Consider the following 576,716-nt stretch of genomic DNA (forward strand, 5'->3'; position numbering starts at 1 on the left):
CCTGATCAGGAGTTAAGTTCCTTCTTTGTTTCTGTAGATGGGCTGTTCCATTTCTTATGGCTTGGTTCTGGCCACTTTATTTGTTAAGTCTTGATTGTCATTTCTGTTATTAATGTCAGCTTGGTTCAGAGCATCCTTTTCTCTTTATTTTTGATTATCTTCTATTTTCTGTTCTTAAGCTTTTATTATTATCATTGTTAGTATTATTTACTAAAACAAGATTATGCTAACATTGGAGGAGGTTTTAGAAAAATTTCCCCATAATCTTATAATGGGGGCAGAATGGTCTATCTCTAGTCCCTGGATATCCTTCAAATTTTTAATCATAGGGTTCTGTAGTTCCAACTGTGCCATATATTTAATTTTGTGTTTTACTTCTCTTCTGGTTTACCTTTTTTCCATGTTTCTAAGTAATCTTCATTTTTAATGGCACTACAGAAGTCTGTTGAATTGATGTACCCCATCATGCTTAGAGTTTCTTGTTTTGTTTTTCATTGTTTTAAAGAAATTTTTCCCAGAATATTTTTTGCATATGTAGCTTTTACATTATTTTCTAAGGCTAAAGTCTGAGAATGGAGAATGTTAAATTAAAAGCTCTTGTTTGGGCACTGCCAATTTGTCCTTCGAGTGGACTTTCCCATTTTACAGTGATGTGAGGAATACATTCGCATACCAACAGCAACAACAACGAAAAGCATTTATTTAACACCCACTGTGTGGGAAGCTCTATGCATTTTGAATGCCATAGTGATGAACAGGACCTACTTCAAGTTTCAAGGAACTTACAGTGAAACCAAGGATGTAAACGTGTTAACAACTTCTGTAATATTAGGGCAAAAGGAACAAGTATGGCAGTCAAAATCTAATCAAGGAAGAGATTTCACAGAAGAGCTTGCACCATGGATAGAGGAAGGAGTAGGATTTCCCTGGGCAAGGAGAGGCTGGACAGTGTTCCATGCTGAGGTAGCTTAATAGACCAAGAGCCAGAGGTATGAAGACGTCTACGGCGCATTTGGAGAACATTGAAATTGATGATGTGGCTGGAACAATGGGTGAGGGAAAGGAGCAGGTGGGAAATGAAATTGAAGGAAGGTTGCTAGGTTGTAGTTCTGGAGGGCTTGTTAAACGATCTTGGACATAATCAGCCAGAGTTTTCATTTCTGCTTTTAATGGCAAATGGTGGTTTTAGGAAAGCATGCATTGTAGAATCATGGTACCTTATGGTTGGCAGAGGACTAGCCAGCCAGCTCTTTATTTTACAAATGGGGAAAATGATTACTGTAGGAGTTAAGGAACTTTTCCAAGTTTATATTGATAAGTAGGAGTATATATGAAGGTAAAATTGCTCCCTCTTTCAGAGAATATTTGTTGAGCATCTGTTCATGGCTCTGTCCTAAGCACTGCAAGATGAGAAGATGAGTAAAGTATAAGGCCAGCTCTCACAGCCAGTTAGGGGAAAAAGGCAATCAACAGTTGTAAAAACAACAGGGTGAGAACACTGAGAGATGGCTCAAGGGTATTGTGAGAACACAAGAAGAGCAGCTGTTTTAGCTTGGCAAGATGATAGGGGGAGTGTTTGTGGAAGATGCCTGTATTGTATTATAAAGGATGGGTAGGAAGAAGTTTGCCAGCTGTACCAAGACCATGGTTGAGGAAAGGGTGTTCCAAGTGAGCAAAGGCATGGGATGGAAAATAGCAAAGCGAATATGGGAACCAAAGCAGTTTCACATTGTGGGAGAATCACGTGTAAGGCAGAGGGCGGCAGCACGTTGAGCGGGGGCTAGACGCCTAGATCATGTTTGCCCTGGTAAGCAGTATGGGCTTTATCTTTTAGGACGGCAAAGGATCTTAAAATATGTAAGAGGAAAACTTGGTAGGACTCTCTGATTGATTGGATGTAGGGGTAAGGCTGCGGGAGAGATGAGCAAAATACGATTCTCAGGTAGACTTATCCTTTCTTCTACTTGGGTTCATCAGGATTTAAGGTGGTGGTGCTTTTGTTTCAGTAGAAGCGGTGTAGTGTGGTGTCATGTGAAGGTGGAGAAGGCTTCACTGGCATATGGCGGCTCAAGTGTTCTCGAAATGCCTGAGAGGATATCCAGGTGCTTCTGGACGTCACTGCCGGCGGCTATGCACATTGCCACATTTTTAATAGCCTCTCCTTACTGTGGATGTAAAGGTGCATTTGTAAGGTTCAGAAAACCTTCTTAAATGGACAACCTCAAGTGTACAACAGGTAAAGCAGAACCAGAAGTTTTCATGGGTCGTGGAGTTTCTATGGGTCTCGGAGCTCAGCGTTACAGCATGGCAATACTAGGTGGTAATAATAGAAACTAACATTATAGGGCCCTCACTATTTTCTACGTATGGTGATAAATGCTCTATATTAATGATCTTATTTAATCCTCACTCCATCCTTCACATGGAGAAATAAGGGCACCAGAGAATTTAATGACTTGCCCAAGGTCACTAACTCTAATGCAGATCCTGGAGCCTTGACTCCAAAGGCCCTGGCTCGTAAACTCCAGGCCATCCTGCCTTCCCATGAAGCTCATACACGGGCAAGTGGGCTGCATGGAGACTTTCGGGGTTCAGCCATCAAAGTGATGGCATCATTGAACCACTGATGTGAAATAAGAGGTGGGGTGCGTTACATAAGCTGTGTTTGAGGAGCGGTAGGATGTGGCGTGGAAGGAAGAAACTGGGTTGTCTCTGAAGCTCTCTGAGTTTGTATTAAACTACGGTCTCCATAAACCAAAACTATAAAATTACCTCTGACACTTCTTTTCTTATGCAAGAATTTCCTTACTAAATCGGTTAACGGGAGGGAAGACTAAATGAAACAAATTAAGGTAACATGAAAACCAAACCATTAGAACCAGACAAAGAAGTGCAACCATCTCTTAATTCCTTAAGGAGGATATATATATATGAAAGCATAAACTCTGCCATTGGTGGCAGAATTTGAGACCAAAGCCTTCATGGGTTGAGAAGAGCGATTTTTTAACTAAACTGATGAAAATTCATATAATTAATAGTTTATATTTGTTAAAATAAGCTATAGACCTATACTAAACAGAAAATTGACATTTTCTGTATTAATATAGGCATGGATTCTATAATTAGTTGCTGCTTATCATCCCTTGCTTCTTAGAAACTTTATGCTCCCTCACAGTTTAAGGAAGGTCCCTCCGAATTTCTCCTGTTTGGTTACAGATAATATGTACATATGAATATTTTTGTCTCTCTTTGCCTGGTTTCCTATTCAAATAGTCAATGTCCGTGTGACCTAGGGTCTTCTCTTCTCACAGATATGGAGTGGAGTTTCAGGATTTGGGGTTCATTTTCCTTCAGCTTCCTGTTTCTTGCCAGTAGCTTCATTGCAAGAACCACCACTTCTCTGCCATCTGCCCTGCTTTGCTTCCTTGTCTATTTCCACCTCCAGTTCCCTTATTTTCTAATTACTCCCAACAGCGGTGTCTCAAACATGTATTGGAAGCAAGGGTCCCACCATCGCTAAATAGGAATAGGAAAGTGTCACACACTAGACTTTTCCAGAAGGAGCCATTGTGCATCTGAATTTTCTTCTTCCAGACAAAGGGAAGGAATTCTCAAGGGAAGCCAAGCCTTAGGACAGAAGGTAACACAATAAACATATTCAGGAATGGTACTTTCAGACTTCCATTTTGTTTGGTAGAGGTACCAAGACTACCTCTCCGGTAGTCTTCAGGGCTGTTCACAAATATTTTGATTCCCTCCCTCTTTGGGGGTATAGCGCAGTTGCTCTTTCTTACTCAGCTGAACTCAGATATGGCCGTATGTCAGTGCTAGCCAATGAAATGTTAGTGGCAAATGCACTTCTGAGTAGAACCTTTAAGAGCCAGTATGTGCTTTGATGTCTTCTAATTTTTGATAGTAGCTGCTCTGTCAGCTTGTGTGAACAGTCCCTCAGTTGATTCACAATGGAACATGAGCAAGAAATAAATCTTTTGTTGTCTTAAGTCACTGAGGTATAGGCAGGTTGTTTCTGTGTCATCAGCAAGTCCATCCTGACTAATACACCAAATCACTTCTAGCATCTGAAACCCATAAAAAATGTGTAACAGATACAAATGTCATAATACCTCTTAACATGTGGATCAAAGATGATTTGAAGACTTAAAAATTAAAGTGTTCTTAAAGCATTCACTCTAAGAGAAGGTACTTCTGCATCCGTATAGTAGTGCATAACCTATCACACCACAGTTTTGTGTTTGTAGATCTGCCATGGTTCTGCAGGCTCTTTGAGGGCAGGGACGATGTCTCATTCTTTTTCAATCCTGGGCACCTAGCGTGACATATGCTATTTAGCGAGCACTAGATGATGTTACATCAATGAAAAGGACCAAAAAATTGCCTGGCACGTAATAGGTGCTCAATGACTATATGGTGTTAAATATCTTAATATTTGTAGTTGTACAACGTGCGTTTCTGTCCTCCGTGGCAGCTCTTTGGCTAATTTTCCGGGCACAAAGAAGCAGTTTAACGTGGATTCTCAAGTTGTATCTTCCCTGCCACCAAAGCCTTTAAAATGTCTTATTTAAAGAAGTACCATCAGCACATCTTTGGCTGGAGGGATGACGTATTTGCATATAGGACGGTCTGGGGCTGGGTGCTGAGTTTGCATCTTGACCATCTTTCCACTGGGCATTATAATGAGGAGAAAATTCGGATGCTAAAGCTTGGCTAATGCGTAGTTATTGATTCAAAGTTTATTGCTTCGCCAGGGATAGCATAGAATTTTATTTGGTTAAGAAGTGCTTAGTACATGTTATTCTGGGGTGTTGAGGGATCATGACTTGGGCCGTTTCGTGTGCTCACCTTGATCCAGTGATAGCTCTGTCTCGGTCCCCAGCCCCCTGCCAGCCCCATTTTGTTTCTTTTCAGAAAGGATCTCAGGCATCTGGGAGAACACATGTACACAAGGCTGATGTGATTGGGTCCCTGCTTGCCCACCTCTCCATACTCTCCCTCCTAAATTTAAATTCCCTAAGTGGAGCACATTTTCCCTGTTTCTGCCCTTTGGCTAAGCAGTTTCTCCAGTGCCCCAAAGGCCCTTCCCTGGGTTCATTCATCCATTTTCATATGTGTATTAAGAACCTCCCCAATGCCAAGCATCGTCCTAAGCCTTGTGAGTACAGCTTTCCTGGAACTTAGATTCGATTGGAAGAGACAGATGATTAACAAGCAAATATATGATATGTCCGGTGGCTGTAAGTGCTATTGCGAAAAACAGAGAGGATAAAGGGGATCATGACTGTGGGAGTGGGGTGGGCCAGTGTTGCTAACGGCTGCAGGGAAAGGAAAGCCTAACGGATAAGGTGCTTATCAGATGCCTTAAGGAAGTGAGGAAGAAAGCCATGAGCACCTGGGGTGGAGAGGAGCTAGAAGGGGTCCTAGCAGAAAGAACAGTAACTACAAAGGCTCTGAGGCAGGAGCGTGCTTGGAGGGCTTGAAGAAGAAGAAGGAAGCCAGAATCAGGGGGCTGGGATTGGGGGATGGGGATCATGTAGGGCTTCTCGGTTGGTGCAATTTGGTCTGTAGTCTGAACGAAATGGGATGCTCTTGTGAGTTTTTGAGTAGAGGTGTATCTTAAAAGGATCTAGGTGAAGTAATGAGAATAGACAGCAGGGTGGCTAGAAAAGAAAAAGGATGATGGGTTAGGAACCTGCTGGACTAATGCAGCATGAGATGACGGCTTTGACCTTCCGCGCTCAGCTCAGCTGTTGGCTCTTCTGGGAACCCTCTCTTCATAGCCTCAGCTGAGCTGGATCCACCTGTCCTGAGCTCCCGTAACAAGCTTACTCTCAAAATTAAATTGTGTAGCTGAGTCCACTTAAGTCTATAACTGAGAGCTCTCAGAATTAATTTTTAATGAGAATACAAAGTTTATTACAGATAATCAATAAAAATAGGCTGTTTCAAAGCTTGCATGTATATTTTTAAAACTTAAGAGGAACTGTAATGATTGTTTAGAAATTTGACTAATAAAAAGACTGTTGAGGGAGGAATATTTTGATAAGGTTTAAAATTGCCAGTGAATGGTAATAATAAAAAGCAGATGGACTCATAGTGGGTTCTATTATTGTTTTTAAATTCTTTATAACCTACCCTCCTAATGCCTGTACCCAGGGTGGACTGGGGACACCTGGTATGTCACTGATAGTAAGAACTTTTTCAGTTGCAGGTGACACAGCACCCAATTCGAAGTGCCTTGAGCAAAGGAAAAGTCCAATAAAATCTAGCTTCAGGCATGGTTTGATCCTGGGGACTCAAACAAGATCATCAGAGTTGCTCCCCATCATTCCAATCTGTCTTCCTCTGGGTTGACATCCTTCTTGGGCAGGCTGTCCACTCGCAGTTTCAAGGTGGCTGACAGTGGCTCCAACCTTTTGGATGCCTTGCTCCAGGTCACTGTAGTGAAAGTTCCACAATATGACTCTCATGCTGTCATATGATTACTCCTGAATCAATTTCTGTGGTCAATGGGATGTGATACTCGAACTGGCCAGACATACCTGGGTCTCTTTCCCCCTTGTAGGTCTGGGGAGAAGGGTTGGGTCCATTTCACTTAAAGCCTATGGAAGCAGAGCAGAGGAGGGTAGGCCCCCAAGAACAATTAGGATGCTGTTAGCAGAACAAGGAAGGGTACATATTAGGTAGTCAAACAACAACCTTGTACCACAAGCAGTTATTTCCTGTTTCTGTCCAAAATTCTGTCCTAAAGGGGTTCCCAGTTAGATGTGAAGTTCTCACCCCTAAATTGCTTGTCACTACAGCTTCCTCTCCCTTTAGGCTTAGGATCTCAGTGGGAATCCCCTCTTCAATCCTCACCCTCACACACATACGCGCTCTCACACAGATGCCTTTCATAATAAGCTATACTTTTGCCTCAAGGACTTGAACTTATATTTTTTGTGTATGTGATAAAAAAAAATAATGCCTCACAAAAGCTGTATTTTATTTTACCCTGTTGATGCTGTATAAATCTGGGTCTCATCGGGAAACAGATGGAACACTCAGATTAGAATAATTTGAAGAATGTAATAGAGGGACCATTTGCAAAGGTGTGGGCAAGGAGCCAGGAAACCACAGGGACAGTACAGCACTCCTGGGTTAGAACTACAGCTGTGTTTACCTCCCGTAGGCCTGGAGGGGAGGGGGGAGGAGGGAGCCACTGGCAGACTTGGCTGGGAGAACACAGCTGTCTGTTGCTGATCCTACAGGGAAGGGACTGGGGGTGTTAATATCCCCGCATCTCTCCCCTTTAGCCCTCCTGTCTTCTGCTGGTGCCTCCCATTGGCAGACCCCACTGGAAGCCACAGGGCAGGGGAGCTCATTGATATTATCCTTTCCAGCCAGCCTCTCAGTACATAGGGCAGGATGGAGAGAAGATGAGGGGCAATGGACGATCCCCAGCAGGGCTACACCTTTTGTGTTCCTCAGTAAATGCTCTTATCTTTTGGCTAAGTGAAAAGTCCTTATTCGCTTCACAAGGGACGAAGGAAGTCCCATCAGCTATGGCTCATTGTTGAATAATGTCACTTCAGTGATACTCCCTCCTCAACCTAATAGCAAGGGAATAAAAGAACAATGTAGGGGCTTCCCTGGTGGCGCAGTGGTTGAGAGTCTGCCTGCCGATGCAGGGGACAAGGGTTCGTGCCCCCGTCCGGGAAGATCCCACATGTCGCGGAGCGGCTGGGCCCGTGAGCCATGGCCGCTGAGCCTGCACGTCCGGAGCCTGTGCTCCGCAATGGGAGACGCCACAACAGTGAGAGGCCCGCGTACTGCAAAAAAAAAAAAAAAGAATGTAAAACATAGCAGCTGCAGTTCTTCATTCTGAGGCACAAGCTGTTTTCTCCCATCCCTGCTCTGGGTTCCCCTTACTCTCTCCCAGCTCTTCAGCTAGATGCGGCTGGAAGGGGGTCTCAGTCCTGGCAGCCCCTTCTTCACTGGGTTGTTTCAGTGTTCCCTGGTTCCAAGCAGAGTCCTCCATGTTGTCTTAGCAGCCCAGTTTCTCCCTGGTAATTGGAATTAATCAGTGATTCCTTCTCTGCCTGTTGGTTCGGTAGTATGACCAACTCAAGCTACCCAGGGGTAAACTCAGCTTCCAAGTCTATGGAACTCTTGCTGTGTTTCCTGATGGAAGCATTTCTCCCTTAGGCACTGGGACTTCCAAGGTCAGGTGGTCAAGGTCATGAGTGTGAGAAGCAAAAATTCTGCAAGGGGGTTACTCTGTGCTCAGGTTAGAGTTAAGATAGGAACAGTCTTACCTTTCCTCATTGTTTCTGGACCTAGGCATTCTGGTTGAGGAGGAGTAAATTACGTAAAATGCTGTTGACGTGGGAAACCTGATAAAACAAGCGACTCCCTGGATGAGAGTGCAATGTGACACTTCCGTTGCCTAGACAGAGGCAGTGTTAAATGAGATACCACAGCAAATGGGCAAGGCATCCTGCAAGTCCGTGAACAGTGGAGCTGGCAGAAGTGAACCAGACAATATTTCAGAGAGGTCTGATGCTAATAGTAAAGGTATACTGTTTGTCCTCCCCCGAAACTGAAAGCAAACTGATTCTGATTTACTTTATTCATAGGATGGGGGAAATAGCATTTGTCCAGTCAGTAGCTGTGTACCAGATGCAGTCTGTGTTGATTTCTACAGTAAAAATACTATTTCTGGAGCCACAGCTGTGATTGGCAGTGCCACTTGGTTCAGTTTGTGATTGTCTCTTAATAGTCTCCATAAACCATCTGGCAAGTTTTTCCAGTTAAATGAAGATAAGATAGGAATCGGTACTCTTTAATTCTTCAAGTCTTCCATAGTAGCACCAGTCTTTACAATTCCTCCAGGTGTGGCAATGATTTTAGTTTATTCTATCTGGTAGGGTAGTTCTAGAAGTGCCTGTTGGCCCCTCACTCAATGAATCAGTGAAACAATGTGAGGGTTTTGCCAGTTGATACATGTATCTATTTCTGCTCTGAATTCTGGGACAGGGGAAATAGCCCCAGGCTGGGTCTCTGCTGCCATTGAACCCATTATGGGATGGACTCAAGCCAAGACTCTCTATCACGTATCTCCACAAGCCCTCCTCCCTCACATCTGAACGGTGCACCACAGCAATATTTCAGAGAGCTCTCCAAAGTGCAGTGTAAATTCAGACCCAGGATCTAAGTCGTGGAAGATCTGAGTAGTTCCATTTCTCCATAGTCTGCATAGTCATCTGGAAACAGCTGCCAGATTCTCCATGGAAGGCTTGAGGGACGCCTGAGGCAACACGGCAGGGTCCTCCTCAAAAGGAACTTAGTAAGAGACTGAAAATCCCCACTATTAGGTTTCAGTCCATCAGACCTAGAATTTTTCCACTTGTGTGTTTCAAGTAGCACCTTCATAGGTTGCCCGTCTTTGTCTGTTTCATTTGTTTGAATCCTGTGACCCTTAGTCATCACCACAGATCCTTGTGAATCAAGGCTGTGATGATCATCTCTGTGGTTTGTTATATCCGTCTTGTTACTGACAGTTACGTGCTACCTGCTGCCTTTTTCCACTCTTGGATCCCTTTATTTCCCTTGAGACCGAAGAAACGGATTCCGTTTCAGCATCTTCCCCCCCGCCCAACACACCCCACCACCATCTCCAGCCTGCAGAGGACAGCCGCCACAAACTTTTCAAGGGTGCCTTCCCCCTAATATTGGTGAAGTGCGGGATTTAGGGTTAGACACTGACAGTTGCTCATAATAGATTCGCTTCAGAACTCCCGTCTCTCGAAGTCTTGAGACTCCTTCCCCTACGGCAGGAGTCAGCTCAGCCAACTTCTCTGCAGGGCCAGATAGGAAATATTTTAAGCCTTGTGAGCCAAGAGGCAAACCCCAGCAACTGTTCTTGTGAAAGGCAGGTCATTGTGTATTTGTTTTTGATATTTAAAAATTATAGAAACAATGATTCGTTTTCGGACCATCCCCAAACGGACAGGAGTCCAGATTTGGCCCACGGGCCGTAGTTTGCAGACCCCCGCTCTACTGGATGGCAGGAAGTTGACCGTATAAACTTAGGCCACCTTTGAGTCCAGGCTTCAATTTGACCATTTGCCGGTTCACTGATGCCACTCTCTGGTGATCAAGCTAAAACCTAAAATCCTGGGTGAATGTACACTGTCGATGAATTTAACCAGATCAAGGCTTCTAACTTGTCCTTGGTCCAGTGCCCTTGGGAGCTCATAAATTCTCTCCTGATTCCTGCCAGTATAGATTGGCGAGATTCCGTAAATCTTAAGGTATGTAGCCTGTCTCCTACTTCTCCCTCTAGGCTGTGCTAGGACCTAACCTTCGAGGTAGACCTAGAGGCAATGAGAAGTGGTAGCAGTGGGTCCCGAGGGGGATAACCCACTAACAGATCATTGTGCAGGGAGAGGCCATTTTTCTTAGGGAGGAAATATCTGTCCCCACGTGCAGCAGGACCTTGTGGGTTCGGTTTTCAGCTTTGTCTGCTCAGATGATCCCACCCATTTATCAGGATCACGCTCCCTTCCCCCCAGTGCTTTACCTTACTCTAGGACCCCTGGTATCATTGTTCATGCTGTTGGCAGCACAGTTCTGCCACCCTTACAGTCAGGCTCTGGGCTTGGGCCTCAGCCGTGTCTGCCCTGCGACTCTAGAGGATGAAGGATCGCTGAGATTGTAGGAGATGAGCGGCTATGGGGCTTTCCTGGCGTATCCATGCATGTTCTCAGTTGTATATTCATAGGTTTCAATTTCTCATTTTCCTTCTGTACACCTTGCAGGGCTCTGAGAAGCAAAGAGACCTGATAATTTTATAATCACTGCCATCACCACAGCAATGAAGTGCTTCAGCCACCTGGCCCTTCAGCACCGTCCCTTCTACCTGCCCTTCATCCTGGGCCACCACTGGCAACAATTTGAGTGACTGATGTCACCACTTGCCCTGGGTCACTGGGCTTTCATTTCTTCCTGGCGAGGAGGTTCTGCCTGCGCTTCTCAAATATATGAGCAATTTCAATACAGAATCCTACTTCTAGGTGTCAGCAGAAAACAGCACACTCAAATCAGGATAATTTGAGAATTTTATGAAGGGCTATAGAGGCCTGAAGCAGTGATGTGAGGGAGCATTTACTGGAACCCAAAGCAGACATAACTGTGTGGAAAGGGCTGCCAGAAAGGAGCTGAGAGGATTCTAAGTTGAGGCACATGGTCCGTACTCTTGAAGTTTTCCTGTAATATTTTATGCGGCAAATCTCATTTTAAATGTACCTTGTTTAAAACTCCAGAGCATCATGTGACTCCTGTTTTGAAAAGCCCACAGAATAATTATTTTACTTTCTTCAGACATCCTTATCATATTCTACAGCTGATGGAATTCAGTTAAGCAGAATTGGTTATCTATTGAAAAAAGAAATGGATTATGGTGAGGATTTAGTTTAGTTTAAATTTTTTTTTTTTACAGCATCGTCCTTTTAAGATGAGTTTGTCATTCCATATAGTTGCAGGATTTTTATTCTTTTAATTTTAGAAAACCATCCTGACCTTCTATTTTCTTACTTTCAAATACCATCACAGCATAATTTATTTTAACTCCTTAGCCTGTGGGTCACTTTTATCTGATTATTTCTCTCATTTAAATTTTAATTAGGGTTTTCAAGCCCTACTTTTAGACATTGCACACTGCAGGGCACTAAATATACTTTTGTAGCGTGGCAGGGTGATCCATTGTCCAGGAAATCAATATCCAAGCTTCTATATGCATTAGTTCAAGGCAGGAGCGACTTTCTCATCTCCTAAAATTACTTTGGGTTTCCAAACATAATGATATTGGATTCCATCCATTAAAGGTATAAGTCTGTTGTTCCAAATAAGTCTCCTTCTCCACGATGGTATTTTTCAGGTATTATTGGGATATGTTCTTATTTATCTGGAGAATGGGTACACTTAACTTTCTACATCATTTACTCATTCACTGCATCATTCCTACGCAGTCAGAGGAGATGACAAAAAAACCCCTCATTTAATAGGTGACAACACACATACCTCTTAACATCACTGTCCCCATATATGATGCAATTAATTGTCTCCTAGAAATCCTTTTACTAGGACTGTTCCTGGAGGTCTGTCTCCATCCATCACTTTGTGATTACTGAATGTTTGGATCACCTTAAATCTATGATCTGTCCCTAAAAGAAAAAAGGTCATTTGTCATGTCTCTTTTATTGAAAGAAGGACTAGACAAGACAAAGAGGTGTTACATAATCCATTGCACCCGTGGAACTTTCTAAATCCTATTTCAAAATGAATAACAATTTCTGTACTCGAACTCTGTACAAAATAAATGGGATGCTGTTTGTGAGAAACCCCTCTCTCTATAGCAAACTTCTTTGCAGGCTTCAGTTTACAGCTTGAAGGTCAACTTCTCTGTGAAGTTTTTGAAACTGCTGGAAGCAATTAGCTATCCCCAGAGCTGTGCCCCAATGCACTTTGTATGTATTTCTGTTATAGCACTAAACACCTCGTGGCTTGTAATGTATCTTTTTACAAGTTTTTCTCCTCCTGGAGACTGAGTACCCCCAGAGCGAGCACAGACTGTTAATTATTCATCATTCTGTACCTGGGGCTCCTTTAGTGCATGTTGCCCGACTGAGTGAATTCTGAGCTGCAGGGTTAGCTGACATATTTTGCCGATTGCCACTAGTAACCCCAAATTACTGAATTTATGATGCACTAGTGATGCGGTTTTCCTAACCCAGCAGCCAAATTTTTCAATATTTCTTCATTCATTCATTCAACAGGTATTGAGCACCTACTGCATTCCAAGTTCTGATCTAAGCTTTGAGAATCAAGGAAGAGTAAGATCTTGTTCTGCCTTGCCCTTCAGTTAGGAAGACAGACATAAAAACAAAACAATTATTAGAGGCTGTCACAGGGCAGAGTGAGCGCAAAAGGAATTGAGGGGGGCAGGGCAGCTCACCAGCCCCAGGAAGAGACACATGACCTTGAGATCTGCTCGGTTTTCTGAGCAGCACGGGCAAACCAGTGTAGTCGGAACGTGGGTTTCTGAGTCCAGGTAACCATTTGCATTTCACTTTTTGATGCTAAGTGATTACAAGGTTAGCTGCAGAATTAATGGGCATTTTCAGCTAAGCAAGTCATTAAAAGTAAATGGAAGTCTAATTTAGCTACTCTTTTAGCTTTAATAAACTAATATGTTAAAGTAAGAGCCTTGTTAATTTGTATGTTGATAGGAAAAAGCCACAAAAATGACCTGATTTGCACTTTAATTTAGATTCAAGCAACTATAATTTTATAAAAATGGGACATGGCCATCTAAAAAGTACTTAGTTACATAATTTCTATAAGTCATTGAGAGTAATTGTCGTATCGTAATCTAAATGCTTCCCTGAGGTTCCCATAGGAAAGAATATTCTGTCCTAAACCACCTCTAGGGCATTTTTTCCCCCCACTGTCATTTATTTAACAAATACTTACTGCGTACCTACTATGTGCCAGTGAACAAAAAGACAAAAATCCCAAGGTCACTCGACCTAAGTGAGGACACATATTATAATTATTGAAAAAGGTACCCTCAGAGGGTCCTTCCGACATCCTGCATACTGGGATTCCTGAGCCAGCCCTTTGTGAGGCCCCCTCTCCTTTTAAAACTGCATATACTCTGGAGACCTGCTGCCGGAGAAGTGGTGAGTTTGTACTGGAGTAAGTCTGGTTGCTATAGCAGATAAACATCAAAATCCCTTTGGTTTAGAATAGAGGTTGCTCACTCAGGTGAAGTCCAACTGTCCAGCAGGAAGGGGTGAAGCTCTGCTCCACCTCCAGGGATCCAGATGGCTCTGTTTTGCCATCGTGGACACGTGGTTTCCAAGGTCAACCTGAGGTACACCAACCAGCTGGCTGACCACAAAGAGAAAGAATAGGTGATTTCATGCGAGAAGGTTCTCTGAGCCAGAATGGCACATGATACGTCTGCCCTTATTCCACTGGCCAGAACTTGGGCATTTGGGCACACATACTGCAAGGGAGGGAGCCTGGGAAATGTAGTCTAGCTGTGTGCCCAGGGAAAAAAAAAAGGGAACTGGGTTTGGTGAACAGCCAGTCTCCACCACAATGATGATGACCTTTTTTAAAAAAATCATGTTATATGCAACTACCATTTATTGAATACCGACTTGTAATAATAAGGACTTTATACCAATTACATAATTTTCATAACAGCCCCCTTCACCATTCGTTTGTTGACATATCTATATTGTGCTCCTGTCATGTGCCAATCAGTGGATGTGATAAAAAGTTGGTCAGATTAGGGACATACCGTTGACCCTTGAACAATACGGGTTTGAACTGTGCGGATTCACTTATGTATGGATTTTTTCAATAGTAAGTACCATGGTACTACACAATACGTGGTGGGTTGAACCTGCAGTTGCAGAATCCCAGGAATGGACTTGAGGTTATGGGAGAACTTCCTATAAGGTGGGCTGACTATATATGCAGATTTTTGACCGCCTGGAGGGTCTGTTCCCCTAACCCCCATGTTGTTCAGGACTCCACTGTATTTTGAAGGTAAAGCTGTGGGATTTTTTTGATAGATTGATTCTGGGATATAAGAGCGATAGAGGGATCATGAAAGACTTTCAAGTTTGGACACGAGCATGTGGGAGAATGAAGGTATCATTGACTGAAATTGGAGCACCGAGGCAGGGACAGGGTGTGAGGTGGATAAAGGGAGCTTAAAAATTTTTTTGGGCCACGTCAAGTATGAGTTACCTCCTAGTCATTCTGGTGGGGATGACAAGGAAGCAGTTGTCTGGGGCTCAGGGGAGAAGTTTGGGACTAGAGATTTAATTTAGATGTCATCAGTATAGTCATGGTTATTAAGCCTTGAGAGCAAATGAGATCCTTAGAGTGGGGAGTGTAGTTAGGAGAAAAGAGTTTGAGATGGTGTTTGGGGACCCTCTCATCTTTAGACACAGAGGAACCAGAGCTGGCTCCTGGGCATGAACAGACGACTCCTACGCTTAGAAGGACCTCACGCTTGATTTAATGGTTTGCCATTACGGTCTTGAAGTTCTTACTTTTTGAAGGCCCTCCCCTGTTTGCATTCTAAAGCGAGTCCTGTGAATTATGTAGCCAGTCCTGGGAAGAATTCCTAATGAGACAGGAAGCTGTGAGGGTGTGAGGTCCTGATGGCAAGGAAAAGTAGGGCTTTCAAGAAGATGTGTGACAGATCAAGGAATGTCAAGACAGGAAATAACCATGGGATTTATCAAGGTGGAGATTGCTGGTGATGCTGACAAAAGCCATGAGAGCAGAGTGGAGAGGATGGAAAGCCCTCTGGAGCTGGTTGAAAAGAAAATGGTCCTAGAGCCGACTATGCCCACAGTTTTGCCGACAGTAGGGATCAGGTAAGTGGAAGGAGATGCTGGGTCAAGGAATGCTTTCGAATGGACGTTTATCTGTAATGTGATTCAGTAGAGAGGGAGACATGGGTGATGTGGTGCGAAAGTTGAATTACAGGGGAAAGTGTTGGAGGAAGTAAGAGGGCAGAGACTCAGAGGACAAGTGGAGGGGTTGTTTTAAGAACAGACATGTTCTTCCATTTCAGAAGCAGAGAAGGCAGAGTCTATGGGCTTATGTAAGTTGGTAATTTAGAGTTGGTTCCAGTCTGGGTGCCTATTTTTTTCTTAATGGAATATGAGGTGAGGTCAGCAGCAGAGATGGTGAGAGAAAATGTCATGAGTTTGGTGAGTTACTTCAGACCTGAAAGGTTAATTTACTTTATAGAAAAAGGTAGAATTGTTGGGCAATCCCACAGTGAGTTCCCATTTGAGATTTTGTGACCATCCATTTACAGTCAACATGGTTGAGTGATTCTTCTTCAGGTGCAAGTATAGAGTAGAAGGATAGTTGAGTTTAGACAGAATTGGTTCTTGTGGTGCTATTATTGTCCTTGTTTTACAGGTGAAGAAACTGGGGTTCAGAGAAGTAAACAACTTGCTAGTAATCAGCAGAATTTGGACATAAATCTTCTGAGCCCAGGCGCCCAGCTCTTGAACATTATGTCATATTTCAGAGCTGTTCTTGATATCATGCATTAATCAGTGTAGATTCTGCAATATTCTGTTCCTTCCTTCAACAGATGAGTAATAAAATTGAGATACAGATTATGCACTGTAATTTGTATCTCAATTTTTCTGGCATTGTCCAGAATGTTACATGTCTTAGCTAGTTATCAAATCCTGGCCTTTGGAATTGAAAAGCAATATCATCCATTAAAGATATGCTGGTGGGGTGAGAAAGTATTGCAGAGTTCGATACCACTTCTGCTGCCTACTGGCCAAGTGACTTGCAGCACTGTGTAAAGATCCATTCAACAGTAATTGAGCATCTATAGTGGGCCAACCAGCACGGAAGGTGCTGAGGATAATGTGGTGAATCAGACTAGTCTTGTCCCCAAGGAATTAGAGTCTGGTGAATTCAGTGAGATAACGTATGAACAATGTTTGTATATTGAGTGTGGGCACTGGACAGGTGTTAATTCTATTTTTTTTCCTTTAATTAATTAATTTATTTATTTTTGCTGTGTTGGGTCTTTGTTTCTGTGCGAGGGCTTTCTCTAGTTGTGGCAAGCGGGGGCCACTCTTCATCACGGTGCGCGGGCCTCTCACTATCGCGGCCTCTCTTGTTGCGGAGCACAGGCTCCAGACGCGCAGGCTCAGTAGTTGTGGCTCACGGGCCTAGTTGCTCCGCGGCACGTGGGATCTTCCCAGACCAGGCTCGAACCCATGTCCCCTGCATTAGCAGGCAGATTCTCAACCACTGCGCCACCAGGGAAGCCCAAGGGTGTTAATTTTTGATACAGTTGTTCAGGTACATGATGACACTTCTTGGTGAGAACATCAACACCCAGTTCCAGTGGGAAGTTTGTTCCGTTTCCTGATCGGATACTAAGTGAGGGTCCCACTTATGTGTAAATATCCAACGATGTTACTGTTTAAAAATTGGTCTAGGGGGCTTCCCTGGTGGCGCAGTGGTTGAGAATCTGCCTGCCAATGCAGGGGACATGGGTTCGAGCCCTGGTCTGGGAAGATCCCACATGCCGCGGAGCAACTAGGCCCGTGAGCCACAACTACTGAGCCTGCGCGTCTGGAGCCTGTGCTCCGCAACAAGAGAGGCAGTGATAGTGAGAGGCCCACGCACCGCGATGAAGAGTGGCCCCCCGCTTGCCACAACTAGAGAAAGCCCTCGCACAGAAACGAAGACCCAACACAGCCAAAAATAAATAAATAAATAAATTAATTAATTAAAAAAAAGTGCAACACAATTCTTTAAAAAAAAAAAAAAATGGTCTTACCCCACTGAGTCAGAATCAACAACTTATAGCCAAGGCAGGACTCTTACTGAATTGACTCTCCCTCTAAAATCTTCTTCCTAAAACAATAGGAATGAGCACAAGTTAGCATGATTGTCTGTTGGCAATGCTGGAATAGTCTCCCTGAGGAGTACTGTTCTCTACCTGGCAGTTATTATATTTCGTTTTATTTTTTTTTTAATGAAAGGAGCATCAGATTTTCTGGTTTATTTGCTTTTAAAAAGCAATGAGAATTCTTTAGTAAAATGAATCAACCATTGATCTTAAATTTTATCTTCTCAAGGATGCACGCTCTGATTCACCAGTCAGTATTGATTCCTGAGCCTCAGACCTTGCAAAGGTCTGTCCATAGTACTTGAATTAGTGTGTCTCCAGAAACCAACCCCTGGGCAGGTGCTTGTTTTGTACCACACGTGAGGCTGGATTTTGTACTCCTGGAGGGGAGATATTTTGTCCTTCATCTCTGTATTGGAGTGCCCACAACAGCAAATTCTGTTCAATGAATGAAGGAATAGACCCACCTTGGGGAAAGGGGTTTGTTTGATATCAATGTATTGAGTTTAGTACTATAAATCTTTTTTAACGTTTTTAAATTTTATATTGGAGTATAGTTGATTTAACAATGTGGTGTTAGTTTCAGGTGTACAGCAAAGTGATTCAGTTATACATATACATGTATCTATACTTTTTCAAATTAGTTATAGAATATTGAGCAGAGTTCCCTGTGCTATCCAGTAGGGCCTTGTTGGTTATCTAGTTTAAATATAGCAGTGTGTACATGTCCATCTCAACCTCCCAATCTGTCCCTCCCCTCCCACCCCCGCTGAATACCGTAAATCTTGCTTTCTAAAAGTTCTAGTGCCGTTAAAGTCTCTGACAGTGAAGCAAGCGATTGAAACACATCCTTCTGAATGTTAGATGTATTATTATACACTCAATTTAGCTTTTTGTTTTTATATAATTCCTCTCTGAGTAGAAATCATGTTGTAGGTAAAGGAGCGAGAAGTGAAGTCTGGAGACCTGTTGATTAGTCTCAACCTCCACTAATAGAGCAGATAGCTTTGGATAGCCGTGGGGCCCGATTTCATCTGGGGATATGGGATTGGAATAGAGCCTGTGAATCTAACTGTGGTCCACTAGTGAAGTCGGGAGTCCCTCCGGGCCGAGAGCAGATCTTTTGCGTCTATTTCAGCACCTAGCACAGTACTAGGCACATTATAAATGTATCCTGTTTATTCTTTGGGGAAGATGTAAGTAGACATTTTTTTGTATACTTGAAAGTTGTTGAGAGTAGACCTTAAGCATTCTCACCACAAAAAAACCACTTAACTATGTGAGGCGATGGATGTGTTAATTATATTGATCTTGGTAGTCATCCTATAATGTGTATGTCTGTCAAATAATTACATTGTACACTTTATAAATTTATTTATTTATTTATTTTTGGCCACGTTGGGTCTTCGTTGCTGCGCGTGGGCTTTCTCTAGTTGCGGTGAGCGGGGGCCACTCTTCGTTGCAGTGTGCAGGCTTCTCAGGGCGGTGGCTTCTCTTGTTGCAGAGCACGGGCTCTAGGCGTGCAGGCTTCAGTAGTTGTGACTCACAGGCTCTAGAGCGCAGGCTCAGTAGTTGTGGCATACGGGCTTAGTTGCTCCGTGGCATGTGGGATCTTCCCAGACCAGGGCTCGAACCCATGTCCCCTGCATTGGTAGGCGGATTCTTAACCACTGCGCCACCAGGGAAGTCCCTGTACACTTTAAATATATACAATTATTCGTCAATTTTCCTCAACAAAGTTCGGGAAAAAAAATGAAGGCACAGACCATTTCGTGTTTTTCATGTATTTCTAACATCAGGCAAAATAGTAGGGACGTAGTAAATGTTCCGTAATTCCTTCCTTCCTTCCCTCTTTTTCTTTCATCTTCTACAGAAATTTATTGAATGCCTTCTAAGTGCCAGACACTTGGGATACACCAATGAAGAACACAGTCCAGATGGGACAGTTAAATGTGTAGGCAATTACAAAATAATAGGATAATAGTTATAGTAGAAGTGTAAGATAATGGTTATAACAGAATTTCACTGGAGCACAAAGGGAGGAGAAGGTATATCTGCGTAGCTGTTGGGGAGGGCGCTCGAGAATGGTATCGGCTGAGCTACCTCTAGAAGGAAGAGTAGGGTTGTTATAGTGGACCAGGATTGAAGGGCCAGGGGCACTCGAAGTAGAGAGGATGGCACACACGTTTATGGAGTTATGATGTAGTACAGTACACACCATGGGGGTAGTTTAGGATGGCTGCAGGCAGAAGTGGGTAATGGGCAAAAGAGTGTGGACAGAGAGCTGAGAAATAAGACGATTCTAGGAGCTCGTTAGAAGTCAGATCCTGAAGAACATCACAAAATAGGAAACATTAAATGGTATGTGTGCTTTTCTGGAAGACAGATTAAATTCTTTAGGTCCTCTATCAGTAGTAATAGTGGTAGTAATAGCATTGGCTAATTATTATTGGGTGCTTCCTAGAGACAAGTACCATTCTAAGCATGTGACTCATTTAATCTTCATAATAACGCTTGAGAGTTTATCCCCATTTGACAGATGAGGAAAGTGAGGCATAAAGGTGCTTCATGCAAGATCACAGAAGAGTCTGTTCTTTTTTTTTTTTTTTTTTTTTTTTCCCCCCGTACGCGGGCCTCTCACTGTTGTGGCCTCTCCCGTTGCGGAGCACAGGCTCCGGATGCGCAGGCTCAGCGGCCATGGCTCACGGGCCCAGCCGCTCCACGGCATGTGGGATCTTCCCGGAACGGGGCACGAACCCGTGTCCCCTGCATCGGCAGGCGGACTCTCAACCACTGCGCCACCAGGGAAGCCCCAGGAGTCTGTTCTTAATTGCTGTGCTATGCTGCAGCATGGAAAATAAATTCTAATATTGCAAGTCTGAAGTTAATTTATTAAAGAAAAAGTCACATATATCATTTAATTCTCATTTCATATCCAAAGAGCAGCATGAATCACTGCTTCCAGGCTTCAGGTTTTTTTTTTAATGCCTTGACCATGTTTCTTCCTAATGATGTGATATTTCTGAGGTGAATAGGTTAAGTCACTGCCAGTGATCCTCACCACGATCGCCCTCATATAAACATGTTTACCTCAGTAAAACATGTCAGTGTGTTTAGTGCAACTTCCAATTAGGCCTTTGTGCTGCAGGTGTGCCTCGTCTGTCTAAGCTGTGAAGACATTTATGTGACCATCTGCCCTGAAATTTCCTTCTTTACATCCACCCAGTGTACCCTTAGGAAGAGTCAGATATTGTGGACAAGTATGCCTTTCCATCAGAGTTCGTTTGAAGAATAAATGTCAAGCATTGATTGGCTCTGCTTGTCAAATTCTTCATCCCTTAATAATGAGTAGATCACAATGAAAAATGATTTCCATTTAGGTTTCTGGCATTAAACCTTAGCGGTCTGTGGTGATGGAAGGATTTCAGACCAGACTGTCTGATCTTAGTTTGTGCTCAGATGCTAAAATTGTTGTGTGGTCTTGGGCCAGTCATGGAACTGTTCTGGACCTTGTTTTCCTCATTTGGAATATGAGGATTTTGGAATAGCTATCTGTAGACTTTCTCCCAACTCTAACGTTAACGTGCTTGTGGAGTTTTGCAATCCAACACAATTTTTTAAAAGGGAGAAAAGCAGTTGTCATGGCAACTGTTATTTAATGCATAACGCTGTTTCTTTTGTTTTCCGCTTATGTAGGTATAATTAACAAAATAGTAAGATACTTAAAGTATACTACATGATGATTTGAAATACGTATACATTATGAAAGGATTTCCACCATCAACTTAATCATCACCTCACAGATTCACTTTTCTCTTGTGTGCGTGACAACACTTAAATTCTACTTTCTTAGCAAATTTTAACTCTATAATGCAGTATTGCCAATTATGCTCACCATGTTATACATTAGATCCTCAGACCTTACTCATCTGGAAAGTTTGTACCCTTTTACCAGCCTCAGCATATTTCCCCGATCCCCCACCCCCTGGCAACCACCAATCTTCCCTGCTTCTATGACTTTAGGTTTTTTTAGATTATACGTGTAAGTGAGATCATACGGTATTTGCCTTTCTGTCTAATTTATTTCACGTAGCATAATGCTCTCTAGATTCATTCATTTAATGCAAATGGAAGAATATCCTTCTTTTTATGGCTAAATGATATTCCATTATATGTTTATACTGCATTTTCTTTATCCATTCGTCCGTCAATGACGTTTAGGTTGTTTCCATGTCTTGGCTATTGTAAATAATGCTGCAGTGATCATGGGGGTGCACGCATCTCTTTGAGAAAATGCTTTTGTTTCCTTTGGAAACGTACCCAGAAGTGGGGTTGCTGGATCATACAGCAGTTGCATTTTTAAGTTCCTGGGGAACCTCTATATAGCTTTCCATAGTGGCTGTACCAATTTACATTCCCACCAACAGTGTACAAGATTTCTCTACATCCTCATCAGCATTGGTTATCTCTTGTTTATTTGATAGTAGTCATCCTAATAGGCATGAGATAATATCTTGTTGTGGTTTTGATTTGCAGTTCCCTGATGATTGGCGATGTTGAACATCTTTTTATGTACCTTTTGGCCATTTGTATGTTTTCTTAGGAAAAAGGTCTATTCAGGTCCTTTGCTCAGTTTTTAATTGGGTTCTTGTTTGCTTCTTGCTGTTGCATTATACGAGTTCTTGTGTACTCCATAACCAAAAAACAAACAAAAAAACCCAAAACCTCTGCACAGCATACCAGGGTAGCAGAGAGGTCCATCCATCTGTGCACCTGAAAGTGGGTGGATTGGATTCCAGAGGAGGCAGCAGATTGAGGGAAGTGGTGGTGGAGCCAGTGGTGGCAGAGGTGGTGACAGCAGAGAAGGTGGTGGCTGGTGTGGCAGATGAGGTGGAGGGTGAAGGTGGTGAATCGGGCTCTACCTAGCCATGCACACTGTAGCTGGAGGGACCAGTTGCTGTCTCTGAAGAGAGACTGCAGTGACTAAGAGGAGGGAAAGGAAAGGGCAGTAGGCAGACAAGAGAGAACTGAAGGAAAGTATCTTCTGCTGTCTGCCCTGGGAGACAAGAGGACTTCCCGGGGACCTCTGGGATTCCCGTCACCTGAGGATCAGCCTACCAGGTCCTGGGCACACCCAAAGCCCCAGGTACTAAGTACAGACCTCCTCTGCTCTGCCAGCACCTCTTGCTTTTCTTAATGCATTCCTTCCTTACCTTAGTGGTAAGGCAAACCAAAAACTTAGGCTATAGTGTTACCTTCTAGAAAATAAAAGGCAGGCACCTAACCATCAACCTATTGAACTGTTAGAATCGAAGTAAACAGAGCCTTATCTAAATCAGAAGGGTGCTTGCTACTTCAAATGCAGCAGCAAAGGCACTTCTCCTTAAACACCATGAGGAATCATAGTAATATGGTGTCACAAAAAGAAGATGACAATTTTCCGGTAACTGAAACCCAAAGCATGGAATATTGTGATCTAAGTGGCAAAGAATTTAAAATAGCTGTTATGAAGAAATTCAGTGAGCTACAGGAAAACTCAGAAAGGCACTACAAATGGGTTCAGAGATAAAATTAGCAAATGGAAGGAGTACTTTACCAAAGATGTTGAAATTCTAAAAAAGAACCAAACCAATTCTGGAGCTGAAGAACTCAGATGAGGTGAAGAATGCTTTAAGAATGCATTGGAAATAGAGCAGATCATAACTGAATAAAGAATTAGCAAGTTCCATAATAGAGATATAGAAATGAATTAGGTGGAAGAGAGAGAACTAAGAGTTACAAGTGAAGAAACCCTATGAGGGCTCTCTGACTCCAATAAAAAGCCAACATAAGAATAATGGGTATCCCTGGAGAAGAGAGGGAAAAGGGAGCAGAGAGTTTATTTACAGAAATAATACCTGAGAACTTCCCAAACCTAGGGAAGGAACTGGATCTGCAAGTCCATGAAGCTAATAAAACACCTAATTATCTTAATGCAAAAAGACCTACTCCAATATACATTATATTAAAACTGTCAAAAGTCAAGGATAAAGGGTTTTAAAGGCAGACAGGAAAAAAGGCAGTAACCTACAAAGGAACCCCCCATCAAGGTATCTGCAAAAACTCTACAGGCCAGGAGAGAGTAAAATGACATGTTCAAAATATTGAAAGATTAAAAACGCCAGCCAAGAATATTCTATCCAGCAAAATTATCCTTCAGTTATGAAGGAGAGATAAAGCCTTTTCCAGACAAATGGAAGCTGAGAGGGAGTTCACCACCACCAGACCTACTTTACAAGAAATGTTGAACAGAGCTCTTCAAGCCAAAATGAAAATATGAAATCACCCAGAACTCTGATTAAGTTGATAGTCAGAATTGGAACACTAACTCTTTTTTTTAGAATAGTATATTAAGCTTTTAACTATAGCAAAAGTTAAAGGAAAAGAACATTAAAAATAACAGTAGTGGGCTTCCCTGGTGGCGCAGTGGTTGGGAGTCTGCCTGCCGATGCAGGGGACACGGGTTCATGCCCCGGTCCAGGAAGATCCCACGTGCCGCGGAGCGGCTGGGCCCGTGAGCCGTGGCCGCTGAGCCTGCACGTCTGGAGCCTGTGCTTCTTAACGGGAGAGGCCACAACAGTGAGAGGCCCGCGTACCACAAAAAAAAAAAAAAAAAAAAAAAAAAAAAAAGCTTTCTCTGCATCTATTGAGATAATCATATGGTTTTTCTTCTTCAGTTTGTTAATATGGTGCTTCACATTGATTGATTTGTGTATACTGAAGAATCCTTGCATTCCTGGGATAAATCCCACTTGATCATGGTTTATGATCCTTTTACTGTGTTGTTGCATTCTGTTTGCTAGTATTTTGTTGAAGATTTTTGTATCTATATTCATCAGTGATCTTGGTCGGTAATTTTCTTTTTTTTGTAGTATCTTTATTTTGTTCTTTTTGATCTATTTAAATGGGATTGTTTTCTTAATTTATGTTTTCAGTAGTTTGTTGTTAGTGTATAGAAACATGAGTGATCTTGCATATTGGTTTTTACATCCTGCAACTTGACTGAATTTATTTATGTTAATGGGTTTTTTTTTGGTGGCATCTTTAGGATTTTCTATATATAATATATCATGTCATACAAACAGGGACAATTTTACTTTCTTTTTTTTTTTTTTTGGCTTAGATGCCTTTTATTTCTTTTTCTTGCCTAATTCCTCCGGCTAGGACTTCCTACACTGTGTTGAATAAATGTGGCAAGAGTAGGCATGCTTGTCTTATTTTTCATCTTAGAGGAAAAGCTTTGAGCTTTTCACCATTGAATAGGATGTTAGCTGTCGGCTTGTCATATATGGCCTGTATTATGTTGAGATATGTTTCTTCTATATTTATCATGAAAGGATGTCGAATTTTGTCAAATGCTTTTTCTGCATCTGTTGAGATGATCATATGTTTGGGTTTTTTTTCGGTATGTGGGCCTCTCACTGTTGTGGCCTCTCCCGTTGCAGAGCACAGGCTCCGGACGCGCAGGCTCAGTAGCCATGGCTCACGGGCCCAGCCGCTCCACGGCACGTGGGATCCTCCCAGACCGGGGCACAAACCCGCGTCCCCTGCATTGGCAGGCGGACTCTCAACCACTGTGCCACCAGGGAAGCCTGATCATATGATTTTTATCCTTCATTTTATTAATGTGGTGCATTACCTACATTTATTGCATACATTGAACCACACTTGCATCCCAGGAATAAATACTATTTGATCATGGTGTGTGATCCTTTTAATGTACTGTTGAATTTGATAATGTATTGAGGATTTTTGCATCTATGTTCACCAGAGATATTGGCCTGTAATTTTCCTTTCTTGTCCTTTTCTGGCTTTGGTATCAGGGTAATGATGGCCTCATAAAATGAGTTTGGAACTGTTCCTTCCTCTTCAATTGTTTTTGGAACAGTTTGAGAAGGATTGGTATTAATTCCTTTTTTTTTTTTAATGTTTGAAGAATTCACCAGTGAATCTATCTGGTCCTGGATTTTTTTGTTGGAAAATTTTTGATTACTATCTCCTTATTAGTAATTGGTCTGTTCAGATTTCCTATTTCTTCATGATCCAGTCCTGGTAGGTGGGTTATATGTTTTAAGGAATTTATCCATTCTTCTAGGTTATCTAATTTGTTGGCATATAACTGTTCATAGTAGTTTTTATGATCCTTAGTATTTCTGTGTTTTCAGTTGGAGTATTCTCCTCTCATTTCTGATCTTAATCTTCTCTCTTTTTTCTTAAGGTAGCTAAGGTTTGCCAATTTTATGTATCTCTTCTAAAAACAAGCTCTTAATGTCATTGATGTTTCTATTGTCATGCTAGTCTGTTTCATTTATTTCTACTCTGGTCTCTATTTCCTTCCTTCTTCTAGCCTTAGGCTTTGTTTCTTGTTCCTTTTCTAGTCCCTTGAGGTGCAAAGTTAAGTTCTTTGAGATCCCGTTTTTCTTAATATAAGTGTTTATTGCTCTAAGCTTCCCTCTTAGAACTTCTCCGGCTGTATTTCACTACATTTTAGTATGTTGTATTTCCATTTTCATTTGTCTCAAGATATTATTTTATTTCTCTGTTGATTTCTTCTTTGACCCATTGGTTGTTCAGGAGACTATTGATTAATCTCGAAATATTTGTGAATTTTCCATTTTTCTTATTGTAATTTATTTCTAGGTTCATATCATTGTGGTCAGAAAAGATGTTTGATATAATGTCAATATTCTTTTTTTTTTTTTTAATTTCAATATTCTTAAATTTATTGGGATTTGTTTTGTGGCCTAACATATGACCTATCCTGGAGAATGTTCCATGTGTACTTTAGAAAGGTGTGTATTCTGCTGCTGTTGGATGGAATGTTCTATATATGTCTGTTGGGTTCATCTGGTCTATCATGTAGTTAAGTCCAGTCTTTCCATATGATTTTCTATCTGCATCATCTATCCATTGTTGAAAGTGAGATATTAAAGTCCCTACTATTATTGTGTTCCTTCCATTTCTCCCATCAGATCTGTTAATATTTGTTATATATTTAGGTTCTGCAATGTTGGGTACATAAATATAATTTTTATATCCTCTTGAAGAATTAAGCCCTTTATCATAATTAAACGATCATCTTTTTTTCTTATTACAGTTTTTGGCTTAAAGTCTATTTTGTCTGATATAAGTATAACTACCCCTGCTTTCTTTTGGTTTCCAATTGCATGGAATAATTGTTTCAATCTACTTGCTTTCAGTCTCTATATCTTAAAACTAACATGAGTCTCCTGTAGGCAGCATACAGTTGTTTGTTTTTAATCCATTCAGCCACTCTTTTTGTTTTTTTTTTGGTACGCAGGCCTCTCACTGCCGTGGCCTCTCCCGCTGTGGAGCACAGGCTCCGGACGCGCAGGCTCAGCGGCCATGGCTCACGGGCCCAGCCGCTCCACGGCATGTGGGATCTTCCCGGACCGGGGCATGAACCCGTGTCCCCTGTATCGGCAGGCGGACTCTCAACCACTGCGCCACCAGGGAAGCCCAGCCACTCTGACTTTTGATTAGAGAATTTAGTCCATTTTCATTTAGAGTAATTATTGATAGATACAGACTTACTATTGCCATTTTGCCCATTGTTTTCTGGCTACTTTATACTTACCCATTCCTTTCTTCCTCTCTTTTGCTCTTCCTTTGTGTTTTGATGACTTTCTGTAGTGATGTGCTTTGATTCCTTTTTTCTTTATATTTTTGTACCTACTATATGTTTTTGCTCTGTGGTTACCATGAGGCTTACATAAAGCATCTTATAACACTCTATTTTAAGCTGATACCAGCTTAACTTTGAACATATATAAAAGGTCTACATTTTTATACCTCCCCCATATTTTGTTTTTGAAGTCACAATTTACATCTTTTTATATTGTGTATATGTTAACAAAGTATTGTAGTTATAGTTATTTTAATACTTTTGTCTTTTAACCTTTATACTAGAGTTATAAGTGATTTGCTCACCACCTTTATGGTGTTAGAGTATTCTGAATTTAAGTATATATTAACTTTGTTAGTGAGTTATGTGTTTCCATGTTACTAATTAGCTCTTTCATTTTGGCTTTAAAGAACTCCCTTTAACACTTCTTGTAAGGCCTGTTTAGTGGTAATGAACATCTTCAGCTTTTGTTTGTCTTGAAAACTCTTTATTTCTCCTTTAATTCTGATGGACAACTTTGCTGGATAGAGTACTCTTGATTAACAGTTTTTTCTTCCATCACTTTGAATATGTCATTCCACTTTCTTCTGCCCTGCAAGGTTCTGCTGAAAAATCTACTGATAGTCTTATAAGGGTTGCTATATATGTACCAAGTTGCTTTTTACTTGCTTATTTTAAGACTTTCACTTTGTCTTTAACTCTTGACAGTTTAATTATAATGTGTCTTGATGTGGGTCTCTGGACTCATCTTGTTTGTTACTTTTTGGACTTCCTGGATCTGAATGTCTTTTCCTTTCCTCAGCTTAGGGAAGTTTTCAGTTGTTATTTGTTTGATGAAGCTTTTTGGTGCTTTTCTCTCTGGTCTCCTTCTGGGACCCCTATTATGTATGTATTGTTCTTCTTGGTGTCCTATAAGTCCCTTAAGCTATCTTTACTCTTTTTCATTTTTCTTCTTCTTGCTCCTATAATTAGAAGAATTCTACTGCGTTGTCTTCAAGTTTACTGATCCTTTCTTTCCCTTGATAAAGTCTGCTGTGGAACTCCTCTGTTGAATTTTTCAGTTATTGTATTTTTCAGCTCTTTGATTTCTCGTACTTTTTTAATACTTTTACCTCTTTATTGAAATTATCACTTTATTCATGCATTGCTTTCTTGAACATCTTTATGTCCATTATTTCAAACTCTCTATTGGGTGTTCTCTCATCTCCATTTTGTTCAAAGATCAGTTTCTGGAGATTTACCTTGTTCTTCTGTCTGGAACATAGTCCCTTGTTTCTTCATTTTTCTTCACTCTCTGTGTTGGTTTGGGCATTACATAAAACTTCCATGTCTGTCAATCTTGACAGGTTGGCCTCAGGTAGGAGATGAACCTCATCAATCAGCCTGACCCAAACTCCTCATTGTCTCTGAAGTCTTTGTGATTGTCCCAAGCCATCATCTTTTTTTTTTTTTAGTGACAGTCAGTAGTTCAGGGTCTGCCAAGACCTGTCAGTATCCCAAAGGGGAGGATCACAATTAGCTCCTTGATGCAGGCTGATTAGAAGCCGAATTCTGAGTCAGCAGCTGGGAGAGTATACAGTTAAGCATCTTCCAGGGATTAACTGGGAGTGGGGCATTTTTGCCTGCTCCTTTTGCACTGATCCTAGGTGGCAGGATGCTCCTGTGTCCATTTAAATACTGTTTTTATTTGCTATCAGAGCTACGTGATATCAGGGCCTATCTGTCTGATTGCATTCATAAAAATTGTTGTGCTAGATGCATGGACATGCTCCTTCCAGGGATTTACTGACAGCTTGGATTTATTGTTGGAGCAAGCCAGAGGGAGGAGGTGGGAGAAGTGCCCACTTACTCTTTGGGGCTCCAGGAGGGTTATAGTCAGTACAAGATGCAAGCTAGTTAGAAGTCAGACCCTCAGACAGGCGTTTGTCAAGTGTGTGGTCAATCCCCTTCCAGGAAAAGACTGGGAGATGGCTGTTTTCTCCTGCTCCCTCTGTGCTGAGCCCAGGGGTGTGTGTGGGGGAAGGGGTGGTGGCCACAGCAAGTGCTCACGTGCCTGTTAAGAATTGCTGGATATAGTCCTATGCATCTCATGGACATAAGCTGCCTTGCCTTTAGAGTTAAGTGTTTTGGGAACCTGTGCCTTGGGTGGGAGCCTTAGAAGTTGGGGCACTAAGTATGTGGTCCAAACCCTTCACTCCTCAGGGAGTAGCTGAGAGTTAAAGGTTCTCTCCTGATTGTATGTTGCTCTGCCAGGGATGGGATTTATGATGTGAATGTGTCTCAGCCTTTCCCACCTGTTTGGATGTGGTATTTTCTTATTAGACCAATATGTAGGAGTCACTCAGCTAGTTTCTGGATCCCTCTTAAAGGGAATTGCTCCCTGTGCAGCTGTACATTCAGCGAGTCTGTGGGAGGAAAGAAATTCAGGAGCCTCCAGTGTTGCTTAGTCCCCCTTCTTCCCTATTTCTCAGTCAGCCTGTTTTCCCTTGAAGAAATTAGCCTCTATTGTTATATAGACCCAAAGGTCTCCAAATGCTTTTAGAAAGGTTGAGCTTCCAGTTTCATCATTTAATGAATGAAGTCAGTTACCTAATTTTCCTATGCCTAGGTTCCTGTACCCTTAAAATGATATTGATAATAATAGTGACCTCACAGTGTACAGCATTTATCATCAGGCAAGATGTACAGTGATGAAAATATTAATGAAGATAATACTAATACTGAAGATAATACTGAAAATAATAAAAATAGCTACCATTTAGTGAGTGTATACTCTGTGTTAGGCACTGCTATATGTATTAACTCATATAATCCTCAAAACAGCACAAGAGTAGATGCTACTATTATTCCCCTAGTTGGGTCATGTTGTCCAAATTCGCATAACTAGGAAGGAGTAGAACCAGAACACATGCCAACCTGGGTAGATGGATTACAGAGCCTAACCATTAATCTCATTCTCAATAATAAGATTGTTAATATATCATTATAAATAGTCAACACTTTTTTACGGAACTTTCTACGTGACCAGAACTACTCTATTCTATGAGGTAGATACTATTATTATCTCCATTTTATATAAGGAAACTGAGGCCCTTAGAGGTTAATTAAGAACACAGTTGGTAGTGGCGTGGGCCAGATTTGAACCCAGGCAGTCTGCATCCAAAATCCATGTTCCTTACCACGATGCCTCAACGTGAGCCATTATCACCGCTAAACCCAGTTCAGTTCACTCTCTGTGAACAGCATAAGAAAATTATTATTGTATATTATGATAATTATTATTACATCTGTTCACTAGACCACGTGAGCCTTTTTGAGGTCTGTTGGAACCCTTCCTGTTTTTACCTATAACCCCCCCAAAATGTGTTCCTAATTACCACATTAGTTTTTGAAAAGGCCAAGCAGCTACACAGGTATTTTGCCGTGCCTTACCAAATAAAACAAGAGGAGGGAAGTGCAAAAGTCTATGAATGTTCAAGCCATTAAAGTTTGAATTTTCAAACAGATACGGTCTGTAAAACATTTAAGAGATAGTTTACTTCAGTGGGTCATAATACCTGAGCAATGTTTTCCAAATACCTTAGCAATATTGATCTAAGACAGGGGTAGGCAAACTTCTGTAAAGAGCCAGATAGTAAATATTTTTTGCTTTGAGAGCCATACAGTCTTTGTCAAAACTGCTCAACTTTGTTGTTCCAGTGCAAAAACAGCCATTGGTGATACATAAACAAATGTGTGGCTGTGTTCCAATAAAACTTTATTTACAAAAACAGGTGGTGGGCCTGATTTGGCCCATGATCCATAGTTTGCTGACCTCTAAAAGAAAGTTTTCCCACTACAGTAGATATTTAATGCAAGTGAATTTTGGGATCAGTAGCTGCCCAGAGACATGTATTTAAAAAGTGTTAACAGCGTGTTTATTTTCCCCTTACTTCCTTTTTTTCTGTGGGACCTGACCCTGCTGTGATCCCACATTTACTGAACAAGGTACTTGCAAAGTATGGTTAGCTAAGGCTTACAATATTCACATTGCTATGAAAGTGTGCATACCTGATTCTAGCCATTTGAGTCATTAATATATTGAGGTTTGGCTTTAGGGACAGGCTTTCAACACCATGTAACAGTGATGACAAAGCAAATTTTTAAAGATCACATAGAATGAGAATGCATGAATATATGCTTTGCTTTGAACAAATCTGTTTGCTAAATATTGGACATGTTTTGGCAAGGTAGGGAGTAAATTATTTTAAAGAAATATTTACTTAAGGAGAATGGATTACAATGTTTTACAGTAATTTAAGGCATTTCAAAATGGTCTTGAAATATAAGTTTTTTGCCAGGGGTTTTTCATTAATTAGTAACTCTCAGAAATTTAATTGTTCATACCAAAATTAGGATCAACTTTAGAATTCAAATCATATAAATAACCTTCATTATTCCTTTGAAATAATCATTGTAAATTCGATTTAAGACTTACATTTCAAAGGCCATGCATGTAATTTAATGCCATTTTTTTTTTGCTGTTTTTCAAACATTCGTTAAACAAAGTGTCTATAGAAGTACATCATATGGCTGAAAATCTAATTGCACTGTTAGCATAGAGCTGTAATCAGTAAGTAATTAGAGGGTTGTATTCTGGAGTTAGTTCTGATACATTTTTATACCCCTTTGAATTAACATTTGTTTCATGGGCAGTTAAATTAAATACTGATTAAGGAAATTCAGGCAGTCAGCTTCCCCATCTCCCTCCTTCACTGGCCCCTCAGTGCACTGCCTTGGATGTTGTGAAGCTCGTGCTGACTCTGGGGAAGGCCCGTTGTCAGTGGTCATGGCCTGGGATGGGCTGATGTGCCAGGGTCTTAGAATCATTATTGAGAATATTAATGAGATTAAGGAGAGATGGGAAGCTGAATTAGTGTTCTGTTGCTGTGGTAACAATTACCGTACACTCAGTGGCTGAAAATGACAGATTTATTACCTTAAAGTTCTGCAAGTTAGAGGTTGGACACAGGTCTCACTGGCTAAAATCGAATTGTGAGCAGAGCTGTGCTCCTTCTGGAGGCTCTAGGGAAGAATCTGGTTCCTTGCCTTTTCTAGCTAGCTTCTAGCTGCCACATTCCATGGCCCCTTCCATGAGCCAGCAGCGTGCATCTCTCTGACTCCAGCCACAAAGGTTCTCTGCTTTTAAGGACTCATGTGATTAGATTGGGTCTCCCTGGATAACCCAGGATAATTTCCCCTAATCAAAGTCCTCATTCAAATCTGTGAAGTCCCTTTTGCCACATGTAGTAACATATTCACAGGTTTCAGGGAGCAGGACTTGGATGTTTTAGGGGAGCCATTATTCAGTCTACCACAGGACCTACATTCAGTGTAGTGGATTCACAGTCTGCACTGCCTGTGTTCTTCTCACTCTTCAGCTTCTTGTGTTTTGCCATCCATTTCTGTCTCAGTCCACTTGAAACCTTTCTCTTCTCAGTTCTCTCCTTCTTCGGCCTTCCTTTGGCATGCAGTCCCCTTGGTTCCCTTCTCTTGCTGAGAGCAACATTGCTGGGTAGGCTAGCCAGGCTGCCTGGGTTCAAATCTTGACCTTGCCACTTCTGTGTGACCTTTGATACGTTACTCACTATTTCTGTACCTCACTTTTCTCATCTGTAAAATGGGGATAAAGAATGTGTATGTACCATGTATGACTGACACAATGCTTAAATGAGGTAGTATATTTATTACTCTTAGAACACTGCCTGGCACGGGGTAAACCCCAAACCAAAACTGACTATTATTGCTGTTATTTTGGTTATTCTCCTTCTAGAAGTTCCCTCCAGATTTCATCTGTGATCTCTCTCTTCTCTGGAAATTACAGGCTCTCTCAGACCTTCAACATTCATTCATCTCTAGCAAAGAACTCCAGCCAGAAGCATGTCCAAACTCCACAGCTCTATTTCCGGCACTGCTGAGTGAACATTTTATTTGGATGTCCCAGGGAGCCAGAGACCCAGCATATCCAAAGCTGAACCCAACATCTTGCCTATCAAAATATTCCATCCATGTTTTTATTTCTGTTACTATCTTCAGATCCAAAGTTAATTTTGATTCTTTCCTCTCACCTCTGAACATCTAAAAGGTTAACCAGTTCTACAGAATCTACATTCAATCTGTCCGTTCAATCTGTTTGTATCCCTCTTGCCACTGCTCTGATCCAGGTAGAGGAGTTTTCTTTTTTTTTTTTTAATTTAATTTAATTTTTTTTTATACAGCAGGTTCTTATTAGTCATCAATTTTTTATACACATCACTGTATACATGTCAATCCCAATCGCCCAATTCATCACACCACCACCCCTCCCCCCACCGCTTTCTCCCCTTGGTGTCCATACGTTTGTTCTCTACATCTATGTCTCAATTTCTGCCCTGCAAACCGGTTCATCTGTACCCTTACTCTAGGTTCCACATACATGCATTAATATACGATATTTATTTTTCTATTTCTGACTCACTTCACTCTGTATGACAGTCTCTAGATCCATCCACGTCTCAACAAATGACCCAATTTCGTTCCTTTTTATGAGTGAGTAATATTCCATTGTATATATGTACCACCTCTTCTTTATCCATTCTTCTGTCGATGGGCATTTAGGTTGCTTCCATGACCTGGCTATTGTAAATAGTGCTGCAATGAACATTGGGGTGCATGTGTCTTTTTGAATTATGTTTTTCTCTGGGTATATGCCCAGTAGTGGGATTGCTGGATCATATGGTAATTCTATTTTTAGTTTTGTAAGGAACCTCCTTACTGTTCTCCATAGTAGCTGTATCAATTTACATTCCCACCAGCAAGGCAAGAGGGTTCCCTTTTCTCCACACCCTCTCCAGCATTTGTTGTTTGTATATTTTCTGATGATGCCCATTCTAACTGGTGTGAGGTGATACCTCATTGTAGTTTTCATTTGCATTTCTTTAATAACTAGTGATGTTGAGGAGCTTTTCATGTGCTTCTTGGCCATCTGTGTGTCTTCTTTGGAGAAATGTTTATTTAGGTCTTCTGCCCATTTTTGGATTGGGTTGTTTGTTTTTTTAATATTGAGCTGCATGAGCTGTTTATATATTTTGGAGATTAATCCTTTGTCCATTGATTTGTTTGCAAATATTTTCTACCATTCTGAGGGTTTGTCTTTTCGTCTTGTTTATGGTTTCCTTTGCTGTGCAAAAGCTTTGAAGTTTCATGAGGTCCCATTTGTTTATTTTTGTTTTTATTTCCATTACTCTAGGAGGTGGATCAAATAAGATCAAAGAGTGTTCTTCCTATGTTTTCTTCTAAGAGTTTTATAGTGTCCGGTCTTACATTTAGATCTGTAATCCTTTTTTTTTTTTCTTTTTTTTGTGGTACGCGGAACTCTCACTGTTGTGCCCTCTCCCGTTGCGGAGCACAGGCTCTGGACGCGCAGGCTCAGCAGCCATGGCTCACAGGCCTAGCTGCTCTGCAGCATGTGGGATATTCCCAGACCGGGCCACAAACCCGTGTCCCCTGCATCGGCAGGCGGACTCTCAACCACTGCGCCACTAGGAAAGCCCCTCTAATCCATTTTGAGTTTACTTTTGTGTATGGTGTTAGGGAGTGTTCTAATTTCATTCTTTTACATGTAGTGGTCCAGTTTTCTGAGCACCAGTTATTGAAGAGACTGTCTTTTCTCCATTGTATATCCTTGCCTCCTTTTTCATAGATTAGTTGACCATAGGTGCGTGGGTTTATCTCTGGGCTTTCTATCTTGTTCCATTGATCTATGTTTCTGTTTTTGTGCCAGTATCATATTGTCTTGATTACTGTAGCTTTGTAGTATAGTCTGAAGTCAGGACGTCTGATTCCTCCAGCTCTGTTTTTTTCCCTCAAGACTGCTGTGGCTATTCGGCGTCTTTTGTTGTGAATATGATATACCATGTTCTTGGATTGGAAGAATCAACATTGTGAAAATGACTATAGTACCCAAAGCAATCTACAGTTTCAATGTTGGAATCATCTTTCATTTCTTTCATCAGTGTCTTATAGTTTTCTGCATACAGGTCTTTTGTCTCCCTAGGTAGGTTTATTCCTAGGTATTTTATTCTTTGTGTTGCAATGGTAAATGGGAGTGTTTCCTTAATTTCTCTTCCAGATTTTTCATCATTAGTGTATAGGAATGAAAGAGATTTCTGTGCATTAATTTTGTATCCTGCAACTTTACCAAATTCATTGATTAGCTCTAGTAGTTTTCTGGTAGCATTTTTAGAATTCTCTAAGTACAGTATCATGTCATCTGCAGACAGTGACAGGATTTTTTTTTTTTTTGCAGTATGCGGGCCTCTCACTGTTGTGGCCTCTCCCGTTGCGGAGCACAGGCTCTGGACGCGCAGGCTCAGTGGCCACGGCTCACAGGCCCAGCCACTCCGCAGCATGTGGGATCCTCCCGGACCGGGGCACGAACCCACATCCCCTGCATTGGCAGGCAGACTCTCAACCACTGCGCCACCAGGGAAGCCCAACAGTGACAGTTTTACTACTTCTTTTCCATTTTGTATTCCTTTTATTTCTTTTTCTTCTCTGATTGCCATGGCTAGGACTTCCAAAACTCTGTTGAGTAATAGTGGTGAGAGTGGACATCCTTGTCTTGTTCCTGACCTTAGAGGAAATGCTTTCAGTTTTTCACCATTGAGAATGATGTTTGCTGTGGGTTTGTCGTATATGGCCTTTATTATGTTGAGGTAGGTTCCCTCTATGCCCACTTTCTGGAGAGTTTTTGTCATAAATGCGTGTTGAATTTTGTCAGAAGCTTTTTCTGCATCTATTGAGATGATCATATGGTTTTTCTTCTTCAGTTTGTTAATATGGTGTATCACATTGATTTGCATATACTAAAGAATCCTTGCATCCCTGGGATAAATCCCACTTGATCATGGTGTATGATCCTTTTACTGTGTTGTTGGATTCTGTTTACTAGTATTTTGCTGAGGATTTTTGCGTCTATATTCATCAGTGATATTGGTCTATAATTTTCTTTTTTTGTAGTATCTTTGTCTGGTTTTGGTATCAGGGTGATTGTGGCCTCATAGAATGAGTTTGAGAGTGTTCCTTCCTCTACAATGTTTTGGAAGAGTTTGAGAAGGATGTGTGTTAGCTCTTCTCTAAATGTGTGATAGAATTCACCTGTGAAGCCACCTGGTCATGCACTTTTGTTTGTTGGAAGATTTTTCATCACAGTTTCAATTTCATTACTTGTGATTGGTCTGTTCATATTTTCTATTTCTTCCTTGTTCAGTCTTGGGGGGTTATACCTTTCTAAGAATTTGTCCATTTCTTCCAGGTTGTCCATTTTATTAGCATAGAGTTGCTTGTAGTAGTCTCTTAGGATGCTTTGTATTTCTGCGGTGTCTGTTGTAACTTCTCCTTTTTCATTTCTAATTTTATTGATTTGAGTCCTCTCCCTCTTTTTCTTGATGAGTCTGGCTAGTGGTTTATCAATTTTGTTTATCTTCTCAAAGAACCAGCTTGTAGTTTTATTGATCTTTGCTATTGTTTTCTTTGTTTCTATTTCATTTATTCCTGCTCTGATCTTTATGACTTCTTTCCTTCTGCTAACTTTGGGTTTTGTTCTTCTTTCTCTAGTTCCTTTAGGTCTAAAGTCAGATGGTTTATTTGAGATTTTTCTTGTTTCTTGAGTTAGGCTTGTGTAGCTATAAACTTTCCTCTTAGTACTGCCTTTGCTGCATCCCATAGCTTTTGGATCGTCGTGTTTTCATTGCCATTTGTCTCTAAGTATGTTTTATTTCCTCTTTGATTTCTTCAGTGATCTCTTGGTTAGTTAGTACTGTATCATTTAGCCTCCATGTGTTTGTGTTTTTTATGTTTTTTTCCCTGTAATTCATTTCTAATCTCATAGCATTGTGGTAAGAAAAGATGCTTGATATGATTTCAATTTTCTTAAATTTACTGAGGCTTGATGTGTGACCCAAGATGTGATCTGTCCTGGAGAATGTTCCGTGTGCACTTGAGAAAGAAGTGTAATCTGCTGTTTTTGGATGGAATGTCCTATAAATATCAATTAAATCTATCTGGTCTATTGTGTCATTTAAAGCTTGTGTTTCCTTATTTATTTTCATTTTGGATGATCTGTTCATTGGTGTAAGTGAGGTGTTAAAGTCCCCCACTATTATTGTGTTACTGTCGCTGTCCTCTTTTATAGCTGTTAGCAGTTGCCTTATGTGTTGAGGTGCTCCTATGTTGGGTGCATATATAATTGTTATATCTTCTTCTTTGATTGATCCCTTGATCATTATGTAGTGTCCTTCCTTGTCTCTTGTAACATTCTTTATTTTAAAGTCTATTTTATCTGATATGAGTATTGTTACTCCAGCTTTCTTTTGATTTTCATTTGCACGGAATATCTTTTTCCATCCCCTCACTTTCAGTCTGTATGTGTCCCTATGTCTGAAGTGGGTCTCTTGTAGAGAGCCTATATATGGGTCTTGTTTTTGTATCCATTCAGGAAGCCTGTCTCTTTTGGTTGGAGCGTGTAATCCATTCACTTTTAAGGTAATTATTGATATGTATGTTCCTATGGCCATTTTCTTAATTGTTTTGGATTTGTTTTTGTAGGTCCTTTTCTTCTCCTGTGTTTCCCAGTTAAAGAAGTTCCTTTAGCATTTGTTGTAGAGCTCGTTTGGTGGTGCTGAATTCTCTTAGCTTTTGCTTGTCTGTAAAGATTTTGATTTCTCCATCGAATCTGAATGAGATCCTTGCTGGGTAGAGTAATCTTGGTTGTAGATTCTTCCCTTTCATCACTTTAAGTATATCATGCCACTCCCTTCTGGCTTGTAGAGTTTCTGCTGAGAAATCAGCTGTTAACCTTATGGGAGTTCCCTTGTACATTATTTTTCATTTTTCCCTTGCTGCTTTCAGTAATATTTCTTTTTCTTTAATTTTTGCCAACTTGATTACTATGTGTCTCAGCATATTTCTCCTTGAGTTTATCCTGTATGGGACTCTCTGCACTTCCTGCACTTGGGTGGCTATTTCCTTTTCCATGTTTGGGAAGTTTTTTATTATAATCTCTTCAAATATTTTCTGTGGTCCTCTCTGTCTCTCTTCTTCTGGCACCCCTTTAATGCGAATGTTGTTGCATTTAATGTTGTCCCAGAGGTCTCTTAGGCTGTCTTCATTTCTTTTCATTCTTTTTTCTTTATTCTGTTCTGCAGCAGTGAATTCCACCATTCTGTGTTGCAGGTCACTTATCCGTTCTTCTGCCTCAGTTATTATGCTATTGATTCCTTCTAGTGTAGTTTTCATTTCAGTTATTTTATTGTTCATCTCTGTTTGTTCTTTAATTGTTATAGGTCTTTGTTAAACATTTCTTGCATCTTCTCGATATTTGCCTCCATTCTTTTTCTGAGGTCCTGGATCACCTTCTCTATCATTATTCTGAATTCTTTTTCTGGAAGGTTGCCTACCTCCACTTCATTTAGTTATTTTTCTGGGGGTTTATCTTGTTCCTTCATCTGGTACATAGCCCTCTGCCTTTTCATCTTGTCTGTCTTTCTGTGAATGTGGTTTTTGTTCCACAGGCTGCAGGATTGTAGTTTTTCTTGCTTCTGCTGTCTGCCCTCTGGAGGAGTCTTCTTAAATCCCTGCTCTGATGATGCACCCACTCACCTTGCTCACATACCTTCCGTGATGCCCCACTGTCTTAAAATGAAGATTATACTCTTCAGTGCAGCATTCAAGGCTTTTCACAAATTCTCTACAATTTAAAAAATTCCACACAAAAGTTTTCATGATCATAACTTTCAGTCTAAACGGCCAATGTTACTACTCACACATGTTACACATGCTTGAAACTGGAGACCTTTTCCTTTCCTGAATTGATTCTGTTCTTCCATGCGTTCATGCCTTTGCTGCCAGGAATGCTCTTTCCCTCCATCTCTGCCTTTTAGAAACTTGCCCAGCAATCCAGGCTTAGGGACAATACCACCTTCTTTGTGAAATCTTCCCTGATAGCCTTCTTCCCAACTCCCTAAGTCAACCCATGGACAAAATGCAGCCCACCACCTGGTTTTATAAGTAAAGTTTTATTGGAACTCAGCTACACAGTCACTTACAGATCATCTATGGCTGCTTTGGGGCTACCATAGTAGAGTTGAGTAATTGCAACAGAAGCCACATGGCCTGCAATGCCAAAAAAAAATTTACTATCTGGCTTTACAGGAAAAGTGCGCTGAGCACTCTTTCCTCTTAGAGCGTATGTCTTGGAGTCTGAACTGTACCTCCCTTAGGGACCTTTCACATCTCCCTTCTGTCAGAGTTACTTCTCTATACCTTTTTTGTTGTGACAGCATATACTCCTCTTACAAACACAGCTTCTGCCTTCATCGTCCTTATTTCTGTCTTTGGGCTCAGCATGGTGTAAGGCTCACTAGCTGTCAATAGAAATAAATTCACTGTGTAAAAGGTTCTTTTTAGCTAAATTTTACTCACTTGCCAAATGACCAAAATCTTATATAAAGCACTGTTTCCTCTAGGGGTTAGTGCTTATCATTTGATGTTATTGATAGGAAACCATCTTGTGTTTCACTTCTAGAAGCATTTTACTGACTGCCAAGATAAGTTACGAAGTTGAGTCCAAGGAGCTTATGGAATAATATTCTTATACTAATTTAAGTTGCTTGCTTGGTAATATCATTTAGTAAGTGGTTCCACTGAAATTTTTCAGTGTATACTTTTTCACCATGTGTGGGTTTCACCATGTGAAGTAAATACCTAGTTTCTACTTAGTTATTTTTGTTGCCTGCCCCCAACTCTCTGTACCTGGAGTGTGATAACATTTAACCGTGCTACTCTATTATGAAAAATATCAAAGAATTACATTCATTTTAAGAAAAGCAGATGTGCTTTACTGGCTTCTTAAAGAGAGATAATTGAAGATCTCAAAAGACCTCTTTTCCAAGGTATTAATTTCAAGCTATATACTCGTAATTGCCTACATCCATCTTGTTCACATCCTTAAATATCACCTGTGACAGTTTTCTGATAAGTTTGATATCAGTCTGTGTGTGTGGATGGGGCAGGTGGGAAGGGGAGGGAGTACCTTGTGCCTAAGTGTATGGAACACAAGGAAAACCCTTAAACTTTCATAAGATGAGAAGAAATCCAGTGTTTTCCTGAGTGATAATGTGGTAAAGATTTAGGATAAATTAAATATCACAGGATGAGGTGAAGTGAGAAATTCAGAGTTTAAATTAGACTTCAGAGTAGTGAAGAAAAAGATGACCCCCAGATGAGAAAATCTTGGGGAATAAAAGTAAAGGATAGCAAACATGAAGTTTTTGAGAAGCTTCCAAAGAACTTTTCAGTGATACTGTTGAGTTATGAGAATGTAGAACCTTTAACTGGTAAAATTGAAGGAGAGGGATTTCCAAGACACTAATCATCAAGGTTCAGGTAAAAGCAGAATTTGAATTAATGAATGGATTTTAATGAAAGGACTTCCTATGTTGCAAAGAGTGGTTGGGTTAAGGAAATTAATAAAGGTGGTGAAGTGCCCTGGGTCTACCAACAGTGGGAAGCCTTTGTGATGTCAAAAGAGACAAGGAGAGCATTAGAGCCTAGCAGAGTGGGAGCCATGGAAAAGGGACCACCTGACAGGCGAAGATCTTGTAGGGGGCCCTCAGAAGTGCCGAAACAGGGAGCAGGGAAAAAGTAACTTGGCCAACACCATGGAAGCATATTTTATGTCTCTGTTTTCATCATGTTCAGTAACATCCCCTTGGCTGAAGCAAGTCATAATGACTAAGTCCAAAATCAACAGAACAGGGAACACACTTTCCCTTTCTACTGGGAAGCACTGATCGGTCTCATGGCAGAGAGAAATTATGAAGAATTGGGGGTAGTAATCTCTTGTGTCACTGTAGTTTCCTAAAATGAAGTCCTTCTAGAAGAATTCTGTAGCAAGGGGGAAAAAAAGGAGACTCTAAATCAGCCCCAGCGGTAGGAGAGAGAGAAACTACCAAAAATGCTATGAAGAATCTAAAGGTGGGTTTGGAGGAGAGAAACCCTGGTAATTTATCCCCAGCACTTTATTTGACTTGAAGTAATGCTGGTTGAACATTCTTTTAGGCTCTTATCTTTTCTGATTCTATAAATTCTTCACATAGACATTGAACCAAAAGTTAAGTCTGGATAGTATTATATCTAGTCCTTAGCATTTCAGTCTCTTTCCAATGTGCTTGAATGCCAAGGTAATTCCAGTGTGCTTGAATGCCAATGTCTGGCTTTAGACAGACAACTGTCACAATATTACAAATAACAGCAATTTGGCCAGAAGTCCTTCCTGGTTTTGATGTGTTGGTACTGCCAGATTTGTGTAATGTACGGATGCCAATCAGGTAGCCTGTTCCAATGCAGGAAGACCAAACAGAAGGAGACAGCACATGCCCAAGGACCTGGTGTGATGGAGGAAGGTGGGGCTGGAGCAGGTCCTCTCATCAGGCCTCTTGAGATGGATTTGTTCTCTACTTTGTCATTAAATCTGAGAACAAAAGAAAACTAGAAATGAACATTCTCTTCCACAGATGATTTTTTGCTTAATTAGGAAAAGGTGAGTCTTACGTTTAGCTCATGGTGATGACATTCAAAACATAGTTCTTCAGTGCCTTGAAAAGTAATTGATCTAAGAAGTGACAAGGAGAGTGACGCAAGACATAGGCACTATTTCTGCAAGTTGTAGCACATTGACAGAGCTACAAATGTTCCTGTAGCACAAAGCACCTCTGAATCACAGGGATGACATTTAGATGAAAGCAAATCACTTACACAGGCACACTTCTACCGCACAATGTGGCCAGAGCTAGTGGACCTTGGAAGTGAGCCAGAAACAAAGAGCACCGAAGAATTGTATTTTATTGAGAAAATTACTTGTTTTAGCTAGAATTTTTGAAAACAAAATATATAAGGAGCTCAAAAGAAATCTAAGCCTTGTTTTGTTGTCAGGATATTAAACATTTATTGTGTTCTGTGGACCCATTAGGAGAAAACTCAAGCCAAGTAGGAAAGGTGGGCTTGACATTTAGGAGACAGAGCAAAGTGAGAATGACTTAGAAGATGACCACAAAAGGTGATCAGCTGGAGACACAGCATGCATGAAAGGATGGAGAGAAAGGGAAGACCAACGTCAAAGCCTTGGGAAATGCCCACTGTGATAATGGCTCCCAAATAAACATCCATGTCCTAATCCCCGGAACCTGTGAATGTGACAGTTGGAAAAAGAGTTTGCAGATGGGATCTTGTTTGCAGATGAGTTTGCTAAGGATCTTGAGATGAAATGATTATCCTGTATTTTCCAAGTGCGTGCCAAGTGCCATCACACACGTCCTTAAAAGAGAGAGGTGGAGGGAGATAGACACAAACACAGAGGAGGAGGTGACATGACTATGGAGACAGAGATTACAGTGATGTGGTCACAAGGCAGAGAACACCAAGGAATGCCGGCACCCATGAGACGCTGAAAGAGGCAAGCAACAGATTTCTCCGCCAGAGCTTCTGGAGGAAGCACAGCCCCTGGAAACATCTTGATTTCAGATTTCTAGCCTCTAAAACTATAAGGTAATAAAGCCCTGTTGTTTCAAGCCACCGGAGTTGTTGTAATTTGTTGCAGTAGCCCTAGGAAGCTAATAACCCGCACCTTTGGGAACAGGAAGGGAAAGAGAGCTTAGAGTTAGGAGAGGTACCAAGAAGGTTAAGTGTCATGGAAACCAAAGCAAGAGTTTAAAAAACAGACGAACAGAGGCAGTGGCGTTAAATGTGAGGGCCTAAGGGGTGAGACTGAAGAGTGAGGGGAAGGCGTTGATAGGATGGAAGGTAATGATAGCTGACCTGTACCAGGCACCCGCCGTGAGAACTTCATAGGTATTAACTCACTTCATTCTCACAGCAGCTCTAGGATGTATAAACTGTTATTATCACCATTTTATAGGTGAGTAAACTGAGGCACAAAAAGATTAAATAACCTGAACTCAGTAAAATAGGTAGTAGATGGTGTGGCCAAGAATTGAACCAGAAACCGTGTCTCTAGCACCCACATTTTAACCACAGACCATACTTCTCCTCCCTAAAAGGATGTGTTTCTCAAGGTTCTGACTTCAGATCGTTTATCAAGTAAGGTAAGTGATAGGTCTTGAGAGGAAAAGGCATCTTTGAAAGTCATTTTGGGGTAGAAGGGAGGGAGGATGAGAAATGTGGCATCCCCTGGGCTCCATCTTTTCAGCCGAGGGGGAGAGGAAGCAGTGCCGAAGCTGAAGGAAGCAGCCAAGCTTCAGGCTTCAAGGAGTCTAGGGAAGAGGATGAGGGTGTAGTGAAATGGGGAGCTCTAAATTAAAAACGTGTTGCACAGGTGAACATGCTCCGTGTCATTTCCTTGACCAGCTTTTGATTCTGTGCTGTGTCTGTGCCCATGGAGCCTTCACACCATGCAGAACACGAGGTGCAGAGGGAGAAGTAGCTGAAGGGGAATTGTCACCGCCATTTCTGCATGGAATGTGCTCTGTTCGGAGCTAAGGAAGGAGTCAGAAGTACACTGTATGATCCTTGTCCTTAGAGACTCTGGAGCTAGTTGGAGAAATGGGACATCCGTGTGCCAGAAGGTAACAGAGGGTATGTGGCCACTGCGTGATCAAGGCTAATGGCAAGATTAAAGAGACTGGAGTGTTGACCATGGGCCAGAGGAGCTAGAAGGGCTTCAAGAGGAAGATGCAGTTTCAGCTGGTTCTTAACTGATGAAGGCATTTGATAGCTGGTCAAGAACCATGGGGACATTTCACATGGATGGAAAAGTCAGAGGCAAAGATGGTTTTACAAGAGTTTGGCTCAAAGGAGTGTCAGCATACTCTACCTTCCAACCCTGCCTTGTTAAATCATTTAGAACCACTACAGACTTCAAACAATTCGCCTATGTATTGGTATCTAACTCATCAGGGTACATGCTACAGTGGAAAAGATTAGAGTTAAAATTTGTTGCTCACTTGTGTGGCCTTGGGTGAGTAACTTTACCTCTTGAGCCTCAGGTTTCCCATCTGTAAAATGTAGAAATGATTTCTGTCTTTAGGGTTGTGATGAGGCATTAATGATCAATATTGAGCGTGGTACCTGGCATTGAATAGTGTCTACATTTTTTTCCAGAGGTAACAAATTGGATGATGCAATTTATTACTATTATTATTTTTTAATGAATTTATTTATTTTTGGTTGCATTGGATCTTCGTTGCTGTGCAGGCTTTCTCTAGTTACAGCAAGTGGAGGCTACTCTTCCTTGCCGTGTGCGGGCTTCTCATTGTGGTGGCTTCTCTTGTTGCAGAGCTTGGGCTCTAGGCGCGTGGTCTGCAGTAGTTGTGGCAGGCGGGCTCAGTAGTGGTGGCTCATGGGCTCCAGAGCGCAGGCTCAGTAGTTGTTGGCACGGGCTCTGCGGCATGTGGAATCTTCCCAGACCAGGGCCTGAACCCGTGTTCCCTGCATTGGCAGGCAGATTCTTAACCACTGCACCACCAGGGAAGTCCCGCAATTTATTATTATTTTTTTGGTTTTTTTTAACATCTTTATTGGAGTATAATTGCTTTACAATGGTGTGTTAGTTTCTACTTTATAGCAAAGTGAATCAGTTATACATATACATATATCCCCATATCTCTTCCCTCTGCGTCTCCCTCCCTCCCACCCCTCTAGGTGGTCACAAAGCACCGAGCTGATCTCCCCGTGCTATGCGGCTGCTTCCCACTAGCTATCTATTTTACGTTTGATAGTGTATATATGTCCATGCCACTCTCTCACTTTGTCCCAGCTTACCCTTCCCCCTCCCCATATCCTCAAGTCCATTCTCTAGTAGGTCTGCATCTTTATTCCCATGTTGATGCAATTTGTTGACTGACAATTCCTTTCTGAAGAGGTGACTGCTGAATCTCCTGTAAATGTTAGCTTTTCGTAAGGCTGGAGTATATTTGCTGTCTTGTGTACTAACTATTTGTGTATACGTCTCTCCCTCGTTGACTTAGCCTCTGTATGAGGAGAGCTCTGATGGCCCAGGCTCTTCATCTGTACCTCTGAGAATTCTTAATTCTTGGAGGAGCCAGATGGGTTTGCTCAGATATCAGGGGTTTTGTCCAAATTCCCCTATAACAGGCCCATCTTCCTCATATCCATCCTCTCCTGGTAATACTTGTGAATTCTTTTTTATTTTTGACATTTTCCCCATGATCTACATTATTAGATTTTTTAACAAGGAGTTCAACAGTTTCAAGTACCTGTGGCCTTTATTTCCACTGTGTAATTTTTCTTCTTATCTGTCATTTTGTGCTCCTTGAGGGTAGTTATTTATATAAGAGCTAGAAGTTCCATGCTGAGTCACAGTCCTGGTCCCTTCAACCCAATAATCCTTAGCAAAGGGACAAGAAGGAATGGTTTTCGGGGGAGATTGGTTCAAGATGGCAGAGTAGAAGGACATGTGCTCACTCTCCCTTGCGAGAGCACCGGAATCACAACTAACTGCTGAATAATCATTGACAGGAAGACACTGGAACTCACCAAAAAAGGTACCCCACCTGCAAAGACAAAGGAGAAACCACAGTGACATGGTAGGAGGGGCATAATCACAATAAATCAAATCCCATAACTTCTGGGTGAGTGACTCACAAACTGGAGAACAATTATACCACAGAAGTCCATCCACTGGAGTGAAAGTTCTGAGCCCCACATCAGGCTTCCCAACCTGGGGGTCTGACAATGGGAGGAGGAATTCCCAGAGAATCAGACTGAAGACTAGCGGGGTTTGACTGCAGGACTTTGATAGGACTCGGGGAAATTGAGACTCTACTCTTGGACAGCACACACAAAGTAGTGTGCACATTGGGACCCAGGGGGAAGGAGCAGTTGACCCCATAGGAGACTGAATCAGACCTACCTGCCAGTGTTGGAGGGTCTTCTGCAGAGGCTGGGGGCAATTGTGGCTCACCGTGGAGACAAGGACACTGGCAGCAAAAGTTCTGGGAAGTACTCCTTGGCATGAGCCCCCCTGCCAGAGTCCACCATGAGCCCCACCAAAGAGCCTGTAGCCTCCAGTGCTGGGTCACCTCAGACCAAACAACCAACAGGGAGGGAACCCAGCCCCAGCAGACAAGCAGAATAAAGTTTTACTGAGCTCTGCCCACCAGAGCAACACCCAGCTCTGACCACCACCAGTCCCTCCCATCAGGAAGCTTGCACAAGCCTCTTAGATAACCTCATCCACCAGAGGGCAGACAGCAGAAGCAAGAAGAACTACAATCCTGCAGCCTGTGGAACAAAAACCACATTCAAAGAAAGAAAGACAAAAAGGCAGAGGACTATGTACCAGATGAAGGAACAAGATAAAAACCGAGAAAAACAACTAAATGAAGGGGAGATAGGCAACCTTCCAGAAAAAGAATTCAGAATAATGATAGAGAAGATGATCCAGGACCTCAGAAAAAGAATGGAGGCAAAGATCAAGAGGATGCAAGGAATGTTTAACAAACGCCCAGAAGTATTAAAGAACAAACACCTACAAGAATTAAAGAACAAACAAACAGAGTTGAACAATACAATAACTAAATCAAAAATATACTAGAAGGAATCAGTAGCAGAATAACTGAAGCAGAAGAATGGATAAGTGACCTGGAAGACAGAATGGTGGAATTCACTGCCATGGACAGAATAAAGAGAAAAGAATGAAAAGAAAGTGAAGACAGCCTAAGAGACCTCTGGGACAAAATCAAATGCACCAACACTCGAATTATAGGGGTCGCAGAAGGAGAAGAGAGAGAGAAATGACCCGAGAAAATATGTGAAGAGATTATAGTCGAAAACTTCCCTAACATGGGAAAGGAGATAGCCACCCAAGTCCAGGCAGCACAGAGAGTCCCAGGCAGGATAAACACTCCAAGACCCATGGTAATCAAATTGACAAAAATTAAAGACAAAGAAAAATTATTGAAAGCAACAAGAGAAAAACCACAAATGACATACAAGGGAACTCCCATAAGGTTAACAGCTGATTTCTCAGCAGAAACTCTGCAAGCCAGAAGGGAGTGGCACAGTATATTTAAAGTGATGAAAGGGAAGAACCTACATCCAAGATTACTCTACCCAGCAAGGATCTCATTCAGATTCAATGGAGAAATCAAAAGCTTTACAGACAAGCAAAAGCTAAGAGAATTCAGCACCACCAAACCAGCTCTACAACAAATGCTAAAGGATCTTCTCTAAGTGGGAAACACAAGAGAAGAAAAGGACCTACAGAAACAAACCCAAAACAATTAAAATGGCAATAGGAACATACATATCGATAATTACCTTAAATGTGAATTGATTAAATGCTCCAACCAAAAGACACAGACTGGCTGAATGGATATAAAAACAAGACCCATATATATGCTGTCTATCAGAGACCCACTTCAGACATAGGGACACATACAGACTGAAAGTGAGGGGATGGAAAAAGATATTCCATGCAAATGGAAATCAAAAGAAAGCTGGAGTAGCAATACTCATATCAGATGAAATAGACTTTAAAATGAAGTATGTTACAAGAGTCAGGGAAGGACACTTCATAATGATCAAGGGATCAATCAAAGAAGAAGATATAACAATTATAAATACTTACGCACCCAACATAGGAGCACCTTGATACATAAGGCAACTGCTAACAGCTATAAAAGAGGAAATCAACAGTAAAACAACAATACTGGGGGATTTTAGCACCTCACGTACACCAATGCATAGATCATTCAAAATGAAAATAAATAAGGAAACACAAGCTTTAAATGACACAATAGACCAGATAGATTTAATTGATACTTATAGGACATTCCATCCAAAAAGAGCAGATTACACTCTCTTCTCAGGTGCACACGGAACATTCTCCAGGATAGATCACACCTTGGGTCACACATCAAGCCTCAGTAAATTTAATATTATTGAAATCATATCAAGCATCTTTTCTGACCACAATGCTATGAGATTATAAATAAATTACAGGGAAAATCAATGTAAAAAACACAAACACATGGAGGCTAAACAATACATTACTAAATAACCAAGAGATCACTGAAGAAATCAAAGAGGAGATCAAAAAATGCTTAGAGACAAATAACAATGAACACATGACGTTCCAAAACCTATGGGATGCCACAAAAGCAGTTCTAAGAGGTGAGTTTATAGCAATACAATCCTACCTCAAGAAACAAGAAAAATCTGAAACAACCTAACCTTAGACCAAAAGCAACTAGAGAAAGAACAACAAAGAAAACGCAAAGTTAGTAGAAGGAAAGAAATCATAAAGATCAGAGCAGAAATAAATGAAATAGAAACAAAGAAAACAATAGCAAAGATCAGTAAAACTGAAAGCTTGTTCTTTGAGAAGATAAACGAAATTTATAAACCACTAGCCAGACTCATCAGGAAAGAGAGGGAGAGGACTCAAATCAATGAAATTAGAAACCAAAAAGGAGAAGTTACAGTGGACACCGCAGAAACACAAAGCATCCTAAGAGACTACTACAAGCAACTCTATGCCAATAAAAGGATAACCTGGAAAAAATGGACAACTTCTTAGAAAGGTATAACCTTCCAAGACTGAACCAGGAAGAAGTAGAAAATATGAACAGACCAATCACAAGTAATGAAATTGAAACTGTGATGAAAAATCTTCCAACAAACAAAAGTCCAGGATCAGGTGGCTTCACAGGTGAATTCTATCAAACATTCAGAGAAGAGCTAACACCCATCCTTCTCAAACTCCTCCAAAAAATTGCAGAGGAAGGCACACTCCCAAACTCATTCTACAAGGCCATCATCACCTTGATACCAAAACCAGACAAAGATACTACAAAAAAAGAAAATTACAGACTAATATCACTGACGAATATAGATGCAAAAATCCTCAACAAAATACTAGCAAACAGAATCCAACAGCACAGTGAAAGGATCATACACCATGATCAAGTGGGATTTATCTGAGGGATGCAAGGATTCTTCAGTATATGCAAATCAATCAGTGTGATACACCATATTAACAAACTGAAGAATAAAAGCCATATGATAATCTCAGTAGATGCAGAAAAAGCTTTTGACAAAATTCAACACCATTTATGATAAAAACTCTCCAGAAAGTGGGCATAGAGGGACTCTACCTCAACATAATAAAAGCCATATATGACAAACCCACAGCAGACATCGTTCTCAATGGTGAAAAACTGAAACCATTTCCTCTAAGGTCAGGCACAAGACAAGGATGTACACTCTTGCCACTATTATCTAACATAGTTTTGGAAGTCTTAGCCGTGGAAATCAGAGAAGAAAAAGAAATAAAAGGAATACAAATTGAAAAGAAGTAAAACTGTCACTTTTTTCAGATGACATGATACTATATGTAGGCAATCCTAAATATGCCACCAGAGAACTACTAGAGCTAATCAGTGAATTTGGTAATGTTGCAGGATACAAAATTAATGCACAGAAATCTGTTGCATTCCTATACACTAACAACGAAAGGTCAGAAAGAGAAATTAAAGAAATAATCCCATTCACCATTGGAATAAAAAAAAATACCTAGGAATAAACCTACCTAAGGAGGTAAAAGCCCTCTACTCAGAAAACTTCAAGACACTGATGAAAGAAATCAAAGATGACACAAACAGATGGAAAAATATACCATGTTCTTGGATTGGAAGAATCAATATTGTGAAAATTACTGTACTACCCAAAGCAATCTACAGTTTCAGTGCAATCCCTATCCAATTACCAATGACGTTTTTTACAGAAGTAGAACAAAAAATCTTAAAATTTGTATGTAGACACGAAAGGCCCTGAATAGCCAAAGCAATCTTGAGGGAAAAAGCAGGGCTGGAGGAATCAGACTCTCTGACTTCAGACTATACTACAAAGCTACAGTAATCAAGACAATATGGTACTGGCACAAAAACAGAAATATAGATCAGTGGAACAGGATGGAAAGCCCAGAGGTAAACCCACACACCTATGGTCAGCTAATCTATGACAAAGTAGGCAAGGATATACAATGGAGAAAAGACAGTCTCTTCAATAAGTGGTGCTCGGAAAACTAAACAGTTACATGTAAAAGAATGAAATTAGAACACTCCCTAACACCATACACCAAAATAAAATCAAAATGGATTAAAGACCAAAATGTAAGACTGGACACTGTAAAACTCTTAGAGGAAAACATAGGAAGAACACTCTTTGACATAAATCACAGCAAGATCTTTTTGACCCACCTCCTAGAGTAATGGAAATAAAAACAAAAACAAACAAACAGGACCTAATGAAACTTAAAAGTTTTTGTGCAGCAAAGGAAGCTATAAAGAAGACGAAAAGACAACCCTCAGAATGGGAGGAAATATTTGCAAACGAATCAGTGGACAAAGGGTTAATCTCCCAAATATATAAACAACTCATGCAGCTCAATATTAAAAAAAAAAAAAAAAACCCAATCAAAAAATGGGCAGAGACCTAAATAGACATTTCTCCAAAGAAGACATACAGATGGCCAAGAAACACATGAAAAGCTGCTCAACATCACTAATTATTAGAGAAATGAAAATCAAAACTACAGTGAGTTATCACCTCAGACCAGTTAGAATGGACATCAGCAGAAAATCTACAAACAACAAATGCTGGAGAGGGTGTGGAGAAAAGGGAACCCTCTTGCACTGTTGGTAGGAATGTAAATTGATACAGCTACTATGGAGAACAGTATGGAGGTTCCTTAAAAAACTAAAAATAGAATTATTATATGACCCAGCAATTGCACTACTGGGCACATACCCAGAGAAAACCATAATTCAAAAAGGCACATGCACCCCAATGTTCATTGCAGCACTATTTACAATAGCCAGGTCATGGAATCAACCTAAATGCCCCTTGACAGACAAATGGATAAAGAAGAGGTGGTACATATATACAATGGAATATTACTCAGTCATAAAAAGAATGAAATTGGGTCATTTATAGAGATGTGGATGGACATAGAGAGTGTCATACAGAGTGAAGTAAGTCAGAAGGAGAAAACATATATCGTATATTAATGCATATATGTGGAATCTAGAAAAATGGTACAGATGAACTAGTTTGCAAGGCAGAAATAGAGACACCGATGTAGAGGACAAATGTATGGACACCAAGGCGGGGAAAGTCGGGGGGCGCGGGTGGTGGTGGGATGAATTGGGAGATTGGCTTTGAGATACATACACCAATATGTATAAAATAACTAACTAATAAGAACCTGCTGTGTAAAAAAATAATTCAAAAAATTAAAAATAAAGAATTTGTTTTGGGACAGCTGTCTATTTCATATATACAGACTGAGACTGCATGTACCATCTGACGTTGACGTCAAGTGCCCCTCCCAGCCCCTTCATCTGTCACCTGAAAATCTGTGTGCATTTTTCTGGAGCCTTTTTTTTTTTTTGACTGCACCTCGAAGCTTGCAGGATATTAGGTCCCTGACCAGGGATTGAACCTGAGCCACTGCAGTGAAAGCACTGAATCCTAACCACTGGACCACTAGGGAATTCTCGTGTTCTGAAGTCACCTTTCTGGAAATGTGGAGCATAGAATGGTAGTAACGAGCACAGCAGAGTGGAACAATTCCAGGCTGATGCTGTAGTTCTAGTCCTGCCCCTAGAGAGAAACCTATGAGTAAGGCTTCTACTTGCTCAGGCAGCCGAGCATCAGAGTAGGGCATGCAGTGTGAGGGGAAGGCTGCCAGGCTGTCTCCCAAGGGGCCACCTAGCACGGCAGGTCTTAACAGGGTGAACCTCCCAAGAACAAATCTCAGGCTCACAGCTTGTGGGCTTAGAAACCGCATCATGGGGGCAGAGTATACTAAGTAATTTTTGAGGAGGTGGATGTGTGGAAACCCACGGTGCCAGTTTGTTAATCCACACCGAGAACCCTCTCTGCCGGAGAGGTGGGAACACTCGTGTGATTTCTCTCTCCCTGCCCTGGGAGCCACATCCTAATCCGAAGGTTGTCTGGTGAGCGTTGTCAGAGTGAAGGCAGTTAAGTGGATAAAGGAGAGAAAAATTGCGTGTCAGTGCCGTCTGGCTATGCATTTGGAAATTTTGAACTTTGCGGCTGTTGCCTGGACGGGCACTGCCCAGGTTTGTCTCTTACATGTTTTGTTTATTGTTGTTGTTTGAATTGTTACTGTCTTTTCCTTGGCTGACCAAACCTCATTCTGATTTGAATCATCCTTTCTTAAAATTCCTTAGAACTTACGAATTGGCCCAGGTCACACCCTGCCCCACCCCAACCTTGGGAAAATTTAAAGTAACTCTTCATACCTCTGACATGACCCATGATTGCTGATTTATAATTTACCTCTGAGCAGGTTTTTAATTTCCTTCATTTCTGGGTTTGAGGTAGACTTCTCACTGAGGCCGTCCAGTACTGATAATATGTAAACCGATTGTGTTACCCAGCCATTGCTCAGTTTCCTCGTCTGCGTAAGGTGCCAGATGAATTAGCTAACTGCTAAGGTAACTTCCAATGCTAAATGTCTACCTTCAAGTTTCAAGAGATTTTCCTCTTTTTTTTTTTTTTACTGAAGTATAGTTGATTTACAATATTAGTTTCAGGTGTACAGCATAAATGATTCAGTGTTTTTAACTTATACTCTATCAAAAGATATTACAAGATAACGGCTATAATTCCCTGTGCTCTACAATACATTCTTGTTCTTATCTATTTTACACATAGTAGTTTGTATCTCTTAATCCCATACCCCTAACATTCCCCTCCCCACTTCCTTCTCCCAGCTGGTAACCCCTCTAAAAAATAATACAAAGGAACGTATATAGCAAAACAGAAACAGACTCATAGAGATTTTCCTTTTAATGAAAAAATTTTGTGATTTGGTGAAGGTTAGCTTTCCTGCATCAGATGGCATGATTCCTTAACAAGTCCCCATGGCTGGCTGGCATCAAATAAGGCTAACACCTTTCCTTGGCTTTTTTTTAAAGAGCAAATCTGGATGCAGTCCACCATGAATTTGAATTGCAACTCTGTCCTCACAGTGCTTCTTTGGAAAAATCATATAACCTTTCATATTTCACTTGAGGCTTCTAAAATGATTTTCTAATTCTCTTTTCCATCAGTAGTTTATTAAGTGGAATTCTTCTGTAGCGAAGAACTTTGTCTCATCAACTGTTGGCCTTAAGTATGGTTAGTAAAGGAAAGGCAGGATAAATGCTTTCTTCTTTCCTTTTATTTATCATTTTCTTAATAATGAATTGGTATTTTATCAACCTCCAGCGGTGTTATGAGTGTTTTTAGCTTTTGAGCTCAGAATTTTAAAATATAGTTTGTATGTATCCGCAGATGTAATCCATATGTATGTAATCGATATACGTTAATACAGTCAATATTGTTTCTGATGAAATTGACATGAAGTCTGAGATTTGCTTTAAACTACTCTGGCACCTAAAAAGCAAACTGACAGCAAAGGGAGTGGAATAGGTGAATATGGGAAAGTTTTTTTTTCAGCTTTTGGGGAAGATCTTTATTTAGTGAGGCTGGGTGGTAGGTACATCGAGTCCATTGTACTATTCTTTTCACTTTTAGTATGGTTGAAATTTTCCCAGATAAAATAGCTCTAAAAAAAATACATAATTTTAAGGTTATCAGAGGTATAAATCTGAGTTCAGTCTTTAACTCTGGCCTATACATGAATACTGTGGAAAAAGATTCTTCGATGTTTATTGAAATGCCAGATATCACAACAGTTTCTAATCCTCATGCCACTGACAACAGCATGCCAATTATGTGCATATTTTCCAGGACTTTGGAAGAATTTTAGTATTTAACTTTATTGGCTCTGTTTATAAAACTCTTGTCACAATAACTGAGGCTGTCCACTTTTGAATGAAACAATGTTCAGGAAATAATATAATGTGAAAATCAATTGGTATCACAGTTCTTATATTACTAGCATCCCTTAAGAATTTGAAACAAAGTTACTTAATGCTCTCTGGATCTTATGCCAGAAAATAATTTGGCGTTTTAGCCATTCTGCACTGACTTCTTCAATATAATTGTGCTATTTCTTATTCCAGGTTTAAGTTTATCTATTCATGGGGCTGAAAAGCGTTTGCAAATCCACCAACGGCGAAGTGTGGCAAGCCACCCAGGGTCACGTCGCCTGCCCGTGGTCAGGCATTCCTCACTCCCACCAGGCAGAAGGTCAATAAAAATGGAGGCAAGGTCTTCTGGAATCACTAATGGGAAAACCAAAGTCTTCCACGCAGGTAATGCATGGGGAAGGGTCAACAGGGACCTGTGTTAGCAGCAGGCTGACACAGCCTGCATTATATTTTTATTGTCTGACTCTTCCATGCTTCCAGTTAAGCTTGCTTTTTTTTTTTTTTAACATCTCTATTGGAGTATAATTGCTTTACAATGGTGTGTTAGTTTCTGCTTTATAACAAAGTGAATCAGTTATACATATACATATGTTCCCATATCTCTTCCCTCTTGCATCTCCCTCCCTCCCACCCTCCCTATCCCACCCCTCTAGGTGGTCACAGAGCACCGAGCTGATCTCCCTGTGCTCTGCGGCTGCTTCCCACTACCAAACATAAAATAGAAAGCTTGCTTTTTAAAAAGAGTCTTGGTTTTTTTTTTCTCTCTCTCTCTCTTCACTTCAGTCAGTGGTAAATGTCACCAAGACCAATAGGAGGGAAGAGAGCTTGTTGTGTCAGAAAAGGTTAAGGCAACATTCTACTTCCAGTGGGAGAATCTAAATGAAAAATTTCAGTGAATAAACTTGCTCGGTTCAAAAAAGCTTATTGTGTAATAAAATAATAAAGAGATTTGGCCAGTTTCTTGATAATTTGCTCTAAGACAGCTCGGGGAAAAAGTCAAGCTGAAAATGTCCGCTTTGAAGCCTCAGTTATGTGGCTTGACTTGCCTGTATTTCCTCCTCAGGTGAAGGGAGAAAACTAAAGTTTCAAGGCTCTGAGAAGCATCTGTGATCTCTTGAAAATGTTAAAATGAGTGTATATCAAAGTTGGTAATTACAACTAAAAGTATTTGGGTGAGAGGCTCATTTAAGTGTTCATTCGTTCATTCATTCAACAAAGGTGTTGAGTGCATACTATATGCCAGGCATTGTTTTGGGCGCGGAGGAAAAACAAGTGAGCACTGTCTGTCTGACTCCCAGGAACATCAAATTGTGAGGAAATTCTGAAGTCACTTAGTATAAGTCTCACCCAATCCTGATTTCTCTGTGTAATGTCCTTGCAGGTGGCCACCCAACCTCAACTAAAGTCAAGCTTCCTTCTCTAGCCATGTCATCTTCTTTCTCTCAGCTGATAACCTCGTTTCCTAACCTCATGGAGAAACCCACAAGCCACTGGGCCTGAATGACTGCAGGTCCCTTACCCTGCATCTCCACGTATATCTCTGTTTACTCCCATCCTTCACCCTTTTCCTCTGGTTTTCAAAAGATGAGGGTCTTCCCACTATCCTTGACCAAGCTTTCACCTGTATCCTTGGCCACGCTTTTCCTCTCTTGGACCTTGCCCTTTCCCCTCATTCTGTGAAGAAGGCTAAAGCTTCTCTCGTTCTAATCATCTTCATTTGACACCGCATCCTTTTCTCTCTTCCGCCACTTCTCCCCTCCCTTCTGAGCCAGACTTCTGAAAGAGTCATCTGCTTGGCTTGGCTCTACTCTCTGCCTTCCCAGCCACTCTTCAACCCAACACCGTCGGGTTTCTGCCTCCTCCTCTCCGTCATGGCGGTTCTTGAGGCCCTTAGTGACCCCCTTTTACCGTAATGTGGTGAGTAGCAGACTCTTCTGATGCCCCCGACCGGAATGGACCACGACTTCTTCCCAAAGCACTCCTCTGACTTCCATGATGGCCTTCTTTCTTGGTTCTCATCTCACGTCTCTCACAGGTAACTCTTAACAGTTCCCCAACCTCCAGCATCTCTCTCATCCTCTTGCCTGCTGTCATAGTGTATCCTTTACACCAAATACAGAATGATTCATTTCCACCCCTGATCATGCCATTCATCTTGCTTGTCCTACTCATTCTAGGGCAAAGGCCAAACCTCTTAGCAAGTTAAAAACAAATGCCCATCATGATCTGGCCCCTAGTGCTTCTCTTCCTTTTTTTGCCCCCTTCTGCCTTAAACTTTATACTCTAATGTGTCAGCTGGGGTTCAACCAGAAAAGCAGGGCCAGTAGAAGATTTGTACTAGAGATTTATTAAAAAGAATTGACTTACCTGATTGTGAGGGCTGTCTAGGCCGGTCTGAAATCCATAGGGCAGGCTGTTAGGAAGGGCAGGCTGGTACTCTTGGGCACAGTGGAGGTCACTGTCTACAGGTGGAATTTCTTCTTCAGGACAGCCTTAGCTCTGGTTTTAAGACCTTTCGGCTGATTGAATCAGCACCCCAACTCTCTTGTCTAGGATAATCTCCCTTATTTAAAGTAACCGATTATGGACTTGTAAAACACCTTCCCAGCAGCGTCCGGATTAGTGTTCACCGAGTAACTGGGGACTCTAGTCCAGCCAAGTTGGCACATCAACTAGACCATGACGTCTGATCAGACTGACTTGCTTTCAGCTCTCCAGACACGTGATGCTATGTCATATCTCTCAACGTTTGTTCATGCTGCTTGCTCTAGGATACCCTGGTTTTGCTCCATAATCTTTTAATATTTTGAAATCGTCTGTCTCTCCACCATAATGTCTTTAAAGGCATGGATTCTGGGATATTTATCTTGTACCTCCATTAAATAATTTGTAGGGTGGGACTGAACTGACCCTTCGTTAGCTGTTTTTCAGACTATTATTATAGAGTTCCTTAAATTTTTTTCTAGGTTTATTAGGGTATAATTGACAAACTACAATCACATTCTAATTGCTCTACCTGCCTTGCAGCAAATATTTATTGAGGGCCAATTTGGTTTCCAAGCATTCTTCAAGTACTTGGAATACATCAGCGAATGAAACAAAGATCCCTGCCCCTGAAGAGTTAACGTATTATGTGGGGGAGATAGGTAATATGTAAACATAATAAACAGTGTTTAGGAAGAAGATAAATATTATGGATAAGAGAAAAAGTAGGGGAAATCAGGTGGTAGGGTTGCATGTTGCAATTTTAAATAAGGTGGTCAGCATGTAGGCCACATTGTGGAGAAGATGTGTGATCAAGGGCTAGAAGGAGCTGAGAGGGCCGCTGAGATGAACAAGTTCATCCCAGCAGAGGGATAGCCAGTTGACAGGCCCTACGATAGGAATGAGTCTGGCAGTTTGAGGAAAAGCACAGAGACCCCTGAGCTTGGAGTGAGAAGGAAACATCAGCTCAGTGAGGTCAGAGGGACCAGATGGGGCAGGGTCTTGCAGGCCATGTAAGGACTTTGAGCCCTATATGAAATGGGAGCTTTTAAGGGGTTTTGAGCAGAAGAATCCCATGATCTGACTTATTTTTTAACAGGATCACTTTAGCTGTTATTTGAGGATAGACTATAGGGGTAGAGGGTGAAAGGAGGAAGGTCAGGTAGGAGGCCACCATAATAATCAAGTTGAGACATGATGGTAGCTCTTACTAGAGGTAGAAAAAGGCACAGAAAAGTGTTAAACATCACTAATTATTAGAGAAATGCAAATCAAAACTACAATGAGGTGTCACCTCACACCAGTCAGAATGGCCTTCATCAAAAACTCTACGAACAATAAATGCTGGAGAGGGTGTGGAGAAAAGGGAACCCTCTTGTACTGTTGGTGGGAATGTAACTTGATACAACCACTATGGAAAACAGTATGAAGGTTCGTTAAAAAACTAAAAATAGAACTACTATATGACTAGTAATTCTACTACTGGGCATATACCCAGAGAAAACCATAATTCAAAAAGGCACATGCACGCAAGCACTATTCACAATAGCCAGGACATGGAAGCAACCTAAATGTCCATCGACAGATGAATGGATAAAGAAGATGTGGTACATATATATGTAATGGAATATTACTTAGTCATGAAAAGGAACAAAACTGGGTCATTTATAGAGATGTGGATGGACCTAGACACTATCATACAGAGTGAAGTAAGTCAGAAAGAGAAAAAAAAAAAACATTGTATATTAACACATATATGTGGAATCTAAAAAAATGGTACAGATGATCTTATTTGCAAAGCAGAAATAAAGACACAGACGTAGAGAACAAACATATGGATACCAAGTGGGGAGTGGGATGAATTGGGAGACGGGGTTTGACATATATACAATATTGATATTATGTAAAAATAGATAACTAAGGAGAACCTTCTGTAAAGCACAGGGAACTCTACTCAGTGCTCTGTGGTGACGTAAATGGGAAGGAACTCCAAAAAAGAGGGGATATATGTATACGTATAGCTGATTCACTTTGCTGCACAGTAAAAACTAACACAACATTGTAAAGCAACTATACTCCAATAAAAATTTAAAAATAAAATAAAGTTGGGCCACAGAGTTTCAATGGATTAGATGTGGGATAAGAGAGAAAGGAGAGCTAAGTATGACTATATGGTTTTTGACTCGAGTAAATGTGTTTGGTATCAACTGAGATGGAGAAGGCTGAAGGCAAAGCGGACTTAGTGGATTTGAGGGCAGAAGTGGGGTCAGGATCGGAGTCTGTGGGCAACTGGAGAGATCACGTAGGTGGTGGGATAAACATATTTGGAGTTTGAGAGATTGGTCTGGGAAGGAGATATAAAATCGACTGTTGTTGACAAGTCATCTGAGATGACCAGATGGAGAAGGGGGAGAGGATTAAGGGCTGAAATCTGGCACACCCCAATAGTAAAGGTCAGAACATGAAAAGCAAAACACAAGCAAAGAAGGCCGAGAAGGAATGGCCAGCAAGGGTGGAGAGAAGCCAGAAATTACACGTCTTGGAAGTTAAGTAAAGAAAGTTTATCACAAGGAGAGGAGTGATTATCTAGGTTAAATGTTGCTAAAAGTCAAGTAAGATGAGAAATAAGAATTGGCCGTTGATTTTAGTAAAGTGGAGATCGATGGTGATTTTCAGAAGGACAGCTTTGGTGAAGTGGTGGGGATGAAACTCTGATTAAAGTGTGTCTCAGACAGAATGGAAGCATAGGAATTGGATGCTGAGAATATAGACAACTTTTTAAAAGTAGTTTTGCTGTGAAGGGTAGCGAAGAACTAGGGCAGCCACCGGGGGAGAAGCGAGGTCAAGAGAGTTTCTTTGCAAAATAGCAACTCTCCAGCAGATAAGTGGCGTTGGGGAGAGGGAAGAATTCATGATGTGAGGATTGGTGAGAGAAATGAGAGCCGTGTGCACAACAGAATCATGAACAGTTTATCTGTGATAACAGATGGGAAGGGAGGGTGTGTAGATGTTGGCAATGTGAGGAGGGTCTGAGAAGTTCTTTTGCTGCTGTTTCAGTTTTATCTGTAATGTGGTAAGGAAGGTCATAACTGAGAACGAGAAGGGAGTGAGATTGTTTGAGAGGATGGTAGGATGGTGTAAACGGTGGAATGTGGTTGCCGGCCCACATTAAATGGCTGTTTGAGGTTCATGGTCATGAAATTAAACTAGGACTAGTTACCATGGTTGTGTGTTTTTCTTTGACCTTGTTTAGCTACGTGAATGAAAACAAAGAATATATCAATATATAGAGTTATATTTAGTCAGGGTTTTGATTTTACCAAGGAATTAGGAAAAGAGGGAGAGAGGGGGAATCAAAGGTGCACTAGAGAGAATGATAACAGTCGATCATGTGTTTTAAGCTTAATACACAGGGAAGTGAAGCCATCCGGAGGGGGGAGTGAGTTTCAGTGGAAAGTTGATAGGATCACTTGGTTGGAGGTTCAAGAGGGGATTAAAGGGTACTGAGGTTAGGACAGGGGAAGAAGAGCTGAAAAGAGGTGGTAGTGAAAGAGTAGAATGCAGGGCACTGATACTAAGAAGGGCGTTGCTGTTATTAGTAATGATGAGGTTGAGGTTAGGGTATGAAGTTAGTGGGGATGGAGGGCAAGGTCAGTGGAGGAAAGTATTCTCAGAATGAGAGGCCAGGGTTTGGGAAGGATCATCTACATAGATATTGAAATTGAATTGAATAGTTTGGGGAGAGTGATGTAAGCCAGGAGGTAACCTCATCAGGAAATGAGGGAGCATGAATGATCTGGAAGGCAGCAGGTGGGTGCAGTGATGACACGGAGAGAAGGTGATATAATAAAACAACCTGAGATTCAAGGCTGGGAGAGTTTAGGGAAGGGGGAAGAACAATGGTCTGAAGGTGGCATGAGGACTCAAGGAAGACACCCGCCTCCCCCACCCCATTCTCCAGATCCTTTGGTGTCAGGGCTGTGGGACCAAAATAGTACCATAGGAAAGAGCCACGGGGAAGCTGTGACCTCTGGGAAGAGCCAGGCTTTCATGAAAGCAAGAAGATGAAGGGGCCAATCTGAGAAAAGGCTGATGGGAAGAGAATTCTGGAAGGCCCAGTGAGCCCAGTTTTTGAAACCTCTACAGTTTCACCTCTCCCTATTTTTCCTGGCATCTTTTATACTAGGTAACCTGCCTTGTTCTCCCTTCTCCACAGCTCTGCACTATTTCTCAAGTAGGCTTTTACTCTTCCAGTTCTCTGCTATTATTCAAGTTCCTCGCTCTTTTCGGAATGCCCCTACCTCAATGCATCTCTCTCAAGCCCTTCTCATTCCTCAAAGTGTATCCCAAATCCCCCCTCCTCCCAAAAGCCTTTCTGATCCAACTGGTCAGAACTTGGAAGCCTTATCAAAGGCTGATTATTTGCTGTTTGTCCCAATCTATTGCACTCACTGGGTATAGGTATGCAAGCCTTATCAAAGGCTGATTATTTGCTGTTTGTCGCAATCTATTGCACTCACTGGGTATAGGTTTGCATTCTGAAGCTATGCAGGGTAAATCTATTCTTCTTTCAATGCTGATCTTTTAGTCGTTCAAAAACTCATCTTGAGCTATTTGCCAACTGAAACATTTTCTAGTTCCTTCGATGCTCCCTTCAAACAGCATGGTTTTCACCTTCTTTACCATCCTACCCACTCCACTCTTAGAATAAGTCTTATTTCATTACTGCATCTTTGGAAATACAGTGCCCAGAATTGTACAGAACAGTCTGTTTGTGTTTGACCCAGTCAGAGAAGAGTCAGTCTTTGACATCCTCTACTGATATTAATGTAATAAACATTTGAAGAAATGTTAAGATACTTCCTAGTGGTGTGACGTCAGCATATCTTGTCACTGCTCTTACCTTAAAACACGCATCACTACATTTATCTATCATAATTTTATCATCGATTCTTGAACCCTGCTTGCATTGGCTATTGGTTGAAAATATAAATAAAACCAATTCTTTAGCACATAATTATCGTTAAGAAAAATCATATTAAACAAATTATGATTAGAAACCTGTTTTTGAAAATATATGTATTTAAAACACGTTATTAAGATAGATGTGACTTCAATTCCATCCTTTTATTTTTAGTGTACTTTTACTAATGCATCATCGTTCTCTGTTGGGAGATTATAGAAGAGCTCTCAAACCGAGTTTCTTATTTGCAGTGAATCATAGATCTTAGAAGCAGCGTGTGCATTTTAGTCATAGTGAGGCCTATTAAATCATCCATCTACTTTTTACAAAGTTAATAATCTCGATTCCCAAAGCACTTTCTAAAAGCCCACTCAGACTGGTCGAAAAGAAAGAACAAGAAAATCTTGTAGATCTTCTGTGCCGTCAGCCCTGAACAATTTCAGTTCATTTATTCCCCTTTGAGTTTACAAACACTTCTGAGTGCCTACTATGTCCTAACAAATATTTATTTGGAGGGTACTTCATTGGGGCTGGAATGGTGTAGAACTCTATTGCACATGGACCTTGGGGAGCTCACAGTCATGTCCAGAAAGACCATCAGTCAGGGCTCTTTGGTTATAAATAACTGAAAGCAATTATTTAATCCAAGCAAAGAAGGAATTTAAATTTGAAGGATATGGATGGAAAGGCTGGAGAACTGGCCTTGGAAAAGGAACAGATACCAAGAAAAGGACTATTTGACTTTCTGGAGTAAGTGAACCCTTACCATTTTTCTTGGTTTTTGCATCATTTGGCTCCGTTTTTGAAGACCTGGAAGAGATTCTATCAGCCATGTGCCTTTCCCTTGGTTGGGCAGTGAGTGATGAGAGATAAAAGGATAGGACAGAGGAGGCCTCCCTCATCAGCTTTGATAGTAGGAGGATAGGACGCCTTGATTTCTCCTCCCACCCAGGCTGCACACAGTAAGGGAAAGACATTTCCCCAAAAGGAAATAGAGGTGATGTTAGAAAAGGGAAATGTATATGGAAGAATATCCACTACTTAACCTGCTATAATAGAATTCATTGTATTAAGGGCTAGAATAGAGATATAAATGAAATTATGGAAACATTATTACTAGGGAAAAGATATAAGAAGGATTCTACAGATTGGACTTTGAAGGTCAGCTAAGACATCAACAGGAAGATGGAGGGATGGCCATTCAGATACAGGAAAGAGCGTAATAATAGTGCATTATAGTGGTGAGCAGCGCAAGCTTTGTCGTTAGATGTTTTAAACCCACATATGTTCCCTAATAGCTATGCAGACTTGGGCAAATGACTTAATTTCTCTGAATCTTTTTCCTCATCAGCAAAATGAGCAATACTGTCTCACAGTGTTAGGGTTGCCAGATGAAACACAGGACTTGGTTAAATTTCAGATAAACAACAAATACCTTTTGGTGTAAGAATGTCCCATGAATTGCATGAGGCAGACTTATGATAAAAATTTATTAGTTTATTTGAAATTCAAATTACCTGAGCACCCTATATTTTTATGTGTTATATCTGGCAACCCTATGTGGCATTGTCATGCCAGGTAAATTCATTCATGTAAAATGCTCTATATGATCCTTGCACGATAAGGCGACAGGAGCAAAGGATCATTTTTGTTGTCACCATCATCCGAGACAAAATTCACAAGCCTGAAAGTACTTACGTCCCAGAAGCATTTCTCACTCGGTCCTTGAAGCATAGAGCAGTTTCCCAGTTAACTTGAGCCAGGTTAACAATTAAGACGGTTTCCCTTTATGCTGCACTGACGCAGGAGCTGTTCACCTTCATCTTGTATTTGTATGATTTCTCTTTCCTTCTGATTGTTTCAGATGTTTCTCTTGTGTATGGATTTCATTTTGACCTTATCTTTTAGCCGCTCGTAATTCATGAATATTATTCCACTTTATAGGCCAATAATAAAAGTATTAAATAGCACCAGGCTTGGAACTGTCATGTAAGGGTCAAGAACAGAGTCAACTGAAGCACTGCTCGCGAATTTTTGAATTTGAAAGTGTAAAGCTTAATGACTATGGGTCACATTATCCCAGTTTAATGACTGTGCCACACAAAATAGAATTAGAAGCTTTGTGAAATCTAAAATATTTCTTCTATTGCTTTTCCTTTATATGATAGGCCCATCGTATAGTCCTAGAGAAATGCCATTAGTCACAGAATTTGTCCTTTATTCTCTTCTAGAGTTGGTAAAATGTTTTGCTGATATATTTCATTATTTTCCCAAGTAATCTCTAACACAATTCCTTTTATCTCCCTTTAAAAGCCTAAGCAGCCCTTTCCCCTTTTATGCATGATTATTTTTCCCTTATATAGATATGTATTTAAATGCTGGGACAAGTTGATTTCACAGGAGAGAAACTTTAGGATTTTATTGTTTCCAGTGAGCTAGAACAACATGTATACATGTCATCTGTATACTGTCGTCTTATGCTATCTGTATACAGACGGTACTAAATGTTTGACAATAATAAAATTACAGCCCCCCTTAAGTACTCTACTGTATTCTCAACCTCAAAAACTGTTAAGCTATTTGCATTCATTATTTCATTTAATTCCATAATATCCTCATGCTGTCAGCCTTATTTTATGGTTGGGGAAACTAAGGCACAGAGAAGGTTTAAGTAACTTGCCCCAAAACACGCAGCCAGTAAGTGGCGGAGGCAGGATTCCAACTCTGGTGGTTTGATTCTCTCATTACCTTCTTCAGACAACTTGGTAGCAATATTTCTAGCAAGTTTGTATACCAAACCTTTGGAAAATTTAAAGCCCTGTAATAGTTCAACCCGTAGCATAAGAAGACTATATTGAAGAAGGGACCAGTTAGATTCCACTGAAAACATAGTCACCTTAACCAGTTATTTCTTTCTATATCAGTGATGCTCCACTTTGTAGCATCATTTTTGTTCTACTCTGCATTAGACCTTTGTTTTTTCATCTTCCCTTTTTCAAATTCCAGTGTATGTCAAGGCCTGATCTCAAATTAGGGAAACAGAATTAACTCAGCAAGTACCTTTCACATTCTGTTTAACGTAAGTACCAGAGGCTGTGGGGAAAAGGAGAGAAAAGGAGCAATTAAGCAGAGATTTGAAGAAAGAAAGACAGCAAAGAAAGACTTGTGTGTTGGCTGACTTGTTTCTAGTTCTGCCAAGATGAGAGTCAAGATTCAGCTCATTCTTTAGGGGAAATAAGTAAACATATGGCTAATCTTGACCACAGTAATAATCATGGTGCCACCACCTTATGTTAGATGATGCTCCATTGTCTCCAAAGGGCTTCCACAAATATTTCTCCTGCATCTCACTGAGTTCTCACAGCGGTCTGTGAGGCAGAATTAGCCCTGCTTTACTGTGCCTCAGGAAATGAAATTGCTTGACAAAAAGTACAAAATTAGTCATTGATGGACCCTAGGTAAAACCCATGTCTTTAGTTTCTTACGAGTGTTTTTTCCCACCGAGCCAGTTTTTTTTCCTTGAGGGTGAAAATGGTTGAGTGTGAAATTTATTGTTTTCTCATCACCTTATCCGGGAACAGACATTTTACTGAGAATTGTGCCTGAAACTTCTTTATTGAACCTGAGGAATCTGGCTACTCTTCTTGAATGAATCTGAAGCTTGGATGAAAATATATATTTACTTTTCTATTTGTGAAATGGATTTTTGGTGTGGCTGGAAGATAAGATCTTCCACATGGCTTTGAGAATATGTGGGAGAAAAAGTATAAGAGCTACTTTGGGCCTCTGTTTTATTTCTCATTGCCTTGAAGGTGAATGTGGTATCTTTCTAAACTATGGTTTAGAAATAACACTAATCATCCTTCATTTGAATCTCTTCCTCTTTAAGTGGCTTTTTTGTAAAATGTGTGATGTGAGTTTAGTAAATAGAGGGGTGCTTAGGAAAAGAAGCTGTTTTGAGCCTTGAAATGTGGGCATTGGGATCTGTGCGCCTTGCTATCATTTGCTGAGTAACAAAATGGAGTTTTCCAAAAATACATACCAAATTCTTCCCTTAGAAATTTTCACTTTTTCCCCTTTGCTGAGGGACATATGCACATATTTTGACCTATGTAGTGCATTTAGAGAGAATTTTCTGAAGAATCTTTTCACAACCATTTGAATATACAAAGTGAGTAAAGAAAAGCTACAGAAAAGGCATCCACAAAGAAACTATTTCTGGAAAGAGTGTTGTGTTTTAATGGAATTTAGAACTGCATCTTCTGCCCAAGTCTATTTCAAATAACTTTATATTTAAGAAGCTTGGAGAGATTTAAATAAATACTAACTCAAGATCATATGACTATAACTAGTGGCCTGAGCCCTAAACCTAAACTAAGTTCTTCATCGTGGTAGATAGACGGTGAATAGTAAGCTTCTGCTCTACTTACTTAATTCCCTGAGTTAGGGATAAGAGGCCGACGCACAAGATGGACAGAGCCCTGGCTCTCAAGAGGCTTGTTGTTTTGCAAGGCCATTCTCTTTCATACATTCATCTTAGGCCCTTCTGAAGATTTACTGTGCAAGTTAAAAGAGTAAACAACATTATAGTGATGCTGAAAGTATCATGGTTTCTACTCCGTAACCCCTCCTAATCCTGAGTTTCTCTCTTCCCTTCCTCGGCAAGAGTCACCGTTGTCATAGCAACAGAACTCAGCATCTAGGAGATTGGAAGACCCCCATGGAGCCCTGCCTACACTCCCACACAAATCCTTCCTGCCATTTAAGGGTTTGCAGCTCTGGTTTCCAGGCCCTCTTTGGAACTCTTAATGCAGGCATTCTGTATAATTTCGGAGATCACTATCTTGCCAATCCTGGGAAACATAGAAGTAATTTTGTTGAAGGTCAGCCATTACTGGCTGAAGCAGTGGGATTATTATTTCCATTTTAGACCCTGAGAAACATTCACCCGCTGTTAGCTAAATATGGTTCTCCAGTAAGCACCCAGTCCAGAATTGGGTCCTTAGAACTACTCAGTGTTAATCATTTGAAGAAATGTCTTTAGCTTTGATAGTGACGGGTGTGGGTGAATCAATCTGTGTATTCCTGCTAATACAAAGCCGAGCTTTCTTCTGTAAAAGAATGATCTTGCAAATCACTAGATTTATAGTTAAGCAACACTAATATGAAAGAGTGGGATTTGTGTGTCTTTTTACAATAGCACGTATGAAGCATCTTCTGTTGTGAAGGTTTTTTTAGCTTATGGTACACTAAATAGAGTTTGGTAAGCGCTGTAAATGAAGTTAAGAAACACAGATGGAAAGTTTTTCCAGAACCAGTGAAATATCCCACAAGTAAATCTAGGGTTTCCAATGTCAGATCCTCCAGAAGAATTGGGTTCATTTCCCTGCTTCCTTCCTAGAAGATTTATTGTGGACACTGGCTGATATAGGGAAAGTCTGAAAAGAAGACAGACTATACCTCCCTCCCTTCTTAATATCATTCTCCATCTTAACACTGTCTTAGGAACACTGAATTCATTCATGGGGAATTGAAAACACACTCCCAGTTTCAAAAATGGTGTCTTTGCAGCCTATTAAGTCCAAAAATATTACATGTGAGGGTTCATTTTAGATATTTATATCAAGTGTTGAAATATCACTGCTCTCTATTCTGTAAAAAATGCTGCATTTGAGGATTTGTATTAAATATACCTCTCTGGACAGGAACTACCAATTTTATTTGCAGAATATAAATTGAATGTAGACAGAAGCTTAGATAGAGCATCATTTATTATGAGGTAGTCATGGAAAATACCATTTGTCCCCTTAAGCTTACTTTACAGGGTCCTCCATCTTTTGTGTTTCACGGGGAAGTTAAGATTTGATTTGTCACACTTTCCTTTACTTGTTTCAATGTGGAGTAACTATTCCAAATCCAGATTACAGGATTTTTTTTTTTTACTAAATTGTTTTTATTTAGTATAGGTCCTAAACCTGGAATTGGCCCTCATTTTGCAGAGAAGGAATATATCACTTAAAATTTTTAGTGGATCATGATGGCTTAACACTATAACCAAATTATTACTAAATACAAATTATAAACCAAATTATTTACATATGTGTAAATAATTGATAATTTTTAAAAGAGCTCAAAAAATTGTCCCTTCATTTTATAAATGAGGTTCATTATTTAATGGCTTAGGAACACAGAAAAATGGAATTTAAATCCAGGTCAGTGTAGTGTCAAAATATGCTTTTTATATCATTTTGTGTTAACTTGCAAATATAAGATCATCTGTATTTGATTGAACAAAAAAATTGAATTTTAAGTAATTTATTTAAAGCTACTATACTTAGGCAATATAATAGAAAAATTATATCGATAATAATGATTTGATGGGTGAGTGGGGGGCAAGGGGGAGTGGCAGTAATAGTAAGTTATATTGTCTTGTATCATAGCAGAAAACTATGTAACAGATATTTGATCCTTAAACAATGGGGGGAGGCGGTTAATCTGCATATAATATATAGTTGGCTCTCCCAGTCAGTGGTTCCTTCCCATCAGCGGATTGAACCACGTGCACTCTTAAGTACTGTACTATTTACTCTTGAAAAATAGTCCCGTATAAGTGGACCTATGCAGTTCAAACCCGAGTTGTTCAAGGGTCAACTGTATAAAATTGATCAAGAAACAATGGGATACACATATAGAGAGATCTAAAGGAAGTAAAAACAGAAACTCTTAAAAGTGGTGGGACTGAGGAAATAGGATTGGGGTTGAAGAAGGGGTAGAGTTGTCCACTGCTGATTTTCGTTATAAGCTCTTTGGTACTTGCAGGTTTTCTTTATTATTTGACAAATTTTAAAAAGAAGGGAAGGGAAGAGCAAATGTATGATTTAGAATATGACTTTCATAGTCATCTATAGCAGCGGTCCCCAACCTTTTTGGCACCAGGGACCAGTTTCGTGAAAGACAACTTTTCCACGGGCCGGGGTCTGGTGTTGGTTCAGGGAGTAACGCGAGCAGTGGAGAGTGGCAGATGAAGCTTCTCTCGCTCCCCCTCCACTCATCTCCGAGGTACCCGTCCTCGGCTCAGGGGTTGGGCACCCCTGATCTATAGATAACCTATCAAGATGTGTTAAAGTTGTGGACTAGAAAGGAAAGCTGGGACATTTTCTTAGTCAGTATCCACTGCTGTTGCTAGTAATGTGAAATTGCTGTAAAAGAGCTTTAACCGAGATACTAATATGTTCAAGGCCTTGTCCTAGGTTCTGTAGGAGACAAAAAGTTGGATGCAGTTTGGTGCCAGGCCTGCATCAACGTACAATCTAGTCAAAAGTGCTAGAGATGAGGAAGAAATCTAGACAGGGAGAACTAGGAACTCACATTTGTCTGTGTCTACACGGTGCTAGGTAATTTTGATGGAAAACATGTACTGTAAAAAAGATATATAGATATAGATATGGGTTCAGTGGGTGGAAAAGGGTATTTACTTGTTAGAATCAAGAAATGCTTGAAGCACAGAGCATTTGGGAGGGGCCTTAAAAGTAGAAAGGGGGGCTTCCCTAGTGGCGCAGTGGTTGAGAGTCCGCCTGCCGATGCAGGGGACACAGGTTCGTGCCCCGGTCCGGGAAGATCCCACATGCCGTGGAGCGGCTGGTCCCGTGAGCCATGGCCGCTGAGCCTGTGCATCTGGAGCCTGTGCTCCCCAACGGGAGGGGCCACAACAGTGAGCGGCCCGTGTACCGGAAAAAAAAACAAAAAAAAAGTAGAAAGGGATTTCTATAGACAAGAGATGGTTGGGATGGGAGAGGAATCGACATATTTGGTAACTAAGAAATTCATATTTGAAGCTTTTTTTGGTCCCTTTTGTATATAAGCATTTAGCTAAAATCCATGTACGCCAGGTACAAATCTAAAGTGAATTTTTAAGATGTTTGCTCAGCTGAAGACGTTTTATTGAATGCAAGTGCTGTTATCAGGGTTACTTTTGATCGAAACTACTTTCAGTTTTACTCATACTACAAATCACAATTAAGATTTGAATTAACTCACTCCTGTCAATCAAGTGTGAGAAAAGCTAAAGGTAAATTTGGAGATCACATGAATTTTGTTGCTATTTTTCATTTTTAAAAATTGTTCAGTAGGTTCTCCACATCTTTAGGAAATCTTTTTAGCTTCCCTCTATAATGTAACTTATTTGTTTCCTTTTCTTGGGATTGCACTTAGTTGCATGTCAATTACTGAGACCCTTCAGTTTGAAGCCATGACACCTTCACCCACTTGCCTAGTTTTTTCAGAGCTTTGTGTTTTGACTCAAAGTCAGAGACATCCGTGACCATAGGAAGAAGTCCAGTTCTCAACTTTTAGAAATCACACCAACACTGCAGTATTAACAATGATTAATTAAATATCAGAAGTCCAAAGCAGACACACAACTTCTTGTATATTGGAGTTATTCAGGCTCTTTCACTTGGGCAGTACGTGCTAAGGGTGAAGATTGTCACCTTGACGGATTCATTTGAAAATATCCTTGTCCAGTGATCACTCTCCATTTAGGAAAGTGTACAGTAGTCCTTGTTTCACAGCATCCCCTACTTCGTCATCTTAGTGAATGACTTACTGCCGGAAATTCCAGACCCTTATATTTTATGAAGGTATATTTTCATAAAATACGCTTTTTTGGACTTTATGAAATACGTCTTGTATTTCATAAAATAAATAAATTTTGTATTTCTTCTAGAGCAGAGGAAGAAAAATGCCTTATATTTTAAGAATTCTAAATGCGATCTTAATGTTTACTATGAATAGAATGTTGTATCTTGCAATTTAGATGGACTTATATAGGTTAAGAATTGTATTAATTTGGAAAAAGTTTTATTAAATTAGTTCCTTAATGGTTTAACATCTGTAGTCTTTAAGTCTTGAATCCTTAATTTTAAAAACTTAATATCCTCTACTGCCACAATCTGAATTTTTAAATAACTTTAAAATATTTTGCATATTGTGAAAAACATAGAAAAAAATAAAGAATAAAACAAAATATACCCATTTCACAGCTGAGAGAACTTCTGTACCTAATGCAGTATTTTCTTCCTTTTCTAGTCATATAAAATGGTGTGGTTTTTAGTGTACTTGAGATATATCTATATTTTTATCTGTATCCTTATATACACTTTCTTCACTTTTTTCTTCCCCACGTCTTTAATATTCTTTAAAGACAGACTTTGATGACCTGAATGCCTCTTTATGTTTCTTCTTCTGTGACTTCTTATGCTACCTGTCCTCTAACAAAAAATTTATTAAAAATTATGGAATTTTAGTTATGAAAAATTAGTTATTTCATAGTCATAACTACTTCCACATGAATTTATGAACTCCTGTGACAAACAGCAAGTAAATAAATTGGGCTTCTGTTTATTAGACTATTTTAGAAGTCATTTGCTTTTTAGGTTATGTAATGACTTTTGTCCTGGTGTGAAGTCCTGGACTATTGTTAAGTCCAGTGAAAATTGGTAAATTTTCTTATTTCTAACAGCCTGTGTTTTTGACTGCTTGGATGTGTGATTTTAAAGACCAGTTAAGGGCATGGGTTGGTATTACATCTTTACAACTTAGTAGCTTTTGGGGGCAAATTACTACTTCTTACTGCACCTCCTTTTCAAGGTTAGAATAAAAACTAAGTGAGATAATAAAGTACATAGCACGCAGCCTGGCTGAAAAGTGGTATTGAATTTTTTTTTTTTTCCCTGTCGATGTCATTGTGAGGTCTTTGGGTCTTTGGTTATTGAGCAGAACAAAGGTGACCAGCCTTAGTAGAGGTTGAAAAGCATCAAAACTTTTCCCTACCCATTCAAGGTAGCTGGCCATGGTGGAGAAAAAAGCAGATAGCTCATTTAAATTCTGGGCCAGCAGGAAGACATCTTTGTTCTGTTCCATTGAGAAGCTTAGTCTCACCGATAACTTCAGCCCTTGCAATGAGCCAACTGAATGCATGCATTTAAAAATTCACTGCTGTGTCTGCAGTGCTTAACTGTCACTTTAAAGGCATGCTGGTCCCAAATAATTGACTTATGGATTCTTTCTCATTATTCAATTGGCTGGATAGTTTCTGTAGAAATGCCAGTGTTGCTATATAATAAATTATTATGGATGATAATAGTAATGGCTTCCATTTACTGAGTGCTATGACAGCTAAGAGCTTTTCATGCATCATCTCATTTAATCCTCATGGCTACTCTGTGTGACTGTTACAATCACCCATTTCATGGATGAGGAAACTAAGATCTAGAGAGATTTGGTGTTCCCTAGTAAGAATTTGAATGCTGGTTTGTCTGCCTCTGGAATCTGAGCTTATAGCTTTACTTGTTACTCTCCTGCCTTTGTTTCATAAGTACCGCATATCCTCATAAATTCATTCCATCTACATTAGTTCAGGGCCTACTCTGCTAGACACTGTTCTAAGTGATGGATTATAGCATGCAGACAAAAGTTCCTGCCCTCCTAAGGCTCACCTTCTATTATAGTTACTTGTGTCCATTCCCCTCCCAGAATGAGTGTTCTTGTAAGATAGCAACTGTGTCATTCTTCTTGAGTTTTAGGGATGTAACTGAAATTTTATTCAAGGCTAATAATAATTCCTGGGCTTATAAAAGAATTATTTCCACAGAAATTTTGGAAGCTAGAGTGTGCCCCATTTTATTTATCAGGCTCTCTGTTTATTTTAGCACTGACGTTTAGCCCTTCCAGACTCATCAGATTGAGATGTTCTTACTGATGATTTTAAGAAGCATTCAGAGATTTATTATTATTAATGATAAAGCTACTTTTTGATATCTTGGTTTCTTTGACTTCCTTAAATGTCGTATAGGTGTGTGGAGCAGCGTTAAAAAACCCTCTTTCTTTAGAACACACCAAAAATACACTGGGCAAACCTAGTACAAGGGCCTTAACTACTTCATAGAATAAATTAAAGTATTCTGGTATAATTGAAAAGTAAATGATATAACAGGGGAAGTCCAACTGTGAGAGAAAAAAATTGATACCGTTTTTCTGTGATATCAGGAATATTAAATCCTTTCCTTTAAATAAATTGTTACCATTTTAAGGAAGATGGTTTCATAAAGTATTAGTGGTGAATGTCCCTTTTTAGCCATGTAGAAGCTGAGAATAATTTTAAATGTCCTTGGGTGGAGGCTAGCATATTATATTCTTCACCTAGGAAATCATCCGTAAATACTATGAAGTATGTGGTATTTTCATAAAGTAATTGCCTTATTTTTGCCTTGGAAATACAATTAAACCTTTTTGGTCCCATAAGGCGCGAATGGCTGGTAATGTTCGTCATTTTTTAAAAGTCATTTGTCCACGTGGGAGGATCATTGGCAAACCAGCTGGCTGTTCTTCTTAGATTTTGACATTGCTTCTCCTTGGGACCCTGACGCTGGGCTGTCTGATAACCAGTGCAAACTCCATGAATATCTTTCGTTTCTCTAGAAGGAGGTGTGGATTTGCAAAGCTACCAGCTGGATATGCAAATACTACCTGACGGGCCAAAGAGTGATGTGGACTTTTCAGAGATTCTTAATGCAATACAAGAAAGTAAGTTTCACTCCCATTTTAAATTCACCGTGAAAGGAGAAAGTGTTATAACACTTGGGAGGGGTAGTAAAACTAGAAACCTTAGATGCCAAGCTTTAAAATAAAATGATGTCTTAAAAGAGATGCTGTGTAAAATAATTTTGATACCAGAAGAGATGGTTAGTGAAATGCTGCTTTAATGTTTGAAACTGAACCACATAGCTTTGGGGTCTTCGATGAAGCCTAGTGGGAAAAGTGTAGAGGGATTATAAATTCTGTATAGTTAGTATGCTATAATATTTAGTAAGTAACTGGGTATTATAATTTTTTAGATTCCTTGATTAATCATAATCAAAGAAAAATCTTTAAGAAAACAGAATACTATTCCTTCACTCAGATATCAGTAGTAAGAAGTAAATGTTGACGCAGTAAGCTGAAATCAGGGGAATTTTATTGTCCAAAATGGGTATTGGAGTCATTGATGCTGGGCTGTGACCAAGAAGTAAACTCCTCTTTTCTAAGCATTTTGATTAATCAAGGTTTACTCTTCTTCCGCTGTTTTATTGTTATACAGTTTTCACCAAGAACTTTATCATAATCAATACATTTGCTCAGGTTAGAGATTTAGCATTGAGGATGGGGATGCAGTATCACATACTAAGTCATCAGCATTCATGTTCTGCTGTCAGAGCTCTAATTCTAGATAATGTTAGTCTTTTAATATCAAATAGTACTATGTAATATTGGATTTGAAGAGTGTAGACTGGACGAGCCTTGTATAAAGAGCTACTGCAATCTTTTGCTACTTTTAGTTTTGTGACATTGCATTTCTATACAATGAAATACATATTTCTATATTATATTTATATTTCTATATTTTCTGTGAACATTTTAAAGCATTTTAGTACTGTTTATCCCCTTTTGTCATTGCACTACCCTCCTGACCTTATGGGATAATTACTATGTCCACTTTACATAGCTCTCCCTCCCAGCTCAGGGTGGGAGAAGTTAAGTGCCGACATAATAAGATAAATAATGGAGACCAGAGTGGAATGGAGAGTCTCCTACCCTTCGTTTAATTCCTTCATGAATGTACTTGGTATAGGGTTTAAACACTGAGGTGAAGGATCCTGGAATTGAAGAAGATGAGGCTACTTCTGAGAGAAATATTTTTAACGAAGACTATAAGAGGACCAACTGTTTGTTCTGGGTGGGCAATCCCTTCATACTAGGTTACTGAATAAAAGTGAAAAAATGTCCCCGGGAGAATAAAAATCAAATTAATAGACATTGGAAAGAAATTAACTTTTCATGGAAAGTTATAAAATTGTGTAATTACTTCCTTTGATTTGAAAGATGATAGATTATACTTTGCTGAAAGGATTTTTTTTTAATAAGTGATAAAACCTGGCTTCTATGCAGATATAGGAGATGAACTTCAATTTTTTTAGGGCTGAATGAACTTAGGATGGGAATAAAGACGCAGATCTACTGGAGAATGGACTTGAGGACACGGGGAGGGGGAAGGGTAAGCTGGGACAAAGTGAGAGAGTGGCATGAACATACATACACTACCAAATGTAAAACTGATAGCTAGTGAGAAGCAGCCGCATAGCACAGGGAGATCAGCTCGGTGCTTTGTGACCACCTAGAGGGGTGGGATAGAGAGGGTGAGACGGAGGGAGATGCAAGAGGGAGGAGTTATGGGGATATATGTATACGTATAGCTGATTCACTTTGTTATAAAGCAGAAACTAACACACCATTGTAAAGCAATTATACTCCAATAAAGATGTTAAAAAAACTTACTTATCAAAAAGCTAGTAATATTGTAAAAAAAATGAACTAAATGTTCATAAGACTATTTTTATCATAATTTTTGTGAGCACACCTTAGTAAAAACACATTTGTTTATGATGTTAACTGTTTTATAGTTTAGAATGGTGATCTCTTTATGAACAAGTAGAAGAGTACAAGTTTGTGAGAACTTAATATTTAAATTTAAAAACAAGAAAAAGGAAATATTACTTCATTTTAGAAAGCAAATCAAGTTTTATAGGTTTAAGAATTTTCCGATGTTTGAGAATTAATCTGTTTATTTTCTTGTTTAAAAAACAAGTTTTATGCTAAGTAGGTTTGGGAAGCTGTCCACACAGTCTGGGGCAACTCGTGTAAGAAAGATTTGGGCCGTTTAGCTACCTTCAGAGTCTAACTAGAGATTCCAAATATGATTCAGATGTTTAACCAGTTCATTGAAATTTCTAAGTATAAAAACACATGGCTTGGTTCTTCAAGGGACTGTACCTTAGATTATTGTTTGCAGAAAGCTTTGAAAGACCAAAATATAAAAAATGTAAAAAATATAGGATTTGAACATCAGTAAAACTCCTTGTCTGCTACAAATGTTTTTATTGGGATTAGCAGGATGATGGAAAGATTTCACTGTTTCTTAGAATTTGTGGACATATATGTATGACCTTCAAGATTGAGCTAGAAGACTCTGTGTGTGTGTGTGTGTGTGTGTGTGTGTGTGTGTGTGCGTGCGCGCATGTTTCAAACATTTCTTGAGTGTCTTAGCAGCCATCATAGTAAGTGCTCTCCCTTACTATCTCTTGTCATTGTTAAAACAACTGTAATTAATAGATACTATTTTCTCCATTTTAAAGGTGAATATACCTCCCCAGGCGATATGATTAATATATGATAAAGTCAATATTTCATTGTATGTCAGTCCTTGTTATGCTAAATAAAAAGTGAGATAAAAATGATTAGGAAAAAATGAACTACTTTGGATTTTTACAGTTTGATTCTTATGTTGTTACATCTGGATGCAAGAAATCCTCTACCATGCTTCTACATTGTAAAATACATTTACATTTTTTCCTATATTGATTATGCCCTAAGTATAGCTTCATCTGTTCAAAAGAAGATGTCTCAGAATGGTTAACCGTCCATAAGTTGTTTTTCAACTTCCCCCATATCAGATGTATGGCTTATAGGAAGGAAAGAGTTATTTTATCCATCCATTCATGTATCCATCTCACCTGTCATATGCCAGGTACTGTACTAGGCATAACTCTTTAAAGCAGTGGTGAACGTTTTGGTGCACAGTTGGATTCAGGAAAAACTTTGTCTTATTGTTCAAAGTGAAAGCAACCCATTTGCTTTCTAGGAGAAAAGCCTTTATATGTGGCAGTCTAATGTAAGGGGATACTTGTGTTTGGGTGTGTGTGTATTGTTTCCTTCATGTTTTTTTTCCCTCCCTTTCTATTCTCATCCCAAGTTAGCAGCCAGGTCTCTTCAACGCTTTTGCTTCAGCAGAGTTTTTTTTTTTTTTTTTTTTTAATAAATTTATTTATTTGCTTGTTTTTGGGTGCATTGGGTCTTCTTGCTGTGCGCAGGCTATACTTCATTGTGGTTCCCGGGCTTCTCATTGTGGTGGCTTCTCTTGTTGCGGAGCGCAGGCTCTAGGCGCGTGGGCTTCAGTAGTTGTGGCATGTGTGCTCAGTAGTTGTGGCTTGCGGGCTTCAGAGCTCAGGCTCAGTAGTTGTGGGTCATGGGTTTAGTTGCTCCGCGGCATGTTGGATTTTCCCAGACCAGAGCTTGAACCCCTGTCCCCTGCATTGGCAGGCGGATCCTTAACCACTGCGCCACCAGGGAAGTCCTCTGCAGAGTTTTGTGTTGCCTAAAGTTCCTGCCTTTTGTTCTCTGAAAATCTGAGCTCCTGAGTGCCTGATGCTTAGATAGGAGAAGAAGAGAGAGAGAGAGAAATAGACAGGAGGAATGTCCTAAGACAGGCTTCCTTGGAGTGTCCTGCAGTGGTAGCATGGCTTCTTGTAGGTGGGTGGGAAGAGAGGGAGTGGTTGTGTTGTGTGCCTGTGGGGACTGTGCCTGGGCCGCCTGAACTGCCAGCCATGGCTGAGATTCTGCAGCCTGAGGAAGGAACAGATCCTTCAGCATTCAGGGAACTTTGGAGGCTCTGCGAAGGCAGCAGTCTCATCTTCCTGTTTCTTGTTGTATACCCAGTTCCTTGAGCAGAGTATGGAGTATAGTAGCTGCTCAGTAAATTTTGTTAATGCATGAGTGAGTGAATTCCACTGTAGACTCACAAAGGGGGCAGCTCAGCAGTAGCCAGTGGAGCAGCTTGGAGACCAGAGTAGTTTGCAAAGCCTCTAGAACCTTTGTGCAGCTCTGGATATGTGAGGTAGAGGAGTGGGAATGCCAGCAATAACTGAAATGAAACTGTCTGCTGCAGATGGGTTGGTTGTATCCTCAGATGGGAAACCTGTGGATATAGAGGGCCAACTGTATAGACTCTGGGGACTCCTGAGCGGCATTCATACCCTGACAGACTTTACTGTGATGTAGCCCATTAGGTTCTAATGGACTAGGGAACGAGAGAGAGCAAATAGCAAAGTATTTGGAAGGAGAACTGGGAGGTTGGAAGGATTATTGGATGACTGTTACGCTATAGTCCGACCCTTTGTGCCTGCATGTGCCCCTAAGCAATCCTATAGCTGTTCCCACGTTGGTGGTGCTCTTGCTTCTGTGGGTGATGAGACTTAGTCATTTCTCAGTGACATCCAGTGAGTCATTTTGAATCCAGTGTCTTGAGCCCTGATTTCCTATTGCATTTTTTTTTTCGGTACGCGGGCCTCTCACTGTTGTGGCCTCTCCCGTTGCGGAACACAGGCTCCGGACGCGCAGGCTCAGCGGCCACGGCTCACGGGCCCAGCCGCTCCACGGCATGCGGGATCTTCCCGGACCGGGGCACGAACCCGCGTCCCCTGCAGCGGCAGGCGGACTCTCAATCACTGCGCCACCAGGGAAGCCCTCCCATTGTATTTTTAATTCACATGGCTGTGCTGTTTCAAAGGGGAAGATGGGGGAGAGGGAGGAACTGACATCAGTTGAACATCTTGTCTGGCAACTCTGTGGTTGACGTTTTACCTGTATTATTTTATTTAGTCTTAAACTCTCTTTGCCTTAATTTCCACATCTATAAAAGGGAGGTAGTTATAGACAATCTGTGCAAAGCCCTTAGTGCCTGGCACACGGTAAGCGCTGTGGACGTGTTGGCGGCCACCTTGTCTTCATTCCTCACAACAATCCTCTCCGGTACGTTGTATTATCCCCACTTAAAAGGTAAAGAAATTAAAGCTTGAACAAGTTAAAGCACCCAATCTAATAGTAAGTGGGAGGACTAGTGTTTGAACCCAGGTTTGTCTACACCCAAAGCTCACGCTCTTTCCAGAGAAGGGACAATTATGGTCAGTAGACTTTTAGGGTTTTTAATGCACAACATCACTGATCTTGCTTCTAGTTGTGAGAAGGGAACCGAGGCTACTGAGCAAAGTTTGCAGCAGGTATACAGTCCTTCTCTAAATGTCGTTCCCAGTGCTGGAAGAGGTGCTGTCATTAGCTGCCTTGTTGCAGAAGTGACCAAGGTGTCTGTCTTCTCTTTAGAATGGGGCAGTTGCAAGAGAAGCTCCTCTTAAGAAACACGCTGTCTTGGGCACGAGCTGATGATCTCGGCCCCTTTGCAGAGTGTGTTGTGGGCACCCCATGCCGTCGTGTATGCTCTGTAATTTTATAAACAGCATCCTTCCCAACCACACATTTTTAAAAAACTCATGACTTGTTTTTTTTAAAGGCACATTTTGAATCTTAAAGCATTTCGAGTTACCTTTCCACGGCAGAAGAAAAGTGCCTGCTCTCACATCTGTAACCATTAGAACCCCAGCTTGCTTATCCCAGTTTTTCTTTGGGGAAATGTTAACATACCCATTTAATTGTTGCCATAACACACTAGCAGGGGTCTCCAAACTTTTTAAAAGTTGGAATCTGTCTTTTCCCCCCCATATATTCTTATATATAATATCAATAATATTGATATTATGTAATATAAATATATAATTAGAATATAATTATATATTATATTATCACATATAATATCTGTGTAAGACAGATAACTGAGCTGCTTGGAGTAGGTAGGGGTAAACGGTGTAGGACTTTGCGCAGTTTCCTTTTTGGCCTCCGTGGCCCCTGAAGTTCCTCAAAAGCATCCTGGGGTTCCCAGGAGCACACTTTGAAAACCACTGACCTATTAGAAAGGAATAAAGCCAGCTAAGGAAGGATTTATGTCCTTTCCAATTATTTATTTTGAGTTCTCTAAATTAGGCTTACTTTTTCTTCTTCTTGGTCCACCAGGCAGTCTCTGCCTTAGGGACGTCACCAGATTCATTTGAAGAGTAGAGGGTCCTAGAGGGACCCTCTTTCTCTTTTCTCTTTAAACTTCTAGAGGGTCCTAGTCTTGCTAGTGCCATATAAATGCTAAGCAGTGTTTGGTTCTTAAAATCCCAGCCTAAGGTGCTCAAAGCTGTGCTAAGGCTCTGTGTTTTCCTGAATTTTTAAAAAACATTTAATTTGATCTATTTGTTAAATTTGTAAAAGTGTCAGACTTGTCGGGCTACAGATGTAAAGTCTAGCTTTATTCAGATAAATGTTAAAACTGTGACAGTTGTTTGCTGGTTAAATGACTTCCTGTTCTTGAAAGCCAGACATGATTTAAGAACAGTAGAATGCTTTCCACAAAACCAAGGAGTCAGCTAGAAATAGCCTGGATTTGGGAGTCAGTCCTGGGTTCAGGTTCATCTCTGTCACTTATGAGCTGTGTGACCATACTTAGCACCTCTGAACCTGGCTTCTTTCTCGTACTGCCTGTCTCCTAAGGTGTTCTGAGGCTGAAAGGAGAAAACAAGCCTCACAGTCCTTCACACCTGGTTGGCTCTGAATAAATTGTCATCCTTTCCCACTTTCTTCCTGTTGAACTCGGAATCCAAGAGAAAAACAGATTCTTTCAAGCAACGGCACTGAGATAATTAGAATAAGAAGAAAATGACAATTGATGTCATCTTAAACCAGCTTTTATTTTAAATGAGCATTGAGCACCTCTTGTTTGCTAGCCAGCCCTTGGGTCAAATTTGGAGCTGCCTTGGGCCTTACCTGAAAGGGACCCTAAATGTAAAGATGAACTGGTTATAAAACAGCCAGGTAAGTGTTTAAACTGAGACATGAACAATCCTTTTTCTTTTTTTTTTCATTTTCTAATGAGGCTTTGAGGTCAATATGTAATACCTTCAGAATTCTGTGCATCAGATGTAATAATTTGGAACTCGGGATAAAAATAGTGTAATGAACCGGCACGCTGGAGGACCAATATAGATACTTGGATTATACTGCACAGCCCTTTCATGTCTTCTTCAGTGACCTATCATTTCACTTTATTTTCTCTGCACCAGAAAATACTGAGATTAAAGTACTCCTGAACTATAATGCCAAGGTGGGGTTATTTTTTAAAAAGAGCAGGGAGTCGAACGATTTGATTTTTTGGAATTTATTTTTTACTCTTTTAGACTGTTTCTAAAACAGTCTAAACATTTGCGATTTGTTTTTTTGTTGCCTTTATAGCACTGCTTCCTCAATTTCATCCTCTTGTCTGGAAGTACAAGGCTTCCCACTCATGTCTTGGTCATGTTTATACCTCCTGCACCTAAACTAAATGTTGGTTTAATGAACAAGTGACAGAAGATAATCAGTTCACTTGTTTGTTTGAGCCCTTGCGGTGTATTTGCAGTCTCTTTTCCCAAGAGAATCGAATAATCGCTAACATCCCCAATGATTTTCACTGAAGGAATAATGGAAATAATTGCGGATATTTGATGAGTAGATTCAGTACTCTGGCGGCAAATTTGCCTTCCCACACAGGAAGAATGTCAGCATCTCCTGCTTCCTGGCCCTCTGCCTTCTCTGTTCTGCCTCCATTCTGGGAGAGTATCACAAGCCAGCCCTCAGAAATCTCTTTTCTATGCTGAGTTTGTGGCTTTACTCAGAGGCTGTAGCTGAATTTTGGTCTCCCAGGCAATTGGAGTTTCTTGACCCTTGTTCAGTTGTTAAATGTGATTCCCTGCTGTTTAGTTCCTGGGTCTCTTTAGGCTGAGTGCCTGCTTTTTGCAAAAGAGAATCATTTGGGAATCTCTCTTGCTTTCCCAAATGCATGGTACCCACCTACTGGGACCCATGTTAACTGCCAAGTTTTGTTCACACAGCCCTTCCTGAGTCTGAGTACAATGCAGGTCCATACCTGGTTTGCATGGAATTTTAAAATTCTCTCTCTTTCTCTCTCTTGCCATTCTTAATTGACTTCTCTGAACATTGGACTCTCTTATTTAATGACCCTAATTACAGAATTCTACCAGGCAGATAATTATCAAACATTTTTTTATTCGAGAAAAAATGTATGAGGGAGGTAAAGGGATCCATTAACAAGTGACCTTGTTTGCATGAAGAGGATGTTGTCACGTCTGTACCAGAGAAGGAGGGGCCCTGCTCCGACCTTGGCTGGACCCTGAGCTCTGTGAGGTCAGGGGTCCTGCCTGTCATGTCTAGTACTTAAGCCCCAGCTTTTAGCCCAGCACACTGTCTGCCCAGGGTTAGGTACTCAGTAACTACTTGTTGAATAAATAGATTTCTAAAAATAGGTGAACTTCAGAGTTGGGGGTTTTCTTAAAGAACAGAATGAAAGTTCGCATCAAAGGAGGTTGCACTTTGTTCCTAAACTTTACCTTGTAGTTAAAGTGGATCTATCAGTGACAATGGTGAAATACTGACAAAGGGCACATGTTTATTCTGCGGAGTGTTTACACGTTCTACAGTCTTCTTACTGACCACATGTTCAGCTGAGTATTTTCTTTTCTCTTTTTTCTTTTTTTTTAAAATTTTTAAATTTAAATTTTCTTTTTTTATACAGCAGGTTCTTATTAGTCATCAATTTTATACACATCAGTGTATACATGTCAATCCCAATCGCCCAATTCATCACACCACCACCCCCACCTCCCCGCCGCCTTCCCCCCTTGGTGTCCGTACGTTTGTTCCCTACATCTGTGTCTCTATTTATGCCCTGCAAACCGGTTCATCTGTACCATTTTTCTAGGCTCCACATATATGCGTTAACATACAATATTTGTTTTTCTCTTTCTGACTTACTTCACTCTGTATGACAGTCTCCAGATCCATCCACGTCTCAACAAATGACCCAATTTCATTCCTTTTTATGGCTGAGTAATATTCCATTGTATATATGTACCACATCTTCTTTATCCATTCGTCTGTCGATGGGCATTTAGGTTGCTTCCGTGACCTGGCTATTGTAAATAGTGCTGCAATGAACACTGGGGTGCATGTGTCTTTTTGAATTATGGTTTTCTCTGGGTATATACCAAGTAGTGGGTTTGCTGGATCATATGGTAATTCATTTTTAGTTTTTTAGGGAACCTCCATACTGTTCTTCATAGTGGCTGTATCAATTTACATTCCCACCAGCAGTGCAAGAGGGTTCCCTTTTCTCCACACCCTCTCCAGCATTTGTTGTTTGTAGATTTTCTGATGATGCCCATTCTGCCTGGTGTGAGGTGATACCTCATTGTAGTTTTGATTTGCATTTCTCTAATAATTAGTGATGTTGAGCATTCTTTCATGTGTTTGTTGGCAGTCTGTATATCTTCTTTGGAGAAATGTCTATTTAGGTCTTCTGCCCATTTTTGGATTGGGTTGTTTGTTTTTTTGTTATTGAGCTGCATGAGCTGCTTGTAAATTTTGGAAACGAATCCTTTGTCAGTTGCTTCATTTGCAAATATTTTCTCCCATTCTGAGGGTTGTCTTTTCTTCTTGTTTATGGTTCCTTTGCTGTGGCAAAGCTTTTAAGTTTCATTAGGTCCCATTTGTTTATTTTTGTTTTTATTTCCGTTACTGTAGAAGGTGGATCAAAAAAGATCTTGCTGGGACTTATGTCAAAGAGTGTTCTTCCTACGTTTTCCTCTAAGAGTTTTATAGTGTCCGGTGTTACGTTTAGGTCTCTAATCCATTTTGAGTTTATTTTTGTGTATGGTGTTAGGGAATGTTCTAATTTCATTTTTTTACATGTAGCTGTCCAGTTTTCCGAGCACCACTTATTGAAGAGACTGTCTTTACTCCATTGTATATTCTTGCCTCCTTTGTCATAGATTAGTTGACCATAGGTGCGTGGGTTTATCTCTGGGCTTTCTGTCTTGTTCCATTGATCTATGTTTCTGTTTTTGGGACAGTACCGTATTGTCTTGATTACTGTAGCTTTGTAGTATAGTCTGAAGTCAGGTATTCTGATTCCTCCAACTCCGTTTTTCTCCCTCAAGACTGCTGTGGCTATTCAGGGTCTTTTGTGTTTCCATACAAATTTTAAGATTTTTTGTTCTAGTTCTGTAAAAAATGCCATTGGGAATTTGATAGGGATTGCATTGAATCTGTAGATTCCTTTTTAGTATAGTCATTTTCACAATATTGATTCTTCCAATCCAACAACATGGCATATCTCTCCATCTGTTGGTATCATTTTTAATGTCTTTCATCAGTGTCTTACAGTTTTCTGCACAAAGGTCTTTTGTCTCCCTAGGTAAGTTTATTCCTAGGTATTTTATTCTTTTTGTTGCAGTGGTAAATGGGAGTGTTTCTTTAATTTCTCTTTCAGATTTTTTATCATTAGTGTATAGGAAAGCAAGAGATTTCTGTGCATTAATTTTGTATCCTGCAACTTTACCAAATTCACTGATTAGCTCTAGTAATTTTCTGGTGGCATCTTTAGGATTCTCTCTATATAGTATCATGCCATCTGCAAACAGTGACAGTTTTACTTCTTGTTTTCCAATTTGTATTCCTTTTATTTCTTTTTCTTCTCTGATTGCCGTGGCTAGGACTTCCAAAACTGTGTTGAAGAATAGTGGTGAGAGTGGACATCCTTGTCTTGTTCCTGACCTTAGAGGAAATGCTTTCAGTGTTTCACCATTGAGAATGTTCTTTGCTGTGGGTTTGTCATATATGGCCTTTATTATGTTGACGTAGGTCCCCTCTATCCCCACTTTCTGTAGAGTTTTTATCATAAATGGGTGTTGAATTTTGTCAGAAGCTTTTTCTGCATCTACTGAGTTGATCATATGGTTTTTATTCTTCAATTTATGAATATGGTGTATCACATTGATTGATTTGCATATATTGAAGAATCCTTGCATCCCTTGGATAAATCCCAGGGATGATCATGGTATATGATCCTTTTAATGTGTTGTTGGATTCTGTTTGCTAGTATTTTGTTGAGGATTTTTGCATCTATATTCATCAGTGATATTGGTCTGTAATTTTCTTTTTTTGTAGTATCTTTGTCTGGTTTTGGTATCAGGGTGATGGTGGCCTCATAGAATGAGTTTGGGCGTGTTCCTTCCTCTGCAATTCTTTGGAAGAGTTTGAGAAGGATGGATGTTAGCTCTTCTCTAAATGTTTGATAGAATTCGCCTGTGAAGCCATCTGGTCCTGGACTTTTGTTTTTAGGAAGATTTTTAATCAGTTTCAATTTCAGTGCTTGTGATTGGTCTGTTCATATTTTGTATTTCTTCCTGGTTCAGTCTTGGAAGGTTATACCTTTCTAAGAATTTGTCCATTTCTTCCAGGTTGTCCATTTTATTAGCATAGAGTTACCTGTAGTAGTCTCTTAGGATTTTGTATTTCTTAGGCTTTGTATTTCTACGGTGTCTGTTGTAACTTCTCCTTTTTCATTTCTAATTTTATTGATTTGAGTCCTCTCCCTCTTTTTCTTGATGATGCTGGCTAATGGTTTATCAATTTTGTTTATCTTCTCAAAGAACCAGCTTGTAGTTTTATTGATCTTTGCTATGGTTTTCTTTGTTTCTATTTCATTTATTTCTGCTCTGATCTTTATGATTTCTTTCCTTCTGCTAACTTTGGGTTTTGTTTGTTCTTCCTTCTCTAGTTCCTTTTTTTTTTTTTTAACATCTTTATTGGGGTATAATTGCTTTACATTGGTGTGTTAGTTTCTGCTTTATAACAAAGTGAATCAGTTATACATATACATATGTTCCCATATCTCTTCTCTCTTGCGTCTCCCTCCCTCCCACCCTCCCTATCCCACCCCTTCCGGCGGTCACAAAGCACCGAGCTGATCTCCCTGTGCTATGCGGCTGCTTCCAACTAGGTATCTACCTTACGTTGGGTAGTGTGTATATGTCCATGCCTCTCTCTCTCTTTGTCACAGCTCACCCTTCCCCCTCCCCATATCCTCAAGTTCATTCTCTAGTAGGTCTGTGTCTTTATTCCTGTCTTACCCCTAGGTTCTTCATGACATTTTTTTCCCTTAAATTCCATATGTGTTAGCATATGGTATTTGTCTTTCTCTTTCTGACTTACTTCACTCTGTATGACAGACTCTAGGTCTATCCACCTCATTACAAATAGCTCAATTTCATTTCTTTTTATGGCTGAGTAATATTCCATTGTATATATGTGCCACATCTTCTTTATCCATTCATCTGAAGATGGGCACTTAGGTTGTTTCCATCTCCGGGCTATTGTAAATAGAGCTGCAATGAACATTTTGGTACATGACTCTTTTTGAATTATGGTTTTCTCAGGGTATATGCCCAATAGGGGGATTGCTGGGTCATATGGTAGTTCTATTTGTAGTTTTTTAAGGAACCTCCATACTGTTCTCCATAGTGGCTGTACCCATTCACATTCCCACCAGCAGTGCAAGAGTGTTCCGTTTTCTCCACACCCTCTCCAGCATTTATTGTTTCTAGATTTTTTGATGATGGCCATTCTGACTGGTGTGAGATGATATCTCATTGTAGTTTTGATTTGCATTTCTCTAATGATTAATGATGTTGAGCATTCTTTCATGTGTTTGTTGGCAGTCTGTATATCTTCTTTGGAGAAATGTCTATTTAGGTCTTCTGCCCATTTTTGGATTGGGTTGTTTGTTTTTTTGTTATTGAGCTGCATGAGCTGCTTGTAAATTTTGGAAATTAATCCTTTGTCAGTTGCTTCATTTGCAAATATTTTCTCCCATTCTGAGGGTTGTCTTTTGGTCTTGTTTATGGTTTCCTTTGCTGTGCCAAAGCTTTTAAGTTTCATTAGGTCCCATTTGTCTATTTTTGTTTTTATTTCCATTTCTCTAGGAGGTGGGTCAAAAAGGATCTTGCTGTGATTTATGTCATAAAGTGTTCTGCCTATGTTTTCCTCTAAGAGTTTGATAGTTTCTGGTCTTATATTTAGGTCTTTAATGCATTTGAGCTTATTTTTGAGCATGGTGTTAGGGAGTGATCTAATCTCATACTTTTACACGTACCTAGTTCCTTTAGGTGTAAGGTTAGATTGTTTATTTGAGATTTTTCTTGTTTCTTGAGGTAGGCTTGTATAGCTATAAACTTCCCTCTTAGAACTGCTTTTGCTGCATCCCATAGCTTTTGGATTGTCGTGTTTTCATTGTCATTTGTCTCTAAGTATTTTTTGATTTTCTCTTTGATCTCTTCAGTGATCTCTTGGTTATTTAATAATGTATGGTTTAGACTCCATGTGTTTGTCTTTTTTACATTTTTTCCCCTGTAATTCGTTTCTAATCTCATAGCGTTGTGGTCCGAAATGATGCTTGATATGATTTCAATTTTCTTAAATTTACTGAGGCTCGATGCTTGACCCCAGATGTGATCTATCCTGGAGAATGTTCCATGTGCACTTGAGAAGAAAGTGTAATCTTCTGTTTTTGGATGGAATGTCCTATAATTATCAATTAAATCTATCTGGTGTATTGTGTCATTTAAAGCTTGTGTTTCCTTATTTATTTTCATTTTGGATGATCTGTCCATTGGTGTAAGTGAGGTGTTAAAGTCCCCCACTATTAGTGTGTTACTGTCGATTTCCTCTTTTATAGCTCTGAGCAGTTGCCTTATGTATTGAAGTGCTCCTATGTTGGGTGCATATATATTTATAATTGTTATATCTTCTTCTTGGATTGATCCCTTGATCATTATGAAGTGTCCTTCCTTGTCTCTTGTAACATTCTTTATTTTAAAGTCTATTTTATCTGATATGAGTTTTGCTACTCCAGCTTTCTTTTGATTTCCATTTGCATGGAATATCTATTTCCATCACCTCACTTTCAGTCTGTATGTGTCCCTATGTCTGAAGTGGGTCTCTTGTAGACAGCATATATATGGGTCTTGTTTTTGTATCCATTCAGCAAGCCTGTGTCTTTTGGTTGGAGCATTTAATCCATTCACGTTTGAGGTAATTATTGATATGTATGTTCCTATTGCCATTTTCTTAATTGTTTTGGGTTTGTTTTTGTAGGTCCTTTTCTTCTTTTGTGTTTCCCACTTAGAGAACTTCCTTTAGCATTTGTTGTAGAGCTGGTTTGGTGGTGCTGAATTCTTTTAGCTTTCGCTTGTCTGTAAAGATTTTGATTTCTCCATCAAATCTGAATGAGATCCTTGCTGGGTAGAGTAATCTTGGTTGTAGGTTCTTCCCTTTCATCACTTTAAGTATATCATGCCACTCCCTTCTGGCTTGTAGAGTTTCTGCTGAGAAATCAGCTGTTAACCTTGTGAGAGTTCCCTTGTATGTTATTTGTCGTTTTTCCCTTGTTGCTTTCAACAAGTTTTCTTTGTCTTTAATTTTTGTCAGTTTGATTACCATGGGTCTTGGAGTGTTTCTCCTTGGGTTTATCCTGCCTGGGACTCTCTGCACTTCCTGGACTTGGGTTGCTATTTCCTTTCCCATGTTAAGGAAGTTTTTGATTATAATCTCTTCAAATATTTTTTCTCTCTCTCTTTCCTTTCTCTCTCTCTTCTCTTTCTGGCACCCCTATAATGCGAATGTTGTTGCGTTTAATGTTGTCCCAGAGGTCTCTTAGGCTGTCTTCATTTCTTTTCATTCTTTTTTCTTTATTCTGTTCTGCAGTAGTGAATTCCACCATTCTGTCTTCCAGGTCACTTATCCGTTCTTCTCCCTCAGTTATTCTGCTATTGATTCCTTGTAGTGTAGTTTTCATTTCAGTTATTGTATTGTTCATCTCTTTTTGTTTGTTCTTTAATTGTTCTAGGTCTTTGTTAAACATATCTTGCATCTTCTCAGTCTTTACCTCCATTCTTTTTGCGAGGTCCTGGATCATCTTCACTATCATTATTCTGAATTCTTTTTCTGGAAGGTTGCCTATCTCCACTTCATTTAGTTGTTTTTCTGGGGTTTTATCTTGTTCCTTCATCTGGTACATAGCCCTCTGCCTTTTCATCTTGTGTATCTTTCTGTGAATGTGGTTTTTGTTCCACAGGCTGCAGGATTGTAGTTCTTCTTGCTTCTGCTGTCTGCCCTCTGGTGGATGAGTCTGTCTAAGAGGCTTGTGCAAGTTTCCTGATGGGAGGGACCTGTGATGGGTAGAGCTGGTGGGCAGAGCTCATTAAAACTTTAATCCATCAGTTGAGCATTTTCTGACGCTTCAGCGTTTCTAATCTAGGCTGAAGCTCTTGAGAGACTGGCAGGTAATAATGATGCCTTCATACCACTTATTCTCCAAAAATCAGATTGCCTGACATACTGATTTCCCTTGAGTGCCCAGGTAGCATCAGTCCCAGAATAACTTCCAGACGGTAATTCTGGTGGGCAGCAATAAGGAAAGCAAAGGGCTTCTCTTCCTTTTCCCATGATAGCTGGTCCCTCTAGAATCAAATAGTTGGGCCTTTAATGTAGAGCAGAGTTTCTCAACCTCAGCACTATTGACATTTTCGGCTGGAGAACTCTGTGCTGTAAGGGCTGTTCTGTGCATTGTAGGATATTTAGCAGCATCCCTGGCTTCTTCCCACTAGATATGACTAGCACCACCCCTTGATAATCAAAAATGTCTCCAGACCATACCAGATGCCTTCAGGGTGACAGTTTAGGGCCAGTTGAGGACCATAGATGTCAAAGGCTTTCTTGAACAGATTGTGCCAACACCAGAAAGTGATACTGGTGGAAGATGACGTGGTAATTTTCTATCCTTGGCGAAAGCATAAGGGCAATTCCTCATGGATGGATGAATGGATAGTCAAGAGGTTCTCCCCAGTGAGAGCCAGTCACCAAGACAAAAATCTCAGTGTGCTCTTTAGCTTCCCCCTTTATCTCTCATCTCATCCCAGTCCATCCCTCTGAATAAGCATTCCAACTTGTAAATGCTTCCTCTGCCTTTTTGTATTGATGATGCTAAAATGCTAACTTAAGGTCCCAGAGTCTAAAATTAAGAAACCAACATTTCTTATGGATCTGCCATGTGTCAGCCACCCTGCTAATGTGTACATAATCTCACATAATACTCTCAGCCACCCTTAAAGAAGTTTTCTGTACCTGTCTCACCTGTGAGGAGTTGGGAACACAAATTCACACCGCTAAGCGGTAGAGTTTGGAAAATAGTAAGCAGGTCTTCCAATGTTGTTAAAAGAATATTTTTACCCCATTGTTCACATATAACCGATATCTACTTAGAAAGTCATCACTATCTGTTTGAAAATTTAACCGGTATCTACTTGAAACTCTGGAGCTCCTGGCTTGTGAATAAGAATTGTATTTGGAGAAACGTATATGCAAGGTCCCAGAGCCGTAGAACAGTGGAGAAAATAGGACTCTTACACATCATTAGACAGTGACCACTTCGAGGTCATTCTGTTATTCAACAAATATGAGTTGAGGGCTTACTCCATGCCTGGACCTCTGTACACCAGTCAAGACAGACAGGGTCCCTGCCCTTATGGAACTTATATTCTAATAGGGTAGACATCCAGCATACAAGTAAACAAATGAATAAATAATTACAGACTATGATACATGCTGTGAAGGAAATGAGCAGTGAGAGGAGGAGATGGAGAGTAATTGGGCGGGGGCAGCTTCTTTACATATGGTGGTCAGGGAAGTTGTCTTTGACTTTGACATCTCCCACAGCATACTGTACTTCCTCAAAAGTGTTAGTGCTTCTTCTTGATCACCTGGCACAGTGTAGCTGCTCCTAAACCTTGACTGTATGAAAAGGTTATGATGTTTTTCCTTGGTAGCCTCAGAGCCTAAAAACCTCTAGTAAGTGTATTAGTTACTTCTTGCTGCTGTAACAAATTACCACAAACTTAGTAACTTAAAACAGCACAGATTTATTATCTTACAGTTCTGAAGGTCAGACATCCTCAAGGTGTCAGTAAGACTGTGTTCCTTCTAGAGGCTCTAGGGGAGAATCTGCTTTCTTGCCTTTTCTGTCTTCTAGATTCCTTGACTTGTGACCTTGTCCTCTATTTTCAAAGCCAGCAGCATAGCATCTTCCAGTGTCTCTCTCTCTCTCATTCTGACCTTCCTGCCTCTCTTGTAATTACATTGGCCTACTCATATAATCCTGGATAATGTCCCCATTTTAAGATCCTTGACTTAATCAAATCGATGAAGTCCCTTTTCCCATATAAGGTAACACATTCACACGTTCCAGGGATTAGGTCACCTTTGGGGTCCGGATTCAGCCTATCACAGTAAGCAATAAATGTTCATTTTATTCCCATGCCTGTTTTATTTTACAAATGAAAAACTTGCCGTTAAATGAATTGCCCAAAATCACACACTTGGATACAGCTTTAGATCCTGGTCACCCCGTCTAAGTACATTATCATTATTCTCTCTATATCTATATTCTCTCTATATCTAGACTCTGTTCTTTATAGCACTCAGCACACTTCACATTTCTTTGATTATTTGCTTTGTTATTACCAGAAGGGCAGGAAGACACATCACTTATTCACCAAGTTACAGTCACTGCACAGCTCGGTGCCTGACACATAGTGTACACACCTCTAAAATTTTTTTAGGTGAAAGAATGAATACTCTTGTATGCTTGGGTAAATAGAACTCAAATTCCTATAAATGATACTGGTCAGCAGCTTCTCATAGGTTAAAAATCCTTAGCTGTTTTTAAAGCATCAAAGAAAAAAGTGAACTTCAATGTTGGCATATAATTTGAGTCAATAAAGAAGGGGCCCCCAAAGCAAAAATAAACAACTGGGACCTAATTTAACTTAAAAGCTTTTGCACAGCAAAGGAAACCATCAACAAAACAAGAAGACAACCTATGGACTGAGAGAAAATATTTGCAAACAATGCGACTGACAAGGGCTTAATTTCCAAAATACACAAACAACTTATACAGCTCAGTATCAAAAAACAAAACAACCCAATCAAAAAATGGGCAGAATACCTAAATAGACATTACTCCAAAGAAGACATACAGATGGCCAACAGGCACATGAAAATATGCTCAACATCACTAATTATTAGAGAAATGCCAATCAAAACTATAATGAGGTATCACACCAGTCAGAATGGCCATCATCAAAAAGTCTACAAATAGGGCTTCCCTGGTGGTGCAGTGGTTGAGAGTCTGCCTGCCGATGCAGGGGACACGGGTTCGTGCCCCGGTCCGGGAAAATCCCACATGCTGCGGAGCGGCTAGGCCCATGAGCCATGGCCGCTGAGCCTGCGCGTCCGGAGCCTGTGCTCTGCAACAGGAGAGGCCACAACAGTGAGAGGCCCACGTACTGCAAAAAAAAAAAAAAAAGTCTACAAATAATAAATGCTGGAGAAGGTGTGGAGAGAAGGGAACCCTCCTACACTGTTGATGGGAATGTAAATTGGTGCAGCCACTATGGAGAATAGAATGGAGTTTTCCTTAAAAAAGTAAAAATGATTCTGCAGTGCCAATCCTGGGCATACATCCGGAGAAAACTCTAATTCAAAAAGATACATGCACCCCGATGTTCATAGTAGCACTGTTTACAATGGCCAAGACATGGAAGCAACCTAAATGTCTATTGACAGATGAATGGATAAAGAAGATGTGATACATATATACAATGGAATATTACTCAGCCATAAAAAAGAATGAAATAATGCCATTTGCAGCAACATGGATGGATGGACCTAGAGATTATGATACTAAGTGAAGTCAGAGAGAGAAAGCCAAATATCATATTTAACTTATATGTGGAATCTAAAATATGATACAACTGAACATATTTACAAAACAGAAATAGACTCACAGACATAGAAAACAAACATACAGTCACCAAAGGCGAAAGAGGGGGAAGGATAAATTGTGAATTTGGGATTAACAGGTATACACTACTATATATAAAAATAGATAAACAACAGGGACCTACTGTATAACATAGGGAACTATATTCAGTATCTTGTAATAACCTATAATGGAAAAGAATCTGAGAAAGAATATATACATAAATGTACATTCTTCCTGTACACCTGAAACATTGTAAATCAACTGTACTTCAATAAAAAATAACGAAGGAACCCATACCTGGCATTATATTTTCCCATCCACTAGTGTTGAACTTTGCTATCTGGTGTACTGCAACACTGTGTGCATTTGAGTGTGGTATTCTGTATTTACGACTCCATATACAGTACTTTATCTATTTACGACTCCATATACAGTACTTTATCTGTTGACATATTAGCATCAAGAGTCTTTTGGGAGAGTTCCTGAGTAGTTCAATTTGTAATTCCAATTCATGATTAGAGGAAGAAGAAAGGCAAAAAACCTAACTGCATGCTTTATTAGTGCATCAGCTTTTCTCTGTTAGGCCTTAAAGAAGTAACAAAGGGGAAATAAAATCACAGTTCTTACTGAACTATGCAAGTAGCACATTTACGGGTTCACTTAGCAAGTTGTATGGCATTTAAATAAAAACAAAAAATTTTAAAAATATAGGTCATCTCCAACACAAAATGAGTTCTTAGAAGTCTTAAAGAACCTTATGCTAAACAACTATATGAAGGAAAGCTAAACAAACGCAACGCCTCCTGTTATCATGGAAGATAAGTTATATTTACACTATGAAGACACTTTGCTTCACGTTGTCCATCTTGCCTAATGAAGACACTGTTTGGTCAAACATGTTTTACATCTGACATCCGTTTCTCTTAGGAAATAATATACCTGTCATTCAAGGGGTTATCGAAACAAAAAATATGAAGCCAAAGGGAGATGTCTTTACTTTTTTTTTAAAGTGTCTTAATTTTTTTTAAATTAATTTTTATTTTTGGCTGTGTTGGGTCTTCATTGCTGTGCACGGGCTTTCTCTAGTTGTGGCGAGCGGGGGCTACTCTTTGTTGCAGTGCGCAGGCTTTTCATTGTGGTGGCTTCTCTTATTGCAGAGCACGGGCTCTAGGCATGCGGACTTCAGTAGCTGTGGCATGCAGCCTCAGTAGTTGTGACGCGCGGGCTCTAGAGTGCAGGCTCTGTAGCTGTGGCACGTGGGCTTAGTTGCTCCACGGCATATGGGATCTTCCCGGACCAGGGCTCAAACCCCTGTCCCTTGCATTGGCAGGCGGATTCTTAACTGCTGCACCACCAGCAAAGTCCGGAGGTGTCTTTACTTTTAGTATTGCTTTTAAGGTCCCAGATTCTTACCCCGACTTGTATTTACTTTGATTCTAGTGGCCAAGGATGTCAATATTCTTTTTGATGAATTGGAAGCTGTCAACAGTCCTTGCAAAGATGACGATTCTCTCCTTCACCCTGGAAACCTGACCAGTACTTCAGATGATGCTAGCAGATTGGAAGCAGGGGGAGAGGTAAGTGTGTGCGATTTCTTAAAAACACAATTCTTGATCCAGGCAGGAACCTGACAAGCATGATCCAGTAGATTGTTTAAAGTCATCATCTCATTGAACTGTGGGTTCCTGAGGGAAAAAAAGGCCCAGGTCTTGTAATCCTGTGATGTCCTCTAGGAGTCTAGCACATCTCAGGGATCTGAAATCTACTTACTCTCAAAACAAACTTTCAGTGGGTCATACACTTACCTTATACCTAAAGGCATTTTGTTTTTATAGAGAAGATTCTTAAAACCACCCATCATTTTAAAATGATCTACGTTCTGGGTGTCGCTAACTAGTAAAAAGCTAGCTTTACAAGGATGTTGAAATCTTGTAAAATTGAAATGAAATCAATTTCTGTTGAAATCTCCCAGCATGTAGAACAGTGACACAGAGTGGACCAGACCTCAGTAGGTGTTGGGTTGTCTGAAGCCTCTCTGAGTTTCCATTTGCCTCTGTAATCTGGGAACTCATTGCAATTGTAAATAGACCCATCTGTTCCTGTGTCATTTTGGGGGGAAAAATAAGTATTTTGTTAAAGGCATTCACTGTTGCTCAGCTGTGTCTCAGTGGAGTTTAATATCTCCTCTGTATATGCACTAGGTTTAGGTGATAGGAGCACAGGTCAGAGTCAACTAATTTATTGTGTATTCTTAACATTCTTTAAGAATACACAACTAATTTATTGTGTATTCTTTATTATTCCAGCGGCTGTTAACTAGTGAAAGGATAACACCTTTGACCAGGGAAAATTGTTTACTTCTACCAAGCTTCCCAGTCCTCTCTATAAATACCATATGCTGCTTATCCATGTGTGGGGTTTTTTTTGTTTGTTTTTGTTTTTTGTAAGAAAAAACTCATTCTATCATCACCTTTTCACACAGAAACTTTGGATGCCATAATGTGGCATAAAGGAAGGACCTTGAAAGGCACCTCAAAAAGCAGCTAGTGTAATCCCCTTAATTTATAGATGATGAAACAGTCTCAGGTAGGTTAGGGCTTTGCTAACCCTCCTCTTGAAGCCTCGGCTGGTTTTGCAGATAGAGGCTAATGTGTTAAATCTACAGGATAGTTCCCTTCCCTGGCAGATGATTGTTAAGAAAGTGTTTATTTGGGTAGACTTCTGAGTACTTCTTAAGGCAGAAGCCAAAAATCATCAGTGAGGATTGGTCATCAATTACAAATACCTACACCAGCTATGAGACGTGTTATTTCCATCACTCCTGACTGAGATTTTCGTTTTGGATGAGGTTGCATGCATGTCACTTGTGCGAGAGTATGGATTCTAGCAGTGGCCTTGGAGGTCTGGCACGTGTTCCTTCTTCATACTACTATTTGGAAACTGACGTGTACTATGTCCTCCAATTTTGTGTGTGTTTATGCATACGGTTGACCCTTGAATGACGTAGGTTTGAACTGTGCGGGTCCGCCTATACATGGAAGTTTTTCCATAGTAGACACTACATGACTACGTGGTATGTGGTTGGCTGAATCCGTGATGCTGAGGAACTGTGGATATGGAGGCCCCACTGTGACTATAAGTTACAAGTGGATTTAACCCCGTTGTTGTTCACAACTGTATACACAAATATCCCAAGAAAAATACTTTTCTTATTGTGGGAAAAAAATGTGAGAAATCCTGAACTAAAGTATTACTAAAACCATCAAACCACTTGTGGTCCCATCCTTCTCTCCTCCCGGATGGACTGTCTTCCTGAATTTTTGTGTTTTTCATTCTCTTGCTCTAAAAATGGTTTTACCATGCATACATAAGTAGCCTTAACAACTTATTTTACATTGATTTTATTTTGTGCTTTATGAAAAATGGTATCATGCAGTATAAAGTCTTTTGTGACTTGCTTTTTTCTGTCAATATTGTTCTTAAGATTTTTGCTTACTATTAGATGCATCAGTAGTTCGTTTTCACTGCTGTATAATATTCCACTGTGTCACTGTTCTACAGTCTATTCATCTATTTGCCTCTTCATTGATTTGCACTGATTCCTATGTTTAAATTTTTTTCTCTTATGAATAATGCTGCTGTGAACATTCATATACATGTTTCCTGGTTGCTTTACCAGGAATTTCTGTAGGGATATATGTTATGTAAATGTTCAATTTTACAAGATGATGCTAGTGTGTTTTCCAGAGTAAATATATCAATTTTCACTCTCACCTGTAGAATGTGAGAATTCTCAGTTGCTCCACATCCTTGCCAACATTTGGTATTGTTAGGTGACTTAAGTTTTGCCCATTTGACTGCTTTTTCCAATTTTTATTTTGTTTCCTCTTGTTTACATTTTTCATTAATAAAAGTGTAATTTTGATAAAACACAAGGAAATGCATTTAGTTTTAATCGTTCTTTAATATTACTCACCCAGGGCTCAATTTTGAGTGTCTTAAACTGGTCCCTTTCTCTTTGTGTGCAGACAGTACCAGAAAAAAACAAATCAAATGGACTTTACTTCAGAGATGGAAAGTGTAGAATTGACTACATTCTTGTGTACAGAAAATCCAACCCCCAGATGGAAAAGAGAGAAATATTTGAAAGAAATATTAGAGCAGAAGGATTACAAATGGAGAAAGAGGTAAATAGTTTGCTTGGATGAGGAAAAATATAAATATACATCTATTCATATTGGGAGACAATTAAAAAATAAACAGTTAGTCATGTTAACTGAATGTTTCATTTGCTGAGGGTTTGCCAATCTGCAGTGTGTGGAGAATGTTCTAGCAATTAGATTTTCGCAGCACAGTTTGTCTTTGAGAGCATTTTAATGCCAAAAGATTCCGTAAAAATCAAAATATTCAAATTAAATGGATTGTTTCAAAGTGTTATAATTTACCTGATTTCCTACATCTACTGCTTCTCGATGTTAATGGCGGGTTCTATTTGCATAGATTAAAGAAAACTTCGGATAAAATGCAATCACCCCACCATAGAGGCTCTTTTTACATTTCAGGCAACATAATGGGTTTGGGTATCCTCACACACAGCAGATGAGACTGGCTGATTGGGCCCAAAACAGCTGGGATTTACAGAGTGATTCTGTTTTTAAAAGACATTCAGGTTGTTTTTATCAAGTTCCCAAACTCAAGGATTACCTTATCAGCGTTTACTCTTCCCCTTTTCTCCTCTGCAGGGGAAGTTTGAGGATGGTACAAGAGGCCCAGCCTCTGATAATAATCCACAATGGGATTATTGTGTACCCAGAAACGCTGTGCGCATTTCTAGAACTTGGCCTTGTTGGCTGGATTATGTAACTCTTCTCAGATTTTCCCTGAACACTGTGCACAGCTTCTGGAGCTTTTCAGAGTCCAGAAGAACATGTTGCCAATTAAAAGGGTTTGCTTCTGATTCTGCTTTTCAAGGCTAAAGGATAGATCTTTGAAGTCAGACATCCATGTTTTTCTTTATACGCTGAAGGTTGCATGCTAATCTTGGTACACTTTAGATAAATAGGATGTTTCCAGGTCTGTTAGACTAGCCTCAACTCTGGAGCATTTCTAAAACAGAAGTCATATTTTTCTGGAAGTCTCCAAAAAGAGAATTAGGAAAACAGTGAGATGAGTATAGCCTTAAGGGAACAGGTTCTCATTCTCAGGAAAGTGGACGCAGATAGCTCAAAAGACTGCTTCAGCTGGAGTTTCCCCCAGAGCAACAAATGGAGTTAAATATGTTGTTTTTTCCACTTTTGTGGGGTTCCAGAGAATCTTTCCTATACCCGCTGAACATGCCTTTGATAAATCTTGTTCTTTAAGTTTCTCTTGAGACAGTGGTGTATTCTTATCTTAACATTGATAGTGCATTAATATTTTATCCCTAAAAACCTTTTCTTCATCTTTTATTCTAAGTTTCAGAATTTTTATGTAAAGAAATAAAAGATCTGTATTGCGACATGATCTGAAATAACGAAAGTCCTTCGTGTGATTCATTCTGACTCTGTCCGAGTTTTGATTCCCATCAAAACTAGGTAACTTGCTTCAGTTAATGAAAGATTTATATTTGGAGCTTCGTAACGATTCTCTCCACTCCTGGGGCTTCTTGTGTGTAGGTCTTTTCAATGTCATTTTGTGGCTTACAAGTTAAAACTCAAAAAGCCTAATACTTTTCCAAAAAAAATACATTACTAAAGAAATGACACATCTCCTGTATGTCTCCTAAAAATCATCTGTACTACAGTATTCAGCTGCCAGGATTAGAGCAGGTAGCTGAGGACGGTTATTCTGTCCTTTAGTGTGCGGTTGGTTCTGTGTAGTCCAGGGTTGACCATAGTGTGTTAGATGTTCAGCTCATATGATTTTAGTGGTATACAAGATAATTTTGTTTGGTTCTAATTTAAAACAAATTTTAATACCTAGGTATTTATTTTAATGTTTACTGGAAAAAATAGCAGTTGGGAAAAGGGCAATATCACCATATGGCAAAACTTCATAAAAACTTATCTAAGCATCTCTTTCTCTCCCTTCCCCCCAAAAGTTCTTCTCTTGATGGCAGCTTCCCTACAGTCCTCTATCCACTACCAACAGCTTGGTTTTCTGGAAACTTCTTCCTAAGCAGCTTTTCCCTGTGGCCCAAACTCTGCATAAGCAGCACAGTTTGACTCTAACTGTGTCTCTGTGCTCTGCTTTGCGTCCTCACCGCCACAGCCAGTTCAGCCAGAAGCGGGGGATCTCTGCACATCCTTCCTTGCTTAGAGGAGGCAGGAAATTATAGCTAAATTAATTTTCCCTGTCACAACTAATTAAAATAAAATGTCCCTTGTATGAACAGTGAATCTGTATCTCCATTGTATAATTAGATTTAAAACCCATCGGAAGCACTTTTATTTAAATCTAGTGTTTTCATAAATAGTTTCAGTAGAAAGACAGCAATTTTAATAGCTGTTTCAGCTTCCAGAAGTTACTTCCACCTTTTATACATAAAACAAAGAACATAGTTCAAGGTGGAAAAGAAAAAAGAAAACCCAGGGGGCTTCCTGTGAATCCACACGTACCTGATGTATAATCAGTATCGTCTTCATTACCTGTGTGTCATGATGTCCAACAGTTACAGAAAATGTGTCACAGACTTAGAAGCTTTTGTTTCCAAATCAGTAAAGACAGGCTCTGTAGTTGAACAGTTTAATAGAAAGAGAATCTTTATCTCTTTTAACATTGACAGTCAAGAAACACAGCCAGGAAAATCTTTAATTCATGATAAAAGTGAGGATGTAGTCAAATTTCATCTTTCGTGGAAACTATGCCCCCCACCTGATTAGTCAGCAGGTAAGTGCTTGTTTTAGCATCCTGGGTCTTTAATATTCTGTAACTCATCTTTCATATAAGCCCAGAGAAAGCCATTCACAGCAAAGTTCCCAAATAAAGTATCAAATCCAAGTGATTTTCTTCTTAAGTGTCTGTCTGTTTAAAGAGATTCCCTTCTTTAAAGGTAAATTCATATTTATAAATTCACATTTTGATGAATTTGTAAATAAAAAAATAATTGTTTTTCATTTTTAATTTTATGTCCATCATTGACTCTTTGGTACCTATTTTTAAATCATTATCAATAAGAGGTTTATATCTTCCTTCATATAAAGGGTCAGGTCATGGATGACTTTGGAATTATTTGGGATGTATGAGTACCAGTTAGATTAATGGAGCACCCTTCCTCTTCAGAATCACACAGAGCATGGGTGGAAACTCATATCATCAGTTGTTTACCAAATAACTGTATTTATATAAATCATGCCATCTTGATGATAGTTAACTTCATTCAACACATATTTATTACACACTTACTCTCTGCCAGGCACTGCCTTAAGCACTAAGAACTCAGCAGTGAATAAAAAAGACAAAAAATTCCTGCTGGGCTTCCCTGGTGGCGCAGTGGTTGAGAGTCCGCCTGCCGATGCAGGGGACACCGGGTTCGTGCCCCAGTCCGGGAAGATCCCACATGCCGCGGAGCGGCTGGGCCCGTGAGCCATGGCCACTGAGCCTGCACGTCCGGAGCCTGTGCTCTGCAACGGGAAAGGCCACAACAGTGAGAGGCCCACGTACCACAAAAAAAAAAAAAAAAAAAATTCCTGCCCTGTGGGAACTTAAGAACAAACTAAATGAGGAAATCTGTGTTGAAGAACAATAAATGCTAAGGAGAAAAAAGTAAAGCAGGAAGTGTCGAGAAGGGCTTGCAATTTTATGAAAGTTGGTAAAGGCGGGCATCTTTCCCAGGGAACAAGAACAGCATGTGCAAAGGCCCTGAGTCAGGAGCATGCCTGGTGTGTTTATGGAACAGTAAAGAGGCCAGTATGACAGGAGTTGACTGAGCAGAGTAGAGAATGGTGAGAAATTATATCAGAGAGGCAACGGAAGCCAGATGACATCAGGTCTTATTGGTCACTGGGCAACTTTAGTTTTTCTCTGCATGACATGGGAAATCACCGGACAGTTTTGAGCCAAGGCATGATAAGATCTGGTTTCTGTTTTATTAGGGTCATTGGGGTTTCCTGGTGATAGGAGACTGTGGGAAGTGGGGAGGTGGTGAGGGCAGAATCAGAGAGGTCAGTTAGGAGATTCGTCACAAGAATCCAAGAGAGAGGTGATGGTGGCTTGGCCAAGCGCACAGCAGAGGAGATGCTGAGAAGAGTAGGAAGTAGAGCCGATGGGAACTGAAGACAGATTGAATGAGTGATGTGAAGGAGTCACAGGCCATTCATCTGTCATACACTGTTCATTTAAAGAGTTGGAAGAGGGACTTCCCTGGTGGTCCAGTGGTTACAGACCCGCCCTTCCAGTGCAGGGGGCGTGACTTGGATCCCTGATCGGGGAACTAAGATCCCACATGCTGCATGACACGGCCAAAAACAGAAAAATAAAGAGTTGGAAGAACTGCCATTTACAGCGCAGCAGAGGGAAATGGGTTCCCTTGTAGATGTGTTGAGTTTGAGGTGTCCTGGTGGTGGAGATGTTGAGTAGGAGGGAAGAGTCTGGAAGACAGGCAGAGATCTGGGCTGGAAAACCTAGAAGGGTGTGGTGCCTGGAGGGAAGTGTTTCAGGAGGGAAGGAGCAGTTGTGTCAGATGCTGCTGCTGGACGGGGTGAGTAAGATGAAGACTGAAAGTTAGTCACTGAATTTAGCGATGTGGAGGGCTCTGGGGAGCTGGGCAAGAGAAGTTTCCACGGAGAGGTGGAAGTGAAATCATGACTAAATGTGTTCAAGAATTGGGGGAGAAAATATGGAGACAGCAGATAGAAATAGCTCTTTCACGGATTTTCACTGTAAAGGAAAAGAGAGAAATGGAGTGATAACTGGTGTAAGACTTTGGGTCAAGAAAGCGTTCTTTTTATTTAAGATGGGAGAAATAACTGCATGATTTCATGCTAATAGAAATAATTTGAGAGGCAAACTTGATGTTGGGGAAAAGTGAGGGAAGAATTTTTGGAGCAGCGTCCTCAAAGCAGTAAAAAAAAGAACGGCCACGAGTTCCTCCCATGCAGGGACCCACCTGCCTGCATCTATGTCCACAAATGCAGCCGTGCCCCTGCTGCTGAGGGTGTTCTGACTGTGCTCCTAGCTTAAGCCAACCCTTTGCTTTGGACATAACACCCCATCCTCTCAGTCCTACTCAAGGACATTGCCCCCTCCAAAGAGAAAATATAGTAAGCTTTAAAAACAGAAATTCACAAAACAGTGCAATGTGTCAAAATAGCCTGTTTGTGTTTTCACTTGTTTCTCAGAAGGATTGGAATATCTCACTGTAGTAAACACATGCATAGCACTCAGGGTTGGGAATTTTGGACGTTTTTCTTTGAGATGATGACAAAAAATAGTATTATTAAATTCTCACTCTTGCCTTCGTGAATCACTTACTATTATCATGTCCATTTTATAGGTGAGACAATTGAGGCAAAGCAGTAACTTGCCCCAGGTGGCAAAGCCAGTAAGAGATAAAGCCCAGATTCAAACTTGAGCCTACTTACTCTTTACCCTTATATCATGTTGATTCCTGGTATTTAAAAATGAATCTCAGTAAAGAAGATGTGGCACATATATATACAATGGAATATTACTCAGCCATAAAAAGAAATGAAACTGAGTTATTTGTAATGAGGTGGATGGACCTAGAGTCTGTCATACAGAGTGAAGTAAGAAAGAGAAAAACAAATACCGTATGCTAACACATATATATGGAATCTAAAAAAAAATGGTTCTGATGAACCTAAGGGAGGACAGGAATAAAGACACAGATGTAGAGAATGGACTTGAGGACATGGGGAGGGAGAAGGGTAAGCTGGGACGAAGTGAGAGAGTGGCATGGACATATATGCACTACCAAATGTAAAATAGGTAGCTAGTGGGAAGCAGCCGCATAGCACAGGGAGATCAGCTCAGTGCTTTGTGTCCACCTAGAGGGGTGGGATAGGGAGGGTGGGAGGGAGACGCAGAGGGAGGAGATATGGGGATATACGTATGCATGTAGCTAACTCATTTTGTTATACAGCAGAAACTAACACAGCATTGTAAAGCAATTATACTCCAATAAAGATGTTAAAAAAGAAAAAGAATCTCAGGGTTGAAGAAGTTAGGACACAAGTGGAGTTATGAAAGGGAACCAGGAAAATCGGGGTGCTTAATGAAATTGGGTGCTATCTTGACTGTATTTCCTTGCACTTTGGCTGCCAGTAGCCATGGATTTGAATCTTGATACAACTACTTATTAGCTGAGTGGTCTTGAGCAGTTTTTCAAACTTCTCTGGATCTCAGCTTCCACATTTTTAATAATGAGGATAATATTATTTACCATGAACTGTGTGAGGATTAAGTGAGCCCGTGCAGGTGAATACACAGTACAGTGTAAATCTTTTTTATTTTACCTGTTTTACCTTCTATTCATGGCAAACAATTTATGACTGTGATATAAAAGTTCTTTGTAAAGTATTTTTAAAAGTGAGTCAAGGGCTTCCCTGGTGGTGCAGTGGTTGAGAGTCTGCCTGCCGATGCAGGGGACACGGGTTCGTGCCCCGGTCCGGGAAGATCCCACATGCCATGGAGCAGCTGGGTCTGTGAGCCATGGCCGCTGAGCCTGCGCGTCCGGAGCCTGTGCTCCACAATGGGAGAGGCCACAACAGTGAGAGGCCCGCGTACCGCAAAAAAAAAAAAAGTGAGTCAAATTCAGGAAATACAGGAAAGTGGCACAAGCATGATTGCAGTCTGTTACCTGGCTAGTTGTTGTGGTGGACAGACCCTAAAGTCTGTGATGCCTGCCTCCTGGTTTTCATGCCTTTGTGCAGTTTCCTCCCCTTGAGTGCAGGTGAGACCTGTGACTTGCTTTTACCCAACAGAATATGGCGAATGTAGTGGGATGTTACTTCTGTGGTTATTTATATTATGGTATATAAAACCCTGTCTCAGCTGACTGGAGTTAGAGAGACTCTCCTTTACTGACTTTGAAGAAGTAAGCTCCCATATTGTGAAACAGTCCATGAAGGGAGCCCCTATGCAAAGAAAGGGGGGGGGGTGGCCTCTAGGAGCTGAGAGTTGCTCCCAGCTGACAGCTGGCCAGAGAACAGGGACCTCAGTCCTACAGCCACAAGGTGAGCTCTACCAACAAATGGCGGATCCTGAAAATAGATCTTGCCTCAGTCGAGCCTCTGTGGAGACTGCAGCCCTGGCCAAGACCTGTATTGCAGCCTGGTGAGACCCTGAAGCAGAGGACCCAGCTAAGCTGTGTCTGGATTCCTGACCTACCGAAACTGTCAACTCATTAATATGTGTTGTTTTAAGCCTCTAAATTTGTGGTAATTTGTTACACAGCAACAGTTAACTAACACAGTGGTTAAGAGTCTGGGTTAGATATTCCGAGTTCTCATTTGTTTTCATTATTAAAACCTATGTGCTCCTAGGAAAGTTAGCTCATCTGCAAAATGAGGCTAATGATGAGATCTGTTTCATGGGTTATTATGATAATTGAATGAAATCATTCATATCAAGTGCTTATCTTTGTATCTGTCATATTGTAAGCAATTAATAAATCTATTACCATCATTATAGTTATCATAACAGCTAAACACAGTGTATTAACATTTTTACTTTTAAAATGGTTTTTCGGGCTTCCCTGGTGGCACAGTGGTTGAGAGTCCACCTGCCGATGCAGAGGACACGGGTTCGTGCCCCAGTCTGGGAGGATCCCACATGCTGCGGAGCGGCTGGGCCCGTGAGCCATGGCCGCTGAGCCTGCGCATCCAGAGCCTGTGCTCCACAACGGGAGAGGCCACAACAGTGAGAGGCCTGCGTACCGCAAAAAAAAAAAAAAAAAATTTTTCAAGGCAAAGTTTTTGGAAAATTTTTCTTACAGTTTATAGATGCCTTAAAATGTAACCATTAGGATAGCAACATCAACTGACTATATATTGCTAATAATGTATATGCATGAATGAGATTAATGATTACCTTCAGTGCTCTTGGGAAAACTTAGAATACCTTAGGTAACATGTTTAACACTGTCAACGTTCAGACATTTATGTGCCCAGAGGATTTGGTTTTAGATTCATCAGGGAATAAAATTATAGAGCAACCCAGAACTGAAAAACTGTACTTGATCGCCCATCCTAGTCTTGCTTTACACCTATTCAAGGGAAGACTATACGAAGATTCCCCATGGAAGGTGCTAATCTCACCTAGATTGTTCTCTGCCTTCACAGGCTTTCTGCCCATCCTACCCTTCCTGTTTTCATCCCTGTTCATGTTCTGCAACCACTGTTACTATAGGTGTTCTCTCTGGATCCAGAGCTCTGAGAATGAAGGGGAAAGAACCAGAGTCTCCTCCCTTCTTTTATAGTTCAAACTAGGATGATTGTCTCAAATAAATCTGTCTGGACAAACTGAACTATGCAAATTCCTGTCCTCTAGTATTTTCTGGACCCTCAAAAGAGACTTAGACCTTACTCCACTTAATAATCTCCATTTTCTGATATGTCATATATATGTATTACCAAGGGTCTCAAGTTGGAGTTGAAGGGAAAGGAAAATTAAGGACAGTCCTAAGCAAAGAGTGAAGAAGGCAGATTTTCTTTTGAAAATCAAAGCCCTGGAAATTCCTTGAGTATTTGTCTTAATCTAACTGGGCCACTATAACAAAATACCATAGGCTGGGTGGGTTGTAAATAACAAAAACTTATTTCTCACAGTTCTGAAGGCTGGAAGTTCCAGATCAAGGTGCTGATGAGGACCCTGTTCCTGGTTCATAGACAGCATCTTCTTGCTGTGTCTTCACATGGTGAAAGGAGGTAGAGAGCTCTCTGAGGTCTCTTTTTTAAAGGAGCTAATCCCATTTTTGATGACTCCATGACCTAATGACCTCTCAAAGGCCCCACCTCCTACTACCATCACATGGGGGGTTAGAATTTCAACATATGAATTTTAAGGGGATACAATGCAGATCAGAGCAGTACCTTTCAGGAGTTCATTGTTGATCTGTACTGGCAGTGGACTTTTTAAAAAGTGGTGTCCGAGGTTGAATTTCTTTCCTAAACAGAAACAGAGCCTGAGGCAAGGATTCTTGCTAAAGTTGTTGATGGGTGGAGTGCTCTCAGGAGAAAGGGGAGTGAGGGAAGTAGAAGAGGTCAGAGGAGAAAAGCTACACTGAGAGTATAGTCTCTGCTCCAAGCGGGAAGCTCTGGAGCAGAGGGAGCACCACAGAGGTGGTTCACCTTTAAAGCAGAGGTCCCCCTGCCTATCCGTCATTGGCTGAGGCTGGGGGAGGTGATGGGAGGTGAGTGCTGCTTCTGCTTGGCAGAGGGTAGTTCTTCAACACCCACAGCTGCTCGGCTTCTGGGCTGTCAACCATCAGAATTCATTACCACTGACACTGATATCTCTACTGATAGTAGAGGTGCTGCCAAATCTGTGGTTTTAGATGGCCCACTTTGAGATTGCAGCAGTCAGGGAATTCATGGTGGTCTTGATGGAAGTGAAAAAAAGAGAGAGCAGGTACACACGGGCATTTATTCTGCTTTAATTTGTTCAGATTTTCCTCTAAGTTTAGGATACTCCATCCTAAAAGCAAGGATTCCATGTGGCTGGTATAATCACTTTGAGGTCAGAGACGGTGTCTTACGGGTTTTTTACAGTAAGACCGAGCCCAGTGCTTAGCTTGTGGGATTTTGAGTTTGTTGCGAGACATTGTAAATAGCTGATTTCCATGGCTGTGTCTGGGTAACATCAACCAATTTAGCTCTAGGATTTCTCAACCTCAGCACTGTTGATGTTTGGGGCTGGGTAATTCTTTGTTGTAGGAGGCTGTTCAGTGTACCGTAGGATGTTTAGCAGCGTCCCTAGCCTCTATCCACTAGATCCCAGCAGTATTCCTCCTCCCACCTCACTAAGTTATGACAACCGAAAATGTCTCCAAGTATGGTCCTGTGTCCGCAGGAGCAGGTGTATAAAATTGTCCCTGGCTGAGAACTACTGAGTTAGACTCTTAGTGCAACAAACTGCATAGAGTTGTATCTATGAGATATCTAGAGGAATTCAAGGCAGCTCTTCCGTCTTTCATCCACCTGGACCAGCTAACTTAAGCGCTCTTACTGTCAGACTCTTGAATCATGAAGATGCCTATGTCTTTGAGGAGAGAATAGGGTAAGTTAAGATTGGCCTTTCAAACCAGACAACAGGGATTCAGATCCACTGGTACTTTCTCACTTACTGAGTAAATATCCAGGCAAGGCTCTTAACCCCGCTGTGCCTTAGCTTCTTCATTTATTAAACGGTAGATAATCCTAACTAATGGGGCTACTATGTAGATAAAATGAGCTAATACATTATAACACGCTTAGAAGAGAGTCCAGCACGTATTAGGTGGTTGTTGGTATCGATAAAGAAGGGAGTGGCTCCAGCCCCTGGTCACCCTGTGTTCTGATCTCAGGCATTCAACCCCATCCCCTCTTGGACTGACGGTCCCTGGCTTGTGTCTAGGGAAACCTGAGGGGATCTGGTGTGTGGCAAGACATACCAATAGCAAGTCCCACCTCATCACCAGCATTTGGTCCTTCTGGTGTCACCTACCATTGCCCTAGATCAGTCCATCAGAATTAGAGCCTCATTCTCACTGGTCCCTCTTCTTAAGGTAGTTTCATCAAATGGTGGGAGCGAGGGGGCTCTCTCCTTCTCTCTCTCTGTCTCATTCTCTCTTCCTCTGTCTTTGTTTCTCTCTCCCTCTTTCTGTCTCTGTCTTCCTCTCCCCACCACTGCTCCTTATTCTCACTCTAATTTTTGAGCCCAGTTTAAAGAGCTGAGGGCCTACTTATTTTTACCTCAACTGCTTTTGCTTGTTTAGGAAGACAGAGTTTAATCAAAATATTTCTGTTGCCAGGTCAAGATGACCAGTACAAGTTATCCTGAGCTTATTTACTCAAAGGATCATTCTAAACCGATACATATTTCATGTGACTCATGCATATTCCTTTGCTCAAGACAAAACAACGTTAAGGAAAAAATATACCCATTATATAAGGCACAGCTGAAGAACTCATGTCACATTATGAACTATTGTTACCAATCCCACGAGAAGAAAATTAATCTAAAAGATCTTCTCACTGGTCTAAAATGAACTTGTCTGATATAAAACACATTTTGCATTGTCATTTGTTACTTACCAAATGTGGGCATTGTAGAGTTGCAGCTGTGAAAGGAACTGAAAGGCTTTTCTTGACGGTTATTTTTGTTCCTGTTGTTCTTACTATGTGTTACGTTAAATTGCTGAAAACTACACAAAGTATATACTAGGGATATGACATTAATTATTAATTAATGAGATGGAGTGATTTCAAAGTCCTGAAGCAGTCTAGAGAGCTGTAAATCCATGGTCTCCTGCTTGTAATCCTTACAAGTGGAAAACTTGAAAAAGGTGAACTGCAAGCTGAAGTTTATGAACCAAGCCTGATGTACTTCAACTGCAAAAGTGATGATGCAGCACTGTCCCTGGAGGCAAAGACCAAGGCTTAACTCGCTTCCTGTTGTGTCTTAGGCATATTTTAAGAGCAGTCAATGGCATCCCGATGATTCCATTTCCAGATGGAGTCATTCTTCATTCATTCATCAAATAGCTAATGAGCATCGTGTCTACTGGGAGGGAGGAGAAGCATTAAATGTGTCAGGTGCGATGAGTACCGTGGAGAAAATATGCGGGAATCCTGGGAGGGAGTCACTGTTTTGTTCAGGAGTTCAAGGCAAGTCTCCAGGATAATGAGCAAACTAAGAGAGAAGTTGGCATGTGCATTCCTAAACCCAGCTCTCAAAAGCCCCTCAGAGTTTTCCCACGGTTGGGACTACTTCTGCCATGCATTTTCCCACGTGTGGACTGGGATGAGGGTTGGAAGAAGTGGAACCACTAAGTAGGGTGAGGGTGTGTCCTATAGAAGGAGGGGAACTGGCTGGATTTGGCTGGGGTGGGGGTGGGGAAGATGACAGGGTTTGCATCTCCCCAGCCTCTCCCAGGGCACAGAGCAGGGACGAATCAAGTGCCTGAGAAGTGTTGGGGCCTTTGCGGAGACCTGACCTGGTTGCAAACCCCTCCCTAACTTGTCCTTTGCTATTCATTAGTTTAGCTTCCACCCCTTTTGGTGCTGCGTCTTTCATGGCCTTCCACACTTTTGTCTACACCTACGTCAAGTTTCGTCTTTGAAGGTCTTCCCTCGTGCTTGTAACTGCTTGGCCCCTCTTCAGTTAGAGTTCTGCAGAAAACAAGCCACTCTGTGTCTTCCAAGAACGAAGGCTTTGATACAGAGGCTTACACCATCGATGAAAAGGGCAGGGAAGTCACCTCCAGCTGCCTCCTGAAGCATCGTAGCGGTGGTCCCAAGCGCTGGCCTGGAAGCCCCTAGGGGTCCCAAGGATGTTGGACTGTGACACACATGATTCTCAGAAGACTTACCTGAATCTGTCTCTAACTTACACAACTGTGTCTAGCTGCCTACCTGGAGGAAAAAACAGCCTCTTCCACTTTCCAGATTTCACTTACCCCTCGTTGTTAACTCTAACCCAGAGCCCCCCAGGGAAGGGGATTCTGGGAAATGCAGTCCCAGCTTCTCCTCAGCAATTCAGAGGAGACTTCAGAAAGAGGGGGGACAGAGATGCCAAGATGACAGCAAACAGCATGGCACAGCGACTAGACCTCCGCCTACCAGGATTGACTGGACACCTGACCCTTCATCTAAGGCTATGTCAGCCCCTTCTCTGTCATACCTAAAGAGTTACAGTTGTAAGTCATGAATACTAATACTGTCCCTCAGGATGATGGTTGAACAGCTTTTTCTGGTGTTTCATGTGGCCATAGCTGGATACCTTGACCACAGACACAGTACCTCCCTCACACCCAAACCTTTGTTCTGATGCTACCACTAGACAATTCTTTGTTCACAGCAGAGCTGAATTCATTGAGACCAAATCTTTGGGAGTCAGACAGCAGCAGTCACAAGCCCACATAAGGAGACATCTGTGGGTCTGTGCTGCAGGAGGAAGGGAGAGGACAAAGGAAAGACAAACTGAAAACTCCTCTCACAATTGAGAAAAGAGGAAGGTTCCCTCCACCACTTGCGGCTCCTGTGGTGTTAGGGTGTCAGTCATCACGCGTACAGATGTCTATCACATTCCAGGCTCTGTGCCAGGCAGAATTAAAAATGAAAGAGTGCTCCCGTTATCAGTTGTTGCCTAACAGACAACTCCAGAACTTGTGGCTTAAAACAACAGTCGTTTATTTTATTCTCAAGTCTGCAGTTGGGCAGGGCTCTGCAGGACCAGCTCTTCTCTGTTCCATGGGCATCAGCAGGGGCCGTGCTCCCAGGGAGGCTGGCAGACCCCCTTTCAAGGTGACTCTCAGCTGAGAGCTCAGCCAGGCCTGGGGGCTGTAGGCTTGGTTTCTTTCCCTGTGGATCTCTGTACAGGCTTCTCTGAGGCTCCCCTGCCTCAGGCATCCTCGTGACGTGGTACCTATGTTCCAAGAGAATGAGACAGATGTGCATTTTTTAAACTGAAGTATAGTTGATTTGCAATATTGTGTTAGTTTCAGGTATACAGCAAAGTGATTCAGTTATATATTTTTCAGGTTCTTTTCCCTTATAGGTTATTACAAGACATTGAATGTATAATAGTTCCCTGTTCTGTACAATAGGTCCTTGTTGCTTATCTGTTTGACGTATAGTAGTTTGTATCTGTTAATCCCACACTCCTATTTAATCCCTTCCCCTCCTCCCTTTCCCCTTTGGTAGCCATATGTTTGTTTTTATGACTATGAGTCTGTTTCTGTTTTATGTATAGAGTCATTTGTATTATTTTTTAGATTCCACATATGAGTGATATCATATAATATCTCTTTCTCTGCCTGACTTAACTTCACTTAGTGTGATATCCTCTATATCCATTCATGTTGCTGCACATGGTAATATTTCATTCCTTTTTATGGCTGAGTAATATTCCATTGTATATATACACCACTTCTTCTTAAACCCATCAATAGATGTGCATTTTTATGACCTAGATCCAGAAGTGTTTATTCTGCTCTCCATTCGCAGAGGTGGGAACAAAGGAAGGGGACATAGATCCCACCTCTCGATGGAGAGAGGCAACGTTCTGGAAGACATGTGGGGTGAAAGCTATTGTCAGGGCCGTCTTTGGAAAATACAGCCACGTTATACTCAGTGCGTTTGAGGAGCTCGTTGACTAGAGGTGAAGACAGGCGTGAAACAGATGATTAGGATACAGCCTGAAAAGTTCCTATGAAAGCATGAAGGGAACTTCAGATTCTTCCCAGAGGTTTTAGGAGAATTAGAGGAAGTGACCTAGATCTTGAAAGATGAATTGACAGAGCAGCAAAATACAAGGGCATGGTGTTCAGACAGGAAGCAGTATGAGCAGAGGCACAGTAACTTGTGATGGAGACATCGCAGCTCCTCTGGCAGCTCTGCTTCCCCAGTCGGAGTGGGAATCCCGTGAGGACCACACAGGTTCCCCCACAGAGCCTTGCGTAATGCCTGGCTCAGCACTTCACCTCGACTTTCAAGCTGTTTATGCTCATTCAGCAGTTTCCCATGAATGTCATTTACGTCAGATATAATTGTCTCCTAGGCCTTGATGACTGGACTGATACTGGCCAGATAAGCATTTTTTAGTCACTTTTCTCCAAAATCGTCTAAACTAACATCATTTAGCTTCTTTGCAACCAAATCCATGACACTGTACTTCTGTTTAAGTAAAGTGTCATCTTGTTCCTGGATCTCTTTCAGGCCAACTGTTTTACTAAGCCAACCCTACCGCTATCACCTGAAAACTCAACCGAGATCATGATGGTCTTCCAGGAAGATGGTACTTACTGCTCACGAGAGTTCTTTGTTTTTCATCCCCGTTCTCCATTCTCACTTTTTCTACATAGGTTGAAATTAAAAAGAGCTTTATAGAAGGCCGGGAGCAGAGCAGGCAGAAGAATGAAACTGTACTGCGCACAATTTTCCTTGACCTTAGCAGTCCAGTAGGCAGGAAAGAAAATGACACGTGGTGAGACCTGGTGTCCGTTAGTGTTTCAGAAATGCGTTCTGTCTCCTCTCAGGGCCTCTCCTCTTCTGCAGCCTGTCGGTTCCTTGGTTTAGCCAGTATACTATTTTGGATTGCACAGCAGTAAATCACTTTGGCATTCACCTGAGGCTGCCTTGATTCAGTCTTTCAGACTCTAATAAGTGCCTGTGGGTCTTCTAAAATCTAGTCCTAAATTCGGTGACTCGTGGATTACACTGTACACATTATGTCTGACGGGTCCACTCTTGCTTCTGATTGCCAGAAGGGCTCTCCCACCCTGCAGTTCTCTATACAAACTCCAGTCAGATGAAAAACCCCTAGTCTTGATTCTTGTTGTCACACAGTCCTTTATTTGGTTGGCAAAACAAAGATAGCAATTAGCAGGTAAGTACTGAAGTTTAGTTTGTAGTTGTCCTTTTCTTCTTTTTCTGTTTATACTTAGCAAAGCTATACCTTAATCTCTCTTTGAAATGAAGTCTCTTTAGGGAAAGACAGTTCTAAGTAAACCCTAAAATACTTGCAACTGAAACCTGCTTTCGAACGGGTTTAAATATTTTAAAATGTCACTGCAGAGTACATTGACTATGATGATTAATTGTCCCAACCACTCTTTTGACCATCATTTCATTCCCCTCATTACTTCTCTTTGATTCTATGGTCCATCATTATGACCACTCATTTACAAGCACCTCAATTCTCTTATCCCTTTGTTTCTTTGACTTATTTGCCCTGCAAAGCCTTGACCTTGATTAAACCCCACGTTCTTTGTGCCTGCACCTGAGCATGTTGAAGGTTGCTAGAAAAACATGCTGACTGGTTCACTTTATGGCCACCATCTCAGATGAGGACCAGAGTAACAAAGAATGCCAGGTAGCCTAGTAGGTTTGCTTCCTCCATCACCATAATGAGGAATTATCTTCATTTCCCCTTCCCATCCTTCCTTTCTTGGCCTCCTCCTTTCATTCATTCATTTTTAAAAGTTTATTCATTCAGTAAGTAGACAGTGCCTGGCACAGTTCCAGGCATTCAGAATACATCAGGGAACCAACCAAAGAGCCCCTTTCCTTGAGGTGTTCACCTTCTGATGAGTGAGACAGTGAACAATAAACATAAGTGAATAGCATAGTATGTTAGAAGGTGATATGACAAAGGAAAGAGTAGAACAAAGTGTGAGAGTGCTGGGGGGTGAAGGGATATGCATTCTAAATACGCTGTGATGTAGGGGGCTCACTGAACATGACATCCGACCAAAGACTGAATAGGTGAGGGAGTTGGCTAGCTGTGATTCCCCACCATCTTCTTGCCCCTCCACCGTCTCACCTCCTTTATCTGTATCTCCACCACCCACACACAGGCTCTGCTGATAACCTTGTCTATACTTTGATAGAGGATAGAATCAATCGGACAGGGTCTTCTGAGGCCATCCCCACACTCACTCTCTGCCTTCCCACCACGACTACGCTTGAAGTGTCTGCCACTGTTCCCAGAGCCCCCCTGTTGTGTGCTGAATTCCCTCCTATTTCACCTTCTCAAGGACTTGGCTCCTATGATCGTCTCTTCTCTCTCCTGCATCATCAATTTTTGCTCTCTTTCAATTATTATAAATATGCTCCTGTAACTCATATCTTAAGAAAAATCCCTTGAGCCCCACATTCTCCTCCAATGACCACCTTGTTTCTCTTCTCCACTTCACAAAAGTCTTCTTCAAAGATTTGTCCAGCGTCATTGTCTCCATATCCTCACCTACCACTCTCTCTCTTTTTTTTTTTTTTTTTTTTTTTTTGGCGGTACGCGGGCCTCTAGCTGTTGTGGCCTCTCCTGTTGTGGAGCACAGGCTCCAGACGTGCAGGCTCAGCAGCCATGGCTCACGGTCCCAGCCGCTCTGCGGCATGTGAGATCTTCCCGGACCGGGGCACGAACCCGTGGCCCTGCATTGGCAGGCGGACTCTCAACCACTGTGCCACCAGGGAAGCCCTCTCTTTTTTTAATTGAAGTATAGTTGATCTACGACACTGTGTTAGTTTTAGGTGTACAGCAAAGTGATTCAGTTATACATTGTTTCAGATTATATTCCATTACAGGTTATTACAAGGTATTGAATATAATTCCCTGTGCTGTATAGTTTGTCCTCATTGCTTATCTATTTTAGGTATAGTAGTTTGTATCTGTTAATCCCATACTACTAATTTGTCCCTCCTTCCCTCCCTTTCCCCTTTGATAACCATAAGTTTGTTTTCTACATCTGTGAGTCTGTTTCTGTTTTGTAAATAAGTTCATTTGTATCATTTTTTTGGAGTCTACATATAAGTGATATCGTATGATATTTGTCTTTGACTTATTTAGTATGATCATTTCTAGGCTCATCCATGTTGCTGCAAATGGCATTATTTCCTTCTTTTTTATGGCTGAGTAATATTCCATTGTCAATATATACACCACATCATCTTACAGCAGCCATCTGTTGATGGCTCTTTTCAAACTCCTTGATCTGGGCTTTCTCCCTCTATAGACACTGATTTTATTAAGGTCAGCTTTAACCAAATCCAGTGCTCGTGCCACCTCTGTTATCTTACTGGCTTCGTCAACAGCATTTGTCCACACGGTGGATTGTTCCTTCCTTGAAAAACATTCTTTTCTTGACTTGGGAGACATCTCACGCTCTCCTGGATTTCTCCCTTCTTCGTTTGCTCACCCTCCTCTTCCATTTGACCTCCAGATGTTAGTACATCCTAAAACCCGGTCCTGGGTGCCTCTCCTTCTGTATCTCTATCTCCTTGTGATCCCATGAAGTTCCATGCAGAGCTTTTATATAACTTCTATATTGCAGTCAAGGCTTGAGCCAACAGGATTTACTACTTGATCTCAGGATAGCAGGGGAGGGGGAAGAGTTACCAGTTACTTGCGGTTACCAGGGACCCAGCATAACAATAGCTTCATCCAGAAACCTTCCTCTGTGGAAGGGAATGGCAGATCACACACCAGTCTTCAAGGCTTCTAATCACAGCTCAATGGCCAGAGCTCATTATATGGCTCCAGATGAACACTGGGCCCGGAAGCTCCGATGTCCATGTGCCCAGAGATACACTAATGGCTCCCACACAACAACGCTTCTTGCATTATATAATTTTATATGTAATTTATATCTATATATACTTTATATATAGATATCTGGCCATATCTCTATCTATCTGTCTATCTTAGCCCTATAAAGTAAGCAAAGGAGTTATATCAGCATTACACCAATGAGGAACTGATATGGGTGGAGGTATAATCTATCAGCTACATTTTTGTTATTAAAGATCATATGAGCCCCATTTCTTGACAGCTTTTTCACAACCTTTAGGTAAAAAGCCATTTGTAAGCTACCACTACATGTGCTGTTACTGCATCCTCTAATTTTGATCAGCATTCCACCAAGAGATAAACAGAATAGGCCTAGGAGGGATGTCATAACCTTTCCAAGTATGTTAGAAAGTATTTCCAAAGTTAAATTGCTGCTTCACTGGCAGCAGACAACCTGCTTACTTGTCCTTTCTGGCTCACGCTTGTTTGATGGCTGTTAATCTCTGCAGTTTGTTAAGGGCATAATGACACATGGGTTATTGACTGGGTCACAACTGTGAATACTTATCAGCTGGTCAATCATTTGTGATCATATAAAGTATAACTGTGATGATATAGTTGTCCCCAAGTTCAACTTATCTAATATACCACCTTGAAGGATGAGAGAAATGTTATGATGAGGACTTTTGATGGAGTTGGGCAGATCAGAACTGACATGGCTTTCTTCTGAGGAGAGATTTAGTACTGCATGGAGGGAACATCCACAAAGGGAGCATTTTCTCTCCTGTGCTCCCATAGGACATGAGACCAGCTTCTATTCATATTCCTCACATGTCTTAGCCTTCTCTGTATCCCAACATAGTACCCAGGATGTAGTTAAGTTTATCTTTAGGTGTTTGTTGAATGACTTTATGAGTGGTTATGTTGTGAGGTAGATAAGACATTTGTTTTACATAATAGATGCACTGTGATACTAAGTAGGTGTTGGAGGAAGGATATTCGGTATCAGTGTGTATTCATTAGCACTACTCATCAGGTATAATCCCTCTTCCTGGTGGCCTCACAGACAAGTCCATATGACGACTTCTGTCCCGTGAGCTAGGCGCAGAAGTGGTGTATGTCCTTATGAAACCCTCTGAGCTCTGCCTTCCCTCTGGCACAGTGACCCATCAGCATGAATCACTGAGTCACTGCAGTAAGCTGACCTGCAGTGGACATGGAACATAAACAGGAAGTAGACCTTTATCATAGCACCAGGCAATAGAAATAATGTAATTTAAATTTTTTGGTAACAATATATGAAAAGTAAAAAGCAGATGGAATTAATTTTGATGTTTTATTTCATCCAGTAGATCTAAATTATCATTTAAACACGTAATCAGTAGAGAAATTGTTGAGATACTTTACATTCTTTTTTTTCAGACCTCTAAGTCTTCAAAATCTAGTGCATATTTTCCCCAGATCTCAATTTGGACTAGCTATATTTTAAGTACTTAGTAGCTACCATGTGGACAGTACAGCGCTACCATTTCAAGTCACTGATATTTAGAGTTACTTGTTGCTGCAGCATAACTTAGCTTATCCTGACCGATAACACCAAACTTGGATTTTCTTCAGCTATCCCGATGCAGTGAGTTTCCTAGGTTTGATGTAGGAATCACCAGGGTTGATGCAGAGGAACCGAGAGCATGTTGCATCAGTGTTCACTTAATTGAAACCCAGGGAACCTCTGAAGAAACATGGAAATTTGTGCTTAGCTCTTCGACTTTGGACCTCTCCTCCTTGTGATCTAGAGGAGTGTTTACCTAAGCTTCTCATATGTAAATTTAAACCACCTTGAAACCTCTGTGGTGGCAAGAAGGTGAATTTTTCTGTCTAATAGTAGTGTTTTAACAAGATAATCAATAACGTGAGAAAGTTACTCACCCCAAGTAATTAGTTATTAATTAATTAATTGAGGAATTAATTAATTAGTTAATTAATTCCTCAATTAATCTGTGATCCCAAGATGTTCACAGATTAATTGAGGAAATGTTCATTCTCCATGACTACATGCTTAGTAACATACTAAGCATGTAGTATGTCCTCTCCATGACTACATGCTTAGTAACATACTGGGAATATAGTTGTGGGGAAGCTGTACACTTTCCTAAAGACAGCAGTGAAATATGTAATTTCAGAATTAATGGGGATATAACCTGTATTAGTTTTATACTGCTGCATAAGAGATGACCTCAAACTCAGAGGCTTACAACAGCCCATGTTTATGATCTCATAGTTTCTCTGCGGGTCAGAAGTCTGGATAAAACCCAGTGGGGTCTTCCAGTCAGGATGCCACAAGGTTGCCATCAGGGTGTCAGCCAGGCTGCCTTCCTTTCTGGAGTTCAAGGTCCTTTTACATGGTTATTGGCAGAATTTCTTTCCTGGCGGTTGTCAGACTGAGGTCCCCCTTTTCTCGCTGGCTGTCAGTCAGGGGCTGCTCTCAGCTGAGGCTGTTGACGACTCTTAGCCCTCCTGGGCCCTCTCACATTGGTACCTTACTTCTTCCAAGCCAGCAGAAGAATCTCTCTGACCTCGAGACTCTCTTTTAAGTACTGACCTGATTGGTTCAGGCCAATCCAGGATAATCTTTCTTTTGATTAACTCAAAGTCAACAGATTAGTATCCCAACCCCAGGAATGCCATCCCTCATTCACAGGTCCCACCCACACTCGAGGAGTGGTGATTACCTGGTTATTCAGGATGTGGAATCCAGTGGGGTGGGAATCTTGGGGGCCGTCTTAGAATTTAACTTGCCACATAACTTGAGATCTAAAGAAGCAGAGGGCTTCCCTGGTGGCGCAGTGGTTGAGAGTCCGCCTGCCGATGCAGGGGACACGGGTTCGTGCCCCAGTCCGGGAGGATCCCACATGCCGCAGAGCGGCTGGGCCCGTGAGCCATGTCTGCTGAGCCTGCGCGTCCGGAGGCTGTGCTCCGCAACGGGAGAGGCCACAACAGTGAGAGGCCCGCGTACCGCGAAAAAAAACAAAAACCAAAAAAAACAAAATAAAGAAGCAGAAATTTATCAGGCAGAGAAAATAGCATGTGAGAAAACCCCAAGACTGTCAGGAGTTTGGGGATGTGGAAAGAAGAAGAGATGAGGGCCATGTGACTGGAACCCAGAGAAAGGAAAAATGATACAAGATAAAGGAGTAGCCGGATCATGCACTGGCCGCCTTAGTGATTTTCCAGAGGGCCATGGGAAACCGTGGGTCACGATGCATTTTTAAAGGCGTCTCTGATGTCAGCGACAATACACAAGGCAAGAATGGAACTGGAGGGAGCCCAGCTTCGAGGAGTCTTCAAGGAGCTCGATGATGGAGACTTACAGGGGGATGGGGTGGTGGAGATGGAGAGAAGTGGACGGATTGGAGAGAGATGTAGGAGGTAGAGTCAGTCAAACACAATGATTGACTGAATGTGGGCCAAGGAAAAAGAAGTCAAAGGTGACCCTTGGAATTGAGGGACTGGGAGGAGGATTGTGCCGCTTCCTGAATCTGGGGACACTGAGGGGAAGAGCATTTTTTTCCAGAGAAGTGGGTCTCTTTTAGACACATTGAGTCTGATGTGCCCATGCAACAGCCAGGGGTAGACACCATGTTGGCCGTTGGCGTTGCTGATCTGGAACTCGGAAGAGGGTTCTGAGCCAAAGACAGGGATCTGGAAGAATCAGATGATAGGTGACATCTAAAGCCACACACCTATTTCCTGTCACTGATGCTAATGTCATCTTCAGGGGGTGAGGATTGTGACCATTTAGGAACATACAGTAGCTCAGAGGCTTTTCTCTACCAGGGCACAATAAGTGTGTGTGTGTGTGTGTGTGTGTGTGTGCGCACGCATGTACATGAGTTGTGGAGAGAGAATTGCGTCAGAATCAGCTGAAGAGTTTTTTTGAACTACACTCCGAAATTCTGATGAGTCCTCAGGGAATTGAGAATTAAAAAAATGAAAAGAAACAAAGTCTTTTTAGGGAGTTATGCCCTCATTTTTCAGAGAAAACTGAAACTCAGGAAAGTGCAAGTCATTTGCCTGGTGACACACAGCTGAGTAGATGGCAGCCCCACTGAGAGGAGTTGAAATTGCTTAGCGATTACTTTGAGTCTTTTAACCCTCCAGAAATGTACATTTCTCCATCCATTTCAGAGACTGGATTCCAGATCCACCAAAAAAAATTCCGCCATTAGCTATAAATTAGCAGAATGTTCCCCGAGCATTCTATGGGAGGAAGAAGGAAAGTCTTAGCTGTTGAACCACCCGCAGTGGTTGTAAGCTGACAACCGTGTCAGCTTCAGAGCAGTCATGCTTGGTATTGTCCTCATTTTACAGAGGAGGAAACAGGCTCATGAGCTGGTGTCGTGCCAGAAACACACAGGGAGCGTGAGTGGCAGAACCAGGCTTCAAGTTTGTTTTTACCGCTGGCCTTACATTCATTTTAGGATGTTTAGAGGGAACTGTATGCACTGTACCTTGCATTTCAATACCTAATTAAGTACTTTTCAGAAAAAATAAAATGACAATGGAATTGAATCCACAAAGAAAACGTATTCATGAGCCCCACTTTCCTCTTGTGAAGCAGCGGTTCTGGAGCCCAGCTGCCTTGGTGAGAATCCGGGCTCCCTCCTCACTCACTGTGTGATCTTAGCCAAGATCTTTGTGCTTCAGTTCCTCATGTGCAGTAAAGCAGGATAATGATGCTGGCTGCATAGGGTTGGTGTGAAGATTAGGTTATTTAACATGTGTAAAAGCTAAAACACTACGTAGCATGTGGTAGCACTATGTAACTGCTCCCACCTCTACTGTTCCTATTTTTTTTCTCCAAGAGGCTTATCTGAGTTCCCGATTGGAAAGTCATCTCTCCTTTCTTGTCCCCAGAGTGTCAGGGGTTCACTTTGTTCTCCTGGCAACATAGTTATGAGAGAGTGAAATCCAGGTAGTTGCCTGAGGGGGTACAGAAGAGATGCAAGTGGCTATCGACCCTTTGTGCCCAATAGATTGAAACGTGGAGCGTCTTTATGCCTCAGGTTTTCAGCCATTAACTCTTGTCCCTGCCCGGAATGCGCTCTCCCTGGATAATGGAACAGGCTTCTTTCCTACTTCTTCAGGTTTCTGTTCAAACGTCACCTTATCAAAAGGCCTGTCCGCAGCACTCTGTCTAAATAGCATCTCCTTCTCACCGTTATTTTCTGTTTTCCTCCCCTTCTTTATTCTTCTTCGAAGCACACCGTCAGAAGTATCGTGTGTCTGTTCATTGAGGGTTGTGTCCCCCATAGAACCTGAGCTCCACGAGGGCAGGGATTCGGCCTGTTTCGTTCACAGCTGTACTCCCAGCACCTAGGACAGTCCCTGGCACGTAGAAGGCCCCCAGTGAAGGTCTGTGGACGACGTGAATGGATGAGTGAGTGAATGCTAAATTACAATTCACGTGATGAGATGCGTGGTCAGCTGCAGAGACCACCATGATTTCCAGGTGCCCTTCTGCTGAACAGGTTTGGAACAAACCGAATGATTCTAGCCCCTCCTTTGCAGGTGAGGAAATCGAGGGCAGGGAAGAGGCCAGGTTCCAGATCTAAGGTGCAGCCAGAGAGAGAGCCAGGATTGGACAGTTCTCAACATGTTTTCACAGGCCATTTTAGTCTGCGCCTCAAAATAGCCCTAGACGTTTGCAGCTCCGGGGGTCATGTTGTCTCCGTGTGGCCAGTGAGAGAACTGAGGTGACTTACCCAAACTCGCAAGGCAGGGCTGTGACAGGACCTGGCCCAGGTGTTCTTTCCACCACAGAGCAGCACATGGTTGGCTGTTGGCCAGTGATCACCTAACAAGTCACATCAAGGGGACTTCTAGAAAGTATCTAAGCCTAGGTCTCCTGTAGTCTTCTGTGCTCTAATGAAGTTCCAGCTCTTTTAAAACGGTTTTCTTCAAGGTTAAACAAGGATTGGGGATCGTCTTTTGAGCTGAGTGGCTTTTTTAAGTTCAACAGCCTCTTGCAGGGCGTCCGGTTGACATAGGATACTCTGGGCTGCCGTAGACCCATGGGGGCTATTTCCAAACAGACCCCTGTTTCGTTCCCCGTTTCTTGCTCACCTGTTCCCTGTCCCTGTTTGGCACAAATGTAGCCCCAGGATGCACTTGGTGTCTTAGATGAATGAAATGAGCTTGCAAGTGAGAGCCAGGCAGCTTCCTTCAAGCCAGGCATTCACTCTGTGATATCTGTGGAGAGGAACATAGTTCAGTTTGCAGCTGCAGCTGCCTTTCCTGGTCCCTCCAGGCAAGCACCTTTGTGTTCCTAATGTTCCACGGATATACTTTCATGGCCAAGATTTGGAAACCTGGTGGGAAGAAAGAAATCTTGTTCCTCAATTAAAGCTTTAACTTAAAAAAATATTTTTACCTGCCACAATTACTTACAAGCCTTCCTTCTTACTGTTTAAAGAGTATTTTTAGTGCACAAGGAACTGGCTAAGTACTTTGCATACAGTAAAGCTTGTAGTCCTCTGAAGAAATCTGAAGCGCTGCTGTTGTTCCCATTTCACAGATGAGAGAACTGAGGGTTACAGAGATTAAGTAACTTGTGCAAGGTCACCAGCTACTAATATCAGATCTGGCACTTGAACCCTAACTCCAAAGCTTGGACTTTTAACCACTACACTGTGTGCTTTCTCTACTCTGTTTTCCTTCAGTGTCTAAAGGAAGGTTGCATATCCTCATGCAGCCCTTGTTTTGTAATTCTACTTAAATTCCACATATACATTTTTTCTCTCCATGGCTAGGGTATTAGCGTCTCAGGGGCAGGAATTTTCTCATTTTTGTATAGCCCAAAGCCAGTTGCCTTATTAGAACATAAACGACCCTTTCTCAGCACAAGTGGTTAATGCACTTGCAATACATGTTTGATAAAGAAATGATTAACCAAATCTTTTAAATTGCTTTCCTTTTTTCTCCTGCTACCTTTTAAAATGTGTCACCATCCTGTTTCAGTATAACCCAGTCAGCGAAAGCGGACCTGAAATGAAAAGAGATTGATAAAAATTTCCCACAATAAGGTTTCTATGGCAAACGTGATTTCTAGTACATTCCCTTGATGCGTGCACACACATTATCCGCGTGTGACTCTGTACAAGACCGTGATCTCATCCAGGCAAACATCACAGACGTCAAACGGAACCCAAAATTGCAATGAGTTTTTCTTTGAAATCAGAGATGTGTGTCTAATGAGGGCCTGCAGGGGGAGGGAAGTCCCATCTGCACGTCTACCTGGGGAATCCTTGGAGGTTGCTAGGAGTGTTCATTGTCTCGGAATCCCTGGCAGGTGTGCGAGAGCTACAGCCTGGGAACCTTGGGCACAGAGCGGAGACTGGAGCCGCTTCTGACTTCTTGACAAGATGCTCTGAAGCGGCGATAGCTTTCCCCAGCGTGGGCCAGAGGAGTCACACATGGGCTTCGTTCGCTGGTCTGTGGGTGGCAGGGAGGTGTGCTTGGGAGACAGACACAGCTTGGTGCCCGTGTGCCCTCCTCGAACTCAGCTCTGACTCAGGAAAGCCAGCCAGAACATGGAAGTTCCAAGTTTCCCTGCAGGGGACAAGCTGGACACTGTTAGAAGTGGAGTTCCACCTCAGCTGTACATCAGCAGCAGGCCGGGGGCCAAGGGCAGTGTCAGCAGGCAAAGGGGAGGCGGCCACAGCAGCAAGGCTGGGACAAAGGGCACTGATGAATGAGGCCACTTCTAGCCAGCAGCCCAGGCGTAGCTGCGGGAAGCGTTACCTGAGCTGCCCCTGGCTTATCTGACACAGCTCATCACTTCATCCTTCTAGAAACCCATTCCTCCTGGGTTCTGCTTTGCCTTCGTCCCTCTCCTTGCTTCCCTCCCTCTCTGACGGCTCCTTCTCAGTCTGCTTTGATGGTTGCTTTCTCCTCTTCCAAACCTCTAAATGTTAGTGTGCCCTGGGGCTCAGTCCTTCCCTGTGCTCTTTCCTTAGGTGACCTCATCAAGTTCTATGCTTTTAAATGTCAGCTACATGCCTGCAATTCTCAATAGGTCCCACCCTCTGAGAGCCAGACTCCCATATCCATTTGCCTGCTTCAAACTTCTGTGTACCTGTCGCCCAGGTACCTCAAACACGCACATCCCAGAGTAAACAGCCATCTTCTCCCTGACTCTCGTCTACATCAGCACGTGGTATTAACCATCCCAGTTTCCCAGACAAAACAACCTGCACATGCTTCTAAGACGCCGGAGTCTTTTCTCACTCTCCTCATTTGATCAATCCCAAGTCCTTTCAAATCTACCTTCAGGTAGATCTCAAGTCTGTCCATTTCTCCCTTCCTTGCCGCATTTACCTTCTGGTTCCAGCCACCTGGCCTCCTGGAATAACTTTTCTAGTGAATTTTTCAGCCCTGTGCTCCCCCTGGGACATTCCCCACAGGGCATTCAGAGTGTACTTTCTGAAACAAGTGATGCCGTCACCCCTCTGTCTTTAATCCACTGGTAACTTCCCCTTGACCTGAGGAATAAAATCCAAATTCCTTACAGCACTGAACCTGGCCTGGCAGTGTGTGTCCCCAGCTCTCCTCTTCAGCCCTATTATCAGGTATTCTCCCTGCCTCACACTTTACAGTATCCAGTCACCTGAGCCTTTTCAGTTCCTAGTGTCATCTCCCACCTCTGGGTCTTCGTACTTGCCGTTCCTTCTGCTTGGAATGCTTTTCACTTGGCTTCTCCCATAGCTGACATCTTCTCAGCTTTTGGATCTGAGGTTAGATGTTATGGCGGCAGGGATCAAACAGCTGTACCCTGCCTTCTACTGGCCCACAGCACTGTAATTCTTGTCCTTTTTACCACCTTTCATAATTTTAAATCATATGTTTATTTGTTGTTCAATGTCTGCCTCCTGCTTCAGACTGTAAATTTGGGCTACCGTAATATATCCAAGCACCTAGCAGAGTACCTGGTACATAGTCGTCGCTTAATGAATGTCTGTTGAATGAGTGAATGAATGAATGTCCTTGGAGGAACATGTAGGGGACTGTGGAAGGACAGGAGATAGGAATTGGGGGCCTGACTCTCAGGGTTTCCTCTGGTTTAGCCTTCTGGTCAAAGACTGGAAAATCCTTTGCAGGTATTCGCTCCTTATCTGTCGCATTCACAGGTTGTAACTACGTAACTAGCTGTGTTCTTCCCGCCACTGCCAATGTGGTGTGGCCCTTCTTAGAGATGATGATGACTAACATGTTTTGGATGTACTGTGAGTACCCCACCTGTATTATGCCATTTAATACAACTCAATAGATAGCTATTGCTATCATTTCCCATTTTACAGATGAACGGACTGAGGCACAGAGAGGTTAAATAGCTTGTCCAGGATCGCAGAGCTGGTAAGAGGTAGACATATGAATATGAATATGGGCAGTCAAACCTCAGAGTCTGCATTCCTAACTAACGTCTGGTCCAGCTAGCCACGTGGCTCTGTACCTGTACTCTCTCCCAGATTGACCTCATCCAATCCCATGGTTTTAAATATTGTCTATGTCCTGGCCACACTTACTTTGTATCTCTGGCCCAGACTGCTCCCCTGAGCTCCAGACTCATTTATCTACACACAGGACATCTTCTCGTGACCATCACAAACTTACTTAGCATTTCCTAAACTGAGTTCCTGATGTGCCTCCATGCCCCTGCTCCCAGACCCTCTTCCAGCCATGGTTTTGGGGGTCGTGAGATGGAGAGATGTCTGCATCTACATGTCTCTGAGAGGTGGGTTGCTTGCGTTAGATCATGGCGTGCTATTTATTCTTTTCCTTACTGTTGCCGTATCTAACCTTCAGGTCAAGGACCACGATTTATATATCTTTGCGTTCCCAGCATCTAGTACATAGAAGGTGTTCAATATGTTCTTGAATGAACAAGAAAGAAGGGATGTTTTCTGTGAATCTTACCTATTTCTCCTCCAGGTGTTTTCCATGCTACTTCTTAATTTCTCCAATCATTCTTCTAAGGAGATTTTCCAGACTCCTCTAAATGGTCATTTTTCTTCTCCCCAGTGTTCTAACCTAAGGGCTTTTTACTGCAGTATATTAATGAAACAACTCTATGTTGCAAAAAATTCATTTTTATTTCTCTTCATTTTGGCACTTGCACACTTGGATTTATGTGGAAAGGAATACTTAATAACGAGGAAGAACCTATTTAAGCACGGTAGCGTAATCATTCAGCACCGGACAAAAGAGTGATATATGAGCTATATAATTAGCAATCATCTGTTTCACGTTTATTTGTCTGGGCTGAAGTTCAGTTTCTCCTTAAAAACAGAGTATAAGTAATAAGTCCCATACACATAGACACAGGTGTGCAAGCATGCACACACACACACACACACACACACACACACACACGAATAGACACTCATCATCATTAATGGGAATTCAATTAACATTTTTCTCAAGATCATCTTAAATATAGCTTAATTTTCCCTCTTTGTTTTTGTTGCTTTGTTTTCTGAAATACGAAATTCTTTTCAGATTAGTTTGTATAAACTGATAAAGAATTCAGAGATTGTGTCTTCAATGCACATAAAAGCCATGGATTTATTTAAACCTCAGAGTTTATCAGATAAAATTGCCAAGGGAGTCAGGGGATGTGGCTGTGGACTCAGCTTTGCCTGGGATAAACTTTCAGTTTGGCTGTGGGTGACTTACTTGACTTAGTCTCTTCCTTCTTTAAGAAATTGAAGTAAAGCCTCTCTTACAAGTTGGAGAATAAGATGAGGTAACGTGTAAAAGTGCTTCTAAAATTATAAAGCACTAAAAAATAGAGTGATGGTTTTATAATTATTGTTCTAATTGAAATAATAGGAAAATGGAGTTATTTTTATCATGCTGAATTAATCAAAGCAGTTGCTCTTTTATGCAGAAAATGGTTGAGATCCCACATTAGAAGTTTAGTTGACTCAGTATGTGTTCAGATGAACTTGGCTTTTCCAACACACAGAAGTATGGCACGTAAAACGTGCCCTAAATGGAACATAGTACTGTATTCTCCTTAATATTTTCATACATTCGTGGGAGATCTACAAAATGATTATCCTTGCAATAGATTGTATATTTTCTGTAAAACTAGCAATCACAGTAATTCCATGAAGAGAGTATATTCTGAGATTATCCTCTATCTAAATCAAGGTTTGACTGATTCTGTAAATCAGTCACATTCCCATCTTCTTTATTTTGCACAATTTTACTCGTTCTCTCATGGGAATATGAGAGAAGAAATAGCAGGAAGTGAGAACCTTGTCGGAAAGCTAGGTGAATTTAAAGCATTCCCGGTATTACCATGAAACCTCCCAAGTGAGGAAGCTACAAAACCTTCCCAGACTCTGAAGTGTATCTTTAGTATAAACAAAAAGGCCCCTTTTTTTTTTTTTTTTTTTGCGGTACGCGGGCCTCTCACTGTTGTGGCCTCTCCCGTTGCGGAGCACAGGCTCCGGACGCGCAGGCTCAGCGGCCATGGCTCACGGGCCCAGCCGCTCCGCGGCATGTGGGATCCTCCCGGACCGGGGCACGAACCCCTGTCCCCTGCATCAACAGGCGGACTCTCAACCGCTGCGCCACCAGGGAAGCCCCAGAAAGGCCCATTTTAAGGAAAAATAATCTTTCTTCTGCTTTTTAACTTAGAAAACTATATTATATATGGAAAAACAAGTGGCAATCTTTTCCAAAGCACAAGAATGCTCAACTGATAAGCTTTGAGAACATCTCAGATCAAGGCATCAGCGCATCCACAGACATGAATGGGACACAATGGAGAGTGTGTGTGCTGTGTTTCTGTATATTCCTGTATGGACATTGCCACCCATGAGCTCATTCACGCTACCCCTGGCTACCTGGCTGTAAGCACCCAGTGCAGGGAGATAATAGGTTACTAAACAGAAAACCAGTTTGTGCAAAGAGACACAGCCCTAGTCATTGCTTCTTCAGTGGTTGCTGGCGTGTTTGTTCTCTGCGTGGGCACCTTATTTGCAGTAATCGGCTATGTGGGCTCCAAGAGTCACTTAATCTTCTTCACTTCTGGCTTCATAGGACTCCCAGCTTTCACTGGGGCCAGGACTAACTGTTCACATTTCACTAGACAAATATTGGTTGAGTGTACCGTCTATAGTAGGCACTGTGCTAGGCCCAGAGGATTCACCCATGAATAACAGAAACTTTCCTTGTTCTCAAGGAGCTTAGAGACAGGGGTCTGCTTATCCTAAGCTGAAAGATAAAACCTTATTTCAGCCTGAACTGCCAGAAAGTTTGATTTTCCTAACCAATATCAAAGGGTACCCCACGACCACCATTGTGGATCTGGGCCTTGGCCCTCCTCCCCATGGGAAATTCAGTGTCACCAAAGTCCCTGAGAACATTGTAGTTGACACCAGCTTGATTTTCATAATATCTTGAGGAGTTCTTATGAATTAAGTACACTATTTATAAGCCTAACCAGAAGACCCTGAATGAAAATACAAGAGATGAATTACAACTGCATTTCATCTGCAATATAAAAACAATTCCCTGCAGTGCAAATGCACCCCAGCTAAAGCATAAAGTTGAGCTTTTTTTGTCAGCTGTGTAAAAATATTGGCTTGTTTATAAATACTATTATAGGGAGAGTTCAGCCACAAAGGCCTAACATATCTTAAACTACAAAGTTTTAAATTGATACTCTTAAACTGTAAAACTTTAAATAGTATGCAGTTCAGAACGACTGTGTGCGAGAAGGATATGGCTAAATAATTGGCCGTTTTGCTAATTTTAAACTGCTCTGGCTTACTGTTTCTCATCTTTCTTCTGCTTCCTTCCATAACTCAGCCCTCCCCCTGAGAAATGACTTCTGAAGGAAATCTCCTAATTGGAGATGTCCCCTTGGTCAGAGGCATAGATCAAAATGTGTTGGGGGGTTAACAGAGTATGAAGCTCTAGTTTTACTTGCTTGTCTAAGTTCTGTGTTGATAAGAAGCCCCAGAGGAGGCAAAGGTTTGGGGCCAAAGAACACAGTCCTTTGAAAAACCTTTGCTGATACTGACCCAGATTTGAGACTCACATCCCTTAGGTCCCTTTATCTCCACCACCACCAACTATTGCTTTTGCCTGTAGGATTGAGAGCCTGTCTCTTTCTCTCTGCTTTCGCTGTAACTCTCCCTTGTTGTTTATCCTCCACGCAGTAGCCACAGTGATCTTTGAACGCCTAAATCAAAATGACTTCCCCGTGGCCCTAGAATAAAGTTTAACCATCTTGTTGTGGGCTGTGAAGCACTACATGTTCCTGCCCACCTTTCCACCCTCTGCTCGCTCCAGTCTCCATGATTAATCCACCCCAGCCCGTCTACTTGCCTCCCTGTCCCTCGACCATAGGACATACCAAGCTATTTCCCAACCTAGGGCCTTGGCACCCAGAACATTCATCCCATGCTCTTTATCCAGCTGGCTCCTTCTCTATGTCTCAGCTCACATGTCCCCTCCTCAGAGAGGACTTTCCTTGACCCTTGCCCAAAGAAATGGGTACCCTACCCCAACGCTTCCTCCTAAGACTTTGTTGTCTTCAGAATACTTGTAGCTCTGAATCTGTCCCTCTCTCTTTAACTTGTTTTTGCCTGTCTTCTTTTGTGTGTGTTTTTGCAGAATGTGAATGCCATGCATATCTCTTTTGCTCCTAAACTGGTTCTCTAGTGCCTGCCACACAGTGGTGTATTGGTTGAGTGGATATATGCACACATAAGGAGCCAGCTTGTCGCTGAAGAATGCCCCCCATCTTAAACTCTGTACAAGTTCATGTGGTCTAAGTTCCAACTCAATTGAAACCATAGGAGACTTGGATATACTTTTCAATTTAGTTTCTTTTTTCTGTTTCAGTCCTCTCTAACAAATAGTGACATTATCTTTGTGAAGTTGCATGCCCCATGGGAAGTGCTCGGAAGATATGCAGAACAAATGAATGTAAGAATGCCTTTCAGGTAGGTGTAAAAGTGTCCCCGCCCCCCCATTCTCTCTGCTACTAATGTACTCCTCTCTCAAAACAAAGAAAACTGAAATGCGGACTGGAACACTCTAAGAAAATCCTTTAAATGTTTAGGAGATGCAATAAGTACCTCATGGCTAATAATGGCTTCATATCTTTTTGTGAAAATGTCTGGCTAATTCAGTCCTTAGAAGGGCACATAGTTCACCTGCCTGTGAGAAAGAAATATTTTCCAAGTGGCGTTTTCATTTCCAAAGTGCCATTTTTAGAAACCCTGTGTACTGCTTCTTTGAATGGCCAGACCCCAGGATCAGTGGTGCAGGTCCTTACTGACTGGTCCCTTCCAGAAAAAAATTCAAATCTACTTCCATTGAAACAAGTTCAAGAAATTTCAGGAAAATGTGATCTTATTTATTTTTTTTTTGATCTTATTTCTTTAAATAACCTATTTTTAAATTTAAAAAAATCAGGTCATAAATACTGCACAAGCACAAGCATTGATATTTATTCCTAGGGGAATAGAAAACACTTTGCATGGATTTCTCAGTTATTTAAAGGGATTAATTTTCCTCCATCTTACAGTGAATATTCTTATTTTCCCTATAGATTAAGAAAAAGTGATCATTGGCTAGATGGAAGTGAAATAAAGTATTAAACCTCAAGTTATAAATGCCAAGATATGTGGAAATAATGGAATCTCTCAAAGGAGGTGGAGGGGTGTAGTACCAAGGACAGTTCCAAAGGGACTAAAGAATTAAATACTTTTAGTTCACAATTTGCCCATAAAGACCAAGTCAGTGGGCGGATATTAGACAAACTGCCAATTCTGAAATATACCTCTTAATGAGCTGTGGAAAGTTATCGACACAAAGAACCATCTACGTTCTTAGAAACGAAGAGGAGCTAGGAACACATTTAGAGAAGGGCAATTTCCGTTCATAGGCCTGTAATAGATCTCCTTGGTGCACCTTATTTTCTTTGTTTACTGGTCTTTATGTCCTAATACCAATTCAAAATAGAGGCTGGATTTCTAGCATCTATTTTCCTTAAGGCAAAATTCCCGAAAGAATTGAGACAAACATAGTTCTAAACTTTTCAGTTATTTATCAATGTGAATCAATACTATATCACACATAAGGACCGAAAATAAATCTATATGCTTAGATAGAGTCACCTATCAGACCAACATCTTATAGCCAACAGAGCTAAAAAGTCTACCTTTTGATAGTAGTAGTAGTTTTACAGTAGTCAAACCTAGTGAAACTGATTCCCCCCTCCCCAGTAGCAACCTCATAAAACCTTTTGCCGGAACACACTTCTCAAGCACAGAACCTGAGCAGATTGTAGAAACATGAGCAAATTCCCTTAGTACCTGGAAGCATTTCATCTCTGAAGCGCCTGGCTGCATCACAGATAATACCTCTGTGTGCTCATTACATAGCAGAAAAATGCTGCCTGCAAGCAGCATTAATACTTTTCTTATGCAGTATTCAGAGACTGTGATCCAGGCAATAAAATGAAAACCATAATAGCTATGAATAATAATCTTAAACGTAGGAATTCCTACAGGGCAATATTTTAGGAGGAAATACTGTTAGTGTGTGGCCACTAATTGGCCTTATTAATATTGATGTGAGTTTGCCTAAGCATAGCTTCACTTGATGCAACTTGGTGCATTTAGAATTTATGCTTTCATTTTGTCCGGTGTTTTAGACAGATAACTCTAGCTTATTTGTCTATTTGTCTGTGGAGACATATGTATTTCCAAAGCAGAAATTGTCCTGCCGTGTCAGTTCACCAAAATGTTCAAATGTCAATTTAGCTGACTATTTAAATGCCTCCAAGAATCTTTATTTATTATTTTCTGTAGACTGCACTTCTGAATCCCAGGTTTAGTCTCCTAGGATTTTTATTTCTCCAGTGTTTAAAAGGAAGTCGAGTAATAGGTTTCTTGTGGGAAATTGTCAATAAAGTCTGCTTCTGCTAAATACCTATATGTCCATGGATATGGGCTTTTTAAATAGACTGTTTTTAAAACAGTTTTAGGTTTACAGACAATTAAATAGGTAGTACAGAGTGTTCGCATATACCCCCTCTCACCCTACTTACCGTTTCCTTATTATTAATATCTTGCATTAGTGTGGTATATTTGTTACAATGGATGGACCAACATTGGTACATTATTACTATCTAAAGTCCATAGTTCACTTTAGGTTTCACTTCTTGCCTTGTACAGTGCTATGGGTTTTGACAAATGCATAGTGTCAGGTACCCCCTATTATAGTATCACGCAGAATAGTTTCACTGCCCTTAAAAATCCCCTTTACTCTGTCTATTCATCCCTTCTCCCCCCAACCCAAACCCCTGGCAACCACTGATCTTTCTCTTGTCTCTATAATTTGCCTGTTAACAACATGGGATATGTTTTTATGTTTTCACAGATATGCAAAATAAATTTTGGTGTATAAACTTCCCATTCTCTCTAAGTGAGATATCTCAGGAACGGTTCAGAATTCATACAAACCGTGTTCATTTCATTACCACCCCATTGGTTGAAGCCCAAACTATAGAAAGGGAGACTGCATTTTAACAAAGCATCTGATACATGTGCTCTCCATTCACGCTACACCCAGTATTTACATTTGTAATGCTTTTTAAAATGCAGGTATATAGAAGTCCAACAGATCCTTAATAAGTCTGATTTTTAAAAAGATTTTTTCCCAGGATTCCTTGGTGTATCTCTTGAATTCACCGATATGAGGGCCAGGGGTCAGGCAGTATGTTCTAGTGTGGTTATTCATAACAGGATGTTGATACCTATTTGTTAGTGTCTGTCCCATACTGATTGTCAAATATAAATATGTAGTTTTATATTACCCTTGCCTATATCAGATGAGAGAAGCTTTCTCTAAACTTAAAGCGCTATATAAATATTAGTTAATGTAATCCTGCGCCCACTAAATTATGTATGTTGCCAGCAGGCTGGCAACCCATCTCGGCCTCCTGAAAAAAGAGCTGACCTCAGCCGAATTCCTACAAATACCAATTGCTCCAAATTATTGCTCTGCACAGGTTCTGTAGGCGAAGAGCAGCCGTAAACAATGATGGTAACACGGAGAGGGGGCGATATCAATGGAGACGATTTCATATGATTTCATGACTCAAAAAATGCATGCCCTCCGTTCCCACTACATTTCTCACTGTTAATCTCTTTTTAGTTTTTTCTTCTTCACCTCTTACAGGCTTCTATCTTCAATCTCCTTTCCTTCCTTGCTAGTTCAAACTGTAACTGACGATGGGTTTTCTTCTCGACTGGCTTCATTTTTGCTGTTCTTCCAGGAGAAAAATCTATTACCTGCCCCGCCGGTACAAGTTCATGAGCAGGTTAGTAGCATGCTCTGTCATGATGGCGTTTGTTTTAGCTGTTGGCCTGTGTGCTCCAACAGTGACAAGGAATACAAGCTGGGGAAGACGGGCCTTTGTCACACGGGAAAGCCGGCTGCCGTGCCAAAAATCGCTATTTCAGGTTAGGGAAATAGCCTAGGGGAAAAAAAAAGCAAAGATGGAAATGTTCCTCTTAGAGTCTTCCCTGTGATTTCACACTTGGGAGGACAGAATTTATCTGCAAGTCTACTGAGGCTGGGTTTGGGGTTTTTTCTCTCCCCATTCTATTAGATAAATTACCAGAAAGGCCCGCTGTTTAGAAAGCATCTTTGGTCTGAATGTTACTCTTTTCCCCACACAGATTCCTCCCTCTGCTGTAAGTAACTTGAAATCTAAGTGCAGACAATCACCCTCTCCAAAAGCAGATGGTTTCTTGGCCCTCTGGGTGGGGTCCGCCTATGTTAGTAATAGTTTGTTAATAAAGTAGGCAGATGTATGACCTTATTCAGAAGCCCTCCTACCCTCTTTTTACCCATCCTCCCCAAAAATACTACTGGATGAAGATTGCCTTTACTGTGCTATGAATCCTTCCTAAGCTTGTCTCTCCTTGTTTTCTGAGAAGCCAGGGATGAAGGGGAGGCGTCAGTGATGTCCTTTAATTTGACTCTGTGGTGATCATTGGCATTCTAATTTCAAGCTTCTAATTGGTCTTATGTAACCATTCACCCTGAGCTGAGCTGATAGTTAAACTTGGATACCATTGCATTTGTCTGAAAATCTTAGAGTTCAGTTCTGTGAGATTTAAGATTCCTATTCACTCTGTTAATGTGCTATGCAGAAGGATAAGTAGGAGAGTAGTTGATATATTTTAGTGAGTTACTCAAATACACGTGCACTCAACAAAGGATGACATGAGAATGGGCTTTTAAAGAAACTAAGACGTGGCTTCCAAACATTTCCCTGGGCAGCATCCGTATTAGCAATCCTTCTTTCATCAGGCAGTTGCCATGGCATTTGGATTCACCACAATGAGACGAATCCCTTTTCATATGATGACCTTCTACAAGAACTTGGTGCACACTTTAGCCTATTTCAGTAGTTTTCAAACTTTAGCCAGCATCAGAGTCACCTGGAGGGCTTATTAAAACACAGATTACTGGGCCTGTGCTGTAATCTATGATGTAGACGTCCAACTCTCCACCTGGAAGGTATATGAAGGCAAGGATGGCTCATCCAATTCCTTGTTTCCAGCAGCTAGCGTGTAGTAGGTGGGGCAAATGAATGAGTGAATCTCCGTACACAGGTGTGAGAATTTGCTTGGGGGAAAAGGAGACCACAAAGAAAAGTATAGAAAAACCAGGACTGCCTGAAGTGTCAGACGCAGACTGGGGACTGAAGAGGTGAGGGCTTGAAAGAAAATGGTGATAAAAGGACCCATATAATCTCGGGGTTGGAGGGATATCAAATGTCATCAAGTCTAACCACTCATCGGCTGCTTGAACCTCTGCTATATCGTCAGGCAGCCTGTGTTTGAACATCTCTGGAGACAGCGTATTCCTAAACCCATCTGTGAACACCTGACTTAGAAAGTGCTTCCTTAAAATAAGTCATAATCTCTCTCTCTTTAGCTTTCACTCTAAAACATTCAGATTGTAGTTCCCCCTGAATAGCCAAAAGATCGTCTACAAAGTAAACAGCAAAATATATGAGAAAGATTGTGAAATTATAGGCGAAAGGACTTAGCAGGTATTTGGAAAACAAGAGATGGTGGCAGATAGAAAGAGGTTTCCGTATTAAGGGATCGGGAGGCAAAAGAAGAGTAGAAATTCAGAGAGATACAGGTGTGGTAAGGAAGGTGGTGAATTTTGTTTTAATAATTCTACATTGACTCACAGTAGGTCTTTGAGGTGTTGGTGTCCTGAAGGCTTTTGAAACTGATGGCACGGCAGTTGAAGCTAGAGGTAAAGCTAGAGAACCCAGTTTGGGAGACAGAGCCATAGAGGTCATGACCTTAGCCAGGGGAGTAGATGTAATTTCCCAGGAAACGATGCAGGGAGTGAAGAGAAGAGGGCCAGTAGCAATTGCTCAGAAAGTCTGCTTTAAGGAGACAGGAAGAGATGGGGGAGGATGAAAAGGAACAATTTAAGAAGTAGGAGGAGAACTAAGGGAAGGCAGTGCCAAAGGCACCACGTATGAGTTCCCATAGGAAGGGGTGTTCTTCAGCTACTGATGAAGGAAGAGAGATGAGAATTGATTTTTGGTCACCACGGTAACCACCGTGCTAGCAGTCTCCATGGAGTGGTGGTTCTCAAACTTTAGCGTGCGTCAGGATCACCTGCAGGGCTTTTTAATACTCATGTTGCTGGGCCCATCCCCACAGGTGAGGCTCAAGAATTTGCACTTGTATCAAGATCCCAAGTGATGCCGATGTTGCTGGTCTGGAACTAGTACATTTTGAGAATGATGACTACGGAGTAGAGGGTAATAGAAACCAAATTACAGCTGGTGGAGAATGGGCAGGGTCCTGATGAATCAGAGGCAGTGAGGAGGGGTCACTACTACCTTAGAACAGGAGCAAGAGGAGGAAAGCAGAGGAGGCTGTGACCACGTGACTCATCATATGTACTCCATGTGTATAGAAGGGAGGCTGGGAGTGAATAAGAGCTGGGGAAATCCTTGTTCCTGGAACTGGAAGAACAGCTCACTAAATACTAATTTTTGGCCTGGAAAACTTGATGCTACTTCCTTAATAGAGAATGGACTTGAGGACATGGGGAGGGGGAAGGGTAAGCTGGGACGAAGTGAGAGAGTGGCATGGACATATATACACTACCAAATGTAAAACCGATAGCTAGTGGGAAGCAGCCGCATAGCACAGGGAGATCAGCTCGGTGCTCTGTGACCACCTAGAGGGGTGGGAGGGCGATGCAAGAGGGAGGGGATATGGGGATATATGTATCTGTATAGCTGACTACTTAAGTGCACACATTACAACTGTAGAAAAATCTAGGCCTTAGGAGGCACCGGAAGACTCTGGGCCAAAATAAAGGGGAAAAAAGTCCGAACTATGGTTTTATGACACACTGATTCAGAATGACCTCTTAAGCTTTACTGCTTACCACATAGGATTCAACCTGGGACATCAGTTTGGTGGTATAACTTATTGAAGCCCAGTGTCTGGTGCAAATTTTTAAATGCAGTTTGTCGGAAAATTTTGTATCTACTTTAACTCTTCACTTCACCTCAGAACAGCCTGATTTAGATGATGAAGAGTGTGTGTCTCTTTGTAGCCAGGGATGACATTACAAATTGAAGGGCACATCTATAACTTGTTATCCTAGTTGTACATCAGTAGTAAAATACTGACTTCCAGTGTTCTGAAGTTCTCATGTCATGCTACGTATGGATATTTAATTGAGCTTTTAGTTTCATTCTTACAAATGATATTCCACTTCATTAATCTGTGAAAGCACCCTTGAAACAAACCTACCTCCTTTCAGGATAAGAGAGATGAACTAGAAATCGTGAAATTTCCGAGCAGGCAGAAAAATAGAGCGTCATTTCACAAATATCTTTATTTATGAAAGGTCACCTGACGTCATAAAGCACACTCATGTAATTCAGATCTGTATTTCTGGAGTAAATGCTCTTTTCATTCACATACTTGGTCTATTAAAGGCTGCTTCAACACTTACCTTTGGGCAGACTTACAGGTATTACAAATTACCTATCCAGTCAGGAAAGGAAATTTATCATCGTTCTTCTGCCTTACTTTTATTATTTTTTTGCCTTCACCAAATCGTACAAATATAATCTGCAGAAGATATGCTTACAGAGTAATAAATCTGTTGACTGTGGGTGGCTTGTGGCTGCAGTCTCATTACTACTCATTCTTTTTGCCTCCACGCCCCCATGCACATCCTGCCTGCTGTTCTCCTTTGCGATGCTTGGCAGAAGGAACGCTGGTCCCTACTGCATTATACGCTCAGTGCCATCGTAATCTTATCCGATGAGTATACAGGCAACATGACAAAATGGCTTGGATGTTTCCATCCTCGTCTTAAACAAATTAACATACGTAAATGTTCCAAAGCCTTTGGACTCTTCTAAGCTGTGCCCCAGTTAGCAGCCTTGTGACCTAAAAGAATGACAGTAGCTTCCCAAGATCCCTAACTATCCAAGGAGAGGCTGCAAATACAGGGTACTCATCTGTAGGTGCTCTCTGGGCACGTGATCTCTGAAAATGTAATCTAACTGTTCGAAACCTAATGCTATTATTATATTCTGGTCTGGGGAAAAGCAGGTGTCTCTGAAGTAGCCCGTTTCATTTAATTCAGCCTAATTAAGTTGCCATTAGTACAAACTCCCTCCTGGGTTGTTAGTGGCTCCAGGGAAAGGCCCTTGTTTTCTGCTTCTTCAGGGTACACCCTCAGCATCCAGGTTGGGACTCTGTGCACAGCCAGTGATTTATAAAAGCCTGCAGACAGGTTAGCCTGTTGGGGGTGAAGTCCTTTGCATGTGGCCTTTTCCGTAATCATCACCACTCCTGAAGGTGGGTAAGATTGTCTCTCTCCCCTTTACCACTGAGATAACTTGACCTTTACAACGGAGGTCAAGTTGTTTTAACAAGGACCTTCCCGAGGCACACCCTGGAAAGGCACAGCCTGGAAGAAGCGACAGGTCTGTGCCCATTTGTCTGTGCTTGTGCTGTGCCGGCAGCTCTTTCCAGCTATGCAGAACCTCACCTGTCATGAACCGGCATTTGGTCCAGGACCCTGAACTTACCACCAGAACAACTTTCTTAAGAAAGTAACTCACCTTTTAGTCTAGATATTACCTTGACAGGTCAAGGGCACAAATGCCCAAGTGGTTGATCCATCTTTATTGAGGTGCCTGTGCAGTCTGTGAGATAGCTTTTGCTCAGTAAATGGCAGAAATGGAACAGAGTGACCGTGTATCCAACCAAAGTCAGTGCTCCATCATTAAGCTGGTGTTTCCTCTTTTCCCCGTCAGAGGAGATTTCACTAAGTATCAGCCCTACTCCTATGTTGCAGAGACAGATGGGGTGCTTCCTGGCTAGTTGGTTTCTTGACTTTTACAGGCCTAAGTAAATATCAGGGTTGCCTGTTTAGGGATGTTTGTGAGACATGGAAGCACAGACCTCAATATACAAGGGAGAATCATAGCTCTTGAACGTCTGTTGAGAACTCGGTTAATAAAGGTTCATTGTCACCATCATTTTCTTCATCCTAGAAACCACTACTTCATTGAGCATTTTGTCCATCCAAGGCATTGTGCGCACATTTATCCTTCCCACTTCCTTAGGTAATGGGTGTATTAGCTCAGAGGAGTTTAGTCCCTTCCCCAGCGTGACACTCACCATTTTCGTTCTGGGCAGCGAGGATGTGAATCCACTTCCAGCTGACTCCAGAGTCGTCATTCTATATGAAAGGTTATCCACTGTGCCTCTTGAAAAGGAAAGCTCTTTTTTTTGACCCCAGCATGCAGGATCTTTGTTCCCCAGCCAGGGATCGAACCCACACCCCCTGCGGTGGAAGCGCAGAGTTTTAACCACTGGACCGCCAGAGACATCCCTAAAGGAAAACTCTGTATTAACTCAAGTTTGTTTAAAATGGTAGAGCCAAGATATTATCGCTGAAGTCACCACCATGTATTGAGAAAGCATCTGATTTTTCATCTTAGAGATGAGGCTACTAAGGCCCCGTGAGGATAAAAGGGATAAAAGGCTTGTCCCAGGCATCCAGCTTAAGTCTCATGCTTTCCAACCTGGTGGCTTTTGCACTATGTGTCTTTCCTTTGCAAGGTGAAAGGGATCCTCACTGATGTCTGAGTGGCACAGTTTGGGGACAGGAGTGGGTTTGTGGAAGAGTGACCATTCGTCATCCTGCCACAGAGGGACAGACCCCTTGTTCCCCGAGCCACCTACCTGGGAGGTAGGGGCAACGTGTAGAACGTCAGTCTCAGCCCATGGGGGCCTGGCTGGCCAAGGTCAGGTCTCAAGGGGAAGATGGGCCCAAGACTGGAGAGGTGTGTTAGTCTCCCATTGCTGTTACAATACATTCCCGCCCTTAGCGGCATAGAACAACACAAATTTATTATCTCAGTTCTTCAAGTCACAAGTCTGGGCTGGGGGAGGTTTCAACTGGTTTCTCTGCTTGGGGTCTCACAGGCTGAAATCATGGCGTCAGCCAGCCAGGCTCTTCTTTGCAGGCGCTGGGGAAGAATTGGCTTCCAGGCTCAGCCAGGTGGCTGGCACAGTTCAGGGCCATGCAGTCGTAGCACTGGGGTCTCCGTTTCCCGACTGGCTGTTCACCAAAGGCCTTTCTCAGCTTCTAGAGGCTGCCTACACTCCCTGGCTCCTGCCCCCCTTCATCTTCAAAGCCAGCTGTGGCCGGTTGAGTCCTTCTCATGCTTTGAATCTCTCTGACCTTCCTTTTGCCTCATCTCTCCTGTCTCCAGCCAGAGAAAGTTCTCTGCTATTAAATGGCTTCGTGGTTAAATGGGTCCCCCTGAGTAATCCAGGATGCTTTCCTTAATTTAAGGCCCATCACCCTACACCTGCAAAGTCCCTTTGCCATGTCACACAACATATTTACAGGTTCCGGGATTAGGGTGCAGAAATCTTTGGGGGGCCTTTCCGCCAGCCAGAAGAGGACACAAACTGCTGGTCACGTCTGAACATTTTTTCTGTCCATTGTGAGCACACAGCCTGGACTGGCATGTGTGGTGGGACCGAGACAGCCCCTGCGCTGTCTTCCTGTTTCTTCTCAGGCTGCCCCAATGAAGACCGGTTCACACCCTCCACCCCCAGTTAGTGTCTCAGGGGGCTTGCTTTTAAGATATCTTTTGAATATCTTTCTTCTACCATAGGGTTTCAAAAGCCCACTTCCTCTCCTTTCCATCCCTTTTACATTAGCCTCCATGGTCCTCAAGGAGTTATTAATAACACTGCTGTCTGCCTAGCAGCTTCTCCAAAGCATTTCATGCACGTCCTCTTTTCTAAGCCTCCTAGCAACGCTGTGAGGTCAATAAGATGATGATGATCGTAATGACCCCATTTTAAAACCCTTGAAAAATAAAGCTCAGAAAGGTGAGTGATTTGTGGGACGTCACACAGCTGATAAGCAACAGAGCCAGGATTTAGGCATTCCAAGGACAAATCCCAGCTCCTTTCCACCATGCCAAGCAGCCTCCTCTCACTTCCTTTCCCGCCCTCCTCATTTTTCAATGAACTCATCACTTTCATACTCTGTTCTCTCGCTCCACCATCTCCACATTTCACTTAAATTGTGGCTCCACAAGCTGGTTGCTGAAAGCTACCATTTCGTTCCCATGGAGTATTTATGCCTGAATTTTTACAGCTTTGTTTTTATCCACACTGAGCACTGTACCCATCTGGATTTAATTCATAGTCATTGCGCGCAGAGCCCAGATTCTGTGAGAATGCGAATCTTGCAAAGTGTAATCCGATTAGTGCTGCCGACTGGAGAGATGTGGGAGGTGAAAGCTCTATTACGGAAAACCTCTGGGCCAAAGTCTTCTTTCGTGAACAACTTTTAAGGCAATCAGATGAAGTAAAGCCAAGAGCCACAGGGAAGGCAACCAGCTTAACCTAGGACGTCTAATTTAAGGACTATATCATTGAACTTGGACGAGTGATAGATGCTGGTGAAGCATAATTAACCTTTTGAATTGAAGGGCAGAAGGACAAAAATGTTAAGAGGCAAACTGGTTGCTCAAATGCTTGTCTTTGGGAAAAAAGAAAAGATAGTGATAATAGCCAGTGTTCACTGTGCACCAGACACCGTTCTGGAGACATTGTATACGTATTGATCAGTTAATCATCACAACCCTATGAACTGAGCATCATTATCGTGCCCATTTTACAGGTAAGGAAATTGAGGCATGGCAAAGTTAAATAACTTGCCCAAGGTCACACTGCTAATAATTACAGAGCCAGGGCTTGAATCTGGGCACTCCAGCCTCAGGGTTCATGTTCTCAACCACTGTGTCATATCACCTCTCTGAAGCTTATCATCTCACTGTATTTTAAGTGTCTTTAAAGAGATGATGGGGAGAATGGGGTGGACTTGAAGGATGAAGGAGATGGGAACTTTTTCCCTTTCTTCAGTCTTTGGGCCATTCTAATCTATTATTCTTTTCTGCGTACATGACCCTGAGTAGGGTCTTTACTTCTGTGTGTGTATATGTGGTGGGGACAGGTCCTCTTGGAGACGAGGGTCTTAAAGAAGCCGGAGGATTCTTTCCAGTTTGAACTTTCAGGGACTCTGGAAAAAAGACAGCCACCACCAGGCAGAGTGGGGGGTTGTGGTGAGGCTGGAACAAAGCTGAGGATAAAAGGTGGTAGAAGAGAAGATTACTGTTATTTTTCATTTTGGAGTTGATTGGTTATATAAAAAATAATCCCTTCAGCTGAGAGTTTCACGGAAAAGGATAAATTGCCATGTAAATGATTTTAATTGGGAAAAGAAACAAAGCATACCCAAATTCCATATGTTGTCAGTTAATGGACTTAGAAGGCATTTAAAGATTTTCATCCCCAGCGAAATGTGTCCCTTGAATAGCCCCTAAGTGAAGATTCCCATTATCAACTACTTTGATGGGGGTGATCTTTAAAATCAAGACTGCAGGATCTGCCATCTGGTTCTGGCTTTATTCACTGGCTGGATAATCACCCTGGCCGTGGGTCTCTTTTGTGATGTGTAAAACGCGAATGGCACCTGTTCAGTCTGCTTCACAGAGATGCTATTTGATATGTGCCCTTGGAGAAAAAACATTTCAGGGGTACAGATACCTGAGGTAGCATAATCATTTAAAAGTCTGCTGTGGTATTTGCTCCCTCTAATGGTTGGCTGTGAGTGGGTGAGAATCTGGTCACTTGGAAGCCAGACGTTTTCATCAGCAGAAATCAGAGGGAACAGGGAGGTAGCCGGGGGGGGGGGGAAACCATGGCTTGAAAACTGCTTTGGAGACAGTGTCATTTCCCTTGGCTTGGTATCATCGTGTGCCCTGGCCAGAGTGACACACGTGTGTCATGATGCCCCAGCACCTTAAGAACTTTCATGTCTCAGCTTGAAAAGAGACATGAAAGTTAAACAGCATGCCATCTGCTGAGAGCCTGCTTGGGGAAGGTGTGAGGGGCAGGAAGCAAATCGTGCCATTGGGCTCTCTGTGTACGGTCCGTCCCCTGGGATGCACTGTCACCCCTCGCTCAAAGCTAACTATAGCTACAGCTCTTCCCAGACCTCAGATGGGGAGATTTTCCAAGCACACAATGAGTTTCTGGAATCTGCAGGATGGACAAAGTTAAGGTCTCAGCTGCTTTGCTTAAGGGACTGTCCACTTCCTTTCCAGAGCCTTCCAGCCTTGTTCTGTTCCTTGGTCATTCACTGGCATGTGTAGACATATGACTCACAGCTGTGATATCATGGACAATCATATCAAAGCCCCTTGGTGAAATCCCAAGAACACTGAGTCTCGGCTCTCTTCTTTCTGTCTGTTGAGTGGGAGTTTCGTGAGTGCAGTGAGCATGCCTGCAGTGTGGGGGTCATATTTACGGCTCTGTGGAGACTTCCCTCCCGTGTTTTGGGGCAATGCTGACGTGCTGTACCCTTTGGTCTTGCCTTTCATGTACCACAGGATCGATAAACAAATAAGCAGTTTTCGGAGATGGTTACCTAAGAAGCCAATGAGGCTGGACAAGGAGACACTGCCAGACCTGGAGGAGAATGACTGCTACACTGCCCCTTTCAGCCAGCAAAGGATCCACCAGTGAGTGTTTCCCGTGAAAGCCCTTGTCTTACTAAGGACATGCAGCTGTGGTAGAGCCCCCCTCTCTGCGCGCCTTTGATTCCCTGGCCCGTGGAAGGAACAGCGTAGTGCCCTTCTCCCCTGACAGTCCTGTGAGTGTTCATATCCCTTTTATATTAGTCAGGGTAAGCAAACTGCTCTAGCAGACAATCCCCACGTCTCAGCGACTTAACACAATTGAACGCTCGTCCGTGTGTGTGTTGGTGAACCACATTCTGCGTGGTGGTTCAGAGACCCAGACTTCTGTCTTGTGACTTCGCCAAAGCCCAGTGCTTGGAGCCCCCTGAAGGCTCATCTGCCTTAAGCCAGCAGGTAAGGAAGCTGGTCTACACCTTGCCCTATTAAAAAGCGGGATTGTTGAGTTAAAAAAAAAAAAAAAAACAACTCAGTTCACCTTTCAGCTCCCCTTTCTTTAACAACTCACCAAGTTGCCCCAGGAAAAGCCACAAAACCTAGCAGCTGGCTTCCTGGCTCATCTGTCAGTCTCTGAACAGTAATTTGTCACTTTTTACATGTGTGGTTGGGGGAGGGAGGTTAGCCAAGTAATTGAGTATTTGAGGAATTGTGAAAGTGATAAAGAGTTAACTCTGAAGCTTCTGATTTGACAAGAAATCGTGGCCGGATGGCAGGGTTGGTGGTAGGAGAGAAAACCACGCCAAAGATTATAAACAACCAGGCAAAGACAGCCTCTTAAGAGGAGGATAAATCAAGTCAGCCTGGCCTTGATCCCAGCCAGGCTTCAGGAATTCCTGGCTCTCCCTGTTCCAGCCATATAACAACAGCCTCAGTAAAAATGACTTGCCTGAAGGGAAGAAAAGGGGTGACAGATTTAAAAAAAAAAAATAGGTTGCCAACTTTGACAAAAAAATAAACCAAATGGCAGTTGCAGGGAGTGCAAGCTGGGGGCACATTTCAGCAACAGAAAAATCAGTTAAAGCCTGTGGGCTTCTAGAGGGCGAAGGAGAGAAGAAAAACCAAAGAATAGATGCTCTGCATCAAAACGTATAATGCACGGGAAGCAACTCCATTAAACTACTGAAATAGCCAAACCTTGGATCCCCACAGGTTAGATTGATGCCAAACAAGCCCCATTATGTGAATGTTTAATAGGGTTATTGAAGAAGACGTGAAACTCAGAGCCCACCCTCAAAATCCTAGTTGAATCCTCCATGGGAAATAAGAACTGAGCGAGATTTCATGTTAAGTCAGAGATCAGGACCTAGCATGTTTTCTGAAAAGAAGAAGACAGATGCAAGCTGATGTGTTCCCACTCTTAATTTAAACCCTCACTGTGCCTGTGTTGTTCATCTTGAAGTTTCCTACACAAGTGGTTGTTTGTTTTTAAATCCTCCTGGAGTAGAGTCTGGTGTACGTGCAGGTTTTCACTTTGCTTCTTACCCGCTCGAGAGAGTGCCTAGCACAGTGTAGGAGGGTCTCAAAACTTTTAGACGGATGGATGGGTGGAAGAATCAATGAAATATATGTTGTGTGCCTGGGGTTTGTTTTACTTCAAAGGGACACAGGTAAATGGAAGAGGAAGGTTTCCTACTCATTTTCAATGCTGGTTATGTTTCCTCATGTTCTGGCTTTAGAACAAAGTTTCTCAGGAGGGTTCTCAAAATCTGAAGCACCTGGGCACCCATCAGGATCTTTAGGGACTAGAACTGAGAATCATACCTTTACAGGTATTTTAAACTATATAATAAATGAGAGATGGTAGCATGTGGGATGGCGGCATTCAGCCACCTCTCACGTATATTTGAGAAGGTTTTTTGACGTGTTTTGGTATTCTCTCACTGGATTATTGATTCATTCAGCGGTCACTAATTTGATGCCTGCTTCTTGCCAGACACTGTCTTGGTACCGGGGATATAAAGATAAATCAGACAGAGCCTTGACCTTACCTAGTAAATAGATCATTTTATTTTACTTTAAATTATGTTGGAGTCTAGTTGATTTACGATGTCGTGTTAGTTTCAGGTGTACAGCATAGTGATGCAGTTACACATATATTCATTCTTTTTCAGATTCTTTTCCCATATAGGTTATTACAGAATATTGAGGAGAGTTCCCTGTGCTATGCAGTAGGTCCTTGTTGGTTATCTGTTTTATATATAGTAGTGTGTATATATTAATCCCAAGCTCCTGATTTATCCCTCCCCCACCCCCCTTTCCCCTTTGGTAACCATAAGTTTGTTTTCAAAATGCGTGATTCTGTTTCTGTTTTGTAAATAAGTTCATTCATATCATTTTTAAAATTAGGTTCCCCTAATTTTATGATATGAGTGATATCATATGATATCACATCACGTGATATGAGTGATATCATATGATATCACAGCATATGATATGAGTGACATCATATGATACTTGTCTTTCTCTGTCTGACTTACTTCACTTAGTATGATCATCTCTAGGTCCATCCATGTTGCCGCCAATGGCATTATTTTGTTCTTTTTATGGCTGAGGAGTATTCTTCTTTATCCATTCCTGTGAGAGTACACCGTTTTAAATAATTGTAGACAGTATGTTGGGTGTGCCTTACAAGAGGGAGTGCTCCATCCTCCAGATTTGGAAGGAGGTTGATAGGAGATGAGGGTGGGTCACAAGAAGAAAATGCTTGAGATGGGTCTTGAAGGATGACAGGTGTCCAGGTAGGTAAGGGAGAAGCACATCCTAAAAAGAGAGAATAACATGTGTATAAAAGTATAAAGACATGGGCTTCCCTGGTGGCGCAGTGGTTGAGAGTCCGCCTGCCGATGCAGGGGACGAGGGGTCGTGCCCCGGTCCGGGAAGATCCCACATGCCGCGGAGCGGCTGGGCCCGTGAGCCATGGCCGCTGAGCCTGCGCGTCCGGAGCCTGTGCTCCGCAACGGGAGAGACCACAGCAGTGAGAGGCCCGCGTACCGCAAAAAAAAAAAAAAAAAAAAAAAAAAAAAATATATATATATATATATATAGAGAGAGAGAGAGAGAGAGAGAGAGACATGAAACAGAATGGGGTGCTTGAAAAACCACAAGTAGTTTTCTGTGAGAAAGCCTGGCATTATTGTTTGAAAAAAGAGAGTGATCGGTGGAAAATGAGCTTTCAAGATAGGAGAACTAAGGAGGAAAAAGCAGAGGGACAGTTGGAACAAAGCAAACCTAAGAACCAGACCTCAGTGGGACCAAGAGAATAGTGTAGGCAGTTCTGTTGTGCCATTGGGAGGTGAAAAATTGAACAGGTGTCTTGAATGTTATGGGCCGGGGGATTTCTTTCTCTTTGAAAATTGTCATGCCACGTGGACAACATCTCTTTAATGATAGTATAAAAGTAAGACGTGAAGAACACTGGCTGTCAAGTTGGAAACAGTTGTTTGGTACGATTAGAAAAAGGTTTCCCTAGGATGGTTCGAGAGTGATTTTAGTGGGTTTAAAGTAATCAGAAGTAACTGGTTAATGAGCTCTGGGACTTATAACATGATCTCTTGGTTTTGCAAATGCAGTCAGAAATCTCATGTGACTTCTCAGTTTTGCAGAGTGTTTGATATTGTGTTAATCTAGGAATAAAAAAGGATAATAGAAATTTAGGGGTGTGTGTACATGAATGTAGAAGAAAGAGAAGACAATGGGAAATTTAACAAATAATGACCAAAATGGAAAAGACCCTTAAGAATACTCTGCTCTCAGGATAAAACCCAGAATCCTAGCTTGGCCCACTAGCTCCTGCCTCTGTGGGCTTTGGCCGCGCTGAGCTGCTCTGACCTCATTAACTCTCTGTGCACTCTTGTCTCCTGTCTACACATGCTCTTCCCTTGCCTGGAATACCCTTTCCCTTAGGCTCCCTTCTTGCACGTTGCATCAGAGACGTTTCCTCCAGAAAACCTCCCATAATTTCCAACCTTCACCCCCGATTCTGGGTGTGGGGCACTCTTCTATGTCTAAGTAATAATTTTTTTCCTATCGTAGCTCTTAACAGTATCACCCATTTTCATAGCTTTCTCCTAGACCATAAGCTCCTTGAAAGACTGTCTGCATCACCACTGTGAGTCCCATAGTTGGTACTTAATAATGATTTGTTAAATGAGAAAATAGATGAATACATAGAAATGAAAATAGGAGAATCATATTATGAGCAAAGAATAAAGATGGTGTGAAGTTAGTTCACTGCATACTCATCTCAAACCAAACTCGACATCTTCTCCTCAAACGTGGTCCACCTTCATTAGCCCCTGTCCCGTAATGGCACTAATTTTTGTCCAGTTGCTGAAACCAAGGCCTGAAAGCTATTCTAGACACCTCCCTCACCTCCGCTTCCCGCATCTAATACATCTCCAAAGGCTGATGATTTTATGTGCTAAGTGTCTCTTTAATCCAGCCATCTCTGCCACCATGCTCTCACCTCTAAAACCCAGAAATAGTATAACAGGTTCCCTGGCTCTACCCTTGCCTACCTCCATTCCATTCTCTTAAGTGAGTACAGAATGAGGTTTTAAAGATGCACGACTGGGCTTCCCTGGTGGCTCAGTGGTTGAGAGTCCGCCTGCCGATGCAGGGGACGCAGGTTCGTGCCCCGGTCCGGGAGGATCCCACATGCCGTGGAGCGGCTGGGCCCGTGAGCCACGGCCGCTGAGCCTGCGCGCCCGGAGCCTGTGCTCTGCAGCGGGAGAGGCCACAACAGTGAGAGGCCCACGTACTGCAAAAGAAAAGAAAAAAAAAGAAAGATGCACGACTAATCATGTCACTTCACCCAGTTTAAAAACCTTAGAACAAATATGAAAATTATTGGGAATGACCTACAAGGCCTTGAATGACCTGGCCATGCTGCCAACTCCTCTCCAGCCTTATCTGCCTTCACTGCCTTCCACCCCTCACTTCTTATGATCCAGACACATACAGCCTCCCTCAGTTCTTTGGATGTACTCTGCCTCAGGACATTTGCACATGATGTTTCCTTTCCTAGCATTCTCTTCCCGTTCCTTCCCCCCTTCCCCAAGTTTATTCTTATTCATCCTTCAAAACTCAGCTCCAGAGACTTCCCTGGGAAGCCTTCCTCCCATCCTTCCAAAGACCAGGTCTCTTTGCTTTAGCAGAATGTTTCCCATGTAACATTTTTCATATATTAGATTTTATAATTATTTGGGTGTTATATGATTCATGCCTAACTCTCCAGGTAAACTTTGAACTCCATGGAGGCATAGGCCATGTCTGTTTCTGCTCACAGTTATTATATCTCCAGTACTTAACACAATGCTTAAGCGTACAGTAGATGCTTCATACTTGTCTATTAGATGAAGTAAGGATCAGAGTAATAAAGATAACATGGAATAATCATAATTTTTTGAACTGCATTGTACAAAAGAATTCAAACTTGTGACTCAAAACACAAATGGCCTAGCTTTCTAGTTTCTAGTTAGTTCAAACAAATACCCGTGTTGGGAAGCAATAAAAGCAAACCTGTGGGTACACATCTTTATATAAATCAACGTGTAGTGCCGTTGGTCACTTTATATGGTGTCACCGAAGGTGGTCCTACAGATGGGAAAACTTTATTAGATGCCAGATGCTATTTTAAAGACTTTAATCCTCACAGCAACCTGATGGGAGAGGAGGTATTATTATCACCATTCAACAGAGGAAGAAATCAAGGCACAAAGAGGTTAAGGAACCTGCAGTAGGTTACACAGCTAGACTAGTCCACCTGCCTGAACAACCCGCAAGTATCAGCGGTTTCACTCTGTAGAAGTCTGTCTGTTGTTCACATCATGGTCTAGTGCGGGTCACCACATGGAGGGAGGTGCATTGTCCCTTCTCCATACAGACATTCGGGTACCCAGGCTACTTCTGTCTGGTGACTCTGCCATCCCCTAAATCCCTTCCATCTGGTTTACCGAAGTGGGGGGAAAGAGAGATGAGTGATTTTGTAGGAAGTTTTATGGGCCAGTTTTAGAAGTGGGGTACAGTACTTTTGCCCACATTTCATGGGCCAGAGCTCATCAGGTAGCGACCCCTAACTCTAGGGATGCTAACATAAATACCTGTGTGCCCAGGAGGAAAAGGGAAATAGGTTTGCTGAATAACTAGACAGTGATGGATCAATTCAGATTCAGCCAGAGAGGCACTGGGTCCCACACTGTTCAACATCGTGCTCTGCTGCAGGATGTCTCAACCTCGGCACTTTGATATTTTGGGCTGAATAACTCTGCTGTGGGGGCCTGTCCTGTGCATTGCAGGATGGTTCATATTATCCATGGCTTCTATCCATCAGATGTTAATAGCAATTTCCTGCCTCTCCCCTTAGTTGTGAAAATCAAGAACGTCTCCAGACAGTGGCACGTTTTCCCTTGTGGTGGTTGGTAGGGTGAATACAAGATCCCACCCCCTCCCTCCTTGAGAACTGTCTCTCTACTGTCTTTTATCACATGACACCCTTCAGGCAGGCCCACCCACTCTCTGAGATAAATTAAACTCCGGTCGAAGCTGATGGCTGTGACGGACAAGTCCATTCGGGAATTCATTTCTTCCTCTTCTCCTCCTTGCCTGTGAGTGTTGGTCTGCTTCAGTAGCACTGCCCTTCATTCTTAAAATGGCATCAGCAGTAATACCCTTGAGGCAATTACCTTCTAAGGTCGATACTCATAATAAGGTTTTTCTGCTGGGAGACAGAGAAAAGGAAATGTGCGAAAAAGTGTCATGTCATTTTTTATAATATACAAATACGCTGTATTCTTTCAAGAAATAGATCAATTCTAAAGTGCCTTTCAGAAAAATATTTGTGTAAGGTACAGAGAAAAATGTTCCTTCCTGAAATTGAAAATTTCTATCATTACCATTATTTTATTTTGATGAAAATCCATAAAAAGTGAGGTGAAATTAAATACTGATCACTTCCTAATGGAAGAATCTGAAATGTTTGTTTGTTGCGTGTGCATGTGTTTAAATAAATATTCCTTCATTCCCATGCTCCACGCCTGTTGTCGTTCTGGGGGCTTGGGAATCAATAGTGAATAAATAGGCCGAGATTCCTGCCCTCCTGGAGCTTCCATTTCAGCTGGAGGTAACCAACACTAAGTTATAAACCAGTGCGTCTCAATCAGGGGAGTGATTTGGCAACGTCTGGAAACATTTTTGTTGATCCCAACCTAGGGTGAGGGCTGCTACTGGTATCTAAGGGGTGGTATGGTATCTAAGGGGTGCTACTGATATCTAAGGGGTGCTACTGGTATCTAAGGGCGGGGATGCTACTTGACATCCTTCAGTACGCGGCAGCCCCACAACAAAGAATTATCCAGCCCTGGAGGTCGCTAGTGCTGACGTAAAACTTTTTTGGAGTCTAGTCGATTTACAATGTTGTGTTAGTTTCATGTGTACAGCATAGTGATTCAGTTATACATATACATATACCTGGAATGGAATTTCCTCGCTTGCCTTTCTCCCCCTGCTAGACTGAGCCACTGAGCGCAGGAACCGTGTGCCTGGCGGCCGGCGGCACCCGGGGCTCGATCGTAGGACCAAAAGAAAAGGAGAGGAATCAGCAGAGTTGGCATTCTTGCCACCCCTGGAGGACAGAGCCTGGGCTCTGGAGGCAAGTTCGCTCATCTCCTAGAGCCAGGACACCCAGAGGAAGGGTTGAAAAACATAAATAGTATGTCATCAAACATAAACATAAAACATCAAGAGTCAGTGGTGGTGTCCGTATCCAGCTTGAAATTACCCCTGGCTTGCTGATTTCTTTTTTGCCTCAATTCTGCTGAATGACCATTTTTCCTCTCCGTTAAATTCTGATGTCAGGACTAATGCCTGACCCCAAGACATTTAACTCATGCCTCAGACATTTTAATTTCATGTGTCATGTGCATATATGAAAAGGACAGTATAAAAAGACCACTTGACATGAAATTGGCTTACATGCCTTTTCTCCCCCTCTAGACGATGAGCTAGGAAATCGTGTAACAGTCTAGGGAGTAACAGGATGGCACACCTCTTGGTGCCCAAGAAAGCACTAACCATGGAAATCTGGGTGCTGGGCCAGCAAGGGCTGGTGAGGACAGGAGAAAGTTGCTGAAGGGGATGGGGGGGTGGAAGTTTCTCTGTAACTGCCCCCCCACCCCGCGCCTTTTTTAAAACATCTTTATTGGAGTATAATTGCTTTGCAGTGTTGTGTTAGTTGCTGCTGTATAACAAAGTGAATCAGCTATACATATACATATATCCCCATGTCTCTTCCCTCTTGCGTCTCCCTCCCTCCCACCCGCCCTGTCCCACCCCTCTAGGTGGTCACAAAGCACTGAGCTGATCTCCCCGTGCTATGCGGCTGCTTCCCACTAGCTAACTATTTTACGTTTGGTAGTGTATATATGTCCATACCACTCTCTCACTTGGTCCCAGCTTACCCTTCCCCCTCCCTGTGTCCTCAAGTCCATTCTCTACGTCTGCGTCTTTATTCCTGTCCTGCCCCTAGGTTCATCAGAACAGTTTTTTTTTTTTTTTTTAGATTCCATATATATGTGTTAGCATACAGTATTTGTTTTTCTCTTTCTGACTTCACTCTCTATGACAGACTCTAGGTCCATCCACCTCACTACAAATAACTCAATTTCGTCTCTTTTTATGGCTGAGTAATATTCCATTGTATATATGTGTCACATCTTTATCCACTCAACTGTTGATGGACACTTAGATGTAATCCCCCTTTGATTACATAATCACTTGAACCTTCCTGTCAACCGAATAGGCCAGCAGACCATGGCAGTGAGGTGTGGACAAGAGTGGTCAGCCAAACGGCAGTCTTCAAGTAGTAGCGGGAGCCATTGCAAGATAAGGGTGGCAAGCGCCCACTGTTAAAAAACAATCCTGTGTTCCAGAATTATAATGTAGACGCATTACAACTCTGAGGGTACAGGCAGTATGATGAAGGTCAGAGAGACTAAGTGGCTTGCTCAAGGTCACTCCAGTCAATGGCAGACTAGTGAACAGGAGAGAAGTGTGTTTTCTCCACAGTGCTGCCACCTCAGGTATGTGCCACATGAACGGGGCCAAAGTACATAGAGTTTTTCAGCCGTATCACACTAGCGCGAGCCTGTAAATATAAAAATATTGGATCGCCTTTGGAGTTTATCGTTGAAGCATTTGAGGTGGGGTAAAGAGAGAAAGAAAATAAAATGGTAAAATATAAGTAAATATTCAAGCCAAGGAAAATATCTTTTAGAGCAGGCATTCAAGTTTGGGGGAAAAAAATAGACTCAGATTTGCAGAGCTTGATGGCCTATGTATCTGTAATGGTTGACAAATAAGCCAGTAAATTGGGCCCTGAGCCTAGTGGGCAGAGCAGAGGGAGAAATCTGCTTAGCAGTCCCTCCGAGAAGTAGTGCATTTCCTAGCATTTTCCTAGCATTTGCAAGAAATAAAGTTCTTGCACAGGGAAGGGGGGGCTCTGAGTGAAGTATCCTCAGCGACGTCCTAGCGTAAACTCCTGCTAGGGCTTCTCCAGGGACTGTTTCTGGCAGGCCCCTCAGTGTGGTTCTGGAGAATTAATTGCTCACGGCCCTAACCTTCTGTAGGAGTTTAGGCGCGTCTTCAGCAGAAGGCTACAGTCTACCCTAAACTAACCTCATTGTAAATCTCTGTTGTTTGAACTACACTCTACAAAAATTAAAGTTGAGAACTTATTAAAAAGCAAATAGCCTCACATTCCGTTTGAACATATATTCATGCTTGAGAAGCAATAAAAGCAAAGCTATGGGTAGGCATGTTTATAAGCCAATGCATGATGCCGTTTGGTCGTTTTATGGGTATTGCCAGAGTGGGGCCCACAGGCTGTTTACCAGCCGTGATTGTATGGGCACCTGAAATTTGATCCCACAGAGGACTCTCCTGCACTAGCCACCTGAGGGGCCCAAGGTTGTCAGCATTAGGGACAGTCATTTTATTGAAGAATTATAGTTCAGGAGACCCCTCTCAAACTCAATTTCCGAGAAGGCAATTCAACACAACAGTAGGGAGTTTACTGAAGGAATAATGACATCTCATATTTCTATGGTGCTTACTGGGTTCCAAGTACTTCACAGTTACAAATTCATTAGGCCTGTGAATAAGGTATAGCCGTTATCCCCATTTTTATAGAGGAGGAAACGGAGGCACAGAGAAGTGAAGTAACTTGCCCAAGGTTACACAGTTGGTAAGTGGCAGGGCTTGGATTCTCAGGTCCCATATCCTGGCTCCAGTCTTATCCTCTTAACATTATATATTATGTATTTGTGGCTGCTGTAAAATATTACATAAACTCCACGGCTTAGAACAGCACAAATTGTTTGGCGGTTCTATAGGTTAGAAGCCCAACACGGGTCTCACTGGGCTAAAATCAAGGTGTGGAAGGGCTGCGTTCCTTTCTAGAGGCTCTGGGGGAGAATCTGTTTCCTTTGCCTTTAACAGCTTCTAGAGACTGCTGCATTCCTTGGCCTCATGGCCCTGTCTTTCATCTTCAAAGCCAGCAACAGTCCTTCTCACATCACTTTATTTCACTCCTTGCCTCTGTCCTTACATCTCCTTCTCTGACGCTTCTGCCTTTCTCTTCCACCTTGAAGGGCCCTTGTAATTACACTGGTCCCACCTGGATAATCCAGGCTAATCTCCCTGTTTTGTTTTGGTTTGTTTTGTTTTGTTTTGTTTTGTTTTTGCCGTACGCGGGCCTCTCACTGTTGTGGCCTCTCCCGTTGCGGAGCACAGGCTCCGGACGCGCAGGTTCAGCGGCCATGGCTCACGGGCCCAGCCGCTCCGCGGCATGTGGGATCCTCCCGGACCGGGGCACGAAGCCGTGTCCCCTGCATCGGCAGGCGGACTCTCACCCACTGCGCCACCAGGGAAGCCCCCTAATCTCCCTGTTTTAAAGGCAGCTGATTAGCAACCTTAATTCCCTTTTGCTACGTAGCTTAACATGATCACATGTTCTAGGAATTAGGATGGACATCTTAGGGGACTGTTATCCTGCCTATAGCTCAGCTATGTGAATGTGCCAATCCGTAAAGCCCCAAGGATCTAGAACAGGTAAGTTTTGATGGGGGAAAGAAGGAAGAAAGGAAGGGCTGGAGGGTTTGGGCAGTAGGATTTGGAGACATGAAATGAAATGACATGTAAAATACTTAGCCTGGTACCTGGCCCATGGTAAAGCACTCAGTAATTGATAGCTATTCTTATTTTTATTATTAATACTAACAGTATTAGTAGTTAGTATTACTACTACTATGAACCAGGAGTACAGTGAGAATCCTTGGGAGAATCTCTAAAGACTTGCAGTTGGTGTATAAAGGGAAGGTTTGAGGTACAAACAGTGATTTTTGCAATGGTAAATATCTGACCCCAACTGGAATAGCATTACTTTTTTTTTTTTTTTTTAGCATTACTTTTAAACTAAATTCTACTCAGTGTTCCAGATATGGACTGAATGTTTGTGTCCCCCAAAATATACACGTTGAAATCTAATCCCCAAGGCGATGGTATTAGGAGGTGGGGCCTTTGGGAGGTGATGAGGTCATGACGCCCCGATGAAGGGGATTTGTGCCCTTCGGAGATCTAGCTCACCATCTTTCCACCAGGTGGGGATACAGTGAGAAGTCTACAACCGGCAAGGTGGGCCCTCCCTGGACCTTGGTCATGCTAGCATCCTGATCTCAGATTTCCAGCCTCCTGGAAATAAATTTCGGTCGTTTATAAGCCGCCCAGCCTATGGTAGTTTGTTACAGCAGCCCTGGACTAAGCCAGGCTGTATTCCCATTTCACGTTTGTTTATCAGTAACATGTGCGTATTTGTTTTCTAAACCTCTCAGCCTGGCTATCTAAAGATACTGATTTTTCTAGCGTGTGCCTTTTACTGTGTTTTCTTTTCAGCGTTTGGAGGTTCTGCGTTGTTTTCATTGATCTGAAATCTTGAGAGAGTCCTTTAGGCAGAGAGAGACTGAGACGGATTTCAGTAGGATTGATGTTCTTTTAGCGCCCCCGTGACTTACAGCTGTCTCGGAGCGCTTGTTGTAGAACAGACACGTATTCTGCATCAGTCTCCTCCACGTGCAGGTTGCTGCTATTGATCCATAGAGTCAGGGGAAACAGATCTTTCCTGGAAGGTTTTAAACGGAGATGAAAGCGGAACAAGCTGCATAGTCTGAGATTTGTGCTCCTTGATGACGTGGCCCCTTTTAGGTAGCGCATAACTTAGTGACTCCGGTTTTAAGGCGCAAAGAGGGCGCCTGGTCATGTGGGAAGAGTGTACCTTTGGGTGTCTGGAGATCCAGCGGTGAGTTAGCTGTGTTCTCTTAGTATTTGGGGGACCCACTTTGGATAATCCCTTAGAACTCTTTTATTGCCATTTATCCATCTGTAAATAGTTCTTTAACATTTATCAACTTATTCATTTAACAAATGTGAGAGGTCCGCGTACCGCAAAAAAAAAAAAAAAAAAAAAGACCTGGAAGTGGCCTTGGCGCTTTGGGGACGGGCTCTGGTGGGCGCATGCCCTTGGCCTTGCCGACAGCTCACCTCATGAGGAGCAGGCAGCTGGGGGAGGCCCACGTCTGAGCCCTGTGAGGTCCTGGGCCTGGGCAAGGTACTTCTTACCTCTAAGAGTGGCACTAAGGAGGGGATCGAAGTTAAACCTGTGGCCTTTGGGAAGAGTGCTTGATTCAAATGACGGCTGATTCAGGACCATGTCTTAGAAGTGTCTTTATCCTTGGGGGTACGCCCCATTCTTCTCATTTCCCACTTTGCTCACAGCACCCACACCATCAGTTTTGTGTTTCCCACTCCTGACTTAATGCTATCACCACTGCACGATGATCACCTTCCTCACCGTCCGCCATCACCACCAAATCCTTTTGGTCCTAGTTCCTCCTTTCTGACCTCACTGCCACTGCCTTGGTTGAACTGGCCACCACCTCTTGGGTGAACAGTTATAAGTCTCCTCGCTCCCTCTGTCTCTCCCCACTCCCCAGTCTGCTCACCACACTCATGTCACAGGTCATTGGCCAGGCTCTGGTCACCAGCCCATACAGCGATTTGAACGATTCCCTTCCTCCGGAATCCACAGCCCACAGATTGGCTAGCAGAGCCTGGGCCGGATTCCTCCCTTTCCTCAGCTCCTTAGCCAGGCACCCTCAGCAGGGAATTCCACGCACTGCCCCACGTGGCAGCATTGCTTCCTTGCTCAAGAGCTTTCAAAGATTCCCTACATCCTTCGAGATCAAGTTCAAACTCCTTCGCATGGCACCTAAAGCAGCTTCCCCAGCTTCTCCCCTCCCACCTAGCCTCCCGGGCTGGATGATCCTACGACATGGCAGCGGGGGTTACCCGAATGCCTCGTGACCGATGCTCCCTCTTCCTGAGGTGGGCTCTCATTCTGCTCATTGCCTGGTGAAAGCCTTTGCTTCCCCCAGGAGCTAGTCCAGATACCGCTGTCTTTACGAGACCTCTTACGTCTCACGCAGACGGCATTAGAATTCTGGGCCCGTTAGCCTTTGTAAATGTTGTGACGACGGCACTGATTGTATACAATTATTTGTTTCCATCCATGTCTGTGTGTGGCACAAAGCCCAATGCAGCAGCCAAAAGTAATTAGAAGGCAGCTCCAGCCTTTACTTGAGTTTCTCAAAGGACACAAAGAGAAGCCAAGTACGTGGTCCTCAGAAACTAATACTCATTCTCCTTCCTTCATACCATCCTGTACTCAGGTGTTGCCCTTTTTCTCCCCCGACAAACCCATTCCTCCTTCACCCCAGCCTGCACAGTTTTTCTTTCCTCTTCCTTTATTGTTCCTCTCCTCCTCACAAACCTCACTGCTCTCTCCCATCACTTTCTTATGAGGACTGACATAGCTTCTCCACCAGGGGGAAAAAAAAAATCCATCCTTTTCAGGAGAGGGTAAATTAGACCATAAATTACAGGATTGTCTTTGTTGGGTTAGAGACTGTGCCAGTCAGATTCTGCTACGTTCTGCTGCAGTAACAAACAACCCTCAAATCTCAGTGTCTGGCTTATTTCTTGCTCACCTAACACATTAGCTGTGGGCCAGCTGAGGCTCTTCTTCCCAGGTCTCCTTTCTTATGAGATCTTGCCTGAAGAAGCGACCCGTGCCTAAGGCACGCATTCTCTCTCTCTCTTTTTAATTGAAGTAGAGTTGATTTACAATGTCATGTTAATTTCTGCTGTACAGCAAAGTGACTCAGTTATACATACATGTCCATTCTTTTTTATATTCTCTTCCATTATGGTTTTTCTCAGGATATTGAATATAGTTCTCCATACTATACAGTAGGACTTTGTTGTCTATCCATTCTACAATATATATGTAATAGTTTGCATCTACTAATCCCAAACTCCCAGCCCATCCCTCCCCCCCTCCCCTCCCCCTTGGCAACCACAGGTCTGTTCTCCATGTTTGTGAGTCTGTTTCTGTTTCGTAGATAGGTTCATTTGTGTCATGTTTTAGATTCCACATATAAGTGATATCGTATGGAATTTGTCTTGCTCTTTCTGACTTAACTTCACTTGGTAGGTAAGGCATGCGTTCTCATGACAGAAAATAAAAGGAATTGTCGAGCCACACGATGGCTCTTAAAATTTCTGCTCGTATTTCATCTGCCAAACAAGTCTCACAGCCAAGCGTGGTAATAGGGAGAGGAATTATACCTCTCCCCAGGGAAGGGGGCTGTAGGCCCTTGATAATGGGTAGGGATATATAATCCTCACAAAGAGCAACCTTTTTTTTCCAATTAGGAAAAATAATGCAATTTACCTAGGAATAATAATAATGCAATTTACCTAGGAATAATAATAATGCAATTTACCTAGGAATAATAATAATAATGCAATTTACCTAGGAATAATAATAATAATGCAATTTACCTAGGAATAATAATAATAATGCAATTTACCTAGGAATAATAATAATAATGCAATTTACCTAGGAATAATAATAATAATGCAATTTACCTAGGAATAACCCACGTTAGTATTTTTTTTGGTCCCATCACATTTATATAACACAGTAGTCTGTGAACTCTTTCAGGGCTCAGATGATGTCTTATGCTGTTTTGTTTTGTTTTAGAAACCTTTTAGTTTTTTAGGAGAGGAAGTTTCCATGAAAGTTAGCAAAGATTCGGGCAGAAGAGAGAGAGACTCTGGGGGACAGAAATCAGACATGGGATTGGAAGTTTTCAAAATTCAACTTCATAGACCATCTTTTTTTTTTTTCTTTTTTTTTAAATTGCAGTATAGTTGATTTACAGTATTGTATTTCATGTGTACAGAATAGTGATTCAGTATTTTGCAGATTATACTTCATTAAAAGTTATTCCAAGATCATGGCTGTAATTCCCAGTGCTATACAGTAGTACATGCTTGTTGTTGATCGATTTCATGCATAGTATACCGTGGTGGTATTTCTTTCAGATTAGCAAACAGGACAGGTAGATGTCTGCTTATGTGGTATGTGATTTCTAAGAGAAGGAGTCAGCCTCTTCCCCTGACCTGTTTCTTTGTCTACCGTCCTGTATCACTCAGGCTCCATTCAGGAAAACTGAAACTCAGCAGTTATTTTAACAGAGGTTAAGGCGGGGAATTGATTAGGTAGATATCAGAGAACTAACATGTCACCCAGGGAGCACTGAGGCCACACAGAAAATAACTTCAGGAAGTGAAGCAGCTACTGCTCCAGGGGCCAGAGGAACGGAAGGAAGAGGGTGAGGTTTTCAGAACCTTTAGAAGCTCAGAGGAGGAGCCCTGGAGCTGAGCCCTGTACTTCTGAGGAGATGTTGCCCTGGCTGGTACCTCTGGGGTATGGGACAATGCAGTGAGTCTAGTTTGGGGTATTTTTTAAAAGATGAAAACTGGAACCATTTGCCACGATGAGGTTGAAGAATCACTGCTGGGGTGACATCGACAAGGAGAACAGGCAAACAGGAAAGACCGAGTCCCCTTGCCTCCATTTTTTTCCCCTTCCAGTGCCCCCTACTGGCAGAACATATCAGAGAGCCAGATGCAAACTAGAATTGTCGTTGGCAGGGTCCCTGCTCCAGCACATACAGAATATAGAAGAGGGAAGCTGAGAGGTAACTTAGTAAGCAGTACACTCCCTAATCCCTGGAATTTTACAGTATGAACTTTAATCCTTGGGCTAAAGTCATCGCATTTAAAGTAAAAAATGTCCCTGGGAAAAGTGAAATTTTTTTTTTTTTTTTTTTTTTTTAGCGGTACGCGGGCCTCTCACTGTTGTGGCCTCTCCCGTCGCGGAGCACAGGCTCCGGACGCGCAGGCTCAGCGGCCATGGCTCACAGGCCCAGCCGCTCCGCGGCACGCGGAATCTTCCCGGACCGGGGCATGAACCGGTGTCCCCTGCATCGGCAGGCGGACTCTCAACCGCTGCGCCACCAGGGGAGTACGGAAAAGTGAAATTTTTAATGTTATTTTTCCTTTATATCCCATTATGAATAAGTTTATCAGATCTTTTCTAGAGAGTTAAAAACAAGGGGAGGAAGGAAGAGCCCTAGAGGGGGTACTGTTGCTGTAGCAGGAATAGATAGAGGTTTCCACTAAGATGGTAGGGGGGGAAAAATGGTCAAAAAAGAAAAAAAAAGACAGGGATTAAGGAAGGTAAATTTTTACCAAATTCCAAATTTTGTAGATGCTTGACGTAATTTCTAGGTCTTTGCTGATCACAACAACCAAAATAAACTGCAGGAAAGTAGACAGATCTGTCCCTTTGGTCAGCACTTGGACCTACTCAGCTCCAGTAAGGGAATATAAAAACAAGACCCATGACCAAGACCAGACTAAGACAATAGCCATGGATGCGTCACTGAATGATTAATTTACACAGTGACAATTACTTAGGTAATTCAGGAGAAACCTTACTATTGACTGAATGACAGCACCCTAATTAGTAGAAAGCTAAGGCCTGGGTTATCCTAACCTGGATTTTTCTGGTCTGAGGATTAATTAGGAAATCACTTATGTTTCCAAACTTGGTGCACAGATTTTTAAAAAAATGATTTCCTCTTCATTCTGGCTCACTTGAGTGGCAGATAAAAGGGATCTCTGGGGCTTCCCTGGTGGCACAGTGGTTGAGAGTCCGCCTGCCAAGGCAGGGGACACGGGTTCATGCCCCGGTCCAGGAAGATCCCGCGTGCCGCGAAGCGGCTGGGCCCGTGAGCCATGGCCGCTAAGCCTGCGCGTCCGGAGCCTGTGCTCCGCAGCGGGAGAGGCCACAACAGTGAGAGGCCCGCGTACCGCAAAAAAAAAAAAAAAAAAAAAAAAAAAGTGATCTCTAATAAATTTAAATATTGCAGTGCTTTCATGTTTCCATTCTGAACATCCATTTCAATTCAGTCAGCGTCAAGAACCATTTCTCTGACAGGCACTGTGTAGGGCTGTACAAAGATGAATGAATCACTGTTTTTATCCTTAAGGGTTAACGGTTGAGCCCACAGAGGCTCTGGAGTTTTTGGGTCCCGGACCCCAATCCCAGCTCTGCAACTCACAAGCGGTATGATTCGGAGCTTCAATTTCTTTACTCATAAATTGGGAATAATAATAATACCCATGGAATATTGTAAAAAGTAGCAACACAGTATTTAAGTACATATGATAAATGTTCAATAAATTTGTTATTGTTAATAATATATGTACCTGATATATAAATAGATAATTTTGATATATGTGAACTTTCTCACTAAAGATGGAGGTACTTTAGGATTGGCCTGAATTGTTACTAATTCCAGGATATCACTTTTCTCTCTCTTCTTCTTCCCTCCATCTTTTGCTCCTCCTGCCACCTCCTCTTCCTCCAGAATTATCCAGATAACTGTCCATCTCCCTAGTTCGCTTGGTTCTGTGTATACCTAGCCAACATCAGAGATACTGTTTGGCCTACCATGTCTTAACAGTAGGCCAAGTGAATGCATAGTCTCGTGTTAGGTGACTGACATTTTAAAAATATTTGATTCAAGCAGTGATTCTCCAACCTTTTTTTACCATGACACACGGGAATGGTTACGTACGCAACACACTCCTTTGTGCTTTACTGTTCCTCTAAACAGTACATTGGTTTTAAAAAATAATTAGAATGGATTTGAGGTACCTTTATAATAACATCAATTTACTCCCATGTATTCCATTCCCAGATTTAGGCACTTGAACTGTTACTAGTGTCAAATTAATTATGACACACCTCACCACTAATCATGTCCTGATGTGACATGTAGATGAGACTCCCAAGTTTGTCTGTTGCTTCTTTCTTAAAACCTGTCCAAATGAACATACCAGAAATTCCACTCTTAGATATGTTCTTCTTTGAGAAATACTTGCTCATGTGCATTTTGCAGCATTGTTTATAATAATGAAACATTAGAAATAGCCTACGTATCCACCAGCAGGAAAGTGAACCAACCAACTGTAGTGTCCTCATACAACAGACTTCTAAGCAGCAGGAAATATGATTGGACTAGAGCTCCTTTTGTCAACATGAATGAAACTCACATGGTTGCACAAGGAAAGTAAGTTGCAGAAGAATGAGTAGAGCATGATACCATTTCTGTAAAGTTTTTAAACATACAATCTAATGCTGTATTTTTAGGAATACAGCATTTTTGTGTATCTGAAAATATTTTGTTAAAATAGAGACTTTTTAATACTTGATTTCAAAATAGCAGGTACTTATTTATCAGGGCATGTTAGAACTTTGAGGATCAGTAATCTTTATAAAAAGTGTCAAAGAGAGAGCTAATAATATCATAAACCTACCATTTATGAGCACAGTGTGTACGTGAGTACACTGCAGGCAACACCTCCTAATCTTCAAACCTCTCTCTGAAGTGGGTATTATTGTTGACCCATTTGAAAGATCAGGATACTGAGGCTTAGAGAAGTTACTTTTTAAAATTCAAATAGTTAGTACTTGGCAGAACCAAGACTCTAACCCAGGTTTGTTTTACCTTGAACCAATAAAGTAGATGCTATTATAAGAGCTCTTGGGTTCATAAAAAGTATTCTATCTATCCATGAGGCAGCTTCTTCCTTCTGAATTGTGAGAAAATAAATTTCTATTGTTTAACCTACCCAATCCATTGCACTTTGTTATGGCAGCTGTAGCAAATGAATACAAGTAGTTGTTATACTTCATTTGTAATGATAGTTTGACTAGGTATAGAAATCCTTTTCCCTTAGAATTTTTAAAGGCTTGATCCTTTGATTCTAAAACTCAATATTGCCGCTGAGAACTTTAAAAACATTCCAGTTCCTAATTCCCTCTCTGTAACTTGTTTTCTCCTCTATGGAAGCTTGTATGATCATTTCTTTGTCCCCCGTGTTCTGAAATATCGTAGTTATGTATCTTGATGTGGCTCTGTGGTCATCTGTTGTACTGGTCCCTTTCAACTTGACTACTCTTATCTTTCAGTTCACAGAAATTTTCTTGAATAATTCTTGAATTTTGTGGATGAGTTGTTCTCCTTCTAGAATTTTTATTTTTCAGATATTGGACTTCCTGAGCTGAGACTCTCACATCCTTATCTTTCCTCTCCATTTGTTATGTATACCTTTTTGCCCTGGGAGATTTCTACAACTTATTTTCAAATTCTTCTATTGAGCTTTAATTTCTGCTCTCATTTTGTTTTAGTTTCAAAGGACTGTTTTATTCTCATAAGGTTCTAGCTTTTTAAGATCATATTTTGAGCTTTTTTCACAATTGCATTATCTTCTTAACTCTCTGAACATAATGATTTTTTAAATTGACATATAACACAGTGGTTTCAGGTATACAGTATAATGATTATTTGTTTATACTGCAAAAGGAACACCACAATAAGTCAGTTAACATCCGTCACCGTACATAGTTACCAATTTTTTTTCTTGTGATAACTTTTAAGATTTACTCTTAGCAACTTTCAAATATGCAATACAGTATTATTAACTAAAGACACCATGCTGTACATTACTTCCCCATAACTTATTTATTTTATAGATGTAAGTTTGTACCCTTTGATCCCCTTCACCAACTTTGTCCACCCCCACCCTGAGTAACCACCAGTTTGTTCATTTGTTCTCCGAATCTAGGGGCTTGTTTTCTTTTTTAGATTCCATGTATAAGCAAGATCATAGGTTACTGGTCAGTCTTCCTCAGACTTACTTCACTTAGCATAATGCCCTCAGTGTTCATCCATGTCATCACATGGCAAGATTTCCTTCTTTTTTATGTCTGAGTTATATATATACAATACCACATTTTCTTTATTATTCATTTATTGGTGGACACAGGTTGCTTCCATATCTTGGCTATTATAAACAATACTGTAATAAATATGGGGACACATATATCTTTTCAAGTTAGTATTTTCATTTCCTTCAGATAAATACCCAGAAGTGGAATTGCTGCATCATATGGTATATGGTAGTTCTATTTTTAATTTTTTGAGGAACGTCTGTACTGTTTTCAATAGTGGCTGTACCAGTTTAAAATCCCACCAGCAGTGCAAAAGGACTCCCTTTTCTCCACATGCTCACCAACACTTGTTTCTTGTCTTTTTGATAATAGCCATTCCGATAGGTCTGAGATGGTATCTCATTGTGGTTTTGATTTTATTTTCTCTGGTGATTAGTGATGTTGAGCATCTTTTCATGTTGGCCATCTGTATGTCTTCTTTAGAAAAATGTCTGTTCAGATCCTCTGCCCATTTTTTTTATATCAGATTGTTTTTTTGGTTTTTTGCTATTGAGTTGTATGAGTTCTTCATATATTTCAGATATTAACCCCTTATCAGGTGTATGATTTACAAATATTTTCTCCCATTTCATAGGTTTCCTTTTCATTTTGTTGATGGCTTCCTTCTCTGTGCAGAAGCTTTTTAGTTTGATGTAGTACCACTTGTTTAGTTTTGTCTTTGTTGCCTTTGCTTTTGGTGTCAAATCCAAATAAATCATCACCAAAACCAATGTCAGGGAGCTTACTGCTCATAGTTTCTTCTAGGAGTTTTATGGCCTCAGGTCTTACATTCAAGTCTTTAATCCATTTTGAGTTAATTTTTATGTATAGTGTAAGACAGTGGTCCAGTTTCATACTTTTGCATGTGGCTCTCCAGTTTTCCCAACACCATTTATGGAAGAGGCTGTCCTTTCCCCATTGTATGTTGTTGGCTCCTTTGTCATAAATTAATTGACCATATGTGTGTGGGTTTATTTCTGGGCTCTCAGTTCTGTCCCGTTGATCTTTGTGTCTGCTTTTATGCCAGTACCATATTGTTTTGATTTCTGCAGCTTTGTAATATAGTTTGAAATCAAGGCAGGTGATACCTCCAGCTTTGTTTTTTCTCAAGATTGCTTTGGCTATTCAGGGTCTTTTGTCATTCCATACAAATTTTAAGATTTTTTTTTTCTATCTCTGTGAAAAATGCCATTGGAATTTTGACAGGGACTACATTGAATCTATAGATTGCTTTAGGTAGTATGGACATTTTAACAATATTAATTTTTCCAGCCTATGAGCATGGAATATCTTTCCATTTGTGTCTTTTTCAATTTCTTTCATCAATGTCTTACAGTTTTCAGTGTACAGGTCTTTCACATCCTTGGTTAAATATATTTCTAGGTATTTTATTCTCTTTGATGCAATTGTAAATGAGATTTTTAAATTTCTCTTTCTGAGAGTTCATTATTAGTGTATAGAAATGCAACAAATTTTTGTATATTGATTTTGTATCCTATAACTTTACTGCATTTGTTCTACAGTTTTTTTAGTGGAGAATTTAAGGTTTTCTATAAATAATATCATGTCATCTGCACATAGTGACAGTTTTACTTCTTCCTTTCCAATCTGAATGCCTTTTATTTCTTTTTCTTGCCTAATTGCTCTGCCTAGGACTTCTAATACTATGGAGTTTGGGGGGGAAAGAGGGGGTTGTCTTTTTTCCTCCCATTTTTATTGAGATGTAATTGACATACAGCACTGTATAAGGTTAAGGTGTACAGCATAATGATTTGACTTACATACATCATGACATGATTATCACAATATGTTTAGTGAACATCCAATAGTATGTGAATAAAAGTTACAACAGTTGGCCTCTTGTCTTGTTCCTGATATTAGAAGAAAAGCTTTCAGCTTTTCATCATTGAGTGTGATGTCAGTTGTGGGCTTGTCATATATGGCCTATTCATAATGATTTTTTTAATATTTCATCACTCTACATAGCTAATTTCCTCTAACGTATTTCTTTCTGATTGTTTTTGTCTCTTTGCATTTTTCTCTATCTTTTATGTTAATAGATTTCTTCTGATATGTAGTAATCTTTGGCTGGCTGTCCATATTTAAGAATAGGAAATGCAAAACTTGAGAAGAAGTTTAGAGTATAAGGTGGGGCCTGTCAACCGTGGGCTTCGTGGCTGGGTAGTTTTATTTTGGAGTCTCTGATGTCACTAGATTTTTCATCTTAGGCTGCTTGGATTCCCCAGAGAGGTCTCTGCCAGTCTTCTGCCTGAAAAGTCGAGGCCTGGCTGCCAGTGTTATAGAGCCTAAATGGATGAAGATAGCTGGGAGTCTCAGCTTCCAGGATGCAAATATTCACTTGATCCTCCAGAGTTCACTATGGTACCCCTACTCCTAACCATGCCTGATGTCTCAGTTCAGAGACTATATTACCCTATCAAAACAAACAAACAAACAAACAAAAAAAAACTCCAGTACTCTGTTAGAGTACAAGTGAGGATCTGGGGATCTGACTTCTTCCTAAACAGCTTTCAGCCAGTACTTATTTTAGCATCCCCTTCAGCCCACTTCTAGAGGTCACTGGTGCCCCAGTTCTACGATTTTATGAGATTTTGTAGCATAAATATAATTTGTCTTGGTTCTCCCCAGAGCTGATTTAGTATTCAGCTTTTTCTGGTCTCCTAACTCTGTTACCACTTGTCGGTCTACTTTTCTCATTCCAACATTTTCTTGCTATTTTCTTCTGCTATCCCTGTCCCTTGAGTGTTACACCTTTATTTAAACACAAATACACACACATTGCTATTGTTTTCATGGGGTTTTGAGAGAGAGAAAAATTGAATACAGGTGTTTAATTTTCCATCCTTACCTGAAAGTCTCAAGAGCAAGTATTTCTTAATTTGTATTTAACATTCAAATAGAAAAGGTGAGATTGTGAAGTACAATTAAAAATGACCATTGGAATAAAAATGCCTCACATTCCAGTAGCTTATCGCCTAAAAAGAGGCCTGAAAATTTTTACCAGTCAGGACTCTGAATATTATGTATTTAGTTCGATAATCATCTCATCCTTTTCCTCATAACAAGTATACTTAAGAAGTTAGGGGAGGGCTTCCCTGGTGGCGCAGTGGTTGAGAGTCCGCCTGCCGATGCATGGGACGCGGGTTCGTGCCCCGGTCCGGGAGGATCCCACATGCTGCGGAGAGGCTGGGCCCGTGAGCCGTGGCCGCTGAGCCTGCACGTCCGGAGCCTGTGCTCCGCAGCGGGAGAGGCCACAACAGTGAGAGGCCTGCATATTGCCAAAAAAAAAAAAAAGAAGTTAGGGGAATTCCCTGGTGGTCCAGTAGTTAGGACTCCGTGATCTCACTGCCAAGGGCCCAGGTTCAATCCCTGGTCGGGGAACTAAAATTCCACAAGCTGTGCGGTGCAGCCAAAGAAAAAAGTTATTGCACTGCAGTTGCCTAAAGCCCCCAAAGCTATCAAAATAGGTCTTCAAAAAGTTAATTGGTTGCTTTGTTCCTACTTAGATTTTTCACTAATTTGAGGACGTAATTTAAGTGACAGTTAACAGTATCACCTTTGCTTCTCTTTGTTAAAAAAAAAAAAAAGGGAGGTCTCTATTTAAAAGTCTAATTAAGAAAGTTTCCTGAAATATTTATCTTTAAGGCATTAACCTTCACTGTTCTTTTTGTATTATGAAATGGTACAATTTCAACCATCACGAGAGACTGGTCTGTTGGTCATCTACTGCTATGTAACAGTAAAAGTTACTGGCTTAAAACAGCACACGTTTTGTTTGCTCATGATTCTTTTGTTTGAGCAGTTTGTGCTGGAATCAGCTGGTCAGTTCTTCCACTGGTTTCAGCTGGAGTCAACACGCGGTTGCAATCATCTCTTTGCTCAGCCAGGCTGGACCGTCTGAAATTCTCTCCCTTCCATGTCTGGTGGATGGTGCCAGCTTGTGGCTGGGTTTCTCTCTCTATGTGGTCATTTATCTTCAGAGAGCCTAGCTCAGGCTTCCGTATGTTGACAGTCTTGGGGCAGTGTTCCAAGTGGACGGGAGTGGGTGCTCAGAGCTTGGGGCCTCAGCTCAGAACTCAACAAAAATCACTTCTTCCACATTCTGTTGATGAAAGCCAGTCATAAGACATACTCAGATTCAAGAGGTGAAGAGATAGACTCTATCTCTTGATGGAAGAAGCAGGAAATTCACATCACAACGGGATGAGTATATAGGAATGGGAGGAATTGCGACCATTTTTTGCATGCCACCACAGTCTTCCCTCTGGCATGTATTTTATTCACATTTCTCCCACAGAGAAAATATGCTTATTCCCATTTCACGATCCCCAAAGTTCTCATCCCAATGTGACATTAGGCTCAAAGTCCAGGATCTTTTGTTCCAACATCAGGTTCAGTTGGGGATGAGACTCCTTGGAAGCAGCTCTTGAGGTATAGTTCTTCTTGGACCAGAGACCTGTTCATATAAAAGTCAAACTAACTGCCCCTTACGTTTCCAGCAGACCGTGAGGAGAGATGGGCCCAGATAATTACAATAGATGCTTCCGTTCAAAATGGAGAGCAACAGAAGCAGAGCAGTTCTGAAATCCAGTGGGGCACGTGCTTCAAGCCCCTGTACTCTAGGGCCAAGAAACATGCCTTGATTAATAGTCTGTTTCTTTCTTTGCCATATGCCTTAGATTTTTAAATTTATAGAAGTCAGTATTGTGGCTAAGAATCTAAAATACGTATACAGCACCATCTATAGGTAGTTAAATGCTTCTTGAGAAAGTTTCCACTTGAAGTTTTAAAACATGGAGATTTTCATATCTTGGAGGATACTTGTTTATTTTATCAATTTCAGAAATGTCATAAGGTAGGTATTAAACCAAATTTTTTAAAGCCTCTTCTTTGCCTTTATTTCCCCCAAAGTAGTAACACATACGAAGAAAGCATAATTATAAAATAAAACTGATTTTCAGAATCTTTAAGTTAGAGAAAAATGTAAAATGTATCTGTGATATAATCTGACAATCTCTGCAACATTCAGTGGGTCTCTAGGTATGGAAAACACATGGTCTGATTATTCACTCGGGCCCTAGAATAAGGAACAAGGCAGTCCAAGCCCTGCCTGCATTCTGCAGGAGAAGGGGGGCAGACAGTGAACATGTAGATACATGTCTCCCCACCCCTGCCCCAATTAAAAAAAAAATTCTAAATAAAACTTAAGAAGAAAATAAAACAAGGTAATAGAACAGAGAGGGAGTAACTGGTGAAGCAGGAGAGTGACAGTCCTAGCTAGGATGGTAAGGACGTGACATTTAAGTTGAGACCAAAAAGTGATGCAAAAATCTAGGAACAGCACGGGCAAAAGCCCTAGGCAATAACAAGCTGGATTTTTTTCCCAAGGACAGAAAAAAGGGCAAGGTTGCCGGTTTACAGTGACCAAGGGGAAAAAGAAAGGAGTTGAAGTCATTGGTGTAAGCAAGAACCAGACCATGTATGAGCATTTAGACCATGGAAAGGTGTTTGGGCTTTATTCAAAAGTCGGTGGGATGTCATTGAAGAGCTTTAAGCAGAAGAGGGATAAGATTTTATTTATGTTTTAAAAGATCATTGCCTCATAGATTCATAGAGGATGAACTAAAGGGAGAAAGAGTGAAATTAGAATAGTCAGGCGGCTACTGCAGTAGTCCTGGAAACAGCTTTGAAGCAGAAGTGTGAGAAAGGATCAGATTCAGGGTAACATTTGGGAAGAGGAACCCAAAGAACTTGATTGGATATCAGATATGAGAGACAGAGGGTCAAAGATAATTTCAAGTTTGTGACTTGAGAAATTGGGTGCATAGTAGTGCCATTTTTTAAGATGGAAAAGACCAGGGAGAAAGCAGGTTTTGCTTTTACAAAGGTGCAGATCAAAAGTTCTGTCTGGGACGTGTTCGGTTTGAGTTGTCTCTTAGACTACAAACGTGATCTCAAATAGACGATTGGACACTATATCCAACTGCCTACCAACGAGGTTTAGTGATCTATCTCAGTAATTTATCGTCTCGCTTTGTGACTCTCTAACCCTGTCCTTGGGCAGTTAAGGCATTATGACCCTCATTTTCCTGACAGATTACTGTGTCTCAGAGAGACTCAGTGACCTCCTCCAAACCACACAGCTAAAGGAGAAGAGCAGGACTTGAATTCAGGTCTTCAGGCAACCTGTACATGGACCTGGAGGGCACACTCACCCCTCGCCCAGTTTCCTGCTCCAGTTTCTGTAGTCAAAGGGGGATGCGAGATAAGGACCCCATCGTTAGGCTCGGCCTGCTTACTCAAAGTGTCGTCCACAGTTTAGGCACTTGTTTATCTGCACTGTCAATATCAGTTAGCTCCCAGCCACGTGCGGCTGTTTAAATTTTAATCAGTTTAAATTAAAGTAAAAATTCACTTTCTCAGTTACGCTAGCCACAGTTCAGGTGCTTAATAGATACGTATAACCAGTGGCTACCATATTGGATAGCACAGATACAGAACATTTCCATTATCTTAGAAATTTTTATCCAACAGTACTGGCCTCTAGCCAACTCAAACTAAAGTAATTGTGAAGACAGTGTAGTCTTATCCTCATAGCTGTGGCCTAAGAGGAAAGTTTAGGAAAAAGAAATGAGTTGTTATCTGCTTTACAAGTGGCACGCTTCATAAGCTGAGTTTATACCCGGCTCTAACAAGCACCTTTCCCCAGTTCACACCCTTGAATGTTGGCGTGTTTCTCATTTTATCGAATAGGAATATATAAGAAAGGAGCTGGGTTCTTTCCGCTTTTGCAGTCCCCTAATTAAAATACATGCATACCTAACATCCACGTCCCTTCCCACCCTCCACCCACCTCCATGTATAACACCCTCAACACACAGTGCTTTGCACAGAGCAAACAGAATGCTTGACTGATAAACAACCAGCATATTGTGATACTCTACCACACTGCCGCGGACAGCTGACCACAGGAGAACATATCAGTAAAGAGCAAATAACCACAGCCCAGGAGGTCTGGAGTTGAACCTCAGTTTCACAGCGTTTTCCTTTTCTATTTCATCCCTCCTCGAGTAAAGGGGGTCGGAGCCTTCCCAAGTAAAAACCAAGAGCTGTTCTCCTCCAGGGAAGGCAGGAGGGTAGAGGTCCTGGACGGGGTCAGCGGGAGCTTCAGACCCAGGTCTGCCCATTACTTAGTGAGCAGGGCCTTCCTCATAGGGCAAGGTGGAAGCATTCGGAAAGCCCCCTTCACACACATACACACAGGCAGACCTTCCAGCAGTTCCTTTTACAAAAGAATGGGAAGATTTGGAGCAAGGCATTTGGGTTTTTTTAATTATTATTATTTATTTATTTATTTTTGGCTGTGTTGGGTCTTTGTTTCTGCACACAGGCTTTCTCTAGTTGCGGTGAGTGGGGGGCTACTGTTCGTTGTGGCGTGCAGGCTTCTTATTGCGGTGGCTTCCCTTGTTGCGGAGCACGGGCTCTAGGCGCGCGGGCTTCAGTAGTTGTGGCATGCGGGCTCAGTAGCTGTGGCTCGCGGGCTCGAAAGCGCAGGCTCAGTAGTTGTGGCGCGCAGGCTTAGTTGCTCCGCGGCATGTGGGATCTTCCCGGACCGGGGCACGAACCCGCGTCCCCTGCATCGGCAGGCGGACTCTCAACCACTGCGCCACCAGGGAAGCCCTGAAGAGGATTGTTTTGTAAGTGACTAAGAAAAGCTCGAGAACCGTGATGTAGGAAGTCATCACTGTTCTTTCTCTTAGCCCTCCAGTTTGAAAGAGTGACAGAGAAAATGAGATTCCTCCACCCCCTACAAGAAGATCCTTAGACAAGTAACGTGGAGAGAATAGTTCATATGGTAGCTGGAAAGATGGAGTGGGTAGAAAGATTTCCAGGAAGCAGAAATAGAGGCCAAGGTATAATGAGATGAGAGTTAGTCTCATAGGCCCCCCCGTTAGCTGGGGTTCTCCAGGAGATCTCATTTGTTCTCATCTGAGCCAACTTTAAGGGCTTATCATATGCCAAACCCCGTACCAGTACTGGAAATAGAGATGCACATGGTCGGTCCCTGCTCTGAAGCAGCTCTTACAGAGAAGACAGTCATGTAGGCAGACAAGTTCTATATAATGTTATAGAAACAACAGCAATGGTGACAGCTAACTCTGAGAGCTGATTAAATGCCAGACTCAGGCTCAGCAGTGTTCCTCATCTCACCTAATTCTGCAGAAACCCTATGAAAATGATTACAGTGCTATCGCATTTCACAGATGAGGAAACCAAGACCCGGGGAAGTTGAGGGACAGTCCCAACACCACACAGTAAGTGGCAGAGCTGGGGTTCAGGCTGAGGTCTGTCTCACTTCAAAGTCTTAAGGGAAAGTGGGCGTGATGCTGAAGCTAAAATTTCATCTCTCTCCTTCATGAGATGGTTTTTCTGCTCCCTTCTCTTCTCGTAGCACCACATTACTCTTCAGGGTGTGCGTGGGGGAATCAGGGAAAACCCCCGGAGGGAGATGTGACCTGAGCTGAGGCTCTAAGGATAAGTAGAAACAAGGAGAGCATTCCCAGCAGAGCACCTCTTGGGCTGATCCCCAGGAGAACCAACGTCCAGGAGTCAGAAGTTTCTGCCCCAGGGAGGCAAGTGAGTGGCACGGATAAGATGACAGCCTCTGGAGCCAGACTGCCTGAGTTCAGATCCTGGCTCTGATCCTTACTGAGTGACTTGGGTGCATCACTTAACCTCTCTGGTTCTTCGCCTGTAACATGGGGCTGTACAGTACTGACCTCCCGGCTTATTATAAGCATGGAATGAGTTACCATATCTGGAGCTTAGAATAGTGCCTGGAAGCACATGCTCTATATATTTGTTCCCACTGTAGAATCTCCAGGATCCACGTACAACCTAGATGTAAAGAAGAGGAAAACAAAATTGTGAAGTTCACCTGTGATGAGAACTGTTACATGAGCTCCCAAAATGTAATGGGGTGCTATCAAAAACAGAAGGAAGCGGAAAACCATTTAGTGGAGGAGGGACATGCGCTTTTAGCCCAGAATTGTCTTGTCAAGCACGGTCATGCTTATCAGCTTTCAGTTATCTGGAATTGTGAGTCAAAAATGGGCTTTTTTATTTGTTGTCTACTTCTTTATGCCATCTTTATTGGTATTGAAGTGCAGTGGTCTGTCTCAAATAAGGTGAAAAAGCAGAGGAGGATGAAATAAAAGGAACCGCATTTGATGTAACTCTTAGTTTTCCCCTCTTCCTCTTTGATGCCATAAAATGTTTTCAGAAAACCCTAGAGAAGATATACGATAAATGCTGCAGCTTCCTCACTTACCCACATAGCATTTATCTCTCCTCCACCAAGTCAAATTACTTTTTTCTGAGAACAATATTCTATAACAGAATACAAGAGAAGTAGAAATGAGAGGAAAGTCCTTCTCCAAGAAGTCGGTCCATGTGATTTACATTTTGTCTTCATATTCTCTGGCCTTTTTCTCCTTTACCCCAAACTCACATTCCCAGTTCAATTCCCAAGCCAAACCCCATGCTTGGACCACCCTTTCTCCAGGCCAGTTTTATCTCCGAATGATTTGAGCAACACCTAAGAATTCATCTTCTTGGCAAAAGAAATTTTAATAGAGAGGAGAGAGTACTGAACTCTTCGGGTGGCAGAAGTGCGGTTGGAGGGGTGGCGAGACTCGCTGAGGAAGGTGACTTCTGAGCTGGATTTTGAGGGCAATGGCTGCTACCATTGATAAGTCTTGCATGGTGTCCAATTCATGCAAAGTACCAAATAAAAGTTTGCTGAGTTAATAAACTTTATAATTTACGAAGCAATTATACTTTCCCAGTATCTCTAATATTCTACCATTTAACACGTTCTTGGGAGGGGAAGGCCTGGCCACTTCATGCTGCATTGTATGGTCCTGGAAGCTCTATCTGTTACCTGGAAAACCTCTCAGTAGGGTAGGAACACCTACTGGGAACTCAGTGGTGTGTGTGTGTGTGTGTGTGTGTGTGTGTGTGTGTGTGTGTGTGTGTGTGTGTGTGTGTGTGTGTGTTTGTGTGTGTATGAGTCCTGTGAGAAACTGCAGAGGCTGGGTGGGCCCTTGGCTGAGAGAGCAGCAATCTTAAGTACATGCTCTAGAAGAGAGGGGGACCCCTTCCAGGAGAGGAGGAACATGGGAAAGGAGCGGGAGAGAGGCAATTTCTAGAGACGCGCCTCTGACCTCACCCCTGAGCCAGGCCAGAGCTCATTACCTAAGTCTTGTGTCTATCACCCAAACCAGTTTCAGATATTAAAATTCCTGAAAATGACACAGGAGGGGATGAGGTAGACGACAAAAGGAGATAAAAACAAAATGAATTTTTAGTTGAATTTATCTAACGACCTTACTGAGAAAAAAAAAAAAAAAACAAGATATGAGGCTTAGCCTTGGTATTAGTTGAAAGTTACTTAATTTCATTTAGCTCCAGCTCTCTCCTGACATAATGATGTGAATGTTCTCAGGAGGCTGAGAACCGAGCTGCTGAGAGTTGTGAGCCTCTTGCCTCTGGTGTGACCTCTGGGTTCTCTCATTGCTGTTCCAGACATACCCTCTCTGTGACAGACGGAAGACACCTCTGTCTAAGTCACACCAAATTATATCAAAGCTTAGATCCCTTGCCTCCAATTAATCCTCAATTTGTGCTTTCAATGTGTGTGTGCAGCTTCATCATACACAACAAAGACACTTTCTTCAACAATGCCACGAGAAGTAGAATCGTACATCATATTTTGCAAAGAATAAAGTATGAAGAAGGAAAAAACAAAATTGGTAAGTAGTATATTAGTATAACAAGTTACATTTGATTTGGGGGATTACAGACTCTATCCTTTGGTTTCATTAAGTTGATATCAATTCTAGAAATGCTCATGATTCATAAAGCCTCTACCTGCATACTCCCCTGATGGATGACTCAGAAGTGTAAAATCTTAACAGAAGTCTTAGATCGCTTTTTAAAAAATAACATGGCATCTCATTTATCTAAGATCATGGAGAAGTGCTCTCAATTCAACAAATATGTAAGGAGCGCCCATTATGTGCCAGGTACTGGGTGAGGTGTTGGGGGGATGGGCACCGTTCTCTCCTGGAGCATATGTTCAAGGAGTTAAAAACAGACAATAAATAAGTAAAGACAATACATAACATGAAGAAATCGAAATGGATGATGTTTCAGAGATAGACGGCTAAGGGGTGGGGGTGGGTTCAAGCTGAGATGGATGGAGTGGTCAGGGAAAGCTTTTCTGAGACACTGAATTTGCACTGAAACCTGAATGACAAGAGGGAGCCAGTGTGGGAAGTTGGAAGAGCAGGTGTTCCAGGCACAGGGAGCAGCAAAGGGCAGAGAAGAGCCGTCACACGTAAGTACATACTCCAAATAATCACCTCCCCCAGTACATAACCTCCACACAGTATATTTGGGGCATTTGTACGAGAGTCTTTCCATAATATATTACCAAATATCCTTCCTTATTAAACAGATTACTATATATCAGGAGGATTTGGGTGGCTTTGTTTTTGGGTATCTCTGTCCCAGTGAGATTTTTGTCAATACTTTGAAGAATGACCTATATCAGTCAGGGTCTAATCAGAACACAAAAGCCACACGGAATTTGAACAGGGAAAGTTAATATAAATAACTAACTGTGACAGAAGTTTGGAGTTAATGGAGGATTGGCTAGTAAAGGGTAAGAAAACCTCTAAAGAATAGAAAAGGAGCAGATATTAGGAGCAGCCACCAGCCCTACAGAGACTCCCCACAGCAAAGCTGAGACGCAGACCTTGTTGGAAAGGGTGCAGCTGTGGTTCACTAGATGGCAGAAAAGTTTGCTGGGGGTTCTGTGCCAGTAAGACTCTCTGTGAATCTGCCATCTCAAGTACTGGGAGAAGCTGCCTGGAGGGGTTCCAAGGAAGCCATTCATTGGGAGGTGTTGCACCAGCGTTATTACTCTGTGAAGCTGTTCAGGGGGACACCCGCCCTTAAGGAGGTGCCAGGGCTGCTGGCCACCAGGCACTGCAGATGCTGGATTCCACAGAAGCTATGAGCTGCAGAAGCCTACTGAGAGGAGCATGCTAGTACCAAGAGGACAAACTCCTTCCTCCTCCATTGTCCCTCCAGTGCCTTCTGCTGACAAAGCTTAACATTGTACCACCTGGCAAAGGAGGAGTATTTACAAGGTCCAGCTCCATTATTGCAAAGCAGGCAATGAACCTGCATTTGGAGCTAAGGGGCAATAAACTGATAGCTGGCACATAACCTAGACAGTCTTCTCATCAGGCTTTCAGGTGGGGTGGAGGCTGGAAGGATGCATTATGTTAGTCATTGGAGTCAGATCCTCATAGCTCTCAGTGATGGCATTTAATAGTTTGTAAATGTAGAGTGCTGCACTCAAACTCAGCGAAACAGCTACCCTGATACCGTGTGGGAGAAATGTTGCTCAACACATCATGAAGAGAGATAGACTTGGGAGGTTTAGTTGAATGCAAGTGTGAGTCACTAGTATGCCGAAGCTGCAAAACACTACTTTGATCCCAAGCTGCATAAATTAAAATACTATAGGGAGAAACAGATACCTAGTCCAGATCTGAATACACCTGGAATCATGTGTTCAGTGAGAGTCAATGTAGGTGGGTATGGTGAAGTTGAACCTGACTTAGGGCTTTCTCGACTTGGATGGGGTTGTAGGTTAGCACGTTCTCATATTCTCTGCGGCAGCCATCCATCCTTGGGACACATCCCCCCCCCCCCAAGTAATGTCCTCCATGGCCATTCTGGCTCCAAGGATTTCCTCTTCTGAATTCCAATGGCAATTATTTTTGCAGTGTCTATTTGACGATCATGTACAACTCTTCTTTCATTACGTTGAATTATTTACTTTCAATGACATTATGAAAGTTCTACCAACTAAAGAGAACCACTGTTGACATTTTTGCGTACCAAATAACTTAAGTATCACATTAATTACTCTTTTCATCTTTATACCCCATTTGTCCATGTGATTTTTTTTAACAAACTTAGGATGTGCTATACATACTTTTATCGTACGTTTCTTGGTTAACATCATATCAGGAACATGCTAGAAAACAAGTGAGTGGAAGTGAAATGATTATGGCAGTAGCTATTCTGGATTATTTCGTAACATGCAAATAATTTTTAAAAACAGTCCCTTTGCTAATATTGGTAGTATAATACCAGCACCCCTCACAACTCATTATAACATACTAGGGTATTGAGAACCTGCAGCTAAAAACTGCTGATCTAGATAATAAGCTCCTCAATTGTAAATAAGTTGCCTTGTTCACCTTTGTATCATCATTGCCTAGCACAGTATCTGGCATATAGGAGGAGTGCTTGTTGAACTGAATTGAAAATCTTTTAAACATGATCAATGTCTAACCATCAGCATTCGTACACAATCAAAGACTGTGTACAGTGAGGCCATATAGCAATTATTGTGCTTAACTTTTGCATCTCAAAATGTGGGTTATGTTTTACAACTAGTCAAGATGGAGACAGAAAAGGGCAAAGACAATAATTTTTAAATGTTTTGAAAAAATACGAGAAGTGTAGTATTGTTACTAGTAAGAAATGATTGTTGTAAAAATTTCTCTCATTTGATGAAAGAAAGAGAATTCTCTTCAAGAACCCCAGTGCTTTGAAAATCAGTAATGACGAACTGAAAAAATATCTGGTTAGAAATAACTGATCTCAGAATAAATTACTAACCCAAGATCAGACATTATGCTGAAAAGTATGGAGTAGAACTATAAATGCTCTGTTGACCCAGTGTTTCATTATCATCTTTGGTTTCATAAATAAAAGAAACAACATGTTAGAAGAAAATTTAATTTATTGATAGAATTAATATTCATCCTGTGTTATTTTCTGCCTGAAACTCTTTCTGAAAGTGGCATCTTGCATGAGCCAACATTGATTAGAGATAATACAAAAATACTGTCTGTAAACATGACTTATAAGGGTATTTCAGTGGAGCAAAAATTACCACTATGTAAGTTTTTCGATTTCGCTCTGAGTTTATTACAACTCTGAAAATCAAACCTAGTGAAATCCATTTTCAAAATAGAGCAACTAATAGATCAACAAAGATTTATTTAACAATATAAGTGCATAAAATAAATCTTGAGATGAAGTCATATTTTCAAAACTGGTGCTCAAAGGGGAAGTTACTAAGGTGATAGATTTTAAATATTAACTATTTTCTTACTTTTCAGGTCTGTGATAAATTATCATAAATTTACAAAGGTCATCATGAGAAGTCTCTTATTAGGTCCCCGTGAATCTTATTTTTTCTGTTATTCCGGGATATTTGAAAGTTATTGATGATATATGTAGAATTCTTGATAGAGGCTCCAGAAAATCAAAACTTTCTACATAATCATTTATTCATTCATTACAGAGGTATTTACTGAGGGCCTCCTGGGTGCTAGACAAAATACAAAGCCCTATGGATATTTGTATTTCAGATGCTTTTCTTAGACATTTAGTGTTAATGTCAAAGCATCTTAAAATACATTTACATGTTACCATGATTAAAAATACATAAACATTAATCGACCCTCCATCAATAAAAAGTGAATCAGTGCATGTTCCATTTTCCAGTCAGGCTAAGCCTCTGGACTCTCATCAGGATCTAAAGCATGGAGAGACCTCATCTCTAAGCCACTTGAGAGACATCCTTCCAGCCATCTTCTCTGAAGTACATTTTAGGAAGTAGTAGTATTCTTGATCTGAAAGAAACTTTAAAGATCAAAACATTACACTTCCACTTCTGGCCAAGATGGAGTAACAGGCACAGGATTTGCTGTCCCACCTGAAACAGTCAAAAAAGGAAAAACAAAAAATGTATGAGACGACTATTTTCAAGACACTGAACATTGGGCAGTCAAGGACAGGGAAGCACGAGGACAGAAAACAAATGAGGTGAGCCCTACAATTGCCCCAGCTTACTGCAGTGAGATGGTTTCTGGACAGCAACACAGGGAAAAAGAATCCAGGCAGAACCTGGTAGACTCCCTGAGTTGAAAAGATGTTGCTGGGAGTCCAGGGAGACCAAGGCAGCCAGAGTTCACGGGACAACATACCAGAAAGCAGAGAGCTTCCCAGAGAACCCTGAAGATCTGCAGAGGGCCACCTCAAGTATTTAGCAGAGTACCGATTAGTACACACATCAGGAGACTACCCAAGGCCAGAGAAAGAGCAATCCAAAAGGATTTCCAATGAGATTGGAACACCTCTTAATTCACAAAGGATTATATATAAATGGTCTGAAAATCCCAGTCCAAAATTCAGAAGTTGCCATTAAATTTAAAAAGTAAGACCTGGGCTTCCCTGGTGGCTCAGTGGTTGAGAGTCCGCCTGCCGATGCAGGGGACACGGGCTCGTGCCCCGGTCCAGGAAGATCCCACATGCCGCGGAGCGGCTAGGCCCGTGAGCCATGGCTTCTGAGCCTGCGCGTCTGGAGCCTGTGCTCCGGCAACGGGAGAGGCCACAGCAGTGAGAGGCCCGCGTACCGCAAAAAAAAAAAAAAAGCAAGACCTAATTTTTTTGCTGCCCGCGAAGAAACACTCTTTAAAGACACAAATAGGTTAAAAGTAAAAGGATCAAAAAAATATATATAGCACACTAACCAAAAGAAAGCTGAAGTGGCTATATTGATATCAGACAAAATAGATTTCAGAGCAAAGACTGTTACCAGGGATGAAGAAAGCCACTTTACAATGATGGAGGAGTCAGTTCATCTGGAGGACATAACAATCCTGAATGTTTATATGCTTAATAACAGAGCTTCAAACTACATGAAGCAAGAACTGCTAAAAGAAATAGGCAAGTCCATAATTATACTCAGAGGTTTCAATACCCCTTTTTCAATAATTAATAGAACAAGTAGACAGAAAATCAGTAGCGGTTAGAAGAACTGAACAGTACAGTACAATTAACTTTATTGATCTTTTAGACCACTTTACCACCAACAGTAGAATACCCGTTTTTTTAAGTGCACGCAGAACATTACCAAGCGACCATACCTGGGGACATAAAACAAGACTTAATAATTCTTTGACCACAATGGAATTAAATTAGACATCAATAAGACCATCTCTGGAAAATTTACAAATATTTAAAACTAAATATATTTTTAAATAACTCATGGGTGAAAGAAGTCAAAAGGGAAATCAGAAAGTTGCTGTATTCAGTGAAAACACAGTATATCAAAAAGTGTGCAATATTTAGGGAGAAATTTATAGCACTGTATGCCTATACAGGAAAAGAAATGTCCCAAATTAATGACCTCTCCTTCCACCTTAAGAAACGAGGGGGGGAAAGGAAATTAAATCTAAAGTAATCTAGAGTAGGTAGATGAAAGGAAATAATAAAAATCAGGGAAGAAATCAATGAAATGGAAAACAAAAAAATAGAGAAAATCAATGAAACCAAAAGCTGGTTCTCTGAAAAAAATTCATAAACCTCTGGTGGACACACCCTAGGGTGACTCCCCAATGTGTAGTCCCTTCCCCTTAAGTGCGGGCGGAAACTGTGGCTTATATCTAACCAATAAAACATTGCAAATCCACATATCCAATACCCCTCTCCCATTTTATGGATGAGAAAATTGAGGCCTGAGGACAAGAGGACTTTCCAAAGTCATCCCACTTAGTCTAATGCAGAGGAGTTAGGTTTGTCCATATTAAAGCTTCTGGATGAAAATGGGAGAGCTCCTGGTGGAAAATCATCTTCTTGGTATGATTAATTCATCCACGTCTCTCAGCGCACGCACTTCTCTATGCCAAGCACCATGCTAGGTGTGCTTCACTATTTTGTTTCTGTTTCAAAACCTGATTTTCTAGTCCTTGATTCCAGTTTCCTAGCAGGTAGCAAAACTTTCTAAGCTGTTGTCCCCAAGTAGTTTTGAACCACTTTTGAAAACGTAGATTGTTTTCTCCCAAAACGACCACCCTTACGTTAGTCTTACATTGTGAGGATTTCAACTCAGTATTGATTCACATTGGACTTTTTTATTGTTACAGGTCTGAATCGTTTGCTTACTAATGGCTCCTATGAAGCTGCATTTCCTCTGCACGAGGTATTGTCCTGCCTTTTCTCCTTCTCTGTCAATTCCGTGTTATTAAATCAGCTTCTGGGGATAGTGATTAATTGAGTTTGTTGATGTGATATTTGTTCAGAATAATTTGTTCAGTGGGTAGTGGGGGAGGGCCTATTTGCATTGTGATATCTCTCCCCCAGCGTGGATTTATTTCTCTCTGTCTTTTTATTCTAATTGCATGAGTACTTGAATCAAGAGTCACTCAGCGTGAATTTAGAGGAATAGCTGAGGGACCCCAAGTCATAAAATGAAAGAGGCATTGAAAATTTGCATGAGGCGCCAGACCCAGCGGGAAAATGTCTCTGAAATATATAGTCTCTGCGACAACAAATTTTATAGCTAATCCTTAGAGAGTGGGAGGAAGCCATTTTGCAAAGTCTCTAGGAACTAAAGGATGATAAATAGAAATTAATAGTATTGTACTTATTGTTGCTTAAGATGTAGAAATTTTTATATTCTTATTTACTACATGGTCTTTGTCATCTATTAGGACTTTTATAAATGTAACTGTGATTACCCTTAACTCTGTTTCCCCCATTAGACTTTGGGTAATTTAACCCAGAATTCACTTCATATACATGGGTTTTCAGGGACGTAATTCTCATGACTGGTGAGAGATTACTGTCATTTTCATGGTACTGAGCCTGTACCAGTCACAGTACGACACAGAGAACACAAAGATAAATATCATAGCCCATATCCTCTAGGACCTCACACAGTAGCCAGGCTGAAACTACAGTTAGAGAGATTTTCAGAAAAATCTTCTAGGGGAAACAATGTTAACAGTTGGCCAATTAAGCTTGGAGGACAGTTCCAACTATCCACCCATGGCAAGTCTTTCCAAAATATATTTCTTATTTGGCTTATGGTGTTTCTTCTCTTGATTTTAAACACCAGGAGGATGCACAGGATGGTGTCGAATTTTTAAGCCTTTTTCATTAAGGAGACTAGAGGCTTTCGTCTGAGGCCCTATTATAGACAGCCATGAAACCTTTTTGGAGTGATCCTTTTTGTGTAACAGAGCAAACATTTTGACACAAAGGTTTTCTGGAGTCACACACAGGTGTTTCTGAATGTTAAAGACAGATGTCCCCAAAGCAAATCATGTGGTTATTAGTTGGCGTTGCCCCCCAAAAAAGGGTTGCAGGGATGACTGCATCCTCCCCCTGCCCATCCCTTGCCCACGGTAAGGGCAGTGTCTGAGCAGCGGTAGGTGGACAGAAGTTTCTGTGCAGGCAAGTGGGTGGTGGGCATCTTGCTAACGCCCTGTATTTTATAAAAAGAGAGCTTGCAAATTAGTAATAGCAGCTGCGGTAATAACATAATCACTCTTTTGAATTTTTGCTCTCAGTTTAACTTGATTGTATTATTTGACCACATAACAGCCTTCGGAGGCAGGAAGGGCAGCTCTTGTTGCCTTGTTTTACGGTAAAAATTTAAATAGAGGTTTAGAGAAATGTTAGAGTGCGTTGGTGTTGAGCTGAGCTAGAACCTGAGTTCCTTGTCTCTCGGGCCTGTTCACTTTCCACTAAGAAAGGGCTTCTCAAGTTAAAATGTCAAAAATTAGTTCACCTTCAGAAAGTACCTGTTCTATTTGTGAAACTAGCATTTCTACTAACTGAACTTAGAAACGCCCCACTCCACTGGCCCACGGTCTCCTCATTTGTTCCACGAGGAGGTTGAATTATATTTGAATTATTGTAATTTTTAGCTAACTTACCACTCTTGCATTCTGGGGTTTTCTTATAGACAGGACCATCTGACCAGGTTACAGCTATGGCTGTTTACCAACTACTCTATCTTGAGACAAGTGGTAAAGAGAACTCATAAGTCTTGGGCATGGCCTCTGGGGCAGGATGCTCTAGTCATTCAAACCACAGAAGAAACCTAATGAGGCAGGTGTTCGTTCCACTATGACCTGGGAATCCAAGGCTCAGAGAGTATAAGATCTCCTAGCTAAAATGTAACAGAACTGAATTTTAACTCGGTTCAGACCTGCCTGATTCCGGCAAGCACGGGCTTTTTACGACATGGCATCAACATCAAGATTATGTCCAGAATAACTAACCATACTGCTTTCCCTTCAGTAGAATGGATCTGTTTTTTCCTCATATCACCCCTATTGCTACTCCTGCCATAAAGGCTAGTATTACTATCAGCTTTTCCTTTTGGCTTTTGTGGGTATTACCTCACCAGCAGTGGTGTTTTTATCCAGGGAAGTTACAGAAGTAAAAACTCCATTAGAACCCACGGAGCAGTAAACCACCGCCATCTGCTCCATGAGTGCTGGGCTTCCTGGGGCGTGTGGTATAAATACCAGCCTTTGGACCTTGTAAGGTGAGTTTTTAACCAGATGCAAATATAAAGCTTACACAGGCTGATGAGGGCAGACTGTCAACTGGGACAAGCCAACATTGGGGAAAAAAAAAAAAACGGTCTGCGGTGCACAGCTGACACTCAAATCTGACTTATTCCCAAGAGGGCAGCCTATCAGAGGACATGGGTCGCTCTTGGTAAACCTGACCTCCCTCTGATGAGGCTGGTGTTTCCTCCAAAAGAGCCTTGGAAAGGGGCATGTGAGATCAGCCAGGCCTCCCCCAGGATTCCGTAAGAAGCTCATCACCCGTGTGACTGTTAATGACAAATTATCAATAACAGTTATAGAGAGGTAACACTGCTTGCATATATTAGTGACAAATGGAATATTAGTTACTATTATGCAAGTAGGAAATAGAGGGTGCTGTCGTTCGAATAAATTTCAGGCTTACTTTAATTTTCACTTAAAACTAATAACCTTTAAAGATTGTTTTAATTCTGCAAGTCAAAAGAGTATATCTGCTTTTAACCTATGATATTTGTGCAGTGAAAATGTGTGTTTTCTTTAACTGTCTGTGTATGCCCAACTTTCTGCCATGGAGGCATTATACTCTGACAGCTCATTATTTATTTAGAGACCGATTATTAAGATTGAGTAGTAACAATCCACACTTCACGGATTCCTTACTAAAAAGAAAGTCATGTCTCATTTCCTAGACTAGCCAGATTTATTTCACTTTTCCCCGAGCCCTTCAAAAATGATGCCAGAGGAAAATGAAATAATAAGACAACTCACTTTGCATTTCATCTCCCCGGAGTCCTTGTTACAAGGGTTTACTCCTGTTGACCCAAGGCCATTGACGAGTTGTGTCCCCTTCTCTGTGTGAGTAACAGATGATCCAGATGATCTGGGCGAGTGGACAGTATTTTTTGAGATGAGATCACTTGCCTTTGACGAGTCTCAGTATACGATAAAATAGTAGGGAAAAAATATCAAAGCCAATTCTCTTCCCAGCCTGAGTCCCATGTTACAGGATTACATCGATTAAAAACTACAGAAGATTGCTGCAGGCAAAGCAGCTCCCATCCGTGACAGTTTCTTGATTAAGATTTTATCATTTTCCAGTGAGTATTAATTAACTGCCCATTGTGTTCCTAGTACAATGCTAAGTACTATTGGCAAAGACACACAGAAGCCATGGTCTCTGGCTTTGAGAAATGCACAGTTTCCTTCAGGAAAACCAGCCCTGCAAACTTGAGACAACTGTAAAACAAGACCATGCATAACTTGGTAACATGTGTGATGGAGACCAAAAGTTTTACAACAAGTAAGAAAAACGGAAAGGATGGATATGGGCCAGTGCCCCTGTGGGAGGTGCGGAGCTGAGCCCTGGAAGAGCAGTGAGATTTGTGTTGGCCAAAGGGAGGGGACATGAAAAGCACAAGCAAGGTTGAGTGGAATGAAGTTGTGGAGCAACTGGGGAATCTCATCTCTTAAATAGTTCTTGTCCTATATCCAGATTTTGCTTCCTCCATATCTCTGGAATCTGGCCACACCCCAGCATCTCCTCTACCACTGCTGCTTCCTTCACCTGTGACCTGGACTATGGCTGTTTTCCCCTACGTGGTCTCCCTTTTTCCCTTCTGGCCCTTCCACTCCATTCTCCACCCTGGAGACAGAATGTGAAGCTGGTCATGTCCCCAGGTTGGCTACAGTCCTCTCATGGCTTTTCATTTTTCTCAAGAGAAAAATCAATGCGTTTAGCATGGTCTGCAAGGCCCATCAAAACCAATCCTGTGCCCACCTCACCAGCCCATTTCTTATTATCAGTGTTCCAGCCACACCACCCTTATTTCACCTGGTCCCTCCTATCACACGGCCTTTGTAGGTTAGGTTCTGTTCCCTCTGCTGGAAGCACTCTAGCCCATCCCTAACCCCACCCAGTTAACTTTCATGCATCAGCCCAACAGTCACGTCCTCAGAGAAGTCTTCCCTGGCTAGAGTATTATGTTATCGTATTGTGTTCCCCTCCCTTGTAGCCCTTTTCCCAGTTTTGTAATTATAAGCTTATTTCTTTAATTGATTTATGTGTGTCTCCTCTGTCACCCTGCAAGCTTCATAGGAGGAGGGACCAAGCTTATTTTGCTCGCCATTGTGTTCTCAGAACTTAGCACAGTTTTTGGCACATAGTAGGTATTTTTTAACTTGTTGGATGGATAACTGAATATTTGTGTATGTGAATATATGTTGGAAAAGTCTTCTGGAAGTGGAAGGTTTCTGTTGGGACACAATAGAAGATAGGATAAATAAATAATCCATGCTTTTAGGAGCCATTGAGTACTCTAGGAAGCAAGCAGCAGACAGCATTTGGAAACAGATGGTCAACATTCGTTTAGAAGGAGAATAAGAAATAATTCGAATATTCTTACATTGGACTAAGAAGTAATTCACTTCTAAGTTCTGAAATTTAGCTGTTGAAGGGCATAGAAAACACAATAATGATATTTAAGAAATAAAAACCAAACTTCACAGACCACAGGGCACTAGGCAGGCTGGTTAGTCTCAGGAAAATATTTATAGAGGTAGATATCAATGCCTGTGAAGAGTCATCACTTAAAAGGGAAAGTTGCTCTCAGAATTGATTCATGTTGAATCTCAGTAATTAGAGTTCTTTCTTTGTAACATCTTATGATTCTAGCATTTTAAACATCTGGTAAAACTACAAAATATTGAAAGGGGTGTTTAAAAGTTTTTCACAGTAATTTTGTTTACTATTTTAAAAAAATATATGTAATTATAATACATGCATTACAAACAAACACACACTCAGAAATGGCAAAAATGAGATTATGTGTTGGCACCGACTCTTCAAATTCCCCTGGTTCCTTGTCAATAACAGTATCATGTATAACTTCCTGAATGAGCTGGGTTTATTCTGTGTTTTCAGAACAAGCTTGCATACAATCCTGTTCTTTTACGGAAGGGTTCATTCTATTTCTGATCTAGAGTAATAGGAAAAGAAACTTAAGTCCAGAGCTTAAATTTGGTCAAACGTTCCATTCTCTCCGCTTACTTTGTCTGCATGGTTATCAGCAAAGCCACAACAAAGTAAAATGACTGAGCAAAGTGTTATAATGCCTAACGTTAAACACTTCAGTATAATTTGCAAGGCTGCTGTGTCTTAAACAGGCGGTACTTCGGAGAGAAGATTGGGCTGTATTTTGCCTGGTTGGGCTGGTACACCGGCATGCTCTTCCCAGCCGCTTTCATTGGATTATTTGTCTTTTTGTATGGAGTCATAACTCTGGATCACTGCCAAGTCAGGTACGGGGAGCTCTGGGTGAGCCTGCCTTTGCTTATATTTGGAGTTGGGCATTTGTGTTTTGGGGGTGTTCACAGACGATCGGCCCACTTAGCTATTCATTTTAACTTCTTTCCAATCTCTCCTGGAAAAATTCAAAACGTTCACTTCACCAGGTCTGCCCATCCATTGCCCTTGTTGCTGTGGTCTCCAGCTACCAAGGAAGCAAAGCTCACATTTATGGGTATACGAGCCACTACATATCCACAGAACAAATCACTTTCCTTCACTGGCTCAAAGTTGCTCTTTTTCTGACTTTTTCACCTTTTTCTTTCTAACTAATACTGCAAAATAGTGGGTTAATCATCCTTTTTTTTTTTTTTATCAGTTGTGTGTTCTTACAAGGACCCTGTAAGCTGGAAAGACATCTCACCAACTTGCTGAAACCTTGTGAATGATTCAGTGTTAACAATTGTTATCTTGGCTCTTTTGCTAGAATATAGTTTAAGGTATTCATAGAGATCTTCGTACAAGGCCAGACAGTGATCTTAAATAATAAATAAATGTGCCTTTTAGAAGTGGCTGCAAAAATATTTTAATTTCTGGGGAAATTGTTAATGAGATGTGGTTTTCTCCCAGAACTACTCCCTAGTATTTTTATTTATTCCTCCATAATTTATTCTTATTTATCATGCACATAGAAGTTAAGACTGGCACTGTGAGGTATCTCATTGTTCCCATAATTCAGTATGAAATTGCTTCCAACCTGTGCAGTGTTGTGAATGACTTCTGTATAACCTGAGGTATAAACAATCAATGTTTTGCTTCATGTATTTTCCTGAGCTTAGCTAATGAATATGTAAAAGCCAAGAAACAGCCTCATAAATATGTAGGTTTATCAAACTATTAAACTGTGCAGGGACTTGTTTATATTAATAACTAGAAAAGGCTAAGAAGCTTCTGAGGGCAAAAATTTAATCTACTGAATCTTATTTACTGGTCGACTATTCTGGTGAAATTGAAGGGGAAAAAAAATGCTGTTATGTCATCAAAAAGCGGTCCTTTTTTGTTGTCTTTTCCAGTAAAGAAGTCTGCCAAGCTACAGATATCATCATGTGTCCTGTGTGCGATAAATACTGTCCATTCATGAGGCTGTCAGACAGCTGCGTTTATGCCAAGGTAATTTCAACTAGGCAGCATTTTAGATTGAATTTATTTATTTGTTTGCTTGTTTATATAAATTTATTTACTTATTTTTGGCTGTGTTGGGTCTTTGTTGCTGCGTGTGGGCTTTCTCTAGTTGTGGCGAGTGGGGGCTACTCTTCGTTGCGGCGCGGGGCTTCTCATTGCAGTGGCTTCTCTTGTCGCGGAGCGTGGGCTCTAGGTGCGCGGGCTTCAGTAGTTGTGGCACGCGGGCTCAGTAGTTGTGGCTCGTGGGCTCTAGAGCGCAGGCTCAGTCGTTGTGGCGCATGGGCTTAGTTGCTCCATGGCATGTGGGATCTTCCTGGACCAGGGATCCAACCTGTGTCCCCTGCGTTGGCAGGCGGATTCTTAACTACTGTGCCACCAGGGAAGTCCCAGATTGAATTTAATACACACCTTCCTGAGAGATGGTGGTGACCACGTTCTATCCGTCCTTTCTGGTCTTTGATTCTCGAGTTTACCTTGTAGGAGAGACTTACCTTCATTATTCAGTATTCTAATTCAGATATTCGTTTTACTGTATATGTATTTAAAATGTATTGGCTCTAATTATTATCACAGGAAGCAAATAGAACAGTTGATGGAATCCGAGAAAGTTAGGTTCAAATCTTGACTGTGCTGTTTACCACTTGTTACTAGAGGAACATGTTATTTAACCTCATCTGAGCCTCAGTGTTCTCATCTGTAAAATGGAAAACATGATACTCGTTTCACATGACTGCTTTATAAGAAATGTGATAATGAGCGTAGTGCTTAGCAAATGGTAAGGTCTCAGTGACGACTGCCATTATTTTCCTCCTCTTCATCATCATTATTGTCCAAAAGACCTAGATTCAAGTTCAGGTCAGCTACTTACCTCCTTGACCTTGCACATGTACAGACTCTTTGAGCCTGAGCTTTCTCTTCTCTAAAATGCAGGCAGCGATACCTGCCCTCTCTGCCCCATGGCATGTCATGAGGACCAAAGAAGATAGCATATGTGAAAGTGCTTTGAAAAAAAAATACATAACACCATTATGTCTATATGTTATTACATAGCCCTTTCTGATGTTATACCTCACTTTATTAAAATTTTAGACACATTCATCAAATTTCTAGAGTTCATTACTGAAGGGCAGTATCGCTAATGCAAAGCAATGGCTGGAGTATAGACTGATGAAGACTTTTTAAGACCCACTGCCTATCAGCTTACCCAGATTCCAGGTATGAAAGGGGTTGGCAGATTTTATGTAACCTCTACAATCACTGCAGCTTGGATCCATCTAATTATACTGTTGGCATTGCAGAGTTTTGCTCAATTTAAGTGTGGGTACATTAGATAGGCAGCCCAGGATCCCACCCATCCATGCTGTCTCTAGCCCTGTAGGTGGCCAGTCTGGTGGGAGGAACAGCAGCCAGCTGTGATTTTACAAAGATTTGGGCTTTTAGTATGTGCTGCAAGGAACCAGAAAAGCCCAAAATACTCTCCCTTCCTTTGGAGAACATACAGATAGACCTGCCTGGATGAGGACAAATTCAACAGAGTGAGCTTGGGAAATAGAGATGTGGTGAGAATCAAAAGAGGTTGGTCAGTAATATAATTTTGCTTAAAGATCATGAGTTAGGGGCTTCCCTGGTGGCACAGTGGTTGAGAGTCCGCCTGCCGAGGCAGGGGACACGGGCTCGTGCCCCTGTCCGGGAAGATCCCACATGCCGCAGAGCGGCTGGGCCCGTGAGCCATGGCCGCTGAGCCTGCGCGTCCGGAGCCTGTGCTCCGCAACGGGAGAGGCCACAACAGTGAGAGGCCCGCGTACCGCAAAAAAAAAAAAAAAAAGATCATGAGTTAAACACGAATGACTCAGCTATAAAAATCCTGCTTTGGGGGAATCTCAGAAGCCCAGTTTTGTTTGTTTGTTTGAGCGATGTTTGTTTGTTATGTTAAAGATCTGCCTTGAGTGAAATTCCTTTTTTTTAGGGGAGCTGTAATAATTCCTTAAAATAATCATCATGGATAGTTTAGCGTGCTCAGGTTTTATAGGGCCTTCGTTGGTCGGTCGTCTTACCAAACTCTCTAGATCTAAAACGATAATAATTACAATAATAGCTAGGCAACCTACATTTATTATTTCTAATTCTCACAGCAACTTCAAGGTAGGTGTTACTATTCCCATTTTACTCAGAGACTCAGAGAGGTAGAAGTTGTTTATCGGTGGTCACACAGCAGCAAGTCGCTGGCTCTTGGTTTATCTGAGTATAAAACACGTCGTTGTGCCACACTGAGCTTCAAGATGCTTAGATTCTAAATTTTGCATTTGGCCTGGCCTGGAAACTTAGTAAAAGGAAGGCTTAAGGGCCTCAGAATGAAATAACTGAAGTTAGACAGAGTCTCCTTTCGAAATGCCGGACTGATTTAATGAGACTGAGGATGCATAGAAATATTGGATCAAGGAGGAGCCCAGATCCAAGTCAGTCAGCAGCTCTTGTGCTCATCAGGAATGTTTTATCCCTGACCCTCGCACTTGTACTTGCAAGGGTCAGAAACTCAATCAAACTGGCTTAAGCAGAAAGGGATTTACTGACTCGTTTCACTGCAGAAGATACTAGAGCAGCTCACACTGTCTGAGCAGCAGAACCTCATGCCGAGAACTGGTCATCCAGGCCCTCAGATCTCACTCTCTGGCCGCCTGTCTGTGATCATTCTGTAGACAGGTGCTCGTCTCATGATGGGAGAGATGGTTGCTGACTGTCACAGCTCCAGGCCTCCGTCTTCCTTCCTGTATCTCCCTAAACATATTTGCACGCTTATTTTAAATTCTTGACCTGCTGTTACAGAACGTCTGTTTCAGAAGGTGTATATTGCTTACTTTGGAATTTTTTGGAGGCAGCTGTCTTCCCCAGATAGTCTGTGATTTTGGCCTGTGGGTGCTTGTCCCATGGAGGTATCGACCACTTTGGGTGAGGGTCAGAGGCCAGGTCAGTCCTGGTGAGTTTACAGAGAGAAGAGGACAACGTGTCCCAGGCACCACTGTGCGCTGTCGCTCTGTCAGAGGGCTTTTCTGGTCAGTTTCATTTGTAAGCCTGCTTAGAACAAAGCAGAATTGGAAGGAGGCGCTCTCCCTTGATTGTAACTACCAGCCCCGGGGTTTAAAAGGGAAAGGACCGAGAAGTGAATGTTCGAGGCCAGCCGGCCACGCAGCACCTGCATTCATCATCTCTCCGACAAAGCGGGACTCTGGGCGTCCCTGATATTACCCCCAAGAATACCAGCACTTGAGATTTGACCTGTTGCAGCTGATTTCTGAGGGAGGGGAAACTAATTTTCCAATGCCAGTGAGGGAGAGGCTAGACTGGAACTTACGTATTTCTCTAACCTGTGTTCTCACTCTGCTTGGGAACCACTACCACTCCCCACCATCTCTCTCTCGCTCGCTCGCTCTCTCTCTCTCTCTCTCTCTCGCTCTCGCTCTCGCTCTCTCTCTCTCTCTCTCTCTCTCTCACACTCTCTCTCTCACACACACACACACACACACACACCAGCTTAAGGCAACCTTCTGTTTCCCCTGGCATTTCTCAGGATCTTGGTTTGTGTGTTTGTGTGTTTTGTCAGTTCCTGAAATCTACTCTCCTGCTTCTCCAGGTTTGATTTTGGCAGAGGGAGCCATTAGCCTGTCCTAGCTTACCATCTTAGGAGGAACTAGAAGTCCCTATTAATTCACCCTGATTCACATATTTCCAAATCGGTAATTGCAGCGGGAAAATGTGTCTCTCCAAGTGTTTTCATACCAGTTCCAGGGAAGGACTCCGATTGGTTGTACTTGAGCCATGTTACCCAGAGAAGGAGGAAAAATGATCCCCACAGCCTAAAACAATGACAACCACAATCCATTCCAGAATCTTCCCTGATGGTGCAGGGAGTGTCCACCAGGAAATACCCTAGGAGGGAGCACAAACCAACCACTTACCACCAAGGCTTTCAGGCTTGATTTGATGCTGACCACCTGATACACGTAGTGTAACACTCCTTCTGGCATCGAAATAAGTTGGCTTTAGACTTTTGTCTCACACTAGGTGTCTGAATGCTCTCTATCTCTCCTGTGTTTAAAGAAAGAAAAGTCATAAACTTTTGGAAAATTTTGAAATACTTCACAATCTGATATAATAGGAAAAGACCTGTTTATACTTGGCACGTTCTCCAAGGGACAGTAAAGTATACTTTATAGAGAGCTATTAAGCACCAAAAAAAAAAGGTTATGCTTTACGAACATATCAGTCATCATTTCAGTTTGGCTTGATGTTGGTGTGATTTATCCTGGAGGTGGAAATGAGCTTGGCAGTGTTACAGCGAAAAGAGATATTTTTGCTTTCTGCTATGGTGATTGCAATAGAATAGATTATTCTAGCAATAAAGTATTTGCTAGCTGTCTTTGTGTTATGTGTAAGAGGTAAATGTAGTGATTACCTGAGGTTTTAATAAAGGTAGAAGTGGTTTGTGTTAATGGGTTGCTCTTCTTTATAATGCCATAGTCCAGGGGGCAGCCCAGAAAACGTTTGCTCAAAACTACACACACAAAATGGCCATGTTTTCAAAGAGAATAAATGAAGCATTAAAAACAGTGCTGGGGAAATCAGAAACCTTTACAGCAGCAACATTAATACCTGCCTGGTCTTTTTTCTTTTTTAAATTTACTTATATTTGGCTGTGTTGGGTCTTTGTTGCTGCGCGCAGGCTTTCTCTAGTTGCGGCGAGCAGGGGCTACTCTTCGTTGAGGTGCACAGGCTTCTCATTGAGGTGACTTCTCTTGTTGCGGAGCACAGGCTCTAGGCGTGTGGGCTTCAGTAGTTGTGGCACGTGGGCTCAGTAGTTGTGGCTCGTGGGCTCTAGAGTGCAGGCTCAGTAGTTGCGGCGCACGGGCTTAGTTGTTCCGCGGCATGTGGGATATTCCCGGACCAGGGCTCGAACCCGTGTCCCCTGCACTGGTAGGTGGATTCTTAACCACTGTGCCACCAGGGAAGCCCCCTACCTGGTCTTAAATATAAATCTATCCACATGAGATATGCATGTGTATTAGTTTTTATAGTGTGCGAAAGGAAATTCTTAACAGCACCATTGGGGCTGCTGATAAATTCTCAACTAAGTGATAGCCACATAAATGGAACAAGTTCTCCTTTCTATATCCAAACTATTTCACAGAAAAAAATCCCTTCTTCCTTATGGTCCAAAAGGAATATCCCCCAAAGAAACCCTGTCAAATTCATTGCATTGTCAGAGCTATTTTTACAGAACGTGAAAAAAAAAAAGTGAATTGCAATATTATATATAGGAAATTAGTTTAACTGTGACTCATAATGTTCCCAGGTAACCCACCTTTTTGACAATGGAGCCACTGTCTTCTTTGCTGTTTTCATGGCAGTCTGGGGTAAGTGTTCTACATTCGTATAACTTGTTCCCATCATCTGCTCTATGATATGTTCCTTTAAAGTCTGATTTTGGATATGAGAGGAAGAAGCTTGAGTAAATTCAGTTGGCTGTTGTATTAGACACAAGTCGATAAATAATTCATTTGGTTTATTTTAAAAGTGATGTTGTAGAGGAGAACATGTCTTATTTCTCTTAAGCCTTCAGCAGTTTCATCAGCATTCCATTATTGGAGTCAAATTCACCTTCTGTTGGAGACAAAAATAAAGCCTATGGTATACCAAAAGGTCTGCTGACACCTGAATACCCATCTCAGTATATATAGGACTTTCTGTTGTGAGTGGAATCTTTTCATCTAATATGTGAGCACCCGCCTCTAGGCTTCTTCCAGTTCTGGTCAATTGACTCCTCATAAACAAGATCTACTCCCAATACTGAACTGAGTCCTTCTAAATCACTTCAAGCCAATAGCCCTACAATAACAAGGTATGATGGAACATTCACTTAAGAATTCCTTAGCCCAAAGAAGTTACTTAACCCACTTTTTGGGAAAATGGGTTTAATAATATCTTCCTAGTCAAATAATTATAGAGCTCTAATTTAATAGTATAGAAAAGAGTCAGGACAAATACATAATAAACGATGAATGGCGGTTACCTTTGGAGAGGAGGTTACCTTTCACAGAAGGGTAGGTAGACAGTGATGAGAGTCAGGCCTTTTACACTACATATTTTCCGTTTGGTTTGAATTTTTTGACAATGATTATGCATTTTTTCTAGAACTTAAAAAGCCAAAATCTGAATTTTGAGGTTATAGAACTCTACCAACTCAAGCTTAGGTTCATGTTGTTCCTTATGTATGGAATGAATATCAGAATCTTTGCCATCTTTCAGGACCTAGCTGAAGTGGCATCTTCTTCAGCCAGAAGATGTCTTCCTCCTTTGAATTTCCATACCATTTGGTTTATGCCATTCTTTGGGCACTGATAATGATTTGCATACACAATTTTTCTCCCCTAATAGATTCATGGTCCTCAAGAACTATTATGGTCATGAAAAACCTTATGCATTTCTTTTTAAGACAGAGAGATTAATATTCATTAGATGGATGGATGGATAAATGTATGGATTGGGAAAAAAGAAGGGAAAGAGAAGAAAATTACCAAAAGAGTTTCTTTATAAGACAATAAATATGTTTAAATGGTCTCTTTGGCATGTAGAAATATAAAACCTTGTTTTCTTTGGGAGGTTTGTTCTAAGTATGTTATGTCTTCTTTACCTCGAGCTCTTCAAAAGCAAGTTGTCCCGCCCACCGCAGCTCTGTTGAAGAAAATTTTTGAACCCTATGACTCCAGCCCCTTTTCACCCAGTGGGCATTTGTCCCAAGAATAGTCAAACCATAGGTTGGTGAGTGTCATGAGAGAAGGTTCTGCCCAAACAGGAGCTGGCAATGCCACCCAGAGTCTTAGTCTTAAGAATGTGGATTGGCAAATGTGGAGCGACACAAGAGAGTTAGCAGTAGAAACAGGCACTGAAAGATGCAGAGAGGGAAGAAACAGGAGGGAGGAAGGGAGAGAGGGAGATTGAGATTGACCAGCAGGTAGAATTGGGGACCAGGAGGAATTATGAGCAGGTTGAGTTTATGAGAAATTGAACCTAGAAATAAGCAGAAGCAAAGAACTAGTAGAAAAAATTAGAATAGAGGGTACAGAAGCCAACTGGTAGCCATCTGGGAGAAAATGCAAGACAATCTCCCAAGAGAAGCAAAGAAAGAATGTGGCCAAGTCATGTTATTAGTGGAGTACCAGGGTGAAGACCCAGGGTGTCTTGTGGCTGTAGTCTCTCAAGCTGCTGGCTTCCATATCCTGTCTAAATAGGTCCAGTCTTTCAATTCCCATGGGATTTCTGCCTCCCTTGGTGGACCTTGGGAAAGCCCTCACTATTTATGCTACCCCTTACTGCATCTCTTGCAAACAAAGGAAGGTAACCATAATAGAGTTTTGGTTACAGGAATGACCTCTCAGGTCAAGAATGTGTATCTGGCTTTTCTAGAACATATTAGTATTGGTAACCATGATCATGAAATATAATAAGACATCCAGTACTTCAACTTTGCCATGATCACAAATGAGGAGACTCTGGAAAATGTATTCATTTCCTAAATCAGTGGTTCCCAAACTTTTTCAAGTCATGACACATAGGAAATGATAATATTTGCACAGCATGCTGATGTCCATGAAGGAACCTGCTCATGGCCAGGGATAATACTGCCCTAAGAACCTTAGCCTCCCCCAAAACTGCTGGGATTATCACCTCTGGCAGACCTGTAATCCATTCCTGGCATACATATTGGGAAGCTCTGTTTTGGGCTACTGGTCTACTGTGTAATAGGTTAATACTTCTGTAGAGAGAGTGGTATTCAGAAGAATTAACACACAAAACTCCCTTATCCATTTCAGTGTTCCACCAATTTTACATATACTTTGGCTGAAATGATATTTTCTTCTCCCAGTTACCCAGAAGTAAAATTCTGGTAGAATGATAATAGTCTATAAGGTAGAGGTTGTCATCTCCACCCCTCACCCAGTACCACCATTGTAAAGGGGATGGCATCCCTTTCTTGCAAGTTGGAATGTCTTATACTGGGGATAACAGACAGCCTTTATTATTTCATCTCTGCCAACCTCAGTGGACTGGTAGTGATTGCCTGGAGCATGGAGGTTGCAAGTAGGTAGGCTGGAGATCTGGCAGTCCTTGTTCCTTGGAGGGCACTCAGTAAGAAGCTGATAGATGTTTTGTAATAACCTTTGAACAAAGGGAACATTTTAGGGCCATTCCAGGCAACGCAAGCCTGGAATAATTCATTTTCAGAATTGCTTTGTCTTCGTAGACAGCTTATTACTTAAATCTTGTATTGTTCCCAGTTTGAGAAAAAGAATCATTTACCCCAGGTGTTTCTTTGTAGATAGGGCTTTGCCTTTTGCAGAAATCTAGAATAGCCGATAACAGTGATAATTAGAATAATAGCATACACTTATTGAGGGCTTACTATATTAAGCATTGTTCAGTATCATCTCAGTTAATCTGTATAGCAACCTTTGAGGAAGGGAATATTACTATTCCCATGTGATAGATGAGAAAATGGAGGCAGTAGCTAGAAAAACGTGGTAAAGCCAAGAGTTAAACTAGACAAGCTTTTAGCCCCTCCACTCCACTGCTAGGACCGTGTGCTGTCTGTAATCCTGTTTGCTTCTGTTTCACGGATCTGAACTTTAAAATAAAAGACTGTTACACTTGTCCCGAGCCCAGTATAAACATGTATCAGTTCTAACGGAGCTCGGTTTAATGGTCTCAGGATCATCCTTTACAGCTGACAAGTTACAACATTTAGGAAAACAAATGCACTTTATCTTCGGGAAATTGCTAGGTATGGAGATGATGAGAACAGATCTAAGGGGTTTACAAGTCCTCAGAAGGGATGGGGTTGGTGTGTCTGTTTTGTTGCCTTTTGCTTTGTATGTTCACCGGAGAAACAATAAGGCTCCATTTGGAAACAGTCTGTAGTTTCTGGAAGGGCCTTTGTGTGGGGTTAGAAATCTTGACAGAACTCCACCACCTTTGTTCCTGTTCACACTCGTGTGATGCAGGGCCTCCTAGGGACTATTCTGTGAGCCTAGGGCTTGAATCAGAGTGGCTCTTTCGTCAATGATCATTTTGGTTCAGAAAGATTCAAGGGACAGACAATTATGGTCTAAATTAGCTCTCTCCCTAGGGGAAAAAAAATGAGTCATTAGGGAGTTTGATACTGGCAGAGACTTGCCAGGAAGCATATTATCTCGCTGTTCTTTGTTTCTGTTTTCTTTTTTTCTTTTTTTTTCCTCTTTCAAGTGTTGCCAAAAATTAAATTATCCCCAGTAAACAAACAAATCGAGGTCCTCAGAGCTTTCCAATCAAAATCACAAGATTGTGGTTGTTTAAATGCAAATTCAAAGATTCTGCATATGGTCCCATCAGTAATTTAAGAACAAAGTATGTCTCATTTTTTGAAAGTAAATTTTATAATAATTTGCCTTTTGTTTTTAGATATTTACACTAATTTTCATAATCTTATCTATATATCCAATGAAAAACGGTGATTGTATATTCAGAAAATGAAAATGTATACATTTACTAAATGCCTACTAGGTGTGTAGGTGCAGTCACATATGATACCTCATCAATTTCTCATAACCCACCAGGAAGAAATTCCTATCTCCATCTTATAGATGAGGATATTCAGGCTCAGAGAGGTTATGCAACTTGCCTAAGATTACCCAGCAGCTGGTAAGTGATGGAGTCTGGATTTTAAACCAGATTTCGTCTGCCAAACTCCGGAGTCATTCTGAAGTATGTCCACTGTGGCATTCACCTCCTATAGGATGTTATAAGATTTCATTACTCAGCAGACAGTGCATATTCACTGTCCCTTGGCACTGGGTATACCTAAAAAATGAGTAAGGTGTGATCTCTGCTTTCAGAAGTTGGTAATTATAATGCTAGGTGTTAAGTCCAATTTATAAAGAGACAGTGAGGGTCCATGCAGCCAACTTCCTGAGGCAAAAAGGAAAAGCAGAAAAGCTTTTACCCAAGAACAGATATTGGAACCAAGTCTTAAATTTGCCAGGCAAATAAATGGAGTTGGGGGAGGTATGAATAACATTCTGAGCGGAGAACAGTGTGAGCAAAACTCTGAAAAGGAATGCTTAGACATTACATGTGCTAGGGACATAGAATGTGTCCTGGTTTCCTAGGGGGTGCTGTAACAATATACCACAAACTGGGTGGCTTAAAACCCCAGAAAGTTATCCTTTCACAGTTCTGGAGACTAGATGTCCGAAATCAAGGTGTCAACAGTGTTGGTTCCTTTGGGAGACCCTGTGTGGGAATCTGTCCCATGTGTCTCTCTTAGATTCTTGTGCTGGCCAGCAAACCTTGGCATACCTTGGCTTGGAGAGAACAGGGCTCCAATCTCTGCCCCCCATCTTCACCTGCATTCTCCTCGTGTCTCTGTTGTCTTCACATGGTGGTCTTCTTATATGAGGACACGAATCATTATTAGATTAAGGGCCCACCTTACTCCAGTATGAACTCAACTAGTTAATCTGCAGTTATTTTATTTCCAAATAAGGTGACATTCTGAGGTTGGAGCTTAGGACACCAACATATTTTTTTGCAGGGGGGACACAATTCAGCCATAAAAGAGTATATGTTGAAGCCTGAGTTCTGTTTATCACACAACATCTGTACCACAACAGAGAACCATGGCTTCACCCTGTAGGCAGCAGAAAGCCAGCTGAAGTTGTAAACTGGGGAGTGACATCATCAGTGTTTGGGAAGCAACTGTGGCAACAGTGTGGGGAGGGGTGAAAGTGGGGACCAATAGGTAGCAGGTAGCCACTAAGAAGGCTGTTCCAGTGCTCAGTTAAAACATCATGCAGAATTGGGTGTCAGGGAAGATCTTAATTACAGAATAAAAAAATATATATTGGGCTTCCCTGGTGGCTCAGTGGTTAAGAATCCGCCTGCCAATGCAGGGGACATGGGTTCGAGCCCTGGTCATGGAAGATCCCACATGCCACGGAGCAACTAAGCCTGTGCACCACAACTACTGAGCCTGTGCTCTAGAGCCCACGAGCCACAACTACTGAGCCCATGTGCCACAACTACTGAAGCCCGCATGCCTAGAGCCCATGCTCTGCAACAAGAGAAGCCACCACAATGAGACGCCCACGCACTGCAACAAAGAGTAGGCTCCGCTCACTGCAACTAGAGAAAGCCCGTGCACAGCAACAAAGACCCAACGCAGTCACAAATAAGTAAAGATAAATAAATTTTTTAAAAAACAAATATATTATAAACATATATAAACATATACATAAATATATTTTCCTTGCTTTAGTTGTTTGTGACAGACAAAAATTGGAAATAACCTAAATATCCAACAATAGAATGGTTAAGGAAATTATAAGTAGCCATTAAAAATCGTCTTTCCAAGCATATAATAATGTAACACAAAGCTATATTTAACTTTTTTTAATATAGGATACAAAGTATACAAGTAAAGTGTGATTTCAGGTATAGAAGCGTCACCGACTCCAAAGTCCTACTGCTCACTGCATGACAGGCCAATAAATCGAGAGATGATATACTGGGGCAAAGAATAGTGACTTTATTCAAAAAGCCAGAAGACTGAGAAGATGGCGGACTGGTGTCCCAAAGAACTATCTTGCCTAGATTTCGATGCTAGTTTCTTTTGTAGAACAAAGAGGGGGGAGGTGAGGAGGAAGAATAAAAAAGGCTATAAGTCATTGTAGATATTTCCTAGTTCTGGACAGACTCTGGAAGGGGATGTGTTAATTTCTTCTTACTTGCAGCCATTCACAGTTGGGCCTGGTCAAAATGTTTCCTGTGAGCTAAACAAAGGTATTTTATATTATATTAATGGTGGTGTCCTTTGGGTGATAGGACATTTTTATCAGTTTTAGTTAGGTATAATTCACATAAAATAAAATCCAGTGATTTTAAGTATACATTTTGACATTATGTCAAACATATATAGTCATGTAACCGTCACTGTAATGATGACATAGAACATTTTCATTTTCCAGAAAGTTTCTTCAAGCCTCTGAAGTCAGCCCCTTGGCAGCCTCAGACGTGCTTTCTATCACTATAGTTTACTCTGTTCTAGAATTGCATACAAATAGAGTCTTTCAGTATTTAGCATTTTGTTTCTGGCTTCTTCCACTAAGATTAAAGCTGTTGAGATTCATTTATATTGTTGCATATGTTGGTAGTTTGTTCTTTATAGTACAGAATAGTATTCCATTGCCTGAAATATACCAAAATTTGTTTATTCATTTTATCCATTTGTTTACCCAAATGTTGATAAACATTTGGATTCAATCCAGTTTTTAGCTATTATGAATACAGCTGAGACTTAACGGCTATTATAAAAATTTTATGCACATTTGCATAAATGTCTTTGTATTTATTTCTCCTGGGAAAATAATCAGGAGTGGCATTGCTGGATCATAGAATAAGGGAATGTCTAACTTTATAAAAAATTGTTTTCTGAAGTAGCTGTGCCGTTGTGCATTCCCAATAGCATTATATGAGAGCTCCAGGTGTTCCACATCCTCACAAACACCTGAAATTATTAGTCTTTATAATTTTAGTTATCCTAGTGGGTACATAGTGTTATCCCATTGTGGTTTTAATTTGCATTTCCCTGATGACTAGTGATGTTGAACATCTTTCCGTAAGCTTGTTTGCAATCTGCACATCTTTAGTGAAGTGTTTGTTCAAATGCCCATTTGTTATTGGGTTGTTTGTCTTCTTATTTTTAAGTTAAAAGAGTTATTTATATAATCTGAGAAGTCCTTTAGCATACTATGTTTGCAGATATTTTTCCCAGTTCGTGGCTTTCATTTTTATGTTCTTAATGGTATCTTTTAAAAAGCAAGCACTTGCAGGGAGATCAGCTCGGTGCTTTGTGACCACCTAGAGGGGTGGGGTAGGGAGGGTGGGAGGGAGGGAGACTCAAGAGGGAAGAGATATGGGAACATATGTATATGTATAACTGATTCACTTTGTTATAAAGCAGAAACTAACACACCATCGTAAAGCAATTATACTCCAATAAAGGTGTTAAAATAAAATAAAAAATAAGAATAAAAATAAAAAGCAAGTGCTTGGAATTCACTGGCAGTCCCGTGGTTAGGACTTCATGCTTCCAACTGCAGGGGGCACAGATTTGATCCCTAGTTGGGGAACTAAGATCCCACATGCCTTGTGGCATGGCCAATAAATTAATTAATTAATTAAAAGTTTAAAATGAAAAATAAATAAAATAAAAATAAAAGACAAGAGTTTTTACTTTTGATATATTCCAATTTAATTTATTTTTTTATTCTGTGATTTTTGTTTTTTTAAGAAATCTTTGCCAAACTCAAGGTCCCTAAGATTTTCTTCTAGAGAGCTTGTAGTTTTAGATCATATATTTAGGTCCATGAGTTATTTCAAGTTGATTTTTGTATATAGTGTAAGGTAAGGGTCAGATCCATTTTTTTTGCATATATGGATATCCAATTGTTCCAGTACTACTTGCTGAAAGATTATCCTTTTCTTCCTTGAATTTTCTTGGCATATTTTGGTTGAAAATCAGTTGGCCATGTATAGGTCTATATGTGAAATTTTTTTCTGTTTGATCTATATGTGTACTTTTATGTAATAACACTGTGTTGATTATTATAGCATAATAGTAAGCTTTGAAATCTTCCTCTTTTAAAAAATTGTTTGGTCTGCTTTAGGTCCTTTGCATTTCCATATAAATTTTAGAATTAATTTGTCAATTTTTACCCTCCAAAAATGCTGATATTTGATTGTGATTTAGTCGAATCAATAAATCAGTTTGGGAATACTGAAGACTTACTATCAAATATTTCTACCCATGAATGTCATTTAGCTTTTCATTTATTTAATTTCTTTAAGCAATGTTATGTAATTTCCAATGTACAGGTCTTGCATGTTCTTAGAAAATTTTCCAGAATCATATTGTCTAGTACTCCAATTGCATGTATGTTAGACCACTGAATATTGTCCTACAGGTTACTTATACTTTGGTTACCCTTTTTCAGTCTTTTTAGTCTTTGTGTTCTCCAGGCTCCTTTTTATATTGTTTCTGTTGATTTGTCTTCAGGTTCACTGATCTTGTCTTCTGAAAAAGCTAATCTTCTGTTAATCCTATCCAGTGTATTTTTCTTTTCCTGTCTTGTATTTTTCATCTCAGATTTTAATCAATTGGATCTTTTTGTATATTTTATCACTTTCCCCATTGTGTTCAGGTTTTTATCTACCTTCTTGACATATGAAGCATATTTATAATACAGTTGATTCTTGAACAGCACAGATTTGAACTGCACAGGTCCACTTATATGCAGATTGTTTTTCAATAAATATGTACTGCAGTACTATATGATCAGCAATTGGTTGAATCCACAGATGTGGAACTGCTGATATGGAGGCCTACTATAAAGTTATATGTGAATTTTTCAACTGCATGGGGGTCGGCACCCCTAACCCCCACATTGTTCAAGAGCCAACTGTAGTTGTTTTGTCATCCTTGCTCTATCATGTCTAGGCTGTCAGTCTGAGATTGATTGAATTTTCTCTTAGTTATAGGTTTTATTTTCCTGCTAATTTGCATTCCTGGTAATTTTTTATTCAGTGCTGGAAAGTGTTGAGTTTTGGGGGTTTGTTGTGTTTCTTTGGTGCTGGACTTTGTTCAGGCATGCAGTTAACTAACTTGCAGCCCTGTTTGATCCTTTTGAAACTTGTGTTTAGCTTGTTTATTGTAAGTCCAGAGACTTACAATAGTCCACAACTAAGGCATCACCTGTATTAGTCCTCTTATAATACCTGTGTATTATAATACTCTGCATTCTGACTAGTGGGATTGTGAACTACTTCTGGCCCTCTGTGAACTCTGAGGATTGTTTAGCTACCAAGCAGCCTCATGTAGTTTCACCCTATGCATGTCAAGAGTAGAGGGGACCTTGTTGCTGATATTGCAGCTTTCTTTTAGTATAGCTCCTTCCTTTCTGGTATTCTGCCCCATAGATAATTGCCAACTCACCCTCCCTACTCAATCTCTGTCTCCCCAGCTCAGTAAGACCACTAGGCCCTGTTTTTGTTCTCCCTGCCTGAACTGTATCCTGGGAACTGCCTAGAAGCAATGAGTTGGTATGCTCCTAGGGCCCACCTCATTTATTTCTTTCCTCTCGGTGTCACAGGTTTGCACTGTCTCTTGTCCAGTGCTGATAACAGCTATTTCTTATATTGTAGTAGTTAATCCTCATGAGTGGAAGCGAAAGTCCTCAGCCTGCTGCAGTTTAATGGCTTCTTATAGAAGGGAAGCATACGCTCAGACAAGGCCTCAGAGAATTGTGGTTCCCTGGAGAAACTGCCATGATCCATGGTGTCTCCTAGGCAATACCAGTTCAGAAACACTGTTGGAATACGCAGAGCTAATCTGACCTGGGGATACAGACTCTTCTAAACTCTGCAAACACCAGTGCATAAGCTAGTATGTGAAAATACAGGTATATGGTAGTGAATATTATTTTATAATGACCATCACATTATTCCTCTGTCAGGAAACTTGGGAAACCAAATTAATCACCATATGTTGTTTGAGCATGGGAATCAGTACAGCTAGCAAAATCCCTAGAACATTAAAAGAATGCAATTAATAATTGTTAAATGAACAAAAGAGGGGAGCAAGAACTATTTTTTTTCTGCTTGATTAATCATTCTTATTCCGTGTCAGGATACCTTTCTAATATCTCCATTAGATGAAACTACCAAATTTGTGTTCTTAGGCCCTTGTTTTTCCTCAGCTACCCTTGTTTTTCCCCTATCTGGTCACACTGACTTTCTCCAGAAGAGGTCCCAATGCCAGTAATAGTTTCGGCTTCTTAAAATGGAGTCACATTCCTGTCCTTCCTGGATCCTGAGATTACCCTCATCTTGGCATTTTAGAGTGTTTCACAAACTCTCTAGTCACTCATTTATATTCATTTGCATTATTACTTCCAATGGCCTACCTCAAATGTTGCAAATTAGCAACCCATAAAAATATTCTGTTTGGTTTTTACCAATTTTTAAAATATACGAATAAACTCTTAACATTTTAAAATTGAGATAGTCCATGTGAAAATACATTTTCATACTTCCTTTTGAAAAATTTGAAGAACTTGCCACAGCAGAATCAATGAGAACTGAGAAAAACCTACCACTTAACATGGTGCATACACTTCCCAATTTGTCCCAAACCCCACCACTCCCTATTATATGGCTTCTTCCAGGTTTTGTACTGATCTGACCCATTTAGCATTTGAGTTTGTGACTTCTAACTAAGCTCACTCATTGTGTGAAGATTTTACAAGTAAAGCTCTCAGGATGTGACTTATTCCTTTATTTCTAGGTTCTTGAAAAGCGCATCATTTAAACTCCTCTGCTCTACCCAGCATGGCTCTCATTCAGATTCAGTGGAAAAGTCAAAAGCTTTCCAGACAAGCAAAAGCTAAGAGAATTCAGCACCAGTTCAATTCAAACCAGTTTACAACAAACACTAAAGGAACTTCTCTAGGCAAGAAACACAGGAGCAGAGAACAAAAGAGGAAGGGAAGAAAAAGACCTATAAAAAAAATTAAGAAAATAACAATAGCAACATACATATCAATAATTACCTTAAATGTAAATGGATTAAATGCTCCAACCAAAAGACATAGACTGGCTGAATGGATACAAAAAACAAGACCCATAGATATGCTGTCTACGAGGGACTCACTTCAGGTCTAGGAACACATACAGACTGAAAGTGAGAGGATGGAGAAAGGTATTCCATGCAAATGGAAATAAAAAAAAACTGGAGTAGCAATATTCATATCAGACAAAATAGACTTTAAAATAAATTCCTCTGTTCTTCCTCCAAATGAACATTCTCAGAAAGTTATAAAGGACTGAAAAGATGAAATCTGTTAGTATTATTAATTTTACTTTTAAAAATTAAAATTAGCATTGGGAAAAAAATGACTGAAGGTGTGTATGAAGTAAGTCAATCTGCTTTCCTAGGAAGTAAGAGAATCATCTCGACCAGGTTTCTGAAAATGCTTTGAGTCATCAGACAGCAGGTCATCATTCTGAAATTAAAATCATAAGTACTCACTCATAGGTACTCCTCATTTTATTCCTGGCCAGAGCTCAATTCTTCTTTTTCTCCAAACCAATGGAACATAATCTTTTCTCAAGGAAAGACGTTAGACTGTAGGATCTTTAAGCTCCTTGTTTTTTCAAAAATAAGAAAAATGCCTTTAAAATTGTTTTCTGGGATTAAACATAATTTTCCTCTGGACTACCAGTGCAGACATTTTTAAAGTGAAGAATCAAATTAGGCCTCTCAATACCTATTATGTTACCAGAGGGCAAAAATTGGCAGCATTGTATCCCTAGTAGCTTTGGGAATAAGCGTGGACTTTTCCAGGCCTCCCAGAAGAAGAGTATAGATCAGAGAGAAGGATACAGAGCTAATGTCAGGCTCCCACAGTGAACCTATAACCCTGGGGCACAGCACTTCTGATTTATAACTAGTTTCAGCTCCTGTGGTTGGGAGAGTAGGCTTTCTTTGTCTTCCTTTGTCTCTCTTTTTGGCTTTTCCCATTTCAATAGAAGTTAAAGCTCCCAGATTAGAGTGTGGGCTCGTAGCTAGGAGTCATGTAGTTAGCACCTCTGGCTCCTACTCTAAATGCCAGTTGTGCCCCTAGTCCTTGTAACAGCCCAAACATCCCTGTTGTGGGTTGCATTGTGTCCCCCCAAAAAGGATATGTTGAGGTTCTAACTCCTGATACCTGTGAAAGTGACCTTATTTGGAAATAGGGTCTTTGAAGATGTAATGAAGTTAAGAGGAGGCCATACTGGATTACCAGTATGACTGGTGTCCTTATAAGAAGAGAAAACAGAGACACAGACACTCACAGGGGATAATGCCATGTGAAGACAGAGGTAGAGGAGCAGTACCTCTGCAAATCCAGGGATGCCAAGGATTGTGGGAAACCACAAGAAGCTAGGGGAGAAGCATGGAACAGACTCTCCCTCAAAGCTTCCAGTAGGAACCAACCCTGCTAACACCTTGATTTTGGACTTGTAAGCTCCAGAACTGTGAAAAAATAAATTGCTACTGTTTTAAGCCAAAAAAGAGGCAAATCAGGTTCAAATCTCAGTTCTGTTTTTTACTAGCCTTGTGAGTTCTCTGTACCTCAAATTTTTCATCCATAGAATAATGAAAATAATGCCAAACTTTACAAGCTTTTTAGAAAATAAAGATTAGTACCTAAGATGTAATAAATACTTACTATACAGTAACTAAATAAATGGTACAGTATTTCAACCCTGCCATGGAACTTAAGATATGCAGCTGAAAGAGGAGATTTCCCTGCATAGGTCTCTATAAATGCCTTAGGAAGATGATGAAAGATAGTTATTCAATGGGTTTTTTCCTAACTATTTGAAGAATGTTAATCATGGCTATACTTTCCAGAAAAATCCCTATATCAGTTAGGATGAGTAAAGTTAGCTGCCGTAATATACTAACTGCAAAACCTTGATGCTCAGTAGAACCCACAAACTTAAAACCCAGTCAGGTGTTCCTGGTTGTCAGATAGCCTTCTACCTGGTCATCCAAGTACTCAAATTCCTTCCATCTCATGGCTCCATCCTCTTCTAGATCCTCAGAGTTCTCTCCATTCATCTAGCAAAAGGAGAAAAGAAGCATAGGGAGGATACACCTACTTCTTAATTCCTCAGCCCAAAAGTGACGCACATCACTTCCACTTACTTTTCATTGGCCAAAATTTGGCTCATGGCCACATATAACTGCAGTAAACCTGGGAGATATAATCGGACTATGCTTAGAAAGATGATAAATGGTTTCAGTAAATGCATAGGAGTCAGCCACAAACCGTAATTATTCTATTTAAGAAAATGATAATAGAGTGTGGCCCGCCGAACACTCTATGTCATGTCTTCCTTTTATGTCCCTTATGGGCTGCATGTGACAAACTTCTCAATTGTGTGTGATTCGGAGCCAAGAGTGTCTTGCTATTTGAACACTAACCTACCTGAACACTAATCCTGACCCTGTCTGCGCTGACAGAAGTCTCAGAATTTCCTAATGTGTCAACTACTGTTGTGAGAGGATTGTTGTTTGAGATTGGCATTAACATCTCAGGTGAACTTGTTTGTGGGTAGATCAGGTAGAAGTACAGGGTGGAGAGTTGGGCACAAGCAGGGTCCTTAGGATCCTTGTATCCTGGGCTGGTAACAGGGCTTTATTTTATGGGTGATGTGACTTTATTGACGAGCCCCTGCTCAGAGACCTGGTTAGATTGGGGTTTAGAAAAATCATTAGCAGCATGGAAAGATAGATTGGAATCTAAGAAGTTCAAAATGCTAGCAGTAAGTAGCTGAGAAAAAGGAAATTTGGGGGCCAAATTCTTATGGAAATAATTGCATATATTAGAAAATGTTGACAAAACACGTCAGAATGTTCAGTCTTTTGAGAATCAATATATAAAAGAAATATACTTTTTAAAAATTTTGTTTAAACATTTTTTTCATGTGGACCAATTTTAAAGTCTTTATTGAATTTGTCACACGTTGCTTCTGTTTTATGTTTGGGATGTTTGGCCCTGAGGCATGTGGGATCTCAGCTCCCCGACCAGGGATCGAACCCACACCCCCTGCATTGGAAAGGCAAAGTCTTAACCACTGGACCGCCAGGGAAGTTCCAAAAGAAATATACTTTTAATCAAACTTAATCATAGTACTGGGCAGTATAAAAGAGAGATATAATATAAAGATATATATATATATATATATAGATGGATACATATACGTATAGCATAAGCCAGCTTCAAAGGAGACAAAGAGGAAAGTGTGAGCTCATGACATAAGGCAGCATATAACTTACCACGCCCAAAGCACATGGGCTCCCAGAGCTGTGTATTTAGACAAAGGACTTAAATCATGGAGTTATGAGGGTGGGGGATTGGAGCTTTGCCTTGAGAAGAGATCACCTATATTGGTTTGATTACATCCTAGTTCGTACATAGAGATAGAAGCATATTCCTCCTCAGATGAATGGGGATTTTCACACAAAGACACAAGAAAATGGCAGCTGCACAAACAATTCATTTCTTCTTCTCATCTTCCCAAGTTCTAGAATGGAAGAGAGGAGAGGATTATTGGCTGAAGAAGGGAATTACTGCTTCGAGTTTCTTTCTCCTTGAGGCAGGGTTCAGCACATGCTGGGGAGAAGGAAGCTGGTGGAATAATTCTTACAGCCACTGGCTTATCTTGGAAATCAGTTCCTACAGACGAGAACCACAGATGGGTCAATGGGGCTTGTTGGGAGCAGCAACAGCCTATAAGACAGACTGGATGTGTATCCTGTGGCCTTAGGCCATCCCAGCATGACCCCCGAGCAAGCCTTTCTGAGGCCAAGGGGTCCAAAGCTTTTCTTCTTATGGAGAAAAGCCACACATTCAAGGCTTGGCTGCCTTGTCTCTTCAAGGCTAGGAGGGACTCTGGAGACCAAAGAGAGAAAATCAATAAAGGGGCATTTGTTTGAAGGGCCAGAGGACCTAGTCAAGGAGATGTTTCAGGGACCCCATGCAAGGAAAAGATAATTTGGTGAGGCAGAGGGCAAATGTGCAGAAAGAAGTTAACACAGCAGGCCTGCCTTAGAGAGTCCTGCTTTACAGGGCTGGCCTGTGGCTGGCATCTGGGAACTTAAATTTCAGGAGAGTTTCTACCACCCTAACTGCTAAGAGTAACTTGTTTTACATTTGAAACGGTTTGCTCAAACATTATGGTTTGTGCTGAATACCTACCTGATTTTTTGTGAGGCTTGGGAATGTTGGAACGTGCTAGGCAAAGGATGTCTATGTGACCAGCCCCTGATAAAAACCCTGGGCACTGAGTTTCTAATGAACTTCCCTGTTAGACGACATTTCACGTGTTGTCACAACTCATTACTGGGGAATTAAGTACATGCTGTGTGACTCCACTGGGAGAGGACTCTTGGAAGCTTGCACCTGGTTTCCACCAGACCTCACCCCATGTGCCTTTTCCCTCTGCTGATTTTGCTTTATGTCCTTTCACTGTAGTAAATCTTAGCCATATGTACCACTATATGCTGAGTCCTATGAGTCCTCCTAGTGAATCATCAAGACTGGAGGTGGTCTCGGGAACCCCTGACACAATAAGACTCCTGGCAAGGATTCCAGTGGAAAATAGCTGCTCAGTTTTTGGCACTTTTCTTTCTTCATTTTTAATTGGAGTATAGTTGATTTGCAATGTTGTGTTAGTTTCAGGTGTACAGCAAAGTGAATCAGTTATACATATACATATATCTATTCTTTTTTAGATTCTTTTCCCATATAGGTCATTACATAGTATTGAGTAAATTTCCCTGTGCTATACAGTAGGTCCTTATTACTCATCTGTTTTATATATAGTAGTGTGTATATGTCAATCCCAATCTCCCAATTTATCCCTCCCCCCTTTCCCCCTGGTAACCATAAGTTTGTTTTCTACAGCTGTGACTCTGTTTTGTAAATAAGTTCATTTGTACATTTTTTTTAGATTCCATATATAAGTGATATCATGATATTTGTCTTTTCTCTGTCTGACTTACTTCACTCAGTATGACAATCTCTAGGTCCATTCATGTTGCTGCAGATGGCATTATTTCATTCTTTTTTATGGTTAATATTCTATTGTATATATATATATACAATGTATATATATATTGTAATGTATATACAATATTCCATTGTGTGTATATATATATATATATATATATATATATATATATATATATATATCTTTACTCCTCTGTCAATGGACATTTAGATTGCTTCCATATCTTGGCTGTTGTAAATAGTTTGGCACTTTTATTAACCTCCAAAGACATATGTTTATTTCCATTTCCCACTTCTAGAATTAAGCACTTGATTACTTTAGGCGTGACTTTGTTAACGACTATACTCTGAATTTTTCAGATTTTAGAGAGGCACTGTGGTACATATATCATATATTCTATAATCCCCCATGAGGTCCGGGAAGTACCCCATATTCAAATACATTAATATGGCTGCTTTCAACGTATGTGTACTCTCACTAAGAGGGATAAATGAAGACTTTGAGTAGCCTCACCTCAGTCGAAGTCACAGCTTGCCACAAGATGAATTTGTGCCAAACTTAGGGGAAGAAACTTACAATTTTTAGAACATTTTGAATTTTGCCATTGTGGATAGGGATTATATTGCCATCCCTCATTTGCTTAGCAGGAAATTGAGAATTAGAAAAGTGAATTCGTTTGCCAGTGATAGCACAGCTTGTATCTGAACTGGATTTCAAATCTAGGAATGTCTAGGTCACAAGCCAGAGAGCTCTTAACTATTACCCTATACTGTCTTTCCAGTTACTTATTTTTAAACATGTCTTCTGTGTCCGAATACCACTAATAAGGAGGTAGTGTGAGAGCAAGGGGGAGTAGAAAAGAAGGAAGTAGTTATCTCTCTTTGGAATGGACATTTGAATGTTTACCTTACCCCATGAAACTGATTCCAAATATATGACATATTTTTCCCTTTTGAAGTCTGACTACACAGCAAGGCCCAATAGAGATGGTCAACAATTACCTCTCCTAGGGTATCTCTGTGATATCCTTAGTTGCAGTCATCCTCTGAGTGAGTAACTGAGTGTGTGTTCCCTCATTGGGCTTGTGACTTCCAAGGCAGCAGGAATGTGTCTTGATTATTTTTTGATCTCTCTATCATTTTATAATGCTCAACAATTCATTTGTGTTGATATTTTTAAATTGAATTGAGTAGAAAGTTACTTTGGCTAAATGAGGATCACTCCCAGCTTTACCTGGGTAGGGAGGCCAACAGGTTGGGAAAGGTTCTTAACAGAACTTACACACTTTTGCCTTCAATGTGACAATAAAGAGATGGTTTGGAGAAAAGAGAAGCAACAGGACAGCTTCCTCCAACAAAACAGCTTCCTTCAGTAAAATAGGAAGATACAGTCTACACAGATATTTATCCTGAGGAGAATTTGGGGGACAAGAGATCACTGGCAATCAAATACATGTGAACTGCTAAGCTTTGCTTTTCCTTTTCTGCCCCTCACTTTTCAAATGATGTTGGTAACTTACATCTCAGGAGCTTTGTCATTCTAGTAAGTCTGCTCTGCTGTGACTTGCAAATCAGCTTAATTTAAATCTCTAAGTTTTCATTGTGTTTGACACAGACTTAGTAATTCTCAGAAAATGATCCTTGTTAAATAAAGTTCATCTAGAAATTCTGATATTCAAGAATGCTTACACAAACTGTCATTCTTTACAATGGCTTCATTATCCATTGGCACAGTTAAAAGCATTGTTTTATTTGAAAATGTCTGCCTTTCTCTGCTTGTTCCAGCGACAGTTTTCCTGGAGTTTTGGAAAAGACGGAGAGCAGTAATTGCTTATGACTGGGATTTGATAGACTGGGAAGAAGAGGAGGTTTGTATCATTTACCTCAATTTTCTTTTTTAAAAAAAGCCGATAACCAAGAAATACACAGTCCCTATTGAGTCATCGCTCTCTGGCCTGTGATGGAAGTCAGGTTGATTCATAAAGCATTTTTTATACCTGTCTTTATAGGAAATTTCAAGAGGAATTAAAAAAAAAAGCACACAACATTTTGATTTCTTAGTGGAGTAAAATTCCATGACTAAGTAAAGCATTTCACTTGTAGGTAGAGGCATCAGAAGAATTGGCAGTAAGATTTGTTTAGTTTCCTTAAATATTATCCGTTCTCTCTACTTTATCAGAAGGAGAATATTAGCTTCACAATTGTAGGCACATGGAAGCAGACCTCCTAAGTACTCCAAGGAAATGGTTCTGTGAACTCTACAGGACCCTGGACAGTGACCAGATATGCACAGGCTCAGTAGTTTTCCCCTAAGTGATAAATACTGAGGGGAAACCACTCCTCAAACAGCCTCTTTGGTGGATGTGGCTAAAAGCAGGACCAGCTCTAGACAAAACCGTCCAGGAGAGGTAAACTCAGTCCCACAGACTTCACTTTCTCAGCATGTCACTCTCCCTTTATCCCCTTCTAGGCCAATACACCATGCCCTTTCCTAACCTGTGTCTGGTCTTTATCCTCTCTCTCCTTGCCCCATTCCTGTCAGAAGTCTCGAGGACCCATGGGTGGGTTTGGTCACCATGTGCCCGGCCTGAACTCCTCTTCCCTTCCTCTCATCCATTATCTCCTACCTCTCCTGAGTACCATTTCCTCAGAGCCTTGCTGGGCCAGTAAATCAAATACACTAGTCATATATGATATGATAATGGGTATCAATGGGTGTTTTCCTTCCAAGAGACACAGATATATATTTTTATAAATTAAAAGGAATCTTCTGTAAACATAACTGGGAATTTTAGCCCTGAGATAGGCTTGGTGGGGGAGATAATTTTGAGGGGAGTGTTTTTTCCTTCAAATCATGCCTCGTGGATGGCTGCCTTTTCTCCTCACACCCATGAACACATTTGGGTAGTTTTTAAATCTAGAAATGATACTGGGATTCTCAGCAATCCCTGTTCTTGTGATGAGGCCTCTCTCATGCTTTTATAAGCATGCATTCTCTAGAAAATGGTTTTCTGAGTTGGAAGAGACTGCCCAGGTGACTTCTGGGGGCTACCAGCCACAGCCAGGCTGCATTCAAGACTTCCTTCTGGGTGGAGCTGTTCTGGTTTTTGTTACACGTGTTTATGGGAGTGGCTTTCGAGTGGGATGGAAAATGCTCTTTCCTGGGAAGCTGAGTCACCACTAAGCAGCTGTGTCATCTAAGACAAATTACTTCATCTTCGTTTTCATTTCTAAAGAAAAATGTTTCTAAATTTTCCCCTTTCAGCTATAAAGTAGGGCATTAAATAATTTTGACTAAACCAGTCTAAAGTCACTGTTGGCCCTTGTGGTAGGCCCACAACGTGAGTACCCTTAGGGTAAACATATCCCTTCAGAAGTCTAGAGCTTCTGAACTCCCAGCCCTGTTAAAAAGCGTGGAGTGCTGAACCCTGCCTTCACTCAGCACACCTGTGTATAGGAACTCACGTCAGGGGCCATGTGCAATTCTATTTCTGTTTGGGATTCATTGTAGAAATGCCTCTTACTTCTAGCCTGTGGTTCTCAGCTTGCTGTACAGAAGAGCCCAGACATGCTGCATGCCTTCTTCAGGGGTAACCCAGGATGTTACTTTGCTAGGGCCGCCGTAACAAAGCGCCACTGACTGGGTGGCTTAAGCAAAAGAAGTTGACTGTCTCACAGTTTGGAGGCTAGCCTGAGATCAAGGTATTGGCAGGGCTGGTTTCTTCTGAGGGCCGTGAGGGAAGGATCTGTTCCCAGTCTCTCTCCTTGGGTTGTAGATAGCCATCTACTCCCTGTATCTTCACATTGTCTTCTCTCTGTGCATGTCTCTGCCTAAATTTCCTCTTCCTATAAGGAAACTAGTCATGTTGGATTAAGGTCCACTCTAATGACCTCATTTTAACTTAATTACATCTGTAGAGACCCCGTCTCCAAATATAGACACATTTTGAGATACTGAGGGTTAGGACTTCAACTTATGAATTGGGGGGTGGGGTGGGGACACAATTCAGCCTGTAATACCCAGGATGACAGGTCTGGCTCCATGACTGGCCTCATTTTCTGGATGATTAACTCAGTGACCCTTGATGACCCTTATAGCCTAATGAATTGAGTTTCCCAAAGAAGCAGAATATTCTAGATCTGTTTATATCCTAAAGTGTAGCTACCTAAAATAAAGGAGGCAGAGGCTGTTTATAATTGTATCTCCCCCTGACCTTCCCCATTACCTGCCACTGTGTAAAGTCAGCATTGGGCTTATCCTGCAGCAGGAGACGGGCTGCCCTTCCTCCTACACAGGGAGGCCACTACCAGACTGTGCCCATCCTCCATAATCTCTCTTCTGTCAGCTCCTTCTTTGCTTTCTGTCAGTACCTTCATCTAAGTCTTGAGTGTTTCTGCCTGGACTAACTCAGTCTCCACCGCACCAGAGTTTGTGCTTATTTTCCCTCCTCTTCCAAGACACTCATGTAGAACAAGTTCTTAATTAATCAGAATGGCTTCAAAATACCGTTGTGCTGATTATCTTTTCCTAATCCAATAATTGCTTTTTAGTCAGAAACTTTTCACATTGGATGGGAGTCAACTCAATGAAATGAAATCTCAGCTTGATTTAGAATTAGAGGAACCTTGATTTTAGCTGGATTTGAAAGGTATTTACCTTGTTTTCAATACTAATTAAGAATACATTTCAAGTCCCTCCCATCAAAAAACTTGCACAAGCCTCTTAGATACCCTCATCCACCAGAGGGCAGGCAGCAGAAGCAAGAAGAACTACAGTCCTTCAGCCTGTAGAACAAAAACCACATTCACAGAAAGGTAGACAAGATGAAAAGGCAGAGGGCTATGTATCAGATGAAGGAACAAGATAAAACCCAGAAAAACAACTAAATGAAGTGGAGATAGGAAACCTTCCAGAAAAAGAATTCAGTTGATGACAGTGAAGATGATCCAGGACCTCAGAAAAAGAATGGAGGCAAAGATTGAGAAGATGCAAGAAATGTTTAACAAAGACCTAGAAGAATTAAAGAACAAACAGAGATGAACAATACAATAACTGAAATGAAAAATACACGAGAAGGAATCAATAGCAGAATAACTGAGGCAGAAGAACAGATAAGTGACCTGGAAGACAGAATGGTGGAATTCACTGCCACAGAACAGAATAAAGAAAAAAGAATGAAAAGAAATGAAGACAGCCTGAGAGACCTCTGTGACAACATTAAACGCAACAGCATTTGCATTATAGGGGTCCCAGAAGGAGAAGAGAGAGAGAAAGGACCCAAGAAAATGTTTGAAAAGATTATAGTTGAAAACTTCCCTAACATGGGAAAGGAAATAGCCACCCAAGTCCAGGAAGTGCACAGAGTCCCAGGCAGGATAAACCCAAGGAGAAACATGCAGAGACACATAGTAATCAAATTGACAAAAATTAAAGACAAAGAAAAGTTACTGAAAGCAACAAGGGAAAAACGACAAATAACATACAAGGGAACTCCCATAAGGTTAACAGCTGATTTCTCAGCAGAAACTCTACAAGCCAGAAGGGAGTGGCATGATATATTTAAAGTGATGAAAGGGAAGAACCTACAACCAAGATTACTCTACCCAGCAAGGATCTCATTCAGATTCAACAGAGAAATCAAAAAGCTTTACAGACAAGCAAAAGCTATGAGATTCAGCACCACCAAACCAGCTCTACAACAAATGCTAAAGGAACTTCTCTAAGTGGGAAACACAAGAGAAGAAAAGGACCTACAAAAACAAACCCATAACAATTAAGAAAATGGTAATAGGGACAGACATATCGATAATTACCTTAAACGTGAATGGATTAAGTGCTCCCACCAAAAGACACAGGCTTGCTGAATGGATACAAAAACAGGACCCATATATATGCTGTCTACAAGAGACCCACTCTTCAGACCTAGGGACACATACAGACTGAAAGTGAGGTGATGGAAAAAGATATTCCATGCAAACAAAAATCAAAAGAAAGCTGGAGTAGCAATTCTCATATCAGACAAAATAGACTTTAAAATAAAGACTATTACAAAAGACAAAGAAGAACACTACATGATGATCAAGGGATCAATCCAAGAAGAAGATATAACAATTATAAATATATATGCACACAACATAGGAGCACCTCAATACATAAGGCAACTGCTAACAGCTCTAAAAGAGGAAATTGACAGTAACACAATAATAGGGGGACTTTAACACCTCCCTTACACCAGTGGACAGATCATCCAAACAGAAAATAAGGAAACACAAGCTTTAAATGACACAATAGACCAGGTAGATTTAATTGATATTTATAGGACATTCCATCCAAAAACAGCAGAATACACTTTCTTCTCAAGGGCACACAGAACATCCTCCAGGATAGATCACATCTTGGGTCACAAATGAAGCCTCAGTAAATTTAAGAAAATTGAAATCATATCAAGCATCTTTTTTGACCACAATGCTATGAGAATTGAAATCAGCTACAGGGGAAAAAAAAAAAAAACGTAAAAAACACAAACACATGGAAGCTAAACAATACATTGCTAAATAACCAAGAGATCACTAAAGAATCAAAGATGAAATCAAAAAATACCTAGAGACAAATTACAACAAAAACACAATGATCCAAAACCTATGGGATGTAGCAAAAGCAGTTCTAAGAGGGAAGTTTATAGCAATACAAGCCTACCTCAAGAAACAAGAAAAATCTCAAACAATCTAACCTTACACCTAAAGGAACTAGAGAAAGAAGAACAAACAAAACCCAAAGTTAGCAGAAGGAAAGAAATCATAAAGATCAGAGCAGAAATAAATGAAATAGAAACGAAGAAAACAATAGCAAGGATCAATAAAACTACAAGCTGGTTCTTTGAGAAGATAAACAAAATTGATAAACCATTAGCTAGACTCATCAAGAAAAAGAGGGAGAGGACTCAAATCAATAAAATTAGAAATGAAAAAGGAGAAGTTACAACAGACACCACAGAAATACAAAACATCCTAAGAGACTACTACAGGCAACTCTATGTCAATAAAGTGGACAACCTGGAAGAAACAGACAAATTCTTAGAAAGGTATAAGCTTCCAAGACTGAACCAGGAAGAAATAGAAAATATGAACAGACCAATCACAAGTAATGAAATTGAAACTGATTAAAAATCTTCCAACAAACAAAAGTCCAGGACCAGATGGCTTCACAGGTGAATTCATTTAGAGAAGAGCTAACACCCATCCTTCTTCAACTCTTCCAAAAAATTGAGGAAGGAACACTCCCAAACTCATTCTATGAGGCCACCATCACCCTGATACCAAAACCAAAGGTACTACAAAGAAGGAAAATTACAGACCAGTATCACTGATGAATATAGATGCAAAAATCCTCAACAACAACAAAAAGAATACGTTTCAAACCTATGGTTAAGGGTGAATGACATCTATAGGAGCTTATTAAAAAATAGATGCACCATGTTTTTAACTGCCTAAATCGAAAAATTTTTAAATTGTAGAAGACTAAGAATTATAACTCACAAAGCGACTTCTGAACATTTTGCTGTTCAGAAGCTTTCTTTGTCCTGGTGTCCACATCACTCCCCGGTAATAAAAGTAAAAGCTTATTAGTTGTTTCAAACCACTAGGGACAGGACAAGTTGGTCCCTTTTCTCATTCTCAGTTTCTTTCTTCAAGTATAGTTTAAAAAGATACTAGAGACACTTAACTATTAGTCTAAATTACATAGCCTTGATGATAAAAAGTCTAGATCATCATTAAGCAGATTTTCTTTAAGTGGCCGGTTTCCAAGCCCATGTCATTGACTGTGGCATTTGTTGACTCGGTTTTCCTGTGGGGTAAAATGATTTTTTTCTTATTGTCTGAACAGTTCTTCAGTACATAAAAATGTGTCTGCTTGTTCTTTAGGAAGAAATACGGCCCCAGTTTGAAGCCAAGTATTCCAAGAAAGAGCGGATGAATCCCATTTCGGGAAAACCAGAACCATATCAAGCATTTGCAGATAAATGCAGCCGACTTATTGTTTCTGCATCTGGAATATTCTTTATGGTCTGAAACTTTTTTACAAAACTCTTTCTTTCATAAAGTACAAACCTGTAGCACGGTAACAACAATAATCATATCAAGCGTTTGGATACATTTTTGCACGTTCTGTTACTTAGTCCTCACAGCCATTCTACATGGTGGTCAGGGATGGCATTGCTGTCTGCATTTTACAGGTGGAGCAGCTGAGACTCCAGAAGGGTAAAGGGCTTGCCCAGATTAGCCAAGAAATAGACAGGAGCTCAGATCCTCTAATCTGCTGTTCTTTGCATGTGTCTCTCTATGTCATAATGAAAGGAACTAAAACTATGAGATAGTATTAATACCTACAGCAGTGTTTTTCAAACAGTTTTTTACAATGCCCGTACAGTAATAAATACAAACGTTGTCATAACCTAGGATATACTACGCAAATAGATGTATAAAACCGAATATGGTAATTGAAACAATGTTCGTCTTTACAATATGCAAGGAACTCTGATTTTTTTTGTTCTATTACAGTCTATTTTTTAATAGACTGTATATAGCCAGCTATAACTCCCAAACATTTATTTCACTAATGATTATACAAGTTTGCAAAACACTAATTTGAAGCTGGATCGTTAGCTTTTCCTAAAAAGAAGTCGTTTTATGATCAACTTTGACCCTGTCAATTACTGAACAAAACATATGCAAATATGTCAGAAATGTCATTTTAGACAGGAAAGGATGGTTAAGATCCTCCTTTCCTCTTTTCAAACAGCAAGTGTTTGTAAGTATATGTCCTAGTTGGTTAGACTGGGAAGGACAAGACAATAGAAAATTCAGACAGTCTACCCCCCGTAGCCAGAAAGGAACTGAGCCCAGTGTCCCTCGGCTCAGATCAGGACTCAGATCCGTGCCCTTCTACAGATGCTGCTTTGATAGCAATTGTGTCGGGCCTTGCCTTCTATAAGTGCATCCACATTTATTGTTTGGGGTTTGTTTCTCACGACAAGACCTAAGGACATAAATTAAGTTCTCCTTGTTCTACAGATGGGGTAGATCATAGAGGTAGAAGCCACGGAAAGAACAAGCTACGTGCCCAAGGTCACACTGCTAGCTCGTAGCTGACCCAGGACTCAGACCTAACTTCTGACTCTGAGTCCAGTGAACTTCCCATTCTACCACATTGCCACCCTTGTCTATAATTCAGTGTAGTTCTCACCTGTCTCCCTATCAGCAGCTCCAGGATTCAGACACGGGCGATTTTTGTTTCTTTGTTTTCTATTATTATTACTACTACTTTAGCCAGTTCAGCTAGGGCTCATACCTGAGCTTTTAGAGCATGTGACTCATAGTAAGCCAGAAATAGAGTCTGTGAGAAACACAGAAAAAGCTTCTATAAAGAAAGGAATATCTAAGTTGGCAGACGCTGTCCTGAGGCCCAGCTTTAAGATCCCGTTTTTGACAACTATGTAAGCTAAGGTCTCTGCTCAAAGACATATTAAGTAAGTCATCTAACGAAAGCCACAAAACTTTTTGGAATCTCAAATTCCCATTATTCATAGAGAAGATATGCCATATTCTTCTCAAACACCATGAAATGTTCAGAGGAAGATGCCTCAGTTCAGTCTGTGTATATATCTGATAGATAAGAGTATGTACCTCTCACAGGCTTCTTCAGCAACAAATAACTGAGCACTTGGCATGATACTAAGTTGCTGCAGAAATGACAGTTACCATCCTTACCCAGATGGAGCTTACCATCTAAGTGGGAGAGACCAGCAATAATCAAACAAATTGTTAGAAATTATAAGTTGTCTACTGAAAGAAGAGTACCCTATAACAAAAAAAAAAGCCTGGGGGCAGGAGTGGGCGTTCATGAAAAGCATTAATTATGAAGTAGTTCTTGAGCTGAGATGTGAAGAATGAGTTTGGTATTAACTAGACTGCGTGAGGGTGTGTGTGTGTGTGTGTGTGTGTGTGTGTGTGTGTTTGGCAGGGGAATGGGTGGATCAGCATTTGGGGCAAAGGAAATGGTCTTGAAGATTAAGGATGCTTAGCCCATTGGAAACAATAAGAAAAGGTCTAGAGTCTCCAGAGGGAGGGGAAGAACACTCAGTGGTGCTGGAGAGACTCTTCCAGGCCACCATAAGGGCTTTGCTTTTATCCTAAAAGGAAGCCAATAAATAGTTTTAAACAGAAGAGTGACACGATAAGATTTCCACAATAAATATTTGTTCATTTGCTCAATCTGATATTCTGTTTAATAAAGTGTTACCCCATAGCCTAACGGTTTATCAGCTCTCAAGTTCTGTGGCTTTTCTATTTGGATAACAAAGAACGTACAAACAGACAAGAGAAAGCATCAACCACATGAAAAGTGTGCATTTTGTTGTGGTGTCTTGAGTTAGGACCACTGCCGCTTTATCTCGTTTCCTCATCCGAGGATTTTCCAGATGGCGGGAGCCCCTTCCTCCAACATTCCATCACAGTGCTCACTGGGTGTCCTCTGTCTTCCTGCCAGATCTGCGTGGTGATCGCCGCTGTGTTTGGGATCGTCATTTACAGGGTGGTGACCGTCAGCACTTTCGCTGCCTTCAAGTGGGCGTTAATCAGGAATAATTCTCAGGTTGCAACCACAGGGACTGCCGTGTGCATCAATTTCTGCATCATCATGCTGCTGAACGTGGTAAGTGAGCTGCAAGGTAACTAGTCAAATGGATAAAATGTGTGTGCTACAGGTGAGTCTTCTTCTGTTTCTAAAGGGACCTGGCCTTAGAGAGGCTGGTCAATTATGTGGCACTTATGGCCTGGCTGCAAAGTGCCTGGCATAAGGTGTACTCATCTGGGGATACAGAAGGCTTGAGTCAAATCTGGCCTCCAGGATTTTCTACATTGTAAGACTGGGCAAGGCACTTACCCTCTCTGAACCTCAGTTCCCTTATTTATCCAGTAAGATAACACTGTATACCTCTTGGGGAAATTTAGAGAAAAAATATATTTTAAAGGCCCAGCTCAGACTCTGTGACATAGCTCAGTAGTGTTGGTTCCTGTTTCCTTTTGCTTCTGAAGGATGGGAAATTAGCATCCAAAGCATTTCTTGCAATAACCCAGCAAGGAGTATTTCAGGGTGGTACTTGTAGCTTGTGTTGATTTCAGGTTTTTTTCAAATGTATATTTCAGCCCAGCTGTCTCCCTTGAACCCCAAACATCTTCACCGAACACACACAACCCCCAACTCCCCATCTTCCCTCCAGAATGAGCTCCTCCTGCAGCCCCCATTGTAGTCGCCTAGGCTGAAACACCTCTGCTTCTCTCAGCATCGAAATGTATCCAGAATTTGAGCACTTTTCACACATCCCCAGTCCCCACCTTGGTCCAGGTCCCCAGCATATCCCACCTGGATTACTGCAGTGCTCTCTGAGCTGGTCTCCCAGCTTCCACGTCTGCTTCCCTCAATCCAGGCTCATCATAGCAGCTAGAGCAAGCTAGCTTCATCCATGTAAGTCAGCCTCTGTTCACTGTACCCAGCGGCTTTCCTCTCGCTCAGAATAAAAGTTCTGTCTTCACATGGAGACCCAGGGTCTCCCTCATCTGGCCCCAGCGAGGTCTCTGACTTTGTCTCCTCTCTCCTCACCTTGACTTTCCTGCTTCTCACTGGCCTTCCCTTTTCTCTTCAATGTGCCAGACAAGCTCTCACCCTAGGACTTTTGACTTGCTCTTCTCTCTGCCTGGAACATTCTTTCCCCTGGGGTCTGCAGAGTTTACTCCTGCACCTCCTTCAGGTCTCCGTTCAACTGTTACTTTTCCAGTGTGCGGCTTCCCTCGTCACTCAATTTAAAATTGCAACCCACTCCTGCCGTCTGACCATTTCCTAGCTCCTCGCCTGCTTTATTTTGTTCTATGGCGTTAATCGCCATCTAATAGGCTATTTTTAAAATTTATTTTGTTATTTATCTTCTCCACTGGAATGTAGCCCCAAGAGGGCAGAAACTTTTGTCTTTCCTGATAAGAGTAGTAGAAGATCTAAGTTTCCAAACTCTGGCAACAGAAACAGGCTCTGGCTTATAGTAGGCTCTCAGTAAATTGTTGTTACTATTTGCAGAACAAAAGGCAGTGGCTGACATTGTTAGACTTGAGGTTTGTAGGAGGGAATAAATAACGTATGTAGAGTGCCATGTATAGTGTTAGGCATGGAGTAAGTGTTCAATTATAGTTCCCCTCACCCTTATTTATACTGTAACTTAAATCTGGGCCATTGTGCTGAAATCACCGAGATAATGAAATATAGGTAATTTATTATTATTATTAAAGATACAGGAACTTCTTTATTATTTTAGAAAAAAAGTTTAAAAATCCAGAAGGTAGGGGAAAAAAAAGCACCTGCAGATCATTTTGACATGATGACTGTGTAACTGCTTGGTCAAGTGGAGATTGAAAGTGACTGTTTGTCACTCCCTTGCACTCCCCCTGTCCCCGGTTCAGCTAGTCTCAAAGTTAATTGTGGAATGAATATTCGTTGTGAAGGGGAGTGATTCATAGTGCAATTAACCAAACAGCCTGAGCAGTGAAAGATTCTGAGTCCAGGTAGGTTGCAGTGAATTAAAGCTTACTGTATTTTATCATCTCTCTTCTCCAATGTCTTATTAAAATTTAATTTATACATCTTAAGAAATAAATTTCTGCATATATGCAGTGGCTCTATAAACACATGCTTGCTGGTACATTTTGACCAGGAGCCAGTGTTGTCACTTCATTTAACTGAAAATCACTTATCCAAAAACCTCTGCTTAGTGGAACACAGCCAAGAAAAGAAGAAATAAACTAAAAACAAAGCAGGAGGGGAGATGAAATAGTATATAATTAGGGCCACTACAAACCACCTACTGTGTGCTAGGAGCTAGACAGGTAGGCGTTTTACATGTTTTATTTAACAAAGGGTTTCTGAGTCACCAAAACGGATGACCAAGCCCACACACTAAAGCTGACATGTGTCATTCTTAGGAATGCCCTTAAGGTTTCTTTTCTTTTCTTTCTTTCTTTATTTTTAGATACAATGTGAACACATTTGGTGTTCTGATTTCTCAGCCAACATCAAACTAAAATAACAGAAGGTTACTAAGGCAAGAATACTGACAAGGTCAGAAAATGACAAGCCATAGCAAGGGGAAAGAAAGAAAATAAAAAGCATACACACTGTAAAACCAGCATCATCCAGGACCCTTTTGTGCAGTGACCAATTGCCTTACCCTCCTTGGCCATCTCTGAGGACATCCTCATCCAGCACACACCTTTACACTCCTGTCTTATGCCCTGAAGCTTTGCAGGTTCCATTATGAAGGCAACCAAATGTGTAATATAGCTGGGAAAGCTCTTCATCAAAATATATTTTTAAAAATTTTAAGTCCTTAAAAAGCAAATATTGAATAAAGGACAAATGACAGACTAATGACTATAACATAGCTTTGACCACTTCAGAACTAAACTATTAATGACTGCTGAAATGACCCAATTTAAGACATTTTTATGACTCAATAATATAGTTTTTATAGCTATATAAATTGTTTTCAATTACTTAAAATTTTGGCCATACTGGTCTTGCAAAAAAAAAAAATCATTTGGACATTAATCATGAATACTTTTTCATTAACTGAATATAAAAATCTTGAGAGCTGGATTGGTATTTAATCTATGTTCATTAAAGCCTCTTTCAAATAATTATTATAGATCATATACCCTACTTCTGACTTTCTTCCAACCCTAACTGAAGAAGATCTATAAGGAATGCCTATTTTCTGGATTTGACAATGTGTGTTTACTTTTATGTGTATTTAAAAAAAAATAAAGCTCATATTATTTTACAAAAGTATTCTGGATCCTAACAAACTATTATGCCTCTTAGTGACTAGTTATGGTGTTTTCATTTTATTCCATGTCTTGAAAAATAAATATTTCAAAGACAGAGTGAATAGACAGATTTCCTCACTCCTCCTTGTCATGCTCTTTCAATTTTATTCTGCTTCACTAGTGGCCAAAGAACATCTCAATATAGTGGTCTCAAGCTATATATGCCAATAAAGGAAGACATTAAAAGTCATTACCATCCTTTTTATTCAGCCATACCAAAATGAATCTGACATTTCATTGTAACCTGTAAACAGTGAAAACCACAATGACTTGTTCCAAAAAGAACTAAACCAGAAAATATGGCTTGCATCAGAACAAACCCACATATATTGATCAGGTGGACAAGATAAAACTAGAAGTGCTCATAGCTTCTTTTGGCCATATCCTCAGGATCAGAAAGCTTGCTGTTAGTTAAAGATTCTGACAGTAACCATTTGTGGCATCCAGTTTGGAAACTTAGATCTTCTACTGCTCTTATCAGAACAAACTATCCGTGCTTTCTGTCTCAACTGGCTAGTGAGAAATCAGGCCTTTTCCAGAAACCACTCATGTGAAGCTCTCTTGCTGGCTCCCAGTCCCTTTGTTTATGTGCTCTTTTCCGTTGCATCCTGCTCAAAGTCTCACTCTCCATCTCATTGTATCATCCAGATACAATGTTCACAGATGCCATGAAGCCCAGTGTCCTCATACACTTTACCTTACTTTTCAAAAGGTTAATAATAATTATATTTCAACTGCTGTGCTGTTCCTTTTTTAAATTCCAATTTTTTCAGTTTCCAAACAAAAATAACGATGGCATATCACCCGCTCTCAAGGCCTTTGAGGCAAGTGTGCAAAGCGAGGCACTTTAACAAATGTACCTCAACATGAAAGATTAAAGGATGAACTAGGTAATCAAAAATTATATTTTTGAGAAAGGTTGTCTCACCAGTTGAATTTAATTTTCCTTGATAATTATGTAAGTAACTTTAATAATACCATGCCTTTGTAATATTAAAATAATTTTGAGTAGAATATCTGTCCTAATATGTTGTTTACCAGTATTTTATTTTTATGATAAAATTGAGATGTATGACTCATCTATAACACAAGATTTCTTACTGAAAATTATACCGGTCTGTTTTAACATTGGACTCCAAGAGTCTGAGATTTCTATATACAAAATTTGATACTGTGGCCATATGAATTATTTATATCTTAATATAACAAACCACAGTCTTTGCTGAAAGTTTAGAGTCATACAATCTGAGTATTTAGACTATTTCTGTAGTTAGAAGAAATCTGGGGTAAGAGAATGCAACAGTTAGGAAGGACCTCAAGATGAGTGTGTCCAATACCCGTTCTCAACCACACGTAAGGAAAACGATGGTCTGAAGAAGAGGTGAGGTAACATGCCCAAGACCTATAGCTTGCTGGCTGGTAAAGCTGTTATTCCAGCCTGGGGAATTTTAACCAGTGAAATTTCGCTACTTTAGTCTAAATGTGATCTTAATTTTCATATTGTTCAAATCCATTTGACTAGTTTTCTTTTTCGTTTTCATTTATCATCTTTCATTTTAGAGAAAGCACTTGCTCTTTTCTTTTTCAATTTATACCCTCCCTAGGGAATCTCCTAGAGCTGGATTTGCCCTTAACTGTACCCCCTGTACTTCCATACACACACACAAGCACAGGGACACACACCCCTTCCATCCTATTAGGACCCTCCATTTACCAGATGGCTGGGTGAGTTAGGGATGCATCTAATTCACTAATAGAAAAGCAGATTACCATAAGTTTGGTGGTTCCCAATAATGTTTGATCACTTTGGTGTTTAGGAATGCTATAATCTAGAAAATCAGCCCATAAAAACAATAGGATTACAGACCCTTATCAGAAGCAGTCTTAGAGATTTTACATTGAGGAGGTCCAGGAATGTTGTGACTTGCCCAGCATCCCTTAGCAAGCTGATAATTAGTGGCAGCTGGCCTGCTGTTACAGAATTATTCACCCCAAAACAAGAAGTGAGACTTTTAAAATATTAAAATGGGACCTTGTACAGTTCTTTCTTGTCCTGAAAGGACACAATTGTTGATGATGTTTTCATTGTTTGCACAGTGGATGGTTAATGAAATTATTGTCATTTATGACTTACCTATTTACTTCATAATTACAGATGTTAGAACATCTACAGTTTGTTAAATGTATTAAATTTATTTTACAGCTCTATGAAAAAGTTGCACTGCTTCTGACAAACTTAGGTAAGTGGAACCCTCTTTATTTCACAGTACAGTATTGTGGTCTGAAAAATACCTGCTCAAAGATTCATTTCTGAAACACTGCTGAAAACAAATATTCCCTTTATTTTGAATTGCATACAACAATTTGTTCTTTGCCCTCAACAGGACATGTTAGATATGTCTAGGAATTGAGAGAATCTTTCCTACCTAAAGCTTTAAAGCATTTAGACATTATCTTTCATGAGCTAATATAATTTAAAGTAGGTTTTCTCTTACAAAAGTACATGTGTATGAAGTACCTATAATCATTTAGAAAAGCGTTCGTTTGCTGTTGCCTACAATTTTTATTTAATTAAAAACACAGCAAGTTTTAATGGCGTATAAAATCACAGCAAAATTAGTTGCTTTGAAGACTGGGAGTCTTTTATGTAGACAGGCTAACCATTACTGACATCTGTGGAAATGACATTCATCTGGACAAGTCATCCCTAGGAACGTTTCTCTGACTCTGTAAGGCACCAGAACAATCTGGTAACCAGCTATGAGCCGTACATTTACTACATTTTCAAGATGGAGGAATTGTCCCAATTTCATTAATGAGATATTAGTCATTTTACTCTATGCAGTTTGAGAAAATTACATGCTCCCACACAAAACCTGTTTTAGCACATTCCCATATGTAGCTTGCCAAAGGAGAAAAAAATCACAAAAGTGTTTTTATTTATAATCATCATTATAATAAAAGATGCCAGATACATCTGGCATCTCATCTTTTTGAGCCCTTCTATGTGCCAGATACAGAGCTAGGCACTTGGCATATCTCCTTTGAATTCATTGAAATCTTCCATCACCGCCACTCTTTGCCCAAAAATATAGAAGTTTATGTCCACAGAAGAGGTAAGTGCCCATTGATAGACTGTGTCCAGGGGGGACCTTGCTCCAGGCTGGAAAAGATGCCTGTGGAGATATGAGCCATGGTCAATCTTTGGTTGGGCCACCGGGGAACCCACCCAGCTGGCTGATGAGCTAGGAGACCTTCCTGTGTAACCAAGAGTTCATTAGCAGAAGTGAAGTAAAGCTAAAGCCCTTGAAGCATCCTTTGTCATTTCTTCCCTCAACAGCAGTATGGCCTTGTTCTGAAATTGACATTTAAACCATTTTAAATCCGATTCTCATTCTTTCTCCCCTCCCTTCTCAGATATACTCCTGGGAAGCATTTTGAGCTATAATTTGTGGGAAAGGAATTGATGGGGTAAAATGGTAAATGAGCAATTAGAAGCTCAGGGAATGTGGAAACAGAAAGTGCTATTGCATTAAATGCATTTTCTTTGACGTTGTTTGAGGTGAGGATGCAACTTCCGGGGAAGGATAAGCACATTTGACATGAGATTTCAGGTTGGAGGATTGATCCATATTTTTGGTTTGCATCACCATGTCCAAAGAGCATTTGCTGTATGGAAATTGAAATACAAGAAGAGGAAAATTGGTGCCTGACTGAGGTTAGGAAATTGTAAGACAAAGATGCTGCTATACAATAAAAGCTCTAAAGATGAGGTCATCACCTCTTCGGTACTTGTCCTTGAGAATGAAAATGATGATGGATGAGGGTGACAGGTAATGGGGTCAGATGCTCATTCTGAGATGGGGGGTCTGACTCCCTCTCTCCCAGTAGCACCTCACATCACACCAGAAATAGAAGTCGAGACCAAGGAGTTATTAGGAGATGGGAGGGGACCTGATGCCACGCAGGCCCCACCCCACAGGTGGAAACTAAGAGCAAAAGGAGAGGCTCCTGCAAGGAGCCAGGGCCGGGAGTGCGGCCCCTTCAGCCTGCCTGTCTCTACTCCAGGCTCTCCGGGCATCCTGGAACAGCGGAACAAACGATATTCCCTGCCCTCGGACAAGTTAGTAATCACTTCCCACCAAAGCCTCGCTCGGGCTGGTCTGGGAGCTTGAGGAACCCACGGATGGTCCATTCTGTCGCATGTCATCTGTAGGCAAGCTGGGCTCTCCTGCAGCCTCCTTAGGAAGCCTCTGCTCCCACCCCCGCGCGTCTGGGGAGCTGGACAGAGGGAGTTGAGGAGTTAGATGCAGCCTCTCAAACTCTGCTCCCCTTGTATCCACAGAACAGCCTCGCACTGAGTCCGAGTGGGAGAACAGCTTCACCCTGAAAATGTTTCTTTTTCAGTTTGTCAATCTGAACAGCTCCACGTTTTACATCGCATTCTTCCTCGGAAGGTAAGAACCCATTCTCTCCACACCTCTCCCGGCCAGGGACAGAGCGCACAGAGGTCACTGACCAGGGTGACAGAGAGGCCAGCCTTTAGGGTGATTTTTATAAAGTGTATAAAGAGGAGAACAGTCTCCTCCTTTCCTTCCCCTTCCCATTCTGGGGAATGGTCTCCATCAAAGTCCCTTGTACCTTTTCTTGTTAAGGTGAGTAGAAGAAAATAGTTTGCACACGTGAAGTGTGAATGTAAAACCTGCAGGCTCCATCTGTACCTGAATCGGGCCTCTGGATCTCACACCTGTAAGAGCAGGTGGCATCAGGGGGAGGACAGCAGGCAGCATGTCCCAGATCCCTGACCTCACAGAGGAGGGAAGGACGTTCAGACAGGAAAGGGGGCTGACGTAGGATGCCGAAGGAGACTGGGTAGCTTCCGAATCCAGCAGTTCTGAGGATGTGGAACGTCCAGGTACCATGAACTTCATTACAGCAGGAAGCGTGTCTGAGGAGACGAGAACCAGGGGAGAGCCGAGTATTGGGTTTTAGTGAAATGGATGAGCAGCCTCTCCGCAGTTTCCAGCTACTTCAGTATGGAAAGCTAGTCAAATAGTTTCGTTTTAAAAAATAAAAAACACGGCATTACTAATATTCAAAAAGATCTGATGTGTTTAAACCCAACCTGCTGCTTACACCACAGCCCCTTGATATTCAGCAGAAAATGTTAAAAGCCACAGCAGGCATCGAGGACTGGCCTCTGTGTTCAGGAGCCAGACAGAAGGGCCAGGAGAGAAATATCCCCCGGAGAATTCCAGAAGCTGCCGTTATGCCAGTTCCAGAGAGTTTTCCTAATTCCCTGACACCTGTTCCTTACTGCACCGGTAATTTTCCCTGGAGGATGTGCTAATCTGAATATGATATTCACTGAAGGCTACAGGATGCTAATTGTTTGTTTTTCTGTGTGTGTTGAAGATTCACAGGACACCCAGGTGCCTACTTGAGGCTGATAAACAGGTGGAGACTAGAAGAGGTCTGTATTCTCCCATCATTCCTTGTTTCCTACAGACTTGGCGTTAAACAGGCTTAGGGCAACTTTGTGCAGATTAGAAACCAGACAGCCTTTCTTCCTGACCATTGATTCTTGAATTTCTGTGTTTGCTTACCTCGCAGTGCCACCCTAGTGGATGCCTTATTGATCTCTGTATGCAAATGGGTATTATAATGGTGCTAAAGCAGACCTGGAATAATTTCATGGAACTTGGCTACCCGTAAGTACCTTAGATATCTATACTTGAGAGGCAGCACGTCTCATTGGCTTTTCTACGTGTGGCAAGTAAGATAAGCAATGCAGACTCAGCAGTTAAGCCCGTGTGTGTGTGTGTGTGTGTGTGTGTGTGTGTGTACCTGGAGCTAAGTCTTCTTGCTTAGATATTCAAAGACAAATCATGAAAATAATAAACATTGGCTCTTTTGGAAGATTTAGCACAGATCGCATAAACAAAAGTGAATATTCTTTAAGAAGTCTCTGTGGGCCCCTAAATCATTGGATACCTGCTTCCAAGCTGCTTTATATGATGATGACACGTTAACGAGGTCTCTACTCCCCAACCCCTGCAATAAAGCAGAAATGGTAATTTCTTTAAACTTCCTTAAATTCAACTGTACAGGAAAGGAACTTATGGAAAGAAGACCTAAAAAAATGATTCAAAAAAGAAACTGGAGTATTTCCAAGTAAGCCTATCCTAACCAGTAAAAACATCATTATCTGATGATGACAGTTTATGCTGATGGCAACGGGCAAAAACCTGCATCACCTTTGTAAGGATGACCTTGAATTTGGCAGTGTCTGCCCAGTTCTGGTCAGTTAAGTTTTAAAGGGACAGAAATCAGCAGCACTTCTATTTCTTCTTTAATTCTACACCTACAGGTTTCCAGGTCAGCTCAAGTGTCTCCATAGAGAATTCCAGGTTTCAGGGAAGACCACTCAGCCAGAACAATTAACTGGAACTCGGTTCACTTCGAAAAGTCATCTCTTAGCTCCCCGTCAGAACCACTGCCAGTAATTTTCTCTTCTTAGATTTATTTTTAGAAAACTTCTTCCAAGTGTTGATGTTTTCTATAAAATTAGAAAAAACAAAGCATAAAATTTTAAAATTAGAAGCATTATATTCTCTTTTAAAGTATCATCCATAACTTATCAAAATGTCATAGACATCAAAGGGAACTATATTTATCTTCTACTAATATGGGCATAGAGCAAAATTGTGAAGTAGACAGAATTGTCTTTGATACCCATCCCCTTATTTAGTTTATTTCACATTTGGTTTTGCTTTGGCATCACTACTCTCAGATACCCCTCAGCTTTCTCCTTGCCCCCTACAGCACACAAACCTGACCCCACACACACACACCCCAATTTCTTCAACCCTGTTCCGTATCGTAAGATGCACTTCTGAACACTGCCAAGGATTAATGTACTAACCTCACCAGTGTGAGATGCATTTTATTGGGAATCAGAGCCTCTGTCAAACTCAACCCCAAAGCAGGCAGATCCAGTTGTGGACCTGCGGGCTTCTGTATGCCAGGAGAGGAGGAAACCTTTGTGGGTTTTCAGACCTTCTAGGGCCCTCGAGTCAGAGTATGCAGGTCAGCACCCCATGGTAAGACTGCTCACGGGTCCTCAACTAAGCCAGCTAGCCCAAACCATCTTCTTCTCAGAGGCCTGCGGGTTGCCTTTGTACTGGGGGATCAGGTTATCAATGTTCTCAGTCCTCTACCCAACCCTCCGAGGCAACACTGGACGAGAGAGAGTTTCGTGAATGATTAAAATAAGTTCATCCATCATTCTGTTCACTTGCAAGTACAAATGCTTGAAGTGTAGCCTCCATTGTTATTTCCCTTCTAATCCAAGGCTTCATTTCCTTGGCAACGTGTCCTAAATTTTTTAAACTATTGTTCTATATTCTATTTCTTATTACTTAAGTCTTATGAACAGCTATATACATATATATATTTTTTAATAAATTGATCTTGTTGTGCAGGTTAATTCAGAATTGGTGGACTAGAAGGAAAGTACGACAAGAGCATGGACCTGAAAGGAAAATAAGTTTCCCACAGTGGGAAAAGGACTACAACCTTCAGCCGATGAATGCCTACGGACTTTTCGACGAATACTTAGAAATGAGTATGAAAATAGCCTATTTTATCTGATTTTTAAAAATTTTATTGAAGTATAGTTAATTTACAATTAACAATTATAATTACAATTATAATTGTGTAATTATATACAATATATATTATATACAATTATATATATATACAAAAATATATAATATTGTATTATATACAATATATATTATATACAATTATATACAACATATAATTATATAACAATTAACAATTATAATTACAATTGTATAATTGTACAATTGTATAATTACAATTGTAATTACAATTACAATTATATAGTTGTGTTAATTTCTGCTGTACAGCAAAATGACTCAGTTATAATTCTTTTCATATTCTTTTCTATTATGGTTTATCGTAGGATATTGAATATAGTTCCCTGTGCTATAGAGTAGGACCTTGTTGTCTGTTTTATCCTATTAATTATAAATGTAAGTCCTAGCTACATTTAACTAGACATACACCGTTATCATCGAGGCTAGCAGTATGGGGGGATTCTTGAGCTAAATGCAGAGGAAGGGTGTTCTTGCTTTAAGAAGCCTTATTGACAGAAATAGTGCCAAGTCACTTCACGTTCTTCATGACATTGTGTCCTGTCCCTTGTAATAAATCACCAGAAAAAAATGAGCTGAAAACTTGGTGAACCAAAGAAAAAGGAGTGATCACTCATGGTGTGATTGATTCATTCATTCAGCAGACATGGTTTTTTTTTATTGAAGTATAGTTCATTTACAATGTTGTGTTAGTTTCAGGTGTATGGCAAAGTGATTCAGTTATACATATATACATAAAAGAATATAAACATTCTTTTTCATATTCCTTTCTATTATAGTTTATTATAAGATATTTAATATAGTTCCCTGTGCTATACAGTAGGACCTTGTTGTTTATCTATTTTATATATAGTAGTTTGTATCCAGCAGACATCTTTTGAGCCATGTTATGTCCAGGCAGACATCATGTTTGGCACTAGAGATACAAGAAGGAATCAGGCACAGTCCCAGCTCTGAAAGAGTGCACAGTGAGGGAAAGTCAGAGATACAAAAGGTAAGTGCAATAAAGTGGCATAGATGCTGCAGTATGAGTCAGTAGGGCGTAGACGGGGGACAGTCATTTCCCTTGAGGGGGTGGCAGGAAGCTGGGAATGCGTAAGCTATGCTACACTTATATTGAAGGAATCTAATTTCTCTATAATCAAATCCAAGCTACTTACTTTAGCATGTAGCTGAGAGCATGAGCTTTAGAAACAGATTACCTGAGTTCAAATCCCAGCCCCTCACTTATTAACTGTGAAACCTTGGGCAATTACTTAATCTCTTTGTCTCACTTTCCTCTTCTTTATAATGGGGATAAAAAAAGTAACCACTTCAGAGCACTTCTATGTGGATTAAATAAACACATGGAAAGGGCTTAGAACAATGCCTGGCTCGTAGTATGTACTTGATATATGTCATCCCTGTCATTATTACTATTTTTCTATTCTTCTTGTCTTCCAGGGGAGAAAAGCTTAACAAAATCCCTTAGCAGATACACTGAGTGTGGATAGCTTTTCTCTTTTTTTCTAATTATGTTTAAGCTCTGTAACATTGGGGTGAAAGTGGGGGTAGGGATGGGCAAGATACATTACTTCTGAAAGAAGTTCTTTCTGGGCAAATCTGAAAATTAAAGCAGTAGTAGAGTTGATACTTAATGTTTCTTAGATCACTTATGTCCTGAGTGCCTACCAATGTTTTTAGAGTTTCAATTATAGAATGGCAGAATGATATAACTTGGAGAAGAAATCAATTTGGGCAGTAATAATAACACTTAATAAAGGGAATTCATTAAGTGAACTAACCACTTGGAGGTCTCTTAATGGATTCTCCTCCCATAAAGAAGGAAATGAACAATAATGTTGGTATATAGAGTGCATGAAAAGAACTGGTAGTGCTCCAAATACTCCAGTATCTTTGCAGCAAGAAACACATCTCAGAAGCAGCATTACAAGCAGACCAGTGAATCCTAACTGCTTGCTTCTGCTCTTGTTGTTTTTGTTATTTTCTTAACGACTTTCCTGCTTTGTTGTATTTTTTAAATGTATTCATCGAAGTAGAATATATAGTGAGAAAAGCATATAAATCAAAAGTGTACAGATCAATAAATATTCACAAATTTATGCACAAATGTAACCAAACTATGTAGGTGAGGGGTTAACACACTACTGCCCTCAGACCCAAAGCCAGTCCACTGCCTGGCTTTGTAAATAACATTCTATTGAAACACAGCAATACCCGTTTATTTACACATTATCTATAGTTTTTTAATTTAATTTTTATTTTATATTACAGTTGATTTACAATGTTATGTTAGTTTTGGGTGTACAGCAAAGTGGTTCAGTTATACATATACATATATCCATTCTTTTTCAGATTCTTTTCCCATATAGATTATTACAGAATATTGTGTAGAGTTCCCTGTGCTATACAGTAGGTCCTTGTTGATTATCTATTTCATATATAGTACTGTGTATATGTGAATCCCAAACTCCTAATTTATCCCTCCTCCCCACCTTTCCCCTTTGGTAACCATAAGTTTGTTTTTGAAGTCTGTGAGTCTCTTTCTGTTTAGGAAATAAGTTCATTTGTATCATGTTTTTAGACTCCACTTGTGATATCATATAGCACTTGTCTTTCTCTGACTTATTTCACTAAGCACAATATTCTCTGGGTCCATCATGTTGCTGCAGGTGGCATTATTTCATTCTTTTTTATGGCCGAGTAATATTCCATTGTATATATGTACCACATCTTCTTTATCCATTCCTCTGCTGATGGACATTTAGGTTGCTTCCATGTCTTGGCCATTGTATATAGTGCTGCAATGAACATTGGGGTGCATGTATCTTTTTGAATTATGGTTTTCTCCAGATATATGCCCAGGATTGCTGGGTCGTATGGTAGTTCTATTTTTAGTTTTTTAAGGAACCTCCATACTGTTCTCCATAGTGGCTGTACCAATTTACATTCCCACCAACTGTGTAGGAGGGTTCCCTTCTCTCCACACCCTCTCCAGCATTTACTGTTTGTAGACTATTTGATGACAGTCATTCTGACCAGTGTGAGGTGATTCCTCATTGTAGTTTTGATCTGCATTTCTCTAATAAATAGCGATGCTGAGAGTCTTTTCATGTGCCTGTTGACCATCTGTATGTCTTCTTTGGAGAAATGTCTATTTAGATCTTCTGCCCATTTTTTGACTGGGTTGTGTTTTTGTTTTGATGTTCAGTTCCATGAGCTATTTGTATATTTTGGCAACTAATCCCTTGTAGGTCACTTCATTTGCAAATATTTTCTCCCATTAAGGGTTGTCTTTTCATTTTGTTTGTGGTTTCCTGTGCTGTGCAAAAGCTTTTAAGTTTAATTAGGTCCCATTTGTTTATTTTTGTTTTTATTTTCATTACTGTAAGTCAGGGAGCCTGAATCCTTCAGCTCCATTTTCTTTTCTCAGGATTGCTTTGGCTGTTCAGGGTCTTTTGTGTTTCCATACACATTTAAAATATTTTTGTTCTACTTCTGTGAAAAATGCCACTGGTAATTTAATAAGGATTGAATTGAATCTGTAGGTTGCCTTGTATAGTACAGTCATTTTGACAATATTGATTCTTCCAGTCCAAGAACATGGTATATCATTTTTCCATGTTTGGGTCATCTTCATTTTCTTTCATCAGCATCCTATAGTTTTCAGAGTACAGGTCTTTTGCCTCCTTAGGTAGGTTTATTCCTAGGTATTTTATTCTTTTTGATGTGATGATAAATGGGATTGTTTCCTTAATTTCTCTTTCTGATCTTTCACTGTTAGTGTATAGAAATGCAACAGATTTCTGTGTATTAACTTTGTATCCTGCAACCTTACCAGATTCATTGATGAGGTCTAGTACTATTCTGGAAGCATCTTTAGGATTTTCTATGTATAGTATCATGTCATCTGCAAACAGTGATAGTTTTACTTCTTCTTTTCCAATTTGGATTCCTTTTATTTCTTTTTCTTCTCTGATTGCCATTGTCTAGGACTTCCAAAACTATGTTGAATAAAAGTAGCGAGAGTGGACATCCTTGTCTTGTTCCTGATCTTAGAGGAAATGCTTTCAGCTCTTCACTGTTGAGTATGATGTTAGCTGTGGGTTTGTCATATATGGCCTTTATAATATTGAGGTACGTTCCCTCTATGCCCACTTTTTGGAGAGTTTTTATCATAAATGGGTGTTGAATTTTGTCCAAAGCTTTTTCTGCATCTACTGAGATGATCATATGGTTTTTATTCTTCAGTTTGTCAATGTGGTGCATCACACTGACCGATTTGCTCAGGATGACTTTAGGCAGCCTGTCTGCTGATGGGTGGGGCTGTGTGTGTTCCCACCCTGCTGGCTGGTTGTTTGGCTGGTTGGTTGTTTGGCCTGAGGCATCCCAGCACTGGAGCCTGCAGGCTGTTGGGTGGGGCCAGGTCTCAGGTGCCAAAAAGCATCTGCCACCAGTGTCCTTGCCCCCAAAGTGAGCCACAGCTGACCCCCGCTTCCCCAGGAGAACCTCCAAGACCCGCAGGTAGGTCTGGCCCAGGCTCGTATGGAGTCACTGCATTGCCCTGGGTCTTAGTGCACGCTAAACATTGTGTGCACCCTCCAAGAGTGGAGTCCCTGTTTCCCCCACTCCTGTGGAGCTCCTTCACTCAAGCCCTGCTGGCTTTCAAAGTCAGATGCTCTCGGGGCTCCTCCTTCTGATGCCAGACCCCTAGGCTGCGGAGCTCGACATAGGGCTCACTCCTATGGGAGAACCCCTGCGATATAATTATTTTCCAGTTTGTGGGTCGCCCACCCAGCAGGTATGGGATTTGATTATATCAGGAAAGTGCCCCTCCTACAGTCCTGTTGTGGCTTCTTCTCTATCTTTGGGTGTAGAATACCTTTTTTGGTGGTACTGTGTCTTTTTTGTTGATGGTTGTTCAGCAGTTAGCTGTGATTTTGGTGTCTTCATGAGAGGAGGTAAGCTCAAGTCCTTCTCTGCCATCTCGTCTCCAGGCCTCTACATATTATCTGTAGTTACTTTTGCACTATAGCAGCAGAGCTGATTAGTTGTGACAGAGACTTTATGGCCCACAAAGCCTGGAATATTTACTATCTGGCTCTTTACAGAAAATGTTTGTCATCCTGTGAGCTACATCAAGAAATAGGATATTATCAGTATCAAAGAAGGCTCCCTTGTTTCCTTTCCCAGTTATAACACCCTCCCCAACCACTTTCCTGACTTCTAATTTTGCCTGGTTTAAAAAATCTCTATAGAAATGGAATTATACATTTTCTTTTGTAAATGGCTTATTCCATTCAATAACATATTTATAAGATACTTCCATTTGCTAGCAGGTAAAATTTCATTTTCATTTTTGTATAGTATTCGTAGAATGTGTACCTGAAGCAAAATTATGAAACAAGTGAGTTTGTCTTTGATACCCACCTCCATCTTTCCTTAGTCACATGTAGTTTCTTGTTCATTTCCAATCCCAGATACTTTCCATTCCATCTTTCTCCCCTTCCCCCACCAATCCCTCAATCCTTTCCCATATCATGAAATGGACTTCTGAGCACTGCTAAGGATTAATGAGCTAGATAGTTGCATTTTAGTAAGAATCAAAGCCTCTGTCAAACTTGAGTCAAAAAAAAAAAAAAAAAGAGGCAAACTTACTTGTGGATGTGCAGGCATCAGTGTGCCAGTGGATGAACTAGTTTGTGAGTCTGCAGATCTTCTAGACCCCTGAAAACTGGAATTCACCACTATTTACCCATCCATTCTACTGGTGATAGATTTGTGAGTTGTTTCTAGGTTTGGGTTCTTACAAACGATATTGCTATGAACATCTTGGTACATGGGTTTTGGTTAACATTTGTATGTATTTCTGTTGGGAATTTATGCAAGAGTGGGGTTACCAGTGGAGTGGCCATGATAATGTACGTGTTTGTGGCTCTTCAGTAGACACCTGCAAACAGTTTTCAAAACTCCAACTAGCAATATAAGAGCTTCGGTTATTCCACATACTCACTAAAACTTGTTAGTGTCCGTCTTTTTAAATTTTGGGCATTCTGGTTCGTATGTAGTAGTACCTCATCATTGTTTTAATTTGAAATTTCATGGCAACTTAAAATGCTGAATACCTTTTCATATGCTTCTGGTCATTTGGGTATCCTCTTTCGTGAATTCCCATTCGGGCCCATGATTCTGTTCTGTTTCTCTTTCTTAGTGATTTTAGAAGTTATTTATATATTCTGGATATGAATCTTTTGTTAGCTGGACCTGGAATATCTTTTGTAGGAAAGTTTCTAATTATAGATTTAATTTCGTTAATAGATATATGACTATTCAGATTTTCTATTTCTTCAAGTAACCATTTCAGTACTCTGTGGTTTAGTTGTATTTTTCAAGAAACTCATCTGTTTCATCTGAATTTTCACATTTAGTGGAATAAAGTTGTTTATAATACTCTTACGAACTTTTAATGTACATAAGGTCTGTAGCGATGTTCTCGTTTTCATTTATACTTTCATAGTTTGTGCTTTTTGCTTTTTTCCTTTAACAATCTGGCTAGAGGTTTATTAATTTTTTCATTTATTTCTGCTCTTATTTCCTGCCTATTCTTTCTTTGGGCCTAATTTTCTCTTTTCCAAACATCTTCAGATGGAAGCTCAAATAACTGATTTTCTACTTCTTTTTCTAATTTAGGCATTTAGAACTATGAGTTTCTCTATGAATACTGCTTCATAGCTGTATCCTATAAGTTTTGATATGCTATATTTTCAGCATCAAGGCATTTGCTATTTGCTAATTGCCATTGTAGTGTTTTTTTTAACCTATGGGGGTTTTTTTTAGAAATGTGTTGCTTAGTATCAAAATATTTGAGGATTTTCTAGCTATCCCTCCGTCATTGGCTTCTTACAGTTTTTTTTTTTTCTTTGTAGTTGATTTCTAATCTCATAGTGTTGTGGTCAGAAAAGATGCTTGATATGATTTCAGTTTTCTTTAATTTACCAAGGCTTGCTTTACGGCCCAGCATGTGATCTATCCTGGAGAGTGTTCCATGTACACTTAAAAATGTGTATTCTGCTGCTTTCGGATGAAATGCTCTATAAATATCAATTAAGTCCATCTGGTCTAATATGTCATTTAAGGCCTGTGCTTCCTTATTGAGTTTCTGTCTGGATGATCTGTCCATTGATGCAAGTGGGGTGTTAAAGTCCCCCACTGTTACTGTCCATTTCTCCTTTTATGGCTATTGGCATTTGCCTTATGCTCCTCTGTTGGGCACATGTATACAATTGTTATATCTTCTTCTTGGATTGATCCCTTGACCATTATGTAGTGTCCTTCTTTGTCTCTTATAGCAGTCTTTATTTTAAAGTCTAATTTGTCTGGTATGAGTATTGCTACTCCAGCTTTCTTTTGATTAACATTTGCATGTAATACCTTTTTCCATCCTCTTAGTTTCAGTCTATATGTGTCTGTAGATCTGAATTGGGTCTCTTGTAGACAGCATATATACAGGTCTTGTTTTTGAATCCAGCCAGCCAGTCTGTGTCTTTTGTTTGGTGCATTTAATCCATTTGCATTTAAGGTAGCTACCAATATGTATGTTCTTACTGCCATTTTGTTAATTGTTTTGGATTTGTTTTTGTAGGTCTTTTCTCTTCCCTCCGTCTTTTGTTTTCTTCTCTTGTGGTTTGATGACTATCTTTAGTGTTGTGTTTGGAATGCTTTTTCTTTTTTGTGTGTGTGTCTATTGAAGATTTTCAGTTTGCGGTTCCCATGAGGTTTTGATATAGCAGTCTATATATATATAGAAGATTGTTTTAAGTTTCTGGTCTGTCCATTTCAAATGCATTTCCAATATCCTGCATCTGTACACTCCTCTTCTCACAGCTGCTGGGGTTTTTTTGTTGTTTTTTTTTTTTTTTTTTTTTTGCGGTACACGGGGCTGTCACTTTGTGGCCTCTCCCATTGCAGAGCACAGGCTCTGGAAGCGCAGGCTCAGCAGCCATGGCTCAGGGGCCCAGCTGCTCCGCGGCATGTGGGATCTTCCCAGATCAGGGCACGAACCCGTGTCCCCTGCATCGGCAGGCGGACTCTCAACCACTGCGCCACCAGGGAAGCCCCACAGTTGCTGGTTTTGATATCTTATTTGTGTTTAGATGGTTTCCTACCTTTACTGTATGTTTGCCTTTACTGGTGAGCTTTCCCATTTGTAATTTTCTTGTTTCTAGTTGCGGCCTTTTCTTTCCACCTAGAGAAATTCCTTTAGCATTTGTTGTAAAGCTGGGTTGGTGGTGCTGAATTCTCTTGGCTTTTGCTTGCCTGTAAAGCTTTTGCTTTCTCTGTCAAATCTGAACGAGAGCCTCGCTGGGTAGAGTACTCTTGGTTGTAGGTTCTTCCCTTTCATCACTTGAAATACATCATGCCACTCCCTTCTGGCCTGCACAGTTTTTGCTGTGAAATCAGCTGATAACCTTATGGGGATTCCCTTGTATGTTATTCGTTGCTTTTCCCTTGTTGCCTTTAATATTTTCTCTTTGTCTTTAATTTTTGTCAGTTTGATTACTGTGTGCATGTTCCCCCTTGGTTTTATCCTGTATGGGCCTCTCTGCACTTCCTGGACTTGCGTAACTGTTTCCTTTCCCCTGTTAGGAAGTTTTCAGCTATTATCTCTTCAAACGTTTTCTCAGGCCCTTTCTCTCTCTTCTCCTTCTGGGACCCCTATTATGCGAATGTTGGTGCATTCAATGTTGTCCCAGAGGTCTCTTAGACTGTCTTCATTTCTTTTCACTCATTTTTCTTTATTCTGCTCCATGGCAGTGATTTCCACCATTCTGTCTTCCAGCTCACTTATCTGTTCTTTTGCCTTACTTATTTCTGCTGTTGATTCCTTCTAGTGTATTTTTCATTTCAGTTATTGTATTGTTCAACTCTGTTTGCTCTTTATAGCCTCTAGCTCTTTGTTAAACATTGCTTGTATCTTCTCGGTCTATGCCTCCATTCTTTTTCTGAGATCTTGGATCACCTTTACTATCATTACTCTGAATTCTTTTTTGGGTACATTGCCTATATCTCCACTTCACTTAGTTGTTCTTCTGGGGTTTTATCTTTTTCCTTCATCTGAAACATATTTCTTTGCTGTCTCATTTTGTCTGACTTTGTGTTTGTGGTCTCCATTCTGCAGGCTGCAGGATCGTAGTTCCTTTTTTCTGGCATCTGTCTCCTGGTGGGTGAGACTGGTCTAAAAGGCTTATGCAGACTTCCTGGTGGGAGAGACTGGTCCCTGCCTACTAGTGGGTATAGCTGGGTCTTGTCCCTCTGTTGGGCAGGGCCATGTCTAGGGGTGTGTTTAGAGGTGGCTGTGTGCTCAGGAAGACTTTAAGCAACCTGTCTGCTGATGGGGGGGGGGGGGGTGCTGTGTTTCTGCCCTGTTGTTTGTTTAGCCTGAGGCATCTCAGCACTGGAGCCTACTGGCTGTTGGGTGGTCACCAGGTCTTGGTGACAAAATGGCAGCCTCCAGCAGAGCTCACGCCAATGAATACTCCTTGTTACCTCCACCACCAGTGTCCTTGTGGCTACAGTGAGCCACAGCCACCCCCACCACCCCAGGAGACCCTCCCAGACCAGCAGGTAGATCTGACCCAGGCGCCTATGAAGTCACTGCTTTTTTTTTCTGGGGCCCAGTGCACACAAGACCTTCTGTGCACCCTCCAAGAGTAGAGTTTCTATTTCCCCTGAGGAGTTCCTGCAATCTAGCCCCACTGGCCTTCAAAGCCAAATGCTCTGGGGGCTCCTCCTGATGCCAGACTCCCAGACTGGGGAGCCTGACTCAGGGCTTATAACTCTTACTCCTGTGGGAGAACCTCTGTGGTATAATTATTTTCCAGTTTGTGGGTCACTCACCTGGAGAGGTATCATGAATGCACCCCTCCTACCTTCTTGTTGTGGCTTCTTTGTCTTCAGATGTAGAATATCTTTTTTCATAGGTTCCAGTCTTTTTTGTCGATGGTTGTTCAGCAGTTAGTTGTGATTTTGGTGGTTTCATGATAGGAGGCAAGCTCAAGTTCTTCTACTCCACCATCTTGTCTCCAACCAGCATCAAACTTTTTTCTTCTAATTCTACTGTGGTCAAAGGATACTCTGTGTTATTTTAGGCTATTAATATATGTTGAGATTTGCTTTATGCCCTGCATATTTACTATTTAGATAAGTGCTTCAAGTGTGTCCTGCAGTTGTTGAGTATAATGTTGTCTATCAATTGGCAAGGTTGTTTGTGTTGTTCAAATCTTATATGTCCTATTAAACTTTGTCTATTTTATCTATTAGTTACTAAGAAAAGGGTGTTAAGTAAGTGCACAGTCAACCTGGGAATTTTATGCTCCTTCTAGTTCTGTCAACTTTTACTTTATATATTTTGAAACTGTGTTGTTATATGCAAACAATTTAGGATTATTCTAGCTTGCTTACTGTTGAGTTGAAATTTTGTCTTATTTAAAGCCATTCTTCATCTCTAATAATGTAATATTTTGAAGATGTGATGGGCAAGAGGCTAAGGAACTAACTGTAAAACCTCCCCAAGGACAGAACTGAGCCTCTTGTGGTCTTTCAGGGCCAAGACAAAGGCCCACCACGTTCTCAGTCACAGCCAGAGAGGTGGACTGAGCTTTACAAATTTACTGTACCCCATTACCAGCCTGGCTTATTAACTCGTGACCACATTGAAGTGATCCTCTCTTTCTTTAGCTGCCTAAGCGCAACATGAGGAACCTTTTCTGCTGGAAAAGAACACTGAGAGCAGAGATTAATAACTTGTTCTTAAAGGGCTAGTAGTAAATACTTTAGGCTTTGGGGGGCCAAGAGGCAAGATTGAGGCTATTATATTTTAAATGGTTGTATAAGTATTTATATAACTACTTAAAATGTAACAACCATTCTTAGCTCACAGGTGGGTTTAAAAAAAGAACAGAAACGAAGCAGAGAGCTATTCAGATTTGGCCTTCAGGCTGTAGTTTGCTGACCCTTGATCTAGAGCTTCTATATGTCTGGCATACGATAAAAGTTACTAGGCTTATAACCTATTGAAAGAAGCAAAGTAAGTATAAATTCTTAACTGGGGAAGGTGTCTGTTACTTCAAATGTGAAAGCAGAAGTGCATATGGTCAAACAAACAGTGAAAAATCAAGGAAATACAGTGTTTCGTAAAGAAAATAATGTTGCACTCAAAGTGATAAAGAATTCAAAATAGATGTCATGAAGAAATTCATTGAGCTACAAGAAAACACGGGAAGGGAATCCAGTGAACTCAGGAATAAAATTAATGAACAGAAGGAGTTCTTTACCAAAGAGATTGAAATTGTAAAAGAGACCAAACAAATTCTGGAGCTGAAGAATTCAATGAATGAGATGAAGAATGCAACAGAGATCACAGGTAATAAGACAGACCAGATGGAAGAAAGAATAAGTGACTTGGAGTATAGGAATATAGAAATTATTCAGTCAGAAGAAGACAGAGAAATTAGATTTTTTAAAAATGAAGAAACCCTGTGAGAACTATTAGATTCGATCAGAGAGACAAATCTAAGAATAATTGGTGTGCCAGAAGAAAAAGAGAGAGAAGAGGCAGAGAGTTCATTTAAAAAACACTAACTGGGAACTTCCCAAACCTGGAGAAGAAATGGGACATACAAGTCCACAAAGCTACCAGGACACCCTATTACCTCAATGCAAAAAGACCTTCTCCAAGCACATTAATGAAACCATCACACATTATAATGAATATTAAAGGCAGCTAGGGGAAAAAAACTAACATTAGTCTGTCAGTGAAATTCTCAGCAGAAATTCTACAGCCCAGGAGAGAGTAGAATGACATATTCAAAGTGCTGAAAGATAAAAATTGACAGCCAAGAATACTTTATCTAGCAAAGTTATCCTTCAGCTATGAAGGAGAAATAAAGGCTTTCCCAAACAAAAGCTAAGGGAGTTCACCACCATTAGACTTGCCTTGCAAGAAATGTTGAAAGAAGTCCTTCAACCTGAGATGAAAAGACACTAATCAGTGACATAAAAGCATATGAAAATATACAACAATGATAAAGGTGAAAAATAAACAATCACAAAATGGTAACTCTGTATTAGAATGGTATATTAACTACTTAACTATACTATAAAGGTTAAAGGAAAAGATCATTAAAAATAACTATAGCTACTATAATCTGTTAACAAATGCACAGCATAGAAAGAGGTAAATTGTGACATCAAAAATGTAAAAGGGTGGAGCCTTTGTAGGCAAATGAAGATAAGTAGCTATCAGCATAAAATGGACTATTTTACCTATGAGATGTATGTAAGCTTATTAGTAACCTCAAAGCAAAAGTCTAGAGTTGATTCAACAAACATACAAAGGGGATAGACTGAGTGTATCACCATGGAAAACCACCAACTTACAGAGGTAGGCAGAAACACAGGGGGAAAAGGAACAATAAAGATATAAAACAACCAGAAGGCAAAAGATAAGACCGCAGTAGTAAGTCATTACATATCAATAATCACTCTAAATGTAAATGTAAATGGATTGAACTCACCAATACAAAGGCACAGAATGGCTGGATGAATTAAAAAAACAAGACCCAACTCAGTCTCCCAAGGCAATAGAAATAGCAAAAATACACAAATGGGACCTATTCAAACTTATAAGCGTTTGCACAGCAAAGGAAACCATAAACAAAACAAAAAGACAACCTACGGACTGGGAGAAAATATTTGCAAATGATGTGACCGACAAGGGCTTAATTTCCAAAATATACAAACAGCCTGTACAACTCAATAACAAAGAAACAATAACCCAATCGAAAAATGGGCAGAAGACCTAAATAGACATTTCTCCAAAAAGGACATACAGATGGCCAAGAGGCACATGAAAAGATGCTCAACGTCGCTAATTATTAGAGAATGCAAATCAAAACTACTATGAGGTACCACCTCACACTGGTCAGAATGGCCATCATCAAAAAGTCTACAAATAATAAATGTTGGAGAGGGTGTGGAGAAAAAGGAACCCTCCTTCTGTTGGTGGGAATGTAAATTGGTGCAGCCACTATGGAAGACAATATGGAAGTTCCTCAAAAAACTAGAGTTGCCATATGATCCAGCAATCCCACTCCTGGGCATATAATGGGACAAAATTATAATTCAAAAAGATTCATGCACCCCCTATGTTCATAGCAGCACTATCCATAATATCCAAGACATGGAAACAACCTAAATGTCCACTGACAGATGCCTGGATAAAGAAGATGTGGTACATACACACAGTGAAATACTACTCAGCCATAAAAAAAGAATGAAATAATACCATTCTCAGCAACACGGATGGACCTAGAGATTATCATAATAACTGAAGTAAGACAGAAAGAGAAAGACAAATACCATATGATATCATTTATATGTGGAATCCAAAATATGACACAAATGAACTTATCTACGAAACAGAAACAGACTTGTGGTTGCCAAGGGGTATGGGGTTGGGGGAGGGATGGATTGGGAGTTTGGGATTAGCAGATGCAAACTATTATATATAGAATGGATAAACAACAAGGTCCTACTGTATAGCACAGGGAACTATATTCAATATCCTGAGATAAAACATAATGGAAAAGAATATGAAAAAGAATGTATATATATGTATAACTGAATCACTTTGCTGTACACAGAAATTAACACAAACTGTAGACCAGTTATACTTCAATAAAATAAAATTCTGAAAAAAGATATATGCTGCCTTTCGGAGACACATTTCAGATCTAAAGACAAACATAATCTCAAAGTCAAGGAATGGAAAAAGATATTTCAGGTAAGTGGAAACCAAAAGAAAGGGGAGGTACCCATACTTATATCCGACAAAAAAGGCTTCAAGCCAAAAACAGTAAGAAAGAAGAGACAAATAAGTTCATTATATAATAAATAAATGAGGTCAATACACCAAGAAGATATAACAATCATAAATATATTTGCCCCCAATGTTGGAGCACTTAAATATATTAAGCAAATACAGTTGACTCTTAAATATATTAGGCAAAAACAGTTGACCCTTGAACGACAGGTTCAAAGTGCACAAATTCACTTATATGCGGATTTTTTTCAATAAATACATACTGCAGTACAACATAATCTGTGGTTGACTGAATCCATGGATGTGGAGCCATGTAAATAAAGGGCCAACTGTAAAGTTATATGTGGATACTGTGCAGATGGTCGGGGCCCTAACCTCCATGTTGTTCAAAGGTCAACTATATTAACAGATCTCAAGGAGAAACAGACAACAATCCAAAAATAGTAGGGGACTTCAGTGTCCCACTGTGAGGGACAAATAATCCACACAGAAAATTAACAAGCAAACATTGGAATTGAGGCATACTTTAAACCAAATGGACTAAACAGACATATAGAGAACATTCCATCCAATAGCAACAGAATACACATTCTTCTCAAATGCACATAGAACATTCTCTAGGATAGATCATATGATAGGATACAAAATAACTCTTAGCGAATATAAGACGGTTGAAATCACACTATCTTTTCTGACCACAGTGGTATGAAACTAGAAATCTACCACAAGAAGAAAGCTGTAAAACATAAAAACATGTGGAAACTAAACACATTTCTGAACAACTGACAGATCAAAGAAGAAATCAAAAGAGAAATTAAAAATTATCTCAAAACAAATGAAAATGGAAACACAACATATCAAAACTTATGGAATGCAGCAGAAACAGTTCTGAGAGGAAAGTTTATATAAATTAACGCATATATTAAGAAATTAGATCTCAAACACTCTAACTTTACACCTCAAGGAACTAGAAAAAGAAGAACAATTTAAGCCCAAAGTTAGCAGAAGGAAGGAAATAATAAAGATCAGAGTGGAAATAAATGAAATAGAGACCAGAAAAACAATAGAGAAGATCAATGAAACCAAGAGCTGGGTTTTTTGAAAAGATAAACATAATTGACAAAACTTTAACTAGACTAAGAAAGAAGAGAGAACTCAAAATTAGAAATGAAAGAGGAGACATTACAACTGATACTACAGAAAAAAATAGGATAAGAAGCTATGAACAATTATATGCCAACAAATTAGATAACCTAGAAATGGATAAATTTCTAGAAACACACAACCTACCAAGACTGAATCAGCAAGAAATAGAAAATCTGAAAAGACCAATAATGAGGAAAGAGGTTGAATCAGTAATCAAAAGCCTCCCAACACAGAAAACCCTAGAACCAGACAGCTTCACTGGTGAATTTTCTAACAATTAAAGAAGAATTAATACCAATCCTTCTCAAATGCTTAAAAAAATTGAAGAGGAGGGAACACTTCCAAACTCATTCTGCAAAGCCAACATTACCCTAGTACCAAAACCAGATAAGGATACTATAAGAAAAGATAACTTTGGACCAATATCCCTGATTAATATAGATGAAAAAATTCTAAAAATATTAGCAAACTAAATTCAAGAACACATTAAAACAACTGTACACTACAACCAAATGGGATTTATCCCTGGAATGCAAAATTGGTTCAACATACACAAATTTTTAAGTGTAATATATCACATTAATAGAATAAAATATAGAAGGAACCAAAATGCCAGAGTAGAAGGACGTGCTCTCACTCCCTCTTGTTAGAACAACAGAATCACAACTAGCTGCTGGACAGTCATCGACAGGAAGACACTGGAACTTACCAAAAATGATACCCCACATCCAAAGACAAAGGAGAAGCCACAATGAGACAGTAGAAGGGGTGCAATCACAGTAAAATCAAATCCCATAACTGGGGGGTGGGTGACTCACAGACTGGAGAACATCTGAAGTCCACCCACTGGAGTGAAGGTTCTGAGCCCCCACGTCAGGCTTCCCAACCTGGGGTTCCAGCAACAGGAGGAGGAATTCCTAGAGAATCAGACTTTGAAGCCTAGTAGGAATTGATTGCAGGACTTTGACAGGACTGGGAGAAACAGAGAATCCACCCTTGGAGGGCATACACAAAGTACTGTGTACATCGGGACCCAGGAGAAGGAGCAGTGACCCCAGGGGAGACTGAACCAGACCTACCTGCTAGTGTTGGAGGGTCTCCTGCAGAGGCGGGGGGGAGGGGGCTGTGGCTCACCGTGGGGACAAGGACACTGGCAGCAAAAGTTCTGGGAAGTACTCCTTGGCGTGAGCTCTCCCAGAGTCTGTCATTAGCCCCACCAAAGAGCCCAAGTAGGCTCCAGTGTTGGGTTGCCTCAGGCCAAACAACCAACAGGGAGGGAACCCCACCCCACCCATCAACAGTCAAGTGGATTAAAGTTTTACTGAGCACTGCCCACCAGAGCAACAGTCAGCTCTACCCACCACCAGTCCCTTCCATCAAGCCTCTTAGATAGCCTCATCTACCAGAGGGAAGACAGCAGAAGCAAGAAGAACTACAGTCCTGCAGCCTGTGGAACAAAAACCACATTCACAGAAAGACAGAGAAGATGAAAAGGCAGAGGGCTATGTACCAGATGAAGGAACAAGATAATACCCGAGAAAACAACTAAATGAAGTGGAGATAGGCAACCTTCCAGAAAAAGAATTCAGAATAATGATAGAGAAGATGATCCAGGACCTCGAAAAAAAATGGAGGCAAAGATCGAGAAGATGCAAGAAATGTTTAACAAAGACCTAGAATAATTAAAGAACAAACAAACAGAGATGAACAATACAATAATTGAAATGAAAACTACACTACAAGGAATCAATAGCAGAATAACTGAGGCAGAAGAACGGATAAGTGACCTGGAGGACAGAATGGTGGAATTCACTGCCGCGGAACAGAATAAAAAAAAAGAATGAAAAGAAATGAAGACAGCCTAAGAGACCTCTGGGACAACATTAAACGCAACAACATTCACATTATAGGGGTCTCAGAAGGAGAAGAGAGAGAGAAAGGACCAGAGAAAATATTTGAAGACATTATAGTCGAAACTTCCCTAACATGGAAAAGGAAATAGCCACCCAAGTCCAGGAAGCACAGTGAGTCCCATACAGGATAAACCCAAGGAGAAACACGCCAAGACACATAATAATCAAATTGGCAAAAATTAAAGAAAAAGAAAAATTATTGAAAGCAGCAAGGTAAGAAAAGCAAATAACATACAAGGGAACTCCCATAAGGTTAACAGCTGATTTCTCAGCAGAAACTCTACAAGACAGAAGGGACTGGCATGATATACTTAAAGTGATGAAAGGGAGGACCCTACAACCAAGATTACTCTACCCGGCAAGGATCTCATTCAGATTTGATGGAGAAATCAAAAGCTTTACAGACAAGCAAAAGCTAAGAGGATTCAGCACCACCAAACCAGCTCTACAACAAATGCTAAAGAAACTTCTCTAAGTGGGAAACACAAGAGAAGAAAAGGACCTACACAAACAAACCCATAACAATTAAGAAAATGGTAATAGGAACATACATATAGATAATTACCTTAAACGTGAATGGATTAAATGCTCCAACCAAAAGACACAGACTGGCTGAATGGATACAAAAACAAGACCCATATATATGCTGTCTACAGGAGACCCACTTCAGACCTAGGGACATATCCAGACTGAAAGTGAGGGGATGGAAAAAGATATTCCATGCAAATGGAAATCAAAAGAAAGCTGGAGTAGCAATACTCATATCAGATAAAATAGACTTTAAAACGAAGAATGTTATAAAAGACAAGGAAGGACACTACACAATGATCAAGGGATCAATCCAAGAAGAAGATATAACAATTATATATGCACCCAACATAGGAGCACCTCAATACATAAGGCAACTGCTAACAGCTATGAAAGAGGAAATCAACAGTAACACAATAATAGTGGGGGATTTTAACACCTCACTTACACCAATGGACAGAGCATCCAAAATGAAAATAAATAAGGAAACAGAAGCTTTCAATGACACAACAGACCAGATAGATTTAATTGATATTTATAGGAAATTCCATCCAAAAACAGAAGATTACACTTTCTTCTCAATTGCGCATGGAACATCCTCCAGGATAGACCACATCTTGTGTCACACATCAAGCCTCAGTAAATTTAAGAAAACTGAAATCATATCAAGTATCTTTTCTGACCACAACGCTATGAGATTAGAAATGAATTACAGGGAAAAAAACGTAAAAAGCACAAAGACATGGAGGATAAACAATACATTACTAAATAACCAAGAGATCACTAAAGAAATCAGAGAGGAAATCAAAAAATACCTAGAGACAAATGACAATGAAAACACGATGATCCCAAACCTGTGGGATGCAGCAAAAGCAGTTCTAAGAGGGAAGTTTATAGCTATAAAAGCCTACCTCAAGAAACAAGAAAAATCTCAAGTAAACAATCTAACCTTACACCTAAAGGAACTAGAGAAAGAAGAACAAACGAAACCCAAAGTTACCAGAAGGAAAGAAATCATAAAGATCAGAGCAGTAATAAATGAAATAGAAACAAAGAAAACAATAGCAAATATCAAAAAAACTACAAGCTGGTTCTTTGAGAAGATAAACAAAATTGATAAACCATTAGCCAGACTCATCAAGAAAAAGGAGAGGACTCAAATCAATAAAATTAGAAATGAAAAAGGAGAACAACAGACACCACAGAAATACAAAGCATCCTAAGAGACTACTACAAGTAACTCTATGCTAATAAAATGGACAACCTGGAAGAAATGGACAAATTCTTAGAAAGGTATAACCTTCCAAGACTGAACCAGGAAGAAATAGAAAATATGAACAGACCCATCACAAGTAGAAATTTTTTTTTTTTTTTTTTTTTTTTTGCAATACGCAGGCCTCTCACCGTTCTGGCCTCTCCCGTTGCGGAGCACAGGCTCTGGACGCGCAGGCTCAGTGGCCATGGCTCACGGGCCCAGCCGTTCCGTGGCATGTGGGATCTTCCCGGACCAGGGCATGAACACGTGTTCCCTGCATCGGCAGGCGGACTCTCAACCACTGCGCCACCAGGGAAGCCCACAAGTAGAAATTGAAACTGATTAAAAATCTTCCAACAAACGAAAGTCCAGGACCAGATGGCTTCACAGGTGAATTCTATCAATAATTTAGAGAAGAGCTAACACACATCCTTCTCAAACTCTTCCAAAACATTGCAGAGGAAGGAACACTCCCAAACTCATTCTGAGGCCACCATCACCCTGATACCAAAACCAGACAAAAGTACTACAAAAAGAAGAAACTTACAGACCAATATCACTGATGAATATAGATGCAAAAATTCTTAACAAAATACTGGCAAACAGAATCCAACAACACATTAAAAGGATCATACACCATGATCAAGTGGGATTTATCCCAGGGATGCAAGGATTCTTCAATATACACAAATCAATCAGTGTGATACACCATATTAACAAATTGAAGAATAAAAACCATATGATCATCTCAATAGATGCAGAAAAAGCTTTTGACAAAATTCAACACCCATTTATGATAAAAACTCTCCAGAGAGTAGGCACAGAGGGAACCTAACCTCAACATAATAAAGGCCATATACAACAAACCCACGGGAAACATCATTCTCAATGGTGAAAAACTGAAAGCATTTCCTCTAAGGTCAGGAACGAGACAAGGATGTCCACTCTCACCACTATTATTCAACATAGTTTTAGAAGTCCTAGCCGTGGAAATCGGAGAGGAAAAAGAAATAAAAGGAATACAAATTGGAAAAGAAGAAGTAACACTGTCACTGTTTGCAGATGACATGATACTATACATAGAGAATCCTAAAAATGCCACCAGAAAACTACTGGAGCTAATCAATGAATTTGGCAAAGTTATAGGATAGAAAATTAATGGACAGGAATCTCTTGCATTCCTATACACTAATGATGAAAAGTCTGAAAGAGAAATTATAGAAATACTCCCATTTACCACTGCAACAAAAAGAATAAAATACCTTGGAATAAACCTACCGAGGGAGACAAAAGACCTGTATGCAGAAAACTATAAGACACTGATGAAAGAAATTAAAGATGATACAAACAGATGGAGAGATATACCATGTTGTTGAATTGGAAGAATCAGTATTGTGAAAATGACTATACTACCCAAAGCAACCTACAGATTCAATGTACTCCCTGTCAAATTACCAATGGCATTTTTTACAGAACTAGAACCAATCATCTTAAAATTTGTATGGAGACACAAAAGACCCCGAATAGCCAAAGCAGTCTTGAGGGAAAAAAACGGAGCTGGAGGAATCAGGCTCCCAGACTTCAGACTATACTACAAAGCTACAGTAATCAAAACAATATGGTACTGGCACAAAAACAGAAACATAGATCAATGGAACAAGTTAGAAAGCCCAGAGATAAACCCAGGCACCTATGGTCAACTAATCTATGACAAAGGAGGCAAAGATATACAATGGAGAAAAGACAGTCTCTTCAATAAGTGGTGCTGGGAAAACTGGACAGCTACATGTAAAAGAATGAAATTAGAACACTCCCTAACACCATACACAAAAAAAGACCTCAAAATGGATTTGAGAACTAAATGTAAGACCGGACACTATAAAACTGTTAGAGGAAAACATAGGAAAAACACTCTTTGACATAAATCACAGCAAGATCTTTTTTGATCCACCTCCTACAGTAATGGAAATAAAAACAAAAATAAACAAATGGGACCTAATGAAACTTAAAAGCTTTTGCACAGCAAGGGAAACCATAAACAAGACGAAAAGAAAACCCTCAGAATGGTAGAAAATATTTGCAAACGAATCAACAGACAAAGGATTAATCTCCAAAATATATAAACAGATCATTCAGCTCAATATCAAAGAAACAAACGGGCTTCCCTGGTGGCGCAGTGGTTGAGAGTCTGCCTGCCGATGCAGGGCACACGGGTTCGTGCCCCGGTCCGGGAAGATCCCACATGCCGCGGAGCGGTTGGGCCCGTGAGCCACAGCCGCTGAGCCTGCACGTCCGGAGCCTGTGCTCCGCAATGGGAGAGGCCACAACAGTGAGAGGCCTGCGTACCGCAAAGAAAAAAAAAAAAAAAAAAAAAGAAACAAACAACCCAATCCAAAAATGGGCAGAAGACCTATATAGGTATTTCTCCAGAGAAGACACACAGATGGCCAAGAAGCACATGAAAAGCTGCTCAACATCACTAATTATTAGAGAAATGCAAATCAAAACTACAATGAGATATCACCTCACACCAGTTAGAATGGGCATCATCAGAAAATCTACAAACAACAAATGCTGGAGAGGGTGCAGAGAAAAGGGATCCCTCTTGCACTGTTGGTGGGAATGTAAATTGATACAGCCACTATGGAGAACAGTATGGGGGTTCCTTGAAAAACTAAAAATAGAATTACCATATGATCCAGCAATCCCACTACTGGGCGTATACCCAGAGAAAACCATAATTCAAAAAGACACATGCACCCCAATGTTCATTGCAGCACTATTTACAACAGCCAGTTCATGGAAGCAACCTAAATGACCATCGACAGATGAATAGATAAAGGTGATGTGGTACATATATACAATGGAATATTACTCAGACATAAAAAGGAATGAAACTGAGTCATTTGTTGAGACATGTATGTATCTAGAGACTATCATACAGAGTGAAGTAAATCAGAAAGAGAAAAACAAATATCATATATTAACACATGTATGTGGAACCTAGAAAAATGGTACAGATAAACCTGTTTGCAAGGCAGAAGTTGAGACAGAGATGTAGAGAACAAACGTATGGACACCAAGGGGGGAAAACCACAGTGGGGTGGGGATGGTGGTGTGCTGAATTGGGCGATTGGGATTGACATGTATACACTGATGTGTATAAAACTGATGACTAATAAGAACCTGCAGTATTAAAAAACAAACGAACAAACAAAAAAAAACAACTAATACTAAACTTTCTTTGGGTTATGTGTATGGAAATATATTAATATAAATGTTTCAGACATTACATGAAATTTCTAAAAATCTTATATGTTCTGGTATAATGTTATAAGTCATAAGTCTAGTTATTACTTTAAAATGTATATCTCGGGCTTCCCTGGTGGCGCAGTGGTTGAGAGTCCGCCTGCCGATGCAGGGGACACAGGTTCGTGCCCCGGTCCGGGAAGATCCCACATGCCGCGGAGCGGCTGGGCCCGTGAGCCATGGCCGCTGAGCCCGCGCATCCGGAGCCTGTGCTCCGCAACGGGAGAGGCCACAACAGTGAGAGGCCCGCGTACCGCAAAAAAAAAAAAAAAATGTATATCTCAGAAATAACTAAAATTTCCTTGTCAATTGCATTATTATGAACTTTCATCAAATCTTTAACCGTGGTCATTTTTAAGTCTTTTGTCATTTACAGACAGTTCTGGGTGTACTCTGATGCTTTCACAAAAATATTCCTGTAAAAGGGTTTCATCTTCAAGGAATTCATGGAAAAGACTGACAAGTACAGGTTTCTGGTAACTGACTATACTGCTGAACTGAATGAATAAGCATTTTCAGAACTCTAATGGAAAACTGATGAATTCATAAAAGTGCTAACAAAAGTTTAAAATGAAAAAAATTAATTACACGGGACTGAGTGAACTGATGAGGATGATTATAATTTTTGTGACTTTGTTTGAATAAAAAAAAAAATCCCACAAGGACTCAGAGGCAAAAAATATACAAATCAATTTTCACTGCAAAGTAAAGGAGCTGTTACAGTGGAGGATTACTGGACTGAATATCAATATTATGATATAGTATGAGTGTGTTTCGTGTTTGGTAATTGCAATCACTGTTGCTTTTGTTGTGGTTATCCATTTACAATGCTTGGTGTCGGTTGATTTATCTCTTGTAAAATAAAATACCGTGTGTGTGTGTGAAAAAAAAAGGAAAGAAAAATGAGAGACAAATTAATCCCATCAAAATGGCAAAGATTCTTAAAAAGTCATAAGATCAAGTTTTGCAAAGAATGAAGGGAAATGAACTTCTCATAATTGCTTTTGGGTTTTAAAATTGGTACAGCTGCCACAAGGGCAATTTGGCATATTTATAAAAAATCCTAGATGAATGCATTATCATATATCTGTCTTCCTGTGCTAGGTATTATGCTAGGTAGTAGGAGAGTGATGGATGGTAAGCGAGATATTATTCCTGCCTTCCTGGCAGGAGAGACAACTAATTAAGCAATCACAATAATGTGATCATTTGATGAAGACTATAAAATAGATTTTCCTATTTTTGCAATAATGATATCTGTGTATGTGTGCATGTAGAATATTAAATACACTAAAAGAATATATACCAGAAAAAAAATCCTCTAATGCTAAAAGAAGATAACTGACAACTCCACTTCAGACTCTTCTAGGTAATGACACATTGTGTCTTATTTTTTTTTTCCCCAAAACTATGGTTTGGAGTTGAAGCCCTGAGTAGGTCCAAAGCTGTTTTGATAAACACCATCTTATTCCTGCTTGGGGACATCTTGTCCCTCCCCCCATTAAAATTTTAAGTGGTTTTGGAATTAAGTGGACTTGAGTTCCAGAACAGGCTTTGATTCTAATTATTAAAAGAACTTGTACTACCAAAAAAAAAAATAGAATATAAAAATCATGATTATCTCAATAAATGCAGGAAAAGCATTTGCAAAATAAAAAACCTTGACAGGTTGGGCATAGAACAAACATACTTTAACATAGTAAAGGCCACGCACAACAAACTCACAGTTAACATTATACTCAATGGAGAAAATTGAAAAAATTTCCTCTAACATCAGGAAGAAGACAAGAATGCCCACTCCCACCACTCTTATTCAATGTAATACTGGAAGTCCTAGCTAGAGTAATTAAGTAAGACAAAGAAATAAAAGTCATCCAAATCAGAAAGGATGAAGTAAAATTATCACTATTTGCAGATGATATGATTTTACGTACAAAAATCCCAAAGACTCAAAGAACTGTTGGAAGTAATCAACAAATTTCATAAAATTGCAGGATATAAAATCAACATACAGAAATCAGCTGCATTTCTGTACACCAACAATGAAGTATCTGACAAAGAAATTACCCCATAAACAATAGCATCAAAAACAATAAAATACCTAGGAATAAATTTAACCAAGGAAGTGAAAGATCTGTACAACAAAAACTACAAGACTTTGTTGAAAGAAACTGAAGAAGACACAAACAAATGGAAAAACATCTCATATTCATGGATTGGAAGAATATTGTAAAATGTCCATATTACCCAAACTGATCTATAGATTCAACACAATCTCTATCAAAATATCAAGGGCATTCACCAGAGAAATAGAAGAAACAATCCTAAAATTTGTATGGAACCACAAAAGACTCCAAATCCATGGAAATCCTAAGAAGAAAAAACAAATCCAAAAGTATCACACTTACTGACTTCAAACTATACTACAAAGCTAGAGTAATAATAAAAACAGTACAGTACTGGCATAAAATTAGACATAGAGACCATCAGAACAGAATACAGAGCCCAGAATTAAACCCTCCACATATGTGGTCAACTACTTGTTGACAAGAGAGCCAAGAATACCCAATGAGGAAAGGATAGTCTCTTCAACAAATACTGTTGAAAAAACTTGATAAACACATGCAGAGCAATGAAATTGAACCCCTATCTTACACCACTCACAAAAAGAACTCTAAGTGGATCAAAGACTTAAACATAAGACCTGATACTATACAGGTAAAGAGCCATAAAATTAAGAGAAAATAAGCTCTATGATGATAAGCAGAGTTGTGGGAGCTACAGAGGAAGCAGTAGTTAATTAAATGTGCCCAGAGGAGGGCACATTTGAGCTCACACTTGGAGAAAGAATAGAATTTCATCAGAGTATGAACAGAAACACTAAGTACATGACATGACCCCATAAAAATAGAAGTGTAGTGTGGATGGGTAGAGGACTGTTTGGGACACCTGTCTGGGTCATGGGGCATGTTTGGAACACCTGTCTGGGTCACGGGGCATGTTAGGACATGAGGCTTGGAAGACCCTTGAATGGCATGGAAAAAGTTTGGGATTTAGTCTACAGGCAACAAGAACCGACTGAAACATTTTGAGTAGGAAGGTGATGAGTGATGGGCTTTAACCAACATTAATAGTAGGGCAATGGGGGAAGGAGGAGAAAGCCTGAGGCAGAGAAGCCAGTTAGAAAATCAGAGTCTGATCTGGGGACAGTGGAGAGGAGGGACAGATGAGAGACATTTTTGAAGGGTAATTAATTTTGGGACTTGGAGGCTTTTAGTTCTCAAGGCTGAGCTAGCTAAAAGCTGGTTTTTATGTAAGACAGCTCCGAGGGGAGGTGGGGAAGAGGGACATGAACGGCGGAGCAGGTTCAAGGATGAGATTGAGAGATTGGTTTGGAAAGTGCTGCTTCTGTAGCATAGCAGCAGACAACGGGTCGGGGTTAGAGAGAGAGAGATTTGGGAAACCTCATCAGACAGATAATAAAGTCATGAGAGCGGATGGACTCACCCAAGGAAAGAGGGAAGTCAGGAGAAAAGTGGAACCAAGGGAAAAGCTGAAGGGAATACCTGTGTCTATTGGTGGGTGAAGTGCCAACCAGCATAGTCACTGAGTATGAACGTAACCGAAGACGGGGGATACCCTGGAGGTGGCAGTACCACAGAGATGAAGTAAATGGACGCTTCAGGACTCTGGGACCATATCACCCATGTTAGAATTGCTTCTTAGTGATGTGTCTTGGGCAAATTACTTGACTTCTTTGTGCCTCAGTTTCCTCAGCTGTAAAATAAGCATAATAATAGTATCCACATAAGAGAGTGGTTGTGAAAATTGAGTTAAAATAGGTGAAGTAATTAGAACAGTGCCTGTTACATAGAAAATGGTGTATGTGTTAGTCATTGTTTTGTTGTTACTTTCTAAAATAAGGTTTTAAAAGTAAAAACAGTAGAAAATATGCAGTCATTCATTCAGCCAAGTGCTTTTAAAATTTTTTTCAATTACGCCATCTGGTTGTTTTGCGTCAGGCACTGCCTCTTTTAAAACTTTTTAATTTGCAAAGTTGCAAACATCGTACAGAGTTCCTAAATACTCTTCACCTTGTTTCTCATAAGGTTAACATCTTACATATATATTGAAGCCAGAAAAGTAACATTAATACAGGACTGTTAACTAGTTACCTTATTTGAATATTGCCTGTTTTCCACTGTCTGTTTTTCTTGTCCATGACCCATTCCAGCACCCAACATTGCATTTAGTTGCATCTCCTTGTTCCCTCCATTCTATGACAGTTCTTTTCCACGAACTTAACATATTTTAAGACTACTAGTTTTGTAGAATGTCCATTTGGGTTTATCTAATGGTTTCTCATGATTAGGTTGAGGTTATGCATTTTTGGCAAAAATTCCACAGAAAGGATATTGTAGCCTCCTCAGTACACCGTCTTGGGGGTATGATATCAATATGTCTTATTACTGGTGATATTAACTTGGATCACTCAGTTAAGGTGATGTCTATCAGGTTTCTCCATAGTAAAGGTATTTTTTCCTTTGTAATTACTAACTTGTAGGGAGATACTTTGAGAATATAAAAATCATTTTTTAATATAATTTCCCCTACTAATTTTAGCTACTAATTTTAGCATTCTTTTATGGCTCTTGCCTGCAACAATTACTACTGTGGTGTCTGACTACTGGTGATTTTCTATTTTCAGTCATTCCTTCTACATTTATTAATTAGAATTCTGTTATAAGAAAGAGCTGTCCCTTTCCCCCCAATTATTTATTTCAGTATATATTTATACTTGTATTTATTTCATTATGGACTTGGATACTTAGTCTTTGGGTTGTAATCCAATACTATCCTTATTTATTTTGTTGTACAAATTTTTCCAGCTTTGGCCATTGGGACCTCCTTCAAGTTTGTCCTGTGTCCTTTTGATGTGTCCCCATCATTTCTCAAGCACTTCCTAACTTTCTGGCATCACAAGATATTCCAGACTAATCTTGTCTTTTCCCTGCCGTAGCTCTGGAATCAAACATTTCTCTAAGGAGCCCTGGTTCCTTTTATTAGAGAATGGTATTTAGAAAACAAGCTCTGGACTCTAGGTATGATCATTGCTCCTAGGATGCCACTGCTTCCAGGCTCAGGGAGTACCTCTTTTTCAAGTGTCCTGGCCATCTTTCTAGAAGAGATGTTCCCTGTGCTTTGGGGAAAAATATGGGTTAAAACAATGACACATTCAGATTAGTATCCTTTTGAAAATAGTACTGGAAAACCAATACTCTTTGTTCTTTTTCCTTTTTCCTTCCCCAGTTCTCCAGTTTGGATTTACAACTATCTTTGTGGCAGCTTTTCCCCTAGCACCACTTCTGGCCTTACTGAATAATATAATTGAAATTCGACTTGACGCTTATAAATTTGTCACACAGTGGAGGCGACCTTTAGCTTCAAGGGCCAAAGACATAGGTAAGTTGGATTTGGGGTGTTTTTAAAAGATATTAACCACCTGGTAGATAAAATGAAACAGCTACCAGCTTTAGATTTTTACATATGGTTTCCATGTAAGATGATTCAACTAACTCTTACAGAAGAATAATTGTTAGCTTTAAATAATATTAGATAACAAGTACAGCTACCTATTTGGAAATTTATAATTTCCAGTGCTAGAGAATTTGTGCTTAAATAGATTCTCAATTTGGTTGTTTCTATCCTAAGACTCTGGAATCTAAACATTTGATTTATTACCACCTTTTTCCTTTTTAAAGTAGATCTCCCATTTGCTTAACTTTGTTTTGCTCTTTCCTAAATATTTGCCTGAGTCATAGGAAGTATGATCCAGTTTTTCTATAGGCAGAGATGGCCTTTGGTTTTTGACTAGAGATGCTGAGTTGAATCAGGTGCAGCCTCTCAAAAGCTGGCAGAGATCAGAGACTGTCTTTTATTCATTTCTGCATCCAGTGCTTAGAATAGAGCAGGCAGGTGCTCAGCCAGTGTGTGTAGAAGAGAATTCGGTGTGCATATGCTTAACTCAGTGGTTTTTGAACGTCCCAATGAAACAAACACACTCAGTGAGCACCTACTCTGGGTCAGTGCATCAGGAACTTGGTCCATAAAGATGAACTGGAGAGACGCTATAGGTACCCCCAAGGAGCTCCCAGTCTGGTGGCATCTTGACATTGCATGTGCCAGTCTTATCAGATAGTGTTTAGTGCCTTATCATTGACCAGAATTCTCTACTTATATCTGAACCCGATTGATTTTTAAGTCATGAGCATGGGCACTTCCATGCAAACTCCTTCAATGCCAAGGTTTTTGAAGGTACAAATTCTTCCTCCTGGTGGCAAGAATCAGTATTTGGGATGGTGGAAGGACCTGTGCAAAGGACTACTGAAAATGAATTACCCCAGTTGTTTTTATAGTTATCACCTCTGCTGTTGTGTCTGGAATTAATTCAACACTTCTCTTTGAATAGGAATTTGGTATGGAATTCTTGAAGGCATTGGAATTCTCTCTGTTATTACAAACGCATTTGTCATAGCGATCACATCTGACTTTATCCCTCGCTTGGTGTACGCTTATAAGTATGGACCTTGTGCAGGCCAAGGGGAAGCTGGGCAAAAGTAAGTGCGCCATAAAGCCATCATGAAATCCCCATTTCCTAGCCATCGTGTGCTGTTGGACACTCAGAGAGAAGCCTCTGCATTGGAGCACATGGGACACAAGCCCAGGACAGAAGGCCTGTAGTGGGGAGGTGGAAATATGATACAATAACACTTTTGGCCAAAGAAAACACATTCTGATCTATTGAAGTGTTGGAAGTCATACAAGTCATACAAGTTTTAGGTGGAATCCAATGTAAGAAAAGCAAATAATCATTTTCCCCCCTCCTGCCCACCATGAATTCAGAAGTGTGTGGTATGCTAATGTGTGTAGCAAAAAAAAGTGTTCCATGATATATAGTTAGGCCATTTTTATGAGTTTATAAAAGTATAGTTATAATTTGATTCCTCTTGTGTCATGTGAAGACTCGGAAAATTTTACATGGGAAATGTGCAGTCATGTGCCAAGTACTCACAAGGTATTCCAAAAATATTTGTGGAATAAGAAACTGAATGATTCTTTCCTGGCTGTGGACTTGACCAGTGTCTATATTACCACAGGCAAATTGGGTGAACTTAACTCGCTGAGAGATCAATACTATGGCATCACCTCAATGGTTCCCAAAGCCAGAGCTCTGTCTTTCTGGTCAGCTAAAGTCTTGGCAAAATTGTAACATGTCCCCTAGCTTTCATTTCTACACCTTTGGAAAAAAAAAGGTAAAAAGTCCCAACAGGGCTTCCCTGGTGGCGCAGTGGTTGAGAGTCCGCCTGCCGATGCAGGGGACACGGGTTCGTGCCCCGGTCTGGGAGGATCCCACATGCCGCGGAGCGGCTGGGCTCGTGAGCCATGGCCACTGAGCCTGCGCGTCCGGAGCCTGTGCTCTGCAACGGGAGAGGCCACAGCAGTGGGAGGCCCGCACACCGCAAAAAAAAAAAAAAAAAAAAAGTCCCAACATACTTTAGTGGGAAAAAATAAAACAACCCTGTTTGGCTAATGTCAAAATAATATAATTAATTGTGGGATTTAAATGTCTGTAGGTTAGAGTGGAATGTGTGTTGGGATCATAGGGTCCTTTTGGCTCCCCAGAAGTCATCTCACTTAGGCTCCTGCCTATTCCTACAAGCAGCCCTGCCTCTTAGTTTACTAGTCTGAACCAAACTAATTCATCCTCTCTAGCCAGGGTAGTTCCATCAGCCCCCAAGGAGTACAGTGCCACCAAATCAAGTCAGCTAAATTTATACACAGCTGACCCAGGTCCAATTTCATTATCCATCCTACATAAATGCTCTAAGGCATAGATAACTGAAGGAGATAAAGCTCACAACCCAGCTATTTGAGGAAGCTTCTATAAAGTTCTTCACTCACCACGTGGCCATTAAATGTGAATTATCGAGCCACTGTAAGTGAGCATACCATCCCATTTCAAGAGAGATTTAAAGACTTACATGGTACTATGCATGCATTTCTTTCTACCTGTAACTGTTGTGAACATTCTCTGCTTGACTCAGCCTAGAAAAGCTTATCTTTGTTCAAACCACTTGCATGTATGTTTTGCGTTTGATTCTCAAAACAACGCGGGTAGCGGGATATGCATCATTAGCCTCGCTTTGAAGGGCAGAAAGAGATTGAGAGAGGTTAAATCCATAATCACAAGGCAGAGTAACTGATGGAGCCCACACGAAGGTAAAGCCTAGCCTCAGACAGTGCCCTTCATCCTGAACCTCACGGCCCTCGGGGCCCTTGCCAGTAAGTGCTTATCCAACTCATCTAACAGTCAACTCCCTGGGGTTTAAATCTTAATGGTTATTTCCATTCTTCCGCTACTTCAAATATGGTAATACCTTGTTCTGGAGGAAACCAAAAAATAAAGTGGGAACATTTATGTGCAGTTGCTAATGAATCAAAGCTTTAGAATTTTGACAGCCTATTAGATTTAAGACAATGTTCATGGTGATCAGAATTTCTCTAAATAGCCTCCTTAATTCAGTTTTACTGAGCTCTTTGGGCCTTTTTTTTTTTAAACAATGTTTCTCTTAAGAGCCTGTTGCTACCTTCAATATTTGTGGATCTACTTTTTATCTGCTAATCCATTAGTCTTATTTTTTCTTATTTTTTATATTTTATACTTTATATTTTATATTTTTATATAAAGTATTATAAAAGTATTATATTTTATAAAAGTATTATATATTTATATATATAAAAGTATTATATATTTATATACATAAAGTATTATAAAAGTATTACATATTTATATATATAAAGTATTATAAAAGTATATATTTATATATATAAAAGTATTATTTATATAAAGTATATAAAGTATATATTTTTATATAAAGTATTATAAAATACTTTATATTTTTCTTATTTTCAAATAGTTACATTTGTGTATGTTTCTTCATGAATCTTATTTTCTGCCCCACCAGCCACTCTGTTATCCTTTTTAGGTTTTTTTCTTTTTCCAGTTTAAAAATGCTTCAGAGATGACTGAACTCATAGAGGAGCGGCATTGTCAAATTTTAGACGTCATAGGCTTTTAAGGTAGCATGTGCAGTCAGAGTGAGATCCCACTGAGATTAAATCCAGCTGTGGAAATGCCCTATTTCAATTTAAACTGACCCTAAATCAACAGTATTCCAACCAAACCAATCACCTTTCTCCAAAACTCCAGGCTTCCCTCACCTTACACGTTTCCCTGGCTCCTCCATGGATGAGAATTTCACTCCTGTGTCCAGGGTCATTCAGTTCACAGGCCCCTCGTCCCTATGACAGCGTGCTTCAGTGCTTCAGTTATTCCGGGCTGCGCATTCCTCCCCGTCTCAACACTCGTCTGCTCAGCAGATCAGTCTTCAGCAGCACAGTGGGGAAGACATTCTCATTTTTCAGCCAGATCTGTACGTGAAAGGAATACTGTGGTTTGAGGCAGTGGTCTCCACACAGCAGGTACATAAGAATTTTTCAAATGTTTTCATCTTCCCTCTTAAGACATTCTGTCTTTCCAGCTGCCGGTGATCAGAGTGTTGTTCATTGCCTACAAAATGAAGTCACTTCGTCTTTCAGGGTATCTTCCCAAGGGCCCTTTAGAAAGAGCTTAGAGAACTAAAATCACCTCTGGGCAGACATCAGGAGACAGAAATTGTGAAGTAAAGTTGAAGATGTATATTATAAAATTGTTCTGTCAATCAGAGTTAAAATTTCAATCAGCAAACTAAATTTTTTTTCCAGAAAGCACAAATAACCAGTTTGATCCCTCACCCTCAATGAATGCAATAAACTAATTACTTTGTTATCAGGTAGACATGGATTAGAGTTTGGGAACATTCTCTAAGGATATATGCAGGCCTTAGAAAATTACTGTGAGGTATATACCTGATCTAGTGGTATAAATCAAGCTGATTTTCCTGTAAAAATAGTGATACCATAAGGAGTTAGAGATTTGATCAAGGACACAGTGCTCGAATTTTCACAGAATGAGCTACAAATATCTTAATGAACTATAAATAATGTATTTATATAAGCTATAAATCAATTAAATCGATCAACACCAAAACCAACTGCAAAGTTGTATTTCAGAAGATAAAGCTTATGGTTACAGAGGGCTACTCTTCTTATTTCATAATGTCTGACGTTTTCAATGCAAGAAGTCAGAAGTCTACTTTCTTCTGTGCTTATCTCATTAGCCTAATTTATTACCTATAAAGTTATCTACAAATTAACCTATAAATAAATTAGTCATTTGTTTTCTACAAAGCATGTCTGACTTTAAATGCACAAACCTGACCTTATTTCCCCTTGCTTTTTTGCCCTTTCAACCCTATCCCCATGCTATTTGAGTCACAATGCCTAAAACCTCAAAAGCAAAGTTAGTAGCAGAATTCAAAGACACTCTGCAGTGAGTTTGATCTGGAATCTACAGACTCAAAAGTCAACTTCTGATTCTGTTCTCTCCCTTGAAAATGATGAGAATGATCACTAGTTCATCCTTTTCCCCCATAGTAAAGGATGGAAACCGATAAGTAATGAATGGTTTTAAAACCAGAATTCTCACATTTAAATAAATGTCTTCTCAGAAGTTACTTGGGAAATATATGCATTCTAATTCAAACAATGCTGCCCTTGCATAAGACATTTTTCTGAATCCTCTTTCTTGGAAATGCCTTTAGACGCCATCTGCCAACCCCTTAAGAAAACTGACTTCATTATTTTATATTCTCAGGAAACTCTTCCTTTGTCTGATACTTTTTTCTCCTTCCCTCTCACTTCTCCCTGATCATCAGTGTAGCCTTGTCTTTCCTCTGTCTCACCTGGAGCTGGGGGTGTGTCACAGTGAGGATACATAGACCTCCTGCCAGCAAACTTAGTAGACATGGGATCTTCTGCTGCCTTTGACCTTCCTGCCGTAACAATAGGTCACTGAGTTGACACATGGATGCCACTGGCTGAACTCTATATGATGAAGTGTGGGAAACCTCATTTCCCTGAATTGATGAAGGTCTCAACTGTTTGATGTTGGCAAGCTAAGATTCTACCACAGTGAAAAGAACTAGATAAATGCCTAGAAAATTCAGTGTTAGCAGTTCCTCTTCTTCCCTGATTATGGAAATTATATGGAAAGAAGACTTACTAGTTCCGTGTGTAATGCTTTGCACCCAGAAGGAGTACATGCCCACTAAAGGCACATTTTCAACTTGATTCATGACTGACATTACAGGAATATGCTTAATAAAGAGTTCAACTATGTCTCCTTTTTATCTTTTATTTTGAATGTAAGGTATTCAGCCTGTGAGACGGGTATTTCATTCGAATTTAGGCTCTCTATTGAGTTTTTTAACAGAGTAGCCATAAGCAGCTTTAATCTTAGTAAAGCTCAGGGCTGCTGTGTGAGAGAAGAGTGTAGGAGGGGTTGTAATTATTCCATTTCAATGCTGGGCCTGCTTTTGCCAGTTTCCAGAGCACCTTCCCCTTCCCACAGCTCAGCTCCTGAGAAGACTCTGCTCTATTCTGTATTTCACAAAACTGGCTCCCTCTCTGTGACAGCTAATCATCATCAAGACTCTGTTTTCATGTCATGTTCTAGGCAGTTCATAGATGAGGGAGAAATCATTTCAAATTACCTTTTTATGGAGTGATGGGAGAGGCCTGCTGCCAGTGGGAGTAGGGCATGTTACACACGCACTGACCATTTGTTTCACCCATGAGTGACTGTTGACAAATGGGTCCTTCTGCTTGGTTCATTTCTTTTAAGGCCATGATGAAACCAGTGACTTGTCTTGAGCAAGACAACACATGCACAGAACCCATGTGCTCTCAGAACTATGTTTGTGTTATCACTTGGGTTTGGTATTCAGCAACTTTGGATAATCACATCAGACATGTTAATGAAGAGAGTCTGAAGACCATGATTTCTTCTTTCAATTAATAATTAAATATTTATTGACCTCCCGCTAGGTGCATGAAATAAAATACCACTCACGTTTATTAAGATCTTGCTATAGGCTAAGCATTATATCACTTGCTTTACATATATCATTTCATTTCATTCCCACAATGACCCTGTGAGGTGGACACTTTTGTTGCTTTAAGAATTGCATAATTGGCCAAGATCACATGGCTAGAAAGCAGCAGAGCTACAATTTGACCCTAAAGCCCACGTTTTTTGTATTGTAATATACTGACCCCCATTCCCCAACACAGAATGAAAGCCATGTCCTCAGGAAGCTTATAATCCCTGGGAGGTCCAGGCAATAGTTTCATTCCTGATCCATCTTCAAGACCTTGATAGAATCTCTGGTACTTTACATTGAATTCAATATTTACTGGATTCCTACACTGCACGAGACTGTCCTAGGATACCAAAATATCTATGACACCTCTTCTGATCCAAAAAAGAAAGAAACCACTATAGTCCAAAGGAGAAGACATACATGTATGCAGCCAACTCTAGTACAAGCTATATGGCCATTGTGAAGTAAACAGAGCTGCACCACAGAGAGAAGGGAATGAGTCTTCTGACTGGGGGGATTAGGACATTTTCACAAAAGAGGTGACATCTCAGTTGGTGAACACTGTTACCACTTGTAAACCATGAGTAAGGAATCCCAAGAGAAAAGACCACATGAGCAGAGGCATGAAAGTATATGATACATGAAAGGAACATAATCTAGCATGACTGTAGCATGGGATGTGAGTTGGGAGGGGGGTTATATTCATACTAGTTATATTCAGGGCATTATGAGAAATTATAGATAATCATTAATGAAGGAATGTGATTATGTGTGCATATGTGTGTGTGTCATCAATGAAAGAAGTGGTGACTTACTTATGCTGATCATGCAATGCTTTTGCCCATTGCACTGAAGCACTGATTGGGGTAGTGATGGTCTAGATGATGATTCTGCACAAAAAGGACTATAACAAAAGAATGACTTGTTCTTCATTCAACATACCCAGGGCTTTTCAGTGTATTCCAACTTGAGTGCTGTGACAAGGCAGGTCCAAGTAAGGCACCTATAACTGCAGAGATTTCTAGGAAGTAGAGCCTTGGTGAATTGGATGCAGAGGTGATCAGAGGCCTAATTAGAGAATCTGTTTTCTTTTGTAGGTGCATGGTTGGCTATGTGAACGCCAGCTTGTCTGTATTCCGAATTTCTGACTTTGAGAACCGATCTGAGCCTGAGTCTGATGGCAGTGAGTTCTCGGGGACTCCTCTCAAGTATTGTAGGTAAGCGTGGCACTCTTAGCCTCAGCTGGGCTGGCTCTGCCGTGGGGAGGTGTTGCTCAGACAGTGGCCCTTTTTGACTGAGTGGATTTACAGCTGCGGTTCTCAAACTTGATTATGCATTACAATCCCCTGGAGAATTTTTAAATCTCTTTATGAGGCTGTGACCCAGACAGATTAAAACATAATCTCTGGGGTGAAATCCGGACTTCCAGATCCAGGAAGCCCATGTAAGAGGAACCCAAAGAGACCCCCACTAAGACATTATAATTAAAGTATCAAAAGTTAAGACAAGGAGAGAATATTAGAAGCAGCAAGAGAAAAACAATTTGTTACACACAGACATATGTCATTTTTGTGCACTTCGCAGATACTGCATTTGTTAAAAATTGAAGGTTTGTGACAACCCTGCATCGAGAAAGTCTGTCAGTGCTGTTTTTCTAACACCATTTGCTCACTTTGTGACTCTGTGTCACGTTTTGGTAATTCTCATCGTATTTCAGATTTTTTCATTATTATTATATTTGTTGTGGTGATCTATGATCAGTGATCTTTGATGTTACTATCGTAATTGTTTTGGGGTGCTACAAACCCTGCGCATATAAGACAGTGGACTTAATGTGTTCTGACTGCTCTGTTTCCCCATCTCTGCCTCTCCGTGGGTTCCCCTCTTCCCTGAGACACAGTATTGAAATTAGGCCAATTCAATTAATAACCCTACAGTGGCCTCTGAGTGTTCAAGAGAAGGAAAGCCACACATCTCTCACTTTAAATCAAAAGCTAGAAATGACTAAGCTTAGTAAGGAAGGCAAGCTGAAAGCAGAGATAAGCCAAAAGGTAGGCCTCTTCCACCAGTTTGCCAAGTTGTGAATGCAAAGGAAAAGTTCTTGAAGGAAAGTAAAAGTGCTACTCCAGTGAACACCAAAATGATAAGAAAGTGAAACAGCCTTACTGATGATCTGAAGAAAGTTTTAGTGGTCTGTACAGAAGATCAAACCAGCAAAAACATTCCCTTAAGCCAAAGCTTAATCCAGAGCAAGACCCTCACTCTCTCAATTCTGTGAGGGCCAAGAGAGGTAAGGAAGCTACAGAAAAGTTGGAAGCTAGCAGAGGTTAGTTCATGAGGTTTAAGAAGCAGCACCCATAACATGCAAGTGCTGATGTAGAAGCTACAGCAATTTGGTTCAAGATGGCGGAGTAGAAGGACGTGCGCTCACTCCCCCTTGCGAGAGCACCGGAATCACAACCAACTGCTGAATAATCATCGACAGGAAGACACTGGAACTCACCAAAAAAGATACCCCACACCCAAAGACAAAGGAGAAACCACAGTGAGATAGTACGAGGGGTACAATCACAATAAAATCAAATCCCATAACCACTGGGTAGGTGACTCGAAAACTGGAGAACAATTACACCACATAAGTCCACCCACTGGAGTGAAGGTTCTGAACCCCACATCATGCTTCCCAATCTGGGGGTCTAGCAATGGGAGGAGGAATTCCCAGAGAATCACACTTTGAAGGCTAGCAGGATTTGACTGCAGGACTTCGACAGGACAGGGGGAAACAGAGACTCCACTCTTGGAGGGCACACACAAAGTAGTCTGCTTATCAGGACCCAGGGGGCAGGAGCAGTGACCCCATAGGAGAATGAACAGACCTACCTGCTAGTGTTGGAGGGTCTTCTGCAGAGGCCAGGGGTGGCTGTGGCTCACCATGAGGACAAGGACACTGGCAGCAGAAGTTCTGGTAAGTACTCCTTGGCGTGAACCCTCCCAGAGTCCACCATTAGACCCACCAAAGAGCCTCTAGCTCCAGTGCTGTGTCCCCTCAGGCCACACAACCAACAGGGAGGGAACTCAGCCCCATCCATCAGCAGACAAGCAGATTAAAGTTTTACTGAGTTCTGACCGCCAGAGAAACACCCAGCTCTACTCACCACCAGTTCCTCCAATCAGGAAGCTTGCACAACACTCTTAGATAGCCTCATCCACCAGAGAGCAGGCAGCAGAAGCAAGAATAACTAGAGTCCTGCAGCCTGTGGAACGAAAACCACATTCACAGAAAGATAGACAAAATGAAAAGGCAAAGGACTATGTACCAGATGAAGTAACAAGATAAAACCCAGGAAAACAACTAAATGAAGTGGAGATAGGCAACCTTCCAGAAAAGGAATTCAGAATAATGATAGTGAAGATGATCCAGGCCCTCAGAAAAAGAATGGAGGCAAAGATTGAGAAGATGCAAGAAGTGTTTAACAAAGACCTAGAAGAATTAAAGAACAAACACCTAGAAGAATTAAAGAACAAACAGAGATGAACAATACAATAACTGAAATGAAGAATACACTAGAAGGAATCAACAGCAGAATAACTGAGGCAGAAGAATAGATAAGTGACCTGGAAGACAGAATAGTGGAATTCACTGCCACAGAACAGAATAAAGAAAAAGAATGAAAAGAAATGAAGACAGCCTAAGAGACCTCTGGGACAAAATTCAAACACACCAACATTCTCAGTATAGGGGTCCCAGAAAAAGAAAAGAGAGAGAAAAAGGACCCAAGAAAATATTTGAAGAGACTATAGTCGAAAACTTCCCTAACATAGGAAAGGAAATAGCCACCCAAGTGCAGGAAGCACAGAGAGTCCCAGGCAGGATAAATCCAAGGAGAAACACATCGAAATCAGAAATTACTGATTTTGTCAGTAATCAAACTGACTAAAATTAAAGACAAAGAAAAATTATTAACAGATAACATACAAGGGAACTCCCATAAGGTTAACAGCTGATTTCTCAGCAGAAACTGTACAAGCCAGAAAGGAGTGGCATGATATATTTAAAGTGATGAAAGGGAAGAACCTACAACCAAAATTACTTGACCCAGCAAGGATCTCATTCAGATTCGATGGAGAAATCAAAAGCTTTACAGACAAGCAAAAGCTGAGAGAATTCAGCACCACCAAACCAGCTCTACAACAAATGCTACAGGAACTTTTCTAGTGGGACACACAAGAGAAGAAAAGGACCTACACAAACGAACCCAAAACAATTAAGAAAATGGTAATAGGAACATACATATCGATAATTACCTTAAACGTGAATGGATTAAATGCTCCAACCAAAAGACACAGGCTTGCTGAATGGATAGAAAAACGAGACCCGTATATATGCTGTCTACAAGAGACACACTTCAGACCTACGAACACATACAGACTGAAACTGAGGAGATGGAAAAAGATATTCCATGCAAATGGAAATCAAAAGAAAGCTGAAGTAGCAATGCTCATATCAAATAGACATTAAAATAAAGAATGGTACAAGAAACAAGGAAGCACACCACATAATGATCAAGGGATCAATCCAAGAAGAAAATATAACAATTATAAACATATATGCACCCAACATAGGGGCACAGAAATACATAAGGCAAATGCTAACAGCTATAAAAGAGGAAACCACAATAATAGTGGGGGACTTTAACACCTCACTTACACCAATGGACAGATCATCCACAAGAAAATTAATAAGGAAACACAAGCTTTAAATAACACAATAGACCAGATAGATTTAATTGATATATATAGGACATCCAAAAACAGCAGATTACACTTTATTCTCAAGTGCACATGGAACATTCTCCTGGACAGATCACATCTTGGGTCAAAAATCAAGGCTTGGTAAATTTAAGAAAACTGAAATCATATCAAGCATCTTATCTGAACAAAACACTATGAGATTAGAAATAAATTACAGAGGAAAAAAAGGTAAAAAACACAAACATATGGAGGCTAAACAATACATTACTAAATAACCAAGAGATCACTAAAGAAATGAGAGAGGAAATCAAAAAATACCTAGAGACAAATGACAACGAAAACACAATGATCCAAAACCTATGCGATGCAGCAAAAGCAGTTCTAAGAGGGAAGTTTATAGCAATAAAATCCTACCTATCCTACCTCAAGAAACAAGAAAAATCTCAAATAAACAATCTAGCCTTACATCTAAAGGAACTAGAGAAAGAACAAACAAGACCCAAAGTTAGTAGAAGGAAAGAAATCATAAAGATCAGAGCAGAAATAAATGATACAGAAACAAAGAAAACAATAGCAAAGATCAATAATACTAAAAGCTGGTTCTTTGAGAAGATAAACAAAATTGATAAACATTTAGCCAGACCTATCAAGAACAAGAGGGAGAGGACTCAAATCAATATAATTAGAAATGAAAAAGGAGAAGTTAAACAGGCACTGCAGAAATACAAAGCATCACATGAGACTACTCTAAGCAACTCTATGCCCCAAAAAGGACAACCTGGAAGAAATGGACAATTTCTTAGAAAGGTATAACCTTCCAAGACTGAACCAGGAAGAAATAGAAAATATGAACAGACCAATCACAAGTAATGAAATTGAAACTGTGATTAAAAATCTTCCAACAAACAAAAGCCCAGGACCAGATGGCTTCACAGCTGAATTCTATCAAACATTTAGAGAAGAGCTAACACCCATCCTTCTCAAACTCTTCCAAAACACTGGAGAGGAAGGAACATTCCCAAACTCATTCTATGAGGACACCATCACCCTGATACCAACACCAGACAAAGATATTACAAAAAAGAAAATTGCAGACCACTACCACTGATGAATATAGATACAAAAGTCCTCAACAAACTACTAGCAAACAGAATCCAACAACACATTAAAAAGATCATACACCATAATCATGTGGGATTTCTCTCAGGGATGCAAGGAGTCTTCAGTATGTGCAAGTCAATCAGTGTGATACACCATATTAACAAATTGAAGGAGAAAAAACATATGATCATCTCAATAGATGCAGAAAAAGCTTTTGACAAAATTCAACACCCATTTATGATAAAAACTCTCCAGAAAGTGGGCACAGAGGGAACCTACCTCAACATAATAAAGGCCATATACGACAAACCCACAGCAAACATCATTCTCAATGGTGAAAAACTGAAAGCATTTCCTCTAAGGTCAGGAACAAGACAAGGATGTCCACTGTCACCACTATTATTCAAGATAGTTTTGGAAGTCCTAGCCACAGCAATCACAGAAGAAAAAGAAAGAAAAGCAATGCAAATTGGAAAAGAAGTAAAACTGTCACTGTTTGCAGATGACATGATACTATACATAGAAAATCCTAAATATGCCACCAGAAAACTACTAGAGCTCATCAATGAATTTGGTAAAGTTGCAGGATGCGAAAGTAATGCACCGAAATCTCCCTGCATTCCTATACACTAACAATGAAAGATCAGAAAGAGAAATTAAGGAAAGAATCCCATTCACCACTGCAACAAAAAGAATAAAATACCTAGGAGTAAACCTACCTAAGGAGGTAAAAGACGTGTACTCAGAAAACAATAAGACACTGATGAAAGAAATTAAAGGTGACACAAACAGATGGAGAGACATACAATGTTCTTGGATTGGAAGACTCAATATTGTGAAAATGACTACACTACCCAAAGCAATCAATCTACAGATTCAATGCAATCCCTATCAAATTACCAATGGCATTTTTTACAGAACTAGAACAAAAACCTTAAAATTTGAGGAGGGGGAAGATGGTGGAAGAGTAAGACACGGAGATCACCTTCCTCCCCACAGATACACCAGAAATACATCTGCACGTGGCACAACTCCTACAGAACACCTACTGAACGCTGGCAGAAGACCTCAGACTTCCCAAAAGGCAAGAAACTCCCCCACGTACCTGGGTAGGGCAAAAGAAAAAAGAATAAACAGAGACAAAATAACAGGGACACGACCTGCACCAGTGAGAGGGAGATGTGAAGGAGGAAAGGTTTCAACACACTAGGAAGCCCCTTTGCGGGCAGAGACTGGGGGTGGTGGAGGGGGGAAGCTTCGGATCCGCGGAGGAGAGCGCAGCAACAGGGGTGCGGAGGGCAAAACAGTGAGATTCCCGCACAGAGGATCGGTGCCGACCGGCACTCACCAGCCCAAGAGGCTTGTCTGCTCACCCGCCGGGGCGGGCGGGGCTGGGAGCTGACGCTCGGCTTTGGTCGGAGCGCAGGGAGAGGACTGGGATGGCAGCGTGAACACAGTCTGCGGGGGTTTGTTGCACCACGGCTAGCCAGGAGGGAGTCTGGGGAGAAGTGTGGACCTGCCGAAGAGGCAAGAGACTTTTTCTTCCCTCTTTGTTTCCTGGTGCATGAGGAGAGGGGATTAAGAGTGCTGCTTAAAGGAGCTCCAGAGATGGGCGCGAGCCACGGCTAAAAGCACGGACCCCAGAGACGGGCATGAGACGCTAAGGCTGCTGCTGCCGCCACCAAGAAGCCTGTGTGCGAGCACAGGTTACCATCCACACCTCCCTTCCGGGGAACCTGTGCAGCCTGCCACTGCCAGGGTCCCGGGATCCAGGGACAACTTCCCCGGGACAACGCACGGCACGCCTCAGGCTGGTGCAACATCATGCCGGCCTCAGCCGACGCAGGCTCGCCCCGCATCCGCACCCCTCCCTCCCCCCGGGCTCAGTGATCCAGAGCCCCCTAAGCAGCTGCTTCTTTAACCCCATCCTGTCTGAGCAAAGAACAGACGCCCTCCGGCTACCCACATGCAGAGGTGGGGCCAAATCCAAAGCTGAGCCCCAGGAGCTGTGCAAACAAACAAGAGAAAGGGAAATCTCTCCCAGCAGCCTCAGAAGCAGCGGATTAAAGCTCCACAATCAACGTGATGTACCCTGCATCTGTGGAATACATGAATAGACAACGAATCATCCCAAATTGAGGAGGTGGACTTTCAGAGCAAGATTTATTATTTTTTCCCCCTTTTCCTCTTTTTGTGAGTGTGTATGTGTATGCTTCTGTGTCAGACTTTGTCTGTATAGCTTTGCTTTCACCATTTGTCCTAGGGTTCTATCCATCCGTTCTTTGTTTTCTTCTTAAAACATTTTTCTTAATAATTATTTTTTATTTTAATAACTTTATTTTATCTTACTTTATTTTATTTTATCCTCTTTCTTTCTACTTTTCCCCCCTTTTATTCTGAGCCGTGTGGTTGAAAGAATCTTGGTGCTGCAGCCAGGAGTCAGTGCTGTGCCTCTGAGGTGGGAGAGCCAACTTCAGGACACTGGTCCACAAGAGACCTCTCAGCTCCACATAATATCAAATGGCGAAAATCTCCCAGAGATCTCCATCTCAACACCAGCACCCAGCTTCACTCAACGACCAGCAGGCTACAGTGCTGGACACTCTGTGCCAGACAACTAGCAAGACAGGAACACAACCCCACCCATTAGCAGAGAGGCTGCCTAAAATCATAAGTCCACAGAAACCCCAAAACACACCACCAGACGAGGACCTGCCCACCAGAAAGACAAGATCCAGCCTCATCCACCAGAACACAGGCACTAGTCCCCTCCACCAGGAAGCCTACACAACCCACTGAACCAACTTTAGCCACTGGGGACAGACACCAAAAACAATGGGAACTACAAACCTGCAGCCTGCAAAAAGGAGACTCCAAACACAGTAAGATAAGCAAAATGAGAAGACAGAAAAACACACAGCAGATGAAGGAGCAAGATGAAAACTCACCAGACCTAACAAATGAAGAGGAAATAGGCAGTCTACCTGAAAAAGAATTCAGAATAATGATAGTAAAGATGATCCAAAATCTCTGAATTAGAGAAAATGCAAGAAACATTTAACAAGGACCTAGAAGAACTAAAGATGAAACAAGTAATGATAAACAACACAATAAATGAAATTAAAAATACTCTAGTTGGGGGCTTCCCTGGTGGCGCAGTGGATAAGAGTCTGCCTGCCAATGCAGCAGACACAGGTTCAATCTCTGGTCTGGGAAGATCCCACATGCTGTGGAGCAACTAAGCCCATGCGCCACAACTACTGAGCCTGCATGCCATAACTACTGAAACCCGCGCGCTTAGAGCCCACGCACTGCAACGATGAGAAGCCCCACTCGCCGCAACTAAGACCCAATGCAGCCAAAACAAAATAAATAAATTAAAAAAAAAATACTCTAGTTGGGATCAATAGCAGAATAACTGAGGCAGAAGAACGAATAAGTGACCTGGAAGATAAAATAGTGGAAATAACTACTGCAGAGCAGAATAAAGAAAAAAGAATGAAAAGAACTGAGGACAGTCTCAGAGACCTCTGGGACAACATTAAACGCACCAACATTCGAATTATAGGGGTTCCAGAAGAAGAAGAGAAAAAGAAAGGGACTGAGAAAATATTTGAAGAGATTATAGTTGAAAACTTCCCTAATATGGGAAAGGAAATAGTTAAGAAAGGGACTGAGAAAATATTTGAAGAGATTATAGTTGAAAACTTCCCTAATATGGGAAAGGAAATAGTTAATCAAATTCAGGAAGCACAGAGAGTCCCATACAGGATAAATCCAAGGAGAAACTCGCCAAGACACATATTAATAAAACTGTCAAAAATTAAATACAAATAAAACATATTAAAAGCAGCAAGGGAAAAATAACACAGAAGGGAATCTCCATAACGTTAACAACTGATCTTTCAGCAGAAACTCTGCAAGCCAGAAGGGAGTGGCAGGACATATTTAAAGTGATGAAGGAGAGAAACCTACAACCAAGATTACTCTACCCAGCAAGGATCTCATTCAGATTTATGGAGAAATTAAAACCTTTACAGACAAGCAAAAGCTGAGAGAGTTCAGCACCACCAAACCAGCTTTACAACAAATGCTAAAGGAACTTCTCTAGGCAAGAAACACAAGAGAAGGAAAAGACCGACAATAACAAATGCAAAACAATTAAGAAAACGGGAATAGGAACATACATATCTATAAATACCTTAAATGTAAATGGATTAAATGCTCCCACCAAAAGACACAGACTGGCTGAATGGATACAAAAACAAGACCCATATATATGCTGTCTACAAGAGACCCACTTCAGACCTAGAGACACATACAGACTGAAAGGGGATGGAAAAAGATATTCCATGCAAATGGAAATCAAAAGAAAGCTGGAGTAGCAATTCTCATATCACACAAAATAGACTTTAAAGTAAAGACTATTAGAAGAGACAAAGAAGGACACTACATAATGATCAAGGGAACAATCCAAGAAGAAGATATAACAATTGTAAATATTTATGCACCCAACACAGGAGCACCTCAATACATAAAGCAAATACTAACAGCCATAAAAGGGGAAATCGACAGTAACACATTCATAGTAGGGGACTTTAACACCCCACTTTCACCAATGGACAGATCATCCAAAATGAAAATAAATAAGGAAACACAAGCTTTAAATGATACATTAAACAAGATGGACTTCATTGATATTTATAGGACATTCCATCCAAACATAACAGAATACACATTTTTGTCAAGTGCTCATTGAGCATTCTCCAGGATAGATCATATCCTGGGTCACAAATCAAGCCTTGGTAAATTTAAGAAAATTGAAATTGTATCAAGTATCTTTTCTGAACACAACGCTATGAGACTAGATATCAATTACAGGAAAAGATCTGTAAAAAAAATACAAACACACAAAAAAAATACAAACACATGGAGGCTAAACAATACACTACTTAATAATGAAGTGATCACTGAAGAAATCAAAGAGGAAATAAAAAAATACCTAGAAACAAATGACAATGGAGACACGACGACCCAAAACCTATGGGATGCAGCAAAAGCAGTTCTAAGAGGGAAGTTTATAGCAATACAATCCTACCTTAAGAAACAGGAAACATCTCGAATAAACAACCTAACCTTGCACCTAAAGCAATTAGAGAAAGAAGAAGAAAAAAACCCCAAAGTTAGCAGAAGGAAAGACATCATAAAGATCAGATCAGAAATAAATGAAAAAGAAATGAAGGAAACTATAGCAAAGAGCAATAAAACTAAAAGCTGGTTCTTTGAGAAGGTAAACAAAATTGATAAACCATTAGCCAGACTCATCAAGAAAAAAAGGGAGAAGACTCAAATCAATAGAATTAGAAATGAAAAAGGAGAAGTAACAACTGACACTGCAGAAATACAAAAGACCATGAGAGATTACTACAAGCAACTCTATGCCAATAAAATGGACAACCTGGAAGAAATGGACAAATTCTTAGAAGTGCACAACCTGCCAAGACTGAATCAGGAAGAAATAGAAAATATGAACAAACCAATCACAAGCACTGAAATTGAAAATGTGATGAAAATTCTTCCAACAAACAAAATCCCAGGACCAGATGGCTTCACTGGCGAATTCTATCAAACATTTAGAGAAGAGCTAACACCTATCCTTCTCAAACTCTTCCAAAATATAGCAGAGGGAGGAACACACCCAAACTCATTCTACGAGGCCACCATCACCCTGATACCAAAACCAGACAAGGATGTCACAAAGAAAGAAAACTACAGGCCAATATCACTGATGAACATAGATGCAAAAATCCTCAACAAAATACTAGCAAACAGAATCCAACAGCACATTAAAAGGATCACACACCATGGTCAAGTGGGGTTTCTTCTAGGAATGCAAGGATTCTTCAATATACGCAAATCAATCAACGTTGATACACTATATTAACAAATTGAAGGAGAAAAACCATATGATCATCTCAGTAGATGCAGAGAAAGCTTTTGACAAAATTCAACACCCATTTATGAAAAAAAACCCTGCAGAAAGTAGGCATAGAGGGAACTTTCCTCAACATAATAAAGGCCATATATGACAAACCCACAGCCAACATCCTCCTCAATGGTGAAAAACTGAAAGCATTTCCACTAAGATAAGGAACAAGACAAGGTTGCCCACTCTCACCTCTCTTATTCAACATAGTTTTGGAAGTTTAACCACAGCAATCAGAGAAGAAAAGGAAATAAAAGGAATCCAAATTGGAAAAGAAGAAGTAAAGCTGTCACTGTTTGCAGATGACATGACACTATACACAGAGAATCCTAAAGATGCTACCAGAAAACTCCGAGAGCTAATCAATGAATTTGGTAAAGTAGCAGGATACAAAATTAAGGCACAGAATTCTCTTGCATTCCTATACACTAATGATGAAAAATCTGAAACAGAAATTAAGGAAACACTCCCATTTACCAGTGCAACAAATGTTGAAAGCCCAGAGATAAACCCATGGACATATGGTCACCTTATCTTTGATAAAGGAGGCAGGAATGTACAGTGGAGAAAGGACGGCCTCTTCAATAATTGGTGCTGGGAAAACTGGACAGTTACATGTAAAAGTATGAGATTAGATCACTCCCTAACACCATATATAAAAATAAGCTCAAAATGGATTAAAGACCTAAATGTAAGGCCTTCAGAAACTATCAAACTCTTAGAGGAAAACATAGGCAGAACACTCTATGACATAAATCACAGCAAGATCCTTTTTGACCCACCTCCTAGAGAAATGGAAATAAAAACAAAAGTAAACAAATGGGACCTAATGAAACTTCAAAGCTATTGCACAGCAAAGGAAACCATAAACAAGACAAAAAGACAACCCTCAGAATGGGAGAAAATATTTGCAAATGAAGCAACTGACAAAGGATTAATCTCCAAATTTTATAAGCAGCTCATGCAGCTCAATAACAAAAAAACAAACAACCCAATCCAAAAATGGGCAGAAGATCTAAATAGACATTTCTCCAAGGAAGATATACAGATTGCCAACAAACACATGAAAGAATGCTCAACATCATTAATCATTAGAGAAATGCAAATGAAAACTACAATGAGATATCATCTCACACCAGTCAGAATGGCCATCATCAAAAAATCTAGAAACAATAAATGCTGGAGAGGGTGTGGAGAAAAGGGAACACTCTTGCACTGCTGGTGGGAATGTGAATTGGTACAGCCCCTGTGGAGAACAGTATGGAGGTTCCTCATAAAACTACAAATAGAACTACCATATGACCCAGCAATCCCACTACTGGGCATATACCCTGAGAAAACCATGATTTAAAAAGAGTCATGTACCAAAATGTTCATTGCAGCTCTATTTACAATAGCCCGGAGATGGAAACAACCTAAGTGTCCATCACTGGATGAATGGATAAAGAAGATGTGGCACATATATACAATGGAATATTACTCAGCCATAAAAAGAAACGAAATTGAGTTATTTGTAGTGAGGTGGATGGACCTAGAGTCTGTCATACAGAGTGAAGTAAGCCAGAAAGAGAGACAAATACCGTATGCTAACATATATATATGGAATATAAGAAAAAAAAATGTCATGAAGAACCTAGGGGTAAGACGGGAATAAAGACACAGACATACTAGAGAATGGACTTGAGGATATGGGGAGGGGGAAGGGTAAGCTGTGACAAAGTGAGAGAATGGCATGGACATATATACACTACCAAATATAAAACAGATAGCTAGTGGGAAGCAGCCGCATAGCACAGGGACATCAGCTTGGTGCTTTGTGACCACCTGGATGGGTGGGACAGCGAGTGTGGGAGGGAGGGAGATGCAAGAGGGAGGAGATATGGGAACATATGTATATGTATAACTGATTCACTTTTTTATAAGGCAGAAACTAACACACCATTGTAAAGCAATTATACTCCAATAAAGATGGAAAAAAAAAATCTTAAAATTTGTATGGAAGCAAAAAAGACCCCAAATAGCCAAAGCAATTGAGAAAGAAAAACAGAGCTGGAAGAACCAGGCTCCCTGACTTCAGACTATATTACAAAGCTACAGTAATCAAAACAGTATGGTACTGGCACAAAAACGGAAATAGATGGAACAGGATAGAAAGCCCAGAAATAAACCCATACACCTATGGTCAATTAATCTACAACAAAGGAGGCAAGAATATACAATAGAGGAAAGACAGTCTCTTCAATAAGTGTTTCTGTGAAAATTGGACAGCTACATGTAAAAGAATGAAATTAGAACACTCCCTAACACCATACACAAAAATAAACTCAAAATGGCTTAAAGACCTAAATGTAAGACCAGATAGGATGAAACTCCTAGAGGAAAACACAGGCAGGACACTCTTTGACATAAATCGCCACAATATCTTTTTGGATCTGTCTCCTAGAGTAATGGAAATAAAAACAAAAATAAATTGTACCTAATTAAACTTAAAAGCTTTTGCACAGCAATGGAAACCATCAACAAAATGAAAAGACAACCTACAAATGGGAGAAAATATTTTCAAATGATGCTACTGACAAGGGATTAATTTCCAAACTATACAAACAGCTCATAGAGCTCTATATCAAAAAAACAACCCAATCAAAAAATGAACAGAAGATATAGACATTTCTCCAAAGAAGAGATACAGATGGCCAAAAGGCACATGAAAAACTGCTTGAAATCACTAATTATTAGAGAATTCAAATCAAAACTATAATGAGGTATTGCCTCACACCCATCTGAATGGTCATCATCAAAAAGTCTAAATAAATGCTGGAGAGGGTGTGGAGAAACGGGAACTCTCCTACACTGTTGGTGGGAATGTAAATTGGTACAGTGACTATTGAGAACAGTATGGAGGTTGCTTAAAAAACTAAAAGTAGAGCTACCATAGATCCTGCAATCACAATCCTGGGCATATATCTGGAGAAAGCCATAATTTGGAAAGATACACACACCCCAATGTTCATTGCAGCAGTATTTACAATAGCCAAGGCATGGAAGCAACCTAAATGTCCATCAACAGAGGAATGGATACAGAAGATGTGGTACATATATACAATGGAATATTACTCAGCCATTAAAAATAATGAAATAATGCCATTTGCAGCAACATGGGTGGACCTACAGCTTATCATACTAAGTGAAGTAAGCCAGATAGAGAAAGATAAATATCATATGATACCATTTAAATTTGGAATCTTAAAAAAAAAAGATACAAATGATCTTATTTCCAAAACAGAGACTCACAGACATAGAAAACAAACTTATGGTTACCAAAGGGGGAAAGGGGGGTGGGTGAGGGATAAATTAGGAGATTGGCATTAACATATACTCACTACTATATATAAAATAGATAACCAATAAGGACCTACTGTATGGCACAGGGAACTATACTCAATATTTCGTAATAACCTATAAGGATTATTACAAAATCTGAGGAAGAGTATACACATATATATTCTGAACTGCTGTGCTGTAAACCTGAAACTAACACGATATTGTAAATTGACTGTACTTCAATTTTTAAAAAGTTGCTAAGGAAGTAGATCTTAAAAGTTCTCATCACAAGAAAACACATTTTTTTTAATAATAAATAAAAGCAGAATCTAGAGTACTATGTGGAGCACTGCAACCAACTTTTACCCAAAGGGCATTTGCTGAACTGGGTAGACTTAACAGTTTGTTTTTTAAAGCTTTACATGGTTAGGGAATTTGAAAGGAAATAGAGAAATGACCAGCTTGTGAGTATAAATCGAAATATACACTACATAAAACCACAATATATTCATACTAGCGTGTGTTGTACAGCAATGGCCACATGCAACAGCACAGATAAATCTTAGGAGCACAATGCTAAAAAAAAAAAAGAAAAAAAAGCAAGTCTCAGAAGGCTGCGTACCGTATAGCATCCTTTCTAGAGAGTTCAAGACAAACAAAACTGAACAATATCATATTCAGACAGATGAATATACATAACAAAAATATGTTAATGATAAAAATGAAGTTCAGGATAAGGGAAGCAAAGAGATGGGATGAAGGAGGAGCCCAGAGGCGTATATAAGTTCCCGGTAATATTTTAATTCTCGGGTTGCATGGAGGATTTATGATCGTTCATTATGTTATTAAACTATTAAATACATATACATAAAAATTGCAGAAAAGAAGAACATGAATGGACCAATAAGATTAGTTATAAAAACTAAGAATTGTGATTAGTCCAATTTTGTGCAACAGAGGGCCAAAATAATGTTATAAAGAAATGCCAAGGATGAAGAACAGTCAAGATATTTTTGAAGAATAACAAGGTGGATATTTACCTTACATTAGATATAGTATAAAATCATAATAATTATATCAGTGTGGTGTTTAACATAAGAATAGAAAATGGAACAGAAATGAGAACTCAAAAATAAATTGTGCAATAAAAATGTACTCACAAAATAAAACATACAGTATGATTCCCTTTATATAGAATTCAAAGCAGATAAAACCAAGCACTGTTTTATTTAGGAACACTTGCATAAGTAGCATAGTTATAAAGAGAAGCAGAAAATTACAATAGTCATCACCTCTCGGGGTGTCTGGCTTTGCCAGTGAGGCATTTCTAAGCCACTGACCGTGTTCTGTGGCTTAACTTGGATGAGGTTCACTTATCATTCTTTGAAATGTACATATGTTTTTATTTTCACAGTTTAAAAAAATGGGAATGAATTAACTGGTGCTAGAATATACCTGGTGCTAGAAAAATAATGTTTGCAAGCCAATCATCCATTTCCTGAGACATAAAAGCAGCTATAGAGAATTCACTAACTTACGCCAAAAGGGAACACCCCGCCTTTCCCACATGTAAAATTGAAGCCAAGAAATTTAAAGTTTTTCTTTCTGAAAACAGTTCTGACTCACTTGGAAAAATCCTCCCAACATTAACACCACTGGGCTACATTGTATCTTGGAAGGTACTAGGCTAAAAGATCAGAAGAGTGAAACTGATTGATTATCTTAAGGCTTGGTGTCTTGGCTGTTTCTACAGAAGGGCAGGGAAGTGTTTTCTTTGTACAAGTGCCAGAGAACATGCTGCCGATCATTTTGCAAAAGAATTAGACTGCATCAAAAACAGAAACACGGGGTACAAATGACATCTGAGCACCGCCCTCACCAAAACCACTGCTGAGTGGAAAAGGCCAAGAGACCAGGGGTAGACTGCAGTGTGAACTGAGAGCTCCACTTACAGCAGTCATCTGCAAGCTCATAGAAGAAAAGAGTGAGTCCAAAATTTTAGGGCAGGGTGGGACACACCCTAAGTTTGTTGATAGGGAAAACTGATGTCCAGCGACACTTCATGAATTACCCAAGATCATTATTAGTCAGGCAAACCCCAAACATGGTTCCAGTATACTTTCCAGCACATAATTCTGGAGACAGCTGCTAGCAGCAAAGCAAATGACAAACTCATTGGCACCACTGAGTTTTAATTCCCTTAGGGTAGCAATAAGAAATTTTCTAGAGAGAAACTTGACTTTATGGTACAATGGCTTAAGAGAGTAGGAAGCCAGAAACCTGCTGCTTCTGAAAACAAACTTCCTAAGAATTTCACAACTTCTGATTCTCGTTCTCAGAACCTAAGTGCCAATGTAGATGCGTTGTGTTCCTCTGAGTACAGGTTAGCAGAACTCTGTGACAGATCACAAATGGATGTGTATGACACACAGGCTGAACAAATAGATGCATATTCTCAACAACTTGATCCCTACATAGAAATTATCTAAAATGTTGCCAACTTACCATAGCCATGAGTATGTGTTTCCTAAATATTAAAAAGCACATGTGAAGAATATTTTTAAAATACTAAAAAACCATAAATTAACATTTAAAACCACCACTCAAAACCCTTTACCTTTTGCATATCGTATGTGTACAGTTTTACAAATGGTCATTGTGTTTGATAATCTACTCTCATTGAGTGATAAAAGTATTTCAACTTTCTAGTTTTCATACTTAAATTTAATGGCTGTTTATATTTGATGTATACTAGTTTATTCAGCTATGCTGAATAAAGGAATTCATTTATTTGTTATGAGTTTACAGCATGAATTTTAAGAATGACACATCTGAATCGTATTTTTTGGAAATGGTCAAGGAAAATGGTCTGCAAGATCAAGGAAAAACTATGATTTTCCACCCAGTGAATTTAGAAGGTATCTGAGGAGGAAGAGATTTGTCAAAATTCTTCAAATTAAAAGCCAGACAAGATCTGAGAAGCTAGGAGATGGAGCAGGCAAAACAAAGGGCAAAAGTCAAGAGCAGAGAAGAGCATAAATAGGAAAGGGACCAGTGGGTCCTGAAAAGAACTTCACTTTTCTAATGAACACTATTGTGTAGAAAGTTGAAGGAGTCAATGATGGTGACTCTTTTTTTTTAATTAATTAATTTATTTGTTTTTGTTTTTGGCTGTGTTGGGTCTTCGTTGCTGCATGTGGGCTTTCTCTAGCTGGGGCGAGCAGGGGCTACTCTTCGTTGTGGTGCGGGGGCTTCTCATTGCGGTGGCTTCTCTTGTTGCGGAGCACGGGCTCTAGGTGCATGGGCTTCAGTAGTTGTGGCTCACCGGCTCTAGAGCACAGGGTCAGTAGTTGTGGCACATGGGCTTAGTTGCTCCGCGGCACGTGGGATCTTCCCGGACCAGGGCTTGAACCCATGTCCCCTGCATTGGCAGGCAGATTCTTAACCACTCTGCCACCAGGGAAGCCCCAATGATAGTGACTCTTGAAGCAATCAGGTTCCCTCCTTTTATGTATACTTTTGTCTGATAATTAACTATGTGTATAATAAAAAGCATACTGCTCCTTTTCCGTCTAGAATATTTACTTGGACTATATTTGAAATATAGGTAGCTAAAGACAAATAAAGGAATTACATGTTATCTTAACTGGAAAACACAATTCCTGGTTCTTGACTACCTGTGCTCTGCAAAAAGTAAAAGAAGGTTAGAATAGTCTGTGCAAACTTTTAGTCCTGAATAAAATTATTCTTCCTAAAATTTCAGGCGTTGCTTATTGGACCTATGACAGGAGCAGATTATGTAACAATATGTTAGAATGAGTGTTTTCAGTGATTATCTAATCCTTATCATCATAGGGAGAACCAACAGTTTGAAGGCACTAACATTCACTTTTTTTTTTAAGTATGGTTGATTTCCAACTTTGTATTAGTTTCAGGTGTACAACATAGTGATTTGATATCTTCATAGATTATACTCCAATTAGTTATTGTAAAATATTGGTAATAATCCCTGTGCAGTATGTTACATCTTTGTATATTATTTATTTTATACCTAGTAGTTTGTACCTCTTAATCCCCTCCCCTATCTTGGCCCTCCCCCCAGTCCTCTCGCCACAGGTAACCACTAGTTTGTTCTCTGTATCTATGAGTCTATTTTGTTACATTCATTTATTTGTTTTACTTTTTAGATTCCACATGTAAGCGGAAACATACAGTATTTGCCTTTGTCTGACTTACTTCACTAAGCGTATGTGTTTTCATCGAAGAAAATGAAAACACTAATTAGAAAAGATATATGCATCCCAATGTTCATAGCAGCATTATTTACAATAGCCAAAGTATAGAAGCAATCTGAGTATCCATCAATGGATGGATAAAGGAAATGTGATATATAGATATATGTGTATATACACACACGCAATGGAATATTACTCAGCCATAAAAAAGAATTAAATTTTGCCATTTGCAACAACATGGATGGACCTGAAGGGTATTATGCTTAGTGAAGTAAGTCAGACAAAGAAAAACAGATTCATTCTTAATTTCAACACCAAGTACTCATCATAAATATCATGTTACTGGCAAAATAATCATGATACATTACTATTATATTCCATAGACACTAATAATAATTAAGATGATGATATTGATGATAATGGTCTCAGCTCATATTTTTGTAGTCCTTGATATTTTCAAGGATGCCCTGCATAGAAATTATCCTGTATCCTCATATGCAAATTAGTGCCGGCCTTAAGGTTAGGTGCCTGGACAATCATAGTTTTTATTCGGACAAGGGAAATTTAGTGTGTCTACACAGAACTGTTGTAATAACCAATATTTCCATATCTTCTCACATTTCTGGAGCGAATGAAAAGAACATTCAAAACACATGAACACTGTATGACGTTGAGAGTCACTTCTCAGTCTTCCCACCTGAGAATAGTAATGATACGGTAAGGATAAAATGGAGCCTCATGGATCTAAGTTCCTAGGCTAGTGCTTGGCAGCTAGTAGATAACAGACATCTGTGGAAGTTGATGCTTACTCAGAAGTTACAGTTGGAGCGTATTTTAGGAAGGACTCCAGTGGCAAGTGGCAGAAATCCAGTATAAACTGACTTAAAAAGAAATTCATTGGTTCAGGTAACCAGCAGGTTGGAGGGGTGATATTACGTTAGTAATGACTAGATCCCAAGCCTCCAGCAGTGTCAGCAAGAGACCACCTTTCTGCTGGCTCTGCTTTTTGTTCAAGCAGGCTCACTTCACACAGTTTGTGATGCCCACCAGAAGTTCCAGGTTTTTACCTTCTGTGGGCTTCGTGATAATTCACTAAGTAATCATTCTAGCAGAAGATCTGGTGATGAGTCTCACTGATCAGGTCTGGCTCATCTTCTGAGCTGGGGTCAGCGAGGGGGAGAACTCTGCCCAGCCCACACGGATAATTCTTCAGAGAAGAAGAGAGATTCTTTTACCAGAAGAGATGCTGGACAAGCAAAACAACAGATGTCTAGTGTACAGAAACTTTGTATACTTTTCTCCCGTGAATGAGGACTACATAGTGGGGATGGAAGAGATTTGGGAGTCAGGAAAATCATAATTTGGAATGTAACACTCTCCTGTGTGTTTATAGATACCGAGACTACCGTGACCCTCCTCATTCACTGGTGCCCTACGGCTACACACTGCAGTTCTGGCACGTCTTAGCAGCCCGACTGGCTTTTATCATTGTGTTCGAGGTAAGTTTTCTCAACCAACTCCTTTATTTCCTTTGACATAATGAAGTAACTAGAAGTAATGAATGAATGTAAGTTATGAGAACTTTCACTATGATTATTTACGTCCAGAAGCAGGATAAGTAATACTATGTAATCTCTTTCTCTTCTTTTTCTTCTCCTTAAAGTACTTGAATTTTCTAAGAAATATTTGAAAGTCCAGGGTTGACTGTTAAAGTCAGAAATCATTGGTCCTAAATTTATTTTTTTAGTTTTTTTTTTAAAATTTATTTATTTATTTTACTTTTATGGCTGCGTCTGGTCTTAGTTGTGGCACGCAGGATCTTTGTTGAGGCATGCGGGATCTTTTGTTGCAGCGTGCGGGCTCTTCGTTGCTGTGCACGGGCTTCTCTCTAGTTCTGGCACACGGGCTCCAGAGCACATGAGCTCTGTAGTTTGTGGCACGCGGGCTCTCTAGTTGAGGTGTGCGAGCTCAGTAGTTGTGGCATACAGGATTAGTTGCCCCACGGCATGTGGGGTCTTAGTTCCCCAGCCAGGGATCGAACCCGCGTTCCCTGCATTGGAAGGTGGATTCTTTACCACTGGACCACCAGGGAAGTCCCATTGGTCCTACGTTTAATATTCTAGGGCTGCTGTTCTTAAAATTCAGGAAAATTGCAGTTTTTCCATCCCCACTCCCAGAGATTCTGATACATTATGTCTGCAATTTGTTTTTCACAGCCCTCCAAAATGCTTCTGATGTTTAAGGACAATGTTTGGAAAACACTGAACTGAGTGTTACAAGTGGAAGCCTCTGGTTATGCATCATCATGACATTACTTATAAAGTATAATCTGCCTAGTAATTGCCTGTATTATGTGTCAATAAAAATACACCATCTATTTTCTTTTAGTCTTTAAGAAAAGTGCTACTAAAAATAGTTTGCATTCCCATAACTATACCCATAAATGGAACTTTCATCTCTCTTGTTACATACTTATATTAAAGCCAGATTAATACAAGTAAAGGCTGCCTCTTGGCTCAGACTAGAAGTTTCTTATTCAGGCATACCTCGGAGATATTGTGGTTTTGGTTCCAGACCACTGCAATAAAGTACTTCACAATCTGTGAAGCATTTCAAAATATTTTCTTAAAATTTTCATAATAACACCCATTTTGTGGATGAGGAAACTGAGGCTCAGAGTGACTTATCCTCAGGTAAACAGATAGCTCTTAAGTGGTAAAAGTAGAGCTGGAATTCAAACCTGGGCTTTCTGATTCTGCAGTATATTCTTCTCGCTCTCCTTTGCATTTTCTGGCCTTTGCTTCTCCGCCTTCTTTCCTGAGTCCTCTTCTCATTTCCTGTATGGTGCCATTACACCAAGTTCAGTCCTCACCTATCCCTGTGACTCTGTTTCCTCTCACACCCACCCCCTGGCCTTATTCCACTCCCCAGACACACCAGAGGCTCCACATCCCTGTTCTCGACCAGCTCCCAGCGCTCTTTCTGCTAAGGCTGCACAGTAAACCTGACTCTGTTGTATTCTCCCCTGTGTTTTTAGCACCTCGTGTTTTGTATAAAACACCTCATTTCATATCTGATCCCGGACCTCCCAAAAGATCTAAGGGATCGAATGAGAAGAGAGAAGTACTTGATTCAGGAGATGATGTATGAAGCAGAACTGGAGCGTCTTCAGAAGGAACGAAAAGAGAGGAAGAAAAATGGAAAAGCACACCACAACGAGTGGCCGTGACCAGGTCGGTGAGAAGTGTTTCATGGTCTGAGACCTCTCCTTGGCTGGGAGGGGCGCTTTCAACTCCCTGAATCAAAGCTTGCCATTGCTCTCCCGATAGGGGTGCAAATAAATCCTCTAGAAGCTTTCAAAACCAGCTTGTCTCTTACTAAAATTGCACATTTAACTTAACCTTCCCTTTGCACACAACTCCTGCAACTCTTCTCTGTCTCCGTGTCACACTCTGGCCTGGCAGCCAAGGTCTTCATGAGTCGGCCTAGGTGGCCCCTGAAATAAACCCTCCTCCCCCTTCCACTCTAGCCTGGCTATTCTCTTTCATCAGAAAGAAGGGGCATGTTACCATGGGGATATTAAAGTCACTTTTTCATCTCACCCAAGATGGCCTTCCCTCCGTCACCCATTTATTGTTTCCTCCCAGGCTGATCCATGTCGGGCCACACCCGCTAAGGTTTCCTCAGACTCATCAGCCCACTGAGACTTACTCTTTATAAACACCTCTGGTTACTGCATCAGTACCACATATTGATATTGATATGTGTTGTTAATTTGTGATTTTCAAATAGTTATTAGGCTTCCTCAGCACAACTGTAAGCATCTTTAGGAAAGTCTCTAGGGACTGTAATTTATTCTTCCAGCTGGTTAGCACAGCGGTAAGTACTTGGCACCCATTAAATGCACATTTAATTAATAAAGGTTGGGTGCATTACGCTTAAAAACACTGTAAGAAACTTTCATGATGTTCCCACATATCAGAAAGTTCTTCTGAAACCTTCTCTCTGGCAAGGCAATTACTATCTGTGTGTCCTTGGACAAGTCACTTAACTTCTCTGTGCCTCAGTTTCTTCAGTGATAAGATGAGCCCTCAGTTTTTATACTCTGTGAATCTAGTATTCCAGCATTTCTTTTGCCCTCCTTGCCTTCATTCCCCTCTCTCCACTTGTTTGGAGACTAACTTTGAAACGTTTTCCAAAATTTGGCCTCCAAAAGAAAAATGAGATATACAGGAAAAAATGTATGTTTTTCACTTTTAATATAGGTTACAATATAGCAGATATCTACAGAGATGTTTGTTGTTAAAATTAGCGAAGTTTTATCCTGCGTTAAGAGTCCAGGAGGTTATTGTGAGTTGGGTATGAGGGTGGACTTGGAGGATATCACCTAGACCCCAGGCCACAGGGATAATATAATAGTATACAGATGTTGAATTTGTTCTGCCCTCAATTCCAAAGTAGGCCTTGGCTTCACTAAAGGCAAGAAATGTTTTGCTACTTAGTAATTTTGCCATTTTCCAGATCTGCCATTTGGCTATACGAGTTCAGGAAAATTACTTAATTTTTCTGAGCCTGCTTATTGGGTGGAACTAATTTGCAGCTCAAATAAGGTTATGAGTGTGAGACATTCACAAAACAAAATGCTATCAAATACTATATCGGATTTGCACTGTTCTTAAGCGTTGCATTGTAGTCCAGCGGATCTAGATCTGGCTGTCCGTTCTCTATCTGTATGACCTGGGGTGGAACATTCCTGTGGATTTGGTGTCCACATCTTCAAGAGAAAAGGAGTTGGACTAGACAATACTTTAAGAGCCTATCTGGCTTTAACCTTCTGGGATTCTATCATTTGCTCCAAGCCCCTGGCCCCCTGCACCCATTCTGACCACCTTTTCCCTGGCTCTGGTCAGCTTTCAGAGGAGAAAGGCTGACTATCGGACGGCTTGAGTTGGGGTAGGAGGCACACATTATTAGTGAAGAGAACTGCTCCAGTGCCCAGAGACCAGCGTGCCGCGGTAGACTATCCTCACCTCGGGGCTGCGCTGGGCTACAGGGCCCTTCACAATTGAGAGTTCCTTCCAGCCTCAGCATCATGGGTTGGTTACTCCCCAAAGAGGACATCTGTGCATTTTGCTTGAAAGCATAGTCTTTCTGTCTCTATTTTCCCAACAGTTGGCAGGAAGTCACCTTCCTTCAGACTGCCTTTCTGACTCAGTCTGTTCATCTGTAAAGCAGGCACAGCAATGTTTATACCATACCTGACTTGGTTCGGGGTTACAGATTCTTCGAATGCCTTTGATTCACACTAAGTACAGACCATTGTACATAACGTCCTTTAAGCCATCATGTGTGCTTCGGATTTTAATACCTTTTTTTTTTTGTTTCTCCCAGGTAACAGTTCATTTGCAGGCCAAGGACCTGAATTCTGTTTACTTCTCCCAGCTGTGCAAAAGCACATTCCAGTGAATGACTAAAATGCAACCGCAGTGCATGTCGCCGAGGTCGGCAGTGGCAGGGGGGTCAGCACTCTTAAAGGACTGCCTGGGAAACCATGCTGCTGTGAAATCACGTTGCAGCCCAGCACACAAATGCTATCCATCCATAGACCATTCTTGACCAAGCAAGCATGCACATCATGGGCAGTTACATTCTCAAGTTTTTAAAACCAAGGGGAACTTGTATACTGGGCCTGTTTTTCAGCCTGTTTGCTACCTTTTTTGCATTCTATCCCATGTGAATTTTACAGACACTGGGCTGAAAAGGGTATTTGGACACCTGGACACACATTCCTAGAATGTCACATGGTCCTAATTCCGTGTCACCAAACAACACAAACAAGACCCTGTTTACAACGTTTTCTTTCTTTTTTTTAATTTCAGATCTTTCTGAGGAGATTATATATGACATATCTATAGCTATGTGTATGGCCATAGATGTATTTCTGTGTGTACATATGTATAGTCATGTATTCTTACATATGTACATACAAATACAGAGATATATAAAAGTACATAGAACTTCCTTACTTGTAAATAGCCAAAAGGTACTGACATGAATGATGAATTTTCACATTTAAATAGTCATCAACATGAAGCCATGTTTAATGCTTGTATAATGTGATGCGATAAAATTCAAAATAAATTCATGCACATGGAATATTTTTAGCCGGGTCTTCTGAAATTCTGTTGTAGTTTCTTCTCACAGAATACGAGGAATCATAGAGTGGGGGTCTTTAAAGAAAGTCTGTCACTCCCAAACACTCCTGAGAAATCACTTCATCCTTCGGAGAGACTACATTTTCCTTCCTAACCTACCTTTTCCATATGGCTTCCATTCTACCTTCTTAGAGAGGGTGCCGAGCCAACTCATGAGAAATCACTCAGAAGAGTTTGGAAAATGCCACTGATGCCCTTCGTTGAGGAAATGTGAACTATAACCAATGATACGTATGATGCTTTTGATTACCCTGCCTGCTAGTATGCTCTGCTGATCCCAGCAAAGGGACTGTCTGTCTGGATGGGGGAAGCGGGGCTGGTGGGGGAGTTTCCTTCTAAGCAATGCCTGTTGTTGTAATTACTCTTCTTGCAGAGATTGCAGAACCTGACTTTGAATTATGTTATCAGCTGGCCTGTGCCAGTCAAGGAAATGGGAATGCTCCCATTACCGCATCCATCAACACTGTCTCATTTTGGCTGCGGATTCCCAAGAACCTTAAATGTTTCCCTAGATGGGAACAGTTGGTCAGAGTGGCTTTGGGCAGGCTAGAACTTCAGCCATTTCGTAGTTTCTTTCTAGTACTCCTTCTGACCTGATGTTCCTAGGAGTGAAATGCAGTTAACCCTTGAACACAACAGGCTTAAACTAGGCGGGTCCATTTATAAACAGATTTTTTTTCAATAAATACGTAATACAGTACTACAGGACCTATGATTGGTTGAATCCATGAACCGTGGATACGGACGGCCAACTGTAAAGTTATATGCAGATTTCTGCCTGCACGGAGATTGGCACCCATAACCTCTGCACTATTCAAAGGTCAACTGTACTAACCCTAGCAGAGCCTAAACTAAGATGTATTTTATGGGAACTGAAGACAAGCGGCCATTGGCAGAGTTTTCTTTTCAATCATGGCTAAGAAGTCTGTGAAATATTTCACATCAGCCCTGGGGAAAGGAATTTCCAAGGAAAGTCTCAAAAGATGAAATACAAAGAGATGCTCCAGACAAATTGCTCTACTGACCCAGTATTGTGGCTTTTGCTTGTTATGCCTGAAGCTCTACCTCTAAGCATCATGAACCAATAGATCTTTGGATTTAATACATCCATAGCTTCTCTCCTACTCCTTGGAGCAGGAAGAGTGGCAGACGCAGGGGGAAGGAATGTGAACCCTCCTTGGGTTTGCAATGGGCCATGAACATTCAGAACTAGGTAGAGGACCACCCAACGCACTGGTCAGGATAAGGAAGTAAACATTTGTTAAGTATCGCTTTCTACCTGGTCTGAGTATAGACTGAACCTAAGACTCTGGCCGGAAATATCTTTTGCCCATGGAATTCTGCCTTTGCTATTGCAAGTGCCTCTGGCAATCACAATCCCTGATGCATTTCTAGCATATAATTCTTCTCTTTCCTCCCCTCCTCTCTGCCTCCCTTCATTTCTTTCTACCAGCACAGTGAATACACTCATTCATCTTCCCTGTTTTGGGTACAAGGAGCACATAGTGAATATCTTAAGATGTGTTTAGGTTTGTAGAAGAGAAAGGCAAAGAAGGTTGTAAAGGGTAATTTCTGAGGGACTTTGTAAGAAATCAAGTGTTGGGAGTGACATCACCAAAATAGTGACAGTTACTTTCTGACTTCCCTCCCTGTCCCAAGAAGAAAACTAACAACTATTCATGGATAAGACACACTAAGAAAATCCTAGAACATGGCGGTGAGGCTGAAGCACCTCCCCCGCACCACAGAGACCGAGACAGACACCGGTATGGAGGTTCCTTAAAAAACTAAAAATAGGTTCCTTAAAAACTAAAAATGGAGCTACCATGTGATCCAGCAATCCCACTCCTGGGCATGTACCCGGAGAAAAACATGGTTTGAAAGGATACATGCACCCCAATGTTCATTGCAGGGCTGTTTACAATAGCCAAGACATGGAAGCAACCTAAATGTCCATCAACAAAGGAATGGATAAAGAAGATGTGGTACATACATACAATGGAATATTACTCAGCCATTAAAAAGAATGAAATAATGCCATGGATGGACCTGGAGATTATCATACTAAGTGAAGTAAGTCAGACAGAGAAAGACAAATACCTCATGATACAAATGAACTTATTTACAAACAGAAACAGACTCACAGAGAACAAACTAATGGTTACCAGGTGGGAAGGGTGGTGGGAAGGGATAGATTGGGAGTTTGGTACTGACATGTACACACTGCTGTATTTAAAATAGATAGCCAACAAGGACCTATTATATAGCAGCAGGGAACTCTGCTCAGTATTCTATAATAACCTAAATGGGAAAAGACTTTGAAAAAGGATACATATATATGTATAACTGAATCACTTTGCTGTACACCTGAAACTAACACTGTTAATCAACTATACTCCAATATAAAATAAAAATTAAAAAAAAATCCTAGAACATAGGGGTGAGGCTGAAGTGCCTCCCCCACACCACAGAGACCAAGACAGGCGATATTAGAAGAATGGCTACATGCTGACCCCATTACCCCTCCCCCAGGCCAGCACAGCATCACATTGAGAGGTCCTCCCCTGAGCCTAGGGTTCCTTTATTGGGAAATGAGACCCCAGGGTGAATATCTAGCCCCCACTGTGTTGTGGGTCGCTTCTTGGAAGCCCCCACTCTCGTCTCACCCCACAGAAATCGGGGGAAATCTATGGGGCTTGACCACTGAGAATCTAATTATGATAAAGAAGCAGGTAGGGGCTTGCAACAACCAGCACTCGGATCTTGATGGACCAAGCTCCTACCTGCAGGGCCCAACCAGCAGTCCCAGTCAGAGGCTTTGCTCACCTGCAGAGCCACGACTAGGGAACTCAGTGGGTGCAGGTCTGCCTGATTCAGGTCCTCAAATGAAGAACCTTGCTAGCCCTGGAGCCTGGTCTGCCCTACCCAGGCAGGGGAGCTGAGTCATAGCCCAGCCCACTGCTGAGTGCAGCTCCCAGCACCCCCTGACCAGAAAGCCTGGAAACTACATAGCTCAGGAATGCTTGAGCACAGAATGGCAGGCTGAGCTGAAAATCGCAAAGTCTGTGTCACCACAGGGCCAGGGCACTTGGAAAGAGCAGATCAGATTGAGTCAAGACCACAAACAGGGAGCCTTGCCAGGCCTGCAGGTGTCCAGGGCTCTGTCCGGGGAGGGAAACTAATTCATAGTCCCACCCACTACTGAGTGTAGCTCCTGGCCGCCTCCTGACCAGAAAACCTGATCCAGAACACCTGAGAGCACGCTTGGAGCTGGCCTTCCCATTTCACCCAGGCAGAGGAGTTAAATCATCACTTTATCCACTGCTGACTAGCTCCTGGCCCACCTGACCAGAAAGCCTGGCCAAAACACCTGGAAGCTACATAGCTCAGCAACACTCAGAGAGTATGGCAGGCAGAGATGATTGACTGCAAAGCAAAGCCAGCAGCCCTGTTTGGCCCCCTGGGGCATGGGTTGACTTGCGTCAAGACCACAAAGAGCCTTGCCACCCTTGGAGACGATTCTCCTGCTCTATCTGGGCAGGGAAACTAATTGTTGCCTGCCCTTTGCTGAATACAGCATTCAGCTTGCCCAAACATAGCACACTGGAAACTGTGCAGCCCATCCAACAGCCTTGCATACAGTGGTACTTGAACAGAGAACACAACCCGTGGCTTTTCTGTCTGCAGAGCAAAACCAGTGACCTCATCTGGCCATAGAAATCAGTGCACACTCTTGCCTGATTCAGATCCCCAAACAATGAGTTGTGCAGGCCCTGGAGCATGTCCTGCTGCCATACCAAGGCAGAGAAGCTAATCCACAGTTCTGCCTACTGCTGAGTATAGTACCCAGTTCCAACTATCTAGTAAGCCTGACCAGAGAACTCTGGTAACCATGGAGTCCATCCTACAACCTCACCTGAGTAGGGAACAGAGCCAGAATTCTTATCCAACTGCTTTCAGCCAGCAGTACCCACCCCAGACCCCAGTTTGGGCAGTGGGCTCACCTGAAAATACACCCTGATAGCAAGCCCCACCTGCCCAAAGTTATTACCAGCAAACATGTCCAGAAACCCAAACTGAGCCAAATGGTGAAAAACTGTCTGTGTCAAAGGGAACCTATAAAGTCTGGAATTGGAGACCATTTACTAAAATGCACAGATGTCAATGTAAGGAATCAAGGATCAAAAAAATCAGATAAACATGACACCGCCAAAGGACACAAATAAAGGTCTAATAATTGAACCTAAAGAAATGGAGATCTATGAATTGTCAAAGAATTCAAAATGATCCTCCTAAACAAATATAGTGAACTCTAAGAACACACAGCAGACAAGTAAACAATCAGGAAAACAATGCTAAACAAAACAAGAAGTTCAACAAAGAACAGAAACCATAAAAATAAAACAAACCCTAGAGCTAAAAATTACAGTGACTGAACTGAATAATTCAAAAGAGAGATTCAAAAACAGACTTCACCATGCAGAAGAAGGAATCAGTGATCTAGAAGACAGGACATTTGAAATTGTCCAGTCAGGGGAGCAAATAGAAAAAAGAGTGAAGAAAGAATATGTGACTTACAGGACACAATTAAAAGAAACAATAGTGGCATTATGGCAATTCCAGAAGAAGAGAAAGAGACAGAAAGAGTATTTAAAGCAATAATGGCTAAAAACCCCCCAACCTGAGGAAAGAAATGGATGCCCAGATTCATGAGGCCCAAAAGTTCCCAAACAGGTGAACCCAAGGAGGGCTACACCATGACACATTATAATTAAGTTGTCAAAGTGAAAGACAAAAAGAATTTTGAAAGCAGTGAGAAAAAAGAGTGGCGCTACATACAAAAGAACCTTCATAAGACTATTGGCAGATTTCTCCACAGAAGCTTTGCAGGCCAGGAGAGAATGGGATGATATATTCAAAACACTGAAAGAAAAAAACTGTCAACCAAGAATTCTATACCTGGCAGAGCTGTCCTTCAGAAATGGATAAAGACCTTCCCAAACAAAAGCTGAGGAAGCTCATTAACACTAGAACTGCCTTACAAGAAATGCTAAAGGGAGTTCTTTATGTAGAGGTAAAAGGATGCTAATTAACATTATAAAAACACAAGAAGGTAGCATAAAACTCAGTGGTAATGTTAAATATAGTGTCAAAGAAAGAGTCTATAATATAGTAATGGTGGTGCATAACTTATTTACAACTCTAGTTTAAAAATTAAAAAACAAATGTAGAAAATAACCACAACTACTATAATCTGTTATTGGATACACAATATAAAAAGTATGTAAACTGTAACATCATTGTGAGGCAGGAAGTATAACGTTTAGGAATGCTAGCAAAGTTAAATCATTATCAGTTTAAAATAGGGTGTTAAAATTTTAAGGTTTTATATGCAAATCTCATGATAACCACAAGGGAAGAGCCTATAGTAGTCACACAGACACACACACACCATGATAAAGAAATAAAGCATACTGATAGCAAAAGACATCAAAATAGAAAAAAAGATAGCAGTAAGAAGAAACAGTGGATCTACAAAACCACTAGAAAATAATCAATAAAATGGCAATCCATTTAAATGTAAATGGATTAAATTCTCCAATCAATCAAAAGACACAGAATGGCTAAACAAGATCCAAAAAAAAAAAAGAAACAAGATCCAACAATATGAGACTCATTTAGCCTTAAAGACACCCATCAACTGAGACTGAAGGGGTGGAAAAAGATTTCAGCAAATTGTAGTTAAAAAAAAAAAAAAGGCAGGGGTAGCTCTATTAGACAAAATACATTTTAAATTAAAAATGGTAAAAAGAGGCAAAGGTCAATACATAATGATAAAGGGGTCAACCCATCAAGAAGATAGAATTGTAAATACATATCCAATATCAGAGCACCTAAAAATGTAGCCCCAAAACTAACAGAGCTGAAAAGAGAAATACACAGCAATATAATAATAGTTGGGGACTCTAATACCCCACTCTCAACAAGATAGATCATCCAGATAGGGAATCAATAAAGAAACAGGTTTGGACAAAATTATACATCAGATGAACCTAACAGACATACACAGAGCATTCTGTCTGACAACAGCAGAATACCCATTCTTCTCAAGTGCACATGGAACATTTTCTAGGATAAACCATATGTCAGGTCACAAAACAAATCTTAGCAAGTTCAAGGAGACTGAAATCATACCAAATATCTTCTGTGATCACAATGGGATTAAACTAGAAATCAGTAACAAGATGAAACTGAAAAATTCACAAATACATGGAAATTAACACTCCTGAACAACCAATGGATCAAAGAAGAAATTAAAGGTGAAATAATAAAATCTCTTGAAACAAAAATGGAAACACAACCTACCAAAATTTATGGGATGCAGCAAAAGCAGTTCTAAGAGGAAAGCTCACAACAATAAATGTCTACATTAGTAAACAAGAAAGATCTCAAACAACCTAACTCTATACCTGAAGGGACTAGAAAGAGAAGATCAAACTGAGCCCAAAACTGACAGAAGGAAATAAAGATTAGAGCAGCAATAAATAAACTATAGAACAGGAAAACAATAGAAAAGAGTGATGAATTAAGAGTTCGTTCTTTGAAAAGGTAAACAAAATTGAGAAAACTTTAGCTAGACTAACCAAAGAAAAAATAGGAAACAAATCAAAATTATAAATGAAAAAGGACACATTACAACTCATACTACAGAAATACAAAGGATGATAAGAGACTATTATGAACGACTATACACCAACAAATTAGACAACTGAGAAAAAATGGAAAAATTCCTAGAAACATACAACCTACCAAGACTGAATCAAGAAGAAACAGCAAATCTGAACAGACTAATTACTAGTAAAGAGATTGAATCAGTAATCAAAAATCTCCTGATGACAAGAATTCCAGGACCAGATGGCCTCACTGGTGAGTTTTACCAAACATTTAAAGAAGAATGAATGCCAATCCTTATTTTAAAACTTCCAAAAAATCAGAGAGGAGGAAACACTCATTTTCTGAAGCCAACATAGGCCTGATATCAAAGCCAGAATAGGACACTACAAGAAAATAAACCTACAGGACAATGTCCCTGATGAATATAGATGCAAAAATCCTCAATAAAATAGTAGCAAATCAAATTCAGCAGCACATGAAAAGGATCATTCACCATGATCAAGTGGGATTTATCCTTGGAATGCAAAAATGGTTCAACATACACAAATCAATAAATGGGATACATCACATTAATAGAAAGAAAGAAAAAATATATGATCATCTTAATAGTGGCAGAGAAAGCATTTGACAAAATTCAACATCCATTCATAGTAAAAATTCTTAACAAATTAGGTAGAGAAGGAATGTTCCTCAACATAGTAAAGGCCATATATGACAAAGCCACAGTTAACAACATACTTAATGATGAAAGGTTAAAAGCTTTTCCTCTAGGATCAGGAAAAGACATGGGTGCCCACTATCACCATATTCAACATGGTACTGGAAGTCCTAGCCAGAGCAATTAGGCAAGAAAATAAATAAATAAATGCCGTAAGAATTGGAAAGGAAGAAGTAAAATGGTCTCCATTTACAGATGACATGATTTTATATATAGAAAATCCTGAAGACCCCACAAAAAAACTGTTATATCTAATCAACCAATTCAGTAAAGTTGCAGGACACGAAGTTAACATACAACATCAGAAGCTTTTCATACACTAACACAAATTTTCTGAAAAAGAAATAAAGAAAACAATCTCACAGAGGCAACAAAAATAAGATATTTAAAAATAAATTTAACTGAGGAGGTGGAAAATCTCTACCCTGAAAACTGCAAGACATTGATGAAAGAAATCAAAGAAGACACAAATAAATGGAGAAATATCCCTTGTTCATGGATTGGAAAATTTAATATTGTTAAAATGTCCATACTACCTAAGCTATTTATAGATTTAATGCAATCCCTGTTGAGATTTCAATGGCTTTTTTTTTTTTTTACAGAAGTAGAAAAGACTATCTTAACATTTACATAGAACCACAAAAGACCCTGAACAGCCAAAGAAATCCTGAGAATAAAAGAACAAAGAGGGGGGCAACACACTTCCTGATTTCAAGCTATATTATAAAGTTACAGTAATCAAAAAAAAAAAAAATAAGGCTGGTTCAAGATGGCAAGGTAGGAAGAACCTGAGCTCACCTCCTCCCACAGACACACTGAATCTACAGCTAAATATGGAACAATTTCCTCTGGGAAAAAACAAAAACCAGAGAAACCCCCAAACTAGGTGAGCAACGCATTGGGAGAAAGATAAAAAACCCACAAAGTGGGTAGAAGAGGCTGAGACACAAACTCACCCTGAATAAGCCCCGCCCCCAGTGTGACAATCTACAATCAGAATTCAAAACCTGGACCTTCTCCCTGAGGAGGAAAGGGTTTGAACCCCACATCAGGCACCACAACTTGTAAGGTCTGCACCTGAGAGATGAGCCCCCAAAATAGCTAGCTGTGAAAACCAATAGGACTCCCATCCCTAAGAGCAGAGCAGACTGATAAATGGCTTAGAGGGTTCACATGCTCAGACTCACTCATCCCAGGGACTAACACAGAGGCAGCCAATTGTGAGGTGCTTAGGATACTTATACAGAAAACAAGTTGGAGGTAGCCAGAGGCAGGGTCAGGGAATGGGTGATATGGGAGAGGCAGTCAAAAGGTACAAACTTCCAGTGATAAAATAAATAAGTCATGGGCATATGATGTACAGCATGGTGATCACACTTAATAATACTTTATTGTATATTTGCTAAGAGAATAGATCTTAAAAGTTCTCATTACACACAAAAAATTTGATAACTATTTGTGATACTGGATCTTAACTAGACATACTGTGGTCATCATTTAGTAATATACACATACTATATAGAAATATCAAATTATTATGTGGTATGCCTGAAATCAATATAATGTTATATGTCAATTATATCTCAAGAAAAGACAAATAAGTATAGGGATATAACGCACATGATGACTATAGCTAACACGGCTGCATGGTATATTTGAAAGTATTAAGATCCTAAGAGTTCTCACAAGGAAAAAACTTTTTTTTCTTTTTCTTTTTTGTATTTATATGAGACGATGGATGTTAACTAAACTTATTATGGTAATCATTTCACATTTTATGTGAGTCAAATCATTATGCTGTACATCTTAAAACTTATACAGCACAGTATGTCAATTATATCTCAGTAAAACTGGGAAAGTAAAAAGAAATCAAGTGTTTATTGAACGAATGCATGCAAAAACAAACAACATAGCCAGCAAAAAATTAGCATACGTTTCTGATGAACTCTGTTTCCCAGTGTTGATGGTGGAATATGTTAATTGTCAGGTGTAATGAGCAGGCCGTCATTTGAGGAATTTTTAATATACCTAATCTTATGAGTCTTCATAAGACTAAAATATTCGAACTATCCTACTTCAACACTCTAATCTTCATTAAAACCTCACCTGTGTGGATATAAAGTTATCCAAATAGTTGGCAGGGGGTTATTCGTGGAACTGGCAAAATTTTATCTTAGCTGATTTTTTAAAATGGAAATCTCTCTAGAAATAACTTTCTATGTAAATTTTCTATAAATCTGCTTTCCAGGGGGTCTTAAATAAAGGAAATTACAACCCATTTATCCTTCCTTTGATGATTCATTGCATTACTGTAAGTATAGTCTAATGTACGCTAGAGGCAGATTAAGAATACTGCAGGGGCTTCCCTGGTGGCGCGGTGGTTGAGAGTCCGCTTGCCGATGCAGGGGACACGGGTTCATGCCCCGGTTCGGGAGGATCCCACATGCCACGGAACCGGTGGGCCCGTGAGCCATGGCCGCTGGGCCTGCGCGTCCGGAGCCTGTGCTCCGCGGCGGGAGGGGCCACAGCGGTGAGAGGCCCGCGAACCGCCAAAAAAAAAAAAAAAAAAAAAAAAAAATACAGCAGGGGCTTCCCTGGTGGCGCGGTGGTTGAGAGTCCGCCTGCCGAAGCAGGGGACACGGGTTCGTGCCCCAGTCCGGGAGGATCCCACATGCCATGGAGCGGCTGGGCCCGTGAGCCACGGCCGCTGAGCCTGCGTGTCCGGAGCCTGTGCTCCGTGGCGGGAGGGGCCACAACAGTGAGAGGCCCGCGTGCCGCAAAAAAAAAAAAAAAAAAAAAAAATACAGCAAATGCCCCTGGCAGGCAGCAGACCCTCCTGGATTCAAAGGGAAGTTCTGGTAAAAGTCCTAACTCTGCATCCTAGTCCTTCAAACCAGCCACTCTACTTACATAATGTTTCTTCACCTCAGTACCAACCTCCATGCTAGCCAGGATCTCCTCACATCCCCTAGAAGAGCAGGTTCCTTCACTCCTTCCCGAGCTTTACTTATACCTTCCTCCATGCACCACACTCCCTGGAAAAACATTTTTCCTCTCTTCTTTGCCTAGTCAGATTATCTCTAGTTTTAAGGTCTAGCTCAGACTTCAACTTTTCAGCATGTGTGTCTCCCAGCTAGTCCTGTCCACTGGGCTCCCCTCTCCCCAGAAGTCTCCTATCGCACAACCTGCCCCACTCACTCAGATTCTTTCCCCATGTGTTATTCCTCCACTGGTACATGCATATCTGTCTATATCCCCAGAGAGCTTGTAAGTGATAGAAATCAAGAACCCCACCTTCACTTTCCCCAGTGCCTAACAGAGCGTCAAGTATTTAGTGCTTATAGGATGCAATCAGTGTTAACTCATTTTCCTGTAAATAAATTTCAACATGAAAGAGCCAAGTGTCAAACCTCAATTCATACAATCCTCTTAGTGAAGAAGTTAAACCCACTTAAGTCCAGCTATTGTTTTCCCAACAGGGATATTGAGTAATTTCCCCAGATCACCCACTGACTATCTGGTTTTAGACACCAATTTTATAATATTTTCAACAAAAAAATTAAAGAAGCTTGCTGAATAATGTTTCTATGGCATGAGTGGTTTTAAATACTTGAAGTATTCAATTTGGAGCCCATTAATATCCTGGTAGGGAGGGGTAAATACTAAAGGTGTTATCAGTGGAACCCTATGCACAGCTGCACTCAGCTTGCCTAGACCTTAGCCCTCAAGGAGGTAATCTTTAACTTTCATTAATTCAGACCTCACTAATTAGGAATTTGTGATCATTTAGAAGGGCTGGGGTCTAACATGCAAAGCAAATCCAGTGAACAAATAGAGGAAATATTCAAACCATTTTTAAAGGAAACACTAATATACAGTTTATTTGCTATTGCAAATCCAGTTTCTTTTTCCTACTAATGATCACTATCTAGTCCAGTATTTCTCAAACTAAACTCTAGCTTATATTAGAATCACCTGAACCCGACCACTACCTTTTCTGATTCAGGAGTTCTAAGGTAGGCCCAAGGATTTCAATTGCTACAAGTACCCAGGTGGTGTTGATACTGTTGGCTGGGAACCACACACTGAAAACCACTGATCTACTCAATATTTTGCCGTAATTTGAATACACTCTACAATGCAAGCTGAATTGTTCAGTTTTATCTGACTGTATAATACTTTAAAGAATATTACCCTGGTGGAAAGGTCGGTGGGTAGCAATTTCAAGCTGTAATAGTTATCAGTTATCAGTTAATCATATTTAATACAAAGCACTGTCACTGCAGTTTCCTTGCTGGCAGAGCAGTGGGCGTTGCTTAAAGGAGTGGGTCAGGGCCACACAGAGGTCTGACACTTTGCCTTGCACTTTGTATCTTAGAAGCCTGAGAATAAGCCCTCTTAACTCCAAGCCCCACCCTCACCAATTTAGGAGTGAGCTTACATCAACACGTTCAATAGAGCAAAATATCAAGGTCATGGGCTTTGGCATCAGACAAAACTAACTTCAGATCCAAGGTGTCTGACCTTGGACAAATGATTTAACGTCTCTAAAATGCACTTACCTTGTGAAGTAGACACTGTAGTACACTGCCGAGATCCCCCTTCAGTGAAGGACTGCTAGCCTCTGCCGTTGGGAGGGCTACAGCAGACAGCTTCCGCCTCTCAGCTCTTCGGGAAGGCCTTATTGCAGAGGATCACGTGGTCCAAGACCACGCCCCTTCCTGTGCCTACCCACATCAACGACTGGATGTGAAAGCCTGACTACCTTGGCCCAATGGGGTTAAGTCTGAAGTTAACTCCCCGCACTTCAGAGTCTCTGTGGGGAGACCATCCTTGGATTGGCATTACAGCTCAACTTCCACCTCTGCCCAAACCTGCGTCTCTCGTCTTCCTTCCACAGGTCGCTTGCCTTTCTTCCACAGGTGTGGATCCTAAAGGCGCCCCTTAATAAACATTAAGCACACCAAACTCCGTGTCAGACTCTGCTTCTCAGGGAATCACACCTGTGACTCATTTAAAAACAAACAAGTGGATGAAAACTCTAAGAGGCAGTAATTTTGTAGATTTGTGGCTAGGCTCTTGTTCTAGACGCTAAGAATACAGCAGTGAACAAAGATGACTAAGTTTAAGAAGAGAGATCGTGAAAAGCATTAAGAGATTGAAATCAATTTTTAGCTACAGTATTGACTGACAACTTGCTATAAAAGGGAATAATACTTCTTCCCATCCTCACTCCCCCATCTGCCTAGGTTTTTTCTTAATTGTCTAAGCTTTTAATATTCATCTTCTGTTCGGAAACCATAAAATAGTTGTCAATCTCAGCCGGTCTCAGCCTGTTTGAGCCTAATTCCCCTGTTGGTTTCCTTCTTTACCTCCATACTGCTCTTACACTACACTAGGTTGTACGAAACCGTGAGGCTAAAATCCTAGTCACCTAGACATTTCATGCAGTAATTTCTGCTTCTGTGCTTATAAACCATGGTAAAGTCTAACACCCCAAGGTCATATGCCTGCCCAGATACACCATTCAGCTGTGTATTTACTGGGGTCTTGTGGCTCTCAGCTCTAAGCAGGAGATGGGGCACAGGTTTTGCTGTTTCTCTCAAATCCCACAAACCTATGGTGGTTTGCTGCCGCCATCCCAAGGCTCACCACATAAAGTGGGACACAGACCCTTCCTCAGAGACTCATTAATATATTAACCCTCCTGGCTTCCCCTAAACCCTCCTAGCATCAGAAATCCATTTCTACTCTAGGCATTTGAGAATTTAGCTCTTACCTCCCAAGATATTTTATCGCTGTCAACCTAAGAGGCTAGACTTTTGACACTTAAAAGCCAAGAAGAAATCTCTTTTTTTCTCTGGTATTTGTGGAAGCATTGCTTTTCTGAGCTATAAACATCAAACACCTGATTATTTGAATGTGAAGAGCCGAGGAGGCAATCAAATGCTCCAGGGAGTGGGTAAGATCATTGGTTCAATTTTCTGAATATCTTTTTCTCTGCTTGATCACTTCCCCTGTAGATGGCCTTCTTGAGCCAGCCTCTTACCTCTCCAACAGCGTGTAAACCAAGGTATACCTTGACTCCTATCATTTTTTGCAGTCTTGCCTTTGCCTGGGTATCCTGGCTTCTACCCATGCATGGCCTCAGCGGAGTCTATGTATTTATCTTTCTCCTATTTCTTACCTCTCCACCTGCTTCACCTGTCTCCTTTTGTTTCTCCATCTACCGCCACAACTGGCCCTATTTTAAATTGCACTGTACTTTGTCTTATTTACTGAAACATCATGCTTCCTACTCTATCTTAAGTGTGTGAATAGGAGGCTTTATGTTCTCTACTTTGAAACTTGAGATCTGTTTAGATCACATCACTTTATAACTCAGAGACTTAGAAAACTCTCCAACCCATGGAGTGGAGGAAAACATTTGTAAATTATATATCTGATAAGAAACTTGTATCTTGAATATACAAAGAACTCTTACAATTCAATAATAAAAAGACAAATAAGCCACTGAAAATGGGCACAGGATCTCAACAGACATGTCTCCAAAGATGATGTACAAATGGCCAATAAGTATAAAAAGATTCTCAACATCATTAGCTCTCAGGAAACTGCAAATCAAACCCACAATAAGATACCACTTCACACCCACTAGAATGGCTATAATAAAAAATACATTTAACAAGCGTTGGTCAGGATGTGGAGAAATTGGAACCCTCATACACTACTGATAGAAACGTAAAATGGTGCAACCACTTTGGAAACAGTCTAGTAGTTCCTCAAATGGTTAAGCATAGAGTTACCACTCGACCCAGCAATTCTACTGCTCGTATATACTCAAGAAAAACGAAAACACACATCCACACAAAAACTTGTACACAGTGTTCAGATCAGCATTATTCATAATAGCCTAAAAGTGGAAACAACACAAATGTCCATCAACTGATGAATGGATAAATAAAATGTGGTATAGCCATACAATGGAATATTATTAGGCCATCAAAATGAATGAAGTACTGATGTATGCTACATGAATTAACCTTGAAAACATTATGCTACGTGAAAGAAGCCAGTCACAAAAGACCGCTGTGGTCACAAAAGACATACTGGGGTCTTTTGATTTTCATGTGATTTCATTTATATGAAATTTCCAGAATAGAAAAATCTGTGGAGATAAAAAGTAGATTAATGGTCACTTAGGGCTAATGGGGTTGGGCGAAATGGCGACTGACTGCTAATGGATATGGGGTTTCTTTGGGGGTGATTAAAATGTTCTAAGATTGTGATAAATATAAAAATATAACAATTATGAACCAGATCAGGAGACATGGGGGATGAGATAAAAAGTTACAACATTCATCTAATAGGAGGTAAGGAAATACAGAATAGAGAAAATGGGAGAGGGGGAATATTCAAAGAGATAATGGCTAAGAAATTTCTAGTATTAAATATGTTATTTTCTATTGTATTTTCAGATATAGTCTTAATTGCTTAAAATATAAAATATCCTTCAATGATATGTTCTACACGTTTATTTGCTTACACTTTTATAATCCATACATAGTACATAGGAAGAGTCCTTTGTGTGGTAAATAGAGTGGAAATAACTTTCTGTAAAAGCTGATAAAGTTAATTATATTCTATTTGATATTTATCCCCCAAGAATAGACAGCTGCAAAGGCACTTGTAGAGTTTAATCAGCAAGTTGAAAAGTCAGAAATGCAACCATGTTTTACATGATAGTGTTCAATCTCCTCAAGTTTTTTCACAATGGGCATACAACTTAAATGTAAAAGTGAATTTTACAGTGATTAAATTATACAGTGAATTTCAGTAACTAAAGGGTCATTCACTTAGTTGACTCCATATCAACAATCGTTATTGGATAAAACTCAGAATTTCCTATAAGAATCAACACAGAGAGTTACCTCCCCCATCTCAGCTCCATCCCTGTCCCACGTATCTACATCATGGACAGACACTCAGTTGTTAACAATAAACTATATTTTCTGGAATTATCATAAATAAAATTATGAAACCTTCATACTCACATATTTAATACTTCCTTCATCCTAATGTGTGTTAATATTGGAAATCATGTTAAGAAATGAAACTCTCTTTTTTAAAATAAATTTATTTATTTATTTATCTGTTTGTTTTTAGGTGCATTGGGTCTTCATTGCTGTGTGCGGTCTTTCTCTAGTTGCCGCGAGCGGGGGCTACTCTTCATTGTGGCGCGCAGGCTTCTCATTGAGGTGGCTTCTCTTGTTGCGGAACATGGGCTCTAGACACATGGGCTTCAGTAGTTGTGGCACGCGGGCTCAGTAGTTGTGGTTTGCGGGCTCTAGAGCACAGGCTCAGTAGTTGTGGCACACTGGCTTAGTTGCTCCATGGCATGTGGGATCTTCCAGGACCAGGGCTTAAACCCGTGTCCCCTGCATTGGCTGGCGGATTCTTAAACACTGTGCCACCAGGGAAGCCCAAGAAATGAAACTCTCTTAAGAGTTGTTTTCATAGTTATTCACAATTCTATAGTCCTTAATATTTTCAAAATGTTGTGAAAATATATGGTCATTATTCTGCATTGTAACATTCCATATGCTAGCAATACTTTAATCCTCACCTGTAGATGAGTCAAGGCAATTTCCTTAAAAGAACACAACCAAGGTGTGTGACTTCAGGAAAATCAAGATTTCAACCTTGGCCTCTAGGGCAGGATTTCTTGAACTCCACACTATTGATAGCTGAGGCAGGATCATTTTTTGTTGTTGTTGTGGAGGAGAAGGGCTGCCCTGTGCACCATAAGACATTTAGCAGCACCTCTGAATTCTATCCACTAGATGCCAGTAGCACCTCCTCACCAGATGTAACAACCATAAATGTATCCAGATATTTCTACATGTCCCCTGAGATGCAAAATTGCCCCATTGAGAACCACTGGTCTAGAGAGAAAATGATTGCATAAGCAACTAAATAGATGAATATACATGTACACTGTTTTATATCCTACATATAAAATGTTCTTTTCTCTATGGAGTGAATATGATTGGTCTGTAGCTTTCTTTAGAGTTTACATTCTCTCTGTTAGAATAATCCTGCTGATTCCTAACTATATTTTAGTATTTCTATGGCATACATCTTTTTAGAGTAAGGAACTATTTCCATATCATTACACTGCAAATTATTAACGGCTTATCTTCTTTCAAAACTAGCAAATAAACTTTGTCTCAAATTTTGACTCCCAATCAATTTCAATTGAAATTTTAAGTAACACTATTTGAATTAATAAAGCACTATCTGATCTTTGATGGTCACATTATTTTTGTGAGGTAGGTACGTGTTTAGTGTTAAGTTCCATCATTAGAACAGATTAAGGATAAATTCAAGGTCATACAACTTATTAGTGGCAAAAGAAATAGGTAACTTATGTGACTTTTCCCTCCCATTAGCATTGTTGTGATTCAAAATAATTAAGAACATTAGATTTTTAAATTTACATTAACATTTTACCTTTATTTGGTTTAACCCAAAGATTTAGATAAGATAAATAATTTTTAATAATTAATAGTAACATTACTTTGATTTCTTAAGATAGAAATCTGGTACTCTCATGTGTTATAAAAGTAAAATAGTGACAATTCCTAATGTCACAAAGACAGATTTTCCTAAAAGCAAGTGCACAAGAATGGAAGTGTTATATCTCTCATTAAGAATATAGGGCTTCCCTGGTGGCGCAGTGGTTGAGAGTCCGCCTGCCGATGCCGGGGACACGGGTTCGTGCCCCGGTCCGGGAAGATCCCACATGCCACGGAGCAGCTGGGCCCGTGAGCCACGGCCGCTGAGCCTGCGCGTCCGGAGCCTGTGCTCCGCAACGGGAGAGGCCACAACAGTGAGAGGTCCGCGTACCGCAAAAAAAAAAAAGAATATATTCCATAACTCCTTGGCAGTCAGAAAAGAGAAAAGATTATTTAAATAACCTGATTTTGATTTCCAAAATTGAAGGAAAGTACACACATGTGCATTAGAATTACTAAATAAATAACAATTGTTCAAATCACACTCACATAAAACAAATAAGATTATATCTTCCTACTCATTAAAAAATCATAGGAAGAGTTACAAAGTTTGATGGATGCTTACAAATATGTTGATTAAAAAATAACAACTATACACATAGAAAATATGTGAATATATCATTAATTTAAATGTATAAATCTCTGCTTTAGATTAATGCTATTTCTTATTTTTTATTAATGTTTCTTAATAACATGAATAAAACATTAACATTAAAAACATTTCTGAATGTTTTTAATTGCCAACCTCTGTACCGCATGCTCACCTAAATATCAGACAATAAGCAAAAATTATTTAATCATAAAATATTTTAATGTACCTAAATATTTCACACATTATTAGTTTAAAACAGTGTAATGCTTAAAAAAAACCCTTCTAAACAGTATCTAATGTGTGAACTGTAGAAAAAAAATAAGTTATTGATGAAAGCCTGTAACCAAAATCTTAGCTAGAAATGTAGGAAAATAAACAAAATAAACTTTGAGATTGCTACTTAAAATTTTAAAGCATGGAACATAGCATATATCCAGTAATTCTGGGACACTAAACAAAAATAGTAGTATTTGCCTATGTAATTTAGCTCATCAACCAGGTGGATACATTGGAATTCAATATGTCTAAGCATATGTACATTTAAATTTAAATCATTGCAAATTAGTTGACATTCAGCTTCATAGCATTCAATGGAATCATCTAATTCCGCAGAGCTTACCCATTTTTAATTGTGTAAATGTTCTTGGATCACCAAATCTGTAAGTACCTAGCTGAAAGTACTTTGGTCAGTATAAGGCTCATGGGAGTCTATATTTATAGGCCAGGACGCAGTGAACCAGGATCTGGGGTAGCATGATTCACATTGGGTGTCTCAAGACATACACAAGCCCAAGGCAATAGAGTGAACAGGAAATCAGGAAGGCAAAGGTAATATGTGCAACAAAACCAAAGTTAGTGGCTGAGAAACCAGGAATCCAGATAAGAACCAGAGTCTAAGAAAGGCAATATGAGCAGCCAATGGCCAGGGACTCTAGTTAACAAGCAAAAAGGCACAAGAGATGCATAGCACCAAAAAGACCTTGACCATTGGGCCCATGTTCTGTCCCAAACAGGATGCTTCTTGATTACCACCCTCCCGAGCCAGAATCAATTCCAAGATTAAATGTGCCCTGGGCTGGCAGGGGTTGATGAGAAGCAAAGATCGAGACGGCACAGACCTGTCACTTCATTGCTCCCTAAGAACAGAGTATGTGGTAGGAGGGAGAAAGGTCCTTTTCAATATTAATTATGATTTCGGCAAACTCCAAAATATATGCTAGTACCAAATGCAGGGAAATATTTTTAATGATGCCCTAATTTAAGAATATGCTTTTGACCATCGAGTATGTGTGTATATGTGTGTATTAGCTTTTCAGCACATATGTAGTCACAACTTTCAAAACTTTCACAACTTGCACAACTACAGCTTCACTGATATAATAGTAGAGAGATAGAGGAAAATACTGATGCTGAAACTCTTACATTCAGAGTAGCATCAATTAATGAGTATAGAAAGTAAAAGTCAAAATTTGCTTTAACAAAAATGTATCCCCCCCCAAAGTTCCCCCAAAACACTCATGATAGGACAAAAAAAAAATCTAAACCTGATCCAATTATCTTAAAAAACATATAAAACTGGGACACTGTTTAAGATAATTTAGCATCACAGCTGCTTCACAAACGAGTCCCATTGATCTTGCCACTTTGATCTGTGCAGTTCAGTTCAATATGGTTGAAGCCAGGATTATCAGTTCCATCATCTTCTATTGGATAAGATTTATAGTCTAAAACTTGCTTCTTCTAAAAAGAAAATGTTAACATGGTGATTAGAAAAAAGAAATTGTTCGTTCAACTCTAAATAATTGTTATTACTACTTTTCTTTCTCTAAATCAGCTTCATAGTCTATTGAGGCAGAGATAAACAACAGAAATAAATCATTTAAAAAAGGAAGGCAAATACCTTCCTTGTCCAAAAGAAAGTCTGAGGAGTAACTAGTATTCTGTCCTGGTGATAAAAGCACAGTCTTACTAATTTAAGGAAAAAGAAAGCCAACTCACTTTCTTAAAAATGTCAAAATTGGATAAAAAGTCCTCTTTGGTTAGTAGGAATCTGGGGTCTATGTTTTGTTTTCTTCCTCCTGAAAAACATACGTTATTTACATTGTTAAAAAGATATCTGTAACTACCCAGTGACGGACCATCATACACACATTTAACTTGGGCACATTCACTTCTATGCACTTATAAAACACAAAGAGAAAGAGTCTTTTAAATAGTGCTGGAGACTTAGCCTACCATTTCTCTTCCCTCAGTCAGTCTCAGATTCTGCAAGCCTGTCAGTGATATATATGAGTCTAGTGTTTAAAGATAAATAAGGTGATTGTTAAATGCAAGCCAACTGTCTCATCTGGTATCAACTAGGGAAGAGTCATCTGGCCCAATACTGGTAGGAAAACTGGTTTAAATGCATCCTTCATGATCTACCAATAAAATATCAAACCTCTGCTTGGTGGAGTTGCCCTTCCCCAGTTTAGTGGCTATGAATGTGTGAAGAAATGCAGGAAATTATGAATTGTTGGATAAATCATTTAAATGAAAACCAGTATGATGATAGGTGTTTGATCCAAATTCTCTTCCCTAAAGTTTTGCTCTACAAAAATTATTCTTTGGCTCGGTATTTTATTTGTGAATCAGAGAGGAGGTTTTAAAACTGTGTATCTCAAAGAGTTGTTCTCCAACTACCTCTATCCAAATCACCTCGGAGATGTACTGAACATGCAGATTCCTGGATTCCAACCTGGACTGACCCAATTAGAACCTCTGTGGGTGGAGCCACTGACTCCTGATTTTTACCAAATTTCCAAGGTGATTCTTCTGCCCTCTAAAGTTTGAGAAACACCATTTTAGTATAAATACTAGATTTTTCATTAAGGGAACCTCTGTTGTTCAGGAGATGGGTTCAACCTTAAATTAATTCATTCAATATCGTTGAGTGCCTACCATGTTCTAGAGACTCTACCAGGTGCTGGAGAGACAGAGATGAATAAAATAATCACTGCACTCATAGCTCATAGTCCAGGTAGGAAAATATTTACCCCACTTTACCAGTGAAGAGACACATTCATGGTGCACCATCTGTGATTAGGTGAAGCTGAAATGCCAACCAAGTCTGTTTGGCCTGAATTCCTACATATTCCTAGTATCCTACAGTAGATCTTTAAATATATTTCCCAAGGAGCATCAGGATTTTATGCTTCTAGACTTTTTTTGCACGGTTCTCACTGATGGTATGAAGTAGGAATAAGTTATATATGAGATTAATGAAGTTGAAGTGTTTTTTAATCACTGGATGCCTGTTCACCTTCATTTTTTAAAGCAAAAGATAAAGCTGTAGAAGGTTATCAGAATCAAAGTATTTAAGGGAGGGAAAAGGAGCACTCAGAGGGAGTACTCTGACACTCCCATTTTTTTAAAGGGAAAAAAAAGGGTTGAAAAAGGACCAAAGGTCAAATAGGAAAAGGAGATTGGTTAGGTGTGTTCCAGATCTGAACAGCTGGGTTATTGGTGAGAAAAGTTTAAGATCTGTCTTAAAATATATCACAACAGATAAGAGAGTAAACCTACTGTGCTGGAAATTTTACTTATGAGAAAAAGCGTAGTCCTTTTTGAAACAAAAGAGAATAGTTTAAACAACTGTTTGAGAGGTAACAAATAGCTACAAATGTTATTATAAGTTTACAATAATTATAAATTTTAATGTCTAAATTATAATTATATAATGTTAATATAATCATTGATACAATTATATTAATATCACCACTAATTATTAATATAATTTATTAATTATAAATACACATCCTGTGATATAAGTATCACAGAAGTTTCAAAGACAGTGCTATCCAGGTCCCCAAAAACAATGAGAGACGGTAGAATTCTAGAAAGTAGCACCGTGCTGGTAGATTTACAGCATAAAGCGAACAAAGACATCAGGCATACTTGGACAAATTATAGGATTTCTGACGAGTCATAACACATTGGATAAAGAAGGCAGGGGAGCTGCCTCCCCCTGCTTGGTTGCTCTGGATGTGTATGTGTGAGGAAACGTAGGAAATGAGGGAGCCCAGCACTTCTCCCTAACTCCACACTACTGCCCTGCTCCAAGCCACCGTGACTGCTCACGTAGGCTACTGCAATAGCCTCTACCTGCCCTCCTTCCCTTACAGAGTATTCTCAAAACTGAATCAGAGCACTCCTTTGAAAATTACTGGAGAAGTCATTTTAAAAATAACCCATGTAGTAAACCTAAGAGACACAGAGATGGAAAGTAGGAGAGAAAAGATAAGAAAATCAGAAGGACTGTCCAACTTTAAAACATATGACTAACAGGAGTTTCCAGAAAGAGAAAACAGAAAATGGCAGGAAATTACAAAAGAAATAATATAGGAAAGTGCCCTAGAACTGCAGGACTTGGGTCTTCAGATTGAAACCCTCCTGAGCGGCTAGGGCGAGGCAGTCATTGTGAAATGGGTCACATGCGAACGGGCAGCAGGCAGCAGGGCACTGGTATTCTCAACAGTAACAAGGCAAGTCGAAGAGAAGTAACACAGCCTCCAGGAACAAGAAAGTTACTCTCAACCTAGGATCCTCTACTCAAATTATCAGCAATTATCGAGCATAAGGAGGAATTAAAGACTTTTTTTTTTTTCAGCTATGCAATGTTTCCAAGATCTCTTGTCCACCCGTTCTCAAGAATGTGCTATAGGATGTGCCCCATCCAGTTGAGGGTGTAAACAAGAATTAGGAGTAATGGGATACAGGCAGCAGGGAATCCAACACTGGAGGGAGACCAAGAGAATTCACAGAACGAGGACAAAATGAAGTCCCAGGTAACAGTTCTATAGCAATCCCAGAGAGCTGTGTATGCTATAATATTGGTTTGATTTCCTTTAACAATTATTCTTTTAAAGGTTATGAACATCTGAGAAAGGCTTCACACTATGTTTAGATATAAAGATCATAATTATTATTCCTTACATGTGTATACTTCTTTACAAAGCGTCAGTGCAGGACAATGAGACGATCATGGCACAGAGCTATTGTAATGGTATGTGTAAAGTCCCTAGCATTGTAGTAGCTATACACAATTTCTTCAAGCCTTTTATTTTTTATCTTACAGAGACCTGTGAGATAGGCAGGTCAATTATTATCCTCATTTTATACATAGGATAGCTAAGGCTCAGAGTAGCTATATAGTAGCTATAAGTTCTTTCAGCTAATAAATGGCATAACAAAGATTCAAATTGAGGTGGGTCTTCTGTTTTCAAGACCAGGCCGTAAAATTTCCCATGAGTAAGATGGAACAAATAATTAAACTAGTTGTTAGGACTATAGTAAAGTAACATAAATACTTATAAAACAGATATAGTAAAAACTAATGTAACGGTAATACAGCAATACTAATGTTTAGTTACCTGTTGATAAGCTGATAAGCATTCCCACAAATAACGTTACCAAAGTTCCAACAGTACTGAAGTATAGATATGATAAAGAATACCAGTTATCCATCAGTGGAGTCCTAAGAGAGAGCGAAAGCATAACCGTAAGATTTCACGCATGCTACTAGCAGCTAACAGTATGTGTCAATAAACCTCATGGCAAAGTCAAAATATAATATTTAATCATGTTTTTAACGTCCACGTCTGCTGTTCCAATTTTATCTTATTGGATCAGGAATTAAAAGTATGACTTAATCTTAACCACATACTAGAATACTAAATGTCCATGTTTATTCATTCAACTCTGCTTTGTGTCCCAGGTACTGTTCTTGTTACTGGAAAGTCTGCCATAAAAGAGCTGGATAAGGTTGTTCCTGCCCTCAGAAAGTTTACATTCTAATAGAGAAATGTAATGAACAAGTAAACAAATTAATGAACATAATAATTCCCACTGGTGGAAAGTATATAAGGAAAATGAAACAAGGTAATGTGACATTAACAGGGTAGAAAAAAGGAACTACACTACAAGGAGTGGTCAGGGAAAGTCTTTGTGAAGAAGAGACATTTGAACTGAGATCTGAATAACAAAAGTTCTTGAGAAAGCATTCCAGAGAGAGGTAAACACCAGCAGACGGTAGCATAACGAACAAGATATAGAATGGTACAAGATGAGCTGGAGGTCTTTTCGTAGGACTTGGATGAGTTTGGACCTTACTCTCTGGATAGCGGCACACATTGCAGTATTTTTATTATTTTATTTTATTTTTATTTTTTAAATTTACATTTTATTAGAGTTGATGTGTAATATTATATGTTACAGGTGTACAATATAGTGATTCATAAGTTTTAAAGGTTATACTCCATTTATATTCATTATAAAATATTGGCTATACTCCCCATGTTATACAATGTATCCTTGTAGCTTATTTTATACCTAGTAGTTTGTACCTCTTAATTCCCTACCCCTATATTGCCCCTCTCCCCCTTCCCTCTCCCCACTGGCAACCACCAGTATGTTCTCTATATCTGTGAATCTGCTTCTTTTTTGTTATAGTCACTAGTATGTTATGTTTTTTAGATTCCACATATAAGCGATATCATACAGTATCTGTCTTTGTCTGACTTATTTCACTTCCATTTGCAGCAACATGGATGAACTTGGAGGGCACATTGCAGTATTTTAAGTGGAGGAGTGACATGACCTGATCTGCTTCTAAAACAATTGCTCTAGGATTCCACTTTCAGCTTTGATAGAGTAGACCCACCATCCTGCCAAGAACAAAATATGAAAACTGGGAAATGGGAGGAGGCAGGTTTTTGAAGACCTCAGAGAGATCATGGCAGTTAGAACTTGAGAAGCCAACATCCCAGAAAGAAGGGAAAAATAGACGTGAGCTAGTTAAATTAAGATAATGTGATATATTGGGCCAAAGACAGACAAAATAGAACCGAATAGAAAACTGAAAAACAGACCCACAGAAAAATAGACATTTGGTTTATGTCAAAGTTGCCACTGCATTGCAAAGTGGAGTAAAAGGAGGCTCCGTTCAATAAATGGTGCTTGGTTAACAGAATATCCATATGGGTCATTTTTAAGTCTTTTGTCATTTACAGACAGTTCTGGGTGTACTCTGATGCTTTCGCAAAAATGTTCCTATAAAAGGGTTTCATCTTCAAGGAATTCATGGAAAAGACTCTGACAAGTACAGGTTTCTGGTAACTGACTATACTGCTGAACTGAATGAATAAGCATTTTCAGAACTCTAATGGAAAACTGATGAATTCATAAAAGTGCTAACAAAAGATCAAGATGAAAAAAATTAATTACATGGGACTGAGTGAATTGATGAGGATGATTATAATTTTTGTGCCTTTCTGTTTGAATAAAAAAAAAATCCCACAAGGACTCAGAGGCAAAAAATATACAAATCAATTTTCACTGCAAAGTAAAGGAGCTGTTACAGTGGAGGATTACTGGACTGAATGTCAGTATTATGACATAGTATGAGTGTGTTTCGTGTTTGGTAATTGCAATCATCGTTGCTTTTGTTGTGGCCATCCATTTACAATGCTTGGTGTCAGTTTATTTATCTCTTGTAAAAATAAAATACAGTGTGTGTGTGTGAGTTATGAAAAAAAACAACAAAAAAAAAACGGTTCTTCTAGTCCAAAAAAAAAGAATATCCATATGGGAAAAAATGAATCTTGATCACTTGAAATCAATTCTGAAGTGGATTACATTTCCCAAGTGGAAATGGTGAACAAGAAAGCTTTTAAATAAAAAAATAGAGGAATAGCTTTATGACCTCAGGGTAGGCAAAGATTTCTTAAACGGAATTCACGAAGGACTAACCATATAGGAAAAGACTGATAAGTTGAACTCAATTAAAATTAAGAAAATCTGACCACTAAAAAGCATCACTAAGAGAGTAAAAAGGCAAGCCAGAGAGTGGGAGAAAAATATTTTCAAAACTTATCTTGTATCTAGAATATATCAAGAAATCCTAAATAAATAAGAAAAAGACAGAGAACCCATTTAAAAATGGACCAAAGATTTCAACAGACAAGTCACAAAAGTAGTTATACGAATGGCCAATAAACATGTAAAAAGGTACTGAACTTCATTAATCATAAGGGAAATGCAAGTTAAAAGCACAACAAGCTACCAATATGTACCCATCAAGTACTAGAAACTTAAATAAAAACTGAATCTGGGTAATTGAAACCCAATACCTAGGCAACCAAAACGTATCTTACTTCACCTTTAGCTGTGCGTTCATTCCCCTTGGACTCTAGCCATACTGAACTATGCATGATTTCCTAAGATGCCATGTGGCTTCAGGCCTTCATGCCTCTGCATATGTTGCCTTCGTTCTGCAACATACACTCCATCTTCCTTTTGTTCCCACTGCCCAACCCTGTTCACCTGAGTAACTCCAGTTCATGGAATACTTCTCTAAGAAGCATCTTCCACCCAGGAAGAGTTAGGCTCTTCCTCCTCCTGGATCCCATGAGAGCCTATGAATACTACTGTTCACAACATTGTTTAATTGTTTATTCTCTTGTTCAACTTCTCTTCTGGTTGTTTTCTGTGACAAGAATAACTTTCCAGACCTTCTCCTCTAGCCAACTTCTGCATTCTTCAAGTATTAGTACATCTTGAAGTCTGTGCTAATCTACACTCCAACTTTGTTTATAATCATTCTTTTAACAAATACTTTCAACTAGTTATTAGCTAGTTATTATAGTTACCATGTGTACTGAGTTCCTTGTTTTGTGTATAGTAGCATGTTCTCTCCAGCTAGATTATAATTGCCTGGAAGGCAGGAACCACGGTGGATGGGAGGGGAAGACTGTCTATGGATATTACATAAATGGTCAGCCCAGTGCCGGGTGCATAGTTCACGCTCAAAAATTCTTGTTTATTAGCTGAGTTATTTTATAAATAAGCTAACATATAAAAGTGATTGTTATGGTACCAGGCACATAGTAAACCTCAGCTAATTTATTTGTTTCAGAAATCCGAATAACCAATTTGCTTTACTCTTTTAAATTAAAAGAGACATTTACATAATCAGGACAAATGCTAAGCAAAATTATAAAACAAAAAGCACGACTTCAACGTCCTCCTACTTACACTTAATTAATAATTGCTCCCTTTTTCACTCTCTAATGACTTCCTGACTACCCCCCCACACATTGGTGCATTCATGCTTATCCGGACTACTCACTGTATTTCTGTGCACCCCTCTCACCACAGCACCCCACCTAGTCAAACCTTCCCCCATATATGCCTCAGGCTCTGGAACTATCTTTTCTCTCTACCCATGCAGAGTTTACCAGCCTTGAACTCCCACTGACAAGTGTTCTCACTGCTGAATTCCCTCTGGGACATAAATCACCAATGATGTTTATATGTATGGTCACATTCTTTCTCCCAGGAGTGTGTCCATTTTAAGACGGAGATGCCATGTCTTGTCTCAAATAGAATGATTCTCCAATGGTTTCATTCTAGGCAAGCTGGAACTGGGGCAATACTTTAGGGGAAGTGGCTTCATCTTTGTATTCCTTGAATGTATCCATGCGTTTTGTGCTCTAAGGCTGGAGATGTATTGATATATATCCACTAAGGGGAGTCTTGCCCTCACATCCACTGTGCAGTGAAATAGTGATATAAAAATAGGTCTACATCATTTCATTAAATCAGACAATATCAATATCCAGAAGCTCAAAAATGTACTGCATAACTGAAAACTCTAGCAGGAAGATCACCGCTGTGACTTATTGCCAACGCTCTAAAGATATGGCATCTTTAAAATTGAACAAATAGCAATTACCCAACATATTTAGATAAACTGTAGCTTTTAGCTGGTAAAGGCTATACTTCAAAAACTATATATGCAATGTGTCTTTTAGCATTTTACTTTTCATTTTAAAGGTTTTTCAGTGTACAGAGGCAGTTTTTCATTCAACTGGAGCCAGTATTTATTAGCATTTACCCGTAAAAGAATTTTTTTTGTTACTATTCAAGTCTCCTCTGCATCTGTAGGTGAGGTAGACGTTTCTATTGAAACTAAGAAAATATGGCATTTTTTGCTATTTCTGAACAAAATATCACAGCCAGAAAGCCACATGGGCTCTCCCCATTTCAGAATTAGGCAAAATCACAGCACTGAAGGCAAGAAAAGCAACTGGGGTTCTCTACCTGTCACACACATTTTAAAAAATACAACAGTATAAAGCTCAGTTCAGTACCTTTCAACGTTGTACACTTGAAAAGCACTGGTAGAAAATGGCACTTCTGTGGTTGTCATCCAATCTGTCCCATTGTATGTGCTGTTACAGCCGTAGGTTTCAAGGCTTAATGGCATAGTTCTCTCAGGAAGTGGAGGATAAAGTTGAGCTCCAATTCCGACCCACAAAGAAATGGTAAATCCAGCCAGCAGACCCACAAGTGCTCCCTGCAAAACAGGAGTACTTCTCAAAAAAAATAATACAGTTTGCTTTGAAATGGAAATTAACATTAGGAGCTTAAGCTCAACATGGTCCAAGCCAAATTTACCAGTCCCCTCCTAAAACTCTTTTCCCCTGTAAGCTCCTTGCCTCTTGCCAAGAGCAGCATGGGTCCCTGGTCCCTCAGCCCAAAGCCCTGGGGTCTCTGGAACCCCCCATATAATTCGTATCTCTATCTCGCCAATCACCAATTCCTGCCCATTTTTCTTTTCCTTTGTCTCATAATTCCATTCCTTCCACTCTGTTTCCATGGCCAGCACTCTGTTTTGGCCTCCTTGTCTCTTTACACCCAATAACTACAACAGTCATGCAGCTGACTTCAGGCCAACTGTTCCCTCTATTTTCATTTAATCCGTGAAAAAATGGGATGCCATCTGAGCAGCAACAGACACGAAGAAGAAAACATCCACAGAATTTATTCCTATACATGGCAACATGCATGTCTGTAACTGTACTGCAGGAAAATTAGGGGAAAATAGCCAGCTGTTTTCACAAATGACTGCAATGGTACATTACATACAGCCAAACCATCTCTAGAGATAAGTGGAGATTTCCTCTCTGAAGACATTTGGTTCCCCAGTCTTTGGAAGACGTGGGTTCCCCTGCCTGCTTTTCACCAGTAATCCAAGTAGTTTTGATCAGTCAGTCAGTCCTTGAATGATTTAAGCCCTAGTTCCAAATGATGGAGATGAAAGCAAATCTTGAGCTGGGAAGCGCCTTCCTCTGTGGTGAAATTTCTCCCCTTTCTTTAAGAATAATGATCAGATATTACGACAGGAATAACAGTTCTTACTTCCCCTTCTAAGGGCGTGTTGGACCTAGTCAGCTATAGCATTTCTGGAGGCAACTCATGGTGGAAATAAATGTCAAAAATCAAAAGTCAGTCTTCTTTTAATATTTCAGGCGCTCAACAAACCACTATGCATTTCATAATGCAAAGAATCTCATCAAAGCTTCAACATTCTGAGGTGGACACAAACTGCTCTCTTTCATTTTGATTAATTTCTGCCAAACTAGCTTTTCATATGACACTTTGTTGAGAATTATTGTTAACAATAATAACAATGATAATAGCCCTTATTAGTATCTGCCTTACCAATTCCTAATGCCTCATGAGGAAAATGGAATTCTAAATGTAAAGGCATAGTTCTGCAGTTATTCCCCATCTGTCTGAAACAACCACACATACATTACCAGCTTTTCCTGAACTTCAGCTTACAGCAGGACTGAACTAGTGGAATTCCTCCTGGATTTCAGAGAAGTAATTTCAATTTCACTTATTCTAAACAAAACTTGGCCTCAAAGCACAGATATGTCTGTGTAGAAGAAATGAGCTATTACCTCTTTCTGAATACAATTCCCAGTTATAATCACTCCTTTGGGTCTAAAACCATGTTGGTGGAGCTACATCTTTAAATATCAGGAGTATAAATTTTCTGACCAAAGTGCTGAAGATTTTATCCTATTTCTTCTCTTCACTGTACTCTGGCTAGTCAGGTATCCTCAGCTCTACTGCCCTGAAATCTTGCATATCGGAGCCTGTCGATCTCCTTTAAATCCTAGTGATTAATTTTCAAGAACGGCGAAAAAGTAGATGCATACAAAATGTTGTTCCTTTAGTTATATAATATTCATAATATATATTGTAGTATATATTACGTATCATATTGTATATTGTTTCATAATATATATCCTTTAGTTATGCTATATAATACTCTATAATATATTGTATTTATAAATATCATGTTATTATATAATTTAATTGTATGATATTCATAATATATATTATTCTGGTAGTTTCCATTTAGTTTCACACATGCAGGGTCTCAATGCATAGTACGTTCATTGGGTATCCCAGCAAAGTCAACATGAGTAATTTAAGACATCCAGACAGGTCACTGATGACAAATATCAAAGGAACCATATCTTTACAATTGAGAAAAAATTATAGAGGCGCTACTGCAGTTGGAAAAGTAGGCTTTACACATATTCATTTTTAATACTTACTATTGAGTTGGCAAAGGGAACCAAAATCCCCAAAGCAAATAAGCCCAGAAGTGGTCCCCCAACCATGCCAAATATGCTGAGTGCGGCCTACAAAAATAATAAAAAGTCATCAATTAGCAATCTCAAATCCAAAGTTAAAATGCTTTAATGTAAGTTCATCAGGATGAGGATTTAAAGTATTCAGCCTCCTCCTGACATTCATGGCAGCCTTGCCATTGACAAAGAGAACTTGGAAGCTTCTTCTCAGTCGCAAGTTCCATCAGTTCATTCAAGTACCCTCAATAAGAAAAGCAAAATGCAAAGAGGTTAGAGAATCATGAGACAAGAGGGACACGACTCCTCCTGGTATTGTTCTTGTAGATATTAATAATCAACCACATCACTTCTTTGTGCCTTGGTAGTCTCAAAATCCCCTGCAAAAGCAGATTGTGGATAAGTACAGCTAAGAGACCAGAGGTGGCAATGAAACCCAGTGCTCTCCTTGATTTCCTAAGGATAGAACTAGAATGAGAAGTACGGTTAAAAAAAAGATTGGGGGGAATCGGGAAGATGGCGGAAGAGTAAGACACGGAGATCACCTTCCTCCCCACAGGTACACCAGAAATACATCTACACGTGGAACAACTCCTACAGAACACCTACTGAACGCTGGCAGAAGACCTCACACCTGCCCAAAGGCAAGAAACTCCCCACGTACCTGGGTAGGGCAAAAGAAAAAAGAATAAACAGAGACAAAAGGATAGGGACGGGACCTGCACCAGTGGGAGGGAGCTGTGAAGGAGGAAAAGTTTCCACACACTAGGAAGCCCCTTCACGGGCGGAGACTGCGGGTGGCGGCGAGGGGAGCTTCGGAGCCGCGGAGGAGAGCACAGCAACAGGGGTGCGGAGGGCAAAGCGGAGAGATTCCCGCACAGAGGATCGGTGCCGACCGGCACTCACCAGCCCGAGAGGCTTGTCTGCTCACCCACCGGGGCGGGCGGGGCTGGGAGGCTTCGGTCGGAGCGCAGGGAGAGGACTGGTGTTGGCGGCGTGAACACAGCCTGAAGGGGGCTAGTGCGCCACGGCTAGCCGGGAGGGAGTCTGGGGAAAAGTCTGTAGCTGCCGAAGAGGCAAGAGACTTTTTCTTCCCTCTTTGTTTCCTAGTGCGCGAAGAGAGGGGATTAAGAGCGCTGCTTAAAGGAGCTCCAAGACGGGCGCGAGCCGCGGCTTACAGCGCAGGCCCCAGAGAGAGGCATGAGACGCTAAGGCTGCTGCTGTCGCCACCAAGAAGCCTGTGTGCGAGCACAGGTCACTATCCACACCATCCCTCTCGGGAGCCTGTGCAGCCCGCCACTTCCAGGGTCCCGAGATCCAGGGACAACTTCCCTGGGAGAACGCACGGCGCGCCTCAGGCTGGTGCAACGTCACGCCGGCCTCTGCCGCCGCAGGCTCACCACGCATCCACACCCCTCCCTCCCCCATGTCCTGAATGAGCCCCCGAAGCAGCTGCTCCCTTAACCCCATCCTGTCTGAGCGAAGAACAGACGCCCTCCGGCAACCTACACGCAGAGGCAGGGCCAAATCCAAAGCTGAGCCCCGGGAGCTGTGCGAACAAAGAAGAGAAAGGGAAATCTCTCCCAGCAGCCTCAGAAGCAGCGGATTAAAGCTCCACAATCAACTTGATGTGCCCTGCATCTGTGGAATACCTGAATAGACAATGAATCATCCCAAATTGAGGAGGTGGACTTTCAGAGCAAGATTTATTATTTTTTCCCATTTTCTTCTTTTTGTGAATGTGTATGCCTCTGTGTGAGATTTTGTCTGTATAGCATTGCTTTCACCATTTGTCCTAGGGTTCTATTTGTCTGGTTTTTAAAAAAAATTTTTTTCTTAATAATTATTTTTTCTTTTAATAACTTTTTAATTTTTCCTTCCTTCCTTCCTCCCTTCCTTCCTTCCTTTCTTTCTTTCTTCTTTTTCTCCCTTTTACTCTGAGCTGGGTGGATGAAAGGCTCTTGGTGCTGCAGCCAGGAGTCACTGCTGTGCCTCTGAGGTAGGAGAGCCAACTTCAGGACACTGGTCCACAAGACACCTCCAAGCTCCAGATAATATCAAAAGTGAAAATCTCCCAGAGATCTCCATCTCAACACCAGCACCCAGCTTCACTCAACGACCAGCAAGCTACAGTGCTGGACACCTCTATGCCAAACAACAAGCAAGACAGGAACACAACACCACCCATTAGCAGAGAGGCTGCCTAAAATCATAATAAGTCCACAGACACCCCAAAACACATCTCCAGAGGTGGACCTGCCCACCAGAAAGACAAGATCCAGCCTCATCCACCAGAACACAGGCACTAGTCCCCTCAACCAGGAAGCCTACACAACCCACTGAACCAACTTTAGCCACTGGGGACAGACACCAAAAACAACGGGAACTACGAACCTGCAGCCTGCAAAAAGGAGACCCCAAACACAGTAAGATAAGCAAAATGAGAAGACAGAAAAACACACAGCAGATGAAGGAGCAAGATAAAAACCCACCAGACCTAACAAATGAAGAGGAAATAGGCAGTCTACCTGAAAAAGAATTCAGAATAATGATAGTAAAGATGATCCAAAATCTCGGAAATAGAATAGACAAAATGCAAGAAACATTTAACAAGGACCTAGAAGAACTAAAGATGAAACAAGCAATGATAAACAACACAATAAATGAAATTAAAAATACTCTAGATGGGATCAATAGCAGAATAACTGAGGCAAAAGAACGGATAAGTGAACTTGAAGATAAAATAGTGGAAATAACTACTGCAGAGCAGAATAAAGAAAAAAGAATGAAAAGAACTGAGGACAGTCTCAGAGACCTCTGGGACAATATTAAATGCACCAACATTCGAATTATAGGGGTTCCAGAAGAAGAAGAGAAAAAGAAAGGGACTGAGAAAATATTTGAAGAGATTATAGTTGAAAACTTCCCTAATATGGGAAAGGAAATAGTTAATCAAGTCCAGGAAGCACAGAGAGTCCATACAGGATAAATCTAAGGAGAAACATGCCAAGACACATATTAATCAAACTGTCAGAAATTAACTACAAAGAAAACATATTAAAAGCAGCAAGGGGAAAATAACACAGAAGGGAATCCCCATAAGGTTAACAGCTGATTTTTCAGCAGAAACTCTGCAAGCCAGAAGGGACTGGCAAGACATATTTAAAGTGGTGAAGGAGAAAAACCTACAACCAAGATTACTCTACCCAGCAAGGATGTCATTCAGATTTGATAGAGAAATTAAAACATTTACAGACAAGCAAAAGCTGAGAGAGTTCAGCACCACCAAATCAGCTTTACAACAAAGCTAAAGGAACTTCTCTAGGCAAGAAACACAAGAGAAGGAAAAGAACGACAATAACAAATGCAAAACAATTAAGAAAATGGGAATAGGAACATACATATCTATAATTACCTTAAATGTAAATGGATTAAATGCTCCCACCAAAAGACACAGACTGGCTGAATGGATACAAAAACAAGACCCATATATATGCTGTCTACAAGACACCCACTTCAGACCTAAAGACACATACAGACTGAAAGTAAGGGGATGGAAAAATATATTCATTCCATGCATATGGAAACCAAAGGAAAGCTGGAGTAGCAATTCTCATATCAGACAAAATAGACGTTAAAATAAAGACTATTAGAAGAGACAAAGAAGGACACTATGTAATGATCAAGGGAACAATCCAAGAAGAAGATATAACAATTGTAAATATTTATGCACCCAACATAGGAGCACCTCAATACATAAGGCAAATACTAACAGCCATAAAAGGGGAAATCTACAGTAACACATTCATAGTAGGGGACTTTAACACCTTACTTTCACCAATGGACAGATCATCCAAAATGAAAATAAAAAAGGAAACACAAGCTTTAAATGATACATTAAACAAGATGGACTTAATTGATATTTATAGGACATTCCATCCAAAAACAACAGAATACACATTTTTCTCAAGTGCTCATGGAACATTCTCCAGGATAGATCATACCTTGGGTCACAAATCAAGCCTTGGTAAATTTAAGAAAATTGAAATCGTATCAGGTATCTTTTCTGAACACAACGCTATGAGACTAGATATCAATTACAGGAAAAGATCTGTAAAAAATACAAACACTTGGAGCCTAAACAATACACTACTTAATAACGAAGTGATCACTGAAGAAATCAAAGAGGAAATTAAAAAATACCTAGAAACATACGACAAAGGAAACATGACGACCCAAAACCTATGGGATGCAGCAAAAGCAGTTCTAAGAGGGAAGTTTATAGCAATACAATCCTACCTTAAGAAACAGGAAACATCTTGAATAAACAACCTAACCTTGCACCTAAAGCAATTAGAGAAAGAAGAACAAAAAACCCCAAAAGTTAGCAGAAGGATATTAATCATAAAAATCAGATGAGAAATAAATGAAAAAGAAATGAAGGAAACGATAGCAAAGATCAATAAAACTAAAAGCTGGTTCTTTGAGAAGATAAACAAAATTGATAAACCATTAGCCAGGCTCATCAAGAAAAAAAGGGAGAAGACTCAAATCAATAGAATTAGAAATGAAAAAGGAGAAGTAACAACTGACACTGCAGAAATACAAAAGATCATAAGAGAGTACTACAAGCAACTCTATGCCAATAAAATGGACAACCTGGAAGAAATGGACAAATTCTTAGAAATGCACAACCTGCCAAGACTGAATCAGGAAGAAATAGAAAATATGAACAGACCAATCACAAGCACTGAAATTGAAACTGTGATTAAAAATCTTCCAACAAACAAAAGCCCAGGACCACATGGCTTCACAGGCAAATGCTATCAAACATTTAGAGAAGAGCTAACACCTATCCTTCTCAAACTCTTCCAAAATATAGCAGAGGAAGGAACACTCGCAAACTCATTCTACGAGGCCACTATCACCCTGATACCAAAACCAGACAAGGATGTCACAAAGAAAGAAAACTACAGGCCAATATCACTGATGAACATAGATGCAAAAATCCTCAACAAAATACTAGCAAACAGAATCCAACAGCACATTAAAAGGATCATACACCATGATCAAGTGGGGTTTATCCCAGAAATGCAAGGATTCTTCAATATACGCAAATCAATCAACGTGATACACCACATTAACAAATTGAAGGAAAAAACCATATGATCAACTCAATAGATGCAGAAAAAGCTTTCGACAAAATTCAACACCCATTTATGATAAAACCCTGCAGAAAGTAGGCACAGAGGGAACTTTCCTCAACATAATAAAGGCCATATATGACAAACCCACAGCCAACATCATCCTCAATGGTGAAAAACTGAAAGCATTTCCACTAAGATCAGGAACAAGACAAGGTTGCCCACTCTCAGCACTCTTATTCAACATACTTTTGGAAGTTTTAGCCACAGCAATCAGAGAAGAAAAGGAAATAAAAAGAATCCAAATCGGACAAGGAGAAGTAAAGCTGTCATTGTTTGCAGATGACATGATACTATATACAGAGAATCCTAAAGATGCTACCAGAAAACTAATATAGCTAATCAATGAATTTGGTAAAGTAGCAGGATACAAAATTAATGCTCAGAAATCTCTGGCATTCCTATACATTAATGATGAAAAATCTGAAAGTGAAATCAAGAAAACACTCCCATTTACCATTGCAACAAAAAGAATAAAATATCTAGGAATAAACCTACCTAAGGAGACAAAAGACCTGTATGCAGAAAATTATAAGACACTGATGAAAGAAATTAAAGATGATACCCACAGATGGAGAGATATACCATGTTCTTGGATTGGAAGAACCAACATTGTGAAAATGACTCTATTACCCAAAGCAATCTACAGATTCAATGCAATCCCTAACAAACTACCACTGGCATTTTTCACAGAACTAGAACAAAAAATTTCACAATTTGTATGGAAACACAAAAGACCCCAAACAGCCAAAGCAATCTTGAGAATGAAAAACGGAGGTGGAGGAATCAGGCACCCTGACTTCAGACTATATTACAAAGCTACAGTAATCAAGATAGTATGGTACTGGCACAAAAACAGAAAGATAGATCAATGGAACAGCATAGAAAGCCCAGAGATAAACCCACGCACATATGGTCACCTTATCTTTGATAAAGGAGGCAGGAATGTACAGTGGAGAAAGGACAGCCTCTTCAATAAGTGGTGCTGGGAAACCTGGACAGGTACATGTAAAAGTATGAGATTAGATCACTCCCTAACACCATACACAAAAATAAGCCCCAAATGGATTAAAGACCTAAATGTAAGGCCAGAAACTATCAGACTCTTAGAGGAAAACATAGGCAGAACACTCTATGACATAAATCACAGCAAGATCCTTTTTGACCCACCTCCTAGAGAAAGGGAAATAAAAACAAAAATAAACAAATGGGACCTAATGAAACTTAAAAGCTTTTGCATAGCAAAGGAAACCATAAACAAGACCAAAAGACAACCCTCAGAATGGGAGAAAATATTTGCAAACGAAGCAACTGACAAAGGATTAATCTCCAAAATTTACAAGCAGCTCATGCAGCTCAGTATGAAAAAAATAAAAAACCCAATCCAAAAATGGGCAGAAGACCTAAATAGACATTTCTCCAAAGAAGATATACAGACTGCTAACAAACACATGAAAGAATGCTCAACATCATTAATCATTAGAGAAATGCAAATCAAAACTACAGTGAGATATCATCTCACACCAGTCAGAATGGCCATCATCAAAAAATCTAGAAACAATAAATGCTGGAGAGGATGTGGAGAAAAGGGAACACTCTTGCACTGCTGGTGGGAATGTGAATTGGTACAGCCACTGTGGAGAACAGTATGGAGGTTCCTTAAAAAACTACAAATAGAACTACCATATGACCCAGCAATCCTACTTCTGGGCATATACCCTGAGAAAACCATAATTCAAAAGGAGTCATGTACCAAAATGTTCATTGCAGCTCTATTTACAGTAGCCAGGACATGGAAGTAACCGAAGTGTCCATCAACAGATGAATGGGCAAAGAAGATGTGGCACATATATACAATGGAATATTACTCAGCCATAAAAAGAAACGAAATTGAGCTATTTGTAATGAGGTGGATGGACCTAGAGTCTGTCATACAGAGTGAAGTAAGTCAGAAAGAGAAAGACAAATACCGTATGGTAACACATATATATGGAATTTAAGAAAAAAAAAGTCATGAAGAACCTAGGAGTAAGACAGGAATAAAGATACAGACCTACTAGAGAATGGACTTGAGGATATGGGCAGGGGGAAGGGTAAGCTGTTACAAAGTGAGAGAGTGGCATGGACATATATACACTACTAAACGTAAAGTAGATAGCTAGTGGGAAGCAGCCACATAGCACAGGGAGATCAGCTCAGTGCTTTGTGACCACCTAGAGGGGTGGGATAGGGAGGGTGGGAGGGAGGGAGACGCAAGAGGGAAGAGATATGGGAACATATGTATATGTATAACTGATTCACTTTTCTATAAAGCAGAAACTAACACACCATTGTAAAGCAATTATACTCCAATAAAGATGTAAAAAAAAAAGATCAAATCATGTAGAAAGATTTAAACCTTACTAATTGCAATCTTTGCTTTGATGTAGAGATGCGAAAATCATGATAGTGAAATAAAATGTACAGTATGAAGAATAGAGAAAGGCAAAATGCTGAAAATTTCAAGAGATGTGTGTTCCCAGTATTCAAAAGGCTAATTTTTGAAAGTGGACAGAACCGTAAAAGAAGTATCAGGGACACACCGGTTTGTCCACAGAGTAAAAGTGACGGATAGAACAGAATGAATAAATCAGAAAATATATATATATGCTCAAGAAAAATTTTAGAGCATACAGACTGCAGTCCTGGGTTAAAAAAAAAAAAAGAAGCTTACCTTGTGGGCTAGGGAAAGGAGTGAGGATATTATGACAGAGGAGAACTAGTGTTTGAGGAGGATATGGACTCAGGATACGATCCTAAGGAGTCATTTCACAGCATCTCTTGAACCAGAGTCCAGTAGGAAGGAAGGTAGACTTTATGCAAAATGTGAAAGAAGTCACTTGGCCCATGTAGTGGTCACTGCGACAGTGTGACCTAGAGCCAGTTTTGGAGATATAAGAAATATACCCCCCAAAATACCCATCTCAGGAAATAAGACCTTGGCTAGAGAGAAAGCAAGGAAGAGTTGCCTTGGAGCTATGATGACTCTCCTAGAATATCTCATTATCTATACTCAGGCCAGAGCTGGTATATGAAAAAGAGGAAATCAACCACAATAAGAACTATAAGTAATAATGCAGACTATGGAGGAAAGCACACAAACAGGAGTTTTGTTGGTTATGGCTTAGTTGTACCAGGTAAGCTTAGAGCTTCTGGACCTAATTCATTCACTCACTAATTCATATAATCAGAATAAGGTCACACTATTTTAACAACTGGTATGCCCTAAGCAACCACCAACCAGAAAGGACCCAAGTTGGGTCTGAAGCAGGAGCCTGGAGGACTTGCTGTGCCCAGCATTAACCTTCAGGTTTCTGGGTCCTGGTCCCAGAGTTGGAGCCCAGGTGGCCATGGAAGTTTCATGGACCATTTAGGTGTGATCAGATAAGTAGATATTTATGAACCAATACATAAATAGGTACATTCAACCTGAATTTGTAGAATGTCTACTTTGTTCTGGACACTGCAGTAGGCACCAAGTATTTGATACAGTATCAAAGAACAACGTCATAATCTTCACCTTCATGGAGTTATAAACTATTTAGTAAAACAGACATTAAATGAGTAACTGCAATAAAGTATTGTAATGGGGATGATACGAGAAATACAAGGTGCTCTGGGCACATTTGGTAGAGGGGAACTCAAACCTACCCAGGGAACAGAAAGGGCCTTTTTGAAAAATAATGTTTAAGTTGAAACTTGAAGAACAAATAAGACTTAGACAGTTGAAGGGTACTCCAGACAGTGGGAAGAGTCCATGCTGAGGCTTGGATGCTAAAAACTGTGAAGTCCACTCAAGGTTCAGAAAGAAGAGACTAGGGGACTTCCCTGGTGACGCAGTGGATAACACTCCACACTCCCAATGCAGGGGGCCCAGGTTTGACCCCTGGTCAGGGGACTAGATCCCACATGCATGCCACAACTAAGAGTTCGCATGCCACAACTAAGAAGCTCGCATGCTGCAACGAAGTAGCCCACCTGACACAACGAAGGAGCCCACCTGCCTCAACTAAGACCCAGCACAACCAAGTAAGTAAATAAATAAATAAATACTTTTTTAAAAAACAGGCTATTCCAAAGATTAGTCTGTCCTCTCCATTCCAACACTTCCAAAGAAGCAAGACAGTTTTCCAACACAAAAATGCTCTCTAACAAAAATTTAGCAAATGCCACAAGACATGAAGGACTCTTTAGGCAATAAAAAATGTATTTCCACTCATAGGAAGATGGAGTAGGTGTACTTTTCCCCATTCCTCCTGCTAATAAAACTAAGACTCCTGGACATTACATATAAAACAAACATAAGAAGAATCTAAAAGGTCGAGAGAAGAAGGCAGACTAGCTAGGACTTTGGGACCTGAAGAACAATATAATGGTGAGGTCTGTGAGTTTTCTTTTTGGCCCACATATCCCAGTCTTAGAGCTGAAGAAGCAGGCAATCCAGAAATGACAATATGTGCAGGCCAAAAAAATACAGCAAAGACCAGAAAAGGAGCAACTTAGCAAGAAAGAAAACTTTTAGATAATAACTGCTCAATTCCAGCCAAATGCCACAGAATAAACTGTTTCCCCACATACACATGCCAGAAAAGGCCAAGTAGGGAGCCTAGATTCCATCCCCCACCAGCCTATAACAAGGCACCCCATTCCCTCCCTGCTCAGGCAATGTCATAGGAGGCCTAATGGAGAATCAGGACTTTCACCATTGCCCAGCAGGAACAAGACCACCTTCACCATGATGTCAGTGGAGACTGTTCCCACCCAGCAAAATAAGAAATTCCTCCCTTGGATGTCAACAGAGGCCAACTTGGGAACCTGGACTTCTACATCCACCTGGCAGTAATGAGACAGCTCCCTCCCTTACACTGTTGAAGTGGTATCAGAGAAAGAAAACCAAAACAGAAGGTGCATGTAAGATCTATAGTCTCACCACATAATATAAAAATGTCCAGGTTTCAACTGAAGTTCACTTTTCAGGGCAGGAATTAGGAAGATCTCAAAATGAATGAAAAAAGACAATCAATAAATGCTGATAGAGAAGTGACAGATATATTAGAATTATTTCACAAATTTTCAAGCAGCCATGATAAAACTGCTTCAGCAATTAGAACATGCTTGAAACAAATGAAAAAGTAGAAGGCCTTAGCAAAAAAAAAAAAAAAAAAAAGAAAGTATCAGCAAAAACATAGATGATATAAAGAAGAACAAAATGTAAATTTTAGAACTGAAAATATAATAACTTAAATAAAAATCTCAGTGGATAGGTTCAACAGCAGAATTGGGGGCACAGAGAAAAGAATCAGTGAACAGGAAGATAGACCAATAAAAACTGCCCAATCTGAAAAAAACAGAGAGAAAATAGGCTTAAAAATCAGTCACCAGGACCTGTGTGAATATAACAAAAAATCTAACATTCATGTCATCCGAGTCTTAGGTAAGAAAAGAAAGAGAGTGGGGCTGAAAAGTACTCAAAGAAATAATGTTTGAACTTCCCAAATTTGGCAAGAAACATAAACCTACAGATTCAAAAGCTAAGCAAACTACAAACAGAATAAACCCAAAGAAAAACATGCCAAGACACATCGTAATTAAACTTCCGTAAACTAACTTCAAAGAAAAATTTCTGAAAGCAGCCAGAGAAAAAAAAATGACACCTTACCTATAGGGGAAAACAATTAGAATGGCAGCAGATTTCTCCTTAAAAATAATGGAAGCCAGAAGAAAGCGGCACAATATTTTTCAAGTGTTGGAAAAAAAGAATTGTCAACTCAGTATCCTATACCTGGCAAAAATATCATTTGGGAATAAAGGGGAAATCAATACATTCTCAGATAAAGGGAAACTAAGAAAATTTGTTGCCAGCAGACTTATCCTTAAAGGAATGGCTAAAGGAAGTTCTCTAAATAGAAGGGAAATGGTAAAAGAAGGAACCTTGAGAAATCAGGAAGAAAGAAAGAACACAATAAGCAAAAATAAATATAACAGGCTTTCCTCCTCCTCTTGAGTTTTCTAAATCATGTTTGATTGTTGAAGCAAAACTTATAACACTATCTAATGTAATTCAAAATGTATGCAGAGTAAATATTTAAGACAGTTGTGTTATAAACCGGGTAAAGAGACAGAAATGAGGTAAGATTTCTATACTTTACTCGGATTGGTAAAAGGACAAAACAAGTAGACTGTGATAAGTTATGTATATACACATAAAGCAACAAATGAAAATGCTACACTAAGAGAAAACTCAAAACAATATAGATAGATCAAAATGGGATTCTAAAAAATGTTTAAGTATCCCAATTAAAAAAATGAAAACAGAAAGAACAAACATAAAAAAAACAGCAGACTTAAGCCCTAATATTCCAATAATTATACTAAATTTTAAAAGTCTAAATACCTCAATAAAAAGACAGAGATTGGCAGGATGAATTTAAAAACATAACCCAACTATATGCTGTCTACAAAAAACTCACTTAAGATATAATGATATAGTCAAGTTCAAAGTAAAAGGATATCATGCAAACATTAATCAAAGGAAAGCAGGAGTACTATTAACTATTTAATATCAGATAAAGTAGTTTTCAGACAAAGAAAATTATCAGAGAGGAACATTATATAATGATAAGAGGACTAATTCACCAAGAAGCCATCAAAATCCTAAATGTATATGCACCAAACAAGAGAACTGCAAAATACAAGCAAAAACTAAGAGAACTAAAAGGAAAAGAGACAACTACACACTATAGGTTGAGAATTCACCACTTCTGTCAACAATTGATAAAAACAAATAAGCGTAAAATCAGAAGGATACAGAAGAACTCAGCACCATCAATGAGCAGGATCTAACTGACACCTGTTGAACACTATGCTTAACAACAGCAGAGTACACATTCTTTTCAGGTGCCCATGTAACAGATACCAAAATACTATATACTGGGCCATAAAACAGACCTCAACAAATTTAAAAGAATTAAAATCATACAGAATGTGTTCTCTGACCACATTGGAATGAAATTAGAAATCAATAGCTGAAAGATAACAGGAAAATCTCCAAACAATTGGAAACTAAGTAACATATTTTTAAATAATCTACAGGTCAAAAGGACATATCAAAGGAAATTTTAAAACTCCAATACAAAATATGAAAAGTTATGGGACATAGCTAAAAGTGCTGAGAGGGAGATTTTTAGCAATTAGTGCACACATTACAAAAAAGTCTCAAATCAGTAATCTAGTGTCACACCTCAAGAAGAGCAAAATAAACCCAAAGCAAGCAGAAGGAAGAAAATAATGAAGATAATTTTAAAAAGCAATGATTTAAAACAGAAAAATGATACAGAAAATCAATGAAACAAGAAGCTAGTTCTTTCAAAATATGAATAAAAATTGACAAACCTCTAGCAAGACTAAAAAAAGAGATAAAAGATAAAATTACCAATATTATGAATAAAACAGGAGATATCACTAAAAACCCTGCAGACACCAAAAGTATAATAAGGGGATACTATGAATAATTCCACACACCTAAATTTGACAACTTAGATGAAATGGAGAAATTCCTCGAAAACACAAACTACCATAATTCATCCACTATGAAACAGATAATTTGAACAGCTATAACTATTAAGGAAACTGAATTCATAATTTTTGAACTCCCAAAAAAGAAACCCCCAAGCCCAGATGGTTTCACTAGAGTATTCTACCAAACACTTAAAGAAGAATTAACACCAATTTTACACAATCTCTTCCAGAAAATAGGAGAGAACTCTTCCCAATTTATTTTATGAAGCTGGTATGACCCTAACACCAAAACCAAGAAAAGGCATTACAAAAAAATATTACCACAGATCAGCATCTCTCATGAATATAGATGCAAAAATTCTTAGCATACTATCAGCAAAGAGAGTTCAGCAATATATAAAAATAACTATACACCATGACCAAGAGAAGAATATTCCAGGAATGCAATGCCAGCTTAAAATTTGAAAATCAATCAGCATAATACACCATGTTAAAGGGCTAAAGAAGAAAATCATATTGTCATATCGAATGCTGCAGAAAAACCATTTGACAAAATTCAACACTCATCCATGATAAAAACTCTCAGAAAAATAGGAATAGAGGGGAATTTCCTTAATTTGGTAAAGGGCATGTACAAAAATCCTACAGGTAATGTACTCAAGAATGAACCACTGAATGCTTTTCTCATTCAGATTGGAGAACAAGGCAATGATGTCCACTTTCACCACTCTTATTCAACATGGTATGGAAGTTGAAGCCAGGGCAATAAGGAAATTAAAGGTACATATACAGATTGGAAAAGAAGATATAAAACTATCCCAATTTGAAGATGATATAATTTTATCTGTAGAAAATCCCAGGAACTAATAAGTTCAGCAAGGTCACAGGATACAAACAAATATACAAAAATCAATTGTATCTTTATATAATAACAAACACATGGACACCAACATTAAGAATACAATACCGTGTACAATTACTCAAAAAAAATGAAATACTTAGGTGTAAATCTAACTAAATATAAACATGACTTGTATATGAAAATTACACAGTAGTGGTGGAAAAGAAATCATAGAAAATCTAACTAAATGAAGAGATACACTACGTTCATGGATTAAAAGATTCGACACAGTAAAAATGTCAGTTCTTCCCAAATTGTTTTACAGGTTTAAGGCAATCCTATCAAAAACTAAGCAGGATTTTTTTTTAGATATAGAGATTATTCTAAACTTTATATGGGAAGGAAAAGGAACTAGAACAGTTAAAACAATTTTGAAAAATAAGAATAAAGTGGGAGGAATCAGTACTTCTGAATTCAAGACTTATTACAGAGCTATAGTAATCAAGACTGTATGATCTTGGCAGATGGACAGACACATAGATCAATGGAATAGAACAAAGAAACCACAAATAGACCCACACAAATATGCCCCACTGATTTTTCACATAGGTGCAAAGGCAATTCAATGGAAGAAAGACAGCTTTCACAACACGTGGTGTTAGAGCAACAGGATATCCACCGGGAAAAGGGAAAAAAATAACATCAACCTAGGTCTCATACCATTGAGGGAACTGGATAAAGGGTATATGGGATCTCTCTGTATTATTTCTTAGTATTGCATGTAAATCTATAATGATCTCAAAATGGAAAGATTAATTAACAAAATTTTTTTTAAGAATTTAGTCATCTATGTTCCTTGGTATGTCCATGTGTAGACATATAGAGAGAAAAGTCTGTAAGGATGGTCACATCAACACTTAAAAAAAAAAAGGAAAAGAAGAAGAATTTAGTGATTATGACTCAAACCTTCCAGGATTAGCTCTTACCTGCAACAGAGCTCCCATTAGTGATGCCAGCGCAGCCATTCCAATACACAAAGCTCCAAACAGCACACCTAGATGGATGATGTAAAAGCCATTGTAAAATCCAGACTCAGAGGACTAGACTTCTCAATAGAATAAGCTATCACACCTTGATTCAAAGTACATAATATGACTATAATAAAGAATGGCCACCTACCTCAGAGCCAGCTAAAAAAGGAAAGGGAACTAGTATGCAAAGAGGAAAGAAAACACTGATATTGTGGCCCAGGATTAATTACATTAGGTTATATAGGTAAAGATTCCCTAAAATTAACTATAGAGATTTAAAACCTAATAACTATTGTGTTATTAATGTAATCCTCCATAAACATTTGTTGGTAAAGGAAGGTTCAGGGAGCTTCTGGGTTGGCGAACATGTGGTATGCTCAGAGAGGACATGGATGCTCCATGCCCTTTTCCATATCTTGTCATATTCATCTCTTCCATCTGGCTGTTTTTGAGTTATATCCTTTTACAACAAACCAGCAATCTAAAAAAGTCTTCCAACCTCTGGCCTGGCTTAGAACATCACTGGTTCTACTGATGTCCTACATCCTTCCCAGATTGCATGCCAGCATGCCATTGCTTCTCAGAGTCGTGTGTCTGACAGGGTTTTGGTGCTCTGGCTGGCTGTCAGGCCTGAGCCTCTGAGGTGGGAGGGCTGAGTTCAGGACATTGGTCCACCAGACACCTCCTGGCCCCATTTAATATCAATCAGCCGGAGCTCTCCCAGAGATCCCCGACTCAATGCTAAGATCCAGCTCCACTCAACAACCAGCAAGCTCCAGTGCTGGACACCCCATGCCAAACAACTAGCAAGAAAGGAACACAACCCCACCTATTAGCAGAGAAGCTGCCTAAAATCATAATAAGTTCACAGACACACCAAAACACACCACTGACGTGGTCCTGCCCGCCAGAAAGACAAGATCCAGCCTCATGCACCAGAACACAGGCACCAGTTCCCTCCACGAGGAAGCCTACACAACCCACTGAATCAATCTTACCCACTGGGGGCAGACACCAAAAAAACCAGGAACTAAAAACCTGCAGCCTACTAAAGCAGACCCCAAACACAGTAAGTTAAGCAAAACGAGGAGACAGAGAAATACGCCAGATGAAGGAGCAAGGTAAAAACCCACCAGTCAAACAAATGAACAGGAAATAGGCAGTCTACCTGAAAAAGAATTCAGAGGAATGATAGTAATGGAGAAAATACAAGGAACGTTTAACAAGGACCTAGGAGAACTAAAGAGCAAACAAAGATCAACAACACAATAAATGAAATTAAAAATTCTCTAGAAGGAATCAATAGAAGAATAACTGAGGCAGAAAAATGTAAAAGTGATCTGGAAGATAAAATAGTAGAAATAACTACCACAGAGCAGAATAAAGAAAAAAGAATGAAAAGAATTGAGGAAAATCTGATAGACCTCTGGGACAACATTAAACACACCAACGTTTGAACTATAGGGGTCCCAGAAGAAGAAGAGAGAAAAAAAAGGGACTGAGAAAATATTTGAAGAGATTATAGCTGAAAACTTCCCTATTATGGGAAAGGAAATAGTCAATCAAGTCCAGGAAGCGCAGAGAATCCCAGATAGGATAAATCCAAGGAGAAACATGCCAAGACTCATATTAATCAAACCAGCAAAAATTAAATACAAAGAGAAAATATTAAAAGCAGCAAGGGAAAAGCAACAAATAACATACAAGGGAATCCCCATAAGGTTAATAGCTGATCTTTCAGCAGAAACTCTGCAAGCCAGAAGGGAGTGGCAGGACATATTTAAAGTGATGAAAGGAAAAACCTACAACCAAGATTACCCTACACAGCAAGGATCTCATTCAGATTGGTCAGAGAAGTTAAAACCTTTATAGCCAAGCAAAAGCTACGAGAATTCAGCACCACCAAACCAACTTTACAACAAATGCTAAAGGAACTTCCCTAGGCAGGAAACACAAGAGAAGGAAAAGACCCACAATAACAAACCCAAAACAATTAAGAAAATGGTAATGGGAACATACATATCAATAATTACCTTAAATGTAAATGGATTAAATGCTCCAGCAAAAAGACATAGACTGGCTGAACTGATAGAAGAACAAGACCTGTATGTATGCTGTCTACAACAGATACACTTCAGACTTAGGGACACATATGGACTGAAAGTGAAGGGATGGAAAAAGATATTCCATGAAAATGGAAATCAAAAGGAAGCTGGAGTAGCAATTCTCATATCAGACAAAATAGACTTTAAAATAAAGACTATTAGAAGAGACAAAGAAGGACACTACATAATGATCAAGGGATCAATCCAAGAAGAAGATATAACAATTGTAAATATTTATGCACCCAACATAGGAGCACCTCAATCCATAAGGCAAATGTTAACAGCCATAAAAGGGGAAATCGACAGTAACACAATAACAGTAGGGGACTTTAACACCATGCTTTCACCAAGGGACAGATCATCCAAAATGAAAATAAATAAGGAAACACAAGCTTTAAATGATACATTAAACAAGATGGACTTAATTGATATTTATAGGACATTCCATCCAAAAACAACAGAATACACTTTCTTCTCAAGAGCTCATGGAACATTCTCCAGGATGGATACCTTGGGTCACAAATCAAGCCTTGGTAAATTTAAGAAAATTGAAATCGTATCAAGTATCTTTTCTGACCACAGCACTATGAGATTAGATGTCAATTACAGGAAAAAATCTGTAATAAATACAAACAAATGGAGGCTGTATAAACAATACACTAGTGTATTGAGGAGTAGGAAACGGAATCCAACAGCACATTAAAAGGATCACAAACCATGAGCAAGTGGGATTTATCCTAGGAATGCAAGGATTCTTCTATAGACGCAAAGCAATCAATGTAATACACCATATTAACAAAGTGAAGGATAAAAACCATATGATCATCTCAATAGATACAGAAAAAGTTTTTGATCAAATTCAACACCCATTTATGATAAAAACCCTCCAGAAAGTAGGCACAGAGAGAATTTCCTCAACATAATAAAGGCCATATATGACAAACCCACAGCCAACATTGTCCTCAATGGTGAAATACTGAAACTATTTCCACTAAGATAAGGAACAAAACAAGGTTGCCCACTCTCACCCCTATTATTCAACATAGTTTAGCAAGGTTTAGCCACAGCAAACAGAGAAGAAAAAGAAATAAAAGGAATCAAAATTGGAAAAGAAGAAGTAAAACTGTCACTGTTTGCAGATGACATGATACTATACATAGAGAATCCTAAAGATGCTACCAGAAAACTCCTAGAGCTAATGAATAAATCTGGTAAAGTAGCAGGATACAAAATTAAGGCACAGAATTCTCTTGCATTCCTATACACTAATGATGAAAAATCTGAAAGAGAAATTAAGGAAACACTCCCATTTACCAGTGCAACAAAAAGAATAAAATACATAGGAATAAACCTTCCAAAGGAGATAAAAGACCTATATGCAGAAAACTATAAGACACTGATGAAAGAAATTAAAGATGATACAAACAGATGGAGAGATATACCATGTTCTTGGTTTTGAAGAATCAACATTGTGAAAATGACTCTACTACCCAAAGCAATCTACAGATTCAATGCAACCCCTAACAAACTACCACTGGCATTTTTCACAGAACTAGAATAAAAATTTTCACAATTTGAATGGAAACACAAAAGACCCCAAATAGCCAAAACAATCTTGAGAAAGAAAAATGGAGCTGGAGGAATCAGGCACCCTGACTTCAGACTATACTACAAAGCTACAGTAATCAAGACAGTGTGGTACTGGCACAAAACCAGAAATACAGATCAATGGAACAGGATAGAAAGCCCAGAGATAAACCCACACACGTATGGTCACCTTATCCTTGATAAAGGAGGCAAGAATATACAATGGAGAAAAGACAGCCTCTCTGCAGTAAGGGTGCTGGGAAAACTGGACAGCTACATGTAAAAGAATGAAATTAGAACACTTCCTAACACCACACACAAAAATAAACTCAAAATGGATTAAAGACCTAAATGTAAACCCAGACACTATAAAACTCTTAGAGGAAAACATAGGCAGAACATTCTGTGATATTAATCACAGCAAGATCCTTTTTGACCCACCTCCTAGAGAAATGGAAATAAAATCAAAAGTAAACAAATGGTACCTAATGAAACTTAAAATCTTTTGCATAGCAAAGGAAACCATAAACAAGACAAAAAGACAACCCTCAGAACGGGAGAAAATATTTGCAAACGAAGCAACTGACAAAGGATTAATCTCCAAAATTTACAAGCAGCTCATGCAGCTCAATATCAAAAAAACAAACAACCCAATCCAAAACTGGGCAGAAGACCTAAATAGACATTTCTCCAAAGAAGATATACAGATTGCCAACAAACACATGAAAGGATGCTCAACATCAGTAATCACTAGAGAAATGCAAATCAAAACAACAATTAGGTATCACCTCACACCAGTCAGAATGGCCATCATCAAAAAATCTACAAACAATAAATGTTGGAGAGGGTGTGGAGAAAAGGGAACACTCTTGCACTGTTGGTGGGAGTGTAAATTGATACAGCCACAATGGAGAACAGTATGAATATTCCTTAAAAAACTAAAAATAGAACTACCATACGACCCAGCGATCCCCCTACTGGGCATATATCCTGAGAAAACCATAACTCAAAAAGATTCATGTACCATAATGTTCATTGCAGCTCTATTTACAATAGCCAGGACATGGAAGCAACCTAAGTGTCCATCAACAGATGAATGGATAAAGAAGATGTGGCACATATATACAATGGAATATTACTCAGCCATAAAAAGAAACAAAATTGAGTTATTTGTAGTGAGGTGGATGGACCTTGAAACTGTCATACAGAGTGAAGTAAGTCAGAAAGAGAAAAACAAATACCATATGCTAACACATATGTATGGAATCTAAAAAAAAAAAAAAAAAGGTTCTGAAGAACCTAGGAGCAGGATAGAAATAAAGATGCAGACGTAGAGAATGGACTTGAGGACACAGGGATGGGTAAGGGTTAGCTGGGACGAAGTGAAAGAGTGGCATGGACATATATACACTACCAAACGTAAAATAGATAGCTAGTGGGAAGCAGCCGCACAGCACAGGGAGATCAGCTCAGTGCTTTGTGACCACCTAGAGGGGTGGAATAGGGAGGGTGGGAGGGAGACACAAAAGGGAGGCGATATGGGGATATATGTGTATGTATAGCTGATTTACTTTGTCATAAAACAGAAACTAACACACCGTTGTAAAGCAATGATACTCCAATAAAGATGTTTAAAAAAAAAAAAAAAGGAAAGCTCAGGTGTCTGTTTTCAGTTTGCCAGAAATAGGACGCAATTCAGCTCTGCTCTGTATAACATGATGGGGGAAGGGAGTAATAAACTTCAGAAAGTCTTCCGAATTTAAGTGTTCATTTCTCCTGGGAAGTAGCAATCCACACCAAAGAGTGTTTTAGGACCTTTAACCTTCGCATAATCTCCATCAACATCCACAAACCTTTCCTGTTAAGCTAGCAAAGAAAGGCAGTTTCAGGACAAGTATTATATTCCCCCTTCTACCAAACTATTTTCCTGAAACTTTATACAAATTCTCAAGCCACCATCAGTGGTCAGCTTAAGGGATTTTTTTTTTCTCTTTTGGCTTTCAGTATTTTCCAGATTTTCTCCAAGTATACATTTTGCTTTTAAAATTACTATGGGAAAAAAAATTTTTTTTATTAAACCCACCCCCTATTCTTATTTTTAAAGACTTCCATTCAGCAAAAATCACCTGAAATCTGTTAATATAATTTCCCACATATAAACTTCAAAATACAAAAAATAAAATGAATGAGAAATGTGTTCATCAAAAAATTAGTGCATTCCTTATGTTATTTCTATCTTAACACAAGCACTCACACCTTTGTTAAGCATAGTGAGTAAATAATCTTATTGTACCTGAATAACTTACATTAATTTTTTCAAAGTGCTTTGGTTGCAATGATTTTTCATGCCTCCAAACTCTATTCTAAACAGTATTTCCAACATATTTAGCTAAATTCCTCCCTATTTGGCAGCTCATGAATGGTCACCATTGTGGTTTTTTTGTGCTCAAAGTTATCAGAAACATTCGAGTCATTTGCCGTGTTCTTCTCTATGATGTCCTTACTGTATATACCTCAAGATAATGACTATGTACAACCTTTCAAAATGAATGAAAGCCTCATCTACACTAGCGGAGCTGATTTGTTATTAAGCATCATCAACATCATTCCTGAGTACCAGTTAGTGGCTCTTGTTTTACATGGATTACCTCTAAACCTCATAGTACCTGCAAAGTGAATATTTTTTGTTCTCATTTTCCATATAAAGAAACAGAGGCTCAGATGGGTTTGCTCAAGGCTAACAGCTAGTTAACTGGTGAAACAAGACTGAGTCTGTCTAGCTTCAAAAGCTTCTATTCGGGGCTTCCCTGGTGGCGCGGTGGTTGAGAGTCCGCCTGCCGATGCAGGGCACACGGGTTCGTGCCCCGGTCCGGTAGGATCCCACATGCCGCGGAGCGGCTGGGCCCGTGAGCCATGGCCGCTGAGGCTGCGCGTCCGGAGCCTGTTGCTCCGCAGCGGGAGAGGCCACAGCAGTGAGAGGCCCGCGTACCGCAAAAAACAAGCAAACAAACAAACAAAAACTTCTATTCGTTCTACTAAACCACACAGCTTCAACAATCCCATAATGAACCCATCTAAATACCCTTTAGGAAACATTGTATCATTCTGAAATTACACTCCAGGATTAAAATCAGGTAAATAATAAAATGATGCAATGCTAGTTAAATTTAGGGGACACTGAAGAATATAAATTAAGTACTTATTCCAGGCTACAGTCATGGCAATTATATATAGAACTATGCTTTAAAACAGAATATTATTTACTATGTCTTTGACAGTCTATTAGTGCTATTGAGGTTAAAGATTCTTTTTAAAATAATAAGTTTGTTAGTCATTCATCCCAAAACATGTATACCCAAGATTTGAAAATGAAGAAGGAAGTACACTAGCCAGATTTTTTTGAGTCAGCTATTACAGCTGGGACATCTGGGAACTAAGGTTAAAGACCTTTCCACTCAATATGATACTTAACCCCTAATAAGGTCCGATAATCTATGAATTTAAGGATTCATATTAAATGAAGGAGTTAAGCATACCTTGGACAATTTTATTGATTATCTTCTGGACAGTCTACATGTGCGGAGAGAACAGACAATCAAGACCAGTAAAAAATCATAATGCTCTGTTCCTTTATCTTCAATCCATACACACAGACTATATCTTAAACTGGCAGTGCCCTCTTAGGTAATACAGAAAAAGCATGGCTCTTGGTTCCAAACTAAGAATATTTCTTAAAACTGGGGTCTAAGTTTTAGATGGTAAAGGGTTAAATTTTTAACTATGGCTAAGAATTTTAACATAGATGTGGGTTAGGAAGAAGGTAGGAAAGAAGGCTAGCCAAATGGCACCCCTGGCATTTTTTTTTTTTTTTTTTTTTTTTTGCGGTACGTGGGCCTCTCACTGCTGTGGCCTCTCCCGTTGCAGAGCACAGGCTCCGGACCCGCAGGCTCAGCGGCCATGGGTCACGGGCCCAGCCGCTCCGCGGCATGTGGGATCTTCCCGGACCGGGGCACGAACCCGCGTCCCCTGCATTGACAGGCGGACTCTCAACCAGCGCGCCACCAGGGAAGCCCCTGGCAATTGTTCTTTGTGGTGGCCTCACAATTGTTTGAAGTATGTCTCAAATCTAGATTGCAAATATGGCCATGACTGCATTAAGTCACATGCATGTGAGTGTATATACGCTCACACTCACTCACTCTATATTTTCCATGGAAAAGAATTTCTGGTATTTCTAAAAATCATCTCCCAGAGCTAAAATGGAATTGTGAAACAAAAACTTACTCATTCCTTGGGAAATCCAAGAGAGAGACCTTTCTGAGAGAGATTGGAAGCGAGATTTTACTAGGTCTTCCAGAGTTACTGCTGCTAAGGCATTAATACTGGAGGACACTGTGCTGTAAGGGAAAATCACAATTTTGATTAATAATGTTTAAACTTTAATAACACTTTAATAAGGTAAAAGAAAAGGGAAAACATATTGTCACTTCTGAAATATAACCAGATTTCTACTACATTACTTAAAAAAATATTTTTTTATTGAAGTATAGTTGATTTAGGCTTGAGGGCCTATAGCCTGCGCACTGCAACGAAGACCCAACGCAGCCAAAAGTTAACTGATTAATTAATTAATTAAAAAAACAAAAGAGATTGATGACAATATCCAGCCCCTAGAGAGAAGAGTTGGACCAACAGAGAGAAGACATGGAGTACATTACCTATATGAGGGCCATTTGTGCTCATGTCCAGAATTCAGCTTTATCCCCCGCAAATATCCAATAACAAAAGAAAGATCCCAAAAGGGAAATCTTATATTATTAGAGTCATAGTTCATACCTTAATGTTCCACTGTAAGCACAGGCCACAAAAAGTCCAGGAAGTCCTGGATAATCTTGCAGAATGTCCAGTGCCAAATAAGGCATGAGCTGAAAAATTCCAAAATTTACTCTTGAGTACTATTTGCTATGAAATGAAATTAATTCACACCTCATTTATCTTGTTCTTCTTCAAGAACTGAAGGAAGCTATTCCACATAACTGAAATGTCCAAATATATAAAATTAAACTCTTTACCTGCGAACACTTAAAGAAAAGAATAGCACAGTAGTTAAGGGTACAGGCTCTGGATTCAGACAGATGTGGCTTTTGTTATTTAATTTCTCTGAGCCTCAGTTTCCCCATCTGTAAAATAGGAATAATAATCCTAACCTCACAGAGTTGCTATAAAAGTTAAATTAGATGATCTGTGTAAGTTCTTAGTATAGTACACAGAATAGGCTCAGTAATAGGTAGCTGTTCTCATTCTTTGGAACAATAAATCAATTTAAAGGAAATATTTTACATATCTCTGTGCTTAAGTAAGAAGAATTCACTTAATTTAACTTTACTTGATGACTCAAGATTATATTTGTGAACTTCAGTCACTGTTCAGGATTGAAAATGTAATTATAGCTGCATATACAGTTGACCCTTGAACAACACACGTTTGAACTGTGTGGGTCCACGTAAATGTTGATTTTTTTCAATAAATACAGAAAAATGTACGTGTAGAACATCGTATGCAAGATTTGTATTACATAGGATCTCTGCAAGGATAGCTTACCCTTACATAGGCATGAGGTGAGTGACATTTAATATAAAAATAATGTTAGGGTTTTTTTTTTTTACTGTTTTATAACTTTGCTTTCAAAGAATTATATTTATATAATTATATTTATATAATAATATTATACTACACAGTATGCCTCTCTCATAATTGGAGAAACTGTGCATCAACCGATGATCACAGGTGATTTAAAAAAAAAATTTCCAATGCTGTATTATCAATATGACTGTAATACTGTATGCCATCCAAACTTTATAATGATTCATTTATTACCATATAGACGAGGCTACCACAAAGCAATCGTATCAATTACACTAGGCTATAATAAAGCAATCGTATTGCTGCTTCTTTATCAATGCATGACTTGTTATACCTGTAAATGAATATGAATTTCTTTTGCACATTATCTTTCATTTTTGACATCCTGTGTTAGTAATAAGTATAACATCTGCAGTGTTTTGTATCACATAAGACAACATTGATGTAGGTACTGACAGAAGATTCATCTTGTAAACAGACAAGGTAAACTTATGGTATCAATCAGTACAGTACTGTAAACGTATCTTCTTGTCTTCATAATTTTCTTAATAACACTTTCTTTTCTCTGGCTTACTTTGTTGTAAGAATACCATATATAATCCATATAACATAAAAAATATGTGTCAATCAACTGTTTATGTTATCGGTAAGGCTTCTGGTCAACAGTAGGCTATTAGTAATTAAGTTTTAGGGGAGTCAAAAATTATACGTAGGTTTCTGTTGTGCAGACAGTCGCTACCCCTAACCCCCATGTTTTTCAAGGGTCAACTGTTGTATGAGACATAGTGATGAGTGGAGAGTAACCTCACAAAATTCCTCAACTTGTTTCTTTAAAAAAAAAAAAACACTCCTAATACTTGCTTTTTGATAAGTTACCTCTTAAAAAATAAGTATTAAATAAGGATGGGAAGGTGTATGCCTTCAGCATTGTGTTATGTGTCAGTCTTTCGGCAAAACTGGTTTTTCAATCAAAAGAGTCCTAAGAGGATAATTTTCTAGAAAAATGCCCTCTCATTCCATTGAAACGTCATTGATTCCTTCTCCCAATAGTACACAGTGGATGCTATGCCCATTCTCATCAGCCTCTTTGATCTCATTTAACAACTAAAGCTTATTAATTCTTTATTCTCAGAAAAAGAGAATAACGCTTCTCTCTATATGAGTTCAACACCCATTTTTCCAAGACATCTTACAAGTTTAACTTCAAGAAATATTCTATACATAAGCCAAAGTTAAGTTTCCATCGTTAGTATTAAAACAAGATCTAAAACCCTCTACCCTATCGTCAACTTTCTCAAAAATCTTCGGCCTTATATTTTAGATTCTGAATGACCCCTCAGGTCATTCAGGTCATTCAGGTCATGGCTTCCTCAGGGTGAGCTACAGAAGAGTGTAGCAGAAACATATCTTTGCTCTCTTGGGTTAAGCTTTTGACCTGATCTTCTACTGACTGCCTTACTTCCATTGTAACCCCAGGAAAATGTCAATTGAATTAACTGGTTAATAATCAACACACTAGTGGAATAATTCAGAGAAAATCTCTTTCTTTTTCAAAAATTTATCACATGCTCTCTGAATGATAAATGCATGCATGCAAGACACCCCCTGTGTACAATCTATGACAAGTTGGTCTCAAGGTTAGGAAGTTGTAGGTTTAAAAAAATTTTTTTGCTGTTTTTTGGGGGTTTTTTTGGATTTTTTTGGCCCGGGGGAAGGGGAAGCCATATTAGAAAAAAAATTTAGTCCCTATGGTCTTCACAGATAATAACGATTGACAAAAATCACAAAATATTCTTGACTAAAGAAAATAAAATGGAATAGTGCCTCCAACTTCAGAGTAAATACGATTCTTGGATTCTCTGAAGAAATAGAAAGATCTGTTTATCAACAGGAGGGCAAAGATTAAGGTAGGGTTGAGATACACAGATCAAGGATGCTCTCATTTCCTAACCCCACAAAGTTGCATTTTTCTGGGAGTATGTTATGCATTTACACCAACATAAAGTTCAACATGTCATCATTCTAATAAGTCCCCTGGGCACTTGATTTACAATCGACTCCAGCAGTCCTGGGTTTGGATTCTAGCTACACTTTCTGAAAGATGTCTATGGCATAGAGGTTCAAAGTTAGGACACTGGCGGCAGCCTGCCTGGGTTTGAATCCTGGCTCCAGTTTACCAGCTGGTTATTTAAGTTCTCTGTGCCTCAGTTTCCTTATTTTTGAAAGGGAGATCATCACGGCACTGTTTCTGTGAGGATTAAAAGTTAAAGTTTATATAAAGCACTTATAATCGTGCCTGGCCCATGGTATTTGATGAGTGCTTGCAGCTGTTCTTATTCATTAACTATGTGACCTTGGGCAAATTATACAACCTCTCTGAGATTCATTTCCTTGTCTATAAAATTAGAATTATAGGGTTGTAAGAACTGAAAGAAATAAAGCATGCAAAGTTCTTGGCACAGAACCTCATCACATAGCTGGTGCTCAATAAATGTTCACTTTTAGATCCATTTCCATATCATTTAAAAACTGGAAGGTGGGACTTCCCTGGTGGTCCAGCGGTTAAGACTCAGCGGTCCCAATGCAGAGGGCACTGGTTTGATCCCTGATCAGGGAACTGGATCCCGCATGCTGCAACGGGATCTAAAAAAGATCCCGCACACGGCAACGAAGATCCCGTGTGCCGCAACTAAAACCTGCGCAGCCAAATAAATTAAAAAAAAACAACAACTGGAAGGTAAACTGCTTATCAATGAACAATCTAAACCCACAAAATGTTCCACGGTACCAAAGTTTGTATATAGTTTTGGGCTTTTTTTAAACTGTGTTTATATTTCTACTCCCAGCCTTGAGCTGTTTCTATTTAACACCTACCTTGAAACTTTGCCAGGTATTTCAATATTGTTATTGGATGTAGCATTCTTCATTTTTGCTATAGCTGCTAAAATAAATTTTTTCCAAATGCTGTATAGAAGCTAAAGATGATTATATTGTGCCTATTTGCTCTTACTTTACAAGAACATGAACATTCTTTCCTCCCAGCCAACAAGCTTTCTGAATGTCATTCTTGCATGTGTATGAAACACACGGTACTGGACCTGGTCTGGTGCAGACACTTTCTTGGCTGTCCAAGGATCACAGTCACGGTATCTGGAATACAGGGCGAGCCCACATAGCACTGTGCAGGTCAGGATCAACCAGAGTGCCACAAGATTGATGTAGAGAGACCTAAAGAAGGAAAAACAAACCAGCAAATGACAATTTTAATTTCCATCTCAAAGATGAGGAAAATTGTTACATAAATAGAAGAGACTTTCATGATTATACTCAATAGATGTGCATTCTCTTTTGGTTCTCGAAAATGCTACGGATTTTATTCTGGTCTAACGTTCTGTTTATGATGTATTTGTTAATACTTGGAATAGATGGGATTTTGCCATTGAATGAATGTATCCTCCTGGTCAGAGTTCCATGGGCATTATTATCTTTATAGGTGTGTCTAGTTACAGTCCTTCAGAACATCTTGTCACGAAATAGAGATTTTAATAGTCAACAGGGCAGTGACTATTACTCATTTTACCTTTAAAAGTGATGCAATTATAAACTGCTAAACACTGTTAGCCTTTACATAGCAACTCGTCAGGCTTGTTTAAATGTGGTTTGTGATGCCATCCATTAAATACAGGAAAGGCAAACCTGCATTCCTTGGACAGGTATCTTCCAAAACAATGTTCATCATTTTAATTAATGGTGTGTGCTCCAGTAGAGTGTAAAGGTTTACAGAATAGCACTGGAGTCAGTCCTGAGCATAAATCTTGGCTCTCCCTACCATATGTGACCTTGGGCAAGTAATTTAACCTCTCTGACTCTCAGTTTCTTCATTTACAGCTAGAAATAACAATGCCTACCTCACCGAGTTATAAGTGAAACTAAATAAAATAGTATATATCATATAGTACCACGGCATGTAATAAACACTTGTTAAATGGTATTGATATTATTAGCGTTAATATCATTGAATGCTATGTCTTAATAATCAGTTGATAGTAAATATTTCTCCCACTAGGGTGGCTACATTTTCCCCCCGGGGGTGCTGTAGTGGACGCTGATAAGTTGCCCTAGGCTGAAGAGAGGTCTCCCCACACCCACCAACTCATACCTCCTTCCCCAGGTATGTCATTTTGCATAAAATGACAACTGGATTCAGAGGTTTAAAGACTAAGTCCCCTCAGGCCAACCTGGGACAGTCTGAAGGGTCATCCCAGCCCTGGGGCTCCCCTTGAGGCCTCTGTTGAGACTGCATTATAGTCCAACTTCTCCCTCTGGCCAATCCTTCTTCCTTCCTTTCCTTCTCTGTTCCAGTGGTGATGCCCTAGTAGACTCTGGCATGCTAACCCCCATCTCAGAGTCTGCTTCCGGGAGAAGCTACCTTGCAGCAGGTCCCACAACAGATTGCTAGCCTTTTTCCTTGACTGACTACATTCACCACATGTTTTGTTATTGTCTAAAAGTACTAGAACTATATCTCATCTCCAAATCATCAGAAAATATACCCAGACACGTTCTCAGTCACCACACCTCACTTTTATATGAGTTAACACTTGATTATATTGTTTTATTTTACTTTAATGCCATTCATGTAGATCTGATATTGTACCCAGTCAATCAATGTCAGTAGGTCTTGACTTTTTGGCTGGGACTCATTCTTCCCATGGAGCCAATGTTAAAAAGTGGGAGGAAATGGTCCCCCTGAGCTCTTGTGAAAGAGACACACTGGACTATTCTGAAGGAAATTGTTTCTTACTAAGAAAGCTCTAATGCTGTTCTTTCAGTTGTAAAATTGGCTTTTTGAGCTCCATGTTCTCAAAGAAGCGTGTTCCCAAAGAAGAGCATGTGCACAATTACTTTGGGAGAGGCATCAGTGTTAATGTAGATGGATTAATGGATATATAAATTATATTCCTTTAAAGTGTCTTAAAGTAGCAGAACTCCTAAGCTCACTTTTGGGGGATTCCCTATCCAGTTATCATACTCATATTCATATAGATTTTTCATTGTGGAATTTACCAAAGACAGATAATGTCTAAACCAATTTACTCTCATATATTGACATATGACCTCGTATATTTCTCACATTCCCCTTTGAATAGCAACAGAACTGCCACTCCTCCTACTCCAACCCCCTTGTTACTCTTAATCAAGCTACTTAAGAGTTTTATAGCCCCTAAATGCATAGCCTGATATATCAGCATGAAGAACGCTAGTCACCAAGTTTATCTGAGGCCTCCTGACAAAGAACCAGCCACTGTTCATACTCTTTGCTGAAGCCAGGATGGGCTGGGAAGTCCCCTGACCATGCTGTCCTTCCCACCTCTGTGCTTTGCCCAAATCACTCTGCCTACCCAGAATGCTCTCCCACACTTCTTCACCTGCCCACATGTGGTCATTCTTCAGGACCTGCCTGCTTGACAGGAATCTCTCACTTATCCCCTGCCTTCACATCCCACGATTTGAGGTGGAAAAAGGAATTCACATTTACTGGATCCCTACCACATGCGTGCCAAACACAGTATTTTATAATACCTCCACGAGTTGTGTGATATCTTATGATCATTTTACAAGTTTAGAAACTGAAGCTCGGAGAGTCTAAGTGACTCACGCCAAATCACTCAAGTAGAAGTATTAGAACAAGGTTATAAACCCACGACTGTGTCTGAAAATAAAATGCACCAGCACATCTGGCAATATAATGCTCTAGAACATTTCCTCTATATTGTTATACTGTTTCACAGAACTGTTATACCTCTAGTGTTAGTTTACTTTTCACATACTTGCATATATTTTCCTAATTTGATGCTAAGTTCCTTCATGACAAGAGCCATATATTTATCATTTTTTATTCTCTACAGTTCCTCATACAAACAGATGCACAATAAATGCCTATTTATTTGATAAGATTTGTTTTACTTAATAATTGATATAAATATTTCTAAATATCTGATTTAAAACACACAATGCCACTTTGTTCTATGTGATCCTTTTGTAGTATATCATTTATCTCTTAGAATTTCATGACACAAAAGACTTAAACTTGAGCAAAGCTTGACTTTTGAAAGAGTTTCCATAAAGACAACTGATAGTTATTGATGATTCATATACCATAGTTTGTCTTACATTTTTGCCTGGAATCTGTTTTTACAGGAAATATATCTCTGCACTTGGGATTGGTTGACTCCATAGATGCTGGTCCATGTGAAGGTCCCTCCTATAACAATCGTCCAGAATGTGTGTCTTTGCAAAGGGTTAGGATTAAAACTAAATGAAAACAAACAGAAAACAAATTTGAAGTCCCAGCCAAACACTACAGAAGTCTTCCTAGAGTAACTTTGGAATCAAGCAATGTATACCTACATAAACATAAATAAATATTTATAAATATACATACATAAATATGTACCAATTAAGTAATATAAAAGGTAGAAATATTCTTAAGTTCAATGAAATAAAAATTGATACTTTCAGAGATTTGGAAATTCTGGATGGGACAGGGGGAAAAAATGAATGTTCCAATCATTCTGAGCATTTATAGAAATTGTTCTCCCATGGCCATAGGAAATTATTTAAACAAGTCTGCTATGCTGTAATCAGAGAGGAGCATGAAGCTGAAAAAAGAGGGAAAGATTCCTAGGTACACTGCAGCAATAGAAATGGTACTGAAATGAACACAATATTGACACATTTTGTGTGTGTAATTCCTCTCCTAGCACATGTATAGTCATAGTTCTACTTTATATTCAAGCTTAAGAATTCAATTGATGCAGTTTAATGGTTTTCATGTCATTATAATCTGTTCTTAAAATGCTCTGTGCACAAACTAAGTACTCATAGTTCAAAGTCATTATGACATTTACAAAACATTGCTACAAAGAAAGCTCAACTTCCACATTCAAAACATCTTTTAATCCTTCTTAACGTATCACCTTGGAAGGAATGAGTCTGTTCATCACTCATATACAATATAAGCTTGAAAATTTTCTGCAGAATTAGTTTCAATGGAAACTTTCTGAAAATTATGAAATTCTGCAATTCCACTTCAAAGTTTATATTTGAGATCAGTTGAGTAAAGTGCTACATATTTATGCATTTTCCAGCCTGCTTATGGAATGATAAGAGCCTCTATTCCATTCTCTAACACTTAATATCAAAGTCTAAGAGTTTTAAGGGTGTTGGCCCTTTCTCCCATAGAGAAAGTAGCTACTATACTAGCTAATAAAAGTCAAGAACCAAAGGGTTCAGCGAGTTACTTGAAGGAAGTAAGACAAGATTTAAAACATCCACTTCAGTGGTTTTGGCAATACAGAATACATGTGTCAACTATAGACCATACAGAAAATACCAACACAAAATCCTTCCCTTCATTTATCTCAACAAGGGCAGATTTATTGCCCACCATATTCTCAAAACATATCTGAATAACAAGGGATATACAATAAGGCTTTTCATTATTCCTTAATTGTTGACAACCTTGTAACGGTCATAAAAATGTCTAATTTTTTACTTTTTAGAATCTCTTACTGATGTATAAATTATCATTTCAATGCAGCAATGTATGTACTCTTTGTACAAAGTGACAGTTATTTTGCAGAAAAATGATTGACTCCACACCCTTTCCCCTCAACCTAGCTGACTAGGAAGAGATCTGGGAGTAGTCCAAGTCTCCCAAGTGGCCACTGGCTGTTTCTGCCTCTTGGTATCCTTTCCCCCTTCTTCTGGTAACAGCAGCCTAGGTTTGCCTTGGGGAAACGACCATTTCTCCATTAAACAGTCTAAATGGTGGTCAATCAAAATGTTCTTCTCTGCACTAGCTACAGGATGGAATCATGCCCACGCTAGGCCAACTGGAGGCTCTCTTCCTTGGAATCTGAATCTTGCGGTAAAAGAAAAAAAAAAAAAACTATTGAGAACAGCTGAAGTTGATTCACTATAATTCATTCTTGCAAATTAACACACTGACCCTGTTCAATTTCTGACGTTCTTCTCATACATTAGCACCTATTTTCAGAAAACTGGAAGAGAGCCACCAAGTGCAAACTGATTTTCTTTCCTTTTGCCTATGATTTCAGCTTGCTTATCTCAGAACAGGGCTGCTGAAAGAGAAAATAATTTGGTCTATGTCAAAATGAGCACCCCCTGCACGTTGAATGTGATGTACAAGGAAGACACTGTTGATCCCAAAGAGAAGGTGTTTAAAATATTTTTTAAATTGTGTGATATATTTGTGATGAAATATCTAGTTTCTCCATTAGCCTTCTTTAAGAAAATTAAATAGTTGTTGAAGACGTTATACCTTATGCTATACTGAGACTTGAGGCATCAGCTGTAACTTTTCTAGTCAATTTTCAAGAAATAATATTTAATATATAATGTACATTATGTAACATTTATACACATATAATACACACATATATATGTAGCATAATAATAATATACTGTACAGTATCAGGGTAATTTTAAAAGAGGAATTCTCTAGGCTGCTTGAAACCAAAGAACTGTCAAAATGGAATCACTGGCTTTTAGTGTTTTTTTCTTAAGAGGTTTCCTTTTCTTCTCTCTCTAGTATATCTTCCCTTATTTCCCTACCCACACCTTTCAACCTATTCCAGACTTTAATATCTGGAAGAAAATACTCTTTTGCTCTCAATCCCTTCTCAGGAGGAAGCACCATCCTCAGCTCCACGTAGCTAACTACCAACTGACTAACCCCTTAAAGACCTGGTGGAAATTCCTTACGCATGAACTTCCCAGCTTCAAATTTCTGTACCACACCCTTAACGGTTGGTTTGTTTTCTAATGTAAACTTACTATTTCAGCCAAGAGATTTTTTTAACAGAAAAAAAACAAAAGGAATGTTATATTAACCAAGAAGTAAATAGCAACTTACTTCCAGAAGTTTAATCTTGCTCCATTATAGGCATCATTTAGAATAGTACCGATTCCACCTTGAATCAATGCAGCCTGTATAATCAAAGATGCAAATCCAGCCACCATGATCCCAACTTGAAAAACATCTGTCCAGATAACCGCTTTAAGACCACCCTTTGAGGGGAAAGTACATTAGGATTAATGCTTCTACCAGACATTATTAAGCATCTACATGCTTATACACCACGCTGGAGAAAGATAACGAAAAATGGATCTTGGCCAAGAATCCCCCCCAGGGAGACAGTCAGGAAGGTATTACTTAGACCAAACTTTCAAATATAAGCAGAGTCCAAGATGTAAGGTCCTCCCAATAGAGAAAACAGCATGGGCAAAAGCTTAGAGAGGTTAAAATATGTGGCATGTTGAGTGCAGCCAGATATAAATTTTGGAGTGCCGTGGAGTGGTGTGGGAATATTGTTGGGAAAAAAATTCAGAGTCAAATTGCAAATGGCGATATCATAGATTTTAGCCTATAGGCAGGGCTGAAATTCAACCAGTATGCACAAAGAAGGACATACCAGTTGTTGAGAAAACTAAAATTGTTTTGTACTAGCCACTGCCACAAACTTCCCAAGTGTCCCCCTCCAGTCCCTGAACCAGCCCCTCCTTGAGGACCTTGTCTTCCAAAACACTGAGCAACTAAAGGATTAAGACCTAGAATATCAGGGGTTGCATAAGGCTTGCGCCACTGCTAAGGATCGCAGCCATGACAACATCAGTGCCCATGCCATACCGGCTCTTACATATTTCGACTGTTGTTCCTGCCTAAAGGCAATGGGAAGTTATCTCAGGTTTCTAAGCTGAGGAATATTATGAGCACAGCTATAGTAACACAGCAACAGTGAGAGTGAAGTAGGAGACAAGGTTGGGGACCACGGCATGGTTCAAATGAAAGAAAAAAATATCAGTTATGATCAATGTCCTACAAAGGATCAAATTTTACCCTGGACTGAATATTCCTCACCAAAAAAGTTATACCGTGGGAGGCAGGTATGAAGAACCCAGATTGCAGCATGCAACGACTGAAATGTTCAGTTTTGCAAAGCAAGTGTGTAGAGGGAAAGGGGAAATAATGTTCTTGACATACCATAGTGCAGTAGAATGTGCAGACCACACCAGTGGCCACTACAGCACCCCACAGATTGAATCCTGTGACTGTAGAAGAAAAGAAAATGCACGTGTAACTATGAAACATATATAAGCACTTCTCGAAAAATCATCAGGGGGAAGCTATACCATTTATTGGGCACCTACGTCTACACCCACTTGCCATAAACTAGGTCCAAATATCAAAAAATGTACCAAGACAAATGGAGTTTAAAACTTTATTTGATGAGTTAAATACACCTGGCTTCTACCCTCAGGCACCATACAGTATCCAACACTGGCTAAATCAAATACATGAAAAAGCATTTATATTGTAATTAAGCTAAGACACCGCTTGATATTGGGAGGTAGTTACCCAGACTGAATGGGGTCATAGGATATTTGTTGTCATGGTTCAAATAAACACATTATTCTACCAGTCCATGAAAGGCAAGTTGTGTGTGTTAAAATGGGGCCAAGATAGAGAAAAGTCTATATAATTTGTTACCATTTATTTAAGAAGTAAAGGGGCATATTATATTTTTTTAATGAAAGGATAACAACTCTATGCCCACAGATTTGAAAATCCAGATGAAATGACCCAATATCTTGAAAGACACAATTTGCCAAAACTCACACAGGAAAAAAATAGATGATCTGAATAGACCTATATTTACTTTAAAAATTGAATCAATAATTAATAACCTTCCAAAACAGAAAGCCCCAGGCCCAGAGGGTGATGAATTCTACTGAATATTTAAGGATGGAATTATACCAATCTTTTTCAGAGGACAGAAGCAGAGGGAATACTTTATAACTCATTCTATGAGGCCAGCAACACCCTAATACCAACCAGACAAAGACATTACCAGAAAAGAAAACTACAGACCAATATCTCTCATGAATATAGATGCAAGAATCCTCAACAAAATATTAGCAAATCAAATTTTAAGAGCATAAAAAGAATTAAACACCATATGCAAGGCTGGCTCAACATTTGAAAATCAATTAATGGAATCCACCACATCAACAGACTAAAGAAGAAAAATCATATTATCAAATTACTAGATGCAGAAAAAGCATCTGACAAAATCCAACATGCATTCATGATAAAATCTCTCAATTAACTAGAAATAGAGGGGAACATTCTCAATCTGATGAAGATTATCTACAAAAAACTTACAGCTGACATTATACTTAATGGTGAGCCACTCGAAGATTTCCCACTAAGAACAGGTACAAAGGAAGGAAGGAAGACATAAAACTCTCTTTGTTCACAAATGACATGATCATCTTTGTAGAAAATCTGAAATAATTGGCAAAAAATCTCCCAGGTCTAATAAATGATTATAGTAAGTTTGCAGGATACAGCTTAATAAACAAAAGTCAATCACCTTCCTATATACCAACAAAAAACAGGTGGAATTTGAAATTTAAAGCACATTTCCATTTACCTTAGTACCCCCCAAAATGAAATACTTAGCTATAAATCTAACAAAATATAATATATACAAGATGTATATGTGGAAAACTACAAAACTCTGATGAATGAAATGAAAGAACTGAGTAAGTGGAGAGATATTCCATGTTTATGAATAGGACAACTCAATACTGTCAAGATGTCAGTTTTTCCCAATTTAATCTACAGATTCAGTGCAATCCCAATGGAAGTCCCAGAAAGTTATTTTGTGGATAATGACAAACTGTGGATAATTGAAAAACTGATTCGAAAGTTTATATGGAGAGGCAAAAGACTCTGAATCGCCAACACAATATTGAAGGAGAAGAACAAAGCTGGAGAACTGACTGTACCTGACTTCAAGACTTAATATGAGGGCTTCCCTGGTGGTGCAGTGGTTAAGAATCCGCCTGCCAATGCAGGGGACACAGGTTCAATCCCTGGTCCAGGAAGAGCCCACATGCTGCAGAGCAACTAAGCCCATGTGCCACAACTACTGAGCCTGTGCTCTAGAGCCCGCGAGCCACAACTACTGAAGCCCGTGCGCCTAGAGCCCGTGCTCCACAACAAGAGAAGCCACCACAATGAGAAGCCCGCGCACCGCAACGAAGAGTAGCCCCCGCTCACTGCAACCAGAGAAAGCCTGCACACAGCAACAAAGACCCAATGCAGGCAAAAGTAAAAAAATAAAACTAGGGCTTCCCTGGTGGCGCAGTGGTTGAGAGTCCGCCTGCGGATGCAGGGGACACGGGTTCGTGCCCCGGTCCGGGAAGATCCCACGTGCCGCGGAGCGGCTAGGCCCGTGAGCCATGGCCGCTGAGCCTGCGCGTCCGGAGCCTGTGCTCCGCAACGGGAGAGGCTGCAACAGTGAGAGGCCCGCGTACCGAAAAAAAAAATAAATAAATAAATAAAAATAAAACTAAAAAGTAGAAAAGACTTAATATGAAACTAGAATAATCAAGAGAGTGTGATACTGGTGAAAGAACAGACAAATAGATCAATGAAAAAGAACAGAGAGCCCAGAAATATACCCCCATAATTAAAGTCAACTGATCTTTGGCCAAAGAGTAAAGTCAATTCAATGGGGCAAAGACAGTTTCTTCAACAAACGGTGCTGGAACAACAGGAGATCCACATGCAAAAAAAATGAATCTAGACACAGACCTTACACCCTTCACCAAGATTAAATCAAGATGGCTCATAGACCTATATATGATGTTGCCTTTTTAGATAAAACATCAAAGACACAATCTACGAAAGAAATAATTGATAAGCTGGACTTCATTAAAATTAAAAAACATATGCTCTGTGAAAGATAATATCAGATGAATTAGAAGATAAGCCACAGACTGAAAGAAAATTTTGCAAAAGACATATCTGATAAAGGATTGTTCTCCAAATTATACAAAAACTCTTAAAACTCAACTGTAAAAAAAAAAGCCTGATTTTAAAATGTACCAAAGACCTTAACAGACACCTCACAGAAGAAGATATATACATGGCAAATAAGCATATGAAAAGATGCTCCACATCATATGTCATCAGGGAAATGTAAATGAAAACAAGAAACTTATTAGAATGGCCAAAATCTGGAACACGGACAACATCACACACTGGCAAGGATGTGGAGCAACATAACTCTTTCATACATTGCTGATAAGAATGCAAAATGGTAACAGCCATTTTGGAAGATAGTTTGGTGGTTTCTTACAAAACTAAACACATTCTTATCATCCCGCAGTTGCGCTCTTTGGTATTAACTCAAAAGAGTTGAAAACTGCATATGGAATAGTCTCTCCAAAAAGTTGAAATGAAGTCTGAGAAAGCTTCTAGATCTAGTTCACAAGAAATACAGTTCACCAAAATGACTCAGTAAGAACAAGAAAATATGAATAACTCTATATTAAAGAAACTGAATCCATATACCAAAACCTTTCTATGAAAACAAACAAATATCAGGCCCAGATGCCCACATTGTGAATTCTTTCAAGCATTTAAGAAGGAAATACACAGTTTTATACAAACTCTTTCAGAAAACAGAGGAGGGAACACTTCCCAAATCATATAAAGCCAGTATAATTGATACCAAAATCCTGACAAAGACATTAAAGGAAAAGTAAATTTCAGGCCAATATTCCTCATAACCTGTAAAAATCCTTAACAAAATATTGGCAAATCAAATCCAGCAATATATAAAAAGGTTAATACATTATGACCAAGTGAGGTTTATCCCAAGGATGAAAATTGGTTTAACATTTGAAAATCAATATAATTTTCTACATTAACAGTGCATTAAGACAAAGAAGAGAAATAAGAGCCATGTAGACAGGAAAAGAAGTAGTAAAACTGCCTCTATTCATAAACAACATGAAAACCATAAGGGATATGCCAAAAGCCTATTTGAATTAATGAAAATATTTAGCAAGTTCTCAGGATAGAAGATCAACATATAGAAGGCAATTGTATTTTTCCATACTTGCAAATGAATAATTAGAAAATGATATTATAAAACAATACCATTTACAATAGCATAAAAAACATCAATTACCTAGAAATAAATCTAAGAAATATGTACAAGACTTCAATATCAAAAACTAAGAAACATTACTGAGAGAAATTTTAAAAGGCCTGGGTAAACGGATAAATAGGCTATGTAATGGATTGGTAGAATATTTTCTTTTGTAAAGTGACGGGTCAAGTCTTTTGCCCACTTTTTGCTAGGTTATTTGTCTGTTTTGTATTCATTTTATTATTCTACGAGCCAGTAAACTCAACATCAACAGTCATCAGAAAAATACAAATTAAAACCACAATAAGATAATAGATCATACAACTAGAATGGCTACAATCGAAAAGACAAATACAAAATCTGTCAAGGACACAGAATAATTGGAACTCTCACACATCGTGGGGTGGGCATGCAAAATGATAGAACCACTTAGAAAAGCTATCTGGCAGTTTCTCGTAAATTTTTTACATGCACCTACCCTGTGCTGGGTCAGAATAGTGTGTATTTAACTGTATATTGCTTCCAGGTATTCATCCACTAAAAATGAAAACGTGTGTCAAAAAGCAAAGAAAGGGGCTTCCCTGGTGGTGCAGTGATTGAGAGTCCGCCTGCCAACGCAGGGGACACAAGTTCATGCCCCGGTCCAGGAAGATCCCACATGCCGTGGAGCGGCTGGGCCCGTGAGCCATGGCCGCTGAGCCTGTGCGTTTGGAGCCTGTGCTCCGCAACGGGAGAGGCCACAGCAGTGAGAGGACTGCGTACCGCAAAAAAAAAAAAAAAAAAAAGCAAAGCAAGACAAAACAAAACCTGTATAAGAATGCGCTTAGCAGTCTTAATTCAAAATAGCCTAAAACTGGAAACAACCCAACATCCATCAACAACAGAATGGATAAACAGATTTTCGTAGATGTATATGATAAAATACTAGCAATAAAAAGGAATGAACTACTGATACATGTAGCAACATGAATGAATGCCACAAAAACATTTTGTTGAGCAAAAGAAACCAGATGCAGAAAGGCACTATATAAAATCTAAGAACAGGAAAAACTAATTTATGGTAATGAAAACTGGCTGCTTGGAATGGAGGTGGCGATTCATTAGAAAGAATCAAAAAAATTTTCCTGGGATTTGATGATAGAAATATTGTATATCTTGAGTTGGGTGGTTGTCACACAAGTACACAAAATTGTTAAAATTCATCCAACTGTGCACTTAGGTTCTGGGCATTTTATTGTATATAAGCTACAATATATCTCAATAAAATATGGTTTTCGATTTTAAAAAGCAAGAAAAAGAAACGTAAGAGACAAATGAAATAATTACAATTACATGAAATTATCTGGATCCTGACTCTAACAAACACTGAAAAAAAAATCAGGGAAATCTGAACACTGACCTTATATTGATGACAGTAAGGTGTTAATGTTAATGTTTTAGAAATGATAAAGGTACGATTGTGTTTAAAAAACACATCCTGGACTTCCCTGGTGGCGCAGTGGTTAAGAATCCGCCTGCCAATGCAGGGGACACGGGTTCGAGCCCTGGTCTGGGAAGATCTCACAAGACATGGAGCAACTAAGCCCGTGCACCACAACTACTGAGCCTGTGCTCTAGAGCCTGCGAGCCACAACTACTGAGCCTGTGCACCACAACCTCTGAAGCCCACATGCCTAGAGCCCGTGCTCCGCAACAAGAGAAGCCACCGCAATGAGAAGCCTGCGCACCACAACAAAGAGTAGCTCCCACTCAACACAACTAGAGAAAGCCCATGCGCAGGAACGAAGACCCAATGCAGCCAAAAATAAATAAATAAATTTATTTAAAAAAAACAAAAAACACACATCCTGGTACAAACGTCCAGTCATGGAATCCATAAGTCATTGGAATGTAATGTACAGCATGGTTAATAATACTGTATCGCATATTTTAAAAGTTGTTAAGAGAGCAAATCTTAAAAGCTCTCATCACAAGAAAAGAAATTTTGTAACTATGTATGATGATGGATGTTAACTAGACTTATTGTGGTGATCACTGTATTATATACAAATATTGAATCATTATGGTAAACCTGAAACTAATATAATATTATATGTTGATTATACCTCAATGAAAAAAGTATGTAAAAGACATATGGAATTCAGATGAAATGATAAAAGATCTCAGATTTACAGCAAAATAATCTAGTGAGGGAAATAGGAAGTGAATTAAACCAAGAGTTGATAATTATTAGTGTAGAGTTAAGGGTCCATTAGGGTTCAATACACTATTCTATTTTAGTGTATGTTTGAAGTTTTCTGTAATTAAAAAAAAAAGTTTAAAAAAAATGTATCTAGAGAATGTTAAGTTCCAATTCAGCTAAACAAGTTTCTATGGGGCATCTGTTGCACACCAAGTACCCTGTCTATGCTTGTGTCTACTCCCTTGGTACAGTAAAATATACAACTGGTACTCAAAGGGTCAAAATGCAGTCCTTGGATCCTAATTTACTCCTAGGGAGTGGCTCAATAAACTGATAAGAACAGAGTTCTTGAAGCACTGAAGGCAGTGCTTTCTCATGCCCAGAACTGCACTTTAAAACTCAAAAGCCAACATCTTTAGTTACACTTAAAGCCAATAGGTAACTTATGAAGTTTACAGTTCAGCTCTTTACATATGAAGTGATCCAACCATGATGTTGGTAATATTGACATGGAACAAGCCTGACATTCAGAATTCAATAGCACATTATATAATGGAGTTCTTCTTTGTAACAATACTGTTGTGCTTTATTATCTATGTATTATGAAATCAGGAAATTAGAATGTGGAGTTAGCTGGGGTTTTCCATTTTCTTTCTTTTTTTTTTCTTGTTTTCTTTGGGGTTGTTTGTCCATTTTATATTAACTTGAGGAACTGTACCACATTCTTCCCATCACAGAGTCCACTTGTCCATTTTACAAGGAAGTTTTAGAGATAAATTCACTTCTGATTGATAAGAATTCAGGGAACATGGAGTTCCCCTGAAGCCTTCTGAAGGTATGACTAACACACACATTTGCCACAATAAACAATCTCAGTTTCACAGCTATTATCTGCCCAAATCTAGAGAGTACAGTAATCTGCTGATCACTACAATCATCACACATTGGTTTATAGGGATACTATAGCCATCTGTCCTTTGGTCACTAGGAGCAATCTGATATTTCAAATCTCACAGATCTCTGTTTCTTGTATTTTGGACCACATTAGAAATGGGGAGAAGGAAAGTTTCTCTCCCTGCCAGATTTTACGACGGGACCGAGTCTGAGCTGAATAACACAGAAGCCTCTTGGAGATGGGCTCCAAGTTATAGCCACAAAGGGAGGAAGTGCAGTCTTTGACTACAGGGGGCGTTCATTCTGACGGGATGGAGAATGGCTGGTTGGCACATCCCAGAGAAACACTGCCCAGTGAAGTCTACAGATCTTTTGAAGCTATGATCCAGGAACCCAAAGAAGCTGCTAGTGTAGACACTGAACCCACCTGGCCCGCCTCAAGCTGACGCAGGTTACTGGAAGCATTCCTGCACCTCCCCATCTCCCCAAAGATAGAATAAGGTCTGTTAAAAGTGAACCCCCAAATGAGAGTGACATATTTGTAACTCTAAAATGTACCTTGATTCAAAGCCAGGGCAGGGGCATAGATAACAATTCCAGTATACAAAATCTAGGGGGAAAAAGAAAACCAAATAAACGATATGAATTACAAAATGAAATATTGATATTTTTCTATAAATTTAATTATGAATTAAAACTACAGTTTCAATATACTTAATAAAATTTGCTTGTAACTTGAAAAATGTTATTTAAGTGAAGTTGACTCTCCTTTTCCATTTGTGGTGTGGTCATAGGTCACAAAAATCTTTTATGACCAATTTTGTGTAAAAATATGGACTTTTCATGTTGTACTTAGTGCGGATAGTCACTGATACATCAATTCAAGTTTGAAATCAATTTTCCTAGATCTAGAACAATTAGAAAGAGAGAAAGAACACAAATTTAAAAGGGGCTGCTTCCTCATTCATATGCTTTCAAGCTGTTGTTAATCACTGTATAATTAATTGGGAAAATAGTGAAAATTGTGGAACCTTGTTTGTAAAAGTTTGCATGACCACTAATTAAACAAAAGTGTAAATTTGCCCTAAAATTTCCTGAAAGCCAACAAAAATTCTATCCTACCTTTTAAATATTATTTATTATTTTTCATTCGTACACTTAACAAATATTTATTAATCTGGGGTACAACAGTAAGATAAATATGTTCTTTTTTCTCAGAATACCATTTTCATTGCATTTGATCTTTCAAATACATAGAAGCTAATTCTATGATTACTGTATAAAACATATGAAAAAAATGTTATATAGTAGTTGAATGATTAAATTGCATGAGTGATCTATGGAAGTAAGTCTTTCAAATAGCAGATTCTAAAGCTCCCCTCTTTTTTGCAAGAATGAACTAGCTTTTCACAGTCATTATTCTGTCCAAGTTAAAGATTTGAAAATGTGACCACAGGCCACCTTCCTAACATTTGTCTCCACTTTTTCATTTCTGTTGGCACTTCTAACGACGATCCAAAGAGCGTCTGAACTCCGCTGTCGAATGCGAGCTACCAGCCTCAGCTCTGTGTCAGAATCTCTACCAGACCCCAGAGGGCTCTTTCCTTTTATACTGCAAGCGTTAAGGACAGATACAATTTAAGTTACATAATTTACAAAGATGTAAAATGGAGTCAAGTTAAATAATTGCAGAGGCACTCTGTCCTGCTGTAGCAAATGTTTGGGTAACTTTTGAATGGAGAAGTGGAATTATAAAAACGGATGAGAATGACAACTCCTTCCTGGACCTCCATTATCAAACTCATCCTTAAAGCACTTAGCCGCCAAGAGGAAGATAGGTCTAAATGATGTGACAATGGTAGCGATAAGCCTCCAGCAGCCTGGACGAAGGGTGGGAAGCGTTCTCTGTCACTGATTGCTTGGCAAATCTTTGCTTTCCATTTGTGCCAAGCAGTAAATCTACAGTCGCATATTCTTGAAGTACTGGATTGTGTAGTTGGCTTTAAAAACTCCTCCAGAGTGCATGATTTTGTTGTTTTATATCAATGAGTACATCAGTTGGGTTTTACAGTTCGATTTTTAAAAGAGAGCACTGATTCATTTTTTAAAGTATGCTTTCAAACAAAGAAAATTATTACCTAATGTCTTCCTATGTCAGTTAATTTTTCCTATTAAGTTTATTGCTTAACATGTTGCAAAATACTATGAAACATACCACTTGTTTTCCCTTTATTACAATTCCTACTATCAGCTACTACAGTTCCTTCATATATCTTTGTCATCTTAGTAATGCCCTTACTGTCACTTTGGTGGGGACAGAGGGAGGTGTAAGAGGGAAAACCATACTTTCCTAAAGTAACATAAGTGTTGCTTGATCAATATAATATTCCATGTTTACTTAAATCATTCTGTTTTCCCAGGAAGTAATGCATTTGCTGAAACACTGTTCAATGATCTTAAGGATTAATGTTATGTAGTGACAAGTGTTTTTCCTTTTTTGTTTCCTCCTATTTTCAACACCCCTTTTTTATCTTTCATGTATTTACCAAATAAGCTTGACCCAGATCCCTTGTTTAAAAACACTGTACATGAAAAAAAGAGAAAATAAATGAACTGAGGGTTACTTACTGTTTGAACAATGAAGAGGATTGTTCCACAGAGACGAACATATTTGTTAAATCGAAGTCCTAGATACTGTTTCCAAAAAAGGAAAAATGGTTAATATGTAAAACTTCTGGACACTTTTTAAAAACCAGCAGCTTAAGAAGTAAAGGAGTTAGAAATTTAAAGCAACTTCATGACTAATTCGTGTTCTGCACTCCTATTTCACTGTTATTTTAAATTACACAGAGAAAAGTTGACCCTTGCTTTAGAGTACTGTTCAATGGGTTTTAACACAGAACAGCTCCATCACCCACAGGAAACTCCATCAAAGGTTTCTCCTTTCTTGCTCCTTTGTAGTCAAACCCTCCTCTCACCCCTAAACCTTGGCAATCACTGACCTGTTCTCCATCCCTACGAGTTTTGCCTTTTGCAGAATGTCATACCAATGGAATTATATTCTGCATTTTCAGAATGAGCAAAGTGTTGTCCTCCCCTTTCTCTTGGTATCTACCCAATACATTTCCTTTGATACACTTAGGGAATCAACCCTTTCCCACTTCAGGCAACTGTGGAATTGACCATCAAGGTGCCCAGCCTAGGCCAAAAGATAGTCACAGGACCCATGTTCAGCCAATCAGCTTCTCTTCTCAATGGGTATTTGAATCTTAGAGGCAAGATATAAAGACAGAAAACGATTGGAGCAGAAGCAGACTGATCCTGACAGGGTGGCCTGAAGAGGCTGCCCTCCTTTCTGTCCTTTTCAAAGTCTGTTTGCTCAGCTTTTCCACCTATGCTATGAACTACTCCCATATCCTTACAATAAAAAATTTTAACTTAAATCAGCCTAAGTAAGTTTCTGTTCAGAGCCAAGCGTGACATCTGCAGTATCTTATAATATACAAGCATACCTCATTTTATTGCACTTTGTTTTTTTGTTCTTCACAGGTACTGCATTTTTTTACAAATTGAAGGTTTCTGGCAACCTTGTGTGAAGCAAGTCTATCGGTTCCATTTTCCCAACACCATTTGCTCACTTCATGTTTCTGTGTCACATTTTGGTAATTCTTGCAATATTTCAAACTTTTCATTATCATTATACTTGTTATGGTGATCTCTGATCAGTGATTTTTGATGTTACTATTACAAAAAGATTACAACTTGCTGAAGGCTCAGATGATGGTAAGCATTTTTTAGCAATAAGATACTTTTAAATTATGGTATGTACATTGTTTTTTAAACATAGAGGTATTGTACACTTAACAGACTACAGCATAGTGTAAACATAACTTTTATATGTACTGGAAAAGCAAAAAATTCATGCAACTCGTTTTATTGCAATATTCCCTTTATTGTGGTGGTCTGGAACTGAACCTGTAATATCTCTGAGGTATGTCAGCAGTGTGCTTATCTCCAATATTATAGATCATAATGTATTACAGAATTAGAATCCTAGGATTTTAGAGCTGGAAGGAAGCCGGGGTCCAAGACATTCTTTAAGTTGAATATCATTACTACATATAGAGAGAATTCTAAGGCTGACAGTAGTCTTTTCATATAGCAGAAAAAATGAGGGAGGAAAAACTGACATTAGGTAAATATCAGAGGAAAAGACACCAGATATTTTTGCTTCATAATCACAGCTAACATTTATAGAGTATTTGCTGCATGCCCTGTCCTCCCAACAACTCCATGAGGCAGTTACTATGCATAAGTGCATGTTGGAAACCAGCACACTGAGGCACAGAGAGAATATCAAGGCTGCAACCTAATAATTGCTGGAGACACAATGCAAATCTAGGATCATTTGATGCCAAACTCTGTGCACCTAACCACTCTGTTATTCAAAACAACAAGAAAACTGCCCATGTGTCTAAGATCCATCCAGAGTGAGTGAGTGGCACTGACACATAATAGGACATCCTAAAATAACTGATGAGTAATGAATATACAATGCAGTGCAGTGAGTGCTCTGGGGCAAGAGTTCCAGCCCTTGTTCCAGCCTTACTCTTGACTCCACGAGCTTGGGACACTCTAAATCTCAAGTTCCTCCTTTTGAAAATGTGGATCATAGTAATCATTCTTTCCCCACTTACTCTGCAGGATTTTGGAGACTATCAAACGATGTAAATGGATGGGGAAATGTTGTAAACTGTTCACTTAAGAGTTAGGACATTAAGAAGCTGGTAGCCAAATCCATAGGCCTAAGAATTTAAATCTCAGTGATTTACATAAGTCAAAATCATCCAAGTATATTTTGGAAGACTTTTTAGAAAACCCAAGAAGTGTCTTGAAGCATGGGAACAGAGCTGTGTTATTTCTTCTGAGTTGTTTTAGTAAAACTCTATTAAAAATAAATGTCCATGAATTGACAGAGAAGTCTTTGTCTTTTCTAGGTACGTGTATTCATGCTGCTGGAGACTAAAGAAAACTGAAGAGGAAAATGTGATGGAGGTAAGAATGTAGCAAGTTGAACAACAACAACAACAACAACAACAAAAATATATATATATATATTTTTCCCCCCTCTCACAATACTAACTCAAGACAGAACCAAGAATTCTATCACTATCTCAGTGTTGAATGAAAAAAGTGCACAACCTAAAAGTTGAGAATTATGTTTTATTCTGAGGCCATACTGAGGACTATAGCCCAGGGTGGCAGCCTCTCAGACAGCTCTGAGGGTCTGTTCCAAAGAGGTAAGGGAGGAGCCAGGATACATAGGAGTATTTGCTGGGAAACAAAACAAAACAAAACATGTAGTTGAACATCAAAAGATTACTGCTAATCACAAAGAACTGACAAAGTTAATGATTTTAGTGCCTTTCTGTGTATGGGAAAATGCAAGAGTCTGAGTTTACTGAAAGCCTTCCTTTCATATACATCTTATCTATCTAGGGCCAGTATCCTATTTTTCTCCATCCTGGATTCCCCTCAGGGTGCACCATGGGGGGTGGCTGCAGTGGCTGATGGCTTGGTGGCCACAACATCCTTTGTTTACCGAATGGCAGGGGACAGTCTTGTCCATCTCAGATACTGGGCTGCTAAAGAAATACCTAAAGATCAAGTCACTGATCAGTAGGCTCAGAGAATAGCTCTAGAATTTCTAGACAAAACCACAGAATAACAGTAGGTGTCTATGTTACCAAGCAGGACCCTATGGTACCTTCCTGGGATAGACCCCTGCCCCCATGTCCTCTGCCTGCCTCTTGTTTATAGAACAGCTGTAGTCTTCCAGGCCTCCCCTGAGTCACAACAGCCTGGCTCAAGAATTAATGATTGAAAGGCTGTGAGCATGTAGTGACAAAGGAGCAGATGGGCCAGGAGAACTAGTAACACTTCAAACAGTAAATCAGCAATATGGCAGTCACAGAATCTTTAGTTCCTCCCCAAAGTACCAAGATAACAGTATCTGATGCACATTTCCTGAGTTGTTTTACAGATGCTAAAACCTCCATCAGATGGAAGAAGTTAATTAATTGATGACCATGAGCATGTAGCCCCAGACCTACTGGAGCCTGAGGATTGAAAATGTTAACCCCTGTGACACTGCCCTATCACCTCCCCACCAATCTACCAGAGAATCGTGCACAAGGTGGTCACATACTCTGTGACTCCCCTCCCTCACCTTGCCTTTAAAAATGCTTCCCTAAAACCCGCTGGGGAGTTGAGGATTTTTTTATCATTAGCTGCCCCAGACTAATAATAAAAGCTGCACTTTCCTCCACCGCAACCTGGTGTCAGTAGATTGGCTTTACTGCGCATGGACGAGCGGACCCAAGTTTGGTTCAGTCACACCTATAGTCAGTTGAGATCTCTCATAGTCCTCAGTACTTTGAATAACTTAGGGACACTAAGATTTCTACTGATTTTTTTTAAGAGAGAGAGAGAGAGAGAGAGAGAGTTTGGGCAACGTAGTTCAAACACATTGATTTTGCTGGATCCAGAAACATCCTGAAGAGATGGTGAATGCAGTTGGGCTCCTGCATATTTCTTCTCTGTGAATCTGGAAGTTGCTATACACCTACCAGGACTACACCTTGAAGGCAGTGATAAATAGATATCACAAATGCTTCTGAACAGCCAACTGTAGCTAACAATCTGGAACTAGGGAAAGATTTCATACTTGCACAAGAATGCCAGGGTATCTCAATGCTGGACTTCTTATTCTGTATAGTTGATTCCACCTCTCAGCATAAAACAAACAAAATATGCCACAAGAAAGTGTTTTCCATGACCAACTGCCAGGGACATAGCATGTTACCTAACTTCCCTGTCCCCAGTGGCCTGGCATCCACTAGGCGTGGACACCCCCAATGTGTCCACAGCCCCTTTTGCCTGCACCATTCTAAACTCCACGCAGGGTTATAACACTCACCGGAGCCTTCAGAAGCAGCCAGTATGCACCACTGCACAGCCTCTAGGCATGTGTCCACTTTGCTTCAGGCTCTCTTGTGTAGCTTAACTTACTCAGAATCTCTGTCTGCAAAATGGGGCTCTCACAGTATAAGAATTATTTTGAGCATTGAGTCAGATAATGTATGTCAAACAGGCAACCCAGTGCCCAGCCTGTATTAAGCACTCAGTAAACGTTTGCTTTTTGCCATTTTTAGCTGGAACTCTGCTAACTTAGCCTCCACCCCTGCAAATGTGTGGGAAATCTGCTTCTGGTTGAGTTAACGTTTGCTCACCCGAAGAGGCACAGGTCAGTGATTATGAGAGGAGCATTCACCTATGGGGACTGAAGTCCTCTTGCCAGGTTCTTCAAACCCTTTCTGGGTTTTGGAGTTGGTTAACTACAGATCAGAGCTCACGGACTCGAAATGCCTACAGATCTCATCAGGTAAAATACACCAACTGGATCAGCCAGGCGTTCATATATTACCAGGTTGAAATATTCCTCATATCCATTAAGAAATATGTCCTCTGACATCTCCCTCAAAGCAAGAACTCCCTTCAGTCCTTTCCATTTTCCCTTTTGCATTTTTGTTTTGTTTTTGCGGTATGCGGGCCTCTCACTGTTGTGGCCTCTCCCGTTGCGGAGCACAGGCTCCGGACGCACAGGCTCAGCGGCCATGGCTCACAGGCCCAGCCGCTCCACGGCGTGTGGGATCCTCCCGGACCGGGGCACGAACCCATGTCCCCAGCATCGGCAGGCGGACTCTCTACCACTGCGCCACCAGGGAAGCCCCCTTTTGCATTTTTGATAAAGACCTAAATGCAGATAGATTTCTCTACCATAAGAAAGTAACCATGCAGATACAATGAAGAGACCTCAATATAGAAATTAATAGGGAATGAGAGAAACGGCTGTAAAGTGGGGTTCCTGTTGCCACAGGGAATGTGGGCCCAGTGTCACTAGTCTTTTAAGTTTCAGAAGAAGTCAGAATCTGGAATTTTCTTTGACTTCTCATCATTAAATGCTAAATTAATTTTTTTTCAAAACGTTATAAGGGTCAACAGCAACAAAAAAGACCTAAAACTGAGTTTGTCTGGGGTAATCAGTTTGTCACTTTTGAGCAAAACAAAGAAACTCTACCCTGCTCACTTCTGGGGCGATGACTAAACGCTCTCAAACACCATGACCAGAGTGCAAAGGCAGTGCTGCACCAGGGGCACCTCACCCTGCAATGAGTTCACTAGAGCCCAGGCAGTGTGTCACCAACACTTGTTGTGCCATTGGGGCCCATCCCCAGCACCAGTTGAACCAGCCTCACTAAGAAACCACCATCCAGTGGCTCTGGGTTGGGGCAAACACTACATGAACTCGAGGACAAGGTGGCTGCTGAGGATGAGGCTCGGGGTCCTTGGATAATGGTCTGTTAGAGACACCACTTCTGCAGGTTTGTCCATGGAACTCATGGAACTGGGCCCGACCACTCCCCTAAACTTTTATCCTCCCCTGACACTCCCATTCAACAGCTCTTTAAACTAAACCAAACATTCACACTATCTTTGCAAAGCCCTTTCTGGCAGACGATTTGAGAAAATTTATAACCAGGGGACCTGTGCAATTGGAAAGATGGTTTCCCTTAATCATCTCTCCACAGAGAGAGAAGGCAGAGATGCTTAAGAACTCTGCAGCCAAATTTTCCTAGTGATCCCAAGGGAACAATCTCTACCACCATCACCCCAATACTTACGGTCAACATTTACTCAGCACTTACCCTGTGCCAGACACTATTCTAAATGCTGCCCTTGCATCATCTCATTTAATCCCCCCAACAACCAGATGAGGTAGGTGGTATAATTATTCCCATTTTGAGACTTAGAGAGAGGCACAAAAGGTTAATTAAGTCAGCCAAGGTTACCCAGCTAGTAAGCATCGAATCTGGTCTCAAACACGAGATTCAGAACCTTAACCATGTGAGTGCCTGACTCTCCGTGGAAGCCATGTTTGCGAGAGGGATGGAGGGGAGAGTACCCGTACTTCCTGGAAAAGTGAGTGGACCGAGGACCTGGAATGAGGGGACTCCTTTCAAGGAGGAGGAGCTGAGACTTACCCTTCCCCAAGATAACAAGTTGAAAAATCTTTCCCCTTGACTTGGAATCAAAGATGTTAAAGCAGAAATGGCCTTACTGAGCACTAGTCCAAATAACTCCGTTTACTCTGGGAGCCTCTCTCTTCCCCTGAGCTCATGAATGTTAAGTCCCGAGATTATTTTTCGCCTTTACAGGACACCTCTCCCTAAAAGGGGCGGGCAGAAGAGGTGATGGATATGAACGGGGAGAGACTTGGATGTGGTGATGAGCCTGCCCCCAGGAAAATCCCTCCAGGAGCTGAAAAGTACTCCCCTCACCCCATCACCTCTCCCCGGGCCCTCCCTCACCCTGTACCTCGTTGGTGCTGGTAATTCCCAGTTTGTAGAATACCGGGAGAAAGACCTCCGCGCTGAGGACCACCACAAAGAAGTAGGTGATGGCAAAGATGCTGAATATGGCCCCAAAACGGTAGACTTCGGAAGGGGTGCCCAGGACCGTGACAGCCGACATGAAGCTGGCGGTGAGGGACATCGCCACGGGCACGGCGGTCATACTGCGGCCGCCCATCAAGAAGTCCTTGGAGGTCTGCTGGCCGCCCCCCGCGAAGGCGTAGTAGATGCCGATGGCGGCCGAGATGAGCAGCATCCCGGCGAACACTACGTAGTCCCACACCACGAAGGTGCCGATGCCCCGCGGCGAGACCATGGCCGCGCGGTTGCCGGGGCCCTGCGCGTAAACTGGAGGCTCCGCGGCTCGCAGCCGGAGCCGGAACTTCACCTGCGCGCCCTGCGCTCACTTATTCCCCAGCCGCGCGCGGCGGGCGTGGCGCCCTAAGGGGATTAGAGGCGTCAGGCAGGTGTCGGTCCCCGCCGGCACCCAGCGTCTCGCGAAAGGGAAAGGAGAGTACGCTCTGGCAGCAGCCCCTGCGCCCACCGCAGCCAGCAGAGCCCCCCGAAATGGGACTTCGGGGACCCGACCCCCAGGTGCCAGGCCAGGGTGGCTCCGCGAGGGCCGCGGACACCTGGGCAGGTGAACTTGGAGCTTCCAGCCGCCTCTGGCGAATCCTCAAGGAGCGCCCAGACAATTTTATCAAGTGGCACCCGAGGGAACGCACTATTTAAATGAGCAGGCGACCTATGGGAGAGGCGGGTCGAAGGGCAATTGTCATGCCTTTATTTTTTTTAACATCTTCATTGGAGTATAATTGCTTTACTATGGTGTGTTACTTTCTGCTTTATAACAAAGTGAATCAGCTATACTTATACATATATCCCCATATCTCCTCCCTCTTGCATCTCCCTCCCATCCTGCTATCCCACCCCTACAAATACCGTTTGCTAACACGCCTTTACTTTTAGCTTTCCAGTTCAATAGACCGGGTCCTTACGGGAAGATACACCTGGAATTTTTCGATTGCCTTACGTGATGAATTGATGGGCGATTCGGGTGACAGTGTGCAGTGAGCTGAGGACCCGGTCCTTAGGCACGTAAGCAGTTATAAAGGAGAGGAACAAGTCTGTGCTACTGGTTGCCTGCGCTTTCATTCAACAAACAATTTTGATTCCCAACAGTCTCTCCTACAAATGATAGTTGTTATAATACCAGAAATATTTAATAAGCCTACTATTTAATAAGCCTTACCATGTGACATATAACATGCTTGGCACCTTGTACATTAACTAGTGTAATTCTTACTATTACCCTTGATATAGAAATCATCTCCATTTTTCAAAAAAGGAAGCTGGCCAAAACACTTTCCCAAGGAAACGGTAGAGATTAAGATTTTTAATCCAGGTCTGTTACAGAATTTGTTCTCTTAATCACAATGCTCTACCTTTGTAGAGTACAAATGTAGACACATGTTAAATGTAGGCACAAAGATGTACACCTAAATGAAGATACCTGAAAGCGTATGGAAGACAAGATCATTTCCAGTAGTAGCACTCAGTATTTTAAGTGGCTTGCCTTGAAATACTACTAACAACACGAGTCATGCCTGTAAAGCAATGTGATCCTCAGGTTTTTCTTCTAAAAGAGGCCCTCTGACCAAATAAGCCCTGGCATAGGTGTATTTCAAGCCATCCTTGTTCACCTTCATACATCTTTATAATTTAGCAGTTGACCCTTGGTAAGCAATCCACAGAATGCATTTAGCCCAGCCTAGTATGTGAAGAAAGCTATATCAGACTATTTTTTTGTAAACTGACGTTATGTGTATAACACTTTTGAAAGGAAATAAAGAAGGAAATATAAGCTAAATCCAAGTAATTTAATTATTTAAACAACTACATGGTTTGGAATTATGTCCCAACTGTGTGAAATTTACTATGTTTGCACTATAATATTATGACTCTCTTGGACAGAGACAGTATTTTCTCCTACTGTCACCGCCTGGAGCTCAAACTCTCACCATGAAACAGCACCATAAAAGTTATAGCATCCACTACATCTGGGGTTCTTCCATCTCCACACAAACTATAGTGCTTTACTTTACGACCCCTCCCAAGATTCACTGTGCGCTGCCAGTGTACTCTACCCCCATTAGCGTCCTGCCAGAGGATTAAGTGAGATGATATGTTCTCCGGAGATGATGGCCTCTGATTGTATGGAGAGAGAGGCATTTTGGTGGAAAACACCCAGACAACAGAGTGTTGGCTGTCCAATTCTCTGATGATGGGAGATATTATGACTTTGAACCCAGCATAGTAGTAGTAGTTGTGGGGAGGACAAGAGGTCTTCCCACCTACTTTTAGGGAAACATTTCCTTTTAAAAATGCACCACGATGCATGTTTTTAGTCCAGTTAAATGTGACTTCCTAGCAATTCATCCTACATTTTCTGGCCCTTGACCAGCTCTCAGACACCTTTTCCTACCACTTCTTTTCTCCATTTACTCTACTCCAGCCACATTATCTTCTCACTGTTCCTGGAACATGCCAAGCCTGTTTCTGTCTCAGGGCCTTTGCACGTGTTGCATCCTCTGCCTTGAATGCTCTTCTTCCAGATATCACCATGACTCTGACCTTCACTTCATTCAGGTCAAATGTCATCTCCTCCAAAAACCTTCCCTGCCCATTCCATCTATCGCTTTCTACTCCCTTACCTTGTTTTTTTGTTTTTTTAATATACAAATACAATCTGACATAGTTCTTTGTTTATCTTGTTTGTAGTCTGTCTTCTCCCACTGGAATAGAAGCCCCATGAAGGCAGGGACTTTCTCTCTCTTTCGTTCATCACTATACTCCCTGGGTCTAAAACCTGGTACATGGTAGTTATTTTAAAAAATATTTGTTGACTATGTGAATAGACAAAGGAAGGGATTATTAGGAAATTCTCTCAAATAAATTGACTCAGTCTTGGGTTTTAATGTTGCAAATTTCATCTTTTTTCTGTGTTTCATAGACATTTTGGAGGAAAAATGAGTGAAGCTACATCAGGAACTACTTTTTATTTTAAAGCTACATTTAGACCTACAGCAGTTATCTTTATCATTATGATTTTTTTACCCATTTTATCAATTAATATTGCATTTGGCTGAGAACGACAGGAACCAAAATAACGATGGTGGAAGCAAGATAAATGTTTACTTCTCTTTCACACTTAAAGATGTCCAAAGATAAGTAACTGAGGATTGAGGTGGGGAGAGGCGTGAGGCTGCATGAAATGATTTGGGATCCAAACTCCTCTCTTACAGTTCTACCATCCTCTGATTTGATTTCCATCTCAGCAAGAGGAAGGAAAGGGCTGCTTAGGGTATGTCCACATCCTTCAAGGACATTTCCCGTCAATTTTATGTGACAGTTCCACTTATATTTCATTGAATAGAACTTAGTCACATGGTCACATCTAGTTGCCAGAGAGACTGGGAAATGAAGTCTTTGTGCTAAGGGGCCACGGGCCAAACTAAATTTGGGGACCCTACTTCTAAAGAAGAAGACGAGAATAGACACTGGGGGATGGCCAGCAGTCTCTGCCACATCTAACTTAACCACAACCTTCACCAAACAAACTTCTTTCTCAGAGTTTCCCAGGAATGTTTATTATTTCCCCATGGGTCATCCTTAGCTGACAAAGTTAGAAGTCTTCAGGTTTAAAAACACAAATCAACTGTGCCAATGACTAGTTCCTACCTTACCCTTCTCTACTTAAAGTTGATAGTCTCTGGTTTTTCCTCTTGTTTTGACAAACAGCTATTCTCTCCTCAAGAAACCACTCAGAAGACCCCTAACACTAGGGCCACACAGAAGCAGACAGGAGTGCGAGTGAAGTGGCTGACTCAGAATGGGGGACACAGAGGGACGCTGTGGTGCCCGGTCACAGCGGGCTACCCCTTATTCAGTCACTCACAGCCCTTGAAGAACGCATTTCTCAAGTGCATTTTGACATGTGATCTGCTGGTTTTATAATCAATGCGCATTGATTTTAGGAACATACTTAGTACACAGGATGTTGTAAAGTCAAAGCTCATTAAGATTAGGTACAGGCACTATCCCCAACTGTCTTGTTATACAGACTACATTCTTTTAAGGAAGAGTCATGGCGGTAATAGGAAACACTTCCCGTGATACGCAAAATGTTGCAATGACATCCGTTGTAATGGGATTATATTTGTGTCAGACACTTGGTGAAGGAAGGACAGGATTTCAAGCTCACAGAAATTCTAAATACAAGGCTATGATAAAGATTGGTTTGGGGGACTTCCCTGGTGGCACAGTGGTTAAGAATCTGCCTGCCAATGCAGGGGACACGGGTTCAAGCCCTGGTCTGGGAAGATCCCACATGCCGCGGAGCAACTAAGCCCGTGCACCACAACTACTGAGCCTGCACTCTAGAGCCCACGAGCTGCAACTACTGAGCCCGCATGCTGCAACTGCTGAAGCCCGCATGCCTAGAGCCCATGAACCACAACAAAGAGAAGCCACTGCAATGAGAAGCCCATACACCGCAAGGAAGAGTAGCCCCCGCTCGCTGCAACTAGAGAAAGCCTGCGCGTAGCAACCAAGACCCAATGCAGCCAAAAAATAAATTAATTAATTAAAAAAAAAAGATTGGTTTGGGAACAAATAATATTTAAAATTATTAACAAGTCAGCAGTTAAGAAAGTTACATGAGCCGCCTTCAAGTTTAAAACATCATTGGCTTATTGCCTAAAAGTTACTTTAGTTTATAAACCAGGTCCCTCCCTAAATAAGGTAACTAATATTAGCTATAGGGTAGAAGGTCTCACTTTTTTTGTTTCTCTCCAGAGCTTTCCTACTGAGTTCACTTTTATCCCTCTCACTAATCAGTGTACTTACAAACATATAAAAATACATAATAAGCTTATTCACGCAATGCCTTATAACTACACAGTTTATTCAGGTTTCAGAAGTATATTCACATTTAATATTTTGTGAAAAACAGCAACTTAAACCACAATAGGTTTATATTACACCTTTTTCCCAGTCCCATTTATGGTATGTTTTTAAAATATTTCAAAATAAACTTTTTCCCCAGAAAAGTAATCGGTGGCCCTGAAAATTGGTGGCCTGCTACATCTGAAGGCTTTAGATATAGATGGCCAACAGAGCCAAACAGGTTTCCTTGGAGTGAAATGATGTTTGGTATTCCTATTACTCACCTCACACTGCTGGGAACATGTCTATTTACCATTTATCCTGAAACAAGGAAATAAGAAATTTATATTGAAAATTACATCACTGTATTATTAGTTGCTTCACACATCTTTTTGTCTTCTGTAGAAATATAAGAGTTTTTCTGAATGGCCTCTTTAATTTTCTTTAAAGCAGAGTAGCTAGGGAGGTCAATGGGAACAGACTGACACTTGCTGGTAATTATGCTCAAGTGGAAAAAGGACCTAGAATGCGCTGACACGGGTCATAGCTCACGCGAGGAACTCAAACCTTCACAAGAAGACAACCATCCCCACTCACCTTGGCACATGCCTCCCCCCTAGTTTTCTCTCCCATCTATGGTTCTGTATAAATGCTCTCACCCCCACCTCCTCCTGGGTGAGATGGGTGATAGAGTCTCACCCATCATTAAAGGTGGACTCAATTTTCAACATTCTTCATGAAATATTTCACTATTCCTAATCCTACCAGCCCACAACCAGATGTACCCTCTCCCTGCCTTGAGCACTTTTACCATGTTTGTACTGCATTTTTGGCCTTCATACTGGTATGGTCTTGCAGTCGTTTTAATCAAGGCTATTAATGCAGGATAATCTCATAGATTCCATGAGTCCAAAAGCAGGAACTAGAAAGCCACTCTACATACCTGCTCCATTTTCCCCTCTCTCTCCAGATGGGTTTTCTCTGCACTGCCACAGTTATAGGGCCAGAAATGTCCAAGCCAGTGCTTATATGCCCTTAATTCAGTAAACAACAGAGGTTGATTAGCACCTTTGAATCTTAATTCTCAATCCCTTGGAGAGGAAATCTGATTGGTGCAGCTTAGGTCCCATGTCTCTGGACCCCAATCCCATCAGCAGTGGCCGGAAGGGCAGGGTTCCCATTGTGGCTGCACAGATTCACCCTGAGAGCGGGGAAGGGGGACTAGTTTCCCATGTGGGAGGTGGTGAGCTGGTGAGATGCTCTGAAAGGTGCCTCCTCTATCAAACATCTATGCCATTTTGTTATCTCCTGTGAGAGTAAAACAAGCTCCTTGGGAAAAGGGACTGGGCTTGCTCATCGTCATAAGTCCCCAGAACCCAGCACTGTTGGTTGCCTAAAAGAAGTGCTAAACATGCTGTTGTATTGACCCTACTTTACCGTGCTTGTCGGCATTAAGATTTTTGCCTGCTTTCAAGATGGAGGAAGAAGCCACGAGCCAAGGAACACAGGCTGCCCCTAGGAGCTGGAAAGGGCAAGAAAACAGGTTCTCTGGATAAGAGGAGCGGCTGTAACAACACCCTGATTTTAACCCAGTAAGACCCATGTCAGACTTCTGACCTGCAGAACTGTAAGATAATAAATGTTTGTTCTTTTAAGCCACTCAAAAAATAAATAAATAAATAAAAGAATTTCCCAAGAATTTCTAAAAGTGAAGTTTGGAAACCTGAGAGTGACCTAATTGGATCTTGAAATCATCATACCAAGTTATTTTTCTTGCTGACAGATTTGCAACAGATATAACAAGGTTTCATTTAACTTCTATTAAACCTAGGTGCGGTAAACATATTATACTTAATGTTGATGACTCTAAAGATACATCTATATTAATTAGATCAACAAACTTAAACTAACCTTAATATCAGGTATTAACTTAATAGAGTATTTCCCTGTTCATGTGAACTTGAAACTCATTTTGTCTAGCTTCTCTTATATTTACTTTGTAAGCACTTAAAGTCAATTAAATAGAGCTCTTTACAAATTCAGGGTTTTTTTGTTTTTTTTTTGTTTTTTTTGCGGTACGCGGGCCTCTCACTGTTGTGGCCTCTCCCACTGTGGAGCACAGGCTCCGGACACACAGGCTCAGCGGCCATGGCTCACGGGCCCAGCTGCTCCGCGGCATGTGGGATCTTCCTGGACCTGGGCAGGAACCCGTGTCCCCTGCATCAGCAGGCGGACCCTCAACCACTGCGCCACCAGGGAAGCCCTACAAATTCAATTTTGATAATACTTTCCAAAGGCAGAGATATCGCATATGGATAATGTGTACACAGACATATAAACAAACAATACTAGAGATCTCATAGCGTCACTTAAAAAAACTCAGTTATGAATGCGGTATTACAATACAAACTTACTAGCTTACAAAGAACAGTTGGAATACATTAAAGTTGCCTGCTCAGATGACTAAGGCTTTACTATTTGTTCTTGATGATCCCTTATGAAGCTTATGAATTAAAGTTTGGCTGAGGGAGCATTCCTAGCAGTTTTGAGGGTTGGTTTTTTTTTTAATGTTATTCCTGCATCCCTTTTTTTCTTCAGTTCCAAGCAATATAGTTTGATTAGATAAACTCCAGAGATCCCAGGTAGATCATTTACATCTCAAAGGCACAGGAAGAGAAATGCAAATTCCTCCTTTAATTACTTATACAAAACCTAGCCATCTTGGGCTATTTTCAGGGAACTTTCTTTTTTTTTTCCAGGTCCCAAATATCCACTTCAGTTTAAACAAATAACAGTAATAGACAATAATACGTATCATCTGCTCACATTCGCATGCCCCACTTTCAGCAAAACCAGGAAGAGAAAAAGGGATTTGAACTCAAGTACCGAGACACTCATTCACATACACACACACACCCCCAAGATAAAAGCAATTGCAAAAGACCAACTTTGACGTAATAGCCGAGCCGTTAAGGGCTTTTGCTCTCCAGATCTCAGAGAGTATCGAGGCATTTTCTTTCATTTAGGGAGCATAGCTAAAGATCTCCTAGTTTTGCAAATATACCCCAGGGGACTGTAAGTTGGAACAGAGCTCTGATCACCCATACTTAATTACTCACGGCCAGTGTTATCAAATATCAAGCAAACAGCAATTCAAATCGGTCTCTCAGGGTCACAGTTCCCTAGCCCCAAAGGGAAGATTCCCAACCGATGCCCCATCAGTCCAAAAGGAGAGAACCCCAACCAATGCCCCATCGGAGATGAAGCTAAATGAATGACCAAGTCTAGTTCAAAAGGGAAAATCCCAACCAATGCTCTGCCTCAGGTGAAACTAATGCAACAGGGAAGGATACCCTGGTGTCATCACACATGAACCCCATTATTCTCCAAAGACGTCTCAACTGGTCAATGCAAGTACTAACACACAAACATATGGTCCCACAAACAAAGGATCAGACGAGCCATGGTCCAGAAATTCCACTTTCATTCCCAGACGGAGGCTCCAGAGCAGCCTGGCTCCTGAAGGAGAACGGACCATGAGTGGCTCACCCCAAAATGATACACACAAAACCACACACAGCTAAGCTACGGTCACAAAGACAGAAAATCTGAAGAGGTATAGTCTAAAATTCTGCTTCCACTCCCAGACGGAGGCCTCCAGACAGATTGGCCTGGCTCTCAAAAGAAAGTGGACCCAGTGGCTCACTTGCCGCAAGGGAAGCAGCCCAGATGCGGTGGAGAGAATTCCCAGCCTGCGCAAGCTGGAGTGACTCACCCAATGACACCGAATGTGGACCACGACTCCAGACAGACGTTTCTCGGCTCCAAACAGCCTCGTGCCATGGGAGGCCGGCGCCTGTTGGGGACAGTGCCTCCAAGATTTCCAGAGCGAAATGGGCTCTGGCAGCTGCTGGAGGCTCAGGGAAGGGGCTGCCCCCTGCTGGGGTCGACCTGCCACAGGCACAGACTCCCCGGCTGGCTTCGCCAAAATTGTTAGCGCAAGTCTGTGTGGCCGACGCACAGTGAGGCCAAACAAACAAACTGAAACGTTGGAGTTTGCAGCAAAGAAAGGTTTATTGCAGGGCCAAGCAAGGAGACGGGTGGCTCATGCCCTAAAAAGCCCCGAGCTCCCTGAAGGGTTTCGGCAAAGCATTTTTAAAACCCAGGTGGAGGGGCGGGGCATCACAGGGTATGTGATCAGCTCACGCACAATCCTCTGATTAGCGGATGGTGAGGGAACAGGGTGGTAACACAGGGGTTCACATTATCAGTCCTTAGGCTCCAGGAGGCCTGGGGCTATGAGCTTATGGTCATCAAGTAGTTAACATCTTCCATTTGGTGAGGGGGGTTGCACATCTGTAAAACAACTCAGGAAACGTGCATCGAATACTGTTATCTAGGTACTTTGGAGAGGAGCTAAAGCAGAGGCTATGGGGGAAGGGCCTGTCCTGGGAAGGCCCCACAGCGTCCTGCTCTGTTACACTTCCACCTAGGAACACTGAGTAAAGTTGGGAATTTAAAGCAGTTACAAGAGTCAGCGTTGTTGACTAAAAAAAAAATGCACAACCTGAAAGCTGAGAATTATGTTTTATTCAGCGGACATACCGAGGACTTAAGCCTGGGAGATAGTCTCTCAGATAGCTCTGAGGAACTGCTCTGAAGAGCTAAGGGAGGAACCAGGATATATAGGCGTCTTTGCAACAAAAACCAAGTAGTCAGAACATCAAAAGATTACTGTTAATTAAAGAAACCCAGACATCCCAAGTTAATGCATTTAGTGCTTTGCTGTATCTGGGAAGATGCAAGAGTCTGGGCTTACTGAAGTCACTCCTTCGGTATACACCTTAACTACCCAGGGCCAGTATCCTGTTTTCCTCCATCCTGAATCCCCTCAGGGTGCACGGTTGGGGGTGGCTTCAGTGACAGATGACTTACTACACCCTTTGTTTACTGATGTGGTAAGTGACATTCATCATCCCCAGGGTCACCACAGGGCTGGAGTTGGGAGAGGTGTAAATGACTCAGAACTACTCCCGCAGGGCTTCTTTTATTTTGTTTTCTTATCTGAGTCTCACTCTAACCAACTCAGTGTAATCAATTCTGAGTTGCAGTATTAGGTACTTTATTAGGTAATGGGATCAACCAGCTCAATACATTTAGTAGGAGGCGTTTTATCTGATGCCCTAGTGTGCTTCCTGTTAGGGAATGAGGGCTACGAAACTCCTTATGTTTCTGTTTTTAGCAGAACTGCTATGGTAGCTCAGTAAGGCCAACTCTTGTGCTATCACAGCCCACATCCTTAGCCTGGTTTTCTGGCACAGATATTTCCCTTCTTTTGCTGCTTGACTTCTGTTGTTTTCCCCAGATTTCAATCTTTTTTGCCTATGTATCTTTTATTGCAAGCAATCTCAACTCCTCTTTTGGGTATAGAAAGTTAAGCACAAAGAAGGAACAACGTCTAATAAAATATGTTGATTGCACATACTCCACTACTTCCTGAAACAGCACTAAGATAACTAAAATGGCATCAAAGGAATTAAAAAAAACAATAAACAAAGAGAAGGTGAGAAGATATGACTGCCAATAAAGAGTTAGGACAATTTTGAAAGAATGAATGCAGATAAACAAGTGGAAATTGACTTGGGTTTTAGATTTCTTCACCTATTAAATACCTTAAGGGAAGGAGGCCAACAAGAACAAAACAGATTGTAGCACAGTACCCCCCAGGAAGAGTCAGAAACAGAGGTGCCGTATACCTTTAAAGGTAAGGATGGGAGGTAGAATGAAAAACTAGAAGGCTTTTCTGGGCAGCCAGGTAACTCCCTTTCCATTTTCTTGTCAGAAAACTAAAAATACCCTTCCTGGAAAGGTTAAACTAAAGAACCTCTGGCTGAGGAACCAGTCACAGCTAAGGCCTGGAGTGGGGTGTTTTCCTAGAAAACAGGGATTAGAAAATGTTTGCCTAAAGAATGATGAGACACCCTCCCCATCCTTTCCACTATTTGGATCCCAGTATGCTGACTGCCAGATTTTTATACTCTCTCAGGCAGGACTGGAGAGGATTCCTTTCTGGAGAAACCAACCAGCCCAAGAGAACACTGGCATTTAGGGGTTCTATAAAAAGACAGGACCGGGCTTCCCTGGTGGCGCAGTGGTTGAGAGTCCGCCTGCCGATGCAGGGGACACGGGTTCATGTCCCGGTCCGGGAGGATCCCGCATGCCGTGGAGCGGCTGGGCCCGTGAGCCATGGCCGCTGAGCCTGCGCGTCCGGAGCCTGTGCTCCGCAATGGGAGAGGCCACAACAGTGAGAGGCCCGCATACCGCAAATCAACAACAACAACAACAGCAGCAAAAACGGTAGGATGTAGAACCAGCCTGAGAATTAAACTCTCCTGGGACAGGGTTGAAGCAATATTTGAGGAGCAAACCCCAGTGTTGTACCAAAATTATTGCCAGTAATGAATGAATGGCCTAGGCACTTCAACATTCTCCTCACTTAGGGTAGTGTCCTTTGGATTCCCCCAAAGGCTGAGGATGACCTTCATCTCACCTTTGCTAAGGAGCTGGACCTTACGTCCCTGGATCTAATCCCTACTTTCCAAAGTCCTTTTTAATAATTTTTCCAGATGGCCAGTTGTGTCTTTGTACTCTAGAATTCCTGATAACCTGCCTTGATATTGCCATTGTTCAGAGAAACAAACTTAGCAGAGTGAAATCCACTATCTAAGAAATAATTTTCCAACAGAGTTCCCCAACATGCAATGGGGTGTCTCATAAAGTTCACATCACTGGAGATGTTCTGATGTTCTGTTTCACTAAGACTCAAAAAGGCTAACTAAGTTGCCCAAGATCCAGACGCGGTAAGTGGTAAAGCTAAATAATAAGCAATCACCTCTGGTTCTAAAGGCCACGAGCCTTCCACCATGCCAGGCTGCACTGCTTTTCTAGTCTCTCTAGTATGGACAGATTGCGATGGTAGTTTGGCTTTACTGTGTCTCTCACTTCCCTAAATGATCAGGGGTGTGCATTTTCAAGATGGGTGCCTAGTATGTGACCACAGAACAATGTGGACTAAATTACACATGATCTAAAGTTATGCCTAATTCAAACATAAGATCAGAGATTCTCAATTTCTTCATTAGTAAAATGGGTATAATAAAGAGTCTGACTCCATTTTCTGATGTTTGACTACTGACAGCTTTTAAACCTCACCTCTTCCTCTTCCCTTCTGCCCTGCATCTGCAGAAATGGATCAGAAAGCCCAGGTGCCCCTCCTTGGTGTTGGTGGGAGGTTCAAACCATGTGTGGGAACCCTCACCCTGATCCCAACCCCTAACCACCAAAAAATCCTAAGCCAGTCTCCTTTCCTTACCCTCTCTCAAGCCAGTTTTTGCTCTGTTTGGGAGCCACTCTGCTCTCCCCAGAAAGCCTCATTATGTGAGTAATAAGCGTTTTCATACCCTCTTGGTGTGTGTGCGACATCGTCAGTGTTGACATCCAGACCAAATTTTGGCCATTTCTCAGGAGTAGTCACAACAACGGGAACAATACTAACTACCTTCAAGGATTATTGTGAGAATTAGAGGTAATGTAATAAAGTACAGTACTTTACAATCACATAGTGGGTGCTCATAAAGTTATGATAAAGTCAAAATGAGTTAATAATTATAAAGCAACTTAGGACATAGTAAGTGCTTTCTAAGTGATAAAATAAAGAGCGCTTATTATCATTTCTGCTAGTGTGTAATCAATGTTTTAATTTTTGCACATGAAAGAAAATCCATAGTTGATATGTAAAATTGCATCAAGAAGCATTTACTTAGAATATGATACGTACCCAATCCACTTATAAGCCCATTTAAGAAAAACAATTCTGATTCCTAGATGTCACATTTATGAGCTCAGGTATAGATATATATTGAATATACATTTATGCATATACATATACATATTCTCCAGTGGTAATAAACTGGAGAATAGGTTGGGGGGGCTGGCATCATCAGCACAGATAGAAATGCAGTCTGTTCAGGAATGGAGACCTCCCACCAGGATTCCAATGACAGTAAAACGATGGAGTTGGAATAAGGTTCAAGTAACCCCAGCTGGGGGAGAAGTCAGTGACAGAGATTCACGCACACACACACACACACACACACACACACACACACACAAAACACCCTAACAAACTGCCCACAGGACGGAATTTAGGAGGAGAAGGTGAGGGCAGCCTTGGAAGAAGCCTTTATAAAGACCAAGCACGGCAATTGGGGCAAGTTTCTGATTTGTACTCTCTCATGCAAAAGTTAAATACGCATTTAATGCAGCTCCACTGTTAAGTATGTGGTTGCAGCTAATCTGTAATCCTTTATCAAGTGAATGTCTGCAGCCCTTGACTTTAAGTATCCGTGAACTGCAGGGAGAGATGAGAGACCTGAGCTGCACCAGTGAGAACTACCAGGACCTATCTGGAGAAGGCACTAACAGACACAGACCACAGCTGGCAAAACCGTTAGGAAGAAGAACCCTCAAGGGCAGAAACATCATCAGAATTGTGAGCCGACGTATAGAAGAGATCAATTTAACCATTCCCACTCTTTCCCCTTAAGAGGTGGGAGGTGCCTCTATGAAAGAGGACTTCCTCCTAAACCAGTAGCGATATTAGGACTACAATGGGCCATTGGTCCCTTATTCCCATTGACTAGTATTGCCTTTCTTCCCTTCTAAGAGACAGAAGGAAGATGAGACATTGTGGCCAACGTACTTTTAACTGGAAAATTTCTACCAGACACATTAAATTGAAACATCTAAACCTCTACATGGAAGACTACTTCTTCCATTTTTCATGACTGGTGTTTCTAACAAAAAAATCTGTGTATATGCAGCAAACGTCAAAATCGTGAGAAGTTTCTTCTGTGATAAAACATTTTGCAATGTGTGGGATGATGTATATTACTGGAGATAATTTTAGGTGTGGCTCAGATAGGCATTAAAATTTTTAATTAAGTTAAAATTTAATTTAACTTAATTAAATTAAGTTATTCCTTTCAAAATTCTCCTCATTCCTTCTGATCACTTCCAGGGTAAACTCTCAGCTTGCTGCTGGCCTTTTAGCAGCTCTCTAAATAAGGGGCAAGCCTCGGGCTTAGAGAACAGGAAAGACAGGTTTATTTAGAATTTTTTCTAACGTTTTGTTTTCATTAGATTTAATTTTATAGTTACATTCAATTTTTAGCAAGTGATGCCTGTCTCCAATTTTATGGTAACAATATGAAGTCCCCTTTCCAAAAAAAATTTAATTTTAAGTGAGTTGATTTAAAAATCAAATCCATACACATACAGGTAGAAAGACATAGCAAATGTGAATTTAGTCATCCTGCAGTGCAGAATGACTAAACTTTGGGAATCAATCACTGACCTACTATATTTGAAGTATTATAAGGCATAAAGAATTCCCAGAATGATGTCTCCAATTAGTTCATCTTAATTCTAAATCGTGACCGAAATATCTAAGAAGTGTAGGGAGGGGTGAAAGCTGAGCCTATTTGCTCCCTCCTGTGACTCCACTTTTTCTCTCCCTCCGCATGCAACTTTCCAATATGAATGCTTCATCTTCAACTGCTCTTAATGCCAAAATTTCACCATAAGACAACTGGAGAGTCCTGTTTTATGGGTAATGAAAATAAAGTCAATGTAACCATTTTTAATTAAAAAGTAATATTTTCATCAAACCCACAGATGTATTCAATTTACACTTCTGAAAACATCTTCAGGTTCAAAAGACTATAATAATAAGTTAATTAGCTCTGCAGTTACATGAAATTAAGTATAAAATCAACTATTGCATAAAGAAATAATGGGATGGTCTTCAACTCAGACCAAAGTGCAAACTAAAGAATGTCGCTCGCCATCTGGTTCTAAAAGAATGAAGCCACTAGCCACTGCAGTTGCTGACCCTTAACGCACCCTGAAAGGAGTTCAGGGCAGAGATCAGGAATGAGGCCCTCTGTGCTTTGGGAAAGACGGACAGAACAGGTCTTCAGAGAGTTAGATATTTTCAGGAGAAAATTTCATGAATCCAATTTCTTGCATCTTCTCATTCCTAGAAAGGCACTAAAATCATTAATGGAGACGTCTGCTCCTCGTGACTAGCAGCAACCTTCTACCAAGATGTATGCTTGACTGCATAGACCCACTTCACCAAAGTCATCTATATGTACTGACCTCCCCCTCTCCACACCTCTTTGTGCGGCAGTTCTCAGAGCTATCTGAGAGGCTGTCTCTCGGGCTATAGTCCTCAGTAAGCCCCAAATAAAACTGAACTCACAGCTCTCGTTGTGCACTTTTTTTTCAGTTGACAAAGGTCAATGTAATTTTAAATGACCTGAGCTTTGGCAAATATTAGATAGATAGGCAGATAGACAGACAGACAGACATGGGCGCATAACATATACATATATATATTCATTTCATTCAATAACATGAGACACCTGCTACAGATAAGGCACTGTGCTAGCAGGTAAGTAAGGCATGGCCCCTGGCCTCGCAGACCTCAGTCGAGTCTAGGTTCCCCAAAAGACAACATATATAAACTTCCTGGCATAGAGCAAGTGCTAAATAAATGCTAGTTCTCTTACCCACTCTCCCCTTTCCACATTCTCATCCTTAATGCAAAGTGAAGGGGCCCCATGAATTCCTCTTAAGTAAAATTAAAAGAAATGCACTGCTGAGAGAGTGGAATGGACTTATATATACTACCAAATGTAAAATAGATAGCTAGTGGGAAGCAGCCACATAGCACAGGAAGATCAGCTCCGTGCTTTGTATCCACCTAGAGGAGTGGGATAGGGAGGGTGGGAGGGAGATGCATGAGGGAGGGGATATGGGGATATATGTATATGTATAGCTGATTCACTTTGTTGTAAAGCAGAAACTAACACACCACTGTAAAGCAATCATACTCCAATAAAGATGTTAAAAAAATTAAAAAATAAAAACTGTTCTAAAAAAAAACAAACAGAAATGCACTGCTAGAGTCCCTTGGCTCTCCTAATAACGCAAATCATTTAACATGTACTAAAGATTTAACTGGAAGAGAGTCAGAATTTTCAGAGTAAATAATTTGTAGCCTCATTATCCCAGCTTTAGACTAGCTGGAGGAAAGTTTTGGGAAAGTAGGACAGAGGCCACCTCATGGGAGGCCAACAGGGCAAATTCCAGGAACTGTGTGTCCTGTCCCCACACACCAAGCCCCAACATGATGTCCCCACATACTGCCAGTGTGGGCAGCTCTGGCTGCAGCAGGGCTGATACAGATGCAGATTTAGGAAGAGCTGGCATTGGGCAATCCCAATACAATCCCCACGTGACCGATTCTTGCTAAATGACAGAGTTCTTTGCAGGTGAGCCACAGAGCATGGTCACATTCCCAGGATTCCCACTCTAGTTACAGGGAATTCCTAGTCACAAAGGTTGAGAAAACAGGAAGGGTCAGCTTTTCTTTTTTAAGGAAATGGAAAATGGGCATTTTCTAGTTGCCCAGGGCCTATCATAGTACCTGACATATCTAGCAGAAGCAAAGGTTCCGCTTATACTGTACCCTTCTTACAAAGAGACACTTGAACATATGTATGGCCACGTGTGTTTCAGTAAACACACACTCACATCCTGTGAAGGTGGCACAGTCTGAAATCCTGAACTCTCTTCAATCCAGTGAGGGTTGCAGAACTTACAAATATATAGTCTCTTTCAACTGGATTAGGAAGAAAAACCTCACAGTCCAAACTAAGTAATAGTTTGCAAACACACACCTTTACATACTAACCACACATAGAAATTCACGACCCAGACTTTGGTTTGAGATCCTACTGTGAAGAATAATCATATATTTAACTTACAGAAGACCCCAGACTGCCTTCCTGAGTGCAGTCGTTAGCTCCAAACAGGTCAGGGCTGATACAGAGCCATATAGAAAGAAGTCCAGATTACTACAATACATCGTGAAGCTCCCGACAGTATAAAAAAGTAAAGAAATGCAAACACATGGTTACTTGATGTGTAGGTTTTCTTATTTATAAGTTAATAAGTTAACAAGTTAATTTTTAAACAGAACATAATATGGAGTACAAATTGTGCTATTTAAAAGGTAGTTAGGGGACTTCCCTGGTGGTCCAGTGATTAAGAATCCGCCTTCCAATGCAGGGGACTTGGGTTCGATCCATGGTCGGGGAACTAGGATCCCACATGCCGCAGGGCAACTAAGCCCACGTACCACAACTACTAAGCCCACATGCTCTGGAGCCCGAGCACCACAGCTAGAGAAAGCCCGCACGCCACACCTAGAGAAGCCCGCATGCTGCAACAAAGAAGAAAACAAAGACCCAGTAGAGCCAAAAAAAAAAAAAAAAAAAAGGTGGGCTTCCCTGGTGGTGCAGTGGTTGAGAATCTGCCTGCCAATGCAGGGGACACGGGTTCGTGCCCTGGTCTGGGAAGATCCCCATGCCACGGAGCAACTAGGCCCGTGAGCCACAACTACTGAGTCTGCGCGTCTGGAGCCTGTGCTCTGCAACAAGAGAGGCCGCGATAGTGTGAGGCCCGCGCACCGTAATGAAGAGTGGTCCCCACTTGCCGCAACTGGAGAAAGCCCTCGCACAGAAACAAAGACCCAACACAGCCAAAAAATAAATTAATTAATTAATAATTTTTTTTTTAAAAAAAAGGGCTTCCCTGGAGGCACAGTGGTTGAGAGTCTGCCTGCCGATGCAGGGGACGTGGGTTCGTGCCCTGGTTTGTGCCCCGGTCCGCGGAGCGGCTGGGCCCGTGAGCCATGGCCGCTGAGCCTGTGCACCCGGAGCCTGAGCTCCGTGGCAGGAGAGGCCACAGCAGTGGGGAGCCCGCGTACCGCAAAAAAAAAAAAAAAAAAGGTAGTTGCAATTTATAAAAACATTAATTCAAAATATACTACAGAAGATGTGACTTGGTAATGAGGCACAGTTTAAAGTTGTTAGTAAATGCAGACTTTGTGAATGGGCATAAAATCTCATTTGGAGGTAGAATTTTGAGACTCTTTTTGAGTGTCATGCCCTGAGCCAAATGGCCTTCCTAGTACGGTGTAGCAGACCCTGCTGGAATCTACGCATGGCTCTTTCTTCCTGCCTTCTATTCATTTAACATTTTCAAAGAGACTATATATCATTATGTGTTCACCGGAACAAAAAATCTAAAAGCCTAAAAATAATTACAGTCAAAATTCTCTCTCCCACCTCTGCCCCCCTCATCCAGTCAGCTCTCACTTTCCCCCAATAAATACCACTCTCACTAGTCCCTTGAATAACATTCCAGAGATTGTTTTTCTATATATACAAGTGAATACCAATATATATCTCCCCTCCTTTATACCTAAATTCACAACATACTATAGACATCCCTCTATACCTTGCGTTCTTCACTTAATATGTCTTTGAGTTTCCTCCGTATCAGTACATAAAAAGCTTCCTCATTGAACAGCGGGAAAGTATTCCATTGTATGCTTGTTGGAAAATATATTTGGCCTGTGCCCTATTGACGAATATTTGTCTATCCGATAATTTTCTTATTTCCTACAATGTTACAACGTACACACATGCCAATCATCATTTTACTTGTGTAAGGAAACCTTACGGAAGAATATTAGTGGCTAATAAACAAAGACCTCCATTCAAAGAAAGAATTACATTTGATAACGTATGGGAAACATACTGAAAGAACTTTGTGATCAAGGCCCCATCTAGAATGGCCTTATCTTTACCTTCCTTTCTGTTCAGCTCCCCCCAAGGCTGAGGGTCTACTGCCATCTGTTTCTTAAAATGTGCTCTGTGGCTCATCTGTATCAGAATCCCATGGGGGTAAGGATAAGAAAATGTGGCTTGCTGGAGCCCATTCCAGGCCTGATGAATCAAAATATGCAGGAATGGGGGGTCTTGGAACCTGCATTCTAGACAAGTGCCTCCCACTCAAGTCATAATTCATATGCACACAAAGTGCCCACTGTTGCTAGTCCCGCCTGTATACTTGAAGCCCCTTTGAGGGCATGAGCTCCCTCCTCTGAATCCCTGAATGGTATTTATCTTCCATAGATTCACTTAGAGCACTGCTTACCTCTCACTGTTTTGCTGTGACTTAGAAGTGAAATACATATCTGAACTCTGAGCCGTATTCCATAAGTCTTAGGACGTGGCATTTATTTAAGGTTTTAATTTCACGTTAACTGATTTACAATTTGGCCAGTTTGCAAGTTCCAAGTTAATGTATGAGGACTAGCTCACAAATGATCATTGGATAAATAAACGACCAACTTACCTTCAAAATGTTACTGGTTTTGTTTTCCTCAATTTAGCATTGGTTTCAATTTAGGTTCTATATTCTTATCCACCTCTTGTGGTTCTGAGAGCAACATTTGTTGCTCTATGCCTTTGACTAAATAAAGTTCATAACGATCAACCCTGGTTCTTAAAAAACATCAATATCAATCAATGACGATCACCACTGATTAGGATGCATAATATTTTGCCACAAGCATTTCTATTAATAATGGTTTCTGAGGCCCTTTATACTGTTAAAAAAAGAAGAGCCAATTTTTGTTGAGTGTCTATTATTGCAAGGTGTTTATCATGAGAGGTGGTGTAACATAGTTAAGGGTATAGACCAGAGATAGACTACCTGAGCTCAAATCCTGGATCTGCCACTTTGGAGCCCTGTGGGCATAGCAAGTGATTTAAATTCTCCGTGCTTCAGTTTTCCCTTCTGTAAAATGGAGGTCATAAAACCATCTTGCAGATTGTAAAGATGGCCACGAATTCTTCCCCTTCCTCCATCTATGTATGCCTTTACACAGATGTGGAACCTGTTTCTCCACCCCTCAAGTCTGGGTTGGCTATGTGACTTACTTTGGCCAATGCAACAAAGGCAAATGTGACACAACATCAAATGTGACAGATGCTTGTAAAGCACTTGGAGAATCAGAGCGGCTGCCTGCAGCTGACTGCAGGTGGAATAAGCCCAGGCGAGGCCAGCAAAAGCACCGCCCCACAGAACCCAGTCCAAATGGCTGACTCTGATTAATTTACTTCCTAACCATGTCTGTTTCCTTGCTGGATTCCTTCCACTCTTCACTTGAAATACTGGTCTTCCGCAGGGTTTTATTTTCTTTCACTACTATTGTTTCTCTTTAGGAAGTCCTAACTACTTTCATATCTCAACTACTACCCACATGATTATAGCTCTGAATTTACGTCTTCAGCTCCTACCTCTTTACTGAGCATCGCATATCCAACCATCTAAAGGACATCCCAAACCCAGCATGTCTAAGTACAAAGCTACTGCTTTCCCCTTTCCTCCTGTATTCCTACTTCAGTTACCAGTTTCATTTGATAGCCCAGGTTGTAAAACTAGAGTCATTCAAACAGATACCAAATACTTTCTTCTGCATCCTATCAGCTCTCAAATCCACCCCTCTCCTCTTCACGTCTATGTTTTTGCCTTAGTTCAGTCTCTGCTCATCTTTCACCTGACTTTCGACCTTCTAACTGGCCTCCAAATCCAGAATAGGTGTTACAAACTGAAATGCCTACAGGTGCCAGGCGCATAACTAAATGAAATAGGTCAGGTGTAGATATTTCAGTGTGGTGGCAAACTGGGGAACACACGCCTCATCTAAAGAACTTCCAGATCTTTAAGACAGACGCAGGAGCTTGTGTTGCCAGATTTAGCAAATAAAAATTCAGGACATCATGCAATATTTAGGAAATACACTACAAATTTATTGTTTATCTGAAATTCAAATTTAAACACGTGTCCTATATTTTATCCGAAAATCCTATCCAGACATTTCTTCCAAGATAAGAAGGAGGAAGGCAGAGGTGACTGACGATACATAACAGACAGTGGAGTTATGAAAAGTTAGGCTGCTGACTCACGAAGGTCTCCGGTGAATCTCAGGAGGTAGAAAAGTCAAAGAAGGAAGAGAACTAGTAAAATTGTTAGAAGTTTGTGTAGTGGATACTGATTGGTTGTGGGTTGAATTGTGTCCTACCCACCCCCCACCCCCCGCAAAAGATATGTTCAAGTCCTAAGCCTCAGAACCTGTGAGTGTGACCTTATTGGGAAATAGGGCTTTTGCAGATGTAACCAAGTTAAGATTAAGTGATACTGGATGAGGGTGAGCCCTAATCCAATGACTGTTATCCTTATAAGGAGAAGGAAATTTGAACACAGAGACACAGAGGAGAATGCCATGTAAAGTTGTAGGCAAAGATTAGAGTGCTGCAGCTACAAGGCAAAGAACGCCAGGATTGCTGACCACCAGCAGAAGCTAGGAAAAGGTAATGAAGGACTCTTCTCTAGAACATTCAGAGGGAGCATAGCCCTGCGGACACCTTGATCTTGGACTTCTAGCCTCCAGAACTGTGAAAGAATAACTTTCTGCTTGTGATCATTTGTTACAGCAGCCCTAGGAAATTACACCATAGTAAACTAATTGGCCTAACTCTTTCCCTCCACGACCTCCATGCTTAGAGAGGATGCTTTCTGGAGAGATGCTGGTATATGATTGCTCTGAGGCAGGGACACCAGGAGTAAAACCAGCGATGGCAGCTGAGCCAATGTCCCTTCCCCCAGTTTGTTTTGGTCATTCGCAAGTAACTGGACCTCAACTATGTAAACTTGGGAACCTATCTGTCTGTCCTACTCTAAGGTCTGGAGACTCAAAGCCAATCCATCTGCAGAGATATGACCAGCTCTGATAATAAATGGGTCTCTGGTTCCAATTTGTCCCTGGTTGAGGCCCAGCCCATACCTTTGCCCTTGGGTTTCTAAGATGACCATCTGCCATTACAACAGACTCCCACTTTTTACCTAAGTTCTATTACCTGCTATCAGTAGACCCCTCCCATACAGTCTATCATTGCCTCTGTGGGGAATGGGAAAGAGTCCGTCTAGGTAGGTATACTAGTTCGTTAGGGCTGCTGTAACAAAGTACCACAAACCGGGTGAGGATAGCAGTCCAATATCAAAATGTTGGCAGGGACGGTCCTTCTGAGGGCTGTGAGGGAAGATCTGTTCCAGGTCTCTCTCCTTGGCCTGTAGATGGCCATTTGCATGTGCATTTGGTGTTCTCTCTGTACACATGTCTGTCTCCAAATCTGCAAACTTTATACAAGGACATCAGTCATATTGGAGTAGGGTCCACCCTAATGACCTCACTTTGACATGATCCCCTCTGTAAAGACGCTATCTCTATATGAGGTCACATTCTGAGACACTGAGGATTAGAACTTCAACATATTCAACATGTACGTTTTTAGGGGGACACAATTCAACCTATAAAAGTAGGAGGCCCATCTGAGACGAGAAGTCCTGTGACTTCTAAAATGTATTAAGTTACCTTATATGCAACGGTCAAACAAAGGGCAGGTTATTTTTGGCAATGTCCCCCATCTTGTTTTCAGAATACAGCTGGGACTCAGGGCCAAAGAAAACTGTGCCAACTCTAATTTCACTAAAGAGCTAAGCACAGAAACCTGGTTTAAACCTCCCTGCTTCTCTCACCACCCACTGAAACATCAGTGTTCTTCAAATACCCCCTCAGGCCTCCGAGGCTCCATTTCTAAACTCACAAAGTTTCACTTTGCTTAGGTCACCATCTTCGATTTTACAACTATTTTAGATATCAATTATTTTAAAACTATTGAATATTATCAATGAAGGAGAGGCTGCTTGTTGTTTAGGCAGGACTTTGGCAGTTACTTTAGGGCCAGGGGTAGAAGGGGGTCCTTAGTCTAGGATCTGCTTTGCAGGGGTTGAAATAACAAAACTTGCAACCTCAGATTTTTGCATATTCATTTAAAATTTTCTCTGCAGATTAACTACATTTCTAAGAAATTTCTATTGCTCAGGAAATGCCAAATTTATGGAGAGATAGTTGAATGGAGAGCTTTTCCAAGGGCTTCTAAATACCTTGGCAGGCTCTCTAAGATTCCAGTCTTGTCCTCCATTAATTTTAGGTTCAGAAATCTACCTAGACAAAACTCATGCTCACCAAGCTAATGAAAACTGATGTATAAACCAGAATGTCGAGCTCTTTACCCATGTTGGTGTACAGACCTTTCAGGACAGACTGTACTCACATTTGCTACTCAGGAGAACCCCTTTATACGAAGCAGGTGAATCCACATGCAAAGCAGCCAGGTGTGGACGATGATAGACACGGCACGCCCCAGTCAATCTCAGGACTGAAGCACACGTTCCCTCAGCTGTGGAGGCCAGGATGCCCAAGAGCTCACACTGTCCTCAGCTGAAAAGAGCCTCTTCATCAAAGATCACGCCCCCTTCTCAGGGGCAGCCTGCGTGTTTTGACTGATTGATACTGTGGTGAAAAGCCTTGGTCCTTTGCTCCAATTCAAGACAATTCAGAACCACTCTGCAGGGCCATTCTTCTTCCAAAGGGAATAGCTTAGGCCTTCGTTGTGGCACCCTTGTAGCCCAACTTTTTCCTCTGCCGCATCTTGCTTCATTCAGTACTCTAGAGGTGTTGATCCTGACAGACCTCCCCAGTAAATTGCTTACACACAAAACTCCATCTCAGAGCCTGCTTCCCAGGGAACTCAATCTACAAATATGCGTAGTCGGAGGTGCTTCTACTATCATTTTTGACCAAAGATAAGAGGGGTAATAAAAACCAAAATCATAACAGCTACTATTTGTTAGGCAGCGCCTGGACTAGATCCTGGGGGATAAAAGATGAATGAGACCATTCCTCCCCTTCGAGGAGCCTAACATACTCACACAGTCACAAGGCAGGGGCGTCTTATGGAAGCTCAAGGAAGGTTTCCTGGCGATGATGTCCCAACTGACTTTAGAGGGATTGGTAAGAGCTCACCAAGAAAAGGAGGATAAGAAAACATTCCAGGTAAAGGAAAGCATGTTCAGGGCAGTCATAATTATTACTAAATGTACCAGAACATGGCACTGGCTACAAGTTTTATGCCACTGAATTCAGCTCATTCAGTAAACCAGTCACAGTTACAGAAGTGGTAGGCAGGTGGGTGGTGTGGCACCCTAGCATTCTCAGCGCTTAGGTCTTAAACCTTTAAGAAGGGAGATGAGTGGAGAGGGAGGGGGTTAGTATGACCACCCGCCTCTTCACCGGGTTCTTCACTTGGGGTACTGTCCACCGAGCAGGCACAGAGGTTTTCCCTTGAGCCATCTATTAGTCCACACCGCATCCTCGTGAACTGGGATCAGGGAATCCCTTCCTTCTGGATGTCTTCTCTCCTCCTCCTCCCAAAGTCTCATCAATCTCTTTGTCCCTCTGTTCTACTTCAAGGCCTCACTTTCTAGACCATGAGTGAGGCGAAGAGTAAACTGGAGCCATCCAGTTTCCCTCGGGCAGAGCCAGGGGCAGTCTTGGCGTGAGGAAGGAAAGGGGCTTCAAGACCTCTGCTTAGGTGATGGGGAGGAAGGAAACACCCCCAGCCTCAGAGAGAAACGTTCACGAGCAAATCGATTGCCTGCTCGTACTGGCCTACTCGGATGCCCTGGTATGCAAATGGTCTGAATTTTTTCTCCTCTTCTTAACAACAGCTTGCTCGCTCGCTCTCTCTGTCCCTCCTCCCTCTTCTAAATCCTAGAGGTAGGAGCCAGAACCCTAAAAGAAGTGTGGATGGGCACCCTACCCCAGGAAAGGACATCCTCATACATAAAATGAGGCTTGGAGATGCTCCAACAAATAAGTGATAAGCCACTGTCTGACTCCAGAGCCTGTGGAAGTTTCTTGTCACTGTCGTGAGGAACGAGGGCGGTGACTCTAACATGCATGGAGCTAAGTGCTAAGTGTTCTAAGTGCTAAGTGTTAGGCATCTCACATGGGTCACCTCATCTAATTCTCTCAACAACTCGAAGAAGGAGATATACATTGAAGAGCAATTCTTCTCAAGCAAGTCCACCAAAATGCCCTTAACGTGCAGAGGAGAGCCAGCTCTCAACCCTGTGTGATCGGGGCTGTAGGTGTGAGCAGATGCTGCAGACAAGAAATATTCGTGCGGCCTCGTGTTTCCTCTATAATTTCGTTAAACATGCTTCAACTTCACAAAATGTTTATGGTTTGTTTTCATTTTAAAAAGTGATGTTCTTTCCCCTTTAAATTCTCAAGTGAAATTGACCTTCTGATGCATCACCAAGTGGAAGTCTTAGAGTCATCAGCAATAGGTTTATAAACGTTTTTTATGGTGGTTTACGTCAGCGAACAGCAGGATATAAGTTGCATGGGAAGACAAACCCTGCCTGTCTTGTTTTTTTTTTATTCTTTTGGCCACGTGGCGTGGCATGTGGGATCTTAGTTCCCCGACCAGAGATCAAACCCATGCCCCCTGCAGTGGAAGTGCTGAGACTTAACCATGGGACCGCCAGGGAAGTCCTGTCTTGTTTACCATAGTACCCCTAGCACAGAAAACAGTGCCTTGAACACAGTAGGAGCTCAAACAATACTTGTTGAATGATAGTAAGAGGTAATACCTGGAGTAGGCCTTTTATAAATAGTTGGATCTGTCTCTTAATCCCCATCTCCATCTGAGAAATTGAGAAACAATGTATACAACTGCATACTATGCAAATATTATATTGTATCTATTGTTATAGAAAGATGATCTGGGTTAGTCTAAGGCTTGCCCAAATTAGGGATATAGCCCCTCTCTTGGCAGGATTTTATTCTGATTCTTGTTTTCTTTAACAAGAAAGGTATTGAGGATACAAGAGATAGTAGGTGGACCACTAGGCACCATTCTACCTTGGTTCCCTACAAAATGCTTCACTAGTATACAGATGTAACCTGTACTGCTTCTATCTCTCAGCCAGGGGTGAGATTCCTCAACCATCTAAATAGTAGCCTGGTTGCCTGCTCAATTCAATTATTTTTTCCAACAAGATGGATCATGGAAGGTAGCGGTATTTTGCCCCCCCCCCTTTTTTTTTTTTGTGGTATGCGGGCCTCTCACTGTTGTGGCCTCTCCCGTTGCAGAGCACAGGCTCCGGACGCGCAGGCTCAGCGGCCATGGCTCACGGGCCCAGCTGCTCTGCAGCATGTGGGATCTTCCCAGACCAGGGCACAAACCCATGTCCCCTGCATCGGCAGGCAGACTCCCAACCACTGTGCCACCAGGGAAGCCCTTTTGCCCCCTTTTATTATCTTTTCTAGGGAAGATGTTATGGGCCTGTAACAATATTTGTTATGGTCTGAATGTTTCTACCCTCCCTCCATTATTCACATGTTGAAGGTGGGCCTTGGGAGGTAATTAAGTTTAGATGAGGTCATGAGGGTAGAGCCTCATAATAAGATTAATGTCCTTATAAGTAGAATAGACCAGAGCTCACTCTCTCTCCACCATGTAGGGACACAGCTGTAAGACAGCCAGCCATCTGCAAGCCAGGAATGGCGTTCTCACCAGGAACCAAATCTGCTGGTACCCTGAACTCAGACCTCCATCCTCCAGAACTGTGAGAAACTAAGTGTCTGTTGTTTAAGTCTCCCAGTCCATGGTATTTTCTTATAGCAGCTCAATCTAAGACAATATCCAATAACAAATCTCTTTTTGCCTTATTTTGAATACAAAGGGATAAGCTTCTTTCTAGTTTTTATAAAACTGTTAAAAGAAAACAAACATGGGCCTTCCCTGGTGGTGCAGTCGTTGGGAGTCCGCCTGCCGATGCAGGGGACGCGGGTTTGTGCCCCGGTCCGGGAAGATGCCACATGCCGCGGAGCGGCTGGGCCCATGAGCCATGGTCGCTGAGCCTGCGCGTCCGGAGCCTGTGCTCCGCAACGGGAGAGGCCACAACAGTGAGAGGGCCGCGTAACGCAAAAAAAAAAAAGAAAACAAACATGATTTCTAAACAAAGGAGCTTCAAAAATGGTATCTGTAAATGTCATTTGCTTTTCCTTCGTTATAGCAGCTATCTGGCCTTTCTCTGGGAAAAAGCCACTGAAGTTTTGGTATAACTTATTTAATAACAATAGACAATTGTAATAGTGTGTTAATCTCAACTGCTTCCCATGACAAGGAAGAGTTGTTGCCTGGCTTGTCAGGAAAGAGATTTTTCCCAAGGGTTCCTATAAGTAAGATCTATTGTCTTTTTGAAAAGCAGGTTATAAAATAATATGTATCATATAATTATATTTTAATAATAAAAGTATTTATAAAAAATGTTCTGGAAGGATACCTCCAAGGGTTTTAACAGGAGCTATAACTACATATTGGAATTACGTGTAATCTTTTTAGTTTTTTCTTTTTGCTTACCTAAATATTCTAATTCTTGTGCTACAAAAATACATTGCTTTTGTGGGACTTCCCTCGTGGCACAGTGGTTAAGAATCCGCCTGCCAATGCAGGGGACACAGGTTCGAGCCCTGATCCAGGAAGATCCCACATGCCAGGCAGCAACTAAGCCTGTGCGCCACAACTACTGAGCCTGTGCTCTAGAGCCCATGAGCCACAACTACTGAAGCCCGCATGCCACAACTACTGAAGCCTGCACGCCTACAGCCCATGCTCCACAACAAGAGAAGCCACCTCAATGAGAAGCCCGTGCACTGCAACGAAGAGTAGCCCCCACTCGCCACAACTACAGAAAGCCCACACACAGCAAGGAAGACCCGGTGCAGCCAAAAATAAATAAATAAATAAATTTATAAAATAATATATTGCTTTTGTAATAAGACAAAATGTTTCAACTACTAAAATAATGCAAGATTCAGAAAAGCTACATAAGCAGTTTCTAAGAATACCAGAATTGCACTTGGAATCTACGCTTTCAGAATAGGGTAAGAAAATGAACACGTATTATGTACTTGCTAAGTTTCAGCAATCCTGCAGGTGAGTGGTATTATTCCCATTTTATAGATGAGGACACCTGAGGATCAGAGGTTGCATAAATAGTCTAAGTCATACACCAGTACAAAGCGGAGCCACGATTAAATCAGATTCATCTGATCCCAATGGCCTCACTCCTTCCACCTGACTGGACAGCTTCCAGCACTGCGTACTAGAAAGCACCAGAGATGCTTTGTGACCGCCTAGAGGGGTGGGGCAGGGAGGGTGGGAGGGAGACTCAAGAGGGAGGGGATATGGGGATATATGTATATGTATAGCTGATTCACTTTGTTATACAGCAGAAACTAACACACCATTGTAAAGCAATTATACTCCAATAAAGATGTTTAAAAAAATTAAAAAAAAGAAAGCACCAGAGAAATGGTTTAACTCATCACCACTCGGGGTGCCTTGTATACAACATTCTGTCAGTAAGGGCTGCACCTAAGTTGCATCTGAGTCAAGGTCTTTTCTTACAGCTCAGGGAAGGAGTGCACATCCGGCTCCCAGGCATGCCATTCACTCCCTTAACTCACCCTGAGTAAAGACGAATGGCTCTGAAATTCTTGTTACAACTGCAGTGCCAAGTGCACTAAATGTGGCTTACATTCCCTCTGCCTGTGCCAAAAACCCATTATTAGGGTGACAGAGCCTTTTGATAATTCTGAGATACATATGCTCTTAAGGGAAGTATCTCTACATCATGGTTGATGGACAATTGGCCTTTTATTTTAACAACTGGCAAAGCAGCACAGCGTTGCCTCAACTGCCCTTTGTTTTCCTGTCCTGTTGGATGTTTTGTTAAGTGTTAATATGACCTTGATTCCCCGTCACACCAAGGAGCTTCGGGCAATTTATTTACAGTCTCTCCTTGCTGTCACATCACAAGGAGATGAAGATCATAATTGCTAAACGCTGTTTTCCCATCATTAAAATCAAGGCAGTGAGGCACTGCGTGCTGCACCTCTTGGAATAAATTTGGCCAAGTGGCAAGTGATTGGCAAGAAGCCAGTGTGGTAGGTGGAGGAGAAGCAAACTATGAACAGAACATGGACAAGTGCTGACACTTAGAGAGTGGAGGAAAACGATGTGGGACCTGTGGTGAGGGAGGGAAATTACCTGCATTACAACAGGGACTATTTATGAAGCTCTTACAATGGGCCAGACCCTGGGCTAAGCATTTCGCATGTGTTATGATTCATTCCCGCAAGCAGGAGCTGATCCGAGTTGTCTGAGTCTCTGAAGATTATATACTTTGTGGTGGGGGTGAGGGGTGAAGTTTAGATTATAAGATTAGAAATGAAACATGCCTAAGCCCCCCTCCCCGGCCATGAGGGGCTCATACAAGTGAGGTGCCTTAACGCTGAAATTTCCTTAGCTTCTGGTTAAACCCAGAAGTTAAACTCAAGTAGGTATTATTCAGTCTACATATAAGGAAGCTCAGTGAGGTTAGGTAACTTGCCCAGTGACAGAGCTACCAAGTGACAGACACAGCAAGGATTCCAACCAGGCTTCCAAAATCCTTCCAGAATTGCCCGAAGTCCCCAGAGAGGCAATTCATGAGGACAAACTCCCTTGAAACAGCAGCGTGACACCTTGATGTGGTTCTGAGAGCTTCTGGGTAGGGCCCAGCCCCTGGCAGGACCTGCAGGACTTGGGGGTGTGTAATCCTGCCAAAGACCTCTACAGGAATTTGCATCTTTCAGATTCATAGAATCTGTAAAGAAAACCTCTGTGGAGGGAGACAGAAAGACAGGTTTTAATGACTGATTGTTGTGTCCACAATCTAAAAAGCAGGGGAGAAAAAAAAATTCTTTTTAAGACACACATACTTAATTTAGCCACAGTCCTGGATAAGAAGCTACCAGTGACCAAAGCTGGATGTAGTGACGGGCTGGTAAACCAGCTCCGGCGGTAGAGGGAGCCCCAATTTCAGCGTTTTCCAATTTCTGTGTTGTCAGTCCTCTTCCCAAGGCTGGTTTCAAGCTACCAATGGTTGTTTGGCTTGCAAAATTCCTGAATATTTAGCAATCAGCTCTCACAAGCAGGCACAAGGTGCTCTAGCGCACCACTGGCTGTCATGTCATGGCTTCAAGTTCTTCAGTTTTATGAAGATCTTTCTTAAAGGCAAATCTTCTTGGCCCTAAAATCTTGTCTAGTTGGTACTGTGGATACATTTCCTGATAATACCTTTAAATGATACCATATCTTCCAGATTAATTTTGTGGCAACATCAGGAAAGTGATAATTTGGCTATTTGGGGCCCTGACTCATTTCCCCTGCCTCTGCGTTTTTTAGTTTTCCAGAGCTGGAAACACTCATCACTGCACAGGGAAGCTCAGAGCTTCCCAATTCAAAGACCAACAGAAAGCAGAGCTTGAGACAGGGGCTTGCGTGGAAGTAGGTAGGGAAAGGCAATGCTGGTGTGTTATTAAGCTCTGGGCATCTGGGACTTGACCCCCACTGGAACCTCATGAGGAGTCTTGTAGAATGCCTTTCAGAATTTAGGGGGTTCCTGCAATGTGGGACTCTCGGCGTAAAGACCAGGAAAGTCCCAGGAAAACCAGGATGGGTTGGTCACCCTACCAGAATCATCTACCCAAGAGCTGGAAAAAAGGAACTTTTATCCACTAACTCCTGTCCTTCCCTGGTTCAGTTGCCCCACGAGATGCCAACTCCTTGCACTCTCGTGTTTGCATATGTGAAAGTCAAAACACATTTCTGCAGGTGCCCAGAGAAGTGGAGTGAGAGCAGCCCCAGGGCAGAATGAGACGCGGGCCCCTGAGGTGAGGGACCATAGGCTCACACCTCTGGCAGCCAGAGGCTGCATCAATGGCTGGAGTAAAGCTAGGCTGAGAGGATGTGAGGCGGTGCACAAGGGCAGCCAATGCAGGGTGTGAAGGGCACGCAAACAGCCTTGGCCCCTGAGCTGGGAGGAGCTCAGACCCCCTGGGAGCTGGGGTATGGCGATGACTGAAGCCACTATGAAGTTTATCAGGTGGCCCTTTCATGAATCTACCCATGACAAGATGTTGACCCTTACATGGTTTTCCTTCCTCCCTCCCTCCTTCCTTTCCTTCTTTCCTCCATAGATTTTTTTTTTAATGACATGCAGAACTTCCCCCACCAGGGATCGAACCCACGCCCCCTGCGTTGGAAGCGCGGAGTCTTAACCACTGGACCACCAGGGAAGTCCCCTTCTTTCCTCCATAACTTCCCTTTTTCCTCCTTCAATAAATATTTAGTGAACATCTATCATATCCCAGGGACTATGCTAGGTACTTGAGATACAAAAATAATTAAACCCACTCCTTGCCCTCAAGTAGCATGTAGAGGAGGGACCAATCCTACAACAGTTATAATACAATATAACTCTGGGAGAGAAATGGGCAGGAGGGGAAAGGGAGAACCGAGGCTTTACATAGGAAGTAATACTTAAGCTGAGTCTCTAAGGATGATGATGATGATGTAATGATAATAACAACAACAGCAGATAACTTTGACGGTTATGGATGGAGGCTGATTATGTGCCAGGCCATGTTCTAAGGTTGGTTTATAGTACAGTACATTTAATCTTTATAACAGCCCTAAGCAGGTGCTATTATTATCCTTAATTTAGAAGTGACAAAGCTAAACTGTTGAATAATTAAGTTTTCCAAGGTTTAAGGCACATCGGCACAGACTGATATTCACCAAAACCCATTTTTTTCCTTCCTCCTGGGCACATAGCTAGACTACCTTTCCCAACCTCCTTTGCAGTTAGATGTAGCCATGTGACTGAATTCTAGCTAATGGAATGGGAGCAGAAAAGACATTTCTAGGCCTGCCCCATAAAAACCCTCTATGTATATCCCCCATATGCTTTTCCCCTCCTGGATGTCTGGAAAGGTGAGCTTGGAAAGCACATGTTGAAAACGGTTGGGTCTCCATCAATCTGGGTACCTAAAAAGAGGAGGGCTTGCCCCATTGATTATTCACCTGTCCAGCACTGTTCTTTGAGCAAGAAATAAACTTTGATTGTGTTTGAGCCACCATAGATTTTTGGGTTTTTTGTTACAGCAACATTTCCACCTTTTTTATTTATCAAGGAAGTTAGTTTACTGTAATTAGTACAGGAACATATGAGGAAGTGGCAGAAAATTCGGTTGAAAAGGTAAATAAAAGGTGTCATGTACCACATAAAAAGGTCTTATCTTCTTTTTTTTTCTAGAAGTACAGAAGAATTCTTTTAAGGTGGAGCAGAAGGAAACAAAAAGGGTAGCTATGGCTCCAGTTGGGTAGAGAGGATAGCTGAGGGAGGTCATACCCAACGTATTCTTTTTTCTGAGCAATAAGAAGCAGAATCGTCTTCCTAGGGGCATGCTGGGTGTGTGGGCATGTGGGTGGGCTGTTGGGGAGCAGGCTGGGAGCATAAGAAAAGCGGTGAAGGTTAATAATGTGAGAGACAGCAGTTAAGAGAGAAGATTTTGAAGTGTGTATCAGTCAGATTCCTATAGGGAAAACAGATATCACTCTAGGTATTTCAAGTAGAAGGTGTATTTAATACAGGAAATTAGGTGCTCACAGAACTGGTAGAAACCTGAGAAGCAAAATTCAGGGGGACCCCCACTAGATTTCAGCTTCATTGCCTCTGAGCCAGAGATCTGCTGCCGTCCGACTCAGCAGTGTGCAGGAAACCACTGCCAACTTCAGAGGCCTCCACAGTCCAAGGCAGGTGAAACGCAGTGGCTACCGAAAAAAACTCATGTTTGGGAAGTCCAGTCCATTTTTAAGAATGTAACTACAAATTCTTTGAAATTCTTTCCACCAAGGCATGTGATCCCTTCCCTTGAGTCTAGGTAAGCTTCTGACTACTTCAACCAAAGGAGCATGGCGAAATGAAGCTATGTGACTTCTAAGGTTACTTCATAAGTGGCCTTGAAGATTCTGTCTTGCTTGTTGAGAACACTCATCTAGGAGCTCGGAGCTGCCATGTAAGAACTCTGTCTACTCCAGGCTACCATGCTGTATGGAAGCACAAGCCACATGGAGAGGTCTGAAGGGGAGGCAGGAGGTTCAGAGAAGGCAATGAGACAATGGAAGCAGAGGGACAGAAGGAGATGTGATGATAGAAGCAGAGGGTGGAGTGGTGCGGGCCACCAGCCAAGGAATGCTGGGAGCCTCAAGAAACTGGAAAAGGCAAGGTAACAGATTGTCCCTAGAGCCTCCAGAAAGAATGCAGCCTGGAGGTCCTTGTGACCTCCAGGACTGAATTGCTTTACCATACTGCTTTAAGGCACTACGTCTGTGGTAATATGTTGGCAGCAATAGCAAACGAATACAATGCCTGACTCTGAGTACACCCTCAGGAAATGTTTGTTAGTAAATAGGCAGATGAACTAGGCTACAAGCATCTCTTCTTATAAGAAAATGTGGAATTGTAATCTAGTATAATTTTAAAAGATTAATTTACTCCCTGATATCTAAGTATTAGGAGTTGTGATACGTTCAGTTCCCCTAAACTCCTAAACCCAGACTAAATGTAGACAGGAGTAAGCCAAACAGAAAAATGCTGTGTTTTAAGAAACAATGACAGGCAAAATTTATTGAACACTTACTATGTGCTTTATTTACCTTCTCTCATTGAACCCTCACAACAACCCTATGTGATAAGTGCTACTGTCATCATCCAGAGAGGGGTTAAATAATTTGTCCAAAGTCTCATAGCTCATAAGTGATAAGGCCTGGACTAGAACCCAGGCTGACTGACTCCAAAGTTCAAGCATGTACTGCCTTGGCGTGGGAAGGGAACAGCACAAGATGATGGAAAGCCTGCTGTCACCAGGTAAGGGTCCAGATCCATCTCTGCATGGCCCTGGGAAAGTTCCCTAACTTTGGGGTCTGGTCTCTTCTTCTGAAAAATGTGGCGGTTGGGCCAGATGACCTTCAAAGTCTCTTTTTGGAACAGAGTTTCTAAAACTCTTTCCAACTTAAAGAAAAATCACACCTGTCAAATGGGTGAAATAAGGACAGGTAAGCATCATATCCTGCACTGAAGGAACGTGCTACCTTTGGTAAGCAACTGGTAATTTCCAGTATCCATTTGCTTATTTTATCTCTTTACCACCACTGTTTTATAAATGTAACAAGGAGGAGTGTGGTGGACTGATTACAAAAATGGTTCTAATTCTCCACTCCTCCCTTTAGTTATGCCCTTTGCAATGAGAACTTGCAGCTCTTCCCATCAAGAGATGGAGACCATTTCCCCACCCACTGAATAGGGGCTATTCTTGTAACTTGCTTTGCCAAATAGAATAAGGTCAAAGTGGTGTGTGACCGTCCTGAGCCTAGGTCTTGCACTCTTCCAGGCTGTCTCAGGCCTCTACCTGACCATCAGAAAAGCTCAGGCTAGCTTGCTGGATGATGAGAGACCACACAAAGCAGAGCTACGTAGCCAAGTAATCCAAGCCAAGGCCACGCGAGATTAGCTAGCCCCCAACCACTTGGCCAGCAAACCGCAGATGCCAGCAAGCCCCGCTAAGATCAACCAAGACAAACCCAGAACATCAGAACCACCCAGCCACAGACTTGTTGCACGTCACTGTGGTTGTTTTTTATGCAGCTTTATTGTGGTGATAACTGATACAGTTCACTTTCAGGCAAAGCAGAAAGTCTGGCATATGAATTATACCTGTATTAGTCAGAACAATTAATTAAGCAATCAGGAAAATTAGGTTGCAAGCAACAGAAATCGGACTCAGATTTGCTTAAACACACAAGGGACTGTATTGGTTCATATTATTGAAAAGTCCAAGGGTAGACACAGCTAGATTTAGTTGCTCCAAATTTATCATTAGGAACTGATTCTATCTCTTCATTCTATTTTTATCTGTCTTAGCTTCATTCTAATGCAAATATTCCCTCACAGGTCAAGATAGCCACCAGTAGCCTCCAGTTTATGCTCTATTGTATTTAACCATTAAATGGAAAGAGGGTTTCTGTCTCCCAACAGTTCAAGTAAAAGTCCTAGGGAGGGGCTTCCCTGGTGGCGCAGTGGTTGAGAGTCCACCTGCCGATGCAGGGGACACGGGTTCGTGCCCTGGTCTGGGAAGATCCCACATGCCGCGGAGCGGCTGGGCCCATGAGCCATGGCCGCTGAGCCTGCGCGTCCGGAGCCTGTGCTCCGCAACGGGAGAGGCCACAACAGCGAGAGGCCCACGTAGCACAAAAAAAAAAAAAAGTCCTAGTGACGACATTCACTGGACTGACTAGGATCACAGACCTATCCCCAAACCAATCACTTTGTTTTTTCAGGGAGATACACTGGGCCTGGGTCTGGATCATGCATCCAACCCTGGAGATAGGAGATGGGTTGGAATTAAAACCACATGCACTGAGAATATATAAAGAGGGGATTCCCTAAAAGAAAATAAAAGTAGTGCTACCAAAAGAATATATGGAAACTACGCATGTCTTCTATACTCCTCCATATTACTAATGAATTAAAGAAAAAGAGAATGAAGCAATGACTTCTCAGCATTGATTCTTCTGCAGAACAGTAGGCTGTTCACTGTTACCTGTAAAAACTTTTCAACATTCATGCCAAGGTAACTATTGTTATGCACAATTTTCTTCCACCCCACCAGATGAATGTCTAAAAATCAAATATTGATCACATCTCTCTATCATGTAAGTAGATAATATCAAGTGCCCATACGCATTAAGGAAGGTCTTAGATAGTCATTAGAATCATGAGGCATCTGAACTTGATCTCAGAGACTCTTGATGTGCGCCCATGAATCGTAAAATTGCTTGCAAGTCCTAACTGGAGAGGTAGCACAGTGCAGTGGCCAAAAGCACAGGTTCTGGATACAGTCTATGGATATCTGGGTTCCAGCTCTGACTGCTTAATGAAACTATGTGACTTTGGGTAACTCAGTCTCAGTTTTCCCATCAGTAAATGGGGATAATAGCAGAATTTACCTTGTAGAAAGAGTAAATGAGTCATCATATGCAAAGCACTTAGAACAGTATCCGGTACATAGTAAGAGCTATAAAGTGTCAGCTATTAATCATCTGGGCAGACACGTGTGGCAACAAGTCTTTTGAACCTGGAGTAAGAAAGTCTGGCACCATCAATCAAAGGTGCGTGACCCCAGCGGAGTCACTTCTTGCCTCTGGGATTACTTTATCTATAATGTGACGGAAATTATATCTACCCTGCTTACCTTGCAGGGATGCCATAAGGATCAGAGGAGTTGATGGGTGCTAAATCCTTTAGAAACCTCCAAGTCCTTTATAAATAAAAGGCCTTATTAACACTAATTACCTCCATCTAGATTATCTGACTGTGTGCAATCAATGCAGTTTTTCATCCCACACTGCTTTGCGCAAAGAATCATTAGGGAAAAAAACCTGCTGCTGACAAATAATGGATACCCCAACCAAACCCGGTGCAAATGTCCTTAGGGATTGTTTTGTGACTTAATATTCACCATCACCTTTTATCCCTAGCCTGAAGTAAAGTTCATTGTAATGGAAAGGGTATTAAATTGGTGGTCAGGACACCTGGATTCTAGTTCCCAATTCTGCTGTTAATTTATTGTGCTATCTCAAGTGAGTCAATTGATTTCTCTGGGTTTCCCTAGTCTGTAAAATGGGGAATGCTTATAAGGTTGTGACTGCATAGCTCTTGTGACAGAGATGTTCCTGGGCATTGGGATGTGGTCATTCTTGGAGGAGGATTACTCGTAACTTAGGTTAAATCCCCACTGAAATTCTGGAAAACACATCTGCCCAGACAGTATTTTATTATAAATACAGTATTTGCTTAAGAGAATACATCCAAGAGTATATGTTGAAATGACAATGTCTTTGTCTCTAGAATTTCCCATGAATATAAGCAAAAATCATCTTACAGATGACCAAGAAGAGGATCGCAATCTTCCTTTCACTGGTCCCACAAGGCATCTGATGATGTCCTCTTCCATGGACCTTCTTCCACCGTCCTTGCCTTGGGACCACAGCAGCTCTAAGAGCTGCTAAGAGGCTGTTTCAGCAATTTCCTAGTATGGTCTATTAAGCCCTATGTGATCTGCTCCCCAGACCTCTGACTTCCCCTCCTACTTGCTGTGTTCCTGATACGCTGGGTTCCTGGCTATTCCTGGACCAGACTGAAGCTCAATCCTGCCTCAGGTCCTTTGCACTTGCTGTTCTTCTGCCTGGAATTATCTTCATCTCCAGAGGTCCCTCCCTCCCTTCCTTCATGTTTCTGCTTCCCTGATTACCTTATATAACATAGCAAACCCTTCTCACTTTGCTCTGGTGCTCCCTGAATTAAGTACCAGCTAAGCTGCAATAATAAAGAAATCCAAACCCAAAGTGGCTTATACTAGATAGACGTTTATTTCCCTCTTGCGTAACTGTCAAGAATTGAGCAGTCCAAAGCTGGGGGCTCTGTCATCTTCCACACTTGGCTTCCAAGGATGCTCCAGTCAATGCCATCTCTTAGCCAGTTGGAAGGAGAAAGAAAGGGTACAAAGCAAGTGGCTTTATCCTTCAGCTAATGACCTGACTGAAAGTTACACAAAACATTTCCACTCATATCCCCTTGGACTGAACTTGGTCACAACACTATATCCAGGTGCAAAATGGAGGGAGGGGGGGAAATGTAGTCTCTAATGCATGGTCATGTTACCAGCTAAAAGTTGAGATAGGGGTTCTTTTTAAAAAAATTTTTACACAATTTTTAAAGGTTACGCTCCATTTACAGTTATTACAAAATACTGGCTATATTCCCTGTGTTGTACAATACATCCTTGTAATCTATATTACACCCAATTGTTTGTACCTACCACTCCCCCTCCAATGTTACCTCTCCCTGCCTCTCCTCACTGGTAACCACTAGTCTGTTTTCTATATTTGTGATTTGCTAGTTTGTTGCATTTTTTATTAAGTGATATGATACATTATTTGTCTTTCTGTGTCTGACTTATTTCACTTAGCATAATGCCCTCCAAGTCCAACCATATTGCTGCAGATGGCAAAATTTCATTCTTTTTTACGGCTGAGTAGTATTCCACTGTGTGTGTGTGTGTGTGTGTGTGTGTGTGTGTGTGTGTGTGTTGTTTATTTTTTTGATGTTGACTTGTATAAGCAGTTGAGATAGGGGTTCTTTTTCTAAAAAATGAAAAGGGGAATGAATTTTGTGGAATAATTAAGCTTCTGTCACACTCTCTATCTACCTGCTGTATTTATCTCCATAGCACTTATTGCCATGTGATGGTCTACTAGAGATTTACATATTTATTTTTTGTTTCCCCACACTGGAATATGAGCGCCATGAAGGCAGGGAATTCATTTGTTTACTGTTGTCTCTTAAGCCTTTAGATCAGTGCCTGACACACAGTAGGCACTCAATAAAAATTCATTGAGTATGTAAATACATCTTTTTTCTTCCTAGCTGCTGTTCTTTTTTATTTATTTATTTATTTTTTTAAACATCTTTATTGGAGTATAATTGCTTTACAATGGTATGTTAGTTTCCTAGCTGCTGTTCTGAGTCACTCACTTCTCTTTCTGATTCACTCTGAATCACATAGGTCCAAATTTTCTTGGTTTCTAGTGTTAATGAGATTCTGGTCCTACTTCCTCTTGGAGCTCCCAGGATTCAAGAGCAGGGTGTTGTCTTTCTAGATCCCATCTCAAGTAGCAATGATCTTCTCCAAAGAACTTTTGGGTTTACAAGGAGAAGGATTTAGGAGGAGATGTAATTTTAAAAAATTAATAGGCTTTATTTTTGGAGCAGTTTTAAGTTTACAGAAGAATTGAACAGAAAGTATAGTGAATTCCTGTATACCCCCTTCCCCTTCCCATACAATTTCCCCCATTATTAATATCTTGCATTACTGTGGTATACTTGTTACAATGGATGGACCAATGTTGATACATTATTACTAACTAAGGTCTGTGTTTAAATTAGGGTTTACTCTTTGTGTTGTACTGTTTTCTTTTTCTTTTTTTTTTTTTGCGGTACGTGGGCCTCTCACTGTTGCAGCCTCTCCCGTTGCAGAGCACAGGCTCCAGACGCGCAAGCCCAGTGGCCATGGCCCACGTGCCCAGCCGCCCCACGGCATGTGGGATCCTCCCATACCGGGGCACGAACCCGTGTCCCCTGCATTGGCAGGCAGACTCTCAACCACTGCGCCACCAGAGAAGCCCCTGTTTTATAAGTACTGACAAATGCATAAAATCATGTATCCACCATTACACAAACTATCACACAGAATAGTTTCACTGCCCTAAAAACCCCCTGTGCTTCACCTATTTGTCCCCTCCTCCCAGCCCCTGGCAACCACTGATCTTTTTGTTGTCTCCATAGTTTTGCCTTTTCCAAAATGTCATAAAGTTGGAGTCTACAGTATGTAGCTTTTTCAGATGGGCTTCTTTCACTTAGTGATATGCATTTAAGCTTCTTTTATGTTTTTCTGAAACTTGATAGCGCATTTCACTTTTTTTAATTTAATTTTTATTTTATATTGGGGTATAGTTGATTTACAACATTGTGTTAGTTTCAGGTGTACAGCAAAGTGGTTCAGTTATACATATACATACATCCATTCTTTTTCAGATTAATTTCATGTTATCAATGAATAATATTCTATTGTATGGATGTACCATAGTTTATCCATTCACCTATTGAAGGACATCCTGGTTGCTTCCAAGTTTTGGCAATTATGAGTAAAGCTGTTATAAACAACCATGTGCAGGTTTTTGTGTGGACATAAGTTTTCAATTCATTTAGATAAATACCTAGGAGAGTGACAGGTGGCTCATAGGATAAGCCAATGTTTCGCTTTATGAGAAATAGGTAACTGTCTTCCAAAGTGGCTGTACCATTTTGCATTCCCACCAGCAATGAATGAGAGTTCCTGTTGTTCCACATCCTCTCCAGCATTTAGTGTTGTCTGTATTTTAGAGCTTAGCCATTCTAACATGTATGTAGTGGTATCTTAATGTTTTTCAATTTGCAACTCTCTAATGACATACAATGTTGAGCATCTTTCATATGCTCATTTGCCATCTGTATATCCTCTTCGGTGAGGTGTCTGTTCAGATCTTTTGCCCTTTTTAAATTGAGTTCTTTTTATTGTTGAATTTTAAGAGTTCTTTGCACGTTTTGGATACACATCTTTTATCAGATATGTGTTTTGCAAGTATCTTTCCCAGTCTGTGGCTTCTTTCCATTCTCTTAAGATGTATCTTTTTTTAAATAAATTTATTTATTTTGTTTTATTTTTATTTTTGGCTGCGTTGGGTCTTCACTGCTACGTGCAGGCTTTCTCTAGTTGCGGCCAGTGGGGGCTACTCTTCGTTGCGGCGCGCGGACTTCCCATTGCGGTGGCTTCTCTTGTTGCGGAGCACGAGCCGCAGGTGCATGGATTTCAGTAGTTGTGGCACATGGGCTCAGCAGCTGTGGCTCACAGGCTCTAGAACGCAGGCTCAGTAGTTGTGGTGCACAGGCTTACCTGCTCCATGGCATGTGGGATCTTCCTGGACCAGGGCTCAAACCCGTATCCCCTTCATTGGCAGGCGGATTCTTAACCACTGCGCCACTAGGAAAGCCCCAACACAAAAATATCAAGTCAGCTGTATAAGTATTATTTTGGATGAAAGTGAAAGAACCCAATTAAAATTGGCTTAAGCATACAAAAGTGGAATTAGTGAACTAAGGTGACTGAAAAGTCCAAGGACTGGGTGGATGGATCCATTGGCTCACATAAGCTCATCTCAATCAATCTCTCTCCCTCCCTGTCTCTCATCTACTCTGCACAGAGTTCATTCACAGGCAGACCTCTCCATGAAGTGACACGATGGCCACCAACAGCTTCAGGCTCCTATCATCTTGCAAAACTTCAAGAAAAAGAAGCATCTCTTTCCCAATAGCTCTCACAAAACTTCCAGATAGGGTCCCTGGCCCAGCTTGGGACACATGCTTACCTCTGAACCAGTTAGTTGGCCAAAGAAATACAACTTAGGACACAGGCCCTCCTAGGTGTCTAGTCTGAACTTCAGACACTAAGAATGAGGGAAGAGTGATTCCTCAAAGGAAAATAAGGATGCTGCTTCCAGAGGAAGAGAGAACAAACACTGTCAAGAAATCAACAAATGTCTACCATAACATCCAAGCATTTATTTCTCTAAACCTGGCCCTTCTAGTTCACACTCTTAAGCTGTGGGGTGGCAAAAAGGCAAACTGAAATTAGAAGACCTGAATTCAAGTGATTCCACCACTTAGAAGTTCTCCGATCTTCAGATCCCTTATCTTTAAAGTGAGGATAATACAACCTACCTTACAAATGTGGATAGGAGAACAAAATAATGATAATAGCAAATACTTATAAAAGACTAAACAGTAATAATAGTAAACACATTCTATAGCACATGGGATGTGCCAGACAACGTTCTAAGTGCTTTAACATACAGGAGGTCAGTGATTCCCAAACTTGAGCCTGCAGCAGAATCACCTGGAAGGCTTGTGAAAGTACGGATTACTGGGCCCCATCCCCAGAGTTTCTGATTCAACGGGCTTGGGGTGAAGCCTGAGAATTCACATGCCTAACAAGTTCCCCTTGGGTGCTGCTGCTGCTGCTTGGGGACCACACTTTGATAACCAAAGTATTAGGTTAGTGACTCTTTGGAACAGCTCCATGCGGGGCACCAGTATTACCCCTAATTTGGTGGTGAGTAAACTGAGGTTCACATAGCAGTGACAAGGGTGTGAGCCTGGGACACCTGGTAGCAGAGTCCAAGCTCTCCTCTCCTTCAAAGAAGCAACTAAGATGTAATAGGACAAAAGCCAATTCGCATGCAAAGATATAACCAAGGGGAGGGTGGGAAAATGGAGAAGGGGAGATAAATCCAAACTGAGACCCTTATCCTTCCTACAGAAGATGTCAAGTTAAGGATAAAAATAGAGAGTAGAAATCATGAAAGTGGGTATGTAAAAATATGTAGGTGTTTAAATTGTTCAAAAAGCAGGTTAATTTAGGTTATCCTCTGACATCTCTTAAAAGAAAATAAGGAATTTAAAGTTCACGACAGAACTGCCAACGGTGAGTGAAAGTGGGGAAGGAAAACAAGCTGAACACAGAAGGCAGTAGCGTGTGTGCATGTCTGTATGTGTGTTTCAGGAGGTGGGGAAGGGTGTTCCAAATATTTTAACACCGACGGAAAGACTGCACCAGCTCCCCTGTAAAATGCTGAGTCACTCACTGTATTAAACAGTAAAAATGGCAGCAGCGTCAATGATCTGCTCTCTGGAAGAGACATATTCAAAACCGAAGACAACAGCCTTCTTCTTGAGCAGATGCTGCAAAATGAAATGCCTAAGGGGGCCAGGTGGGTACCTCAGACATAAACCAGCGAGGGGGTCAGGGCTTGGACTACAGGGAGTGATTGCTGCTCTTCCAAATGTGGGCCCAGTGTTGTGGATTTTTTTAATTTTTCAAGAGAAGCTAGAAATCTGGATTTTCACTTGAAATCTCCAGATTTTTTACAAATTAAAAGATTTCACGAACATTTCTGGTGAGCAAAATATATCTGTGTGCTACACTGGGCTGGTGAAGCCTACCACTTTGCAATTTCTGGTCTAATGTCTCTGATGCCTGAGGCATTAGACCAGGAAAGGAGAATAGAAGCTCAATGGTCTCAGTGCTAAAAAGCGATCATATGGCTGAAAAAGAAACAATAAAAATAAGAAAGACTGTTCATATAGGCATGTATAAGTTACAAGAGACTTTGACCTGCTTTATGTCAAACGATCTCCTTACTAACCAGCAAGTAAAAGGGCAGACTTGGTTATTACTTAAAGGTGAGGAAACTGAGGCTGAGAGATTAAGTCACTGGTCCAATCATCAGCTAATACATGGAAAATCCTAGAATTGGGATCCAAATGTTCTTCTGAATCCAAACTCCATGCTCTTGCTGCCTCCCGATTTATATACAACAGTGAACATGGCTCTCACAAGAAGGGAACGATCTTTGGGTCAGCTTCTCTTAACTACCGTAATTAAGAGTTACTAAAATATCTTCCTTGGCTTTCTTCTTTTCCCTTCACTCCCCTCTATTGGTTTGAGATCTCACTTCCTTGGTCCCTTGTTCTGAGTCAGAACCATTTCCCGTTTGATATATTGCAACTTTTGAGCCCCACCATGCAGACCTGCCCCCTTCCTGACATCACGTATAATATCTTACTAACCTTTCAAGAGCCTTGGATTACTGTTGTCCCCACTTTACGCTTAAGGAAACTGAGGTTCTCCCTACCTCTGAGTTTCACCCTGTTCTTTGTTTTACTTTTTATTAGCCCAAGGATACTAAGGGTGATACCAGTGCCCAGTGCTAACTTGAGAGGATGTGGCTTTGGATTAAGAGCTAAAAACAACCAAATTGGGCTTCCCTGGTGGCACAGTGGTTGAGAGTCCGCCTGCCAATGCAGGGGACATGGGTTCATGCCCCGGTCCGGGAAGATTCCACATGCCACGGAGCGGCTGGGCCCGTAAGCCATGGCCACTGAGCCTGCGCGTCCGGAGCCTGTGCTCCGCAACGGGAGAGGCCACAACAGTGAGAGGCCCGCATACCGCAAAAAAAAAAAAAATTTGTATTTGACTACTTTGAACCCTTGCATATACTGCTCCTTCCCTTGTTCCCTCTACCTAGATAACACCATTTGTGTCCATGCTCCTCCCTTGCCTGGTTTTCTTCTATCCATCTTCCAGATCTCAGCTTAGATGTCACCTCCAGCTAGAAGCCTTCCATGTCTAGGCTAGGCAAACTTCTCATGTGTTCTTGTTGTCCCTTGGGCTTTAAATTAGAGTGTGCACTAAGGAAACAAAGATTAAAAAGCAAAACTTCCCAATCGAGCTTAAGAAGGAAGGAAAGAAAGAATTATGTGTCTAAGTGAACTAGCTGGAATGGATGGGGCAGGCAGAACCATTGCGGTAAAAAGAAACAGAGGATTGCAAGGGGTATTTAAGGCCTTGGCATGGAGGGCAAAAGCTGGGGGGCAAGAAGATTCATAAGTAAACAGTGGTGTTCTTTGTGGCTGCTTTGGATATTCCACAGAACCTCAGAAACAGCTTTGGAAGAAACCTTAACAATCCTGTGGCACAACCCTCATCCAGTGCAGGAGTTACGTTAGTCTTGAGTTTGTCAGGGTTAAACAAAGTACTGTACACTTTGTTAATTCAACAAACATTCATTAAACTCTTAAGTTCACGGGATACGCTGGTGATACAAAGTTGAAAAAGTACATGGTTTCTGCCCTTAAGGAACTTGTCAGGTAGCCAGACAGTAGACTGCTTATTCATTCAGCAAACATTTATACCATTCTCTGTGCGCCAATACAATTCCTTGAAAAACTGGTATTATTATCACTTTTAATAGATCAGGAAGTTGGGTCTCAGAAAGGTTAGGTAACTTGTCAAAGGTTGTGCAGTTACGGTACCTGGCACCTTTCATCCATTAGCTTCTTTACTCTGCACAACGCCCTATAAGGTAGGTGCTTTCATTAGCTCCGTTTTACATAAAAGGAATTGAGGCTCAGAGAGGGTAAGTAACTTCCCCAAGACTACACCAGTAATAAATGGCAGAGGTAGGATTCAAACCCAGGCAATCTGGTTCTAGCATCTATGCTCTTAACCACCATGTTGTATTGATAAATTGTTCAACCAGAGCTGTCAATATTATACGGATCATATAATGAGTAACAATGCAATATATAACTTGTGTCAGTTTTTTGATTTTCATGTTTTTCTCTACTCCTCATTGTCCCATTAACTCCATTACCAAAAATAAATGACAGAGAAGCAAAAGGACACAATTATCTGGGGGTAATTTTAGCAATAGGTTGGGAACATTGCTTAGAGTAGGGGCTCTTACCCTCAGGTAACTGCAGACTTCTCTTTGAAATCATCTATACATTTTAGTGTGAATGAGCTTATTAGTATTTTTCTGAAGAGAAGGTCTACAGCTTTCTTAGACTCCTTGAAGGCTCTGTGACCCAACAAGGTGAAGAACCACCTAAAGAAAAAAAAAAAAAAGCCAATTAGCTTACTGGAAGCCAGTCAAACATTGGGCGTTTCTATATTTTATTATTAAAAAATAAAATCCATAAATGCTATGAATCCATTAAAAATATTTACAGCAACCCTGTGACAACATAAAAACACTGATGTAATGCCAATGTCGTAATGCCAATAACAATACGAAAGTGTTTTATCTACTTTACTTCTTCACCTGATTGCCTCCTCAATCCATACATATTTCGCTTCCTTTCCTCTACACCGGACCATACTTGTCAAGGTCATCAGTGACCATCACCTTGTCAGGTTCAGCAGCTACTTCTCTCTCCTCAGTTTTCACTATAGCTGGCCACTGGCTCTGCTTCCAGGCCAGGACTAGTCTGTTTCTACCTCACTGGCTCTCTTTCCCAGTCACCTTTCTGGTCACTGCTAAATGGTGGAGCATTCCAACGTTCAACTTGGGTCCTCTTCTTTTCTTTGTCTTCCTTTTCATCGCTCTCTCCCTAAAACATCTCATCCATGGCTTTAAATAACTTCACACTTTCTGTAAAGTGTATTTAAGTCACACCTCCAGCCCTGACCTCTACACTGAGCTCTAGGCAGGAATATATTCAGTTTGTCTACTGAATATCTCTTCTTGGCTATCTAAGATGTAAGCACCTCAGACTAAACATTTCCAAACAAAATTATTATTAATATTATCAGTCTCTTTTTCAGCTCACGTAACAGAGCATGGCCCATAGCAGACTGTCAAGAAATATTTGTTTAATGAGTAAGTGAAAAAACATACACACACACCTGTTTGTATAATTACGTTTAACAACAGGACGTAAGAATGGTAGGAAAATACCAAAACGTTAACTGGTTGTGCACGAAACCATGAGTTTTCTTTAAAAGTCCTTTCCAATTTTAAATGGAAAAACAGTGGTTAAGAATATCAGACATTGGGCTTCCCAGGTGGCGCAGTGGTTGAGAGTCCGCCTGCCGATGCAGGGGACACGGGTTCGTGCCCCGGTCCGGGAAGATCCCACATGCCGCGGAGCGGCTGGGCCCGTGAGCCACGGCCGCTGAGCTTGCGAGTCCGGAGCCTGTGCTCCGCAACGGGAAAGGCCACAAGAGTGAGAGGCCCGCGTACCGCAAAAAAAAAAAAAAAAAAAAAAAAAAAGAATATCAGGCATAGCATGGGGTGGGATAGGGAGGGTGGGAGGGAGGGAGACGCAAGAGGCAAGAGATATGGGAACATATGTATACGTATAACTGATTCACTTTGTTATAAAGCAGAAACTAACACACCATTGTAAAGCAATTATACTCCAATAAAGATGTTAAAAAAAATGAATATCAGACATTGGAACTCAGTGACCTCTGCCAGACTGCCACTTACCGGCTGCACATCCTTGCTTTCTCTGTATGCCAAAGGGACTTAGAAATACGTACCTCATCTGTAGTCATGCAACGTTCACAATGCGCTTTACTGTGAAATTATGAATGTAAAGAGCTTTGCCTGATGCAGTATACATAGTGAGAGGTAGTAGTTACTGGCTATTAATGATGACAGGCATGTTTTCTTTTATGATAAAAATACACATTTTCCTCATAAACCTTTACTGAAGAGAGTTCAAAATACTCCGCCCCCACATACCCACTCAGCCAGAGCCTCCCAGTCTCCAGCCGGCTGCAGGGCGCGGGCGCGCCTGCTCCGTCCGCTTCTTCCGCCCACGTGACTCGCTCTGCCGGCTACCCGTCTCCAACATGGCGGCGCCCAGGGGCTCAAGCCGCACGTGAGAAAGAGTCTGAGTACGTGGGAGTGCAAGTGTGGGAGCCAGTTTCCCTTGTCTACAGTCAGTAGCATCCCTTCAACCCTCCGAGATCCTCGCGGGCCGCCGCCCCTCTGCAGCCATGAAGCCAAAGCCAGTTTCCCACAAGATCGAGAACACTTACCGGGTGAGTGAAGAAACTCGGCCGTGGGACTAGTTCTCAGCGGAGCTCCCGAGGCTACAGTGCTCTGGACCGAGCGAAAGTCTTTTGTCCGGAGGCTCTAGCAAAAGAGCCTCTCTCTCTCTCCGGGTGTAGTAAATATGGGATGCGGAAGGAAGCTTCAACTGCAGATTCCGCCCGTGTATTGTGGCGTCTGGCCTGGCTGAGACTTCTCTTCAGGCCAGAGTTAAATTCAGTGTCACAAACTAACAGCTTAGGAATTCTTTCCTGCTCTTTTATCCTTGAAGACCGAATGGGGGGCGGGCCGGTGGGAGGAGGTGAGTGATTCCAGCTACTGGCTACTACACCACTTTCCCGGTTTGCTTCTTGAGGGTTTCTTTGTTACTCTACAGCCGTAGGTCTGTATATGTTTAAAAACACTGTTGTTGCCACGACTTAGCCAGATCCTGTACTTGCAGCAGGGTATGAAACCTAGCAGTAGATCTGGCGAGGCCACGTTGCTAGCTTTTATCTAGGTCAATCCACCAGTCTAGCATGGAAATTTTGTTGGAAATGATATTTTGCAAATATATCCATAGAAATATTTCATTATCTTCGTACAGTAGTGCAGTGCATTTGTCTTTCAGTTTGTTTTTAAAGTTATCTTCTGTGATTTATCAGTGATGTCTACTTCTAGTTGTAAAACTCAGTTATACATTTTATGCTTGATTGAAAATACAACTCTGAAATTGAAAGCGAAGCATAACATTATTTGTAATGATAGAACGTAAGGAGGCACATTGAACCTTTAAACTTTATACTTCCACGAGGAAATTGTCCACATATGATTGTGATAAGTATAAAATGTGGATGTGTTGTAAATATACTTCTCCCCTGCAGTTTCTTACGTTTGCTGAACGATTGGGAAATGTGAATATCGATATTATTCACCGGATTGATAGAACTGCAAGCTATGATGAGGTAAGAGAATGTTAAATGAGCTGATCTTCAAGTATTCATAGTTGGTTTTTTAGATTCTCTTTGAAGTGAATTTCTCAAGCCATTCTTTTATGAACATGAAATGCATTAGACCTGTGCTGTCTCAAACAGTAGCCACACATAACAAATTAGATTTAAAGTAAATTAAAAATTCTAATGCTCAGTAGCCATATGTGGCTAGTTGCTACCATACTGACCAAGTGCGGATATGGAACGTTTTCCATCATTGCTGAAAGTTCTATTGGGTGATGTGGTGTTAGAAAATTTACTTGATTCTCAGGTGGCTTCTGATTCCAGCCACTGCCTTCCCATGTGCATTCCGAGCACTGCTACAGATCCATGTTCCTGAAACTACAATTTTAAAGAGGTTTTGAGCAAGTCACTTTCCTGGGGCTCAGTTTCCTCCTTTATTAATAAACATGGGGGAGCTAAACCACATAATTTTTTCCAGTTCTAACCATGCTGTAACTTAGTCACACCTCTACTCAAAAATCTTGTTTTCGCTGCATCAAGTCATTATTTCTCTGACAGCCTTTTAAGGTCCTGTATAACGTGCCTTTAAATTAGGGATTCAATGTCAGTTTTTACTGTTTTTCACTTGACTCTAGTCAGACTCCGCTCACTATCTCTTTGAATGCCTTGTCTCCAATATGTGAATTCAGTGTGTTAATTATGTTATCTAGGTAGGCACATAATGCTTTGGGAACTCACCGTGAAGTGATCCTAACCTAGATTCTGTGAGGGTGTAAGGTGAGGTCAAAAAAGGTGAAGTGGACTAGGTGATACCTGAGTTGAGTCTTGTTTGTATAGGTTTTAGCATGGCAAAGAGAACAGGAAAGGCTGTTTCAGGCTGAGGAAGAAGCCTTTATAAAGGAACAGAGGCTAAAGAGAGCATGTCACATTCAAGAAACTCCCAAGCATTTCAGTATGCTTATAATTGCCTGTGGGATGTTTGTTTATGTTGATGGTGACTGCAGATGGGCGAAGGGGGTAGCTGGTGAGAGATAAAGCTGAAGAGATAATCAAGGACCATGAAGGGCTTCATATGTCAAGCTAAATTTGGATTTATCCTGAAGCTATGGGAAGTCATTCTAGGATTATAGGCAGGGGAATGTGTGACATGATCAGTTGTAGATTTTAGATCTCTCTGGCTTTAATGTGGAGGAAAGAACAACCAGTTGCTCTGGAGTCAGGATAACCAGTTGTGATGATTCGGTAGTCATCTAAGTAAGAACTTTTCTCTCATATAAATATGTACAAACACTTATAGAGGTCTTTTTTTTTTTTTTAAAAGAAAAATTGGTTCCTACCATATACTTCACTTTGAAACTTGCTTTTCTCACTTTGAAAGTATACTATCAACATCCTTCTAATTTAATAATAGATATAATTCTTTTTAATAGCAACATAATATACCTTATTATGTACAGACCATAATATGTATACCAACCATTTTCCTTTTGTTGGATATTTAGGCCCCCCACTACAATAAAGCTGAATGAAAGTCTTTATACTTGTATATTTACAAATTTTATAAGAAATATCTCCAAAAAGGGAATTGCTGGATCAAAGGACGTACCTGTTTTTAATGTTAATAGAAATGCCAGGTTACTTCTCTATAAGGTTGTAGCAATTCATATTTCCAAAAGCAGAATGAAAGAACTGTAAGAGTCAACATTTTTCTTGGCGTAAAATTGTGAAAAACAGAAAAAAAAATTTTTTTTTAGTGTGACTATTACTTAGTTTTAAATCTTCTGCCCATATTTTATACCTGATTGCTTTTTTAGGTGTGTTAGTTAATGCCCTGTTTAAAAAAAAAACTAAGAGGAGTTTTTCAACTCTTGACTATCATCACTGTCTTAATGTATTAATATATCATTATTCTTATTTACTTTGATTATAGTTTTTCTTTGAGTTGTCTGATTAATGGACTGCTTTAATCTTGGCAGGAAGTTGAAACCTACTTTTTTGAGGGTCTACTGAAGTGGAGAGAACTGAACCTTACGGAGCACTTTGGTATTTTCTATTTTGTTTCTATTTTATTCACCCATCATTTGTACTATATATGGTCAAAACAGCTAAATATTGGTGTGATGGAAAAGCAGAACTTATTCTTTTTTTTTTTTTTTCCCCACCCAGGGAAATTTTACAAAGAAGTTATTGACAAATGCCAGTCTTTCAATCAGCTAGTCTATCATCAAAATGAGATAGTTCAGAGTTTGAAGGCTCACCTGCAAGTCAAGAACAGTTATGCCTATCAACCCCTTTTGGAGTAAGTAGCATGTTGAAAGAAAGGCAACAACATTTATCTGAATTTTAAGAAAGGTTGTTTTATAGCTACATATGCTTTAGATCTGGTGTTTGTAATTTAGAAACAAGAATTTACCTTTTTTTGTTAGATGAAAATATTAGTACATTACTGTAAAGCAGAATCTTAGGGGTATACTTTTTTGCTTTTTATACTTTTACAAGAACCTGATTTTTCTTTGACACTATAGGAATGATTGAATATAACTTGTGATGGAAGGTACAAGCTCTAGCCTGATTTCTTTGCTCAACTCTTAAAACGTGAAAAATTTTATACCTCTCTTGAGACTTGGTTTAGTAGCTTTAATTAATCCTTTCATCATAGGTGATAGGTTATCATTTGTGAAACAGATTTGTAGTATTTGGTTTTTGATCTACATGTATCAGAATCAGTTACCTTTCCTTGTTTTTTTCATCCAGTTTAGTTGTACAGTTGGCACGAGATCTGCAGACGGACTTCTATCCCCATTTTCAGGATTTTTTCCTGACTATCACTTCAATCCTGGAGACTCAGGATACGGAGTTGTTAGAATGGGCTTTTACCTCACTGTCCTATCTGTACAAGTACCTGTGGAGACTGATGGTGAAGGACATGTCCAATATATACAGGTGACCATTTCTCTCTCTCACATGGGTTTTTCTTTTCTTCGTCTTTTTTTTTTTTTGCTTTAAAATTTTATATATGATTCAGTGCTATTTAGTAAATTTATAGTTATGCAACCATCACCACAATCCAGTTGAAGAACGTTTCCATCATCTCCAAGAGATTTCTCATGCCCTTTTGCAGTCAGTTCTGCTCCCCGTCTGCATCAGTTTTGAAAGCAAAAGCAATATACATATATCGAATAGTCAGCATTTCCTCTGGGGAAACACCTGTGTGCTTGAAGCCCCTAAGGAGAATGATCCTCTTCTACAATGATATTTTCTAGCATTTAATTTTTAAATTTTTAATTTTTCAGTCAAGGGCAGTTTTTATTGATACTGACAACAAGCAGATACTTTCTGACTCCCATCTGTATTTAATGAAAACATGTATAATACCTGTCACTTGCACCTGCTGACATGGCTACCTAACTTTAATATGTTCTTTAATTGGCCTTTTCCCTGTCTTCAGTCTGACGCCAAACTTCCTTTCCATCTCAGTCTCTAATTATTTTCTTATAAAACGTTGGTTCTCCAGCCAAAGTGGTCTGTAGTCTGTTCCATCAGTCTGCATTGACCTGACCTTCTCTTATCTCTAGCTATTGAAATCAGACCCCCCACCATCAAAGCCTGACTTGAATCCATAGCTTCCACATACGTGCCCGGGCACCTTGTCCAGAAATCAGAGCTTTGTACTCTGAACACGTCTGGCATCCCATACCACTTATGTCACACAACTTCTGTTATAATCGTTTCTTCTAATGTAATGGTGTCTCTACAAACCTATAAACTCTTCAAGAACCCCATCTTAAATATTTGAATTTTCCTAGCCCCTAAAATACTGATTAAGACAAAAGAGACACTCAGTATTTGTAAGTAACTGTGGACAGGGAAAGAGAATGAATTCTGTACCAGCTTTTTGTTTAAAGTAAGGCAAAGATTGTTTGTAATCTGTTTCAATCTGGGACTTAATGGAATTTCTACTTGGTGTCCTGATTACTTCCGCATACTTCAGTTGGCACAGGAACACGTAAGATTAACCTTTTACCCCGACCCGGTGTAAGTATGGATATGGGAGAGGACTGTCCATTTTGTTTTTGTGCCACCTCCCTTCACTCTACCCTCCTTTGAACACGGAATGAGAAAGAAATATTTTTCTGACCTTTACTAGTTCTCTGTGAAGATTTTGGTAAAACGTATTAGAAACCGAGATTACTTCATTAAAGACCAGCAAGATCTTGGGGTATATATAGTTTATTTGGTCTCATGACTTCTGCTGTTACTTTTATATCTCCTGAGTCAGGCTCTCCAGTTATAAATTTATTTGCTTTCTGTATGACATCTTCAACAGCCTGGATATTTTCACTTGACTGTTGTTGAAATCAAAGTCTACACATTCCTGTTCACGCCAGCTCTTCTCATTCATTTGTGTGTTCAGTAAATATGTACTCAATGCCAGGCTTTGTTTGTTTGCCCAGTTTCTAACGGTGATACCATCATTCTTCCCATCACCGAGATTTGGCCACTTAGAGGCATCTTTGACCCAGTTGTCTTCAAGGACTTTACATCTTTTTGATTCTGCTATTCACGTACTCAATCCGGTGACTACTTATTGTACACTGTATATCAGGCTTGAGATGCACTCACAAATAAACCAGATAAAAACCCCTCTTATGAAGTTTACATTTTATCAGGGGGAGAACATCTTGGGCATGGGGCTGGCATGAGCGAGGAACAGTGTGGAAGCCTGGGTGGTGCAGCAGCGTTTATAGGGGGAGAGTAATCAGGTGATGTCAGAGATGTGGTAGTAGGGGACCTGACCATAAAGGGCCTTGTGGATACTATAAGATCTTTGGTTTCATTGCAGGGACTCTTGAAATGTCTCTTGGGTTCATCCATTGCCATTTCCTTCTGCCACTGGCCCTCTTTCATGCCCTTGTTTGCCCAAACTTTTATGACTTGACTAACTTCCTAGTTGGACTGCCAGCCTCTTCTTTCTTCCTTTATATCACCCTATACTGGTGCCCAATTTCTCTTTCTGAAACTATTCATTTCTTATTCAGCCAACACTTATTAGTACCTGCTATGACCAAGGAACAGTTAGATGCTGGGGATATGGTAGAAATAGGAGAGATATATTCCATGCTCTTCTTTCATTTGGGAGACCAGTTTAAACAATGTGATTATATGAGTCATTATTTAGTTATAGCTGCATGGCTGTATGACCTTGAGTATGTTGCGTAGCCTTTTTGCCCCTATTTCGTTATCTATAGGATGGGGATAATAGTTCCTACACCACAGAGTCGTTGTGCTGATTAGATGAAGTAACATAGTAAGTGCTTACTTAAATGTAAGCTAGAGTCCCCACTCCTTTGCTTAGTGTTCAGAGCCACCTGTTGACTTGAATAGCTTTATCTGGAGCTGCCTTCCCTACCCATATCATCCTTCTTCCTTTAGACAGACCAGCCTCTCTGATATCTCTCTCTCTTTTTTATTTATTTATTTATTTATTTATTTTTGGCTGTGTTGGGTCTTCGTTGCCGTGCAGGAGCTTTCTCTAGTTGCAGCGGGCGGGGGCTACTCTTCAGTGTGGTGCCTGGGCTTCTCCTTGCGGTGCTTCTCTTGTTGCAGAGCACGTGCTCTAGGCACAGGTCTGAGTAGTTGTGGCACGCGGGCTCAGTAGTTGAGGCTTGTGGGCTCTAGAGCGCAGGCTCAGTAGTTGTGGTGCACGGGCTTAGTTGCTTTGTGGTATGTGGGATCTTCCCGGACCAGGGCTCGAACCCGTGTCCCCTGCATTGGCAGGTGGATTCTTAACCACTGCACCACCAGGGAAGTCCCTCTCTGTTACCCCTTGACTGTGATCACTTCTGCCCACCCTGTGTTTGCTCTTGCTTTGATCTCTGGCAATATGCACTCCATTCCCCACCTGGATTCTTCCTGTCATTCAGGGATCACTACAAGTTTCATCTTTTCATAGTCTTTCTTGTATGACCAGTGCCACCAATCCTAGGGTTCTTAATGTCTGTGATCTTCAGTCTTCTGTTTGACATGTGGGTGTCATGGTAATCGAATGAGATTTTAAACTGCTAATGTTATTATACCTGCTACATCTTTCTTGCATACCTTGCACAGTGTTGGGCATATAGTTAACATGTAGTACATCTTTATTAAAATGATGATTAATTAAACATGTCTTATTTTCTCATTTATAGCATGTATAGTACACTCCTGGCTCATAGAAAACTACATATAAGAAATTTTGCTGCTGAAAGCTTTACTTTTTTGATGAGAAAGGTTAGTTTGATCATTTACGTGTTTATTGCTCATTAATCCTCAAGAATCTGATGAACGGAAGCAGATATCTTTTATAGTATAGTTATTATGGACTAATATTTTTTATATAAAGAGAAACCTGTTACTGTTTTGAGTTTATCTCACCATAAGGTGGTTTTTGCTCACTAATGTGAAATAATTGGGGTCACTCTTTTATTCTTACTTAGTGTATATATATATTCTCTAATTCAAGTCAGTCTATGCATGAACAGTGAGATTAACAGAAATTTTTATAAAAATTTCCTGGAAGGAACTGATTGTATAGTGTCATTTGTGTTTGTTTTTAATAGAGTTTTTGTAATAAAACAAAAACATTGCTATTAAATTTCTTTTATACTCATAAAATATAAGCATACTATTTACTTTAAAAGATAGACTGTTGCCTTAGGTAGTTTTTCTTGGTACATACCTTCATATTATACCAATGAATTAATCACTCTTTTGTGTGACAGTACAAGTGATAATATACTGTTGCAGCAGTTTGAAATCATTGCAAGTGTCACTATTCCTTTTAGAATTTTTATCCTAATTACGTTTAAATATGAACCTTTAGAATAGCAAATAATAATTATTCATTAGGATATGTTTATGTTGTAAATACAGTTTTCCATTTGCATTTTGTGTTTTAGGTTTCTGATAAAAATGCACTTTTCAATTTAATGTTTCTTGATCTTGATGAACATCCGGAAAAAGTAGAAGGAGTTGGACAGTTGCTCTTTGAAATGTGCAAAGGAGTTAGAAATATGTTTCACTCCTGTACAGAGACGGTAAGTAACTGGGAGGAGTTCCTTGAATCTATGTGAAAGGGATTAAAAGAAAATAGATAAGATTTACGCAGATGACATGGAGAGAGGATTGCCTAGAATAAATAGAAAACATCCAATGGGGCGCATTAGGGCTTTAAAAAACAGTGCTTACCTACTGTAGGCCCTGGGTCATTAGGTATTTTTCATTTAAAAAACAATCAGTGCTGGGGCTTCCGTGGTGGTCCAGTGGTTAAGACTCTGAGCTTCCACCACAGGGAGCATGGGTTTAATCCCTGGTTGGGGAACTAAGATCTCACTTGCCATGCAGCACAGCCAAAAAATCAATCCGTCAATCAAAAAATTTAAAAAATCACTGCTCGCTTAATCCTGGGTGCTAGAAGGTGACATAAATTGATCGATGGGGGGCGGGGGATATTGTGTGATAAAATTCACCATCCTAGTTTGGAAGTTCTTTTGGGACATGTAGTTAACCACCAGAGCTGCCATATCCTTGATTATCCTGGATCGGATTTTAAGGTAGCTTGAGCAGAGTGGGGAATAATCAGAGAGGGAAATACCAATGTAATACTTGAAAATAAGAGTGTGCATGTTCATTTTCATGATTCTTGGATTCCCACAGGCAGTGAAGCTAATTTTGCAAAAGCTAGGACCAGTTACTGAAACAGAAACTCAACTTCCATGGACTTTAGTTGGAGAAACACTCAAACACATGGTCAAATCCACAGCGTTCTACATCTACAAGGAACATTTTGGTATATTTTTTGAATGTTTGCAAGTGAGTTCTGATTTTTAAGTATTTGTATGTAATTAGGAGTTTAAGAGTTAATTGTTGTTCTTAATTAAGCAGATCACTCGTGGATATTGTATTTTATAATTGTTGTCATCATATTTTTATATACTTACTAGGATTTTCCTTACCTCTATCCCCTGTACTATTTTTACTTGCTTTGATATCTTGAGATGCAGTAGAGCATAGTGGTTAAGAGCACAGGCTTTGGAGCCAGAGTCCTCTGTTTGAATCCTGGCTTTGTCACTTACTGCTAGTGTGCCTTGGGAAAATTTAAGCCTCTGGTCCTCAGTTTTTTCATCTGGGAAATGGGGATAATAGTATTCCCGGCCAGTGAGGATTATGAGGAAATACTCGTAAAGAACTTACAACAGTGTGTTCAGAAATGTTAGTGGTTATCATTAGTGACTCCCAGTAAATGTGTCTTTTTCTTTCACAGAAAAAGAATGTGAAAATTTGAACTGCTTCATACAATATTTTCATTATTAAATTAACAGATGAGTTTGATCTTTGGTAGTTATTCTTTCTTATATATTCTTCATTTGCAGGAATCACTCCTGGATCTACATACAAAAGTAACCAAGACTAACTGTGGGGAAAGTTCTGAACAGTTTAAAAGGTTGTTAGAAACATATCTGATACTTGTAAAACATGGAAATGGATCAAAGATAACCAACCCTGTTGACGTTTGTAAAGTGAGTTCCCAACTTAATTTGCTTAGAGCCTATTCATTAGAAGCTGATTGCTAAGTGTGCGTTGTTTTTCCTTTTATTTTACAGGTGTTGTCTCAAACATTACAAATAGCCCATCTCTCCAGATCTTGCCGGGCGACCCTCTTGGATGTAATTTCTGCTTTGATCCTAGGTGAAAATATTTCCTTGCCAGTGACACTCATCAAAGAAACCATAGAAAAAGTAATTTACTTTTGCAAATATTAACTGAGTAGTTAATACTATGTTTAGCGTTGAGTAAGCCTTCTGGGGAATATAAATGAAGCTTGGGAAAGGCTCTGTCTTCAGGGAATTTATAATCTTGTTAAGGAGATGTGAATCGCGTGCTTTAATGGAAATAAGCAAAACAAAATGTGATAAAAGCTAAATCTGTTCAGCAAATATTCACCAAACAAATATTTACTTAACCAAGTTCAGGCTATGGTCTAGATATTGTAGAGTGGACACTTTTATTTTATTTATTTATTTATTTTTGCCTGTGATTTTTTTTTTTAATTAATATTTTTAAAAAATTTATTTATTTTTATTTTTGCCTGCGTTGGGTCTTCGTTATGGTGCGCAGGCTTTCTCTAGTTATGGCGAGCGGGGACTACTCTTCGTTGTGGTGCGCGGGCTTCTCATTGCAGTGGCTTCTCTCGTTGCTGAGCACGGGCTCTAGGCACGCGGGCTTCAGTAGTTGAGGCTCACGGGCTCTAGAGCTCAGGCTCAGTAGTTGTGGCGCACGGGCTTAGTTGCTCTGCAGCACGTGGGATCTTCCCAGACCAGGGTTTGAACCCATGTCCCCTGCATTGGCAGGCGGATTCTTAACCACCACACCACCAGGGAAGTCCTGCCTGTGATTTTTTATTGTTAGGGAAGTGGGGCCCTGGGAGTATGTAGTTAAAATCTGTTGAATCAATCTATTTATGTCACGTCGAAACATAAAGGTTAATTCTGTCTGGGGTTGAGGGACAGAGAAAGCTTTTCAAAGGACTAATATTTTGGATAGTCGTTGAAGGTTAAATAGCAGTCTGCCAGTCAGAGAAGGTGTTAAAAACTCTAGGAGAGAGAATGGCAAAAATGTGTTCAAAACTCTATGTTGCTGGGCACATGGACACATGAAGTGTGATGTATATCAGCAAGGCTTTGCTTGGCTTTGAAAAGTTAGGTTGGATTTTATCCTCCAAGTAGTGGAGGGCCCTGGAAAAATGTTAAGCAGGAAAATGATTTAATGAGATTGGCATTAGTGAGTTTAGAAGATGAATTGGAGGGAAGTGGAATTGAAAATAGATCAGTTAGGTTCTTCCTAGCTTCATGTAGCGCAACAGTTTAAAGTTTAGAGGAAGGTGTAAAGTCGTGCTACTTGCCGTTTTGTAGTTCTCTGTAGCCGGGAAAGGATGGAGCAGCTCTTAGGCGAAGCCCTGGGTAATCACTAGAAACACAGCCCTTCGCATTTGTAAGTCCCTTTGGAGAAGGCCGAGCACTTAGAATACTGGTTGAAGTGTGCCCACCATACCTTTACTCTAGTAGCTTCTTTCCCGAGGAGGAAGGCCCAGTGCCTGTGTCTCACACCTGGTGTGTCCATCTGCACAGTGGCAAATTCAACAATCCAGTTCTCTTTGCCTTCCATGACTATTTTAACTTGTATCAAGCATCCCACACTTCCTGCTTGCAAGTTAGAGGATCTTGAAGGTTTCGGATGTTTTTATTTTCAGGAATGGGAAAGTACTCTCTTTGTATTTACATTACTATTCTTTGCCTGTGGTCCACAGATTTTTGAGAGCAGATTTGAAAGATGCTTAATTTTGGGTTTTTCGGAAGTCATGTTTGCTATGAAGCAGTTTGAGCAGGTGAGTGAGATATTAAGTCTTGGATTTGTTTTGTTTTAAATCTGTCACGATAAAATAATCAATTTAAAAATCCTGTGATTTTGTTTTTTGAAAGGAATAGAATAAGTATTTGATGTTTTAGTTCATGTATTTTTTTTTAAAGCAATTATATTCCAGTTCTAGGTCATATGTGAAACTTTATTCCACATGCTAAGCATTTTAAATGATACTAGGTAACCAATTTGTTTTTCTAATAATCTTTTAGGAAGTTATAGAACAATGTGATAAATTTGAAAAAAAATGGCTTAAAGAACTTAAACTGTGAATTTGAAGCATAGAAAATAGCTTCTGAAACAGTTTGCGTAGGAGGAGGGTTATGAATTTATTTCATTGCTACAGAATGAATTGCTACCTGATAGAATGAGGTAGAAATCTTTCTCATCAAATCCTGAGTTTATTTTATCCTTGCCCCTCACCCTCATCAAACATTTGCCACTCCTTCCAACTGGTGATTCTGCAGTACACTTCATGGAAATCTCTGTATCTCTTCTCTCATTTTTCCCTTTAGTCTGTAATAATATATATTTTCATTTGTCTCAGAAAAATACTTCTTTATACATGTCCTAGCCCTGTTGCTTCCTGCCCAGTGAGGGCTCTTTATTTCTCTCAGGTTTTCTTAGCAGCTGCCTCTTTTCTGTCTCCCCTGTTCCCTGTGGTCTTTTTTTAAAAAACTTATTTTTATCAGAGTACTCTATGTATGTTGTTTAAAAGGTTGCACAGGGCTAAAAGGCACTCATTTCACCCCCACTCCCATCTTCCTCACCAGGAACAAGCACATCTAATGATTTTTAGCTATTTTTTCCTAGTATTTACTTTATATTTTTAAATCATCTGAACATACTGCTTTGCCTTGACTCATTAGTTTTAGTCCTCATCTGTAGGCTTCCTCCTGGGTAGGTGGATTTCTAGTTCTTTTACGCTTCTCATCTGCTCAACAGAGTTACATTATAAATTTTGGTTGAATTCATATTCATCAAACACTTAATCCCTATAATCAAGGAGTATTTTATAATTACATTTCCTTTTTTGTATACCCTTTCGTTTTTCCTGAAGCTACCAATTGCCTCATTCTTTAGTAACTTGAAATTGCTGGTGGGTCTGCCAGCAGCATCACAGAATGCCTTTCACGCAGCAAACGGGCAGAATTTTGGCAGCTCTTTGCTTTTCTCTTTTCTTTTTAGGAGACGTTCCTCCTAGAGCCTTTCAAGTCTGAACATGTTGCTTTCTCTGCCCACTGCACAGATGTCATACTAGGACTTGCCTCTCTCCTGTTTCCTGGGTCCCGTGTCTTTCTCTTATTGTAGTTTCCCCTCTTATTTTGATGAAACACATTCTCCAGAGGTTCCTGAGAAAGGGTGAATGGAAGTAAAATTTTGAGATTTAGTGCATCTGTAAGTGTCTTTATTCTCTCCTCAAACTACATCACCAGTACGCTGGGTACAGCATTCTAGATGCTGTCGTTTTCCCTCAGTTTTTCAGGCATTGCTCCATTGTCTTCTGGCCTCCACCGTTCCTTTGCAGAGGTCTGATGTCATTACGATTCCTGAGCCTTTATTTATGATCTCTTTTTTCTCTGTGGAAGTGTTAGAATCTTCTCTTCATTAGGTGTTCTGAAATTTATATCTGTTGTTAATAAGTGTGATTTTCTTTCTTATTTTTAGCTTTTTCTACCCAGCTTTCTCTTGTATATTGAGAATTGCTTCCTGACTGATGACGCTGCAGTCAAAGATGAAGCTCTGGCCATTTTGGCCAAACTCATTCTGAACAAAGCAGCACCTCCCACCACTGGCTCCATGGCGATTGAGAAGTACCCTCTGCTTTTCTCAGAACAGACAGTGGGGTAAGTTCTAAGTCTTTATTCTGTGTATTCTTGGTAGGATTACCCATTTAAAAATAATGCATTCAGAATACTGTAAAAACTGAAGATCTACATGTATTAACTGGAAAGATGTCTGTGATACATTGTTATGTGAAAAAAGCAAGTTGTAGGACTTCCCTGGTGGCACAGTGGTTAAGAATCCGCCTGCCAATGCAGGGGACACAGGTTCGAGCCCTGGTCCGGGAAGATCCCACATGCCGTGGAACAACTAAGCCCGTGCACCACAACTACTGAGCCTGCTCTCTAGAGCTCGCAAGCCACATCTACTGAGCCCACATGCCACAACTACTGAAGCCCGCATGCCTAGAGCCCGCGCTCTGCAACAAGAGAAGCCTGCGCACCGCAACGAAGAGTAGCCCCTGCTTGCCGCAGCTAGAGAAAGCCTGTACACGGCAACAAAGACCCAATGCAGCCAAAGATAGATAGATAAATAAATTTAAAAAAATAAATAAACCAAGTTGTAGAAGAGTACATGATCCCATTTTGCAAAGTTAAAACCAAAAGTATATATAAGCATAGGAACACGTGTGAAAGGATACAGAAACAGGTTATTTAACTTCAAGAGCGTGGTAAGTGAAAGAAAGAAGTCACTATTAATTTTCTTAACCTTTTATTTTAAAACAATTGTATATTCATGTGTGGTTATAAGAAATAGGACAGAGAGTTTCCATATATGTTTCACTTAGTTTCCCCCAGTGGCAACATCTTATTTGGCTTGGCCAAAAAGTTCGTTCGGGTTTTTCCGCATGATTACAGAAAAACCTGAATGAACTTTTTGGCCAACCCAATACAAAAGCTTAGTGCAATATCACAACCAGATAATTGACATTGGTACAATCCACCAACCTTATTCAGATTTACCAGTTTTACATCACTCATCTCTGTGTTTGCATGTATATGGATATATAGTTCTGTGCAATTTTATCTCATGTCTATTCACAACTACCACCAAAGTCAAGATACAGAGCTGTACCATCACTGCAAGGATCTCTTGTGCTACTTTTTAATAGCCACACTCACCCTGCCACTCCCCACTCCATCCCTAACTCCTGGCAACCACTAATCTTATTCTCCATTTTTACAATTTTGTCATTTCAAGAATATTATATAAATTATGCAGTACAGCTTTTGAGATTGGCTTTTTCACTCAACACAGTTCCCTTGAGACCCATCTAAGTTGTTGTGTGCATCAGTTATCCATTCCTTTTTATGTTGAGCGTCTTTGTGTGCTATTCCCGAGTAGTATTCCATGGTAATGGATGTAGCAGTCTGTTTAAACATACACTTGTTGAAAGGAATAACTAGATCATTCCTAGTTTTTGGCTATTATGAATAAAGCTGTTATAAACATTCATGTACACAGCTTTCCATTTCTCTGAGATAAATGCCCCAAAGTGGACTTATTGGGTTATAGGGTAAGGGCATGTTCAATTTTGGGGTTTTTGTTTTTGTTTTGGAGTTTTTTGTTGTTGTTGTAGTTTTGTTTGTTGCTTCGTTTTATTTTTCATGTTCAGTTTTATAAGAAACTGCCAGATGGTTTTCCAGAGTGACTGTGCCCTTTTACGTTCCCAGCAGCAGCATGAGTGATCCAGTTTCTCTGCATCCTCACCAGTATTTGTTATTTTCAGTTTTTTGTTTTTGCCGGTCTGATAGGATATAGTGATATCTATCTCACTGTGGTTTTAATTTGCATTTTCCTAATGGCTAAGGATGTTGAACATCTTTTCATGTGCTTATTTTCCATCTGCATATCATCTTTACTGAAATACCTGTTCATTTCCTTGGCCCATTTTCTAATTTGATTGTTTCTTTGCTGTTGAGTTTTGAGAGTGCTTTATATATTCTAATACAAGTCCTTTTGTCTGCTTCGTGATGGTGCAAATATTTTCTCCCTGTCTGTAGCTTGTCTTCCTTTGCTTAACAAGATTTTTCACTGATCAGATTTTTAAATTTTGATGAGATCCAATGTATCAACTTTTCCTCTTATGGATAATGCTTTTGATGTCAAGTCTAAGAACTGTTTGCCTAACTATAGGTCCCAAGTATTTTCTCCTATTTTTTTTAAGTTTTATCATTTTATGTTTTACATTTAAGTCCATGATCCATTTTGAGTTAATTTTTATATAAGGTGTGAAGTTTGGGTCAAGTTTCCTTTTTTGCCTCTGAATGTCCACTGCTGTGGCAACATTTGTTGAAAAGGCTATTCTTCCTCATTGAGCTGCTTTTGCTTTTGTGTCAAAAATCAGCTGGGCATAAATGTATGGGACTGTTTCTAGCTCTCTATTCTGTTTCATTGATCTATGTGTCTGTCCTCCTCTAATGCCACAATCTTGTTACTATAGCGTAAAATAAATCTGGAAATCTTAAAAAAAAATCCTTTCACTGTATTCTTCTTTTTCAAGATTGTTTCGTCTATTCCTGGTCCTTTGCCCTTTTGTATAAATTTTAGAAGAAGCTTGTCTATATCTACAAAAAAAAACAACCTTGCTGGGATTTGTTTTGAATTGCATTAAGTCTAGGTCAATTTGGGGAGAATTGACAACCCCCTAAAGAGACACAAAACTGTTATCTTTGTTTATGACGAGGATGGTAAAGAGAAGAAAGAAGTGACTATTAGCTTTTAGATTATAAACCTTTGCATGGTTTGAATTGTTAAAAGGTCTATGGATTACTTTCTCAATTTCATTAAAAACAGTACATACTCTTTGGAAGTCGAAACAAAGTTTATGTAAATATTTGAGAGGATTCTGCTTACTATCTTTCAAATAGTTGAGTGGGTGTGCCTCTAGAAATTATAGATCAGGAAACCAGTTCCCTTATCATTCCTAATAAATGTAAGCATATTAACTTAAGGCGAGTGCCACAGGTTCTGTATTTCTTTGTCTAAGAAAACTTCCATCACCCTGTAGAATAATATGTGAATGGTCACCTTTGTCTGAATATTCCTGATCACACTCCATCCACTCATCTCACAGATTTATTATGAGAATAAAAGGAGATAATAGATGTGAAAAGACTCTTGGGAAGATAAATTTATTCTGTCATTTGACAGATATTTATTGTATCAGACACTGTTCTAGGCACTGGGCTATAATAAAGAAAAAGGTTTCTTCTTTGGGGGAGATGACAGTCTTGGGGGGACAGGCATGTGAGGCAGATAAACAAACAAGTTAATTTTAGATTGTGATAAAAAGAAAAATAAAACAGGGCTTTGAGACAGAGTAGATAGAGAGGCAGCACTACTCCTGTCTAGAAAGGGGACCTTTGGTCCGATTGTAATGGTGGAAGGATCCAACCTGGCAAAGAAAGGCTGGGTGAAAGGCTTTCCAGGCAGAGGGAAGCGTTCCTGCAAAGGCTCTGGGATGGGAATAAGCCCAGTGTGTTTGAGGAACAAAAGGAAAGCCTGTGTGGGTAAAGAGCATTGAGTAAGGAGGAGGGAGGAAGTGAGTGAAGGAGGAGAGGGTCGTATCACCCAAGGCCTTACAGGATGAGGTGAATATGGATTTTATTGGAGGACCTCATTGGCAGGTGTGACGAAGCAGGGAAATGACATGGCAACTAATGACTCATCTTTTTAAAGCATCTCAATATTTTATTTGTAAGATTTTTTCCGATTATTGAGTCATGGTTAATACTAGAAAGACTGTATATCAAGGTACAGTGACATTCAGAAATTACCAGTAAAATTCACTTAGTTATCTCTCATAATTTCCAAGCATTCAGTATCCTGATAAGTATGAAACAAAAGAGAATGCAACTTTTTTGGTTAACTTTAATGATTAACAGGTATAGGAATGAAAACCTGATATTCTACTTCTATTCTGTAATAAGTTAACCAAACTGGACATGGAGGATTAATTATAAAAACAGATCAATTTACTTATTGTTTCTGTGACTTTTCTTTCCACTGGATTTCTGTCTTTTAAGTAGGACTGAGGTATAGTTCATTGGCAAAAATAGAGGCAAACAAGAATACCGCCAAAGTAACAGATACGTAAAATTGAATGTCATATTAGAAAATAATGTTGGGTAACCACTTATCAGATTAAAGCCTCAGAGAAAGTTACTTCTTGCTTTTTTTTTGGCCGCATGGCATGCGGGATCTTAGTTCCCCAACCAGGGATCGAACCCGCGCTCCCTACAGTGGAAGAGTGGAGTCTTAACAACTGGACCCCCAGGGAAGTCCAAAAGTTACTTCTAAGTCATAATCATTTTAGTGACATTTGTCAAATTCACTGTGATTCCTTTGCAACATCATTCTACACATTTGTGAAGCAGTAAAATTCATGTCAGAAAGGAAAGGGGGGATGGAGGAAGTCAGTTCATGCCAATAAATTACCTCTCCAGTTCTTAAACACATGTCCATCAGCACAAAATTCAGAAATAATACCTAAAACTGGAAGAGAGTTGCTTTAAGTTATGAAGCAAGTTAAAATAGAAAATAGAAGAAAATAGAACCAATGGGGTTGAAAAAATCTGTCACTGAAAAATCAGCAAATGAGTCACTTTTGTTTAGTTATTTGTATTCAACTGTCACCACCAGTTCCTTCCTTCCCACTAATGCTCCATGCATGGAAAGGAACCAATTTTATTTCAAACTTCAGAGGGCTAGAGCGATTATATCCTCTCTCATTTTAAATATTTGTTTATCTTTTCTTCCTTCAGATCCAGTATAAGGCAGAAGAAGACCAGATCCAAGGGAGGAAAGGAACAGATCTCAGTATTAGATCATCTTTTATCTATAATTCAGTTACCCCCAAATAAAGAGAGTACTTACCTTTCATGCTCTTGGGCGGCCCTTGTCGTGTTACCTCATATTAGGTGAGAAAATCAACTGTGTTTAATTGTGAAAGGTGTTTTAGCAAGCTGATGAAAACATTTATTAGCCATTTTTTGCCATTTCATGAAAAAGCCATTGAATGCTAGTTTGAGCATTTCCCTTTTTCTCCCCACTTCTTGGACAGACCCCTGGAGAAAGAGAAGGTGATACCCCTAGTCACCTGCTTCATAGAGTCACTCTTCATGACTGTTGACAGAGGGAGCTTTGGAAAAGGTCAGTTACAGTCACCATTTGTTCTCTTGTCTGTCTTTTCTGGCACACCCAGAGTAACTGCAGACACATGGATACCAGAGAATAGTACTGCCATTGTCTTGTGTTCTGGCAGAACCCCCTGTATGTAAATAGGGAAAAAAGAGGCTGAGATGGAGGCGTTACCCTTGTACCTCATAATATGGTGGCAAAGTCAGGACAGCCTGAACATTTGCTGAGTCCAAAGGTGTAGTAGTAGAAGGCTGCCATGGTCAAAGAAATCAGACTCAACTTCAAGTCCCAGCTTGTGTCTTGTTCCTGTCTTCCACGCCCAGTCTAGCCCTGGTATACACTTGTGCTCCAGGCATTTGCTTACCTAGAGCCAGACACTTTCTTGTATGTCCCTCTGGCTACCATTGCACATGTGTCCCTTCTGCCTGGAGTCCTTTCTAGGTCTTTCATCATTTGGTGAACTCGTACTTAGCTTTCAAAACTCAGCTCAGGGCTTCCCTGGTGGTGCAGTGGTTAAGAATCCGCCTGCCAATGCAGGGGACACGGGTTCGAGCCCTGGTCCAGGAAGATCCCACACGCCGCGGAGCAACTAAGCCCGTGCCTCACAACTACTGAGCCTGTGCTCTAGAGCCCACGAGCCACAACTACTGAAGCCTGCGCGCCTAGAGCCCATGCTCCGCAATAAGAGAAGCCACCACAATGAGAAGCCTGCGCACTGCAACAGAGAGTAGCCCTCGCTCGCTGCAACTAGAGAAAGCCCGCGCGCAGCAACAAAGACCCAATGCAGCCAAAAATAAATAAAATTAAAAAAAAAAAACTCAGCTCAAACACAGTACCTCTAGAAAGGTCTTCATGACTCATCCAGGCAGACGTAGACTGCCCTGCCCCAAACACCATTTCCTGTTGTATACTTGTCCAACTCCCCCAACTAGCTGAGAACAGCAATTTAAAAGTAGGTATTTTGATCAAAATAAGATTAATAAAAAAATTTTGCTACAAAAATAAGAAAATAATAGTAGGTATTTTGTTTTATTCTAGCATGGTATTTTTTTTCCTAACACATGTGTATAGTAGTCATTCATTTAAATATTAATTGCTAGGTTCTGTGTTAGATACCAAGCAGACATGTTAGAGAATAAAGTAGACCTGCCCTATTTCCAGTGCTCAGTAGCCACATGTGGCGAATGGCTACCATATTGGATTGTGAGGACATTTGGCAGAAGTATAGGGCCTTTCTACCACTGCAGAAAGGAAGTTCTGCTGGATAGCCCTTTTCTAACTAGAGCAGGTGTTGGCAAAATATTTGTGTAAAGGACAATACAGTAAATATTTTAGCTTTTGTGGGCCACATTCAGTCTTTGTGGCATATTCTGTTTGTTTGTTTGTTGTTTTAAACAACGCTTTAAAAATGTGAAAAGCATTCTTAGTTTGCCGGCCATATAAAAACAGACTACCCGCAAGTTTGTGGGCCATAGTTTGCCAACCTCTGGTCTAGGAATAAGTGATTATCTAATTAATATAAATTGAGTCCGTTATACGTAGTAGCCATTGGATATGTGATTTCTTATAAATTGGAGTCATAAAATCAACATGAGTTTTACACAAAGATAATTTCTTAGCTTTTGAAAAGTCTAAGTCTATTCTCAAAAGTTCTGATTTTGATAATACCAGTTGGTAGAACCATTGAATTTTCTCCTGATCTCAGTTGAAGGGAACATACATTTTTATTCTCTATTTCTGAATATATTTTTCTCTTAAGAAAGTTAAAATATAAGACTTGGAACCCCTTTTCAGTTCCTTTCTGTTATATTCTGACATTTGACAGATAATCCTTTAGAAGGTACAGATTCACTTTAAGAACTCTGTATAAATACCAAGTGGTAGGTAAAATGAGATGTCTGTAGTTATTGTGTCAAAGAAATAATGTGTTTTCTCCTGTTTTTCTGCCTTAAGGAAACTTATTTGTTCTTTGTCAAGCTGTAAATACTCTGCTAAGTTTGGAAGAATCTTCTGAACTTCTTCATCTGGTTTCTGTGGAACGTGTGAAGAATTTAGTATTGTGAGTAAACATATCTTACATTCAGCTTAATAATGAATGAAATATAAAGGCTTCTGTGTTGGCAAAATCTTGGATCTATTTTTTACCTGAGTTGTATTCCCGTAGGAAATTTATTATTGATTTAAATCCTCCAGTTAAAATAAGAACATTTTTGGATACAGTCTTTAAATACAGATTCATCTTTGTGAAAGGGTATTTTACTATGTATGTAAATGAGTGTTGCAGAGTGAAGTGGGTGTATAATGCTGGTCACGTGACATGGCACCGTGGCTCCAACATACACGTTTCTGCTTTCAGTGTTTCTCGGCTTGACACACTTAGCACTTCAGAAAACTTTCCTGTGGTCCTTTTACTACATACCAAAGCAATCCAGTTTTGGGTTTTTTAAGTTTATTTTGAGTTGGATCATGGCACAGGCCGTTACTGAGAGCCATTCATTGCTCGGCTTGGCACCCTTTCTAAAGGTCAGGCGTTCTAGAAATCTTGTAAAGTAGTTTGCTTCTGTTTCTGGAGTCTAGTCCGTTTTATTTACATGCTTTTAACAACAGATTTGCTCATTTACTTCATTCAATAAGTATTCATTGCTTTTCTCATGTACCAGGCCCTGTTCTTGGCACTGGGAGACACAGTAAATGAAACACACAATTCCCTGCCTTCATGGAGCTAACACGCTAGCAAGAAGATATACTAAACAAAATAAACAAGTAAAATATATGGCATGTTAGACAGTAGTAAAGTCGGGACAGGGAGAGTCTGGAGGCTGGGGACAAATAGGAGTTTTAACTAGGGAAGGCCTCACCAAGGAGATACTTGAGCAGAAACCCAGAAGCAGCAAGGAAGTAAGCCCTGGGGATGGGATATCTGGAACCTGGGGCGCTCTGTCCCAAACCCAGGGAAGATATGAGTGCCGAGGCTCTGTGTGGGTGCCTTGCTTGAGCAGCAAGGAACTATTGTAGCTGAGTAGAGCGAGGAGAGGGTAGGAGGAGAGGAGGATATGGGGGGCGTGGTGGCAGGCAGTGTTTGACCTTTAGCCATTGTAGGGCCTTGGCTTTTACTGTGAGTGAAAGGGGAAGCCACAGGAGGTGTTTTTGGCAGGAGAGTGGCGTAGGCCAAAGTAGGATCACTTAAGCTGCTATATCGAGAAGAGACTGAAGGAGGATAAAGGAGACCAGTTAAGAGACTTAGTGCAGTAATCCAGAATCTCTGTACATTCCCCAATCTGGGCAAGGCTACTGTCGCTCTGTTGTTAATTGAATTGCTTTAAATTTTTTTAAGGAGGAGTTTTTCTTTGTTGTCTTCCTACTTACCATATTCCATATGTGTTCCCTTTTTTTTTTTTTTTTTGCGGTACGCAGGCCTCTCACTGTTGTGGCCTCTCCTGTTGCGGAGCACAGGCTCCAGACGCGCAGGCTCAGCGGCCATGGCTCACGGGCCCAGCTGCTCCGCGGCATGTGGGATCTTCCTGGACCAGGGCATGAACCTGTGTCCCCTGCATCGGCAGGCGGACTCTCAACCACTGCGCCACCAGGGAAGCCCCCTTTTTTTTTTTTAAGTCATTCTATTTAAACTTCTCACACTGTATGCTTTGGTGGGAACAATTTAAGGCATCTGTGGAGGTTTTAAAACAAAAGCACGCATAACAGAGTGGGATTTGTCTGTCCCTTGTGGAAGGCCAGCTGGCCTCCCGGGCAGGTGCTTTTAACCTAGGAGGCCCAGAAACCTCTAATAGGAGCGAATCAGCTTGGAGGGTGGCAGTGCAAGTTTTCATTCGTGAAAGTTGTAGATGCAGGCCTCAGTGCTGGGTGCTGCGCTAGCTACTGGTTACGCCAGAGGTTTCACAGCCAAGACAACCTGGATTTGAACCTTGTCTTCATCACTTACTAGCTAGATAGCCTTGAGTAAGTTAGTTAATCTCAACTTTATTCTCTCTCAAAAGGGAGTAGCAGTACTTCCCTCATGGAGATTGAATTAGACTATGCGTTAACAATACACAAATTGCATTTATTGAATTTTTATTATGTGCCGGTCACTCTTCTGAGTACTTTCCGTACATTATTATTACATTATTATTGTAATCCTCACAACAATTCCCTGAGGTATAGGTACTGTTAACATTGTAGAAGGGGGAACTCGAATTCTTAAATAAATCCAGAACCCCAGCTGCTCAGCACCCGCTGCCAGTCTGGTCTCAACCTCCATCTCTCACCTGGATGATGCAGTAGCCTCCTAACGAGTTTCCTTGCCTCCATCCTTGCCCTACTGCTGTCTGTTTTGTACCCAACAACAAGGATGATTCTTTTCCGTGAAAGAGAACATGTCACTCTTTTGCCAACAACCCTCGGAAATAGTGATTTTCAACCACGGGCCATTCTGGAGACGTTTTTGGTCATCACAGCTGGGGACTGCTACTGGGGTGTGGTGGGTAAGGAGCGCCCTGCTGTGCACTGGACGGCCTCACAACAAAGAGTCGCCTGGCCCGCGTGAGCAGAGCCACTGCTGAGAAACCCTGCTCTCGTGGTACCCAGCCTACTCAGGATAAAACCCGCAGTCCTCATCATGTTCCTCGGGGCTCTGTGTAATCTAGGCCCTGGCTTCTGACCTCGTCCCCAGCCACTCCTCCTCGTTCACTCTGTTCCAGCTGCACTGGTCTCCTCGATTCTCCTCACATAGGCAAGCACACCTGTCTGGGACTTGGCGTCGCTGCTCCCTCTGCCGGGAATGCTTTTCTTCCAGGTGCCTTTTGGCTCTCTTCTTGACTTCCTTCAGTTTGTGCCTTCCGTGACCACCCCCATATCAGACAGCACTCCTCTTCACCCCCTCGCCCTCTCGCCCTCTCCCCCACGCACCAGTCTCTCAGTCCAGCCTCCTTTTCCTGAGGTGACCTTCCCCTATTAGAATATAAGCTCCAGGAGGATAGGGACTTTTTCCTTGGTTTCCTGCTATAGCCAGTATCTAGAAAAGTCACTGGTACATGGTAGATACTCAGTAGATATTTGTTGGAGGATAGCACATAGTGGTTAAGTGGCTTGTCCAGGGTTACAAGGATGATGATGATGATGGGCTGGCTTCAAGCCTGGGCTACCCTACCCCAGAGCTGATGTGCCGGCCCCCTGCTCTGTACTGCTTCCCTCATAGCTCAGTACCCGGCACATAGAAAACACTCAGTGAATAGTATATACCCCCCCTTATGTCACTGTCACTTATGAGTATGTGGATTGAAAAGACAGCATTTGACTTCAGTCAAAACACCGTATTATCATCCTGCCTCTGCCTCTGGCTGTGTCTGTACTCGAGCGTGTGGCTCACTGTTGGTGGACCTCAGATTCTTCATGTCTCAAGTGATGCTACATGTCCACGTAAAACTTGCACCTGTTCCCTCTTACATTTCTTTCATCAGTGATAATTTTCTGTGGTTTCTAGTAGAGCCTAAGTTCTCTGTGGTGTATGGTACGGTTTGGATCTGATAAATATCTCGTTGCAGAGAGTTTCCTTTGGAGCCGTCTGTGTTGCTGTTGGCTGATCTTTATTATCAGAGATTATCCTTATGTGGCTGCAGGGGGCCACTTTCAGAGGAAGCTCTAATGGAATTATTTCCCAAGTTACGAGCAAACATTTCAACTGGCATATCCAAGGTACTACGGTTTTGTGGTGTGTTCTCTGCCTCTCATCTTTTGTTTTATGCGTGTATTGCCAGCGGTTGTCAGAGCTCCTTAATCAGAAAATGCTGCTTTGGGGTGGTTTCTATTTAAAGCAGTGATTCCTAAACACTGACCTACAAACTGATTGCAGCAGGATTAATTGGGGCGCTTACTAAAAATATAAATTCCGGGTCCCAGCACCCCCAAATTCTGATTCTGCAGGCATAGGGTGGAAGTGACATATCTGCATGATTTTTCAAAGCTCTGTAGGTGATTCTGCTGCTCATTCAGGTGTATAGAAATACCTGAACATGTTATTTAGAAATAAAAATCATTAATTTCAGTGGAATTGTAAGCTTAATCAGATTCTTTGCGCTTATTTACAGAGATGCCTATAGTGTTATAGTTCAAAGAAGCAGCACTGTTTTATGAGCAACCTTATCTTCTCAGTCTAGTCTGGTCATTAATTGTTCCAAGTACCATTTGAATAAGGTGTTGGTTGGTGTTGAATATGAAATAAGGAATAGAATAAACATATATTACTCTGACAAGTGGTATATCTTTCATAATTCCATGAAACTTAGGTCTCACTGACTCTTAATCAGTTTCTTATGTTTAAATAGTTGGAGTTTGAAACATGCCTTTTAATTTCTCTAGATTCGGCTTTTGACAATAAGGATCCTAAACCACTTTGAGGTTCGGCTTCCAGAATTAATGGAGGTATTTTAACTGTTCATTTTGGGTAACTTTTAAAAAATGTAACTTGACATATTGTTTTCCAAAATGATAATTTTGCAAAAAATTCAAATACCGTGTAAATATCTATCACGAAGTTTGAAAAAAACTTTTTGCCATTCTTATTCCCATCCCCTCCGCAAGGCCACCACTGAAAATCCATAGTTAGTTGGTGACTATTCTTTCAGACTTTTTGCATATACACACATAATTTAAACAAATGGTGTCATGCAAGTTTTTCCATATCGTACCTCTAGCCCTACCTCATTTCTTTTGAAGTTTGAATAGTGCCCCACAGTTTAAAATATGGTATTTAACCAGTTCCCTCTTGATGGATGCTTAGGTGGGTTTGTTGGTAGTTTTGCAGCATTTCTAATAATACTGCCGTGAACATCCTTACACAGATACCTTTGTTCAGGGAAACATTTCAATAATGCAAATGACTACTTCCAGAAGTAGAAATTACTTGTACTTAGAAGTAGAATTGTACAGTGAAAGTATATGTACATTTTCTGTATTTCAAAAAATATTGCCAGTCAACTTGAGTGATTTTGAGAATTACTTTCCTGTTTTTTACTTGTCATGTCTCTGCTAGACACTAAACCTAAATTATCTACCAAAAAGTAAATGATGTGAGGAAGAATGAATCATTTACTCAAAAAATGTGTTGCTTATTTAATTTAAAACATTAACATATGCCAGTTTTTCTTTTTTAGACTTCTGTTTACATTTAATGTTCTTTTTGGAAAATCAAAATACTGACCTGCCTCCTGGTTTCCTCTGGTTGTTCAGGATGACGAGCTCTCAGAGCGTCAGTCTGTCTTTGCTATATTACGCCAGGCAGAACTTGTGCCAGCAACTGTGAATGATTACAGAGAGAAGCTTCTTCATTTGAGAAAACTAAGACATGATGTGGTACAGACTGCAGTCCCTGATGGGCCATTACAGGAGGTAAAAACAGTGTTTGGGGTTTTTTTTTTTAACTCAGTTTATACTTTAAGATCTGTTTAGCTGGCATTTGAGAAAAGAGAAGCATACTAAATAGTCACCAAAAAATTTAAAAAAAGAGAGAGAGAGAAAGAATTTTTAAAAGCAAGAATTATAAAAAAAGAATTTAAAACTAAGTAAATACCCAGTTCTGTTCAATGCTTTGAGTTAAATGGCTCTACAGCCTTTTCAACAGTAGAAATAATTTACTATCCGCCCTTCTCCTGAGTATGTGTGTAGTATGTGAGGGTAGGTAGTAGGTGGCAGCAGGAGGAACAAGGTCAAGTTGACAGCCTGATACTCTTCTCCAGATTTGTTCACTGCTGCAGGACGTCAGCCCTCTACCTTTTGTATCAGGGATTTTCTGTCCATGACCCTTGAGGATACATCACTATTCCTTTGGGAAGAAGGCCAAGTGGAGGCATTCCCCTTTCAAGCAGAGCAGTTCTGTTCTTAACCTGTTCTGTATATTAGCGTCCTGTGTTATGTTCCATTTGGAAAGGGACTCTGCTGCTAAGGTAGACACAAGCACCCCACCCCCAAATAATAATAGAACTACCACTTTACATGATGTTTCCTGAGTGCACGGGGATGCTAGTAACAGTGACTGTCATTCCAAAAGGCGACTGTGAAAACTTCAGACCCTCTGAACTGAACTCTTTTAATGCCTGGTTTTGAGAACTCACACATCTGCTCATAAAGCCTCCGCTGCCATTCCCATAGTGCTTTGCTGGGTTCTTTGGCACCTGTGCTTTACTGATTACCGTTCAAGTTTTGTCTTGTCAGGTGATGGCAGTATTTGTTAGGAATGAAGTTAATCATGAGTCAAATCTGTTTATTCAAATATATCCTTTATTCGTGAACATCTGGAGTGAGTTTGAATACTATGTTTTCTTAAGTGATTCTTCTCTGTAAATAGTGAGTGACATTTTGGGAAGAGGAGGAAAATTACTGTACCTGAATTTTGGATTGGCACCTGCAAGTTTTTTCTTAAAGCAGAAGCTTCTTTCCAAACCTCAGGTTGTCCAAGTCAGGATCCTTGCATTTTGGTGCTGATCTAAACTAATTTCCTATGCTTGCAGGTGCCACTTCGTTATCTGTTAGGCATGTTATATGTTAACTTCAGTGCTCTCTGGGATCCTGTTATTGAACTCATAAGGTAAGCCTGGGTGAAATGGATGAAGCTGTTGTGCTTTCACAACTGCAGAATGATGATGGAGCCAGTATTATACTCTGGGGTGTGATTTAAGTGAATGGGTGTGTATGGTATTTATAGCTACCTTAAAGCCTTTGTGGGACAAGGTGAAGAAAAAATAAACATTACTTATTCTATCTGATGCCAAGTTTTTGACAATTCAGTTGTTTTGTATATGTTTCTCTGTACTTTGAAATAACTTGGGAGAACTTTCTCTTTTTACTTTATGTTATACACCTGTATTATTGAATTCTTTTTACAGTAATAAGTACTGTATAATAATTGTATGCTTTTATTTATATATATTGAGTCATTGAGCCAAACTTTAATTTAAAAATTAAAAATTTAATTTAAAACCCTTGCTCTCTAGTATCCAAAACTCTTTAGCTCTAAAAAGGACGTTCATAATGACATAAAAAATACATATGTTGTGCCTCATTTATAGAAATCTGTCCTTCTGCAGGCATTTGTCTTCAGAGGGCCTACTCTAGCTTTTTGTCAGATTGGAAATATATTATGTGTGGCCTCTCAAAACCCTAAATATTAGACCTTAGCAGAACAGGCATTTTGAAAAATAAAGTACAAAAGTTGTTTACGACCCCACATTCAGGGATAACTTAATTAGTATTTTAGTTATATCCTTTCACTTTTTTTTTGTATGAGATATCTCAAAATAGGGTCCATACCACGGGTTTTATTTTATGATCTTTACTCTTAGTTCTCATGCACGTGAAATGGAAAATAAGCAATTTTGGAAAGTCTACTATGAACATCTAGAAAAAGCAGCTACACATGCTGGTATGTAAAGGGATACGAAGGAGGGGGCTGCGGGAGGAAATGGTTGTTTAACTGTTTAATTTCTATTGCTTAATTACACATAAAATTGGAAAGCAGAAATGAGAAATGTATTATCTTTGATAACCTTTGGATACTGTTATCATTTGCTTGTATTACTAGAGAAAGGAATGCCATTACTGGCAGAAACACATAGGGTAGTTGTTAACATTTCTCTAGTGGTTATGATGACCTTTTTTCTTTCAGAGAAAGAGCTGCAAAATGACACAAGAGATGAGGAGAGGTCCATTGGAGATGCAAGTTGGGAGCAGACTCAGGAAGGAAACGTTGGAACTCTTTATCGTGAGCAGTTCGCATTGAAAACCGACCTTCAGGAAAGACTGGACCATACCAATTTTCGGTTTTTGCTCTGGCGAGCTCTGGCAAAATTCCCAGAAAGGGTAGAGCCACGGTCCAGGGAGCTTTGCCCGCTTTTCTTGAGATTTATCAGGTAAGTGTTCTTGCCTAGGAATATGTCTCTGGTAGGGTGTGAGGAAGAGAAGGTGCAAAGTATTAAATTCCCAGATTGGCTGAGTTCTTTTCTTAAATCTGTCATCTTTTCAAATCATTGGCACCTCTCTAAAGCACTGGCTCCATCAGATAACAACTAAACAACTTTTGTTTACCACTTAATCTTACATAAACCAAAGTTTAACCAGCCCACAAACGCTATTAATAAAAAATTGCAGATTTCAAAGTAAGAAAGGCCGTACCGAGTTAGATCAGTGTACAATGGCCTTGTTATTTCTTGCCCTATTGTTGTTTTCTTGCCTGCCTGGGGCTGAAAATTACTTTCCAGTAACTCAACCTCAGCCACTCTGTTTTGAACCTCTTGACTGTTTCCCATGATGCCGAGGAATGTACTCTCAAAGAATAACAAGAACTTTCTGGAGCACTGTTTTATTTTGACTAGGTATGCTGTGTGAGAGTCAGATTGCTTTAAAACTCTAAAGATAAGGGATGCGGTATATAGAACAGTCCTAAATAATGTTAGGACTAGTCAATCAATAAAAGTTATGTTTTCTGGTCACATTAGTACTAGTCAATCAATAAAAGTTATGTTTTCTGGAAACATTTCATTACATGGGAAAATGCTGTAGGGTTAGGTTAGGCAGGCTACAGACCACAGCCAGCCAGGCTAGTTCAAGGAACAGCTAGGGAGTCTTGTGGCTATAGCAGGGTGATCCAGGAAGAAAGTAGCTGGAGGGGAGGCCAAAAATTTAACAGGAGACTGAATATGTGTAGGGCCTTTAAGTTTTTTACTGTCAGTGAAATGGAAAGCCATTGGGAGGTTTAAGCAGAAGGATGACATGACTTAAGTTTTCTTGAGGATTTTTCTGGCTGCCATGTTGAGAATGGACTGTAGGACAGCAGTGGTGAGAGCAGAGGGACTGCAGAGTAGAGTTGGGAGGAGACTGCAAAAATCTGGGCAAGAAGTGATGGTGACCAAGGTGGGAATAGTGTAGATGATGAGAGGTAGTTGAATCCTTGACAACTTTTGAAGGATTTCAATTCAAAAAGATATATTTTTGAAGAATTGCAACTAGATTAGCCTGTGGGACTTACCAACAGATCACTCGTGGGATGGGGGTTTGGGGGGTGCACGAAGGAGGAAGGGGAGGAATCAAAGATGTCTGTAAGGTTTTGGCCTGAGCAACTGGAAGAACAGAGTTACCATTTACTGAGATGGACAGAAATGCAGAAGTTTGCTGACTTGTGAGGAAGATCAAGAGTTCATTATTTAAAACATGTTAAGTTTAGGATGCTGAATAGACATCTAGGCACAGATCTCAAGTAGGCAGTTGAGTGTAGAGTTTAAAGTTCAGGGGAAAGGTTTGGTTTAAAGATAGTAAATTTCAGACTCATCAGTAAGTATATGGATGGTTTTTAAAATTATGAGACAGGGAATGAAGTCACACCTGGGGGTTTAAATGTAGAGAGGGAAAATTTCCAAGGACTAACAGCAATATTCAGAGGTTGGAAGATAAGGAATCAGCCAAGGATGCCAGGAAAGAGTGATAGAAGAACCAAGACCACTTAATATCCCTTGAAGGAAGTATTTCAAGGAGGGAGTAAACAGTGGAATCAAATGTGTCTGAGACATCAGTCAGATGAAGAATAAGAATTAACCGACACAGAAAGATAGACACGATGAAAAGGCAGAGGGCTATGTGCCAGATGAAGGAACAAGGTAAAACCCCAGAAAAACAACTAAATGAAGGAGAGATAGGCAACCTTCCAGAAAAAGAATTCAGAATAATGATAGTGAAGATGATCCAGGACCTCGGAAAAACAATTGAGGCAAAGATCGAGAAGATGCAAGAAATGTTTAACAAAGACCTAGAAGAATTAAAGAACAAATAAACAGAGATGACCAATACAATAACTGAAATGAACACTACACTAGAAGGAATCAATAGCAGAATAACTGAGGCAGAAGAATGGATAAGTGACCTGGAAGACAGAATGGTGGAATTCACTGCTGCAGAACAGAATAAAGAGAAAAGAATGAAAAGAAATGAAGACAGCCTAAGAGACCTCTGGGACAACATTAAACACAACAACATTCTCACTATAGGGGTCCCAGAAGGAGAAGAGAGAGAGACAGGACCAGAGAAAATATTTGAAGAGATTATAGTTGAAAACTTCCCTAACATGGGAGAGGAAATAGCCACCCAAGTCCAGGAAACACAGCAAGTCCCATACAGGATAAACCCAAGGAGAAACACACCAAGACACATAGTAATCAAATTGACAAAAATTAAAGACAAAGAAAAATTACTGAAAGCAGCAAGGGAAAAGCGACAAATAACATACAAGGGAACTCCCATAAGGTTAACAGCTGATTTCTCAGCAGAAATTCTACAAATCAGAAGGGAGTGGCATGATATACTTAAAGTGATGAAAGGGAAGAACCTACAACCAAGATTCCTCTACCCTGCAAGGATCTCATTAATATTCAATGGAGATATCAAAAGTTTTACAGACAAGCAAAAGCTAAGACAATTCAGCTCCACCAAACCACCTCTACAACAAATGCTAAAGGAACTTCTCTAAGTGGGAAACACAAGAGAAGAAAAGGACCTACAAATACAAACCCAAAACAATTAAGAAAATGGTCATAGGAACATACATATCAATAATTACCTTAAATGTGAATGGATTAAATGCTCCAACCAAAAGACACAGGCTTGCTGAATGGATACAAAAACAAGGCCCATATATATGCTGTCTACAAGTCACCCACTTCAGACCTAGGGATACATGCAGACTGAAAGTGAGGGGATGGAACAAGATATTCCATGCAAATGGAAATCAAAAGAAAGCTGGAGTAGCTATACTCATATCACATAAAATAGACTTTAAAATAAAGAATGTTACAAGAGACAAGGAAGGACACTACATAATGATCAAGGGATCAATCCAAGAAGAAGATATAACAATTATAAATATATATGCACCAAACATAGGAGCACCTCAATACATGAGGCAACTGCTAACAGCTATAAAAGAGGAAATCGACAGTAACACACTAATAGTGGGGGACTTTATCACCTCACTTACACCAATGGACAGATTAATAAGGAAACACAAGCTTTAAATGATACAATAGACCAGATAGATTTAATTGATATTTATAGGACATTCCATCCAAAAACAGCAGATTACACTTTCTTCTCAAGTGTGCATGGAACATTCTCCAGGATAGATCACATCTTGGGTCACACATCAAGCCTCAGTAACTTTAAGAAGGTTGAAATCATATCAAGCATCTTTTCTGACCACAGTGCTATGAGATTAGAAACCAATTAAAGGGGAAAAAACATAAAAAACACAAATACATGGAGGCTAAACACTACGTTACTAAATAACCAAGAGATCACTGAAGAAATCAAAGAGGAAATCAAAAAATACCTAGAGAGAAATGTCAATGAAAACACGACAGACAATCCAAAACCTATGGGATGCAGCAAAAGCAGTTCTAAGAGGGAATTTTGTAGCAATACAAGCTTACCTTAAGAAACAAGAGCAGTCTCAAATAAGCAATCTAACGTTACACCTAAAGAAACTAGAGAAGGGAAAACAAACAAAACCCAAAGTTAGCAGAAGGAAAGAAATAAAGATCAGAGCAGGAATAAATGAAATAGAAACAAAGAAAACAATAGGAAAGATCAATAAAACTAAAAGCTGGTTCTTTTAGAAGATACACAAAATTGATAAACCATTAGCCAGACTCATCAAGAAAAAGAGGGAGAGGACTCAATAAAATTAGAAATGAAAAAGGAGAAGTTACAACAGACACAGCAGAAATACAAAGCATCCTAAGGGACTACTACAAGCAACTCTATGCCAATAAAATGGACAACCTGGAAGAAATGGGCATGTTCTTAGAAAGGTATAAACTTCCAAGACTGAACCAGGAAGAAATAGAAAGTATGAACAGAACAATCACAAGTAATGAAATTGAAACTGTGATTAAAAATCTTCTAACAGGGCTTCCCTGGTAGCGCAGTGGTTGAGAGTCCGCCTGCTGATACAGGGGACAGAGCTTCGTGCCCTGGTCCGGGAAGATTCCACATGCTGCGGAGCGGCTGGGCCTGTGAGCCATGGCCACGGAGCCTGCGCGGCAGGAGCCTGTGTTTTGCAATGGGAGAGGCCACAACAGTGAGAGGCCTGCGTACCACAAAAAAAAAAAGAAAAAATTCTTCCAAGAAACAAAAGTCCAGGACCAGATGGCTTCACAGGTGAATTCTATCAAACATTTAGAGAAGAGCTAACACCCATCCTTCTCAAACTCTTCCAAAAAAGTGCAGAGGAAGGAACACTCCCAAACTCATTCTATGAGGCTACCATCACCCTGATACCAAAACCAGACAAAGATACTACAAAAAAAGAAAATTACAGACCAATATCACTGATGAATATAGATTCAAAAATCCTCAACAAAATAGTAGCAAACAGAATCCAACAACACATATAAAAGGATCATACACCATGATCAAGTGGGATTTATCCCAGGGATGCAAGGATTCTTCAATATATGCAAATTAATCAATGTGATACACCATATTAACAAATTGAAGAATAAAAACCATATGATCATCTCAATAGATGCAGAAAAAGCTTTTGACAAAAATCAACACCAATTTATGGTAAAAACTCTCCAGAAAGTGCACATAGAGGGAACCTACCTGAACATAATAAAGGCCATATATGACAAACCCACAGCAAACGTCATTCTCAATGGTGAAAAACTGAAAGCATTTCCTATAAGATCAGGAACAAGACAAGAATGTCAACTCTCACTGCAGTTATTCAACATAGTTTTGGAAGTCCTAGCCTGGACAATCAGAGAAGAAAAAGAAATAAAAGAATACAAATTGGAAAAGAAGAAGTAAAACTGTCACTGTTTGCAGATGACATGATACTATACATAGAGAATCCTAAAGATGCCACCAGAATACTACTAGAGCTAATCAATGAATTAGGTAAGTTGCAGGGTACAAAATTAATACACAGAAATCTCTTGCTTTCCTATACACTAATGATGAAAAATCTGAAAGAGAAATTAATGAAACACTCCCATTTACCATTGCAACAAAAAGAATAAAATACCTAGGAATAAACCTACCTAGGGTGACAAAAGACCTGTATGCAGAAAACTATAAGACACTGATGAAAGAAATTTAAGATGATACCCACAGATGGAGAGATATACCATGTTGTTGGATTGGAAGAATCAATATTGTGAAAATGAATATACTACCCAAAGCAATCTACAGATTCAATGCAATCCCTATCAAATTACCAATGGCATTTTTTACGGAACTAGAACAAAAACTCTTAAAATTTGTTTGGAGACACAAAAGACCCCGAATAGCCAAAGCAGTCTTGAGGGAAAAAAACAGAGCTGGAGGAATCAGACTCCCTGACTTCAGACTATACTACAAAGCTACAGTAATCAAGACAACATGGTACTGGCACAAAAACAGAAACGTAGATCAATGGAACAAGGTAGAAAGCCCCGAGGTAAACCCACACACCTATGGTCAACTAATCTATGACAAAGGAGGCAAGGATATACAATGGAGAAAAGATGGTCTTTTCAATAAGTGGTGCTGGGAAAAACTGGACAGCTACATGTAAAAGAATGAAATTAGAACACTCCCTAACACCATACACAAAAATAAACTCAAAATGGATTAGAGACCTAACTTAAGACTAGATAATATAAAACTCTTAGAGGAAAACATAGGAAGAACACTCTTTGACATAATCACAGCAAGATCTTTTTGGGTACACCTCCTAGAGTAATGATAAAAACAAAAATAAACAAATGGGACCTAATGAAACTTAAAAGCTTTTGCACAGCAAAGGAAACCATAAACAAGACGAAGAGACAACCCTCAGAATGGGAGAAAATATTTGCAAATGAATCAACGGACAAAGGATTAATCTCCAAAATATATAAACAGCTCATGCAGCTCAATATTAAAAAACAAACAACCCAATCCAAAACTGGGCTGAAGACCTAAATAGATATTTCTCCAAAGAAGACATACAGATGGCCAAGAAACACATGAAAAGCTGGTCAACATCACTAATTATTAGAGAAATGCAAATCAAAACTACAATGAGGTATCACCTGACACCAGTTAGAATGGGCATCATCAGAAAATCTACAAACAACAAATGCTGGAGAGGGTGTGGAGAAAAGGGAACCCTCTTGCACTGTTGGTGGGAATGTAAATTGATACAGCCACTATGGAGAACAGTATTCAGGTTCCTTAAAAAACGAAAAATTGAATTACAATATGATCCAGCAATCCCACTACTGGGCATATACCCAGAGAAAACCATAATTCAAAAAGACACATGCACCCCAATGTTCATTGCAGCACTGTTTACAATAGCCAGGTCATGGAAGCAGCCTAAATGCCCATCGACAGATGAATGGATAAAGAATATGTGGTACATGTATACAATGGAATATTACTCAGCCATAAAAAGGAACAAAATTGGGTCATTGGTTGAGACGTGGATGGATCTAGAGACTGTCATACAGAGTGAAGTAAGTCAGAAAGAGAAAAACGAATATCATATATTAACGCATGTATGTGGAAACTAGAAAAATGGTATAGATGAACTGGTTTGCAGGGCAGAAATTGAGACACAGATGTAGAGAACAAACGTATGGACACCAAGGGGGGAAAGCCGCAGGCGGGTGGGAGTGGTGGTGTGATGAATTGGGCCATTGGGATTGACATGTATACACTAATGTGTATAAAATTGATGACTAATAAGAAGCTGCTGTATAAAAAAAAATGGTTATCATTAATTTGTGAGAAAATTTTCCACTTATTTTCCTGTATCTAATAAGTTAGTTGTATGCTTTTTTCTTCTTTATTCTCTTAATGTAAGTAACTATACTGATTGACTTTAGAAAGTTAAACCTTTCTTGTATCGTTGGAATAAACTTCACTTGTCATGATAGATTAAAAAAAAAAAAAAGGTATTGACCATTGGCTTTGGAAGTGACCTTAACAAGAGTTGTTTTGGTTGACCTGATAGGGATGACATTCTGATTAAAATGGCTTAAGAGAAGATGGAGAAGAAAAATGGAAACAGCAAGTGTGGGCAGTTCTTGAAAAAAGGAAGTAGACGTAGGTGGAAGGAGGTGTGGGAGCAGAAGGGGAACCGTTGTTGTCTGGGTTGACGTTGAGCTTAAACAGCCTGTGTGTAGGCGATGCTAGCATGAATGATCCATAAGGGAGGGGAAATGGGTAATGAAAGAGAGGGGATAAAATCGCGAGAGCCCTGCCTTTGAATAGGCAGGAGGAGACAGGATTCTGTGCATAAGTGAAGAGGTTTGCCTGGATAATTCATTCTGGGAAAGGTTACAAGCAAAGATGCACACAGGTCAGTAGATATGGTGGTGGAAGAGTAATGATTTTCTCTTTTTTTCACATAGGTCTTTGGGCTTTATGTCTAAACAAAAGCAGTGACGTTCAGCTTCCTTGCCTTGTTTTGAAGATCATGTAGTGTTTATCAGTTGTTTTGTGAATTGCAAGGGGCTGTACCTATGCAAGCCGGTATTAAAGGTGTTAGTAGGATATGAAGTTCCTATCATGTTAATTTTTCAAGTTTTTCCCCAAAGAAATAAATTACTCCTTAGCTTAATGTAAAGACCTTCCTCTAGTAGCACAAGGTGCTGTGAGGTGTGGATGGAGGGCAGAGCCTGTAACAGGATGTGAGTCTCTGAGTTTAAGAAAACTTAAAGACTGAAAAGACACAATTTTTTAAAAATGTTGAAGATTAATTGGCACTGATCACCTATAACTAATACTTTTGTAAATGATCCAAACTAATGAAAAACCCAAAGGTCACCTTTAATTCTGACTTTGAAATATATTATGGGCTTTTAATTTGGGGGGTTATAAATTTATACTTCTAAATATGTTTCATATAATTTGATATTAGGACTAATTGTGAATCCATTGTAAACATTCTCTGAGAAGAACCAAACCAGAAGCAGAAATGAATGACTAACAATAGCAACAGTATCTCAGTGATAGGTGACATTTAATAGTACTTGCTGTGTGTTAGACACTCTTATAAGTGCTTTGTATGAATTATGTAATAAATGAATGAGTGAACATGCTGTGCATGGAGGTAAAGGTTAATATGTCATGTGGTTAATTGAGGGCTGAGAGTATAGTACACACGTTTTTAAATGGATAATGGTGCAGTTTTTAAAGGACAACTTTGCTCATTTCATTCATTCATTTATTTTTTATTTATTAAGGGTAAGATCCTGCTAGCTAAGAGTATAGCATTGAGTATGGTAGGGTCTCAGCCTTCTAGGTTTAGTGTTGTGTATTAACCGATAGTGTATTTCTTCCAGGTGTGCTGGTAGGATGCTATCCTCAAATATGTATTGCATCAGTGTATTTTTAAATTTATTTATTTATTTATTTATTTATTTTTGGCTGCGTTGGGTCTTAGTTGCTGCGTGCGGGGGCTCTTCTTTGTTGTGGCGCACGGGCTTCTCATTGCAGTGGCTTCTCGTTGTGGAGCATGGGCTCTAGGCACGCAGGCTTCAGTAGTTGTAGCACGACGGCTCAGTAGTTGTGGCTCACGAGCTCTAGGGTGCAGGCTCAGTAGTTGTGGCACACGGGCTTAGTTGCTCCATGGCATGTGGGATCTTCCCGGACCAGGTTTCAAACCCATGTCCCCTGCATTGGCTGGCGGATTCTTAACCACTGTGCCACCAGGGAAGTCCCTATCAGTGTATTTTTGAGTGAGGACTTTAAAGTCTATCTGATCAGTTTCCTTATATCTATAGCCCAGTGTCATGCACAAAACAGACAACAAAGTAATAATTGTTGGATGAATGAACCAAAGTGACACAAAACTAATGCACTGAATGATAGCCTTCAAGATGGCATTAGTTACCTACAGCAATGGACCAAAATTAAAAGGATGGAATTCAGTGAGAACAAATGTGAATACCAACTGCACAAGCTTAGTTTAGAGGAGCCAAAATGTAAAGCCTGACTGCTTTTCATTGCCTGGACATTTAGTCTGAGTCTGTGTCATGTTGTGGCTTCCCTCGAAAGCAATGAATTGATAGTCCCACCTGTCTTACCAGGTCATACCTGGAGGACTGAATACTATAATATAATCTACCCCTATCCCCTCCTCCCCAAGTTGTGGTTCCAGAGACAGGGAGGCTGATATCAGCTTAGTCCAAAGTAGACATTTCAAATATTTTCAACAGTGTAACAATGAAGTGGCTGTCTTCTGCAGTTAGTGATTGACTTGTCAAATTAGGTATTTAAGAGGGGCTGAGTTTAAATGTTGTAGAAGATGCTTGACTAAGGTGCCTCTGATGTCTCTTCTGTGTGTGAGTCTGTGAACTGGGGACATACATCTGTCATAAACATTTAGGATATTTAGCTTCATCTGTTTCATATTACTCTCTTTCCACTGTAGCAACGAGTATTACCCAGCAGATCTGCAAGTTGCACCAACCCAGGATCTGCGAAGAAAAGGCAGAGGGCTGGGGGCAGAGGAAATAGAAGAGGAACCTGTTGCCGGAGAGGATGAAGAGTTGGGGGAAGAGCTGGCGCCCCAAGATGAACCCTCACAAAAGAAAAAGACAAGAAGAGCTGCAACCAAGTAAGTTCAGTGTTGCTGAAAGATTACAGATCCATGGATCCAGGAGGAGCGGGAAGAGACCTCTTGTGACCTCCTGTGAAATAGTCTGGGACGAGATGAATTACTCAGATAATTATTTACCAAAGTGCTGAATCTTCCTGAGATTTTCTTTTACAACCTGAAGAAAACTGCCAGTGTTCTGAGTTTTTTCTTTGCTTGCTTACTATTTATTTTTTCTTGTTTAGCCACAGAATGTTAAGAGTTTGGGAACTTTGGAGTCATCTGATTGTAGTGCCTTTTTATAGATGAGAGCACTGGGGCCTGGAGCAGTTAAATGCCCTTGACCTTTGTCATTCACTTTCATAGCATTGGGACATTATGTTCGTGTGCTGGGGCAACACAGAATGGAACATCTTTTCCCTTATAAATAAGCGCATCAGCACTCTTAACTTTGCCTTTTGACTTCTTTCCTGATTACTTTTGGCTTTCTTTTTTTCCATGCTGTTACATTCTCTTTCTGACTCTCTGGTTTATTCATTTACCTGAATTGTTAGAAACGTTAGAAAAAAGAAGTGACTCTGCTTTCAGAAGGTACTCCAGCTTACTTGAATATTGTCTGAATTGGGGTGTCAGAGATCCACCAGACTGGCGCTGCTGTGTTATTTTAACACTTTACATCTCAATCTGATATGCACATTTGTTGAGTCTTTCCCATGAGCCATTTGTTAGCTCATCACTCAGCAACTGTATCGAGGTCCTTTTGCTAAGTGCTGGGCAACAGAGATGAATGGTACCTAGCTTCTGCAGAGCTAGAAGCTCAGTCTAATGCCTGGTGAAATATTTTAACAAAGTATTTTTAAAGGAGTTACAGGAGCACAGTAAAAAAAAAAATGACTTAATTCTATCACAAAGGGAAGACTTTTACAAAGGGGAGGGCACCTTTGAAGCTGCAAGACAAAAGTCTGCCAAGCACAGAAGGGCTGCCAGCTAATGGAAATAGTATATAAAGCACAGGGTTTATATACTAAGATCATGGCTAAGCTTCATGGAACCATAGTTCCTTCTCTGCTCCTACCTTCTCACAACTCTGAGCATTCTATCCCCTACTACTTCCTCTAAGACAGAGATTGCTCTTTTCGTCTTTGTATCCTTCAGCATAACAGCTATCCAAAGGTTTGTCCTTGTGTTTATTTGTTGAATAAACGAATAAGCTATTCATGCATTCATACCTCTTCCATTCTCACCCCTGGACCTTTGCTATGTCCTTCTTTCTGCAGTCCCCTTGCCTCATTGCTGCCAAGTGAAATTCTAGTCATACTTCAAGGCACAGTTCTCATTCTGCTTCTTCACTGAAGCTCTTCCTGTCTTTTAAACTAGAAGTTATCTTACCCACCTTCAAGCTTTGATAACAGCTGTTCATACCTCTAATCAGGTGCTGCTCCTTGCCTTGGGTACTAATTTTTTTATAAATCATCTATGTAAATTAAAAACTCTTTAAAAATAAGTTCCATGTCTTAATTAATTTTCCTGCCCCCTGTAGCCAAACCTAGAATGTTGCTAGCATTCCCCATCATTGAAAATGTAAGTAAATGGATAATCACATTCTTGGGGCCATCTCAGTATATTCATAGCCCAATTTTATAATCCATGGAACACGTTCCTCACTGGCAAGTATTTAATGAGAACGTGAAAATTAGCTCCTGTTCTCTTTGTCTCCTGAAGGCTACATGGCACATAAAAAATAATAAATGTTGAGGGAAAGCGTATATGTTTCAATAGAAGATTTTAAAAATTTATTTGTAAAACTGAAAAGGCTCAGTGATAAGTAATTACAGAGACATTGTATCAGTCAGAGCTTTCCAGAGAAACAGAACCAGTAGAATGGAGATATATATGGTGTGTGTGTGTGTGTGTGTGTGTGTGTGTGTGTGTGTGTGTGTGTGTGTGTGTGTGTGTGTGTGTGTGTGTGTGGAGAGATTTGTTTTAAGGAATTGGCTCACGTGATTATAGGAGCCAGCAAGTCCAGAATTTGTTGGGCAGATAGCAGGTTGGAAACTCAGGCAGGATTTGATGCTTGTAGTCTTGAATGTGAAGTTCAAAGGGTAGGATTTCTGTGTGACAGTCTTACGGCAGAATTCCTTTTCTGAGAAACCTCAGTTTTTGCTCTTATAGCTTTCAATTGATTGGATGAGGCCCATCCACATTATTGAAGGTAATCTCCTTTATTTAAAGTCCACTAGTTGTAGATGTTAACAACATGTACAAAATATTTTCATTGCAACTCCTAGATTAGTGTTTTGTTACATAAGTGGGTACTGCAACTTAGGTTGACACATAAGACTAATTATCACAGGCATTTAAGCTAAATATAAATAATAGTGCTTCCCTTACCCCTATTTCTCTGCAATATCTTAAAGAGGTCATAATCTCCAGCCATTTTTCTCTATATTAACTAGTAGGGCTTTCACAGTTTTGCTTTCTTTTGCCTAAAACAGAGAAATGTGTTGTTTGCTAAACCCTTGGGAGCTGAAGCACCACAACTTGTGGTCTTGCATTCAGTCCTCACAGAAAATCTGGGAGGTCTTGTCTTTGTCGAGATGAGGAACCTGAGACTCTGAGACATTCAGTGACTTTCCCCAAAGTCCACAGCTCAGAATGGCAGAAGCACACATGCAGCTGGTTTCCACCTCTCTTCACTTCTCCCTGCTTAAGTATTTTTAAAGCCTTGTAGAGTCTATGAATTAGAAAGTTGAGCATGCAAATGCGGTGGAAGCGCTCTTCTCGTTCTGTCTCGGTGGATGATGTGGTTTGTCCGAGGCAACCCCGTCTTCAGATTTAACTTTACCACAGAGCATTGCTCTTTCTTCCTCCTTCTTGGTAAGCAAGAGCCAGGGTTACCCAAACTTGGACCTCTGTTGCCTGACATCAGTTTTTATGTTATATAAAAGTGAAGAAGTGTATATTTTTCCACTTTCCTGTCTACTGCATAGGAACTAGATAAGGAATCGTTCCAAAAATTATCTGTGTTCAATCTTGGAATGTATTACCATTTTGATTACTTTCTTTCTACATTTGGTTTAATTTATGGTTTATTCTGAGGACATCCTGAATGATTTTCTGGGGTGGGGAGCCTGAATTTCAGGGGAGGACCTGCCTGAGATTTGGAATTCCTGGAGAATGATTTCCTAAATGCAAATAATTAAAACTTGTCTGTGTAATTAACAATGAAACTGTAGTCAAGGTGTTCAGAGTACCTGTCACAGACTAAAATTAGTGGGTGCTATCATCTCAAGAAAATAACGTCTGTTCTTTAATTCTGTTTTTTTCTGTTTTTCTCGGGGGTTTTTTGTTTGTTTTTTAGGCAGTTAATTGGTCATTTGCAAGTTTTCTCTAAGTTTTCGAATCCACGAGCCTTATATCTGGAATCCAAATTATATGAACTGTATCTTCAGGTAAGTAAAATAAATTCTTGCCACTACAGTTACTTGTGAACTTCCCTCTCCCTTTTTCTTTGCCAAAATAACTTTTAGGTTTTCAATAATTGTTGGAATAGGGCCCATATCTACACTTTAAGTCTAATTTTTTTTTAATTAACAGATATTTTCTGTATCTTGAGAAACAGTTTTAGACAGTACTAATTTAGCAGATTTTTAAAGAAATTTGGGGTGACTAAACATTGATCGGCCGTATTAACAGTGAGTATGACAAAGCGTTAGTTGTCTTGTGAGAATTCGTTTTTAGAAGGGAGTGAGGGTTTGTGCCAAGAGAGCTGCTACTTTTCACTGCTAGGCAAGTTAGCCTTATGGAGCGCCAGGGTTTCAGGATCTTTTCGACTGAATGAAAAAAGATAGAATAATAGTCCGTGGAAATCACAATATATGACCTTGAATTCCAAAAAACGTTGCAGAAAAAAATTAACATCAGAAGCAGAGTAAGCATTGGATGTCATTCTAAACCATCTGGGGAAACGAGATTTTCTCTTTTCATTTGGATGTTTTTTAAATGAAACATATTATTTCATCAAAATTTGTCCTTGTTTTGCCCGTAATTCAGATATAACTTGTTTATAGAGCCAGAGCTCAAAACTCTCAGTTGTCCACAGGAAACAAAATTCTGGACTGACTGATCAGAGAGGCTTCAGAGCCAGGTCTTCTTTCCTGGCATCTTCCTGACTGCTCTTACCTTCACGGTATGAGAAGAGCTCTGTCTCATCACAGGACCAGCCCAGTTGGTGTAAATCTAGACTCATGTAGGGAATTGGCCTTGGCCAAAAGACAGATAGACCTGAGAATCTGGCATGTGGGAGGCAGGTGTCAGAGTTGTGTTTCTGTTTTGTTCTTTGCATATATTCTTCTGTTCATCTTCCTTTACCTCCAGGAAAATGTAAAGCTATTATCAGGAAATCATCCTTAACCCATGTCTAAGAATTTAGATTCTAAGAATTTTAATTGATCAAATTAGTACAAGTAAATTATGATCCCATGGTATGTGTATATCTAACTTCATTAATTTATTCTATAAAATATCATTCCTAGTTGTTGCTACACCAAGATCAAATGGTGCAAAAAATAACACTGGATTGCATAATGACATATAAACATCCACATATCCTCCCTTACAGGTAAGTTATTTGAAGCTAAAGAAATACTTGGGGGCTGATTTTTAATCTTTCTACCAGACATCTTCTTATAAAGTAATTTTATAAAGGCCTAGGAAATTCCCTCCTTTCTGAGGTGATCATAATGCTATTTTTAGGTAAGAAATGAAAACTGGAAGTGTATTTGTTTGTTAAGAGTGCTTCTTCATAGATAATAAGGTAGGAGAGAGAATATTAATTGAAAAGTATGTGTTGAGGTGGCTATATCATTTCTTCTTGCTTATACAATGTCATAAAATCTTGGTGATTACTTTGGGAGTCATCATAATCACACCCTAAGAACTGAAGAAAGCTTTCATATTATGCTTTTATAAACAGCTGAATTACTGACTAACCCCTTATAATCCCTTTTACCTTTTAAAATTTGAAAACTTGCCATTTTGGAAGGTATTTGTGTGAAGACTTTCCTTTATGGATGTCAACTACAGTATAAACTATTCTTAATACCTATTTCATTTATATATGTATAGTACTCTATTAATTATATTTTTTAAAAAAGTATTATTAAGTGATGATTTGTGCTGAATTCTGTTTTTAAAGGGAAAACTTACAAAGATTGCTTGAAGACAGAAGCTTTAAGGAAGAGATAGTGCATTTTAGCATTTCTGAAGATAATACAGTAGTGAAAGCAGCCCACCGAGCAGATCTGTTTCCTGTTCTGATGAGGTATTTATACACTTTCAAAACTGATTTTTTAAAAGTTGGTCACAAAAACAATTGTGAGTATCGTATTATGATTCAGCAATTGTAATGGAATATTTCATTTTGACTTTTATTTAATTATTTACTTTTAAAATTGGTCTTTTGGGGAAGTCAAATTGTTATAGAGACTTATTTTAAATATTTTGTCCCTAACATGAGAAAGGATCTTGCCATGGTGTTATTTTAATAATACTGTTGAAATTAAATCCAATATTTCTCTAAGGTTTGCTATTGAGAAATAGTATAAATAATGCATTCGTTTGGTATGTAACTAATTATGAGATATAAAAACTATTGATTTGTTTTATTTAACCATCCACGTTACAAAACTTTATTACTAGTTTTCATAGTTTTCATTGGATTTTCTGGGTCACAAAATAATAGTGAATAACAGTCATCGGTCAGGTTGTTAGTCCCCTGTTTCAAAACCCTTTGAGACCCCATTATACTGAGAGTAGCAAAGGGAATCCTTACTACGCCTTTAAGGGCCTGGTATGACCTAGGCCAGACCCACCTCTAACTAACCTCTTCCATTTACCACCCCACTCAGAGCCCATTGCACAACCTTTCTTCACAATACTTAGTCATCCAGCATAGCCTCTTTTCTTATTGTGTATCTCCCCTGCTAGAAGGCAAACTCCATGGCTGTTAGTAAATAGTGGTCAAATGAATTTTGTGTTCTCTTTTATGATATAAATCCCTCTTTCTCTGTTTTTTAATTTACGTATTCCTTACAGAGCCTAGAAGAATTAACTGTGGTAGTAGTGGTTGTGGTTATCCTTGTCTTGCTACTGGCTTTAACAGTAATGTTTCTAAAGCAGTCGTTCTTAAAGGGTGGTCTGCTCCTTCTTGGTGGGGGCTGTCTCAGAGATGCTCTCAGGAGGTCCACGAGGTTAAAGCTTTTTTCATAATACTACTAAGACATTACCTTTTCCATTGTGCTAACATTTGTGCTCACCAGGCAGGAGCAATGATGCGTAAAACTCCGGGTGCCTTAGAATGAATCGGGACAGTGGCTCCCGACTGTGCTAGCCATTCTTCATTGCCACAGACCTGGCGTTTAAAAAGATAAAATAAAAAGCTGGTTTCATTCAATGCCCTCAGATGAATCTTGAGCCTTGAGTACTTGTCTTTTTATTATTCTATATGCAAAAATGGGAGGTATGCATAAGACACTTCTGCTGCTCACTCGTTCCCATGGAATTTTTTTCATGTTTTCCAAGTAACTGATGCATGTTACAGGATCATTCATGGGTAAAGATCTGTTCAAAGTGCAAGATAGACAGATGGATTTTAATGTAACAGAGTTCACAGAGTTCACTGATACAGTTTCAGATTCCACCTTGCAACCAGCCTTTAAGAAACTGCTTCCTGTTGAGGTTTGGTGTAGTATCAAAGTGGAATATCCACAGTTATCTGAAAGTTTATAAAACATTTTTCTCTTCTACAACTACATATCTGTGTAAGGCTGGATTTTTTTCAACCACAATATGTTGTAACAGATTGAATGCAGGAGCAGATATGAGAATTCATTTATCTTCTAATAAGCCAGGCAATAAAGAAATTCGGAGGAAAAAAAAAGTAAAACAATGCCTCTAGTCTCACTAATTTTAGGAGGGACAGGTTTGGAATATATAGAACTAATTTTTATTAGAAATGTTACTTTTGCTAACTTGTTTTAACCTGTGCTATGATAAATATCAATAGATAAAACTCACGTATACAAAAGCTCTCCAATAATTTTTAAAATTGAAAAGGGATCCTAATATTGAAGAGTTTGAAAACCATTCTCTTTAAATTTTGAATGTTAAGTCAGTAGTTTTATCATGCTAAGAAAGTAGCTTTTATTACTATGTTATTTATATTTCTGCTAAATGGATGTTGAATTTTATTAGAATGACTATTAACGATGTATTAAAATGATCATATTAACTTTTTTCTATGAGCTATTGATCTGTATTAATCTAATAGATTTTACTAATGATTCTTTCTTGCATTCCTGGGATAATCCTTATTCAGCTTTAATATCGTTTTAATGCAGCACTGGGTACTGTTTTCAGAAATGTTGTGGGGTGTTTTTCCCCCAGTTATTTATTTATTATTACTGAAGTATTTATAATATTGTGTTAGTTTCAGACGTACAGCAAAGAGATTCAGTTATACAGTTTCCTGTGCTATACAGTAAATCCTTGTTGCTTATCTATTTTATGTATAGTAGTTTGTATCTGTTAATCCCCAACTCCTAATTTATATTCCTCCCCCTCCCTTTCCCCTTTGGTAATCGTAAGTTTGTTTCCTATGTCTGTGAGTCTGTTTGTTTTGTATATAGATTCATTTGTATTATTTTTTAGATTCCACGTATAAGTGATATCATTTAATATTTGTCTTTGTCCGACTTACTTCACTTGGTATGATAATCTCTAGGTCCATCCATGTTGCTGCCAGTGGCATTATTTCATTCTTTTTTATGGCTGAGTAATATTCATATATATATATATATATATATACACACACACACTATATATATATATATATACACACATATGTTTATATATACACACACACCACATTTTCTTAAACCAGTCATCTGTCGCTGGACACTTAGGTTGCTTCCATGCCTTGGCTACTGTAAATAGGGCTGCTATCAACATTGGGGTGCATGTGTATTTTCAGAAAAATTAGAGTTTTCTCTGGATATATGCCCAGGAATAGGATTGCTGGATCATAAGTTAGCTCTATTTTTAGTTTTTAAGGAACCTCCATATTGTTCTCCATAGTGGCTGCACCAGTCTACATTCCTACCAACAGTGTAGGAGGGTTCCCTTTTCTCTACACCCTCTCCAGAATTTATTATTTGTAGACTCTTTGATGATGGCCATTCTGACAGGTGTGAGGTGATACCTCATTGTGGTTTTGATTTGCTAGAAATGTTGTGTTTTTTGTTTTTAGGCATTATTGGTATGTAGTTTATTTCTCTTCCTTAATCCATCTTGATATCACAACTATACCACCTTCATAAATGAAAAAGGACTGTTTCCTTCTTTCTCTCTGCTGTGAAACTATATCACGGGGATTGTTTTTCCTTGGAAGTTTTAAAAATTCATCTGTAAAACTATGTGAGCTCCAAGTTTACTGATTTATTCATGGTTTCTTAAGTTCCTTTTGCTTATTTATATGTGTGTTTTTGCCAGAAAATTACCCATTTAATTGAAATCTTTCCAGTTTCCTTATTTTACTTATAGTTTTGCTCTTATTTTACTTCCTTTTAATCTATATATTCTTGTTTTCATTTTTCCTTGATTAGACTTACCTCTGGCTTGCCTAGTTTATTGCTTTTTCTCTCTTCCAAAGAACCACCTTCTAGCCATTGTCTTTATTATTTCCTTCTTCCTGCTTCCCTTAGCCTTGTGTTTGTTGTTGTTATTTTAAATTTCCATATTAAATATCTAATTTTTATTTTCATTCTTCCTTGTTTTAGAATGTATCCATTTAAATCTGTTGAGTTACTATTTTAGCCTTTCAGGAAAATGAAACAACTGTGTTTTAGGGTTAATGTGCAGATAAATAATGTTTTAGGATGAACGTGCAAACAAATAATATTCTTTGGACTTTTTAGAATTTTGTATGGCCGAATGAAGAATAAAACTGGGAGTAAAACTCAGGGGAAATCTGCTTCTGGCACCCGCATGTCCATCATTCTGAGGTTCCTCGCTGGGAGCCAGCCTGAAGAGATCCAGATATTCTTAGACCTGCTGTTTGAACCTGTGAAGCACTTCAAGAATGGTAGCTATCAACTAGCTGCTGCTCTGCATGCGTGTTGTCTGCTCAGACCTCTGCTGTCTCAGGCTGTTTCCCACGCTCTCGGGCATCTTTCTAAGGGGGTCACTCTTCCTAATCTCGAAGGTGGTCTTTTTGCTGACACGCAGTTTTTTTAAAACTTTGATTGAATTAGGTGGAACTAACAAATGATCCTGAGGATTATCGTCATCCCTGTGCTAATAAGCCCCTGATTACAAAATGTGTATTTCTTGTTGTTATTGTACATTTAGGCCATTTGAAAAATGTTACTTATCTATAGACGATGAATAAGTTTCTCCTTAGAAGCTTAAAGCATGCTGCAGAATTAATCTTAATTGTCTTGGCATGTATTCATTCACTGAATCGTTCATCTGTTGCATAATGATTTGTTGAATACCTCCTGCACCCCAGACACTCTGTTGAATATAGAAAAATGAATATTTGTAATCTCTGCTCTCAACCTCACGGTCTAAACAGAGTGGATTAGTAAGTGTACACAATGAGCTGTGATGCTCTGTGGTATGTTCTCCAGTATGCGATCTTAGTAATTAATAGTGATAGTAATGGCTAACATTTACTGAGTTCCTACTTCATGCCAGACATTATGACAGGCCCTTTACATATAACTCAGTTGACTGTTAAAACGGCCACATTAGGTTTCAGTACTTGGTTGTCCCCATTTTATACATAAGGAAACTGAGGCTTAGAGAGGTAAGTGTTTTGCCCACGGTGAACCAGGTATTTGAACACAGATCTTCCCGACCATAGTACCTCTGCTCCAGTCTTAAAATTGCTTTGTTTTGGGCAAACACAGATATTTATTTATAGGGTAATGTGTTGCTTTCCCCCCCCACACCCTCGGGGGGTGGGGGAGGGGAGGGGATAATAGATATAGCTGTTAAAAGGTTTTCATTCAGTGTAATATGGCCCTGTAAAGGAAGCTGGCTGTAATGAATAGAAGAGTTTTTGTTCAGTGTTAATAGCCTCTGTTGTAAGAGGGTAGCTATTAATGATACCCTTATGGATAGACTGTTTTGGTGTATGAATCAGTAAGCTCATGATCTCATACCAGTTGGTTTGAAGTAAAGCTCAAGCAATAACAATTCAAGTCTTTTAAGTAAATTATGAAATCAGTATGGTACCTGTTTATAAAGGACCATTGTTTTATTTATTTATCAGGGGCTGCAAGAGAAATAAAACACTTGATTCTCAGCCTTAAAGGAGCTTATAATGTAACAAGACATTTTCCTTGAAACTGCTGAAGATAGCATAGTCCATGAAAGCTGAGAGGGAGAAAGTGTGTGGAAAGTTGATAGATGGAAGAAAACGGAATTCCTTAGGTTTTGAGGAATAGTATAAATAGGGTGAGAATTGGGCTTAGAAGCTTAGTTCTGTCACAAGTTTCTTACTTTCCTTTACTCCTCAGTTTCCTCATGTATAAAATGATAGTAGTAAAAGCTATCACATCTAGCTCATTGAATGTTGGGTAAGAATCAAAAGGAGAAAAAATACAAGTAAAGTACATTATCATCTGTAAATCATTGTAACAGTAGAAAATGCTGTATTATTGAGGGAAAGTGAAAGGAAGCTATAATTATAAATAGTAACAAACTAATATTTCCCTTCACATGCTATCTCTGTTTCACTAGGAGAGTGCCATTCTGCTGTCATTCAAGCAGTAGAAGGTTTGGATTTGTCTAAAGTTCTTCCTTTGGGTCGTCAGCACGGTATCTTAAATAGCCTTGAGATAGTATTAAAGAACATTAGTCATCTGATCAGTGCATACTTACCAAAGATTTTGCAGATACTGCTCTGCATGACCGCAACTGTATCCCACATCCTTGATCAACGAGAAAAGGTGAGAGAGATTCACTTTACACGCTTTCTTCTTGGGTAAAAGTCTGTGTCTTACTTGGGAAATTGGTTGGGGCCTGAATATCTAACATCCTTCTAGGTTAATTCTTTCTTATGTAAAGTATCTCTTTATTTATTTATTTTTAAAGTATTTTTCTTTCTTTTTTAAAATTTAATTTAATTGCTGTATTTATTTATTTTTGGCTGTGTTGGGTCCTCGTTGCTGCGCGTGGGCTTTCTCCAGTTGCGGCGAGAGGGAGCTACTCTTCATTGCAGTGCGTGGGCTTCTCACTGCAGTGGTTTCTCTTGTTGCGGAGCACAGGCTCTAGACGCGCGGGCTTCAGTAGTTGCGACGCGTGGGCTCAGTAGTTGTGACTCGTGGGCTCTAGAGTGCAGGCTCAGTAGTTGTGCCTCACGAGCTCTAGAGCGCAGGCTCAGTAGTTGTGGCTCACAGGCTTAGTTGTTCTGCGGCATGTGGGATCTTCCCAGACCAGGGCTCGAGCCCGTGTCCCCTGCATTGGCAGGTGGATTCTTAACCACTGCACCTCCAGGGAAGCCCAAGCATCTCTTTAAAATGGCCTTCCCTATAATGGGAATCTTCACTGTTATAAATATTTATGAATAGCTAGAAAATGCAGATTATAGCAAGCATCTATTTTAAAAGGAGGTGAAATGGTAGGGAGGGAGTTAGTTCTGTATACATCTCAGAACAGAGTCAGAGGTAGTTGAGCTGATGTGTCTTACATCTTAATTTCAGGAACCTAAAAGTGTAGGACATCTTCTAACTCTCATTTAATTCAAAGTGGTTGGAGAATGAATAGAATACTGTTAGCACTGTCCTTGTTATTTTGAGACAGAGTTTCCCAAACCTCTTTTAAAGGTAAATGCTTGCCTATTGTAAGTGCAGTGTTTTAAATAAAGGTAAGTAGCAAGATCAGGCAAGACAAGTCAGCTGGCTAACTGCCAGGAGGCTTCATGAGTTGGTGCTTAGGAAGTGTTTTCTGAATTATATTCAAGACAGTATATTTATGTTTTGTTGTATGTGGACATAAGTATACACATTGGAGTTTAGGGAAACTTAATGTTTTTATGGACTGACTGAAGGCTTGTTGGAGAAAATGGGACTTGAAGTGAAAACCCAGACTCAGATGTCTGCTGTCGATTCTCAGTTAATGACAAATAGGCACAGTTTTAATTGGCTAAAATTCATCTCATTTGTTTTAGGGATATGCCTGATGAACTGCCTCTCAAATACATAACTAAAAATTGACAGCCAAAGTTTTACACTGCTTTTTCAGGCTATGCATAGATATAAATCTGCTTTAGTAATGAAATAATATTCTCTGGTTAACAAGATCTACAGATTTAGAATATACCTTCCATTTTGGTAGGCACTATTTTATTTTCATCATTCTTTCATTCATTCCTTCAACAAATGTTAAATGAGCCCCTACTGTTTGTCAGGCACTGTACTAAGCATTGGGATGAAGCAGCAAACAAAAGTTCCTGTGCATTTAATTATACAGTAAATACTTATTTCACACCTGCTATCTCCCAGACATTGTTGTAGGTGGAGAACGAGATGGTAAGGACTCCGTATCTTGGGGAGAAGATTATAGATAAATACAAAGATAATCAGAATAATGCCAGATGGTAAGTTCTAAGAGGAAAGTAAACTCAGGAGGCTCCTCTGCAGACCTCTTAAAATCCTTCTCTGTGTCGCTGTCTCTTCTCCAGTACTCTGCTCTGTGACTTCTAGCCACCTTGGCCTCCCCAAGTCACACAACTGTCTCCTCATTTTAAGAAGATTGTTGAATTCTCCCTGGGCTCTTCCTTTCCACACCAAGGCCTGAAACTCTGCAGGCAGGAAGCCGGGGACTGTGTAGGACTCATCTCATCTGTTTCCCCTCTCTCGGGGATTACTGTCCTCTGTTGCCTGCTGTCCAGTGTCCAGAAATCATTGTTTCATATATTCTATTCAGCTTTTTAGTGTCTTGAGAGGGGAGGACAAAATCTGGTCCCTGTCACTTCATCTTGACGAGAAGCAGTAAAACCACGCGGAAGGAGCAGGCAGAGCAGTCCTCTGACTTAACACAGGGCTGGGAACAGCTCGTGTTCCCAGCAGCCAGAGCAGAACCTCATGAGACCTGGGGCATCAGGGAGCGTCCTTGGAAGGGGATTGCCTCAGTAGTGGAGCCAGGTTAGCCCAAGCATACAGGCTGCTATGACACCACTAACAAAGCTTAAGAAGATCAAACATTTTCCTAATAAATTAACTGCATCCCTGTTCAGAAACTTTTAGATGATTTAAATGAAACTAGAACTCACAGTGTCTGACATCTAGTCAGGTATTACCAGGCATGCAAAGAAAGGAAGATTTTGCCCATAATGAAGAGAAAAACCAATGGATAGAAGCAGACCCAGAAAGGACACAGGTAGTAGAATCAGACAAGGACATTAAAACAGCTGTTAGAAATACACTCCATATATTCACAGAAGTAGAGGAAAGCATGAGCATGTTAGGGAAAGACATGAAGCTGTAAAGAATTTAAAATGAGGGAGTGTGGTAGGAAGTGACCCATCTGGAGGTGGATGGGTGCTGCTCTTACTAGGGTGTTCAGGGCCACCTCTAAAGAGGTGATATTTGAGCTGATACCTCCCCAGACAATGGAAGAACATTTCAGGCAGAGAAAATGACTAGTAGTACAGAGTCCTGAGGTGGAACATTCTTGACACATCCTGAGAAGAGACAGGAGGCTGAGGTGGCTAGAGCACAAGGAGCGAGATGTGTAAGATGAGATCAGGAGGTGGGTAGGGGCTCGTAGGCTATGACGAGGAGCTGGATTTACTCTGAAGTGTGCTTGGAAACCTCTGAGAGGTTTGAAAGCAAGGGAATGATAAGGTCAGTTTGATGTTCCAAAACTTATCGCTTTGCTTGGTGGAAAGAGGCTGTGTAGGGCCAGGAGTGGAAGCTGAAAAGGGGTCTTAGAAGTTTTTCTGTCTGTGTTACATGAGAGCTTCAGGGCCATAGGGAGAATTGTGTGAGAATTTTAGTTTTTACCTTATAGTGAGGGATAGTGACTACCTATACATGGCTATGTTAAGTCATGAAACGTTACAGGTTGTATAAACCCTCCGTAAGTCCTCTGACTTTCTGGTTAACTTAGAAGACGTTACTCAGGAATGCAGCCTTTCTCCTGAGTCAACAATCAGTAACTCAAAGGATCATTTATGTAATTTCACAGTTCATTAGACAGTGAGGTGCTAGCCTTCCAGACACGTAGAGCTTTCTTTTCTGTTCTGTTCTTTTTTTTTTTTTTAATTCTTGGACAAGTCCAAGGAATTCCTTGAGGTTCTGTAATGGATTATTGCACGGTAATATGCTCAAGTGAGTTAAAGTTCTACATTTGTGTGTTTGAGCTAAGTTACACATTTACTTTCTTGTATCTCTCAGATCCTCCAGGGCATTGACTGACACTGAAATAGGTGTCTTGAGGGTTCTTGAGGGTCCTTATGGTTTGGGTTTGTTTTTGTTTTGTTTTGTTTTTGTACATTTAAGCAATGACGTACTTCGTAAATGTCCATAAACTCAGTCACATGGACTGTTCCTCTAGGAATTAAAGCCGCCAGTTGCTCATTTTCAGGATTTTTCTCCAGTTTACTCAACAGTTACTGAGAAGCCTGGGCAGCTGATTACAGAAGAGAAGAGTACATGCAGATCCTACTTGATTGGATGGGAATAGGGGAAAGGGCGGGGTCTGATTTGGTGTCATGTTTGCCAAGGTTGGTTTCTTACTACTCCGGGGGATCATGATACCATGCTTTTTCAAATATCCATAATAGTTTCTATTTTTCACCAAACATGATTTAGCAGATAATGAAAATATTGCCAGTAGAATTGAAGCAGAACAGAATGACTTGTAATTGTGTCACCTTCTTACGCTTGCCTGTCGTCTCCTCTCTTTGTAACTTGTATAATGAGATAATTAGCTAAAAGTGAATGTTAGAAACTTGATGCGTATGTGAACTATCATGATTCCTCAGACTTTTGCATAGCAAAGCAATGGCATCCTTGTTCATATTGTCTTGAATTTAAAATGTACAGTTTCAGAAAAGTAAAACAATGTAGAATACAAAGCAGCTGTTCCCACTGAGACTTTGTTTTTCCCTAAGGACACTGTGATTTTACTGGGCCTGATAATAGAATACATCTCACCACTTGGTTTTCTTAAGTATGCTTTCCCCTCTTGTTCAATAAGAAAAGCAATATGACTTACTCAGTTGGCGTTTCCATGTGGATCAGAGCTTCATAACAGGATCCCAGCTTGATTCTTCACCACCTGAGCAGGAGTGCCGCCCTGAGGAGTCAAGAATAAAAGCGATATCTTTTTAATAGAAGATCTTTATTTTACAGATACAGCTGAGGTTTATTAACCCACTGAAAAATTTAAGACGTCTTGGAATCAAAATGGTAACTGATATCTTTTTGGATTGGGAGTCCTATCAGTTCAGAACAGAAGAAATTGATGCTGTATTTCATGGTGCAGTTTGGCCCCAGGTAAAGCTTGATTTCTCTGTTCTGCCTGGATACCTTCTGCTTTTTCCTTTAATACTGCTTCACCAGCACAGTCTGCACCCAGCCACGAATGCTAATCCGGGTCTTTTCTTCCACATCAAGCCTTTCTTTGCTTCTGCAAGTTTTAGAACACTTTTCTTTGCCTCCACTACCACCTAAAGCTCCAGAGCTAGTTTCTCCAATACCATAGCGTTTATACTTAAGGCTAATTTGAATATGACTGTTGTCTCTTAAGCAAATGTAACCTAACTTTTGTAGCACCTCACATAGTATGCCTCTGGGTTTTGACAAGCATGAGGGAAAATACACAGGGTTTTTTCTTATTTCCTTGTTTGATTTCTCTGGTTGTCCCCACTTGGTGATGATAACTGGTGTAGTTACAGCTAAGACTGTAGGAGAGACTTGATGTTAGGAAAGATTTCTCGCTACTCAGTTTGTCCTTTAAATGTTTATCTCTTGGCTCTTTTATCCTCTGGTGTGATTTCTGTTCTTGTTCTGCTTTTCAGTTGTTTGCGTTTTTTCTACAATTCTGTGTATGCTCTTATTTTGTATTCTGTTTTTATTTTGTGTCCTAGATCAGCAGGCTTGGATCTGAGAGTCAGTATTCTCCTACTCCTCTGCTGAAGCTAATTAGTATCTGGTGCAGAAATGCAAGGTATAATCTTTTTTTTTTTTTTTTTTTGCCTTTAAAAAGGGCAGTGTTTTAGACTAACTGGTCAAGGGAACTAGTAATGTAATTTATGCTCTTTCCACACAGTGACCTACTTTCAGTGCAGTTAAAAAGAATAAGGCAGTTGAATCTCAAAACACATAGTTTGAAGAAAAATACAAGTTGCTAAATAATAGGTGTAGTGTGTTCCAGGAAAAATGCTTTTATATGTGTATGTATGTGTGTATAAATACAAAATGAAATAGAAAATGGATCAAGGCTACATGAGAAACAGTGTCACCATAACAAGTGGAGGTTTGGTGAGCTGGAGTGGGGAAGGGAGACTTTTCATGATATATCTTTGGAGTGTTTGAATTACTTATAACAATAAAAAAAGGAAAAAATAGATAAAGCAACATTTTGCAATTTAATATAAATTAAAATTGTAGAGTGTATATTATATCAAGACTTACACATTTTTAGCTATTTTTACAATTTCATTAAAACTTGAAAATTAGGGATTTCCCTGGCGGTCCAGTGATTAGGACTCTGTGCTTCCACTACAGCGGGCCCAGTTTCCATCCCTGGTTGGGGAACTAATATCCCTCAAGCTGTGTGGCATGGCCAAAAAAAAAAGAATTGAAAATTGAAAATCAGTAGTATTGGGGGGCTTCCCTGGTGGTGCAGTGGTTAAGAATCCACCTGCCAAAGCAGGGGACATGGGTTCGATCTCTGGTCCTGGAAGATCCCACATGCCACAGAGCAACTGGGCCCATGCTCCACAACTACTGAGCCTGTGCCCTAGAGCCCGTGAGCCACAACTACTGAGCCCACGCGCTGCAGCTACTGAAGGCCGTGTGCCTAGAGCCCATGCTCCTCAACAACAGAAGTCACCACAATGAGAAGCCCGCACACCGCAATGAAGAGTAGCCCCCGCTCGCCGCAACTAGAGAAAGCCTGCACACAGCAACAAAGACCCAGCGCAGCCAAAACTAAATAAATTTTTTAAAAAAGAAGAAAATTAGTAGTATTGGGATTGATATGGCTGTTCTTCCAATGTGTAGTGATTGTATCAGCAGTTTGATTTGACCTGGCAAAGGGAAAAACAGATGTGAAACACACTAGGTAGTTATATCATCACCCAAATATTACAATTTTGCATGTTTGCTTAAAAATAAAAGCTGATTTGTAATTCGCATTCTGTCATTTTCCCAGTTCCCACTTAAAAATTTCACAAGCTTTCTGGATTTTCTAGGTCATTGTCTTCTGTTCTTTGTAAAACTCCATCTAAATATGCATACAGCGCTAATGGTCACAAATCAGTATCCTTTTGTGGACATTATGAGCCATTTACAGAACCTTCATCTACTGATGGTTCAGAGATGCTGTGTTACAGACCAAATGAATATTTGCTGAAGAATGTGGGAACTTTCAGTAAAGTGGGGATGTGAGAAACCTATTTTGTTTATCTCAGTAATGGAAACAGACTTAATTTGCCCTGGTCTATTTTGAAGAACGAAAGATAGAATAAAAGAAAATGTGTTTATTATTGATTCGGTAATGTTAAAATCTTGGCATCAGTTTTTACAAAATTGGGATCATACCTTATAGCTAGCTTTTGATTTTGTTTTTTCCATGTAAATTATGTCACGAACGTTTCCCCGTGTCATTAAATAGTCTTCAAAAACAATACCTTGCCATTGGCTTCCTCAGGAAAGCCTGTTTTATGTTTACTGTCATAAAGGCTCTTTGCATTTATTTCCCAATTTGAGAAAGCAATTTCATATCTTGTTTTTTCATTGGACATTTATAAGCAGCACTTCATAGGCATACTTGAGAAATATTTTATAGTTGTGTCATTGTTATACAGATAAGCCATGAAGGACTTTCATCCAAGAAGACTTTACAGTAGTGACTTGGTTTAGGTATTAGTTGGGTCCTTACTCAAGTATAGATCACATCATTGGATGCCACCTCATTCTCTTCTACAAGTTCTCTCTCGTTGACAACGGAGATACAATATGTAAAGTATCTTGCTTGGTGCCTGCACGTACTATCCCCAGTATCTGTTGGACAAAGATGTATGAGTACAACCTCTTAGAACTTTTCTTTCAGTCTGTCAGGACTAAGTATGTTAAAGTGCTTGAGCTCTTTTTCCAGTGATGATGAATTGGTAAAGCCAAACTATTTGAATTTTTTCAGTTTGGCCTTCCTACTGATTGTTAGGATTGCATCTCTGGCTGTAAAACAATTGCTAGTTTGCCCGTGGCTGGAAAGCTTTTGTGTTCTCTACCTTTTTGGGTATCATTCGTGTGAGTCTTTCATTACCAGGGATGGATTCATCTCCCTCCCTTGACAAATTATCCTAATCTGAATGTTGCATATCCTAATTCAGCAAATATTTGTTTCGTCTGTGGTCTGTACTCCTAATTTTCACGTTGTAGTACATGGTTTTTATGTGAGCATATAAACATTCATATTCTAGAAGGCTTATAATTGAAAAATAGCCTGTCTTTAATACATTTCTTTTAGAACTAGGGCTTAGACTGCAGTTCACAGCTCAGGTCTATGACTTATTAGCTCATTAGCTTTAGACAGTTCTCAATTTCTTCATCTGTAATGTGGAGATAAGGATACCACCTTAACATAGAGATGTTGTGAGGATTAAATGAGAAATATACATAAAGTGCGTAGATAATATAATGGTTGTATGGTGCCTGGAATTATTATCCATCAAATTTTAGATTTTAAAGTAATTTCCCTTCTGAGTAATCTTATTAACATTCATATGCACACATACACATATATATTCATTAAACTCCATGAAAATTCATATGGAACGTGTTTTTAGAAATAAACATATTGAAAAAGAAGATGACTATTTTAGTGTTTTTTCTTGCAGATATTTCCCTTTCCTGGCTAAACAGAAACCTGGGCACCCGGAATGTGATATCCTGACCAATGTTTTTGCGATTCTCTCAGCAAAGAACCTCTCTGAAGCCACAGCTAGTATTGTGATGGAAATAGCCGATGACCTTCTTAGCCTTCCAGATTTTGAACCCACAGAAACAGTTTTGAGCTTACCTGTGACAGGATGTGTATACACAGAAAGTGCAGATGGTATGTAAGCTGTACAGAGCAAACAATTCTTATACTTCTGAGGTATCATTTGTGCCCTCAGAATGGAAAAGTTGATAGAATCTGACTCTTTTTATAACTTACTCTATTAAAAGAGTTTCTTTTCTCTAGGAATTAATACCAATTTATATAAGCTGAATTTTCTTTGCAGTAGGTAGAAATTCGGATTATTTACGCTCCAGAAAGCTCAACTATCCTTCAGGACATTATCAGATGATTTCCACTGTCATGTCTCTGAATTCTTACCATATTATCCTAACAGTTCTCTTACTACTACCCAAAATGGTTTAAATCCTCAAGGGTCTCATATAAAATTTTAATTTAGCTACTGATATAGATGTTTTGACTAAGAAGAAAGTTATTTAATATTTAGAGTTGAAATATATTAAATTTTCATGGTAATTGAGTGCTTTCCTTTTCTGTCATTAGGAAGATATTGTACAGTTAGCTTTTAAGAGCATAGTTAATTAAAATCAGTACATTTATCACTGTTTCAGAGTCTATCACGATAGGAGGACGATTAATTCTACCTCGTGTACCTGCAATTCTCCAGTATCTCAGCAAAACCACAATAAGTGCAGAAAAGGTGAAAAAGAAGAAGAATAGAGCACAAGTCAGTAAGGAACTGGGCATTCTTTCAAAGTAAGTGATACATTTGGTCCTTAAAAGATAACATTACCACCTGTAGTTTTAATTTTTTTAATTATGCTTGGTTTTTCATTTGTTTTAACAAGGTAATAAGCTAAAAAAGTTTTCAGTATTTTAAATGTCCTCCATTTTTAAGTTAATGTAGAATTCTCCTCTGCTGGAATAAACCTTTTATGACATCTGCCTTTATTTAATTATAAAAGATAACAGACTTTTCAAAATTCTAAGGTAGACTAATAGATTTGCCTGTTTATTAGCCTTTACGTATTTTGTTCAATTAAAATTTCGAGTTATGTGAGATCACATAGTTGTGATTTTTTTTTTAAGTGTGATTGGTAAAAATAATTTAAAAGAGCAGGTTGCTGTATTTGTTCTTTTAAGAATCAAGAAGATCTTGCAAGGGTTTTTAAAGATTCTCTTTAAAGATTCTCTCTATACTGCTAGACCTGGTAATATACAATTGTGATTTCTATAAAGTGCCTGGTTAGTGAATCTGAGTGCACAAAATGATTCTATCTTAAAATCTAAATTGTTACAGGACTTAGTTGTTGAAAGTTTATTTTTTCTGTTACTTTCAGCAACAAAAAAAATATGATATATTAGAATCTTCCAGGAACTTCTTTTAAATGTTTTATTTATACTAGTGTATTTCTAAGTTTTGCAGAACGGGAAACCATGGGAAATATACTTACTAAATTTTATCATAGGCTACGTGATAGTGAGAAGATGATGAGTGATTAGGCACCAGAAAGACTAGGTTTGAAAGACCTGCTCTGTGACATCAACTTCTCTGAGCCACAGTTTTCTCTGGGCAATGTGGGGTTAATAATGCCTACATTATAGGGCTGTTTTGGGAGTTATATGGAAATGTATATAAAACCTAAAACAAGTCTTAGCACTTAAAATGTTGTTTCCTTGCGAAATAAGTAATTATCAATTACTAATTATAGGATTGGAGTTTACTATAACCCACCTACACAATCAGATATTACAAAAGCAATAGAATAGTAGCCACCAACCTGAAGTTGGAGGGAAATAAGAGGGGGCACTGCTAAATAACTGAGTTAAGCTTTTTACATATACACACATACTTAAAAGCTACCTGGGTCTTTCATCACTGAATTTTTTTTACGAAAAGTTTAACTTGGAGAAATACTCTTAACTTATATATCTTCCTTACATATTCCATTTTTTTTTCCTTCTCCAGGATCAGCAAGTTTATGAAAGAAAAAGAACAAAGTTCTCTGCTCATTACACTGCTCCTGCCTTTCCTCCACCGTGGCAATATTGCTCAGGCATGAATTCACAGCACATTTATTTGTCTTTGAAGTGGCACTTTATTTTTAGGTTTATTTGTAAACAATAATTTTATTGGTTAGATTCTGTGATGTATTTATCCCAGAGTATTTGTGAAAAGACTTCATACAGAAACATAAAATTGAAAACAGAGGAGAAAACTGGGGACAGAAAGAGGAATGGGGGCAGGCGAGAAGGTGGAGACCTCATCATCTACCGTTACAGTAAAAGTCTCAAACCCTTTATTTTCCTTTGTTTAGCTTCTAATCCATTTCAGGATTTTTTCCCCTCTCTGACTTTGATCAATAACAAATCTGCAACCTGAGACACGCATTGATCTTAAATATGGTGACAGTGGCAAACTGAATGAAAAGTCACTGTTTTAATATTCAGGCATAGTTTAGAGTTTCTGATGTGATTTTCAAACCATAGTTCAGTCTTGATTAAAAGAGTCTTCCCATTTTGCACACTCATTTATAAGGCCTTAGGAGTTGTACTGAATGACTCCTACTCTATAGTAATTCAGTTTAGAAGACCACAGATTTGTGAACGACCAGAAGTGTGTATTTTTCCTCAGCAAGTTCATTTTTCTTGGCTCTTTAGCTAGAAAATAGAAGAAATTATTTTTCAAAACCATGCATATTTCCTATTAGAATTAAAGGAAGAAACTGTTAATGGACACTATTACAGGTTTTTGGTTAAGTTAAAATGCTAAGAACTTTTAAAAGACTAAGAAATAACTTTTCTAAGTACTACTACTTTTACTTCTTATTTATACTTATTTGTTTTCTGTGCTATAATATATTAAAGCCAATTTGACCAGTTTTATAAATTACTGAAATATGATTTCTCTCAATATTTTTTCTTAAGGATACAGAGGTTGACATTCTGGTGACAGTACAAAACCTGTTGAAACATTGTCTGGAGCCTACGAGCTTCCTCAAGCCTCTAGCAAAACTCTTCTCAGTTATTAAGAACAAGTTGTCAAGACAGTTGCTTTGTACAGTTTTCCAGGTCTGTAATACTCATTTTTACCCCAGAATCACCCCTTTTTCAAAAGATAACTATGATGTGGAATGCATATTAGCAGTTTGCTTGGTGCTGATATGACGTTTCCATATATATTTGAGTGTGGCAGGGAGTCAGAGGGAGGCAGGCAGACAAGTTAAGGTTTTATTCACTAATAATATACTGCTTTCATTTCTTTTAGACTCTTTCTGATTTTGATAGTGGATTAAAATATATTACTGATGTTGTCAAGGTAAGAAAGAAAATCTTATGTCTCTTTTGCTTCCAAAGTATTATTATTCCTTATTTAAAATTTATATACCTTCATTTATATGGTTTCAATGGCATTTCTCATAGCTTAACGCCTTTGATCAAAGACATCTTGATGATATCAACTTTGATGTTCGCTTCTCAGCGTTCCAGACCATCACCTCTTATATTAAAGAGATGCAAACCATGGACGTTAACTACCTAATTCCTGTTATGCATAATTGTTTCTATAACATGGAGGTAGGTTTTTATAACAAAAATTTATGAATTTTTTTTATTGTTTTGATAATATGACTAAATGACCTAATTTGGTTTGGAGGGGGATGGGATTTTTAATATAAAATTTCTTTTAGTTGTAGAATATTTTGTTTGGCAAAGACCATACTGTTATGCTCATGATTTGAAAGGCAGACATTTTGAATGAAATAATATATGTGGAAGCACTGTGAAAAGTCGAAAAGCTGTGTGTTAGAATAGGAAAATCCACAGAGACAGAAAGTAAATTAGTGGTTAGCAGGGGCGGTGAGGGGCGGGAAGAATGGAGAGAGTGACTTCTAATGGGTTTCCTTTGGGGGTGATGAAAATGTTCTGAAATTAGATAGTGGTGACGGTTGTAAATTCTTCTGAATATACTGAAAACCATTGAATTGTACAATAAAAGGGTGAATTTCATAGTGTGTCAGTTAAATATCAATTTTTTAAGTTATGTAACTATATTATTTAAGTTTGCCCTCTTTTATTGATATAGTAGAAATAAAAGGGGTTTGCAACTATATTAAGTGCCATGTTGCTAAAATGAATTAAAACTCAAAAATGTGGAAAATGAAACCCTTGGTTAATAGTTAACTATGTAGTGACATCAGTAATCTTTTTGTGGCATTTTATAGTTGTTCATCTGATATTAAGGATTAAGTAATATAGGAAAAAGTAATCTCCCCATTTGGGCTCATTCTTCATATATCTTATCAAATTTTAACATGAGGGATCCTGAATCACTGCCTGGTTGGCTGAGTTGGGAATACTTTCTCTACACTCACAACCTGCATTCCTTAAACCAGGAACTCTGAAGCAGCTAACCAGAATTATACCAGCCAACTGTGTCACTGTAAGTGATCACCTGATTTTGAATATTGAAAACTGGCTTTAGTGAACCTTTTGTTCTGTTTGCTTTGAGAAATAAAGCTAATTAAAAAGTACATCTCTACATCAACTATACTTCAATAAAAAATGAAAAAAAGAAAAAGAAAAAAAAATCCATGATGGATAAAATACCAAATTTCTAAATAAAGGCAAAATCAGTAATATAAAAATAGTACATCTCATAGTATTTTCTGAAATTACTGACACTTCTCAGTAAGCATGACTTTTCAAAGTCGCTTACTGTATTCCTCACAACCCTATGTTTGGTTCTTCCTTAAGTGTGAAGTACCTGTGGGACATTTCTTAGTAGAGAGTTTTATACAGAACAGTGACTAAATATTATAAACTCTTTCATTGGGAAATAATATTCAACATTATAGTTATTATACAGAATAATTTGGGTTTTTTCCTGTGTCCAGTTAGGAGACATGTCTTTAAGTGATAATGCAAGCATGTGCTTGATGAATATCATCAAAAGGCTTGCTGCTTTGAATGTCACAGAGAAAGAATATAGAGAAATCATTCATCGTTCACTCCTGGAGAGATTGAGGAAAGGATTGAAGAGCCAGACGGAGGTATTGGGGTTTGCAATTACGTACTACTATCTGTGGGTTTTGTTTTTGTTTTTCCCTACTTCTGCTGTAGTTGTGTAGAAAAGCAGTCAGGCTTAGTACACTTAATCAAAATACTTGATTGTATAAATATTCAGCAAACTTTTAACAGGGGAGTAGGAACGGAGAAGAGGGCAGTCACTTCTGATTTTATACAGTTTGTTGTTTCCGTGGGAATGTTTTACTTTATAAAAAATTGTGATGACTTTTTTGGTGTTTCTTTGTATTACCTAAGAAGCAAATTCTTTTTAAAATTAAAAAAAAATTTTTTTTCTCAACTCGATGTTTGCAGAGTATTCAACAAGATTATACCACGCTGCTTTCCTGTTTAATTCAAACCTTTCCAGATCAACCAGAATTTAAAGACTTGGTACAGCTAACTGATTGCCATGATCCAGAAATGGACTTCTTTGAGAATATGAAGCACATTCAGGTAGAAGACAATTCTTCTTTCTTTTTCTTGTCTATAAACAAGTGTTTCAAACCGTTCTGTCTCATTTAAAAAGATATATTTTAGGGAATTCCCTGGCTGTCCGGTGGTTAGGACTCCGCACTTTCACTGCCAAGGGCTGGGGTTCAGTCCCTGGTCGGGGATCTAAGACTCCACAAGCCACACGGTGCGGCAAAAAAAAAAAAAAAGGAAAAGGAAAAAAAAGAAAAAGATATATTTTAATTTTCCAAAAAGTTCTGAGCTTCTCATTCCTTGGTCTTTGTGATCATCAGATTTGCATAGGAGATGATTGTTTCCTGGGGTCTGATTTCCTCAGTGGTATCACAAACCACAATAATAGTGTCACCTTTCCCTGCCATTTCCTAAGAAGTTGCTCTAGGATCCATTGGTAAAGAAATACTATGGATTATGTCTCTGAAAGCAAATCAAGGCACAAGTGTTTGCTCATGTAACACATGGACTGTATTTCACTCTTTTAATCTTTTCATGGAAGAGGAACATGATACTGAAATGGAGCTGGTTGTAGGTGAGATTATTCAGTGACTAATTCATATTTTATCTGACTCGTAGATCCACAGAAGAGCAAGAGCCTTGAAGAAATTGGCAAAACAACTAATGGAAGGCAAAATTGTGCTGTCTTCTAAATCTCTTCAGAATTACATCATGCCTTATGCCATGGCTCCAATTTTTGATGAGAAAATGATCAAGGTAGGGCTTTAGATCTAGAAACCAGTAAGCTTCTCCTTGTACCATGACACACTTTTCCAAACTGTAGATGGGGTTGGTGGCATCCATACTGATGTTGTCACCATAATTACAGTCCTAGAATAGTTCTAAAGCCCTTAAAATTGTGCCTGGCACTTGCTCTAAATATGGTGGCTATTATTAGCTCACAAAGGCCAACCACAAAATGTTTCCTCGCTTAGAAATGATCACATTACTAAGATGGCATACTATTATTTTTGTATCATAGGCCTTAATTCTCATTGTTTTCCCAAATGGCTCATAAGAAATGAAATAAAACAACAGCTGCCTTTTCTTTAGCTCTATACCAGGTACAGACACAATACTAAGTACTTTAATATGTAATCTGATTTCATCCTCACAACAACTCAACCCTATGGGGTAGGGACTGTTATCATTGTTTTATAGGGGAGTAAACTGAGAATATGTGAGCACTTTCTCAGAAACATAGAGTCAGAACTGGTATTTGAACTCAGAACGTCTTCACTTTTATACCTCATAGTGCGTAAGAACAGTGCCTGGCACATGGTAAAGACTTGATAAATATTTAAGTCTAACTGAGATAATATCAGGATTTGTGACTTGAATTTATACTGTTGATTATATGATCTTGTTCAAGGATAGGTTTCCTCTATTATTTCCGGATATTGGAAAAATTTTTAAGAATTTCTAAAGTGGATAAAAGAATGCATCCCTAAATTCCAGTTTGAAGAGCCAGTAAGCAGCTCAGAGTTAGATGGCAGTAAAATAGGAAAGAGGTGTAGATAAAAAAAATAAATTATATTTAGCTTTAATTGGTATTGTTATGGTATACCTTTCTACAGTCTTTTATTTTTAACCTATTTGTTATTTTACTTTTAAAGTTGGTTTCTTGTAGGTAGCATATAGCTGAATCTTGCTTTTTTTAATCCAATCTGACAGTTTCTGCCTTTTAATTGGTTTTAGACCATTTGCATTTAATATGATTATTAATATGGTTGGGTTTAAAGCTATGATCTTGTTATTTATTCTGCATTTGTTCTGTTTTTCCCTTTCCTCCTTTTCTTCTTCTATTGGATTAACTGGATATCCTTTAATGATTTTATTTTATCTCCATTGGCTTATTAGCTATCTTTGTACTATTTTTTTTCCATAAGTTTTACCTGTATGTTAGTTTTAAACCACACAATACACTGTTGTTGTTTTGGCTTCAAACCATCAATTATCTTTTAAAGAGATCCTTAAAACTAAAGAAAAGATCTTTTGTATTTGCTTCCATATTAGATCAGCAATTTCCAGTGCTCTTCATTCCTTTGTGTAGATGCAAATACTCATCCTGTATCATTTTACTTTTGACAGGAAGACTTTCTTTAAATTTTTTGTAGTGCAGGTCTACTGGTAATGGATTCCTTCAGCTTTTGTTTGTCCTTTCTCATCTTTGTTTTTGAAAGATAATGTTTCTAGGTATGGAATTTAATTTCACAGGTTTTGAGGTTTTTCCCAGTACTTTAAAGATACTACTCTACTGATTTCTGGTTTATATTGTCTCTAAAGGAAGTCATTCTTTGTTCCTCTGAGTGGAATATATCTTTTTCTTTTCCTGGCTGGCTTTAAAATTTTCTCTTTATCACTGACTTTAAGCCATTAAATTATGATGTGCCTTAGTGTCTTGTGCTTGGGGTTTGTTGAGCTTCTTGGATCTATAGATTTATAGTGTTTGTCAAACTTTGAAATTTTGGGCCATTACTTCTTCAAAGATATTTTTGGTTCCCGTTCTTGACTTTGGAGATTCCATTGTATTCCATTCCAAGTTGTCCCATAACTCACTGACACTCTTTTTTTAAATAGTCTTTCTTTTTTCCCTTCTGGGTTTCATTTTGTTTCATTTTTCTATTAACAAGTCTTCAACTTCACTAATCTTTTCTTCTGCTCTGGCTAATCTACTTTTAATCCCATCCAGTGTATCTTTCCTCAGAATTGTCTTTTCCATCTCTAAAAGTTCAATTTGGGCCTTTTTCTTACATGTCTCTCCTTAACATGCCCATGCTTTCCTTTCCCTTCTTGATCGAATGGAATATATCAATAATTATGTCAGTTGTTTTAATATCTGTGTCTACTATTAAGTCTGTATCATCTGTGTCATTTCTGTTTCCATTTCGATGGGTTGATTTTTCTTCTCATTAGAGTTATTTTCTGCTTCTTTGTATGCCTTGTAGCTATCTTTCAGATGCCAGACATTGTGAATGTGACTTTGCTGGATGCTGGATGTTTTTGTATTTAAGTGTTCCTGAGAATTTTTTTCAGATGCAGTTGGGCTACTTGTGAGTAGTCTGGTCCTTTTTCTTTTTTATATTTATTTATTTATTTATTTTGGGCTGTGTTGGGTCTTTGTTGCTGCACGCGGGCTTTCTCTAGTTGTGGTGAGCAGGGGCTACTCTTCGTTGCGGTGCACTGGCTTATGATTACGGTGGCTTCTCCTGTTGTGGAGCATGGGCTCTAGGCAAGTGGGCTTCAGTAGTTGTGGCACGTGGGCTCAGTAGTTGTGGCTCACGGGCTCTCTTAGGGTGCAGGCTCAGTAGTTGTGGTGCACAGGCTTAGTTGCTCCACGGCATGTGGGATCTTCCCAGACCAGGACTCGAACCCATGTCCCCTGCATTGGCAGGCGGATTCTTAACCACTGTGCCACGAGGGAAGTCCTGTCTGGTCCTTTTGAGGCTCGCTTTTAAGCTCTGTTAGGCACAAGCAGCCTTTAGTATGGTGCTTACTTGAACCTACCACTGAGGCACTAACTTTCTGAGTACCTGAATACCTAATGCTTCATGTATCATGAGGTTTTTTTACTCTGGCTGATAGGAACATGATCTATTCTCATCCCTGTGTGGTCTTAGATGAGTGTTTCATCTTTTCCTTTTTGGTGGTTCTTTCCCTGTCTCCTCCTTACTCGTGTGTACTGATCAGTTCTCAGCTGAAGCTTAAGGAGCTCTTTCTCTGGGCAGCTTTTCTCTGTGTAGCTCTCTTCTGTCTGGTTCTGTCCTGAGGACTCTAGCTCCACAGCCTCAACTCTGCCCCCTTAACTCAGGGAGACATGGGGCCCTTTTTGGGTTTCTTCTCATGTGCTGTGACCTGACAGTTATCCCCACACAATGAATTGGGGTAACTATACGGCTCATTTCATTTGTTTCCTTTCTCTCAGGAGTCACTGTCCTGCACTATTTGATGTCCAAAGTCTGAAAACTGTTTCATATATTTTTGTCTACTTTTCTGGTTTAAGGTGTGAGGGTAAATCCAGCTCCTGTTCTCCGTTGTGGTCTGAAAGAGCTATCTCCGTTGCATCGTACTTACGAATGCTCAGCGGTGCAACCTGTAGTTGATTCTGACATTTGTCAACTTTTACACATGGAATTTACTTCATTCAGTCTGTAGGCTTGAACCAATCAGGGAGGTCTGAGTGGAATAGAAAACAAAATGTGTTAATATCCTTTAATGGGAGGAAGATGTCATTCCTTTCATTGACAGCATCTTTTCCTAGAGCTCGGGGAAAACAATGGAGTATAATTTGGGCGTTCTTTCCTTTCTATAATTGCTGATCACCTACTGTCTAAGCTTTTTAATGCACCAAGTTAGCTGTGTACTTTATTTGCAAATGCTTACTGATGCTCTTGATTTGTTTTACAGCATGAAAATATAACCATTGCTGCCACAGAGGTTATTGGAGCTATTTGCAAACATCTCTCTTGGTCGGCATATATATATTACTTGAAACATTTCATTCATGTCTTACAGGCGGGACAGATCAATCAAAAGTTGGGTGTCAGGTATGGTCAAACTGCTTATTTTTGTTTTGTTGTTAAAATGTAAAGTTTGGATTATTTTCTGAAACAACCTTTGTACAATCTCAGTTTACTTTTACCTTGTATCAATGAGGTGATACTAAGACTTGTTAAACTGAAAAAATACCTAAGACTGGTAAAAATAATTTAATGTTTATAAGTCTTTAACTTTCCTCTCTTTTTAATAGTCAAGTGATATTATTAATCAAATGAACATTTCTGTGAAAATTTTTTTAACAGTTTGCTAGTGATAGTGTTAGAAGCATTCCACTTTGACCACAAAACTCTGGAAGAACAAATGAGGAAACTTCAGAGGGAAGAGAGTAAGTTTTTTAAACTTTCTTAAACTAGATTTCCTTCCTATCCTTGGATACTTCATGATCATGAATTAAAGATAGCAAAATTCAATTTACTCCCTTTTTCTGCTCTTGTAGCAGTGACCAGTGAATGAGTCAGGAGGAAGTTAAAATGAATGGTTTGAGTATTTTTGTAAAAAACTTATTTAACAGCAGAGAAGTCCAGACTAAACTGTATGGGTGAAAAAAATCTGACCTGTAGATTATTCACACAGAAATTCAATTCTATCACCTTGATGTGTAGAAAGAATGTTAAGCAGTGAATGCAAAGAAAGTCTAAGAATTAAAACTTAGAGCAACAGTTAATGAAATATAAAGTAGATAAAACAGAAAGGATCATCAAAAATAAAAATCAGTCTTTGAAAAGATCATAAATTGGCAAACCTCTGACAAGATTGACCAATGACAATAGAAGGCATAATAAATACTAGGAATTTTAAAAGATCACAATTAAATGAAAAAGGTAAAATAACATTGTGATCTTTGCACTTATAAATTTGAATACTTGGGTGAAATGTTCAAATTCTTAGAAAAATAAAATACAAAAACTGACTTTAGAAGAAATAGAAAATCTGAATAGATCTCTAATGATTAAAGAAATTGAATCTGTAGTTAAAAATTTTCTTCTGATGAAAATACCAGGTCCAGACTGTTTTATAGGCAAGTTTTACAAACACTCAAGAAATAGATCATTTCAACCTTATATCAGCTATTTCAGGTGACTGAAAAAGTGGAAGCCCCCACTAACTCATGAAGTTGGTGATTGGTTAATGGAACTTAACACATTAGCAAACAAAAAAATGTGATCATCTATATAGACACAGGAGGAACATTTGATTAAATTCAATATCCATTCATAATAAAAGCAATTATCAAACAAGGAATAGATAGAAATTTCCTTAACCTGTTAAAAGATGTGTTTTAAAAACCTAATGATGGGGGACTTCCCTGGTGGTCCAGTGGTAAAGAATCCACCTTCCAATGCAGGTTGCGCAGGTTTGATCCCTGGTTGGGGAACTAGGATCTCACATGCCACGGGGCAACTAAGCCGACATGCCACACCTACTGAGCTTGTGTGCCTCAACAAGAGAGCCTGTGTGCCACAAACTGCAGAGCCCACGCGCTCTGGAGCCCACGTCACAACTAGGGAGAGAAAAAACCCGTGCACCACACTAGAGAGAAGTCCACGCCACAACTTGAGAGAGGAAAAAACCTGCACACCACAACTAGAGAGAAGCCTGCACGCCGCAACTAAAGATCCCGCGTGCCACAACTAAGACCTGATGCAGCCCTAGATAGATAGATAGATAGATAGATAGATAGATAGATAGATAGATAGATAGATAGATAGATAACCAACCAACCAAATAAATGATAGGACTTCCCGGGTGGTCCAGTGGTTAAGACTCCACGCTTCCACTGCAGGGGGCGCCAGTTCCATCCCTGGTCAGGGAACTAAGATCTTGCATGCTGTGTGGCGTGGCCAAAAAAAAAAAAAAGCCTAATGAAACATCATACTCAATGGTAAAACATTAAAAGCCTTTGCTTTAAAACCAGAATGAGGTAAAGATACCTACTACTACTGCTTATATTGAACACCAGACTCTAAAGGATTTAGCCATCACAGGAAAATAAGGAAAAGAATAAACACTTAAGTAGGCCAAGGTATTTATTCTAATTGTTTTGGCTAAAGACATTGAAATATCTTGGCCCTTAGTTTGCATTACTGCAGTGTTCGTACTCAAAATTTTCTAATTCTTTGATTCATTATCAAATCACTCAAGAGCCACACTGATGAAGAGAAGAACTGTTTTGAATTTGTAGAAACCATTTGTGTTTTAAATAATTAATGTACTAAAGCCCCTTAGTTTATCTTCAGTCAATTGCATCTGCATTTTGAAATTTTGCATAAACAGAAACATTAAAAAATTAAAATATTAATTCACTTCACTGTTTTCTTCTTAGGTGTGAATGGAGTTTGAAACAGTTAGTGAGCATCTACTGTGAAATGTGCTTTTATAGCCATTATCTCATTTGTCCTCCTAAGAACCTTACAAGAACCTTAGGTGTTAGTTACTGCATTTTTTTGATACGAGAAATTGAGATTCAAGAGTAAAGTAACTTTCCCAAAGCTACACAGCCAGTAAAAAAAAATGAAGACTAATAGCTATCATTTTTTTGAAAGTCAGTGAAGTGTCAGAAATATATTTTAGGCACAGTATAGGCTTTGTCACATTTAATCCTAACAGTAGCCTTGCAAGTAGGTGCCGTCTACAGTTCACTGGTGAGAATCCAAAGCCCATGAGGGTTAAGGTAATTGACTGTAGTCACATGGCTTGTTAGCAGAGCCAAGTCTGGACTTTTCTCTACGATACTGCCCAGGTTTCTTTAATAAATTGAATCCTATAATAAGGTACGTTTCTGCATGAGACTTGTTGGCTGCCATTAGGATTTTCATGTTCATGAATGTAGGTTTTTGCTTTTGGAAACCTCCAACCACAGTACTTTGGAAGCTTTCTTTTGGTTAAGAGCCCTCCTCCCCCCGGCCTCTCCATGTGATCCCAAGGTACCCTGGACTTGCTTACTATTCCACACTTTTTTTTTTATACTTATCAGTTTACTTGTCTCTATTCCTCATTAGGCTAACTGTAAGAAAATGAAGGACCGTAACACTCTCATTTACTGCTGTTTCCTCAGCCCTTATCTTGCCCTTATAGTCAGCGATATTTTTTATTAGATGTTAGTAGAAAAGACTACTTAACACAACTGTGTTGTTTCCTTATTTAATTTAAGGTGATTTTTGTTGTTTACTAAACATAGACACCATAGAAGAGATTGAGTTGCCAGAGCATGAAGCCATGGAATTAGAGCATATGGATGACGCTGAGAAGGAAGATGGATGTAAGACTTTGTCAGACAAGAATGAAGAGCTAGAAAACCCTGACCCAGATGATTGCGAAGGGACAGCAGCTAAGGAATCCGAGTGTATCACAAAGTCCATCTCTTTCCTTCCTTGGAATAAGGAAGAATTGGAGAAAACAATTAAAAATATCCAAGGAACCATAACTGGGGACATCCTACCCAGGCTCCATAAATGTCTGGCATCTACGGTAATCATTCTGTTTGGGGCCCAGCAGGTCTGTGTGACCCTGTGGGGTGTCCGTGGGGCCCTGTCAGACTGAGGCTCCTAACTATGTGGATTGACATCAGCTTTTGGATTTTCTTTTATCTCTACATTTCACAGTTCACCTCCCTTCTCTTATCTCATCATCTTCAGGTTCATCTCGTACAGCTAAGGTAGTAATGTTTCTTCTTCATTATGATTCTGATACTGGTAGATATATGCTTTTCTATCTCCAAAGTAGATATTAAGATGACTCCCATTTCCAAAAAAGGTTATTAAAAATTAGAGTATGTTTCCCTTTTCTACTTCTTGGCCACTTCTCTGCTATTCAAAAATACATCTTTTTCAGTACTTCCCTGGCATTCCAGTGGTTAAGACTCCATGCTTCCAGTGCAGGGGGCGTGGGTTCGATCCCTGGTCGGGGAACTAAGATTCCCGCATGCCACACAGTGTGACCAAAAAATTAAAAAAAAAAAAGGAAGAAAACAAAAGTACATCTTTTTCTTGTTTAATAGGGGTAACATTTTAGGAGTGCATTCTCATGAAGCCAGAGCCTTTCCTTCTCAGTGTAAAACTTGAGCTGGCAAACTGTGGCCCATGGGCTGAATCTAGCTTGCAGCCTGTTTTTGTAAATAAAGTTTTTTTGGAACACAGTTACACCCCATTCATTTACATGTTGTCTAATTCTGCTTTTGCCTTACAATAGCAAAATTGTGTAGCTTCCATAGCGGCCATAAAGTCAAAATGACTTACTATCTGACCCTTTACAGAAAGTTTTCCAACCCCTGATGTAAAATACCGACTTCATCATTTTGTATATTTGTAAATAAAGTTTATTTGAGGCACCATATTTTTTATGTACCAACGATGTCACTTAAACACCGGAAAGTCCCAATTAACACAAATTTTACGTGACTTTTTAAATATTACACAACAGTCTTAACCCCACACCAGTGAATACTTGGTTTTATTTATTGATTGATTGGTTGGTTGCTCCTTTGGAAAGAATATTCTTATTCATATTAGTTTTATAATTTTTGGAGGGTTATCAAATTGCATAATTGAGTTTGTTTTTTAAGACGTTAAACTTAGAAATGGATATAAGATATATCAAAAGAGCTTATCTTTCAACTACAAGGTTGTAGTGTTGGTAGGTCCCTAATCCATTTACTTTTGTTTTAGTTTAACCTAAATTTTTCTTCCAGACTAAAAGAGAAGAAGAACACAAACTCATAAAATCAAAGGTTGTGAATGATGAGGAAGTAGTTCGAGTTCCTTTAGCTTTTGCCATGGTTAAACTAATGCAGTCCCTTCCACAGGAAGTTATGGAAGCTAATCTGCCTAGGTATGTTGTGTGACAAATCAGAAAAGTTCAGTGAAACTCAAAAATTGGTTCTCTCTTCTCTTTTGTCAGGAAGAGAAGTACTGGCACAATTTGCTGTAATTTAGAATCCTAATTGGCATAATTTGGGTTATGAGTGATTCAGAAACTAAAGGATATTTATACTTTTATTTGGTTCTGTTAATTTAATTAGTCAATTAATTTCTCACGTTCTAGTATTTTGCTGAAAGTGTGTGCCCTCCTCAAGAACAGAGCACAGGAAATCAGAGACATTGCTCGCAGCACTCTGGCAAAAATAATAGAGGATCTGGGTGTGCATTACCTACAATATATTTTAAAAGAATTACAGACTACCCTTGTGCGTGGCTATCAGGTAAATTGCATCATGTACTTTATATTCAAATTGGGTTGGGGTTCAAATAGTTGCACTTTAAACACTAAGTCATGATACTTTGGGTCTATCTTTTGTAAAGTTGATCTACTGAGAGAACAAGCAAGCATATTTTAAAATTTTTAATCAGTATTTTAAAAAATCTGTTTTTTAAGAAGCCCTTATATTTAATTTCTTAAAAGATCCTTATAGACCTGCATTTCATAACCTGTGTTTTTCTCTCAAATCACTTGATATCAAGTTTTGTATTCTCTGAGTTCTTAATAAAATTCTTACTGAATGTATATTGAACGTATAGCCACACATGTGAACAATAAAGAACATAGACATTTGTTTGAGTTGAAATGTATGACATGTCATAAAATTAATAAGAACACCAGGTGGAATACAAAGCTCTTTGAGTAGTTACCTGGCGGTCTTGCTACTCCAAGTGTGGGCCCCGGACAGGTGGCATCAGCAGCACCTGACCTACAGAATCTGCATCTTAATGAGATCCCTGAGTGATCTAAAGTTTGAGGAACACTGCAACTTGTTTTTCTCAAGTACCCAGCCAAGACTTCTGGTAGTTAGCTTGACCTTCCAAGTCCTAATTTGTTCATAGGTAGGTTCCTATTCTATAGGTTATAAGTAACACACTAAAAATATCAGTATTCATTGTCACTGTCTCTCTTTGTATAGTGTTTTAGTGGTTGCTCCAGGTTACCATATCCATACTTAATTTTTAATAATCTATTTAGAATCAGTATTTTACCACTTCAAGTGGAATGTAAAAACCTTATTACCCTATAGATCCCTTCACCCTTCCTTTGTTTAAAAGTTGTTTATGTATTACTTTGCTGAAAACTTATATGTTGAAAACTTATCAAGCGGTGTTAGAGTTTTGCTTTTAATCCTCAAATATGCCCAGATATTTATCATTTCTACTGCTCTTCCTTCATTTCTGAATTTCCACATTTCTTCCTGGTGTCATTTCCCTTTGGTCTAGGCAAGCTCATAGAGCAAGTGTGGTGGCAACGGATGCTCTTCGTTTTCCTCCCCCTGTGAATGTCTTTGTTTCATCTTCATTCCTGAAGGATGTTGTCACTGGATATATACTTTTGCACTGACAGTTATTTCTTTTCTTTCAGCACTGTAAAATTGTCATGCGACTTCCTCTGGCCTTTCTGATGAATAATTAAATTATTCTTCCCCTCTAAGTAATGCATTATTTTTCTCTGGCAGCTTTAAAGACTTTGTCTTTATTTTTCAGCAGTTAGATTATGAATGTGGATTTCTTTGGGTTTACCCTGTTTGAGGTTTGTTGAGCTTCTCAAGCACATTGGGGAGTTTTCAGCCATGATTTCCTCAAATACTTTTTCTGCACTGCACTCTTTCTCCTCTCCTGGGACTCCTGTTCGACTTTTTTGGGGGGGTCCCATCCATCCCTGAGGCTCCATTTTTATTTTCTTTTTCAGTCTCCTTCCTTTCTGTTTAGATAGCATAATTTCTATTGATTCATCTTCAAGTTCACTGACCCCTTCCTCTTTAATCTCCATCCTGCTATTGAACCCATCTAGTAAATTTTCTTATTTCAATTATTGGTCTGTTTGGTTTTTTTCAGTTGTAAAGTTTCCATTTAGTCCCTAATATCTTCTGATTCTTTGCTAACATATTATTTTTCCACTTATTTCACACCTCCAGCTGGAAAGCTGGGGCTTTATTTCTCCCACTTTGCCATGTACTTCCCACAGCTGTACCCACACAGAGGCTAAGTGGTGGCAAGACAGAGAAGGAGAAAAGCAGCTAGTTGGCCCATCCTCTCAGAACTGCAGTCCCAATGGGAAAGGAAGGTCTCCCAGCAGAGTTGTGGCTGCTGCAGTCCCCACGTCTATAAGTGTCTTGAAAACGGGGGTAAACACACTGGGAGTTTGGTGGTACTCGCACTCTGGTGTTCTTCCCCAGGTGCAGCTCTGTGCATCCTGTCTGGGGCTTATAGCTGCGCTCAGTGGGAGAGACAGGATAGAGTGTGCTTTCTCCATCACCTGGAACCGGAGCCCCTGTCAGTGTCCATGTTTATTCTTTCAACCAGCCTGTAATTCTTGGCTACTTTGTGTGAGGTGCTCTTGGGCACTGAGCATACCAGGATGAATACAGTACAGCTGTCTTTGAGGATTCATTCACACATTTAATTGAGCGCCTGAGGTATTTAAACAAGTAGCCCATTTTTCTTTAACCACCTGTTCTTCCAGTCTGTCTCATTATTCGTTAAAGTAAGTAAAATAAGGATGAGAGAACAGCAGTTTGGGTATTAGTATTAATCATGTAGACAGAACCAAAATTGTACTCTTCGAGTTTCATTCTTCACCCCCCCCCAAAGGATTTTTAAAAATTATATAAAGTCCTCAGCAAATGTTTTGTATATGTAAAAGTATTTAAAGATCATAAGGAGGTACATATGAAATTATGCCTTTAAAATCCAATCTGTATATTGACAGCCAGGTGTATTTTCTTAGTGTATGATCATTATCTGATGTTTACCTTGATAATTTACAGCACCGGAAGCAGTATACAGAATACACCCTTTTGTGGACTCTGAATACTCTGGCATCATCTCGTTTCAAATCCTGACTCCACCATTTCCTATTCATGTAACCTTGGGCAAGTTTGATTGACCTTTTTGTGCCTCAGCTTCTTCATCTGAAAATGCTGATAATGTAGCATCTATGCCATAGATAGAGTGGATGAGGATTAAATGATTCAGTACATGTGGGGTATTAATACAGTGCCTAGCCCATAGTAAGCTCTAAGGAATGTTAGCTGTGATCACTGTGAAGGGCAAAAACTTGTTTCCTTCATAACACTTTTTGTACCGGGTTTGACTGCATTCAACGTTGGCAGGCTCCGTAATTCACAGGTTGGTTTTTAAAAGTTCAAGACTTGTGCTCTTCTTTATAAATCATTGGCCTGATTTAGTCACAATAATAGAACCTAAGCATGGTGATGTGTTTCTGAGCATCTTTTCTGCAAAGGGACCATCTGGTTAAAGGATTTTAGGCAGTGATATAAGTATGTGTCATTTGTCAAAGCTTCTCCCTGCAATAATTACAGATATATAATCTGAGTGCGCACCTGCCGTACTTCTAAATCTTGTTTTTTCTACTGTGGTGTTCTTGGCCATCCATATTCTTATTATACATTTCGTTTTAGGTCCATGTGCTAACTTTCACTGTTTACATGTTGCTGCAAGGCCTCACCAACAAGCTGCAAGTTGGGAATTTGGACTCTTGTTTGGATATAATGATTGAGGTAAGATTTAGAGAAAGGAATTCTAAATTTTTTTTTAAGAGGTCAAAGAACACAAATCAGTTCACAAAATAAGAAATAATAGCCTATAAATATGAAAATAATGTACTGTCTCATCTCTTAGGCTAACAGAGGTTTAAAAAGTTGAGACTTAAGTGATGTGAGATGGGCACTCTGCTGTTGCTAGTAGGTCTCAAGCTGGTAAAATCAGAGGTGTGGTCTGGAGTTTGTACAAAAGTATATTCATTAGAGCTTTATTTAGAATAGTGATAATTTGGGGGGTAGGTTTAGAAAGACATTAAGTTTGACACACAATCGTTTGTTTATTCATTAAAAATGTAGACGCTACATTTTTAATTAAATGCGTTATTTTGATAATCAAGTTACAAATATGAGAATTTCTTAAAGAGAAATTAAGCTACTCTTTGATAATATCAAAGAAGTGCCTGTTTATATATTATACAATTATATATGTAAATCTACCTGGTATTTTTCTTTTGTTTTCCATTGGTGTAAACCTTGAAGTGTTTCTGTATTTGTTTTTTAGTAATTGGTCCCTAAACTACATTGAAAAAAGTGAAATCTAATAGAAATGCCTATTGTCTAATTTTAATCCTTGACTTGGACATACCATGCATTTTCAGAGACTGCTTATGTTGGCGTAAGTTGCTAAGTGCACATAATTGCCATTTGGCTTTTTTTCTTTTAAAGATTTTTAACCATGAGTTGTTTGGTGCCATTGCTGAAGAAAAGGAAGTAAAGCAGATCCTCTCCAAGGTCATGGAGGCACGAAGAAGCAAGAGTTATGAGTCTTATGAAATCTTGGGCAAGTTTGTAGGAAAAGATCAGGTTACAAAACTTATCCTTCCACTAAAAGAGGTAAGGACTTGAATGTACTAAAGGGGATCCCCACCTTACAGTATCATGAGTTCTTGAAAAGAGCCTTGAGCATCGTGATTTGCTTTGGTGCTAAGGGCACCAGTACCATGTGGCTGGCAGCTCAGTGGATTCTGGTTCTGCTGATTCTGATTCTTGGATTCTGATCCAAGAATCAGAGTCCCTGATATAAACCATGAGATGCAAAAGGAAAGGCGACAAGAATTGAACTACAGGTGAATTATTGAGCTGGGTCCCGTCAGCAGCTAAGAACATAGCCTTTGGAGTCAGACTGCTGCTCCCAGATTGCCAGGAGGAAGAGAATTGGCATTTATTGAACAGATACCCATGTTCTTAGCACTGTGCTTCATTATCTCTTCTAATCTGCACAACCGTCCCCTGAGATTGACAGTACCTCCGTCTTACAGATGAGAAAATTCAGGCTTAGAAAGATAGAAAGGAACATGGCTAAGGAGAAAAGTCAGGATTTAATTCCAGATCTTTCTGATCCAAATCTCACATTCTTTCCACCATTTTCATTCTGCCTTTCCTATTGGGCAGGGACTGTCATTTACCTACCTTCATAGTGTTCTCTGTGCTAATTCCACATGTTTGGTGCTAGATTAACTCCCTAATTGTTCCTAGAATGCATTTAGCTTATCTGAGCCTGATCTAAGAATGTTAGATATGTTTTGAGGATGAAAAAGAGTTGACAAAGCACACTTATTTTCCATGTAAATTATCAAGTCCCTCCAAGATAATCAAAGTTACTAATCCATGTCCTGTGCAGGGGAATAGCTATGACATGCTGAGGGTTGTACTGGGGTTGATGGTGCTGGGGTCCCATTAAGTTCCTCTGATTTGGCCCAATAACCAATGTACAACCCTGAGGCCTGGCCGTCACACCACTTCCTTAGCATGGTTTCCTGTGAGTAGTGACTGCGTTTTGTTCATGTTGTGTTATGTGTATGTGCTTGCCTATAAACCACCCCATTTAATGCACTTGGAAGGCTGACATTTTCCAAGCGTCACATCCTATCTCCAGCCCTGTGCCCAGACCTCATCAACAAAGAGAGTGCCATGGAGGCACAAGAAATCCAGCGGCATACACAGCTGGCAGTGGTTATCTCTGGGGCTGAGGTCATGGGTATATTTGACTTTATATCTATGTTTGAAATTTTATTAAGAATGTGTTTCTTTTTTAATTAGCAAAAAGCATATTTTAAAAAGTAAATATATGAAAGAAAACTACTATTATAACAAATCAAACTGCAGTTCTGTGTTACCTCAGCGTGCATTTATGTCTGCCTTTAGATCTTGCAAAATACCACGAGTTTAAAACTGGCCCGGAAAGTTCATGAAACCTTACGTCGAATCATAGCAGGATTACTTGTAAACCAGGAAATGACGGCAGAATCCATTCTGTTGCTTAGTTACGGTTTGGTCAGCGAAAATCTACCCCTGTTAACAGAGAAGGAAAAGTAAGTTTGAAAAAAAAAAAACAACTATCCTTTAGGTTCATACTTCTAATAAGCCATTCATTACTCAGTTACTCTTAAGTGGGTTCATTTAATAATTTGCTTTAGTAGGGAAAAAAAGGTATGTTTATCTCAGTTGTAAGATGGTACTACTTTGTGGTGTTTGGGCTGAGGTCCTTCCAGGTAATACATGTCAACACAAGATTGTTTCTGCTGAATGCGGTAGCTGTGAAGGCAACCAATTATTTTGACACTTACTTAATACCACTTTTGTTTTAGATATTTATTGAATCAAAGTTGGGATAGTCTTAAAATATATACTTCTTGTTCTGATCAGAGATTTAGACCTCCAAAGATTTTAAATACCTCATTTGTAAACTTCCTTTGAATTTTGCTCTGTAGTCTGAAAGAGACTCCTTGGCATTTGTTTTCAGAAATCAAAGGAAGGGAGTGTCCCCTTGCTGTTCATCTTCATTTAAATGTGTGTTCATCCCTCTGACCTCAGTTTCTGGGATTCTAGAAACTTTGATCAACAACCTAATCATCTCTTCGGTGTCTGGTGGTTAAGGGGGAAAAAAACCCACAGCAGAGAGCACATTATTTGGTACTGGACTCACCTCACCAGAAGGGGCCATAGTAGCTTCCAGGGATGCAGCATACAGTGTGCTTTCTACTAGTTTTCATTCCACTTGATTGACAGAAATCCAGCAGCCCCTGCACCAGATCCACGTCTGCCGCCCCAGAGTTGTCTTCTGCTCCCCCCAACTCCAGTTCGAGGCGGGCAGAAAGCTGTTGTGAGCAAGAAAACCAACATGCACATATTTATTGAGTCTGGACTTCGGGTAAGAATTAACCTAAAGTGAGACTTGCTGCACACAGTGAGTCTGTGCCTTTTAATCGTCTACTGAATTTCCAGTTCTGCTTATTTCCACTGGAAATGCTGGTACTTTGATGATATAACTTTCTCAGAATTAATGATTCTGACCTGATATTTACAGTGCTTTCACTGTTGCTTTGCCCATGAGTGTGCACCTCTGAACTACTCTAAATTTTTTGAAAACACAAATTTGATCGTTTTATTGTATATATTTTTTTAATCCTTCATTGGCTCCCTTTTTTCCCAGGAGAGAGCCCTGTCCTTCATTTGGGCCACAAGGGCATAGCCTCATCCTGTACACGTGGCTTCCCTTCAGTTCTCTAAAGTCACCACACTTTTCCCACCCCAGAACCTCACCATCTACTCCTCCCTCTGCCCAGGTCCCCCCAGAACTCTCAAAGCACCCTGCATTTCTAGTGAATTGTCCCCTAGAGTCTGTCATCGTGGCTAAGATCCACGAGGGCAGTGACCCTGCTGATCTTGGTTACTGCCATGTCCTTCACGCCAAGCCAGTACCTGGAATCAAAGCAGACGCTGAGGAATAACCATTTGGTAAATGAACTTCGAATCTCAGCTGCACAGTGAGCTCCCACCTTCTTCACATACTGAGACTCTCCCAGGTGGTTCCCCTTTCTTCACACTTTTTGTAATTTCAAATAGAAGCATCTTAACATTTCACATTGGTCTCTTAAAATCATTTCACCTTTACCTCACTCATTTGGTCTTAGGGGCAACTGATGTGAAGTATCTTTTTAAATCTTCTAGCTGTTGCATCTTAGTCTGAAGACTTCCAAGATCAAGTCTTCAAGTGAACATGTTCTGGAAATGTTGGATCCTTTTATGTCTCTCCTCATAGACTGCCTGGGTTCCATGGACGTGAAGGTGAGCGCCTGTTCCTTCACGGGAGCTGTGTTGTGCAGTATACCTAGAACTTGTTTCTAGGCTCATGCTTCACAAGATGGTTGAGTTTTTAAAGAGATTTACAACATCACGAACCACCTCTGTTCTCTGTATTAAATTGCTCCCTTAACAGCAATTTAATAATAATAGGTAGCGCTTAACAGTTGTAAAAGCCCTTCGTTTGATCCTCAAGACGACTTCATGAGGGTGAGTGGTGCTATCCCCATGGCAGTAATCATCATCTCATCATCATCATCCTTGTTGCTACTGCTCGCTGCTGTGAATCCTCATAACAACCCATGAAGCATATATTATTAATGTGTCTCTTTCATAGATGAGAAATCCAGGCCTTAGGCTAAGTGACTTGCCCCATATCACAGATCTAGGATGTAAGCCTCAGTCTGTCGGACTCCGAAGCCCACACCTTTCCCACTTTCTCAGATTGCCTGTTTTACAGGAAAGGTGCCAAGAGGTTAAGTATTTAACACCTCTGTGGTCAAACCGGTAATAAGCTGCAGAGCTGGGTTTTAAGCCCTGGTCTTTTTGACTCCTGAGCTCTTTGCTTTATCTTCGTCTAATCCAGCCCAATAAGGCCATCCCAGCAACCAGGGTGTAGGGGTGTATTAGGTAGAGGTGAACCAGCTGGTCTAGGTAATCTAGAAGGTTTGGCCTGGAGGTTCAGGGATTCTTTTGTAGTCACTTGGTCCCAACACATTTTTTCATACCTTTGGCACTGCACTTAACTATATTAAATTATAGGTCAGAGTTCCCGTGCTTAATTTCAGCTATCTGCTCCTTAAATGCGGAAAGGCATCCTTTTTATCATTGTATTTCTAACACTCTGTAGAGTGCCTTGTGTACATAATACAAGCTTAATAAGAATGGATTAAATTGAAGTACCATTCTAGAAAATTGGAAAGGCATTTATAATGTGTTTTTCAGGGAAAAAAATGCTAAAATTAGTCAGCCCATCTAATCATTTACCCATAATAGGTTAAGAATATGAGCACCTTTTCTCACTTGCTTGGGATGTACCTTCACTTGCTATGGAGAAGCAGTAAGTTCTACAACAGGGAAGAGGCAACGTCCCTATTTCCTTACACTTTTAGCACAGTTCTCCCTGAGTGGCCTGGCAGAGCGCTTCGTTCCTTCAACTCGGTCGCTCAGTGTCTACACAGCCTTAGGTGCTGGATTGTTGAGTTCGGTCACTTCATCACTTGCTTGGCTTTGTCTGTTTTTCAGGTGATCACAGGCGCTTTACAATGCCTGATCTGGGTCTTGAGGTTCCCCCTGCCTTCCACAGAAACAAAAGCGGAACAGCTAATGAAGCACCTTTTCCTTCTGCTGAAGGACTATGCAAAACTCGGGGCTGCCAGGGGCCAGAATTTCCACCTGGTGGTAAATTGTTTCAAGGTGAGGTGTTTTCACTTGCACTTAGAAAAGCCAGGACCAGGATTAACATCAAAGTTACTTTTCCTCATCATCTTTTGTGGTCGTGGTCAAAATTTCTTCCAGATTAATTTGCTAAGGCCAGAGTGTTGGTATCCTGTGTGAAAAAACATTGCTGTTGTGTTGAGTCCTTATCATTCCACCGTATGCTGATTTGTGGGATGTCCTGGCTGTTAACCTCAGTGTTATAACTTGCAGTGTGTGACCATACTTGTGAAGAAAGTGAAGTCTTACCAGATAACTGAAAAGCAGCTTCAAGTTCTACTAGCATATGCTGAGGAGGACATTTATGATATTACAAGACAAGCCACCGCATTTGGCCTTCTGAAGGTATGGTGTCGCCAGAATGTCGGATTGTGCAGTGAGCGAGCCCCATGCCACATATTTAGAATAACATGGAACATAGTGTTCTGACTAGCTGTAGATAGTTCTGAAATTATAAAGATTATTATGATTTGGTTGATTACTTATAAGCTAACATATCTGCTTATTAAAATGTTTGCTAACATATCTGCTTATTAAAATGTTTGCTAACATATCTGCTTATTAAAATGCTTATTAAAATGTTTAAACATGAGCTCTATATTAAACTGCCAGGGAATTCTGTACAAATGCATGTAGTCTCCTTGTATGTATCATAAAATTGACCATTTTAACCATTTTTTAAGTTTATGTTCTTTTTCTTGTGGAGGTACTTTCATTATGTTTGAAAACTGCCTGTGACTGCTTTTAACATCAGGTCAGCTTAGTAAACAACAGGCCATCTGCAGTAAAACATGAAATAAGTATGTCTTTTCCTTTTGTATTTCAGGCCATTTTATCAAGAAAGTTGTTGGTTCCAGAAATCAATGACGTCATGCGCAAAGTGTCCAAGCTGGCGATTTCTGCACAAAACGAACCTGTCAGAGTCCAGTGCAGACAGGTTTGTAGAGAGAGCTTATTCCCATGGCAAGGGCTGGGCCCTGCCTTCTCTGTTCGGTTTTTAGGTAGAGAGATGTCAACACTGAATTCTGAAGACTTTGTGTCATACTGTTGCTTTATTCTAAGACTCAGGAGCCCATTCACATACCAAGTGTAAGGCCATTTTTCAGTATAAAGAGCATTTTGAGTATAGCCCACATGTGGCATGTTTCAGATGGATGAAGAAACACATTTTCCTTCTGCAGCATGATAACCTGCAGCAAAGATTTCCATCCAGTGGTCCAGTCATTGACCACTTAATGTGTATCACTGTGTACCTGGTATTGCTGGAAGAGTGGTTAACAAAAGTTTTATAGTCCCTGTCTGTCCTATAGCAGAGATGCGCAAAGCAGAAATCCCACAGGTAGTTATTAAATTACAGACATCCTGAGTGCCAGGAGGAAGAAAGTAGTGTTGTATTTCATCACTTACAAGACACACCATTACTTACATACCTCAAAGGAAGGGAAAAAAACTATGACAGTGATAAGATGGCATCAATTGTAAGACATCCCAATTTCAGATATGTTAAAATGTGGAAAACTGTGCTTCTTAAAATTGACAAAGTATGGAAGAGCATATGATAAGAGCATATGACATGGTGGAGGACTACCCTAATGTGATAGTGGGGGAAAGCTTTCCTGAGGATTGGCATATAAGCAAAGTTTGGAGGAAGAATAAGGCTTAGCCTTGCAGGCTAAGGAAGATAAGGCTTGAAGTGGGTAAGAGCTTAGCTTGTTGAAGGTGAATGACAGGGGAGGGGGCCAGATCAGGCAAGGCCTTGTGGTCTTGTTGAAGATTTAGGGCTTTGTTCTAAGAATAACAAAGGGCCAGTGAAATCAGTAGACAGAGGAGTGACACTAGCAGATTCGTGTTCATACATTTGTCCTGATCTTATGAGTGCATATCAACCCGGGAAATGGAAGGGTCTGAATTGGAAATATGAACTCGGAGTTAAAGGAGGGCTTGGGCTGCGGAGGCCATCTTTAGAAAAAGTTAACTCATGGGGCTTCCCTGGTGGCGCAGTGGTTGACCGTCTGCCTGCCAATGCAGGGGACACAGGTTCGTGCCCCGGTCCGGGAAGATCCCACATGCCGCGGAGCGGCTGGGCCCGTGAGCCATGGCCGCTGAGCCTGTGCGTCTGGAGCCTGTGCTTCGCAACGGGAGAGACCACAACAGTGAGAGACCAGCGTACCGCAAAAAAAAAAAAAAAAAAAAAAAAAGTTAACTCATTTAGAAAGAAGGAGGGTCAGCTGCTATTATTAAGTACTAGCTGCACGCCCAGCACTTTACATACATGACTTCTGTTTGTGACTATCCTTCAAAAGAAACAGTACCACCGTTTTATGTTTGGGGAAAAACAGGCCTTGGCAAGTTAAATGATGTGCTTAGTTCTCACAGTTTATTAATAAAGGAAGCTGAATAATACAGCAGTTTGCAAGCAGAGCCTGTGGATGCAGATAGGCTAGGCATGGGATTCTGGCAGTGTCACCCGAGCAAGTTGCTTACCTTCTGTGCCAGCTCCATTCTCTTCATCTGCAAAATGGGATCATATTACTTACTTCCTAAGGAAGTAATGAAAACCAACCAAGAAACACTTAACCCAGTGCTTAACACAAAGAAGGTAGTTAGTAAATGCAAAAGTTAGTAGTATTGGGCTTCCCTAGTGGCGCAGTGGTTGAGAGTCTGCCTGCCAATTCAGGGGACACGGGTTCGTGCCCCTGTCGGGGAAGATCCCACATGCCGCGGAGCAGTTGCGCCCGTGAGCCATGGCCGCTGAGCCTGTGCATCCCAAGCCTGTTGCTCCGCAACGGGAGAGGCCACAACAGTGAGAGGCCCACGTACCGCAAAAAAAAAAAAAAAAGTTAGTAGTATTATCACTATTATTGTTATTCTTATTTCAGGGGAAATACAGGGTTGAACCACAGTCCATACTCAGTTCACCACAGCCTCCTATCAGAGAGATGAGCTGCCAGTGTGTGAGCTGAGATTTGGAGCCCTGAACAACCATGCTAATGATGGGCCAGGACTTGACGCTTAATCAGGCAAGACCTGAGGAAGTGAAGTGGGAGGAGAGAGGAGGGGCACAGTTATTGACTCAAGAGGTGGACTTCACGTAACTGATCACCCTTCTGAAAGGTCTTTGTAGCCTACCAGTGTGTCCCAGAAAGCAGCTTAGGAAAGAGGAATCCTGGAGGGACAGGATCCAAGTAATCTCTTGTGTGACTTCTGTTCCTAGGTTTTTCTGAAATATATTCTTGACTATCCCCTGGGGGACAAATTGCGACCAAACTTGGAATTCATGCTCGCTCAACTGAAGTAAGTTGAAGCCATAAGCTACACAAGGCAGTGGGGTAGGTTCTTCTCGCCTTTCAGTGTGTGGACTGTCTTGAAAAGAACAAAGCCGAAATGTAATGGCACATTCTTTGAGGATGCTATCCTATGAATCACTGACTTGACTGTCAAGCACTGTGCATGATGGCTTCATATACCAGTTCTGCAAGCTGCTTTTCAGTTCACTCTGACCATCAATTGTCATTAGAGTCCACTTAGGAGAACAGTAAAAATCTAACAAAATTACATTTACAACTGCATAGTAGCATGGTAAGTACATGTATTAAAATTGGGAAAATGGAGGTTTTTTCCACTTAGTAAGAAATAGACTGGCACCTTGAGACAACATTTTAAATTCTTAAAAATAATTATTGGTAAATTTTAAAGTTACTAACAAGTCCTTCTAATGTTCTTACCCTAGTTATGAACATGAGACCGGGAGAGAGTCCGCCTTGGAAATGATCGCTTATCTCTTTGACACATTCCCTCAGGTACCGTGAATCACAAAGACAAACTCTGTGTTTGTTAACAGGCTGTGGCTCCCAGGAGCCCAGGGTCCTCTGTTTGTGAGACATCTGTGAGAATTCCAGTCTGAGTGTGCTCATAAGTGTCTGTTTTCTTTCAGGGACTGCTCCACGAGAACTGTGGAATGTTCTTTATTCCTCTTTGTCTAATGATGGTGAACGATGACTCTGCCATGTGTAAAAAGATGGCATCCATGGCAATCAAATCCTTACTCAGTAAAATCAGCCTTGAGAAAAAAGATTGGCTCTTCGACATGGTTACCACCTGGTTTGGGGCAAAGAAGGTTAGGGTTGCTTTTAGTCATATGGCAAAGAAGAGTCTGAGCTTTTGGTGTTCATACTTTAAATAAGAATACATATTATACATTGTTGAATTAATTTTTCCCAAATAGCTTTATTGTTTTTACTGGATTATGTTAATAATATATTCTTACAGTAAAATTTCAGAAAATATAAGAAGTTACAGAGAGTAACAGAAATCACCTGTATTCCCACTACAAGGTCAATGTCACCCAGTTACTCTACATGAATGTATTATAATTTACTTAACCAATCCCCATTGATGAATATCTTTGTTTCCAATTTTGCTTATACAATTTATAGGATGTAACTTTTGCCAATAATTATAACCACTTGCTGACTCTACCCTCATCATCACTGGCCCATCTTTGTGGAATATAAACAACACATGTCATAACTTAATATTGGCTTTAAGTATTAAAATCAGAATGGGGTCGGGGGGCTGAAACTTCTTCCTTTTTTTTTTTTAATTTAAAAACGAGAAAAAATGTATTATTCAGTGGATACCACTTTTTTTAATGTTGTTCTGGGTGGTGAAGATTTCTCTATATTTTTCATGTTAGCAACCAAAAATCCACATTGTGTTGATTTCTGGTATCATAAAGAACTACTGAGGACAGAGTCATGCCCACCTTCATTTTACAGTTTTGGAAACAGCTCCCCAAGTTGTGCTGATACTGTCTTGTGATGGTTTTATTTTCGATAGAGCTTAAATAGACAGCTAGCTGCCCTGATCTGTGGCTTGTTTGTGGAAAGTGAAGGAGTCACTTTTGAGAGAAGACTTGGAACTGTTCTCCGTGTGATTGAAAAGGAAATTGATCCTGAAAACTTTACAAATGTAAGTTATTTGCTAGGGAGTAAAACTCTTGCTTATTTTAATAGTTTTACTTGAGGTGGTATAGCTAATAGAGTAAATATTTGAGTTCAAAAATTTTTTTATTAATAAAAGCAAGAACTCAGTGTAGTTCTATCTTCTTTTTAAAGTGAAGATTAAAGTAAGTTATCTTCCATAGTGTATGTCGATCAAAGTTTCTTAAGCCCCCCAGGAGACAGCAATGTCTGGAGGCATTTTTGGTTGTCACAACTGGAGGGTAGAGGGATGCTACTGTCATCTAGTGTGTAGAGGCCAGGAATGTTGCTAAACATCCTCTAGTGCACAGGGTAGCCTGCCAAAGCAAAGAATTATTTGACCCAAAATGTCAGCAGTGTTTAGGTTGAGAAACCCAGGTATAGATGTACATCCTGGAGTAAAAATGTCCATCAAATACTTTGAAATTATTGTCTTAATTGATTTAACATCCCTCCTAATTTTAGATCATGGAAGAGACTGAAGAAAAAGCTGCAGATCGCCTTCTGTTTAGTTTTCTTACACTGATAAGTAAACTCATCAAGGGATGTAATATTATTCAGCTTATCAAGCCCTCTGAGACTCTGAGTAAAATCTGGAGTAAGTATTTCCTTTTTATTTAAATCTAAAATTAAACACTTTAGAAATATATAATGTCAGGTGAAAAGTCCATGATAAAAAGATTTAAAAGGCCCTTGCAGATTGATTACAGTGAAAATATTTTTTTCTGGGGGAAAAAACAAACAAATAATATATGCATGTATATATGTATCCTCATAAATAATATATTTCATTTATAAATAAGAAAGAATATTAATTATGGACGAGTAAAAGAAAGGAAAAATTTTCCCAAAGTCCTCCTTGCTACTTGATAATTATTTGTTATACATTTCCATCCAGTCTTCCTTTTGTCAAATAACCATAGGTGTTTTTTTTTGAGGTTGCATAATTCCATATAAACTTTTATATCCTGTTTATACCTAAGTAGGCATATTATAGTACTGTAACATACTTAGTAGATATCCTTTTAAATGGCTATAAATAATCCATAGTATAAATGTGCCATAATTTACTAAACCGTTTCACTTCTGTGGGAATATTTAAGTTATATATTATTTAAATGAAATAAAATAAAATAAAATTCATTTCTTTAAATGAAAAATAAGATCCTGGAATTTTTAATTTAACGTTTTAGTTTTGATTAATCAGTAGGAAATAGACATTGCAATGAATGTTTTAAATACCCACTTGTTTTAAGAGAACTCATATGATTTTATGAGAAATAATCCAGTCACTAAGTTACTATATGGCCTACTCTGGTATGGCTCCACTGAGATAATTACAAAGGTTCATATAGAAAACAAAGTAAAACCATCTTCATGGAATAAAGCAGCAGAGACTAAAATTCAGATATGAGGTGGCTCATTTAGAATTTCAGTCTGTTACCACAAGGCTTTTCTACTGTACTTTCCAAGTGTGGTATGTGAAGAATGGCCCTGTAGCATAAGAGTATGATCTTTTTTTTTTTGTGTGGTACGCGGGCCTCTCGCTGTTGTGGCCTCTCCCATTGCGGAGCACAGGCTCCAGACGCGCAGGCTCAGCGGCCATGGCTCACGGGCCTAGCCGCTCCATGGCATGTGGGATCTTCCCGGACCGGGCCACGAACCCATGTCCCCTGCATCGGCAGGCGGACTCCCAACCACTGCGCCACCAGGGAAGCCCCAAGGGTATGATCTTTAACGGCTCATCCTTAAGATAGTTTAAGGGGTCATGTTTAAGGATATGAGCTCTGGGGCCAGATTAAGCTGGGGCCCAGGCTTGGTTCTGCCTGTTACAGCTTGGCACGTTACTTAGCTCCCTCTGGAACTATAAAATGGGAATGACAGTTCCAACCTCACAGAACTGTTGTGAGGTCTAAATCAGGTAATATGTGTAACACGTTTAGCCTATGCCTGGCACATAGAACACCTCAATAAATGATACCTTTCCAGTCAGCTACTTGGAGCCACTGATTTCAATAGTTATGAGAAAAGAATATGTACCCATGTATATATTTACCTTAATTTTAGTTTAGAAATTGTAGTTGTTAATGCTACCTTATCTCCTTGAGTCTTCAGCTAGTTCTTATGAAACTGGTCTGTTTTCAGGCTGACTCAAAGCTCTCTCATATCATTTACCATGGTAGATATTGGTTCTCTAGTTGCTTCTAGTCTCTCCACGTCACTTCCGGGAAGCAGGGGCTATTTTGTTCATCTTTGATTCCTAAATCCAAGCACATAATAGATAAGAAATGCCTGAATTAGTCATGCTCACCACCACAGAGTCAGGAAAACCTTGACGTCTGAGGATGCGCTTTGGCTCCCTTAGGTCACGTGCACTCTCATCTGAGACATCCGCACAACTGGGTGTGGCTCACTGCAGCCCAGATTTTTGGATTGCTCTTTGCCTCTTGCCAACCGGAGGAACTTATCAGAAAACGGAATGTCAAAAAAACTAAAAAGAAACTCTCAGAACCTGTAGCAATCAGCTTCCTAACAAGTGACCTTGACCAAAAGGTAAGTTTTCTCTAAGACTCTTTCCTTCCCTCATCTACATGAGATGTTCATTCTGGTTCCTGTAACTGTCTTGGGCTTGGCCTTGGGATAAACTCTTACAGTCAACAACTTGATGCACATGTGGATCCATAGGAGTGCTAGTAACTAGAGAGGGGTCACCCTCAAGTCCAAGACTTTTCAAAGATAATTTTTAGACCATTGGTCTAGTCAGACTTTTGATTTGCTTATTTAGCATATTTATCTTCCATTATATATTTAAGTTCTTTATCAATACTGGCAAATAAGATACTGTCTGTCCTGCCTCCATAACCTTGTTGATGACTTAATGAGATCATGTTCCTGAAAATGTTAGGTAGGGACCGTGTGTTATCTGTCTCCGATTTCGTAGTGCCTAGCACAATGCCTGGCTTATAGTGGGATCTCCATAAACATTGAATGAGCAGAGAGTGGAAGGGAAGAAAACAGGGGGGGAAAAGTATTTGAATGTTGTAAAGTTGTCTGCCAGTAATCTAAAGGATTATGATCTATATCTCCCCATGTCCTGGAGCTAAAATTCTTATGGCAAATAGAAGGGAACATTTACACAATTTCTGGTCATGAACCTTCCCTCTCCAGATCTACACAGGTGGTCATTCAGAGCAAAATCTCCTACCTTAGTTGTATCATTATAGTTACTTGGAGTTTTTAAAAACAGTCAGAAATACCCTGCATTGTGTCTGCCAATGTCCATTTTCTTTTCACAGATGAAAAGTATCTCCCTAGCCTCTTGCCATCAGTTGCACTCCAAATTCTTGGATCAGTCTCTAGGAGAGCAGGTAAGTATTGTGATCCTCCCAGTTAAATAGAAGGGACCTATTCTACCAACAGTATAGGAATAAGCTTAGGTTTGGTTTTTGGTTTGGTTTGGTTTGGTTTTCCCTAGTTAAAGCTTGGGGAATTAAATGAAATATAAACAAACACTTAAATACCTGTTCAGTTAGGCACATGTATCTAATTGACTCTGGTGTCCATACTGGGATTACTCCTGGCTCCGTTTAGAATTCCCAATAAAGATGATACAGTGGGAAGCTGGCTGTTTATCTTTTTCATCGTCAGTTTTAACATATCTACTCCACGTTGCAACTGAAGCTTTGAAGGACAATGATTGATTTTTGTGGTTCTTTTAATTAATTTATTTATTTTTATTTATTTATTTTTGCCTGCGTTGGGTCTTCTTGCTGTGCGCGGGCTTTCTCTAGTTGAGGCGAGTGGGGGCTACTCTTCATTGTGGTGCGCGGGCTTCTCATTGTGGTGTCTTGTCTTTGTTGCAGAGCACAGGCTCTAGGCACGCGGGCTCAGTAGTTGTGACGCGCGGGCTCTAGAGCATAGGCTCAGTAGTTGTGGGCTTAGTTGCTCTGCAGCATGTGGGATCTTCCCAGACCAGGGCTCGAACCTGTGTCCCCTGCATTGGCAGGGGGGTCTTAACCACTGCGCCGCCAGGGAAGTCCCTGATTGATTGTTTTTATATTAAACTGTAATATTGAATTTCCTTCCCTTATCCCTGGAAGTGAAAGAGAAACCAATAATGTTCATGCTACAGTGTGGTCTGAGAATTGTCTGTCCTTAACAGAAGGCAGATAAATGATTCTATCACTAAAAAGCTTTATGTAGTTTCATATAAAATTTAATTCTAAGTAAAATATGGAGAATAAAGCATTTGTAAATATGCAGTAAATGTGAATTGCTTTTGAATAGTTGGTCTACTGCTCCATTTTATTTTTTCCTCTTGATAGAGCAGTTGGGCTGGTAGATGATGAAGTGACATGGATGTGGTATCTAGATATAAGCAAAGCACTTGACCACGTCTCTTGTGAGCCATTATGAACAACGGAGCAATGCAGATTAAGGGACGGGGCAGTAGAAACTAGGTGAATGTTGTATCTGAAGAGTGATCTCAGGTGGCATGCCATGAACACTGATACTTCTCTCACTTTTTTACGTGGCAGGGTTGGGGAGGGAATGGATAGCTATTCAATGGACAGCAAAGTGAGGCCAAAGAAATCATGCCAGGGTGGACAGTGGGTGGGGCCTTACACAATATGAGTTTTAATAGAGGATGACAAACCATACAAACTTGGGACAGGTAGGAAGAGATTTACTAGTACCAGCCCAGGTTGAAAGAAATGATGGATTTTACTTCACCTTAATCTTAGAGTGAGTTAACAGTGTGAAGTGGCTGCCACAAGGAGGAAAGGCCTCCAAATCTGGTGCTGTCCTCATGCAGGCCCAGCTTCCAGAAGGAAATGATAATCTTGGCATTAACTCTTGATGGCCAGGCTAGCCTTGGACAGTGTGGTGTTCTGAGTACCACATTTGGGGGAACTCTGGGTACACAGCTCCTCTAGCAGAGTTGCCCGGATGGTGAAGGAAATAAAATTCAACTTGGTGTCCTCCTTCACAGAACAGGTGTGAAATACCCACGTCAGAGATTTCATGCATGTTGTAGAGTTAGGACTCAATAAATGGGTCCATTATTATAAGACTAAAAAATCACCCCTGGGCAATTGGACCAGATGGTATATGCGGGAAAGAGGAGCTCAGTGTTTAAGAACTTGGGCTGGAATTCTAAAGACCTTTGAATCCTGACTGACCACTCACTTGGTCTTTGGCTGAGATTTACCAACTCTGAGCCTTGGTTTTCTCTCCTGATAATAGTACCTAACAGGGATATTTTAAAGTTGAATTGGAATGCTGTATACAAGGTAACTAGTCAGTGCTCAGTAAATGGATCAGTAAAGGGAAACTGTTATTTTGGTGAAGAATGGATGGATGAAGGAATTTAATGGAATGAGGATCAAAGCTGTCTTGAAAAATGTAAATGGATGATCCAGAATGAAATTATTTACTCAGTGGAACCTTAAAGAATAGAAGTAGGCCAAATGGATAAAAGTTACATGGAAATAGGTTTGGACACACTGTAAGAGGTAAACTGAAGAATAATCCAAAAAAAGGCTTGATCGTCAGTTTGACAGTGCAATACCCAGTTTTCTGTTTTCTAATTGTAGGATACCTATTTTAGCTTCTACACAATCAGAATCCAATTCTTACCCTTCCCCTCTGCCCCTTTTTTTAAGGTTGTTAAGAATTTGTTGTTCGTAGCCAAAGTCTTATATTTACTGGAACCTGATTCTGGGGATAAGCAAGGTAACATAAAAGAAGACATGGAAGAACAGGAAGTTTTAGGTGATGGCCTGGCCAGAGAGGATGTGGAAGAACACAAGGTGTGTGCAGACAAGAATGAAGAGCGGAGCGAGCCAGCCACGCTGCTGTGGTTGATACGGAAGTTGTCCCGGATCGCAAAACTGGAAGCTGCTTATTCACCTAGAAACCCGTTAAAGGTGCGATGCATGTGCAAAATGACTGCAAGTAGTCTTTTTTTTTAAAAGTATTTTAATGGTTTTAGTTATCCTCCTAAGTCCCTAGGAACTTTTGAACCCAGAACTGCAGCAATAACATCTGCCCTGAAATAGACCTTGTTTTCTAAATTAACTCTGTGTAGCTGCAAGTATAAAAGAAAAATGATCTGTACTTTCAGAGAACATGCATCTTTAAGTTTCTCGGAGCTGTAGCAATGGATCTTGGAATAGACAAGGTGAAGCCGTACCTCCCAGTGATCATAGCTCCTTTGTTCCGAGAACTGAACAGCACCTATTCGGACCAGGGTAATTCTGCGGCCTCTCTTCTGAATACTTGCATGTTAGGATTCCTGTCTTCTTTCCTGAATGCTTCCTTCTTCCTTTTTGTCCTCCCTCTCTGCCACAGTTTAAGAAAGAAAACTTGCTAGGTATCAAGACAATTAACAGCAAGCAAATAAGGCATATTTGTGTTATTTTTAACTGTCTTCTCTCCTATATGCTTTCTTGTGTCTAAGAGTGAACGTTTCTCTCCTAAAAGATGATGTTTTACTCCTAAGCATAGATTAGATATTCAAAGAAAAATAACTTGGGGTGGTTCTAATCCTCATAGTGCTGTGAAAAATAATGAACAAATGTCATTATATTCTCAAAAATTACAAGGCAAATATATGAAATAGTTTTTAGTGCAAATATTTTAAATTTTCCAATTTTTTTTTCTTGCCTGGTACATTTGGTACATTTGGTACCTTTGGTACATGATATTAGGAAAAGTGGGAATTAGGGGTTGGAAAGAGAGGCGGTAAAGTGGATGTTAAGAATTTTAAAAACAAAAATGAAGTGAATGTCAGAATAGAAGCTGTTTTAGTCCTACAGCCTGGAGAGAGAGTTTCCTTCTTAGAGGTCAGGTTGACTGTGGTTCCCAGCCAACATTTATTGAGCACCTAAATAAGGGTTCAGCAGTGGAAAAGGCCCAATCGTCATCTTCAGGAAACTTGCAATCTACAGTAGGTGTCATGAGCTTTCCTGAAATTGAATGCAGAAATCCTCGACTCTTTGCATTTGGGAGAGAGGAGGCAGGTAAGGGTGGGAGAATATGGCTTTTTGTCAGCTTCTCAAAGGAGTCTTTGATCCAAAAAGAGGTTACAGCCAGCGCCAAGCCTCTATGACCCGGGAATTAGAGAAACACAATTACCTTTCTTTGCCCCCATCTGCAGAGAGCTGAGCAGGTTAATAAAGGTAACCCAAAACATTTGTCAAGTTCTCAAATTACTTTGATGTCTTCTGAGCCCGGATTCCCTTGGGAAGTTGCTTCATGGTCTCTGATCTCTTGCTGCATCCTGGATGAGGTGTGGCTCAGAGTGCTGTGTCCAGCACTTCTGCTTGTTCTCCCATCTCAGCAACAAAGAGGCTAGTTTCAGATCAGTGTTTAATGTTGAAATGATAAAAGTGATAAAGCCTCAGGAGTTTAAATTTTGTGTGTTGTTAATTTTCTACATATTCAAATGTGTCCTTTCCTACGTGTTTCTGATTATTATTGTGTGCGTGATTAGATCCTTCGCTGAAGAATCTATCCCAGGAAATCATAGAATTACTGAAAAAGCTGGTTGGGCTCGAGAGCTTCTCCTTAGTGTTTGCCTCTGTACAGAAACAGGCTACTGAGAAAAGGGCACTCCGGAAAAAGAGGAAGGCTTTGGAGGTAGGCCTGCTCTTTGAAGAAATGGCATGTTCATTAGGCTTAACTATTTTTAACCAGGGGTGTGTGCATGCATGTGTGTCAGACTTACCCAGGGAGGAAAGAGGAGTTGGATGTATTTGAGAAGTGGGACTTTATAACTGGGGCTCCAGATTTTCTTCAATGGGCATGTATTGCATTTGTGATGTTTTTAAGGTGAACAAAATGGTCCATTTCTGCATTTGATTTTTATTGGTTTAACAGTCACTTTAAAAGTAGTATAACATTTCTATTCTTTTTTCAAGTTTGTAACTAATCCTGATATCGCTGCCAAGAAAAAGCTGAAGAAACACAAAAATAAAAAGGAAGCAAAGAAGAGAAAGATCGAGTTCCTGCGTCCAGGCTATAAGGCCAAGAGACAAAAGAGCCACAGCCTGAAAGATTTAGCAATGGTGGAGTAAAGTGCTCCCTGTGTTAATACAGTGTCCCAGCTTACCCCGAAACATGAACTTTCTAGTGTACCTGCTGGTCCAAAATCATAGGTTTTATTATTTAATTTAAACTTTGGCACAGGTTGTATATTATACAGTGTAATATAATTCATACTTATTTTTAATTAAAATATTTCATACCACTACTGTATCTTCACTGTCTAAAAAGCATTTGACACTAGTGATAAAGAACTTAAAATGTATTTTTCTTTTTAAAAATACACATTAAAATAGCAAGACAACATGTAGAAGTTAGGAATAAATCAAACAAATGATTTGCAATACCTGTATGGAGGAAATTATAAAACGTCATCAAAAGGCATTAAGAAAGATCTGCACAAATGGAGAAGTATAACCATGTTCATGAGTAGGAAGATTCAGTATCATAAGTTGCTAGTTCATCCCCAGTTGGATCCCACTGGGTAAATGCGTATCTGAGCAAAATCCCAAAGGAGTTCTTCATATTATCCCAACAAGCTGATTCTAAAATTTACATGGAAGATAGTAAATCAAGAATAGCCATGATGCTTTTAAAAAAGGAGAGTAGGGTGAGGGGCTTGCCCTCTCAGATATGAAAAATAAGATCAAAAGTGCTGTCTGTGGAGGGACGATGTGATAAATTCTACTTCATTAAAATTAAGACCGTCTACTTACAAAAAGATACAACTGGGACATAGTATGTACCATATACTGATAAAGGATTAGTAGCACCCAGGCTATATGATGAATACCTATGAATCAACAAAGATACTACAGTAGGAAAAGTGGCAAAAGAGAGAAATAGGCACTGCAGAGGAAATATAAATGGCCCTTAAACCTCAACATTTAGCAAATATGGCTATGCCAATATTACTTATGTACTGGTTAGTAAGTAGTCACTATCTTGAGACCCCAAGTGCCACCCTGGCTATATGAGTCCCTAGACTCCATGTCTCCCCATACCAGAAATTAAAGGACTAATACCTGGACTAGTAGGGGTCCTCCTGCATCAGCTATGTCTAGTTGTTAAATATTTTTTTTTGAGTCACTCCTCCTGTATTTAGCCTCATTAATAATTAGGAAAATGCAGATTAACATCAGAATGAAATTCCATTTTGAACCCTTCAGATTTATAAAGCTGACAATACCAAATGTTGGCAAGCATGGTGGAGGAAAGGGCACTCTTATAAACCACTTTGGAAAACAATTTGGCATTATCTTGTTCAACCATATCTTTTGCCTCTCTATACACTTGATGTAGAAGCAATATTCTTTACTGCCCAATATATTTGGAAGGGAGGGGGGAGAAAGAATCTATCCTACGCTTTACATTTTATTTAATTCTCATAGTCTTCCTGAGAGCTTCCTAAAACTCATTATTTTACAGATGAGGAATCTCATCTCGGATTAAATAATCTACCTAAGGGTGACACAGGTTGTAGGTGGCAAGAGTTAAGATTCAAACCCAGGATTGAAAGCCCATGCTCTTTGTAATTTGTAATTATGGGATTAGAAATATTATAGCATAAGGCATAGGAATCAAATGTTCAAACATTCCTGAACTTCAGAATTTGTGTTTTGATGTAGTTTATGTATCAAACGAGTTCTCACACTTCTAAGGTGTTTGTAATGTGCCAAAAGGATAAACATAGGGCATCTTGGAAGGCAGACTCAATTCTAAGTGATTTAAAGTGCATGTACTGCTTTTATAAAAATTTTTAAATCAGAAAACAAAATACTAAAGCAAAAATCAGGAAGAATAAGTATCTCAAGTATATTGAGCACAGCTTTGTTTTAATCAGTAAATATTTATTGAGTGCCTAGTATGTGCCAAGTGCACCATACTAGATGCAAGGGATTCTAACAGTAGATGATGTATGGTCCCTGCCCTCAAGGAGCTTACATTTCCACAATTTAAAGTGCATCTCAGGTATTCTGGTAATAGAATTCCACCTCAATTTCTCATTTTTGAAAATTTAATCACATGACACAGCACAACTACCAACCAGAATTATAAAATAGAACGTTAGAGCTAAAAGAAAACTTTGACGTTATTTGTTCAAAAAGAAAAACCAAACAAACAAAAACTGATGGAGTGTGGCCCTTTGTGCCTAGAACTCATGTGTTCTGATTTCAAGTTTGGTGTTTTTTTCATTTTCAGGCTTCTCACAAAACAATACTCAGTAGATTTTTATAAATGAGAACTTTCAAACTCCTGTAACATACCTGTACAGTTGTTTCCTGCTAGATAAGGACCTTATAATTCATACCATATTAAAATAAGTGTATGCTCTATTTACCCCATCCCATTCTTTGTGACAAACCAGAGGGCTCAAGATCATCCAAGTGCTGGCCTTTGCTACCAGGGCTACACGTCAGGCAGCACTTGCCTGCCAGGGCCGCCCTTCCACTGACTTCTACGTTCACAGTGTTCCTGAACCACTGGGGAGTATTTAGCCACTTGGGTACAAGCCCAGCAGTAGATACGTGCCACTGACCAGACCCAAGTATGAACTGCAGATGTACTATTTCCCAGCTGACAAATATAAAAGCATTACTATTTGAACCATGAACATATTCTGAGGTGCCATAATGTGCCAAGCACCATACTGGATGCTAGGGATACAGACATGAAAAAGACAGTCTGCCCATCAGGAGTGCCTTGCAAACTATGAAACAATGTTAGTTATATGCTCAGTTAGTAATATTAGGTGCACTGGGAACACCTGTCCCGGGAAGAAGGTCTCCAAAAGCTTTCCAAGAAATCAAATTAGGAATGGGTGCTAGAGAACAAGAAAAGTCCCACAGATTAGAAAAGAAAGTCACATTCATGTGAGCTGAATGACCACTAGCTTTCCTGAGACCTGAGGGGCACAATGGTATTAAGTTCTCTTTACTGGCATCTAATTTTTTAAATGCTGCTTGTCCAACTAAAAAAAGGAAAAAATTGCTCCCAATTTTAGTAACTACTAAGGACTCTTATTTACTTCTGTCATACTGTAGACTGGGTTGTTTGAAAAGTTCCTTTAAGAAGTCCCTTAGAATATAATTGTTTTTGACAGCCTAGCAGCTGTAAGCCTAATTTTTAAACGAATACTTAATTCTCCCTGTAGAATCAATAAGATTTTGACTTTTCACCAATCAAATTTACATGTTCAATTACAGGTAGATAAAAGGAATCAAAGGCAGCAAAAACATCTTTTACAATGCTTCTTAAAATAGATCTTTTTAAAAACTTTCCTTTCATGTGAAATTTTCTTTAATGTGTTGTGAACTCCAACAAATATAACCATTTGGGATTGTTTTTACTACCTCTACTAGTAAGGACAAATAAATTTATAGACATTATTTTGATTGTAATGTGTCTACTTCAATTAGCTTAATTTTATATAAGGAGTTAAGCTGTGTTGTCAATGTTGGCATTTTCAGGAATTTATGGTATAGTTTATGGGACAAGCTTCTGACCCTGTGAAGTCTCACTTTAAGCCCTCTTCCCACCTCCCTAGCAGGTGACACTGGTCAAGCCAGTCTATCAGAATTTTGGGTCCATGTCCATAAAAATGAAGATGTAAAAATGATGTCCTAGCTACCTCACAGGGTTCCTGTACAAACTAACTAGGAGGGCCCAAATCTGTAAAAATTTCCCAACAACCATAAATACTATAAAATGATAATTACAGATAAGTCAGTGAAGATAGCCACCAAAATAATTACTTCAACTTCACACCTATAACCAAAAGCTTTTAAATGAAACAGCTTAAAGTGGTCATTAAGCAAATGAAGACTATAATTAACCCACGCTAGGTTCCTAGCCTACTCTACTGAGCCTAATCTTTGGAAAAACTTAATTCATTTTAGGGGGAAAAAAATCTGAGTTAAGGTATTTTTTAGTGTTAATACAAACAAGCTGCAACCACTAATTTAAAATTGGAGGGCTTTTTCCTCAATAAGAGTACATTCTTTAATAGGACTGTATCTGAATAAGACTTCCATACAAATAGAATATATACCTTAACACAAGATAACAAGGAAGGAATATTTTACATTATACAGAACACACATTCAGTTGATTCAATCACAATGAGTTACCCTTCCAACCAAATACTTATTTTTAATACTTATTACAAATGTTGCAGTCAGTTTGGTATATGCTGACAATCATACAGTTTTAACATTTAGTAGTGTGAAGCACACTTTAACTATTTCCAAAGGGAGATGTGATGTGGTCTTCGTTTCAGAGGAGCAGAAGTGACTGAATTACTGTCTGCTCTTCAGTGTTTCAACTAACCTGTGAAGAGAAAATGAACAGTTTCATAAGATTAACTTCAAACTTTCAGGTATAGATCATTTATTATATAAATTTTATACTGGAGGTGGATTCCAAAGCACTTTAAATGATGAAGGCTAAGACAGTTATATTAAAAGAATGAGGTTATGGACTCAATTGCCATGAGGGTCTTTTAGCTTTCACTTTCTCTATGCTTTGAATGAATAATCAAAAAAGACCAGGGATTTCCCTGGTGGGGCAGTGGTTAAGAATGTGCCTGTCAGTGCAGGGGACACGGGTTCAATCCCTGGTCCAGGAAGATCCCACATGCCACAGAGCAACTAAGCCCGTGAGCCACAACTACTGAGCCTGTGCTCTAGAGCCCACGCGCCGCAACGACTGAACCCATGCACCGCAACTACTGAGCCTGCGTGCTGCAACTACTGAAGCCCATGTGCCTAGAGCCTGTGCTCCACGGGAAGCCACTGCAAATGAGAAGCCCATGCACTACAACAAACAGTAGCCCCCGCTCACCACAACTAGAGAAAGCCCGCATGCAGCAACGAAGATACAATGCAGCCAAAAATAAATAAATAAATATTTTTTAAAATAATAAATAAACAAATAATCAAAAAACACCAGATATCCACTTTCCAGGCTGCTACTACTACAGCCAGGCCAGATGTGGATAATTCAGAGATGAAAACTAGTCTCAGTCTTCAAGGAGATGACAATTTAATGAGCAGATGCACAAACCAACTACAAGACAGTGTAACAAGTACTACTATATCACTGACCTGAGACAAGGACCTCTATGTGTGTGGTAAGGCAGTGGGCATGAAGTTATGTCAGGGAAGGCTCTTGAGAAACACAGAGCCTTAACCTAAGTCCTGAAGGATAAGGAACTGGAGGGTGCGGTGAGGTAGGGGAAAAAGCTAGAAATACAGCAGAGAGCTGGTGGCTTATCTAACTGTAATTAGGTGTGGTTGAAATAAAAGCAGATGTACATGAAGACCAGTGGAAGAAAAGGGTGGAGGAACAATATGGTAAACTGATAAATAATCTGAATTTTATCCTTAAGACCAAAGGGAAATGACACATGTATGTACACAGCGCATGTACACACAGATGGCTTCTGGAAACATACTTACCATTCCATTGCCTCATCAAGGCCAGTGCCTTTGGTTGCTGAAGTTTTGAATATTTGCCATTTTCGGTCCTTCAAGGCAGGTAACCCAAGTGAATTTGCCATCTCCGAGGGAGTCATGGCCTGTTCCATGTCCTGCTTATTTGCAAACACCACTAAAATGGCTTTTCTCAGCTCTTCTTCCTAAATAACATAGAAAAGGTTTGATTTCTTCTAATCAATTTGCTCCCTTGAGTTTGGGAAGAAATGCCAAAAAAAAAATCCATTATTTTAAAAGCGTATTTCCTAATTATTAATATACAATGTTCATTATAAATTATTTGAAATTATAGAGAAGTATGAAGAAAAGAAACTTCACCCATAATCCTATCTCCTAAACATGATCACTGTTTAACATTCTGGGTATTTTCTACTGCTTTGTAATTCAGATACTTATAGTTTATTTAGTATATATATACATTTAAGATCACATTTAAATACAGTTCCATACCCTGCCTTAAAAAATAAACTAAACATTAAATTGTGGATGTTTTTCCAAACTATCAAAAAAAATTTTTTTTAATTAATTTATTTTATTTATTTATTTTTGGCTGCATTGTGGCTTCATTGCTGTGCGCGGCCTTTCTCTAGTTGTAGCGAGCAGGGGCTACTCTTCATTGTGGTGCCCGGGCTTCTCATTGCAGTGGCTTCTCTTGTTGTGGAGCATGGGCCCTAGGCACACAGGCTTCAGTAGTTGTGGCACACGGGCTCAGTAGTTGTGGCTCACAGGCTGTAGAGCACAGGCTCAGTATTTGTGGTGCACGGGCTTAGATGCTCTGCGGCATGTGGGATCTACCTGGACCAGGGCTTGAACCCATGTCCCCTACATTAGCAGGCAGATTCTTAACCACTGCGCCACCACGGAAGTCCCTCAAAAAAAATTTTAAAACATTAATGGTACAGCCACTATGGCGAACAGTATGGAGGGTCCTTAAAAAACTACAAATAGAGCTACCATATGACCCAGCAATCCCACTACTGGGCATATACCCTGAGAAAACCATAATTCAAAAAGAGTCATGTACCAAAATGTTCATTGCAGCTCTATTTACAATAGCCCGGAGATGGAAACAACCTAAGTGTCCGTCATCGGATGAATGGATAAAGAAGATGTGGCACATATATACAATGGAATATTACTCAGCCATAAAAAGAAACAAAATTGAGCTATTTGTAATGAGGTGGATAGACCTAGAGTCTGTCATACAGAGTGAAGTAAGTCAGAAAGAGAAAGACAAATACCATATGCTAACACATATATATGGAATTTAAGAAAAAAAATGTCATGAAGAACCTAGGGGTAAGACAGGAATAAAGCCACAGACCTACTAGAGAATGGACTTGAGGATATGGGGAGGGGGAAGGGTAAGCTGTGACAAAGCGGGCGAGAGGCATGGACATATATACACTACCAAATGTAAAATAGATAGCTAGTGGGAAGCAGCCGCATAGCACAGGGGGATCAGCTCGGTGCTTTGTGACCGCCTGGAGGGGTGGGATAGGGAGGGTGGGAGGGAGGGAGGGAGACGCAAGAGGGAAGAGATATGGGAACATATGTATATGTATAGCTGATTCACTTTGTTATAAAGCAGAAACTAACACACCATTGTAAAGCAATTATACTCCAATAAAGATGTAAAAAAAAAAATTTAATGGTTATACTCTACACTAAGAATTCATGCACCATAAACTATATAACTGTTTTCCAGTATTAGATTCTTCCTAGATTCTTTTCACTCGACTATTAGAGAAACCAAAGTGACAGAATCATAATACAGAAATCTTTGTGTGAATCTCTATTTCTTTAACACAATTCTCTAAAAGTGAATCAAAGTATGAAATTTTTTTCAGGTTCTTGTTACATGTATTAATAAACTGCTGTCCAGAGAGCCTGTAACAATTTCAACTCCACGAACAGTGTATGACAGTGCCCATCTCCAATGCAGCTTTGGTAGAACTGAAACTATATATTTTTCCAAACATAGCATTTCATTATATGCTTATTTATTATTAGGGTATTAAAAATACAAATGTTATTAGCAATAAATTCTTCTCCTATAAATTGTAGGTTCATGCCTTTTGCTCCCTTTTCTATTGATTTGCAAAAGGTATTGATACGATTAAGATCACTAATCCTTAGTCACTGGCTGTAAAACTGTGTCTTGGTTCCCCATTTTACCCTAACTTGTATTGTTTGGCATCTGAGCTTTGTGGATTTTTTTGTTTGTTTGTATAATATCAATATAATTAAATCTATCTTTTCTTTTGTAATTCCTTCCAATTCTTGGATTTAGAAGGACCTTCTTAATCCAGAAATTTTAAACATATTCCCTTATAATGACTTCCATTTTACATAATTCTTTACTCCATTTAGAATTTTTGTGTACAAAAGTAAAACAAATTGATTTTGTGTCTGTAAGTTTTAATATAATAGTCCTGACTCATATTCCACATGTACTTTATATCACTAATACATAAATATTAATTGATTGCATCAATTAAAAGTTACTTCTGGGGCTTCCCTGGTGGCGCAGTGGTTGGAAGTCCGCCTGCCGATGCAGGGGACACGGGTTCGTGCCCCGGTCCGGGAGGATCCCACATGCCGCGGAGCGGCTGGGCCCGTGAGCCATGGCCGCTGGGCCTGCGCGTCCGGAGCCTGTGCTCCGCAGCGGGAGAGGCCACAAAAGTGAGAGGCCCGCGTACCGCAAAAAAAAAAAAAAAAGTTACTTCCTAGGGCTTCCCTGGTGGCACAGTGGTTGAGAGTCTACCTGCCGATGCAGGGGACACGGGTTCGTGCCCCGGTCCGGGAGGATCCCACATGCCCTGGAGCAGCTGGACCCGTGAGCCATGGCCGCTGAGCCTGTGCGTCCGGAGCCTGTGCTCCGCAACGGGAGAGGCCACAGCAGTGAAAGGCCTGCGTACTGCAAAAAACAAAACAAAACAAAAAAAAAACAACAAACAAACAGCAAGCAAATACAAATGATTTACCCACATTTTAATAGTTTTCTTACCTCCAACATGGCAACTAACTCTGATTTGGAAATGCCAATTCGGTCTCGGTCACAACTGTCTACTACATAAATGACTGCATCTGTGTTTGAATAATAACATCTCCAGTATGGCCTGAAGAAAATTCAGAAAGGGAGAATACATTATTATTTGAAAGAAGAAGAAACTGGTATGTTAATTCATATGCTAGGACTTGGCAGTGATGGGGTGGGGGGTATTACTTGCCAATCCTTCCCCATCCATGCAAAGAATCAATGCCATAATGATTCATTGTTTCTGATGGGCATATATCATATCCCTCAGATGGGATGGGGTGGAAAGAATATTGATAAACATAAATCACAGGACCAAGGAGCTTCAGAATGAGTTCAGACTTTAGGCTGAGAGAATATATTTATAATCTATAAAATCACTAAATGTACCGATAAAAAAAGTTCCACACAGACCTGATTGTTACATCTTAACTAGAAACTCCTTAAGAGGAATGAGTTCTTTAAAAAAAAATTTTAATATGATTTTATGTAACAGACATTAAACTGATCACTGAAGACACGAAGTAGAAATGGCTAAAATAAGAAATTGACTCAAAAGTGGTTCAAGAAATAAAATGAGTTACCGGGCAGCAGGATGTCTGGGGAATGCACTACTGATCTTTTAAGATGGTAAGTACCCTACTGAGTGAGCAGTGACAGTCACTAAACATTCGCAGTTGCCATGTCAAGCACAGGATGCTAGACAGGAGACTTGAATTCCAGAGGGCATTTATGTTCACATTAGTCCTAAATGGTGGGCCCAAAAGGTATTTTTATGAAATCCAAAACAGTCTGTCTCACAGAGGAAGGGACTGACAAGAACTAACTAGAGGACCCTTTTTATTTAAAAACTAATGAAGTAATTAGGTCTTGAGATTTTCATGAAAAGATTTTTCATTGAAGTGATATCTGAAAAACTGGCTTCCTTAGATTTTAATTCTTTAGTTAAAATTTTTAATTCTCAGATTTTAATTGAGAGAATAAGGCCGTTTTACCTCATTTTAAACTAGGTGTCTCCCATTAAATTACAAAAGAAGACATATTTTGGTTTACTCCTGTTAACCCTAAAGGAGCCAATAAAGAAAGATTCAATACTACAAAATGATCTGCCCTTTGCACCATACCTGATACTTGTCTGTCCTCCTAAATCCCAGACTTGGAACTTTAGGTTCTTGTATGTTACCGTCTCAACATTAAATCCAATGGCTGGAAAAGAAATCAAATTAGCAGTATATGTAGACTAATACATTCCGCCTTCAAAGTAGCCAATCTGACTTTCAGCAATTAATGGTAATTGCTGAATCACACTGTTAGTTCAAATATCATCCCACTGAAGATAAGACAGTGTGCTGTGCTACACATGCACACATATGCACACCAATCAGCAAGATCAACACCACTTTCAGGGTATATAAGAACCCCCAGCTACCTCTGCAATTATATAATTCTTAGCTCAATGGAAACCCTATTATGTTAAACTCCCTTCAAAATACAGTACTGGCATACAAAAGTGTTCAGAAAGTTATATTTAGAAAGGACAGTTGCAGATGTATTACAAAAAACGGAATTTTGGTAGGTTGCAAATAAACAGGGAACAAAACCAAGAAAGCCTAGATAGACTCTAAACTTCAGTAGGTAAGGGCACAGCAATGGCTGTATACCTCTTTATGGAAGCTGAGTTCTCTAAGGCTGGCAATCTCACAGACACTCTGAAGACTTCCTCAAGAGCTCATTTGTAATAAGGTCATAGCGAGATGGTCAAAGGGGAGGAGTCCCATCCCTTTTCCCAGCCATCCTTCTTAGCTGGAGCTCTCGCATCACATGCCTAAGGCAAGATATTACTATCTTCCATTGAAAGGAATCTGAAGGAGGTGGAGAGGTTACTGAAAAAAACTTAGGAGCTACATATACAAATATTACTAAGATTTCACAAACTTAAAAAAAATCAAAGTAAAAAATGACTTAACAGCTATAACTGGACAATTAATTTTTTAGATTTAAGTTTATACTGGCAAATGACGATTATGAGTATATGGCAAGTATAAAAAAATTACTATAGCAAACCTGAGTGAAAAACTAAAAAGCAAGTTCATGATGTCTCCCTTAGAATTAAGCAGCAGGGTAATCACTGTCTCCAGCCTCAGTTAGGAATGTTGTTTATTTGCAAAGGACAAGGGCGTGGTATGAACCACATTTGCTGAAATGCAATCCACTGGGCTATGTGTATTGCAGGGGCCACGGTGACTCAACTGTAGCAGATTGAGTTGGGTGATTTTGAGAAGGAGAAACCAAGGAAACTGAAATTTACTGAAGGTGGCATAAAGAAGTAACAGATGACACAGGGTTTGAAAAGTTCTTCTTTCATAAAAGCTACACTTTTTTTTTAATCTGGAAATTTAAATAGTACTAAATATAGAAATACCTTGAGTGACAGAGTAACTTTAAAGGCATAATTTAAATATTCTTGAGCAAACTCTACAAACTATTAGTTTAAATGTACTAATCTTACTAATCTAAGTAAATTCAGGGCATCAAATGAAAATAGCGTAAGTAACAGAACAGTCTTCTTATGTAGTAAATTAAGACTGTTGGAGAATATTCTTCTAAGATATCAATTGATTTAAAGTCAAGGTGTTTCTTTTCTTGATATTTTTAAGTACCAGATTCAACACTCAGTCTCTTCAACTCAGATCTTTAAAAATAATCAATAGAATTACTAAAGAGAAACTAATCTTAATCAAATAGTAACAAATACAGAAAAAAAACCACTTCACATGTAATAATATCACTTCATATCTATATAATTCTTTACACAGGTTAACAAAGTATTTTATATACTAGATTTATTTTCCCCTCAAAGCCAATGTATATTTATTATCTTCATTTTATCAACAAAGATACTGGCTCTCAATGAGATTAGGTGGCTTAACTCTACCCAACTTTTAAAACAGCCCTAAACAGCAGAACCCAGCCATGCACAGGGGTTCATAAATTACACCAAACTGTCTGTAAATTTATGAAAAAAAGTGTTATAAATATTATGCTCATAGTAGAAGTTTATGAACCTTATCAATTACATTATATATTTATTCAGAAATAAAGTTATGTTTGATGGAAAGAGAAAGCCCCTATAATTAGTTTATCATACCAACACTTACTAGGAATAGTAGTAACGACTTCTCCAACCTGTAATCTGTACAAAATTGTAGTTTTTCCTGCTCCATCTAATCCCAAAATTAAAATCCTCATTTCCCGGGTTCCAAACAGACTGGAAAAAATGCTTGAGAAAAAGCCACCTTAAAAAATAACAAAGATGTATTTCAAAATCATTTCATGAACTAGGCCCACAAAACATTTAATCTTACCCTTTGAAAGCTACAGCAAATTAAATAATACTGTAATCCTTTCCTCGATTCATAGGTGCATATTTTTGCTTCCAATGAAATACATTATTCAACATCAAACTAGTAATTACTGATTGTTACCATGTCCTGGATACTGTGTCAGGCAGGCACAGAAGATACACTCAAAAATAAGAGAAACAGGACCACTGCCCTCATGGAGCTCACTTTCTAATCGAGAGAATATGGATATCTTAGCATGATCTCCTCACTACCCCCAGAAACCAAAGGGCAAACCAGAATGACAGTGGGACAATGAGGTCCTTGAACATGAAAAGCAATTACTGTTGTACAGTAAGTACCTTCAATCACTGATGCCACACACAATACCTAGTTATTTTACCAAGAAATGGCAAAATTAAGAGCTGCAAGTCTGGAAAAATGAATCCACTATGGGTTAGAGAACCTTGAACATTTGTAACACAAGGGGTGTGACGTGACAAAATCCTTTCTACCTTTTACAGGTTAAAAAGAAGCAGAAGAATAAAACTGAAGGGGTTATGCAAAAAGACAAGAAAGCGCTTCTGACGTTCCAGACCAAGAAGTAAACTCCCCAGAAAATCGCTGAGCTATTTAAATAAGGCAAAGAATTTGCATCATTTGGAGGGTTGTAAACAAGTTAAGAAATCTGCACCTTCATTTGGGCTCTAGCGGGGAGGGAAGCTCTACCTGATGCTTGCGATGACAATGTAGTTCCCTCAATCAGCACTCCAAAAATTGAGATTAAAACGTCATCGCTGACTAGTAATACACTCCCTGCCCATTTCCTTCTCCACCTTCTCTACAGGAAAAGATACAGGTAAGCAGACAAACGCCAAGTTGGCCGTAAAACATGACGAGCACCACCCTCTTTCGGGGTTTAAACTGACGCAGTCCCAGCGACCAGGGAGAGAGAATCCAGAAGCTCATCCTTCACCCAAGAAACCTGAGCGAACCTGCGACTGACACGCTGCCAAGCTTCGCAAGACCAGCTCCATCCAGCAAGTGGCGCTGGGTCCGAGGGGATGACGGAAAAGTTCACCGACCCGCGCTGCCCTCACCTCTGACCCCGCCGGGGGAAAGGAGAACGGGATAAGACGGGGGCGAAGGTTCGAGGCAGGGTCCACGCACACAGGTGAAAATCTAAGGTGAGTTGCGTCCTCAGCAGTCAGCGCCCTAAGACGCTGGCTACTCTGGGCTTTCCAGGCCGGCCCCTCTCCTCCTCCTCCAGACCCCAGCCCTCGGCCTCGGCCTCTCAGCGCGCCCAGGCTCCCTTCTCAGATCCCTCACCCATGATGAACTGCCTGTCCTCCCCCGTCGACCGGCGGAGACTGGGCCCGGCCTCGGCAGCGACTCCTAATCGAGCCTCGGCGCCGCCACCTCCCCTCGCCTGGGCCTGCGCTGCGGCTCCGGCTCCGGCTCGGCCTCGGGCTCTGGTTCCCAGTGGGTTTCCTTGGAAGCCTGGTCAGCCAGCAACTTCCACGTCGGACCTCCCGGCGGGGGCGGGAGCGAGGCCGCCGCGACTGCGCGCCGGGAACGGCGGCCTGAGCGTCCGCGCCGTCACTTTCGACGCAAGTCCCCGGCGCGCAGGGTGTAGATACTGCGGAAGCCGCAAGGAAAAAAAAAAAAAATTCAAGGACTCCAAGTCTCCCCTGCTTCTGTTTTCTTGGACAGGAAAGGCTTCCGAAATAGGGAAGTTCGAATTTTCATTTTAAATTCTGACACCAAGAAGTGGTGAATCCGCCAACCGGGAATGCGCGTCGGGCCTCGATGCGGCAGCCTGACGGGAAGCGGGCGCCGCTTGCGGCGTCGCAGAAATGACTTGTCCTGAAGCGCCCTGCGGGCGTTGACCCGATTTTCCACTGGCTCCTTCCTCCGACTAGGAAAGAGGGCTACCTTATAATAATAGGACGAGCCCCGCGCCACCAATGCGGAGCCGCCTGAACTGAGGCCGCCAAAGAGATTTTTGGCGTCGCAGTGGCCTGCAGGGTCAGCGTTAGCGTCCCTCCCTCCTTTCTTCTACCTGTACCTTCTCCGATGCTAGCTAAGGGCAGTCATTACTCTATAGAAAAGGTACGTATTTTGAAGGCAACATCGTTTTTCAAAATGCGGTCATTCCTGTTACTGTTGACCTGTTTTTACAGTTCCTGCTTACCAAAAAGAAACGTTTGAGGAAACAAGGATAGTAGCGTGCTAGAATTAAAGGTAAACATTTAGTTTATAAGTCTGTGGAATTTTATTCTTCAGACAAACATTTGGAATTGACCTCACCTCTTTAAAGTCTTTGCTCAAATGTTATTAATATTTAAAATTGCAACCTACTCTACATCCCCCTTATCCTGATTTTTTAGTAGAAGGCACCACTAAACATAATTTACTTATTATGCTTATTTATTGTCTACTGCCTCTCACTAGAATGTCACATCTATGAATGCAAGTATTTTTGTTTATTTTGTTCACTGTTTTGTTCTTGTACTTGGGCACTAAACAAATATTTGAGAGAATGTGTTGAATTATACGTTTTTAAGGCCAATAACATAAACATTAGTTAACTTAAACATATATTATGCAATATTATTAAACTTGTTTCCTAAACTAGGCATATCTGAACCACCTGTCCTATTTGATAGGAGAGGCCAAGCTCTCTTCTTCAAGAAAGTTGTTATATTTGAAGAGGAACCACCAGATGGTGGTATCGCTTCAGGCTAATTCTCAGCAGAATGAGATCAGTTGGTCTAATTGATTAAAAGTGGAGTGGACAATCCTTTTCAAATCTTACGGTCCAGTAATAATTTATTAAATTTTAAAACGTGAATGTTTAAATGCAGTCCAAGCAAGTAAAACAATTTCAAAATTCTTTTGACTATAAATCCACAATACGATCAAATAAGTTTAAAATTTTAAAGCTGGAAGGAACCTCAATTCCAAACATCTCAATTGCACATGAAGAAGTAGAAACAAGCTAAGTGATAGAGCCAGGACAGCAACTCTGATCATTTGACTTCCAGGCCTGAAGTAACTGCATTATGATGCCTTCTGTAACTGAGCCGTGATCTATACATTTGGTAACTTGATTTGCAAACACATGACCATACTGTAGTTTCCTAAGTTAGAAACTTAAACATTTCTGTGCGTTACATTACCTAGTGGAAGTTACTTTCTTTTGCTCAGATTTTATTCCATGAAGCAGAAACCTATGAAATATAATAAGTATAAATATATAAGTATAATAAATATAAGCTTCAGAAGGACTTAATGCTGTGTATTTATAATTGTCTTTTAAACTAAGGAATGTTTTGAAATCATAACTAGGTGTGTGATTTTTTTTTATACATCTTTATTGGAGTATAATTGCTTTACAATGTTGTTTTAGTTTCTGCAGTACAACAAAGTGAATCAGCCATATGCATACATATATCCCCATAGCCCCTCCCTCTTGTATGTCCCTCCCACCCTCCCTATCCCACCCCTCCAGGTGGTCACAGAGCACAGAGCTCATCTCCATGTGCTATGCGGCTGCTTCCCACTAGCTATCTATTTTACATTTGGTAGTGTATATATGTCCATGCCACTCTCTCACTATGAGGTGTGTGATTTTCACAAATTATGTATTGTATTTCAAATGTTTCCTTTCAATAACATGTACTTTGTCAAAGAATTTCTCTTTAGACTAAGGGGTCTTCTTTTAATTGAGAAATAATTCACATACAATAATATCATTTTTAAGTGTCCAATTCAGTGGTTTTTAGTATATCCACAAGGTTTGCAACAGTCACCACTGTCTAATTCCAGAATGTTTTCATCACCCCAAACAGAAACTCTATACCCATTAAGCAATAACTCCCTATTGCTCCCCTCCTAGCTGCTGATAACCTTTCTGTAGCTACGAATTTGCCTATTTTAGATATTTCATATAAGTGAAATCATACACTATTTGTCCTTTTGCGTCTGGCTTATTTCACTTACCATAATGTTTTCAAGATTAATCCATGTTGTGGCACGTATGAAATACTTCATTCCTTTTTACTGCTAAGTAATATTCTGTTGTATGGATATACCATGTTTTGTTTATCCATTCATCAGTTGATGGATATTTGAGTTCCCATTTTTTGGCTCTTTGAATAATGATGCTACAAACATTTGTGTACATGTTTTTGTGGAAATACACGTCTTCAGTTCTCTTAGTTATATACCTAGGAGTGGAATCGCTGGGTCATATGGTATCTCCACAACTAGAGAAAGCCCGCATGCAGCAACGGAGACTCAATGCAGCCAAAATTAAAATAAATAAATTTATTTTTAAAAAAATTGTCTTGGCTATCCTGGATCCCTTGCATTTCCATATTGAATTTTAGGATCAGCTTGTTTGTTTATGCAAAGAAAGGCAGTTGGAATTTTGATAAGGATTGTACTGACTTCATAGATTAATTTGAAGAGTATTGCCATTGTAATAGTGAGTCTTCCCCATTCATGAATGTGGGATGTTTTTCCATTTATTACGGTCATCTTTACTTGTTTTCAACAACATTTTATAGTTTTCAGTGTACAGGTCTTGTACCTTTGGTTAAACTAATTCCTGAATATTTTGAGTTTTTTGAGACTAAGGGTTCTTAACCCTTAGTCGGCACTTCATCGTATTCTCATTTGAGATACAATTTCAAAATTTCATAATATTCTTTTGAGAGAATAGTTAACAATGAGCACCCATGTACCTAACACCCATCTGTAATAATCATCAGTTTATGGCCATACTTCATAGCCACTCTTGTTCCAAAATCATCCCTACCATTTGCACCCACTCACTAAATTCTTTGTAATCAGGTGTCCACACTTGTACCAGTCAGCTGTGGCTAGGGGAACAGTGTCCACTGGAGGATCATATTTGCTTTCATATGCACCATATGCATGAATAAGGGTGCAGGAAGGGGGAAGTTACAGTAGCTGGACACACTAGGTATTCACAGTTATTTTCTAATACCAGTATTTGTCCCCTTGGAGTGGATGTGGCTGGCATTAAGTACAGTATTAATGGCTCTTCCTAAACTATGTCTTGCTGTGATTGTCTTCTGCCCTGGAGAGCTGAGGAAGCAGGACCTCATTCACTAGGGAGGACATAACACACGCCACAGTAGCCCAATGCCTATGGTGTCAGATCTTTCATAAACCACCCTCTTGACCAACCCAGCCCCTTCCTCCCACCTTCCTCTTTTTCCTGAGGGCAAGACTGCCTTGTCTCTCTATCGAAGTTATTATACCAGAAGTGAGAGTTTCTCTCTCATTGCTTTATTTCCTCTCAAATCTCATTATAGAAAGGTGGGGCATTTCTTATTTTGAAATTCTTGCCAGCTGGAGAAACCTGGGATAAGGAACCGTTTTATTTTCTAACCCAGGAAGCCTGGGCTCTCTGTATCTCCTCCAAATTATTCTTACAAACTGAACAGTTCTCTAGTGTCTTTCTCTCTTCCCATTGCTTATACTCAGCTCTGAGAAGCCAAATGACACGCTCAATATTCTGCCTGGAAATATCTCAGCCAGCTAGGCAAGTTCATTCACTGTGTTATCTGTATTTCAAGTTACTACAGGGAACATTTTTATCCACTGTTGCACAGCTGTTTACCCTAAAAGATTTTTGTCAGGCCTTCAGCTCTCACTAACAGCCTCTTCATTTTCCCAGCCTCCACCCACAGTATGGTTCCAAAGTCAATGCCATGTATTTTAAATTTCTATGTACCCCATCTCTAGTACCAATTTCTATATGTCAGTTGTTTATTGCCATGTAACAAACTGCTTCAAAATGTAGGGACTTAAACCAGCAGTAATTATTATTTATCACAATGATATGGATTGGCCAGGCAGTTCTTCTGATCTTGCTGGAGGTTATTCACACAGCTATATTCAGCTGGTACATTGGCTGACTTGGTTGGCCTCTCTCTCCATGTGGTCTTTCATCCTCACAAAAGCTAGACTGATCTTGACATGGCTATGGCAGTGCCATACTCCTAGGTATAGACGTAACAGAAATGCATGCACATGTGTACCAAGAGACATGTATAAAAATGTTTACATAGCATTATTCATAAAAATAAAAAACTGTAAACAACCCAAATATCTGTCCATAGTAGAATGGATTCATAAATTGCAATGTATTTACATGATGGACATCTATATAACAAGGCAAATGAAAGAACTACAGTTGTATACTGGAGAAATATAAACACATAATTGAACAGAAGAAGCAGACACCAAAGAAAGCATACTCTGTATGATTCCGTGCATATAAGTTCAAAACCAGGCAAAACTGAACTATAATGTAAATTTTTGGAAAGGAGAAAGTGGGTAGGTGGAAGCATGAGGAAAGTTTCTGGAATGTTCTGATATTCTATTTTTTGACCTGACTTCTTTGCTTCTTTGATAATTCATTGAATAGTACATTTATATTTTGTGTGTTTTTCTGTGTGTTATATTTTTTAAAACATTTGAAGAAACCACATTAGGATGACATTTCCACCTATCTAACTGGTAAATTTTTTAAGAAGTGGCACGTGGGAAAATTGTCGCTCTCATCCACTGTGCGATCTTTTGGATGACCATTAGGCAGCGTCTACATACAAAATTTTAAATGCACATATACCCCTGACAAAAATTTCGCTTACGGGAATTGACATAGGTATGCTTGCACATTTACACAGCCACATTTGTATTATGCTATGCATATGCGTGAAATTCTGAACGTTTGTACAAGAAACCCTTAGGAATGGTTACTCTGCAGAGTAGGCTGCAGATCTGAAGTGCAGGGAGACACTTTTTCTTGTATACCCTTTGTGCTGTTTGAATTTTATACCATGGATTACTCTTTTAATAAAAGTAAACTAGTTGGCTTCTTTTGCTTATTTGTTTCTACTTACCCAAGGTCATCTGGTTAAAAGGGACAGAGCCTGGATTTGAGCCCTAGTCTAACACCAAAGCCCACACCATCAACCATAACTCTGAATTTTCCTTGTGGAGTCTCTGTTTTCTCTCCTAGAAAGTGAATGTATTTGTCTAGATTGCAAGGGTCTCTTTGGAGACCGACATGGAAGCCCTGTTATATAAACTGAGCCAACACCGCAGATATGTAGGAGAGATCTACCACTGAGAAATGGCATTAGTGCCCAGGTATCACCCCTGGACACTCCATCCACCAAGTCTACCACAGCAGGATTCATCCAGTCCCTACCAGATGAGAGATAATGCCACACGTGGATATGCCAGAGAGAGGAGCTTACAGAAGCTGGTAGTTTGAATAGTCAATAAATCTTGCCAGGAGCTGGGGTAGAGCAAGAGCATAATAGGTAAATATAGCACAAAGTCTACATGTTAAAATTAGATTACACAATTAACTTTTGAGGAATTTAAACCACTCAGCTATGCATTGACTATAATGACCATTTATACAGTTTTCAAATCTTGTATGATACAAGATAGCTGTGGCTTTTGAAGTGAACCAATACATTTATTTATTTATTTATGTCTGCGTTGGGTCTTCGTTGTTGTGCACAGGCTTTCTCTAGCTGCGGCAAGCGGGGGCTACTCTTTGTTGTGATGCGTGGGCTTCTCGTTGCGGTGGCTTCTGTTGTTGCGGAGCACAGGCCCTAGGCGTGCAGGCTTCAGTAGTTGTGGCTCGTGGGCTCTAGAGCTCAGGCTCAGTAGTTGTGGTGCACGGGCTTAGTTGCTCCGCGGCATGTGGGACCTTCCTGGACCAGGGCTCGAACGCGTGTCCCCTGCATTGGCAGGTGGATTCTTAATCACTGTGCCACCAGAGAGGTCCCAGCCAATATATTTAAAAAATGAACACACAGATAAAATGTACTAGAGTAGGACTTTGAAAATGGAATTAAAAAAAAAAAAACTTTGTTATTGTCATTTTTTGCTGTTACTGTTGCACTAACAGGAAAAGGAAATAAAGTCATATTAGTGAACATAATAGTCATGATTGAGATCACTAAAATTGCTTGTGTTGTTCTCAGCTAAGAAAGCAAAGGTTTGGAGCTTTATTTAAAAATAAACAAAATGTAATTAACCATCAATGGACAACTTCAAGCTGCACAATCAATTCTATTTACTTTCCAGTGATTCAAATGCGTTGTTAGGAGGAAAAAGCATCTGATCGATCATTGCCTCAGCTCTGCTTTTCTCTTAAGCTACAGTCCTGAACCTCCTCCTCCTTACTAGAGGGTTCTCTGTGAACATGCATTCAAGATCCACATATCTAAAATTGAACATATCTCTCCCCCAACTAAAAAGTAAAACAAACAGGACTCCCCAAATATGGTTCACTCTCTCAACTTGCCTATTTCTCTGCTCAGTGATCCAAATTCTACTTTACCTTACCACTTATGGGTTAATGCAGACTTGCTTCTTTCTCTGGCCTTCTGTTGAATTCACAATGACCAACCCCTATTTATTCTTCCTTTACTTCCTACTCTTAGATGGTAGCCACTTAACTGATCCATCTCTGCTTCTCCCCAACCCCAGATACCCTTGAACACCACCATTTTGCATGTACTAAATATTCAATAAATGTTAACAGAATAAATCATGTTTATTTCTCAATTATAACGCTTTAAAACTCATTTGCACAAAGATATTTATAATTGTTGGTTACTTACTTTTCCATTAGACTGTGAGCTCCTTAAGGGCAGGGCTTAAGGAGGGCTTATTTTTCTCTGTATCCCCAGTGCTACCACAATGGAGTTCAATAAATGTTTATTGAATTCATGAGTTGATGAGGCCTGAGCTACTTAACTCAGCAGTCAAATACTTCCACAATCATATCTACCTACCTACCTCTCTCCAGATTAGGCAAACATTGTGGAATTGGGGGGGGGGAAACTGACTGTTTCCAGGAATGTCTAGATTTTGGTTCTAGAGTGAAGTTTGCATTTTCATCAGGGAAGACATCCAATCTTCAAAGCACCCAAAGACCTTGAGTATGTGGAATTAGTTTCTGGTTCTGCATATCTACAAGTTCCCAGGGGATGCTAATGCTGCTTGTCCACAGACCCCTTCAGTAATTAGAGTTCTATGCTCTGTGCCCTATTTCTTCAATATTATCTTCAGGACATGCCTTCTGCCTGACTAATACTGTAACGTTTTATATATGGCTTCTCCTCCCTGGGATGTTTTCTCCATTTATTTCCCCCTATTCGAATCCAACCCATCTTTTCAGGCTCTTTCTCCCGCGCAAAGCCTTCCCTAGCTATTCTAGTGCTCCTACTCCAGAATGTTTTTTTTTTTTATGCTATTAAAGTATCCACTGTTGGTGCTTAGAGTTTGACCCATCTACAATTATTGGTTGTCATTGTGTATATGCAAGTACCCAGTTATATACTTCTTTTTCTTTCCTGTGAGGCTTAGCACAATAGTAAATACTCAATAAATTGTTGTTGAATAAATGAATAAATGAATGACTCACTTCAGCATTATTATTCTAAAGAGAAATCAAATGCTTTACTGTTCTGTACTGTCGTTTCCCAGAACATGGAGGGAAGAGGCAATATGGAATTTCCCCAGTCTACTCAAATGAGGCAGTCCAATCTAAACAACAATCTATTCAAAAATTAATGATATTAAAATACCTAAAATGAGTTTATATTAAAATTCAAAATTTTCTCTTCAGTATCTGAAACAATGAAATTTGCTACTGCTGTTTCTGCCCCAACTTCCAAAACCAAAAACAAATAATATAGTTTGCATGAGAACTTTGGCATTATAGAGAATAAAAGGTTGGTCCTATAGCATATGAACTGGTATTATAGTGCGATTTCAATAGCCTGGTTAAACAACACGCCTTATACCAAATACCATGTTGCATATCAAATATTGAAGTGACCTCCCTGCCTGGTGAAAAACAAAGAATCTTTATTATTGATATAGAGAAGTTGTTTTAAATTTTAAAGTTAAAATAAGGAAGTTCTTTGAATATTGCCTAACTCACTATTGTGGGGAAAAAGTTAGAAGCATTCCAGAACATACCACCCTATTTTGCATTTCTATTGAACAGTTTTTTATTTTTTTACCAACTTGCAATATTTGCTTTATAAAATAAACTCTAACTCAAATATCAATTTATCATTTTAACAAGAGAAAAGAGCTGTATTGTATATTATCAAATTCCTGACCAGATAGACATTTTGGTTGTAAATTATTAAACTACAAAATCTCTTGGTAAACTATGAAACACCAGCTCCACAAATGTAAAGCACTTTAATCTTTATTACATATACCTTATGTTATTACATATACCTTATGTTATTACACATAAGATATAACATCTCTGCAAAATGCTGGAAAGTATGTGCTAAATGAGTACACCTGTTAACAGTACTGTATCAATTGAATGGGAGACATAAAGCAAAATGAATCTTATTCTTAGTAAATTTTAGTAATTTAAATCTGTTTCTTTCATTTACACTCCGAAGGATTTTCATTCTTAATTTGGTTTACTTCTGTTCACAAAATGAATAACAAAGTGAAATTCTCAGAATACAGACATTAATACTGATTTTTAATTATCTTTTATTTTATTTAGCTCTCTAGCTTCTGATAAAATATTTATGGAGGAGGTTATTTTTAGTTCAGGCTTTGCAAAGCTCTCTTGTCACCTCGCAACCTGAGTTCATCAGAATGGAGCAACACAGGATATAGACTCAGTAGAGACCAGAAGGGCTAAGCAGGCGTGGCGTTTTTGTAGAATTGTTAGATCTGGAAAAAACTCGGTGATCATCTGGGCCAGTCTCCCTGTTTTGCAAGTAGGGGCAATATGGCCCTGAGGTCACCCAGCTCATTAGTTATAGAGTCAGGCTTAAATTATTCTCTTTCTCTTCAGTCCATGGTTCTTTCCACCTTGTTAAGTGACACATGGGGAAACTAAGAACAGTAAGAGCATCCAGAAAGACAAGTAGATAACACATAGGTAACACAGTCTCTTATAAACTGACTGGGAAACTGCCGTTTTATCCACACCCCATTCAACACTCAAAGGTCTGCCATCACTGAGAGACCTAAACTTCAACCAGTGATTGGAAATTACTAGATTGTTAATTACACAAATGGAACGTCTCTAAATGTGTTTTATTATCCATATTTGTCACTGGCTGTCCACATTTTTCAAAAAGGGAAACAAATATTGGCTTCCCACGAATCCTCACTGTTGTGTGCCCTTTATTTTCACCGTAATGCATTTTCTAATATTTATCAAGTGCTTACCGTGGGTCAGCCAGTATGGTAATCGCTTCAACTGCACTACTTAATTCACTCTTCATAAATAACCCTAAAAAGTAGATACTATTATTCTCCCACATTTTAAAGGCAATGAAATTGAAGCTTAGACAGGTTAAGTTACCCAAGACATATAGCTAGTAAGTGGCAGAGCTAAGATCGGATCCCAAGCTGTTTGACATCAGAACCAGACCTCTTAAGCACTATTGCTGTGTTCTGCTTCTGGGAAAGAAAGCAGCCTACCCAAAATAAGGAACTTCCTTATTAATATATATATATATTTCATATATGTATGAAAATATTTCTCATATATATGAAAACTGAAAATATTTACATAGTTTCTAAATGGTATGTCCTTCTTTTCCTTTTATTTGGGATAGATAGTAATAGTCAATATGAGAAAGTTCAGACTAACTTAGTCATTTTCAATTTAAATTTTATTTTTTGCAATGCATAGTTTTTAAAAAGTTACATATATGTGATATGTAATAACATATATATGTAGATATGTCCAAAAAAAGAAATTCAAATAATACAAAAAGAGTAAATAATGAAGTCTCTCTTGCCCCAGATTTCCACACCATCACCTTCTCAGAATTAATCACTATAAATGGTCTTGTGTATCCTTCCAATGTCTTCCATGCATATACATGTATAATTCCTTTATTATCAATGGAAGCATAATATTTACATTGTTCTGTATCTTTTTACAATTAACAATAATATATCTATATATTGATATTGATATATAGATATCTATATATTGATATTGATATATAGATATATATATCTATATATTGTTATTGATATATTGATATTGATAGAATATTGATATTCTATATCAATACACATAGATTTACCTCATTCTTTTTAATGTTGGCAAAATGTTCTGCTGGGGAGGCATGGGGGAAGAAAGTGAAATGAAAAGGTGGAAATTTATTAACACTAATAAAGAGTGTTTCTTAGGTTCTGTCTTCTAGATGTGACTAGAAGATCCTTAGCCCCCCTACAAAGCCCACAGATATGTCATCTCAGCCTCCAAGTAATGGGGACAGGTACAGGTGGACATTTTGGTGCCATCACACAGGGAGGCTCACACTGTGCTAGTTTTGGCAGGAAGAGGTGCAGGAGGACGTTTAGTGTTGTCACTAACCTTAAACCAGGCACCCTATGCTCTCCTCATCTCCAGCCCTAGCACACCTTTCAGATCTTTCATCCACACAATACCTTGCTTAATCTGTTGATTCTTTCTGTAGATCAAAGAAGTAGAAATGAAGAACAAGTGATTAACAGATGACCAGATCTCTTCCCTAGCTCCCCCTTCAGTAACCTCATAAACAAACTGTGTGAACAAGATAGCATCTGAAGAAAAATCACAGGTTGACAAGCCCGCAAACAAGCCTGCACACAGTGGGGGATGGCGACGACTCTGACCCCCTATCTCAATGCTTAACTGAGATTACTTCCCTTTTTCCCTTTAAAAACTTTCATGGCTGAGCAGAATCTTTGGAAATGGTTTTTGGGGAACACTGAGTCCACCATCTCTCCAGACTGCCAGCATTCTGCTTAAAAGCAACTTTCATTTCTACCTACATTTGTCTCTCTCTCTCTGTATTGATTTTTGAGCAGCGAGCAGCCGGACCTGATTCGGTAACACTATCACTGTACTACAGAGAACAACAGGACATTCCTTCCCCTACCATGTCCTACTAAAACTTTTGTGTCAAAACAGCTTGTCCAGTTCTTGGTTTTGACACGATGCACAAGTTCTTCAAATCTGAGTGATAGACAACACACAACACTCGAAATTGGCTCTCTCCTCCAGTAACTAATTCCTTTGGAATAAGAGCCTTTTTAGGAAGCTCCAGAGTCTTTCATGCAAACTGGTAGACCCTCTCCAGCTAAAGTCCAAATATTCCCAGTTGGGTCTCAATCCATTTAATAACACTCTATTCATTGGCTCAAGATGAGTCATCCCACCCCCTCCGTACCTCCCATCCCCTAAGCACACACAATGAGGCACTGCTATAGAGTCCCCTTAACCTCATGTGAACCCTATTGGTATGCATGGAAAAAAGGGGGTTTTATTAATGGACATCAAAATTGATGTTATTGTTCTCCTTTACAGCTGAGGAAAGTGAGGTTAAGTACCACAGATGGAAAGAAGCGGGTCTGGGGTGTTCAAACAGGGGACTGATATTAATTGATATTAAAGTCTTCTGTCCCTCCAACTCAAAATATACTTCTCAAATGAAAACGAATTCACTTTGCTTTGCCAAGTACTAAAATGTGTCTTAAGGCTGTTACCTGGCCAATTACTATTATTGAAAATAATACACTAAATAGTTTCCATTATTACACTATTTTTTAATTTATTTTTTTCTTTTAGTGACGTATACTTGGTGTACAATATTATATAAATTACAGGTGTACAATATAGTGATTCACAATTTTTAAAGGTTATACTCCATTTATAGTTATAAAATATTGGCTATATTTCCCGTGTTGTATAATATATCCTCGTAGCTTATTTTATACCTAATAGTTTGTATCTCTTAAGCCCCTAGCCCTATGTTTCCCCTCCCCTCTTCCTCTCCCCACTGGAAACCACTACTTTGTTCTCTATATCTGCGAGTCTGCTTCTTTTTTGTTATATTCACTAGTTTATTGTATTTTTTAGATTCCACATATAAGTGATATAAGTGATACAGTATTTGTGTTTCTCTGTCTGACTTATTTCACTTAGCATAATGCCCTCCAATCCATCCATGTTGCTTCAAGTGACAAAATTCCATCTTTTTTATGGCTGAGTAGTATTCCATTGTATTTATGTATACCACAGCTTTTTTATCCATTTATCTGTTGATGGATACTTAGGTTTTCTTTATTTTTATAAATGTTCTAATATGTATTATAAGTGATGATCTCTATTTGATATTGACTGAGGCAGCATAATATATTTCTTCAACAAATCTTTCTGCCAGATACTTTGATGGACTCTGGTGATAAAGTAGTGAAGCAAAGTTTATTTGAAATGAATACTGGATTGAGTTTGGGTTGGGGTCCTCAATCCCCTCTCCCACCAGGGCGACTTTCACGTGTTTTATATATTGACATTCCTCGTGAGAGTCTTAACATAGAAACTAGTTCCACTGATCAAAAAAGAAAAAGCTGTGAAAATCACTGGGTCCCCAAAGTCCCCTCAGAATCCTAGATATGTGTATTATCATGGAGAAATGTGGGGTTTTTTTTCTTTTTTCCTTGAAGAGTTACTTACAAGCTATATGTGGACATAATGTTTGAGACAACTCAACAATAATATGAAGTAAAGTAAATTACTTTGCTTGAATGAATGAAAACAACATATTTACTTTTAACAAAATATAGCATTTTCCCTCAAGGACACAGAACACTAAGATTCCTTGCCTTCTCAAAAAAAAAAAAAACCCTCATATTTTATTGTTTCTGATATCTTAAATTTGCCTTGTCCTATCAGCATTTTTAAAGAACCGTCTAAATGCATTTTAATTGACTTCTCTCCTTTCAAAATGTCTGACAATCTTTTAAGCAATAAAGGAAGGAAATACCAAACTGGCAAGATGTGGGATGTGAAAATGGTTCTATGGGCATGAGAAAACTGCTCCTATTATGTTAGCAAGTTTCGAGTCCTTTACAAAAAGAAGAACTGGCCTTTTAATACCAGCTTTGCTTAGTCATGTAATTTTTCTTAAAGTTATTTTGCAGTTATGTATTGGCTTTTTCGCTGGCATCAACGTGGGAATCAAAGTCACATGAATTGAAGCTTGTGCTAATTTTTTTGTCGTTTGCCTCTTTGACACCTATCTAGGGTATACAAGTGTTATGAAACTCATAGCAAAGACCTCCAGTCATTACAGGGGGGAAAAATCATACCCCTTATTTTTCTGACTTAAAAGTACTTTGTTTCTTTCTTTAGATTATATAAGACTACTATTTCACATTATTATGGTGCTTGGTACAAGGTAGTGAACTTCTTTGGTAATAAACATGCCAGGTACTCATTGTTGGCCCTTGGCAACATTGTGAGGTAGAGTTGTTATCCCTGGATCCTTCACTGTGGGTGGTCTCTTCAGCCTGGCAGCCAGGGCCTTCCTAGAGCACAAGACCTCTGCACACAGACTCATATCTGCGTTTTCTGGCCAAGTCCCTCAAGTTCCAGATCTTTCTGAGTTCTTTCCCTTCTTTATCCCTCAGTGACTTCCAGCTACCATAAGACATTCACACTGAAGCATCAGAAAAAAAGAACAGTGTTGTTCCCAAGTAAAAACTTTCATTGTTGTTCTAGGATTTTCTGAAGTTACAAATAATATGGGAATTCAGGTAGCTAGAGGGGGAAATATTTCCCCCACCCTCAGATTTCTTCAGGGGCTTTTCAAATTCTACCCCTGGAGAGGGTCATCTTTGCTAAATGGATGTAAGCCTCCTGCCTTTGTCACTCAATGAAACTTGCTTACTCATAGCTCACAAAGTTCCCCTGAAGATGATTAGTAAGCATTATTCCAAAGTTTCAGCAAAAACATTGAGGGAGGCTGCCTAACACTACTGGATTTAAATTAGCAGTAAGAAAAGTCACATTGCCTCATGTGCTAGCCAATGTTTCTGCTAAATTAGTTTTTTTTTTTCAATTAAAAAATGCTCACACAAGGAAAAAAGGGGAATCCACACAAAAATATAGACTATGCGAGCTGGAAGGGACCTTCAGGACCAGCTAGGCCAATGTACCCATTTTACAGGGAAACTACTAGGCTATTAAGCCTAGTGTTCCAAGATCCCATTGCTAGTGGTAGATCTATTTCTCTCTTTCAGCCTCTCATAGCACTGTGGTCCTCTCCCTTCTTCATAGCCTAAGACTGGTTACACTTCTGCATTTGCCTATGCCATTGTTTGATTAAGGCCTGTCTCCCTGACTAGACTATTACCCTCATGATTACAGGAACTCTGCCTGGTTTTCCTGCCACTTGCCAGGACAATCAGGCATGCAGTTAGTGCTCAAGAAATATTTGTTGAATAAGTATCAGTAAAAACACAGAGTTAACTGTCATTAAGGATAGAATCAACAGTATATTTTAGTCTTTTGCATAATTATCAAATCGTTGTTTACACATTATGTGGACATGCTACTTAAATTAATCAAGGAAATGTTAGATTCTACTATAGTAAAATATCATATCCATGGCTTAAGACAAAAAGGTTTACTTCTTATGTATTTAAATTCAGTTTTCCACCTATGTGTTTCTTCCCTGTGAGTCTCCTTTACTATTCACACAGAACACTTAGGACACTTCTGGTCACCAAGAGATTTTTTTCCCACACCAGTTTAAATAGGCAACCTATCTCCACCTTGTAGCTACTCCATCTGGAACATGCAGACTTCAGGGTCACTGTGGCAGGGGAAGAGCACCAGCTTGTAAGGTCCTCAGCCCAGAAGTGGCACATGGCACTTCACCTACAGTCCTGTGGCCAGAATTGATCATATGGCCCCTTCCCAATGGCAAAAGAAGTCAAGAAGTTTTTAGGGAGAACCAGCTGTCTCTGCTTGCCATTGTATGGGTTAATTATAATAATAACAATCACTAATTTTTTTGAGCACTTATTTTGTGCCCAGCCAAGAGCTAAGTGCTTTATTACATTTACTGCTTCCTTGAATCCTCATTACAGATGAACAAACTGCAGACACTCTCATTATGATCAGTTTCCAAATGAGGAAACTAAGGGGTCAATTTGTTCAAGGTCACAATTGCTAAGTGGAATCAGGGATTTGAACCACTGTGTCAGGTACTGAAGTCTGTGATCTCTCAGGTACTGAAGCCTGTGCTCTCAGCCATTCTGACTAAATCCCACCTATGGGATTCATCAGAGTAAGATTTTGAAGAACAGATTGGTTTTTAATAATACAAATGGAGGATAAGAAAGAATTATAAAATCCATGTATATGATTATGTGTCCTCAATTTACCTACTCAGTTCAAGAAGCATGTATTGTTAATACTGCCAATAGTGGAGAAAACTGAGGTCATTTGCATCCTGATAGGACACACTGAGAACACAATATGTGTAGCATTTCTGCCCAAAGTGCATGATCTGAATCTAATTGTGAGGAAACCAAATGAAGGGACAGTCTGTGAAACAATTGGCCTTCAAAATGTCAATGCCATGAAGGACAAAGAAAAGCTGAGGAATTTCTGCAGATTTAAAAGCTATGAAAGGGGACTTCCCTGGTGGCACAGTGGTTAAGAATCCGCCTGCCACTGCAGGGAACACGGGTTCGAGCCCTGGTCCAGGAATATCCCACATGCCACAGAGCAACTAAGCCCGTGCGCCACAACTACTGAGCCTGTGCTCTAGAGCCCGCAAGCCACAACTTCTGAGCCCACGTACCACAACTACACGCCTAGAGCCCGTGCTCTGCAACGAGAGAAGCCACTGCAATGAGAAACGTGTGCACTGCAACGAAGAGTAGCCCCCGCTCGCCACAGCTAGAGAAAGCCCGCACACAGCAACGAAGACCCAATGCAGCCAAATAAATAAATAAAATAAATTTAAATAAATTAATTAATAAAAGCTATGAAAACTAAGAAGAAATTTCACTAAAATGGAGTCAGGCGACCAGAAGGGGGACATCTCTTGCATGTACCACTCCACATCAATACAGATTCCAACAGGAAGAGACACAACTTACATCTCTGTCAGGAAGTGACTACTTTACTACCACCAGCAGAAGGAAGAAAGATTTTGTCGTTGTCTGGGAAGAGCTCAGCCGATGAGAGACTATCATAAGTCAGCCAATGAAAAGCCACTATACTTCTAACTCCCAGTTTCTTCCAGTGAACATTTTGTTTATAAAAGTCCCGCCCAACTTCCCCTTCTCCTCTACAAAATAGTTTCCCCTTCTTTGCTTTACCGAACTTGTATGTGGGTTCACCACAGATGCGTTTCCAGAATTGCAATTCCTTGTTGCTCCTGAATAAACTCATTTTGCTGGTAAAATAACTGGCCGTTTTATTGTTTTAAGTTAACAGGGGAGTAAAGAGAACAGCCACAAAGTGCAATGTGTGATCTTGAATTGGATCCTGGAAGAGGGGTCAAAATTGCCATAAAGGATATTCTGGGGGCAATTGATGAAATTCAAATATAAACAATATGTTAGGTGAGTATTATAACTAAAATACATTTCCCAAACCTTATAATTACACCATGGTTATTAAAAAGGAAAAAACTCAGTTTTCCATCTGTGTGTTTCTTCCCTGTGAGTCTCCTTTACTACTCACACAAAACACTTCGCTTCTGATGCTTCTGGTCACCAAGAGGTTTTTTTCCCCACACCAAGCAATTCTCTGTGACACCAGCTGGGTGTCCTGTAATTTAACTCAATTCTGAGACTGTTTATCTGAAGGTAACATCAGATTCCACAGGTTAAGGGCTCAGTTCCACAAGACTGCCCCCCACGCCCTCACCTGACATACTGACTTCGGACACCAGTTGCAAGCCCAGCTTATCACCTGTGCTTCTGACCAACTGGCTGTAGATGGGAGGTTCCAATGACCCCCTCCTTGGGTTCAATTAATTTGCAAGAGTGGCTCATAGAACTCAAGGAAACACTTGTGTTTATTAGTTTATTAAAGGATATGATAATGGATACAGATGAACAGCCAAATGAAGAACATAGAACAAGGTCCGGGAGGATCCTGAGTGCGGGAGCTACTGGCCCCATGGAGTTGGGGTGCGTCACCCTCCCAGTGTGGATGAGTTCACCTACGTGGATGCTCTCCAAATCCCACACTATCGGGATTTTTTTTTTAACTTAAAAAAATATATATTTATTATTTATTTATTTTTGTCTGTGTTGGGTCTTAGCTGCAGCACACGGGATCTTTCATTGTGGTGTGCAGGCTTCTCTCTAGCTGTGGCACGGCTCAGTAGTTGCAGCACATGGACTTAGTTGCCCTGCGGCATGTGGGATCTTAGGTCCCCCAGGGATCAAACTTGCATACCCTGCCTTGGAAGGCGGATTCTTAACCACTGGACCACCAGGGAAGTCCCGCTATTGGGATTTTATGGAGGCTTCCTCCCGTAGGCATGATCAATTATTAACTTCGTTTCTAATCCCTCTCCTCTTTCTGCAGGATAGAGAGTGCGGCTGAAAATTCCAAGCTTTTAATCGTGGCTTGGTCTTTCTCGTGACCAGCCTGCCTTTAGGAGCCATCCAGGAGCCCACCCAGTGTCACCTCAATAGAACAAAAGATGTGCCTAGTGCTCTGTCTTATCACTTAGGAATTTACAAAGGTTTCAGTAGCTCTGTATCAGGAACTGGGGGCAGAGACCAATATATGTCTTCTGTTATTTCACAGCTATATCAGAGAATGTCCTTGTTTAAAGGACATAGATACTGAACTATTTAGACATAAAGGAGCATGATGTTTGTTGATTCATTAAAAATTTATGTATGGATAAAAAATAGAAAGTGAGATAAGCAAATGTAGCAAATCATTAACAATTGCTGAAGCTGTACTGTTCTTGAAGCTCTTTAAAGTTTAAAATTATTTTAAAATACAAAGGTTTCAAAAAGAAGCATTTATTGGTTGGTGCCAGGCACTGCTCTGGACACAGAACAGTACATTTTCGGCAAGGATGTGTACAGAATGCTATAAATATAATTTACTGTTGATGAGATTGACTGGAAGAATCCAAGCTGTGATTGCGTTCCCTTACCATAAAGGTTTTTGATTCACTGGGCTTGATTTTCAAAGGAAAGTTATGGTTTCTCCCTCCTTAGAAGTTTTGAAGGAGGAAAATAATGAAGTTTCTGAGTGGGGTGGTTGGAAGGGGACATGAATTTTTATGACTGTTTGTCCTATGGCAACATAAAAATTGAGGAGAAATGGAAATCCCATTTGAAAGTAAGGGCATTCTGGCAACAGAAATCCAAGGATCTGGTGGATGGGTGAGAATTAGGAAAAAATGCCCCTTCCATTCAAATCCATTCTCCCTCAAAGCATTAGTGCTCTAAGTCAATCTTTCAACAAAGACCACAGATGCTGGTGGTTTCTCATTCTCCCCTAAAGCATGGAGGGCATATAAAAACTGCCTGATAAAAACTTTAAGAACAAGCAAGCAATCAACAACATTTCCAAAGCTCCTTTACACCAAGATCACGAGCTTCTAAATCACCAAGAACACTTCCATAGAAGACCTTTGACTGGGAGAATGAAGTTGTGTTTAAAAGGGACACAAATAGGTTATAAATCAGAATATTGCAAAAGCAGAGATTAGTTCTGAGAAAACAAAATCACTTATATACTAGGAGAAATACTCATTGAAGCATCAATATATGTTCCATTCCCCATGGACTCATTTTATCCAACTAGCCATCACCAATTTTGAAAGAAGATGAAAAGCTAACTTTCAAATTTCTCTTCTTCTGCAGGCATGTATATGACTAATGCAAGAAATAAGGATTAAATGATTTAATATAGGCAAGGCGTTCAGAGCAATGCCAGGTGCATAGTACATTCTCAACTAATGATAATTATTTTTTAAAAGAGATAAAAATATTAGCTAAGCAGTGTTGAGATTGAGTCCCATTTAAACCATAGTTGCCTGGGAACAAGTAAGAACCCACTGCAAACTGTCCTAAGGACCTAGAACTTCATCCAATGCAGGAGGAATTTTGCCCTAGAGAGTCATGGATCTGGGAGTCTAGAGATGCTGGGATCAAACTAAAAGACATTTTTAATGCTTTGCTTCTCAGGTCTGACCCTTCCCATTTTCCTGGGGGATCCAAGATCCTCAGCAGCTGGCTATTTTGATGTTTGCCCAGGATAGAACAATAGTGAAAAAGGTCAACCGTAGCAGGACAATGTCTGGGTTTGGTCCCAACACTTCCCGGAAGCATGACCTTGAGAATTTGTGTGCCTTGATTTCCTTCATTGCATAATGGAGCTAATGATAGTATTCAAATGGGGGTGAGGTTATTGGGAGAATTAAATGAGCAAACGTGGAAAATTCCTAGAACAGTGTGCATCTAACGCATTACAGGTAATCAACAGATGTTAGCAAGCATTGTTATAGTTTACTTCTGCAGCAGCGACTAACTCTTCCAGTTTGCCCAGGGTTGCTTTGACTCTTCAGTTTCAAAACTGAAAGTCCCACATCCTGGGAGATGCTTCAGTCCCAGGCAAACAGGGACAGCTGGTCACCCTATGTACACCAGACTAGCTTTGCCAATCCACTTTGGAAGGGCTACTACAAAAATTGTGTTAGCAGACGTTGGCAGAGTCCATTGGTTCAAGATGATTCTGAAGAGTGTGTTTTAAGGCTCCCTTTCCAATATTGCTCCTCTTTGTGGCTTTTCCTGATTCACTTCAGGCCCTCACCCCACATCCATGCTTAAAACTAAGCTCCCCGAACTTTTTTCCCATGTCATTTCTCATGCGTAACTAGTTGGACTGTTTCCTCATTCACCTCCTCTTGAGACTATCAAGGTCCAAAGGGCAGAAGTCTTGCTGTTTCTACACATGCAATCAACACTGGTGGGTTGAATGTAGTTTTGCTTTCCCGGATTTGAATGGGAGGGTCTGGATTAATTTGCCTCTGCAAAGTATTTCCATAGAGGTGAGGCTTTTTCCAGGTAGATAGTGCTATGTGACCTTGGCCAAGTTACTTAACCCCTCTGGGCCATATAATAAATAATGTCAGTGATGTTGTCATTGTTATTGTTATTCATATTAGGCATAGGAAAAATTGACTTTGGAAAATGGCAGAGCGAGGATTTCAACCCAAGGAGTCTGTCCCCAACCTTAAGAGTCTGAGCTCTGGACTTCCCTGGTGGCTCAGTGGATGAGAATCTGCCTGCCAATGCAGGGGACACGGGTTCAAGCCCTGGTCTGCAAAGATCCCACAGGCCACGGAGCAACTAAGACCATGTGCCATAACTACTGAGCCTGTGCTCTAGAGCCTGCAAGCCACAACTACTGAGCCTGCATGCCACAACTACTGAAGCCCGTGCGCCTAGAGCCCGTGCTCTGCAACAAGAGAAGCCACCGCAATGAGAGGCACTTGCACCTCAACGAAGAGTAGCTCCTGCTCACCACAACTAGAGAAAGCCCACGTGGAGCAACAAAGACCCAATGCAGCCAAAACTAAATAAAATTTAAAAAAAAAAGAGTCTGAGCTCTTAATGATTTTTCTTGATTTCTTTAGTTGAGAAAAAAGAAAGAGCAAAAATAGATGAGAAGACTTACAGGAGGAAATATAGTGTGTTAATGAGTTTGAATGAGTGCAGATACACAGAAGCAAGGTCAATAATTCACAGATTCAATTTTAGCTTTATCTTTTTTTAAGTGTAAGAAAAATAGGGGGGGTATAATTTCTTTAATAGTTTTCTGTTTAAAGGAACCAAAAATTCAGTCCAGAGACCTGTCTTTCTCTCTTACCCACTACCAGATGTTCATAAAGACATATTAAGTAAGATTTGATTTTCTACCAAAGCCAAACTGGGAATTGCAAAGACAGGATGAAAGAAAAAAAATTCTTTGAGACTATTCTTTCTATCATAAGTTTTTAATATCTTGGGTATATACTTATTTTCATACTAAGTTATATATGTCCTTAATATATTTAATCATTTGTTTTTCTTTTGTGCTTTTATAATTAATTTTGGGGGGCTTTTATAATTAATTTGAACAATACATGTCTCCAGGTTTCTGGTAAACAAATATAGAAATATAGCTCAATTTTTTCTGAAAACGATATAGTATTCATTGATAAAGTTCCTAAGAAAAGGAGGGATAGGGAGTTCCCTAGGGGTCTAGTGGTTAGGATACAGCACTTTCATTGCCATGGCCTGGGTTCAATCCCTCGTCAGGGAACTGAGATCCCACAAGCTGTGCGGTGTGGCCAAAAAAACAAAAAACAAAAAAAAATGCAGGGATAAATATGGTTTCAACATATTAGCTCAAAACAAAACAAACAAAACAGCAACAACAAAAAAAAGTCCTAATTGTACCCTCTTCACACTTCTGACATGTATGACGCTGGTTTGTTTGCCAGCATTAACTTCTTTTTCACAAATGTACTTAGTTTAGAAAAACCCTCCTATTGATGTCACCTCAGTAAGTTGTGTTTTTCAAAGAATTTGCCCATTTCATATAAATTTTAAATTATGGACATAAAGTTGTTCATTATATCTTCTGATTATTATTGGTTCAAATGTATACAGTTATGTAACCATCACCACAATCACAATATAGAACATTTCCATAACCCCCCTCCCCTCAAATTTACCTTGTGCTCCTTTGCAGCCAGTCCCTTCTCCCAGTCTCCCCAACCCTAGACAGTTGTTGATCTGGACTCTGACACTATCATTTTGCCTGTTCTGGAATTTCATATAAATTGAATCTTAAAGTTTGTAGTCTTTTGTGTCTGGATTCTTTCACTTAGCATAAAGCTTTTGAGATTTATCCATGTTGAACGTGTGTATATCAATAATTTGTTCCTTTTTCTCCTGAGTAAAATTCCATTGCATGGCTCTACAGCAATTTGTTTATTCATTCATGAGTGACAGAAATTTGGGTTATTTCCAATTTGGGGCTATTATGAATAAAGCTGCAATGATCATTTTCATACAAGTGTTTGTGTGAACATGTTTTCATTTCTCTCAGGCAAATATCTAGGAGTGGAATGGTTGGGTCATAACAGGAGGTGCATGTTCAACTTTATAAGAAACTAACAAATTACTTTCCAAATGGCTATACCATTTTACATTCCCACCAGCAATATATGAGGGTTCCGATTGCTGCGTATCATTGCTAACATTTGGTAATTTTCAGTCCTTTTAATTAGAGCCATTCTAGTGTACCTGTAGATGTAGCTCATTGTGGTTTTAATTTGCATTTTTCTCCAACGACAAGGATGCTGGTGAGCATCACTTCATGTTTATCGTTCATATATTTTCTTTAGTGAAATGTGTGTTCAAAAATTTTGTCCCCTTATTTTATTTTATTTTATTTCGTCCCCTTTTTAACTTGGATTTTAGTCTTATTATTGAGTTTTAGAATTTTTTAATGTTCTAGCTATAAGACTTTTATCAGAAATAAGTTTTGCATATGTATTCTCCCAGTTTGTGGCTTGGCTTTTAATTTTATTCATGGGTGTTGAAGAGCCAAGGTTTAAATTTTGATGAAATTCAACTTATCAATTCTTATTCTTTTAGGTTTTGTGTGTTTTGTGTCCTATTTTAGAAATTTTTGGGCTTCCCTGGTGGTTCAGTGGTTAAGACTCCGTGCTTCCACTGCAGGGGGTGTGGGTTTGATCCCTGGTTAGGGAAGATCCCGCATGCCACACGGCACAGCCAAAAAAAAATTTTTTTTGTTTTGCCTAACACAAGGGCATTAAATTTTTCTCTTATGCTTTCTTATTGAAGTTATATAGTTTTACCTCTTCAAATCTTTGAATCAACTAATCAACTAATTTCTGTATATGTTACGAGGCAAAGATCAGGGTTCACTTTTTTCCCATCTGGATATCAAATTATTCCAGCTTCATTTTTACTTTTTTTTTTTTTAAGGCTCCGGACGCGCAGGCTCAGCGGCCATGGCTCACGGGCCCAGCGGCTCTGCGACATGTGGGATCTTCCCGGATCGGGACACGAACCTGTGTCCCTGCATCGGCAGGCGGACTCTCAACCAGTGTGCCACCAGGGAAGCCCCCAGCTTCATTTTTAAAGAAATAATCAACCATACAAGTGTAAGTCTGTTTTTGGACTCTCTATTCCGTTCCATTGATCTGTGCCTATTCTTATGCCAATATCACACTATGATATTGATTACTGTAGTTTTATGATGCCTCTAACAAAAGTTCTTCTGTTGAAAAATTGTTTTCTTTTAGATTTCTTGGACTTCCATATAAATTTTATAATCAGCTTGTCAATTTCTACAAGTTATGTGCTGAAATGTTGATTAGCATTGTCTAGACTCTATAATTAAATTTGAGAGATTTGATACCTTAACAATATTGTCTTCTAATCGATGAACGTTGTATAACTCTCCACTTATTTAGGTCCTCTTTAATTTCTCTCAAGAATGTCTTCAGTATTCAGGTCTTACACATATTTACCCTTAAGTATTTTATGTTTTTAAAATGCTATTATAAATGATTTTTTAATTATAAATCTATTTATTTATTTACTTTGGCTGCGTTGGGTCTTTGATGCCGCGCACGAGCTTTCTCTAGTTGAGGCGAGTGGGGACTACTCTTTGTTCTGGTGTGCGGGCTTCTCATTGCAGTAGCTTCTCTTGTTGTGGAGCAAGGCTCTAGAGCACAGGCTCAGTAGTTGTGGTGCACGGGCTTAGTTGCTCCATGGCATGTGGGATCTTTGTGGACCAGGGCTCGAACCTGTGTCCCCTGCACTGGCAGGTGGATTCTTAACCGCTGCGCCACCAGGGAAGTCCCTATAAATGATATTTAAAAAATTTTAATGTCCAATAGTTTCTTGTCAATATATAGAAATACAATTGATTTTTGTATATTAATCTCATATTCTGCAACCTTGCTAAATTCATTTCCTAGAACCAGCAGTTTTTTAGTGGATTTCTTAGAATTGTATAAATAGCTGATCATATCATCTTCATTTTTTTTTTGGCCGAGATGCACAACTTGCAGGATCTTAGTTCCCTGACCAGGGATTGAACCCAGGCCCTAGGCAGTAAAAGCTAACCTAGTAGTCCTAACCACTGGACTGCCAGGGAATTCCCTGATCATATCATCTTCAAATAAAGACAATTTTACTTCTTCCTTTTCAGTCTATACATTTTTTTATTCCTCTTTCTTGCCTTATTACAATTGTTAGGACCTCTAGTACAATATTAAATAGAGCTATATATTGAAGTGGGTAAATTTTATTGACCGTAAATTATATCTGTTAAAGTAGCTAAACAAAAAGACTATTTTATGCTGAGGTGGCTCTAATGCCTTGGTAGCCTCCATAAGCAAACCAAAACTTAAGCCAGAATCAGTTGGAAATGCTCTCATATCCAAGAAGACAAGATTTAAGAACAACCAATCACAAACAGGCAACTAGCCTCCCCCAAAACAAGCAAATGCTTAAGCTACAGCCAATCAAATAACTTTCTTGCTTTGCTTCCTTGTCTGCTCCACAAGAACCTTTCTCTTAGCTCCTGTTGGTAGGGTGCTCCTAACAATTTTCTAACCACTTTCATGTTGCAAATTGATGTTTGCTCAAATAAACTCTTGTAAATTTTAATGTGCCTCAGTTTATCTTTTAGTGTACCTCAATAACACTGATTTTTTTAAAAAACTGAACTGAATATAACACAGAAGTGAACAGTTAAAGAGGCCTTTTATGGTAGGATGGGCATTGAATCACAGATGCAAAAGAATTACAGATCTTGATCTGAAAAAAAATAATAAAAGAAATGGAAACAGTGATGACTGAAATTAAGAAAGAAGTTATTGGGATGTGTGAAAATGATTGAAAAAGTGAAATAAAAATATTGAAGATTTTCAAAAGTATTATAATGGTGGAACAGGAAGACTAATATTAAAAATGTCAATGTAATATTTAACTTGTGATAAACTTTAGGAAATGTTTGAAGATGCTGTCTATAACAGGGATAGAACAATAAATAAGGAGAAATTATTAAGAATGGTTAAAAAACTTTTTTTATCAGTATAGGCAATTTTTATCTTTTTAGAAAATTGTCAATATCGTGTGTGTGTGTGTGTGTGTGTGTGTGTGTTTTAATGTTTTCACAATTTAATTTCTGAGTGTATACCTCCCCAATATTCAACTTAATGTAGAGATTAAATTCTGACTTTTGGTTTCTAAACCACTTTGGCACACAATTTTCTTTTTTCTTTCTAATATATTTCTAGTCTATAGCATGTAGGAGCAAAAGTAAATAAAGCTGGCTACCTTGAACTATGAACTAAGAACAATAGCAATCCTAGTTGCTATATTAAAAGTTCAAGTTCTAGGGGCTTCCCTGGTGGCACAGTGGTTGAGAATCCGCCTGCCGATGCAGAGGACACGGGTTCATGCCCCGGTCCGGGAAGATCCCACATGCCGCGGAGCGGCCGGGCCCGTGAGCCATGGCCGCTGAGCCTGCGCGTCCGGAGCCTGTGCTCTGCAACGGGAGAGGCCACAATGATGAGAGGCCAGCGTACCGCGCAAAAAAAAAAAAAAAAAAAAAAGTGTTGTATGATAAAATGCCAGCCTATAATTTTTAAAAGGTTTTATACTTTTTTAACTAGGTAGTACAAATTGTAAAAAAGAAATTCAGAATACCGAAAAGTATATAGTGAAAAGTAAGTCTCCCATCTTTGGTACCCAAACCCTAGTTTTCCCCAGAGATGCTCATTTTTAACAATTTCCTATGTATCCTTCTAGGATATTCCATGCATATGTAAGTACGTATAATATTTAATATAGCCTTTAAAATATAAATTGAATTATCATATATACACTAGCATCTTGCATTTCTTATTTTATAATGTAGCTTAGAGTTCCATATTGATATTTTAAAAATGAGTCATTGTAATGGGTACATAACATTCCATTAAAAAATATACCACAGAAGGGAATTCCCTGGTGATCCCGTGGTTAGGCCCGGGGTTAGATCCTTGGTCAGGGAACTAAGATTCCCACAAGCCGCTCAGTGTGGCCAAAAAAAAAAAAAAAAAAAAAAGGGTATGCCACAGAAACTATACATTGTTTTGCAAAGCCGACAATATTTACTACCTGGCCTTTTACAGAGAAAGTTTGTCGGGTTCTGTTTTTGTTACTAATTTTTAACTCAATAGTGAATGATTAGAGAACATGGTCTCAGGGTTAAAAATTAATAACAAAAAACATATTAAAAGGACTTCCCTGGTAGCGCAGTGTTTAACAATCCACCTGCCGATGCAGGGAATGTGGGTTTGACCCCCAGTCTGGGAAGATCCCACATGCCGTGGAGCAACTAAGTCTGCGTGCTGCAACTACTGAGCCCATGTGCCACAACTACTGAAGCCCATGTGCCTAAAGTCCATGCTCTGCAACAAGAAAAGCCACCACAATGAGAAGCCAGCAGACCACAACAAGAGTAGCCCCCGTTCACTGCAACTAGAGAAAGGCCATGTGCAGCAATGAAGACCCAACACAGCCAAAAATAAATAAATTTATTTTTTTAAAAAATTAAAAGCCCTTGAGATATTGTATTTAGAAATCAAAAACATTAACTCCAGGGTAAAAAAGAAATAATAATGAAAAGTTAATAAATAATTGGAACAGAATGATAGTAAAAGCCCTCTGCATCAAAACTTGTAGAATAGAAAAAAAATGAAACAAAAACAAAAAAAAAAGAAAAAAGAATACTTGTGGGATAGAGCAAAAATGCTACTTTTAGCCTTATATGCTCACATTAGTTAAAAAAACAAACACAAACAAACAAACATTAAAGACATGTATCTCAAATAAGAGATTAGAAAAGGAACATGGAATAAATCCAAAGAGAATGAAAGGAAGGAGATAATAAAGGTGAGGCTGAATAGAAGAAAAGCAGCATACAATAGAATCAACAGAGTCAAACTTTTTTGAAAAGGTCAACAAAAATATTTTGGTTTGTTGTATTTTATAGAATATAGAAGACATGAATGGATGTACTGAGTTCTTATTTTAGGTTATTGCATTTTTCAGTTCTAGAATTTCTATTTGGTTTTTCTTCACATCTGTCATGCCCCTAACGTCTGCTATTAACAAAAATAATAATTTCCAGTTCTCTGCTGAGATTTTCAATCTTGTGTTTTATCTCCTTAAACACTATCAAACATAATTATTTTAAAGCCTGTGGCTGACAACCCCAATATCAGAAGCCCCAGGGTGTGGCTACCTCTATTTTCTGTTGTTACTACTTATTTCCCTTCAAATTGCCTAATCTCCTTAGGGGCTTAATGATTTTTTAATACCTGTGGGCATGATATTTGAAACACTGTAGAAGTAACCATGTAGAAGCCATTGTGTTATCTTCTATCTAAAAGTGCCACAGGGCATTTGCAACTTAGATTCCCTAAATCCAATTTCGGGGATTAAAATGATAGCTACAAACTGGGCTAAAATTCCAAGCAGTGTAATTTCACTTCCAATTTTGACTCAATTGCAGTGTAGAAGTTTACGAGCTCTCAATCCAAAGCTAGAGGGAAAACTTATGCCTCCGCCACCACAGCAAGCCACTCAATGTTTAATGGCATCAGAAGAGAGAGAAACAAGTGGGCAGCCTGAGTAGGCATATCAATTTTGTGCACACTCAAATCGATATGCCTGAAATAGTAATGTGACATTTAGGAGTGAGTTCTGAGTGCAAGAAAGGTGGAATAAAGATGACTTTCTTCAGTGTCCCCAAGCAACCAATATAATCCCAGTAATTAAGTGTGACTCTCCCTCCTTCAAGAAGCCCTTGGTCCTAACCTGTCTTTCAGCCCTTGACCTGCAGTCTCACTGGCTGCTGAGCGGTTCACTTCCTCACCTCCTTCCAGTCTGGACACAAATGCTACCATCGTAATATGGCATGGCTGATGAGCCTATTTAAAAGGGGAACCTCTCCCCTTCCTGCTTCTCCTTACTCTACTCAGCTTTCCTTTTTTCATAAACTACTTATTGTCTACTATGCTATGTAATTTACTTAGTCATCATGCCCATGTTTATTATCTGTCTCCCCCTGCAGAAATGCTACAAAGACAGGAATTTTTTCTTTGTCCACTGATATATCCTGGCATCTAGAACAGCATCTATTTGAAGGAATAAATCAAGGCAGCTCTGAGACCTCCATGGATACAAGAGGGTGTGTCTCAGAGGTCTCACTTCTCACCTCTAGCCCACAGTTTATTAAACCTTTTTTCCCAACTACTTACAATCCTATCCTCAAGAAGACCAGCAGCTTCTGGGAAGAACAACTGTCAGAAGTAAACACGATCTGAAACACACTAGGTAGTTACTAGCAAGTGTGCAAAGAAAAAGTGTCTAGGGAGTTCCCTGGTGGTCCAGTGGTTAGGACTCTGTGCTTTCACTGCTGGGGGCCCGGGTTCAATCTCTGGTTGAGGAACTGAGATCCTGCAAGCTGCGCAGCGAGGCCAAAAACAAAAAAACAAAAAACGTGTCTACATTTGAGTAAAATTTCGACACAGATAATATTCAGTGATTGGAATACAGTAAAGGGCAGACATTTCAAACACACCTGAAGTCTTTTTACTCATTAAGTTTCTTGTTAAAAAATCACTGAGGTGCATGATTTCTATTCATACTGAGTGCTCTACGTTTACAAAGGTACCTGGCTACCTGTGTTCATGTGACGTAGTTGGGGAACAGGAGGTAAATAAAAGATTTTGCTGAAAACCAGAAAAACAAATAAAACCAAAAACATTTCCCTTACCTCTGTATATTTGTGGTCTTATTTTAGATTTAGATATTGTAGGTTGTCGTTCTGCCTGGCCCACCCTTAATCTGGCTCTGCACTCACGATAAAGATGGTCTTAGAGATTCCTGCAGTATTCTAATACTCATGTGCTACCACGCCCTGCATCTATCACGACAATATCTATTCTTTTGCCCAGAAGCGGATTACTTCTCCTTCTGGATACGTCTTGGATTGTTCTAGAATAGGCTGTTCCTTCAGTAGCAGCCCTCCCGTCTGAATGACTCATTCTCCTTTTGGATATTCCTCCTTGCCCTTCTCTTTCAGGAGACTTTGAGGTTGGTTTTATTCTTCCTGCTGTTTCACCTAATGGGCGCAAGATTTTCCCTTTTCCAAGTTCCTGGAGACTCTCACTTGGACCTCAACTGATAATGATCCTCTCAAATTCATGAACATTCTGGCACAGTAGCATCTAGTACTGCAGATCTGACAACTAGATTCTGAATCTTAACTTCCTCTTTTCCACAGAAACCTTGGGAATTCACACCATGAACGCAAAAGAAAAATAACTGAGCTCTTTGGTTTCTCATTAAACAAAATAAGATGCCTTACTAAATGTATTTAAAACCAGGTGGGTCTGCTTTTATATTTTTCCAAAGTAGCATGCCAAGAAACATGAATCTGGGGTTCATATGTGAGGTATTGTGTTATCTGATGGCAAAATTATTCCCATTTGAGTTTAGGGCTTCAAGTAAGAAATAACGCTAGGAATTGATTGGAGGCTGAGGTGAAAAGGACAGAACTGGTTTTCTAAATTTTATACATCTTTATTACTGCCATACGTCTTTATTTCTGTCATAAATTTATAGATTATATTTAAATCATGCAGGAGTTTTAATAGAATTAAAAATGTAATTTGGGGAAATTTCCTGGTGGTCCAGTGGTTAAGACTCCACGCTTCCAAAGCAGGGGGCACAGATTCAATCCCTGGTTAGGGAACTAAGCTCTCAGAAGCCACGCAGCACAGCCAAAAAACTTTAAAAATTAAAAAACATTTTTTAATTAAAAAAATAAAAATGTAGTTTTATAACACTGACTGATGAGTGTTTTCATTGCCCGAAGCAAAATTGTTTCCTTAGAATTTTCTTTTTTGGAATTTCATTTGCTTTGTTAGATAACCTTTCTGTAATCCCTTGTTCTCTTTGTCTATTGTTTACTATTTTAGTATGTTATTTGAAACACATAAAAGCATATGTATGCTTTTACTTTAATGAACCATTCCCTGGTCCAAAAACTAAAACATTTTAAATAAATGGTGTGTTACTCCCTAGACCATCTCCCTGCTTGCCCCGTCCCGGGAGTATTCACTGTCTTTAAGTTTGTGTTTATTATTCACTTGGTTTACACACACACCATATAAAGATAGATAGATAGAAAGATACATAGATACATAGGTGATAAATAGAAACAAAGAAAAGAAAAGCTGATTAAAAATATATTGTTTAGTTGTTTATTTTTGAAACTTGTAAAAATCCTGTCATATTCTAAGTGCTTTTCTGGGTTTTATTTTTTCATTGAACTTTATGTGTTCAAGATTCTTCTGTGTTATTGCATTTTCACTTTTGTATATTATTCCATTATGTGAACACACCTCAATTTATTCATTCTCTTGTCAGTGTGTATATATGTATATATCTATGTATTATTTATCTATCCTGTGTGTGTGTGTGTATATATAGAGAGAGAGAGAGAAAGAGAAAGAGATAGATGAGTTGTTTGCAGAGCTTTTCCATTATTAACACGGCTGCTAACATCTTTCTACATATATCCTGGCATTCATGTACAAAAGTATCTCTTGTGTATACTCCTAATAACTAGTTATTTTCCTAAATGATTGTCCCGGTTTAGACTCCTACCAGTAATGTGAAGAATTCCCACTGATTCACATCTTCTTCATTTAGTTAGTATTGTCAGACTTCTTAATTTTTGTTAATCTCAACCACAGCATTAAAAACAGAACAAAACCTTCTGTCAAAGTTGATGGATTTGTGGGGCTTCCCTGGTGGTGCAATGGTTAAGAATCTGCCCGCCAGTGCAGGGGACACGGGTTCGAGCCCTGGTCTGGGAAGATTCCACATGCCACGGAGCGACTAAGCCTGCGAGCCACAACTACTGAAGCCCGCACGCCTAGAGCTCGTGCTCCGCAACAAGAGAAGCCACCACAGGGCTTCCCTGGTGGCGCAGTGGTTGAGAGTCTGCCTGCCGATGCAGGGGACGCGGGTTCGTGCCCCGGTCCGGGAAGATCCCACATGCCGCGGAGCGGCTGGGCCCGTGAGCCATGGCCGCTGAGCCTGCGCGTCCGGAGCCTGTGCTCCGCAATGGGAGAGGCCACAACAGTGAGAGGCCCGCGTACCGGAAAAAAAAAAAAAAAAAAAAGTTGGTATCTGCCAATGTTCCCCAGAGATGATATCTGAAAAGCTGAATTGAGAACAAGGAGATCCCAATTCTAAACCTAACACTCACTCACTACTCACTCACTGAGTGACCTCTGATCTCCCTGGGCATCAGTTTCCTCACCAGCAAAATGGGAATAACACCTGCCCTGCCAGCGTTATGGGCGGTTGTGAGAGTTCAGTGATACAATGTACTCATTCACCCATCCAACCTCCACTGAAGCCCTATGTTGTGTTATAGTGTTTTACCACCTGCTTTGGGAAAGCAAAAGACATGTAAGATTTGCTCCCTCCACCTGCCCCCCAAAGTTGGCAAGGTACTATAGCAGAGATAATGCTGGAAATGACAGAATCTTATGAAAGTGTAAGGTTATATTATCGTGGTTGTTATAATGAAGATTATAGGAAAGTTGTAAAAAACTGGAGCAAAACAGTACTGAGAACCCCTTGAAGAAAGTCTTTGAAAGGTTTCTCTCTTTTCTAACCATACCAAAGGCACTCTACAGATTTCTCTTTTAGTGAGTCTTTTCATTGCTAATTGTAGTTATCTGATAAAAGTTAAATACAGAGAAGCTGTAAATATCATGACGATTAGTAACTGGAACCAGAAACGTCTAGGCTGTTATAGGCACACAGCTGTAACTTGGGATCCCATTAATGTGTCAGTTTCCCAAACTATTCTGAGCTCAGAGAATCCCCTCCCCACCCCGTCCCTATCAGTTCCCTACCCAGTTAACTTCTGTGGGAATGGGAGGCCGCTTCTCCATAATGAAAGATATCTGCCCAGCTAACCGATTTTGTTAAAACATAGGGAATTGCCACTCACAAATCGCTAGGAAAAAAATCCTAGCCAAAAGGGCCTGGAGATGAAGCAGACTCACTTGCAAGCCTGTCTTCTTAGTGAACTAGAAAGTGAAAATATGCATGATGACCCCAGTAAGAGGGAGGAGACATTCCTCTTCCCTTTCCCAGGCCAGTGAATGGTTTAGGTTCAGAAGCTTCTGAGGCTGGAAGGGCTGAAGTGGAGAGGCATTCTTGCTCTTGGGGTTCCAGATAAAGATGTATACAAATTTCACAATGGGTTAGCTCACCGCTGCCTGCCTAGAATGCAGCAGGTACACCAGTAGGTTGTCAGAACTTAGCTGTTTTAGGACTAGAGACAGCCCTTGCACAGGCTCTGTCATGGCTCTGAACACAGGACTAACAAACCAGCACTCCTTCAGCGCCTCCACAGAAAGCAGGAGAGTAAATCTGCTGGCTCCCTGCCTCTCTGTGGAGCTGGGTGGCTTTTTTTTACCAGTCCTGTGTCAGAGGAGTTTCCTCCATTGGTGTGAGCAGTGGTGGGAGCTATTACAGTAATTACAGTAAATACTAGAGCCTATGGAGAATTCGTTTTCTTGCCTTTGCCTATTTTTTTTAATTTTTAAAAAAGTTTTATTGAAAAAAAATTTTATTGGAGTATAGTTGATTTACCATGTTGTTATGGAGAATTTTTACACAACCTGGTTGTTGGGAAGAGGCACCAGACATGGCAGGAAAGACCTGGGTTTGAGTCCTGGCTCTGCCACTTGCCAGGTGGCTGCAGGTCTCAGGTGTGGTGAGGGTCCCAGGTGTGGTAAATAGGAGCAGTTTTGTGATTAATAGCTACCATCGGGTGTGTTTACTACTCTGTTCCTATGCTATCTCAGTAAAACCTCTCAAGAGCCCTTTGACATAAGGCCATTAGCGAATTCTTGTTCTCATGCTTGTTCTCAGTCTTACTCCATAGATAAGGAAGCAAATTCTGGTTGAATGGTTAAAAGGCTTTGGTTGGAGTCAGGTAGAACTGGTTTGAAAGCCTTCATTTCTATCACTCACTGTGTGATCTTAAGTCATTTAACTTCCCTTGAGGCTTTGTTACTTCATCTGCAATACGGCGATAATTATAAAGCAGGACCTAACGTTCATTCAACATTTGTTAAATGCTTGGACTGTCCAAAGTACATGACATGAATTCACTCAGATTTTCACAATAACTCTATGTGGTAAGTAAAATCATTATCTACACTTTATAGAGGAAACTGGGAGGTTAAATAACTTGTCCAAGTTTACACAGATAGGTGCAATGGAGCCACAGTTGGAACCCAGGGCATTATTGTGAGGGTTAAATAATCTATTATGCTGGCCTATGTAGAAGTAAATATGTGACAGGAGTAGCACAAAGGATAGGAGGGGATGTAAATGGAATTATACTGTGGTAAGTTTCTTACATTATGAAGTGGTATAACAGTTTCTTATACATGACGTGGTATAATAGTGATAGACTTGATAAATGAAGAATGCATATTGTAACCACTAAAGATAAATTACAGAAGTATGTCATACCGTTATTTTACCATGACATTATAAAGAGCTAATGAAGGAAATATAATGAAATAATAAAATACTTATTTAATCCAAAAGAAAGCAGGGAAGGAAGAACAAAGGAACAAAAAATAAACAGAACAAATAGAAAACAAATAGCAAGATGGTAGATTTAATCCTAACTATATCAGTAATTACTAAATTGGACTGAACACTAAAAAGGCAGAGATCATCAAACTAGGTAAAAAGCAGCACCCAACTCTATGCTGCTTTAAAGAGACATACTTTAAATATAAAGACAGATAAAGAGAACATGTTGAAAGTGAAAAGGATAAGAAAGCTAGTGTGGTTACTATCAAAGCAGACTTCAAGGACTACCAGAAAGGATTGCAAAAAAGAAAGAGAGAGATTTTATAATGATAAAAGGCTCAATTCATCAGGAACACATAACAGTTCTAAATGAGTCTGCATTTAATAATAGAGCTTCAAAATACATGAAATCAAAAATTGACAGAATTAAAGGGAGAAATAGACAAATCCACAACTATAGTTTGACGTTCCTCTTTGTAATCTCTGTAATCGATAGAAAATGCAGAGAAGGGCTTCCCTGGTGGCGCAGTGGTTTAGAGTCCGCCTGCCGATGCAGGGGACACGTGTTCGTGCCCCGATCCGGGAAGATTCCACATGCCGCGGAGCGGCTAAGCCCGTGAGCCGTGGCCGCTGAGCCTGCGCGTCCGGAGCCTGTGCTCCGCAACGGGAGAGGCCCGTGTACCAAAAAAAAAAAAAAAAAAGAAAATGCAGAGAAAAAAATCGGTAAGGATATGGATAATTTGAATAACATTATCAACCAACTTGATCGAATTGACATTTATCCAGCACTACATATAATAACTATAAAACACATATTCTTTCAAGTGCAAATGGAACAAGATAGGCCCTATATTGGGCCACAAAACAAGTCTCAATAAATTTCAAAGAGTAATCTAGTAGAAGTTATTATTAAAATGAGGGTGAGGATTAGCTATTTGTCTCATAACCTACGGTTCTATGAATTCTACTGAGACATAACAAATTTTCTAGCACCTTCTTCCCGGTCTTGCAAAATTATTTGTTTATTAGGTTTTCAGGGGTCTTACTAAGATTAAGACCCACTTCTTAAGTCCCCTAAGGAATCGAATTATTATTATTATTTTTTTTTATTTTTTGCGGTATGCGGGCCTCTCACTGCTGTGGCCTCTCCCGTTGTGGAGCACAGGCTCCGGACACGCAGGCTCAGCGGCCATGGCTCACGGGCGCAGCCGCTCCGCGGCATGTGGGATCTTCCCGGACCGGGGCACGAACCCGCGTCCCCTGCATCGGCAGGCAGATTCCCAACCACTGCGCCACCAGGGAAGCCCGGAATCGAATTATTTAAATAGAAACTGCAAAGAAAGATAAGAGCTTGAATTTAGTCTCCTTTTCTTGGGTTCTGAAGTTCTCTATTCTCAGAAAAAGCAATTTTCCACCTGAAGCTTGGCACCATAGGATTTAGACTCCACCACATCTGTTGCTTACAATTTTCTAAAATAATATCAGTTGCCACTGAGGACAATGAACTTCTGCAAAAAAGAATCTGTTGATCAGGGATCCTCTCTGTAGAGCTCTTGTTACTCAGCTCATTTCTAGAGTGAACAGAAACACTAATGACCACCCCTAAAAAGATGCTTTGTGTGTGTATTGGGTACAAGTGTCTCAAGAAGCAGTCCTTAGATAAGAAGGCTTTGAAAATATTTACAATACAGTAGGAGTTCCTAAACTGGGCTCTATTGGCCTGACTGAGAGAGTTTGCCTGAAAATGTGCTGATGGCATTTTCCTGGAGAAAGAGCTCATCATAGCTTTCATCAGGTTCTCAAGGAATAGGAGCCTTACTCTCTAGAATGCTAAAAGGACAGTGTATCATTTCTTTTTTAAGTTGCTGAAAGCATTTTCATACTTTATCTTTACAAAGGACTCAAAACTGCATTTTTATTTTTCATCTGTAATATAGAATTGTGCCCCCAAAACATCATGTGCTCATTGGTTTTGCTCAACTCTTTTTCAGGGCCCATTTATTTATATCTTGCAGAATAAAACTTTGGAGACACCTGTTGGGGAAAATGTTGGCTTAGAAAATTGACTTTTTCCCATTGATTTCAAATACATAACAAGCCTGTACTACTATGAGAATCTGCCGGGTGCTATGAAGTCTGCCGTCGGGACTAAGAACCCTAGTCCAATGGAACCTAATCTGCGGACATAGGGCTCCAACGTGGTTGAGAGCGTGTGCATGAAGTCATTTGGGCCTAAATCTGGACCCAGCCCAGCCCATTTCTCACTAGCAATTGGACCTTAGAAAAAAAATCATGAAATGTCTTTGATCCTCGGTTTAGATTCTTCTTCATCTGTGAAATGGAGCTAAGGAGGTAACTACTATCATATGTGATGTTTAGATTCTCTTGAAAAAGTTTTATATTATTTTTTGGCTTGATGTGTGGATTGATCTGGATCCTTCCTCCTTCCTCTCTAACTTTGCCTCTTGGACCCCACACTCATTTTGCTCCAGCTGCACTGGCTTTCTTGTTTGTGCCTTGAATAAACCAAACTCGTTTCCACCTAAGGCTCTTGGCGTCTGTTGTTTCTTCTGACTAGAGGTGCTTCACTGCATTTCTGCTTTTCTTTTGCTCACTCTTTCTTATCCTTGGATTTCAGCTCACACACACTCCCTTAGAATTTTTGTGACCATTCACCATGACTGTATACACTTACTATGACCGTTCTCTTACTGTTTTCTCAGTACTTATTGTTAATAACACTTCTCTAGTTTGCTTTAAAAAAAAAATCATTTTTCCTCACCAGAACTTGTTCAGGTCTGTGGTCCCTGGACTCAGGACAGTGTCCGGCAAAGAGCTCATTTATATATATTTGTTGACTAAATGAACCAAACAAAATAAAGTGGCACGAAAAGGGCGTAGACTGGCGATGGTACAGATTAAAAACTCATCAACATTAGCGATTTGGTTTTATACACTTTTTACTTAAACATCTACATTTCAGAAGAGGGGATGTGTGTTTACATTTGCATAATAAAACTCGGTCAAAAAAGTAATTGGTGTAGAACAATAGTCCCATATCAAAGGTGAGCTCAGATTCCAACTATGCAAAAGAGAAAATCTCTCTCCCCACCCATAACATTTACAAAAAATTCTTAGGTGGTTTTCCCCCTGGCTAAATGTGACATCTATTAAAATGACAGAAGGTTACAGTTACTTAAGGGTGTTGCCTACCTGCGCTTCAGAGAGGAAAGTTATTTCCACCTGGACTATACCTAAATGTTAGATTGGCCTCTGATGGACAGGTAAGATAAAATAGGTAAATGGGCAGATGGATGGGCTGGGAAGGAAGCATTATAGGTGGAGGAAGTCCCCAATAATTTCCATCAGAGCCACCAAAAACCATCCCAAATAAACCTTCAAGCTAAATAAGAGAACTGGACCTGATCTATAAGTGCAGAAGCTTCAAGCATGTCCAATCAGATCACTACCCAGAAGCTTCTCCTGTTTTGGAGTTGTTACTGGATCCAGGTAAGAAGGGAAGACCGACCATAGCATGGATTCATTTCCTCCTCTTAAATGCATGGTGGTAAGTAAGATTAAGGCTGGAATGAGGAGCCTCGAATGCCAGGGCAAGGGTCTGCGCCTTTAAGATCTCTAAGTAGGGCGATCAGTGAACGACATTAGAAGTAAAGTGGTTTGAGAGGAAAGAGACCAGAGTGAAGGCTGTTAATAGTTCAGGCAAGAAAAGCAACGTAGGCTCCAGAATCAGGGGAGAAATAATAGGAGTGATAGAAAAAGAAAGGTGGACAAGGGTTGTGCAGGTCAGAGGTGCCCAGTGGGGCTGTGTAGGCCGGAGGAGCCACAAATTATGCTCGGTGGCAGGCGGGTTTCATGGGATTTGTTCTAATGCTTTTGGCCCATAGGATACAAATATTCTGTGCCTCTTCAAAATAATAGCCTCTGGTGTCCACTGGCCATATCATGAAATAGAAATAATGAAGGCACTGTATCTTTTAAAAAAAATCCCCTTTTGTAGCACTTCCTTAAAAACAGCTACTTAATGAAACTCTGCCAGTGAGCTCTTGACAGTTCTGTCTTATTTCTGATATTAATGAAACAACTTGGTAAAGGGCTGAAGTGTCTTCCTGGTAAGTGTTTAGTTTATGCTTTTCAAAATTCTTTGTAATAAGTGTTAATTTTCTTCTCTGGCCTAATGAGTGTTTCTCATTGACTGCCTGTTCCAATACTAGAAATATTAAGCAATTGAAGTGATCAATAATGTTTTCAAGCTTTTTTCTTCCCTTTGGGTTTGCTACTTTTAAGAGTCATGATAGTTTTGTGGGGTATTTTAGTCAAAGGGAGTAGTCTCATTTAAGTATTTAATTCAAAGTACAACACTCACCTGAGTATGTATTTGCTTCGGTGCTTATGAGCTGAGGCATAATTAATTGAAAGTTACTGAATGGCCTTTTAAAACCTATGTACTGATAATATTCATTAGGGATTATAGCCCAAAATGTGATTTATGGATTTTCTTCTTTTTTTTAAAGTTTTTGCTAAATTCTTCAACATCTCCCACATTGAGAAGCTGTATTTTTTTTCAGCTTTCTTGAGATATAATTGACATATAACATTGTGTAAGTTTAAGGTGTACAACATGATGATTTGACATACATATACACTGAGAAAGGATTACCACAGTAAAATTAGTTAACACATTCATCACCTCCCATAGTTACCTTTTTTTATGGTTTTTCTTCTCATATTCTCTTTTAAATGACATAGTGATTTCAAAGAGCAGAATAGAATTTCGATGTTTGACATATTGTATTGCTACATTATGGATATGTATAATAATAGCATTAGATTATATCATCTAATCATATTATGCAGTGTTAAATATTAAAGAGTAAGCTCATTGTGTTTGCAGGATAAATGCTAAAAACTTGTATAAACAGAGTTGCTTCATGTGCTAAATGAAATGATAAGCAATGTGGACCACCTGCTCTTTCTTGTTACGTGGATTTGTTTGTTTTGTGTAGTTCTATAGAACATAAAGTTTGAAAACATTTAATGTGGGTCAGTATGATAATTGTTTATTTAAAACAAAATCTACATTACTTACAGAGATAAGAATGTAAATAATGTAAAATTATAGACCAGAGTTCTTAACCTAGGATTTTAGAAAGTCCACTGACAGTTTTCATAGAGTACGTTTTATTTGTAATGTAAATTCACATTCATGAGAGAAAAAGCATGTCTTTCACCAGATTCTCAGAAGTCCATATGACCCCAGAAACTTAAAAAAAAAAAAAAAATCACTGTTATAAATGGAGAGCCATGCTAAGGTAAAAGAGATTTTGATTTCCAGAACTTTTTAATACTTTAATATTTAAAAGAATTTAAAAATACTTAAACATACTCGAATTATTTCTATATTTTCATATCAATATAAATAGTTTGTGTAATTAACTCTAGCTATTTTATTTATTTTTTAATCTCTTTTTATTGAAGTATAGTTAATTTACAATGTTGTGTTAGTTTCAAATGTATAGCAAAGTGATTCAGTTATACATATGTAGCTATTTAACATTTAAGAAGTTTTGTAGGACATCCCTGGTGGCACAGTGGTTAAGAATCCGCCTGCCAATGCAGGGGACATGGGTCCGAGCCCTGGTCCAGGAAGATCCCACATGCCGCGGAGCAACTAAGCACATGGCGCCACAACTACTGAGCCTGCGCTCTAGAGCCCGTGAGCCACAACTACCGAAGCCTGTGCTCCTAGAGCCCGTGCTCTGCAACAAGAGAAGCCATCGCAATGAGAAGCCCGTGCACCACAACGAAGAGTAGCCCCCGTTCTCTGCAACTAGAGAAAGCCCACGCACAGCAGCGAAGACCCAATGCAGCCAAAATAAATAAATAAATTAATTAATAAAAAAAAAGTTTTGTGATGACAGAAAAGCAAAAATAAATTTTTGTAGGAAATTTCTGTAGAAAGAAAATTTGTACTCATCAAAGAGAATTCAGACGGTACTTTTGGTTTATATAAGGTATATTCAGAAAATATTTTAAGTAAAGTCTTTTAATTCAGAGGCAAATTAAATAGAAACCCTATTTAATTTTGTTTTTTAAATATTAATCTTTTTCAGAATTGTCAATTTATTAATGAAGCATGGTAAGTTGGCATTTAAAAATCTTTACTCTTCCTCCATTTTGAAAATAAAATATATGGGCTAGATTAATAAGGGTATGAAATGGTTTGCAAAACAGTTCAATTTTAGGTCTTGGAGGCATGCTTTTGAAATTAAGAGCATTTCATTTTTAAATAATGATTCAGATTCTGTTTGATTAAAGATATTTCCCTGATCCCTTTTTCCAAATCAGTCTCCTGCTATATAACTCCTTGCTAAAAATTTATAAAATGTTGAATACTATAGAATGAGGTTACTCTCTAAATACTATGTAACAGAGCAATAGATCTCAGCCAGGATTGATGTTGTTCCCCAGGGTATATTTGGCTATGTCTGAGACATTTTTTGTTTGTCACAACTGTGGGAGTGCTACTGGCATCTAGTGGGTAGAGACCAGGGATGCCGTTTAGCACCCTGCAATGCACAGGGCAACCCCTCTGCAACAGAGTCTTCGTCAATCTAAAATGTCAATAGTGCTGTGGTTGAGAAACCCTCCTTTATATCAGGAAAATTAAGTTCTACTGGTGATTTCCTAACTCCAGAGTTCTGCAATTGTTCTAACAGGCTTGTGTTGAACAAGACAAGCTGGGTCAAGCCTTTGAAGATGCTTTTGAAGTACTGAGGCAACATTCAACTGGTGATCTTCAGTACTCCTCAGGTAAAGATGTCGGTCCCCTTCTGCTGGTAGTTTGTATTTGTTTATCCCACACTGCTAAATTGTCCCTCTCTGCTTTCCTCTCCCCTTTTGTAGCCCCAAGTTTGTTTTTGTTTTGTTTAAATTTATTTATTTATATTTTTTGGCTGCCTTGGGTCTTTGTTGCTGCACATGGGCTTTCTCTAATTGCGTCGAGCAGGGGCTACTCTTGGTTGTGGTGCACAGGCTTCTCATTGCGGTGGCTTCTCTTCTTGTGGAGCACGGGCTCTAGGCACGCGGGCTTCAGTAGTTGCGGCACACAGGCTCATTAGTTGTGGCTCGCGGGCTCTAGAGCACAGGCTCAGTAATTGTGGCACACAGGCTTAGTTGCTCTGCGGCATGTGGGATCTTCCCAGACCAGGGCTCGAACCCGTTGGCAGGCAGACTCTTTTTTTGTTTGTTTGTTTTTTTGCGGTACGCGGGCGTCTCACCGCTGTGGCCTCTCCCATTGCGGAGCACAGGCTCTGGACGCGCAGGCTCAGCGACCATGGCTCATGGGCCCAGCCGCTCCGCGGCATGTGGGATCTTCCCGGACTGGGGCACGAACCCATGTCCCCTGCATCGGCAGGCGGACTCTCAACCACTGCGCCACCAGGGAAGCGCCCCCAAGTTTGTTATCTATATCTGAGAGTCTGTTTCTGTTTGTATTATTTTTTAGATTCCGCATATAAGTGATATCATACAGCACTTGTCTTTGTCTGACTTATTTCGCTAAGCATAACATTCTCTCAGTACATCCATGTTGCCACAAATTGCAGAATTTCATTTTTTTTATATAGCTGGTAATATTCCATTGTGTATATATATACCACATCCTCTTTATCCATTTGTCTGTTGATTGGGCACTTGGGTTGCTTCCATGTCTTGGCTACTGTAAATAGTGCTACTATGAACATTGGGATGCATGTATCTTTTTGAATTAGTTTTCATTTTCTTCAGGTATATTGAATATATCCAGGAGTGGAATTGCTGAATCATATGGTAGTTGTGTTTTTGAGGACCCTTCATACTGTTTTCCATAGTGGCTGCACCGATTTACATTCCCACTAATAATAGCATACAAGGGTTCCCTTTTCTCCACATCCTCTCCAGAATTTATTATTTGTAGACTTTTTGATGATAGCCATTTTGACTTGTGTGAGGATATTTCTCATTGTTGTTTTGATTTGCATTTCTCTAATAATTAGTAATGTTGAGAATCTTTTCATGTGCTTATTAGCCATCTGTATGTCTTCTTTGGAGAAATGTCTATTCAGGTCTTCTGCCCATTTTTTGATCGGGTTGTTTATTTTTTTGATATTGAGTTATATGAGCTCTTTATATATTTTGGATATTAACCCCCTTGTGAGTCACATCATTTGCAAATATTTTCTCCCATTGTGTAGGTTGTCTTTGTTTTGTCAATGGTTTCCTTTGCTGTGCAAAAGCTTTTAAGTTTAATTAGGTCCCATTTGTTTATTTTTGCTTTTATTTCTTTTGCATTAGGAGACAGATCTGCCTATGTTCTTTATCCTAAATAAATTTAACATCTCAATATAAAAATGCCAAGAGCAATCACGTATATAAGCATATAAACATGTATAAGCATCACACACACACACAAATATAAACTTCGACTTTGTCAGTTTCTTTCTCTGTTTTTAAATAGATTACAGAAATTACCTGGCTTTCATCAACCACTGTTCTCATGTCAGAGGAAATTCCAACAGCTATGGTGTGCTGCCCACAGAGGAACCGGTCTACAATTGGAGAACAGTAATAGTGAGTACTTTTACCAGGGGACCAGCATCCCTCAGTAACAGGCAAATTTCCTATTTGTCCCAGCCTTCCCCTTGGTGAATTTGACGGTCAGTGTGGGGGACCATCAATGCTGTCAAGAAGGAAACTGCGCTTTATCATTGTTCTTCATCTGACTTCAGATGGGTTTGAATGATTTCTATAGAGGAGGTATTTTAGGGTTCTCACATCAATGCTTCTCCTCAGTCCATCCGAAAAGCTGCAGGAAAGTTATGGATCCCCTAAAACGTTCCCTGCGCTGGCTTTCCCCACAATCTTGTATTAACCTGCTCTATTTCCCCTCCCAAGCTCAGAGCTAGCTATGTGTATTAGACCAATTCATTTCTATTTTAGTAGCCTTCTGCAAACGGGAGTGTCCCCACCGTCTACCTCTCCTTCCATGTGTTCTTTTACATTGTTTACTTTCTTTCTTTCTTCTTCTTCTTATTTATCTATTTATTTATTTTGGCCATGTTGCGGCATGTGGGATCTTAGTTCCCTGACCAGGGATGGAACCCATGCCCCCTGCAGTGGACGCGCTGAGTTCTAACCACTTGACTGCCAGGGAATTACCTGCATTGTTTCCTTGATGTGTCCCTTTTATCAAGCAGTCTTAATGTGGTAGAGTATAAATATTAAAAAAGGGTTTTTTTCAGTTATTACCTTCAACCATAGTATGTCAAATGTCCTTTTTCTGTCCCTGTAAATTATACTGTCCGGGCCTCTCCAACAAGACATTTCTTTAAAGAGGGAGTTTTGGTTTTATTTTAACCTGTCTCACCTCCCCTTAGGGTTGCCAGGTGAAATATAGGATGCCTAATATTTTTTTTTGTAAGTTTTTTTTTTTTTTTTTTTTTTTTTTTTTGCAGTACACGGGCCTCTCACTGCTGTGGCCTCTCCCGTTGTGGAGCACAGGCTCCGGACGCGCAGGCTCAGCGGCCATGGCCCACGGGCCCAGCCGCTCCGCGGCATATGGGATCTTCCCGGACCGGGGCACGAACCCGTGTCCCCTGCATCGGCAGGCGGACTCTCAACCACTGCGCCACCAGGGGAGCCCGATGCCTAATATTTTTATTTGCTAGATCTGGCTACCCTATTTCCACTTCAGCTTCCATCCCCAGCATACACTGCACAGCCTCTTGTGGTGGGGACTCCTTACCTGCTGGGCAGCCCTCCTGTATAAGGAGGGCTCAAGTCCACCCCCTTCCACCACCATGTCTAGTTAACCCATGGAGGCCCACATTTCCTTGCCATATGTAATGGTAGGAACTCAGGCTGCTTCTTCCTGCCTCTCTTGCCTCTGTCCTCCCTCAGCTGCCATCTTTCTCCTCTTATCTTCTCTTGCCAGATGGGCATCCAGCTCAGGAATGGAAGCCCATCTTCCCTTTTTGCTGGCGCCTCAGTTTCTACTAATGATTCTTTTGGATCTTTCTTGCTGGGCATTTTTAGGGGAAAGGAGGGAAGCAACCCACTCTCCTTTCTCATAAGGAGGGGAAGATACAGCACTCCTCACAAAGCCTCAGATTACCCTCTGTCCCTTGGCCCTCTCCATGTATGTGTTTGATGCTAGCTCTGCCCTGGGAGACAGCAGTTGAAGGTAGGGATTTTCAGAATTCGAGAGATGCTGAACACTCTTTTTGCCCTCAGCTTTTGACTTTGGCCATCAATTGGGGGCCACACGGGAAGTCCCACTTAACATCCTGATACATTATTTATATAGAACAGTGCTGCGGACTTCTATTTTGAAGGAAATATTCATCAGTCTCTGCAGAACATCCCTGAAAACCAGCTGGTGCAACCTACTCTTCTCCAGCAAAAGGGAGGAAAAGGTATGTGGATCCATTACTCCTCGCATAGGTAAAAGAGTCAAATCTTCATCAAAGCAGCTTTAAGGGAATTTCATACCTGAGTTTGGAATTGATTTGCAGAATATTCTCTTCTCACAGTTGAGAGTAATTTAACTCTGACAGACAAACTACTCCAAGCTGTTTATCTTGGGTGAGCTTTCCTATAGCTTCATAGAGATGTTGTAAAGGTGCAAAGTGTCACTTCAGTCAAATAAATCTGTATTCAAGAATAAGGTGTAAGATATGGAGAACAAATGAGTGATTACCATTGCGGGGAGGGGCAGTATAGGAGTAGGGGATTAAGAGGTATTATGTATAAAATAAGCTACAAGGCTGTATTCTACAACACAGAGAATATAGCCGTTATTTTAGAATAGCTTTAAATGGCATATAACCTTTAAAAATTGTGAATCATTCTCTTGTAAACCTGTAACTTATATAATATTGTACATCAACTATACTTCAATAAAAAAGGAATAAGGTATATACATTTTAAGTATAGAAGGGGGAACTTTTCCGTAAATTATTTTAGCAGTTTTATTTCAACTGTGAAGCCCTCAGGATGTAAATCATCTCTATTAAGTTCTCCACAAACTTAATCATCTCTATTAAGTTTTCCAAGTTCCATCATAACTTTATTTCATAAATTTGAAATCTTGATTTCATAAATGAAGATGATCTCATCTAACAGGTAGGCAAAAGTGTTAAAGTAGGATAATAGCCTCTGTTGGCTAAGATGTAGGCCACACACATTCACGTGCATTATTAAAGAAAGTATAAATTTTTACAAAGTTTTGTAAGGCAATTAGCAATACCTACCAAAATTTTAAATGTTCATATCTTTTGACTCTTAGTGACTATATAACTCACTCACTGGGTTGATTATGTGAGCCTGGCCAAATCACTTACTTAACCTTCTGTATCACAGTCTCCTTATTCAAAAACAACCAAACAAATAATAATAATTGTACAGACATTGTAAGGTTGCTATAAAAACTAAGTGAGAAGATCCATGTAAAGCATTAGGCTCATAGTCTGGCACTATGGATATTTCCCAAAATACCTTAGATGCATGTGTGCATATATATGTATTAGGATGTTCCTTGCAATGTTGTTTGTGATAGTAAATTACCTCCAATATACAAAGACATATAAGAGGCATCCCAATTTTATAGTGTAATTTAAAAAATGATCCCTTATCATAGCTACTTAAAATTATTATTTTTTTAAATTTTTATTTTATTTTTTAATTGAGGTATAGTTGATTTATATTATTAGTTCCAGGTTTATAACATAGTGATTCAAAATTTTTATAGCTTATACTGCATTTTTATTATAAAATATTGGCTCTATTTCCTGTGCTGCATAGTATATCCTTGTAACTTATTTCTTTTATACGTAGTAGTTTGTACCCCAATCTTGCTCCTCCCTCCTTCCCTCTCCCCACTGGTAACCACTACTTTGTTCTCTATATCTGTGAGTCTGTTTCTATTCTGTTACATTCATTTGTTAATTTTTAAATTTTTTTTTTGTTTATTTTTTAGATTCCACATATAAGAGATAACATACAGTATTTGTCTTTCTCTGACTTACTTCACTTAGCATAATACCTTCTAGGCCCATCCACTTTGTTGTAAGTGGCAAGATTTTATTCTTTTTTTTAATGGATAATATTCCATTGTATGTATATATACATCTTCTTTATCCATTCATCTGTTTATGGACACTTAGGTTGCATCCATATCTTGGCTATTATAAATAATGCTGCTATGAACATTGGAAAGCATGTAACTTTTCAAATTAGTGTTTTCATTTTCTTTGGCTATATACCCAAGAGTGGAATTGCTGGGTCATAGGGTAGTTCTTTTTTGTTTTTTTTGCCCGTGCCATGCAGCACGTGGGATCTTAGCTCCCCAACAAGGGATTGAACCCAAGCCCCCTGCACTGGAAACGCGGAGTCTTAACCACTGGACCGCCAGGGAGGTCCCTGGTAGCTCTATTTTTAGTTTTTGAGGAATCTCCCCACTGTTTTCCACAGTGGCTCTATCAATTTATATTCCTATCAACAGTGTACAAGGGCTCCTTTTTCTCCACATCCTTGCCAACATTTGTTATTTGTGATTTTTTTAAAAATTATAGCCATTCTGACAGGTGTGAGGTGATATCACATTGTGGTTTTGATTTGCATTTCTGAATCTTTAGCGATGTTGAGCATAAACATCGCACAGATTTGCATGTGCCTGTTGGTCATCTGTATGTCTTTGGGAAAATGTCTATTCAGGTCTTCTGCCAATTTTTTAATTGGGTTGTTTGTTTTTTGATATTGAGTTGCACGAGCTATTTACATATTTTTGATATTAACCACTTTTTGGTCATATCATTTGCAAATATTTTCTCCCATTCAGTAGGTTGCCCTTTTGTCTTGTTGATGGTTTCCTTTGCTGTGCAAAAGCTTTTAAGTTTAATTAGGTCCCATTTGTTTATTTTTGCTCTTGTTTCCTTTGCCTTAGGAGACAGATCAAAAAAAATATTGCTACAATTTTTTTCACAGAGGTTCTGCCTAGTGCTTTGTTTCCTTCTAGGAGTTTTATGGTTTCTGGTCTTACATTTAGGTCTTTAGTCCATTTTGAGTTTATTTTTGTAAATGTGTGGAAAAATCTTCTAATTTCATTCTTTTACATGTAGCTGTCCATACTTAAAATTATTTTAAATGAATATTTTTTGAGATAACTAGTTTTGTTCTTATAAAACAGTATACTGTATCCTAGAATTGTAAAAGTCTAACTATGCAGTAATATTCTAATCCAGCAAGGAATAATGTATAAAATCACATAAGTAAAATAAAGCTACTGAATATTACTATTGAATATTAAATAATGGTAGTAATTTAATATGAGGCCAATAACACTTCTACCTCTGTCACCTATTTTTTTTTCAAACAAACAAACCAACTAGTTACTAAATCCAGGGTGTGGCGCCTGTATCTTTTCACTGATGTTTTCGGCTGTGGATCTCGCCATTAGGGAATGTATCATTTACCATTTTCTGTTTTTAGAGCTTAGTCTTCCACCTGAAATAGTGATACATTTAAAACAATGAAATTTCAAAATAATGTGGGAATTCATTATTGAGAGAAAAATAGTACATGCATAAAAATAGAACATATATAGTTATTAAAGAGCAAAAGGCATACTTTAAGTATTGAAACAGAAAGAGCTCTAAATACATTTTGGGTTTTGTTTTAATCCTTTTTAATCCCATAATTCAAAAGTAATAATGCTCATTATTAAGAATTCAACTGATTCAGAAGTATGTAAAGAACAAGTGAAAAAATGTTCTTCCTTCCCATGCTATGCCCCACAAGTAACCTTTGTCAACAGTTTAGTATTTCCTCTATCTATAGCTAATCTCTATATTGTTCTATGATTTTATTTAAGATATATTATTCACTGGAAAAAGTACAAAATACTGTGATACCATTTTTAATTTTTAAAGGATATGCATATGTTTATATAGGCAAAACAAATTATTTTCTAGAAATATGTAGGATAGATTGGAGTTTTTACTTTCCGTTTGTGCTTCTGTTTGAATTTTTTATCATATAATACTTTTAGTTTCAAAAAGTAAAAACTTAAACATTTTTTTCAAAATTGAAAAACAAACTTTTAAAGATGAGAATCCATTATAATTGATTTGACCACTGGGTGAGAGCCAGAGAACTTCTTTAAGGCTGTGACTTTAATTCATGATGTATTTTTTGGTAAGTCCCTTTCATTTCCCAATTCATAAACTCAAGATAATATAACGCAAAAGATAATCTTTGTAAAAACCTTTGAGGTTTTTGGATGAATGATGACAGATGGATGAGTATTACACCCCAGAGACTGTTTAAAGCAGTTTGAGAATCCACTATTCTACTTTCTCAAGGGGAAAATGGAATTTGGCTGTGGAGCTTTTAGCTACTGACATGGTGTTTACAGGCCAATTCAGAAGTCACAAAACCGGTTGTCACCTTTGTTCTCCAATCCACCAAACAAGCAAAAACCATAGCAACAAATCTTCCCAAAGTTTCCTTTCTAGTTATTCTGAAATATAAAGGGCTGTGCTCCTAAAAGAGATTAAAAACTCTGGCAGTACCATCTTATTTCACTGCAATGAAAAAATACCACAATGCCCATTGCTCACTAATAATGTCAAAATGTCATGAAGATATTTTGGCATTTCGACTCTGGTTTTTTTCTCTTCTTTATTTTTTCAAGTAGTTATGCAGAACCGGAGTTAGCATTTTTACATGTCTGTTACTGATTTCATTTGTATTTGCACACTGTTTTACATTTTGCAAAATACATTCACCTTCCTTACCTCATTTGACTTAACTTATTTGAATAAAGCCCCTTCAAATGAGTTGTCTTTTGGAAATGGCTTTTGAGACTTCTCTTTAAAACCACTAAACTTTGCAGTCCATTTTGCTCAGTCTTGTTGTTCTGTAGACAGTTTAACATACAACATAAAATTAGAAGTCAAGATTTAACTGTGACAAAAGACCACGTGACAAATGGGAGACTCGAGTAGAGAGATGCCATGCTTCCCTTCTCCAGTGAAGGACGGTACAAAATTTTGGACAACTTCCCTAACAAAGAAAGGTTCAGTTGAAACTGCAGTAGGCCAAATAGACCCTTGATTTTCAAGTCCCATAAAATGATACCATAAATGCATTCTAAGGGGTGAGTAGGAAGAAAACCAGTCCCAATGCAACTTTGAATTTTGTAGTCACTCAACAAACCCTTCCCGAGTATGTTCATTGTGTAGAGCCATGGTGAAGTATGATATTGTTTTCCTCTATTTTAGGCAGGAAGAAGCTCCGACTGTTTGAATACCTTCATGAATCCCTGTGTAATCCCGAGATGGCATCTTGTATTCAATGGATAGATCAAACCAAAGGCATCTTTCAGTTTGTATCAAAAAACAAAGAAAAACTTGCCCAACTTTGGGGGAAAAGAAAAGGCAATCGGAAGACCATGACTTACCAGAAAATGGCCAGAGCACTGAGGAATTATGGAAGGACTGGGGAAGTCATCAAAATCCGGAGAAAGTTAACTTACCAGTTCAGTGAGGCCATTCTCCAAAGACTGTCTCCATCTTATTTCTTGGAAGAAGAGATCTTCTACTCACAGTGTGTTCAACCTGATCAAGGATATCTCAGTTTAAATAACTGGAATGCAAATTATAATTATACATATGCCACTTACCATGATCTAAGTCACCCTGATTGCTAAATATACTCTTATATATCGAAATTTTCTGGCATCAGAAATCTCTACAAGTTTTAGGATTTTTCTCTGAAGACAGATACTGAAAAACAAAACAAAAAACCCAAACTTCATTATTGCTATCTTTTATGAAGTAGCATATAATCTATACTAACTTGGTGAAAAATTTTACCAGTGAACAACTTTAAATGATCAAGTCCCATTTGAAAATATAGACTAAATGTCCTTCCTTTTACTATTGTCTATGTAATACTTCCTTCTAGATGGATAATGCTAGTGGAGATGCTTTGACTTACATATTGCTTTAAACATTATTTTCCTGTCATACACTCAGACAAAAAAAAAATCATTCTAACATGTATCCAACAGCTTTAGCAACAAAACAAAAAATGATTGCCTGTGATAGTGTTCCTGCTAAATTACATTCATGGCTTTAAAAATTTCAGTGACTAAAACTTGAACTACCATATGATCCAGCAATTCCACTCCTGGGTATACATCCAAAGAAAATGAAAACAATAATTTGAAAAGATATATGCACCCCAGTGTTCACAGCTGCATTTTTTTTTGGCCACACTGCACAGCTTGTGGGATCTCAGTTCCCCGACCAGGGATTGAACCCAGGCCTCTGCAGTGAAAGCGCAGAACCCTAACCACTAGACTACCAGGGAACTCCCATAGCAGCATTATTTATAATAGCCAAGATATGGAAGGCAACCTCAGTGTCCACCAACAGATGAATGGATAAAGAAGACCTGGTATATATACACAATTGAGTACTACGCAGCCATAAAAAAGAGTGAAATTTTGTCATTTGCAACAACATGGATGGACCTGGAGGGTATTATGCTTAGTGAAATAAGTCAGGGAGAGAAAGACAAATACTGTATGTTATCATTTATATGTGGAATCTAAAAATTGAAACGAATATAACAAAATAGAAACAGACTTAAAGATATAGAGAACAAATTAGTTATCAGTGGTGGGAAGGAAGGAGGGAGGGGGCAAGATAGGGGTGGAGTTTTAAAAGGTACAGACTACTATGTACAAAATAAATAAGATAACAAGGATGTAATGTACAGCACAGGGAATATAGCCAATACTTTATAATAGCTTTGAATAGAGCATAATCTAGAAAAATATTGAATCACTATATAGTACACCTAAAACTAATATAATATTGTACATCTGAAACTGATATTGTAAATCAACTGTATTTCTATAAAATAAATACATAAAAATCAAAAAGTAAATACTTTAGTGGCTATTCTGAACCTATCTTTTTTCTGCACTTCAGACCTCATGGTCTGTAACCCTGCGGTGCTAAAGACACGATGGTCTAGGGAAAATGCCACTTATAAACTCCAAAGTTACACTTCCCACAAATCATTTGCTTGCATTTCTCTCTTGCTTTGGGTAGATCCAGGAGCTAAAATTTCTTGCTCTCCTGCCACTCAGCCACAGGGAGGTGCTCCTGCACTGTTACTTCTCTGGCCCAAACTTGGGCCATGATCTCTTCTTTCCTTGAACTAGCCCAGCTAAACCAGATTGGAACAGTTGGAGGCAAAAAAAAAAGAAAAGAAAGACTTTGATAAAAGATGGAGGCTAGCAAATAATAAACCCTAGAGAGGAGCCAGGATTTAGGCAGTCTTTCTTGGAAGCTATGGTTTATCCTCAACATTCCATAAGAAACCCTGGGAAGAAACCCTTTGTCTCTTGCTGCTTGGCAGGTTTATGCATATGCCGTCTGTAATACCATGAAACAAGAGAGCTTCATGGACTATATGGGCCATCTTCAGTCCAGACCAAGAGGGCCTGGCCAGCAGGTCAAGAGCTCCTTGGAGCTTGCCCTGTTAGATTTTCAGCACTGGGACTTCGCTGAGTGGTGTAGTGGTTAAGAATCCACCTGCCAATGCAGGGGACACAGGTTCAAGACCTGGTCCAGGAAGATCCCACATGCCGCGGAGCAACTAAGCCCCTGTGCTGCAACTACTGAGCTTGCGAGCCAAAACTACTGAAGCCCGTGCACCTAGAGCCCATGCTCCACAACCACAGAAGCCACCGCAAGGAGGAGCCCATGCACCTCAACGAAGTATAGCCCCTGTTCGCCCCAACTAGGGGAAGCCTGAGCGCAACAACGAAGACCCAACACAGCCAAAAATAAAATAATTAATTAATTTAAAAAAGATTTGCAGCACTGCCATGATCGTATAATGGTTAGTACTCTGCATTGTGTCCAGCATTCCCAGTCTCCCCTTTTCTTTTGTCCCTTCCTGGTGCCCTTCCTTCCCCAGGGACTCTTAAGAAAGAGCATGGTAGACCCAGAGTGACTAAATGGAGGCTAACTCAATATTGGCCATATCCACACGTAGTCTGAGTTTGTTATAGGCAATCTTTGTGTCCTCCCAAAATTCATGTTGAAACCTAGTCTCCAGTGTGATATTATTTGGTGGTGGGGTTTTGGAGAGGTGATTAGGTCATGAAGGTAGATCCCTAACGAATGGGTTTAGTGTCCTCATAAAAGAGATCACAGAGAGCTCCCTTTCCCCTTCCACCATGTAAGGGTACGAGAAGATGGTTGTATGAACCAGGAAGTGGGCCCTCAGCAGACACTGAATCTGCCAGCACCTTGATCTTGGACTTCCCAGCTTCCCGAACCGTGAGAAATACATTTCTGTTGTTTATAAGCCACTTGGTCCATGGTATTCTGTTAGACCAGCCCGGACAGACAAAGAAAGTTTCAATCAGTGCTAAAATCAAAGTAAGACTCAGCTTTTATACTCATTCTCTC

General features: G+C 40.0%; 5 protein-coding genes across 7 annotated transcripts; 3 read left to right on the forward strand and 2 right to left on the reverse strand.

Moving 5' to 3' along the window:
- Positions 1 to 54,447: 54,447 nt before the first annotated feature.
- Positions 54,448 to 285,853, forward strand: ANO4 (anoctamin 4; the record flags this gene model as incomplete). 2 transcript variants are annotated; one of them, XM_082850054.1, is made up of 26 exons in its annotated part: positions 54,448 to 54,517; positions 73,059 to 73,163; positions 93,538 to 93,674; positions 96,126 to 96,284; positions 128,224 to 128,324; positions 131,669 to 131,713; positions 141,395 to 141,526; positions 172,512 to 172,618; positions 178,889 to 178,944; positions 181,181 to 181,302; positions 184,472 to 184,606; positions 185,666 to 185,762; positions 191,122 to 191,182; positions 209,267 to 209,349; positions 215,405 to 215,545; positions 218,028 to 218,192; positions 223,614 to 223,650; positions 225,756 to 225,867; positions 226,826 to 226,883; positions 227,024 to 227,121; positions 228,895 to 229,037; positions 256,436 to 256,588; positions 257,595 to 257,742; positions 264,327 to 264,446; positions 284,018 to 284,123; positions 285,662 to 285,853. In XM_082850054.1, 26 exons carry the CDS (start codon positions 54,463 to 54,465, stop codon positions 285,851 to 285,853), a joined length of 2,868 nt encoding a protein of 955 aa, XP_082706180.1. The 2 variants fall into 2 exon arrangements, with proteins under 2 accessions (XP_082706180.1, XP_082706181.1); XM_082850055.1 differs by lacking the exon at positions 73,059 to 73,163 and having other exon boundaries at positions 54,463 to 54,517.
- A 20,684-nt stretch (positions 285,854 to 306,537) lies between these two features.
- On the reverse strand, positions 306,538 to 369,759 carry SLC5A8 (solute carrier family 5 member 8; the record flags this gene model as incomplete). Its single annotated transcript, XM_082850062.1, has 15 exons — positions 306,538 to 308,142; positions 308,401 to 308,480; positions 311,814 to 311,917; positions 316,593 to 316,798; positions 318,858 to 318,944; positions 333,479 to 333,546; positions 341,500 to 341,612; positions 342,052 to 342,140; positions 345,957 to 346,086; positions 349,033 to 349,173; positions 351,800 to 351,954; positions 352,928 to 352,995; positions 360,529 to 360,580; positions 362,599 to 362,664; positions 369,409 to 369,759. 15 exons carry the CDS (start codon positions 369,757 to 369,759, stop codon positions 308,017 to 308,019), a joined length of 1,836 nt encoding a protein of 611 aa, XP_082706188.1. The 3' UTR covers positions 306,538 to 308,016.
- Positions 369,760 to 416,103: 46,344 nt separating this feature from the next.
- On the forward strand, positions 416,104 to 510,702 carry UTP20 (UTP20 small subunit processome component). The gene is made up of 62 exons (XM_082850109.1): positions 416,104 to 416,286; positions 417,160 to 417,240; positions 419,208 to 419,274; positions 419,398 to 419,530; positions 419,986 to 420,174; positions 423,420 to 423,501; positions 424,170 to 424,307; positions 424,927 to 425,082; positions 425,643 to 425,789; positions 425,874 to 426,008; positions 427,577 to 427,654; positions 429,355 to 429,533; positions 434,238 to 434,393; positions 434,537 to 434,625; positions 436,567 to 436,672; positions 440,154 to 440,304; positions 440,968 to 441,030; positions 441,838 to 441,996; positions 443,115 to 443,191; positions 443,946 to 444,025; positions 444,269 to 444,512; positions 454,058 to 454,243; positions 457,584 to 457,674; positions 458,758 to 458,843; positions 459,420 to 459,545; positions 463,198 to 463,364; positions 465,029 to 465,237; positions 469,648 to 469,791; positions 470,385 to 470,464; positions 473,361 to 473,578; positions 474,094 to 474,238; positions 475,452 to 475,539; positions 476,411 to 476,554; positions 476,751 to 476,801; positions 476,906 to 477,058; positions 478,378 to 478,533; positions 478,862 to 479,002; positions 479,591 to 479,728; positions 483,419 to 483,558; positions 483,814 to 483,896; positions 486,750 to 487,039; positions 488,259 to 488,398; positions 488,612 to 488,768; positions 491,973 to 492,071; positions 492,780 to 492,947; positions 494,259 to 494,425; positions 495,123 to 495,264; positions 496,065 to 496,181; positions 497,442 to 497,612; positions 497,847 to 497,978; positions 498,460 to 498,570; positions 500,848 to 500,927; positions 501,364 to 501,433; positions 501,568 to 501,750; positions 502,473 to 502,604; positions 503,081 to 503,213; positions 504,981 to 505,168; positions 505,912 to 505,983; positions 508,282 to 508,545; positions 508,743 to 508,869; positions 510,114 to 510,259; positions 510,541 to 510,702. The coding sequence occupies exons 1-62, from the start codon at positions 416,242 to 416,244 to the stop codon at positions 510,694 to 510,696; spliced, it is 8,346 nt and encodes a 2,781-aa protein (XP_082706235.1). The 5' UTR covers positions 416,104 to 416,241; the 3' UTR covers positions 510,697 to 510,702.
- A 63-nt stretch (positions 510,703 to 510,765) lies between these two features.
- Positions 510,766 to 524,212, reverse strand: ARL1 (ARF like GTPase 1). 2 transcript variants are annotated; one of them, XM_082850107.1, is made up of 6 exons: positions 523,870 to 524,207; positions 522,358 to 522,495; positions 520,324 to 520,405; positions 519,170 to 519,281; positions 516,124 to 516,302; positions 512,362 to 514,993 (listed from the first exon to the last, which is right to left on the reverse strand). In XM_082850107.1, the coding sequence occupies exons 1-6, from the start codon at positions 523,871 to 523,873 to the stop codon at positions 514,963 to 514,965; spliced, it is 546 nt and encodes a 181-aa protein (XP_082706233.1). In that variant the 5' UTR covers positions 523,874 to 524,207; the 3' UTR covers positions 512,362 to 514,962. The 2 variants fall into 2 exon arrangements, with proteins under 2 accessions (XP_082706234.1, XP_082706233.1); XM_082850108.1 differs by lacking the exon at positions 522,358 to 522,495 and having other exon boundaries at positions 510,766 to 514,993; positions 523,870 to 524,212.
- A 37,403-nt stretch (positions 524,213 to 561,615) lies between these two features.
- SPIC (Spi-C transcription factor) lies at positions 561,616 to 573,931 on the forward strand (the record flags this gene model as incomplete). The annotated part of the gene is made up of 5 exons (XM_082849500.1): positions 561,616 to 561,675; positions 564,903 to 564,996; positions 566,681 to 566,793; positions 568,529 to 568,641; positions 573,508 to 573,931. 5 exons carry the CDS (start codon positions 561,616 to 561,618, stop codon positions 573,929 to 573,931), a joined length of 804 nt encoding a protein of 267 aa, XP_082705626.1.
- Positions 573,932 to 576,716: the final 2,785 nt, after the last annotated feature.

This window comes from Leucopleurus acutus (assembly GCF_964270905.1).
Source record: "Leucopleurus acutus genome assembly, chromosome: 11".
In the NCBI taxonomy this organism is placed as follows: Eukaryota; Metazoa; Chordata; class Mammalia; order Artiodactyla; family Delphinidae; genus Leucopleurus; species Leucopleurus acutus.

Excerpts from the sequence above, each read along its gene's own strand:
- UTP20 (XM_082850109.1), top strand. The coding sequence starts at position 416,242 with ATGAAGCCAAAGCCAGTTTCCCACAAGATCGAGAACACTTACCGG. Across the intron at positions 427,655-429,354 it reads CTATGAAGCAGTTTGAGCAG|CTTTTTCTACCCAGCTTTCT; the intron begins GTGAGTGAGATA and ends TCTTATTTTTAG. Across the intron at positions 495,265-496,064 it reads TTATTGAGTCTGGACTTCGG|CTGTTGCATCTTAGTCTGAA; the intron begins GTAAGAATTAAC and ends TAAATCTTCTAG.
- ARL1 (XM_082850107.1), bottom strand. Across the intron at positions 520,406-522,357 it reads AGTCGTTACTACTATTCCTA|CCATTGGATTTAATGTTGAG; the intron begins GTAAGTGTTGGT and ends TTTCTTTTCCAG. Across the intron at positions 519,282-520,323 it reads GGAGGACAGACAAGTATCAG|GCCATACTGGAGATGTTATT; the intron begins GTATGGTGCAAA and ends AATTTTCTTCAG.